The sequence below is a fragment of the Mesoplodon densirostris genome, chromosome 2 (assembly GCF_025265405.1).
Source record: "Mesoplodon densirostris isolate mMesDen1 chromosome 2, mMesDen1 primary haplotype, whole genome shotgun sequence".
NCBI lineage: Eukaryota > Metazoa > Chordata > Mammalia > Artiodactyla > Ziphiidae > Mesoplodon > Mesoplodon densirostris.
Genome location: NC_082662.1, coordinates 74,184,836 through 74,761,551, shown reverse-complemented (window position 1 = coordinate 74,761,551; position 576,716 = coordinate 74,184,836). Strand labels below are relative to the sequence as shown.

General features: G+C 35.5%; 1 pseudogene; it reads right to left on the bottom strand.

Annotated features, from left to right (window-relative positions):
- Nucleotides 1–276,429: 276,429 nt before the first annotated feature.
- Nucleotides 276,430–276,786, bottom strand: LOC132480556 (elongin-B-like; annotated as a pseudogene).
- Between the last annotated feature and the right edge of the window lie 299,930 nt (nucleotides 276,787–576,716).

Here is a 576,716-nt window from a genome sequence, read left to right as displayed (position 1 = left end):
AGATGAAGAAAGAGAGGACAGAGGCCTTGGATGCCCAGAATTAGAGACTTAACTTGGATCAGCTGTGCCTGTCATACTTAATGAAAATTGTTTATAAACACAAATTTGGCATATTTTAGAGTTGAATGTAAGACAGACTGTTCAAGTTTTATTCTAGTTGTGTGGCTAATGTTCAAGGATATTCTTAATCATTGCTTTAAAAATGGGGCATCTATGTCACGAGGCACTTAGATACTTGTATAGTTAAAGTTTCTCTGGGATGCTTCACATGCCATATTTTAGAAGCTGTTTAATAATCTCCTAAGGTATGGTTACTCAATTTATCTTTCTGTGTGACATATGCAGACCAAAATCCTTAGGTGATAGTACTTCTCTATTTAATCCACTGTAAAAGGACTAAGTGGCAAAATACAATTATTATTTTGTGATTTTAGAGCTAAATTCAACCTTCTCACTTTAGAGGAAAGTGAGACAGAGATAAGTTAAAATCTTACCCAAAGATCCAAACTTGGTAAGCAATAGATGAAGTTTCCTGAACCCTAGTCTGGAGTTATATCTATCTGTCATTACTCCTTCAGAGTGAGGTCATTCTGTAAGTGAGAATCCAAAATGTAAGATTAGAGGAAATTAAATATATAAATAGATATGTCATAAACAAACCCAGCCTGGATATACTGCTTCTGAAAAGCAAGGAACCTTAATATTTTAGAAATCCTTGTTACTTTTCATACACATTTGATGACAGTGGTACATTTATGTTGAGGGAGATTTAGTAGATGAGGTAGAATACAAGAATTTTACCTAGATTTTTGTTTTCAGACATGTGATTTAGAATTTAGTTTACACTCTTTCTGACAAGTAAATTTAGATCTGTTTCAAAATACAAAATTGCATTTTTAATTTATTTTCTTGGTTTAGTGTGTAGTAATTAATGACTTACAAATAATGACAGAATATCTTAATTTTGAATAGTTACAAGCAAGCATACATTGACTCAGATATTAGCTTTATTTTGCACATATTTTTTTCTCAGTCACCATACTTATTTCTCTAATTCCATTGATGGTAAATGGTAAGAAGTAACAGAATATTTTTATAATTAATTTTATTTAATTTTCATTGACCAGAAGAAAATGAGTAGACTTCTCTCTGATCTTAAGGTAAGCCTTATTGTGCATGTAAACTACATAATCATTACTAATTTGCATTTTTTATAGTATATACAAATTGTAAAGTTAGCTCTAATGTCTTCAATACACTGAATTTATATAGTACCATCCAACTGTGTCCCTCTTTGATACTTTACATAATGCAACTATTTTAATACCTTAAAAGTCTTGTTTCATGAAGACACTATTGGTCTTCACCCTTCCTATAGAACAGAGTCTAAATTTATAAAAAATCTTTTAAGAATGTTCATACTTTTACCACAGATATTATAGTTATTTGTTATTCTCCAGCATAAACATTCTAGTTCGGTCATTCATTTGTTCAACAAATATTTATGAAACACCATACTTATGTATAACATAACTCTAATAGTAGCTAAGTTATGTAAAATAGCTTAAAATCAATTAAACAGATATGTAAATATTAGTTGTCATTAACACAGTATAATATTAAGTATAGCACTTACTATAATGCAAGTTATTTAATAGACACTGTAGGAGAAATGTGAACACAATATAATCACTTACTGAAATAATATTAATATTCAATGAGAGCCTTAACCACATTAGAACCATATATAAATATAGTAAAACATATTGTAATTAATAGCTTAATTTTTTGTGTGTTTCTCTAGTGATACTGCCTTTTCCCCACCTACCTCTCACTCCCTACGTTGGCTGCAGAGTTCTCAGTCTATATGATACTAATAGTAAGCAAAACAAACAAAAAACAAAAGAGAAACTGAAGTAGCTGTACTAATTTCAGACAATGCAGACTTCAGAACAAGGATTATTATAGCACTGCATAAAGAAAAAGGGTCAATTCTCTAAGAAGATATAACAATCCTAAATGTATATGCACCTAACAACAGAGCATCAAAATACATGTGTCAAAAAACGTTTAGAAACTCAAGAAGAAATATACAAATTCACTATTATAATTAAAGACTTCAATGTCAGTAATTTGTCAGTAATTGATAAGTAGACAGAAAATCAGTAAATGTGAAAACAAAATCAATAAAGATATAGATGACCAGAACAGCAATATCATTCAACTTGATCCAATTGATATTATAGAATACTCTATCCAAAAACAGCAAAATACACATTCCTCTGATGTTTACATAGAACACTTACCAACATAGAGTACATTCTGGGCCATAAAACATACCTTAATAGTTTAAGAGAATAGAAATCTTGCAAAATATGTTTTCACAAAATAGAATCAAACTATAAATCAATAACAGGAAAGTTCCTAAGTTTGAAAGTTCCTAAATATTTGTAAGTTAAACAACATATTTTATAATGAATGTGTCAAAGAAAACCTTAAGAGAATATTTTATTTTATTTTATTTATTTATTTATTTTTCTTTTTGCGGTATGCGGGCCTCTCACTGTTGTGGCCTCTCCCGTTGCGGAGCACAGGCTCCGGATGCGCAGGCCCAGCGGCCATGGCTCACGGGCCCAGCCGCTCCACGGCATATGGGATCCTCCCAGACCGGGGCACGAACCCGTATCCCCTGCACCGGCAGGTGGACTCCCAACCACCGCGCCACCAGGGAGGCCCAAGAGAATATTTAAAAAAATATTTTGAACTAAATAAAAATGAGAATGCAACTTATTAAAATTTGCAAGATACAGTTAAAGTAGTGCTGAGAGGGAAAATTAAAATTTTAAATTCATACATTAGAAAAGATTTAAGATCTAAAATCAATAACTGAACCTTCTTTCTTAGTACAAAAAAGAAATAAGTAACTTTTAAACCTAAATCAAGAAGAGGATGAAAAACAATAAAAATTAGAGCAGAAATATATGAAATAAAAAACAGAAAAACAATAGAGGAAATCAGTGAAACCAAAACTGATTCTTTTAAAATATCAACAAAGTTGATAAGCCTCTAGCATGACCAACCAATAAAAACAAATGGGATAGAAATACAAATTACCTACATAAGAAATTTTAAAAAAGTCATCATTGCTAATCACAGGGGAATTAAAAGTATAATAAAGGAATCCTGTGAGCAGCTATATGTCCACAGATTTGCTTACTTAGACAAAATAGACAAATCCTTTGAAAAATACAACTATAAAACTCACACAAGAAAAATTAGATAATCCAATGAGCCCTATGTTTATTAAAGAAAGTCAATGAATAATTAATAACCTTCCAAAAGAGAAAGCTCTAGGCCCAGAAATTTTCACAGGTGAATTCTACCACACATTTAAGAAATAAATAATACCACTTCTTCACAATGTCTTCTAGAAAATAGAAGCTATAGATAACACTTCCTGACTTACTCTATGAGTGCAGAATTACTTTAATAATAAAAGCAGATGAAGAAATTACAAGAAAACTACAGAATAATATCTCTCATGAACATAAATATAACAATTTTCAACAAAATACTAGCAAAAGAAGCCAATAAAGAACTACACCCCACAGTGGAGAAAAGGGGGCCCTCCTACACTGTTAGTGGGAATGTAAATTGGTACAACCACTAAGGAGAATGGTATAGAAGTTCCTTAAAAAACTAAAAATAGAGCTATCATATGATCTAGCAATCCCACTCCTGGGTATACATGTGGAGAAAACCATAATTTGAAAAGATACTTGCATCCTATTGTTCATTGCAGCACTATTTACAATAGCAAGGACATGGAAGCAACCTAAATGTCCATCGACAGATGATGTATAAAGAACATGTTGTATATATATATATATATATATATATACATATATATATATATATATATATATATACATATACATACAATGGAATATTACTCAGCCATAAAAAAGAATGAAATAATGACATTTGCAGAAACATGGATGGACCTAGAGATGTCATACTGAGTGAAGTAAGTCAGACAGAGAAAAACAAATATCATGTGCTATGGATTATATATAGAATCTAAAATAATGATAAAAATGAACTTATTTACAAAACAGAAATAGAGTCACAGATGTTGAAAACAAACTTATGGTTACCAAGGGGGAAGGAGGGATAAATTGGGAGATTGGGATTGACATATAAACACTATTATATATAAAATAGGTAACTAATATGTACTTACTGTATAACACAAGGAACTCTACTCAATACTATATAATGACCTGTATGGGAAAATAATCTAAAAAAGAGTGGTTATATGTATATGTATAACTGATTTACTTTGCTATGCAGCAGAAACTAGCACAACATTTGAAAACAACTATACTCCAATAAATATTAAAAAAAACCAGAACTACACACCACATGCAAATGAGACTTATTCCAGGTAAGCAATGCTGGTCTAACATTCAAAAATCAGTCAATCAATAGAGAAAGTAATAAAAATTATATGTTTATCAATTATGGCATGAAAAGCTGTGAAAATCCAACATCCACTCAAGGCAAAAACTCTCAGCAAACCAATTATAGAGAAGTCTTCCCCCAGCTTAATTTTAATAATCTAGAAAAATTCTACATCACACATAATACTGAAAAACTGGACTTTTATGCCTAAGATCAAAAACATGTCATGGATGTTTTCTCTCACTATTCCTATTCAACATGGTACTAGAAGTCCTAGCTAGTGCAATAAAACAAGAATAGAAAGCAAAAGGCATGTAGATTTGAAAGGAAAGAATAAAACTGTCTTAATTTTCAGATAACATGATTGTATATGCAGAAAATCCTAAAGAATTTGCAAATAAATTCCTGGAACTAACAAGGAAGTACAATAAATTTGCAGGATATAAGGTCAATAACCCAAGGCAATTTCTTGTATACCAGCAATGAACAATTAGAATTGAATTAAAAGAAAAAGCAGTGCCACTTTGAGTAGCACCAAAAATATGAAATCCTTAAGCATAAATGTATCAAAATATGTATGAAATCTATATCCATACAAGTATAAAACACTAAAGAAATTTTAAAATGTATAAATAAATTGGCAGATATTTCATGTTTCATGGATTAAAAGACTCAATGTTGGGAACGTGTGAGTTATTCTCAACTTCTATACATTCAACAATATTCTAATCAAAATCTCAGCGAGTCATTTTGTAGATATTGAAAAACTGATACTAAAATTTATATGTTTATCAATAGACCTATAATATTCAGCACAATACTGAAGAACAAAGCTGAGAAATTATCACTATCTAATTTTAAGAATTGCTATTAAGCTATAATAATACAGTGTGATTTTGGTGAAAGAATAGCAACATAAGTCAAAGGAACAGAATAGAAAACCCAGATATAGACCCACACAAAGATAATTGAGTTTCAACAGAGGTGCAAAGGCAGTTCAATGGAGAAATAACAGTCTTTTCAATAAGTGGTGCTAGAACAATTGGTCATACATACGTTCATAACAGTATTATTTACAATGGCCATGAAATGGAAGCAACCTATGTGTGCATCAACAGATGAATGGATAAAGAAGATATACTATATAACACACACACACACACACACATACACACACACACACAATGGAATATTACTCAGCCATAAAAAAGAATGAAATTCTGCCATTTGCAACATCATGGATGACCTAGAGAGTATTATGCTTAGTGAAATAAGTCAGCCAGAGAAAGACAAATACTCTATCAGTTGTATGTGGAATCTAAAATATAAAATAAACAACTGTATATAACAAAACAGAACCAGACTCATGGACATAGAGAACAAAACTAGTGGTTACCAGTAGTAAGAGGGAAGAGTGAGATAGTGGTATAGGATTAAGAGACACAAACTACTATGTATAAAATAAATGAGCAATATTTTACAGCACAGGGAAATATAGCCATTATTTTGTAATGACTTTAAATGAGTATAATTTATAAAAATGTTGAATCACTATGTTCTACACTTGAAATTAATATAATACTGTAAATCAACTATACTTCAATTTTAAAAACTAGTATTAAGAATTCTGAATATCCATTGGAAAATAAAGTAAAAAGTAGCACTTTAAAAAAAAAAGAGAGAGAGATCATGTGAGCACACAATGAAATGAGACCTATTTTATCAGCACCTTGATCAAGTACATACTGATTCAAATAAATTGTTGAAAAAAATAAATTAATGGAAAAGTGAAAAAAAATAGACAAATGACCCATGCATAAGAATTCCAAATAATTTATGTAAATGTTCACCCTCAAGCAGATAGAGCATAATTTCCCATTTTTTAAATGTAGACTCTGCATAGTAACTTCTTTATGAAGTATGTAATGGGAAAAGTACTTTATAAGGGAAACCTGACAAACAAAACCTCAGTCAAATGTTCAAGGTTAACAGCAACAGTAATAAGTCACATTGATATGATAATGATCATGTGTACCTTTGTTATGATGTAATGAGAATGACACTTTACCTCTGCGGTCTTGTTCCGCAAAATCCATGACTTTAGTCTAATCATGAGAAAATCATCAGAGAAATATTGAGAGAGATTTTACAAAATACCTGACCAGTACTCCTCAAAACTGTCAAAGTCTTCAAAAACAAGAAAAGTCTGAGAAACTGTCACAGCCAAAAGTGCCTAAGGAGACATGACAAGTAAATATAATATGATATCCTGGATGAGTTTCTAGAACAGTAAAATGACATAAGGTAAAAATTATGGAAATCTGAATAAAATGTGGACTTTAATAGTAATGTATTAATATTGATTCACAAATTGTGATAAACTATACTAGTGTAAGTATTAATAATGTAAATTGAAAGCTATTCCAAAAGTAAAAAGTTTATTTTAAAAATCATTTGGTACTGTAGTAGATAGTTTTAGATTTCTTATTTAATCATGTACCCTTTCTGTGATAAGATTATACTTCTTGAACTACTGATGGTAGGCTTCATTATATGACTTACTTTAGCCAATGAAATATGTGTGGAAATAGTTAAGGACCCTACTGAGAAACAGCCATGAGAGGTCTCCCTTGATAATTATTTCTCTTGCATGAAAACAGCCATGTCCAGGCTCCTCTTTCAGCCTGGATCCCAGAATAAATATTTCATGGAATTGAACCATAAGTGACAATCTTATATATTCATCAGATAATGAGAATGAGAGCTAAACCTTAGTTGTAGTAAGCCACTAAGATTTTATCATATTAGAGTATAACCTAACAAAAATGACTAAGAAATGTGAACACATAAGCAGTGTTCTGCTGAGACAAAAACACCAATATACATGCCACTGGGTTTGGACTGGGTACTTGGTAGAAAGGATATTATTGTTGATTGGACAGATGGCAACCCATTATGCATGTGCACAGGTGAAACACTTTATATAGTTGTTGCCTCAGATAACTTAGAAGATGGATAATATACTGAATGAGGTTTGTAGGTCAATAAGCTGGAAAACAGAAAGCTACTCATGTGCTATTGGCTGCACTTGATAAGATACTTTAAGAAAGATGAACTCAAAAAAGAATTGGACATTTTACTAACAGGGATGAAAAAGAAATTCTTCTTTCACTTCCCCCATTAAAATATAACATTAGGAAATTTAATGAGAGAGACCAATTAAAATTCAGCCTCATGGCAAAGCCCAATTTGGGGGGAGCCAAAAGTTGCTGTTAAACTTAGAAGTGATTAATATGGCACCCAGTAAATCTCTCCAACCAGGGAAAATGTCTAGTGAAAAAGACTCAGAGTGAGATTTTCCCATGGAATCCTGCCAAGTGTAAAATATTGGCAGTTAAATCTAGAGAGAAACACATCTTACAAGGGGGAGACGTGGGGAAGTATGTGTCCATAGACATTGGTAACAAATAGATAAACATCATTTTATGTTTCTGTTTTTGTTTTTTTGTGGTATGTGGGCCTCTCACTGTTGTGGCCTATTCCATTGCGGAACACAGGCTCCGGATGCGCAGGCTTAGTGGCCATGGCTCACGGGCCCAGCCGCTCTGCGGCATGTGGGATCTTCCCAGACCAGGGCACGAACCCGTGTCCCCTGCATCGGCAGGCAGACTCTCAACCACTGCGCTACCAGGGAAGCCCCCATTTTATCTTTTTTGAGGGAGTTATACCAGCACCCTAATGTAAATAGACTTTATTTGAGACTTGAAATTCCCTTTAGGTACTAGAGTTGCCAGAGTTAGTAAATAAAAATACAGAATGCCTAGTTAAATTTGAATTTCAGATAGACAACAATTTTCTTTTTTAGTAAAACTATGACCCTTAGAGTATTTGGGACATACTTATACAAAATATTTATGGTTTATCAAAATTCATTTTTAACTGAAAGTCCTATATTTTATGTGGTGATCCCATTTGGGGATCCACATTTCTGTAGGCAAAAATAGACTGAAAAACCTTATGAGCACCCAAGGAGGGCATATTCTTTAATATCTTCTTCAGACATAGCCAAGGAGGAAAATGAGCAAAGAATGTCCTAGCAGAAGTCAAATCCAAGAGCCATCACCGAAGGACCGAGGAGGTACTCCCAGGAAGCAACACCTCTTCAAGAAATGTCCTATTTCCCTCCATTGCCATGTGATCTGCAGTAGGGGTCTTGTGAGGGGATTATGCCTTCACCTCTTTGAAGCAGCTTTGGCCTTGTGGTGACTTTGGCATGACTTGTGAGGGAAAGTAACTGACGTTGCTGAGCAGCAACTTAAAGTATCATCACGTGGTACTACAAATGCTCTTTTCCTCTGCTACCATATCAGCAGTGTTCCAGCAAGGAGCTTCTCTTTCAGCTTGGATTCCATAATGAAGAAAATACATGGAGTCGACCAACAGTTACTTGCAGCTAAGATGTAATATAAACCAAAAAAGTCAATATTTTTGAGGGATGGGTGGAGGGAGCAAGTCACTAGATTTTGATTTTATTGTTGTTAGTTAACCAATTAATGCAGGTTCTAACAGGTTCTGGGAGAGCACTCATTCATTCATTCTTTTCTTCATGCATTCCAGTCACAATGGAGCTGTGGTTTATTAGAGCTATCAGAGACATTTATGACATAATCCACATTAAATGGTTTACCCAAGGTCATAGAATAAAGCAAAACTTGGATTCAGCTGTTTATTTGGCAATTAATATGGGCTTGTTGTTGTTAAAGATACTGACAAGAATAAGTAAAATATTCCTTGACTTCAAAAAAACTAACCACTTTACTAGGAAGATAAGTTTTACATATGTAAAATACACACACACACAGGCAAGGGTGCCTTGGATACCTCTCCTTTCACACTTAAACACCATCAGTGAATTGTCTTTCTTTTCCAAGAGAAACTCTGACACCTGTTTAATAGTAACATATTTGTCATTTCTAATACAATATAATGGGACATAATTTTATAAATTCAGCTAGGGACTGATATCCTAAGGATTTTGCCAAGATCCATAAATGCATCCAATAAAAGCAAAACAAAAAATAAACTGTTGTTCTAATCAAATCATTTTGGTTGTAAAGCATAAACATCCATTGAACATACTCCAACAAATAGAGGCATGGGAAGTTTTCAAAAGGATTTGAAAGAAATGGAATGTAGACACATGGGAACTAACACATCTTGAAAGAATTACATGAGCCTCACATGTTTCTGATCCAGCAGGCCTCCTGTTTCTTAGCATCCATTCCACTTCTTTTGTCTGCTGGTGAATTTTTCCTGCCCACCCTTTCTGTATATTCATAATTTTGGAGGTGGGTTTTATTTGCTATAATGCTGGTTCTGGCCAAATATTTTGCATAACTTGATCAATCCAGAGCCCTTTGCCTTCTGACCTCAGTTTCTATGCCTCTTATTTCAAATAATTGAGAGGAAAACTGGTTGACTATTGATTGGATCCCTCTGGATAAGATGTTCACTCTGGTCTAATTACCTCTAAACACTGAAGTGGGGTCATCTGGTATGCTGGATATAACTTCTAAGAATTTGAAGAAAACAACTTATGTTAAAAGGAATTAGGTATGGTAGGCAATTTAAACTGACATGTTGTATCCAAAGACATGGTCTCTAAAAGCAACACACACACACACACACACACACACACACACACGAGGTTCTATGTATATATTTATATGAATCAGGAATTCAAAAATCTGTCCAAGAGGGTCAACTGGTGCAAATGTATTATATTTTGGCATTGTTCTGCTTCATATACATTATAATATTGATCTTGTATTAATTTAAATTTCATATAAGGTTGAGTTATTGAAATACAGGAGGTAGTTGATGCAATTAGAGGCATTTTACTTATTACGTTTGCTTTGATCTAAATTGTTGGTGATTTGAAAATCTTAATTTCTTAGTGAATTATAGAGATAGTTTTATTGCTTGAGTTTATTTTTTGTATAATTAGGATGTAGTAATTTAGTTTATATATTTTCTGTTTAATTGAGTTAACAATGTCTGCTGAAAATACAATCCTATTAGCTGATTTGAAGAAATGTCTACAATTAACTCTCTTATTAGGACTGATTTGATAAGAGTGACTTTTATCATAGGCCTCTTGTTTTCTGAATATCAATATGAAATACTACCAACGAATAAGAAAATACATTGAAAAAGAGTTTGCATTCATTGACAAAACCCCAAAGGTCTAGTGAATACATTTAAATTAATGTTGAGCTTAGAAAGATAAAATTTAAATCCATAACATTTAGGAAATATTTTGTGTGTGAATAATGTACACTAAAGAATAAGAGTTTTTATAATTATTTTAACCTAGATATTCATTTGATAATTTTTTTAAAGTATGCAATAAATGCTTTTACACTTTCCTTTTCAGTTGAACATATTCCATATTACCTACATGAATGCAATGAGAAAATGTAGGTAAAGTGTTAAAATTAGTGACTGGTAAAGAGTAAGAACTCAACAAATATTATCTTTTGTTATCTTGATCAGTGTAATTATCTTCATTTTCATCATCAGTCCTCTTTCTGGATATGCAGCAACAGAACAAGGTAATTCAAGATAATGTATGTTTGCATTACTTCAATGTTGATTATCAAAATATTAATTTTTTGAAAAATCTAATTTCTAAGAGACCCTATGAATGATTTCATAGATAAATGCAGTTTGAACCTGTATTTATATTGCACATAATATCCGCCCAATTTCAAAATTTTTCCTTAGGTATGACAAAGTAAATTCTCTTATGCTCTTTATTTTCCTTTATGTCTCCAAATAATTTTGGAAAAGCTAAAGATTTTAGAAGTTTAGTAGCAGATACAAGGATTAAAACTGCCAATCCCTTGCCAGTTAAAGATTTATTTCTACAGAACCATATAGGTTGATCACTTTCTGGTTCTGCATGATCAAAAAAGATTTTCTATTTTCTGTTTGTGACTGAATTTTACATAAACAGATACGCATTTCCTATGGATAGTGTAATGGCATTCAAAATATCTTGATTTTCCTCCAGTAATGTATTATTTTCCATCACACATGCACACATACACACACATGCACACACAATTCCAGTTGCATGTAACATACAAAACCTGAAAGAAGAACCATTTTAGAATACAGATCTAATTGAAATGAAATGACATATAAACAAAATGTCTACATCTCCTAAAGGAGAAAAAATTAGAAAAGCTTCACTTTTCAAAGTTATAAAATACTCAGAATTTTGATAATCACCAAAAGTGACCTTCCCAAATTTCTTTAAAAAATGTCAAAGATCTAAACCTTATGATTACAAAGTGGAAAAGTTTGTAATCCTTCTGTAACCAAATTGAACTAAAACAATAACCAGCTTATAATGGAAATTTCAGGCAGAGTCTATCATGGGTTATCTGCAATTAAATTTCAGTCAAAGAATTAGGCTTCCAGAAGACTAGAATGCCAGAAGATGATGTTCAAAGAAAATGAAAGGAGTTATCAGAGAAGGGAGTCAGATTGTATATTGGTTATCAATAGTAAACATGTAAATATACATACAGTGATAGAAGGCAAAATTTCACATATGAATCAATAATTTAAAAATTGAAATTAATACCATATATTTAGGAATATTATATTTAATTTTAATTTCCACAGAAATGGATTTAAGCCTATTCAAACAAACAAAATATCTTTCAGAGATAAGGGAGACATGTGGCATACAAAAGATTGAATTGCAGTCAAGCAAATCCACTCAGGAAGCAATATTAAAAACCACTGTATAGGGCCTCCTTGGTGGCGCAGTGGTTGAGAGTCCGCCTGCTGATGCAGGGGACCCGGGTTTGTGCCCCGGTCTGGGAAGATCCCACATGCCGCAGAGTGGCTGGACCCGTGAGTCATGGCTGCTGAGCCTGCACGTCCGGAGCCTGTGCTTTGCAACGGGAGAGGCCACAACAGTGAGAGGCCCGCGTACCACAAAAACAAAACAAAACAAAACAAAACAAAACACTGTATATTCTGTACCTTCCACATTTGTTTAAGTTCTCAGTTCTTTCATTATTTTAACATCTATGTTAGAAAGAATTCTTAATTACTATATAATTACCAGCAGATCAAAATGCTGGATATAAGACAAACAAGTTTATGAGAAACTTGATAATAATGATGTTTTTCTAAAGAAAAACTCTTTTTGAGCATTTGGTTTTTCATTTCTTTTTTATGAATCTCTAAGGTTTCCATTGAAATTTATATCATGTCAAAAATGAACAGCAAAATGATATAGCTATTTTTTTCACCTCATAACTTTCATGAGTAAAACATTCATCTTTCTTACTAAAGAAAGAGAAGAAAAGAGACACTACCTTCACAGTAATTCTCAGTTTTTTCTTCATGTTACTTTGCATCAGAGTACTCAATACTCTATATTGACTGTATATAGACTATAATAGAAAAGATAAGGATAAGGGCTTCAGATATTTTGTTAGGTTATAAGAATAATCATTTGCTCAAGTTTCATCACCCAACTGTTTGTAAACACAAAGTATTTTCAGGTATAGCTCTGATGAAAATTTTAGTTGCAAAGAGTCTGCCTTGGTTTGCTAAGTTTTCGATCTTGTTCCAAATGAATGAAAACCATACAAAGCACTTATAATATTCTCTTTCTTGACCATTGATCTGGACATAAAGTATACTAGAAAATATTCAGAGCTGGATGTTGATATACAGTGGTAGACTCCTGTAAATAAGCATATAAATAACACTATTTAACTGGAAAAGATACTCTATGAGCCAATTGGTTTGAGTCATTTAAATACATTACACTGTGCCTGCCTCTTGATAATTTTCCCAATTAGATTGGAGAATCATTTATCAGGGTGCCAATTAAGTGAATTCTATGCTTTCTGGGACTTAAAAAGTCTAAATTAAACAGATCAAAAAACTCCTATGTTTATGGGCACTTTAGTTGACTCTTGATCATGCAACATGGCAACAATTTAACCAGTGTTTCTTACTCCATGTACTAGGGATATAGCTAGCTAGGGGGCATATTTTATTCATTGTTTGTTCTGCTATTTAAGTTTCAAAGTAAAAAAATTAACAAAAAATATTGGCTTGAAATCTTAATTTTAACTTTGTTTAAAAACTGATTTCAGAGAACATTTTCCTTTTAGCTGATACTTGAATTTAGAGGTTAATTAATTTAATGATCCTTGGGTTGGTAGACATGTAATTATGATTGATTGGAAATGTGATTTTTTTTTGTGACACATTTTTCTCAGAAGATAGAGGAGACTGAGTTAAAAGTTAACTGACATTCAATAACAATGGAAAGTGACTTTTTAAATCCTTATAATAAAAGTGTTGCTGAAATCCTTTTAGCTAAAGACGTCTTTGCAACTGTTTTTTAGATTATGAAAATGAAAGAACTTTTCTAAAGTGGTTTTCTAACATCTAATAAAGAAGGGAGATGTTGCTTAAGTAACTATTGTAATCACTCTCTAAAGAGAAGGGTAAGAAATTCTACCTAGTTATGCTATGGGTGGCTCTATATAGTCAACCATTCAATGTAGGGCAGGGTACAGCAAAGATGTGGTAGAGTATACAGGTTTTCACAACTCATCCCTGATTTATTTTTGTAGAACTGACCTTACAACATTATAACTATATAATAATAAAAACACGAGCAATAAAAACTATTCTGAGACAGAATAGTTTTGCTGAAAAATCTCCAAGCCACTCTTCTGTGGCCAGTATCTTTTTACACAAATGTTTCACTGTTACATTAACATGAAATGTTCACATTGGTCAAAGAAATCCCTTAAATTGTTTTAAAAATGGACTTTGATGTTAAGTAGTCAATTAAGTGATTATTTCATACTCCAACTAGCTCTTTTTAATATCATGCAGATCAACACTGTGTCAATGTAGTGTTTTTTCTGATAATATTATACTGCCAAAATATATTCTGTTGGTGTAGGGGAGTTCTTATACATTTTTGCAATGTAATAAAGAAGTATTCCATACTGGGGAGAAATAAGAATTAAAATCTTCCCTGAATATGAAGTGACATATATGATGAGCAGATATGAGAGATGTCTTTAAAGGTCACTAATTGAAAATACGTTTTATAATTCAAGTTGTGAGAACTTAACATGCATCATAATAACTGATGAAATATCTGAAGAAATAACTATTGCACAAGAGCCAAAATAATCAAATAATAATTTTAAATCTTGAAGTCAAGGTGCCAATAAATCAATTCTAAGTTATATACAGGCAACTCAGTTTATCTGCAGAAGTCAGAGAGAACCTATTATGCTTAATCACTATCCTTGTAAACATTTCTTTCTATATTTATATACTCTTAAGAGTTGCACCAATAAGAAAACTCTTAAAATCAATATACTTAATAGCCATAAGGACAAAAGACTTAAGTTAGTTTTTAATCAATTTAATGCAGTTTAACATATACTTCAGGATCTACTATGTGCAAAATATTGTCCTGAGGACCTAAGTGGGTGTAACATGAACATGAAGTATTTCCTACTCATAGCAGTTTAAAACATCAGAACTGGGATGGGAAAAGTCCATATGGGGATATATTATAGAAGAAGGTGAGTACCAAAGAATAAAATGGTGTAAGAGTTTTTCCCAGAAGTAACAATCATCTTAGGTGGTTAGGAGAGATCAAGAATAATATCCAAAAGGAAGTAGGTCTCTGTTTATTCATCCATTTATTCATAGCCAAGAGTAGAGAAAATTTGGACCATAATGAGAAAAGAGCATATGGTTCAGACTTGTTGAAGCGTAATGTGAGCGGTAGAGAGAAGTGGGAAATAAGGCACCAAAGATAGATTGGAGTTGTTAAGTTGGAGGGCCTGGAGCACCAGGTTGAGAAGCACTAGCCAGAAAAAGTGACATTGCCTCTTCCATCATGGAATAGATTATGGTAAAAAGTTTTATGAGAGACTCATGTTGAAAGATGATATAGAGAACATGATGTGGTCTTTTTTATTTATTTATTTTTTATTGGAGTATAGTTGCTTTACAGTGTTGTTAGTTTCTGCAGTAATCAAAGTGAATCGATTATATATATACATATATCCACTCTTCTTTAGATTTCCTTCTCATTTAGGTCACCACAGAGCATTGAGTAGAGTTCACTGTGATGTGGTCTTTAAGGAAGTAATTTAATCACCAGTCATTCACTGAAGACCTATCATGTGCCAGGACTATTATAATTGTGAAATGTACACCATGCCTGCTGGCTACAGATATAAAAAGTAAAGTCTTAGCCCTCGAGTAGTTCAAAAACAAATTATATAGACACACAACTGAGGAGGCAGTTAAAGTGCAATGTAAACACTCTTAGAATATGATTGGAAACCAAGCGGTGTTTTGGTTATCTACTCTTGTGTAGGAGTAGACCCCCAAATAGTGCTGTTTTTGGATGAATTATCCTCCTCAATTTATATGTTGAAGTATTAACCCCAGAACCTCAGAATTTGACTATGTTTGGAATAAAGCCTTTAAAGGAGAAATTAAGGTAAAATAAGGTCATACTGGTGGCCCCTAATCCAATAAAACAAGAGTCTTTATAAGAAGAGAAACTTAGGATACAGACACATGGAAAGAAGACCATGTGAAGACAAAGAGAAGCCAGGGAGAGAGGTTTTAGAAGAAATCAACCCTGTCGGCAACTTGATCTCAGACTTCTAGTCTCCAGAATAGTGAGGAAATAAATGTATGTTGTATATAAGCCACCTAGTCTGTGGTATTCAGTTATGGTAGACCCAGAAAATAAGTACAAGTGGCTTAATACAGTAACACTCATTTAATTTGCTCTTGAATCTAGGCATTGACTAGATCAACTAGCAAGTTCTCACTTGTGGCTTCTCATAAAATTGTACCATATGGGGTCTCTCTCTCTCTCTCTCTCTCTCTCCCTCGTCTTGTGGTCTCTCCATATGGCACTCCACTCCAAGAGTATCCAGAATTCTTACATGGCAGCTGAAGATTCCAACTGCAATTGTCCTAAGGGAAACCAAAGTTACAAGGTCTTTTTTTTTTTTTTCTTTTTGCGGTATGTGGGCCTCTCACTGTTGTGGCCTCTCCCGTTGCGGAGCACAGGCTCCGGATGCGCAGGCCCAGCGGCCATGGCTCACGGGCCCAGCCGCTCCGCGGCATATGGGATCCTCCCAGACCGGGGCACGAACCCGTATCCCCTGCATCGGCAGGCGGACTGTTAACCACTTGCGCCACCAGGGAGGCCCTACAAGGTCTTTTATAACCTAGTCTCAAACATCACACAGATTCACTTCTCCTGAGATGTATTTGTAGAGATAATCACAAAGTTTCTCACAGGTTTAAAGGAAGGGATATATACTTCACCTGATGATGAAGATAGTGTCAAAGTATGTGCAAATGTTTTTAAAACCACTACTGTCTGCCCTCTGAGTAAAAATTACTTACATTCTTCCCACATGCTTAATACACTCACCTCTTCCCAGGATCCCACTAAAGTCTCATCTATTATGGCATCAGGCTCAAGCATGAGGTCCAGAGTCTCATTATTTAAATCAGGTCTGGATGTAGATGAGGTCTGTGATACAGTTCATTGGATATATAGCTCCTTGAAACCCATTCTGCTAAATCTGAAGCCCTACGAAGTAAAGAGATAATTATCTGTACCTCCCACTATAAATCCAAAATACCATAGCAGGGTGGCAAGTATAGGATAATTTCTACCATTCAAAAAGGGGAAAAGCAAGGGACACACAGCAGTTACTAGCCTACAGCAATTCTGTAACCAAGCTGGTCAGATGCTGACAGTTCCTTCTGTCTGGTACTGACTCTCCATGGCTCTTAGTTCTGCCTTCTGAGCTCTTGGTTCTGCAGCCTGAACTATCCTTCCTCTTCCATAATGTGTAGCCTGTGTTTTCAGTTGAGTTGTTTTCTCAGTCTTCTTGCTCGAATAAGTTTAGGAGTGCAAAAATCCCTTTTTATTTTGTAATGTTTCTGCTCTTACAGTCCAAGCTGACAGTGTTATTCCATGTATAACTCTTAAAAATATTGGGTTTTCATCATTATTCAAAACCCATATACATACAACACCAGAAGAATGACTCATCTGAAGCCTGGAGGATCTGTCTCCAAGAAGGCTCACTGTCAGCTGGAAAGCTCAGCCATGACTGAGAGTTGGGAGCTTCAGTGTCTGTCACCATGGGCCACTCTACATGGCCTGAGCTTCCTTGGCTCAGTATCAAGGGTGACCATGCTGAGAGAGAGAGAGTGCCATATGGATGCTCTATCACACTTTGTCACTTAGCCTTAGAAGTCATAAAACTTTGCTTCTGCCCTACACTATTAGTTGAGACAAAGAGACCACCCAGGTTCAGGGGAAAAGACATAGATTCAACTTCTTGGTGGAGGACAGGTCAGGTTCTAGAAGAACTTTGGGGTCCAAAAATATTGTTGTGGGCATTTTGGGAAAACACATTCTGCTAAGTGAACTTTAAGGAGGAGTCTCTGTCCCCAAATGAATGCACAAATCAAGAAATGCTTGAGGGCTTCCCTGGTGGCGCAGTGGTTGAGGGTCCGCCTGCCGATGCAGGCAACACGGGTTCGTGCCCCGGTCCAGGGAGATCCCACATGCGGCGGAGCGGCTGGGCCCGTGAGCCATGGCCACTGAGCCTGTGCGTCCGGAGCCTGTGCTCTGCAAAGGGAGAGGCCACAACAGTGAGAGGCCTGCGTACCACAAAAAGAAAAAAAAAAAAAGAAAGAAAGAAAGAAATGCTTGAGAGAAGGAGGTATTTTAGCCTTTTTATATTTAGCTATATAGTTGAGTATTAATAATAAATCAATGTTAAACATTTTAAGGAGCTTTTTAGGCTTCATCTCATTTAATGTTTACAATAATTTAAAGATGTAGATGTTATTATCATTATTTTTGATGGATGAAGTAACTGAGCCTTAGAAACACTATTTAATTTGTTATTTAATTACTGAAGCTCACACTACTATGGTAATTCTTAGAGTATGTTCAAATGTTGATAGAACAGATCCTATACAGATAAGGATATGAATGTGTTCTAGGAAACATGGATAACTCCAGGAATAAAGTTCTTGCATTGGCAAAAAAGGGATGTGATCCAGTGTATAACTGGAGAGTGTAACCATATTGAGAGCAAGTTTGTTAGTTGCAACAGGTGGAAAGATGAAATTTATGGGTATAGATGGAGATAATACAGTAGATTTTGTAGTGATAAGAACAATTGTTTATATTATGATTGCTTCCATTTTCTCAGTGAAATAAGAGGCAATACCATCAGCTGAGGCATGGTTTTTGAAGTTTGACCATTTAGCCATTATGAAATTGTCAAGTTTGAGAGTGGAGAATGGGACAGTAAGAGGATGGTTTGGCAGGGTTCAGGATCCACTTGAGGTTTCTGGTCAGAAATTTATCTGAGAGCAGTCAGCAGAGTTGGGGATTTTTCTCCAGCCACAGACCACTGGATTTATATGCAAAGTAGAAGGAGAGTTTAGATTTAATTAGGGTTGGAATTTTCCAGATAATTATGAAAGAAAGAAAAGAAGGGAAATACATTGGGGATATGTATAAATGAATAATTTTAACTATTAGGCTCACAATCAAACTAAAAGTAAAGCAGGAAATGAGACATGAGACATGTTGGATAAAAAAGGGGGGGTGGAGGTCCTAGTGTAGTGAAAGAATTTTTGGAATAAAGTAAAATAAACTTCATAGTCAATACACCTAACCAAAGAGATAAATGAGTGTCTGTAATGTCAGTTCCTGAACCTTATTCTTACCATTTCTTTATCTTTACTTCCAAATGAAAAGTGTGCAATTTTGAGAGGGAGCTCTTTCTCTCCCTCTGCATGCTAGAAGTATGGGGGAATTAACACCCTCATGAACAGACCTCAACCAAAGACTAATGGTGGGTAGTATTTAAATACTTCAATTTCCTCTCCCCAGTGGTGAGACAAATCTGAAACATGTTCTACACCATTTCCCAGATTTCCCCAGTTGGATTACTCTTCAGTTACTCGGGTGGCAATTTGCTTTATAATACATGTTAAATTGACTCTATCCCTTCCCCGTTTTTACTTCTTCACTCTCCTACTGGTGTTTCCTGAGATCGTCTCACAAATAAACTAATTATACTCAAAAACTCATCTCAAGGCCTGCTTCTGGGGGTACCTGACTAAGAAAACCCTAGTTCTCTAGAAAACCTTAACTAAACACCTCCTTTGAGATCCTATCATAGCACTTATCAAGATGTACTTTGTGACATCTTGCTTGTCCTTCTCCCCATTAGCCTGTGTTCCCTAAGTGAGAAAAATATGTTTTCATCTTTGTACTACCTTATCACTGTTTCTATTACATAATAGGGTCAAGTTACATATTTAGTAAATTTAATTGGATGTTCAATAAAAAATTGATGATTTTTATTTTTTATTTTTTAAATCATAAATACCTTATATTTATATGATGTTTATATATCATATATATTTTTTCTTATATATTTATATATTTATTTTATATTTATATCATATGTATATCATAAATACAAGGTGCTGAATAAATATTCATAGAATAAATATTTTTGTGACAAGAAATTTCATTTAAAAATGATTTATTGCTGGGACTAGATTAAACTGATTTTTAAATTGGAAAACGAAAGCACAGTAATAAAGCTCTTATATTTTTTTAAATTGTGATTTATTACCTAAGTAACTGCTATTTATATACTTGTTCGCCACTACTAATTACTTTACAAAGTTCAATTACTACAATGGCTAAAATATCACAATCATTGTGTAACTCTGCCACAAGTCATAGTAGCTGTGGTACGGATACATTTGTGAGGAAGCTCATTTACATTTGCAAATCTCAACAACTGTTCAAGTATCTGCTTTCTAGCAATTAGGCAGCTGCTACTTAAAATCAATAGAGGCAAACTCTGGTTATGTGTGTTTTGGAAACTAAGTGCTGTCTGTTGTGGCATTCTGGTACTTTGCAGTGTATTAATGAAGCCACTTTGCTTCATGCTGTTGTATCATGGCTACTTGGCATCCTTTCCTCCTCAGCTGGCTATTGCATTACTTCATCTATTTTCTTTGCATCCTTTGTGTTATTCACAGGCTTTGACTTTGAATAGTTTTGAATTTCTCTTTTCAAGCATTAGTTCACAGTCTTTAAAATGTATAGCTATGGAGACTGACCTGAAACACGTTGGACAATTTATTACCAAAACTATGTGTGAAATATTTAGGAGTTCTATTTGAATTTCCTAAACAGTTGGGGAATAAGTTTCATGTAGGGCACAAGGTATATATGGTGAAAACTGGTAGGCTAGTGGACATGAATGGACTAAAAAGATAACTGCTGTTATACTGGGCTTCCGTACAAGTAAAACAATCAGTTTTGAGTGATGAGTTGTAAATTATTGTGTGCTAATAACTAAAATATGTACGAAACACTCATATCAATTCTCCTGTATGTATTGCCTTTGAGATTTTATAGTTTATACTTAATGCCAATTTTTATCTTAATATGTTTTTTATATAAGAAAATTGGCTGAAAAACATAAATGCTGAAGTCAAACTAAATACTGCTGGGATACTGCTCTAAAAAATTTTAAAGGCACCACACTGTTTCATACCATGCACCTTTGCACATGTCAGTTTTTGTCTCAAATTCAAGACCTTCCCTCCCCCGAATTTCCTGCCTCTCACCCATCCTAGGAAATTCTGCATTTCTTTCAAGTCTCTACACAAATTTCACCTGAATCTCTCAGACAAAGTGACAGTCCATCCATCCTCCTTGATCCCACTGTATTTTGCCCATGGAAAGCAGAATTACACATGCCATGGAATTGCTTGTTTGAAGGGCTTTAGTAGGATGATAAATGTTCAACCTCACAACTTCTTAACTTTAAGTATATAACTGAAGAGATAATATTGTACTTTCTCATGAATTCTCACTCTTCTACATAATTAGACTAACAAAAATTTCCAAATGCATTGTTTGCAGATCTGTCTCACAAAGTCTCCTAATTCATTCTGCTTTAATTCAGGATGTAATGCTACTATGTTCCTCTATAGCCTTTGGGCTGTATTACTTAGGACAATCTTGTAACTCTTTTTTCTCTATCAGCCAAAGTCTCATTACTTTTCTCCTGTATCTTCACCCCTTTCCCTAAGGCTGCCATACAAGCTGTCTTACAAATAGAGCTGTAATGAGAGGCAGACAGCAATTTCTTTTCTGCTATAATCCCTGGAAGTAGTTACCACTGAAATAGTTTTGGTTGATGCTATTACAAAACCAGTCTTAATACTCATCCCAATAAAATGAGATACTATCTGCTGATAGAAAAACTTTTTAAAATATACAGAATGTATAGACCAGACCCATCTTAGATATTTGATTATATCAATGTCCGTAGTTTTCCTCCCTAAATCAAAGTCAATAAAACATTAAGAATTAAAAAAAAAGATGCTACATCTTTGCTTCTCATTGTGCAAGAAGTTATATTACATTGGCCATTGTAAAAGTAAAATTTACTCTACTGAGTCATAGAGTTGTCTTGGGTTTGGGGAGTTTAATGGTTTAGAGACATAATCTACTCAAAATATGCTAATTCTTCATATCATTTTTTTAAAGGTAGGGATGTATGCTTATCTTGGAACAATAACTATAGTCACTGGAAAATGACTCAGTTTAAAATTCTTCTACTAGTTCTCAAAAAAATAGATCTATGAAATATATAGAATTGAGTGACTAAAAATTATTGTTTACTGTGCTTTAGAGGTAAATAAATTTGAGTTGGTCTAAGAGATTTTCTGGGTTCAAAGAGTTAAAGCTTTCCACTAATAATGTCATTAAACCCAAACACTTAAATTTGGATAGTGTTTGGATAGTTATTTGTGATAGAAATAATTAAATTCAACTAGAAAATCATAGAAATGAGAAAGTATCATTTAGGTATTTGTTAACCAAGTTGTCTCTAATGCTTACATTTATCAATAGTTGCAATTTGGAAAGTATCTGATTTAAAATATGTCCATTTTTGTAATCAGCTGCTCCATGAAAGGGGTGAGACTGATTTGCTGAAGACTTTGAGTGTTGTCCATCAGAAATGCAAAGTGAAATTATTTAAAGTTATGATAAACCCTAGAAACAAAACAATGACTCTTATCAGCAGATAAGTTGAAGTTTTCAGGAACTGGGGATTTGGTTTTTGAGGGTCCACATAAAAGGAAAGCAGAATTATTACTCCAACTGGATGTATGTTTATCCAGCTTATTTGAAGTATAAAAAGTTAATAAACAGAAATCTCAATTAAACAGTCTGGAGACCAGAAGGGAGAATGCTTATGTCCTGTGATGACTGTAGGGTCCAGCAGGAAAAAGGACGACTTCTTTTCTTTCTTGGCAAAAACTCAGCCGATGGAAATCCATGGACTGTTTTTCTACTGTAGCCCTCCCCACTTCCTTTCCACCTTTACAAAAGAGTTCTCCATCCCTTGCTTCATGAACCTCACCATGGTTGCAACCCCCAAACTGCAGTTTTCTTCTGACACAAATAAACCCATCTTTGCTGGAGAAATATGTGGCAGTCTATTTGTTTTAGGTCAACAGCAGTCATAACCAGTCTTCTTAGAGATTTTTTTAAAATCTGAGTTTCCTTAAAAGTCTAAATATTTCTATAGCATGAAGCATTAACTTTTTTGTGCATGTGTGTGTGTGTGAATTAGATTGTATTGGAATGTAAGTGGGTGTTTGGCTTCACTATGTCCACTTCGATCCTGGCACCAGCCATACTAACCAACTTGCCACTCTCTCCAACCTCAGCAGCATCCGGTTTCTTTTAAGCTTATGAGCCTGGCTGACAAGGTAATTCTAGTTTGGGGGAGATTTACATAATTGAAACACCAAGTTGGAAATAAAAGTTATACATTTAGTTGGATTTAGTTGGCAAAAGGTTGATAGTAAAAGGGAAATGTATGAGGTAGTAAAGACCACAGTGATTATTTCAAGTACAATTTAAGTTCTCCTAATTTATTTTTTTTAATTTTTATAATTTATATTTATTTTATAGTTGATTTATAGTTGATTTACAATGATGTGTTAGTTTCAGGTGTACAGCAAAGGGATTCAGTTACACGTATACATCTATTTATTCTTTTTTAGATTTTTTTTCTCACATAGGTTATCACAGAATATTGAGTAGAGTTCCCTGTGCTATACAGTAGATCCTTGTTGATTATCTATCTTATATATAATAGTGTGTGTATATTCATCCCAAGCTCCTGATTTACAGATATCAAAAACAAACTTATGGTTACAAAGGGGGAAATGTGGGGAGGGAGCAATAGATCAAGTTCACTTAATTTAAGCCTTGAGGTAACTATTAAGGATTGTGAGAGTAGATTCATTCATTCAACATTTGCTAAATGTTAGGCATCATGCTAGTTGTTGACAATAGAAAGATGGATAAACTGTGATTACAACTGTAGAGGCTGAAAGCGAGGGATTGGTAGAGGAAGGGATGGAGGGGAGAAAATACTCAAATATTTTGTTGCACTTTTGTATTTACATATGTATGACAAGGTAAGAGAAAGACACTTTTTAAAAGATGTGGTATTGCAAGATTCACATGTACACTGGGAACTTATGTAGTTTAGAGATGGGAGTTTCTCTGTAGAAGGAAAAACACTGGTGAAGTCATGGAAACTTTGCCTAATCTGGCATATCTAAGAGTAATTACAGATGATTACTATGGTTGAAGCCAAAGAGGTTACAGGAATAGGTAATATTAGACAGCTAAATATGTGCACCTGTCACAAAGAAGTTAATGACAATGCTGTACCTCCAAGTATGAGTATTTAGGCTTTCCCTGATACATGAGGTTCTTTCAGAAATTAAGATACCTCCTCTCTGTATCCTCATCTTGTAAATGTGTTGGACCACTGAAAATGACTGGTGAATAAACATGTCAAGTAGTCTGTTTAAAAAATAAGTTAAGTATTGGGGCAGGAGACCATCTTCCTGAGCGAACTACAGGTGGCATGTTGTTGATAGAAGGGCAGACATGGCAAAAGTCAGCCAGTGTGAAGGTAAACCCCAAAATCAGACATTGACTTGGCTTTCACTATTGGCAAGCCTCCCAACCAATGGCCCTACACGGCCCCTAGACTGGCACCGTAAGTGTCCCTGATTTCTCTCAATGCTGACCACCTCCCACTACTCTCAGCCACTGTTCATTCCCTCTGCTCCAGGTTACCAATGTTCTAGAAGACCACAACTCCTCATTATTCCACACTGTCTTCAGTCTTGGTGGTATTCTTCCCCTATCTCTTCAGGAATGTAGGCTAGATTTCACTATAAACTCTGATTCTTTAAGGTTTCCCAATATGATCTTCAATCCCTAATTATTGATTATTTTCTTCCACTCTGTTCTTCCAGTCTTCCTACCATACCAATGCAAATGCATTTGCATAACTAAGAGTAAATTGCTTAGCGGGCTAAAAAAAGAAAATAATAATAACTAATATGGAAGATACTATATACAAATCCTAGTTCATGGAACATCTTTTATCCTGAAGCTATTGATGAGCCATTGAAGTATTTAAAGAAAAAAAAAAAACAGAATAACAGTGATTTGCTTCTTAGAAAGTTTCCTCTGCCTAAAGTGTAGAGTGGATGGAGGTAGAGCCAGATTAGAGTAGAGGAACTGTGGGGAAACAATTGCTCAGACCAAAGAGAGAGAAGATAAGGTAGAAACTGAAAGCAGTTTAAAAAAGGATGGTGAGGAGTTTTATTCTACAGAGATGTTAAGGAGACTTGGAAGCTATATTTTTTGGGAAACAAAAAGGAACACATAATAATAACAAACAAACAAAAATTAAGATGGTCTTCAGGCATAAGGAGCTGAGTGGTAGTGTCATTGTTAGAAATGGAATACAGAAAACATCATTTGTCAGAGCACAAATTATTGAATTCAGTTGTGGACAAATTGAGCTTGTCCAGGTTAAGATATCTTGATAGATAGATAGATAGATAGATCTAGACCCAGATCAATATCTATATGTATCTATAGTTCAACAGAGGACCTGGACTAGAAATTCATATTTGGTTATCACCTACATGCGTATGACAGCTGGTGCTCTGGGTGAGAATGAGAAGAGGAAAGAAAAGCTTATAGATTGGCATAGCAACAGTGATAGAACTTTTCCTCTCTTCTCTCTTACCTCCTCTATAGCATTATGAATGTCATTAATTAAATCAACTTTTCCTACATTCCTAAGTCTACCCTACTGGGATTTAGGAAGGAAAGCTTTTCTTGATACAGTGCTATCTGTGAGGGATTTTTACATCAATAACTAACCAGAACACTAGGCACATGGCTCTGAAGAAAAAACGTGATCAAATGAAATGTAAGGTTTTACCTAAATTGAAACTTTCATAGGTCTATCAATGTGGTCAAATATAAATTGACTGTTGATATTAGGGGTTTTATCAAAGCAGAGATTTCTTCCTGCTTTGCCTATAATTTCATTGCCATTTGCAGTAACAAAATGTTCAGGATCAACATTGATGAAACATGTGTAGTATATATTTGAAGAAGATTATCAAGTATAGAATTAAACATAATTGAGAAATTGGATAGGTATACCATGCTTTAAATGAAAGGACTGCATATTTAAAGATATATTTTTATTCCAAATTATTAGATTTATTTAAAATACTTTTATTCAAGATGGAAAATAAAATAATTTTTAAAATTTTGAAATTATAATTTTAAATTTTATGGCAGTAGAGCTATTTTTCAAAATAAAATTGAAGGAAAAGCAAGACCTATCAGACATTATATATGTTACAAAATTATAAAATGTAAATGAGCATTACATAATTAGATACACATAAGTAACACAGATTATATATATGAGGATTAGATATTTTTCTCCCATACAAAATACTACGTGTCATAGAAACATCAAAAACCAGTGAGCAAAGGAAGAATTACTTAATACAACTGTTTTGTTAATCAGTTTGTTACTTAGAAAATAATGATATGAAATGGAAAAATTCAAACATGAATTTACGGAGAAATAAAAATAATTTATTAAACTTGTGCTAACAACATTTTTATAAACTTAAATATATTAGAATAGATTTGAGGTACATAAAATTAGAACGTTATTCAAAACAGAATACAAAGTTAAATAATACAATTAAAAAGTTCACACTAAGAGAATATTAATGTTATTAACATGAAGATTTCACAGATCAAGTTAAGAAGTCTTGTAATCTCACTAGATAAGCAACCAATGGATATGACCTAATGTTTAACGAAAGAGGACATACAAATGGTTAATAAACATATAGGAAATTGTCACCCTTATCAATGTTCAAAAGACAAATAAATTAAAATAAAAATTTTAATTGTAGGCAAATTAAACATGTAAAACTGTAGTACAAAATGATAAATTTGTGCCCAAGTACAATGCAATAAAAATTATCTTAGGAACAATTTGGGACAATTGTGAAAATTCAAAATATTTATACAGTTTGATCTGATAATTCCACTTCTGGAAATCTTTTATAAAAATTAATCATAAATTTTGAAATAAAGCAAAACAAAAAAATAAAATTGGCAGAAATATGGATGATAAAATTGTTCTTAATAATGAGAAGTAAAACAACCCATAATGGCTAATTTTATGTGTCAACTTGACTAGGCTGTGGGGTACCCAGATATATGGTTAAACATTATTTTTGGGTTAAACAATATTTCTACTGTGAAAGTATTTCTAGATGAGATTAGCATTTGAAACAGTAGGCTGAATAAAGCAGATTGCCCTCCCCAATGTGAGTGGCATCATCCAATCTACTGAGGGCCTGAATGGAACAAAACTGCAGAAAAAGAGAAACTATTTCTTTCTCTGCCTGACTACTGAACTGGGACATCAGTCTTCACCTGCCCTTAGACTAGAACTTGAACCATAGGCTTCTCCTGGGTCTCCAGCTTGATAACTACAGATCATGCACCATCTAGCCTTCATAAGCATTTAAGCCAATTCCTTAAAATAAATCCATCCACCTATCTATCATCTCCCTTACACAGCCTTGCATTCTGTATGCTACCGATTCATCCATATCACTTCCTCCATTCATCTTGTACCTTCAAAACCCATTCTTGGTCTCTTACCAGTACATATTTGCAAGTTATTATAGCTCTTTTGGGGAAACAATCCCTTTCCTCCTAGAAGAGGTACAGTAGTTTACTGAACTTTATACTAGCTGTTAGTTAGAAGTGATGGGGGAAGGTGGAAGGAAATCTTAAAGAAGGTGATTATCATCTTGGGAAGCATTCATCTCAGTAGAGTCCTCTGCAAGTTCTCCAGGAAAAAGAAAGCTATTATCCTCTAGAAAGGGACATGAGCCAGATCTGCAGCCTTGGAGGGTTCTGGGAATCTGATTATTCAAGATTCTCAAGGGTATCCATGCAGGTAGCTGGGGACCATTCCTTTTATATCTAGACTCTTTCTTTAGCATGGGAGACATATCAAGACTGGGAATCAAGCCTTCTCTGTAATTCAGCTACTCTGATAATTAGGTCCTTGATATGTTTTTTCCTGATTTGCCCTCCAGTTGCAGGAAATAAGGGTCTCTTTAAATATTATCAAAAATATCCTTAAGCCTCACTCTGTGCTAAAGGTATCTGTTGGCTGATTTGAGTCTGTCATTTTTATTTAGCACATTAATATAATTTAAAAATGACTAAATAATTTCAGTCTTCATAATTACCTTGCTGCTACATATCTCAAATATCAAAGATATTGTATAAATCAGTAATCCTCTCCCACAGATATTTCATCTCAATTCACCACCTGTGAGATGCTTACTAATAGTTGTGTTACAGAATGCAAAGGATTATCACCATCCCCCCAATACTAGCAATGCAGTCATTTTTTGCTATCTGACCGGCCAGTGACCCAACCCTGGAGTACCCTCTGAGGATCTGTTTCCTAGAATAATTTCTAACTCCTTTAGTGGGGTTCCCCTTAGAATCAAATCCTGAGAGGATCCTGTGCACTCTTTATTTTTGGGGGGAAGTACAAAAATTTAAAAAAGCAAATGAATATGAAGATGATACAGAAAAGGAAAAGCAGCATGTCAAGTTATTATTAAACATAATCTCCGGGGAAGCTCTGGGAAAAGGTAAAACACATACCTCAAAATTATTCTGGCCAAAGGTTAAGGATCTAGATTATTGATATTCTTGAACCCATTGGTTAAGGGATGTTCCTTAATTCACAGACATTTCTGGTCACTTATGCACTGGCAAATATGGCACTGGAAATATTGGTCAGCCTTCCAACAAAGATGGCAGTGTTGATGACGGGAAGTTACGTTGGCACTCACAGAAGAGAGGAGGGATCCAAAGCTTCCGGGCAGAGAATTGACAATGATAAAAATTGTCAGATGTATTTTGTTGCTTCTTCTTTAAATACTACTGAATTAAACATACTCTTAAATTTCTGGGTAAAATAAGTATTTTTTTTGTAAATAAAGAAGCTAGACAATTCTGCCAAATTACTTCAAATATAGGTAATAGACCAATCAGTATAAACCTTAGTCATAGCAAATGGAAAGACAATAGTGTCAAAACACCCACATAACAGAGTTGTTGCAAGAATTTGTCTATTCAAAAATTAAAGTATTTAATATGAAACTATTTTAAAGAAATTATTTCAGATTAGTGATTTCTTTTCATGGATTAATGCTTAACCAGTAATAACTAAACCGGTAAAAATCTTTAAATGTAATGCTGGGAAAACTTTTGATTGGAAATTCAATAATTGGTTCACATCACTGAGAATAATACCACTAGTGGTATTTAAACCAGTACAAAACTTTTTTTTAAAATATTAACAAAGTATTTATCAAGCATGTACTATGTATCAGGCACAGCTCCAGGCATTGAGGATACAGCAGTGAATGAAACAGACAAAAATCCTTGTCTTTCTGAAGTTTACACAACCTTCATTTGTAGATGTAGCTTCATGGTAATTACACTTAAGGGTTCAAGTATCTGATTATTTCATTATAACTTCTAGTGCTGTTATGTCTGAGCATTTATATAGAGACATAATAATTTTATTATACTTTGTCTTTATTCCTCCTTTATCCTGAACTTAAGGCCTTGTATTTATTAAAAAAAATATGTTTGTAGGTATTATCTTTGAGTTTAATTTTGGGATCGTAGAGGAAACATTCCACAGTATTTATTATAAAAAGAGGCATTAAATGATTTAGTTGATAACAACTTCATTAAAGTACACACATTGTAAATGTCAGGAAAATGATAAAGTCCTTGAGATCTATCATATGAATGCTGACCTGAGAGCTTTTGAAGATTCTAGAGTAAGTGTCCTTGTATCTTTTAAAAAAGGTAATGTCCACTACAAATAAATATGCTTTGCTTTATCACTAAACAAACAAACAAACAAAAAAACAAAGGAAACAAAACAAAAAAAAGTATAATATCTATGAAGTTTCTCAACTAGAAAATATCTCTTTTCTCAGTTACACTTCTGAAATATCAACTCTCCATAGCTCTCTGGTGGGGAAAGTATCCAACCTTGCATTACAAGTTCTCCTGCTCTCCTTCTTCAGTAGCAGATTTAGTCTGACAACTCCCAAGTCTCTCTCTATGGGTCAGTTTTCTTACATACGTCAAGATCTGCTCAACCATTTCACAACTGGAGGTCTCCACTTGCATATTACATGGTCATTTCAAATCCCTAACTAAACACATTCTGATTTCCATTCTCAAATTTACACTCTATATTCTCTCTGTGAGTGGCATGAGGATATCTACTCAGTTGAATACTGAGACACTGAAGAGTTATCCTAGATATCTTCTTCTCACTCACACTCACCCATCTATCTCCTAATCTCTGAAATTCTCCTCAGTATATTCCTAGTGACACTACACAGTTTCAGAGAGGCATCATTTCTAGCCTAGGTGACTAAAAAAGCTTCATAAAGTTTATCTTTCTCTTAGTATCACCTGGTCTTGTCTATTTCTAGTCCATTTTCCTCTCCACAGGATCCAGATTAATCATTCTTGAAAGAAAATCTGGTTATGTCACGTTCACATTAAAATATCTTCAAGGGTATTACATTATCCTCTGGACAAAATTCAAAATCTGAAATAAGATTAGACTAGATTCTTCAGTCTCTGTTTTCTCCAATTCTAATTCTCTACTCATAACTCCTGCCCATTATTCAGGCTTCTTTCAAGGTGTCACTTCTATTATGGAATCATTTCTGGTCACTCATCCTGTCCTAGGATGTGTAACTTCCTATGTGCTCTCAAAGACTCCAATCCTACTGCTTTCACAGTGCTCATCACAAAACATAGTAATTAATATTTTGTTTGCCTTTCTAGCTTCCTATTTTGTACCTCTGTATCCTAATCCTAAACACAGTAGTGGGTATAGTAGTTGCCCAAATATGTTACTGAATTCATAAATAAAAATTATTACTAAATAGTAATGTATATTCAATGGTAATATTTTATATTTTTGAAAGAGTAACTTTTTGTAGTTAAAAGACTTCATTTCATTGAGAAGTTTCAGGTTCACAGAAAAATTGAGAAGAAAGTACAGAGAGTTCCCATAAAACCTCCTACTTGTATCCTCCTATTATTAATATCTTGAATTATATGGTACATTTGTTACAGTTAATGACCCAATACTGATAAAATTATTATTAAGCAAAGTCCACAGGTTACATTATGATTTATGCAGATTTACATTTTTTCCTTGTTTCTGGTACTTTAGAATAAATCAGAAAAATTGCATTTTGTACATTATAAATATAAAATGAAAATTCTGAGGATTTGTGCCAAAATATGGGCAAACACTGGTGAAGTTTATCTAATATACTTATTTCATTAAACAAATATTTATTAAGTACTACAAATATATGAAGTGCTGTGCTAGGTTCTGAGGATTCAAAGCTGAATAAGATATGCCCCTTCCATTACTGAGCTCCCATTCATTTGTGGAAGAGAGGAGAAATGAGTGACCTAATTACCTGATGGCAGGTTAGTAGGTGCTGTGGTGGGATATTCACAGAGTGCCACTTCAATAAAAGATAAAATTTCAAAACATTAGACTCTCTGTGGAGAAGATGACTGGGGAAGGTTTACCAGAGGATATGATAGCTTGAACTGAATGTTGAAATTTGAATAGGATTTAGTATTTAGTAGATGAACAAGGAAAATGAAATCATTCCAACTGGAATAACCGCATGTGTGAAGGCATGAAGTCTAAAAGAAAAGAACATGTTTTGGTGGCTAAAGAAAAGGGGAACAGATGTTACAAAGCAACAGAGAGAGGAATAAGTCACTTAATGAAAGATGTTCATTTCTAAGCTAAGATGTATGACTTTTATCTTCAGAAATAGTAATTTAGAGTACTATGCTTGGAAATGAGATTATAATTTTAGTTTTATTTAAAAGATTACTCTGTATTGGTAGAATAAAAATAAATTTTAAAATATGAATTCATAGAAATGTACATATATGATAAAAATTTTAACATAATCACTTGCAGGATAAATATAAGATAAATAATTCTCAAGTCACTGAGTAATTTAGTTAAAGCAGTGAACTTGGGGTAGAAGAATAGTGTGAAATATTAAAAGTATAAAATATAAAGTATAATAACAGAAGTAAGCCCAACTGGGACTTCCCTGGTGGCACAGTGGTTAAGAATCTGGCTGCCAATGCAGGGGACATGGGTTTGAGCCCTGGTCCGGGAACATCCAACATGCTGTGGAGCAACTAAACCCATGAGCCACAACTACTGAGCCTGCATGCCACAACTACTGAAGCCCATATGCCTAGAGCCTGTGCTCTGCAACAAGAGAAGACACCACAATGAGAAGCCCATGCACCACAACAAAGAGTAACCCCCATTCGCCACAACTAGAGAAAGCCCACACAGAGCAATGAAGACCCAATACAGCCAAAAATAAATTAATTAAATAAATAAATAAATGAAAATAAAGTTACTTTAAAAAACAAAAGAAGTAAGCCCAACTGAAGATAAATGTGCTAAACCTCACTACTTAAAAGCTCTTAGACCACAAAACAATGAAAGTATATGAAGACCAAAAACTAAATAACACAAACAGAATAAAAATAATGTGATATGAGAACAATTAAAAAGCAATAGTGGAAATATCAATATTATACAAATGATCATGGTCATTATCAACATGATTATAATCATCACAGCAATTTTTATTTACCATGTTGCCAGATACTATATAAGGATTAAATGTACAGTATAACATGAACATTTTATCACCAAAAATATTTGAGTCAAATAATATATTACTGTTTTATGACCTAACATATGATCTATCCTAGAGAATTTTTCATATGCACTTGAGAATATTTATTCTGCTGCTGAAGGATGGAATGTTTTGAAAATGCCTGTTAAGTCCCTTTGGTTTAACGTGTAGTTTAAGACCAATGTTTTCTTATTGATTTTCTATCTAGATGATTTTTCCATTGTTGAAAGTGAGGTATTGAAGTTCCTTACTATCCTTATATTGCTATTTATTTTTCCTTTAGTTCTACCAGTATTTGCTGAATATATTTAGGTTCTCCTTAGTTGTGTGCATAAATATTTACAAATGTTTTATTCTCTTGTTTGATGGTACCCTTAATCATTATATAATGACATTTCTTGACTCTTTTACAGTCTTTGCCTTAAAGTTTTCTTTTTTTCTGATATAAGTCTAGCTATCTATGTTTTCTTTCGATTTCTGTTCTCATGGAATGTTTTTCATCCCTGCATTTTCATTTTGTGTGTATCCCTAAGGCTGAAATGAGTCTCTTATGATTAGAGTATAGTTCAATCTTGATTTTTATCCATTTGACCACTCCATGTCTTTTGATTCAAGAATGTAGTCCATTTAAATTTAAAGTATTATTGATATGTATGGAATTACTGTTACCATTTTGTTAATTGTTTTTCTGGTTGTTTTGTAATTCCTTTGTTCTCCTCTTCTTCCCTTTGTCTCTTCTGTGGGATTTGATAATTTTCAATAGTGGTATGCTTAGACATCTTTCTCTTTATTCTTTGTGTATCTGTTATAGGTTTTTGCTTTGGGGTTTTCTTGAGGTTTATATAAAATATAACAGTCCATTTTAAGTTGATAACAACTAAAGTGTGAAAACATACTGAAATTATATGTTTTTACAGTTCCAGCCCATGTTTTATGTCAAAATTTACATTCTTTATCTTTACATCTTTTTTTTTACAGTTTTTAATCTTTTTAAACTCTGTATACATTAAAAAAACTATTATAATGTGGATATTGTTATTACTTTTATATTTTAACCATCATGCTAGACTTCTAAGTGATTTACCCACCATCTTTACACTACAATGCTGAATTTAGAGTATTCTGAATTTAGCTACATATTTACCTTTACCAGTGATATTTATACTTTCCTATAGTTTCTTGTTACTAATTAGCATCCTTTCATTTCAGCTTGAAGAAGTCCCTTTAATATTTCTTATATGTGCATGGGTTTTCTCTGGGCTTTCTATCCTGTTCCATTGATACATATTTCTGTTTTTGTGCCAGTACCATATTGTCTTGATTACTGTAGCTTTTTAGTTTAGTCTAAAGTCAGGGAACCTGATTCCTCCAGCTCCATGTTTCATTCTCAAGATTGCTTTGGCTATTCGGAGTCTTTTGTGTTTCCATACAAATTATGAATTTTTTTGTTCTAGTTCTGTGAAAAATGCCAGTGGTAGTTTGATAGGGATTGCATTGAATCTGTAGATTGCTTTGGGTAGTAGAGTCATTTTCACAATGTTGATTCTTCCAATTCAAGAACATGGTATATCTCTCCATCTATTTGTATCATCTTTAATTTCTCTCATCAGTGTCTTATAATTTTCTGCATACAGGTCTTTTGTCTCCTTAGGTAGGTTTATTCCTAGATATTTTATTCTTTTTCCTGCAGTGGTAAATAGGAGTGATTTCTTAATTTCACTTTCAGATTTTTCATCATTAGTATATAGGAATGTCAGAGATTTCTGTGCATTAATTTTGTATCCTGCTACTTTACCAATTTGATTGATTACCTCTAGTAGTTTTCTGGTAGCATCTTTAGGATTCTCTATGTATAGTATCATGTCATCTGCAAACAGTGACAGCTTTACTTCTTCTTTTCCAATTTGGATTCCTTTTAATTCTGTTTCTTCTCTGATTGCTGTGGCTAAAACTTCCCAAACTATGTTGGATAATAGTGGTGAGAGTGGGCAACCTTGTATTGTTCCTGATCTTAGTGGAAATGGTATCAGTTTTCACCATTGAGGATGATGCTGGCTGTGGGTTTGTCATATACGGTCTTTATTATGATGAGGAAAGTTCAATCTATGCCTACTTTCTGGAGGGTTTTTATCATAAATGGGTGTTGAATTTTGTCGAAAGTTTTCTCTGCATCTATTGAGATGATCATATGGTTTTACTCCTTCAATTTGTTAATATGGTGTATCACATTGATTGATTTGCATATATTGAAGAATCCTTGCATTCCTGGAATAAACCCCACTTGACCATGGTGTATGATCCTTTTAATGTGCTGTTGGATTCTGTTTGCTAGTATTTTGTTGAGGATTTTTGCATCTATGTTCATCAGTGATATTGGCCTGTAGTTTTCTTTCTTTGTGACATCTTTGTCTGGTTTTGGTATCAGGATGATGGTGGCCTCATAGAATGTGTTTGGCAGTGTTCCTTCCTCTGCTATATTTTGGAAGAGTTTGAGAAGGATAGGTGTTAGCTGTTTTCTAAACGTTTGATAGAATTCACCTGTGAAGCCATCTGGTCCTGAGCTTTTGTTTGTTGGAAGATTTTTTATCACAGTTTCAATTTCAGTGCTTGTGATTGGTCTCTTCATATTTTCTATTTCTTCCTGGTTGAGTCTCAGCAGGTTGTGCATTTCTAAGAATTTGTCCATTTCTTCCAGGTTGTCCATTTTATTGGCATAGAGTTGCTTGTAGTAATCTCTCATGATCCTTTGTATTTCTGTAGTGTCAGTTGTTACTTCTCCTTTTTCATTTCTAATTCTATTGATTTGAGAGTTCTCCCTTTTTTTCCTGATGAGTCTGGCTAATGGTTTATCAGTTTTGTTTACCTTCTCAAAGAACCAGCTTTTAGTTTTATTGATCTTTGCTCTCATTTCATTTCTGTTTCATTTATTTGTGATTGATCTTTATGATTTATTTCCTTCACTAACTTGGGTTTTTGTTGTTGTTCTTCTTCTTTCTCTAATTGTTTTATGTGCAAGGTTAGGTTGTTTATTTGAGATATTTCCTATTTCTTAAGGAAGGATTTTATTGCTATAAACTTCCCTCTTAGAACTGCTTTTGCTGCATCCCACAGGTTTTGGGTCATCGTGTCTCCATTGTCATATGTTTCTAGATGTTTTTTTAATTTCCTCTTTGATATTTTCAGTGATCTCTCGGTTATTAAGTAGTGTATTATTTAGCCTCCATGTGTCTGTATTTTTTACAGATCTTTTCCTGTAATTGACACCTAGTCTCATAGCCTTGTGGTGGGAAAAAGATACTTGATACAATTTCAGTTTTGTTAAATTTACCATGGCTTTTTTTGTGACCCAAGATATGATCTATCCTGGAGAATGTTCCATGAGCGCTTCAGAAGAATGTGTATTCTGTTGTTTTGGGATGGAATGTCCTATAAATATCAATTAAGTCCATCTTGTTTAACATATCACTTAAAGCTTATGTTTCCTTATTTATTTTCATTTTGGATGATCTGTCCATTGGTGAAAGTGGGGTGTTAAAGTCCCCTACTATGATTGTGCTACTGTCAATTTCCCTTTTTATGGCTGTTAGTATTTGCCTTATGTATTGAGGTGCTCCTATATTGGGTGCATAAATATTTACAATTGTTATATCTTCTTCTTAGATTGATCCCTTGATCATTACATAGTGTCCTTCTTTGTCTCTTGTAAAAGTCTTTATTTTAAACTCTATTTTGTCTGATATGAGAATTGCTACTCCAGCTTTCTTTTGATTTCCATTTGCATGGAATATCTTTTTCCATCCCCTCACTTTCAGTCTGTATGTGTCCCTAGGTCTGAAGTGGGTCTCTCGTAGACAGCATACATATGGGTCTGGTTTCTGTATCCATTCAGCCAGTCTGTGTCTTTTGGTGGGAGCATTTAATCCATTTACATTTATGGTAATTATTGATATATATGTTCCTATTCCCATTTTCTTAATTGTTTTGGGTTTGTTATTGTAGCTTTTTTCCTTCTCTTGTGTTTCCTGCCTAGAGAACTTCCTTTAGCATTTGTTGTAAAGCTGGTTTGGTGGTGCTGAACTCTCTCAGCTTTTGCTTGTCTGTAAAGATTTTAATTTCTCCATCAAATCTGAATGAGATCCTTTCTGGGTAGAGTAATCTTGATTGTATGTGTTTCTCCTTCATCAGTTTAAATATGTCCTGCCACACCCTTCTGTCTTGCACAGTTTCTGCTGAAAGTTCAGCTGTTAACCTTATGGGGATTCCCTTGTGTGTTATTTGTTGTTTTTCCCTTGATGCTTTTAATATGTTTTCTTTGTATTTAATTTTTTTTTTTTTTTTGTGGTACGCGGGCCTCTCACTGCTGTGGTCTTTCCTGTTGCAGAGCACAGGCTCCAGACATGCAGGCTCAGCAGCCATGGCTCACGGGCCCAGCCGCTCCATGGCATGTGGGATCTTCCCAGACTAGGGCACGATCCCGTGCCCCCTGCATCGGCAGGCGGACTCTCAACCACTCTGCCACCAGGGAAGCCCTGTATTTAATTTTTGAGAGTTTGATTAATATGTGTCTTGGCATGTTTCTCCTTGGATTTATTCTCTATTGGACTCTCTGTGCTTCCTGGACTTGATTAACTATTCCCTTTCTCATATTAGAGAAGTTTTCTACTATATTCTCTTCAAATATTTCTCAGTCCCTTTCTTTTTCTCTTCTTCTTCTGGGGCCCCTATAATTCGAATGTTGGTGCATTTAATATTGTCCCAGAAGTCTCTGAGACTGTCCTCAGTTCTTTTCATTCTTTTCTTCTTTATTTTGCTCTGAAGTAGTTATTTCCACTATTTTATCTTCCAGGTCACTTATCCGTTCTTCTGCCTCAGTTATTCTGCTGTTGATCCCTTCTAGAGAATTTTTAATTTCATGTATTGTGTTGTTCATCATTTTCTGTTTGCTCTTTAGTTCTTCTATGTCCTTGTTAAACGTGTCTTTTATTTTGTCTATTCTATTTCCAAGATTTTGGATCATCTTTACTATCATTATTCTGAATTCTTTTTCAGGTAGACTGCCAATTTCCTCTTCATTTATTAGGTCTGGTGGGTTTTTACCTTGCTCCTTCATCTGCTCTATGTTTTTCTGTCTTCTTATTTTGCTTAACTTACTGTGTTTGGCGTCTCCTCTTTGCAGGCTGCAGGTTCGTAGTTCCCATTGTTTTTGGTGTCTGTCCCCAGTGGCTAAGTTTGGTTCAGTGTGTTGTGTAGGCTTCCTGGTGGAGGGGACTAGTGCCTGTGTTCTGGTGGGTGAAGCTGGATCTTGTCTTTCTGGCAGGCAGGTCCACATCTGGTGGTGTGTTTTTGGGTGTGTGTGGCCTTATTATGATTTTAGGCAGCCTCTCTGCTAACGAATGGGGCTGTGTTCCTGTCTTTCTAGTTGTTTGGCATAAGGTGTCCAGCACTGTAGCTTCCTGGTCATTGAGTGAAGCTGTGTCTTGGCGTTGAGATGGGGATATCTGGGAGATTTTTACTATTTGATATTACATGGAACTGGGAGGTCTCTTGTGGACCAGTGTCCTGAAGTTGGGTTTCCCACCTCAGTGGCACAGCACTGACTCCTGGCTGAAGCACAAAAAGCCTTACTTCCACATGGCTCAGAATAAAAGTGAAAACCATAGAAATAAATAAAGAAAGAAAGAGGATAAAATAACGTAAAGCAAAATAAAATAAAATAAAATAAAATAAAGTTATTAAAATAAAAAGTAATTATTAAGAAAAAAATTAAAAAACAAACAAACAAAAAAACGGATGGACAAACCCCTAGGACAAATGGTGAAAGCAAAACTATACAGACAAAGTCACACACAGAAGCATACACATACACACTCACAGAAAGATAAAAAGGGGAAAAAGTAAAATATCTTTGCTCCCAAAGTCCACCTCCTCAATTTGGGATGATTCATTGTCTATTCATGTATTCCACAGATGCAGGGTACATCAAGTTGAGTGTGGAGATTTCATCTGCTGCTTCTGAGGCTCCTGGGAGAGATTCCCCTTCTCTTCTTTGTTTGCACAGCTCCCACCATTCAGATTTGTATTTGAACCTGCCTTTGCGTTTAGGTTGCCTGAGGCCGTCTGTTCTTTGCTCAGACAAGATGGGGTTAAAAGACCAGTTGATTCGGGGGCTCTTGCTCAGTCAGGCTGTGGGGAGGGAGGGGTACTGAGTTCAGGGCGAGCTTGTGATGGCAGAGGCCAATGTGACGTTGCACCAGCCTGAAGCACAACATGCATTCTCCTGGGGAAGTTGTCCCTGGATAAAGGGGCCCTGGCAGTGGCGGGCTGCAGAGGATCCCAGGAGGGGAGGTGTGGAGAGTGACCTGTGCTTGCACACACGCTTCTTGGTGGTGGCAGCAGCAGCCTCAATGTTTCATGTCCACCTCTGGGGTCCGCACCAATAGCCACGGCTTGCACCCATTACTGGAGCTCCTTTAAATGGCACTCTTAATCCCCTCTCTTTGCTCACCAGGAAACAAAGAGTCAAGAAAAAGTCACTTGCCTCTTCAGCAGTTCCAGACATTTTCCCGGACTCCCTCCCTGCTAGACGTGGCACACTATCCCCCGACAGGCTGTGTTCACACCACCAGTCCTCTCCCTGCACTCCGACTGAAGCCCGAGCCTCAGCTCCCAGCCCTGCCTGCACCAGTGGGTGAGCAGACAAGCCTCTCGGGCTGGTGAGTGCTGGTCGGCACCAATCCTCTGTGCAGGAATCTCTCCACTTTGCCTTCCGCACCCCTGTGGCTGCACACTCCTCCGTGACTCTGAAGCTTCTCCCCTCCACCACCTGCAGCCTCCCCCTGCAAAGGGGCTTCTAGTGTGTGGAAACCTTTCTTAGTTCACAGCTCTCTCCCACTGGTGCAGGTCCCATCCTTATTCTTTTGTCTCTGTTTACTCTTTTTTCTTTTGCCCTACCCAGGTACGTGGGGAGTTTCTTGCCTTTTGGGAGGTCTGAGGTCTTCTGTCACCATTCAGTGGGTGTTCTATAGGAGCAGTTCCACCTGTAGATGTATTTCTGATGTATTTGTGGGGAGGAATGTGATCTCCACATCTTACTCTTCTGCCATCTTGAAGCTCAAGCTCTACAAAAGCAATTCTTAAGGAACCACATAGGAACCAAAAATAGTAACTTGCTAATTCTCGAGTCATAGAGGATATCAACTACTCAAATCAGAATATACCAAAAAGTAAAGAACATAGGCAAATATGTACTCGGGAAATGTACAGCTGCAAAATAGGTAAAATAATAAATGAATCAAATATTCTACTAACAGAGATTTGTTAGGCAAAATTCTACATGACCCCATATACACATGCCTTTGCCCAGTTATTCAGTCAAATACCAATTTAGACACTACTATGAAGGATTTTTCAAATGTATTTGAGGTCCCAAACCAGTTGACCTTAAGGTAGGAAAATATCCTGATGTGCCTGGCCTAATCACATAATCTTTTTAAATATGATCTACAGGGAGATATGAGAGGTTAGAGATCCAAAGCATGAGAAGGATTTAACATGCTTCCATCTGAGGATGGAAGACCACATGGCAAGGAAGGTGGGTGGTCTGTAGAAGCTGAAGCAGATGACAGCAAAAAGGACACAGGGACTTCAGTTCTATGACAGCAAAAACTGAGTTCTGAAGATAATAAGAATAAACTTGTGAGTAGAATTTTTTTCAGAGCCTCCAGGAGATTTGCCTGACCAATCCTGTGATTTTGACCTTACAATACCTCAAGCAGAGATCCCAGTACTGTCATGTCGAACTTCTGACTTTCAGTGAAGTAATAAATGGTATTATCTTAAGTCGCAATGTTTGTTGTCATTTGTTTTGCAGTAATAAACATTAATACAAAAATTGTAGAAGTACAATGAAATAACCCCTAAGAATCAGTAGAAAAGAAGTTATAAAAATGACAAAATAACTTAATAAATAAGGATAGTTAGAAATGAGAACATATATAAAGCTAGTTATTTGAACACTATAATTAAATAAATAAACATCTGAAAGATAATCATGTAAAAGTGTATGAGAATAGTAATTCACAATATTAGGCATGTGAAAAAAGATAAAATTTCAGATACATAAAAATTATTTTTCAGATTAATTATGTACATGAAATCATGATCATGAAATTTAAGCACTCAATGAAATAACAAAATTATTGTTATAAAATTAAATTGTTACATTGACCAAAGATATTCCTCAAATAATTTCCTGACCCAGATGGTTTCATAGATGAATTTGTACAAACTTTTAAAAAGACACAATTTATTTGCTTTTCAATCTTTTCCAAGGTACAGAGAAATAAGATAAATTTCCCAATTCATTTTATGAAGTTAATATGATGCTGCTACCAACTCCTAACAAACATTAAGTAAATAGAATAAAACAAAAATGACACAACAACATACAAAGACATTCACTTTATGGATATAGATAAATGATACATACAGTAGTAGTGAATCAAATATAACAGAATATTACATTTATAAAGTACCATTATAAAGAAAAGTTCTCTGTGAGAACTCAAGGGATTTTCATTACTAGAAAATAAATTACCATAACCAATCATTACATGGGAGAAGGGGAGAACCTTGATGATTTTTTATGATGGAAGCTAAAAGACTTCACCAATTGAATTCAATTTCTGATAGAAAAGAAATATTTCCTTATTAAATAGTATCATGATATATTTTTTCTTCAACGAGTGCAGGGGAAACTTTCAAGCCAAGCCTGGTTGGAGTTGCAATGTGAATTTTTAGAATATTTTCCCATTTTAAAAACAGTAAGAATGATAAATGAAGTAGTGGAGTGAATGGAGTTAAAAGGTCTATGGTTTATTCAGTAGCAGGAGAGTGGTAAAATAACTTGTTTTAGCCTGTAATAAGTATAGGATGAGTTCTATCATCTCTAGGGTAGTCAGTAGAAATAGTTACAGAATATCTAACTAAAGAGTTCATTTAAGAAAAAGAAAATATTTTGCTAAATCAAAAGTCAGAAAGAAAACAGTAAAAAAGAAACATTGTAAGATGGCAGACATAAATACAGCTATATCAGTTAATATATTAAATGTAAATAGGTTAAATTCATCAGGTAAAAGACTAAGATGATCAAGGTAAAAAACACCTATATTACTCAGCTATGAAACGAAACAAAATTGAATTATCTGTAGTGAGGTGGATGGACCCAGAGTCTGTCATACAGAGTGAAGTAAGTCAGAAAGAGAAAATCAAATACTGTATGCTAATGCATATATACAGAATTTTTTTAAAAAGAAAAACAATTGGTACTGATGAACCTAGTTGAAGGGCAGGAATAAAGAGGTAGACATAGAGAATGGACTTGATTACATGGGGTGGAGGGTGAAGCTGCAGTGAAGTGAGAGTAGCACCAACATATATACACTACCAAATGTAAAATAGTTGGCTGGTGGGAAGCAGCAGCATAGCACAGGGAGATCAGCTTGGTGCTTTGCAATGACCTAGAGGGGTGGGATAGGGAGGATAGGAGGGAGGCTCAAGAGATAGGGGATATGGGGACATGTATATGCATGTGGCTGATTTGCTTTGTTGTACAACAGAAACTAGCACAGTATTGTGAAGCAATTATACTCCAATAAATATCTATTAAAAATAACTATATATTACTTATGAGACATACTTTATGTATAAGAACACAAAATAGTTGAAAGAGAAATTTTGGAAAATGATAGCATGAAACATTGACAAAGAAAAAGTTGGTATTGCTATACTAATATAAGGCAAAATAGACCTCAGGGTAAGAGAACTACTAGAGATAAAAGGGCCATATTAAAATATTTAAAAAGTCAATTCAATAGGAAGATATTACAATCTCAAATATCATAAATTCATATTACAGAACAAAAAGGAAAAAAGAGAAAATCCACAATCATTCAACACACTTCCTTCTATAACAGAAGAAATGTGCACACAAAAAAATTAGAAGATATAAACAATTACATTTTTAAACACAATCTAATTGATATGTACAGAACATTTCACTGAGAACAATAGAATATATATTTTTAAGTACACATGTATAAAATTTACCCGTATGCTAGCTGAAAAGAAAGCCTCAACATAATCCAAAAACTTGAAATTATCCAGTTATGTTTTTTGATGAGAGTGGAATTTATCTAGAAATCAATAATCAAAATAGAATCAGAAAAATCCAACTGCCTGATATGAAATAATACATTTCTAAATAATTCAAGGTACAAATAGGAAATAAAAGCAGAAAATATTTTGAAGCAACTAACAATAAATATATGAAACAACAAAACATGTGTGGTGTAGTACTTTTCATTTACAGCCAAGGTGGTATAGCAAGACCAAATCTACATTCTTCTTCAACAACAAAGGAAAGAGGAGAAAATATGAAACAACATTCCATACATTGGAAAATAGTGAAGAAATGCGAGCCATATGACAAGGATAACAAACAAGGTGACCTGTACACTTACAGGAACTAACTACTAGAAGCATATTCTAGCCTGCAATGCCAGAGAGAGAACCCAGATTTAAGGGCTTGTAGAACTGAGGGGCCAAAAAAGGAGTTGGGGAGGCTATAGCAGTAAGAATTTGTAGAGAAGTTATATTCTCATACTACATTTTAACTATTTGTTATGGTCTGTGATGAAATAAGAACAAAAATGTAGATTAAAATTTAGAAATGTATTCATGCAGTTTACATTAGATAAATGAGGAAGTAAGAAGAAAGTTCATTTGTTACATCAAAAACTTTAAATATTGATTTACATGGTGGTGGTTAAAAATGTGCAAAAACTATATTTGAGATAATTTTTTTACACATAATTTTTGTTTAGTTACAATTGAAGAAAATATTATGAATACAATAGTTCTTATCTATATTAATCACCCATATACACATTTTAAGTAAACAATTTACAGAAATTTTATAGTTATTTTCTATGTAATATTTCTTGTGTTTATATTTATTGAAATGCAACTTTACATTCATTAAATCTAAAGATAAATAATTTGGGTTTGCATTTTGGATGTCTTTGCCCTTTCATTTTATTTTTGTAGTTATTTCATTATTTTTAACAAAAATATTGGTACCTGAGGTACTAGGGAGAAAAGAAAACAACCAAAAATCTGGTTTTGTACTGCAGATATTTTGAAATGTATTCTCCTGGAGAGGGAATATATTTCTCTTGTTCAAACTTTTCTTAGTGTTGCTTTATATCTAAAAATATATACTGTATATATACTGTTCACTACTGTATATATACTCAATACATATTTCTGGTTGAGGCATTATGGTAAACTTCTTAAATTAATTAAAGAATTTCAAATACCAAAGATGATCTCAGTGTAACATCATTTAAACAAAAATTGATTAATAAAAATTTTACCTAGAGTATTCTTTAAAAAAAAAATTATCTCCCACTTGACTGAAAAAATTAATTGACTGCTTTTGAATTGTGAACAGAGCCACTATTATGAAGAGAATTTTTTGGATTTAATTTTTCAGGTGTTTAACTCAATTATTCTCCTCCCTTGTTAGTGGACATAAATGACATATACTAAGAATAAACACATAAAACTCTTTAAGAATACTGATAACATTTGAGTACCTGGTTCACATGCCCCAGACTAGACAGTGAGGCTGCACTTCATCTTCCCTTTCCTTAGCTAGGCTGGTTCACCCAATAATACTCTTTATCACAGCTGATCTGAGATGCATCTCTGACACATACAGAGTCTTGGGAAAAACAATAGACATCTTTTCCCTTTAGTTGTTCAGACACATAAAGCAGATTTTTGCCTGTTCACATTTTCACATTTTCCTGTATTCAAAGTGTTTGGTGCTTCTAACTTCACTGAATAATGTTAGGGTCAGAGAGGTCCAAGTGTTGAAAGGAAATTTATAACATATGTCTGGAGTTCATTAGTAAAATCAAGTTATATTCCATCTATATCTCCACAAAGAATTACCAAAAAAAAAAAAAAAGAAGAAAAAGAAAAGAGGAAAATCACCAGGATGAAATGAGGATTTATCTGGCTTCTCCAAGTTTCTTAGTAATGTTTTATGTCTGAATTTCAAAGAATATTCTCGGAATTCTTCTGCCTATGTGGATGTTTATAAATGTTTATAGATTGAAGGGATGCATGATTAATATCTGTTCTGAACACTTTCATGATAGTAAATTTATCTGTTCTTCAAGTAAACTATAGGTTCCTCATTGGTCTCACTGAGAGTCTGACAAAAATGCATTTGTTTTGATTTTAGGTTATATGGGTTCATTGGTTGCTGTTGAAATATAGATAATTCTTCATTCATTCTCTCAGTTACTACCATTGTGTTTGTGCTGTGTTGAAATAATCATGCCTTTTCCCCAGGAGAGCTCACAGTATAGTGATATTAATCTGCAAACAAACCATTGCAAAATACCGTGATGATTTCCCTAAAAAGAGGTAGTGTAACGTCGTGGTGTTAAAGTCCAGTTCTGGAGCCAGACTACCTAAGGTTGATTCCTGACTCTGCCACTTGCTTGTTGTGTGACATTGGGCTAGGAAGAAGAAGAAGAGGAGCAGGAGGAGGAGGAGAAGAAGAAGTTACTGCAACAAAGTAGTTGTGAGTTTATATAAAATAATGTAGGTAAAAGTCTTAGATACTGCCTGGCACACAGTGACTATTCAATAAATGTCAAATTTTATGCCAAGTTGGGATAAAGAGAGGAATCATTACCTCTGTTTAACTGATGTGTGTTGAGGGTGGGAGTTTGTTGGAAAAGGCTTCATGGAATTAGAGATTCTCATTTCTTTTTTTCATTCAGGGACTATAAACTGAGAACATATGTGCCACATGTTCTTTTACACACTGGGTATAGCAGCAGATAGATTAATAAAGTCATTACACTCTGAGCATATATTTCAGTCCAGGAGATAGACCATAAAAAGTGAAAAACAAAACAAAACAAAACAAAACATATAATTTCACTAAGTAGTAAGTGCTATGAAGAAAATAAAGCAGGCTAAAGGAATAGACAGTGATTCAGTTGTCTACTATATTAGACAGAATCACAAGCAAGACCTCTCAGAGGAGATGACATTGAGCATAAACTTAAATGATTTGATTAAGGCTTGTCTAGTTCAGTGAGAGATTACTACAAAAAGAGACCTGTAATTTGCCAGGTTTGAGGAATAGCAAGAAGGTGAATTTGAAGGGATAGTGAAGAGACAGATTATAATATGCTGAGTGCTAGTAAAATAAAGACTGTGGATTTTCATTCAAAGTGTTAAGAGAAGTTCTGGAGAGGAAGGAAGTTAAATAGTTGGGTGATATCATTAAAAGATCCCTCTTGTTACTGTGTGGAAAAAGATGGCAAAAGAGCAAGAACAGAATCAGAGAAACCTCTGAGGTGATATTGTAATAGTCCAGGCCAGAGGAGATGATGGTTTGCACTCAAGTATAAAAATGGGAAGAATTTTGCTCAGAACATGGTTCCTCAAGGTGAGAAATAAAAAAACCTTCCAGAATAGAAACAAGTACAAATGCATGGACCCTAGAAATAACATAGTTATTTTAGAAAAATTGTACATTAAAATCTTGCACAGTTTAAATAATTTTCTTCTACTTGTTTTACAATAGAGTGCCTAAAATAAAATGATGTTTGTTGGTGGTTTTTTTTTTTTTTTTTTTTTTTTTTTTTGCGGTATGTGGTCCTCTCACTGTTGTGGCCTCTCCCGTTGTGAAGCATAGGCTCCAGACGCGCAGGCTCAGCGGCTATGGCTCACGGTCCTAGTCGCTCCGTGGCATGTGGGATCTTCCCAGACCGGGGCATGAACCCATGTCCCCTGCATCAGCAGGCGGACTTTCAACCACTGCACCACCAGAGAAGCCCTGTTGGTGATTTTAATGTATGGAGACATGGTTAGAATTTTCCTTACAGCTCTCTAAGTCCAAACTTAATACCATATCTGTAGTCTCTTAATAGAAACATGACCCAGTTGTGAGATCTTTGAGGATTTTCTAATAATGTGCAACTACAAGGAACAAAATTGGATAAAATCTTCACTTGCTTTGTGGAGGATAGTTTATTCCTGGGAAAGTTCTCCTCTTCACCTTGAATAATATATGTGTAAAAATAAGTCATCCTTCTAAAAATGTTGTCCAGTAATTTCTTTCTAAGAATGAGGATATAGATAATAAAGGTAGCCAGGAATAAAGTTTTTGTTATTTAAAAAATATATGCCTGATTATAGCACACACACAAAAATAAGATTATTTAATGTAGGCAAAATTAGCAATAAATGGGTATGCATTTTACACTATTCTTCATGCAAATAAATTGAACACCTCCCCCAACATAAAATGTAGAAATATTTTCCCAGTGTGAAGAAAATATTAACTGTGCTTTTAAAATATATAACAATATGTGAACTTTTGATTGTTAGCAAGACTTAATATGGCAAGATCTCTTTCTACATTTATAAACATATTACCTGCTCTCATTCAATAATTTATATTTTATGTTAAATTTTTCCAAGTAAGAAAAACTCACTTCCTTTCACTGAATATATATATATATATATATATATATATATATATATATATATATATATATATATGTAATATATATATATATTTCATTTGAAATACTTCATTAATAAAACATTCCTTCTTAAGGGAATTATTTTTGTGATGCTCTTTTTTTAAAATAACAGTTAGAAACTATGTTTTTTCAAACATAATATTATACACCAATTGACCTCAATACTAAAAAAAGACTTTACATATAAGTGTTCTGCATGAAAAGAGGCAGTAAAGATAGTCTTAAAAGGTGATGCTATAATTTTCCATTGAAAAGCTACTTTAGTATAGTATACTTCAGTATCAGGTAATTATAATTGAAATAAGAATTTCAGCAATCAGAAACTCCTTTATAATCTGCACATAGATTATGCAATAATAAAATAAATAATATTATCGTTTAGTCTCACCTGTCAGTGTAATTCACTAAGAGTCTTCTGATAATAAATTAATGTTGACTTTCACATTTAATGAGTTCATTACAATTGTCATTAAAGTAATACTGAAATTCATAGTGAAATATAAATTAATTTAAGTAAGAGATATATATTGTACAATTAACCACTTATTGCTCCAGAAAGCACACTCATACAGAGTCTGTTGTCATTTCTTCTGCTACAATAAGTAGTTCACATCTCTACTTAAATAAAAAAGTACATATCATTTCAAAGTTCAATCTATTTCTGCTACAAACTTCTTGTGTTCCACCCCTACACTCTTATTTTTTCAAATATCCATATCTCCTTTCTCCACAAATGCCTTTTACTCTCTTATTTATAGAGCATTTAAGTCTATATAGTCATGTGGTTTTCACTACTAACTGTGCCTTTTATCATGCCTTTCACCATACATAGGATACTGATATACTTAACAGAATTTATTTGCTTTATGCTTATGTCTGTGCTATATTTTACATCTTACACTGTAAACCCCTAGAGAGAAGGGAACATGAAACATGGAAGGTTTTTAAAAGCTTAGAAAATAATTTTTTAAGATGATAAATTATTTAATATTTGTAATCTCAAGAAAACTATTGACTATATTTTCATTAGAAGGATAAAATTATGGCATCATTTATTATACATCTCAACTTTACTATTTTATTCTTGATTTATCATGTCTGTTCAACCCTAGATAAAAGATTAACTTCTTCTCTTTTAATAGACTATTATCCCATTTGTGACAGACAATGTTATAGCCTATATCAGTTGATATAGTTTAAATTATGTTGCATCAACAAATAACTCTGAAATCTTGGTTCTTGTTCATGTTAATGCAGTTGGGTCAGAGGTCTTTGGCTCAAATAACCAGATTAACTAATGTCCTAAAGTTATTTGATTATTCCATCTCAACAACAGTCTTAGAGATTTGTCATGGCAGAAGAAGAAAATTGGATAATTGAGCACAATTAAATGCTTTATTTTAAGAAAGAATTCCATTCACATTTTATTTGCCAGTATTAATCACATGGCCATACCTAACTTCAAGGAGGCAGGAAGGCACAATTCTCTGTGTACTGAGCAATGGAATAATTGGTCAACAATAGTAACATCAATTTGTCATTTAGTGTATTTTGATGAAATTATTTGCCAATAGTTGGAATACAATAATTATTTTTATTGTTTAAAATTTTATTTTACAGAGACCCAGCTGCGAAGGCCCTGACAATGGTCAAGGCTTGGTATGTGAGACATTCCTTCCCGTGGTATTCTGCTTCAGCCATGTAGCTGACAAGATCTTGGTTCTCTGGCTGGTGTCAGGCCTGAGCCTCTGAGGTGGGAGAGGCAAGATCAGGACATTGGACCACCAGAGACCTCACAGGCCCACATAATATCAAATGATGAAAACTCTCCCAGAGATCTCCATTTCAATGCTAAGACCCAGCTCCACCCAACAACCAGCAAGCTACAGTGCTGGACACCATATGCCAAACAACTAGCAAGACAGGTATACAAACCCACCAATCAGCAGTGAGACTGCCTAAAATCTTAATAAGTTCACAGACACCCCAAAACACACCACAAGACATTGTCTTGCTCATCAGAGACACAGGATCCAGCCTCATCCACCAGAACACAGGTATCAATCCCTTCTACCAGGAAGCCTACACAATCCACTGAACCAGCATTATCCACTCAGAGCAGACAGCAAAAACAACAGGAACTACAAACCTGAAGCCTGCAAAATGGACACCCCAAACATAGTAAGTTAAGTAAAATGAGAAGACAGAGAAATGCACAGCAGATGGAGGTCAAAAGTAAAATCCACCAGACCAAACAAATGAAGAGGAAATAGGCAGTCTACCTGAAAAAGAATTCAGAGTCATGATAGTAAAGATATCCAAAATCTTGAAAATATAATGGAGAAAATACAAGAAACATTTAACAAGGACCTCGAAGAACTAAAGAGCAAACAAACAATGATGAACAACACAATAAATAAAATTAAAAATTCTCTAGAAGAAATCAATAGCAGAATAAATGAGGCAGAAGAACGGATAAGTGACCTGGAAGATAAAATAGTAGAAATAACAACTACAGAGCAGAATAAAGAAAAAAATGAAAAGAATTGAAGACAATCTCAGAGACCTCTAGGACAACATTAAACGTGCCAACATTTGAATTATAGGGGTCCCAGAAGATGAAGAGGAAAAAAGGGGGGCTAAAAAAAATATTTGAACAGATTATAGTTGAAAACTGCCCTAATATGGGTAAAGAAAGACTCAATCAAGTTCAGGAAATGCAGAGTCCCATAGAGGATAAATCCAAGGAGAAACATGCCAAGACACATATTAATCAAACTATCAAAAATTAATTACAAAGAAAAAAATATTAAAAGCAGCAAAGGAAAAGCAACAATTAACATACAAAGGAATCCCCATAAGGCTAACAGCTGATCTTTCAGCAGAAACTCTGCAAGTCAGAAGGGAATGGCAAGATATATTTAAAGTGATGAAAGGGAAAAAAAACTACAACCAAGATTACTCCACCTAGCAAGGATCTCATTCAGATTTGATGGAGACATTAAAACCTTAACAGACAAGCAAAAGCTAAGAGAATTCAACGCTAGCAAACCAGCTCTAAAACAAATGCTAAAGGAACATCTCTAGGCAGGAAACAAAAAGAAGAAAAAGACCTACAATAACAAACCCAAGACAATTTAGAAAATGGTAATAGGAACATATATATTGATAATAACCTTAAATGTAAATGGAATAAATTCCCCAACCAAAAGACACAGGGAGGTTGAATGGATACAAAAACAGACCCAAATATATGCTGTCTACAAGAGACCCACTTCAGACCTAGGAAAACACACAGACTGAAAGTGAGGAGATGGAAAAAGTTTTTCCATGCAAATGGAAATGAAAAGAAAGCCAGAATAGCAATACTTATATCAGATAAAGTGGACCTTAAAATAAAGAATGTTACAAAAGACAAGAAAGGATACTACATAATGATCAAGGGATCAATCCAAGAAGATATAATAATTATAAATATATATGCACCCAGTGTAGGAGCACCTCAATACATAAGGCAAATGCTAGCAGCCATAAAAGGGGAAATCAACAGTAACACAATCATAAATGGGGACTTTAACACCCCACTTTCACCAATGGTCAGATCATCCAAAATGGAAACAAAAAAGGAAGCACAAGCTTTAAATGATACATTAAACAAGATGGACTTAATTGATATTTATAGGACATTCCATCCAAAACCAGTAGATTACCCTTTCTTCTCAAGTGCTCATTGAACATTCTCCAGGACAGATCATATCTTGGGTCACAAATGAAACCATGGAAAATTTAAGAAAATTGAAGTCGTTTGAAGTATCCTTTCTGACCACAACGCTATGAGGCTAGATATCAATTACAGGAAAAAATCTGTAAAAATACAAACACATGGAAGCTAAACAATACACTACTAAATAATCAAGAGAGCAGTGAAGAAATCAAAGAGGAAATAAAAAAATACCTAGAAACAAATGATAATGAAAACACAATGACCCAAAACCTATGGGATACAGCAAAAGCAGTACAAAAGTACAAAGACGGAACTTTATAGCAATACAATCCTACCTCAGGAAACAAGAAACATCTCAAATAAACAACCTAACCTTACACCTAAAGCAATTACAGAAAGAAGAACAAACCCCCCAAAGTTAGCAGAAGGAACAAAATCATAAAGATCAGATCACAAACAAATGAAAAAACAATGAAGGAAACAATAACAAAGATCAACAAAACTAAAAGATGTTTCTTTGAGAAGATAAACAAAATTGATAAACCATTAACCAGACTCATCAAGAAAAAAAGGGAGCAGACACAAATCAATAGAATTAGACATGAAAAATGAGAAGTAACAACTGACACTGCAGAAATACAAAGGATCATGAGAGATTACTACAAGCAAGTATATGCGAATAAAATGTAAAACCTGCAAGAAATGGACAAATTCTTAGAAAAGCACAACTTTCCTAGACAGAACCAGGAAGAAATAGAAAATATAAACAAACCAATCACAAGCTCTGAAATTGTAACTGTGATTAAAAATCTTCCAACAAACAGTAGCCCAGGAACAGATGGCTTCAGAGGTGAATTCTACCAAACATTTAGAGAAGAGCTAACACCTATCCTTCTCAAACTCTTCCAAACTATAGCAGAGGAAGGAACACTCCCAAACACATTCTATGGGGCCACCATCACCCTGATATCAAAACCAGAAAACAATGCCACACAAAAAGAAAACTACAAGCTAATATCACTGATGAACATAGATGCAAAAATCCTGAACAAAATACTAGCAGACAGAATCCAACAGCACATTAAAAGGATCATATTCCATGATCAAGTGGAGTTTATCCCAGGAATGCAAGGATTCTTCAATATATGCAAATCAATCAATGTGATAAACCATATCAACAAATTGAAGGAGTAAAACCATATAATCATCTCAATAGATGCAGAAAAAGCTTTTGACAAAATTCAGCACCCACATATGACAAAAACCCTCTAGAAATAGTCATAGAGGGAACTTACCTCAACATAATAAAGGCCATAATTATGACAAACGTGCAGCCACCATCATTTTCAATGGTGATAAAATGAAACCATTTCCACTAAGATCAGGAACAATACAAGGTTTCCCACTCTCACCATTATTATTCAACATAGTTTTGGAAATTTTAGCCACAGCAATCAGAGAAGAAACAGAAATAAAAGGAATCCTAATCAGAAAGAAAAGTAAAACTGTCACTATTTGCATATGACATGATACTGTAAATAGAGAATCCTAAAGATGCTACCAGAAAACTACTAAAGCTAATCAATGAATTTGGTAAAGTAGCAAGATACAAAATTAATGCACAGAAATCTCTTTCATTCCTATACACTAATGATGAAAAATCTGAAAGAGAAATTAAGGAAACACTCTCATTTACCATTGCAACAAAAAGAATAAAATACCTAGGAATAAACCTACCTAAGGAGACAAAAGACCTGTATGCAGAAAACTATAGGACACTGATGAAAGAAATTAAAGATGATACACACAGATGGAGAGATATACCATGTTCTTGGATTGGGAGAATCAACATTGTGAAAATGACTATACTACCAAAGGCAATCTACAGATCCAATGCAATCCTTATCGAATTACCAATGGCATTTTTTACAGAAGTAGAACAAAAAATCTGAAAATTTGTAAGGAGACACAAAAAAACCCAAATAGCCAAAGCAATCTTGAGGGAAAAAAATGGAGCTGGAGGGATCAAACTACCTGACTTCAGATTATACTATAAAGCTACAGTAATCAGGACAATATGGTACTGCAGAAAAACAGAAATATATGTCAATGGAACAAGATAGAAACCCGGAGGTAAACCCATGCACCTATGGTCAACTAATCTTTGACAAAGGAAGCAAGGATATATAATTGAGAAAAGACAGTCTCTTCAGTATGTGGTGCTGAGAAAACTAGACAGCTACATGCAAAAGATTGAGATTAGAACACCCCCAAACACCATACACAAAAATAAACTCAAAATGGATTAAAGACCTAAATGTAAGACTGGACACTATAAAACTCTTAGAGGAAAACATAGGAAGAACACTATTTGACATAAATCACAGCAAGATCTTTTTTGACCCACCTCCTAAAGTAATGGAAATAAAAAGAAAAAAAAAATGGGACCTAATGAAACTTAAAAGCTTTTGCACAGCAAAGGAAACTATAAACAAGATGAAAAGACAACCTTTGGGAGAAAATATTTCCCAACGAATCAATGGACAAAGGATTAATCTCCAAAATATACAAGCAGCTCATGCAGCTCAATATCAAAAAAACAAACAAGCCAATCCAAAAATAGGCAGAAGACCTAAATAGACATTTCTTCAAAGAAGGTATACAGATTGACAACAAACACATGAAAGTTTGCTCAACATCACTAATCATTAGAGGAATGCAAGTCAAAGCTACAATGAGTTATCACCTCACACCTGTCAGAATGGCCACCATTAAAAAATCTACAAACAATAAACGCTGGAGAGGGTGTGGAGAAGAGGGAACCCTCTTGCACTGTTGGTGGGAATGTAATTTTTATAACCACTATGGACAACAGTATGGAGGTTCCTCAAAAAACTAAAAATAGAACTACCATACAACACAGCAATCCCACTACTGGGCATACAACCTGAGAAAACCATAATTGAAAAAGATTCATATACCACAATGTTCATTGCAGCTTTATTTACAATAGCCAGGACATGGAAGCAACTTAAGTGTCCATCAACAGATGAGTGGATAAAGAAGATGTGGCACATATATACAGTTGAATATTACTCAGCTATGAAAAGAAATGAAACTGAGTTATTTGTAGTGAGGTGGATGGACCTAGAGACTGTCATACAGAGTGAAGTAAGTCAGAAAGAGAAAAACAAATACCATATGCTAATACATATATATGAAACCTAAAAAAAAAAATGCTTCTGAAGAACCTAGGGGAAGGACAGGAATAAAGATGCAAACATAAAGAATGGACTTGAGGGCATGGAGAGGGGAAAGGGTAAACTGGGACGAAGTGAGGGAGTGGCATGGACATATATACACTACTAAATGTAAACTAGATAGCTAGTGGGAAGCAGCCGCATAGCACAGATAAATCAGCTCGATGCTTTGTGTCCACGTAGAGGGGTGGCATAGGGAGGGTGGGAGGGAGAGGCACAAGGGAGGAGATATACGGATGCATGTATATGTATAGCTGATTCACCTTGTTATAGAGCAGAAGCTAGCACACCATTGTAAAGCAATTATACTCCAATAAAGATGTTAAAAATTTTTATTTTGCAACAAAATGTATGTTCTATTTATAAAGATAGGAATCACTTTCTGTATTCCTCCATATTCTATAATCTTTGTCCTTTTGAAGATTAATGTTTTTAGCATTTAAGTTCCATCAATTACAGAGAAAAAGCTTTAAAATTAGTTACTTTTTGTAAACAGTAATATACTATTCATTCATACATTACAGTTGAGAACATTTACGTTTTGAAAGACTAATTAATTTGATCAAGGGCTTACAGCTTAGACTTTGAACCCAAGCCTGTTAAATGTTTAATTGTTAAATAATATATGTTCTCTGGTTTAAATTTTAGTCCATCTTCTAAAATTTAGGTAAAGTTTTATCTCTTCTGTAAGGCTTCCTGAACTTTTAGTCCTTAATGATCATTCTTTTCCCTCGGCTTTTCAAATGTTTGTCTATGTACACATTGTAATTTTATCAATGCTAGCAGTTTTGCACTAACATTTATTAAATTGAATTCAACCCAGTTGTGAGAGGAATATGTTAATTAAATTAATTATAAATTAAGTTCATATCTCTGGTTTCAACCTTAACTCTCACTGCTAATTTATTGTAGAATGGCTGTCATCCTTTTTTTTCAGTAAATATACAATTCTCTTCATGATTCGCTGCAGCAAAATCATTATCCAATGACTTTTATATATGACTTCCCTGTGTGTATGGGCACAAACATTAGGATATGGATATTAATATCAGTATAACTCTGTACCCTAACAGCATCTGAGTCCCAACTGAAATATCAGCATGTGCACTGGGATAATGGAATCATAGCACTGAGTAGAGCTGCTAGTTCCTCTTTTCCAGTGACTCCTACCTCAACTCCACTTTGGCCCATAGTCACCCAGGCACTTATCATGAGGATTGTCCACTTCTGAATGTGTAAATTTAGATATCTCACTCTCCGAGCACAACCTCCTACCCGTCTAGATCTCTTGCAGTTCTCTCCCCATGCTTGCCCATGTAACTTACTATGATTTCCAGATATTGACCCCTATCCTTTCCTCCCACCTATCACTATTTTCCTGTTTTCACTTCCTTCCCACCTGACTTGTATTCTATGGTCCACTATTTCAACCTTCATTAATTACTTATATTTCATATTAACTCAACAGGTTCACAGCTGAAGAAGATGCACTCTTCTTCCTATGTTCCAGTAAATGGCATTACCATTCATTCTGTTTTCCTGATCAGAAACCTATGGGTCATCCCTGAATGTTCCCTCTCCCTCACTTCACACAGCTAGTCATTGACCCAGTTGATTTTATCTCCTACATATCTTTCAAATCCATCTTTACCTTCCTGCTATTATTACCTTAGCTAAGCCCTACATCATATCCTACACAGATTGCTGCAACAGCTTTCTGACTGGTTTCCTTATTTTCAGTCTTGTCTCCCTCCAGGCAATTCTCCAGACTGAAGTAAGATTGACCTTTCAAAAATAAAAATCTGATCATGTTAAATTCTTACTCAAAACCCTAATGACTTCCCACTGCCCTTCGATAAATTTGAAATTCTTCAGCATGGTTTGCCAGCCCTTTCAAGATTTTGCAGAGTTTACTTCATAAGCTAGTGTCCTTCTAATCCACACAACCTACTTAATTCCAAGGCTTGAGTCTTATTGAATTTTCAGTGTCTCTAAATTGCTGTGATTTAAAAAAAAAAAACCATTTTTAAGGTCATACCATGTATAGTTGTTTCCTAAAATGAGAATATTTCCTTTCTCCTTTGAATTTTCCTCCACTCTGTCCTTTCCAATCCCATGCCCCTAATTAGTTCTCCTCCTTAAAATCTTAGCACAGGTTTGTTTCCTCTTCTTTAGATCCTTAAGTCTGATTTAGATGCCCCTCTCATATGTTTTAATGAACACTAAATCTCCCCAAGGACTTTGCATGGAATTATATGTGCTGGTTTTTCTAATCACCCCTTCCACCATTCACTCTGGGAGTGGTCCCAGCCTACTCTCCATGCATCTATTCCAATAAATTTTCCATTAAAGTATCTTCATCTATTTTTGTATTTTGAGATAAAATTCCTGTGCTACCTCCAAATCCATTTTCCAAAATAATGTTTAAAAGGTGCTTTAAATATTTTAGATCCCACAGGAAATATATTATATGAAATTTAAAAGTATATATAAAGCTTATCTTTGAAGAATATTTCCTCTGTAGAGAATACTTGAATGACAGAATCACAAAAAAAGGTACAGTTCTCTCTTTCTCCAATTAAAGATATCCAGTTATGTTGTAAAATTGCAAGTGCTGTTAAGGTACAAAATATTCATTTTGCTAAGAAGGGGTTAATGGGATATTTTTATACCAAGTTATAAAGTCACTTAGAAGGATGACATTTTAAGGTTCTGTTTTACTGTCAGTGACATCCGTTTCAATTTTTCTTAGCTTACAAATTGAAACAAAAAGGAAAAAAAAATTTTTTCCTAGTTACTCACATTGCAAAGTTTGGAATATGAAAAGTCAAGCTATGTTCTCTCTGGTTCAATATCACCTCAAGTAATAAAGTTTCTGTAATTAGCACTTTACTGACAGTTCGGGTGATGATGCATAAGGCAGAATGGAAGTCAGATCACTCTTCCATAGTGTAATATTGTAGCATAGCTAAAGGAAGTGTAAATTTTGAAAAAAAAGCCAGCAGATATTTCTTGAAGACGCCCAGGGAGCTAACATGCTAAATAAGAAGGTGACATTTTTTACGCAGTTAACTTTTCTGAGTACATCTAAACCACAACTGCAACTCATGGCTATCAGAGTTTTACTCTTAGGAAATGGAGCTTGAATCTTTTGGGTTCTTATAACTATGCAAATCTTCACACTATACGTTTGATGATTTGTAATTTGTATATGCTTTATAGTTGTTTCCAAATTAACCTGGATCAATTTAACTAACATGAAAATATTTCTGAAAGTCTGCACCACCTCTATGAAACTGGGCAATTGCCAAGCAAATTTGTGTCTTTTCCCATCCCTTTATGGAGATAAAGAGAATAATTCTATGTTTACAAAATCAATGTAGCAGAATATATGCTTAAATATAAACTAAGAAGGTCTGTGAAAAATATTTGGAAATTGACTATTTTTACTTATACTTTCCTGACCTAATTTTAATCTACATACATTATCATAAGAACTCTGTAGAATTAACTCCAAAACAGATGACACAGTCCCTCAAACTTCTCCCAATGTATCCTTACTCTAGGTTAATTATCTTTTATCTGTCTATCCATGGCACTTTATAATAACACTATAATAACACTGACCTGACTGATATCCTGGGGGTCCTAAAATTTCATGTGACTTTCAAACTCTCCTCTCTTCATTAGATGACATATGCAAAACTGGCTTTCACGCTCCAAAGAAGACCTTTGTGAAATTCAGAGCCATGATGGACTTGAAATATCTCATGGAGACATTGCTGGCCAATCAAAGCCTTCGCTGGCTCTTTTTGGGACTCATTTATGTTAAAGTGCAAACCTTCATTGTTGCATAGTATTCCAGGGAGCATATATAACATTCATACACTATTTATTTAAATTTCCCATAAAATGTAGAATAATACACATACTAGAAAAAATAAATTATTCAAAATTAAGTAGAGTCTTGCAGAGAAGTGTGGAAATATTATGCTCAGAAACTTAGGACAGTGTGCAACATACCAGAGTCACAAGAAAGCCACTTTAAGTTGGTTTGGCAAGCTTTAGCAATTGGTTGTTCTGAAGTCTTTCCAATACAAGTGTTTCTTCCTTTTAGCCAAAGAAATAGTCAGGCTTAGAAAACTGTGAAAAGTATTTGAAAATTGGCTATTTTTACTCATTCTTTGCTGACCTATTTTTAATTTATATACATTATCATCAGAAATCTGTTTTATAATTCACTCCAAAATATTTATTCCGAGAACTCAGCTCACTTCTCTCTCTCGGTCTAGTTATTTTCAATGTCTATTTAAGCAAGCCTGCTAAATCACTTATCAATGTTATGTCCTGTCCAACACATATATCATAGTAGGAAAACACATACATTTGAAGCTTCAATTTCTGTAAAATAAATGTGTTCTGCTTTATCAATTTTTGAAAGTTCAAATTGCATATAAAACCTTTTGACTTAGAAGGAGCTTAGATTTTTTTTCCTGATCTCTAGTAAATTTTTCATGTAGATATCTCAGAAGGAATTACAAATAGAAGGTTAATTTTGATAAAATTTTCCAAGACTTAGGTTTGGAGATCTTTTAAAATTATTTATTTATACAGGTTTAACATGCTTTAATATAAGCCAATTTTTTGAAGAACTTTAAAGTAATTCAAGGAAGTTATTTATAGCCATATACAACATTCTGAAGAGTACTGAAGCCAGATTTGGAGAAAGAGAGTTTTCCTATCTGTTATCTCCTAAGTTACAAAAACATTCTTATAATAATATTATTTTCTAAGTTAATTAAAAAATTGCTTTATAGTGGTGTTGCATATTATCTGAGTTTCTTACATTTTAGGTATTTTTTGCAGTCCTCAATTACATTATGGAGGCTGGATTATGCACAGATCTTTCTAATGGTTATATATAAAGCGCTTGAAGCCTCTATTATTTTATAATAGGCAATACCTAGATGAATAATGAATTGGACTCATCTTTCTTATTTGACTCTAAAGGTCAAAGCATACCACCTGAATATTTTTATCCTCTATGAATATTTCCATTTAAGAGTTTATTTAAGAGAATTTTAGAATCTTCTCATTATGTCCTAACAGCATGATATCATACTCTACTTTTTTGACTTCTGCATTTGATATGGAATAAAATTGCATCATATGGCCAAAGCACATTCACTTAGTCTTCAATTTAGAAACTTTCCAGAATCAGACTGAGTCAATTTATGCTTTAAAAGCCCCCCACAAAAAGAATACTACATAAATTACTGTGTGTTTAATGGTTTCTGATTTTAATCTAATAACTTAAATATCAAAGCTACATTTTAATTTAGGCATTTGGGCATCACTAACAGGTGTTCTCATCAGATTTAGGAACCCTACAGCAAGGTTTATCAGTGTCAAATGCTAAAATCCTAAATTTAGTGCCAAAATCCCTTTCAAATAGCATTTACATTTTGCTATCTTAACCTACTTTGAATCCCCTGAGCATTTTGTCTATTTCTATTAGTAGATTTTGCTGATTTTTTTTAACTTTTCAAAGGCTCTTTAAATTATCCTAAAGTCATATATTTACCATGAGAAAGCAGGTGTCTTTTAAGAGTGTATTATGCTTAAGTTGCTCATATAATTAATTTTCTCAGGTTGGAAGAAGGTTTTTAAACTCTAATTTGAAAACTTTAATCTGGCATTCTGAAAACCCTGTATTAACATTCAGATATAATAAAAATGGAAACATAACAGCACAATAACCGTAATTTGTTCTAGTATAGCACAAGACTAGGGCATTTTTGCATAATCAACCAGAGAATTTTTAGAGTCAAGCACAGTGCAACAATGCCTGTGTTTGCGGGGACCCATTGTTCCAGTATTGCTGTAAGGATGCTACCATGCTCCTCCCTTCAGTTTCATTTCCTGCCGTCACCAGCTCTTCATATTTTGGCCTGTGCTCTGGACAGACAGAGGTATTTGACATTCAATGGACAAACTCAAATGGATGTTTTTATTTATTTATGTTAAATAAACAGCTTAAAAAATAAATACATTTAAAATTAAGATTGTTCCAGAAACTGGAATGTATCTTTTTCCATACCCATAATATTTGTGGCTTTCGTACTTTTATGTAATTAGAATGCAATAACATACATTGAATGATAAAATTATACTGTACAAAATTTAATATTTGGTGATTCAGAAGGCACTTTAAGCTATTACAGTTTCTTGAAGTCAACATTAGGTACTTTATATTTTTTTGTTGTACTGGCAAACACGGATATATTGATTAATAGACATTTCCTGCAGACACAATGTTTTATGAACTGATTTTACTACATCTTTTCTTAACATAAAGATGATCAGAATACAAAGAGACTTCTGTTTATACACATATATACTAGATATTTCTAGCTAAATGGATTTCAGGCATCTTACTTAAATGTTTCTAAAAACAAACTGAGTACTTTGTCCTTAACTCTCCTATTCTTTCATTTTGACCCCAGTTTATATATTCAAATACCTAGTCTCCAAACCTCAAATTATCAGGGTAAGCCTTATCTGTTTTTCTTTTCTGATTCTCTGAATCTGAATGGTTAGGTGTCTGCTACCTTCTAAAAGACACTTTAATCTATCTTTTTTATTTTATTGCCCACTATCTCTCATCAAAGTTTACTTTGACTAGTAATAATAAGAGCTGAAAGGATTGCATGTCTATTATTTTCTAGACTTTAGGTTAAACCCTGAACATTCATTATTTATTTAAATCTTTAAAGCAACCTTTATTTTTATTCTCAATTAAAAGAAGTCTACTAAGGGTTAGTTAGATACGTTTGATGATTTTCCTGTTTTCAGAGAACTAGATATTGACAGAGCCAGAACTGGAAGCTGCTGAAAGTCTCTGCACCCGATACACCTGTGACAATGGCCTTTTCTCTAAATCTAGAAACTGTCACCTACTTACAGTGCTGTCTTACTGCAAAGGCTCTTCCTCACACTTCCTTCTGTCAAAATTCTATTCGTTTCTCAACCCTCAGTAGAAATGTCACTCTCAATATTTTATCCTCCCAGACTGTCACAGGTATGTCAGGTACACGAGGTGGAGGGTGGGAATTGAGGTGAGAAAGGAAAGTTTGTGTTAAAGGGTTTGGAGGCCATGCGAAAGGTCAGCATTTTATCCCAAATAAGGGAACAGTTTGGTTGTCGTGGCGGCAGAGTATAGCCTTTAAGAGCAGCTTCCACTTCTGACTCTCCACATCTAGCTCTCTGAAATCAGGCAAGTTACCAAACCTGTCTAACCCTTGGTAAACCCATCTCTAGAATGCAAGTGACAAACCAAAACACTATATTTGCAACATATGTGATAATGGTTTAATACCCACATTGAGTAATGAGCTTCTGCAAGTTAGTTAATTTGAAGACCAAATAAATAAAATAATAAGTAAAAAATATTAAATATAAATGGCATGCAAATATACAATAAACATGTAAATTACTTATTTAAATAACTTGTGATAATATTGCTATTTAAATGGGATAAATTTATAAAGATCAGTAGTAATTTGGTTTTCATAAGGATTGTAGAAGTACATGTCAGGTACCCTGTCATGTGTCATTATTAAAAATTGCAACCCCTCCACAATTTCAGCTGCACGTGTCTCTCTCTGACCTAAGTCTTTCTAATTTACTTTGTCTAGTTCCAAACACCTAATGCATTGTTAATGACAGTTAAATTGGAATATTACTGAAGGATATATAGAGTCTATTAAATCTTTTTGGAAATGAATATAACTTTTGATACAGTAATTCCTTTCTTCTGTGTATTCTATACACACACACACATATACACACACACAACCACATTTTACACTTTTGAATTAGGATCCTGGCTACTGCTCCCACATCATGTAATTTCCTATTACTATTTCTCTTTCTTCCTTACTGTGCATCTTTCATACTGTCCATCTGGCTGTCACTTAAACACTCAAAATGCTTTCATTTCTCTGGGTCTTTATATTTTCAATTACTTTGCCTGGAACTGTCTTCCCCCAGTTATTTGTAAAACTCACTCCATTTTATTCAGGTAATTTATTCAATTATCACCTTCTCAAAGAAGTCTTCACTGAAAATCCTATAAAAACTTACGCTCCTGTTACACTTAATCCTCCTCCTTAAGTTTATTAACAACTGATATTATTATTGTCCAGTTATCTGTTCTCTGTTTCCTTTATTTGAATGTAAGTTTTATAAGGTAAGAACAGTGCTTTGGTCAGAGCTGGATTTTTAGCACCTATAACAATGTATGATGTGTAGTAGGTGCTCAATGAATATTTGTTAATCAAATGAGCAAATCCCTGGGCTCTTTTGCTTCCACTCACTGGGATCAAAAGAGAGCACAAGATACCCATCTTCCCTACTAACCCATGCTTACAGACCTGACACCATCATGTGCCTTGAATCCACCAGAATTAATTTCTTTTGTCTTTTATCCTGACCTAGTTTCCAAGGTATCTCTCACTTCCCAAACTCTAATCCTTATAATGCTCATATACCCCACATTCATTCCCTTTTTCATACTTTTCCATCTTCCGATAGTCTTCCATTGTATTCTCTGGAATTCACAGTTGATCCTTATAAAAATTCCTTGCATCTTCAACCTCTTTTCTATTGTTTAATTTGCTCTCTTTATCTAATGAAAACTTGGCTCTCTGTCAAAGGCTCTGGTTTCCCTGCAAGGCTGTCTGATGAAGACTGTTTTTACTCCATCTTTAGAATACCTTTCTATTACTGGACCTGGGTTGAGATAGGTGACTTTTATTGTTTTTCAATGCCATTTTTAAACCACTCCCTCTTTCCTCCTCCCTAAAATGTTCTATTTCTGAATATCATGTAAACTAGTTGTAACATCCAGTATCCCTTTTTGTTACATTCCCAGACTTATCCTGTTGGTTTCTTGACTTTTAGCTCTTGGCCCCCTTTCTCACTGACACAAGTTCTGTTTTTGTTCTTAGCAATTTCAATATTTCAGGTAAATAATCCTTATGACACCCTAAATTCTCTGACCCTTTCATTCCGTCTTCCAATGATCTTGTCCTCCACTTGCCTTGCCTTAGGTACCCTGTCATGTGTCATTATCAAAAATTACAACTCCACCATAATTTCAGTTCCATTTTCCATAATTTCTGACAGCCATCTTTCTAATTTACTTTCTCTAGTTCCGAACACCAAAAATTCTTTGATTCCACTGGGAAATCTAATCAATTGCTTCAATCAACTTTTTACTGTCCCTCATCCCTTTGATGCTGCCATTCCTCTCCTTACCCAACCTAAATTTCATGAGTGCTCTATAAAATCACCTCCTGATGTGCACCATTAAATGCCTGTCATGTTTTTTATTGTTTCTTCCTGTTTGGGACCGTAATTTGGTTAAATCCAGGTCACCATTCACTATGCATACTATTCTGCAGCTAAACATAAGCAGATAAAATACACAACCATCCTTACTCATAACCACAAACCTGATGAGATCTCTTCATGCTAGTCAGGGAGTCATACTATTCCATTAATTCCTCCACTCTTCTATTTCAGTTTCATATCTTCTACTCCTTCTTTATAATTACAACATCTCCTCCCCTGTCCTTACTCTCAACTGATGGCTGTACACCCAATTTCATGAAGGAAATTGAAATAATAAAAAAGAAAACATCATAGATTCCCACCGTTACATCTGTCCACTTACCACGTATGAACACACACTCTTTGTTATCTGTCCATCCTGTTGTCAGAGGTGAACTATCTCTACTACTAGCTAAAGCCAATTCTACACGCATTCTAGATTCCAGCAACCCCTATTTACCCAAAAACTTTCTCCAGCAATTCCCCTTTCTCTTCTCCCAGTTTCTCTGCATCTCTACTGGATCATTTTCATCAGCATACAAACAAGCATCTGACTACTTTTTTCTCTTCTATCTTTACTACACTTGTCTGGGCTCCATTACCTTTTTCCTGGATTACTGCAATGGCTTACTGATGGGTCTTCCTACATCTACCTGCTCCTTGTCCCCCATACAAACTGTTCCCATCATAGTGGTCAGAGAGAACTTTTTAAAACATAGTTCAAGTCATAATGAATGCCCCCTCTTCTAATATCCTCACTGAATCCCCATGTCACTCAGAGTAAACCCTCAAGTTCTCACTTGTCATACAAGGTCTTACATCATTTATCCTCCCCCCCACTACCACTCTCTGACTTTCTTGCCCACTTCTCTCCTTAAGGACCACTCTGCTCCAGCCACGGATGTCTACTGCTCTTCCTTCGATGTTTCTCCCACATTTCCTCACAAGGCTTTTGTACTTGTTATTCCCATACCGGAGGTGATCTTCCACTAAGTTAACTTCACCACTTTATTCAAGTCTTTGTCCATGTCACTTTTTAAACTAGTCCTGCCTAAACCATTTTATTTAGAATTGTAACCACACTCTCACTCCCTATACTCTGTGCCCCTTATCCTGCTCTGCTTCTCCTTTTTCCATAGGACTTCACACTTTATAACATATCATACAATTTACATTTAATTATTTATATTTTTAAAATACCTCTCTCTATCATTAAATTTTAAGTTCCAGAAGGACAAGAATCTTTCGCTCTTTGGTTCACTGAAAAATCACAACAATAACCTGTAAAATATTAGACATGCCATCAATTAATAGTTGTCTACTGAATAAATATATTTGTGCAAAATATATATGGATAAAAACACTCTGTGCATCCTTGTTTTAACAGGAAAAAATTGGACAATATAAATAATGGAATGGTTAAAGGAGGTTTTATTCATTATGTAGAAATTATGCTATTAAAAAATCTGACATGGAAAAATTCCCAGACTATGAATAAACTTTAAAAAAATAAAATAAAACATAGAATAGGATTACATTGACAAATTAAAAGTATATATGTACATTTCTCTCTCAATATATAAATTGATTTAGAAAGAAACACCACAGTGATTTGCAACAGTGAATACAGTTAGGCAGGGGACGAGGTTTGATGGGGTAAAGAGAAAAGGGCAAATGTGAAATTTTTAATTAATTGATTTTTTTGAATTTTATTTTATTTTACTTTTTTATACAGCAGGTTCTTATTAGTTATCTATTTTATACATATTACGGTATATATGTCAATCCCAATCTCCCAATTCATTCCACAGCCACTGTCACCCACTACTGACTTTACCCCCTTGGTGTCCATATGTTTGTTTTCTACATCTGTGTCTCTGTTTCTGCCTGACAAATAACCAGTTCCTCTGTACCATTTTTTTTAGATTCTACATATATGTGTTAATATACGATATTTGTTTTTCTCTTTCTGACTTACTTCACTCTGTATGACAGTCTCTAGGTCCATCCACATCTCTACAAATGACCCAGTTTTGTTCCTTTTTATGGCTGAGTAATATTCCATTGTATACATATATACCACATCTTCTTTATCTACTCATCTGTTGGTGGGCATTTAGGTTGTTTCAATGACCTGGCTATCATAAATAATGCTGCAATGAACATTGGGGTGAATGTGTCTTTTTGAATTATGGTTTCCTCTGCGTATATGCCCAGTAGTGAGATTGCTGGGTCATATGGTAATTCTATTTTTAGTTTTTTAAGGAAGCTCCATACTGTTCTCCATAGTGGCTGTATCGATTTACATTCCCATCAACAATGCAAGAGGGTTCCCTTTTCTCCACACCCTCTCCAGCATTTATTTGCAGATCTTCTGATGATGACCATTCTGAACAATGTGAGTTGATACCTGATTATAGTTTTGATTTACATTTCTCTAATAATTAATGATGGTGATCAGCTTTTCATGTGCCTCATAGCCATCTATATGTCTTCTTTGGAGAAATGTTTATTTAGATCTTCTGCCTATATTTGAATTGGGTTCTTCATTTTTTTTTTTTTTAATATTGAGCTACATGAGCTGTTTATATATTTTGGAATTAATCCGTTGTCCGTTGATTTACTTGCAAATATTTTCTCCCATTCTGAGGGTTGTCTTTTCATCTTGTTTATAGTTTCCTTTGCTGTGCAAAAGCTCTTAAGTTTCATTAGGTCCCATTTGTTTATTTTTGTTTTTATTTCCATTAGTCTAGGAGGTAGGTCAAAAAAGATTTTGCTGTGATTTATGTCCAAGAGCCTTCTTCCTATGTTTTCCTCAAAGAGTTTCATAGTGTCTGGTTTTACTTTTAGGTCTTTAATCCATTTTGAGTTTATTTTTCTGTATGGTGTTAGGGAATGCTCTAATTTCAATCTTTTACATGTAGCTGTCCAGTTTTCCCAGCACCACTTATTGAAGTGGCTGTCTTTTCTCCATTGTATATCCTTGTCTCCTTTGTCATAGATTAGTTGACCGTAGGTGCATGGGTTTATCTCTGTGCTTCCTATCCTGTTTCATTGATCTAAATTTATGTTTTTCTGCCAGTACCATATTGTCTTGATTACTGTAGCTTTGTAGTATAGTCTGAAATCAGGGAACCTGATTCCTCCAGCTCCATTTTTCCCCTCAAGACTCCTTTGGCTATTTGACGTCTTTTGTGTCTCCATAGAAATTTTAAGATTTTTTGTTCTAGCTCTGTAAAAAATGCCACTGGTGATTTGATAGGTATTGCACTGAATCTGTAGATTGCTTTGGGTAGTATAGTCATTATCACAATATTGATTCTTCCAATCCAAGAACATGGTATATCTCTCCATCTGTTTGTATCATCTTTAATTTCTTTAATCAGTGTCTTATAGACTTCTGCATACAGGTCTTTTGTCTCCTTACGTAGGTTTATTCCTAAGTATTTAAATATTTTTGTTGCAATGGTAAATGGGAGTGTTTCCTTAATTTCTCTTTCAGATTTTTCATCATTAGTGTATAGGAATGCAAGAGAGTTCTGTGCATTAATTATGTATCCTGCAACTTTACTAAATTCATTGATTAGCTCTAGTAATCTGGTGGCATCTTTAGGATTCTCTATGTATAGCATCATGTCATCTGCAAACACTGACACTTTTACTTCTTCTTTTCCAGTTTGGATTCTTTTATTTCTTTTTCTTTTCTTATTGCCATGGCTAGCACTTCCAAACGTATGTTGAATAATAGTGGTGAGAGTGAACATCCTTGTCTTGCTCCTGATCTTAGAGGAAATGCCTTCATTTTTCACCATTGAGAAAGATGTTTGCTGCAGGTTTGTCATATACGACCTTTATTATGTTGAGGGAGGTTTCCTCTGCACCCAGTTTCTGCAGAGTTTTAATGATAAATGGGTGTTGAATTATGTCAAAAGCTTTTTCTGCATCTATGGAGATGATCATATGGCTTTTCTTCTTCAATTTGTTAATATGGTATATCACATTGATTGATTTGCATATATTGAAGAATCCTTGCATCCCTGTGATAAATCCCACTTCATCATGGTGTATGATCCTTTCAATGTGTTGTTGGATTCTGTTTGCTAGTATTTTGTTGAGGATTTTTGCATCTATATTTATCAGTGATATTGTTGTGTAATTTTCTTTTTTGTAGTATCTGTGTCTGGTTTGGGTATCAGGGTGATGGTGTCCTTGTAGAATGAGTTTGGGAGTGTTCCTTCCTCTGCAATTTTTTGGAAGAGTTTGAGAAGGATGAGTGTTAGCTCTTCTCTAAATGTTTGATGGAATTCACTGTTAAACCATCTGGTCTTGGACTTTTGTTTCTTGGAAGATTTTTAATCACAGTTTCAATTTCATTACTTGTGATTGGTCTGTTCATATTTTCTATTTGTTTCTGGTTCAGTCTTGGAAGGTTATACTTTTCTAAGAATTTGTCCATTTCTTCCAGGTTGTCCATTTTATTGGCATATAGTTGCTTGTAGCAGTCTCTTATGATGCTTTATATTTCTGTGGTATCCATTGTAACTTCTCCATTTTCATTTCTAATTTTATTGATTTGAGTCCTCTCCCTCTTTTTCTTGATGTGCCTGGCTAAAGGTTTATCAATTTTGTTTATCTTCTCAAGGAACCACCTTTTAGTTTTACTGATCTTTGCCATTGTTTTCCTTCTTTCTCTTTCATTTATTTCTGCTCTGATCTTTATGATTTCTTTCCTTCTACTAACTTTGGGTTTTGTTTGTCTTTCTTTCTCTAGTTCCTTTAGGTGTAAAGTTAGATTGTTTATTAGATTTTTCTTGTTTCTTGAGGTAGGATTGTATTGCTATAAACTTCCCTCTTAAAACTGTTTTTGCTGTGTCCCATAGGTTTTGGATAATCCTGTTTTCATTGTCTATTGTTTTTTGGTATTTTTTTGATTTCTTCTTTGATTTCTTCAGTGATCTCTTGGTTATTTAGTAACATAATTTTTAGCCTCCATGTATTTGTATGTTTTACATTTTTTCCCTGTAATTGATGTCTAATCTCATAGCATTGTGGTCAGAAAAGATGCTTGATATGAATTCAATTTTCTTAAATTTACTGAAGCTTGATTTCTGACACAAGATGTGTTCTGTTCTAGAGAATGTTCATTGTGCACTCAAGAAGAAAATGTAATCTGCTCTTTTCAGATGGGATGTCCTAAAAATATCAACTAAATCTATCTGGTCTATTGTGTCATTTAAAGCTTGTATATCCTTATTAATTTTCTGTCTGGATGATCTATTCATTGGTGTAAGTTAGGTGTTAATATTCCACACTATTATTGTGTTACTGTCAATTTCCTCTTTTATAGTTGTTAGCATTTGCCTTATGTACTGAGGTGCTGTTATGTTTGGTGCATATATATTTATAATTGTTATATCTTCTTGGATTGATCCCTTTATCATTATGTAGTGTTCTACCTTGTCTCTTGTAACATTCTTTATTTTAAAACCTATTTTATTTGATATGAATATTGCTACTGCAGTTTTCTTTTGATTTCCATTTGCATGGAATATATTTTTCCATCTCCTCACTTTCAGTCTGTATGTGTCCCTAGGTCTGAAGTGGGTCTCTTGTATACAGCATATATATGGGTCTTGTTTTTGTATCCATTCAGCAAGCCTGTGTCTTTTGGTTGGAGCATTTAATCCATTCACATTTAAGGTAATTATCAATATGTATGTTCTTATTACCATTTTCTTAATTGTTTTGTGTTTGCTTTTGTAGGTCTTTTTTTTCTCTTGTGTATCCCACTTAGAGAAGTTTCTTTAGCATTTGATGTAGAGCTGCTTTGGTGGTGCTCAATTCTCTTAGCTTTTGCTAATCTGTAAAGATTTTGATTTCTCTGTGGAATCTGAATGAGATCCTCACTGGGTAGAGTAATCTTGTTCGTAGGTTCTTCCCTTTCATCACTTTAAGTATATCATGCCATTCCCTTCTGGCTTGTAGAGTTTCTTCTGAGAAGTCAACTGTTAACCTTATGGGAGGTCCCTTGTGTGTTATTTGTCATTTTTCCTTGTTGCTTTTAATAATTTTTCTTTGCCTTTCATTTTTGTCAATTTGATTTCTATGTGTCTCGGCATGTTTATCCTACCTGGGACCCTCTTCACTTCCTGGACTTGGGTGGCTATTTCCTTCCCATATTAGGGAAGTTTGTGACTGCAATCTCTTCAAATATTTTCTTGGGTCCTTTCTCTCTTTCTTCTTCTTCTGGGAGCCTTATAATGCGAATGTTGCTGCTTTTAATGTTGTCGCAGAAGTCTCTTAGGCTGGCTTCATTTCTTTTCATTCTTTTAACTTTATTCTATTTTGCGGCAGTGAATTCCACCATTCTGTCTTTCAGGTTACTTATCAGTTCTCCTGTCAGTTATGCTGCCTTGATTCCTTCTAGTGTATTTTTTGAGTCACTTATTTTATTGTTCATCTGTTTGTTTGTTCTTTAATTCTCCTAGGTCTTTGTTAAACATTTCTTGCCTCCTCTCGATCTTTGCCTCTTCTTTTTCTGACATCCTAGATCATCTTCACTATCATTATTCTGAATTTTTTTTCTGGAAGGTTGTCTATCTCCACTTCATTTTAATTGTTTTTCTGTGGTTTTACCTTGTTCCATCACCTGGTATATAGCCCTCTGCCTTTTCATCTTGTCTATCTTTCTGTGAATGTGATTTTCATTCCACAGTTTGCAGGATTGTAGTTCTTGCTTCTGCTGTCTGCCCTCTCGTGGAAGAGAGTATCTAAGAGGCTTGTGAAAGCTTCCTGATTGGAGGGACTGGATGGTGGGTACAGCTGGGTGTTGTTCTGGTAGGCACAGCTCAGTCAAACCTTAATCCACTTTTCTGTTGATGGGTAAGGCTGAGTTCCCTCACTGTGGGTTGTTTAACCTGAGGCTACCCAGCACTGGAGGCTACAGTCTCTGTAGTGAGGCTAATGGCAGACTCTAGGATGGCTCACACCAAGGAGTACCTCCCAGAACTTCTGCTACTTGTGTCCTTGTCCCTGTGGTGAGCCACCGCCACCCCCCACTTCTGCAGGAGACCCTCCAACACTAGCAGGTAGGTCTTGTTCAGTCTCCTGTAGGGTCACTGCTCCTTCCCTTCTAGGTCCTGATGCTTACATTACTTTGTGTGTGCCCCTCAAGAGTGGAGTCTCTGTTTCCCCCATTCCTGTCAAAGTCTTGCAATCAAATCCTGCTAGCTTTCAAAGTCTGATTCTCTGGGAATTTCTCCTCCTGTTGCCATTAAATTCTTAAACTGACACTATTCATCTATAGGGTTTATAAATTTTGAAAATGAGAAAATTATGGCAAAAGCAAAATAATATAAGAAAAGCAAGATAAAATAAAGAGTGAAATTAATACCCCGAATATGTATATGAAATTCTCCAGACATTATACATGTGGGTCATAAATTTTACTCTGGTATTTTCTGCCAAACATGATCAGTTAAATCATGCTGTCAAATCATTAAAACATAAACTAGTTATTCAGGAGATACACACCATTCCTGAGATCAGTACCTGAAGAAAATATTCTAGACTGAGTCTCTCCTTAGTGATGTGTGAGCAGCAACTTTATCACTATTTTATAGTAACATTAATACATTTTATAAAGCTTTTCCTTCTTAAATGTTTTATGGAGACTGCTATAGCTCAGCTTGTCAATATCAAACTTGTAGGTTGTGAGGGCTTGTAAGGGGAGGCTGGCAATAAGCCACCAAGCAATGTGATCAAGAAACTTGGCTGCTATCATATTAATTCCAAGGGCCATTTTTAGGCGGGAGGAAGGGGGAAACTGGGAAACGTTGGTCAAAGGGTACAAAGTTTCAGTTATGCAAGCTGAAAAAATGTTGGAAATTTACTGAACAACATGGATACTACAGTTAATGATAGGTATTATATTCTTAAAGAGGGTAGATCTTAAATATTTCAACGATAAACATACACACAAAAGAGCCATATTTATAGTGCCTTAATCTATGGTTTGTTATTTTGTTTTCTGAAAAAGTAGATTCCTTGGTCAAATATTTGAGAAAAAATCTATATCAAACTAAGTGTTTCTTTACATATAGGGACTTCTTAGAGCCTTTAGTACGCAAATTTGCATTATAAATCTTTAAGAGTGAGATAGAAGCAAAGTTAAGTCTGGGACTCTGTTTTGGCAAGAGCACGTCCTCAGGCTTTTGTTCTATGCAGCACACTTTGGGTGAGTGATACGAATGGCCCCTCTTGTTAAGGGAGTCTCTACAAATAGGGATTTTATTCTTTGTCTGTTTGCTGTCCTTCAATAGGACTATTGAGTGATAAGCCTTTTCTTAATCCTGTAGCTTGATTTGTAGCTCTATTTTTATATTTATGTTTTTGCTGAATCTGACTTTTCTTGGATAATTCCTCTCCCATTTTGGATATTTATCAAGAACAGTTTTTGTTAATCAGTACCCAATATTGCCAGTGCCTAGCACAGTGTTTATTGAATATTTATTGAAAGGAAAACCTAAAAAATATGTTCACAGGGCTTCCCTGGTGGCGCAGTGGTTGAGAGTCTGCCTGCCGATGCAGGGGACACGGGTTCGTGCCCCGATCCCGGAGGATCCCACATGCTGCGGAGCGGCTGGGCCCGCGAGCCATGGCCGCGGAGCCTGTGTGTCCGGAGCCTGTGCTCCGCAACGGGAGAGGCCACAGCAGTGAGAGGCCCGCGTACAGCAAAAAAAAAAAAAAAAAAAAAAAAATATGTTCACAGGAAGAACAAACTTTCATGAAACTTTATTTATAATTCTAAGGTATTTTCCATATTCCGCAGCTTTCTATGTGTCGAAAGTCAAATGACATTTTTTTTTTTTTTTTGCTGGAATTATACCTACCCAATATGTCAATGATCATGCTGGTCAGAAACTCTGATTAGTCACTATAAATTTCTTTAATAATGGTTAAAAATAAATTAATAAATACAGTTTGTTTAATAGAGCAAATCTTCTAAAATATGATATCTGACAAAGAAAATTAAAATATTTCTTTGTGGAAAAAAAAGTTGAAAAACTAGTTTAACTCTTACTTTACAGAAGAGGAAACTAAGATTAATGGGGTAAAGCAGATTTGTCCACTCTTGCACGAAACTTTCAGGCTAGAGTAGATATTAAAATTTACATCTTGTGACTTCCATGCAGCAGGGCCTTTTTTTCCTTTCTTTTCTAGACCTTTCCCTTTGCAGATTTCATAGTAACGTTTCTCATTCTCCTTGTCTTATCCTTTTTATTTCATTTACATAACATGTGATATTCTTTTGCATATATAAAGGACTCTGCCGTTTCAGAGCTGTGAGGCCCTGTGAGCTGGCAATTGGGAAAGCTGCATTTCCACTCATTTACTGATGGGAAACACGGCTTCTGACAGAGCTGATTCACAGTGATGGGGCAGACTGGCTGAAAACTGGTAGGAGGATTTTGCAACAGCTCTGGGGCCAAATCAAGGCCACAGGCCATATGTCTGCTTCCTATGTCATAAACAGACAACCAAGTGTACACATTCCCAGGTGTAATGTCACTGGGATTTTATTTGCAAACATATAAACTAATGACATTCAATTATGTTCAGAGGTAATGTTGTCAAAGCCACCAAGGAAACAATTTATTTGTCTTACACAGTATGTGATTCAGAGTGCATCAGCAAGTTTTCATTGCTTAGTTTTTTAATATGCTCCTGAAGAGGTGCTTCTGTATCCTGTTGTATAGGCATGATTCATACACTTATATAACATGCAGAGATCTGATGACATGGAGGGTTATTCCAGAATCAGTTTTATGTATATTAAAATCAGCCCATTTCATTGTAGGCATTGGCCAATTAAAGGAAGAAAAGCAAGGTTTCTCAAACCAGTGGAGTGACACTATCTGCTAACACCAATTTGTGGAAAATTGATGAAAGGCTTAAAATTTTAGCTCCATGAAACTCTATTCTTGCTAAATGGTATCACATTTTCCCGTATAGAGAAAGAACTATCTGATTGACACAAAATGTGGGTATAGAACAAGCAATAATATTTAATATAGAACATTTATAAATATTAAAGTTATTTAATAATAACTTTACAAGAGACCACATAATGCTCTTATAATGTTCTTGGAAGAAATGCTATAGAAACTAAATGGGCTAATTTCTAGGTTTCCTTATTGACACTATTACTAGTGGTAAAAAGAAACACCCAGAAAATTGAATTGGGGAGGTGAACCACAACTTCACACAACACAGTACAGCAACAAAAATAACAACAACAACAATGTTCCTTTACATTGTCATTTTTATTTACTGTGTGCATAAACATGATTTATGTTCTTTAATTTATGTATATTAAATGCAATACAGACTGGGTGTGTGGAGGCAGCTACAGAGGGAACATATCATTATTAACATTTGTATCATTCTCATTTCATAGATCTCAGAACTGAGATTCAGAGAAGTTAAATAATTTATCCCAATAGCACTAGAATCAAAAGTAGATAGGGGGTGAGTTTTCTGACTTCTAGTGCAAAGTGTTTTCTCACAAATGTTACTATCTACTCTGTCAAGAGACAAAAGGTCTATTTTGTGAGAAGACACTTAAATAGCAAGGAATATTCAGCTATGCAGATGTTTGTAGGAAGTATTTTCTAGATGAGATCAGTAATTCAGCCTGGGGCCATTGGGGAGTGGCTGTAGGCTACAGTTAAAAATAAAATTTTGTCAAAGTGTGATAAGAAGCCATTAAGAAGTTCTGATTTACTTTTTAAAAGAAAGATCATCCTACTTTCCTCACATGTGCAGAGGGTATCCTGAGTGGAAGCAGGGAGGGCAGCCAGGGGCTGTCAGCATTACCGAGAGAAGGATTTGCATTGTGATGACAGTGATGAGGGTGCTGCTAAATGATCAATTTGGGATGTATTTTGAAGGCAGAACTGGTTTGGGTGAAGTTGGAGATTTTTTTTTGTGAGGAAGACAGTGAAGTGAGAGATCCAGGCTACCTTCTAAATTTTTGGCTTGAGGATTTGAACAGATGAGATGAAGAAGACTATGAACGTGTTAAATGCAGGACACGGAGGACACGTGGACATGAAGGACACAAAGCTGCCCATGGCTACTGAAGGGATGTATATGCTGACAAAGTTAGGTACAAGGACTTGGCTTTATTCAGGGCTGTGTGTTTAATGCCACTGACTGTCCTAGACTGACCATGATGAGACATGGCCAGATCTGAAAAGCGGGAGACCTGAAACTTAGCTGCAGCTTCTGGAGCAAAGCCCTAGTCTCTCTGGAACTTATTTTCATTGTTTATAAATGAGAGGTTAATCCAGATTGATAATGTTAAACTTATACATTCTGGACTCCTTTTAGGAATCTAATGTTTTCTAGTCACTCTCCGGAAAAACAACAGCACATCATATTCAAAATTTCCACACAGAGGCCTAAGGATTCCTTGGCCACTAAACATTATCAAACGTTCCTCTAGTTTGAGATGTGTGATTCTATACAATATCAAAATAAGCTCTAAATTATACAAAACAATATATGACTATTGAAGTGTGGCAGAGAACTCTGCAGTAAAATTTGCCCAGATATGTGGACTGGTGAAGGCTCTCTTCCTTGTAGATGCAACATTAGGAACATTCAGCCTCCTTGTTCACAGCTTAGTGGGAGAAGAATCAAGAACAAAACTGGAGATAACACCATGGTTTCTGAGCGTATATTGATTAGCCAGATCTAATTATCTAGCACCTGGCCCTCAACAACAAATGGAATAGAAAATCGAGGAAAGCATGTTTGGCAGATGTTATATTCCTTTTCTTATATGCTTTCTCCTTATGCAGATGTTTTTGTAACTCATGTAGAAACTTTTGGTTAAATATGTATAGATTTATCTAAATAACGGAATACTATGAAGCTGTCAAAACTTTTGTAAAGATCTTACAAGAGATAAAATTATGTGAAAAATCAATGTACAGAATAGTGTGGATAGTATGCTATTTCTCATGTAAGAAAGAGCAAAAATAAGACTTTATGTCTTTATCTGTTTGCATTTGCATAAAAAGTCCTTGAAGGGTAAACTCAGGAAACTAGTAGAAATAATTACCTGGTCATGGTGATGGAGATCATGGATAGGAAAGATAGGAGACAGAGTGAGAATGAGACTTACTCTATATTTTTTGTATTATTTTGATTTTTGAACTACATGAATATAGTGTCAACTCAAACTATTAAAAATTGATAAGTGAGGAATAAAAAAAAATGTTTTCAAGCCATGTCTGATCCCCTTTATTTTCAGTGATGAAGGGTATCACGACACCAGTGGCTATTTGAAGAGCTCCCATTGTTAAAGAATGACAGGATCCGATGGAATAAGATGTCTGTGCATTATCAACCAGTTCAAGCATGGCTTCATTACAGTGTTACATGCATAATGTCATGTGTTATTGCTTACTTAATAAACCTCACTTCATCACACAGATTAACCAAAATAAAGTAGCTAAATATTGCCTGAGATTTCCTGTATATAGGTAAGGTTTCCATCTGTCAGGATGAGAAGTAAAACAAAGTAATAGATTCTGCTCATCTTATTGCCTTCCTGATATATAAACCCACAGGAGTTTGGGGGTCATAGTTTGATATGTCTTTTAAGTTACAAAATTACTGACCTGCATGAAAAAATTTTCCAAGGGAAAATAATTTCTCTTGATAATTTAATTTTGTATACTATTCCAACTTGATATGCATGAAACTAATTATTGTAGTAATATTTTTATTATTCATGCTTTTAGGTTTCAAAGTAAGAACAATATGAAATCATAGGAAAGAGTATAAGATGTTGAACTATACAGATGTGGATTCATTTTCTACCACTATGAGTTGTGATTCTATGGGCTTTTTGCTTAATCTTCCAGAAATTTCACTTCTCTACCTGGAAAGTGGGAATACATTAACTACTTTATTTGGTTGTTGTGAGAATTGAGGTTAAGTATTTAAAATACTTAGCACAGTAACTGACATAAAAAAGATGTTCTGTAAGTGGTTGCTATTATTACTATTACACATTGACCAGCTAATCATAATTTAGACAAATTTATTTAGAGTAAATCTACAAAAGAATTCAGAAATGAGTCAGATATTATTTGTTTCACCAAAGATATGGTGAGACTTTTAAGGAAGATAATTTCTTTTTACTCCATATTATAATCTGTGAAGTTAGAAGGAGTTTCAAGATAAGGAAGGATAAGCTGAAGCAGCACAACGTACATATGGAAACAGCATGGGCCGAAGAGTCGAGAAAAACCCTGACATCTGGAAAACATGGATTCTTGTTCAGATTAATTGAGGTATTATTTAGAAATACACATCACATTGTAAGCACATGCTAAATAAAAGTTCCCCTCAGCATTTCACAGTAAAAGGAGAGAATAAATAACTTCTGTTTAATGGTTTGAGCACTAAGTCAAACCATGATTCTAAACAACAACAACAACAACAAAAATCTGTCATTGGGAAATGGTCCATATTTGGAGGAAGTTAGTAGGCAGTAAAAATATGAATAATATGCCATTATAGTTTAATTTTACCATATTATTAAACTTTAATATTTTGTTTTCTAAAATCTTTCCTCAAGGTTTTGAGTTCTATATTATTTTAAACATGTTTCGGCTTTATTTTTAAGCCCAGTATCTCTCAAGAGAAACTTAATTTGTATGTTTCTGATTCTTTTATACTTAACTCACCCAAAAGTTATTTTGTAAGAATTCTTTGATGTCCAGAAAGCCTTATTGTTTTCTTATAATATATTCAAGATCTTTTCCTTTGGAAAATGGAAATCATGTCTTGCTTAAAGTAAATAAATGAAAATACCCAATTATAGAGGGAAATGTTATGAAATCTCTCTCTCTGTCTCTCTCTCTTTTTCTTCCTCTTTATAAGATTTCTCTGTTAGCACCCTGGTTTCCAGCAATGATCATTTCTGGAAAGCAGATTGGAAAAGGAATTGGAGAATTTAACTTTCTTCAAGTCAGTACAACTTAATAAACATTTTTTTACCTCTATGTATGAAGAAATATGCAAATTTCTATAGAATATAACAATAAAAATGACACAGAAAAATAAATTCAGTGCATATCCTCAAGGAGTTTATATTCTAGTCATAGAGACAGATATACATTAAAGAAATTATAATATATTGCTGAAAGAGGCAAAAGCAAAGTTGTGTGTAAGTAGTAAAAGAAGGATTGTGAATTGAATCTAAGGAACTGAGAAAGGATTTTCACATAATAAGTACAATTCAAGCCAGCCTTACTAGAATTTCAGGGATTATTAGAATTTCAATGAATAAAGAAGTTGGGGGACGTGTTACTCTCTCAACAAAACCACTTGGGTATAACATACAAGGTGAAGCCAGAATGTGCAGATCTTTGAATGCCAAGATTAGAGTTTGGATTTTATTCTCTAGGTAACAGGGGAATCATTTGAATGTCCTTGGGGAGATTAAGTAATACAAGCACCTTGGGCTTTAGAAAGATAAAGCTGATGGAAATGTGAAGGAGGAAGAAGACATGAGGGAGTCAGAAGTTTCAGAGACCAAGTCTGTGACTACTTCCGAAGTTCAGGCAAGGGTCAATGCGTAAATGAATTATGGTAGCAAAAATGAAATGGTGAGGAACAAAGAAGGAGAAATTGATTATGCTTCCTGGATTTTCAGTTAAGGTGTACATTAGTTAGAATATGGATCAAGCTGGCTATAACAAAGGGACCTAAAAGCAGAACAATTCAAACAAGAGATAATTTGTTTTCTTCTATGAACAGAGGTAGCAGCATGGTCCAGCGCTGCTCTACCATGTAACTTTACTCTAGAAGTTCATGCCCAACGTTGTTGAAATAGTGAACATGGGCTCTCAATCACTCCCCGTAACACTCTTTGTAAAGAGAATGAGGAAGTTGAAAGCAAGCAGCTTCCTTTTAGAGAAGTGATCCTGAAATTGTATGCATGGCATCCGTACATAGTTATCATGTAACTCCAAGAGAATTTCTATTCAGAGGCTAAAATCTGGCAGCTCAGAGTCCAGAAGATTGTTTCTTTACATCTTGTACTTTTATCAGTAGTAGTGTTTGAAATTATTTTTGGTGTTATAAAGAATTAGGCTATTGATCCCATAGATGGCGAGGTGAATGGAGGCAAAGAGGATGGGAGGAAAAGATAGATAAAGGTCCAGGTAAGGCAATTTTTTCCCTTGTTTTTTAGACTGGCCTTGTCATGAAGGCTCTGAAGCTGAACAATTCCCCTGCCAGAGGTTTCCAGTGCTGAGAGGCAGGGATCCACATGGATCCTAATATACATCAGACTCAGTCATCACACTTACTTACCAAAGCTTATTTTTAAAATTGTGTAAATATTAATTTAATGCTTGTCACCTGCATGATATCATAAGCTCCATGAGGACAGGGATTTTATCTGTTTTGTTCAACACTGAATTTTTCCAGTGTCTAGCAAAATACCTGATATATTTGGAGAGCCATAGATACATACATAGTTTAAAGTTATGTCGAGAAATTTCAAACCTAAAGAAAAGCTGAAAAAGTAGTAGAAAAATGTACATGTTCATTCACTAATGGTTAATATTTGCCATTTGTTTATTTTTCTTTTTCTCTCTTCCTCCTGGATCCACTGAAAGTAAGTTGCAGATGTTATGACACTACTTTTAAATAATTAAGAAAGGGAAGAAAGAAAGAAGGAAGGAAAGAAGGAAGGCAGACATACCTGCTGGTTATCCTTTCAATTCTTTACATTTACATTTACCAAGTCTTTGGGCTTTACCTTTACTCCCAAGATAACTTAGCCAAAATCATATGAAAAATTTTTGTTTGCTTCATAGAAATTTTTATAAGACAAACAAATCATTTACATGAATGCTATTTCTGAACATTCTACAAAAATGAATTCAATTTCAAGACCATTTAAGGAGTTATTGTAAACCAAATTAATCTTAAAATTAAATTTTAGAAATGTTTAAATGGATACATCTTACCCAAAGAATAGATGTTAGATAAACAAGAAGAGAAAAATTGGAAGAGCCACAACTTGGATGGAGTAAAATTGTAATGATATAGCTGTTCTTCACTTTTAGCTTTAAGGACAATCTTTACTAGGTACTTTTACTTCACTTTGAGAAGGGTGATTTAAAAATTGAGGTACTGATAAATAGAGATAAGAAAAAAATCAACTTCAGAAAGTTCAGCAGATCCAGAGGATTTCTCTCTTCTAGAGGAGTAAGTTATCAGCATTTTGATAACATTCAAAAATGATCCTAGAAGAAGAGAAAAAAAAATCAATAAGCTCAAGACAATACTATAATTAATTAGACTTTAAGAAGTTGGAAGTGGGATTTAAAAAAAAAGGAGCAAGAGATTTGTAAAGGACAAAATTCATATTAAGAAATGAATCTATAGTTAGCTTCTCCAAAAATATAAAGAACACTGTCATTAATAAAGGACCTACTGGATTTCCCTGGTGGAGCAGTGGTTGAGAGTCCACCTGCCAATGTAGGGGACATGGGTTTGAGTCCTGGTCTGGGAAGATCCCACATGCCACGGAGCAACTGAGTCCATGTACCACAACAACTGAACCTGTGCTCTAGGGCCCATGAGCCACAACTACTGAGCCTGTGTGCTGTAACTACTGAAGCCTGTGCCCCTAGAGCCCGTGCTCCACAACAAGAGGAGCCACCACAATGAGAAGCCTGCACACTGCAACGAAGAGTAACCCCCTCTCGCTGCAACTAGAGAAAGTCCACATGCAGCAACGAAGATGCAACACAGCCAAAAATAGATAAAATAAAATAAATAATTTTAAAAAGGACCTACTAATGTCCCAGGGACCCAGATCTAGTAAATATCAGTGTAGAGATAAAAGCTTAATTTTATCTGACTACAAAACAAATACTTTATACTCTACCCTAATAATACAACCTCTCATTTACCAAAGCAAATACTTAAAGGAAAGAAGGGGAAATCCTGTGTTGGGAAGGCTCATATATTCTTCCCTCAATTTAAATGAAAACATGATATTGTATATGAGTATTCAATATCAGAATGTTGGCAAATAGATTTGTCTAGAGAATGCTACAGTGTATATTTGCCTTATTTCCATTCAGGGCTCAAAAGTTTCATACACAAGCATACATATATGAATTGCATATACATATTTTAGCTTTTCAGTTATTCTATTTTACACTTATGGTAACCTTGCAAAGGAAGTAGTGGAACTCCTAGCTTTCCCATTTGAAGGCAAGGTAACTGAAGAACAGCAAGAGTAAATTATTTGTCCAGTGTCATACAAAATGTTAGTACTTCTGAGAAGATCATCCACATCTCTTGGCCACCCTTTGTGTTATGCAGTTTATTACCTAAGGATTCCAAATTTTCAAGATCTATTATTAATGGAGAGATTAAACTCAATTGAAATTACAAATGATTAATCAGATCTATTGTTATTAGGGAATTGATCTAATTTTCAAGGTTATAGATCATATTAACTTTTTCTAAATAAGATGCCTTAAGCTGGATTACCACTGTCAGACCTGCCTTTTATAGCAGTGGGCAGACCACGACTTCTCCTTTATACTGAAGTGTGAAAAAGATATCAGGAGAGAGTGGAGGTGTCCCTACAGTCACTCAGGGTGATTGCAAAGATCTTAAGTGTTATCAAGGCTGATCTTTCTCAGTACTTTTGGAGTCTCTTAAAAATCTAATGAAATACATGATCTCTGCTCTCAGAAAATAAAATGAAACCAACAAAGCAAAACTGAAAAAGACCAGGAAACAAAAAAGTTGGGACAGGAATATGTGGGACAGTTCATCCACTGTAGGTTAAGATACTCTGGTCTGGTAATATGGGATTGAATCAATGTACTAGCTTTGGAACATAGTAAGAACTGAAAGACTAATAGATGACAGAGTGTTACAGATGAATTTACAATGAGTCACTAAGGAAAAGAAGACCAATGGCAAGGATGTAGAAGAACTTGGGTCAGAAATAGGATATTCTTTCAGTAGCATGAGTTAGATAATGATCTGTATTGCTCTCTTGACACCCTATTTCTTGTGGACATTATATGTGGGTTATTTCATTCACTTGAATATCTAAAATAAACATTCAAGGGAAAAGCAATAAAAATAAACAACACAACATATCTGTAAATGAAGAAATCTTAAAAGTACTTTAGATTTCCCTAGAATGAAAAAGAAAAATGCCTACAGAGATCTCTAAACTGTAAAGGAAAAAAGATATGTTTATCAAGGTTAATGGAGTTATAACTAGAAATAAATAGAAGTCATACATGTGTATGCATTTTTGTGGGAGAAAGCATGTGTTCACACACACAACTGTGTGTATATGTGTATGTGAATGTGTAACATATCATTTATCTATCTTTCTAGCTCTTAATATAATTTCTTTGTCAATCTCATTGCTGAGAGATTCATGCACAGTCTCTTAAGGGAAGTACTGGAAAATATAGCACTTTTTGTAGAATGATAAAATAGACCAAAATCTGTGAGCAAATTAGTGTGTACTTTTTTCAAGTAAACTCCAATGCAGTAAAATATCGAGACTTAAAAAAAAAACAAAAACGAGTTGCTAGAAAGGTCATGGTATTCTGGAAACATGTGTACCTCATAGAATATATTTCTATTTAATTAATTACTATACATATGCCTAAAACATTAATTAAATTGGAGCTATAAAATAAAAGGCTTTAGAATTTTACCATAGTATCTCAGTAACACGAAGAAAGTTCTAACCCATCATGAGATGAAGAACAGGCTGCCTAGCAACCATTTTAACTAGCTCTCCCGAGGTTTTCAAGAGAAAAATGGGTGTTTGTGGGGGAAGTATTTGTTTCTGTTTTTATATGAGAGTTTTGGGATAATTCCTAACTAGTTTCTCGGTCATTTTTTCTTCTTGTTTTCAACACCTGAAATAATTTTAAAAAGGAAGGAAAAAGGGAGGGAAGGAAGAAAGGGAGGGAGGGAAGGAGGAAGGAAAGAAGATACATAAGGATTAATGTGGGCTGTTTTAAGGATTCACTCAAGAATTCAAATACAGTAATGCAAATCAAAGTCACGTGCTCTGTTTATTACATGTGGACATAAATACCTTTTTGTGGAATGCTCACAAATCAAATTCAAAGTAATGACATTGGCTTGACAAACTACAAGTTCATTGAAATCTGTGACAAGAAAGAATACATGTTGGTGGCATTTCTTGACCCAGGATTCAAGGGCAACTTTGAAATTCTAAGTCTACTTTATGAAGCCATAGATCACCAGGAAGATGTTCTCATAATGAAATGTGTCAGGTTAAGTCATTCTCCTCCTACGGACTTCCTGGTTAAGGAAAAGCACCCTCATAAAGCATTCACAGCATATTTTTATAAGATGTCTTATCATGTAGGTCCTGGCCGTGGGAGGGGAGAGAAAGTGTTTGATGGTAATTCCAGAAACAGTAGCTTTAAGTGTTTTCTTTGAGAGAGAGAGAGAGACCTAGTTTTTACCAAATATCTATCATATAGCCTTTATGAGTTTGGGATGGAAGAACAAAGGATGGATTTCAGGTTAAATTCCAGAGTTAATGATGCATATAGTTAACTATGCATATAGTTAATGAGGATATAGGAAACAAAATGATGAGTTAAGAAGGTTAGAATCTCAAGCAAAGCAGAAGAGGTGGTGGCTCTGGAGTATGATGGGTAAGTTATATAAACAAGATGCTTAGGAACATAAATTACCTATATTCTTACTTTATGCTATTGTTTTTATAGCTTTTGACTTCACTTTAAGACTCTATTGCCAGTTGGGTTTAGTAAGCATACTTATGGACACCTATAATACAAAGGTGTTTCAACAATAAAATTGGTTCTCTAAAGTCATTGTAATACAGAAACAATGTTCCTTCTAGAATTTATTCTTATCCCAGGATTTAATTGCAGTTCTATTATTGACCCAATATGAAACGTTGAATTTATTTGCTGTTTAATACTTTCCTGAAACGTGGAAGAGAAAGTGGTTGTGTTACCTTAAATTACCCAAGAAATTGTCATAATTTGCCCCTTTACAATGAAACCTGGATTTCCTTAGTTAGACTTTGACCTCATGATGAGTTTAAATGCCAAGACTATATTTTAACTATGCTGAGGCATAAGACATTGAAGGAGAACAGAATATGCCACCCCAAAATATGCCATTTTGGCATATTGATTATTTTAGTTAAAGTAACTCAAGAAATAGCTGGTGCAAGAAGAGCACTCTGAACCTCCTTCATCCCCCTGAAAGCAGGAAACAAATCTCCCATGTGAAGTTACCCTCCTTATCACCAGAGAACGGGAATTCAGTATGGAGAAGGATGTATAGACAAATCTTGTTACTTCTTCACTAATTTGCTATATCAAGTCTAAACCCCTTTGTTTTGTCAGTTCACAAGTGTATTGTTTCCTTGTCTGAAAGGATAAAAGCTGCCTGCTCTGGTCACTTTAGGGAGTCTCATATATTTTTTGGATTCCACACCTATGAAATTAAATTTGTTTTTTTCCTGTTAGTCTCTTTTATGTCAGTTTAATTATTAGAACAGTAAAATAACTTAGAGAGGGAGAAGGGAAAGGTTTTCCATCCTACAACATAACACGAAATTTTATTTGTTTAGATTATAATTAAGACATTTTGACACATTCTTTATGTATTTCAGCATCTCATCATTTACTAGAACATTACCAAAATGAAACCTTTTGTGAAGTAGGAAGACTTTTTCCATTTTCATAATTTTTTTTTTTTTTTTTTTTTTGCGTTACACGGGCCTCTCACTGTTGTGGCCTCTCCCGTTGTGGAGCACAGGCTCTGGACGCTCAGGCTCAGTGGCCATGGCTCACAGGCCTAGCCGCTACGCAGCATGTGGGATCTTCCCGGACCGGGGCACGAACCTGTGTCCCCTGCATAGGCAGGCGGACTCCCAACCACTGCGTCACCAGGGAAGCCCCCATTTTCATAATTTTTATATTCTAGTTCTTCATGTTTCCTAAAGGTAAATAATGCATGAGAAAACCTGCAGTACCTTGACTAGCCTTCTTCTTTAAATATTAAATATTATTTTTGAAAATATTTGAACTATGAATAGTTGTGTACAATAATTTTCCTGTTGGAAATAAAGCCTGATGTTTATCCATTTCCCTTTGATGTCCTAGCATACTAATGCTATGTAGAGTGGTTGACTACTGAATTCCTCCTAAAAGTTATGAAACTTACAATTTCATAAAAAACAAGGATACAGATACTTGTGATTTACATGTTTAGTAGAAGGTTATTTTATTTTGTTTTTATTTTTATTTTTTTGCAGTGGTTTTGGTTTCTTATTGATGTAGTTTTTGCAAATAAGGATATGTTAGATTTTATTTTCTTATAAATGTCATGACAACCCTAAATTAAGTCCACTAATGTATAAGTGAAATTGTTCCATGGGTAATACCAGAGAGCATTTTATTTAAATTGTTGTAAACCTTCCAAAATACAGTTCAAATTGCTCCCCGCCAAGGTGGGTGTCTAATTTGAGTCTACTGCTTTATTCTTCCAGGTTTCTTAAAAAGATTGAGAAAAATCTTCAATCTGTACATAGGGCAAAGAATATCTTTTTCATTGTCTACAAGGCCCAGAGGAAGCAAAGGCAAAAATTTAATTATGTCTTAGGCCTCAGTAGGGCTTGCCAGCTGTCTCCATCACATTCTTAAATTTTTGTTTTAACTTCAAATACACTGCAAAGCAGATATTTCTATTATCCTTGTTTTATAGATGAAGAAATGGACAGTCACTGGATATAAGTAGCTTGCATAGGATCACACAGCAGCTAGAAGCCACAACTGTAAACTCAACCCAAGTCTATTTCTAATTTGATAGTATATTGCCTTTTTGTTATCTAATTTATCCTCATCCCTTATGTCCAGTTAATCACCAACTCCTACAAATTCTAGGTTTTAAATGCTGTTATTTCTTGGCCACAGAGAAAACACATAAAACTGTGTTTATCCTGTCCTTTCTTCTGTTACCTCCTCCTTCTCTGTTACTCTTTATAGAAAGACACCTCCAAAGAGTTGTTCTTTTCATTTCCTCACCTCCCATTCCATCTTTAGTTTGGGGAGATCAGATTTTTAATAATGGGTTTATTGTAGTGTAATTGACAAATAGTAAACTGCACATCAAGTGTACAGTTTGATAAGTTTTGACGTTTATGTATATACCTATCAGACCATCACTACCGTTATGAAAATAAACGTATCCATCACCCACAAAGGTTATCTCCTAGCTCTTTGTTATCCTTTTCTCACTCCTTATTATACATAGTACATTTCTACTCTTTGCATTTTGGGTAACTTTTGGGGAGGATGCCAGATATTTGTGATTTTTACCTTGTTAAGTGCTAGATATTTTTGTATTTACATAAACGGTTTTGAGCTTCCTTCTGTAATTCAGTTAAGTTACACGGGTCTTGCTTTTAAGCTAAGTTACGTGAAAACAGAACAGCATTTAATTTAGGGCTAATTTTATTCCACTAGTTAGGCCAAAACTTTCTGAGCCATCTATTTGACGCCCCATAAATAAGGGTTTCCATTCTGACTAGTGAGAACAACATTGTTACTATTCCTCTATGAATGGAACAATTTTCCCTCTTATCCTTTTAGGTAGTTCTTTCCCAAATTCAAGTACTTGCCCCACATACACTGAGCAGTTTGCAATGGAATGCTCATGGGGACCTCGCTAAAGACCTCTGGAGTTTTCTCTTTGTGCAGCCCTCTCTGCTTCAGTACAGTGCCGTATAAATGCCAGGTAACTGGTCTCCCTGGGATCCCAGCTCCTTCTCCTCAAATCAGGGAGAGTTTTGTGCTCTGCCTGAGTCTTCCCTCTGTGCTATAATAAGAAATATATATTTGGTCTTTGTCCTTGGTGTCTGGCACAGAGCTCCTAAAGTCCTTGGGATTTCCTGGGTAGTAGGAGAATCTTTTTTATTCATAACAAGCTCCTTTCAACCATACCTGAATTTATGTTAATAAAGTGACTCTGGTTGGACATCCTTCCGGATAGGGGCTGGTGAGCAGAGGAACCAACCATGTATTAGAGGGTTGGAACTTTCAGCACTTTCTCCCATCTCCATGAAGGGGAGAAGGGCTGGAGATTGAATTCAGTCACCAATGGTGAATGTTTTAATCAATTATGGCTGTGTAATTGAATCTCCATAAAAACTCCTAAGTGATGAGGTTCACGATCTTCCAGGTCAGTGAACACATCAAGGAGTTGTGAGGGTGGAACACCTGTACAGGGCATGGAAGCTCCACACCCTTCTTTCCATATTTTGTCCTATGCAATTCTGCCTTTTGGCTGTTCCTGAATTGTATTCTTTATATGTCATAATCGTAAGAGAAGCACTTTCCTGAGTTCTGTGAATTGTCCTAGTAAATTATTGAACCTGAGGTGGTTGTAGGATCCCCCAAATTTGTAGTCAGTGGGGCAGAAATGTGGGTAGCCTGGTCACCATTCACAGCTTAGGTATAAAGTGGGGACATTTTTTTATGGGACTGAGTCCTTAAACTTATGGAGTCTGATGACAACTCTGGGTAGTTGAGGTCAGAATTGAATTGCAGAATATCCAGTGGGTGTGGGAGAATCAAATAATTGGTTGCTGATATTGAAAAATTTCCTAGGTCCTCCTTGCACTGTGACCTAAAATCTCTCTCCAGAAAGTGAGTTGGAGCAATAATAAAGTTCATCTTGTTATTTGATGGCCAGTGTCCTGAAAACTTCTTTTTTAAATATTCGTTGCCTGCTTTTTTAGTTGTTTCATGTTGGAGAGCAAGCTTAGTCCCTCTTCTTCCATCTTGGTAAGATACGTAAGTCCTTCATTCTCTGTTTAACCTGCACTTAAAGAGATTTCACCCACAGTCCTCATTGATTCTCCTACTGTCTAGCTCACTTCTGATCCTCAAATCACAATTCTCAATCTTCAACTCACTTTCTCCCTCTTCATAACTTCACACATTTTTCCCTCCTTCTGGAAACAGTTTCTTAGTTAGCTTCCAGAACACCATACTTTTTTTCTTAATTATTTCTTATTACTGACAAGGTTAGTCTCTTAGGGCTGCCATAAGAAAGTACCACAAGTTGGATGACTTACAAGAGAAATTTATTTTCTCACAGTTCTGGAAGCTAGAAGTCCAAAAGTCAAGATATTGTCAGAGCTTTGCCCCCTCTGAAATCCAGAAGGGAGAGCCCTTCCTCACTTCTAGTGATTTGTGGACAGTCCTTGGTTTTCCTTGGCCAAGTGTCCCCTGGCTGCAGCACTTCGATTTCTGTCTCCATCCTCACACTGCATTCTCCACGTGTGCATCTGTCTTCACATGACATTCTTTTCTCTGTGTGTCTCTGTCTCCTCATTCTATAAGGGCACCAGTCATATTTAATGCCCACTCTAAGGACCTCATCTGATCTTGATTACATCTGCAAAGACCCTACTTCCAAGTAAGATCATATTCACAGGTAGTGGGGTCTAGGCCACCAATATATCTTTTGGGGGAGTCAGAATTTAACCCATAACACTGACCATTCTGTTAGATCTTTCTCCCAGCTTCTAAAAGTTGGAGTGTTCTCGCTTGCTCAGTCTTCAACTCCCTTCTTTTTCATACTCATTTGTTAATTATCCCATCTAGTCCCAAGTCTTTAAACACCATATTAGCATTAAAGACTTCAAACATTATATCTCTGGTGCCAATTTGAATTTGAGACTCATATATCCATTTGAATAATCAATATTCTAACTAAAGCCATCAAAAACAAATACTTTGTTTTCATTCTTTCTCCCCATGACTATCAAACATTTTCTTCTCCTGGTCTTTTTTATTTTACTAAATGACACTATTATTTCCCTGTTGCTCACATTAACAAATTGGAATCATCCTTAACTTTTTGTTTGTACCAAATATATCTGATATTCAATTGCTTAGCACTCCCTTCCTCTCTGTCATCAGACTAGTCACGGTTGGTTTCGTTGTTTTTTATTTGACCTCAACAACTACAATAGTTCCTAACTGATCCTCTTGTTTCCACTCTTATCCATGGTAATCCTTCTTCCACAAAGTAAAATAGTGATAATTTTAATGTTCAGGACCTTCACTGGATTCCCATAACGCTTAGAACAAAGTCTGTATTTTTAACTCTCAGCAGGTCTGGTGTGATTAGCATGTTTATCCTCTTCAGTCTCACTTACTTTGAATCTTCCCTTTGCTCACTCCACTACACTCCACTAGCTCTCTAGCTTCTCTCTCTCTTTTTTTTAAATATAAATTTATTTATTTATTTATTTTTGGCTGCATTGAATCTTCATTGCTGTCCTTGGGCTTTCTCTAGCTGTGGCGAGCAGGGTCTATTCTTCATTGTGGTGCGTGGTCTTCTCATTGTGGTGGCTTCTCTTGTTGTGGAGCACAGGCTCTAGGCACTCAGGCTTCAGTAGTTGTGGCATGTGGGCTCAGTAGTTGAGGGATGTGGGCTTAGCTGCTCCACGGCATGTGGGATCTTCCCAGACCAGGGCTGGAACCCATGTCTCCTGCATTGGGAGGTGGATTCTTAACCACTGCACCACCAGGGAAGCCCTCTAGCTTCTCCTTGAATAAGTCAAGCAGATTCCTACCTCATTACCTTTAAACTTGTCCCTTTCTGCCTGACACAGTTTTCTCAACTTTCCCACAAATTTTTCTCACAAATATTCAATAGCACACAGTCTCACTTCATCCAAATCTCTATTACAAAACTACCTCTGTGGTGAGGAATTTCCTGATCACTGTGACTAAAATGGCACTCCCAGGATTTCTCCAACTATTTTTCCTGCTTTATTGTTCTTCAAAATTCTAATCCTTATTGACATTTGATTTGATATATATTTACTTATTTTATTTTCCCCCTTCTCCACTAGATTGCAATATGTAAATAAATGAATAAAACTGCAAAATCAAAACAAAAACAAAAGCTTGCTTAATATATAGGAGATGTTCAAAATATCTTTGAAAACAGAATTACTTTTATTTATTGGTATATGCCTTGTACCTAATCAGAGTGCCTGGCCTAAAATAGGTTTTGATAAATATTTGCTCAATGAGTATAGAATTTCTTAATATGAATTGAATGAACAGAAACTATTAATAAGGAAATGTAATATAGATTTAAAAGGCCTCTATTGTTTATAAATGAATTCTAACCAAGTAGGTACTAGCAGCTCCTTGGGGAAGTAAAAGCTCTTGTTTAAAATATTTCTGCCCTTTCTGGGTAGCTTTATGTTTTTTTGATCATAAGGGCAGGCAAAAAGATGATAAAATATACCAGTGATAAGGAAAAAGAGGCCATTACTCTTCAGCAATTGTTCATTGTTATCAAATACTGGATTTGGTTAGTGATACAGGACTTAGAGCTCTAAATTTGGACTCTAAAGAAACTATTAGTTTTGAAATAACTGAAGGAATTTGTTACTCTTGAGTCCTTAATGTTGTATCTATTTCTCAACTTCTAAAATTTGGAGTCTCTTCTCTTTCATCAATAAACAACTTTTGAGTGTTTGAAGTTGATTATGATCACATATTTTACATGTTAATGAAGTGATCAAATATCATTTTAATATTTCTAAAATTGAATATGCAGACCAAACTACTGGCAGGGCAATGTGATAAGTTAGTGCTTCATCTTTAAAAAGTTATACCTTTGCATTCCAAATACAACCTTATTTCCTTCTCAAAGTTCTACAAATTAAGTGAAACACTCATGCAAAAATAAATAAAATAAAACAAAATTAGATAAGTACTCTAATCAAGCATATTCCTGTCTGACATTTTTTCACATTCTCGTATTTATTGAGGCCTAGAGAAAATGTGACTGCTTAAAGAATTTGTGTGATAACCTGTTTTCATTCCTATGCTCCAAGAAATTATGAATAATCATTTTAAATATTATTTTACCTTAATTTTAATATTTCAAATCAATGTTATCAGTTTTTCACATATGAATATTTTGTCATGACATATGTATATTTCAAGGCTTGAAAAACTTAAATAACAGATCAAGGTCTTTTTAATTCAATCTCTTCAACTGTAACTTTCATGGATTCAGATGAGATACTGTTTTAGACTTTATATTAGGTAATAAGCTAGATAATAAAGAATAGCAACACATTTTCCATTTTGGGGGAATGGAGAAAGTCACAAAAGGACAATTTCCCAAGTAATTGAAATAAATATTGTTTTATTGCTAAACTGTTTTTATTTTTATCATTGGAAAGAAGACATTTCCTAATTGTGTTATCCATAGGCTGCCTTCCTGGACCAGAGTTTAAGGTACTTTGAATTTCTAAAATACATGTCAATCATAGCACAATGGTGTGATATAACTATGCCTTTAAAGCTTGTTACAGGAAATCCGTGATATTGAGCAGTATGATTCCCTATCAACTACGATTTTATTGTTTATACGTGCTTTATATGTTCTTTTTGAAAGTTACTTTCTGCCTATTAATATACCTTCTTCTAACATTGCCTCCCCACCTCTTCCTAGGCATTGGATACATATAACCATTAAAAGTAAATATGACTGACACTGAAATATATTTAATACTGATTTTTATATTATTGCTAATAATAATGAACATCAATTGAGCTCATCTTATGTACCAAATACTATTTCACGTGCATTGGGTAGAAACTCATTCACCCTCAAAATATGGTAGAAAGAGTAATAACCTACTAAGCAGATGAGCTACCTCATATGAAAGAACCTCCCGGCTAGAGAGCTAGTGTAGTTAGGCACAGAAAAAAGTCCAGAAGGGCTGGAACGACAGGTGTCTAAGAAGAAATGGTTTAAAGTAGGAACTAAAAAGTAGGCAGGGGCCAGATCTTTTAAATACCCTGGTCAAATCTCACATTCTAGACACGTACCCATTGAACATTGCATTGTTTTTAAAAAACATTGCTCTTACTTTGTATTATGTTCAGCTATTTCTGTAATTCTTCTTTAATATTTTGGCATTTCCTCCAAGATTGAACAACACCTTTATTTCTTTCTTTAAAAACCACTCTTTATGGTGGTTTCAGTTTCAGTCTTTTATATGATAAATGCATAATAAGTGTGGCTGAATTTATGTCCACATTACTAAGGTTTAGTTTTCTGGAAGTATAATCTTTAGTATAAAAGGACTTCCTTGTTTCTTTCCCTGTTGCATTTGAATGTGATTATCTTACCTCTTTTCTGCATACATATTTACTTCTTCCTCCACTTCATGTACCAGCCTCCCAACTTCCCACATACATATTCAATTATATTTTTCACCAGAAATACCTGCAATTTCCTTCGATTTAATAATAAAATCTACTTATGAAAATTGCTCAGTCCAAGAATGCACTAACATTGGATGCTTCCTCAAAGTGACTTGTTGGTTTTCTTCTTTAGATATTAACATATATTTTTACTTTAAAAAAGAGAGCACACAGCAGTTTCCTTTGATTTGGTTTCATATTTGCAAAATTAAATGTAAAGCAAATGTAGCTTTGTAAAAATCACCTCTCTCTTAAAATAAAATAATGTAAGGAGACAAAATAACAATTAGAAGCACACCATCTTAGCAAGATGATGAATTCTTTGTACAGTAGAAACGTGTAATCATCAAAGAGTTTTATCTCTGTCTGAATGCTGAATTACATAAACATGTGTAAATGCCAACACAACTGCCTGAACATTGAGGAAAACACAAAGGCTCCATCATTCATTCTTATACTGGGCTTAGTTTTTACCCTGAGGTGCTGTAGGCACTTATATAGCACCATATATTTTAAGACATTCAACACCTTGTATGAGTGTTCCTGCGCCAGAGTAGATTATTCAAAATAATAGCCTGGAGTGGTGCCAGTATACTTCAGAGGGTTGCCTCATCCACTGTTTGTTTTAAAAAGAGAGGCAGGTCCCTGAGAATAGATATTGCCAATCACATTTCAATGCTGAACCAAATCCTCTAAGGAAACCAGAAGGTTGAGAGAAAGGTAAGCATTTTCCTACTAGAACTGCATTAAGCACTCTAACCTAGAAAATGGAAAAACAGCAATAAATAATCCAGAGACTAAGAAAAGAGCATACTGATAATCCAATAAATTGGCAGTAAGAAAAATATTTCTTCAAACCTAACTTTTGATTGAAAGAAGAAAGCAGTGAGATAGAGAAAAAGAAGAGAGATGAAAATTTCCTCCAAAAAGTACAACAAAAAATCTCTACAAGAAATGTCCTCCTTCAGATTGTTTTAGTTTTGTTTTAACTAAAAGCCATTGTTTAATATTCATAGTGTGTGTGTGTGTGTGTGTGTGAGAGAGAGAGAGAGGGAGAGAGAGAGAGAGAGATCCAGTTTGAAGAACATAGTAGATGATACTTTTGTGAGGGTATGGGAATCTGATAATAATGATTCAATTGAACCTAAGTATCTTAAATGTTTGGCCCTTCACATCTAAATATAGGTATCAGTTTTACTAGAAGAACATAGTAGATGATGTTTTTTTGAGGGTATGGGAATCTGATAATAATGGTTCAGTTGAACCTAAGTATCTTAGAAGTTTGGCCCTTCACATCTAAAAATATGTATCAGTTTTACTAGAGTATAACTTTTATATGCCTGTAAATCAGTATTATTCCTCCTTTCATTTTGGAAATTATACAAAAATAGTAGTGAAAAATATGTAAAATTTATTTTTAAAGAACCTAAGAAGCATATAATCTACTAACTTCAAAATATATGTAGAGTTCCCAAAAGCAGCTACAGAACTAAATGCATGTGGAATATGTGAAATGAAGAAGCATAGGGAATGGCAAAACGCTCAGTGGTAGCAGGTTTCAGAAGGTTCTGGTAAAACTCTGGTTCCAGAAGTTAAAGGGCTCACCCTAAAGTTTTAGCCATGTACTTTGTTAGAAATAAAGAGTGAGGAAACTAGCATGAGCAAAAGCCTTCCTGGACTTGGTTTGGATGAAAGAAAGAGAGGAATCAAGAATCATATTTGTAAGTGGGAGCCATATGTATAGGTAGCTCTGTCTCTGGACAGCAGAGAAAAAGAGATCCTCTGGGTTACAAACCCTGGAAGGATACCTGCCTCTTTTCCTTTCACAACGATGAAGTCCAAATAACCAGTTCAAGAAAATTGAAATCATTCAATAAGAATTAATAAAAGACAAATGACACTTGCAAAAATTACATAAAGATACTGTAAGAAAAATGATAGAAAAAAGCAACAATATACTAACAATGGAGAGTCATCAGATATAGTATAAGACTACAGAAAACCAGTTTTTAGTATGAAAGACATCAGGTTATGTTTCCATAACCACTTTTTGAGAAATTGTTAGAGTTCAAATTTCAACCAACCTAGAAATTCTATATCTGGAGGTATTCCAACATTGGGAGGTTTGTTTCTGTTTTTTGCATCTCTTCAGGGCCAGTCTCATTTATAGGTCTAAATGTGTGATTCTCAAATATTACATGTGGAACTCTAACTTCCAGACATTTTAAGCTGCACAAGCCTGGGACCACCATCTTCACAAGTAGAACCTTTTATTTTGATTTTGTTGGAGACCAAAAGGCAGACAAAGAACACTAGATGTACTGTGTGACTTAGAAATTGCTACAGAAATTTACCAACCCCAAAAGTGGTAGGGACATTTGGAAGGGGCAGGCCTGCTTGTTCCCATTAACCACTGAAATCAAAGCTGGACTACACAGGAAGTGACGGGCCCTGCAGCCTCAGGGGCTTGGGAATGATTAAAGAGAAAAAAAAATGATGGAAAGGATTTGGGAGAAAGTTTATTTTACACATATGGATATTTAATTTTTCAGCATCTTTTTTGCACTATCTCTGCACCTTTGTTGAAAATCAATAGACTTTACATGTTTCAGTGTATTTCCGGCCTCACTCTTCTCTTCTATTTACCTGTAAGTATATCCTTTTAAGGACCACACTGTCTTAGGAACTGGAGCTTTATAGTAAACTCCTAAATTAGGTAGTATGAATCCTTCAACTTTGTTCTCATTCAAAATCATTTTGGCTGTTCTAGTTCTTTTGCTTTTCTGCATAAATTTAAAAACCAGCTTGTCCATTTCTAAAGACTACCTGCTGGGATTTTTGACGAAATTCTGTTGAATTTCTATTGTAGATTAGTTTTGGGAAAGTTGACATGTGAATATGTGTGTAATTTTAATTTTTTGAGGTTTCTTAAGGGTTGTTTTTTCATCCATAATATGATCTACCTCGGTGAATGTCCAATTCATACATGAAAGTAATGTATACTCTGTGGTAACTTCTATAATGGCCAGCTAGTTAGGTCAACTGGTGGATAATTCTTCACTGGTCTTTTAATTTTTTGCTAATTTTTTGTCTTCCTATTCTACCAATTCCTGAGAGCAAAAGGTTGAAGTCTCAAACTGTAAGTGTGGATCTGTTTCTGTCTACTTTCAGTCCTATCAGTTAGTTTTTGCTTCATGTTGTATATCTGGGTGTATCTATCCTAATCAAGAGATCTTTATAAGTAGAGAGTCTTCTCCTTTTGATAGCAGAAGAGAAATTTAGAGAGTCGAGGCATAGGAAGGATTCTGTGTGCTGTTGCTGCCTTTGAAGATAGAGGGAACCATCTCAGATGGTTTAAAGTGTCTTCTAGGAGCTGAGAATGACCTCTGACCAATAGAAATAAGGACCTCAGTCCTACAATGCCAAGCACTGAATTCTACTAGCAGCCTAAATGAGCTTGGAAGATGATTCTTTCTGAGAACCTGCAGAAAAGGGTACAGTCTGCTCAACTGATCCCTTGACTTCAGCCTGTGAAGACCTTAAGCAAAGAAGCCAGCTGAGTCTGCCTGAACTTCTGACCTACAGAACTATGAGATATTAAATGAATTTTGCTTTAAGCTGCTAAAGTTGTCATAATTTATTACATAGCAATAAGAAACTAATAGATATAACAGAATTTAGTGAGTTAGACAACAGAAAAGCAGTAGAATAAATAAATAAATAAACAAACAAACTGGTTCTTGAAAAGTTTACAGCATAGATATGCATAAACTAAGCAAGGAAAAAGAAGAGAAAGAACAAATACAAATTATTTTGCTTGGTGAAAATAATAACAGTTATGGAAGAAATAAAAATAAACAGAACATATATGTTACTTTGCAGAAAAGAGAAGGGATAGCATATTTATGAAGAAACTAGGGAAGAATACAGAAGAAACTATTAACTAACAGCTAATAATCCAAGATGGAGAAGGGGTGGGAGCTGAAAACAGTCAATGACAGTTGTGGGAGGAAGTATACATTTTTACGTATCTGTGTATTTTGTTCTTGAACTATGATAGTTTATCTCTTTTTCAAACATTATTGTTTTTTAAATTAATGCACAATTAATCCTAAAACATGACTAGATTACTTTTCTGACCTACACTACTGTTGGGGAGATGTAATTACCTATATTTCAATTGGTCTTATTTTAAAACAGATATAATTCTTTGTACATTATTTTCCTTACATTAAAGTAAATATATGACAGACAGATAATTGTCAAAGTTTATATACCTTCAAACACCTAGAGAATGTTTTTTTGACAATACATTTTTAAAAAAATTAAACAAGGTGTCCTTTGGAAGAGCTAAGATAGAAACCTTTAGAAGTCTCTTTTCACTCCTTTGTGGAAAGTGTGGGAAATGAATAATGGACATAGGTAAATAAAAATAGAGTTTTTGAATTACCTAAGATGGCATTCAGCAATACCAAGAGGACATCGTGAGGAACATGCAGAAAAATCAAAAGTCTTTTTAATCGGTATGGGAAACAGGACAAGAAAAAAGAATGACTCTTATTTAGACATGCTGATAATGGTATTCCTCCTAGATTTGTTTCCTTGGTAAGAAAGAAGAGCTTCTTGTTAGGTGGGGCAAAAAATTATTCTAATAAGATTAATATGGCAGGTTGATAAATATTGGAAAGTGATGTGATTGTCATTGCTTTTGTAACTTTTTCTCCTAAAATATATCATTGGGAGAAGATAGAGGAGGATGTAAATGTCCTTATAATGAATATATGCAGAGAACATATGGTAATATTGTAGCTCCCAAATGGCATCAATTTCTAGATAGCACTGTAATTTGGAATATTATTGATAATCTAATTTTGGATCTGTTTCAAACCCATCATTGTATTTATCTCCAAAAGAACTAAGGGAAGGCATTTTCAAGAAACAGAAAAGAAAAAAAAAAAGAAAATTAAACTTCAATCTCTTAGTTATTGAATGCACTTAAGAAAAATAAACAAATGATATGAGTTACATGGTGTGTAATGATACACGGCATGAGGAAGAAATGTTGGATGAGCTAACACACTGATACATGTTACTTTTTAAATTTCTTTCTCTTAAAATGAGAAATCTCTTTGGAAAATGATTAGATCAAGGGAAATCATAAGTGGTTTGTGAGTTCTTGCAAAGTACACACACATACCATACACACACACACACACACACACACACACACACACTAAGTTTTTTTGATTATAGCCAAAGATGGACACAGGTAATAAAAAGCTGTCATATCTACTTACAATAAGGCTAGAAAATAAAGAATAAACTTTATTATAAGGACATGAAATTGCAAATGAAAGTATAATTGGCTTGTGGCATTTTAAGACTGCATTACTGAGCTACAACATTATTGTTGTAACTTTATTACATACATTTAAAATTGAGCTTATTGTGAAGCAGTTTGGATTCTCTTTCTGTCTGCTTCATCATTCAGCCTGCATATTCACCCCAATTCCTCCTTGATGGACAACTCTCTCTCCCAGGCAATGTGGGTCAGAATTTACTCTCAATTGCCCACAAACAGTGTCACATGGCCTCTACATGATTTTCAGTCATAACTGTTGCAATTTATCATATGTGGAGCATCACATTTTTGAAACTTTTTTAACTGTGTAGACATCAATTCTCAGCTAAAAACATAATGAAGATGATATCTCCTTGTCATGATTTTTCAGAAACATGAACATGCTCAAGACCACAATTGTTCAAAACTTTCTAGCTTTGTTTTGAAATGGCCAGGATCAGTCATGAAAAACAAATTTTACCAAACTATTTTTAATATGTATATATTTTACTGTAAAAATCTGTCATGATCATAGGACAGCTTAATCATTTTTATTTTAGGTCCATCCTGATAAAAGATGACCAAAGCAAAACAGGAATGTTCTGCTTGAGGATGAAATGTTTTCTATTCTAAGTGTAAGAATTATCCTTGAACAAAAATCAAACTTGAAGCAAATGCAATACTTAGGAATTAATAATTCATGATTCTGCCATCTAACTTTAGGGAGATCTAGGTTTTGTATTCAGACTGCGTGGACTCGAATTTTGATCCATATTTACTCAGCTGTGTGAACTTCAGAGATTTCTAAACTGTAAAATGAAGCTTTAAAAAAACACTTCAGGGACTTCACTGGTGGTGCAGTGGTTGGAAGTCCACCTGCCAATGCAGGGGACATGGGTTCGATCCCTGTTCCGAGAAGATCCCACATGCCAGGGAGCAACTAAGCCCGGGTGCCACAACTACTGAGCCTGTGCTCTAGAGTCCATGCTCCGCAACGAAGAGTAGCCTCCACTCGCCTCAACTAGAGAAAACCAGAGCGCAGCAATGAAGACCCAATGAAGCCAAAAATAAATAAATTTATTTTTTAAATAAATAATCACTTCATAGGATTGTTCTGAAGATTAAAGGATGTAATACGTGAAAAGCGTTTTGCACAGCACCTGGAAAATTGATTAGCACTCACTTAATGTTAGTATTATTTTATAAACATGAGTAATTTAGAGAAGACCTGAACCACTGTGTCACCTTCAAGAACAATCTACCTTCCGTTTTTGTGTGAAATGGGAAAAGCAGAGAATGTAGGTAAAGAGAAAAATATTTAATTCAAAGGAAATAAGATGCACAAGAGCCCAGAGAGAGACCTGTCATAGTTCTGTATAATCTCAATACATACTTATCCCTTGAAAACGTTCTCAAATTAAGCCTACACAATTAAAAACAAACAAACAAACAAAACATAATCTCTACTCTATGTAACTTCTACTCTTTGCAGTCACACTTCTTTAAATAATGGAAGCTGGATGCCATATTGATTTCCTCAGTACCTCCTCAGTGTTCAAACAATGACAATGTTTATAATGGTCTCTCTATATGCCAGCAAATTCCTTGGAGGTATTTCAATCCTTATTCTCCTTGAGCCTACTTGTTACCAATCCATCCTTAATTTACTTGAGGACTACCTCTTGGAACAGCATCTGATATCATAGACTATTCTCTCTTACTTGATTTCCATGGACTTTCCTGTTTTTTCTCCTACCCCTCTCTCCTTCCCAATCTCCTTTGCTATCTCCTTAAATGGAGATGTTCTTTATAACAAAGTTATATCTCTTTCTGACTGATATCCAAGGGAAATTTCATTCACTTCCATGTCTCCAAGATCTGCATTTTCCAACTGAACCTATCTCTTGAGCTCCTGACCAGTCTACTTGAAAGCCTTCTGAAATAGCTATTTAAATGTCTCAAAGTCAGTGATTTCAAACTGAATTCTTCCACCATCCCTTGTTTTTTAAAGCTGCTCCTCTTCTAACTGTATCCAGCTCATTGAGTGATCACCACTATGAGGTTTCTCAGGCAAAAGGCTGTGGAAGCCTCCATGACTCCTTCCTGTCCCTTACAACCAGCATCCAATCATTACTAACCCTATCTCCTGTATCTCCTATTGCTTATGTCCACTTAGTTCCAGTTCTAGAACTGTCACTGTAGTCTAACCACAAACATTCTCCTTGGATTACTGCAAAACCACTTGACTACTCTCCTCAGCTCCATCCAGGTTTTTCCCATTCATTTTCCACTCTTATTCAAATGTTAATCCTTTAAAAATGAAAATCTCATGAATGTTTTCCCAATGACAAGACTTTTATGCCTCTCTGTAGTTCCTAGGATGAAGACCAAAATCATTTTGTAATTTGATCTTTGCTTACAGGTTCAGAGTCATTTTTTGACACTCTTCCTCTGGCAAAATACTCTTATGCCAATCTTAACATTTGTTTTTCTCTTTCTCAATTGCCCTTTTTCTTATTTCAAGGGTTTTTGTTGTTGTTGTTGTTGTTTTTGTTGTTGTTGTTGTTTTTGTAGGTTGTTTTCTCTGTCTAAAACACTCAAACTCATTCAGACTCTAACCATTGGGCACTATTGTTGTCCTAATTAGGTTTAATGTCACTTCTTAATAGTAAGACAGGGATTTTCCTCCCACTAAGGTATGTCACATCCCTCTACCCCAACCATCTACTGGATGTTCCCATTACACTTTGGAGCAGAGACTGCTATTTTTTCTACCAATATTCATCATTAGTGGATATAAATATATTAGTAGAACTCTCATATTTTAGCTACAGACATGGCAATCCAGCTAAAGTCTGCATTCCCAGCCTCCTATTCAACTCAAAGATTTGAATCGTGTAATGAAGGTCATGTAATGAAGCTCTGTCTATGAGTTGTGAGCAGAATTGATGTATTCCACTTCCCAACTGTGACCCTAAAATGGAAAGTGGACACATACTTGTGCCCCTTTCCATTCTTCCTTCTGATAAGAATGAGAACTAAAGCAGTCACCATGGACCCTGCCATGGAAGCCACATATCGCTCCACCAGCCCTGGACTACTTACCTTGAAATATTTATATGTGGTTTGTATCACTGTATTTTCAAGTCTCTCATAACAGATCAGCCTGCACTTATACATACTATATTTCTTTATTGTAACCTACATTACTCTGTATTGATCTTTCTTTTTTAATGTCTGTTTAATCTGTCATACTCCATGTTTTAATCACTATTTTGTTCTTAGAACTTAACAGAGAATCTGAATAAAAAGGAATGAGTGAATAAAGGAATGAGTGAATGAATGAAAGAATGAAAGCAAGTCTACAAGATAAAGTTGGGGAGAAGTCCCCTGGTTCTTTATCCACTTCTCTTTGCATCCCATAGTACATTATTCCCTAAAAATAAGTGCCCCAGCTATAGCTTGAACTCATAGTGTCACTAATCCCACAACCAATACTGATATTTAAGCACCTGTGCTGAGTGAAACTCCCAAATATTCCTTATAGAGATTGGATGATATGAGCAGTGGAGCCCCTTAAATCAAGGTTCAGAATGTACCATTTCTTGCTGACATGCTACATTTCCTTTTTGTTTTGAGTGAGATTATACAGCACATTGAAATGATACCTTCAGTATTGAATGATTTGGCATTCAAGAGAATTAAAAAATGGCTTTCCTTTATGGTTAAAAGTAAATTACAAAAACAAGGGATACTGGCAGGCAATTATTCTATAAGCTATAGGAATGAAAGGGATTTCACTATGTGAGTAGTTTAGATTCATATAATGTGAAGAGCTGTTGGCAGTGGGAAATCACTAAGCAATCTAAAGGAGAGCACTGAGGCTATGAATGTAATCTCTCCTTCCTCTCTCTCTGTTTCTCTCTCTCTCATTCTGTTCCTGTCTCTCCGTCTCTCTCTCACATATACACACACACACACACACATGCACACAGTCACTCAGACCCCACAAACACACTAAATGCAGTCGCTCCAAGGTAAAGATGAAAAGACTTACCTCAAATTATATTATATATATTTTTTAAAAAATAGCTGAGAATATACATATCTGAATATTTGTCATATAAGAGAATAAATATTATAGAGCTAAAATAAAGTCAGCTGCTCTCTTGACATTATATAATAGAATTTAAAATATGAATTGTATGAGGAGAATTTAAAATCTAGAATTATAAACATAATGACTTTGAAAATATCCTGTTATAGATTGAATTATATCCCCTCAAAATTCATCTGTTAAAGTGTTAACCTTCACTGTCTCAGAATGTAACCTGATTTGGAAAGAGGGTCTTTGCAGATGATCAAGTGAAGAAAAGGTCATTAGGATTGGCTCTAATCTAATATGACCCATGTCCTTATAAAAAGGGGGAATTTGAATACAGACATTCATGAGGGTGGAACACCCTGTGAAGATGAAGGGTGATGCATCTACGAGCCAAGGATAGCTAAAGATTACCAGCAAACCAGGAGAAGATAGGAGAGAGGCATGGAGCAAATGCTTCCTCACAGCCGTGGGAAAAAACTGACCTTGCTGGAACCTTGATCTCAGACTCCTACACTCCAGATCTGGCAGATGATGAATTTCTGTTGTGTAAGCCACTCAGTTTGTGGTACTTTGTCACAATACCCCTGATAAGCTAATACATACTCTGATGATTTTATGATCGTTCAAAATGTCCTCTTTACTCATTTAATTTTTTAATGTCTGAAATATTCAGTCAGTTCAGCAGAGCCTTCGAATGCTGTGCTCAGCATTACTATCAAGGAGAGAACATCAGGAAGAGCTAAATTTTTAATCTGTTTGCTGGTGAAGGCAGGGTCTTACTCTGCAAGATTCAAGGAAGCCAGGAATTATTTTTCAAGATTATTGTGTATCATTGTGCAGGTTGAGCACTGACCAGTCCTAGAGATCACAATTTATATTGTAGACACTGTAGAGACTTTTTACTAGATATTATTACACACTTAATAAAATAATTTTATGACAGATGGTGCCAGCAGCTCATATCTTAATAAAATCAATACATTATAATTTTCTGACACACGGAAGTAAAATGCCTTGAGATACGGATACCTTTTTCTAATTTACACAAAGGTTATGAGCAAGCAGTTGTTCTGGTATATCCAATCAAAACTATTACTTTCAAGTCCTGTTAATGACATCTAAAGTTGTTATTTCATTTCTTTAAAGAAGAGGTTATAAATCATTAGCTTAAGAGTCATATTTGGCTTGCAGATATTCATTTTACTTTGCATACTCCATGTTTTAAACATTTGAGCCAAAGTATAAAAACAAGGTAATTTACAGGAAAACCTACTGTTTGGCTTCTTTTGGAAAACAGTTGGAAAAGTTTTCTACCTGGATATGCATTTCAGCCTAGAAAGAATAAGCTGGTGGTGAGTGGCAGTCAAATTGTGTACTCACACCAGATTCACCACAGTCCTAGAGGGTTGAGTATCAGGTGACATGTCATCAAGTTGTACCCTTGTTTATCTTATGATAAAACAACAAAAGTATTTCTCTAGGCACATGTCTTAAGTGAAAAAATAAAATAGACTGACATTTTAAGAAAAGTGAGAGAGCAGCACATATGCCCCATCATTTCACTTTAGTTTGTGGCTCACCCAATCCTAAGTGTTTTAGTTGGAGACCCCAGGTTTAGGCACCACATTCTGTTAAAGTTCAAAAGCTCCTGGGAGGAACCAGTTAGCCTTGTCAGTCATTAGCACCTTCCTGGAAACGTGCTTATCGATGCACTGCAGCCCCTCAGGCAGGTGGCGAGAGCAGGTTTTATAAAGGAGAGAAGGGAAGAGCAAGTATCTAAAACAAGGTGAATGTCTGGAGAGAGCCATCTTGGTTGGACTCCAGATCACAAGGCCTGTTCTTACTGACATTCTTGCAATAACTTTGTCTTAAAATTGGAATTCTCTTTCTTAGTATATCAAAAATAAATAATTTAATATATTTACTGGTCTGAAACCTCACAGCCTTCTACCCTCACTTAGCACTCTTAAGTAAACATTAGAATTGATCCAGTAATATAACAATTTTTACATCTGTAATTTCACTTTTGTCCATAATATTACGGCCTCTATAAATTAATTCTATTTCAGTAGGAACTGATATATTTAGTAGAATACCATATGTGTATTGGAACAGACATGTTTAAGGAAGGTATAAACATATTTATTATTAAAAATGTAAGCATCCGAGCTATCAGTATATTGACCCAAATATAAAACAGGAGGAAAACTAGACCCAAAATCAATGGTCTGATATAGAACACACTAACTGTGTAGGTTTGGCCAAGTTGTTTAATTTCTTCAAGTCTCAGTTTATCCCTTTGTTAAATCCCAGTCTTAATGTGAACATCAATAAAAGAAGAGTGGATGGGGAAATGTTTTATAAATGATGAAGTAGGGTTGTGTAAGTACAAAGAGTCATTAACAAATAAATTTACTGCATGTAGAAATTTTCCATGTGGATAGTATTCACATGCACGTGTGTGTGTGTGTGTGTGTGTGTGAGAGAGAGAGAGAGAGAGAGAGAGAGATCAACATTCTGAGGTAGATTTTAATCTCTTGTGTTTATGGTTATAAAAATTTAAGCTGAGAGCAAAGACATTTGTACAAAGGTATATGGTTAATAAGGGAAGTCTCAGGCTTCATAACTAATGCTAAACAAATTATGAACCCACAGAAACAAAACAAAACCAAAGTTTCAATGATTCTTGTTTTCACAATAATACTTATAAGGGCTAAATAATCAAGGGTATCAGAAAATATCTGCCTCCCCAAATACACTACTTAGGTATATGGATTATTTTGAGATGAAAGCAACTGAGAATTAACAGACGCAGAAGGGAGACTTCTTGGAGCTTCTCTTACCTGACTAAAAGCAGAAACCTTTGAGAAATGAGGACTGCCTTAAATCTCTCCAGGGGAGTTTTTGGGTGTGAAGAAGATGGAAAGTCAGTACCTATGATGAGTCTTCACAGACAAATCTTACAAAAATAACATTTATCTTCCATTATTTGCCCCATATATTTATCTTCCCACAATTTACCACCCCTAGAAGTCCCAACCCCCTTTACTTTGTCTAGCCATTGCTCCATAATTTATCACTGACTGTTAATATGGTATATAAGTTTTTGAGTCTAAATGTTTCTTTGTCACTTCACTTCTTTTCTGTGTTGCCCCTGTGTATGTAAAATTTTAAACATCTGTTATATGTGTATGTCTTTTTCTCTTGTTATTCTGTCTTTTGCTAGTTTAGTTCACAGTCCTCAGTTAAGGAAAATAAGAAAGTAGAGGAAAGTTTTTCCTTTCATACAATTATATTACATATCATTTAAGAAAATTATGTTTTCAGAAATATCATTATTGTTTCTTTTTTCTATGAACAACATTTTCATTGCCTTGGTTCTGACTCTGAATTTAACATTTATACATACTTTTGAGAACACTGGGTCAAAAATAAATTACAAACATATAGAAATATATTTAACCTCAATATAAGTCAAGGAAATGTAAATTAAGCCAAATGAAATATTTTTCAGCTACCAGAGTGAGAAAAATAGAAGAACATTAAAGTCCCACAAGGATGTAGGAAAACAAGATTAAGCACATTTTTATTGAGGATTAAATGGAAATCATTTTAAATATCCATCAATGTTAATTACAACTTTAAAAAAGTCTCCTAATTTTTGACTCAGCAATTCCACTTTGGAGACTCAGTCCTACAGAAATAATAACACAATTAAACTCATGTGTATACATATGTAAGGAATTGGGTATGAGGATGTAAATTGTAATGTTGTTTGTTAAGATGAAATCAACAAAACTGAAACACCCTGAGCATCCACCAACTGGGAAAATAGTTGAAATATTATAATCTATTGATCTATGTAACATTTCACAGGTATGTAAAATGTATTGGCTTGTAGAATGTCTGCAACATTAACTGAAAAGGCAAAATAAAAATAATGTTTGTCATAATCCCATTTTTATAACATGCTAAAAAACAAGAAAAACCTTCCACCCTTGTCTCAGCTTATATATGAATATATAAACATAGATAAACAAGAGTAAGAAATTAATCATCAAGTATTTATAAACTAAGACAAGGCATTGGAGAGAAGATAGAGATTTTTTCCATAAAAGTTTATTTTTTTAACATAATAAAACACAAAAATGTATATTTTGTGTTTTATAATAAAGCTTAATAACATTTTGGAAAAAAAAAAAAACAGCTCAAAGAGTCCTCTTTGGTGAATTGAGATTTTTGTGGTAAACTACAGCCAAGTAAATAAGCCATTTAGATCCCTTTTCAGAAATTATATAAAGGCAGAAATTAGAGGTGTTTCCACAAATGTGATCTTGTGTAAGGGAGGCAACAGAGCTATAGTATTAACACAATCTAAAATAGTGTCCTTCTCATTACCTCTGATAGTTTTATGTGTCAGTTTTGCTAAGTCATAGTACCCAGTTATTTAATTAAACACTAATCTAGATGTTGTAAAGGTATTTTGTAATATGGTTAACATCTACAATGAATTCACTTTATGCACAATAATGTAGGTGGACCCCATCAAATCAGCTGAAGACCTTAAGAGCAAACCCTGAAGTTTTCTGTAAAAGAAATTCTGTTTCAAGATTGCAGCATTAGCTCCTGCCTGAGTTTCAAGCCTGCTATCCTGCCTTCCAAATTTTGGATTTGCCAGTCTCCACAATCATGTGAACCAATTCCTTAATATACACACAATATATTATACACTGTGTACTATACACTTATATACTATAGTTGCTGTTTCTCTGGAGAACGCTGACTAATACATTAAAATATAACCTGCCTTTTATAAAATCATTAGGCTAAGCAGATTATTAAGCACTTGTTTAAATTACCTTTTAGTGATGTCTAAATCAGTATACGTGGACTAAAATTAGTATTGCATTCTTTTGCTTTAATGGAAAGACTTGTGTTGGTTACAGACACTGGAAGCTGATGCTCTTTATAGCCATGATGTCATCAATACTCCCTCAAACCATCGCCTGCATATTCAAAAAGATGACATACATTTGTTAGTAGAAACTTTCTGGGTCTCCACACAATGTCAACTTATGTTTTCATAAGGACGATACTTTCTTATGGACATTTTCAAAGGGTTCATAAGTAAACAGCATTGTAAAACTGAAGATAAACAAACAAAAACACCTCAATGGGTCCATCTTAAAAGAATTAAAAAGCCATTCAAGGACAAGTCACAGAGTAAATGGTTAAATGCAGGACCAATCCTCTGATACTTCTATGTAATTACATTAATCTTAGCTTTTAACAAATTAGTAAATAACATAATTGTGAGTCAGCTTTTCATCAAGTACAGAAACTCCTCTAAGCAAAGATTGGACTAGACAGATAAGATTTTAAATTCTTGCAATTTCAGTGAAGATTACAATTTTTTTCATTTACTCAGAAAGGCATTAAGCACATATACCATTATAAATAATGAATCAGAAAAATTGTTTGACATAGGGTTATCTCCTTTTCATTTATCTCCCTAGACCCATTTCCTCATGCTAGTGTCCTCCAGCCTTATTTCCATTGGTAATAATCTATAATTTCTGCTATTTTCTCTTTTCAATACCACTAAGAGTCAGATTTTCCTTAGGACATATTACCTATTTATAGCCATTTAGAACATTTTACACCAGTCGTCACTTTGGAGCTGTATCTGGTGGTATAACTAGCATTTTCAGGGTTTCTGTAGACTTTTATTACATGGTGTGACATTCGGTTGATGGACTGTCTCAGTCTTATTCTCTGTCAATTGTACACTGATCCGTGACAGCATAATGGATCTGTGACAGTGTTTGGAAGGGTGAGAACGACTACAATAACATTTTGGGGAGGATGGATATCAGAGTTCCTTTTAATACTCTTCTTAATTTTCCTCTCATATTAAAATTTTAAAAAGCTGCCAACATAGGATATGCCAATTTTCTTCAACAGAAAAAAAAATGATACCTGTTTTAGACAATTGGTATTAAGTATGATGGCAAAATAGCTGTCGATCATGCTGAACAGGGATATTAGGCATTCCCTATAGCAAGGAGACTTCCAAGGACCCACTCAGAAGGGAATCATGTTGTACTCCTGTCTGGGTCAAAGGTTATTACATCTCGGAAGATTTTCTCTGTTGAGGGAGAAGGAGAAGAAGGGTTTACTGCTCTCAACAGCAAGGAATTACTCAGGAATTGCCTGAGGAGATAGCTGAACCTTCCCCTCAGGGGGTACGTGGAGGTTGTACCAGGGAGCATGCTTCGGTGACTAGCTAGAGAGACTTTCAACACTCGATGATTTCAAGTTTATTTACTGTTTCAAAGGTTCTACCAGTGTCCTGTCTTGGGGAGCAGGGAAAAGAAAGCAAAAACGTTTGCAGCTCTTTTCTCCTTTCTGAAATGCCATAAATGATACCCTTATGCCTGTGCTTTTGGTTTTTGGTGAGAGAGGAGCCAGGAAACTTCAGGAAAGTGGCAGAGAGAGGACCAGTAAGTTAGGGAATTAGTAGTAAACTGAAAGGCACTGAAGGGGAAGAGACGTGGTCCACCTTTGGCTCTGTTGCAGCAGGAACAGGAGTCAAGGTTAACAGAGTGCAGTCAGGCTGGGTAACAGGCTGCAGTATATGACATGATAATGGATGCAAGACATGGAGCTAGGGAGAGGTGATAGACTCAACAATGAAGAACCAGTCAGGGGTGCATGCACTCTATTCTTTGTCCAAATGGAGAAGTTCAATCAAAGGTTTGGAAGCTGTGTGAATCAGTCTTACTTATTTAAACTTTACTAGAAGCCATGTAATGCTTTTATTTTTTGAAAGAATGAGTATTCTGAAAAGTTTATGCATGGGAAATGTGTAATTTACATCTGTCTTTCATGGCTGTGGGTCAATGCCAAACATGAACATGAACACACACACACACATACTTGCCCAAGTTTCTCTCGGTCTTAAAAGAAATGAAAACAGTACGTCTTTTTGTTAAAAAAGATAAGAAAGGCCTGAATGTGCCAATGGTTTGGGCTAAAGAACATTAAGTGTCAGGAAGAAAAGTCCTTGTCAACACAGGCAAGGGAAGGCGTCAGTTTCACCACCAACTGTCTAAAATGGAGAGTCCAACTGCAGCCCTCTGCAGAAGAATATTGCAGTCATGATCATGGCATTCTACTGTTCACTGGGACTTATTTCCACCGAGTCAAATGTGTTACTTGACGCTCATCCACATAGGTGTGATTCTCTATGACTCCAAACCCAGTGGAAATGACCAGCGTGACTCTGATTCAGGTAGAACATTTGGACTAAAGATAATAGAACACCCAAAACAAAATAGTGTAAGCAATTAAGAATTGGCTCATGTGATCAAAAAGTTCAGAGGAAATGCTGGCTTCTGAGAGAGGTTACTCTAACAGCGTGACAAGATCCTTCCTTGCTCTACTGCCCAGGATTTCTCTTTAAGATGGTGGCCAGTGGTTAGATGGGTCTCAGGCTTTCTCTTTAACATCTGATAAAGTTTCAGATAGAGTTGGCCATGGGAAGGGATAAACACTAAAAAGTGTTTCTGTCCAAAAGAGAAAAGAGAACTGGATAGTGAGTGGCAATAAATAACAAATGTCAACTGCTGATCCTGTGTCCTTGTGCTTCCTCTCTACCATTTTACCTTTTGAGTTTCATCCTCCTCCATAATTGGCCATTCATTTAGTCTACCAGTTTGCAAACAATTATTGGATTATTTCAAGTAATTATTAATTATTGCAATTAATTCTTTATGACTTTTCTTATATACTAGGGCTACAATAATGCATTCCCACTCTTCACGAACTCTCGCTGTAATGAGAAGGAGAAATATAAACTTTAATTAAAATATTCAATATTATGTATAAGTTCTAATTATGGGGATAAGTGCAAGACATGTGTGGCAACATGTCTGTGCAGAAGGATATCACAGAAGGTTTTACAGGAGCTGGATTTGGAATTTGAGCCCAGTAGGAGCTCTTCAAGCTGGGCACCAAGTATGGGCAGAAGAAATAGCATGTCCAAAGGAAGGAATGGGAATGATAAAAGTGCTTTGTGTTTTTGAGGAACAGTAGGAGAGATGATAAATATAGGAGTCATAGAATTTGAACCCAGAAAAATGGACAGAGGTCTGTAATTTTCAGCCATGCCAGTTGGCAGCCCTGGGTCTCTAGGCACACAAGTCATCATAGTTCTGTGCAGTCAGAGGGGACTCTTTGATGGTGATCCAGAATGAGGCCAACTTGATCTGGGATTTGTTCAACAAATTTTTGTCAAATGTTTGCTATGTACAAAGCACTGGACTACTACAAATGCATGCCATCTGACCTCAAACAGAGGCTTCCCACTGATTGGAAGTGCACTGAATCATCTCTCAAAAACATGTCTTCTCTAAACCCTCACCCCTTTTCTTTGCTCTTCTCTCTTAAGTTGATCTTGACTTTTTAAATGATTGAATATAGTCACACTACATGTCATAAACTTGAAGACTCTTAGTCTTCAAGATATGTCTACCTTTACATTCTTTGTTAAAACCTAAAGTCCATTTTCTGCTGGGATTTTTCTTCTGTTCCCTGGTTCCAGTTTGAAAAGGCCCCCACAAAGAATGCTTAGCCCTTCTGAAGGACAACGCTCAGTCAATCTATTCAGTGGTTATTTCAGTGTTAAATATGCTCAGGATTCGCCTGAAGGAGTTCGATATGGCCAGGCCCTCTGACTGCTCTTGCTTCCCTGGTGCTTTGCCCCATCATTTATCACTTCCCTCTCTTATTATCTCCCTCTCCACTGACTCCTGCCCATTGGCATTCAAAAATACTCAGATAATCCATCGTCCCCCAAAAAACACTAAAAAATATGCATTGATTCTAGTCTCCCTTCAGCATCTTTCTTCACATGAAAGAAGTTTATTCTTGTCTTTTTTCTATCGTAATTATCCACTATTTCCTTAGATTATTGAAATGAAGTTTTTATACAAGATTGGCCACATGATTCATGGAGCCCAGCACAAGAGCATATTGTGCCCTTTGTTACAAAGCAGGAGAAAGATTTCTTCTTTTCTAATTCGAGGTATCTCCCTTAACCTGTCATAGAGTTTTTTATTTGCCATTTACTGACTCACTCCCTTGGCCACAGGGATACTCAAGGTGGGAGTGCAAACTTTCACAGGCACCTGTGGCTCCACTCTGAGACTCAGTACACAAGGTATGTCCCCAACATCAGGGGACCCCATGGGGACAGAAGGTAAAGGGGCAGTACTATATCCAGGCAAAAATCCTGGTAAAAGGTGTCATCAACTCTCCTGGTTACTGCAGTAGCTTTCTACTCATCTCAGCCCTGTGTCCCCAGAGTATTCTCAACAAAACGATCAGAGCCATATTTTCAAATGTGTGACAAGTCATGAAATTTCTTTGCACAGAATCTTCCAATGATCGACTTAACTCACACTTGGAGTAAAGGCCAAATTTCTTAGAAAGACCTCTAAGACCCTGTGTGATTTGGCCCTGTGCTATCGTTCTGTACTCATCTTCTGCCATTTCCCTTGCCTCTCACACCCCACTGGCCTCTGCTATTCCTCAGCCATTCAAACATGTTCTTGCTGCATGGACTTTGCACTTTCTGTTTATGCAAAAAGGGAACTTTATATGTGAAAAGTTCAAAGTTAAATCAACCATCATGAAAGGTTCATTCTAGGTATCAAACCACAAACTGAGGAATCTAGCTCTCAGTGCTTCAATAATCAGCAATCCTCAGCAACAGCCCTGTTCTCACCTCCCACAAGAAACCCTCAGCTTATCAACTTAAGAACACCAACCGATAAAGTATCTCTTTCCAATGGTTCCAGCAAAAATTTTTTAATAGTTCAAAGTGAAACACTTGGGGATACATACACATCTTTAAAAAAAAAAAGTGACTAAAATATTTGGCACTGTGATTATCCAGGCCTGAGTTATGTGGCTATGTGCTCACACCTGGAGGCTATGGGAAATGGAACAGAGTAAGAAATGAGTACTTCCTGAAAGGAAAAGATCTTATTTCCCAACACAAAATACATGTCAAATGTGGCTATTTAATGGAATATTGTTATCAAGATCATTTTTTGAATAATGTTATATTTAATGACATAAATGGCTCATGACATAATGCTACATTCAAAAGTAGTATTTTATAAATGAGTTATGAGTGAGTGAGTAAGTGAGAGAAAATGAAAGTTCTGGAATAGGATAAATGAGATGTTAAGGGAATAGTCCTTGAGTGATGGAATTATGCAAGATTTTCACTTATTATTTCTTTATGTTACTGATATTATCTACTATGATCATGTATTTCATAAATATGTAACTACTCTTAGATAGATAAATAGAAAAGGATAAGTATAAAATTCAGTGAGGTTACTGTTTATGAGCTTAGTTTTTGTAGTCTTGACTTTCTGAGTGCTGACTCTGGATCCACTCATTACTATGTGTATAAACTTGTGCAAGTCACTTTACTTCTCACACCTCAGTTTCTTTATCTGTAAGGTAGGAATGATAGTGCCTACTTCCTAGGGTTGTGACAAGGAATACAGTCACATATACAGTCTTTAAAGTACAGCACTCACCCCACAGTAAGGACTAAAAACTGTTATCATCACAATGTGTTTGATCAGGGTACAAGTGGACCAAAAAGCAGAGATATGCTTCAACATTCTGTGTAAGATTATCCTTTCTTATAAGAAGATCATTTTGTAACTTTTTAATGTGACTTTTGGGTTGGTTTCTATAACCAGTGGCTATCTGATGTTGAAAGAGCCAGGGTAATATGAAGCCCTCAGCCATGGGAGAAAAAACAAACAAACAAACAAACAAAAAAAAAACATGGCTGAATCTGACTTTCCTGCCAGGAATTATTCCCAGGGTCCTTGAACAAGGACCCTGGGACTACATCCTATCAGCCATTAGTCAAAGAGATAAAGTAGATTTTTTAAAGCTAGGGCTGGGGCCTCCTTCACGTAACTCTACAGAACTCTTCATTTCAGAAGCACTCTTATTTTCCTTTGCTTCACAGTGAAATCTTTGTGGCCCTTGTGTAAACTGCCTCAACCACTAAGTAGGTGCCTAATTTTTTAATGAAAATAATTTTTAACTTGTGCCTATCAGAAGAGAAAACAAGAGAGAAAAATGTCACTGACTGCTGCCTATCAAATAATTGGAGTTCTCATGAATAAGCCCCAGATGACACAGCAGCCTTAAATAAAAGATAAAATGGAAACAAGACTCTTTGAATAATGCTGCCTGAAAGCAATTTCCTTCTTTAACTGGGACACTGCTGATCTGAAAGCCACAAATTTTAGAGAATCATGCAGGGCTTGAGACTTTGATTGTATAGTTAATAAAGTATATATAAAAAAAAACTTCATCTCATACAGCTGATGACATGCAAAACAAATTCAAGATGTTCAGTGACAGAGTTGCAAGAATTATAAATAAAAAATGAAATAGGAGTTAAGGCTGTTCTTCTAACCTTTCACAAACTTACACCTACAGAGTCAGATATTTTTTTTTTTCAAATCACAACACTGAAGTTTTAGGATAGAAACATTTCAAATATTAATTCTCAAGATGTCTGTGTCATCCTTATATTGCCAGAAATTTATTTGACAACAAAAAATTAAATGCCTAAGGACTTTTCATGAATCAAAAAAATATATATATATATACATATGTTCTCTAACTGGCAGTGTGTTTTAGGAAGACCTCTCCTTCCCTTGCTCTCCATATTTTTTCTCAAGTCATTGTCTTTGTGTGAAGGAAGTCAGTATATTTGACTTTTAGCTCAAGCCATTTAGCTCAAAGCTCCCTAATAGCTTGTTTTTTTCCCCAAAATCATGAAGTTTGAACTTGAGAGGAAATAAATATATTTCACGTTTTTAAATGTAGTTGTTCTAAGCACATTCTTCTGCCAATATTGATGATATTAAAAGGTTAATGAAAAAATATATAAAGAATGAGCCAGCCACTAAGACTCCAGGCAGAAGGAGGATTGTTTGGCCAGATGATATAATTCCACAAAGATAAAAGGGGTTAAGACTCTGAAACAGGAGGGGAGGGGGCAGGGCACAACCTTTGAAAGAATGACATAGCCCAGGGACATGACATAAACTGATTAGAACCAAATGGGTCCAATCACTAGATTGGGTCTTCCACTAGACCTTGAGTTTCAGTATATGCACACTGTAACACATCAGCAAGCTAAATGACATACCCACAGGCTCCATGACAGTTCCAAGGCCAACCATAAGGATCAAAAAGTGGGCAGTGGCCCAATTCCTGGAAATCCCCACCCCTTCCCAAAGTAGCTTGAATACTCCTCCCACTCATTAGCCTATGAAGTTATCCACTCCTATAAAAACTGACAACCCCATACCCTGGAGCTTTTCTCACCTTCTGAGATGGCCCACACTCTCTGTGGAGTGTGTTTCTGTCTAAATAAATCCACTTCTTACCTATCACTTTGTCTCTCAATGAGTTCTTTCTGCTATGAGACATCAAGAACCTGAGCTTCATTAAGTCCTGAAACTAGGTGTGTGATCTCAGTTAGAAGACCTTGGGTTTTGGCCAGGTTCGAGTCCCAGCTGTGTGGGTTCAAGTCCGAATAAGGGTTTTGGCCGGGTTCAAGTTCCAGCTGCCTGGATTCACCCAATCTGGGTGCACCCAATCTGAGGTGCACAGTTTCAACTCCATTTAGTCAAGTACAGCAACAAGATATGGAAATCCTGAAAATTAGGTTTGATGGATGTAAGCAGGAGAGGAACATATCATCATTTTTAAGAAATGGAAGAGGAAATTTCAGAGATGAGGTACAGAGGTGACCACTGCGATGAATCTTGCCTTTGTAGGAAGATCTATGGTCCTTCCTGCCAGACTGTGTCTGTAATTGCAATAATCATTTTACAAAGAAATCTTGAAAATACTCTCTTAATGTATATATATTTGCTTCTTTTTGCTAAATTCTGGGAATATCCTAAGAAATGGTAAGCATCACTGAACTTTTTTATTCCTATTTGATGAAATTATTTTTTTAGTGCTAAGTTCTTATCAATGTGAATATTAGTTAATGCTTTTAGCAATCACAGAGTTTTTATGTTCTGCTTATTAAATCTTCCTAATGAAGAGAATTTTGCAACAGTCTTGACCTTTTTTCTCCCTGGATTATTTTCAACCAGGGTAGGTCAATTGACTTGAATCTGTTTCTCCTTCAGTGCTTGATCAAATCTATAATGGGGGCAGGGGTTGTGTATGGGGAAGGGGAAATTAGAGGCTTGTGCTGTGAAAAATGGTAGATGAGTTTAAAGGTAGAGTCTTCCATAACCCTTTTAGTCTTATCAAGTTATTGTTCCTTTTTTTTTTCCACTTAGGAATTATTTATGGGTGGAAATGGAGATTTTATTCTACTAATGTAATCAGTCCATTCAAGGACAGGAATGCAATGTTTTTGGCCTTTGGGTAGTGATCATCTTTGACTGATATTACCACCTAATCAGCACTCTGGAAGTAAATAAAGAAATCTAAAATCTGTTTGCTTTATTTTTCTTATGAAGAGAAATATGGCAAAAGTCCTACCAGCTGATATGAATTAATTGTTACCATGGGGGAAGTTGGTGGCTGGTATATTTTTGTTTTGTTAGAGAAATATGTAGATTTAATCATAATTAGGTCTTCAGGTACATATCTGGTGATTATATATATATAAATATATACTATATATTTTATGTATTTATTTACATATAAATATATATGTATTTTATATTTTAATGTATATAAAATTAAATCAATCTTTTCATTTAATAATTCTAGTTGATGTCGAAAACTTGGTCTCTACCCCGGTGCCGAATCGAATCTCAGAGACAGAGTTTTGGGTGAAGTAGAAAAGAATAGCTTTATTGCTCTGCCAGGCACAAGTGAACACAGTGGTCTTGTGCCTCTCAAAACTGTTCCAACCTGGGAGGATTTGATGAGGAGATTTTTTTTTCTTTTTTCTTTTTTTTTTTTGCAGTATGCAGGCCTCACTGTTATGGCCTCTCCCATTGTGGAGCACAGGCTCCGGACGTGCAGGCTTAGTGGCCATTGCTCACGGGCTTAGCCGCTCCGCAAAATGTGGAATCTTCCTGGACCGGGACATGAACCATGTCCCCTGCATCGGCAGGTGGACTCTCAACCACTGCGCCACCAGGGAAGCCCTGGCGAGGAGTTTTATAGCAATAGTTCAGGGGCAGGGTTGCTGATAAGATTATGATGTGTGCAGGGTCTGCATTCCTTTAATCTGGCCTCAGGTAATCTCTTGATGATTATCATCTCTTGATGGTAATCTCTTCTCTGGTTCCTTTAATGTGGTCTCAGGAGGTATTTTCTGGAATGAAGAATGCTGATGTCTTCCATTTGTTGGGTTTTAATTCTGTAAAGAGCTCAAATATATTGTTATGTATATCCCTTGAGTTGGAACCAGGACCCTGCACCAAGGCTGCACTATTGTTTCTTGACTGCTCCTTCCTTGTCTCTTCATCCTCTCCCTTCCTTGATTAGCAACTGTTTGAAAGACTTCCATGCCCAGGAACCCCACAGGATCCTGCTTGGTTTCATAGTTTAGTTTTCTAAATTTTTATGAAGAATTGATTTTGTATGACATGTGGGAATCTATCTTTTCTGTCAATTTCATACGTGAGAACCCTTTGAATTAGTATATAATTTGTAAGTATGAGGTAATTTTCTCTATAATTATAAGAATGACTCAATATGAAAGACTCAGTAGTGGATTGTCAAGCAGAGTACCATGCACTGATTATCAACCCCAGGGGAGGATTCTAAACACTTCTGCCCATAGCATCTTGGTATTGGAGTCACCAAGGAATAGACAACTCAGTCAAGCACTAGATGAAATTACACATTACTCACATAGAAAAGAGACAGAGCAAGATCAACTCCATTATTAGGCATTGGTCCCCCAAGGCCAACAGGTTTTTTCCCAGAGCCCACACAGGGCAAATAACCTACGTGCACCCCTCTTGTTCAACAGTGGAAGGACACTGTCCCCCCCCACACACAGAGGACAGATATAGCAGAGCCGCAGTTGACCAGATGTCATATAATGCACATGCTTAACAGAAAAAAAGAACACACCACGAGCATGAAACAGGAAGAGATATTCACACACAAGGTGATAATCCCAGGAAAGGAAATGTGGGCTCTTTATCCCTGGTAAGGAAGGGTTTCAGGCCCAAGGTCCATTCTTATGCAGCTGAGCAGGGGCCAGAAGACTGAACATGAGACTGCCTTTCCCAGTAAGAATGAACACAGATCTTGGTCCATTAGGTACATAGTTGCAAAGATAGTGGTCTTCATGGTTGGGAAGTTTTAGTTATAATTGTGAGGAAATTGAGCCATTCATAAGAGATGTGTTTATACAACCTCTTAATGGTTAGGGTCATGTTTTAATTGTGTTATATACTCTGAGTAATAAGATCACTTTTTAATCAAAATATCAGGACACTTTTCTTAACCTGGGCTACATTTATTCTTTTCTATCCATGAACACAAAGATGGCTTTGAAAGTTTCTGGCTTGAAGGAAAGATTAGTTAAATGTTACACAGATTGGAGGCCCAAATCCATGCCACTCAGAATCATAGGGCCAGGAATAGGATGGATGTTGATATATTGGGAAAAATTAAGCAGCAGATTATTTACAACTTTCTGAGGAATATTTTATCCAAAGTTTCCAAATAAACTCAAGGTTTAGGCCACCAAGCAGTCATGAGGAAAGCATTCTGCAGGAAACTCTGCAGGTAGATGATAGCCAGTAGGGAGGTACAAAAAAGAAACTAGGATCTCATAAGAGATTGGAATTTAGGAGTAGAATATTTATTCCTGGAATATATTTTTAGGCTACATAATTAAGGTTTATTCTCAAGATAACTAATCAAAAGCTGAATCACCAAGAAATTAGGGCATTTGAGACCTGAGTAGAACCAGACATAAAGTTGAGCATGTGTAGTCATTGATTTAGAGTCTCTTAAATCATCTATTCTTTGGGCCAGGATTGATTCTAGAGCTCGAGATAAAGAAATGCAGAGAACATATCTAAATGCAAGGGCGAATAAACAGGGCATGCCAAAACTGTCAAGCAAAACCTGTGTGTGTATTTTAATCCTTATGAAAATCACCATCCTTACCAAATCTTAATTGGCTTAGTTGAGTTATATGGCTAGGTCCCACATTTTTTTTAATCCTAAAAGCTCAACAGGTACTGAGTTTGAGAAAAGAGGAAATCAGAGTTAGGAATCCTCCCATGACATCCTTAATCCTAAATGATCTGTCCTTGATTTAGAAAGATAGTTATCCATTACCTAACTAACTGACTGAGGAATTCTACAAGCAAATAATGGTCTCCATTTGGAGTTTGAATCAGCAGAATTCCCTTTCTTCTCTGAAGCTGGAGCCAAAGTTCTAACAAAGATCTTACTACAGGTCACAGCTTGAGTTCTCTAGTAAGGACACAGAGCTGGACTCTGAGATGACTCAACTCCTACAGAAGGCAGGATAAGCCAGCAGGATCTGGCAGAAGGAGTAGTTGAGTTGATGGCCTGATGAAAATCTCTACCAATAACTAACCCTATGGAGAAATTCTGGAGCTAAAACAGCCTGTTAATGTTGTTCTGCATTGGGTGAACTGAAATGATCTGGTATTTATATAAACCCCTCATCAGTCATTTGATGTAGGCTGCATTTGTAAGGATATGACCATGGACGAGGAAGTTATCTGCAGCTAAAGGCATTGCTCAAGGTGCTGCCAACTGAAGCTTGCCTTCAACAGCAGCCTTAGAAGCTGGGGTAGCAAGTCTTCCTTGAAGGGGGATTTGAGCAACAAATACAGCCTTAAAGGAGGATCTGGACAGGGCATCACCATGGCCACCACAACTCCCCTTTCTCTTGTAATAAGACTGTGTTGTGCAGGAAAAAAATGTGCATATAAGGGTTGCATACAAGAATTCAATAAGTAAAATTTATCATCATTTCCATGGATACTCAGATTTAATATCAATTCCTATGTACATTTTCTTCTTTATAAAAGAAGATTTTCCAGGCATTTTTACTCCCAAAGATTAGTAGCAAATTGCCTCGATCATAGAATATATCAATTAGTGTTTCTGGACTTGTTTTTTCAAATCTGGGAGCAGTCAGTTGAGAAAACTTCTAATCAAGAGAACCTCAGGGCAGTTTTTAGTGTGGATGCACAGTACTTTAGTAAATTTCAGGGTTCAAAATCCACTTAAGGTTTTAACAGTTTCAAGGAAAGCAATCTTATGACCCAGAATCTAAGATAAAGTTGTTTCTAATATTCTGTAATTATAACCTGTCTGGTATAAGTTCTATTCTTAAAAATCCATTCACTTTATTTTTTTTTAATTTACAAAATATTATATCTTCTTTATTTATTTTAAAACAATGCTTTGAAACTTAAGATCAAAGCTGGTTTAGTAATATTTCCCAAATAGAACACCATCAAGTACAAATATTACAAAGGATCTCTGAGTGTTCTTGTTAAGTGGTCTATATCATGTTGTACACCTTAAATGTGGGCATTCTTTATATATAAGAAAAAACATTCACTTTAAATAGACTTTAGTGAACATTTTTATGCTAAAGTGATAGTTGCCCTTGAAGATCCCAGTTGGAAAACAGCTCTGCAGACACACTCTTTAGATGAAAAAACACTCTCCCTGACCAGTGACACCAAATATTTGTCTAAGTGTAAAGATGCAGGTAAAGAATATCTCTTTTCAGGCCCTCCTGCCCCTACCCCGGGCTGAGCTCCATCACAGAGTTCTCCTGTACCCTTCTGGACCAGAGGTGAATTTGTGCTGCCTAAGCCTAGGATCAACATCTGGGAGAACAGACCAAGTTGATCTCATCCAGGACAACCAACTCTCCTCTTTATTAAGTCCTTATTTAGCTGAACTATAAATATTATTAAACATTTGCTTATGAACTTCCAGAGCACCATGCTGTTCAACAGATGAGGCTGGTGTGTTTTAATTTTATGCACTCTGAACGTGCTTGGTTTAGTTTCCTTTCTGCACTCCACATTTTCTTAAGTTCCAGTTATTGGAAAGAATTTTTTCCTACAATCCAAGGCACACATTGTCTTCATTTTTTTTTTTCTGTTGGTTGGGGGGTTGGTTTGGGGGCATGTGTGAGAACAGAAGGATTATGGGGGTGGAATTGGTTATGACACATTTTCATTTGCAGCTGCTCTGACTCCTTTGCTTTAATCCAGCTCAGATCTCAGCAGAAACCTAACACCATTACATTGATGCTAGAATTGCACCAGTGACTCAAATCACCAAATAAGGTAAGTCATTTGTTATCTGAGCCATAAATATTTACATCCACTAGTGACACATATATAAAGAGTGTGGAGTGACTGTGTAATTTCAGCTGCCCTCCCCAGGCCGGTCAATAGTTTCTGTTATCTCTTGAAAGCCCTAATGACTAATGTGTGCTAGTTGGATAATAATGTACTCTCCAGCTTGTTACACTCCTCTACTTGTTCATTATGACCACATTAGTCACCTAAGAAGTTTTTATATTAGGAAGATTTTATTTTCCTTTTAAATTTAGGGCCTGTTACACAAAATTGTTGGGACTAGCAAGCATCTATCACCTTCCTGGCCTCCTTCATTCCTTTACACATTCTCTTCCCATTGTTACCAAAAACGCAAGAGATCATCACCATTTCTTTTTCTTCTTCACTTTACCAACATAATAGCGACAGAACAATTCCATTATTTTCACTTTTTCCTGCCTATAGATGACTTTGGAGGTTAAGTCTTAAGAATGCATCTAAGCAATGCTTAAGCATAAGCTGATGCTTTCGGAATCTAACAGGTGACCACACCACAGAGCAGTTATGATATAAAAGCATTTTCAAGCAAGCACATTGAAAAATCTTTCAAGCATTAACTGGACCGAAACGGAGCATGCTGTGGGCAAAGTGAATCCTGTTTTATTCTTGTATCAAGAGCTGTACCAGTAAGAAAAATGGAAAATCAGTAAAATCATGCTGTTGTTCTTTCATCCACTAGGTCATTATGCAGAGCTTGTATTTTAATATAATCACTAGATAAAGAACTCCAAAGATGAGATAGAGGGATAAAAGTATATTTATTGAATTTAAAAGATGAGAGCTAACGATATCTAAAAGTTTAGATAATTCAATTTTAAAAGACTTGGCTATTTTGTTAAAAGGATGTGTTAATTGGTACTGACTAACTGCATATATACCTACATTATAGGTATAACATTTGAGAAAATGGTTGAAGGTTTCCCTAAAATGCTGTAGTGGTTTGATGGCTAAATTCATTGGCTTAGTGATGGTTGAAATTTTTCCTTTAGGAAGAATTTGGATATAACAAAAACTTGAACAGATCCTCAGAAATATCTGAGTTGATAACTTGCAGAGATTTGAATCATACCTGAAAAGAAGATTCAACTCACAGATTCTTCTAAAAGTTTCCTAACACTCCAGGCTAAATTAAGTGCTACTCTTTTCCTGCTTCCATACTATCCTGTGTATATTCCTATTGAACCCCCCCACAGGAATTTCAGTTCCTCGAATGCAGGACCTTGCTGATTCATTTAAAAATCTCAAAAATTCAGCGATGTTTTGTAGATAATTTGAGCATAGAAAATATTAGTTGAATGAATGAATGAGAAAGGGCTGAGAAAGACAAAATGGAAAGGATCTTAAGAGAGGGGGTGTTAGGTCTTCTAAAATCTTGATTAGAATAGTCAGGTATCAGGAACTGTGTGTGTGTGTGTGTGTGTGTGTGTAGGTAGGAGTGACTGATGAGGATAACACTGTTTTTCATGAGGCAATGACTTATAAAAGATTAAGCTAAAATGAACTGCAGAGACTGAGCTGACTTAGGGAGTGTTATATTTGTAGCCTTAAAAATTATTTGGGATTCAGTTACCTGAATTAACAGCCATGTGCACAAGAGAATTTTCAGTTACACATTGCCTGCTATCTAGGCCCGGGGACATCACTTTCCTCTAGTATACAATTGCTTTTTCACCTCCTCCTCTGCCTTCCACCTTCTAAATGTTCAGTGCTCTCTTAATGGTTCCTAACTGAAGTTCTTCCCTTCCCACCAGGGCTTTATATCCTCCAGGCTCCCAAATTCTCTCTCCTTCCCTGCCCAGAAAAGCTCCTATTTCCTGAATTACTTATTTTCAGCTTGATATTCATATGATTAGTCAAATAATTGTCACTATGACTTACAGATTTGATCTCCTCAGGATATTTGCTCTTAAAAAGAGGAGTTTGCTAATCCAAATTAATTTCTAATTGTTCAAATATTTATATGAGAAAAGATGAAGATATTTTAATTCAAAGGCCTTTTGGTGGCTCTTTCTACTCATCCCTCTCCTGGCTGTGCACCCACTCCCACTCTTACTCATCAAACAGTACAGTATACAAATCAACCTTGTTCAGTTTCACATAGTCACACTATGCATTTTACTATGTTCTTTGACAAGTGTCTTTTCACCTTAAAATTCCCAGTGAAAGGAGAATTACAACTAAACAAATGCAACAAGGTTTAAAGGAGCCATCATTCATAATATGAGTCACAATATGTAAGAGTGTACAGTATACAAGATGATGCTCCTTTGAGGCAGACCATCTAGACCAAGATATATGACCTTTGGACACTCATTTAGGCTTTTATCCACCATTTCCTTATTGGTAAAGTGCTAATAAATGCTGTTACTGTGGAGCTAGGAACTAATGTATGTGAAAGTGCTGAGTAAAATAAACATCTTAAAAATAAAAAACATTTTTAATATCAACTACTGGAGAATTTAAATAAAATACATACAATATGATTACTCTTGAGCCAACATATTCTCCTTTGAAGAATGAATCCTCTAAAAGAAAGTATAATGAGTATTTTATTATTAAAAAAAATGTTGATTCTTAAAATGCAGTTCAGATTCAATGCAACCACTGCTAAAATACCAATGGTATTTTTCACAGAACTAGAACAAATAACCTTAAAATTTGTATGAAAACACAAAAAACCTCGAATACCTAAATCAATCTTAAGAAAAAAGAATAGACATGGAAGTATCATGCTCCCTGACTTCAGACTATACTACAAAGCTAAAGTATTCAAAACAGTGTGATACTGGCACAAAAACAGACACATAGATCAATGGACTAGAATAGGGAGATCAGAAATAAACACACACACTTATGGTCAATTAACCCATGACAAAGGAGGCAAGAATATACAACAGAGAAAAGACAGTCTTTTTAATAGGTGGTGCTGGGAAAACTAGAGAGTTTTATGTGAAATAATGAAATTAGAACGTTTTCTCACACCATCTACAAAAATAAACTCAAAATGAGTTAAAGATCTAAATGTAAGACTGAAAACCATAAAATTCCTAGAAGAAAACAGGCAGAACACCCTTTGAAATAAATCATAGTTTTTGGGTCTCTTTCAAGGCAAAATAAATAAAAGCAAAAATAAACAAATGGGATCTATTAAACTTAAAAACGTTTGTAAAAGAAAGGAAGCCATCGTCAAAACAAAAAGACAGCCTACTGAATGGGAGAAAATATTTGTAAATGATATGACCAAGAAGTGGTTAGTATCCAAAATATGTAAATAGCTCATACAACTCAATATCAAAAAAACAAAAACAAACAAACAAACAAAACAAAGAATCCAATTAAAACATGGGAAAACAACTGGAACAGATAATTTTCCAAAGAAGATATACAGATGGCCAACAGTCACATTAAAAATGCTCAACATCACTAATCATCAGAGAAATGCAACTTAAAACCACAATGAGATATCACTTCATACATATCATAATAGCTATCATCAAAAAGTCTACAAATAACAAATGTTGGTGAGAATGTGGAGAAATGGGCACCCTAGTACACTATAGGTGGGATTGTAAATTGGTGCAGCCATTATGAAAAACAGTATGGATGTTCCTCAAAAAACTAAAAATAAAACTACCATATGATCCAGCAATTCTACTGCTGGATATATAGCTAAAGAAAATGAAAACACTAATTCATAAAGATACATGTGCCCCAATGTCCATAGCAACATTATTTTTTTTTTTTTTTTTTTTTGGCGGTACGCAGGCCTCTCACTGTTGTGGCCTCTCCCGTTGCGGAGCACAGGCTCCGGACCCGCAGGCTCAGCGGCCATGGCTCACGGGCCCAGCCGCTCCGCGGCATGTGGGATCTTCCCGGACGGGGGCACGAACCCGTGTCCCCTGCATCGGCAGGCAGACTCTCAACCACTGCGCCACCAGGGAAGCCCGCAACATTATTTATAATAGCAAATACATGGAAGCAACCTAAGTGTCCATCACAGACAAATGGATAAAGAATACACACACACACATACACACATTTATACACAATGGAATACTACTCAGCCATAAAAAAGAATGAAATTTTACCATTTGCAACAACATGGATGGACCTGGAGGGTATTATGCTAAGTCAGACAGAGAAAGATAAACACTGTATGTTATCATTAATATGTAGAATCTAAAAAACAAACTAGTCAATATAACAATAAAGAAAGAGACTCACAGATATAAAGAACAAACTAGTGGTTACCTAATGTGAGGAGAGGGGCAAGATAGGGGTAGGGGATTAACAGGTACAAACCTATGTATAAAATAAATAAGCTACAAGAATATAATGCACCACAAAAGAAATATAGCCAATATTTTATAATAACTATAAATGAAGTATAATTTATAAAATTTTGTTTCACTATGTTGTAAACCTGAAACTAATATAATATTGTAAATCAAGTACACCTCAAAAAAATTTCAATAAAATTTTACTGAAGTTTCAAGATAAATTAGCAAATCATTTTTTCCCATCTTTATTCTGTTTCTTAGGCTTTTTATTTTTAAGTTTGGGAATGAATACTATGAGATTGTAAGAGTTATATACAGAAAAACCCAATAAATTAGTTGGAGCACAGAGCTTGTGAGTAGTAAAAGAAGCCCTCAGAATCAGCCTTAATGATAGTTTTTCCAAACAATAGACCTTAGGAATGTCACTGAATCTCACTGAGCCTGGGTTTCTTTTTCTTTTATTTTTTTTTTAAGATAATTCAACAATTTATTCACAAATACAATTAAGTACACTCTATGTTGGCATTGGTGAGGTAAATATAAATTCAATGTTGCCCTTGCCCCTGAGAGTTCACCTGTCCTGTCTACCTCACAAGAATTTTGTGAGGATCAAATTAGAAGTATAAGAATATGACTTGGCAAGTGCAAAGTTATCTATAAATAGATAAAATTAAGTCTTTTTCATTCAGAGAGCTACCTTCAAGGACAGTAAAAAGGGATGTCTAAACTTTAGCAAGCATAAAACCAAAGCCATAGGTTTTTAAATCTCCTAATGGAGCTTACCAGGAAGGTCTATGAAGGTTTCATCTACTTTTTTTTGTAATTTTAATTTACTTTATTATTTTGTGTAACACATTCTTATTAATTATCTATTTTATACATATTAGTGTATAAATGTCAAGCCCAATCTCCCAATTCTTACCACAACCAACACCTCCCTGCTTTCCACCCTTGGTGTCCATACATTTGTTCTCTACATCTGTGTCTCTATTTCTGCCTTGCAAACCAGTTCATCTGTACCATTTTTCTAGATTCCACATATATGCATTAATATATGACATTTGTTTTTCTCTTTCTGACTTACTTCACTCTGTATGACAGTCTCTAGGTCCATCCACGTCTCCACAAATGACCCAATTTTGTTCCTTTTTATGGCTGAGCAATATTCCATTGTATATATGTACCACATCTCCTTTATCCATTCATCTGTTAATGGGCACTTAGGTTGTGTCCATGTCCTGGCTATTGTAAATACTGCAGCAGTGAATATTGGGGGGCATATGTCTTTTTGAATTAGGGTTTTCTCTGGGTATATGCCAAGTAGTGGGATTGTTGGGTCATATGGTAATTCTATTTTTAGGATTTTTAAGGAACCACCATAATGTTCTCCACAGTGGCTGTATAAATTTACATTCCCACCAACAGTGAAAGAGGGTTCCCTTTTCTCTACCCCATCTCCAGCATTGGTTGTTTGTAGATTTTCTGATGATGCCCATTCTGACTGGTCTGAGGTGATACCTCATTGTAGTTTTGATTTGCATTTCTCTAAGAATTAGTGATATTGAGCAGCTTTTCATGTGACTCGCATCCATCTGTATGTCTTCTTTGGATAAATCTTTATTTAGGTCTTCTTCCCATTTTTGATTGGGTGGGTGGTTTATTTTTTTACTATTGAGCTGCATGAGCTTTTTATATATTTTGGAGATTAATCCTTTGTCCATTTGTTTGCAAATAATTTCTTCCATTATGAGGATTGTCTTTTTGTCATGTTTATAGTTTCCTTTGCTGTGCAAAAACTTTTAAGTTTCATTGGGTCCCATTTGTTTACTTTTCTTTTTATTTCCATTACTCTAGGAGGTGGGTCAAAAAAACATCTTTCTGTGATTTATGTCAGAGTCTTCTTCTTATGTTTTCCTCTAAGAGTTTTATAGTGTCCAGTCTTACATTTAGGTCTTTAACCCATTTTGAGTTTATTTTTCTGTATGGTGTTAAGGAGTGTTCTATTTTCATTCTTTTACATGTAGTTGTCCAGTTTTCCCAGCACCATGTACTGAAGAGACTGTCTTTCTCCATTGTATATCCCTGCCTCCTTTGTCAAAGATTAGTTGACCATAGGTGCATGGGTTTATCTCTGGGCTTTCTATCCCATTCTATTGATCTATATATATGTTTTGGTGCCAGTACCATATTGCCTTGATTACTGTATCTTTGTAATATAATCTGAAGTCAGGGAGTCTGATTTCTCCAGCTCTGTTTGTTTCCTTCAAGATTGCTTTGTCTATTCAGGGTCTTTTGAGTCTCCATACATATTTTGAGATTTATTGTTCTAGTTCTGTAAAACAATGCCATTGGCAATTTGATAGGACAGAATTGAATCTGTAGATTGCTTTGTGTAATAAAGTCATTTTCACAATATTGATTCTTCCAATCCAAGAACATGGTATATCTCTCTATATGTTTGTGTCATCTTTCAGTCTTTTCATCAGTGTCTTATAGCTTTCTGAGTACAGGTCTTTTACCTCCTTAGGAAGGTTTATTCCTAGATATTTTATTCTTTTTGTTGCAAAGGTGAATAGGATTGTTTCTTTAATTTCTCTTTCCGATATTTCATTGTTAGTGCATTGGAATGCAAGAGATTTCTGTGCATTGATTTTGTATCCTGCAACTTTACCAAATTAATTGATTAGCTCTAGTAGTTTTCTGGTGACATCTTTAGGGTTCTCTGTATAGTATCATGTCATCTGCAAACAGTGACAGTTTTACTTCTTCTTTTCCAATTTGTATTCCTTTTATTTCTTCTTCTTCTCTGATTGCCATGGCTAAGACTTCCAAAGCTATGTTCTATAAGAGTGGCGAGAGTGGACATCCTTGTTTTGTTCCTGATCTTAGAGGAAAAGCCTTCAGTTTTTCACCATTGAGAATGATGTTTACTGTGGGTTTGTTGTATATGGTCTTTATTATGTTGAGGTAGGTTCCCTCTATGCCCACTACCTGGAGAGTTTTTATCATAAATGGGTGTTGATTGTTGTCAAAAGCATTTTATGCATCTATTGAGATGATCATATGGTTTCTATTCTTCAGTTTGTAATATGGTGTATCACATTGATTGATTTGCATATATTGAAGAATCCTTGCATCCCTGGGATAAATCCTACTTGATCACGGTGTATGATCCTTTCAACATGTTGTTGGATTCTGTTTGCTAGTATTTTGTTGAGGATTTTTGCATATAGATTCATCAGTGATATTGGTCTGTAAATTTATTTTTTTGTAGTATCTACATCTGGTTTTGTTATCAGGGTGATGGTGGCCTCATAGAATGTGTTTGGGAGTATTCCTCCCTCTGCAATTTTTTTGAAGAGTTTCAGTAGAATGGGTGTTAGCTCATCTCCAAAGGTTTGATAGAATTCACTCGTGAAGCCACCTGGTCCTGGACTTTTGTTTGTTGGAAGACTTTTAATCACAGTTTCAATTTCATTACTTGTGATTGGTCTGTTCATATTTTCTATTTGTTCCTGCTTCAGTCTTGGAATGTTATACATTTCTAAGAATTTGTCCATTTCTTCCAGGTTGTCCATTTTATTGGCATAGAGTTGCTTGTAGTAGTCTCTTAGGATGCTTTGTATCTCTGTGGTGTGCATTGTAACTTCTCCTTTTTCATTTCTAATTTTATTGATTTGTGTCCTCTTCCTCTTTTTCTTGATGTGTCTGATCAAAGGTTTATCAATTTTGTTTATCTTCTCAAAGAACCAGGTTTCAGTTTTATTGATCTTTGCTATTGTTTTCCTTGTTTCTATTTCTTCTCTGATCTTTATGATTTCTTTCCTTTTGTTAACTTTGGGATTTGTTTGTTCTTCTTTCTCTAGTTCCTTTAGTTGTAAGGTTACATTTTTTATTTGATATTTTTCTTGTTTCTTGAGGTAGGCTTGTATAGCTATAAACTTCCCTCTTAGGACTGCTTTTGCTGCAGCCCATATGTTGTGGATCATTGTATTTTTCATTGTCATTTGTCTCTAAGTATTTTTTGATTTCCTTTTTGATTTCTTCAGTGATCTCTTGGTTATTTAATAATGTATTGTTTAGCCTCCCTGTGTTTATGTTTTTTTATGTTTTTTTCCCTGTAATTGATTTCTAATCTCATAGTGTTGTGGTCGGAAAAGTCGCTTGATATGATTTCAATTTTCTTAAATTTTCCGAGGGTTATTTTGTGACCCAAGATGTGATCTATCCTGGAGAATATTCCATGTGTACTTGAGAAGAAAGTGTAATCTGCTGGTTTTAGATGGAATATCATATAAATATCAATTAATTCTATCTGGTTTATAGTGTCATTTAATGCTTGTGTTCCATGTTAATTTTCTGTCTGGATGATCTGTCCATTGGTGTAAATGAGGTGTTAAAGTCCCCCACTATTATTGTGTTACAGTCAATTTACTCTTTTATAGCTGTTAGTATTTGCCTTATATATTGAGGTGCTCCTATGTTGGGTATGTATATATTTATAATTGTTATATCTTTTTGGATTGATCCCCTGATCATTATGTAGTGTCCTTCCTTGTCTTTTGTAACATTCTTTTTTTTAAAGTCCATATGATATGAGTATTGCTATTCCAGCTTTCTTTTGATTTCCATTTGCATGAAATATCTTTTTCCATCCCCTAACTTTCAGTCTGAATGTGTTCCTAGGTCTGATGTGGGTCTTCTTTAGACAGCAGATATATGGGTCTTTTTTTTGTATCTATTCAACAAGCCTGTTTCTTTTGGTTAGAGCATTTAACCCATTCACATTTAAGGTGATTATTGATATGTATGTTCTTATTACAATTTTCTTAATTGTTTTGTATTTGTTTTTGTAGGTCCTTTTCTTCTCTTGGGTTTCCCCTTAGGGAAGTTCCTTTAACATTTGTTGTAGAGATGGTTTGGTGGTGCTGAATTCTCTTAGCTTTTGCTTGTCTATAAAGCTTTGATTTCTCCATCTAATCTCAATGAGATCCTTGCTGGGTAGAGTAATATTGTTTGTAAAGTTCTTCCCTTTCATCACTTTAAATATATCATGCCACTCCCTTCTGGCTTGTAGAGTTTCTGCTGAGAAATCAGTTGTTAATCTTATGGGAATTCCTTTGTGTGTTATTTGTCATTTTTCCCTTGTTGCTTTAAATAATTTTGCTTTGTCTTTAATTTTTGTCAATTTGATTACTATGTGTCTCAGCATGTTTCTCCTTGGGTTTATCCTGCCTGAGATTCTCTGTGCTTCCTGGATTTAGGTGGCTATATCCTTTCCCATGATAAGGAAGTTTTCAGCTATAATGTCTTCAAATATTTCTTGGGTCCTTTCTCTCTCTCTCTTCTCCTTCTGGGACCCCTACAATGCAAATGTTGGTGCATTTAATGTTATCCCAGAGGTCTCTTAGGCTGTCTTCATTTCTTTTCATTCTTTTATCTTTATTCTGTTCTGCGGCAGTGAATTCCACCATTCTGTCTTCCAGGTCACTTATCCGTTCTGTCTCAGTTATTCTGCTATTGATTCCTTCTAGTTTATTTTTCATTTCAGTTATTTTATTGTTCATCTATGTTTGTTTGTTCTTTAATTCTTCTAGGTGTTTGTTCTTTAATTCTTCTAGGTGTTTGTTAAACATTTCTTGCATCTTCTCGATCTTTGCCTCCACTCTTTTCCGAGGTCCTGGATCATCTTCACTATCATTATTCTGAATTTTTTTTTCTGGAAGGTTGCCTATCTCCACTTCATTTACTTCTTTTTCTGGGGTTTTATCTTGCTCCTTCATCTGGTACATAGTCATCTGCCTTTCATTTTGTCTAACTTTCTGTGTATGTGGTTTTTGTTCCACGGGCTGCATGGTTGTAGTTCTTGTTTCTGCTATCTTCCCTCTGGGGGATGAAGCTATCTAAGAGGTTTGTGCAAGCTTCCTGATGGAAGGGACTTGTGGTGGCTACAGCTGGGTATTTTTCTGGTGGGTAGAGCTCAGTAAAACCTTAATCCACTTGTCTGCTGATGGGTGGGGCTGAGTTCCCTCCCTGTTGGTTGTTTGGCCTGAGGCAACCCAGCACTAGAGACTACAGGCTCTTTGGTGGGGCTAATGGCGGACTCTGGGAGGGCTCATGCCAAGGATTACTTCCCAGTATTTCTGATGCCAGTGTCCTTGTCCCCGCAGTGAGCCACAGCCACGCCCTGCCTCTGCAGGAGACCCTCCAACACTAACAGATAGGTCTGGTTCAGTCTCCTGTGGTGTCACTGCTCCTTCCCCCTAGGTCCTGATGTGCACACTACTTTGTGTGTGCCCTTCAAGAGTGGAGTCTTTGCTTCCCATAGCCCTGTCAAGTTCCTGCAATCAAATCCTGCTAACCTTCAAAGTCTGATTCTCTGGGAATTCCTTCTCCCATAGCCAGACCCCCAGGTTGGGAAGCCTGACATGGGGCTCAGCATCTTCACTCCAGTTTGTGGTTTTCTGTGGTATAATTGTTCTCCAGTTTGTGCGTCACCCACCCAGCAGTTATGGGGTTTGATTTTAGTGTGATTGTGCCCCTCGTACTATCTCATTGCAGCTTCACCTTTGTCTTTAGATGTAGGGTATCTTTTTTGGTGAGTTCCAATGTCTCCCTGTAGATGATTGTTCAGCAGTTAGTTTCAATTACAGTACTCTCACAAGAGGAAGTGAGCACACTTCCTTCTATTCTGCCATCTTGAACCAATCTCTCATCTTACTTTTTAATCATCAAAAGACTTAAATGACAAAAAAATGGGCAGATGTACACCTGACCTTCTGCTTCCTTTTCCTTTATCTGATCCTATGAGAGGTAATTATCAGTAACAGTAGCTGGAGAGTATATTTGAATAATAATGCTACCCTGTTTATTTAATTTGAATTTGCTCTAAACAGTCATCATAACTTCAGTGGTCACCTACAGCTTAAATAAATTTAATTTTAGTGAACTTCTCTCAAACTTTTAAGTCATGAGCTCGACAGGCACAATAACAAATTTCTCTTTCTAAAACTTGATTTAAGTGATTATTCATTAGTAAAGCAGGTTATAATTTATGATAATATAATTTTAGAGTCTCAAATTTAAAATAAAGGACTTACAGTGGAATATTAATACTCAGAGGAAGATTACATTTGGGCAGGTGCATGAGCCAGACCCAGCTGAATGCCTGTTGGTCTCAGTCACATGTTTAATGATGAAACTTGGTTCTGTGTGGGATTGGTTGGCAAGAGTTACATGTTGCCCCATTTGGAAGGAAGCTGATATATATATATATATTTTTTTTCAGCTAATATTTTTATTTTCACTATTGCCTTTGAAAAGCCTCAACAGTTCTAGATTCATATGTGCAGAGGAGTGTTTCTACTTAGTTGTTTCATTATAGTGACTCATGATTATTTCAGATAAGATTTCTACCTGCTTTAGTACAATGGAAACATGTTCTGTGTGATGTGAAAAAAATGTTTAAAAAAGAACTGCCAATCAGAGTGTCATGAAGAAAACATATTGCAGACCCTGAAACACCTAATTGGGTTGCAGCTAGAAGGGCTCTCAGAAATATTAGTGACATAAGAACTGTCTTTGGGAATATCTTCATTATATATATACATTTCCTTATTTTTTCTGAAGTGCTTCATTATTCATATATTATGAACTGTTCATAGGACTTGGCTTAGATTCTCTCCTTCAGGCACTTTGGTCTCCAGTGACCTGTTAAAATGGTCTTAGCACATTCACAAGGCTTTTCATTGCACTCCAGCCTGTTTGTAAAAATGATCCATCAATATCATGTTCAGATGACAGTCTATGTACAACCTGCCTTTGCTTAACCAGCCTGTCTAATGCTGAGAGCATAGCATTCTATCCAGGAATGACATCTTGAATAAGTTTGGGTTGGGGAATATTGCATTCTTCTTCAAGACTATATTTTTTCTTCTTTTCAGACATTTCCTTGCTTTTACAAGGCTATAAAAATAGGAACACATTTTTCTTTCCTTTGAAATGATGTTGGCCCCAGTTTTTCTCTTCTCTGGGGTGCAAGATAATTAAATCGGCATGCAAAGAAGGAAATGTTTACAAAGCCATGGTTTTGATGTCAGATGCTGTATTCAAAACCAATATCTATGACAGCCTATCCAGCCTCTGCTTGTTGACGTCAGCTGAATTTTCAGGACTGACATTTATGGGTGCTATCATTTATAGGACTTTATGGTTGTCTTCCAAAATAATATGCAAAGAAGTTTTCCAAAAGGTAGTCTCACAATTGTTACCCACACTGACTGATTCCTATACATGCAGGAGAAGACATGACTAATTAGACTGAATTAAAAATAGCCCAGAAAGCTGTCAGTGACAGATATACATTACATGCACTAGTTCTAGTCCAGATGCTGGAGATACAGCATACTCTTCTCCCGTTAGCAGCCCTTAATTGAGCTTCAAGTTGGTTTTGTGTATTTTTGAAAAGTTTTAATGGTTCCAAAAAAAAAGAGAGAAGAACTCACTTTTTATTCTTTTTAACATTACTATTCCATTAGTAATCTTTTCCTCTCCCAGGGTGGGCTGGCTGACACACAGCATGTGCCTCTATACAATGCTGTTGAAAGGGGTCCCCGCCACTTCCTTTCTGCCTTCAGCACTCTTCCACTGCATGCCTTAAGTCAACTTATGTTCTTAATAGCAAGAGTGCAAACAGACTCAAAAAGGTATGAGTTCATATGTTGGGCAATTGAGATGAGGAGGAGGAAATCCATAAAGAAAATAAAATACTGTTAGCCACACATCTTCCTCATCCACAGTGATCCCAACGTTTTTATTCTAGAAGGTAGAAAGATGAAAACAGCTTACTTACTTATTTGTTGTTCTTAGAAAGAAGTGATACCACACTTAAATTCCATCTTTGTGGATTACCTGAGTGCATAACTCACTGTAATTATTAATTTTTGTGAACATATATGCCAAGCTTTGCATTATATACATTAACAATGGCATTGTATTGTTAATTCTTTCAACCACCCTATGAGGATTGTACTATTATTATCATCATTTTACAATCATTAAAACTGAGGCTTAAAGAGATTACATATATTTTCCTAAAATAAGAGACCTAAAACATTGAAGAAGGAAGACTCTAAGACAGTTATATTTGCCCCCAAAAGCCCATGATCTTGTGTTTTATTATTTTGCATTTTCAGAATCACAAAGCAAGAAGGAACTATTTTAACATTGTTAAAATAGTTACAAATGATGAAATAAGATCTTATGAGGTGATTCTAGTTCCTTATTACTTAGTGGCAGAACTAGAGCTCCAATGAGTAAGTCTCCAAGCTCTCAGTCCACATTTTGGGCAATAAGCCCTTTAGTGATAACAACAGATCTTTGAAGAAATTAAAAGTTATTTAATTATTACAATTATTTTTATTAATTATTTTAATAGTGTTAAACTACACTATTCAGATTCAGTTGATATTTTACATCTGCCTACCATTTTATGCTTAAAAACTTATAGGTATCCATCATTTCCCACATATTAAAGATACAAAATTCTGAAATTCAAGACTGTAAAAATCTCGGTCCCACTTCAGCTTGAAGCTTGTGTCCTGCTACACCTCTATACAAACACTCCTCTCCGGTCATATTGCTTTACTCATGAATATTCCATGTTTGTTTTTCATTGTAATATTCAACTCTATTCAAAATGCCCTCCTATTTCCTTTTCCCAATTTTATGAAGTATTATAATCATCACGCTTCAAAGGAGGAAACTAAGGTTCATAGAAGGAGAGTACATTGCTTGACTTCTTTCAATTGTAATTTCCTTTAAAGAAGGCAGCGTGGTGCTGTGGTGAGATAAAGAATTTGAGCATAAGAGAGACCTAACATTCGGTTCCCATTATGAAAAGCCTTCGTGATGCAAATTTAATTTCCTCCACCTCTCTAAACCACAGTTTCCTCATTTGAAATTTGGGGTAATAATATCCAACTCATTGAATTGTAAGGCTCAAAAGTGACAGCGTTAGAAAAGCACTCAATACACATAGGCTGTCAAAAATGTGTAGTTTCCTTCTCTATACTCTATGCAAATACTCAAGAATTGTTTGCTGTCAGCCACAACATTTTTTTTGTTGGAGTATAATTGCTCTACAATATTGTGTTGGTTTCTGTTGTACAATGAAGTGAATCAGCTATATGTATACCCATAACCCTTCCCTCTTGGACCTCCCTCCCACCTCCCCCATCCCACCCATCTAGGTCGTCTCAGAGCACCAAGTTGAGCTTCCTGTGCTTTATAGCATGTTCCCATTAGCTATCTAGTTTACCATTTTTGATTCAATGATTCACTAAGATAAAAAGCAGCCTGAGTAAATTGTTCTTTGCCCCACTGCTTACAAATGCTGAGTTTCCAGTTGGAGATATGTGTTCAGAATGGAATCAACCAGGTTAGAAGAAAGATCTCTTTTCACAATTGCTCCCAGACTTATGGAGAAGACAGATACACATTTCCCTATGTCTTCATGAAGGAATATGAATCTAGAATGCAGGATGTTCAGGAGAGAAGAGAGAGGAAGATAAGGGATCTGCCTGATGAAAGGATAAATCTCTACCTGGCTTATGACCATAGGAAATCTGGGTTGTATTATTGGGGTTCAGGTCCAAATGCTTTTTTAAAGCATCAGGCACAGCTCCCTCAAACATACTATTTCATCAGATGATAATAAGAATTTGATTTGGATTATATGAAATTGTCTATACTCAACTTCAATTTTTAACAACTATATAAGCTAAAAATTCAAAACTTCAGTGGATGATATTTGACAGAAATGTAGGAGAAAAAAATATCTAAATCACTAAACATTGAACTTCCATATTTTAAAGCTTTGACTTTAAGATATATTTCCTTATACCTGCTTTTCAGCCAACAATAACAATAATGGCAATGAACTCTTATAGGAAATGCCATTACCTCTTTCACAGAAGAAGAACCTGATATCGAAGAGCTGCCCTTTCTTTCATGGTCTCAGTGAACGGACTGAATTGTGACAAACACTAGAAAACATATTTTCTTTCTTTTCTGAATCAAAGCATCATTCTGGTTACATGATGATAATATTTTAACCACAACTTTTGCTCCCCATTCTTGGTAACTACTGACAAAAAACAAAGTTATAACTGACATTTTTTTTCTTTCTACATGAAATCACTTAAAATCCTTGTATAATTTTTTTTAAGTAACTTACTCTGTGTAGGACACATAAGAATAGTCAGAAATAATTTTCTAAAGAATTCTCTCACCAGTAATATGTAGAAGTTGCTGGGTCCCTATGCTACCTTTAGGACTTTTTAAAAAAATGAAATTAGTAAGGTGGAAAATCACTCCCTATTTAGCCTCAGTTAGCCAGGTCATCAGCTATATAGTTTTTCTAGAGACAAGGTTTCTTTTTTCTTAGCTTTGTGGTATACATTGAATTTTGAAGGTGACTGGAAAATTTATTAAGTGAGATCTAACCTGACTCTTCTCAAATAAAATGTGGCTTGTGCATCTTTTAGTATAGGCTAAGTTTTGCTATGCTAACAAACAACTCCAAAAAACTTAGTGTTCTGGCAACAATTAGATTTTCCACTCAGGTACATCAATCAATAAGGTCAGCAGGAGTGGTCTCCTCACCATAGCAAGACCTTAGTTCACAGATTCTCCATCTCAACATATTCCTCCACAATCTCTGTGATAATAAGAAGGAAGCATGACACATCATACATTGGTTCTTTGTGTGTGTGTGTGTGTGTGTGTGTGTGTGTTACGCAGGCCTCTCACTGTTGTGGCCTCTCCCGTTGCAGAGCACAGGCTCCGGACGCACAGGCTCAGCGGCCATGGCTCACGGGCCTAGCCACTCCACGGCATGTGGGGTCTTCCCGGACCGGGGCACGAACGCGTGTCCCCTGCATCGGCAGGTGGACTCTCAACCACTGCGCCACCAGGAAAGCCCCATACATTGGCTCTTGAAGCTTCCACCTGGGGGAGACACACATCACTTCCACTCCTATTCCATTAGCCAAAGCAAGTCCAGAGCTATGTCTAATTTCAAAGAAGGTGGAGAAGTATAAACCTACATGTGTCTGAAGAAGGAGGTCTGGATTATGTATAAATGTCCCAATGCCTCCCAAAGTGGGTATTCCAGTTTCACTTGACTGATGGTTCAGTGTCACTTTTGAAGTCCCTCTAATAGGGAGAGGTCAAGACACCTACTTCAGAATAAACTAAACTGTAATACTTTTTGCCAGCCCACAACCACAAGTGGTTGGCCTTCAAGTTTTGGCCAGATTCCATGCTTATTTTGCCATGCCTACCATGGGAGCTGGTTTCACCTCTTTGCTCAAACTCCCTATGAGTGAAAGCTACAAAATTTTATGTGTTAGGAAAGATTTTAAATCAAAATTTTCAAAAGTTACTTGGGTAAATGTCAGTCACTTAGGACTCATAAATTTCCTCTTCTATCCACTGTGCTTCATTTTGACTGGTTTGCAAGTAATGGGATAAACATAAAGACTAGAGGTGTTTCCAAATTTGTGGACTGCAATTTTATTCTCTTTTTGACATACACGCTCTTCCGTCTCATGGAAGAAATAAAGGTACAATCCAGTAATAATTATTTAAGCTTTGTAACAGTTACAAGGAGAATTCTCTGAATTCAGATATACCAAATAATTGGCTTTTTAATGTAAAAAATACCCTAATGTTAAAGCACAGGAAACTTGGCTTATGATATGATTCAATGTAGATTAAAGAGAAGTATATTAGTCAAATTGGATGGTACAATGCACACAGACAAAGATAACTGATTATAAATAAAAAGATTTGAGGGTGTAATTGTACCAAAAGAAATATCAGTGTAAAGGGTAGCATTTAATATTTGTACATCTTTACTACTTTTACTTAATTTATTCTTTTTAAAAAGGGAACTAAATATTTATAATCTATATCTCAGGAAAATGGTGCTTATTTTTGTTCAGATTTCATATATTAGATTGCATTGTCTTCAGGTTCTAAGGCACTCTCTTGTCAGAAACCAGAAAATAAGGATTTTTAATGGCTAAATATGAACCCCTAAGGTAATGAACTGAGAGTTAATGACAAAATAGTCAACATCCACATGTGAACTTCTATTTCTGTTGTTCCCAACACAGTAATATTGAGTGTCTTGTCATAGTTTTGCCCTTACTCTAACACACGTGATTATGTGACAATGACATATTCTTATGTTTAAGGTAGCTGACCCATTTTGGGATACAATCCAAGATAGCTTTGTGATATTCTAAATTACGTTCTATTGTTTTGTACAGTTTTTAGCAAGACATTGATATTGAAGGACTTGGAACACTCCAATACTCTCAGAGTCATCTTTACACCACGAAGGGAAAGAAATTTGCCAAAGGGAAATCCATATACAAAAGGCAATGCTTGCAAATTAATATTACTCCAAGACTACGGCTTCAAATCTCAACATAGAATTCCTGTGAGGTAGACATTCATATGTGTGGACCTGTGTTTTCCCAGATGAGGATCGTTCTAGAACAGGATTCAAAGCAGACACCACTGTTATCTCTTCTCCTTTTCTCACTAAAACTACACAGTAATAATGAAAGGAAGAATAAATGAAAGGTGTGTATCTCTGATGTGAGTAGGTCTTTGGAAGTTGTGTGTATTTGATAGATCAGAAAGGGCAACCTTAGGGCTTGCTTCACCTCACTGTTCTGACATCCCAAGAGAAGACATGAACTACAATATATACTTATTGTTTTTTCTCTGGTTAACTTTTCAGATGGAATAGGATTAACCAGTTATGAGGATGGTACAGGTGAATTGTGGATATATGCTATGTTTTTTTTCTGCATTTCTTAAAACTGTTACACAATAAACATTTATTTATTTACAAGGATTAGAAGCAAAGGTTATTAATTCGAGTGTATGGCCAACAGTGCCTTTTACATTGCACACATCTAAAAACTTTGTCTTGATTTATATAAATTAAAAGGTAATGTTTATAGAATAGCTTGTTTGCTAACTCTGGCTTTCCAGATGCAAAAGTATACCAAATCTTTGCAGAAATTAACCACCGCACTCTGGTTGCTGATTGACAATCATAAGCTGATCTTTTAATTATTGCTAAAGCCATATGAGTTGAAGTTGCATGGCAATACCCTTTAAAATATTTTGTCCATGCTTCTGACAGCAGTGTTAATTTGAGCATACTATGTGAGTATCTTCTTTTTCTCAATATGTATATTGATTGATCCCAGTGGAGTTATCTTTTGACAGGTCCAGTGTTTGGGTATGTTTCAGGACCAAGTGGTATAATAGAAACACTTAAGGATGGTCAGATATCCAAATCACATCTTCTAATTTAGAAGACCCATTATAGAGGACCTTGATAAATTTACAATAACTACTTATTATTGAGTACTATTTATGTGTAAGGAACTGAAATTCATTCTTTAAATATATAGTATTTCTGATGCTCAAAACAGTCCTATAATTACATAAATTTATCAATATTTTAGAGTGAGGATCCTGAAGCTGGGAAATTAATTAATTTGATGCTGCAAGGTGGCACTGAGATTAGAATCCAAACCAGAAAAGTTATACAATAACCTCAAGCCCAACTTTCTCATTATAAAAGGGAGATAACTATGTATCCCAATGGATATCATGACGATTATATATTAAATACTGTGCCTGAACAAGCTCAATGGTTAAAATCTTCAAGAGGACTTATCGTCATACTGCCAGGCAACACCACACACAAACTGGTGACACTGAGCAAACCATAACCTCAGTTTCTCCAGTTTTCTCATCAGTAAAATGGGCACAGTAATAGTACTTTTCCCATACATTTTTTTTTCTGAAATTAGATATGTCAACTGCTTAGAATAAGACTTAGAGCATAGGAAGAGCTTAATTAAATATTTGTTAATAGGTATTTATAAATTAAAGAATGTCTACTACCACTTGATCTAATAGTAAGCAAGCTAATAAAGGATGAAAACAAACTTGCTTAGGATTCCACAGAGTTCAAATTCTTATTAAAGAGTTTAGATATTACCCCTTATTTTTATTTCTTCATTTTGGTTTGAGATTGGATGTCTGATTTTTATGTATCGAATTTTCCAAAACATGCTAGCTTTCTTGTTGTAATTTCCTATATATCAATCCTATATATCATTGGATAATGTTCTGAAGAGTACAGTAAAGCATCTTAAGAGACAGCGCAAGCTCTAATTGCTCACAGGGGATCTCATTTTGTCATGCTCTTTAAAAATAATATCTCTGCTTAATTCTTTGCTGCCATTCATTCTATCAGTTCAAGTTGCAAGTGACACTAGGTGATTAAAATTTTTTAATTCTGACATTTTTATATTCTAATTTCAAAAATTGAAGACATATTTGATAAAATTTTTGTGTTAGCCTTACTTATTTGAGCCAGCTGGTCCAACATGGGTTTTTTATGAAGACATTAAAATACTAGGCTTAATAAATTCCTTAACTACTTTTTTTCATATCATTAAGTTACACTTGGAAGTGCATGGTGATTAGCCACTTCACAGAGAAAGTGAAGTGAAAGTTATTCAAATATCTTCAATGCCTTGGAGGAAGTATGTTATTTAGAGAAATAACAAAACTGAATTACTTATAATTTTACTCATTGAATATTATACCTCTCCCCACCCTCTCCCCACAATACTACTGTAAGTACAAAGAATCTGGGTATTTGATAGAATTTTTTTTCTTATTCTTGTGTATTTTTAGAAATGCTAATAGTCTTTAAATGTAATTTGAAGTGTTCTGAGAATATGCACTTAAATTAATTTCAAAATATAGCATATTGCATATATCTATTCTTTGGCATGTTTAGAAATGAGAGGTATCATATACACACGAACATGTAGTATCAATTTTCAAAAATTAGAACAAAAATTTTAAGCTTTAGAGTTTACATTGTACAATATATCTTGAATGTTTTAGAAAAATATTTAAAGACTAAAATGTGGTCAATATTATGAACATAATTTATCCCTGTAACTGTTATTTACTACAGAGTTTCAGAGGTGACAAATGAATAACATACTCTTGTTAATCAACTATAATGTCCTTCCTCTTAGGGATTCTAATTTAGAGCAGTGATTCTCAAAGTGTGGTCCCCAGACCAGCAATATCAGCATCATCAGAGAGCTTTGGGCTTTTCCCCAGACGCACTAAATCAGAAATTCTGATGATGGGGGCAAGTATTCTGTTTACCAAGTCCTCTGAGTGATTCAGATGCAGCTAAATTTGAGAACCACTGAATGAGAGATTCACTATGGAGTAAAAGAAACATGTACTTATGCCCTTGATCCTTTGGGTTACTGACTGTAGGAAACAATGTCAGGTATTGGGAAGGCCATTTAAAGTAAGGTGTGGGTCTTAAGCAGCGATAAATTTGGAACAAGAAATCCTTTTCTACTGGGGCAAAAGACTGTTCCAAGACTTGAAGAGCCTCATGAGAAATGTTGCACCAGATTAAAAATTTTATGAACATATAACCACCAAACAATCCCTTCACCTTGGCTTGGCTTCAGTTTTAGGGCACCCCAGGAGGGTGGGAGTAATTCCAGGGCCTTAATGGTTATAGATTCCCCCAAGTTACAGAGGAGGTTCATTTGGGTTTTTGCTATTCCTTTTGCACAATGCAAGGAGTAAGGGGATATCTAAGGTTTTTTTAAAAAATTAGAATGGAGGACAACTAAAGGGTCTATAAAATAAATCAAATTTCAGGTGTAGGAAAAACAAAAGCACAATAATTGCATATAGTATTGCCAGGTAAAATACAAGATGCCATGTTAAATTGTAATTTCAGATAAACTACAAATGATTTTTTTACTACAAGTGTGACCCATGTAATATTTGGGAGCATACTTTTTAAAAAAAGTTTTATTGGAGTATAGTTGCTTTACAATGTTGTGTTAGTTTCTGCTGTACAGCAAAGTGAATCAGCTATACGTGTATATAGATCCCCTCTTTTTAGGATTTCCTTCCCATTTAGGTCACCATAGAGCATTGAGTAGAGTTCCCTGTGCTATACAGTAGGTTCTCATTAGTTATTTATTTTATACATAGTAGTGTATATGTGTCAATCCCAATCTCCCAATTCATCCCATCCCTCCTTCACCCCCGTATCCATACATCCATTCTCTACATACTTATACTAACAATAATATTTATTATTTATTTGAAATTTATATTTAACACAGTATTCTGTATTTTTATTTGTTAAATTTGGCAATATTAACTGAAAATCTACTATTCCTAGTTCATCCATCCAACAATCTTTTGGTAGTGTTATACTTACTACATTTAGTCAAACTCAATATTTAGTGCTCTGCTGATAGGTTAATTTGCATGTATTTTTTAACTTGTCAAATGTATCAATAATATTCAGGTTTTTAAATCTTCAGTTGAAGGAGAGAGACAAAGAATATATTTAAACATTAATTGTATATTTTTGTGTGAATTATATTCACCTAGAAAACTATGTTGTATCTTATTTGATTTAAATGATATGGAAACTAAACATGATTCCATTTATCTTTCTAGTTTTATAGAAAGATATATTTCTGAAAGTAGCAAATTCAATTATTTTTGAAATCTAAGATTGCTTTAAATAAATTCTAGGAGTTTCATATTTCCAGCATAATTGGTGAATAGTTTTTAAGAATAAGGAGAATCCTATATTTGAATGTTATAAGAACTCCTGCCATTGGTACAATATTACAGCAGACAAAGCCCTTCTATAGATACAATGTCTTTGATTCTCACTATTTTGATTTGTAAGATTTGCTATAAAAGAATATGTTACATAAATCATTTTTACCAAAAAAGAAAATGAGGTGGAGAAGTTCTAAGAGATTTGTCTAAGAGCATATTGTAGGATAACTATTATTAATATATGTCTGGTAAAAAATAATGTCATATACTTATCTATCCTGGGATTAACACCTCTACATGCCTACATCATAGATTCCTCTTAGACATGCTGTGTAAAAAAAGAAGCAGATTTTATCTTACCCCTTTTACAAATAAATAAATGTAGATTCAGAAAAATAACTTGCCCAAGATTACAAGATCATTGCATAATAAATGATGGAGCAATGACTTAAGTACTGTGCTCTGTCACCCAGGCCATAAGTAGAACCCTCCTGAAGCACAAATAATTATTTATTTATTTATCAGTTTTGGTAAGTGTAGAATTTGTTTTATTTTCAGAAACTATAAACAAAGATTTTCTTAAAAGTCTCTGTTTCTGTGTAATGAAATATCACAATTCATTCAAAAGTTAGGAAGAAATATAATATAGTATAAGGCCTTAATTAATAATAAATTCTCTCTGTGACAGCATTGAATCAGATGACAAAAGGCTAAAATTACCCCTCAAATAAAAACCATTAGATTCAGGTCAGAAGAATTAAAACTATACCAAAAATCCATTTACATTCTTGCTTCTGCTTAGGGTGTAGAAAATTAGAGATGATACTGTTGTCACCCTCACAATAAGGAAAAATGCTGAACAATCTATAAAATCATAATTTTTTGTAAACCTATCAAAGAACTAAAGATGCAGGATAAACAAGTAGCCTGAAATCTAAGAAAAAAATAGGTTCCTCCAAGGAGACAGGACATGAAGATTGGCTTGCTTGCACTAGGTAAGTAGCATGCAAGGAAATGGGGCCAACTTAAAATATTTGATGAATTGCTAACATCAGAGTGTGAGCTAACATGAAAGTATAGAACTTCTTGGAATGGCAGACACAGGAGAGTTGGCAACAAGTTACAGACCCTTCTCCCTAGACCTAACCGTATAATCACAAAAAGCGTTGGGGGATGGATGGGTAACAGAGCTAGCTTCCTTAGGTGGTAAAGGCCTTGGAACAGGAAACAGTATCTGTGCAGGAAAAGCATGAAGCCATGACTGGATCATTCTCTCCTTTTCCTCCAATGATGCAAAAGTTTTACAACATTGGGAGAAGGACAACAAACCCTCTTTGGGTCTGCACAGATGAAAAAGAATTGAGACTGGGAAAAGGGAACAGGAAACAACCCTCTACACTGGTGAAAGGGCAGGAAACAATCCTGAGCCCAGACCATTAAAGATTTCCACATCAGTGGAAGAGAAGCCATAGAAAACTTTCTTCCCCCCAAGACTTATTAAAGACACAAGGTGAAGTTTGGCTGCAATGGAGAAGAGGAATGGTATCACTGAGAAAGTTTATCCTAGAGAGGTATAGATACAACAGTTGACTAGGACAGAGTCTGAACCAGAACAGTAGAGAAATGCCCCCCCTGAAAATCCCCACTAGGCTAGCAAGCATGAAGAAACAAGTAAATGTAGTCTACTGCTAGAAGCAATGCAGAACCTAGAGCTCTTTCTGAGATGCATGCTGTAAGAGAAAGATTAATGTTGATCATGGAACACAAACAGTGAATAAAATGTTCTGACCACCCAATCCAATTACAAGGAACACAAAAGGGATTTGTAGCCTATAGTTTGCTGAAGAAAATCATAGAAGCAACAACAAAAACAACAATAGAATCCAGCTTATCTCCTAACTAGATTGCCTCAGTCTGTCCACAATAAAGTCATAGCAGAAGAAGAGGTATGCCCATTTTCAGACTATTATATATCTAAGTCTCTACTGTCTTACATATTATGTCTAGCTTTTAATACAAAATTACATGACACTTGAAAAAGAAAAAAAATACACCATCAGAAGACAATGCATCAACCTGACAAGACTCAGATATGACTCAGATGCTGGAATTATCAAACAGGGAATTTAAATATATATAAAAATAACCTTGAAAATGTAATGCAGGCAAAGGACAGTCATCTCTCTGCTTGCAAGATATGTAGAAAAATGGACACCAGTGAAGAATTGTCTCCCAACATACCAATCCCTCGTTTTTACACTTTCTTGGCTTCTAGTGGAAATTTCTTTTGACTATGCCATTCCATTGGCCACTCTGGTTAACCTGCCTGACAGAAGCTAGGACCAACTCCATTCAACTGTGTTATAGAGTATTTAATTAGGTTATTATCTGTAGGTCTCTGAGAAGTAGGGTGAGGCCAACTAATGATATTAAACTTAAGTATGATCCCAGGCTCCTGGAACCAACCAGCTGATCTTAGAAAGCCAGGTGGCTTTATCCTTAAGTTTCTGTATTAACTTTCCCCTTGGCCTGAGGCATTAATTCAGGTACAGCAGGGTGTATAAATTATTGCACTAACTCCATATTGGTCCATAAGGACAAAATCTAGAGCAATTCTATATCCCTACCAAATCTGGACAATAAATTGAGACTGAACTAAGTGGCTTTCTGGATCAGGGTGAAGTCCTTGATTATTTCCTTCAGCTAAAGACAGGGATAATTTCCTTTCCACCTTTTCTAATTAGATGACAACATCATAGAGTTAAATATTTAATTTTCATAAATTATGAGTTATACATCCCTCCAGAAAGCTCTCCTAAATAACAAATGATAGTCTCATTTTGGAGAGATCTTTGCAATCATCTGCTGTATGTGAAATCTACTGATTTTGTTTCCTCAAATGTTTCAAGCTCTCTTATGACTATCCCTGAAGTACAAGTTATTATGTTTTTGGAAGGAAGGCAAATTAATGCCTGGCTTCCATACAGGAAGTAGAGTCCCAAGGATGTACATGGTGCTGCTATAATAAAGTGTTGTTTATAATTGTTGGACACTTCAAGTGGGAACTTCTTCAGCAGAAAAGCAGACGTTAACATTTCCTCTAAGTTAGTCTCCTGACTGACTGGCTGGTAAACCTTAGGATTCCCAGGTCAACTTAAATTTGGAGGTGGTCTTTATTTGTTAGGGGGTGTGCTATATGGGGGCAATAAGTTCATCCTCTTATGTTTGTCTACATTACCAGCCAGTTGGCATTTATACATCTTGCAGAACGACTAAGTGATGGCAAAAGCTATGAAGGTGCAAAATATAGGAGTCTTGATAGCTGATTTGTTTTGGAAATGTAAGAACTGTGCCAATTTCTATAGTTTCCAATATTCAGTAAGGTTAAGGGGGGGTTAAATTGTGGCAGAACCCTCTGGCAGGGTTGGCAAACCCAGCAGACCATTACAGTCGTCCCTCAGTATCCACAGGAGATTGATTCCAGGACAACCTTGGATGCCAAAATCCACAGACTGGAGTTCTTTACAGTCGGCCCTCCACATTCACTGATGTGGAACCCATGGCTAAGAAAGTCTGACTGTACATTTACGCTGCTTGCCACAGCTTAGGAAAGCCTCATCGGGAAGTTTTCCTTCATGAGTTGACCTTCAGGAGTGATTCTGTAAAACAAAAATAATATTTCTCCCTCCCTTATAACTCCTGGGGATCTGAAGTTTTCTCTCCACAACTGCCAAGGTTTTGTTTTCCCTTGTCCACCTCAAAATCCCTGTTTCCTATTCCAGAAATCATAAATTTATCTTTTTTGCATTCACTCTCTATTTTCATCCAGACTTCTTTTTCCAGAAGAACCGAGTGCAAGCAGGACAGGATATTTTTATAAAACTGACAAAGTTCCATTATGTCCTTCACTTTTGGTATGTGTGGGTTGCTATGGGGAACTTGGAGAGAAGTGTCATCAACAATATTATCATTATCCTTGTCATATAAGGTCATGTCAATCCAACAAGAGAATCTAGGTAGCTGAACCCAAATTAAGGTTGAATCACCTAGACTCTCTTTTGGCCAGGTTGCCACTCAGAAAGTTTACCAAACAGGCTTGTGTAACACTGATTTCAGGGAAAAGAAAGATAACTCATGCCCAGGAGTGGTTAGGGCAAAATATCAAATTTTCAAATTAGGTCTATGTAATTCTCATAATTTTCATCCTGATAATTACCCAGAAAGTGACCTAGGAAGATTATCCTTTTCTGGAGACAGCCACATACAGTGACTAAACTACCTTACTAAGGGAGAGGTAAAGAAAGCTGGGTCAAAAATATTTTTAAGTCACTCTTTGAGGAGGGCCTTTCAATGCTCAGACTTACCAGATAACAGTGGATGATACAGACAGTTCAGGTCCATCAGATTTGTTGAGTGGATCATCATATGGCAATTGATTCAGAAAGCTGAAATCATGACACAGATTAGTGTCAAGGGCCACAATAGTGTGATTGATTGGACTGGAAAAGCAACACAGAGACCTGAAAAAATGATGAAGGCAGTGAAGCATCACTGATAGTCCACAAAAAGGGTGAAAGGTCCAATTTAGGCAATTTGTCAGGAATGAGTAGAGGCCATGCCCCATGTGATGTGACCTCCCTCACCATGAGAAAACAGGTCAACTTTGCCAGACATCACAATATCCGACATGCATTGGTAACTTCCTCATCAGAGACATGCAATCCTTTATCTTTTTACTAGTCTATAATGATGAATATGTTTCCATGTCTGGTAGAATGATGGATCCAGGCATCAATGGTGGAAATTCAGGGTTTGCAGACTTGATCAGCAATTTGATTCTACTCAGTCTCATCAGAGAATGAGATCTTTCCAGGACATGACTCACCCATACAGTCTGATGTGTAGCCGTGATTTATTTCTGTTGTTCACAGTTCTAAAATGGCGTTTATCAGTTTGTAGTTTTCTAGACCATTAGCAACAAATGAGTGTAAATATAGCAAAGTGCATGGAAGGAAATAGTGACCAGAGCTCAGAGACTGGCATTGAAATCTGTCCACTGAGTGGAGCAACCACATCCATCATCGATTTTGCATAGCTGATGTTGAAGTTGAGTGGCGACAGCAACCCAAAGGATGACATCTGGTTTTGGGACAGCCGAGCCATCAGTGAACCCTGCTCAGGCTTTTAGGGAGCCTCTGTGGTTCGAGAGCCCCTTGGAGCCAGTGGCTTCCTTCACATAGAGGAGTGGAGGATAAAGTTTCTCACGGAGGAATAGTTGTCACTTTTTCTTGTAACGCCAAGATTCCTCTGATGCCAACTGTGTTCTTGTTAGTTACTGAGTCGGAGTAACTGATATACACTCAAATGGAAATACAGGCAGAGGTGCCATCACAGGGCCTCCTTGGGTCAGGAGTTCAGATTTGACAAGAGCCCAGTAGCCAGCTAACAGCTTGGGTCAGGAGTTCAGTTTTGACAAGAGCCCAGTAGCTTTTCAGAAAAGATGGTAGCTGTGTCACAGAGGCGCTAAGTCCTTAAAAGGGCTCTCCTGAGTGGAGGTTGCCTTCCTTTGACAGAGGCTCTAATTGGCAAAATCTTTAGACACAGAGATTTGTAACTCAAAGTGGTCGTTAGAGGAGGGGAGACCCAAATGCACAGAGTGGCCACAGCTTCCTGGACCACTTCCAACACAGCCTGTGGGTTTGGGCTCCTCTTAAACCAGGCTGACTTGTGTCTTAACCAACATAAAGAACCAAGTAGAGTGCCCAGGGGAGACATATACTGTCTCTAATTCCCAAGCAGTCCAATAAGAAATTGGACCTCATTTTGGTGGGGTGAGGTGAGGGACTGCAGTGACATTATTTCCTTGATGGCTGAGGGATTGACAATATGAATCTGCCTATATAGTGTCAAGAAACTTTACTTGGGACTCATAAAATGCCTTCTCCTTGTTCCAGTGAGAAACACTCAATCTTCCAAAGCTGCTTACCATACAAACATCTTCGAAACATAGCCCAGAAGAAAGGGCAGTCAGCACCTCTGCTTGAAGGAAAGGCAGAAATGTGAGAACTCATGGAGAATTGCCTCTCAGTATACTGTATACTATAAAGGATGAGGTTTACTTCATGTAAATCATACTTATTTTTTTTTAAAAAAGCTTTCATTCAAGAAACCAGGAGGATGGGAGTATGAGGTGATATGAAAATTCTTTCTTCTTTTCTGTCCTCAAGAGATTTACTTCCTATGTGAGGTGTTTGTTTTGTTTTGTTTTGAATGTATAATTGGATTGGAAACAAAACAAAAAACAAACAGCAAAACCATGCATGTGCTTAAGTGAAAGGACCTAATAGTATACTAAACACTGGAATGCCATTAGCACTAAATTTATTTAATTGAGTTCAGTCAGCTCTATGTTTCTTGAGAAATCTACTGAGATGAGTGAATACTTATCCACTGCTTATTCTCAGAAAAGATAAAATGTATAATGATGTATTTGATAACAATTCATGGGGTTTTATATAATGAGGAAAAAATAAGTTGAAGTCCATGAGAAGAATGGTAGTTCCTCTAATTTATTACTCTGAAACAATATCTTAGTAATATAAAAATAAGTTATTCTAGATCACTCTATAGACAGAGGGTTTCTGGGTCTTTGGCCCATATTTATGGTTCTCAGCTCTAGCTGCATATGAGAATTACCTGGAGGGCTTTACAAATAATGATGCCAGACTTCATGCCTACACATTCTGATTTAATTGGTCCAGGGTGGAGCTCATGCCTTGGTATCTTTTAACATTCCCCTAAGTTATCCCAGGGTTATAGCCAGAATTGAGCACCACTGGCCTGTGCAATAGAACATTATTGCTATGTAGTTTTCTTTAGCTCCTTGGTCTGTGAGAAAATTTCTAACAGAGACCCCTTCGTGTTATTTAACTATACAAAAAAATAAAAGTACACAAAGCAATTTAACAATTTTATGGTTTTTGACTTTAACATTGAAAAATTAAAGGTAAGACTCAAAATATGTCATTAATTTATTTCAGCAGTTATTAATTTTGGGAGTAGAGGTGGCAAATCAGAACCATATGGGGTCATTTTTTCAAATTAAAATAGCCATGTCCCCATCAGAAGTTTCTAATGTTTGGAAAAGGATATGAATGGTAGAAGGAGAAATGTCTAATTTTTAAGAGTTCTCTGTATGATTCTGACTCCCCCCCATGGCTACCACCCCTCTATCTTTTGTGGAAAATGACTGGTTTATCTCTTTTGCTTATGACTTGCCAAATAAGTTAGATATATGTTCCAAGGATCAGTGGTCAGCCCCATTTCTCTACCCTCTTGTTATGTGATCAGATTAATCATTTGGGAAGCTTCAAAATACAAATCTGAGAAGAAGAACACTATTAGTTGAGAAAAACACCACAATAAAAGCAATTTCAGCACAGAAATAGCCAAAAGCTTTTCTATTCTAAAAAAATAAACATTCTAGGAACAATTACAAACTTGTGCTTATCGTTGGACATGTAAGATTCATACAATGAAAAGAAATGATCATTTTAGTAAATTCAACTTATTCTGGAACCCAACTTTCTCAGTAAAGTTTCTAACTAACCCAGATAAAGTCACAAAAAATGTTCCATTTCTTTGAAACTTAAAAAAAAAAAAATGAGTTTCAAAACTTCTTTCCATGGATACACTATCCTTGCACCTGGCTCAGATAGATAAGTAGGAGGTTAGCTCTGTAGAGTCTTTTAACCCTTTGCTACTCAAAGTGTGGTCCATGGACCAGCAGCATCCTCTCACCTTGGGACTTGTTAGAAGTGCAGAATCTCAGGCTCCACCACAGGTCGCCGGAGTCAGACTCTGCATTTTAACAATATCCACCAGTGAGTCATATACACATTAAAATTTAAGAAGCACTGCTCCAGCCCATTGTTTTTAAGATGGTCATCTAAACTATCCAGAAACATGTAATAATGCCTAAAAATATCTGTAAAACAAATGGCACACAAATTAATCCATTTTAACAGAATTCTTTAAAAAGACAAAAATAAGAGCTTTAAAAAATCTTGTTTTTTCTTTAAACCATTAAACAAGATTCTTACACTATAACATGGTGGGATTTTCATCTTTTTCTTTGAATACAGTCAATGATGATAGAGCTGAAGTGAGCTTGTTGGTTGTGTTAGTAGTAGTGGTATTATGTGTTTTGTTGCTATTCTTTTTATCTCAGTTTTCCATTTCTATTTCAGAAAGTGAACACAGCAGGCTGTAATTTGCTAAGAAGCAGAAGTGCAAACTGCCCTTGGGAAAAAAAAAAAAGGACAAAACACAACCATAGCTTCCACCTGTTCTTATATTTCCAATCAACACTAGATAATGCTATTTGTCCAGGCATTGAACATCACAGGGGAATGGGAGGACAGAGAACACACCAAACTTAAGTTGTGTCATCTTAAATAAATAAATGGCCTTTTATCCTCCAGAATGGTAATTCAATTCAAGCTAATTTCTAAAAGCAGCACAAATTTAAACAATGAGTAATAATAACAAAACAATAACAACAATAGCAAAAATATTTAAAAGACTTATTCTTTCCTACTGGCAATCTGAACATTTCATTATACAAGATTTCCCACTTTTATTAGCATCTTGTTTCCCCTTCAGTTTGTACTGTGACCTCCAGGTGAGAATGCTTTCATATAAATTTTCTCACCAAGTGAAGTAATGAATATCATTGTGAGGGTACTCTAGACTTGGTGTTATGATCTCCACAGTAAGTAGTTTGAACTGGAGAGCATTATATCATGTGCATAATATTTTCACAAGCAGGCAGCAAGAAGGACCTTTTTTTTTCTTTTCATAATGTATAAAACACTGAATTTAAAATTTTCCAGTTTTTATAATTTGGGTCAGTATGGATAATTATGTCACTAATAAACATGATGCCTGAGAGTAATACATAGAATATGCATTTAGTAAAACCATTGGAAAGCTGTGCTCATTTGTGCACCATGTCTGATGTAAAGGGCCAAGCCCTAATAAAGACCATGCTTTATAAAGAATGCATTGTGGGTTGGCCTGAGAAACATAGAAACATGTCTCTGCTCTCAAAGTAACACCTTGTGCCAAAATTCATAATGTGAGATGTTTGGCTCAATGCCACTGTAGTAGGTTGCACTTATGGACTTTGTATTTCTTTGATGGCTTTAGGACAACCTCCTAATCTCCATTAAAAAGTGATTGAAAATTGCAAGCAATGAAAAGAGAAATTAGAATAACACATTTAATCAAATCACTAGTTTACTTTGTTTGCTTGCTTTTTCCCCTATGATCACCTCCCCCTTTTTTTTTATTTCATAGAGGCTCCTTTGTATTATAGGTTTAGAAGAGAAAAAACAGCCTGATTTTCATTATGCTTTAATTTAATGATTCTATTTTCCTGAGTCTGTTCTAGTCTGATTGTGATTTCATGCCTATATCAACGGTAGGAGAAATAGAAGTTTATGAAATGCTACTCTCTTGGGAAATAGTAGGGAACTGGGATGATTGTTATCATTGGGAAAGGAAATTTAAATAGAATTGGAATCTAGAAAGTTATTGGTCTGGAGTTAATGGTATAACAAAATTAGACCATTCAAATAAAGATTGGTTCAAATTATAAGGTTTAGGCTGCAGTAAGAATAAAAACTTAAGAGAGACAATAAAAGAAAGTATTTCCAAGAGTGCATAACACAACCTGTAACACCTATTGTTTATTGATCAAATGAATGAATGAATAAATAAGAATTACAGTGTTCCATCATTTTGCATTGGATTAAAAAGAACCAGTTAGTTGTCCTAGAAAAATATGTGTTAATTTATAACATATTTCAATTGTGCTGGCTAATGAAAATAAACTACAATCTGATGGAAATATCTTTGTTTTATTCTATGCTACTTTTTGGTAACTTTTGATGTAGGTGACCACACACTTCTTCCAATATTGTCCTCTTTTAGAATCTGTGATTCCATGGTCTCCTACTTTTTACTTTACTGACCATTCTCAATTCTTTTGGCAAACACCTACTCTTCTATGCTGTTATTAAATGGTGGAGGCCCTCTGAAAATATTCCAGATTTATATCTTCAGTCCATAGCTGTCTTCTGAACTTGAGTCTTATAGAGCCAAAAGCTGAACTGTCTCATTAACTTGGAATCTCATTGGCTAGTGATATTAAAATTCACATAACTGGAAGGACAATAAAAATTCCATCTCTCAATAATTTCCATCTCACATAATTGGAGCCATCATACACCCAACCCAGTTCTTCCAGCTAAAAATCCTAGGATGTTTGCTTAATTTCTCTTTTTTCTATACCTGCCTCCCCAATATATAATTCATCAAAATTTTCTATCACTTATAGCTTCATAATATATCTTAAACCAAGTCTGTTTTTTCATCACTACCTTCAGTTCTAAGCCTTCATCTGCTTGCTGCTGGGTTACTGCAAAAACCACTCTAGGGCCATATGTCTACTCTTTTCCATTTCTAATCCATTCTATCCACAGCAACCAGAGTGGTTATAATTATCACTAACTTGCTTAAAGCAGTGGAACTCAGCAAAAATAAACTCAGTTCCTGGACCTGTAAGGCCTTGCATACACAACCTCTTGACTACTTCTCCAGTCCTGTCTCATGTCACTTTTCCCCTTGTTCCCCAGGCCATAGCCACACTGGCTTTCTTTCCTGTCATGTGTGCCAAAATATTTCTTTCTATAGGGTATCTCATTTGTTTTTCTCTTTGTGATGTTCCTTTCTCTACTCTTACTCTGGGCATGATTAGCTTCTTCCTACACTTCAGGCCCCAAATTACCTCCTTGCCTTCACTGACTCACTGTCTATAGCACAACCATGGTTTTTTAATCATCATGGTTCCTCTCTGTCACATTTCCTGCTGATTTCACAATATCTATTACAATCCATAGGCAACTCCTCTCTCCTTCCTTTTCTCCCCCCCTTCCTTTTTCTTTTCCCCACTTAAATGTAAGCTTCATGAGGATAAGAAGCTTGTCTCTCTTGTCTGCTGTCTTACACCCTGCACATTACAAATGTTCAATAAATAATTGTTTCATAAAGAAATGAGGCTATAAAATAGTAATTCTCAGTATTACTTTATTTAAATTTCACAATCAAATAACAATAAAATTATTTCTCATCATCTCAAAAGGTAGCAAAACTGACAGCTTTCTTTTTCCTATTGTACCATGTCTAAAAATTACATTGTATATACTTCTAAGGAACATAATATGTAAACTTCTCCTCTGTGGGATAAATGGTTGTGCTGATGGTTGGGAATGATTACTTTAATTGTATAGTTCATATTGTTTAAATACAAAAGTACTTAAGTAAAAATATTTACTGCTGATATGCCCTTAATTGTTGGATTCAGGTTGACCATACCTCAAAGATCACTTGTACAGTAACAAATTATGGTATTGCAATTATTATTATTTGTGATTTGTTGAAATCAAGGAGGGAGGTTAGCTCTGTAGAGAGCTATTCAGAAAAACATAGGACTTGCTACAAAAAGCTATAGATGTTTCAGAGCTTGCATTTCTACCCCTCCCATATCTCCATATTTTTCTTCATTTCCTTTTCTTTTCTTCACATCCTTGTAAGAGTATGATATTTTGAGCACTCTCAGTGCTCTCTTCAGCAGATGTTAGCATGCATATGCTAATTCAACACACTTCCTTCCTACTCATTCCTAAATTCTCAACATCTTCAGTGTTTTCTAAACAAAAACTCAAACTACCCAGATAAACAATACTGATATATATATATCATATATATATGACATATATATATATATGATATATATATATTTTTATATATATGCTATATATATAGCATATATATGATATAATCATATATGTGTGTGTATATATATATATATATATATATATATATATATAGCAGAACAACTGTTGGGAGCTGCATTATTTTTCCTGAAAAGTTTTGAATTTCCTGTAAAATTGCAGAAGGTCTGAGCTTCAGTTTTATCAGAGTTTTCATCCTCAGCATGGGTGTCAGGAAAGAATTTATATCTGATAAGAAAACAAAATGATATGTGTTTTTACATAATTATTTGAAGCTATTTCTTCATGTGGGGAATAGTTTATGTGATAAAGAATACATCCAAGCAATGAATAAAACAATATGTGCCCTGAAAAAACATCCTTAAAACACTTCTCAAAATTACCCATTTTTTTTTTTCAGAAGGCATTATTATCATTTCCCTTTCTGGAAACTGAATTTACATATTTGTTTATTTATTTATTTATTTATTTGACATTGATTGAGTACCCACCCATTTTGTGCAATAAATGATATACTTTGTGAAGTACAAAGACCTAGGATCTCTCCTGAAGAAGCTTACAGTTTAGGTGGATAGATCATGCATATGCTTGACTGTAATTCAAAGTAAAACAATGAAGGTCAACTGTTAAGTGAATAAAGGAGAATAGATGTGATAAATATTATGGATGTAAAATGGATTTAGAAATGAATCAGACACATACATGAAGGAAATGGAGATTTTGAACTTGGATACATATGTGATGAGCTCCTATAAATGCTATTTGACAAGTGAAAAGAGATACAAATATAAGGGTAAAGATAATAAAATCATTCAAAGCACGTTATGTATGTAAATATATCCAGTTGACAGATGATAATGTTGGACTCAAACTGGGATGGTAATTGAGGGAATAGAAGGCTAGAAAAAGAATTCTGTGAGTTCCCCTGAGCTCACTTTAGTTTCAGGAAGTGTTTTCTAATGATTTAACTTTTACAGAGCTTTTTGATGTTCAAAGAGTTTGTCCCAACTACTCATGTGCTTGTAAGTGTCACTTCATTTTTTATCTTTTGCACTGCCCTAGCCAATAAGAAACACTTTCTATATTATAGTTACTATACAAAACTCATGAGGTAAGTGTAATTATTACCATTATTTTATAATTGAGGAAATCAAGTTACAGAATAAGTACCTTGATCATTGTTATGCAGCTAGTAAAAGGCAGATCTAGAATTCCTAATCAAGGTCCTCAGCTTACTGTTACATCTCACCATAGATCTTGAGCCTCCCCTAACCAAGACTTTCAGGAGTCATTCACAACCTGAAATTAGTCTCATGGCTTTAAACTTATTATTAGGTGTATAGAGTGTGGCTCATTTGGTTTTCACATATCTACTGAGCTTTAGTTTTCACTATTAACCCTATATTTATTTTACTGAGTGAGTTTCAATTTACTTTGCTGGTTTAGGGGCCCTTCCCCATTCTCTTGGTTGGAATCTCACTTATCCTGGTGTACATTTTGCTGGCTCCTGCCACAACAGATTGGATCTTGGTCTACATAATTCCATCCAAAGCCTGGGATTTCCTTCAACCCAATTTAATTGTGCTAGAAGTACAGCTGTATAACTCATTTCACTTTGCCTAGAGATTCACTACCCTGGTCACCAGATAATCCTATTAAAATAGATAACCAACAAGGACTTACTGTATAGCACAGGGCCCTCTGCTCAATATTCTATAAAAACCTAAATAGGAAAAGAATTTGAAAAAGAACAGATACATGTATGTGTATAACTGAATCACTTTGTTCTACAACTGAAACTAACACAACATTGTTAATCAACTATGCTCCAATATAAAATAAAAATTTTTTAAAAAGACAGCTAACTAAAAAAGAGCTGAGTTGCCACCTCCTCCCTGGAGTCCAGATCTTAACTCTGAATAGCTTTATTAGTGCTTATTCATCAGTTCCCCAGGCCTACTGATGAGTACACTTCATCTTGCATTATACTGGGCTTGACATAATAAAGCTGATACAGTCAGGAGGATGTTTAATGGTCTTATCCAAGAAATGCCATGATGGGAATGTTTCTGCCCAATGAGGGTAATATTTTTCAGCTCAGATACCAAATAATAAGTACATTTTTCTCTCAAAGAAGCGCTCTCATTAGTCTCCCACTGCTACAGCACAGGACAGAATGCAAAGATAGATGAGTGACAGCCATGGAATAGTGTGAAAAGATAATGTAGCTTAGTAGAAGAGCAGTGGACTTTGAAACTTGTTTTATGACCTTATGAAAGAGTATTTTACAGTCAGTTTACTTGAATGTAAAAGGAAAATAACAACTATTTTGTAGGTTTTTTGGTGAGACCTAACTGAGATAATTCTTATGAAATACCAATTATTGTTCCTAGAGCTTTATGGAGTCTAAATAAATGGCAGCCTTCATCATCATCATCATCACTTTCATTATTAAGCAGAGGTTCAGTTCATGAAAAGAGATGCTATTTCTTAGTAATAAGAACTAGCATCTGACAATTTCAAGACCCTTTGGAAAGGAAACAACTTTCAATGTGAGATGATAATCATTAAATTTAAAGTTCACTTGAACAATTCTAAATGCAGAGATGCAGAAAAAAAAGAAAAGAAAAAGGAAAAAAGTGACAAGCTGGAATAGAAAATATTTTTTCATTACAGAAAAAAATAACATGTGACACAGTGAAGAATTCCTGTATAACTTGAATAATGAAATGCTGAGAGAAATCTAACCTGCAATAGTAAACACACACATTAAAACCCCACGAGATGTTTAGTGAGGAGAATTGAAACTTAATACTTAATACCAGAGCCTTAGTATACTATATTTTAGTTGATATTATTATGCTTTATATGCATTTAACATTAGCTATATGCACTTTTCATTTTCTGGTGTGGATTGTTTTCTTTATTATTTGCAATAATTGTCTTCATGAAGTGTATAGGTTGTTGTATAGACAGTGTGGACTGTATTTGTTCATTCTAGTCAAGATTTTCATGCTCTGAATGAACAATCTAGATGGCTGTACCCTTGTAGAGTGGGAATGCTATTGTTAATTGTTAATCAGGTGAGTCTTTGGAAGACACTTACATGGTGTCCATAACATTGAGTCATCAGTTGCTGTTTTAAAAAAGAGTGATGAGAACTCTTTTAACTTATGAAAAGTATATCAGTAAATATAGGTTAGGTTAACCTGCAGTAACAAGCAAACCCCAAACTGTATTGGCATATGACTGCAAGAGTAGGTTCATTTCTTGCCCACATTACATGTTACTTGAAAAGCAGCAATAGCTCTGCTCCATGTCATCTTCACTCTAAGATCCTAGCTAATATTACCTATCACCATAATAGATAAGGAAAAGGGATTTTAGTTAACCATGCATTGATTTTTACATCTTTTCAGACTCTAACATATCACTGGCCAAAGTAAGTCATGTGACCTAGCCTGACATCGATGGAAATGGGATGTATAATACCCCTAAAGGGAGGGAAAATGCTGATTTTTTTAACCTTAATACAATCTATCACAGGAAGTCATGTTAGCTTTTGTTCCACTGAGGTGTATATTTTAAAATTATTTTTCCAAGTTATAGTCAGTCTCCTACTTTCTCATATTCCTATAAATGTGTAACATTTTAATTTTTTTTTCTTTTAGGTATATAGATGACAACCACAACCTAAAGTAAACATTATTTTTCATATTAAATGATGTTATTTGTGTCACTATTACTTGACTTTTTAGGAAGCCGAGAAGCACAGAAGTTTAAGAACAATGTCTGATTAATACTAGGTTTTCTGTACATCACAAGTCATGTGTGGACCATCTATGGGTCAGATTTTTATTATTTTTAAAAATTTGATAATTTTACCATATATCTTTAGAAGGGTAGCTGTCATAACTACCTGTCATAATTAGAAGACAAGAAAGTAATTTCAAGAAAGTAAAAAAGAGATGGTGCTTCTGAGTCTTATTAAAAATAAAGTCACTAAATAAAAAGCACACACACAAGCAATTTAACAATGGAATTCAATGTTAAAATTAAGCAACAAAAGATGCTTACTTTTAGGAACTTAAATATTTTCCAGTATAACCGGACACTTTGATTAAGTCAGACCTAACTCCCTGACATGTCTCCTGGGTCTTATGTGGAAACTTCTCATTTTATGAGACATGTTCCTAGAGGTAATACCAGGAGAGAAAGAGGTAAAATATGGGAAATTATGTCACTAAGGAATAATAATAAATTGGAATGCCCTCTCAATCTTCTAAGTCTGCAGTTCATTTTGTATTTAGAGTGAGTTTCAGGGAGGGGTGGTTTGTACAGAATAGGGAAATTATAATGGAGTAAGGAATTTGTGGATCCATATGGTAAACTCCTCTTATTTCCCTACTTATTGGTGTCAAATAACTGAATCTTGCTCATCCATATAAACGAGTCTAAAATCAATGGGGACTGATTATAGGTCAAATGAATTACTCAGGACACACACACACACACACACACACATACACACACAGCTCTTTTAAGAAAGATAGCATAGAGCAGTGCTCTTCAAACCATCCTTACGGGCCAAATCTTGTCTTCCATTTGTTTTAGTATGGTACCAAACTAAGAATGATTTTTATATTTTTAATGGTTAAACAAGTTACAAAAGAAACATTTTTCATGGAATTTTGTGAAATTCAAATTTTGGTGTCCACAAATAGAGTTTTATTACCACCACCACACTTCCTTCTCTCTGAATTGTCTATGGTTGCATTGACAAATACTGTATAGCCCACAAAGTTTAAAATATTTAATTTGTGGCCCTTTACAGAAAAAAGGTTGCTGATTTCTGTCTTAGATTATTCTGACATTAAAATTGCTAAAAACCATGCTCCGATAATCAAGGTATAACCCCTATAGTACAGAAACATTTTTAGTAAACAAATGTTGTTTTCACTGTGTGTGTGCCCATGTATGTGTGTGTGATTGTATGTGTGTGCTTGTGTCTGTATTTTAGGCAGTGTATATAATATGGACCAAGAAATATTTTATGTGTTTGACTCATCCCATGTAAAGGCCCATTAGATAGCATAGAAGAATCTGAAAACTTCACAGGTTTTCTTTTTCTGCTTGCATTGCTTTAATTTTTGGCCTGAAAGTGGTTTCATGATTGAGGTTGATTCTGAGACCTTAAGGTTATTTCACTGTAAGTGTGGTTTCCCAACTTCACTTTTAAGATTCTATTTCATTTATAGAATAAAATCACATTTTAGTGTTTCCTTCTAGTTTCACAACAGACCCCATGATTTTAATATTCTACTATTTTTAGAACTAATTTGGGAAGAGATTACTCATCTTAAACGTTTGGAAACAAGTGCGTTCTTTAAGATTTCACTTTAAAAAATGCAATGTTATATAATCATTTGCAGATAGTTTTCCTTCCATTTTATTTACACAAAACATGAAATAGTGTTAACTAGTACTCTTATTTTTTAAAAAATCAAGTAATTGACTAATTGTGCCCTCTACCACTAAATGAGAAATGTTACTTAAGTTAATGATTAGGTTAGAAATTTTGGAACATGAACAATTTAAATGTTTGTTTTCTTATGTTTAAGACAGATTCCTTATACCGTTTGTTTTGGAAAATTCCCCATTATTTTCAGAAATTCACCAACTTTAGTTATCATTACCTTCATACTGACAGTTAATACACAGTGTTTGTATTGTCTTTTTCTTAATAGTTTCCCATTTTTTCCACCACCATCTTTCTTCCATGAACATCAAGTGTCATAGTTTTGTGAAGAAGTTTCATATGTTCCTTCTTGAATCTGGTATAATAAAATGACAAGTTCCATGAATCCAAATAAAATTAGCATAGTATAATAGGGAGAAGATAAAGTAAGCTAATCAAATACATAAGTATTTAACAGTTCTGCCTGCATTCCATCATGCTATTATAGGGTTTCAGGGGAGGATGCCATAACATAATTATAGACATATATCCTTCTTGTGTATATGTATTGGAGATATATACTTCATTCTAGTCCCTTCGCCCTTGGTTATCTGTAGCTTCCCAATCCAACAGTGAGAAACCTGTCCCCATCATCCAGTATTTACTTATTAGTTCAATTCCTGTATACAGGTGGAAGATGGCAACTTTATCAAGCAGAGTCCTGCTTTTAAGCTTTCTGCTATTGATGTTTAATTTAATTCCATGATTTCCACTCTTTTAAATTTCTGGAGGCGTGTTTTATACTCAGATTATGGTTTATTTTGGTGAATGTTTCATTGAGAAGAATATTGTTGTCTGGAATGTTCTATACATGTCAATTAGAACAAGTTGATTGATTTTGCTGTTCATATAAACTCCATACTTACTGGCTTCCTGTCTGTTTGATCTATCAACTACTGAAAGAGGAGTGTTGGAATATCCAACTATAATAGTGCATTTGTCCATTTCCCTTTTCAGTTAGTTCTACCAGTTTTTGCTTCAAGTATTTTGATACTCTGTACACACACATTTAGGATTATGTCTTCTTAGAGAATTGGCCCCTTAATCATTAATGCTCCTCTTTATCCCTATAATTTCCCTTGTTCTGAAGTTTGCTTTGTCTGAAATTAATATAGCTACCTCAGCTTTCTTTTGATTAGAATTAGAAATGTATATATTTCCTACTTCCTATTTTCTTTACTTTTAACCTCTCTAAATCTATATATTTAAACCAGGTTTCTTGTTAACCATATAATTGGGTCATGCTTTTTATGCATGCTAACAGTCTCTGTCTCTTAATTGGTATATTTACATCATTCATGTTTAAAATGATTATTCATATAGATGAACTAATATTTTCCATTTTTGCAACTGTTTTATATTTGTTACATTTGTTCTTTCTTTCCCCCTCTATCTCTTTGCTTTCTTTGGCTTTAATTTCACATTTTGTAAAATTCTGTGTTATCTCCTTTTTTGGGATATCAATTATACTTATTTTTAAATTTGAGTGGTTGTCCTAAAGTTTGCAATATAATGTTTAATTTATATTAACCCACAAATAGTATACCAATTCATGTGTAGTGCAGGTAACATATCGATATAACAGAGTATTCCTAATTTTCCCTTCCCATCCTCTATGACATTGTGTCATTTGTTTCACTTAGCCATATGCTGTAATCACTCAATATGTTGTTACTAATATAAACAGTTATCTTTTAGATAAGTTGAAAGTAATAAAAATAAAATATTTTTCTTTACCTTTATGTATTCCTTCTCTGAAGCTCTTTCTTCTTTAAGTAGATCAGTATTCATGAAGAATTTCTTTTAACATTTCTTGCATTGCGAATCTGTTGCATTGAATTCCCTCAGTTTTGATTTGTTAAAGACATTTTTTATCTTTCTTTCATTGTTAAAGAAAATATTTTTCTAAATATAGAATTCTAGGTTGTTGTTTTTTCCTTTCAGCACTGTAAGTATTTAACTCCACTGTCAGCTTGCTTACATTGTTTCTTATAAGACGTCCATTGTAATTCTTATCCTTGTTTCTCCTGGAGAGTATTCTTTTTTCCCTTGTTTCCTTCTCTAGATTTTCTCTGTTTTTGGTTTTCTGTTTCTGTTTTGGTTTTCTGAATATGACATACTAAGGTGTAGATTATTTTGCATTGATTCCACTTGTTGTTCTTTGAGCTTCCTGGAACTATGGCTTGGTGCATGCCATTCATTTAGAATTTTTTAGCCATTATTACTTAAAGCACTTTTTCTGTTCTTTTTTTCTCTCCTCCTTGTATACTAATTACACATGTTACATCTTTTGAAATTGTCCCAAAGATCTTAAATGCTTTCTTCTGTTTTGTGTTTTGATAATTTTTTAAATTATTATTCTTTTTTCTCTTTATTTTTCATTTTGGGAAGTTTCTATTGATGTAAGTTGAAGCAAATTGATTCTTTCCCAGGACATTTCTAATCTTATAAGACTATCAAAAGCAGTCTTCATCTGTGTTACAGTGCTTTTGATAACCAACATTTTAAAAATTCTTTATTAGATTTTTCTGTCTCTCTGCTTACATTACTTATGTTTTCTTTCACTATGTCAACTTTTTGTTATTAGAATCCTTAATTTATTAATCATAGTTATTTTAAATACCCTGTTTATTAATTTCAAAATCTATGCAATTCCTAGGCTGCTTCTATGGTTCCTTTTTATTTTCTGCTTTTTCACCTTGCCTTTTGAAATCCCTTGTAATTTTGTTGTTGTTGAAAGCCAGCCATCTATTAAATAATAGGATATGAGATAAATAGGTACTTAGTGTGAGGATTAATATTAGTCTAGTTGGGAGCAAACATGAAAGTTTGCTGTAGCTGTAGGTTCCAGAGGCTTCAGATTCCTCTAGTGTTCTTATTTTTATCTCACTCTTGTTTTTGGTCTTCCTGAATACTACTTCTTAGAGAGAATCTACATCTTGAAGCTTTATCAGCTATAATCCATTGTATTACACTGGAACACTTTTGGTGTGAGGGACAGGTGTGTGGGGGTCTGATTATATGTAATTCTTTTAAAGGTTCTGTGTTTCTGGGCTGTGACTTTCATAAGTATTTCTTCAATTGGAAGGATTTTTCCTTCTTAGGTGAAATAGAAAGGCTAAAATGGGATATAGTGTGTGGAAAGACCTACCCTCAGTTGGGATAAGGCTCTGGTAAAGTCTTATTTCCTTGAGAGTAGACTTTTGCTAAGGAATAATCTCTAGCCATATTGTACAATGATTAGTCCTCTTCTCTTGCCAGAGGCAAGAGAATGTCTTTCTTGAATTTTCTCTGTGAGAATCTTGGGGGGTTTCTGGTGGTAAAATTGATAATAGTGTATCCCACTCAACACTGTAGCCTCCAATAGTTTCTCATTCTCAAGCTAGTCCACACTCAGACTCCAGTAAATTGTCAAAATTATCATTTAAGTGTTCATAATATTTTATGGTTCTAGTGACTCTGTTCCAGTTGGCCATGTATGGCTGCTATGCTCTTGATTTAAATCTCTCCAGATTTGGGTGTTTGTTTGCCTTGTAATCTCAGTTCTCTGATGCGTCCAAGAAAAGTTGATTTTCAGTTTGTCCACCCTTTCTTGTTATAGTGGTTGTACAGAAAAGAGTGTAACTTCCATGGTTTTTACACATCAAGAGTAAAAAAAAAAAAAAGTATCCTTACTCCATTTCAACCAGGTGGGGAGGGCATAGATACATCTTTCTTTCATATATCTCAAGCTCAAATATCACATATTTAAAATTGTCTTTCTATATAAAATATAAACCTTCTAAGATTACTCTGTAGAATATCACTTCATTTAACAATTAAAAACTTTTTAATTTGTAAGTTTAGTATAATTGATAGGAGCAGTCTGATCTTGATCCCCAAGATGATGTTTGAAATGACAGACTCAGAAAAGGCATTACCAGATATGGAATTTACATGATTAAGAAATAAACATTTATTTTATAAAGCTACTAACTTGTTTTTAAAAAGACAACTCCTGTATGCTTAAATGTATGTGGTCTATCATTCTCAGAAGCATCAACCCACTTCTAACTGAGGGAATAGACTGAAATCCAATTCAAATAGATGATTTATAACATATGTTTTTGACTTAAATAGCTGTCAATAATATAATTAGTTTTCACCAAAAGAAGAGAACCAGGCATTTAATGGTTTTTGTTTGAGGAATAATAGGAGAAAAAGAGACTAGATCTTAGCAAAATTTGGTCAATCTCTAGTCTACATGAGGGTAGATGTCAGATGTACAGAAGAGAAAAGGTGAGAAAGGACTTGTATGAATATGGTTAACCATTACCAATATCCTATGGAATCCATGTTGATTTGCTCTCTATAGTCTTATATGGTAAATGAAATATTTTTTAATATATGAACTTGTTTGTAGGTAGGATGAAAAATCAGAGATTAGCTGTATACCCCAGATAACAACTCCTAATTCCATAATTATGGAGAAAATCAAAGATGAATATTTCCTTCATGAAAAATGGAGATGGAAAGAACATGTTGGTTTAAATCTTTTGTATAAACCAACAGGAGTTCAACAGTTTTATAAAGCAATTTAAAATAAAATATTTCTCATCTTGGATTTACATTATATAGGCAGTGTAACTATATAGTTGGCAGTTCTCTTATTACAAATGTAACTTTACCATGGTTCATTGAAACACTTTCCTACTTCTAAACCTGAACCTCATCTTAAAAATAAATTAACATCTTGGTTTACAATACTGTATTTTAGATCTTGGACTTTAGAAGCACTGTAATATATTTCATTACTCCTCAAACACTATAGACAGCTAAATTTATGTTTATTATCTTTCATTTAATCATTAATATAAGCTGCAGCAGCCAAGGACCTCATTTGGATTATCAACAATTACCTTAAACACCATAGATGGGATAACAGAAATATAAAGTTTTCCCTTTGTGATCCTTTTAAAATCAAAGTACCAGTGTTGACAGTCTGAGACTTGCCACTTCAAAAGACAATATAGACAATTAGAGTAAAATTACCCAAGTGCTCTGTTTTTCCACCACCTCTTTTGGAACAAATTTTGATGACAAATCTAGCACAGCAGTTAGGAACATGGATTTCAGGGTCAGCTAGAACTTGAGATGAACCCCTGATCCTGCTATCCTCTTTTACCCTCAGTTTCTTTTTCCCTAATATAGAGATAGTAATAGTACTTACCTTACAAAAATATACTGAAAAAGATAATGTTATCGATGTGTTAGTATTGAGACTTGAACAGAGTAAGCATTCAAAAAATGTTACATTATTTGAAGAATATTCTTTTAGCCTGGAACTCTAAAATCTGTGATTTTCTTTTACTCTGAGGTCATAGAAAAACAAAATTGGTTGATTAAATTATTCAGGAAAATGTTACCTTGTAAGTTGATTAAATTTTATTCTCTGACATTTTATCACCCTATTGGTATATGTACATGTGTGTAAGTATGTGGGTTTACATTTTGGGAGGGAGTAAAGGCTATTAGTGTGAATTACATTTATGACTATGTTATCTTACCAACTGGTGAGGTTTTTATTCTTCAAGGAAAAAAAAATGCATTGGGGCCCTCCAAGGTGGCACAGTGTTTAAGAATCTGCCTGCCAATGCAGGGGACACGGATTCGATCCCTGGTCTGGAAAGATCCCACAAGCCGTGGAGCACCTAAGCCTGTGCACCACAACTACTGAGTCTGTGCTCTAGAGCCCGTGAGCCACAACTACTGAGCCCGTGCACCACAACTACTGAAGCCCACGTGCCTAGAGCCCATGCTCCGAAACAAAGAGAAGCCACCACAATGAGAAGCTTGCGCACAGCAACTAAGAGTAGCCCCCACTTGCCACAACTAGAGAAAGCCTGCGCACAGCAACGAAGACCCAACACAGCCAAAAATAAAATAAATACATTTATTTTAAAAAAAAAGAAAAAAAGAAAACTTCCTTAATTTGGCATTCAAGATCCTGTATTCTGAGCTTCATTGCCCATGATAAAAGAGTTAGAGGGAAAAGTTTTTACAGTTCCCATTGCTGCAGTTGGTCCCAAGGCAACAATAGATGTTCATCATCTCTCCTCTACTAAATATTCTGGATCCCCCTCACCCTGCCTTATACTTTTACGGATCTAGCTTGCTTTTCCCATAAGTTTTAAAATAATTAACTTCCTACCAAGTGAGTTGTTGGTCTCATTAAGGGATGGTGCCCTGTTAGGTACTCACTGTTGGTCTCTGCTACTTATCTGGTTTAGTGGAAGGGAATGCAAGCAACTGAGTTTATGCATAAGATCCATTCCTGTCACTGTGGATACTCTGTTCATGAGCCCTTTGTGCAAGCACCTTCATGGTTAAGGACAAAAGCTGGCTGACAGGGCCTCCCTGGTGGCGCAGTGGTTAAGAGTCCACCTGCCGATGCAGGGGATACGGGTTCGTGCCCCGGTCTGGGAGGATCCCATATGCCGCGGAGCGGCTGGGCCCGTGAGCCATGGCCGCTGGGCCTGTGCATCCGGAGCCTGTGCTCCGCAATGGGAGAGGCCACAACAGTGAGAGGCCCGCATACCGCAAAAAAAAAAAAAAAAAAAAAAAAAAAAAAAGCTGGCTGACATATACTGGTTGAATCCTTTTATCCAGTGGTTGTCCAACATCTCTTCTGCAGTGAGCACTTTCTAGCGGGCATTGATGTAAGACTCAAAGATCTATACACTTAGTGCCCACTCCTATAGGTTCCCATCTCTAAATCTTCTATCGCCTTCTTCCGTACTCTGCCAATGTGATTCTGGCACGTTGAACTTACTTATTGTAGGCCATCTTTGTCTCTAAGCTTTAAGGAGTCATTACAGGTCCTTGTGAGAATACTGAATTCTGAATCACAGGAGGTTGCCCTATTTTTAATAAATCTCTCTTGTCTTGCCTTATATTCTGCACTGCTCTCAATGGAACACTGTAGGAATAGTCTCTGTCAATAGTCCCTGTCATTACATAATATAAGCATTCTTCAGGTTTTTGGTGAATAATCCATACCAGGGACAGACTTTCCCCATTTATGCCAAGACAAGACTTGATCCCAGTTATTGAATCTAGAATTACTGGGGTAGGGCAGTAGGGAAAGTATAGAACTTGAGGAGGGCAAACATCCTCTGTCAGGCATTGACCTCAAATGAGACCTTTGAACAGTGTCCAGGCAAGGGGAGCAATGTTTTCCTCTGGCAATGATGAGGGGAGATATAGGGGTTGAAAATTCTCAAACACATTTACCCATTCAATGGCTCATCCAGAGTCTTGATGTCTCATTCTTCCCTATAATAGCCCTTACTTTGGCGTAGAAGATTTTCTGGGGCTGTGAATTGATATTTATTTGTAGATACACCTCTCTTGTGATCAAATGGTGGCCCTAATTGTCAGTACATTCTGCACTTCAGGTGCAGAAGAGAATCCCAAACACTGCTATGAAGGCTTTCTGCTTTTACAGTCCTGAGTTGATAGTTGGCTGACTTAAGACTGTCATTCTCTTTCTTCAAGGTTTTTATTTCAGTCATAAAAAGTCAATATGCTCTGCAATTCTTATATTTATCCTCATATCTTTAATGTTCTAGAACATTGGCTCTTAAACTTTACACCACTTTAAAATCACTTGCAGAGCTTTTTGAAACACAGATTTGGGGACACCACTGATCCCTGAGTTTCTGACTCAGTAAGTCTGGGAATTGGCACAAGAATTGGCATTTTTACCAAGTTTCCACATGATGTTAATGCTGGTGGTCCAGAGACCACATTCTGGGAACCAGTGTGCTAGAGAGCTATTGAAAGCCAGAACTTCCTCTTCCATTTCATACCTCAATCCACCATAGATGAGAATCTATGTAATTGTGTTGCCACATCATGCCTGAATTATGACAATTCAGTTTTAGTTTGGATTCACCCAAAAGCAGACTCTGCACAAAGATTTGGGCACAAGTAGTTTATTTGGGAGATGTATAGGTCTGAGTCCAGTTAGGATACAGGACTCACAAAGAAATTTAAATATGGAAGTCTTCATATAAAGAAGTATTAACTATAAAATGAGATTGGAGTAACAGAGATTAACTAAACCTAGGAATAAAGAGAAACCTATAGAATATAGAAATAGCAGCTATAAGGAACAACCACTATCCCAACTGCTGAGATGGAGTGCCAAAGGAAGGTCCTCTAGTAGAGGGCCTCCAGTTCTCCACCACATGTGCACACACATACACACACACCTCCATCCTCAGGGCTAAGATCTAGACCTGGTTGAAGAGGATGTACCTCTGGCTCAGTGAGTTTAACTGAGTCAGTGAAGATGCTTAAGGGGTTCTAAGGGGAGCCACCCACAGGAAGATGCTATGCAAATGCCACTTCACTTCAAAGCTGCTCTAGGTAGTCCCATGAAAACTCATTTATGGGAGGTACTGTGCTGGAGGCATTTTGCTGCCAAACAACCTGAGAGGTGTGCCAGGAGAAGCTGTTCATGGAGTGCTGACTGCCAGGTGCACTTCATATGCTGTTGCAGCTAACCTAAAGGAGGACACTGAAATCAGGAGAAACTCCCTTCCTCTCCAGGGTGTTTCTCCAGCATCCTCTACTGAAACAGCTTAATATTGTGCCAACTGGCAGAAGAGAAATTCTATAGGGCTTATCTCTATTATCCCAGAGCAGGAAACAAAGTGTAGATTTAAAGCAAATAAATTGATAACTGGCATAGGAAGCAACATGTAGGAGTGAAGAAGTTAGACAGTAAAAAGAGAAGGTTCATAAAATTTTATTCATGAGCAGATTACTCTTTTAGGAAGCTAGAGTCCCTACCCACTGGGGATCATCTGATAGAATTTCTGGAACACAAATCAGAGTAACACCATAGAAGGAGAAGTTGGGGGTTCCCACTCACAAAGTCCCCTTCTTCATTAGTTGGGGTAACTCCTAGGGTTGTTCCTTGGCTTGCACTTCTGGTCGACTCACGCAAGCCAAGGTCAGACCTGACCTGAGGCAGAGAGAATCAGGAAGTGGTAGGTTTATGTGGAAACATTGTGAGATCACTACTTGGCTAGGCCATTGGATGTAGGCGGGCACAGCTTGAACAGCATTCACTGTACTATCATAAAGTCCTAATAAACTAGGATCTAGTTCACTCACAGCTAGAATAAAGTGGAAAAACAAAAGAAATATATCCCCAGAATTCATGTTAAATAAAATTGTCTAGACATTTCAAAAGGTTTGCATAAATTCTACCACTTCTGTCCAAGTTCTAAGACATTCTGATAATGATAGTTAACACTTACTGAATACTTACCATGTTCCAGGCATTGTCCCAACTGATTTTTTTAACTTTTTATTTTATATTGGAGTATAGTTGATTAACAATGTTGTGTTAGTTTCAGGTGTACAGCGTCGTTCCAGCTGATTTGCTTACTTCATCTCTTGTTCATGGTAAAAAGAAAAAGTTAGATACTATTTTTATTATTAAGTTACAGCTAAGGAAACCTTGGTTTAGAATGTTTGACTTAATTGCCCAAGTCTCCAAATACAGAAATTACTGAAGTCTTCTTACCTTTGGTTCTTAGATTCCTAATCCTACACTCCTAATCCCTGGGCCATGCTGCATTTGTGTTGCTTTGTACATTGTACTTGCTCAGATAATGTTAATCAATAATGATGGCCTTCAAAACAAGAACTCTGGAATTCAGTTATCTAAGACATATCAAGCGACATTCTCAAGTACTATTAAAACCTTCCAGATTTGTCTCCTTGCTTCCCATCTCTTCAAATTCAAACCATTCTGTACACTGTCAACTTCTCAATATTTCTGAAATACTTGCTTCTTTATATCATCTCTCTGATACAAATCAATGTATTCTGACTAAATCCTGTTAATCTATTCTAATTCAAAATATTCCTTTCATCGACCTAATCCTTATAGCACTCTTTTTATTTCTAGCTAGTTACTTACTTCTTTATATTATTTTTTATATTAATATTTTAATGTTAATGCTATATTTTATGCTATGTCTCTTTTCATACACAAGATAATGAACTCAATGAAGTAAGGAGTTAGATATTATGAATCACTCATATTTGTTCCAGTGCCTACTGTTGTTGAGTCCATTTTAATTCAGTAAGGACTGTTTGAATAGGCATTGTTAAAAGTAGGAATAGCAACAACAATCCATGAGGTTTTTGTTCGTAAAGAGAATTAACGAGAAAAATCCCATTATCCTAATTCAGAGTGTTCCCTTTAATCAAGGTTCTACTGTATTATTTTCCTTCTCTTTTCTGAGTAATTAAAGCCCTCCCAAGCAGATTAAGTACACAGAGATACGCCTTTCCTTAATTTTATTCTCCCTTTCAAATTCAACCAGCATTAAGAAGAGATGCTCTTATCTCCCAGTCAGAATTCTTCCTCCTCCAAACAACTCTTGTAGCCTTTAGTTTATAACAGCTCAGTGAATACCACAAAACATAGGTTACCTTGTATTAGTCATGTATGTACTTATTCATGTTTCTCACTAGGCTGTGAGATCCTGGAGTTCAGGGACCCTGTGATTTTAATTTTGAATCTACAAGCATACCTACCAGAGGGAACTGCACATAGGGACACTCAATAACTATATGATGAGTTCAGTTTGATTTACTGATATCTGGAAGTATATCTAACAAATAAGGGTAACTGTATATGGGAAGCAAATCTGTGGATATTTTCACATACCCTACTATTCTTAACTCTTCATCAGTATAAGATGTAACTGTAAAACTTGTATTTTACAAATGAGGAAACAGTCTTACAGAGGGTGAAAGTGGGAATAATAAAGCTCCAAATACACATTGTGGCTTCCATCATATGTTTTATATAAGCATTCCATTTTTTTACTAATTGCACCAAATGCTCAAAACTACCCTGTAACTGAGTATTCTATTCCTATAAGGTGAATAAAATGAGGTTCAAGGAGGTTAAGGAATTTATCTAAGGTGAGACAATGCAGCTAGAACCGAAATGCAAGTGTTTCTGACTTCTAGGACCACACTCATCCCATGGTTACACACTGCTGTGTCTAAGACACAACGAAATAAAAGCAAGATTCCTGACCTTAGGAAATTTACAGTTGTATTTATGAACTGATTCTGAAGGCCAGTAGAGTTAGGAAGAGTCAGGTTAGGTGATTTTTTTTCCTGTAAAACACTCCCTCATCCCAAAGGTCATAATGATTTTTGAGTAAAGGTCTCAGGTCGTAGCATGCATAGTGATTACCCAAAGAGCTAATTAAAAAGGCAGATTACTAAGCTGCATCCTCCTGATTTCTACCACCCTGGTTGATAGTGATGCAGGTCGCCATCAGGATCTTGGTGAAAGGTTCTTTCAAAGAGACTTGAAATGACCATCACTGATCTCTGAATCGAATGCATAGCCAGAAAAATGAGTAGATACATTGCTTCCACCTCTCCAGACTCAGATAAGAAGCAGAAGGAACAGAGCTCTCAGAAAAAAAAAAAAAAAGAACAAATAAACAAAAGTAATAAAGACTGAGAATTCACACATCTCCTTTGTATGAAGTCAGGCTCTTCTTTACCAAGTAAGTGGAGGTTTGACTTTGCAGCTCTTAGCAGGAAAGTAAGCACCATGAGGGCTTCTGAGAGCACCGCACTGCAGAAGAAATCGTGAGCACAGAGATAACAGCCTTAATTAAAGGAAAAGAAGAAAAGCAGGGAGAGAAGCAGAGAGGTAAAGAAGGAGGGATACAGGCAAGCCTGAAGGAAGGAGAAAGAAGGGCAAAAATGAGACATTAAGAGTGTAAGGTATTGCAGTAACAGAAAAACAAGAATAGATTTGGAGAAAAGGGGAACAATATCGTGCTCCACTATTATAATCTGGACAGCCAGAGAGGGCAGTTCTACTGCATGCTTTACTAAACTGACTTCTGCATTTCTCCCCAGGCTGGACTGCACAGAGGAAATTCATTAGCTCCATTTAAACGAACACCCCAGAGCCCAGCTTCAGTTTACAGCAGATCACAACACCTTGCACACTGGATACACTACTTTGACTCTAGAGAATGAATTTTTAAAAAATTTAAGTCAACCTTCATGGAACAGTTTTTATTCTTATGATTTTTTTCATTATAAGTGAAGAACTACTCTATAGACAAAGACTGGGAAAAGTCATTATACTAAATAATTCATAGAGAATTTTGTTTGTAATAAGATCAACAAGGCACTAATGCTCTAGGCCATTGGCCTGGGCTTAGAAATTATTTTATAATTGTAAAATTTTTTCCAATATTGTTTCTAGTTAAAATATAATTTAACTCTGTAAATAAATGTCCATCCATTTACAACTCACTAATGAATACCAGTAACCCATACTCGAAACTTTAGAATCATTTTTAACTGCTCATATGTGATCCCCACATCCAATAAATGTTTAAGTCTTTTCTCTACTGAGTCTTCTCTTATTCCTCTTGGGTCTTCCAACAGTATCCTCTTAGCGTATCAATCCCTGGCTGTCTCATAAATGTTGATGATCCTTTGTCTGAGACCTTCTCTTACTGTAAACTGCAGAGGTTAAGTTCTCCATTCTCATGACTTTAATTACCATTTTTATGTTGATAACTTCCACAATTATATTTCTAGTCCACAACATTCTCTTTAGATTTATTTGCATATTATCAACTGTCTTTTGGTTATTGTATATGCATGTAACACAAACTAATGTCCAAAGCTGAACTTTTTACACAATCCTCAAGGAACACTTTCATCTCCTCCTATAATCCTTAACTCAGAGAATAATATCACATTCATCTAATTGGCCAGACCAGATGCTCTTTCCTCCATTATCCCTCATTTAAATTACCACCATCAGAGACACTTTATTAAAATGGCAAAGTGATGCCTTGCTAAACCTAGGACTCAAATGCAGCCAGAGAGGAGATAGCAACTGTAATCATTGACTTGTTGAAGTGACCTCCTTCTAATCCCATCAGCATCAAAGATGAGAGTGTGTAGGCAAGGGAAGAATTCCTGTATGGAAGACATGAAGAATCTATTCCCTGAGCTTTTGTGAGAAAGCAGGGGAATTTTCAGAAAAGTCTGTAGAGATACTTTGGGAAGAGCAATACCTAACAAGTAAATATGTAGAGGTTCACACCATCATTTATAAGTTATTCCAATGAAATGGTACATTATTCTGGAGTCAAAAGCTTGATAAATGGATGATGCTATTACAATTAACACACACATTTTATTCTGGAAACAAAGAAATGTAAGCTGTGGAAATGGAAAAATTCCATAAATGGATGTAAATATGACATATACATTTTCAACTTGCAGTTAATTTGATTTTAAGGGGAACTCTATTATTTTGGAGAAGTTTGAATACAAACTAAATAATTATAATAGTTGAATTTTTGTCACAGTGATATATGGAGATGGAATAATAGAAGCGATTACAATAAATTAGGATGTTTGTCAGTGTAGATTTGCTTTCAGAAATGGGTGAAGATACTGCCTAGCTAGTTACCCAGTAATATTTTGAGAATAAAGAAAGGACTGAATCTAAGCAATGGAGAGCTGCTGGAAAGCCAACAGGAATGAGGAGAAATGGTGGCAGGCACTTGGCTTCCATGAAAAAGTCAAATATTTAGAAACCACTTACAGCCCTGGGAAATGAGACACTCAGGATCCAGTCAGTAAGTTGGCTTCCTAATTAGCTGACTGACTTACAGAGCATTTTTCACCATCATACATCCTTTCCCACATCACCAGAATCCTAGACAAGGGCCTAAAATACCCAGATGACTACAGAAGGGAGAAGAGGTACTTTTACCAGGGATTCAGAGAAGATGCTATCCATTGTTGCCCCTGCATCAGGAAGGGTTTTAACACTTAAAAAAAAACCATCAACCATTATTTTTGACACTGTAGTCCCTATTAGGTTGAAAGTATTTAAGATTAAGCTACACTGGTTCTACCCGGGAGTAGGAAGCTTGTACAGCGTGAACTGCAAGGACTCTGTGATGACCAGCACACCTTATTTCAGTAGACATGCTTCAAATGGAATAGAATTTCTTTAAGGCAGACAAAATTTGCAAGCTATGTGAAGATTATGTTAGTGGTCATGTGTGTGTGTGTGTGTGTGTGTTTTCTTCTAGCTTAAGTGCATGAGTCATTTGCCTGAATCCAATCCAAGCAGTCCAAACCACCATTGATGTTAGAGTCAGGGACTTCTAGTATGAATGACTTATTTGCAGCCTGTTTATTACGTGTCAGAAAGGGAATGTTCATTGATTCTCCCCAAGGGATCAGAGGAATTCACCCTCCCTGATAGTTTTTGCAACAAGAATTCACCTTACAGTCAAAATTTATGAAATAACAAAGAAATTTGATTACATACGTAACTTCTTTCCTTTTCTTTTTTGTTATAATTTCTAGTTCCATAAAGGATTTCCACAGTCATTACTTTCAGATCCTTGCCACCTTCTTTATTTTAAAGACTTCTCTCTACCTAACAGACTTACAAAGTCTAATAGATATGGGAAAATGTTCTGTCCAAAACTTTTTTTTTCTTTTTTTCCATTACATAGTCATCAGCTATCAAACACTGTGAAATACCCAATATGCTTTTTACCTTTACATCTTTAGATTTTTCAGACTAGAAAATCATTTCTACAATTTTAGCCCTGGAGACCAGAGAGCTGGCAGTGTTGCAGATGACAACACTTCTTGGCTGTGACATCCACCTTTGACTGCCTATATTTTTCCCTTTCCTGAGCTTAATGGGAACCTTAAAGCCATAGTCAAAACACAATAAATGCTGGCCTTAGCCCTCCCTCCTGCCCCGCTGATACTTTTCCTGAGTATAATATATTTGTTTCTATTTCTTCTTTTATCCCGTTTCCTTTTTTTTTTTTTTTGTGATTACCTTGAGAATTATTTCTCCCAGTTCCAGGAGAGCATCTGCTGCTGTAAAAGTCCACTGAATTTTATCCCTGTGACAAGGAATCTTATGCTGTCATAAAGATACCTTCAGCATCCCTCAGCGTCCTTAGGCACAGTGGAAAGGAATGCACCGGGGAGCACATAGTTGCAAACAGCTTGAATATTGCCAAATATTAGAGAACCTAGGTGTGGCTAGTGGTCAGCCCAGGCTCTGGCATCCAGCCATGGAATGCTGGGAGACCTGGAGGGAATTTCAAGCTGTTAAAGATTCCAGCCAACGTACTTCTTGCAGTAAAATTAAAATATTGGTGTCTAGTTGACATCAATGTTACATTTCAGGGTTTATTTTCTTTCATAGAGCTTTTTGAAAGTCCACCAATCACACAGTGATTTAGCAATTGTTAAGCTATATTATTTCTACAGGTCACCAGGGAAATGTGTGCTTACATCAATTAACACGGAAGCAATGTAAATGATCTGTATAATGTTTCCAAACCACCACCTCACTTTGTCAAAGTGAATTTGATGTAACATCGTATCATTTATTAAAATGCCAATAATGGTTTTCTGAATCCTGCATTAAAGTCTTCACCATCGCTACTTCTTATTGGCCTCAATCTGGGAGCCAGCACCCTCAACAACAACCTCAAGTCCCCAAATAAAATGTTCCAGATGGTAGAAGATGCTATGCACCTCCAGATTAAGACCCGTGCTCAGAATCAAGTTGCTACCTGATCAGCCTGGACTCAGTGCCCCAGCTCTGTCTGACAACAGGGTCTGTCTGACTCCCCAACTTCAGTCTAATTCTATGTGCCCTGTTTTTACAATTGAGCTTCATTCTTTTTTGAGTTCTGTTAATTGACCTACTAATCATGTCTTCTTTTTAGTCAGTGTTGTGGATGTTTTTTTTTTAGCATCTGAAATCTCATATGCTTATGGAAACTACCATTGTGTAAGTCTTGATGAAAGATGGGTCCCTGATGGGCAGCCAAGGGGGCAAAAAAGATATTTTCTGTTTTAAAAATAGAGCAAGCAGATAACTGGAGTTTACATGTGATTTAAGTTTACCCCATGTGACTCCTCCTGCCAGGACATTTGAAATAAATGTCCAAAGAAGCAGGAATTATTCAGAATTTATTTGGGCAGCAGTAGTGCAACATCCTTTGTAGAGTGATTGTGGCAGCAACAACCCAGCTTCCTTGTTCCCATCCATTTTCTGAGCATGGTGCTCCAGGCTTAGTTGATTTCAGTTGATTGCAACCAAGAAACAAGAAAGAAACCAACAAACCAAAACAAACAAAACAAGGACTTTGCTTTTGCAACCCTGACCCTGAAATCTAGCCAACAAGCCCAGATTTATTGCTGTCAGCCACATAGATAACTAAACTTGAGTGCCTTCCAGGCTAGGAATCTCCCCGTCTGCCCAAACCAGCAACTGTTTCATTATGGACTCCCATCGCCAATTTATTTTACTCACGTTGAATGCAACTTGTGTTTGAGTTCATCTATGCACTCTGTGCTTGCTACCCTAGATTCATTTTTCCCTGGAAGCACCTGCAACTGCATCAACTCTTGAAGTTAATGCATCAACTGCATCAACTCTTCCAGGACTGGTCCTGTTAAAGTGAGTGAGACTCGGTCAGAACCAGCCTTCTCTCAGTCTGATCCCATCTTGGGAAACAGGACACATTATCTTCAGAGAATTGATAGTGTGTAAGTGTTGTGATAATTGTGGGACGATAGGTCTTTAAGAGACCTAAAAGAATCTGAGCTACTTTGAGTCCAGAGTGGAGTTGCTTCAAAATTCTTGAGGAATCACTGATCTTTATTATGGGTTTTCTCAGAGGGGAGGTATAAAAATTTATAAACATTTACAGAACTCTTCCCATAGAAAAACTTCTTAATGTTGAAATTTTTTTAAAATCACTGTATCTGCTCCTATTCATTCTTTCCCTCTGTCCATCAGTCACACCTACTTCCCCTTAGATCTACTCATCCAGCCACCAACTCCTTTGTAAGTGTGAGGCAAAAGCCCCTCCAGGAATCTCTCAACCCACTTGATCCACACCTCCTTTCCCATACGTATTAGCCCCTGAGCAGTGCAGTCCTTTTCTCACTTGGACATATTCGTTTATTGGTTTGGTTTTGCTCGGAGTAGTCCCTTAGAAACTCCAGTTCAGCCTTAGAACAAATGTTTATTGATTGTCTATTATATGCAGGCATATATCCATTACACATTGAACTTACATAGAAATTGTAAGAAGGGATTTTTTTTTAATGTACTCTTGTTTTGGTAGATTTGACTTTTTAAAAAACGTGTTTATTTGAGTGAAATTTTGCATGATTTTCATTCTATCCTATTTTTCATGGTCATTGAATTAGGGATTTTTTTTTTTTTTTTTTTTTTTTTTTTTTGTGGTACGCGGGCCTCTCACTGTTGTGGCCTCTCCCGTTGTGGAGCACAGGCTCCGGATGTGCAGGCTCAGCAGCCATGGCTCACGGACTCAGCCGCTCCACAGCATGTGGGATCTTCCCAGACTGGGGCAGTGTCCCCTGCATCGGCAGGCGGACTTTCAACCACTGCGCCACCAGGAAAGCCCGAATTAGGGATTTTGTAATAGAATCATCCCTTCTTATCTGAGAGGTATTGGTTCCAGGACTACCCCCTCTCCCACTTCCAGCATATAGCAAAATCCATAGATGTCTTTTAGTTGGACCTTCTTATCCAGGGGTTCCACATCTGCAAATTCAGACAATTACTGATAGTACACAATAGGAGGTTGATGGAGTCCAAGCATGGATGTGGAACCTCAAGACGTGGAGCTTATGCAGACTGTACAAGCATGCCTGGGTGATGATGTGCATTTGGTTTTTATTTTGGTGAGCAAAATGACCTTGGTCCTTGTCTTCTTTGAAGAAGGGATTCCACAAAGAGACCAAGACTGTAAAGAAGGCGCAGAGTTTATCAGAAGCATAGTACTTGTGGAAGAACACACAAAGAAGCCATTTATTTATGGAAGAAGCAAAAGTTACACACTTGGAGAAGAAAAGTGTGAGCATCTTCACAAGTGAGGGGTGTGCAATAGGGGCAGCTTAGGTTGTTAATATGGAGTTAATCTCTCAGGGTTTAGGTAAGGGTGACTCCCCTTTCCCCTCCCCTATGAGCATGCCATCTGAAATCCCTTGTTTGGACTTCCACCAGGCATCATTTTGAATCTTTCCTGTGAGCACCTAAGCAAAACCCACGGTGGGTAGGGGCCAAAGCTGCAATGCTAATGATATCGCAATGCAGCCAAGGTTACTAGAAGATGACTTGAGACTCCCTCTGTGCATGTGTTGGGCTGGGAAATCTTCTTGACCACAAAACTGAGGAGGCTGCAGTGGGCTGCTTTGTCTTTCACCCAATCATCAGCAATCAGTACATTTTTATTTGCACATGTTCCATGGTTTTCAGAGTTAGAGTTCCTTGCTCAGATGTTACAAAGTGTCTGTTTTAGATTCCATTCCTCCATGAGTCATGGCCTCATTAAGTGCAAAACAAGGAGGTGGCTTTGCCTTCTGCTTAATGCGTATACATAAGGAGGCTGTCCTTGGGCCTCACCCTGTCTTTCTTGCCTCAGCTTCAAACCACAGCAACAAAGTGAATATTGTAGTAAAGCGAGTTACACAAATTTTTTGGCTTACCAGTGTATATAAAAGTTATGTTTATATTATACTGTATTCTATTAAGTATGCATAGGATTATGTCTAAAAAAATGCATATCTTGGGCTTCCCTGGTGGCGCAGTGGTTGAGAGTCCACCTGCTGATGCAGGGGACATGGGTTCATGCCCCGGTCCGGGAAGATTCCACATGCCGCAGAGTGGCTGGGCCCGTGAGCCATGGCCGCTGAGCCTGTGCATCCAGAGCCTGTGCTCTGCAGCTGGAGAGGCCACAACAGTGAGAGGCCCGCGTACCACAAAAAAAAATAAAAATAAATAAATAAATAAATAAATTTAAAAATGCATATCTTAATTAAAAAAATACTTTATTGCCAAAAAAACACTATCACTTGAGCCTTTAACAAGTGCTGATCTTTTTGCAATAGGAACATCAAAGATCACTGATCACAGATTACCATAACAAATACAATAAAAAAAAAGAAAAAAACTTTGGAATTGAGAGCATTACCAAAATGTAACACAAAGACGTGAAGTGACAAAATGCTGTTGGAAATAGACTTGCTCAATTCAGGGCTGCCAGAAACCTTCAATGTGTCAAAAACACCGTATCTGTAAAGTACAATAAAGCAAAACACAATAAAACAAAGTATGCCTGCATAGGATTTTGACAACATCTAGAAGTAAGAAAAGTTTCCTGCATTTGGGGTTGGTTTAATTCTCCCCTTCTGTACTTTAATCAGAAATTTGTATAGTTTACACCATCAAATATAATATAATAAGTTATATATGAGGATTGAGAAGCAGAACCATGTAGCGAGCTCATTGCTGATGAGATCATTTTAAATAATTGAGGGACTGAGGAATTTCTGGTCCTGGGAAATATCTAAAAGCTGTTGAAAGAAGAGAGGGATAAACAGGGACTTGGACACAGCACTTCAGTGGCTCTGAGAAAGAACAATGACAGCAAGTTCTTTTGCCAACAAAATAGCTACATAGTTTCACAGCTTATCAATCTGTGTGTGTAAAACACATAAGAGGATCTATCATCTCACTGTTACTTTCAGCCTTAGTTCCTGTTGTACAGGCACCCTTGGGACCCATCTGTTGGCAAAGCTCAGTTAAGGAAAACTATGGTGGCGTCAACCCACTAACGTAGGGGGAAAAATTCTGTGGGGCCTCGTGAGAACTTAGCAGCAGAAGAAGGAATTGCGATCGCCTAGTGTGTAGGAAAAGCCCAGAAAGAAGCACCTCTTTTTCCATCCCTACCTAAAGTACTTAGGGGCAGCTAAAGCTTCCCTGTGGTTGCCAAGATTGTCTGTTCTGTCTAAATCCTCAGGATTGGCCTATGCAAAAATAAAAAGGAAAACACATGGGTATTTTGCTCTTGGAATACAAAATTGTGCAAGAGTCTAAACAGAAAGGGAAAAAGAAGGTAGGTTTCAGGGACTTGGTGATTGCTGGGGGAAAGATGAATTGGGAAGAGGCTGAAAGAGAATCTAGAGAGAATGATTACAGACTTGCTTCTCAGTCTGTAATGAATAAAGGTCAAAATGGCAACACTATCTGTAAAGTAAACATCCCAGGGAATATTATTGAAAAATTATGTACCAGAAACTGCTTAGGAAAGGAAAACAGATTCCAGAGGCTATATTTAGAACAAAGGGATGCTAAGGTGGTGAGCTAAGAAGTTAAAAAACTTGGTAACTAGTGAGTCAAGGACCACCAAGCATCCATTGGCATGGAGTGAACAGCGTGTCTTAGTAATTATGCCCTTCTGAAAAAGCCCTAAAAATGGGAAACATTCTAGCAAATAGGCTTTGAATGACCAAGTGTGCTTCCTGAAGAAACTGTTAATCTCACTATACAAAAATCTTCCCAAAGAATATCAAGCTTATAGAGCCCCAAGACTATTCCTGATACTGGAGATGGAGTGATACAGCTGAGAGAATGTATCTGCTCTCATTAGCACGAGTCTTAAACTATGTACATCTTAGTATATATTTTTTTAATGCACTCCTTGTTACAGGAAAGTTCTTTTATGTACTTATTTATGGAATTTTTAATTTATTTGAAAAACAAATTTCCCAAATGGCAAGACATTTGTATCAAGATTGTAAACCAAACTTAGTATTGCCTGACTTTGGCAATGTTGTGTAACTTCTCTGGGGCTCAATTGTCTTATTTATAAAATTTGGAAATACAGTATCTGCCTCATAGGATTCAATGAGAAAATCCATATAAAGTTTTAACTGTGTCTGATACAGTATGAACTCAATAAAATGTTAGTTATTGCTGTAAAAATTTATCAAGATTCTTATCATCCCAATTATTTGACAGAAAGACTAAATGCAACCAGGTAAACATGTGTTTCTTCTCTTATTTCATCACAAGACCTGAAGAGTATGGAGATCAGGAAGTGATGATGATGGGCAAATATACTTTGACATATTTGCCTTTTGTAGAGAGTGTGATATAAAGATAATAGTCAGTGATTTATGATCACCATTACCAAATAATGATACTCAATTAGTTCAAGTCATAGAATCTGAGGCAAAAGGAAAAATAAAATGAAGGAAGGAAGGGGAGGCAGAGATGGAGGGAGGAAGGAAGATAAGATAAAGGAGGAAGGAAGAAAGGAAGGAAGGAAAGAGGACAGGAAGAGGTCATGTTTTTATATTTCAGGTTACTGGAGGAATTCAGGAAAATGCAACTGATTATTCCTATGTTAGAACCTGTAGAGAAGATTGGGATTATCTTACATAATAGGATCGCTATTTGCTGTCATCAGAATGTGTCTGCCCAAATCCTAACTGCCAAAGGTAATAGTATTAGTTGGTGGGGCCTTTGGAAGGTATTATAATCAGGTCATGAGGGTGGAACCCTCATGCATGGGGTTCTCTTATAAGAGATTCCACCAAGCAACCTAGGTCCCTCTGCCACCTGAGTGTAAAACAGAAAGTGTGGGACCTGGAAGAGGTCCCTCACTGGATCCTGCTGGCACCCTGATGTCACACTTCCAGCCTCCAGAACTGTAAGAAATCAATTTCTGTTGTTTATAAACTATTCAGCCTGCAGGATTTTGTTATAGCAGTCTGAACAGGCTAAAATACCATTTCTTTGAGAAACGAGATATACGGAGCTGATAATGCCATTGGTTGTTCCTTCAAAATTTGCTTTGTTGACAATTGGAACAGGCTCTTCTGTTTTCTGAGTTTGTTCCCAGACTCCATGGGCTGGCAGCTGGGGAGGAAGAAGTGAATGGAGCTAAGAGCACTTCAGAGTAGTTATTTTAGGAGACAGCTGCAGGGCCATAGAGTTTTATGGGGTCCTCACCTCATAAAAGTCAAGAAAAAATAAAAGGAAAGATAAATGTGAAATTCATGTTTTAAGGAGACAAAAACCTGAAGTCAAAAAAAGTCAAATTTGGGTGGCAATAGAATAACAGACTAAGGGGAAAAATTGCAGCCTGAGATCTAGATCACTCTGCAAATAGCTGGTTTGTCTTGTTGAGGTAGAGAGAATGAATAGACTGTGAGTGAATCCAGAGAATCATCCATCCAGCCATTATCACTTAAAATGCATTTTATGCTCTTAACACTGGCTTCAGTTAAAGTGAGAATTTGTAGCAATTATTTCTTCAGGGGAAAAAATCAAAACAAAAGCAAAGCAAAACACAGAAATATGTCTGATCCCATGAACTGCAACAACAACGAGAGCAACATTTTTTTTCAAGTCTTCAGATGTTAAGACTTGTATTAAAGCATCTATCCAGAAACCATGTATAATTTCCTAACGTTGCCCAGAAGTGTTTGCCAGACGGATCTCAGAAACCAATGTGAGAAGGAGGGCTGAGCCAGCTCCAGTAGGGTTTAGACAGACATACTGAGCCAACTCCAGTAGAGTTTAGACAGATATACTCTAGAATACAGAGTTCAGTAGACGTTAGATGAGCACCTAGTATATGCTGGGCACTGCACAAGGAGAAAAGAAAGATGATCTCACAATGAATCTACAAATGTGGCTAATGGCCCTAAGATAACCTAAAGTGGCTAATGAAATCTGAGGGTCATTGTCTCAATTTCCACAACCCTATGGAATCAAAAGTAGTTGTCAAGATGTGAAATTTGTTTCTTTGCCACAGCTTCATTTTGGCAGATGTAGGCATTCTCATTATTCCCCCTAGAAACTCAAGGCTGCTCCACTGTGAATTTTAGATAATCTCAGTAAAGAGAACCTATATTTTATCACATATAAATGTTCCCGATTGTAAGATGCAATAGTATTTAATGTTAAACTAAATCAGAGACAGAGAGAGAGAAGAGTGGTAAAGGTATATACTATGGGATTCTAATAGCTGATTTCTACAAAAACCATCTTAAATCCTCACTGCAGGGACAAATAAAAATTAAACTCAAAATTCAGGAAAAGATAGTTAAGGAAACTTGCATGTTTCAATATTGACACTGGATGCAGGAAGGGGGAAAAGTATCTCCCATGAAAATTTGAACTACACTCTACCACGTTTGCACATTTGCAGTCTGAATTCACAGCATTAGTACGGTCCAAAAATCCTCAGTAGAGGATTTAATTTGAAATGGTCTCGGCTTAATAATGCCCTCGGGTGACTGGCAAGAGCAAATATAAAAGCTTCTGGGAAGAAGGAGAAATGAGAGTGAGTTCAATGCAGTCCAGTAGAAGTGGTAAGATGCCTCAAATGTGAGGAGCATCCTAATTTCAGACAGATGCAAATGTGAATAAGGTGCATCATAATCTGAGGAAATCAGGCGGCTTGTGTGAGATGCTGCTTGGTCAAGCACAGTGGTTTTCATACATGCTCAGTTCCACAAAGACCATGTGGATGATTTTGACTTTGTTGGATCTGATGTGGGGGAATTTATTTGTTCCTAGGTGCTGTTGTGATTTTGGTCATCCTGGAACTTTGACCTAATACATCCTCATTTGCTTTGATTTCATCATACTCTTTGCTTCTTATCTTTGGTTTTATCATACTTTCCTGGGTTCCCCCCTACTTTTTTTGTTGTTGTTGTTCATTCATTCATTTAAGAATACTTATTCAGTGCTTCCCTGGTGGCGCAGTGGTTGAGAGTCTGCCTGCCGATGCAGGGGACACGGGTTCGTGCCCCGGTCCGGGAAGATCCCACATGCCACAGAGCGGCTGGGCCCGTGAGCTATGGCCGCTGAGCCTACGCGTCTGGAGCCTGTGCTCCTCAACGGGAGAGGCCACAACAGTGAGAGGTCCGCGTACCGCAAAAAAAAAAGAATACTTATTCAGATAACTCAGAACTTCATGAGATAAATTCTTGACTTCTTGGAGTTGAAACAACTACCTAGGGATTTTCAGACTTAAGTAAATGTCAAGTTTACCTAAGAATCCTATTAAGAATAAAGGTATTCATTCCTCTTTTGGAGACTCTGATTCAGAAAGTCAAAGATTGGGGCTTCCTTGGTGGCGCAGTAGTTGAGAGTCTGCCTGCCGATGCAGGGGACACGGGTTCGTGCCCCGGTCCGGGAAGATCCCACATGCCACAGAGCGGCTGGGCCCGTGAGCCATGGCCACTGAGCCTGCGCGTCCGGAGCCTGTGCTCCACAATGGGAGAGGCCACAACCGTGAGAGGCCCGCATACAGGAAAAAAAAAAAAAAAAGAAAGATAGAAAGTCAAAGATTGGTCGTCACTGATTCCTACTAAACTTTCAGAACTCTGGGCTAGCCCACTGCTGTTTGTGTTCCCATCTCACCTTCAAAATCCCAGAGCTGACTCTGCTTTATTTCTGCAAATCACTACTATTCATAGTCCTGGGTCTAAAGAAATCATTATAACTAAAATTTGTCCATGACAATTCATTAAGGCAGTTTTGACTCAAGCCAACAGAATCAAATAATTTTATTATTAGTTGGATTTGATCAACATCATGGGCTCAGCCATGTAATTCTAGTGCACTGTTTGCTTCAACAGCACCTGAATTGCCTGGAAAATTTCCGCAATTTCCACTATGGAGGACACAACCCCATAACAGGGCTGTGCTTTCTGGGATTCCTATTATGTGATGAGTTCTCTATAGATGTTTGTTGAAGTGAATGAATTGGTGTCCTCAGAAAATTCTTAAGTCCCTTTTGAATAACCAGGAAACAAATTCTATTAGAAAATGAGGTATTCTGATAATAGAATTCTAATTCCATGTGGTGAATTGTACTGTTATTCCCTAGGGACACACGAATAACTGTTAATGTGTACAGAAAAATCAGAAGGTTTGATTATATAATCATGTCAGACATCAGACACTTTTCTGTTTTGCTTGTTACAAGCAAATTTGCAAAGCATGACATGTTAAAAAGCCTGATCATTTTCCAGCTTGATTATTGAAGTAGAAAGGGAAAGAAAATGAACAAAGTTTCAGAGTTCTAGTCCTGGCTCTGTCAGAAATGATCCTTATAACTTGGGCTTCCATAAATACACTGTAAAATGATGAGCTTCACTTACATGTAGTCTAAACTCTCAGGCTTACTGGAAAATTCCTATAAATCAACATGTGATAAACATAAAATGCAAAGTAGAGTTTTCATTAATAATAATGTCATTAGAATGAAGGAACCAGCTCTCGTAATCTGGTTACTTTCAAGAACAGAGATTTACACTATAATTGGGAACATATTACAGTGCATTCACTTAGCCCTTCTGTAGGCTTTCAGTTTAGGAAGGGAACGGTGCAACTTTTGATTTGACATCACTCCATACCTTTCAATTAGGATTGCCATGTAGCAGGCTATTTAAAAAAGACACACAATCCACATTCTCGGTGCCATCTTCTCCAGTCTTTATTTTCACTGTGAACTGTTCAACACACCATGCAGGTGGCTGCCTTCTGAAAAATGAATCAGGGAACGTTGATTGTCAGGCTGTGTCACTCTGCTCTGAGGACAAAGCAGCCTTTCTGAACCCACCATTTATTTTCTTCTGCATGATATTATACAGACAGGAATGGTGTGAGTAGGTCCTCAAGGTGCCTAACCTTGTGATGGCAGATCAGTTGTTCCCTAAGAGCACTCTTAATGACCTTATGTTCTATGGCAGGAAGGAGATGGCATAAGTCAGCATTTCGCCACCACGTTCAAAGTTTCAAATTCTACTTCCCCCAAAATCTAAATCATTTTCCTTTCTGCCACTACGGGACTTAAAAATAAATTTTGAAAACGGTTATGTGCTTTACTATTTGGTTTAACTTCTTAAATCTTACTATTACGTGTCTTATTGTTATTATTATTATTTTAAATAACAGTTCCTCTCTCCTAATCAATAAGGAAACCCCAAATCTGGATGTTATACAAACTATACCCACAGGGGCACTGTTGACTGGGAGAAGGAAAAAGCATGTTTCACTGCAGTGTTTATTCAAGGATTTTCCCAATATTTTTTTCCTAAAAAGGGGCATCCCATCTTGTGCTGGGGAAATTGGAAGCCTGGAACCACAATCCGATAGGGATTGAAATGGCCATCCATAAACGTGCACAGTCTGCCTGATTCTGCCCCATCGAGCAACTGTAATAGGAGTTCTACAGACACAGCAGGAGCTGAATCAAACCTATGGAGGTAGAGAAAGCTGCTGTCAATGCTGTATATGCATTAAAGACAGTAGACGGTGGGGCGTGCATCCTGGAACTGTACAGTTTCCCAATGAGCTCAGTCCTCGACTGTAAAACCATTTGTGTTTATTTACCAATACCTTGCTATTTTATTTGTTAAGTTTGTCACTAAACCCTGTTTTGCATACACTTGTACTTGCTCATGCATGCCTTATGAGTATAGAAATTAGCATCTCATTAACTTGATAATTAGGCCAATGATAAATAGCTGTTTCGGTGCCATGTAGGGCAAGATTTCTACCCAAGTTACTTATCTACCATACACAGTAACAGTGCAATTATTTGTCACACAATCAATTATAGACAGACAATAAGAAATAAACTTTTCTTTTACACATTTGCTTTCACTCTAATTTAGATCCAAATTCATTCTCTGTTTTTGGAAAAACAATAATGCAGTGTTGTCTAACAATTCTTGATAATGTACATATTCAGCTTGGCTTTCATATTTCACACGCAACTCAAATATCTCACATTGTGCCTTTTGTTACAAATGACTACTTCCAAGATGTCCTTTTTTTTCCTTTAACTCTCTTGTTTCCATTTCATGATGTTGAGAACATGGCATACTTTGACATTCAGAATTTCTCAACTTGTTCTGTTTTGCTCTAGTTTCTATTTCCCCCTCTGAGATTAACTTATACGTTGACCTTCTCTTGCTTATAATAAATAGGTTTTGTGCTGAGAGAAATCATCTAAGAGATGTTAGGAGTACAATGAAAGCTATGAAAATGTTTTCTCAATTATTTAATTATAGTTCAATCCACATTTATTTCCAAAAATAAGAAAAAAGAAAAGAAAAAGGAAAGCAATGCATTTCCCTTTAATCCACATGGATTTTAAACTGGAGATGTAATTTTTTTAAAAAAAAAACAAGAAACCTGTCTTTCCAACTAATAAAAAGGGAACTCGGTGCTGTGCTCACAGCAAAGTCGTGGAAGATAATTTGAAACTGCAGTTAGCTTCCTGGAGAGAAAAATAACAACCACCAAACTAATGGGTAATCAATGGCCAATTGCTTCAGAAAGGAAGCACCCCACAGAATTCCCTGGGAATTAATGTGCTACACAAGAGGCATTAGGAAATGTCTTAAGACTATCCAAGTGAGCCCACCTTTCTTAACAAATAAGTAAGGTATAGGGGTGCTATTTTTGCTAATCAAGACCTGGAGATGAAATGCTGTCTTCATTTAAATTTCCCTGTGCTGTTCTCTGAACAACTATATTAAAAACAATCTTCCCGGGCTTCCGTGGTGGCGCAGTGGTTGAGAGTCCGCCTGCCGATGCAGGGGACACGGGTTCGTGCCCCGATCCCGGAGGATCCCACATGCTGCGGAGCGGCTGGGCCCGCGAGCCATGGCCGCGGAGCCTGTGTGTCTGGAGCCTGTGCTCCGCAACGGGAGAGGCCACAGCAGTGAGAGGCCCGCGTACAGCAAAAAAAAAAAAAAAAAAAAAAAAAAAAAAAAAAAATCTTCCCCCATGATTTCTGGTGCTGGAGTGGAGAATAGTTTATGTGAAAGTAAATCTGGAAAGATTACCTTTCAAAACTGCCAGATGCTTTGCATTTTCTGGTAGAAATCTGGATTCCAGGTCTGTAATGATATTTCCTGCTGTGCTCAACACTCAATCAGAACGTATGCTTCTTGGAGGGCAATATAAGGATTCCAAGGCTAACTTGGCCGTTTGGCTTTTATATTTTTCCAGTCCAGCTGGGGGGTATACATTTAAATTCTGGGCCCCCCAAGCTAAACTTCAGAAGGGGTCTTTGTTAATTTTAGATCTTCTGCAGTTGAAACCCCCTCCTTCCTAAACTTTCCCATGCAATGCAGTTTATGATTATATTTATACCAATGAATAAAACATACCCTTTTTAAAAGGAAAATTAAATTATTGCATTAATGATGCAAGTATGCATGGGTTCTCATTGCCCCTGGCTCTCCCAGTTTAGATTCCAGTTCCTTCCTCTACCCAGTTTGAATTACATTAATGTCCCCTTCCCTCTCTTCCTTCATCCATCTTGTACATTCCATAATATGGTGTGGTGGTTATCAGCACATACTCTGGAGTCTATGAGACCAAGGTTGAAATCTTAGCCCTTTCATTTTAAAGCTGTTGCACCTTGGGATGATTAAGCTAATTATCCTGATCTGTGTTTTACTCATCTATAAAAAGGGGCTAGTACAGCATCCACTTCTTAGGGTTATTCTGAGGATTAAGTGAAATCATGTCTATAGAGTATTTAGCACAGTGCTGCACATAGCATACATATCAGGTAATGTTAGCTGCTTTCCTTAACTGAAGGACAGCCTCATGGAGAGGGAACATGGAGTGGGGGGCATGGATTCCTGCTACTTTGATTCAAATCCCAACCCCAGTGTGAGCTTACCCAGCGATCAACATTCAACATCTCTGTGTTTGTTTTCTCATCTCGAAAATGGGAAATAATAGTAGTACCTCCCTCATGAAGCTATTGTGAAGATTAAATGAAATTTATGATGGGTAAAGAGTGAGTTCCCTATATTTTTTAATTAAATTAACCTATAAAACACTTGGTCTAATCCTCTCCCCTCTCCCACCATTTCAAGTTGATCCAAACTTCTCCCCTCACCTCACTGTAATCCACACCATTTCTCACAGTGCTTCTCTTGGAACTGTGGGGAAACACCCAAACCAGCTTTTCCTGTGTGGTGCAGCATAAGATGGTGTCACCTGAGTCAGTGGTGCCTGGTGAGGCAAACTGGTCATTTAAGACAAGTAGACTAACCTAGGGGTCATGCAGTCATGCAGTTCAGGCTGATAGGAGCTGCTCAGCTTTGAGAGTCCTTATTTTCTGACTCCACTTATTCATCCAGACAACTTCCTTGTTCTCTAGCCTCTAACCCTCTAAAGTGCTGCATAGTGAAGGTATGGATGGGTCCCTTCCTTCTGGGATGCTTCTTTATGGTACTTCTAGCCATGACACACTGGGCCTCAGCAGACCTCTAATAAGGCAAGTCTGGAGCATAGGGTGTGCTCTGCCATTTCCCTGATTATAAGTTTCACTCAGTTAAGCCTGGTCTATATTTGTATTATGGTGCTGGTATCTCTGTCATCTTTGTAGGTTGGCCGTATCATGATTTCCTTAAAGTACATGTATTATTTTCCTAGCTAGCTGGAAAGTTCCTCAGGAATATCTGACATTATGTATGACCTCAAAGCCTGGCACTATACTTAGCCGATCACACACTCAGTACACTTTTGTATTTGGATGATTTTGATAAAAATAGTTAAGGTTGAATTTAGTTGCAAGTATCAGAAAAAAATCCCAAATCTTTATGATTTAGCCAAGATTTTATATTTACTTCTTACCTTCAAAATGATGGATTCTAGGGTTGATGTGTCCACTGCAGAGGGATCTAGGTTTATTCTCTCTCTCTGCTCTGACTTCAGATACTGACTTTAGATCTTGAGGTCTTCACATGGTCCAAGAATCCGTCAGAGCTCCAGCCATCATGTACCCATTGCAGACAACAGAAAGACAAAAGGAGTGAACAACTCAGTTGAAGAAAACTTGCTGGTATTTGAGCACCAAGCACATGCTAACATTCCATCAGCTAATTGACCACGTGTAGCTACAAGGAAGACTAGAAAACGTGGTCTTTGTTCTCAGTGATGATGAGCCCTGTTAAAAGTCACAATCTGATGAATAAAGAAGGATGGGAGAATAGACATTGGGAATGCCCATCCTGCTCTGCACTAACAGTCAAGGCTCTTTAGTTCCTTGTTCTAGGTCCTTCCCACTTCCCTTGATTTTTATTTTTTGTTTGCACACAGAAATATTAGATTTTTGTCATTAAATATAAGTAAAGTAGCTTACTACTATGAATGGTAAGTGGCAAAGCCATGTAATCATGGACAATTTACCTTAGGTTTATTGATTTCCAGTATTAGCAACATAACTCCTAGCTCACTTGCCTGTGTTTGCTACACAGAGTTGTTGTAAAAAATAAAACAAATTAATAATACCTAATATTTGTCAAATGTGTGCTATATACTAGAGACCAGAGGTACCTCTTTTAATCTTCACAAAAATTCTATGAAGCAGATTTTATTACTCACATGCAAGTATTTAGAAAAAAATCAAAGATGAAGAGCCTAAAAGTGTGACCCAGTCATACCATTGGTAAGAAGCAAAACTGGGTTTGGAGTTGAAGGCCTTCTGATGCCTACATCCACTTTATAACACCTATGCAATGCTCTATAAAAATCAACTGTTGGAATACATTGTAAACCATATAGGTACAGTTCTGTATCCTACACACTTTAATTGTATGTGTTTCATGTTCTTGATGATTATTTTAACTATTCTCTTTAAAACAGAGCATCATATGGAAACTTGACATAGTAAGAGATGACTTAGGAAAGAAGGCATAATAAACGAACTCAACATTTCTCACAATTTGGTAGCTCTTATCATTTAGAACATTCTTTATATAAGCTTATGTCTCATAGATCTCATAGTGAATTAGAGGCATTATTTCCCTCTCTCTTGGTTTTTGGGCTGTATGCTAGCAAGGTTAGGAGGAGCCAGAGCAGAACTATGACCTTTAAGTGTTCTCAGAAGAACAAGAGATCACCATGAGGTATGATAACTAAATTACCATAGTTGTTCACCCAGTACCACCTCAACTGCAAACTCTTTGCAAAACTTTTCCCCGTATCACTCTTTGTTTGGTGTGGCCATATTAAAAACAAAAACAAAAGTAGTGTTCCAGAAGGGGGAAAAGGACTCTAATTGCAAAATAAAGGGATACAGAATATTCCTTTCTATATTAACATCTCTCCCATGGCAATGAAAAATAAAATTAAAAACAATCTCTAGGCTCAACTCAGTCCCCATTCTTTGAGAACTGCTTGTCACATGTCAACACCATACCCTAGATCTGAGAACAGTGTTTGTCATTTATGACCCCACAACCCCGACTTTAGGTGACTGGACTGATGGGGGAGGTGTTCCTAACTAAGACCATTCAGATTACTTCTTCCTCAGGAATTTATAATCAGGGCTGAGAGGGAGCCAGTCATTTTAGGTTCAGAAATGACAAATTTTCTCCCCCTTATGCGAAGAGATGAAGAAAGTTGAACTGTAGAGAGTCAAAAGCGAAGCACATGTGATAAGAGGACCAAAGATATAAGATGGAGAGGCTGAGTGCTCTTCACTCCCGAAGGCATTTCGCTCCTGCCTGCCTCATTTCTTTCCCCTTTACTTGTATTGGCTCAATTTGATTTCTGTTATTAAATGTAACCCAAAGAACCTTAACTAATTCAGGAGGGAAACAGAATATTAAGAGAGGCAAAGTGGGAGAAAATCTTCTAAAACCATTTGCTAACTGCACAGTAATGAGGCAGAAAAACCAGGACCCCTAGAGAGACAAAGCAGCCTTGTTGGTCATACTCCTCCCACCTGTCCCAGCTCAGAGTGGAGAACAGTTTTCTCACTTGTCGGGCCACTCATGACAGTATCTAATCACAGAAATCTCTTCCAGAAGGGTGCTCCAAGATCTTTGCCCTGCAAAATATTTGAAACTGAACTGTACAAGCTTATAAACAGACTCCCACTATCCACACTGTAATGGAAACAACAGGACTCCCTGTGCGTATTTTTGGGCAGGGAAATCTCCTAGAAGCTATGAAGCTTGAAACCAAAGATGCTTGGAATATAATGCATGAAGATGATCTTCTTTTTCTTGGCACTCTTCCACAAGTCTTCAGTCACTCCATGAACTAAATTTCTTTCCATATGTTTTTCATTCATTTACATTTAAGATAAAAATTATTGGCTCTGAGAACCATTTGTTGAGTGGCAGTTCAACGATTCTTTTCATTGTGTTCTCAGCTCAGTGATGATGCATATCATCCACATGATGTTCCAAGAAAGTGGGATCATTACTGGTGCCATCTGAAGTCATCGCTTGGTAATAATAGACTTGCATGGTTTCTTTTACTCACCAGCAAAGAAGTTTGGAATAGGATCAATATCTGTTTTGTAGCTCTATTTTAAATTCATAACTTTTGAATTCATTTACTGAAAAACTAACATTCTAACTGGGACAAAGATCCCTTGTTTAATTTTTGGGAATCATATGTATATCTTATCTTGGTTGCTCCTTCTAAGAACACATTAAGTCACAGTTCAAATCTCTAAAGCTAATTTTGGGACCTCTTGCTTTAGTTTACATTCTAGAAACAATGAAAAACTTTTATTATGGTCACATTTACACTACAATGAGCTGTTTGACTTGCAATTACTTCAGTTATTCTCCTGACATTGCCAATATGTATCATATTAACATTAAAAATATAAACATAAAGAAAACTAAACAAAGCAGCCACTAACATAAAATATTTGAAACATTCACTCTAATACCTGCCTGCCCACATCCTGTCTTTGATGAAATGTAATTTCTATCTTGCCTTCTCTGAAGCTGTATCTGTCTACCTGATGCCAAAATATCAAGTAATTTTGACAAGACAGTCCAAAATCAATGAAAAACATTCATTTACCAAGTTCTATAGTAACATATAGCTTTATGTTTTTTTCTTGATTGGGATTCTATATAGGGGAGTTTTCCTAGATGTAAAGATAAAATAGTTATGGTCTTGGAGAAACTATTTTCATCATTTATATATATATATATATATATTCCTGAGACTTCAGTGAAACTGTCCCACTTGGGTTTTTAGAATAAAAAAAGGCATATTTTTCCTCATTTGCCTGTGAAAATATGTCTTTTTGAGAGGATGGAAAAAAACTATATTATTTGAAGTGCAACTTGATAAGAGTTTCATTTTTATAAACCCCAGGAAAAGAAATTTATTCCATTTTTACAAATAGTAAAGATTTTTTATATACTTAGAACCATCTCTATTCACTAGAAATTGGTGTCACGTACTGAGTATTTCCTATGTAGATGTAGAATTATTCATAAAAGATTGCAGAATACAAGTTTTCCTATAACAGTTATTAGAGTTAACATTGAGGTTCTAATAAGTGTTGAGTGTTGTACAAATATTATCTCATTTAATCTTTCATAACTTTAAATACCCAATTATTACCCCAGTTTACAAATGAGAAAATGATATTGTAAATAGTTTAAATTATTTGCTTGTAGTCATATAGCTAATAAAATGAAGAACTGAGATTCAAACCCAAGTTTCATCAAATCTCAAAAGCTCAATGTCATCATTGTAGGAAAGTACATCCATTATAAGTTTTGAAAATCACCATTAAGGAGAAGAGATGCCAGGAGCTAGGTTTTGCCCCACATTTACTTATAAAGTGGACTTGAGAAAGGCGCCTACTTCTTCTGCATTTATATACATTTTTTTTCCCTTTCTGTAACACAAGGATAATAATACCTTTTGCCTGAGAGGGTCAAAGGAGATAGGTTGTGTGAAAGTACTTTGAATCTGCTAAGTGCTCTTCATAGATAAGATAGAACTATTAAGCTCATCTGAATCTAAAATCCTAGAACTTGACAGTGTGTGTTTGCTGTTTGAGGTCACACATGAGAACCCACGCTTTCTGGGGAGCAGGGCTGCACATTCTTTCTGAGTGAGGAGTGATGGGTACTGATTGCTCCAGCTTTTCATGTCATCTGTAGAAATAGAAAATATTGTGTTTTATCTGAGGAAACAAGACACTGTTTCTGAGTACTCGCATTCTCATCAATTTCTCTTGAAGAACATATAATTACACAATGGATGGATCTGAATCCTGAGATTACAGAGTAAGAGATGGAATTGTGGGATGCTGGAAGATGTAAGGAACACAGTGGAAGAGGCATATTTGCATCCACTTCCTTACCAAAAATTATGGTTTCATTTTCTGAAAGAGAAATGATAATGATAACTTATAGGAGAAATAGACTCTTCCCTGAAACATCTTGAAGAATATTTTCAGAATAAAAAAGTGGTTTCAGAACTGATCACAGATCCTATTTTTTGGCAACTTTAGTGTTTAGAAAAGTTCATGGTGGGGGAGATAAATTAGGAGTTTGAGATTAACATATACACATTACTATATATAAAATAGGTAAACAACAAGGATCTACTGTATAGTACAGGGAAATATACTCAATATCTTGCAATAACCTATAATGGAAAAGTCTCTGAAAAAGAATAGATAGATAGATAGATAGATAGATAGATAGATAGAGATAGATAGATAGATAATTTGCTATACACTTGAAACTAACACAACATTGTAAGTTAACTATACTTCAATTAAAAAAAAGAAAATTTCTTCAGATGAGCTACTTTTGGTATTGACATTATCTCTCTCTCTCTCCTGATGTATATGTATATGTATATGTATATGTATATGTATATGTATATGTATATGTATACATATGAGAGAAAAGGCAGTATTTGGTTAGCTGTCTCTTAATGAACACATTATGTACAAGGCAAGGGTCTTCATTTGCCTCCTAATGATGTTATGAGTGATATTACCAGATGAAAAGCAGAGGTTTGGATAGGTTGGTGACCTCCACTCCTTAACTCTGTTAATAACCATAACTGAGAACCTACTATGTGTCTGACATTTTACATACATTATCTTCAGCCCTCACAATAACACTGAAAGACAACTAACATTGTTCTTATATTGCCATTGCAGACACTAATTTTCAGAAGACTTGAAAGAAATAAAAGTCATACAACTAGTAAGTCACCATCTAAGAATCCATGCCATGCTAGACCAGCCTCAAAGCCCAAATCCATGCATCATGGTACAGATTACAAATGGTCAATAAATTCACTGGCTGTAGGCAGAATTCACTTCCTCAAGGCATCACCTCACCTTCCCTGTCATATAGTGTTCTCTAGGACACAACCATTTTCTTCTCTAAGACTAGCAAATGAGCATCTCTCTTTAGTATGCTAAAACAGTCGTAGAGAATATAACGTAATCAGTGGAATGAGAAACCATCACCTTTGACATATAAGGTAACCTTATCAAAGAGTGACATCTCATCATCTTTGTTATATTCTTTTGGATAGAAACAAGACACAATTTTCACTGCACTCAAGGAGAGGAGATTATACAAGGGTATGACTCATTGGGGGTCACTTTACAGTATGTCTGCCAGAGCTAATATACTAAATAATTCTACCCAGATTAGAATTATCATACTATCTAAACCCTATGATTCTGTGTTGTATTGTATTATGTCAATTTACAAGTACTTGAGAGCTAAAAAAGCATAAAATTTTCTATATAAAATTACGTAGCAAACATACTCTATCTTAATGTTTTCATTGTCACTGTTTCCCCACATATCTAGATCTTGATAATCATTTTGTGCATGAAAATAAGTGCTCACAGCACCACTAATTATTACAGTATTTTATTCTTTCAATGATTCTTTCAACATTTATACTTCAGTTGACTGACACAATTTACCATATAAAATTCAGAAGGAGATTTTCTTTCAAGTTATATTTAAAATGTTTGCCTGTATTTGAAAGTATTTGGTTATTAACAATAAATTCAAATGATATACCTTGTTCCTTTTAACATAGTTACAGTGATTATTTATGAAAGGAAACTATGTAATCACATAGGCATAGATAATACAGGATTCAGGGACGTCAGCTATAATGTTGAAGTAAGCAATAGGCTATTCAGCTTCCAAAATGCTGACTTTGAAGTTGAACCCAATACCAAAGTGGAAGCTATTGCTGTTGTTTCTGCTGATTTTCCCTCATGGTAGCTTTAGAAATGCTATTGTAGCTGTAGTTCTGACCCATTTTTCACTCCTATTTTTATATACTTGTATTTTCTATCATTTTCTCTTGATTAATTTCACCAAAGTTTTGTCTGTTGGTTTTGCTGAAGAATTCCCTTTGGATTTTGTTATTAACCTTCTCTATTCCTTGGATTATTTTTCTATAAAAATGAAGATGATAATGGTTCTCTTTAAAATTTATTTTCTATTTCCATTAATTTCTGTTCTTTTTTTTTTTTTTTCTACTATGCTTGGGTTCTTTTTCCCTTAAGTTAGATCTTCAGCTTTTGATTTTCAGCCTTTTTCTTTTTTAATATAGCATTTCAAACTATAAATTTTCCTCTAGCTACTTTTTTAGCTTATTGTACACATTTTGACACATTGTAACTTCATTATCTTTCAGACCTAAATGTTTAAAAATTTTAGTAGTATTTATTTTCTGACTTAAGAGTTATCTATAAGTCTGATTTACTATTTAACAGATGCCTTGCTTTAATTTATCTTTTTATTGATTTCCATTATAATTGCACTTAGGTCAGAGAAAATGATCTGACACTTCGTTATCTGAAATTCATTCAGACTTCCTTTATGGACTGGATGGGGTCAATTTTGCAAGTGGCCTGAACATTTTAAGATGAAATATTCTTTAACTGCCTTTATTTGATAAACCACAAACATATTAGTGAATTTACATTAAAAAAATTTATTTCTCACTCAGGTGAAAGTCCAGGAAAAAATGTTGGTGGTCACTTCAAGCAGTGATTCAGGATTCAGTGTGCTTCCACCTTGTAGCTCTAAGCATATTTGAAATGTTGACTCCTAAGGTCATCTTGGAGATTATATCCATTCTAAGTAGCCATGAGGGGAAAATGTCATGGAGACCATCTTAGTCATATGGCCACAAATGGCTGCAAGAGGAGTTGAGAAATGTACCAAGAAGAAGAGGCAATGGATTTTGTTGGCTAGCTACAATACTACCACAGTTCTGATGTTTTTTAACTCTACAAATTAAACATCTTCACTCTATTTTGTTGTTCTTTTAAGTAGAGTTATAAATCATGTTTGTTTGGATTTCTACATGTTAATTAGTATCTTTGCTCATTTTCTTAATTGTGGCTTTTTTGTATTAGCCAGAATAAGCAGGTTAAGCTGAAGCAGCAAATTAACCCTGAAATCTTAGCGGGTTAACTGTCAAACATGTATTTCTCACTCACGCCAAATGTCAAATGAAGGTGAGTGGAGCCATTTCTCCTTAAAATAAGTCAGAGATTCAAGCCAATGAAGACCTCATCATATTGTGGTGCTGCTCTGGATTACATGTCCCTCCCTTTTATGGCTCATTAGTCAGAACTTACAGTGCGGTCTCCAGCTGAGGGCAGTCACCACACAGAGGAAAGAGGCTGGTGAACACACAGGGCTGTCTCTGTCACACATCTCTTCTGGTTTCATTTCCTTCTTTGTTTAGAAATTTCCTCTTATGAGCTTCTGTGGGTTGTAAACACTTTTATTTTTCTCTGAATATATACTTATTTATCTTCATAATTTAAAGATAGTTTTGTTAGAGTTGCAGTTTAGATTAATGATTATTTTCTCTTATGAACACTTTGAAAATAGTATTCCATTATCTTCTGGCTTCCATTGAGCTTATGGAAGTTAGAAGACATTTTACTCTTTTTTTTTTCTGTAACTTTGTAGTTTATAAATTTTTACAACAATGTGTTTGTGTGTCATGTTAATTTTGCTTGGAACTCAACAGTCCTTTCTGAAATTTCAAGTTTTTTTCTTCAGTTCAGTGAACGGTACTCTATTATTTCTTTGTTCATTATTTTTCATCTGTTCCCTTTGTCCCCTAGTAATTATATTATTCATACATTAGGTATCCCAGATCTCTCTTCCATATCTCATATGATTTTGCTCATATTTTCCATTTCTTTGTAAATTTGTTCTGCATTGGTGTTATTTCTTCAATTTGATCTTCTAAGATAGCCATTATACAATATAACTATTTCCTACCATGTTATCTTTCTTTAAAACTATCATATCCCTTCCCTCTTTCTTTTCACTAAGGGCAACTCACCATACTTCTCGGAGTACAAAAGGTATCAGAGAGATCTTTTTCATCTTCCTAGTACAAAATCGATTTGTAAGTAACCCTGCTGCGCCTGCTTTTTTTTTTCCTTTTGTCCCTATTGCAATAGTAAAATATTCTATTTGTTCTATAAATCTTTATACCTCTCATATTGTTAATCCTTGTCTCTATTTTTCCACTTATTTTACCATACAAACATGTTATGGTATCAGGAAATACAACATGGCAATTCTGGAGTCAAAAAATGGGAATTCAAACCTTAACTTTGCCAATTTCTAGTCTTCTACCCTGAACAATTTAATTAGATTTGTTATAAATCTCTTTTCTCATCTAATAAGTGGGCAAATACTAGTACTTAGATCTTCACATTGTTGAGTAAATAATTTATTAATTTGAAGCAATTGTCATAGTGTCTGACCCATAAAAGTCAATAAATAGACTTTTATATCTTTGTCTTAAAAAAATTAAGACAACCTCACTTGAAGCTATAGGATGCCCTGACTCCTATCCAGTTGTCTGCTCCCTTTCACATCAAAACTATCTTCACAATGTGTCTATACTCTCCCTCTGACTCATCTCATCCATTACTTGAATTGAAATACCATCAACATGCTGGTAACTCCTGAAATTGTATCTCTACCCACTTATCTCCTTTGCATCCTAGACTCACATCTGTTCATTCAGTATCTCCATTTCAATGTCTGATTTGTATCTCAGCCTTAACATGTCAGGACTGAATTATTTTTTATTGGAGTATAATTGCTTTACAATGGTGTATTAGTTTCTGCTTTATAACAAAGTGAATCAGTTACACATATACATATATACTCATATATCATCCCTTGTGCCTCTCACTCCTTCCCACCCTCCCTAACTCACTGCTCTACGTGGTCACAAAGCACCGAACTGATTTTCCTGTGCTATGTGGCTGCTTCCCACTAGCTACTGGTTTTGCATTTGGTAGTGCATATACATCCATGCCATTCTCTCACTTTGTCCCAGCTTACTGTGCCCCCTCCCCATGTTCTCAAGTCCATTCTCTAGTAGGTCTGCGTCCTTATTCCCGTCTTTCCCCTAGGTTCTTCATAACCATATATATATTTTTTTACATTCCATATACATGTGTTAGGATACAGTATTTGTTTTTCTCTTTCTCACTTACTTCACTCTGTATGACAGACTCTAGATCCATCCACCTCACTACAAATAACTCAATTTCATTTTTCTTTATGGCTGAGTAATATTCCATTGTATATATGTGCCACATCTTCTTTATCCATTCATCTGTCAATGGACACTTAGGTTGCTTCCATTTCCTGGCTATTGTAAATAGAGCTGCAATGAACACTGTGGTACATGACTCTTTTTGAATTATGGTATTCTCAGGATATATGCCCAGTAGTGGGATTGCTGGGTCATATAGTAGTTCTATTTTTAGTTTTTTAAGGAACCTCCATACTCTTCTCCATAGTGGCTGTATCAATTTACATTCCCACCAACAGTGCAAGAGGGTTCCCTTTTCTCCATAACCTCTTCAGCATTTATTGTTTGTAGATTTTTTAATGATGGCCATTCTGACTGGTGTGAGGTGATATCTCAATGTAGTTTTGATTTGCATTTCTCTAATGATTATTGATGTTGAACATTCTTTCATGTGTTTGTTGGCAATCTGTGTATCTTCTTTGGAGAAATGTCTATTTAGGTCTTCTGCCCATTTTTTGATTGGGTTGTTTGTTTTTTTGACATTGAGCTCCATGAGCTGCTTGCAAATTTTGGACATTAATCCTATGTCAGTTGTTTCATTTGCAAATATTTTCCCCCATTCAGAAGGTTGCCTTTTCGTCTTGTTTATGGTTTCCTTTGCTGTGCAAAAGCTTTTAAGTTTCATTAGCTCTCACTTGTTTATTTGTGTTTTTATTTCCCTTTCTCTAGGAGGTGGGTCAAAAAGGATCTTGCTGTGATTTATGTCATAGAGTGTCCTGCCTATGTTTTCCTGTAAGAATTTGATAGTGTCTGGCCTTACATTTAGGTCTTTAATCCACTTCATGTTATTTTTGTGTATGGTGTTAGGGAGTGTTCTAATTTCATTATTTTACATGTAGCTGTCCAGTTTTCCCAGCACCACTTATTGAAATGGCTGTCTTTTCTCCATTGTATATTCTTGCCTCCTTTATAAAAGATAAGGTGACCATATGTGTGTGGGTTTTTCTATAGGTTTTCTATCCTGTTCCATTGACATAAATTTCTGTTTTTGTGCCAGTACCATACTGTCTTGATTACTGTAGCTTTGTAGTATAGTCTGAAGTCAGGGAGCCTGATGCCTCCAGCTCTGTTTTCCTTTCTCAAGATTGCCTTTGTTATTTGGGGTCTTTTGTGTTTCCATACAAATTGTGAATTTTTTATTCTAGTTCTGTGAAAAATGCCACTGCTAGTTTGTAGGGATTGCATTGAATCTGTAGATTGCTTTGGTAGTATAGATATTTTCACAATGTTGATTCTTCCAATTCAAGAACATGGTATATCTCTCCATCTATTTGTATCATCTTTAATTTCTTTCATCAGTGTCATAATTTTCTGCATACAGGTCTTTTGTCTCCTGAGGTAGGTTTATTCCTAGGTATTTTATTCTTTTTGTTGTGGTAAATGGGAGTGTTTTCTTAATTTTTCTTTCAGATTTTTCATCATTAGTGTATAGGAATGCAAGTGATTTCTGTGCATTAATTATGCATCCTGCTACTTTCCCAAATTCATTGATTAGCTCTAGTAGTTTTCTGGTAGCATCTTTAGGATTCTCTATGTATAGTATAATGTCATCTGCAAACAGTGACAGATTTACTTCTTCTTTTCCAATTTGTATTCATTTATTTCTTTTTCTTCTCTGATTGCTGTGGCTAAAACTTCCAAAACTATGTTGAATAACAGTGGTGAGAGTAGGCAACCTTGTCTTGTTCCTGATCTTAGTGGAAATAGTTTCAGATTTTCACCATTGAGGACGATATTGGCTGTGGGTTTGTCATATATGGCCTTTATTATGTTGAGGAAAGTTCCCTCTATGCCTATTTTCTGGAAGGTTTATGTCATATATGGGTGTTGAATTTTGTCAAAAGCTTTCTCTGCAACTTTTGAGATAATCATATGTTTTTTCCCCTTCAATTTGTTAATATGGTGTATCACATTGATTGATTTGCCTATAATGAAGAATCCTTATATTCCTGGGATAAACCCCACTTCATCATGGTGTATGATCCTTTTAATGTGCTGTTGGATTCTGTTTGTTAATATTTTGTTGAGGATTTTTGCATCTATGTTCATCAGTGATATTGGCCTGTAGGTTTCTTTCTTTCTGTCATCTTTGTCTTGTTTTGGTATCAGGGTTTAGGTGAACTCGTAGAATGAGTTTGGGAGTGTTCCTCCCTCTGCTATATTTTGGAAGAGTTTGAGAAAGATAGGTGTTAGCTGTTCCCTAATGTTTGATAGAATTCACTTGTGAAGCCATCTTGTCCTGGCTTTTGTTTGTTGGAACGTATTTAATCACAGTTTCAATTTCAGTGCTTTTGATTGTTCTGTTCATATTTTCTATTTCTTCCTGATTCAGTCTTGGCAGGTTGTGCATTTCTAAGAATTTGGTCCTTTCTTCCAGGTTGTCCATTTTATTGGCATACAGTTTCTTGTAGTAATCTCTCATGATCCTTTGTATTTCTGCAGTGTCAATTTGTACTTCTCCTTTTTCATTTCTAATTCTATTGATTTGAGTGTTCTCCCTTTTTTTTCTTGATGAGTCTGGCTAATGGTTTATCAATTTTGTTTATCTTCTCAAAGAACCAGCTTTTAGTTTTGTTGTTCTTTGCTATCATTTCCTTCATTTCCTTTTCATTTATTTCTGATGTGATCTTTATGATTTCTTTCTTTCTGCTAACGTTGGAATTTTTGTTGTTGTTGTTCTTCTTCTTCTTCTTCTTTCTCTAAGTGCTTTAGTTGTAAGCTTAGCTTGTTTATTTGAGATGTTTCTTGTTTCTTAAGGTAGGATTGTATTGCTATGAACTTCCTTCTTAGAACTGCTTTTGCTGCATCCCATAGGTTTGGGTTGTCGTGTTTTTGCTGTCATTTTTTTCTACATATTTTTTAACTTCCTCTTTGATTTCTCCAGTGATTTCTTGGCTAGTAAGTAGTGTACTGTTTAGGCTCCATGTGTTTGTATTTTTTACTGATTTTTTCCTGTTATTGATATCTAGTCTCATAGTGTTGTGGTCAGAAAAGATACTTGATATGATTTCAATTTTCTTAAATTTACCAAGGCTTGATTTGTGACCCAAGATATGATCTATGCTGGAGAGTGTTCCATGAGCACTTGAGAAGAAAGTGTATTCTGTTGTTTCTGGATGGAATGTCCTATAAATATCAATTAAGTTTATCTTTTTTAATGTATAATTTAAAGCTTGTGTTTCCTTATTTATTTTCATTTTGGATGATCTGTCCATTGGTGAAAATGGGGTGTTAAAGTCCCCTAGTATGATTGTGTTACTGTCGTAGTCCCCTTTTATTTTATGGCTGATAGTAGTTGCCTTATGTATTGAAGTGCTCTTATATTGGGTGCATAAATATTTACAATTGTTATACCTTCTTCTTGGGTTGACCTCTTGATCATTATGTAGTGTTCTTCTTTGTCTGTTGTAATAGCTTTTGTTTTAAAGTCTATTATGTCTGATATGAGAATTGCTACTCCAGCTTTCTTTTGATTTCCATTTACATGGAATATCTTTTTCCATCCCCTCATTTTCAGTCTGTATGTGTCCCTAGGTCAGAAGTGTGTCTCTCGTAGACAGCATTTATATGGGTCTTGTTTTTGTATCCATTCAGTCAGTCTATGTCTTTTGGTTGGAGCATTTAATCCATTTACATTTAAGGTAATTATCAATATGTATGTTCCTATTACCATAGTCTTAATTGTTTTGGGTTTGTTATTGTAGGTCTTTTCCTTCTCTTGCATTTCCTGCCTAGAGAAGTTCCTTTAGCATTTGTTGTAAAGCTGGTTTGGTGGTGCTGAATTCTCTTAGTTTTTGCTTGTTTATAAAGGTTTTAATTTCTCCATCAAATCTGAATGAGATACTTTCTGGGTAATGTTGGTTGTAGGTTTTTCCCTTTCAGTACTTTAAATATGTCCTGCCACTCCATTCTGGCTTGCAGAGTTTCTGCTGAAAGATCAGCTGTTAACCTTATGGGGATTCCCTTGTATGTTATTTGTTGTTTTTCCCTTGCTGCTTTTAATATTTTTTCTTTGTATTTAATTTTTGATAGTTTTATTAAAATGTGTCTTGGTGTGTTTCTCCTTGCATTTATTCTGTATGGGACTCTCTGTGTTTCCTGGACTTGAATACCTATTTCCTTTCCCATATTAGGGAAGTTTTCAGCTATAATCTCTTCAAATATTTTTTCAGTCCCTTTCTTTTTCTCTTCTTTTGCTGGTACCCCTATAATTCGAATGTTGGTGCATTTAATGTTGTCTCAGAGGTCTCTGAGACTCTCCTCAATTCTTTTGATTCTTTTTTCTTTATTCTGCTCTGCAGTAATTATTTCCACTATTTTATCTTCCAGGTCACTCATCCATTCTTCTTCCTCAGTTATTCTATTATTGATCCCTTCTAGAGAATTTTTAATTTCATTTATTGTGTTGTTCATCATTGTTTGTTTGCTCTTTAGTTCTTCTAGGTCCTTGTTAAACATTTTTTGTATTTTCTCCATTCTATTTCCAAGATTTTGGATCATCTTTTGTATCATTATTCTGAATTATTTTTCAGGTGGACTGCCTATTTCCTCTTCATTTCTTAGGTCTGGTGGGTTTTTTCCTTGCTCCTTCATCTACTGTGTTTCTCTGTCTCCTCATTTTGCTTAAGTTACTGTGTTTGGTGTCTCCTTTTTGCAGGCTACCAGTTTGTAGTTCCCATTGTTTTTGGTGTCTGCCCCCAGTGACTAAGGTTGATTCAGTGGGTTGTGCAGGTTTCCTGGTGGAGGGGACTAGTGCCTGTGTTCTGGTGGATGTGGCTGGCTCTTGTCTTTCTAGTGGGCAGGTCCACATCTGCTGGTGTGTTTTGGAGTTTCTGTGATCTTATTATGATTTTTAGGCAGCCTCTCTGCTAGTGGGTGGGTTTGTGTTCCTGTCTTGCTAGTTGTTTGGCATAGGATGTCCAGCACTGTAGCTTTCTGGTCGTTGAGTGGAGCTGCATCTTGGCATTGAGATGGAGATCTGTGAGATTTTCATCATTTGATATTATGTGGAGCTGAGAGGTCTCTGTTGGGCCAATGTCCTGAACTTGTCTCTCCCACCTCAGGAGCACAGCCCTGAAGTCCGACTGGAGCACCAAGAGCCTGTCATCCACACGGCTAGAATAAAAGGAGAAAGAAAGAAAGAAAAAGGTAAAATAATATAAAATGAAGTAAATTTATTAACATAAAAAATAATTATTAATAAAAGATTAAATGTAATAAAATAAAAAAAAAACAAAGAAAGAAAGAAGAGAGCAACCAAACCAAAAAACAAATCTACCAATGATAACAAGCACTAAATCTATACTAAAAGAAAGAAAAAAAAAAAGAAAAGAAACTGACAGAACCCTAGGACAAATGCTAAAAGCAAAGCTATATAGACAAAATCACACACAGAAGCATACACATACACACTCACAAAAAGAGATAAAGGAAAAATATGTATATAGCATTGCTCCCGAAATACACCTCCTCAATTTGGGATGATCCATTGTCTATTCAAATATTCCATAGATGCAGGGTACATCAAGTTGATTGTGGAGATTTAATCCGCTGCTCCTGAGGCTGCTGGAGAAATTTCCTTTCTCTTCTTTGTTCGCACAGCTCCTGGGTTTCAGCTTTGGATTTGTCCCCGCCTCTGCATGTAGGTCACCTGAGGGCGTCTGTTCTTCACTCAGACAGGACGGGGTTAAAGGAGAAGCTGATTTGGGGGCTCTGGCTCACTCAGGGTTGAGGGTGGGAGGGGTACAGAGTACAAGGTGAGCCTACGGTGGCAGAGGCCTGTGTGACATTGCAACACCCTGAGGCATGCCGTGTGTTCTTCCGCGGAAGTTGTCTCTGCATCACGGGACTCTGGCAGTGGCGGGCTGCACAGGCTCCCGGGAGGAGAGGTGTGGAGAGTGACCTGTGGCTCTTGGTGGCTGAAGCAGCAGCCTTAGCATCCCATGCTCCTCTCTGGGGTCCATGCTCATAGCCACAGTACATGCCTGTCTTTGGAGCTCCTTTAAGCGGCGCTCTTAATCCCCTCTCTTTTTGCACCAGGAAACAAAGAGGCAAGAAAAAGTCTCGTGACTCTTTGGCAGCTCCAGACTTTTCACTGGACTCTCTCTCAGCTAGCTGTGGTGAACTAGCCCCCTTCAGTCTGTGTTCACACAGCCATCCCCTAGTCCTCTCCCTGGGATCCGACTGTAGCCTGAGCCTCAGCTCCCAGCCTCCACCCACCCCAGCAGGTAAGCAGACAAGCCTCTCGGACTGATCCTCTATGCGGGAATCTCTCCACTTTGCCCTCTGCACCCCTGTTGCTGCACTCTCCTCCGCGGCTCCGAAGCTCCCCCCACCCCGCCACTGCCACCTGCAGTCTCTGCCCGTGAAGTGGCTTCCAAGTGTGTGGAAACCTTTCTTAGTTCACAGCTCCCTCCCACTTGTACATGTCCCATCCCTATTCTTTTGTCTCTGTTTTTTTTTCTTTTTTCTTTTACCCTACCCAGGTACGTGGGGAGTATTTTGCCTTATGGGAGGTCTGATGTCTTCTGCCACCATTCAGTCGGTGTTCTGTAGGAGTTGTTCCACATATAAATGTATTTCTGGTGTATTTGTGGGAAGTAAGGTGATCTCCATGTCTTACTCTTCTGCCATCTTGAAGCTCCTTCCCAGGACTGAATTCTTGATCTTGCCCCTTCCCCGTCAAATATTTTCTTTTTCCAGTCTTTCTGATCTCATTAAATGTTACCACCACATAGCCAATTTCTTAAACCAAACTCTTAAGAATCACCTTTGATTTCTGTATTTCCCTCAGCAACCACATCAGCATATATAATTGGTTTTACCTCCAAAACATATCTTAAATTTGTCCTCCTATTACTATCTCCATGGTCACAGCTTTTTTGCATCCAACATCATCATACACACATTGCATTATGTCACAGTTTCCTAATTACCCTGCCTATTTCTGTTCATGTACCAATAGTCCCTTCACCTATACTCCAGATAGCTGCTGGAATCACCTTTTCATAATCAAAATATTATCATGTTGTCATCCAACATAAGATTCCTACCTTTTTTGTAGCCTAAAAGTTGAACTCATACAAAACTTATAGATCCTTGACTATCTCTCTGCCTTTATCTTGATCACTCTCCTTACATTCACTGTGTTCTAACCTCACTGGCCCACTGAGAGTTTATAGGGCATTTGAGATCCTTCCTGTGTCAGGTCTTTCAGGCATAGTTTCCTGTGACTGAAATAATACTCATTTGCCAATATCCTCTTACTCTTCAGGACTGTACTAACCCTTCCATAAAAAGGATTTACCTACAACTCTATATAAAGTAGTCCATGCTCCCACCTCCCTTTTGTTTCTTATTTTAGCACCCTTCTAATTGTCTTCTTGGCACTTCATACAACTTATCATTCTCATATTGTGGTCTCTTGTTTGCTTCCTGTCTCTCTAACTTAAATAGAAGTTCCTAAAGGACAGGGCCATCTGTCCTGTATTCTGTTAAATATCCTGTGCCTAATACACAATAGACTCTAAATGATTTATGTATTGAACACATGAGTAAATAAATAAAGACTAAATTGTTTCTGAACTATATTATTTTGTTAACTTCTCTTTTAAATTTTAAAATAAAATAATGTCTTATTTCCTTCCAGAAATACATTTTTAAGCCTTAATCATATCTCTCCAAAAGATTTCATTATAGTTGTACTCAATTTTCTTTTCTTTTTTCCTTTTTTTTCTCCTTCCTCTTTATTTTATTTTTTGGTTATTCCACTGGTTCTCTTGCACAGAACCACCAAGTTGTTTCATTGACTTGGTTTCCCTCTTGTGATCTAGTTGCATTAACTTAAACTGATTGTGATGGTTCGTTGGCTAGTCATGCTTGGATTGGCCCATGGTTGATGCCTCTCAAGCAGTGATGGACTGGAAGTCAGTGAAGATAAATAAGTGAATTTGTTTTTCAGTGAGTCAAATGAACTGTAAATCAAATGAATTGTAAATCAGAGAACTCTCTTTTAAGTCATGTAGAGAAAGCTCCCTGTTTTTCAGGTGCAAGTGAATACAGGCTGTCCTCAGCCCAAAACTACAGAAAGTGATTTTGCTGCCTCTACTATCTGGAACAATAATATTAGTTGTTTTCTAAAACTAAGCACCATGCATTGACCAGAGCAGTCCCCTACCCATGTTGAGAGGATACTCCTAGGTTTGCATTCTCTGTCACCCTCATTGGCCTCCCCCTAGACTTTAAAGTAAGGCAGGGTATATTTCCAAATTGCCTAGTTCTTAATCTTCTCTATTATCTTGTTTAATCACACTGTTTAAACAATTATACACCCTTCAGTTACCTTCTAAATTAAGCCTGGATATCCAGCTATTCCAGGGCTCCTTCCATGATATAACAACAACAATCTCAGCAGGAAATTAGGAGAAAAAGGTTCAAGAACAGATTTTTAAGTCCCCATTTCCCATCTGTGTTTTATTTTGAAAGCCTGGATTGAATCAATAAAAGAGTAAAGGTCCCTATATGATGAGAAGCCCAAGCAAAGATCAAGAAAACAGCATAAAATTTGACTCAGGTGTGGAAAAAATCTAGGTGTGGGCTGGGGGTGAGGGTAGTTGAGAAGGGTTAGCATGAAGAATTAGCTAGAAAATTTAATCACTTTTCAGATGTTTTTGACAGTGAAAAAAAATAGTTCAAAATTATGTAAATTAATTTCAAGCAAGGTTTAAAATTTTTAAATTTGTTGCAATGCCCCTTATAATGTACTATAATGTATAATGTATTATAATGCATAATGTATATGAGATTAATATTCTATAACTATGTTGTGATCAAACATTTTGGTATTGGCTATATTGACGGGCTGGTTGTATGCCTCAGATGGTCACCTTAAGCAGATAATATCAGTAAAAATATGTTGGAGAATTTATAGAGAACTCACCAACTGTGATTTATACTGGACCTCAGAGAACTAGTCTGATGTTTATCTTGATGTTTGTTCAGTGGCAGTAGCTATCAATAGCTGGACCATAACACAGTTTATACATTTTAAAAATGTGGTTAAAGGAGCTAGCACAGTTTAACTTATATTTCCCTGCCATTTTTTTGCTATGATTACTTCCTGCTTGATCTACTGTAATTTTAATACTTAGTACAAAACATGGGACATAGAAAGCACTCAATGAGTAGTTGTTGAATGATTGAGCTATGTTCTAGAATGGAGAATTTAGTGTTTGGGTTGATCCTTTTTGTAATCCTATTTATTCATGATAAAATGTAGCAGTCAGAAACAAAACTATAATAATGTTCAAAAACAGCTTTCTAAAAAGTTTTATAAAAATATATAAAATATATAGTAAAAGAATTACTGGGAGGAGCAACAGAAATATAGATAATAAGTCAAAAATAAAAATTCCAAGGGTTAGAAAGGCACCTGAAAGATACAACTCAGGAGAAAGAAAGTGTATTTTTAAAAGGAAAGTGTGAGCGATAGAAGTGTTAGGATATTTTCCCCTTCTGTACAAAATGCCTTCCTATGAAGTTCTCATTAAACAAAACTAATCAAAGGAATGTGTCCTGGTAATATAACTTGTTATGAGTTGCCACAGTCTGAGAGACCATTGTTCTCATTTTTCTCTTACTGCTAAACTAACCCAGAAATAATTTAAAAGAAGACTAGAAACTAGGAGACCTGTCTAGACAGGGGCTTTTAATTTTTCTGAAGCTTGATTACTATTAGAACAAGTTCCTTTTTGAATATGCTTCTTAAGAAAAAAAAGTTGTCTCTGGGAGCACTGGCATGTCCATCCTTTTTGTATCCTGATAAGTGCTTTTACTGACTCTTGAACTTTATAACACAACTCACCAATAAATTTTGATGATGGGGTACAGACTACATGGGTGGCAAAGGATGACACATTCATCTCCAGTTTGTTTCTTTTTAGAGAAGATGATTTTTGTTGGCTGAATTTCTGCTGAGTAGAGTAATTTCTGGCCTAAAATGCAATGCTTTAGAAGTTTTTCAAGCATTTGGAAAGGGCTCAAAAGCTGGTATGTTATCTTAAATGTTATTTTGATGGCATAATGGTATTTAGATTGATGTGAAAATGCCTCCTCCTATACCCTTTGTGGGAAGACACTACGGGAATGTGTATTTGGAATCATCTCATGATCTCTTGCATGCTTATAGTGATAAGGTGCTTTAAGGTGATGAACTCAGTTGAATTTTAATTAATCTGAGAAGGTAGAAACCCCCCTGCCTGGAAATGGACACGATCAAATATGTTTTAGACATGGAGGCTAAGTCAGAGAATTCCAAAACAGAAGAGTTAATAAACTGAGACTTCCAGATATTGGCATATATGTGGTTGGAAACATTCAACTCTTGCTAAGGCAAAGAAACAAATATACTGTTTCTTATGGTGTCACCAGGTAAAAGATGGCTGGATTTAGTAAGAAAATCTAAATGACAATCATAATAACTAAGGTGTGTTGAATACTTACTAACATGCCCAGCCAGCGCCGTGGTCGCCACTTCACAAACAATAGGTCATTTAATTGCCTCCAAAAACTAATGAGGCAGAAACTATATTATCCCTACTTTAAAGTTGAGGAAGCTGAAGCTCAGAGAGTTTTAACAGCTTATCCAAGGTGACATAGATATAGAAATAATGGAGCTGGGATTTGATCCCATGACTCTCTGACTCTAACATGCTTACTCTCTATTCTCTCAATAATATGGATGTGTTACTTTGTATAAGATCCAAACATCTGCCTATTCTTCTAAACTGAATTGTCTTCTGATGTCTACAAAGAACAGCACTTTTGAATCTAGAACAAAAAGTTGCCTTTTAATTTTGGCTTAACTGTGGGTTGTAAAATTTTAATTACCTTTTGTTTAGAAAGTGCTATAGAACCTGAACTTGTAATCAGTGCTGGAAGTAGGCACACCAAGGGGTTGTTGATTTCCCTAGTGAATTTGAGTATCATTTATGGAAATGTAATTACAGTGGAATCCTGTTGTAACGATCAATTTGAGCAAGCCCCGTTTGATCATTACATCCAAATGATCACCACATACAGACCATAAAACAGTGAGCCTCTCAAACCAGACAGGCTCAACTATAAAATATCCATCTTACAAAAACAGTATTATTATCACTATGTACTTCAGAACCAGTGCAGTTCAGTAGAATTATTGGCTCTAATTAGCCCTTCTAAAACCTATACCATTCTTTAGCTAAATCGCTCGTATGGCTCATATGAAAGTTTCGAAATTCAACTAAGTCAACAAGTATTTATTATGTACCTGTTGTGTACTCTGAATGGGGCCAGGCACTGAGGAGAATATAAAATACATAGGAAGGCAGTTACCTTCTTTTTGAAGCTCTCTATCCACTTTAGGAAACAAGTTGCGTAAACTGCTTGAACAACCCTGCCTAAAATGAGAGGTCTCAAATCCTCATATTATAATATTGGTCAGTTTCAGAGGTGAAAACTTTGGCTCCAGTAAAAAAATAGGTTAGGAGCATATCCTTTTGTCACAAAACTGACTGCAAAAGAAAACGGGATAGGAAATGAAAATAAATAGTTCCTTCCTGCAGAGGCAGCACCTGAAGTCAGAGACAGTAAAAGGGGTTCATCTCACATTCCAATTTCAATGAATTGGTTCTTAAGTCAGGGAGAGCAATGAGATTTTCTCTCTCATATTAATATCAAAAAATTGTTAATGGCTGACTGCATTGCCGAGCTGAGAAGGATTTTTAGACCAAATTGAGACTCAGGGGAAAGAGTGATATTGCTGGTGAGTTAACTCCTGGAAGGGGGTGGAAGCCATAGATGAAATACTGAGGCAGTGTTCTCTCTTGGACTTCTTTAATTTCAAGATCTCTGAATTGAGACGCCTACTTTCTAACTACCCTCTTAGAATCATAGCACAGAAAATACTTTGTGGATGATGCACACAGTAGGCTGTGATCTTTCCTGCCCATTCTACTTCCCTTTTCCTTTTCACTCTCTTATACTCTCACACTCTGCTTTAAATATTAACAGAACCCAAATTGCTACTTTGTCCAAATCAATAATCCCCATCTGACCATTCTTGTTTCGTACTCAAACCAGATACTGTAATCAAACACTTTAACATTGCTCTAACACCCTCCATTCTAAACCCCTGACATTCAACATTTTTCTTGAAGTATGTTGTTCAAGCCAGTAAACAACTGGAGCCAAGCAGAAAACCTCACCTTTCTGCTCAGGCAGATACGTTCTCCTTTGACTTCAAGGAAGTCACAATTTATGCAAGCAATGGTATCTGTCTATTTCAACTGTTATCTCACCCAGTAACTACATGTTTCTAAACACCAACTATTCCTTAGGGCAGAAGGCAGTTGCTTTGCATTTTGATTGTCTCCAATATCCTCTTTATGTATTTATTGTTTTCTCTCCAGAGAATCCACTCCAGAATGTTCCCTGCTGATTCTCCAATATAGTATATTCCTGTACTTTAGCCCAAATTCACATACATCATATTTTATCACATAAGATACATTCTGTGAAGCTTTTTTCTGACCTCTCAATCCTTTGTATAATATAACCATTATGCTTTGAAATGTGCTAATATGGCATCAGTACAAAATATTATAGTATCTTTTCGAGTCTATCTTTCTCATATAGCTCTGGGCCATGTCTTTTCATTTCTGGGACCTTATCACCTGGCAAAGTTCCAGACACATAGTAATTTTCCCAAGATACTTTTCTCAAGCTCTTTGGGAATTTTAAGAAAGGAGCCATAGCCAAACAGATTCTTGGGTGTCATCGTTTCTGTGGGGTTTTTTTAACACATACTTTTGAGAAAAGAAATATGGTGCAGAAAAAATAAGTCATGAATTAAAGTAATATATCCTATTAAGAGTGCTTACCTTGAAAAGCCAAGCACTGACATATGACTTGCATATCACTTCTCTCCATTTCTACAATGATCAGGGATAGTAGATTCCCACCTCCCCCCCTCCACCTCCCTGCCCAGAACTCTCTGAAAAGGATAAAGTCATACATGAGGACTAATTTTCAACTGAACCACAATGGAACAATAGTAATGACTACATTTATCCCAGCAATTTTCAGGGTTATAATGTTTCCTCACCATAGTCTTAGTGTTTTCAGCATTTGGAGGCCTTTCTATTCAGACCCACAGCTCTGTAGAGTAAAACTCATAAACGTAGCATATAGTAGAGAATTGTTCTGAAGGCAGGGAGGTAGTAAGGCAGGATTTAAAATGAAGAAAAATCTTGTTAACATTCACAGGGAGGGAGACAGCCATTTTTTAAAATAAATAGTCAGTGAAAAAGAGATTGGTAAATTTCAGACAGACAAGAGAACAGAGGAGACTAAGATTACAGCAGTGAAAATAAACGTGTATCATCTTGGCAGCCCTGTAGGTTGGAAGGGACAGCTCAGATAGCCTGAACCAAAACTAGCATTTAAAAAAGTGCATTTTGTAATTGCACTTCTTCTCTTAGAAGCCTTAAGACAGAAAAAAAAAAAAGAAAAAAAATAGAAGAGAGAGAGAGAGAGGGAGGGAGAGAGATAGACAAGGAGATAGGGATCAGTTGAAACGAAGACTTCCTCCAATGCTAATAGTAACTACAGTAAAAACAACAGATTCCATTTTTGCCTATGACTTTTCCCATATATGCTTTTTGGAAACAGAGAAAGGTTTTTTTTTTCCCCATTTTTACAAATCCTGGCATACAAATTAATCTTTGGGGTTCCTTCATTTTTGCCGATTTTCTAATAGTGATTAGACTTGAGGGTTAAGGCTGCAAACTTCTTGAATGGTGACTTTGATCCTGAACAATTAAAAGGAGCACCACGATGTGGGCACATATAGGAAAGGAACTGCTTTGAGCTCAGTTTCAAGGGAACAAGAGAAAGATCCTTGTCAGTCTCCCCATCATCTAGCCCATCGCTGTGGTAGGACAGCCAGATTGAGACACGAGCCCAGTCAAGAATAAGGGCTGGGCAATTGATTGACATATCCTCCCTGTTGTACTTGTTAACAACCTAAGAACAGCAGTTGGAGGTTGTCTTATCTATTGTGCACCTGGAAAACATTTGATTCTAACATGATTTCCCAGTTCAGTGATTAGTGAGTGAATTTTCAGAATTAAAGAGACCTAGAAATAGAAGCCACAAGTTGGGTCAGGTTGGTAGAAGTTGAAATGATCAAGTGGCAGGAAAGGTTTGCTTTAGGAGAATAGGCAGGAAAATATGATGGACGTGTTGGGGGGATTTCTTGAGCACATGTTTTGCCTTCCACTGCATATTTCCTGCCTACCATATACAGCAAAAAGCAGGTTGAATGAGACACCTCAAATGGGAATCATGGATTTGCCATGACTTCTGACCTTGGCCAATTTTTGAACTTCTGAATAATAAAAATGTGTCCACTAGTACTTTTCTAACAGAGTTGTGAGGGCTGAATAAGACGGTGTATGCAGTATACCCAGTACAGAGCCTGGCATACATGGGGCCATCCACCCATGCTGTTTCCTTCCTTCTCTTCATTTTCCCCCATTTTTATAAAGTTATGTAGAATTAATCTTGGATATACTTGTGAGTTTGGTTCACGTTCCCAGAGCTTTTAAGTCAGGGATCAAGAAATCCTGGGGGTCCAGTACCTTTTCCCTTGCCACCATTTGCATTGCAGAACTTGATCCTTTCAGTCTAACTCCCAGTGCAGTATGTTTACAAGGTAGGTTGTTTATTTCCTTCTCTGGGTTTTCATTAGAGCCAGAAGATAAGAGCCCTAAATTTGTGGAAGCACCTGTGAGACTAAGGCCAGGCACGTGACTTCTACAGGCAGTGGCTCCTCCTTGAGTGAACCAACTTAGCTTTAAGCAGAGTTATTACGTGTGTCATTTGGTGTCATTACTATGCCCAAGATGAATATGAGACATCAACCTCAGTTTGTGAAATGCAGACACTGATGGATGACAAAGATTAATTCAATTACAATTAGGGCAAAACAAACATATTTTTGAAATGGAACTCATAGTGGGAAGGGAGAGGGGAAACTTCTATCCTGTTGTACTGATAGGTTTCCTTTTCTAAATGAGCATGGCAGCAGACAGGTTATACAGAAATGCCTCTGGCAGTAGAGATGACAGTGACATTAGCAGCATTTGGGAAAGAAAACAAATTGGCATCATCAAAGTACAGTATGCACCTTGTAAATTTATTTCTTATTATTTCTTTTACAACTTGCATAGCATACATATGTATCTGTAATAGCTGCTGAGTGCAGTAACACTACTGTATGGCATATTCAAAACCACATATAGGTATATAGTTCAGTGCACTAATTATGGCATTAAGAATTGCCTTTTTAAGTAAAGAGTTTGCCATGGTGAAAATCAATAAAGAGAAGAAGTAGTATAAATTTTAGAGTGACTCTGACCTGGGCTCATATCCTGCCTCTACCTCACAGTAAGTGTGTCTTTTCCAAGTTTCAATTTCCTCATTGGAAATGAGAGTATTAATATCTACCATGAAAGGTAGTTACCCTTAAAGAACTCTAGTGAAGACTGGAAGTCTTGTTTGCTCCTAGTTACTTGCTACTCTCTTTATAGACTGAGATGGGATCCTGATCATCCTTCCCTAAGCCCACCAGGGAATTCAGTACCCTTAATTAGAGAAGTTTTCCAGAACTACTCTGAATTATAAATACCTCTTGATCTTGCCATCTCTCCCAACTAGACTAGGAATTTTTTTGAGAGAATGACCCAATCTATATTTTCTATAAATATAAATCAGTGCATAAATACCTTAAGTAAACTGTCAAAAATGAGGGACCTCTTGCTCCCTATCAAACATTACCAATTCCCTGACATTCTGTTATAAGAGATAACCTGACATATTATCTTCCAAATCAATTCTCCAGTGAACCGTCAGGGAGAATCATCACCAGTATAACTTTAGCTGACCTTCATGCTTAATTCACCCTCAGATAGATGGTCTTAATATGAAGTAGGTTATCATGTTTATTTTGAATATAGAAACAAGATCAGAATTCCGAACTGGAGAGTTCCAGCATTTTCATAAATAACCGCTTTTTTCCCAAAATTATGTTAGTCATATTTACATATAAATATTAGTATACCTTTATGCATAAAATATCTATATAATGGCAAGTGTGACGTATTGAGATTAGAAAAAGACAAATAATTTTTCATTTTAAAATTTTTCTCCAAAGGCCTATAGAAAACTAGATCCATAAACATAAAATGTGGGAAAAGAATCCCAAAGGAGTTATACACTCTGAGGCAGGGAATAAACAAGTGACCAGATGGCTGTTAGAAAAATTTGACGTGGGCCTGAAGGCAAAGGTTATTGAAAAATTTCAAGCTTATATATGTGTGTATGTATATATACATATATTAAATATATGTGTATGTATATACAATATATAGATTATATGCATAGATTTTAATGTTAATCTATATTATGTTTATAATATATATGATATAATGTGTGTCTGCATACACAGACACACACATACACACATATACACATATGGTAGGGTTTTAAAATTTGTAACCAGGCAGTTATCATCCCAGGAGATCATATTCCATTCATGACACAAATCTCTTCCCTAGTAATAACAGTACAGTATATAAAAGTAGACAGTGGGAACAAAGGTGCTTTTTTTCAATGAAATTACATTTTTTCCTAGCTTAGATTAATTTCAAAGGTCTGATGAAGATGTATTCTTCGGAAAACAAAAGAAGAGAAACCGAAAAAAAGATCATAAAATTTCAGGATGAAAAATGCTTCTCAAAATAGCTTTTCTCACGAAACTCTGCACCACTTAGTGGTGTTTTGTCCCACACAACTAGTAGTTTTCCACTCTCGGCCTCCCCTACATCTTAGAGAATTCAGAGGCTAAGAGGACTGTGTGCAAATGTTGTTCTTGTCCCTGCTGACTGCCCTTTTGGTGGCCCCCTGTATCAGTACTCACTGTGCCGAGAATGAATGGCACCAATTACATTGTGCATCCCATTTTTTTCCTCGTAGACTTGTGTTGTTCAGATGCACTGAACCCATACAGTGTTATGAAGTAAAATCTACTCTCCTGACCTGTAAAAATAAATGTTACTCTCTGAGATACTGGGGAAGGGTTGTGCCCGGGAGAATGTGCTGCCCTCCCTCCCTGCAGTGCATATATCACTGTGATGCTCACAAAGTAACGATGCTTTCTCTTTCCAAAGAAGAATATGCGAAGCAGTCATTTTACTCACATCAAGGTCAGAGAACAAAGCACTCCAAAACCAAATGAGAAAATTGGGGTGTGAAGATAATGATTTTAGAATATATCTAGAAATATGTTAACCAGTCAAGACAGCATTTATTTTAAAGTGTGGCATTATAATTGGTATGGGAATTTTTTCTGAATATTTTTTGTCACTTTCTGAGAGATCTATTATGATATGTAGTGCTGAAGGGAACATGTTGACATGTCTGAGAGCTAAAACAAACCTGAAGAATGAAGGTGAATATAGCCAGCTGTGAAGAAAGCATTAAAAAGCGCTGGGTGGCACTCAAAGTTGTACGTCTAGAATTTAGAGGTTTGTAAGGAGAAGGCAATAATGTGGCACTGGTAGCCAACTTTCCTGAGAAGGAATTAAGAAAGACACACCATTCGCTACTACAGACTAAGGGATCTACACATGTGTGCTCCTCCAGTGCAGTGCCAATAGGGATACACATGAGAAAGATGCAGCTGCACCTCCCTTTGCATAGTGCATTCTTGAAAAGCTCTGTGCAAATCAAATCCCATCATAAAACCAGAAATGATTCATCTTTTTTGACTGATCTTCAATAGGAATGGCTCTTCACATTTAACCTTTAAGATCCTCTGTCTGAGCCACAGGGGCTTCAACTTCCTTTCTGATGCTCGTGATTCCTAAATATTAGTTCTTAATGAAGTTTTCACAAGGCTGTGGTGAAATCAGAAAATCAAAGAAAAAGAAGTCAATTTTTGGAAGAAAAAATTATTCAAATTACATGGCTTTGTTTTATTCTGAGATTATGTTTTTCCTTCCTGTTTGATATTTAAAACACAAGACTTTTTTAATGAAATAGTGCTGATAATAGATGTTCATTTTAGTGTGTTGCTTACAATTTTACTAGTTTGTGAAATCTAAAACTACTGGGGCCACAGTATACAACCACCCAAACCATCCCAATTTGTCATCAAAAGTTGATGCATTTTTTAAACACTTAAATAAATGTAAAACTTCCTTTATAAAGACAATATGTCATGCCTCATCTTGTAAGCTATAGAGGTGTCTTCTAGCAATCCTGGTTTTCAGCAGGGGATACTACATATTCCTTTTCCTTTTAGCAAACTCATCAGACTGGTGAGATGAACAATAATAAGATCTGTACACTTGAAACATAGTAATTCCACCATCTAGAAGTTCACATTTTACACGTTTTATTAGTCAATGCTCTTAGCAACAAGAAACAAAATTAAGTATTCCCTACCATTTAATATCGTTTATGAAAATTAAGTAAATAATGCATGTAGGGCCTCCCTGGTGGCGCAAGTGGTTGAGAGTCCGCCTGCCGATGCAGGGGATACGGGTTCGTGCCCCGGTCTGGGAGGATCCCATATGCCGCAGAGCGGCTGGGCCCGTGAGCCATGGCCGCTGAGCCTGCGCGTCCGGAGCCTGCGCGTCCGGAGCCTGTGCTCCGCAACGGGGGAGGCCACAGCAGTGAGAGGCCCGCATACCACAAAAAAAAAAAAAAAAAAAAAAAATAATGCATGTAAAACACATAGTCAAGATGAAAAATGCTTTGTGATACCACTTCCCTGAAGAGTTATTTGGTGGTGAAAAATGTTGGTTATCTTAGCACAGTCATACAGATTGCAAGCAAAACTATAGTAGACTTCTAAAAAAACAATGTATGGGGTAGTTTTGTACTCTGATTTGCTGTGCTGAGTCTGAGCTGGCAGAGCTCTGACACAGGCGGTTGAGTGCTTTTGTTCTCAATCATTCCCATTTCCCCAGCTCCCCACCAAAGGAGAGATCCTATTCAAAACCCTATACCATAATACACATTTTAGTTGGAATGACAGATATTAATCAATCACTGAAATATATCATTGTAAACGTTCACAAGTGCCATGGCAGGAAAAGTGCATGGTAAAATAGGAATGTGTTACAAAGGCCCCTGGTGTGAGCCAGCAATTTCTATGAGGAAGTGACATTTGAACTCAGATAAATAGGACAATTATAAGTTAATGAAGTATTCCCTGTGAGGGAAATGGTCGGGATCGGGAGCCAGGAGGGAGTAGGGTGAATTAAAGTGAGTTAGAATATGGAGGACAATGTCATGGCAAAGAAAAAGACATTGTCTCCAGCAATAAGGTAGGACAAACTGATCTGAACAGACCCCCTCACCCAAAAAAGATATAAATGCTTGACATTTAATAAAAGGTGATTTTAACTATATTACCAATTTCAAAAGGAAGCAAAAGAAATTTCCATAAGTCAGGATGAAAGAGAAAAAGGAAAGCTAGGGTGGTTAAGTCTTACACTGCAGGGATCCATCAGGGTTTCAGACTAGATGTTGACCATCTGGGTGGGAGCTAATGTTCTAAAGCTCATGTAGAGACAAGACACATGTCCGTGGGCTGCATGAGGTGTGAGATAGGACCACACTCTCTGCAGAAGGCCCAGGGGCTCAATGTTTTCTCATCCTCAAAGATTCGATATATACCCACTCACTGATCTATAGAAATATCTATCAAACTTTCCACTTGAGTCAGGCTCCATGCAGAAAAATAAAAACTGCAGACCTGCTCCAGGTCAAGATGTGAGATAGCTGTGAACACTACCCAAGCAATGTGGAAATATTAAGCAGAGAAAGGAAAACAAGAAGTTCTTCAGTGGACAATAGACAACCCTGAGGCTTCCAACAGAAGAATAGTCCATCATGTTGTGTAAGAAAATATTAACAATCTAGGGTGTATGAATACCTCAAATTTTTTTTAAAAATTTAAAATTACAATGAAGATGAATTCCCAGTTAAAAATGAAAAGTCATATCATAAAATAAACCACCATGGGGGAAAGTCAGAAGAAGCAGTTTTTCCATGAAGTGAAAGTAACTTAAGTTTCAAAGCTCCTTAGTTGCATAAACCTCTTCAAAGTTTGTGGAAGAAGTCTCGGTAATATGTTCTCATGGCTATATTTGTCTTCATAAAATTTTAAAGTAAGATTTCTTGGGAACTCCCTGGTGGTCCAGTGGTTGGGATTCCACACTTCCACTGCAGGGGGCACAGGTTCGATCCCTGGTTGGGGAACTAAGATCCTGCAAGCAGCGTGGCCAAAAAAATAAAATAAAAATAAAGTATTATTTCTTAAGGGCAATCAGTTTATACTATTGTCTATTTTCCCTTCAATTTCCCTGTCATCATGGCTTCTCTTGTGTTGAATGGTGGTAGAGTGACCTTTAATACTTTTCATATTCACCTAAGAGAAGCTTACATTTACTGGGATATCATCATGTGGTTCCCAGTCACTTTCTTGTCTAGGTGAGTTATTACTAACTGACTCAATGTAAGAATGGCTTCCAGACATACTCCTATGGCCCACTGGACCAACTCACTTCTTGTTGTGACTTTAAGGTGCTGGAACAGAGCTTGTATTGCAGAGTTTGTCTTTCTGTGCAATAATTTGAAGGATATAAAATAGGCATGTTTAACATGATTAAAGATATTTTTAAGAAAATTAAATTTTAAAGATAAAATATACTATATGAAAAGCTATAAGATATGTTGTGAAAAAAGCAAGCAGACATTCTGAAAATAAAATATACTCATGGACATTAAAGAGCAAATGGTCAGGTATACAGACATCTTTGAATATAAAATTAATTAACAAAAAAGTAAATATTAGAATATAACTCAGAAACTAACACAGAGAAATGAAGAGGTAAAAAGTTTGAACAGAATATCAAGATATGTATATCATTGAATGAAAGGTCAAAATATGTATTTAATAAAGTTCCAGAAGAGGATAATAAAGAAAATGAAGAGATAGGTTATTCAAAGAAGGAATAGTTAAGGATTTTTTAGAATTGAAAATGAGTCTTCAAATTGAAGATGCACACTGAATCAATGAAAAGTCAGATATGGGGCCTCCCTGGTGGCGCAGTGGTTGAGAGTCCGCCTGCCAATGCAGGGGATACGGGTTCGTGCCCCGGTCTGGGAGGATCCCATATGCCGCGGAGCGGCTGGGTCCGTGAGCCATGGCCGCTGGGCCTGTGCATCCGGAGCCTGTGCTCCGCAACGGGAGAGGCCACAACAGTGAGAGGCCCACATAACGCAAAAAGGAAAAAAAAAAAAAAAAGAAAGAAAAGTCAGATATATCATGCTAAAATAGCAGAAGCTCATGAACACATAGACTATATTATAAATTACTAGAGAGATGGGCTTACCTGGTGGTGCAGTTGTTGAGAATCTGCCTGCTAATGCAGGGGACATGGGTTCGAGCCCTGGTCTGGGAGGATCCCACATGCCGCAGAGCAACTAGGCCCGTGAGCCACAAGTACTGAGCCTGCGTGTCTGGAGCCTGTGCTCCCCAACAAGAGAGGCAACGATAGTGAGAGGCCCGCATACTGCAATGAAGAGTAGCCCCCACTTGCCACAACTAGAGAAAGCCCGTGCACAGAAATGAAGACCCAACACAGCAAAAGTAAATTAATTAATTAATTAAAAAATTAAAAAAATTACTATAGAGAAAAATGGTTTATCTCCAAAATAATAAGAATTAGACTGATGGCAGACTTCTCATCAGCAATAATACATGCCACATGACAGACAGAGTAAACGAACCAAGAGCATAGAATTCTATAAAGAAATCTTTAAATTGAGAGCAAATTAAGATTTTGGTAAGAAAAAAATACTAATTTTCTTTTACTCTTCACAGACCCTTAATGAAAAACTACTCTAGAAGAAATATGTTGGATACAAGAAATAATGATGAGCATTAAAAAGCATATACATATTAGTGAATCTAAATAAACACTCTATAAATACATAATCATAATTAACATTTTGGGAAAGGTATAACAGAAGGTGGAAATAAATTGCTAATATATGAAGAAGAGCTCTTTTACTATTTATAAGGATAGAGATATTCATTTAGTTTTCATTAACGTAGGTAAAAATGCTAATTTTAAAAGTAAAAATTAAATAATGAATTTAAAACCTCAAAGCAAATAGAAGAAAAATTGAGGTGAGTGATTAAGAGAATTTTATTTTCCTAGTAGAAGACAGGAAAGGAGGGGGAAAAAAGGAAAAAAAAAAAAGAAAATACAAATTAAAATGACAGCAATACTTCTAAATATATCAAGAACTACAACAATAGAAATGATTGTATATACCTATCTAAAAAATAGGGATTCTATAATTGGATGAACAAAATGCCATTATCAAACTAAATGCAATTTATAAGAGACACATAAAATGTAGAATACAGAAATGTTGACTAGCCTCTTAGATAGCCTCATCCAGCAGAGGGTAGGCAGCAGAAGCAAGAAGAACTACAATCCTGCAGCCTGTGGAACAAAAACCACATTCGCAGAAAGATAGACAAGATGAAAAGGCAGAGGGCTATGTACTAGATGAAGGAACAAGATAAAACCCCAAAAACAACTAAATGAAGTGGAGATAAGCAACCTTCCAGAAAAACAATTCAGAATAATGATAGTGAAGATGATCCAGGACCTCGGAAAAAAAAATGGAGGCAAAGATCAAGAAAATGCAAGAAATGTTTAACAAACACCTAGAAGAATTAAAGAACAAACAAACAGATGAACAATGCAATAACTGAAAGGAAAACTACACTAGAAAGAATCAATAGCAGAATAACTGAGGCAGAAGAACGAAAAATGACCTGGAAGACAGAATAATGGAATTCACTGTTGCAGAGCAGAGTAAAGAAAAAATAATGAAAAGAAATGAAGACAGCTTAAGAGACCTCTGGGACAATATTAAATGCAGCAACATTCATATTATATGGGTCCCAGAGGGGAAGAGAGAGAGAAAGGACCTGAGAAAATATTTGAAGAGATTATAGTCAAAAACTTCTCTAACATGGGAAAGGAAATAGCCACCCAAGTCCAGGAAGCGCAGAGAGTCCCATACAGGATAAACCCAAAGAGAAACACACCAAGACACATAGTAATCAAATTGGCAAAAATTAAAGACAAAGAAAAATTATTGAAAGCAGCAAGGGAAAAATGACAAATAACATGCAAGGGAATTCCCATAAGGTTAATGATGATTTCTCAGAAGAAACTCTACAAACCAGAATGAAGTGGCATGACATATTTAAAGTGATGAAATGGAAGAAGCTACAACCAAGATTACTCTACCCAGCAAGGATCTCATTCAAATTTGATGGAGAAATCAAAAGCTTTACAAACAAGCAAAAGCTAAGAGAATTCAGCACCACGAAACCAGCTCTACAACAAATGCTAAAGGAACTTCTCTAAGTGGGAAACACAAAAGAAGAAAAGGACCTACAAAAACAAACACAAAACAATTAAGAAAATGGCAATAGGAACATACATCTTGGATAATTACCTTAAACGTGAATGGATTAAATGCTTCAACCAAAAGACACAGGCTTGCTGAATGGAAACAGAAACAAGACCCATATATATGCTGTCTACAAGAGACCCACTTCAGACCTAGGGACACATACAAACTGAAAGTGAGGGTATGGAAAAAGACATTCCATGAAAACGGAAATCAAAAGAAAGCTGGAGTAGCAATACTCATACTAGATAAAATATATTTTTAAATAAAGAATGTGCAAGAGACAAGGAAGGACACTACATAATCACCAAGGGATCAATCCAAGAAGAAGATATAACAATTACAAATATATATGCACTAAACATAGGAGCACCTCAACACATAAGGCAACTGCTAACAGCTATAAAACAGGTAATTGACAGTAACACAATAATAGTGGGGGAATTTGACACCTCACTTACACCAATAGACAGATCATCCAGGCAGAAAATTAATAAGGGAACACAAGCTTTAAATGACACAACAAACTAGATAGATTTAATTGATATTTATAGGACATTCCATCCAAAAACAGTAGATTACACTTCCTTCTCAAGTGTGCATGGAACATTCTCCAGGATAGATCATATCCTGGGTCAGAAATCAAGCCTCAGTAAATTTAAGAAAATTGAAATCATCTCAAGTCTCTTTTCTGACCACAACACTATGAGATTAGAAACCAATAACAGGGGAAAAAAAATTTAAAAAAACCCACAAACACATGGAGGCTAAACAATACATTACTAAATAAACAAGAGATCACTGAAGAAAGCAAAGAGGAAATAAAAAAAATACCTAGAGACAAATGACAATGAAAACATGACAATTCAAAACGTATGGGATGCAGCAAAAGTAGTTCTAAGATGGAAGTTTATAGCTATGCAAGCCTACCTCAAGAAACAAGAAAAATCTCAAATTAACAATCTAACCTTACACCTAAAGGAACTAGAGAAAGAAGAACAAACAAAACCCAAAGTAAGCAGAAGGAGAGAAATCATAAAGATCAGAGCAGAAATAAATGAAATAGAAACAAAGAAAACAATAGCAAAAGTCAGTAAAATTAAAAGCTGTTTCTTTGAGAAGGTAAACAAAATTGATAAACCATTAGCCAGACTCATCAAGAAAAAGAGGCAGAGGAGTCAAATCAATAAAATTAAAAATGAAAAAGGAGAAGTTACAACAGACACCACAGAAATACAAAGCATCCTAAGAGCCTACTGCAAACACCTCTGTGCCAATAAAATGGACAACTTGGAATAAATGGACAAATTCTTAGAAAGGTATCACCTTCTAAGTTTGAACCAGGAAGAAATAGAAAATATGAACAGACCAATCACAAGTAATGAAATTGAAACTGTGATTAAAAATCATCCAACAAACAAAATTGCAGGACCAGATGGCTTCACAGGTGAATTCTATCAAACAATTAGAGAAGAGTTAACACCCATCCTTCTCAAATTCTTCCAAAAAATTGCAGAGGAAGGAACACTCCCAAACTCATTCTATGAGGCCACCATCATCTTGATACCAAAACCAGACAAAGATACTACAAACAAAGAAAATTACAGACCAATAGCACTGATGAATATAGATGCAAAAATCTTCAACAAAATACTAGCAAACAGAATCCAAGAGCACATTAAAAGGATCATCATGATCAAGTGGGATTTATCCCAGGGATGCACGGATTCTTCTATATATGCAAATCAATCAATGTGATATACCATATTAACAAATTGAAGAAGAAAAACCATATGATCATTGCAATAGATGCAGAAAAAAAACTTTTGACATAATTCAACACCAATTTATGATAAAAACTCTCCAGAAAGTAAGCATGGAGGGAACCTACCACAACATAATAAATACCATATATGACAAACCCACAGCAGACTTCATTCTCAATGGTGAAAAACTGAAAGCTCTTCCTCTAAGATCAGGAACAAGACAAGGATGCCCACTCTCACCACTATTATTCAACATAGTGTTGTAAGTTGTAGCCATGTCAATCAGAGAGGAAAAAGAAATAAAAGGAATATAAATTGGAAAAGAAGAAGTAAAACTGTCACTGTTTGCAGATGACATGATACTATACACAGAGAATCCTACAGACATCACCAGAAAACTACTAGAGCTAATAAATGAATTTGGTAAAGTTGCAGGATACAAAATTAATGTGCAGAAATCTCTTGCATTCATATACACTAATGTTGAAAAATCTGAAATACAAATTAAGGAAACACTCCCATTTACCATTGCAACAAAAATCATAAAATACCTAGGAATAAACCTACCTAGGGAGACAAAAGTCCTGTATGCAGAAAACTATAAGACACTGATGAAAGAAATTAAAGATGATACAAACAGATGGAGAGATATACCATGTTCTTGGATTGGAAGAATCAATATTGTGAAAATGACTATACTACCCAAAGCAACCAATCTACAGATTCCATGCAATCCCTATCAAGCTACCAGTGGCATTTTTTACAGAACTAGAAGAAAAAAAATTTAAAATTTTATGGAGACAGAAAAGACCCTGAATAGCCAAAGAGGTTTTGAGGGGAAAAAACGGAGCTGAAGAAATCAGACTCTCTGACTTCAGACTATACTACAAAGCTACAGTAATCAAGACAGTATGGTACTGGCACAAAAACAGAAATATAGATCAATGGAACAGGATAGAAATCCCAGAGATAAACCGACACACTTATGGTCAACTAATCAAGGGAAGCAATGATACACAAGGGAGAAAACACAGTCTCTTCAATAAGTAATGCTGAGAAACTGGACAGCTACATGTAAAAGAATGAAGTTAGAACATTCCCTAACACCATACAAAAAGATAAAATCAAAATGGATTAGTGACCTAAATGTAAGACTGGACACTGTAAATCTCTTAGAGGAAAACATAGGAAGAACACTCTTTGATGTAAATCCAGCAAGATCTTTTTTGATCCACCTTTTAGAGTAATGGAAATAAAAACAAAAATAAACAAATGGGACCTAATGAAACTTAAAAGTTTTTTCACAGCAAAGGAAACTACAAACAAGACAAAAAGACAACCTTCAGAATGGGAGAAAATATTTGCAAATGAATCAATGGACAATTAATCTCCAATATATATAAACAGCTCATGCAGCTGAATATTAAAAAACAAACAACTCAATCCAAAAATGGGCAGAAGACCTAAATAGACATTTCTTCAAAGAAGACATACAGCTGGCCAAGAAGCACATGAAAAGCTGCTTAACATCACTAATCATTAGAGAAATCCAAATCAAAACTACAATGAGATATCACCTCACACCAGTTAGAATGGGCATCATCAGAAAATCTATAAACAACCAATGCTGTAGAGGGTGTGGAGAAAAAGGAACCCTCTTGCACTGTTGGTGGGAATGTAAATTGATACAGTTACTATGGAGAACAGTATGACAGTTCCTTTAAAAACTAAAAAATAGAGTTACCATATGACCCAGCAATCTCACTACTGGGCATATACCCAGAGAAAACCATAATTCAAAAAGACACATGCACCCCAATGTTCATTGCAGCACTATTTACAATAGCCAGATCATGGAAGCAACCTAAATGCTCATCAACAGACAAATGGATAAAGAAGATGTGGTACATATATACAATGGAACATTACTCAGCCATAAAAACAAACAAAATTGGGTCATTTGTAGAGACGTGGATGGATCTAGAGACTGTCATACAGAGTGAAGTAAGTCAGAAAGAGAAAAACAAATATCGTATATTAACACATATATGTGGAACCTAGAAAAATGGTGCAGAGGAACCAGTTTGCAGGGCAGAAATTGAGATACAGATATAAAGAACAGAAGTATGGACACCAAGGGGGTAAAGTGTCATGGGGGAGAGGGGAGTGGTGTGAGACAAATTGGGAGATTGGGATTGACATATATACACTAATATGTACAAAATGGGTAACTAATAAGAACCTGCTGTATAAAAAAATAAATAAAATAAAATTCAAAAATTCAAAAAAAAAAAAGAAATGTTGACAGTAAAGGGATGAATAAAACATGAGTCAAATAATAATTGAAAGGAAGGTTACATAGTAACATATATTAAACTAATAAATAGTAAATTAACAGTATGCTGGGAAAATGACAGAATGATATAGTAGTTATGACATTGCCTCTCAATATATAAATTAAAAATTTATCAGAATTACAAGGAAATTTTTAAGTATACATTATCATAATTGGACATTTTAACACATCTCTTTCCTGAGATATCAATTTGGTCAAATATTATTAAGAATAGAAATTTGAACAGAAAAAATAATCAACATGCTTGATAGATAGGCATATACCCCCATACCTGTAATTTAGATAATGTTTATTTTTTTCAAAGTACCATTTACAAACATGAACAATTTTTATAAATGTTTCTTTGAAAAAATGTGTATATATGAACATATAAAATGTATTTCATTGAACTTATACTTTTGAAAATAATTGACAAACAATTCAAGGGAAAAATTAGCAAAAGATATTACCAGGCAGTTTTAAGGTGACAATGTCTCTGGTCAATAAGCATGTGAAAAGCTGTTCGTTCATTAGAAAGGTGCAAATTTAAATAAGGTGAAATTCCCTGTCCATCAGGTTGGCAAAAATTATATTACTATCCAATTTGCTGGTGATCAGAAAAAAGAACTGGGAAATTTATATAATATCAAGAGGGAATACTGGAGCAAACTCTTTGAAAGAAATTGTTAATATCTATAAGAGTTGAAAATATTCCATGGTTTAGTGACTCTGACTTATAAACTCTAGAAAAGTGTATTATATATATATGTGTGTGTGTGTGTGTGTGTATGTGTGTGTGTGTGTGTGAAAATATATAGATATATATCTAGAATATATATACATATATTCACATTGCAAATCAGAACATACACATGCATACCCATGCACATAACTGAAATAATTTCACAATATAATACATACACTTTTACATGCTTATTTGATAGAATTGTATTCTCTTCTACTCTATTCTATTCTATTCTATTCTATTGTATTCTATTTTATTCTATTCCATTCCATTCCATTCTATCTCATCCATTTTACTCTCCACTTTACTTCAATCCAATCCATCCCATTCTGGTCACAAGCCATTCAGTTGATTTTAAAATACCAATTGATCATGTCCCTTAATTAGAAAATAATCCTGTTAGAAAAATTCCCACACATGCTTAGAATCACTGAAAGGTATCTGCAATAATGAAATGTGTGATCAGTCTAAATGTTATTAGGTCAAAGAATGGATAGATAAATAATTATACAATCATACAGAGGAATTCTCTGGAGCAGCTGGACTCCTAATTTACCTGAGACAGTCCCTATTTCCTCCTATTATCTCTTTATTCCACCTGGTTGGTTCTCCTTTCCACTTTCAAATGTGTCAAAGTTTGGAATGATAAAGTCAGGGCCAGCTTTATGGGCATGTTACCAGAACAGTCACCAAAGGTGCCACTTTCAGATGGGCTGCATTCTTGGAGCTTAATGCTGTGCAATGACTGTCTTGAAATTCTTAATTATATTATCCTTGAATTAGTATTTTCGAAATGAAGTTGAGGTAACAATGGGATATGTGTGGAGTAGAGAGGTTTAGAGACTTGGATCCTATATGGTCCTACCTCATGCCCCCTCCTCACCTTCCTGGGCATAACTTGGCTCCCTGTTTCTCTACCTGCTGGTGTCATAGGTCCCACCTGGCCCCCTACTCTCTGCTACTGTTCATTTTTTAAAATTTTTTATACAATTTTTAAAGGTGATACTCCATTTTCAGTTATTGCCTAATATTGGCTATATTCTCCATGTTGTACAATACATCCTTGATCCTATCATATACCCAATAGTTTGCACCTCCCACTCCCTCACCCCTATATTGTCCACCATCCTCACTAGTAACTCTATATCTGGGAGTTTGCTTCTTTTTGTTGTTGTTGTAGTCATTAGTTTGTGGTATTTTTTAGATTCCACTTACAAGTGTGTAAGTGATATCATACAGTATTTGTTTTTGTCTGACTTGTTTCACTTAGCATAATGCCCTCCAAGTCCATCCATGTTGCTGCAAATGGCAAAATTTTGTTATTTGTGTTCTTTTTTGAAGATAGCCATTCTGACATGTGTGAGGTGATAGCTCACTGTGGTTTTGATTTGCATTTCCCTGATGATTAGCTATGCTGAGCATTTTTTTTATGTGCTTGTTGGCCATCTGAAGATGCTCAGCCTGCCACTGTCCATTAACTGCTGCCACACTCTATCTGAGGTCCAGGGATGGTTGGGGGTCAGCTGAGTGCTCCGTGATGTTCTGGGCTGGGATATGGCACAGCACAACTCCTGAGTTTCTTGTCCAACCCTGATCCATGTAGGAGCACAAAGGCTGAAATCCTGTAGGAGTTGCCTGTCAGCTGTGGGTTGCGGCATCAGGCCTATGAGAAGGAGAGATGCCTGAGAAGGGAAATAACTCCATTCCTGAAGAAAAACAGGATTAAAGGGCCTCCCTGGTGGCGCAGTGGTTAAGAGTCCGCCTGCCGATGCAGGGGATACGGGTTCGTGCCCCGGTCTGGGAGGATCCCATATGCCACGGAGCGGCTGGGCCCGTGAGCCATGGCCGCTGGGCCTGCGCATCCGGAGCCTGTGCTCCGCAACGGGAGAGGCCACAACAGTGAGAGGCCCGCATACCGCAAAAAGAAGAAAAAAAAAAAAAAAGAAAAACAGGATTAAATAGCAAATATAATACACCATGGCAGATAAGAAAAAAAAATGTAGAAGAAAGACCAATTTTACATTTTAGTATCCTTTATGGCCCCTCCCTTCTTTTTTCCCCACTTTTTGAATAAGGTCCCAACAGATTTTGTAACTAGGCCTGGGTAAATTATATGATCACCCTAATAATATTTTATTCTTTCACAGATCAGTGAGAAGCCATTAAACTGTTTTCATCAAGGAATGGCATGATCAGATTTACATCCTAGAAGGTTGACCCTTTAACTTCTCTTCCTGCTGTGAGTTCTAGTGTCTGTCAACCCCACCTGAATGCTGTATGCTAATACAATCACGCTTAAGCATTTGTTTTCAATTATTATGTACATATTGTAATCGCATTATAAACTTGAATCACTAGGAGTCAAAAGGGGAAAGAAAAAGAGCAATCTTCTGCCACTTGTCCTGTCTTCTTCCTAATCTGTGTCCACCCCCCTCAGGTGTTTCTCTCCACCTCTGATTGTCATCCATTTGAGCCCTTCTTGTGTGGGTGAAGGATCCTCTTGCAGCACTGCACGTGGCACACTTAGTGTACATTCAGGTGATTACTTTTGTTGATTAGTTTTGTCAACTCCTCTCATCCTTTCAGCAAATTTAGTTGGATCACCTTGAGGGTACTTCAGTTTTAATTTAAATACATTTTTTAACTTGCTTGTACCCTTTGACAGCAGCTATCATTCAATTTGCTCCATAAGATATTCTGCATGTTTATTCTCCTTTTTTTTTCCCCTAAGATATATTGAGTTCAAAAAGAAAATCATAAAATAGGACTGAAAGGTGGCTTCCCGTGGTTATTACATGCCTTCCCTCTTCAGAAGGACTGCAAGGAAATCACCTCTGAGGAAGGAAGTCTTGTACTATTTCCAGAGATTTCTGGAGAAAGGCAAATTCACAGGCTCCCTCCATACTCCTTTCAGGGTTAAGAGACCTGTCAGGGAATTTTTCTTATATCTAAACTAAATCTAGCTTAATGTTCCATTTAGGGCAGGCAAAGTACACAGTGTTCATTTAATAGTCGAACTAAGGCTTTCTTTTTGCTCTGACATGCCCCAAGGTGTTTTAGGACGGTGGTTGGATATGTCAGAGAGAAAATAGGTTTTATGTTATTTGGTCTGAATTTCCATTAGGTTCCTATTTGTCTGGACAAACAGGCAGGAGTGCCCATCTTTAAATAATGAGCTCGGAGTTACCTGGGGAATTACTTACCAATGAGTGTTACCTTCAGGATGAGAAAAAATAGCTAATGAAATCATTCCTGCAGGTTATAAAACCTCAGTGTGTAGTATATGCAGCTTCAGCCTGGATAAATCATTCCTCTCTAATCTATTTGGAATTTTTGAAAGAGTTAACAAAATAGTGAAGTGTAGAGAAGTAGTAGGTATTAAATATTTAGACATTCAAAAGGCTTTTGATCAGGCACCTACCCAGAGCCATTTAGGATCCATTTCAGCCTTATGTAGGGTCCAAGAGGTGAGAAGTAAAATGTTTTCTTATAAAAACTTGGAGTTAAAAAAAATGGATAACAATGAAAATGAAAAGTAGGAATAAATGATGCTATTAGCCTGAAGGGAGGTTAACAAGAAGGTGACCCAGGGAATGGTACTGGAACCGAATTTCTTATATATGTTAACAAAAATCAATCTGGAAAGTCTTCTGAATAATGAGGTTGCAAAATATGTGTGTAACAGTGAATTATTAGCTTAATCAGGAATAGGGAACAATTTGAGGAACTCCAGAAGAACCCAACAAAAAATAGGTAGTAAAATATCTTTTGTCAGATAAAATTGAGCCAAAACAAGAGAATGGCACTTCATGTTATAAAGAATAACTTAAGCTACTGATGCACTCTGGTGTATTTTGAATTAACTATAACCATCATTATGAATAACAGTCATTATGAATATCTCAGTAAACATATCTGCTCACAGCAGAAAGACTAGGAAAAGTCTACAGAAGTGCAAGTGAAATGATTAGATGCATGCGAGGAATGATGGAAAAGGCCAGGATTATTTCATTTGGCAAGGAGAGAAAGAGGAAATTTGCTAGAAGAGGGTAAAAAGTGAAATGTTAAAAGAAAAAGTCTAGTTGAGTACTCTTCCTCACTCTTTCTTGTAATACTAAGCATTCAAGTGAATTTAGATAACACAAAGTCTAAATGAGAAGGAGGGAAAATGCTTATGTAATTCATAGTTAACATTAACAGCTCCCTGCATGAAATGTCATTGAGCCAGATGCTAACTACTGAGCAAGGTATCACCTGGGTTACACATTCACAGGGGTGAGCTGGGATTAAACTTTCTCCATGAGATCCTATTAGAGACGGTGTGTGAATGTGTATTCTAAGTGGCTTTTCAGTCGCTCTCATATTTGAATTAATTTATGTCTGTCTCTCTCATTAGGCTATGTATTCCTAGAAAGCAGGGATTTTTGTCTTTCACACCCTTGTGTCCTTCCCCCTTTCCTCTTTGGTGTCTAGAAATATGCTTTCCTTCTGCGGGGCACTCAGTAGGTACTTACGTGTGGCTTGGGGGAGTGGGAGGGTTGAACAACAGAAGCTATGATTTTCTTCCTAGAGTCTACCTTGCCCACACCACTCCTACCAAATGTCTATTTAACTCCAACTACACCCGTCTAGCAGCAAGGAAAGTTGAAGAGAAGACCTCAGATAAAGGAAAGGAAGCAGGGAAGAAGGGTTGGGAGGTTTTAATCATTATTAACAAACTATCGTGTACCAGGAACTCTGTTATGCATTTTGTCGTGTCTTTTTATCAATACCTTAAAAAGCAGTTATTTTAGACACTAGTCACCATTGTTTGGCAGAAGAAATGTTTCTAAATTCCTTCCCTGCTCTGCCCCTGGCCCACTCCCGAGAATACAAAAGGGCTCAAGGAGCTGAGCTTTACTGTATTTCTTGGAAGCTCTCTACCTGAGAAAAACATAATATAGAACCAATAGGATGTATAACACAGAATATGTATATATACAAAGTAGAATATATATATATACATATGTGTGTGTGTACGTGTATATATATATATAGAGAGAGACAGAGAATGAGAGTGAGACAGAGAGAGAGGGAGAGAGGGAAAGATTTTAAGGAATTGGCACATGTGGAGGTGGCTGGAGAGGAGACCCAGGAAAGAGTTGCAGTTTGAAACCAAAGACCATCTGCTGGCAGAATTCCCTCTTCCTCCAGGGAAGTCAGTCTTTTTTTTTTTTCAGTAAGGCTTTTTGGATGGGCCCACCCACGTTTTGGAGAGTAGTCTGCTTTACTCAAAGACTACTGATTTAAATGTTGGTCTCATCTGAAAAAAGAATACCTTCACAGAAACACCTAGGATAATGTTTGACCAAATATCTGTTTAAATTGACATGCAAAATTGCCCATCACAGTATGGCTATCATACCCAGTCATTGGTGTGGAGCAGCTGACAGGAGGTGTGGCCTGAGCATGAAGGCAGTAGGGGATAGAGGCAGTGCAGCAGCAGCTGGGCCCCCCGTCAGTTATGGTCTCTGCAGCAGATCTGAGCAGCTTCACACACACTAAAGCAGTGATCAAGGCAGCACCAGAAGAGCTGTCTAGTATGTAACTATAAGCAAGTGCCACAGATTTGAACATAAGCAACAGACAGGCAAATGAGACCAAGAGAGCACATCTGAGACAAGAGCCAAACAAGTAGCCATGAATGAGGCAAAACACTGGAGCCGAAAGGAGAGTAGAAAATCAAGGAATGGCAGGATGAGCAAAAACCATTGTAAAACAGGCATCATGAAAGGTATTTCAAATGTAGATCATCTACTCTCTAAAATGTAATTAAGCATAAATTAATATCATTATGAAAAGAAGGCACTGAAGCTCAGAGAGACTATGTAACTTGGACAAATTCATCTGGCTATCAGTAAAGAAGCCAGATTTAGAATTTCTCTTCCTGACCTTAAATCTCATCTCTTTCTACTCTATGATACTAACTTTCTTATCTGTCTCAGGACCATGAGAACTAACTATTGAGTGAAGAACCAGGAAAGGGGCAGCAGAAGCAAAGCATCTTTCGTGTGAAGCAAACCATCTGCCTCAGCTGAAAAGCATCTTAATATATTTCCTACTGAAGCAACTTCCAGTCCCCAGGGAAAGTCCAGGCTCAGGTCTACATGTGAAAGAAAGAAAGTAGTAGATTCAGTCAGGGGAAACAGTGGGTATGAGGGCAGAGGCATGAGCTGATCCCAACACATCTTTGTGAAATGGGAATGAACTATCAGAAACAGAAGGCAGTTTTCCTTTGAAAGTCTGTCACATTCACAGTGAGGGTGATAAAAGACTCTGCTTCCTTGCCTTTTAGGTGACTTCAATATGGCCAGACTTTGAAATCTAATACTGTACTGAATTTTGTATTGAATGTGGTGGTGCAATATTGAACTATAAAAGAAGGGGCTGGAACAGTACTTTTCAAATACTTGCTGCTCAGAATCTCTCTGCCCTTTTCCCACTTACAGGTATGATCTTATCTATTGATATTTTCTGTCTGAAAGGGCCCTCTGTCTATTCTATCAGGTTGCCCTATTTTTCATTGCGTAATAGGCTGCATTTTGAAAATGAACAGCCCAAACAACTTCGATATGTTGCTATTACAGTGATGTTCTTTTGAAGAAATTCTTCACTTGGCATTTGCACTTTAATCAGACTTCAGGCTGCTGCGACAGCAGCGCCCTTCCATTGCCAGACCCTACCACGACCCAGGCACTGGCTCCTTTGTACATCTCAATGATTTCTGTCATCCTTCACACCTTGAGTGTCCCTCCTCTATCCTGAGCTGGTAGGGCGCAGCTGGAGGCTTTCTTCTGACTTCTTTCCAACCATGCCCTTTGCTACCACTCTGCAGCAATCAGCAGACGCACTGGGTGGCTGCCTTTATTCTTCTCCTTGTTCTGATCTGCCCACCTTTCCTCTCGATGTCCACTTGAAGTGCTCCTGTATCACATGTGCAGGTCCTCATGGGCACTAAATCTAAAGTGAACATGACAGAAGGAGCTATTGGGCGGCCAAGAATCTGTGAAAAGCTATTTGTGTTCCCAGAGCAGGTGCTGAAGAGTCAGCCCGCTTGTGTAAACACCTAGCACTGAGATGGTGGTATTTTAGCTGCATTTTGGAGAATTGCTAAATGAGACTAGTCTGGGGACAGAATGTAATTGTACAGCTATGAGGAGCATCAACAAGCTACAGTCCAAGTTATAAAAGAAACAAAGGGAATGATATTGTGCGTTGAGTGTCTCCTTGGCTGTGATGGTTGATGACACAGACCGAGGCTCCCAGCACCCTGAATAATTAAGGACGATGTTGGCAAAATGAGCACTCAGTTAGTGCGTATTTAATGGAAGTGAATTTAAAAGCAAGGGAAACTGTAGTTCTTAAGCTACTTGTGCAGGACGTGTTGTAGAGTTTTGGATGGTCGGGTGAAAATTAAGAACCCTCCCTGCAGAGACATGCACACACAAAAGCTTACATTATTTTAAGTGGTCCTGTTACCCACCTAAGTTGCTGCCATGATCCTCATTTGAGATTTTCACATACTCGAGATTCTAAAGTAAAAAAAAAAAAAAAAAAAAAAAAATCAGAAGAAGAAAAATTGAATATCAACAACCAGGGTTACATCCTCTGTGGCAAAAGGTTGATCATCTGACATTTAGATACAACCCCGACATTTACTGTTTATGTGCAAACATTTCTTAACCTCCCTAAAGTTCATCTGCAAAATAAGGATGAAGCATGATTTTTCTTCTCTATGCTGTTGTGACATTTAACGTATAATTTATGTGAAATAGTTTATGCAACCTTTCTACAGAGCATAGTATCAATGTTATTATTATTGAGGAAATCTAAGCTGGTTAGTTTATTTTTTTGTTTGCTTGTTTCTTCCTCCTCATCTTCCTTTTCTTCTTCTCCTTTTTCTTCTGCTTCTTGCTTGATATTTGGTAAAGAAAAAAAAATGCTATTAGTATTTTAGTGGTTGTTCTGTATCCATGAAGTGTCACCAGCAGCAAAAATACTCAGATGTCCCATTAACATCTAGGGGGTTGTAGCAGTATGTGTTCCTTAGGTAACATTGTTTGAACAAAAAGCTTGGTGTCAGAGCTTTCAAGACTGAGATTTGAATACTGCTTCCATTTATTTTAGGAAGGTGACACAAACTCTTGTACAACTGTACTTTCTAAAGTTTACCTATTTGGAAAATGGGGGTAATAACCTAACAGGATTATATGCAAATTCAAGAGACACTGTACTTAATATGTTGAAAATTGTAAAGCACTCTGCAAGAATTAGCGACCATTAGAAAATAAAGATGAGGGACTGCCAGTCCCACTGTGCCTTTGCTGCCTGGATACCATGAGGATGAAATGAGCATTTATTTTGTCTGTTCACCCCTTTAATGGAGTCTGAATTGCTCTTCAGATTCCACATTGACCACCATGTGTGGGAATGAGAACTCTTACATTCTCGTCTGTCAGGCACAGTGGCTGGTCTGGGTTGGGTTAATCAGAGACTGCCTAAAATTTTCCAAGTTAGAATTTATGGAGCAGGAGCTTTTCCTCTCAAGAAGCCAAGCTAGAAAATTGTTAGTCTGGAGCTTTCAGTGGCCATAGTTCAGCCTCAGGTGGAAAGCTGTTTTGAGAGAATGAAGCCAACATACAGCAAGAAGCATGGAGAATAGGACACAGAGAATCCGGAAGTGATTTAAACCCTAAAGTCCCAGAAGTTGCCCCAACCCCTGCTTTCTCAAGGCTTGGTTGTTCTAATGTTTCTTTAATTCTGTAATATGTTTCCTTTATCTCATTTTCTAAAGGTACTTTGAGGTGGGTTTCTATCACTGGTACACAGTAAAATGCTGACTGACACAGATCCTGCAGGTGCCTTTAGAGAAGGGAGGGGGGACAACTGTCAAAATGATGTCTCCACACACCTAAAAAAAAAAAAAAAAAATCCCTCCATCCCCACACTGGCCCTAGCCCAACCAAATTCAAGTTTTGTTGCCCATGAAAGCAATATGATTGGTATCATTTGCCTAAGAAGCCAAGAAAATGTTTCTTCACAATTTACAGAATAACCTGTTCCTAAGTCCAGAGCTTGTGTGGGAAAACCCTGGGCTCCTTGCACATTCACTGTGCCTCTTGAAGCCAGAATATCTTTAAGAAGGCCAGTGGAGGGAAATGACATGAATAGAGCAATTTGGGTTGACTGGAGAGCAGACAAGCGCAAGGAAGAGACAACAGCAGGAAAGAAAAGATTTCTGAGCGAGAGTAGCCTGCTACTGTAGGCTGCTCTTTTAGCTCGTGGAACCCAATAATAATTTTCCCCAAGTTTCATACTTCCTGCCAATTGCGTCCTATAATTACATGTGTAGGGAGGTCTGAATTACTTTGCTTGTCAAAGAGGAGTGTTGTTTATAAGCTGAGAGCTAACATACTACTTTGTCCTCAAGTCAAGAGAAGATGGATCTACCTGAATAAAAATAAGGGAATATCTAAAAACTCCCAGTTAATGTCAAGATAATCTGGAATTTTTAATTTCTCCAAAATCTGATCATAATGTTTTGTTTTAGGCCTCACAAGAATTAATCCTGTCACACTTTAAAATTTGAACTGTGACAAAGCAATATTTCAGTTAAAAAACATCAGTTTTGAAAACTAAAACAGTAATGTAAACCTACTGCAGAATGTGTCACCCTTAAAACACAACAGATACAGAGACTAAGAATAAATATAAAAATGGGCTTGATCATTTTCCCTAAAGCTTGGGAACTTTCTCAACATGCCACAGAGTATACTACTATTTTATTTCTCAGGGCTATTTAGTAAAAAACTTCTGTAAGAATTCCTAAAAGTGATGGTCTTTCATCTCCTCCATCAGTACCCGCTCCTGATGCCTACCCTCTTCTGTTGATACTTTTTTTGTTAACCATTGTATTTGTGTTTTCTATATTTGGTATTCCAGAACTTTCTCCATGCTTTATAAGGAAGTTGCCTAGTCTAAGGGTTTTTGTTTGTTTGTTTCTGTCTCTAGGTATTTAAAAAATCATTTTGTTATGTTAGTCCCTTCTTAGTTTCAAGGAGGTCTGAAATTAAATACATTTGTAGAAATGGTTGTCAACTCCTTACTGTTGAACTCATTTTTTCTAGGTACTATTGAATATATGTCTGGAATTAATCTTTAAGGTAATTAATTTTATCATTTGCACATTTATCATATCCTCACATACTCATTTTAAAAAACCTTATATTTTAATACTTAATTTTTAACTTTATTTTATAGAAAGTTACTTTTTCCTTTAATTAATTCAAAGGAAACATTTTCTAATTTTCTACTAATATTTATATATACACTTTCCTGGTAACCCTATTCTACTAAACATAGATTTATAAATGTCAGAACAAATAACTCCTTATATGTGTCGTTTAATAGATTTTTATTTTCTACTTCAATTTTCCCTAGATCCACTCAATTTTCTTTAAACAATTAGATATTAAACCTTATCCTTCAAACTATATTGGTCTAAATGTGATTCATGTTGTCAATTGAGTTTTTAAAAATTTATCAGCCTGTATTCACACATAATTCAAGACGTGTGTAGTTTCTTAGTCTTCTGCCCTTTTGCCCTGCATAATGTATAGTAAATCCATAAGTACACGTAGCATATGTCAGAGTGAATTACTGAACTAAAAATTGAGTATATGATCTGAAGAAAATACTACATTTTCACAGAGGGCAAACCATGAATCTCTTTGGGGCAATTCAATTTGACTCCTAGACTCTTATTTCAAGTATTTTTTCAAAGCATGCTGTTCTATATTTTTTACTTATAAACATATATTATTTTGCAGTTAATAAAAGTAAAAGTATTATATAAATGTTAAAGAAGGCCTTCATTTTTCTGCAGAAACTTTAAAATGTACTGGTGTGCAAATGTATGACAGCTAGTAGAGTGTTTATATTGGCTAGTATTTGATTTGCTTTGATGTTTTCCAAATCTTTCACCCACAATATACTTTTTTTATATCAATAATACACAAGCACATACCTAAATTAAAATAAAATGGTAGCATGTAAGAAAAAAGTGAATATTCCCTTTTATTCATTATGGCCCCATCTCACACATGTACACACATGTACACACACACCATTATACTGTGTTTAGTAGTTTGATTTTTTTGTTGTTTTTTGTTTAGATTCCACCTATAAGTGATACCATACACTACTTGTCTATCTCTCTTATTTCAGTTAACGTAATATCCTCCAGGTTCATTCATGTTGTCACAAAAGGCAGAATCTCCTTTTTTTAATGGCTGAATAATATTCCATTGTGTATGTGTCTCTGCGTGTGTCTCTGTGTGTGTGTGTATTACACTTGCTCTATCCATTCATCCATTGATGGGCACTTAAGATTTTTCTATATCTTGGCTATTGTGAATAATGCAGCAGTGAACATGGGAGAGCAAGTATTACTTTGAGATACTGATTTAGTTTCCTTCAGATATACACCCAGAAGTGGGACTGCTCTATCATATGGTAGTTGGATTTTAAAATTTTTGAGAGACCTCCATACTGTTTTCCATCATAGCTATACCAATTTACATTCCACTAACAGTCCACAAAAGTTTACTTTTCTCTACATCCTTACCAACACTATCTCTTGTCATTTTGATAGTAGCCATCCTAACAGGTGTGAGGTGATATCTCATTGTGGTTTTAATTTGAATTTCCTTGATTATTAATGATGGTGAGAACCTTTTTGTGAATCTGTTGGCCATTTGTATATCTTCTATGGTAAAATGTCCAGTCAGTTCCCTTTACATTTTTTAATCTGGTTACTTGGGTTTTTGCTATTGAGTTGTTAGCTTCTTATATATTTTAGTTATTAATCACTCATCAGATATATGGTTTGTAAATATTTTCTTCATTCCATAGATTGCCTTTTCATTGTGTTGATTGTTTCTTTTGCTGTGCAGAAGCTTTTTAGTTTGATGTAGTCTCACTTGCTTTTGTTGTTGTTGTTGCTTATGCTTTTGGTGTCATATCCAAAAAATCATGGCCAAGATCAATGTCAAGGAGTTGTTTCCATATGTTTTCTTCTAGAAGTTTTATAGTTTTGGGTTCTACATAAGTCTTTAATCTTTTTCAAGTTAAATTTTGTGAGTGGTGTAAGATAAGCATACAATTTTATTATTTTACATGTGAATACCCCAACACCATTTTCCAAGCTATCTACGGAGGAGACTATCCTTTCCTCAGAGTGTTTTCTTGGCTACCTTGTCAAATATTAGTTGACCATATATATGTGAGTTTATTTCTAGGATCCCTGTTCTGTTCCATTAATCAATATATGTCTTTTTTTATCCTTTTTATTTCTGTGGCATATCTGTTGTAATATCTCCTCTTCTATTTCTTACATATTTGGGGTTTCTCTGTTTTGTTACCTTAATTAGTTTACCTAAAGTTTTTTCAATTCTGTTTATCTTTTCTAGCTCTTAGTTTTGTTGATCTTTTCTATTGTTTTTCTAGTCTATTTCATTTATTTCTAGTCTGATCTTGCTATTTCCTTTCTTTGGCTACCTTTGGACTTTGTTCTTTTTTTAGTTACTTGAGGTATAAAGTTAAGATATTTGCGATCTTTTTTTTTCTTAATGTAGGCATTTATCACTATAAATTTCCCTCCTAGACCTGCTTTTGCTACCTCCAAAAAGTTTCAGTATGTTGCATTTCCATTTTCATTTATCTCAAGATATTTTTTGATGTCCCATTTTTTTCTTATTTGATGCACTGACTGTTCAAGAATGTGTTTTTAATTTCCACATATTTGTGAATTTTCTAGATTTCTTCTATTATTGATTTCTAGTTTCACACAATTGTGGTCATAAAAAATATATAACATGAATTCAAACTTCTTAAACTTGTTAAAACAAGTTTTAACAAGTTCTTTTTGTGTGACATAACATATGATCTATCCTGAAGAATGTTGCAGTGCACTGGAAAAGAATGTATAGTCTGCTGCTGTTGGATGGAATGTTCTAAATATGTCTATTAAGTCCAATGGTCTAAAGTTTTGTTGAAGTCTAATATTTCCTTGTTGATTTTCTGTCTGATGATCTATTGATTGTTGAAAGTAGAGTACAGAAGTCCCCAACTATAATTACATTGCTGTCTATTTCTGCCTTCACATCCATTAATATTTGCTTAATATAGTTAGGTGCTCTTATGTTGGATGTGTGTGTGTGTATATATATATATATATACACACATTTATTTATTCATTTATAATAGTTATATCCTCTTGGTAGATTGACATCTTTGTTGTTTGTCTCCTGTTACAGTTTTTGACTTAAAGTTTATTGTGTTTGATGCACAAATATAGCTACTCCTTATCTCTTTTGGTTTCTATTTTCTGGGAATATATTTTTTTCCATTCTTTCACTTTCAGTCTATGTGTGCCCTTAAAGCTGAAGTAAGTCTCTTGTAGGCAGCATATAAATGGGTGTTGCTTTTATCCATTCATCCACTCTATGCCTTTTGATTGGAGGATTTAATTCATTTAAATTAATTTAAATTAATTATTGATAGGTAAGGACTTGCTATTGCTATCTTGTAAATTGTTTTCTGGCTTTCTTTTTTTGTAATTGTTTGTACATTTCTTCCTCTTTTGCTGTGTTCCTTTGTGATTTAATGATTTTTCATAGTGGTGGAGGGTTATCTGCCTGAGACACAGAGGAACATGGAACAGACACAGAGCCAAGGTCTGGAACACAGGCACATATGGAGAAACTGTGGCTCTGGGTCTGAAGCATGAACAGGACTGAGGGGAGCTGACAGCCCTCATCCCAGCAGCTTTATCTGAGGTTGGGGGTCTCAGCAGCATCTCCCTTCCCAGAGTTCTGTGTTAGTGATGAGTGTTGGTTTCCTCAATGAAAAAAGTTGCTGCTGTCCTCTATAGAACCAGCCACTGGGGTCTACACTGACAAACATTACAAGGTCCTCTGCTGTGAAAGCTGTGGAAATTCTGTGGTGGTCATGGGGATTATTGATATCTTCAGTGGAAAGGGTTGCCAGGGTCCTCTACAGAGCAAGCCACTGGGAAAAATGATGGTACCCACCATGTTGCTGATTCAAACAGTCCCCACTCTTCTTTGTTCTTAGCTGTTTCCAGATATTTCCACTGAGCTGATCTCCCTAGCAATCATTTCTGTGCAGTTATTCTCCTTTTTTTGCTCCACTGTTCTACTATGTTTTTTTTGTTGTTGTTGTTTTTGTTTTGTTTGTTTTTTGCAGTATGCGGGCCTCTCACTGCTGTGGCCTCTCCTGTTGTGGAGCACAGGATCCAGCTACGCAGGCTCAGTGGCCATGGCTCACGGGCCCAGCCGCTCCACGGCATGTGGGATCACCCCAGACCGGGGCACAAACCCGTGTCCCCTGCATCGGCAGGCGGACTCTCAACCACCGCGCCACCAGGGAAACCCTACTATGGGTTTTTAATTAGACTCTGGGGCCTTCTCTGGGTTCTTTTCAGTCATACATAGCTGCTTAATTATTGTCTTCATTGGGGGAGGAAGGCTAGTATCTCCTACTCACCATCTTGCCAACATCACCACTAAAATTTGTTGTTTTAAACCATCAAGTTTATGGCAGCAAATAGAAAATAAATGCAAACTGTTTAGTAAATATGAGTGATGGAGACTCATCAGTCCAGGGAGACTCCTGGATTATGTAGGTGGGCCCAATCTAAACACATAAATCCTTAAAAGCAGAAAACCTTTTCTGGCTATGGTCAGGGATGAAGATATGACTACAGAAGAATGATTAGTGAAATGCAATAGTGTTGATTTTAAAGGTGGAGGAAGTGGGCTATAAGCCAAGGATTATGTATTCCCTGTAGAAGCTGGAAAATGTAAGGAAATGGATTCTCCCCTGGAGTCCCTAGAAAAGAACACAATCCTGCTGACATCTTGATTTTAGCTTGCTGCAATATCCACATATTTCACAATAATCAAAAGAGATTACAGGCATATTGCACCAATGTAAGAGTGAGGAGTCTAAGCATGCCCAGACCAACACACCTCCTATGTCAAAGACTTAGGTTGGCCTAAGTCTGACAAACTTAAGGGGATTTTATCCCCACCCTTCTCCCCACCTCAAACAATCAAATATCCAAGTTTTTTAAAAAGTCTGATGGACACTTTTCTTATGGTATCTTATTTTTATTTATTTTATTTTTTTCTAGCCATGCCACACAGCTTGCAGGATCTTAGTTCTCCAACCAGGGATCGAACCTGGTCCCCCAACTGAGAGCACCAAGTCCTAACCACTGGACTGCCAGGGAATTCCCTTCTTATGGTATCTTAGAAAAATCATTATATGATCTAAAAAGTGGTGCAATATCATTTGTTCATTCAACAAATGTTCATTGACCTTTACTAGCTGTCAAGTACTATAGTAATCACTGTAGATACAACTATGAATATAACAGTGACTGCTCTCAAGAAACTCTTAGGACAGAGTAAGTGATTGGTAAATAAATAGAAAGTTTCATTATGGAATGAAGGGGGTATCATAATAAGGATAATCTCATGGAGCAATGAGATAAAACAGAAGGGACTCCTAGTCTAGGTTTTGATGAGAAATTATTTCCTAAAAAATTGTAGGAACATTAAGAAATAGTAAGAATGATACTTCCAAGCTGAGAAATGAATGATGAGTAAAATTATATTTAGAGAAGAATAAGCCCTAATATTTTAAATTTTTTCTTGTCAAAGCAGAGAATAAAAAGAAGACAGCAAAAAGAAAAAAAAAGTAATAAGGGGCCAGTTTTTGCAGAATTTTGTAAGCCATACTTAGGAATATGGAGACCACATATGTATTTTAAAAGGAGCAGTAACATAATTATATATGCATTTTTAAAATATTTCACAGAGAATTGGTTAATGCAGGATGTAACAAGAAATCAAAATGCCAGTTAAGAATTCAGCAAGGTAGCAGGACACATACAGAAATCTGTTGCATGTCTTTACACTAACAACAAAATATGAGAAAGAGAAAGTGAAACAACAATCCCTTTTTAAATTACATCAAAGAAACCTCAAACAGTTAACAATAAACCTGACCAAGGAGGTGAAAGACTTATATGCTGAGAACTATAAAACATTGATAAAGGAAATTGAAGATGATTTAAAGAAATGGAAAGATATTCCATACTCTTGGATTACAAGAATTAATATTGTTAAAATGGCCATACTACCCAAAGCAATCTACAGATTTAATAAAATTCCTATCAAATTACCCATGAAAATTTTCACAGAACCGGAACAGATAATCCTAAAATTTATATGGAACCATAAAAGACACAGAATTGCTAAAGTAATCCTGAGGAAAAAGAACAAAGCTGGAGGTATAACCCTCCCAGACTTCAGACAATACAGAAGTCACAGTATTCAAAACAGTACGGTGTTGGCAAAAAAACAGACATATGGATAAATGGAACAGAATAGTGAGCCCAGAAGTAAACCCACATACCTATAGTCAATTAATCTTCAACAAAGGAGGCAAGAATATACAGTGGAGAAAAGAATTTCTTCAATATGTGGCATTAGGAAAACTGGACATCCATATGTAAATGAATGAAGTTAGAATACTCCCTCACACCATACACAAAAATAAGCTCAAAATGGCTTAAAGGCTTAAATATAAGACATGACACCATAAAACTCCTAGAAGACAACATAGGCAAAGCATCTCTGACATAAGTTGTAACAATGTTTTCTTAGGTCAGTCTTCCAATGCAATAAAAATAAAAGCAAAAATAAACAAATGGGACCTAATTAAACTTATAAGAATTTGCACAGCAAAGGAAACAGTAAAGAAAATTAAAAGATGACCTATGGACTGAAATAAAATATTTACAAATGATGCAACTGACAAGGTCTTAATTCCCAAAATATACGAATAGCTCATACAACTCAACAACAAAAAAACAAACAACTCAATCAGAAAAAATGGGCAGAAGACCTAAATAGACATTTCTCCAAAGAAGACATACAGTTGGCCAACAGGCACATGAAAAGATGCTCAACATTGCTAATTATTAGAGAAATGCAAATCAAAACTACAATGAGGTATTACCTCACACCAGTCAGAATGGAAAGCATTAAAAATCTACAAATGATAAATTCTTGAGAGGATGTGGAGAAAAAAGAACCCTCCTACACTATTGGTGGGAATGTAAATTGGTGCAGCCACTATGGAAAACAGCATGGAGGTTTCTCAAAAAACTAAAAATAGAGCTACCATATGTTCCAGCAATGCTACTCCTGGACATATATCCTGAGAAAACTCTAATTTGAAAAGATACATGCACCCCAATGTTCATAGCAGCACTATTTACAATAGCCAAGATATGGAAGCAACCTAAATGTCCATGGACAGGCAAATGGATAAAGAAGATATATATAGGAATACTACTCAGCCATAAAAAAGAATTAAATAATGCCTCTTGCAGCAATATGGATGGACCTAGATATTATCATGCTAAGTGAAGTAAGTCAGATAGAGAAAGATAAATACCAACTGATGTCACTTATATGTGGAATCTGATATGTGAAATGTGATACAAACGAACTTATTTACAAAACAGAAACAGACTCATAGATGTAGAAAACAGACTTATGATTACCAATGGGGAATGGCAGTAGGGGAGGGATAAATTAGGAGTTTGGTGTTAGCAGCTACAAACTACTATATACAAAACAGATAAAAAACGAGGTCTTACTGTATAGCACAGGGAACTATATTCAATATCTTGTAATAAACCATAATGAAAAAGAATATAAAAAAGAATATATATATATAACTGAATATAAAAAAGAATATATATATATATATAACTGAATCATTTTGCTGTATACCAAAAACTAACACATTTTAAATCAACTATAATTCAATAAATTATTTTTAAAATAAAGAATACAAGTTAAGATATATTACAATAGTATTTGGAAGAGATAATGACATGACCTTAGAAAATTACAGAGATAAAAAGAGATGAGGGGCTTCCCTGGTGGCGCAGTGGTTGGGAGTCTGCCTGTCGATGCAGGGTACGTGGGTTTGTGCCCCGGTCCAGGAAGATCCCACATGCCACAGAGCGGCTGGGCCCGTGAGCCATGGCCGCTGAGCCTGTGTGCCCGGAGCCTGTGCTCCACAGCGGGAGGGGCCACAGTGGTGAGAGACCCATGTACCACACACAAAAAAAAAAGAGATGAATAATTTTGAAAGATAATCAAAAGTTATAATGAATAGCACTTGGTGATTATTTTGGTTACCTATGGGCAAACTATCCCAAAATTTAGTGGTTTAAAACAATAGTAAAAATTATTTTTATTACTCATACATTTATGGGTCAAGAATTCATCCATTTTTAAGAAGAGTCTGTGCATTTTTGCTTCAGATGGTGTCAACAAGGATGGCTTAACCAAGGTCAGAAAGTTCATGATACTCTTATTCAGTGTCTGAGGTCATGGTGCTGGCTGTCAGCTGGGAACCTGGTTCTCCTGCCTGTGACCTCTCTACCTCTCTGTACATGGTCTCTGATCACTCAATAATCCAGCTCAAGATTCTTTACATTGTGATGTGCTTCAAAGAGACTAAAAATGGAAGATGTGAGCCCTTTTAAGGTCTAAGCTGAGAAGGCTCATAGTGCCACTTCTACCACATTCTCTTCATCAGACAGGTTGCAGAGCTGACTAAAATTCAGGGAAGGGGAAGTAGACTTCAACCCCTTGATAGACAAATAGCAAAGTCACATTTTAAAAGGGCATGTGAGTGGGAAATTGAGGGAAATCAAGACATCAAAGGCATTACTTAAATGAAGAGATGAAGTTATCATTAGTGGTATGGAGAAAGTAACAGGAGGGAGACCAATTTGAGGGGAACACAACACGCTAGATTTTGAATATATAGGTATACAGATGTATATAGATATCTAAGAGATACCAAGATAAGATTATAAATCAAATAATTGTATTACTATTTTTTGATGTTCTAAGTACTTTGCAAGTGGTTAACTAACTATCATGACAACACTATGGAAAGAAGGTATTGTTATTACTTTTATTATCCTCATTTTGCACATGGAGGTCAAGTTACGTGCCCAAGTTCACACAGCTATTAAGGGACAGAAGCAGATTAAAGCCCAAGTAGTCTGGCTCCACATTTCTTAGCTGAACTACTTTTCTCTGCTAATTTTCAGTTAGATAGATAAACTTGTTTTTCTAGAGCTCAAGAAAAATATTAGATGATTTGGATACTTATAATATTTCAATGTTTAAATCAAAAATGAGTGAAATTAAAATTTTAAAAAATTAACCTGGGGAAATATATATAGGGCTGAAGGATATAACCCTTTTCTTATTATCTTATATGTTTTCAGACACAATAGCAGGAATGATATGAACCTCTGATCTTACGGCAGAAACATTCCTACAACACACACTTTCTGGTGAGCTATTTAATTGTCCCTGGGAATAAATAGACAGTAATTAAGTGAACATGCTATTGTGACTCAATTTTGTGAAGTTTTAAGTTATTGCAGATGCAAAGTCCAGAGATTCCAGTTATAAGATTTTTTTTGGCTAACTTTTGTCCTTTAGTGTGCCATTTACACAATAGTGTGTGTTCAAAGAGCTTACTGTCTTTTAAACTCCTGTGATATTGTGATATAATAAAAAACATATATTTGGCTTTGTCCCTGGTTCCTGCACAGAGTTCCTAAAATCCTTGGAATTTCTTAGAGGGCTGAGAGAAGCGTCTTTTGTTATTCATAATAAGCCCCCTTTCAATCATACCTGAGTTTATGCTAATAAGGTAAACCATGGGTGATGGAGGCCGGTTGCCAGCGAGCCAACCAACCTTTAGCTCCAGCCCCAGACCTCCAGGGAGGAAAAAGGAGCAGAAGATTAAGCTCAATTATAATGGCCAATAATGTAATCAACCATGCCTATATAATGGAACTTCCATAAAACTCTAAACAGTGGTGTTCTTAGAGTTTCTGATTGCTCAACACATAGAGGTGCTGGGAGCATGACAGATCCAGAGAGAGCATGGAAGCTTCACACCCCCTCCTCCACACGTTGCCCTATGCATCTCTTCCATCTGGCTGTTTCTGAGTTGTATATTTTCATAATAAACTGGTAACCTGGTAATAAACTGTTTTCCTGAGATGTCTAGCCTTTCTAGCAAAATATCAAACCTGATGAGGGGGTCGGGGGAACCCCCAATTGATAGCTCATTAGTCAGAAGTACAGGTGACAACCTGAGACTTGCGATTAGCATTTGTAGTGTGGGTCAGGGACTGTTTTGTGGGACTGAGCCCTTAACCTGTAAGGTCTGCACTAACTCCGGGCAGTTAGTGTCAGAACTGAGTTAAATTGTGGCACACCCAGTGTGTGTCCACTGAGATTTGGAAAACTGCTTGGTGTGGAAGAATCCATACTCCTGGTGGCAGAAGTGAAGAGAATGCAGAGAAAAAGAGGGTATTTTAACTCCACACAACATGACAGAACATTCTGGGAACAATGACTGCTATCAGATGTCCCTGAGTATTGCTAAGGCATTTTCAAAGTGCAGAAATCTTTGCTTTTAGTTTAAATTTGGCTCATTCCTGGAAACCTGACTTTGATTCCAATCCAAAACTCCCTTGATACTTGTATAGTACTTTCCCATAAAGAGGATGGGGGTGAACTTTATCAAAAATAATTTTACTGGCTTAGACCAGGGGAAAATACCCAATGAACCTATCAGTTTGTTCTTTTTGAAAATGATTTCAGCTTATTATATCAACTCTATAAAACTGAATTCCTAAATCTCAATGATATCTCTATAGCAATTATTTTTTTTAATCAATGAGTTTACAAAACACTTCAATAACAATTCCTTTTATAAGTCACTTCTCAAAATCTGAGCAAGCATTTTTAGACAGCTCAGGTTCTGTGAATCATTCTGAAAAACTTGAATTAGAACATGATGATGGTGGCACCAGAGTGTGAGCCAGACAGTTGAATCTGTCCTAAGGTCAAAAACTAAATCTTTAACCCCAGGCAGCTGTCACTCAGGTTCATTATTTTGTCAGAGAAGAAGTAGGGCTCAATGTAGCATCATATCTCTTATCACAATTTGTGGGTGGAGGAGAGAGCGTTGAAAATGAATAAAAAAGCAAAAAACAAATTTATATTATAGTACCCACCCTTTTGCCTGTGAATTGGCAGAATTGTATTTATATGCAGAAATAAGCATTCCTTAACATATTGCTAGCCTAGATCTGACAGTCAGGAAATAGTTTAGTGTTAACATCCGCTGGAATAGAGCCCAAAACTTCCTGCTTACTCACAGTTGCTGTTCATGCCTGCAATATCCAGCTGAGAGATCCTTGTGTTCAACCTTCACAGTGAGTGTGGCCCAGACTAGGGCCACATGGCAAGCATTCCTAGGCTTGGTAACCTGCTGACTAAGAGTTTTCCTATGGAAAGAGAATTTCCCACTAGTTCCTGCTGCCTCCCTTTTAGCATTACTCTAATTTCTAACCCTAAACTGGGGTATAAGAGCAATCCAGAGAGGATCTAAACAAACTAAGCTCATTCTCATTCCAGGCTTTTGAACATGCTACTTTTTTTTACCTAGGATACACTTTCTTCTTCTATATTCAGAAAATTGCTATTATCTCTTTAAGTCTCAACTTAAGCATCACTTTATCTACAGAGATTTCAGTAGTAACCTGCTCATTTAGGCAGGAGCCACTTTCATGTGTTTCTGTTATATTTTATATTTTTCCTGATTTTTTTTAGCTAGAAAAATTTACTTATACATACTCACAGAAGGGTAAGGAAGATTATAACAAATTGATCTGCAGCTAAGAATTAATTAATATTTAACTTTAATTCTTCTGTGTGGAGTCCAGAAGAATTAAATCTCTATCCCTAGTCCTATTTGCCTCTGGCCTTGACCTAAGATAACTACTGTCATGAGTTTAATTTCAACACTTCAAATCCACTCCTAATTTTTGCACACACATACATACAAAAATTTCACTGAAAATAATATACCATTGCATTGTATATGTTGTACATTTAGAGAAATATACCATTTGTGTTGCAAACATGTTTTTGTAATATATCCATGTCAATAGTTATGGATGTAATTCATTCTTTTAAATTACTGTGGCTTATTACATAATTCTTCTCTTGTATTTCACACGTGTATGCTGAATTTATTGACTGTTTATTTCTCAGAAAACTTCATGAAATTATGAACTTTGATCACTGTTGTTTCTCTCATTGCATAGCATAGTGCTTGCTATTCTACTGGCAAATAGTAGAATACTGATTGAAGTTTGCTCTTACATTTACCTTGAAATGAGTTTTGTGTATATATTTGAAAATCTGATTATTCAATGGCCTCCTCTTGCTTCTACTAAAGTTTGTAGAGTAATTCAGAGAAGATATTGATGAGGTTTTGTCGATTTAGATCTTTGGTCTTAACTTAGTGGGATTTTTGAGAGCCTTATTAGTATCATATACTGCTGGGCGACTAGTAACTTATGGCAAGCTGTCTGAAAATGCATGCTGAATGCAGGAGAGCTCCTGCCCAGCAGGCAGGCCTGACTGGCATGACACGCTACTTCTGCTTTCTCTCCAAACTTCAATTTTATCAATAAGACAGTGGGAGGTGATAATACTTCACCTCCAGGATTAAAATGAAATAACTCATGTAGAGCCATTATGTAGTGTCTGGTACACCCTGTGAATACAATGAACATTGGCAGTTATACAGATTACAAACTGTTAAGAGTCTCTACACTCTAGAATGCTGAGTAATGCTATATATAAACATCTTCTGTGGGATAATCTCATTATGCTTTTTTGGAGAGACTTTAGAAACTCACTTTTACAATCACAAACAATACTCACTCTGCCTTTCCTATAAAGAAGAAGATACAAGGAGGAGAGGCATTAGATTTAGTCAGACCAGAGTCCAAGTACTGCTAACTGGTTAGTTGGGTACTTGGGCTAAGCTATTTCACCTCCCTAAACCTCAGTTTTTCATCTGCCAATCGCAGGTTCTATCAGGGAGTGTCAGACTTCCTTCGCAGTCTAACATCATGACCTTCCCTGTCCCCAGCCTATGAAGGAGGAACCCTGATAAGAAAGTAAAGACAAAATAAAAATCACAAAGTGCACACTGTGATAAGGCTGAGGTAAGTTCTTATGAGATAATTAAAGTCATTTTAATAGATCTAAACAACATCTTCTTTCTTTCCACCTGTATAGTTGTTGCGTCTTGTGTGGTAAAGTCAGCAGGGAGGATTTGGGATCCCTCTTCACCCATGTATCAAAAATAGGAACTAGATAGAAGTGAAATAAAGAATGCATGGAGCAGAATCTTCAAGAACCTTATTTGGTTCAGCCCCCATAAAGGCAGTATGCTGAGCACAGATATGGGGCAGATAGACAAGCTATAGGTAAAATGTGTGTCTCTGCTTATAGTAAACTTTGCCTATAGAGCCTTTGGGAACCAAGTAATAGTAGACAATTGGTGGCTGGATCAAGACTTGGGGTCCAGGTATTCACCATTAAATTTTCCAGAGACCTCATATTGGTACCAACATCACAGAGATGTTATGGGATCTAAATGGAATGACATATAGAAAAGATTTTGCTTATTCTCTTCTTCCTACAAGTTTTCACTCTTAAGGATCTTGATAGGAGCAAATTCTAAGTAAAATGTTAAAATCAGCAGTGTTGTATTTGGCATTCTCCTTTCTACTTCTCCGTCACCTGATATGTCCTCTTCTCACTGTCCATTTTTGCAGATTCTTTGTCTAGCTAATCACAGGAGTTGGGTTTCTCCTTTGTTTCACCTTTGTAAATATGAAACTTTACCCAGCCTATGAGTAATCATGGATCTCATCGCCCTCAAGCCAATAATATTTAGCAATGTTCTTACCATCCAACCAACTAATCATCATGCCTTATCCAAAAACTCACCCTATGCAATTATGATTGAGTATAGACTCTTTAAGAAAGAATTTACTTCATCATTTTACTCACTCAGAACTAGCTATTATGAAAAACAAACATCTGTTAAAAAGATGTTTTCTCACAGCTATTTCATTTTAAGGGAGGACTACTGAAGGTTAAACAGGATTCCAAGCAATTAATTTCTATGTGGAATTTCAAGTATGGGAGCAATAAAGGTGTCTAGGTTGTAGAAATTGCTCAAGATATAATTGCTGACTGACTGAATGAATGGAAACATGAATGCATGAATTAGAGGTATTTTGTAAAGGGATGCCTTAATAAAATTTCTTAAACAATTGGACAACGAACCCCTGGAGTTGATTGCTATTTCAGAAACCAAAAACCCTCACCTACCTTCTACCTATCCTTGTTTCCAGGAATGCTCATGGGAGATCTGGTAGTGCAACACATCCCAGGGTGGTAAAGGAGAATGAGTCACTGACCTTGAGTGATACCTGGAATGCAACCTGCAGACTGGAGTACACCTACTTTTTAAAATGTTTATTCTTACAAAGATCCTGAGCATTTATGGCTTTAAGGCAGGAATTCTCTCAGGCTTAAGACTTAAATTAAAACCATACAGAATCAGCTTCAATAAGGGGCTCTGTTTCTCAAATTTTTTGACTACCACTTAGAAATATAACACAGTACTGGGAGGTTACTCTTTTTGATCAGTCTCAACATTTTTCCAGCTATTCTCAACTCCCCTTCAAAAGACTCTCCCACTAGAATTACATGGATATTGTGCACCTAAGGTGAAAACAATGTTTGGAACAACAAAATATTGATTTCCCATTGTGTAACTTCCATTTATTTTAAACCAAAATTCAAGAAGGGGAAAAAGTTGGTAAGAGAGGACACTGATCTAACCCTTTCCAGTGATCTTTAAAAACTTCACACATTTCCAGTGTTGAATTCTGTTGACAGATACTTCTTTTTTTTTTTTTTTTTTTTTTGCGGTATGCGGGCCTCTCACTGTTGTGGCCTCTCCCGTTGCGGAGCACAGGCTCCGGACGCGCAGGCCCAGTGGCCATGGCTCACGGGCCCAGCCGCTCCGTGGCATGTGGGATCTTCCCAGACCGGGGCACGAACCCGTGTCCCCTGGATCGGCAGGCGGACTCTCAACCACTGCGCCACCAGGGAAACCTGACAGATACTTCTTTCAGTCACATTTTGGCTTTATACATCTCTTCAAATCTGGTTTAAAAAAAAAAGTCTAAAATCTTTCTTAAAGCTTGGCTCCTCTAGCCCAGAGTGATTCTAAAATTGATATAGAGAATATTAAACCTTAGCTGTTTGCCCAATGCAGTGTAATTCATCATAGTTGGTTTAATTCTTAGGACTTACTCCAAAATAGCCTCTAAAAGTATTGGCTCCTCCATAAATGCATGAAAAATGCAGCTCTCTACCACCTCCAGAAACATGTACTTTGTTTTTGCAATCCTGTTATTATTCCAGCCTAAGAGTAATTTCAAATCCTCTTGAGCAATGTTCTACCATTTGTATATTCTATTATCTTTCTAAACATTTCCTAAACTGCTTTTCTCTTCATCCCCAAAGATCAGAAGCATTTTACCAAGATATTTTTCTCAGTTAACATTATTTTATAAAACTACAGTAAATACATTTAACCATTGGTTATTTTGTTGTCTTCATCTCTGTCTCATTTACTTGAACAACTGTTGAAGTCTTTGGCATTTGATTCCTTTAGATCAGGAGGTTTATGGGGTATTTTTCTCAGGTTTTATCATTTTTATCACCTAACAGTTAAGTTAATCACTCTCCTCATTATCAGCATCTAGATAATTTTTTATCCATCCATTTGTTAATTCTCTCATTTAAAGTCTCACTTAATAATGCAAAAAACAACAAAAGCAAACATAAAAAAAAACTTACTTTGTGCTACCGGACTATTCTAAGCACTATATATATATATATATATATATATATCATTGCATCTATGTTTCACAATAAGTTTATAAGGTTGGTTCCACTATCTTCCTTTTACTGATAGAACTGAGGCTCAGAGAAATTACTTTAACTTACCCAAATTTACACAGATAAATAGTACAAGCAGAATTGCAACAACTAAGCTTTGCTTTCAAAGCCTGAGTTTTAGTCACCATACTATTCTATATTTATCAGTGAATCACTATTTTGAGACATGGTGCTAGCTGGAAGGAGAGAAAAGTGAATTTAAAAAAAAAACAAAACTTCCTTCACAAAGCTTTCAGTAGACAGCAATAGAAGAAAAAATAATCTATATACACCAAAAACTGTAATACCTGGTATAAATATGACACAAATTTGGGAAAGATAAAACCCCTTCAAATGGAGGTTGAAAAGTTCCTGATGATTGAGGATGGTAGGTCAAATGAAACTTTTCATAAAAAGGGAGAAAGAAAACATAGGGTAAATTAATTGGTTCACATAACTGCACTGTCCAAGAGTAGATCAGATGTCCAATAAGTTTGATTGTGTGTTTAAATGGTATGACTAGACCTCACTTTTTTCCTCCTTCTACTTCTTAGACTTATGTCTTCACTATTGGTCCCATTCCCCTCCATGGTTCCAAAGCTTTGAGGCAACATACTTCCTGGTTTATGCCCAGTAAGGGAAAATCTGCTTCCTCAATAATTCACTCAAAATGTATGGAATTTATATTGGTCATGATAAGCCTGACTTGAGTCATCTGTCTATCTCCTAAATCAGTCATTGTTGCCCAAGGGAGAAGGTATGCTATTTGGCTTAATTTAATTAAGGATTACCTCTGGGTTCTGGATGGGGTCAGCTGGAGGCACAAAGCACACAGCATGGAAAATCAGGATATTATCACAAAAGGGAAGAAAGTAATATCCATCACTAAGGATTAGCGACTTAAGATATCATGATTCATGTATGTTTTGTACTAAACAGAAAAAATTATATTTAATAATTTAAAATTGTGAAGTGGTACTCTCAAAACTCATTTATTGATATGTTTTCCACTGAATTGACATGAATTGATTCTTTATAAATTAACAATCTACCATCATGAAAACGTGCCTCATTTTCTTCTGAGCTTTTCTTGTCTTGTTATTCCCCTCAAGGGAACTATGGCCCCTAGCTAAAGAGCACAGCTTAAACTTATTCTCAGGATGCCTTTCCTGGACTTAAACTCATTCTCAGGATGCCTTTCCTGACTACGCTGTCCTATCATGCTCCTTTTGCCAAATTCTGATACTATTCTCTGCAGTTCACTCACATTTAGTATCACTGCTTGTAGTTATTTGTCTTTGTGTATATAGGTTGTCTCTTCAATCTGATGAAAATCTTCCTGAAGTCTGTACCTGGCAATCCAGGCTAGTTGTGTATTAAAAATAAAGGACATTTATAATTGAAGTTACAAACACTGTTCATTGTTGGTAATGCTTCTAAACTTGGTCAGGTGGCAGAAGACCTAGAAAGGCCTTGAAGTAATTACATTGTAAAATGAGAAAAATATATATCTGATTTTATGCAACTAGAAATATTATTGTATGATACATTAGTTATCATCCTAGAATTTATTCAGATGATAATGAAAAGCAACAAAGATATAAAAAATCTTTTGAGAGGGAAAATATAAAAATTTATTAGTGTATACATATTGATGCTTTTCTGTTATATTTTGCCTTACTTTGTTTTTTGGTGAAGTGTGGGAAATATAAGCCTTTTAAAATATTAGTGATATAAGTCCTTGATTCAGCTCACAAGGCCTTGGAGTTCTATGGGGTCACAGTGTGGAACCCTCTGTCACAGTGGCAAAATGTTGTTCATTCTTACATCAACCTGTGAGATAGGTAATGACTACATGTGTTATTGATTACAATGGAGTTCAGACTGCCTCAGTTACACTATTAAAAGCATGGTCTCAAAATCTCAAATCAGGGAGACCTTCAAGATGGCAGACGACTAAGATGTGGCGATCACCTTCCTCCCCACAAATACATCAGACATACATCTACATTTGGAACAACTCTTACAGAACACCTACTGAACGATGGCAGAAGACCTCAGACTTCCCAAAAGGCAAGAAACTCCCCATGTACCTGGCTAGGGCAAAAAAAAAGAGAAAAAAACAGCGACAAAAGAATAGAGATGGGACCTGCACCTCTGGGAGGGAGCTGTGAAGGAGGAAAATTTCAACACACTAGGAAGTCCCGTCACTGGTGGGATGGGGGATGGGCAGGGTGGAAGCTTTGGAGCTATGGAAGAGAGAGCAGCAACAGGGATGCGGATGGCAAAGCAGAGATATTCCTGCACAGAGGATCGGTTCCGACCAGCACTCACCAGCCTGAGAGGTTTGTCTGTTTGCCCGCTGGGGCAGGCAGGTGTGGGCTGGGAGCTGAGGCTCGGGCTTCAGAGGTCAGATCCCAGGAAGAGGACTGGGGTTGCCTGCGTGAACACAGCCTGAAGGGGACTAGTGGGCCACAGCTAGCCAGGAGGGAGTCTGGGAAAAATTCTGGAGCTGCCTAAGAGGCAAGAGACAATTGTTTCGGGGTGTACAAGGAGAGGGGATTCAGAGCACTGCTAAACAAGCTCTAGAGACTGGCGTGAGCCACCCACTATCAGTGCGGACATCAGAGACTGGCATGAAATACTAAGGCTGCTGCTGCAGCCACCAAGAAGCCTGTGTACAAGCACAGGTCACTATCCACACCTCCCCTCCCGGGAGCCTGTGCAGCCCACCACTGCCAGGGTTCCATGATCTAGGAAAACTTCACCAGGAGAACACACAGTATGCCTCAGGCTGTTGTAACGTCACACCAGCCTCTGCAGGCTCGCCCCGCTTTCTGTACCCTTCCCTCCCCCCCTGCCTGAATGAGACAGAGTCCTCTAATCAGCTGCTACTTTAACCCTGAACTTTCTGAGCTAAGAACAGACACCCTCACGTGACCTACATGCAGAGGCAGGGCCAGATCCAAAGCTGAACCTCAGGAGCTGTGCGAACAAAGAAGAGAAAGGGAAATTTCTCCCAGCAGACTCAGGAGCAGCAGATTAAATGTCCACAATCAACTTAATGTACTCAGCATCTCTGGAATATCTGAATAGACAACAAATCATCCCAAAATTGAGGTGGTTGACTTTGAGAGGAACTATAGACCTGGGGTTTGCTTTCTGCATCTAATTTGTTTCTGGTCTTATGTTTGTCTTACTTTAGTATTTAGAGTTTATTATCATTGGTAGATTTGTTTATTGATTTGGTTGCTCTCTTCCCTTTTTTTATATTTAGATATATATATATATATTTTTTTCCTTTTTCTCTTTTTGTGAATGTGTAGGTGTATGCTTCTTTGTGTGATTTTCTCTGTATAGCTTTACTTTTACCATTTGTCCTAGGGTCCTGTCAGCCTATTTCTTTTTTGGTTTGGTTGCTCTCTTCTTTCTTTCTTATCTTTTTTTAATTACTTTTTAATTTTTTATTTTTAATAATTATTTTTAATTTTAATAACTTTATTTTATTTTATTTAGTTAGTTTTCATTCTTTCTTTCTTTCTCTCTTACTTTCTCTCTTTCTTTCTTCCTTTCTCCTTTTTGTTCTGAGCCGTGTGGCTGACAGGTCTTCATGCTCTGGCCAGGTGTCAGGCCTGTGCCTCTGGGGTAGGAGAGCCTAGTGCAGGACTTTTGTCCACCAGAGACCTCCAAATTCCATGTAATATGAAACAGCAAAAGCTCTCCCAGAGATCTCCATCTCAATGCTAAGACCCAGCTCCACTCAACGACCAGAAAGCTACAGTGCTGGACACCCTATGCCAAACAACTAGCAAGACAGGAACATAACCCCACCCATTAACAGAGATGCTGCCTAAAATCGTAATAAGGTCACAGACACCCCAAAACACACTACTGGATACAGTCCTGCCCACCAGAGAGATAAGATACAGCCTCATCCACCAGAACACAGGGACAAGTCCCCTCCACCAAGAAGCCTACACAACCCACTGAACAACCCTTACCCACTGGGGGCAGACACTGAAAACAATGGGAACTACAAACCAGCAGCCTGTGAAAAGGAGACCCCAAACACAGTAAGTTAAACAAAATGAGAAGACAGAGAAACACAAAGCAGATGAAGGAGCAAGGTAAAATGCCACCAGACCTAACAAATGAAGAGGAAGTAGGCAGTCTACTTGTAAAAGAATTCAGACTAATAATAGTAAAGATGATTCAAAATCTTGGAAATAGAATGGAGAAAACACAACAAACATTCAACAAGGACCTAGAAGAACTAAAGAGCAAACAAAGAATGATGAATAACACAATAAATGAAATTAAAAATCTCTAGACCGAATCAATAGAAGAATAACTGAGGCAGAAGAATGGATAAGTGACATGAAAGATAAAAGAGTGGAAATAACTACCACAGAGCAGAATAAAGAAAAAAAGAATGAAACAAATTGAGGACAGTCTCAGAAACCTCTGGGACATTAAACACACCAACATTTGAATTATGGGGGTCCCAGAAGAAGAAGGGAAAAAAAAAGGGAATGAGAAAATATTTGAAGAGCTTATAGTTGAAAACTTCCCTAATATGAGAAAGGAAATAGTTAATCAAGTCTAGGAAGCACAGAGAGTCCCATACAGGAAAAGTCCAAGGAGAAACCCAGCAAGACACATATTAATCAAATTATCAAAAATTAAATACAAAGGAAAAATTTTAAAAGCAGCAAGGGGAAAAAAAAATACAAGGGAATCCCCATAATGTTAACAGCTGATCTTTCAGCAGAAACTCTGCAAGCCAGAAGGGAGTGGCAGGACATACTTAAAGTGATGAAAGGGAAAAACCTATAACCAAGATTGATCTACCCAGGAAGGATCTCATTCAAATCCAATGGAGAAATTACAAGCTTTACAGACAAGCAAAAGCTAAGAGAATTCAGCACCACCAAACCAGCTTTACAAGAAATGCTAAAGGAACTCCTCTAGGCAGGAAACACAAGAGAAGGAAAGGACATACAATAACAAACTCAAAACAATTAAGAAAATGGTAATAAGAACATACATATCAATAATTACCTTAAATGTAAATGGATTAAATGCTCCAACCAAAAGACATAAACCGGCTGAATGGATCCCAAAACATGACTGGTAAATATGCTATCTAGAAGAGACCCACTTCAGACCTAGGGACACATATGACCTGAGAGTGAGGGAAGAGAAAAAGATATTCCATGCAAATGGAAATCAAAACAAAGCTGGAGTAACAATTCTCATATCAGACAAAATAGACTTTAAAATAAAGACTATTACAAGAGCCAAAGAAGGACACTACATCATGATCAAGTTATCAATCCAAGAAGAAGATATAATAATTGTAAATACTTATGCACCCAACATAGGAGCACCTCAATACATAAGGCAAAAACTAACAGCCATAAAAGGAGAAATCAACAGTAACACAATCACAGTAGGGGACTATAAGACCCCACTTCTACCAATGGACAGATCATCCAAAATGAAAATAAATAAGGAAACACAAGCTTTAAATGATACATTAAACAAGATGGACTTAATTGATATTTATAGGACATTCCATCCAAAAACAACAGAATAAACTTTCCTCTCAAGTGCTCATGGAATATTCTCCAGGATAGATCATATCTTGGAGCAAGCATTGGTAATCAAGCATTGGTAAATTTAAGAAAATTGAAAATGTACCAAGTATCTTTTCTGACCACAGTGCTGTGAGACCAGATATCAAATACAGGAAAAAATCTTAAAAAAAATACAAAAACATGGAGACTAATCAATACACTACTAAATAACCAAAACATCACTGAAGAAATCAAAGGGGACATCAAAAAATACCTAGGAACAGATGACAACAAAAACACAATTATCCAAAAGCTATGGGATGCAGCAAAAGCAAAAGCTTTCAACAAAATTCAACACCGATTTATGACAAAAACCCTCCTAAAAGTAAGCATAACAGGAAGTTACCTCAACATAATGAAGGCCATATATGTCAAACTCACAGCCAACACTGTTCTCAATGGTGAAAAACTGAAACCATTCCTCTAAGATCAGGAACAAGATAAGGTTGTCCACTCTCACCACTATTATTCAACATAGATTTGGAAGTTTTAGCCATGGCAATCAGAGAAAAAAAAGAAATAAAAGGAATCCAAATCGGAAAAGAAGAACTAAAGCAGTCACTGTTTTCAGATGACATGACACTATACATAGAGAATCCTAAAGATGCTACCAGGAAACTACTAGAGCTAATCAATTAAATTGGTAAAGGAACAGGATACAAATTTAATGCACAGAAATGTTTTGCATTCTTATACACTAATGATGAAAAATCTGAAAGAAAAATTAAGGAAACACTCCCATTTACCACTGCAATAAAAAGAATAAAATACCTAGGAATAAACCTACCTAAGGAGACTAAAGACCTGTATGCAGCAAACTATAAGTCACTGATGAAAGAAATTAAAGACAATAAAAACAGATGGAGAGATATACCATGTTCTTGGATTGGAAGAATCAACATTGTGAAAATGATTATATTAACCAAAGAAATCTACAGATTCAATGCAATCCCTATAAAACTACCAATGGCATTTTTCACAGAACTAGAGCAAAAAAATTCACAATTTGTATGGAAACACAAAAGACCCCAAATAGCCACAGCAATCTTGAGAAAGAAAAATGGAGCTGGAGGAATCAGTTTCCTGGACTTCGGACTATACTACAAAGCTACAATAATCAACAGCATATGGTACTGGCACAAAAACAGAAATATAGATCAATGGAACAGGATAGAAAGCCCAGATATAAACCCACGCTCATATAGTCACCTTATCTTTGATAAAGGAGGCAAGAATATACAATAGAGAAAAGACAGCCTCTTCAATAAGTAGTGCTGGGAAAACTGGACAGCTACATGTAAAAGAATGAAATTAGAACACTCCCTAACACCATACACAAAAGTAAACTCAAAATGGATTAAAGACCTAAATTTAAGACCAGACACTATAAAAGTCTTTGAGGAAAACATAGGCAGAACAGTCTATGACATAAATAACATCAAGATCCTTTTTTTTTTTTTTTTTTTTTGCGGTATGCGGGCCTCTCACTGTTGTGGCCTCCCCCGTTGCGGAGCACAGGCTCCGGACGCGCAGGCTCCGGACGCGCAGGCTCAGCGGCCATGGCTCACGGGCCCAGCCGCTCCGCGGCATATGGGATCCTCCCAGACCGGGGCACGAACCCGTATCCCCTGCATCGGCAGGCAGACTCTCAACCACTTGCGCCACCAGGGAGGCCCTCAAGATCCTTTTTGACCCACCTCCTAGAGTAGTGGAAATAAAAACAAAAGTAAACAAATGAGACCTAATGGAACTTAAAAGATTTGCACAGCAAAAGAAATCATAAGCAAGACGAAAAGACAACCTTCAGAATGGGAGAAAATATTTGCAAATGAAGCAACTGACAAAGGATTAATCTCCAAAATTTACAAGCAGCTCATGCAGCTCAATATCAAAAAGACAAACAACCCAATCAACAAATGGGCAGAAGACCTAAATAGACATTTCTTCAAAGAAGATATACAGATTCCCAACAAGCATATGAAAGGATGCTCAACATCACTAATCATTAGAGAAATGCAAATCAAAACTACATTGAGATATCACCTCACACCAGTCAGAATGACTATCATCAAAAAATCTACAAACAATAAATGCTGGAGAGAGTGTGGAGAAAAGGGAACCCTCTTTCACTGTTGGTGGGAATGTAAATTGATACATCCTCTATGGAGAACTGTATGGAGATTCCTTAAAAAACTAAAAATAGAACTACCATACAACCCAGCAATCCCACTACTGGGCATATACCCTGAGAAAACCATAATTCAAAAAGAGTCATGTACCACAATATTCATTGCAGCACTATTTACAATAGCCAGGACATGGAAGCAGCCTAAGTGTCCATTGACAGATGAATGGATAAAGATGTGGCATATATGTACAATGGACTATTACTCAGCCATAAAAAGAATCAAAATTGAATTATCTGTGGTGAGGTGGATGGGCCTAGAGTCTTTCATACAGAGTGAAGTAAGTCAGAAAGAGACAAACAAATACCATATGCTAACACATATATATGGAATCTAAAAAAAAAAAAATCGTTCTGACGAACCTAGGGGCAGGACAGGAATAAAGACACAGATGTAGAGAATGGAACTGAGGACACGGGCAGGGCAAAGGGGAAGCTGGGATGAAGTGATAGAGTGCATTGACATATATACACTACCAAATGTAAAATAGATGGGTAGTGGGAAGCAGCTGCATAGCACAGGGAGATCACCTAGGTGCTTTGTGACCACCTAGAGGGGTGGGATAGAGAGAATGGGAGGGAGACACAAGAGGGAGGAGATATGAGGATATATGTATACATATAGCTGTTTCACTTTGTTATAAAGCAGAAACTAACACACCATTGTAAAGCAATTATACTCCAATAAATATGTTAAAAAAATTTCAAATCAATTCCAAAGCCAATGCTTTGAAAACCCAGTACATTTAATCTTGTACTCCTATTTTTCTAGAACACTAAAGAAGCATATACATAGGTTAAAAATGTTGCAAACATTTTCAATGCTGTTGATATCTACCTAGACACTTTCATCTTCAGTAAACAATAAAAGGGGATAAGAGAAGGCACAAACATTTATTTAGCCCTAGTTATGTGCCAGGTACTTTGTATGACTTAATTTATACATTCATTTATTCATTCCTTACCAAATACTTGTTTTGAGAGCTGGCACATAACAATACAAACTGACAAAAAAAAAAAAGCGTACTGTTGTAATCAGCAATAATAGACCTACTCCCTACATTCATGAAGGATATATATTCTAGTGGGGTGGTCAGATACTCACCAAATTCATAATTGCAAACAGTGTTGGGGAGGAATAAAATGTGATTTTATCCTCAACAATCATAAGGTAGCATGATGTCCCCTGTTCATAAGTGAGGAGGTTAAGGAACTTTTCCAAATCTATAAGGTTAGCAGAGGTCAGCAGGGCTGCCAAGAATAGCTGGGCAATGTCATCCTGCATCTCTCCCGGTGTGGGGGGCTGGGAGGGGCCTTGAGTCAGAGATGGGATTCGGTCCTTAATTTGTCCATATTACCCCAGTTACTGTAGGTGTTCAGTATAACCATATCTGAAATGTGTCAATTTGTTCATTAAAAGCATTGTATATGAAAGGTGAGGTGTGTGGGACAGCATCTAAGCAACACCCTGAGATATAATTACCTATTCAATTAATAAGAAGATGTCTGGGTATCCAGTATCTATTTTTTAAAAAAGTGAAAAAGATGTTTCCTGACCTTACAGAGTTTCTATAGACCAGGAAAATAAATGGACATGTGATTGACCATTATGATACAACAAATTTAGATGGCATTTTATTGTTAGTAAAGGATTTTTATTTGCCTCTTCTAGCAGTCATATTAGCTATGGGATGGACATTTAGCAAGGTAACCAGAATCCTTGGATTAAAAAGTTTGAATTTTCTACTTTGGGTAAGGGTCAACCACTGGCAATTTGGGGACATAGGAGTGCTGTGTGCTACACAAAATTTAGGATCGTTACTCTAGGAGTGTAAAGACACTTGAAGGAAATTCCTTGTCTCGGGAAATACAATTAAAAGGCCTTTACAACAGATCAATTTAAGGTAATAAGTTCTTAGATTACAGGGATGAAAATTTTAAAAAAGGGTAATAAATTCTTAGATTACAGTGATGAAAATAAAAAAAAACGGGGGATAAATTCAGAATAACATGTACTATTTAGAAGGAAAATCAAAGTCTCTTCTTGTTTTCCTGCAGTTACAGCTTTGTGTGGCAAGTACACTTAGTAAATCTTCCTTACATTTTCACTGAAATACAAATCTTACATAGCTCCTTTCTCAGCTCGTTTTAATTAGTATCAGAATAGGAGAATGGGTATCTCAGGCTGTTAGTAATTTGATATAGAACTTTTCACCTCCAGGTCAATGGTAAGTGAAACACATTTACATATTTTTAAGTGGATTTATTGCTCTTGAAGGGAGCCCAGTTGTAATCCTTCACACCAGAACAGTTATTGCCAGAAAGCCCCCAGGCATTGAAACATTGATCAGGAAGTAACAGGGAGAAAGGGTTCAGTTTCAAGTGCTCTTCAGTGTGTGGCTTGCCTTACAAGATCTTCTTAAATTATTTTAATTAATCCTAATTATAATTCTATTTTTAAAGACTGATATCTATCTGATAACAAATTGGATATGGACCAATAAGCTGGACTTATTTTAATTTAGAATATGAGCTATCCAGTTACTCAAAGATAATTATCCATATCAGAAAAAGCAAGGAATTTACTATAGAGCTCATTTTGAGGTAGGGAATAAAAGAATGAGTAATAGAAACTGTATTACAAATTTTAGTAATAGGAATATGGCTTTTACAATTAGAAAGCAGTAGTGCTGGGTACATTGGTCTTAGTATCAAGGGAATTAGAAGTTACTTTTTCTGGATGTGTGCCCACTTAACACCCTAGAAATGTCCATAATGGATTCAGCCTTGTCTGATTTCCCCAGCCTCCAAGGCAACACATCCATGGCAACAACTACACATCATTATAGCTTCTCAAATATGAAAAAAAATAACAATTTCTTAACTCCCTTTAACCTAAGCTCTTAGTAGAAAATGTAAAAAAAAAAAAAAAAAAGTTCTATCATCATTGTATATATGCTCTGTCGGGCATATTATTAGGATAAGAGCAAATAATAATAAATAATGCACAATACCTTTGTTTTAGCTTGAAGTACACTGAATGAAAGACTTTAGAAAGAGCTCACATGAAGGTTATTTATTGAGGACATACTCACGAGGATCATGAGCTGAGAAACAGTAGAGTGAAACAAGGAAGAAGAAAGAGCAAAAATGAATGGTTAGATCACCACCATGGGCAAATGGTGTTCCATCCTGCCAGATTTTCTAAGGGGACCAATAAAATATGTCTCAGAATTGTTCCCTTGGAACAGGAGGTGGTTTTATTCATTCACTCTTTTTCTCCAGTTGTTAAGTGTGACTTCATGGGCAGGAATTTCCCTACATCACCCAGTTGCGTGTGTGTGACTGGCACAAGGGAACAATCATGCTGCCGCATCAGGCAAGTCTCATGGGGTCTAAATAAAACACTGTAGGTTCCCCTGTGTGAGTCTGGTCAGAACCTACGTGCAACTGAATGGTGCAGCAGACACTGGAGGAAAAGATGAGGCTGAGAGAATGTGAAGTGTTCAGGGTGGGATGTCTAACTGCCTAGCATACTCTGCCCTTATGGTACTCAATACCCAGTGCCTCCTCAAGGAGGTGCACCTTCTTTGAGGGAATGAACTTGAAAAGAAGATAATCTTAAGAAATCTTTTAAGATGCATCCTTTTAGAATTACTATACAGAGTGGACAGATTAGGTAGAGATAAATATATAGGCTTTGGAATGAGATAAATTGTAGTTTGAACACTGTCTCAAATTTGTATTCATTGTATGGCATTTGTCAACTTATTTAGAATTTCCTCATTAGTCTGGTGGGGAGGGGAGGTAAAATAGTCACAATCACATCCAACAATGCTGAATATTAAATGAGATTATATATGTGTACCACCTAGTTCATTGTCTTGAAAAGGTACCATATCAAAAAAAAAATTATTAGCTCTTGAACAAGGTAAAAATTGACAATCTCCCTGTTATCTTACTTCCACCTATTTTCATGCATCAAATGATGTCATGAAGCATAACACATTTTAATATGACCTGAGGATTCCTAAGGTAGGAATAAGTTTTCATAGTACTAAAAACTGAAAAATAAGCGTGCTATATGTTGTCTGAAATCTTCTATCAGAGTTTAAAATAGAAATTGGTTTAAGCTTCTTTTTCAATTCATAAAGTTTCTTGCAACTCTAACTTATAAGAGGCCAGGGCTTCCCTGGTGGTGCAGTGGTTGAGAGTCCGCCTGCCGATGCAGGGGACACAGGTTCGTGCCCCGGTCCTGGAAGATCCCACATGCCACGGAGCGGCTAGGCCCGTGAGCCATGGCTGCTGAGCCTGGGTGTCCGGAGCCTGTGCTCCGCAAAGGGAGAGGCCACAACAGTGAGAGGCCCGCGTACCACAAAAAAAAAAAAAAAAAAAAAAAAGAGGCCAGCAGATGATTTGGTGTACCAGTTGTTAAATTATTTTTTAAAAAATTTAAGACAAAAACTGATGTTTGGCTGAGATGTTTCTTGAAACTTCAGTGACCCTGAATGCACAGTCTTTACAAGCGAATAATTCCCTGAAGCTCAATAGGAGCCCTTGAGATCTTAACCTACACAACAGAACAGCAGGATCAGGCAAGTCGCTGTACTGAGACACCACTTGGGGCCAGATTTTAATAGCTGACAACTCATAATGGATTGACGAAAGCAAAACATCATTAACTTGAATCTACAAAGTCGACATTTCCATATGCAAATAGGAACTAGCACATATGTGCCTGTGTACAAGTCTCATTGCTTGTTTAGTTGTCTGTATGTCCTTTAGGTGGCCTGCTTTTGTCTTTAAGATCCCAGTGGACAAGAACCACGTCTGGTGACCCACTCTGCAGAACAACAGCAGGTGCTCAGATTGGGCCTCACTAAGTGTTTTTTACGGTAATGATTATGGTGTTGTTGATTTTCTCTCTCACAAGAGAATTTAAGATCTGCAGTGGAATGTCTGCACCCAAAGTGAAAGGATAGTCATGAATAATAGGTTTGAGAGATTCTTACAAAAGATGTGTCCATTGCAAGCTAGGTAATTCTTATTTATGATTCTTGAGAATGATGGGGTTGTGGCATTTTACTTTTTAGTCTAAATTTGCTTGGTTCAGTGTTACAAAAATTATAGTGACTCTGGCTCGTGAGGAAATGACTTAACCTCTCTGAGCATTGAGTTCTTCTTCAGTAATTGTAACCTATCTTACAGACTTGTTGTGTGGCTCAGATAAGATCAAACAAGACGACATAAAGTGCTATAAAATCTTAAGCTACTGTTATCAACAAAAATGTATCCTTTGGGCTGGGCTTACATGACTTAAGGAAATAGCCAATTATGCCATAGCCTTTATGAAAAATGTGATCTTGGACATGTTGTTCTGCAAGCCTGTATGAACACAATCAGGAGGCTCAGCAGCTTCTTAAGATTCTTTACTCTCACCTTTTTCCCATTTTCCCCAGAGAGCTGGCCTTTCTTGGTTTGTCTTTCCTTTTCTGTTGTGTATACAAATGCTGTGTGTTAAGATCAAGGAGGTGGACACTTGTTTTGCTTCTCCGAGTTCTATCACTCACTCTCATAAAGATTTTGCTTTGGGCATTGCAGCTGGCATTCCTCTCCTTTCTTTGCCTGCTACCAAAGAGCTCCACAGGAAAGAATAATGAAGGCTTAAACTCTTCAATTCTGCTTCCTCTCTACCTCACATCCTCCTGTTACCAAAGGGGAAACACGTTTTTCAAATTCAATATTTTGCTGATGAAAATTTTGTTCAATTTCACAGCTTGACTTCAGAATTCTCCCAAGTGATGGTAAATTCCATTCCCTTGCCAACAAGGAAATAATCTACAAGCATGTTTGGAAGGAAAACTTAGAAATTGCCCTCAAGCTTTAGTATCAGATAAATATAAGAAAAAAATGTGTTATGCCAGCCTCTCCATCATTCAAAATACTAACTTGTTTAATGATTGTAAATTTGGGGAAAATATTTAACCTAGGTCAATGGTATTTATTAAGTTACAAAAATGTGAACTTTGAAGCACAGATATTTATAGCAGAGGTAACATTTAGACACTGAATAGACAAAGAAGTGAAGCTTGCAGGTGGCTGGGATTGAATGCATTTTTGTTGAGTCAATTTTGGTTGAAAAGAGGGCTCAATTAGATTTTCTTCCTGTCGTGTGTTATATTATTTTGCTTAAAATAATGTTTTTAATAACTTATCTTTCCTTGTTAAAATGTGTTTCTCTTATTCCTATTATTTACTTGAGAGTTACTTAAACCACTATAATTCCAACTTCCTTTTTCTTTCCTTAGTTCACCACAGCCCAGATAAAGCCCATGCTATAGGTCACTTTCATTAAAGGTGTTATAAAAATAAATGGCTTGTAACAGGTAGGGAAAACGTGAACCAAGAGGAGTGGTCCAGAATCTTATTTCCCAGCAGTGCCACAGGAAGCCTTCATGTTCTTTGGGGTTTTATTTCTGTGTTCAGTTCATGCCAAGTAAAACCCCCTACCTGGGTGTCAAGGGCTAGTATTGAAAGCTACAAAAGGCAAGAGAGACCTTTTTCCCTGAAAGGGGTTTTGGAAGTGAGTTAGTTTATTTAATCCCCAGGCAAACCTGAAGTCAGGCTAATCAGAATGAGAGAAACAGCTTCCTACATGTGAGCTAGGACTGTGAGAAATTGTTTTTCAGGGTGGTTTATAGCCAAAACCCTTCAAGGGTGTGGAAGAGCTTTCCAACCAGGGGCACAAATATTCAAGGAGAGGTTGTTTGTTTTATGGTTATTTTTATCCCACAATAAACAGCTTAAATTTGCAGACTATACTTTTTGACTATAAAGTGGGTCATTTCTCAAGATGCCGGTGCTTTCCCACAACAGATGGAATAAATAGGAGAGAATGTTGAGAATACACCACAGAAATTCTGATTTATTCAATCATTAACAAAAAGAAGAGCAATTTCAATGGTAATAGAATGAAAACCCAACTGTTTCTGCTTTCCTTCTGAAAACGTATTTTCTACGGAGAATGCTGCACTTAGGCGAACACCTATTCAAACCTCAATGATGTATAATCCTAACTTCAAGCAGCATGGTTTTGTGGGTTCAGTAATTTGTAATACCTATGTAACTAGGGATAAAATATTAACTTTCAATAATATAAGCAGTATCTGTAGTACAAATACTGAAAAAGCACGTTATCTTTCAAGAAAGATGTGTATATAGATATAGATATAGATACACACACACATATATATGTATATATGTTGACACTCTGTACTTGGCTTTCAGTGCTTCTCAAGGCAGTTGCTTTGCAGCATATTAGAGGAAACAGTCCATGCATAACCTTTGGGGACTAGGCACTAAGTAGATAACCAATCAGTTTAGTGTCTCTTTCTCAGAAGATAATTAGGAAAGAGGGAAACAAAAGCCATTTAAAGTGCAACAATCCTTAAAATAATCTTAGTGAGAGGTTACTTCCAGGTTGGAAGCCACACTAAGTGCTTCCTGGGAAAATTCTTTGAAAACAATAAAAGTAAATAAAACATGGTAATAGGTTTATAAGAAAGACAGAAAACCAAAAATAAAAAGTCCGTGATACACATACATGCATGCACACTCACAGGATATGTAAGAAGGTAGAACATTTCCATGTATTTTAATTGTATATCACAATAAGTCTGTGGGATATAAGGATTTCAATACATGCTTGCTTACAACTTTCTAAGAAATTGAAGTTCTTCTGTGATTAGTCCTTGATCTGTGTGGATCTAACAGCATTTATTTAATGTAGAGCCAGAAACCCAAGGCTGGAGACTGGCTCTGTTATTATTCTGTGGTGCAACCTTGGCTAAATCATTCATTTTACCACTTGGGGTCTCCTTTTTGAAATTTGGTAAATGGACTTCTAAATGATCTGTAAGTGTCCTTCTCATTCTAAAATCTTACCATCTTAAGATTTTGTTTATTTGTCTTCAATTATTACCTTCCTTACTTTAAGCCTATTATTAATTTAAAAATCAACAGAGAATTATGTTTATGTCATACAACCACCTATATTTTCTAAAGAGATATATGTTTGTGAGGGCAACCCTTCATTTTTGTCTTTTATTATCTTTAGTTTCTATCAGATGAAAAGTTCTCCAGTAGCAAGATGGTAGTTACAATCTATTCAGCTTAGAATAAAACTTCATTAATTCATTTTAGAGGAGACCCATTTAATAGGTTCACTTAACCCTTACTTATCCCTCTCTTTCCCCTTTTATGTCAACTCTCACTCAATTCTTAAAATCTTATAGAGAATGGACCTTCCAGGGAGACTTCACAGGAGTTTTGAGAAAGCTATGTATATAAACACAGTCTGGTTAAACATTTTAAATCTACATATTCTGAAAGTTGATGTAGCTTCTCCTGCCCTAACAATGTGAGCAGAATGCAACAATATTGTTGCTTAAACCAGAAAGATCTTTTAAAACGTGCTGCCTGTTTCCTTTTTCAATCCACCCAATAGATGCTGTTGTTTTTTAACCTCTTTCACTCTCTGTGCACACAGTTTCATGACTATCTCCTGGGGCAGGTACGTGTTTCATGGGGGTTTGTTTACAATGATGGGTTTGATTGTAAAAGCCCTGTATTATGAATAAACCAATGACTGAAATGGAGTGGAACCTTGATTTATTTGGGTAGGACTGTTTTCCAACTCCGTAAATCATATTTTGGTGTTCATTTACCTCTGCATTCTTTTTGAGCCAACGGCACTGAGGCTGACGAATGGGAATCAAATGAGGTGTGCTAAGTGCTTCTGCTGAAGGGTTTCATCTCCCCACATGCTGGGGTGTGATTTATCTCTGTAATACATTATGCAACCTATTTTCCTTTACTTATTTTATTTAGTGTTGTCACAAATAATATCAATTGGTCATTGACTGTGAACCCTAAACAGTAGTAAATTAATGACATAAGCTACACATACAGAACTCATCTGTCACCAATTTGATTAGAGCCACTTTGGTTGCACCAAGCCATTTACTATAGATGAACCTCATTTATTAAACAAGCAGGTCCATGAGTTCTGTGTAAATTGTTATGCATAGTATTTGCAGTGGTTTTGATGAAACACTAAGGCTGAGTTTTCTATTTCAATCACTAAGAGTGTTTTATGCTTGTGAAATAGGTATTTTCAGACATCCTGTGACTTCAGCCTAAATAGCTCTACCTGAAGTAGCTGCCTATTTATGGAAGTGTGTGGCCTTTCTTTTTGTTTTGGGGGAGACAATAGGAGCAGTGGTGGGGCACAGGGCTTTTTTAGGGGAAGGGCTTCTGGGAAAAGGTGTCCCAAGAGGAGTGATTAAAGTTTTATCACAACACAGAGAAGACTATCACAGTTTCTGCCGCAGCATTCCAATATTCTTCTGCTGAGCTAGCATAAGAATTTCAGACCACAGGAATGCAGAATTCCAAATGGTCAATTTACCTTGGAATTTGGAAAGGTAAGTTTCACACAAGAATGTCTTTATAAAAAACAATCTGAATAATTTAAATAGACAATGTCAATGTTCCTTTGTAGTGGCTTAAAAAATGTAGGGAGGCCAAACATATCCCAGAAAAAGCACTGAGAGGTAGGGAAAAGCTGTAAATCAAAAACAGGGGAAACATAAGTGAGTTCAGTATGAAACAAGGTGACAGCCTCTGGGCACCAAGGAAGCTGCCACAAAAACAGGAGAAGGGATGAGGGGTATAACTGAGGGGATCGTATATCCAGAGCTGACTTGGAATAGGAGTTGATTGTACAACTTCAGTGAAGGGCAGACGAACAAAGTAGATAAAGAAAAAAGTCATGGTGGATGAGGTAAGAACATTCCTAAGAAGTATCTGTATGAGACTAAAGCAGAATAAAAATTGAAAACATTTGGAAGAGGTTGTCTTTTTCCAGAACATAAATGAAGGTGGGTGATGGTGATGTAATGCAGAGTCATCCTACATGTCTTTGCTAAGGACATATGCCCTCCTCATGAATCCACATGATGAGATCTACTGCAGTCAAGATCTGATTAAAGAGCTGCGAGACAATCATGGCAATGCTAAGTGTTAAAGTTAAAAGCATATTCAGTATCCTTGTTTTACTGAAGAATTTGATGCATGCCAGCACCTCAAACCCTTAGATGTTTTCAAAGAAATTTAGAACCCTACAATACTAGAACTTACAAACTGGAAATGAGGTAATTTAGATATTTCAGTCCCACAGATTTTGTGAATGGCGTTTCCCAGGAGTGATTGTTTATATATTTTTTTCATATATAGTTATTAATTGAAATATAATTCACTGGTAAAAATTCATTAATTTAAATAAAAACTAGAAAGTCCATTGAAATAATCTCCTTTTTATAGGGAACGTAATCAGGGAAGGAAGGGGAAGGGAGAGAGAGGGAAGGAAGAAAGGCAGCGGATTTATGTATAAATATTATTATTACTGAGTTGTTTTTATAGTACATTGTACAACATATGAATACAATGCAACATTTAGTTTGAGGAAAAAGGAAATGGAAAATATTAGATAAAATATGTCTAGGGCAGTACGCCCCAAAGTGAGTGTCTGACAAAATGATTTCTGTGTCAAAAATGTTTGAGAAACCACTGCAATGATATATATTTCATCAATAGTCACAGTGGATATAGTAGAGGTTCTGAGGAGTGCTGCAATATAAAAAAGCTGTCTGAGTTTGTTTCAACTCACATTTCAAAAATACATTTGACTAAGATAACTTTGTTTCCTTTAATACCTGTTAACAGCCTATGGAACTAGTGTTCCATATTTTGGGAAATGCTGCTCTCAGTACTTCTGCAGAACTCACCTATGAAGTCTAACTCTTTTAGAGATTATGCACAGGAAAATGTGTCCAAGGGTAGACTTACCTACAATAAAAGCAAAGTTTTATAAAGGGAATTCTTAACTCTGAAATATTCACAAATGACAGATGAGAGAATGAAAATCTCATTTGGGGAGTTCCCAACTCCAAATATGCTCTATTTTTCCCATAACTGAACTTGAAGTTACAAACTCAGCCTTTAGAATGCAGTAGCATCAAAACAAAACAAAACAAAAAAAAAAAAACCTTGCAGATAGTATGCTCACACTTAACAACATTCTATTTCCCGTTTTTGAAGCTGTGGACATGACTGAAACCCACTTATGAAAACAGTAATTCCTGTTCAACAACTTTCTTTGTTATCTGAATTCCACATCCTTTATTCCAATCACACTGCTTAAATCTCTCACTCTAAAATTAGCAATTACTCCCTTCTGATTATTTCTCAGACTCAACTCCCTCGGTGTCTCAGAGGCATTTGATAGTGTTGTTCATTATCTTCTTGAATGCATTCTGCTCCAGGTCCTCTGTGCCACATCATTCTTATTCTCCTCCCACCTCTCAGATTACTCTATTTATCACTGTTTCCTGATCCAGTGATTTCACTGCTCCTCTCATGTCACAAAGCCCAAGTTCTAATCAGACATTTATTTTCCTTCATGTTCATTCCTTTAGAGTCCACACCTAGTCTCTATTTACTAATGACCCTATTGCTCTATGCAGCAACATTATTTTTTTCATGTTTAAAATATACATGTTTCTAGTGCTTTGTATGCATTTGCCTTCCACTTGTCATGACATTTTACATATTAAGCATCAACCATTTGTTAATTTCTTAGAATATCCCACTACCCTGGCAGGCACTATAGATGCAATGTTGCTTGAACTTCAAGAAACTCATGATTTAACGTGAGTTAAACATAAAATTTAAATAAGTTGTATACTACAAGTTCAAGATGTTTAAGTTGTTATGGAAGGAGAAAAGGAGTCCAGAGAAGCATGGGACAATATTAGAAAAGGCTTAAAAGGAGAGGCAACATTTGAGATGGCTCTTGAAAGATAAGTTGAAGGTCATATGAGACATAATAGAAAGAGAAATGCTATTCCAAGCAATAAATATTCATAACTTATTTAAAGAAATGGCAAGAACTTTGATGTGCCTGTGAGGTGGGGCCAGGGTTTATGTAACTTGTTTGGGTTTGGGAGGGTTGTTAGGAGATGAGACTGGAAGGATATTGAGCATGGTTTACTATGGATCTTGAATGACTTGATAAGGAGTTTGGACTTGACACTGAAGGTGGGATAGATGATCAGAATTTGAGCATCCAAGGCATAATTAGGTCTACATCCAAGAATGGTCATGCTGGTAAGAAAGAGGATGGAAAATAAAGGATGGGATGAAGGACATGAATATTGTCTCCCACCAAAGCTTTCCTTATTCTAATCTCTTTACTTAATACCAGTCCTCCTGTGTGACGTTATGACATTTTACTACACACACACACATACACACACACAATTCAGCAGTAACTACTTCTTTCTTATGACATCAAAATTAACTCTTCTGCCTGACTTTCAGTGTCTACTATAGACTGAATGTTTGTGCCCCCCAAAATTCATGTTGAAACCTAATCCCCAAAGTGATGATATTTGGAGGTGGGGCCTTTGGGAGGTGATTAGGTCATAAGGGTGGAGCCCTCATGAATGGAATTAGTGTCCCTATTAAAGAGACCCAGAGAGCTCCCTCACGTCTCCCACCATTTGAGGACACAGCAAGAAGATGGCAATCTTTGAGCCAGGAAGTGTCCTCACCAGATGCTGAATCTGCTGGCACCTTCATCTTGGACTTCCAGATTCCAGAATTGTGGAAAAATAAATTTCTGTTTATAAGGCACCTCATCTGTGATATTGTTGAAGCAGCCTAAATGGGCTAAAACAGTATCCTTCATGTTTCCTCAAGGACATGTTATCCTGCAATGCAAGTATAGTCCTCTTCCAAAAGCCCAACATTTTTTTTTTCATCAACACCACCCTCACCTTTGTCATAGTCATTCTAGCTGAACTCTGTTCTTCTTTGCTGCTCCTCTCCCACTGAGAGATCTTCTTCATGGATTCAGACCAAGCCTATTCAATTACAAATTCAAACCCTCTCTTCTCCCACGAAGCCTTTCCTGGAGACTTTCTTGCATCTTGCCCTTGCTCTCACTGGTATTTTTCTTTTTTCAAGTGCTTTGGTATATCCTGGATCTCACAATTCTTGCATTATCTTCATTACTTTTACAGTTAAGTCTAATTTCAGGTAACATTTTTGTTTCTTGAGGATCAGGACTATGTACCTACTATACTCCTGAGTTTTTCAGTTTTTAATGAACAAATTACAAATGATAAACATCCTAAAGTAAATCTACAAGACTCCTGTTAGAATGTTGTTGTAATGTTGGTTTCAATGCAAAAATCTGCAATAAGTAAAACAATGTCTAAATTTATTGAGCATATATTATATGCAAAACACTAGCATATGTTATATGCTTGGTGTATTTATGTGTAATATTCATAATACCACTAGGTGTGTACTATCATTGTTATTATTATTAATATAATAATCATAACCACCATATCCATATAAACTGAGAGATACTTTAAAGAATTGTTCAAGGTCACTGATTCATCCATCCAAGCAATACATTTTTATTGAGTTTTTATAATGTCCCAGACATGATTCTTAGCACCTAGGAAGTAACAATGGACAAAACAAAGTTCTGTCCTAGAAGCAGGGCATTTTTCTTGGGGAAATAGACCATTAAAACTTTAAACATTTTAATAAAACAATTTAACAAAGGATCTTATAACAATGTTTGGTGGAGTGATACACGCTATAAAAATAAATCAGGGCAAGAGCATGCAATGCAATTTTAGGAAATCATGAAGCCAGCATAGAAAGGTAGGTTGTCAGACTCTAGATTCTCTGTAATAAATCCCTTATTATCATTAGCCTCAGGTTCAACTTCATTACTGGTATTTGAGCCCTGCAGTAATCTCTCCTCACACGTATATTCTAATGAAACTCAGGTCTCATCAACCTCAAATCTATGTTCTAATCAGACAAATACACTTATCTTCAAAAATGTACTCACCATGGCTATTGTGTTTGACTCATGCTATTCTCTTAGTGTATGCACACACTTACACACACATACATACGTGCACCCACACAGAGTCTTTTTTTACTTGAACTCAGTTTCAACTTATTCTGTAAAACCTTTTTTGTCTAGTAAAAGAAGAGTTGCATCTTCAATTTTGTTGGCAATTTCCATTATATGTACTGTTATTCTAGGCAATTTATAAATAATGAAAAGAGAACAATATGTAATTTTTCAAACACTGAAGAAATATAACTTTGGATCTAGCTTTTTGTAGCATCTGCATTAACAGTGATTTTAAAAATTAGGGTATAAAATCTGAAAAAAAATTCTTTGAAGTATTGAACATTCCGATTAAGATAAAACATTGAGGACAAATACAGATTTGATCTGCATGGTGTTAATTTAACAGCATTAAATTCAAGATAACCCTTAGACCCTTGTGTATTATTATTTAAATTTTATATCCACCAATTCCCCAAAATGAAGAAATAAATTAAAATCGTTCTTTATGTCATTTCAACCATTAAATGTTTTAATACATTTAAAAATGATGACTCAGTCATAATGAAGAAAATGGTTTTTTCTAAAGAAAATGAAGTGAGTGTATTCATAGCTAAATGGGAAAAAAACATGTTTGAGAAAAAGCAAAATGCTGAGAATTCATTTAACATTTGCAGCATCTCAATCTAATCCTCCAGTGACCTTGCCAATAATATTTACTCTGAACAGCCACACAGGGAAAGAATGGGCTTCTCAATATAAAATAGTATTCATTCTGCTTTTTTATATTTCTAACAATAATAAAGGGTCAGAAACAGGGCTTAGCTGAAATGTTGATTGATATTCCTACTTTCCAACACTTTTCCAACTTTAAAATATCACTTGAAATACAATTTGTATATTTTTGTAAACAGCAGAGCTATTGTATACTGTACTCAGTAGCAACTAGTATGTGTTGTTAAAGCTGGCATTGTTTTTTTTTTTTCTTTGGACACCCAAATATCTTTTATTGGGGGGTCAGTTGGTGGGGGGCTCTCACTGCAGATCTTGTTCATTAGCGCTGCTTCCTAAGTCCTGTGGCTTCATCACATCCAGCAGCTCGGTTGGGCTGGAGAAGGGCTCGATGCTAAGGGCCTCAGAGGCTTCATCTGCCCTGAAGACTAGCCCCACAGTGGCTGGGGCCTGAGGTCGTGCTGTCTGGCTGGTGAAGCCACACTCTCCCAATGTCTTCCCGTGGTCCAGAAGCTGGTCGTCCTTGTACAGCTACTGCTTGTCTGGTGGCCACTTGAGGATGCCCTCAATGATGCGCTTCAGCTCAAACAAGGTGTTCAAGTCCTTGGTGTCCGTGAAGATGGTGGTCTTGTGGCATCAGATCAAGAGGATCACGTACATCACGGCGGCTGCCTCTCCCCCAAGTCCGGCAGATTTAACCAGAAAAAGAAACACAAATTACAGTTAGTAGTTAAAGACTTTAAGTTGCTGCTATTACAGATATATTACTATTTTGTTAGGGCTGCCCTAACAAAGTACTGCAAACTGAAATTTATTGACCAACAGTTCTGGTGACTAGATGTTTGAAATCAATGTGTTGGTAGAGTTGGTTCTTCTGAGGTCTGTGAGGGAAGACTCTGTTCCAGGCCTCTTGCCTTACCATGTACATCACCATCTTGTGTCCACATGGTGTTTTCCCTGGGTATATGTTTATCTCCAAATTTCCCTTTATCTTTGATAAGAATCTGCCTTAATGGGCCTCATCTTAATTTGATTTCCTCTTTAGAGGCTCTCTCTCCAAATAAGATCACATTTGGACATATTGGGATTCAGGATTTCAAAATATAAATTTTGAGGGGACACAATTCACCACATAACAGGCACTTTCCTCATTTTTATTTGAAACATTATTTACTATTTTATTTGTTTATTGCCTAAAATATATAGATTAGAAAATAGGTATTTGGAATAGTATGTACATGGTTTTTCACAATTACATAGATTTATCCAAGTTGGAAAGGAATAACTTAAATTGCCTCTGTTTTCAAATGGCATGATTTTATATAGAGAAAATCCTAAAGACTCCACCAAAAAAAAAAAAAAAAACCTGTTAGAAATAATAAATGAATTCGATAATGTTGCAGAATACAAAATCAATATACAAAAATCAACTGCATTTTGATACACTAACAATAAACTCTCCAAAAAAATTAAGAAAACAATCACATTTACAATAACATCAAAAATTTATAGAAAGAAAGTGTTGAACAATGGTTGCCAGGGCCTGGGAAGTGAGAGAAATGGAGAGATGTTGGTCAAAGGGTACAAACTTTCAGTTATAAGATAAATAGGTTCTGCCTCAACACAATAAAGGCCATATATGACAAACCCACTGCAAACATCATTCTCAATGGTGAAAAACTGAAAACATTTCCTCTAAGATCAGGAACAAGACAAGGGTATCCACTCTCACCACTATTATTCAACATAGTTTTGGAAGTCCTAGCCATGGCAATCAGGGAAGAAAAAGAAATAAGAGGAATACAAATCTGAAAAGAAAAAGTAAAACTGTCATTGTTTGCAGATGACATGATACTATCCATAGAGACTCCTAAAAATGCCACCAGAAAACTACTAGAGCTAATCAATGAATTTGGTAAAGTTACAGGATACAAAATTAAGGCACAGAAATCTCTTGCATTCTTATACACTAATGATGAAAAATCTGAAAGAGAAGTTAAGAAAACACTCCCATTTACCACTGAACAAAAATGAATAAAATACCTAGGAATAAACCTGCCTAAGGAGACTAAAGACCTGTATGAAGAAAACTATAAGACACTGATGAAAGAAATTAAAGATGATATAAACAGATGGAGAGATATACCATGTTCTTGGATTGCAAGAATCAGTATTGTGAAAATGACTATACTACCCAAAGCAATCTACACATTCAGTGCAATCCCTATCAAATTACCAATGGCATTTTTTACAGAACCAGAACAAAAAATCTTAAAATTTGTATGGAGACACAAAAGACCCTGAATAGCCAAAGTAGTCTTCAGGGGAAAAAAAAAAGGAGCTGGAGGCATCAGACTCCCTGACTTCAGACTATACTACAAAGCTACAGTAATGAAGACAATATGGTACTGGCACAAAAACATAAATATAGATCAATGGAACAGGATAAAAAGCCCAGAGATAAACCCATTCACCTATGGTCAACTAATCTATGACAAAGGAGGCAAGGATATACAATGGAGAAAAGACAGTCTCTTGAATAAGTGGTGCTGGGAAAACTGGACAGCTACATGTAAAAGAATGAAATTAGAACACTCCCTAACACCATACACAAAAATAAACTCAAAATGGATTAGAGCCCTAAATGTAAGACCAAACACTATAAAACTCTTAGAGGAAAACATAGGAAGAACACTCTTTGACATAAATCACAGCAAGATCTTTTTAGACCCACCTCCTAGAGTAGTGGAAATAAAAACAAAAATAAACAAATGGGACCTAATCAAACTTAAAAGCTTGGGCCTCCCTGGTGGCGCAAGTGGTTGAGAGTCCGCCTGCCGATGCAGGAGATACGGGTTCGTGCCCCGGTCTGGGAGGATCCCATATGCCGCGGAGCGGCTGGGCCCGTGAGCCATGGCCGCTGAGCCTGCGCGTCCGGAGCCTGCGCGTCCGGAGCCTGTGCTCCGCAACGGGGGAGGCCACAACAGTGAGAGGCCCGCATACCGCAAAAAAAAAAAAAAAAAAAAAAAAAACTTAAAAGCTTTTGCAAAGGAAAGGAAACTACAAACAAGATGAAAAGACAGCCCTCAGAATGGGAGAAAATATTTGCAAACGAATCAACAGACAAAGGATTAATCTCTAAAATATATAAACAGCTCATGCAGCTCAATAGTAAGAAAACAAGCAACCCAATCAAAAGATGGGCAGAAGACCTAAATAGACATTTCTCCAAAGAAGACATACAGATTGGCAACAAACACATGAAAGGATGCTCAACATCACTAATTATTAGAGAAATGCAAATCAAAACTACAGTGAGGTATCACCTCACACCAGTTATAATCGGCATCATCAGAAAATCTACAAACAACAAATGCTGAAGAGGGTGTGGAGAAAAGGGAACCCTCTTGCACTGTTGGTGGGAATGTAAATTGATACAGCCACTAGGGAGAACAGTATGGAGGTTCCTTAAAAAAATAAAAATAGAATTACCATATGACCCAGCAATCCCACTACTGGACAAATACCCAGAGAAAACCATAATTAAAAAAGACACATGCACCCCAATGTTCATTGCAGCACTACTTACAATAGCCAGGTCATGGAAGCAACCTAAGTGCCCATCAACAGATGAATGGATAAAGAAGATGTGGTACATATATACAATGGAATATTACTCAGCCATAAAAAAGAATGAAATTGGGTCAATTTTAGAGATGTGGATGGATCTAGAGACTGTCATACAGAGTGAAGTAAGTCAGAAAGAGAAAAACAAATATTGTATATTAACGCATATATGTGGAACTTAGAAAAATGGTTCAGATGAACCCATTTGCAGGGCAGAAATAGAGACACAGATTTAGAAAACAAACGTATGGACACCAAGGGGGTGGAGTGGCGGGTGGCGGGTGATGGTGTGATGAATTGGGAGATAGGGATTGACATATATACACTAATATGTATAAAATGGATAACTAATAAAAAACTACTGTATCAAAAATAAATAAAATTCAAAAACAAAACAAAGATAAATAGGTTCTGGAGATCTAATGTACAGCATGATAACTAGGGTTAACAATTGTATATTGTATACTTGAAAGTTGCTAAGATAGTAAACCCTATGTGTTCTCACTACTCACACACACAAAAAGGTAACTATGTGAAGCAATTTATGTAACTAATCAGATTGTGGTAATCATTTCAGTGATATACACATATACTAAATTATTACATTGTACAACTTTAAAAAAATTACATCGTACAACATAAATATATGCAATTTTCTTTGTCAATCATACCTCAATAAAACTGAAAAATAAGAAATAAATACAAAGAAAAAATGTAAAAACTCTGAAAAAAGTTATAGATTTAAAATAATAAATGAAATACTTAAAGTTAGATTCTGTAGTTTCTTTTAATTTTGAAACATTTAAAGTTCAAATGAACTGGAATCTGAAAAGTGACTAAGCACTGCTATTCAGGTTCATAGGCTAAGTGGACACCTGTCTATGATGTGAGATGCATTTGAGCTACTAGGAATTGCTCATACCTCCAATATATGTACATTGCCAGTGTCTGACTATTATCTGATGTTCCAACAAAAGATTGTCTCACACTGAAATGCACATATTTCAGAAAGTAGAGGCAGATGAAGCCAATCATCAATCACAAAAATTGTTTTGAAAATAACTTAAGATTTCTTCCAACCAATGGTTGTTCACCATCCAAAAACACAAAGTGCTGTTGCTCTTCTCACCAGGCATCACTATCATACGTCTAGGGTTCTCTACACTGTCAGCTTTAAGTCCAAAATACTAATATTTTGCCTGAACTGCTAAAATGGAGTCTTAACTGAATATTTACCTTAATTCCCTTTTTCAGCAAATATATATGGGGCTTCTACCATGTACCAAGCACTGTCATAGATGCCTGAGTACATTTTTGAGGGGAAAGCCTCCCTGTCTTTGTGGAGTTTATGTAGAAGAATTTGGAAATGTGTCTTTTCTTGTCTCCCTGAAATTTGTTACCCACACAACATCCAGAGTGATCATTTTAAAGAGAACTCTGAGCTTGTCACTACTTACTTAAAACATTTTCATACTTTCAAATTGCTCTTGATTAAACCTCAATACCTTAATGTAGCCTTCACGGCCCTGTGTAATCTGATTCCTATTGATTTTGCCATCTCATTACACGCTGTTCTCCACCTCACCCACTCTGTCCCAGGCACATTGGCCCTCTAGCTAATGGTGACAATAACCAAATCTCTCCCATCTCAGAGCATTCACACATTTGTTTCTTCTTTCAGGAGCTATCTTGCCCCTCACGTGTCCACTTAGAGTGCTTCCTTTATGTCTCAGCAGACACACCACTTCTTCATGGGTATTTCCCTAACCCACCAAATTTAAGTCCAGTATCACTATAATACCTACTTAAAACTTCTCACTTATAACAATTGTAAATAATTATATGTATAATGTCTATCTCTCTAATCAGATTGAATTCAATTAGGACAAAGATCATGTAGGTTTACAATTGTCTTCCTAATCTTAGCACAGTACTGTATAGATGAGAAGTACTCAATAAATATTTATTGAGTGTAAGAGAAATGAGGTAGAAGAGAAAAGAGAAAGACTATCTTGACTGTTGGAAAGGCCTACATTACACTGGAATGAGCTTAAATTAGAATGGACACTAATTTAAGGGTAGAGGTTTAGCTCTGGGCAGAAAACTTCAGAGAAAACAACTAATTTAGCCAACATTTTCCAAGTACATTCAGTGGTGTACCATCCCCATAAAACGCTTCTCAAAAACATGATAGCATGGTTAAAGAACTTTGCCCAATATTTTCTGCCTCTACAGATTCACACTGCCTATCATGAGCTCCTATTAAGAGCTCCAAGAACTCTCCTAGTAAAGAAATCTGTTTAACAAATCCCTCTCTTCCTTTAGAATAACTAGTAACATGCAGGGACACTTGCTGAAAAATACTGTTCTGAGATATAGCACACCTCCTCCACTCCCTTATTGTTTCCCTTACAAGTAAAGGCATTTAGATGGAAAATCTCATTCTGCATTTTTCCTTGTCTCAAAAGAGAGTCTTGGATTTAGAAGTTTGGTTTTTAGCAATTGACTGAAAACTAATGTATAACATCAGTAGCTTTATCCCCCTCTTTACAGTATAGGATTTATGTAATTTTTGGATAATTGATGTATCAATACATATGGATTTATAATATGATACAAGTAGCCACATACTTTCCACCTAGAATTCTTTTAGCCTAATAGTATTATAGATCGGAAATTGTCAAATATTTTTGCATGCAAATTCCCAGTATTTGTGTATTTATAATATTATAATATACCACTATATAATTTAAATGTACCACTATTCTTACATATAATTTATTTTATAAAACATACCCCAAAATAAAAGATTTAAATGCTGACATAAAATAAATATAATGAAAGTTCTTAATATTGTTTCTACTATTTCATGAATCATTTTGCATATTCCCTGGATTGCATGTATCCACCTTATCTTAGATGTAACTTTTATAAACTATGACTGGTTTGGAGCTCACCAGGGGATGATGAGTCTTCGGATTGTTGTTCAAGAATAAGTGACAAAAGAAAAAAAAAAAAAGAATAAGTCACAATGCGTTTGAGGAGTTACATGCTTCATTTACCCTGTAAATGACTCAGCTGCTATTTACTGGATGTGGCTTGTTTAGGAGGGTAGAAGGAACTAAATTTGGAGGCTTTGGAGAAGATATTGGGATGTAGACAAAGGATATATCTTTATAAAATTTGTGTCAGGATTGAGATGTTGCATAATTTACATCACACGTACTAGACTGAGCCGTCTTTACCTTGGTCTGGGATCCCAAGTGGGCACAGTTACAAAGGCACATGTTTCTCCTAGATGACCAAACTACAAAGGCCACGTGATTACTTGGGCATGGATCTATCAGGGACTCAACGTGCAGAAAGTGGGGGTTATGAAAAATTGATTCTAGGCTTTTGCCTATTGACTTTTACTCAAGGAAAATCCCAAAGATTGATTTTAAAGTTAGTCAATATGGAGAACCCTAACAACACTAACAACACATAATATGACAATACTTGTCATATTATATAATCAAATAAGTTTGATCCTCTATCCTGGTAGAGACTACATTTAAAAAAGCCCTAGAGGGGATTTATCACATATTTATACAATGTTATGAGTTTGGAAACTCCTTGAGGTCCACAGTGATTCATCTTTAGAGAAAAGCATTATAGTCACCTAAATGAGAGTAGTATTGCTGAATGATTAGGAATACTGGCCTTGAAGGGAGATGGGTCTGGTACCATTTTCCACTTTAAACAACTTAAAGGCAATATCACCAGGGACAAGATATTTGATCTCTCTGACTACCATAAAATGTAAATAACTATAGTCCCACAAATCCTACCTTGAATTAAAACACTTAACAGAATGGTGCTATAATTAGCACTTATTAAAAGGTAGTAATAGTTCTTCTTCTTCTTCTTCTTCTTCTTCTTCTTCTTCTTCTTCTTCTTCTTCTTCTTCTTCTTCTTCTTCTTCTTCTTCTTCTTCTTCTTCTTCTTCTTCTTCTTCTTCTTCTTCTTCTTCTTCTTCTTCTTCTTCTTCTTCTTCTTCTTCTTCTTCTTCTTCTTCTTCTTCTTCTTCTTCTTCTTCTTCTTCTTCTTCTTCTTCTTCTTCTTCTTCTTCTTCTTCTTCTTCTTCTTCTTCTTCTTCTTCTTCTTCTTCTTCTTCTTCTTCTTCTTCTTCTTCTTCTTCTTCCTCTTTACTTTCATGAAAGAAGTGAGAATGAATCTGTGATCCAAAGTGTTTTCCAGGTATGTCACTGAATCCTAAATTTGCTCTTTCCATTTCATGTAGATGCACTTGACTACATTAAACCTAGTGACCATATGTCAGTTGACAACTTTGATTAAGGAATCTTCAGTGTGAACTTGACTTAATCTTTAGTTCAAGTGGAAAATCTGGTAGTAAGGCTTTCTCTCCTCTGAGGTTCTGTCAAACACTGTGATCCATAGAGACAGAATGGGAAATTAAGCCAAAGAAACACACCATAAGCAAAAATTCTGTGGAATTGAACCCAAAATCAATCATGAAAGGACTGCAGAAAAATTACTAATCAACACTGCAAAGGCAAATGATTCCTGCATCCTGTACTGGACGAAGCTGAGAGTGAAATAACCTCCATAAATTATCTCTTAAGGACAATGACTTACAAATAACACACCCATCAACCTTGATTTTTCAATGATATTCTAGAACAACTTTTGAGTTCTAACACATTTGGAATGATTGTCAAAGTTCTCCACTAAAGACTGGGTTAAAAATTAATCAGCAATAAGTTTTATGGACTTTATATGTTGCATTAGTCTAATTAGCTACTAACTCTGCAGGGGTAAGGGTTGGAATTAGAGTTGTCAGATGAAATAAATTGAAAATAGAAATGATCAGTTCTTCCTTTTCCTCAAAGAAAACATAGATCTTTAAAAAGTAATTTTTTTTTCTTTTACAAAAAGGGACATGGGTCCATAATCTAATAGGTTAAAGTAGACTCATTGATTGCTCTCTAAGGATCTGGAACAGTCCACGAAGCAGGCACAGAATGGAACAGGAATAGCTTCGGCAGAGAACTGATATTCCCATTCATGCTCTGTGGAATTACAAATGACTGGGCTTTCCAATGTGATGCATTTCCTCCTACACATCTGCAAAGAATTGTGCAATATGTTTAGGGAAACACTGTGATTTATTTTCAAGGTCTAGGAGATTTCAGCTTTCTTAACTCTTTACTATCCTGGAATAATCAAGACTAAGCAGGTTTCGTGAAGAAATTATTTTCATAAATTATTTTCTTAACATAAAAGTAATGTTAATGGAGAACATATGTAAAGTTTTAAACTTCTGCAAACCAACACAACTTCCCATGCATGTAGCAAAGATTGACCACTATCAGACACCTTTGTTTTTTGGACCAGTTAAAAAGTAGAGCACACTCACCTTGCACCACTAGAATCTGGTCATTTTTATTAGGGTAAGCATTGGATTCATTATCCTAACACCCTCAAGGCAAAATTCTAATGACCACTGGATCATAAGAAGATGGATGTCATAGGAGAGCCATTTAACTTGATTCCAAACATAAAGTTATTTATAAAAAAAAGGTACAATTGAATTGTTTTTTGCACAAATGCTATAAAATATTTTTATTAAAGTAAAAACAGTGATAGGAAAAATAGAAAAGGAGAGAAAATATCCAAAAACAGCCAAACATATTTAACAGAGATGAAACCCATTCTATTTCCCTTGGGTGAAAATGTGTGGTTTAACATATGAGAAGGGTATTTCACTTGGTGTATGTTACCCATCATAGCAGCACCAGCAGGGACAGCTACAGAAAACGGTCCATTAGTTTTTCCATAATAAACTCTTTTTTCACTGGCACACTCTTGGGATTCTTTGACATTATTTCAGTGTAGCTATTGGTGGATGGCTTCAATAATTGGAACTCTCACAACCTGAAATTAACATTTTCATGACACTCTAGTATATGTTAAATATTGCAAAACTTGGTTTTAAGGGCATCCTCTCCAATATATGTGATTCCAAAAGGCAAAGTTGTAAATGCAAAATGCTCTTTATATTTCTGCATTTTAGATTTGCACTTGTTTCTCAAATTAGCATGTCAAGACACCCATTCAATATAACTTTATCATGCTCAAGGAAGGACAAATGAATGAGAGTTAACAGCTCCCAGTTGGAGTCTCCAGTGTGTCTAACTTATACCTAAGGCAATAGCCTCCACACAAGGGAGTTCTCTGAAAATATGTGCCCTATAATGTACAGGCACAAATAAGAATTAGATGGAAGTCTTCACTGAGGTAAAAAAAAAAAAAAAAATCAACACTTAGTTGTGCCAAGTGCCAGGAAGAAGATATGGTCCTTATGCTAAAAAGAAATCAAAATCTAATATAGAAGCTAGAATTTAGGCAGCATAGTGAAGTAAGTTCAATCAGAAAAATATACAACCATTTAAGGCAGAACACAGGAGAAATGTGATTTGTGCATGCCAAAGCCCTCCTTGGAAAATTTTCTTACAGCTACAAAGGATATTAGACTTCATCTGACTTTATGTCCTTTCTAAATGTTATGGATAAGACTAAAACCTAAAGAGATAACATGATTCATGCAGGGACCCACAGCTCATTTACCTCACAGCTCCAAATTCCAAATCTAATATTTCACTGACTACAGCAAACACCTCTTTGGGAAATACATGATAGTGTGTCCCTAATTCATAAGGCCAATTTGCACATTATTACTTTCTTCTCAAAGACTACAATAAACTGGGGAGGGTGTGGCCTGAGGGATGACAATTAATTTCTTACTTACTTTATCCTTCAATTGTGCTATTTAATAAAGGAATCATCACTGAGAGACCAGGAACTTAGAAACAAAGTTGAACTAAATGTCTAAGAGAATAGGCAAAAAAGAAAAATAGTCAGTGTATTAGGTCCATGGAATAAGAGATGATGATTTCAGCATTAAAAAAAAAAAGTATCTTAATAACTCTTACAGAATGGGTAAGATTTCTTGAGGAAAAAGAAAAAAATAATAATCATGAAAATCCAGTCAGCTTAAATGATGTCATTCAAGAAATATTTATTGAACATTTATTATGTTCCATGCACAATATTGGACACTAGATGTTGCACAAGAGATGTCAAAGTTCCTGTTTTTAGAATGGTATTAGTTTAGTTTAATTGAATAACCACATGAATAATTCAACACAAGTCAAGTACTCTGTGATAGGAACATGGTACCATGAGGGGTTATGACAAAGGATTCTGACATAGTCTGGGAGGTCAAAGAAGTTTTACTGTACAAATTCATACTTAAGTGAGATAAAGGATAAATGAGAATTAACTAGGTTAAATTGATGAGGCAAAGGAAGTCATGTCTAGACAGGTAAGGGGAGAGAACTGTGAGATTGGTCTGTGATCCAGAGACCATATTAGTACATGTGAAAGACTGAGGTCTTTGTAGTAGATTAATTACACTAACAGCCCCAATCTATCGCACCTTCCTAAATTCATGCCCTTCTACTGCCTCCCACAATGACTCCAAGCTTGCCCTGTGGCTTGCTTTGGCCAACAGAACAGTAGCAAACTGGGCCCAAGCAGAGTCTTGAAATAGCACTTGCACCTTGCTCTTTGCTGTCCCTCCACCATGAGAACATGTTTGCGCTAGCTTGCTGAATGAGGAAATGTGGTGCAGAGCTGAGTTGCCCAGTTGTCTCTGCTGAGGGCAACTCAGACACCCAACCATCAGCCAGACACCTGGGAGAACCCAGCCAAGATAAGCAAAACAGCCTGGCTGATTTGTAACTAGTGAATGAATCCTGCTAAGTCCTGCTTGTATCAGTAGAGCTCCTCGGATGCACCCAAAAGGACTACCCAATCGATCCACAGATTTGTGAGCTAAATAAATATTTAATGTTTTAAGCCACTAGTATTTGTGATTGCTAGGTGGCATAAATATAGCTATAGATAACTGATATAGTGTTAAATGTGGAAAATGGATAGGCAGTGGTATATAGTGTGCTTGAGAGTGGAATGATTCTCAGGCTATCGCAATAAGACATAATAGCAGTTTGGACTAAGTGATAGTGAGGATGAAAACAAGGCTACAGAATCAGGGCAATTTGGATTAATTCTCTAGAAAATGGTGAATGATTAAAGGCTTTTAAGCAGGCAGATAGTGACAGAAACAGAGTTCTACTAATTTAGGAAAATTAAATTGGCCGTGTTTTCATGAACAGATTACAGCAGGAGAGTAGCAGCAAAGAATACAAGATCAAAATATTGAACAACAACAACAACAAAAAAGGTTAAATGCAAGGGGGGTATCTCTTCACAACCTGATATTTAATGAAGAGCCTCAGACAATGAAACCATTCTGAGGCCCATATTCAAGAATAGATTCTCAATGTTTCTAGATGTTAGTAGCTTAATTAAAGGTCTTTTTGACAGCTCAAACTCAGTTAGTTGGTGACTTGAAAGTAAAATGGAATCTATGGATTTAAACATGATAAATTAGTTCCAAGACTGTTTTGCATTAAGTGGTCTAGTGGATAAGAATTTAATATAAAGATATAAACAGTTTAAAGGGCATGAGATTCATTTTAATGTCCATTTCCACATTGTTGGCAAAGGCTCTCTATAGATTAAAAACCTAATATGGACAACAGGTTAATCCTTTCTGACTTTTCAAAATTTTCTCAACCTCATCATCATTACCATAATAGGAATCTTATTCTATAATACATAGAGATACATTATAGTCTCTCAGTGAACGTTTAGTCACTCCATAATATTCATGGTGTAATATGGAATAGAAAATTCTGAGAAGAGTAAGCCATAGATTTTAATCTTATCTCTGTTTGAAGCCAACTCCTCCCCTTTGCATAAATCCTATTTCTTCTTGCTTATTTAAGGACATCATTCCAGGAATTCCTTGAACAGCATCACTCCAGCAATTCTTCCCTCTTCCTCCTACATAGATATTTTTCTCTCTTTCTGCTGTATAGTTGAAATCAGTGTATATATGTACAGTTAAAGAAATTCTCTTGTTTCATCTTCCCTGTCACTTTTTATCCATCGCTTTGTTGTATTTATTGAAAAACTCTGAGGGAGTTATCTATTCTTGTCATTTCTAATTCTCTCCTTCCATATTTCTTCAAACCCAAACAAGTTGGGTGTTTTCCTCCATCACTCCATCAAAATGTTCTCATCATGTGTACCACTGATGTCCACATTGGTAAATCCAGTGACCACTATCAGCAGCATACCCACTTCCTTGATACATTTTCCTCACTGTATTTCATACCACCCACTCCCTTGATTTTTGTTCTTCTTCACTGGTTTCTTTTCTCAACCTTGTTTATTGGATTCTTTTCTACTCCCCAAACTCTTAATGTTGGAGCACCCCGCAGCTTTGTCCATGGACTTCTCTTCACTGTCTCTGTTCACATCTTTGATGATCCCACCCAATCACATGGATTTTAATATAACCCATATGGCAACTGCTCACAAATTTATAGCTCTAGCCCAGGCATCTATCCCAAATAGCACATTTATATCTCTGTCTACTTAACTGTCCACTTGAATATATAATGGACATCTCAAAATTAGATTTTGCCCTAAAATAAACACTAGACTACACCGCCTGCAACCTTTTACATATCAATTGGTGGAAACTTCATCCATCTAATTGCTCAGAGGAAAATATATATATATATATATATATATATATATATATATATATATATATATATATATATATATATATATATATATCCTTGACTCTTTTCTTTTTTCATACTTTGCATCCATCTTATCAGTAAATTCTGATATATAGCCAGAATCTCATCACTTCTCTTCATCCACACTTATACCATCCTGGTGTGGGCTACCACGATCTATTACTTGAATTACTGTGATGTCCTCTTAATTGGTTTCCACTTTCTTCTTCTGACAGTCTATTCTTAACATGGCAACCAGAGTAATGCTTTTAACGTTAATACAAATCTTATCATTCCTGTATTCAAAACTGTGCAATATCTTCATAGTCATGCAGAATAAGAGCCAAAATTCTTTGAATATTAAATATCCCCTACCTCTGTACTTGAATGCAGTTATCCCACTAAATTTATCTCCTAATATTCTCCTCCCCACCCCCAGTACAGCTATGACATCTCCTTACTTTTTCTTAAACATGATGAAAACATTCTCACCTTAAAGGATTTTCTCTAACTGGGTTCTCTGCTTATAACACTCTCCCTCCAGATGTATACATCTCTAATTCTCTACCTTTAAACTTCTGCTCAAATGTCACCTTCTCAATGATGCTACCCTAACCTCAGTATTTAATATGGAAGTCTAACTCCCTTCACCAAACCCTGGTACTCTTGATTTCCTTTGCCTTATTCTATTTTTCCCCATAACACTTATTACCTAAGAACACATTAAATAATTTACTTATTTATTGTATTAATTGTTTATTTTCTGTCTCCTTCCTCTTTAACATAATAACTGTGAGCTCAGAAATCCTTGTTCCATTCAATAAAATATTCCCAAGAATAAATAGAGGCTAACACACACACCCACACACACACACTAAATAATTATGTATTGAATGAACAAAATGATATTCTCCACCCTGCAACTAAACCTTATGTTTGTATTATGAATTGTTTCTGTGATTACAATTAATGCCTTTTCTGTTGGCTTATATATTAGAATAAGTTTTTAATGTGAATAAAGGCATCCTTGTCTCACTATTCTCCCTTTTATAACTTAATCATCTACCATTACTGTTACTTTGAATGCAATGTGGAGGCCCTGCCCTCACCAAATATAAAATACAGGAATAACTGACAGTACCAAGTGACTTGTTGGATGTGGGGAGTGTGCAATGACAAATAGGAGTCAAAACCCTATGAGACAGAAAGGCCAGAAATCTAGCTGAGTGATTTATTCAGAATTACACAGTAAATTAGCAACAGAAATGAAATAATATGGGATTTCTACTTTCTGGTGAAGGTTATATCCACTAGAACTTACCCCTTACAGTCTAGCTCAAAGTTCTATACATTAATGGCTTGCTTCCATCAGGATGAGACAACTGATGCTACAAGTTCTAGATGATATGTTCTTCTCATCCCTGGTCCATGTTGGATAGTCCCCATAGTTTGAGCCTCACCATCCCCTTTCTCTCTCTCATTATATTCAAACTGAGGAAGCATAGTGTTTGAGTGCATGTATTTTCTGGCATAGCATTATGGAAATTATCTTGGTGTTTGAGTATGTGCATGTATATGTACATGTAATGGAGAAAATTCAAAAAAATCAGAGATGGTGAGGGATTGTCTATGGTAAAAAATGAAAAATTTCATGCTGACACTGGCAAAAAGCACACTTCAACTCTGCTGTTCTACCATTCTTCTTATATCTATCACATATGAGTGCAAATCCTTATATGTTATTTACATTCTCCCTACATTTTGTTCCAGAGTTTTTCTGTGCTTAGATAGTGAAATCTCACAGAGCCTAACCAGCTAGATTGCAGAATATTCCATCTTTCCATGATCTGACTCCTGTTTCACATCTAGACATAGTATTGATTGTTGTTGATACAAAATTGATGAGAAGAGAAACAGAATAAAGGCAAATAAGTGATTGAATAAACAAGTATGATTAAGAACTGGGAAATTCTCTTAATTAAACAATACCAAATAAATTGTAGCTGATGCAGTATATCCAAATGGTGGAAAGAAGTTTCCCTTTCTTACAGTAGCTTATTTTCAATATTTTAGTACAGGTTTCCCCCACTATCCAAAAGTAGAGCATTCTTATGAAATCTTTTGTAAGCCAAAATGGCCATAAAGCAGAGAAGCAATTACATTTTTTTCATAAAAGTGGAAATCCTCTTAGGATTTCTTTCTGTTTGTGAAAATAGGTAGGTCTTTAGTAAAGTTGAAGTGGTGTAAAGCAAACTTTTGAAAAGCAGGGGATACCTGTATTGAACATTTTGATGACTTTTAAACTCTGATCCACTCTCATGTTCAATGAAGTTAACTGCCCAGGTATACTTATTTTATGTAGAATATTGGATTCTGTTGAGGTTTAGCTCACTATTTACTTCAAAGGATGATTTTTGTAGGAACAGTATTTGAAACTCCTTTACTTCAACGATTCTAAATTTCCTACCACATATATCCAAAGGATGTGGTTCCTTATGTTCACAACTTCTCAAGGACAATGTTATTTCTTTTCTTTAACCACTTTCCAGTAAATTATCTATGATTTTGTAGAGTAATATCACTCTTGATCCAAATAAATACAAAACATTCTGATAGTGATAATGGTCATTATATTAGATTCTCAAATTCACTTTGATAGTATTGCCCTAACAAGCCACATAGTAGCTCTGATGAGTTCTATAGCATAGGAATATTGAAATTGAAAATTTTTGATGAAGTCTGCACCAGCAGATTAGTAAGAGGCTACTTCTCTCCTCCTGAATTGTGTTTTGATGCTAGAAAACCTGAGTGGGTGGACTTGAGAGAACTTAAATAGAAAGTGAGTTTATTCTTTACTTTTTCATTGACTAAGCCTGTGATTAAAGTGAGGCCTCAGTATTATTTCTCTTTTTTTTTTCCATTTGTCTATCTTTAAAATGGTTATAGTGGTATTTTTCAATAACTGTTTGTGGTCAGAGACCAAGTAAATAAATAATAATAACGCTTTTAAAATACAATGCCATAAAAGTAGAGTAATTAAAAATTTCATTTTTCTTCCCAGATTGGAAGCTTATTTAAGTACTGTTCTATATGGGAAGAATTCTGCTAAAGACAATCCATTTACCTGAATGCTCTCTCCAACATTAACACCATTCCAGGTGTGGTTTTGTTTATTCTTTTTGGTCTAGCAAGCCAAAGATGTGTTCTTAATTTTTTTTAAGTGTAGGTTTCTAGGCACAGATAACATATCTGGCATTTTGACAAATTGCTTAGCTCTAAAATGCATACTTTTATTTTTATTTTTTGATATATGCCCTTTACTCCATGTCAGTATTTCAAATATTCACTCAAGGAAACATCCCAGTCATAGGTTGAATGATTTTGAGTGTTTATGACCACTATGAGTTCAACTCAAAGACCATAGCATTGGAATTGTATTCTCAATATGTATTTACTAGAGTTACATCATCTGTACTTTCTTTCCCAGAATAAAAATAAACTAATGCTCACCTGTATATATATATTCAGGGAGTAAGGCTTGGATATGGCCATAATTAAACCCTACATAAATCAACCAATCATATTCAATTGAGAGATATTTATGTCCACAGATCCTTAAGTGGGTAGAAGATCACAGAACGTTTGGAATGTATTTCTGATCCAATTGAAGATTGCAATCCATCAAAGTGTAGAGGATGAAGAGGATGAAAACAACAGCCTATACTGTGTGCCAGATATAGTTCTAAGCTTTATAAAATGTACATATTTAATCTCCACAATCACTCTTGAGGGTATCCCCATTTTATGGTGAAGGAAACTGAGGTGCACAGATATTAAATAAGTTACCCAGGTTCACACAGCCAATAAGTGACAGATCCGGGATTTGAACCTAGGCAGACTGATTTCCAAGCTGTGTTCGTAACATTAAGCTACACTGTAGCAAAGATCAGTAGCAGAAGAGCGATCAGAAGACTACCATACGTTTAAACCAAAGAAAAGATTTCAGTGAAGGAGAAATAAAGATAAAAAGCATGGATATCTGATGACAGGTTCCATGAGTGGGTTAGGGAATGTGTTTGTAGGCACAGTGGAGGACGTCAATCAATATAAAGGGCAAAATTGAGGAAGTAAGAGTGATTTTGGAGCAAGCCTTACTACATGCAATGAGACAGAATCTAGATGAAATTTAAGGAGAGAACTAGAAGAGGCCCTGACTCCCACTCAAAAATATTTCTAGGTAAAGTGAAGGAAAATGTAGGGGTTCTGCATTAAATACATTTCCTATGAAAAACGGAGAAGTGAAATAATCTGCTGTGAGTGAAAGGATAAAGATATTGGGAAGCATGCTATTTGGATGCTACACAGAAAGAAGAAGAAAATGGTAATCAACTGCAAATATGAAGCAGAATAACCTACCTCTATAATAAGATCATTTTTTAAATATGTCCAGAATACATTGTTTTTAGACTTTGTGTTCCCTATTATTATTAACATTTAGCTATTTAATTAATATTTAGATATTCCATTAATATTGTCCTTCAATGTTTAGAAATTTTTTGGGAATCTGGCATGCAAAATAACTGGGATTGTTTGAGTTTCAGTGCCCACTACCCTATGTAGGCCACATGTCAGGACTATGGCACCCAGTGCCAGATGTCTCTCCATCAACAACAACAACAAAATCCACAGAGAGCTAGCAGGACATTGAGGGCACTGTCCAGGCCATTTGAGAAATAATTTAGGAAAATAAAACTCTTCTTCTAGAGAATCAAAGAAATGGAAGTACTGCTAAAGGTCTTCTGGTCCAAGTGCTTGATATGAGAGCTTTCAGAATCTCCAGCAGATGTGACAGAGAAGTTTTGACCGTCTTTACTAAGACTAATTCTTCCAATGGAATTCTTTTCCTTCTCTCTCCAGGAAGAAAGGCTCTGTAGTTGAGACAGCTAGTTAGGGAAATATAATTCCTTCTTTCTTTCTCTAAAACCATGATTTTGAAACTCAGCTATACAACAAGTATCTCTCTGTTCTTCAGAATACAAAGAATCTTTTGCCAAGTTTTCAAGACCCTAAAGTTTTGCCCCACATTATATATCCTATTTTTATTTTTCTCCATTGTACAGTCAGGCTAATATTACTCCATTCTACATAAAAATAGGCAGATTGTTATTCTGTCCTAGTAGCTATTTTGGGTTTCTATTGCTGTATAAGAAATCCTTCCAAAACGTACTGGCTTTAAAACAACACTTTTATTTTTTATTCACAAGATTCTGTGGATAGGAATTCAGGAAGGATTCAGTTGGAATGTTTTTGGCTTCACCTGGTTTCATTAGAGGTCACTCATTTAATAGTTATCTTTCAATATTATAAAGAATACAGTGTTTATAATGGCTTTATTGCATTATTTTAATAAAGGTATAATTCTATTTAACTAGTTCCCTATTGATGGATATTTAGCTTGTCTCTAATTTTTTTACCATGCCAACATTGCCATAATTAATGCTCTTTGTGGCCTTAAATGGGTGGGTCTCTTTGGACAAAGCTCTACAAGAATTGCTGAATAAATTCATATAAATTTTAGTACAAAATAAATAAACCAACAAATAAAAGGTAATTCACTCAGGACCACCTTAGGAGAATGACCATTTTTCCATCTCTTCTCCATTTCCATTCTGATAGTGAACTGTATCACTGTTATTTTCATTTGCATTTCCTTGAGTATTAGTGAGGTTGAACACTTTTTTTATGTTTAATGATCATTTGTAGTTTTTTCTTCTTAATTTTCTCTTCATACCATTTTCCCATTTTTATTGGGATTTTTTATTTTACATCTGTAAGCAGTGGATACAGCATAGATATTATGCCTGACGACTCTAGTGATTTTCCCCAAAGAAATTCTCTTTTAACTTTATTTGTAATGTATATTTCACATAAAGAAAATGTTTTAAAATGTTTGAGATAAAATTTGTTTTTTTCTTTTCTTTTACTACTTCTAGTTTTTGTTTCGTGTGCCTCAATATTATCAAAATATTTACTTATATTGTGTTTTAGTGGTTTTGCTGCTTTATGCTTTATATAAATATTGCATCTATCTGGATTTGTGTGTGTGTGTGTATGCTGTCTGAACTCTACTCTGTAATGCAATTACTTTGTCTCTTCCTCCACAAATGTAAACTAAATAAATAAACTAAATATAACCTGCTTTAATTTTTCTAGCTATATGTATGTTTTGTTTTGTTTTATTTCAATATCTGTGACACAAGTTTTTGTATTATTGTCAACATTTCTGGCTATTCTTGCAAATGCATTCTTCTAAATGACATTTAGAAAAATATGTTTACAGTTGTGTCAAACAGTATCATGTAACTTTTTATTGAGTTAAGTTTAAAAATTAAGTTGGGAAAAATAAAAAAATATATAACATTGAATCCCCTCACCAAGATGCATATTATAATTGTTTTATTTTATATTTATATAAATATTCTGTTATAGTCCTAAGTTTCATGGAGTTATTTTATATAGTTATTTTCTTTTTACACTGCAATAAAATTTTTCCTATTATATTTTCCTATTATCTTTTCTTTCTTGCTTGCTATTAGTAGTATATAAGAAAGGTATCAATTTTTTACAATACCAAAATTTTTCTACAATATCAAATGTTTACATTAACCAAATATTGGATCATTTAAATGTCTTAAGTAATTGTTTCTTTCAGCTTGTCATTTGATTAACAAATTTTCTAGGTAAATATTTATATTATGTTCAAATAATGATCTTTCAGAATCTGCCTTTAAATTAAGGATATATGCACTTGTTATTGCTTCATTGTTTATTACATTGGTTAGATCCTCTTAAATAATGTTAAATAACTTTTAAGTAATTTGAAACTTATAAAAATGTATTTCTTAAAAACACTTAAAGCTGCACACCTGCACTAACACAACATTGTAAATCAACTATACTCCAATAAAAAATTTATAAAAACAGTTAAATTCCCTTGATGTTATTGAGTTTATGATGTGGTACCAGGCACTGTAATAATTACTATTATGTGGAATAAATTTAAGACAAGCTGGTCACTTCTTATGTAAAGCTTGTACTTCCAATGTCTAATGTACCTGGCAGTAGTTCAGGAAATTATAAGACTGAGGGAGGGCTTCCCTGGTGGCGCAGTGGTTGGGAGTCCGCCTGCCAATGCAGGGGACACGGGTTCGGGCCCTGGTCTGGGAGGATCCCACATGCCGCGGAGCGACTGGTCCCATGAGCCACGGCCGCTGAGCCTGCACGTCTGGAGGCTGCGCTCCGCAACGGGAGAGGCCACGACAGTGAGAGGCCCGCACGCTGCGATGAGGAGAGGCTCCCGCTTGCCGCAACTAGAGAGAGCCCTCGCACGGAAACGAAGACCCAACACAGCCATAAATAAATAAATAAATAAATAAATAAATAAATAAAGACTGAGGGAAAGATCATTGACTTTGATTATTGAAAAATAAATGGTTCCATTTGAGATTGGGGTTTACAATTTTTTTGTTTTGATTTTGATTATTTTGTGTTTGTCTTTCTTGGATGAAAAGAAATGTTTTAAAGAAAAATAGAGGAAAGATAGAATAGTAGGCAAGGCAAAAGCTGAGACTGATAAAGAAGCCACAGATAGAACATGAATGGATGTCTGATAACCAAATAATAAGTAAAAGTGGAGAAAAATACATGTGTAACTTGAAGGAATGGGCCACGTCTCTCTTATTTTACTATATAATTCTAGCAGTTGGTAGTATGACCAACACATAGAAGTGCTTAATAAATTTGTTGAATGAATGAATGAGGAATCAGTGCAAATCTGTGGACTACTTGCCCATCTTCAACCTAAATGGCAGGTTTGTCCACCTCCAGATAATTTCCACAGGTGCATTAAGGTCTAGCTTTAACATCCTCACTCCCAATCCCAGTGAATACATCAGTCAGCAGCCTCATCTCCATAACCGAGAGCTCTAACCCACTTTTTAGGGCCGCCTCTGGTAGGAGGAGAGAGATCTTGGACAAGTTAAGAAAGATAATTATTCAGGTAAACTGAATAACTTCTTGGTGTTCCAGGCTGTCCTTATCTTACTGAGTCCTTTCAAAGAAAATGGAAAAGTGAGGAAGTATGCTATTTGATGATGAGGGAGATTTCAGATTATCTACTGTTGGTTCAAAGTTGCTTTCATAATAATATGATACTGTAAATAAATAGAAATGAAATGAATCCATCATCCAGTACCTTTTCTCTGAAACAAGACTGCAGAACTTTTCACATGAGAAATCTGAGTAAAGAAAGTTACTATCTATATTACACCACAGGAGAAAGTTTTTAGTCAAGACCTAAAGAAATTTGAGCATCTTAGCTCTGCATTGAAAAGCACATCTCTAAGCCTCGGTAGCCTTGGTAATGCCTAAATACAGACTTTTTGACCAGGAAGGTTTGCAGCCAGAAATGCACTGATGATTCAACCAAACTTTAGGGTACTCGTTTCAAATGTCACAGTATTATACTTCCACATAAGAAGAGATGTAACATCAAAAAATATTAATCGGGCTTCCCTGGTGGCGCAGTGGTTGCGAGTCCGCCTGCCGATGCAGGGGACGCGGGTTTGTGCCCCGGTCCGGGAGGATCCCACATGCCGCGGAGCGGCTGGGCCCGAGAGCCATGGCCACTGAGCCTGCGCGTCCGGAGCCTGTGCTCCGTAACGGGAGAGACCAGAACAGTGAGAGGCCCGTGTACGGCAAAAAAAAAAAAAAAAAAAAAAAAATTAATTACTACAAAAAGTTCTGAAAAACTAAAACAAAATCCTGTGGCAACAAAAACTGTATAAGGAGATTTCACATGTTCTGATTTACTCATAGTTGTGGGCTTCCTTAATGTTTTTCATATGGTGCATTAGTTCAAATATCACAGATTACTGAAATGCATATTACTGATTAAGTAAACTTCTGTATAAATCTTTTTTGGGGGGTCTAACTTTTGTGCTGAATTTTGTCATATATTGGAGATGGGAAAACTAGGTTCTACACTTGGCCCTGTTTAGCTCAGTGTCTATTGAATGTGTTATCCATGTAGCCTAATTTCTCTCGGACTTAAATATGAAATGAACCAGTTTATCTCTAAAGCTGATCTTAACAGACATTTCTCAGCTAGGTAAGGCCAAGTGGGAGTGGGCTTTAATGTGGTTGAATTGTGAAGACTGAACTTAGCAGAAGGTAATTGAACTCATCGTGCTAAATCCAATAAATGTAAGCAATTTAACCAGAAAATTCAAATTAAAGGGAAGAATGCAGTAGGGCATAGACTGAGGTAGAAATTTGGTTAGGAAAAAACATAAGACATTCTTCTTGGGCCAGGAAATCTTGTGGTTTAATGTCACTGTACTTAACACGTCAATCCTGGACACTCTGAGTGACTTCATTTGGGCATGTGCTTGAGGATTGAGTGGGAGAGAATTGCAGATAAAAATGCTATATCAATCTTTAAAAATTTGATATCACCCTCTACCAGAACTATCATGCCTGGCTGTCAAACCCACAATTCTCAGCAACATCTGGAAAGATTCCATATCACAGGTTATATTAGCTGGGTTTGGCTGGGCCAAATAAGCTTACCACCTGCTCTATGCTGGACTGTATGTAGTGAGGTAATTGCAACAGGCTAGGAAGAGACCCTGTGTAATGGATACCCACTGTTTTTATCTATATGACCAGGTGACAACAAAACAACCCTAAAATTGACTCCCCAGCTGAGCCTGTTTCCTTGGCCATATCCATTGTTTGAATAATTGATACAATCCGTTTGAAACTCTGCTACAGGATAATTCCTGGGAAGTTCTGAATCCGCTACGCTAGGGTGATCTGGTTGTGTTCTGTCAATGTGGTCACCATCCTCACTTCAAATTCTGTGGCAAAACTGTTGAATGTGAAAAACTCAAGTACGGGGGAAAGACTATTGGCATGTGATTTAGATTGGGCTGTTTATTATGCCTGCAGGTTTCTGGGAGAGCAGAAGATTAAATTCTCACTTAGAATCTCCACAAAAGATATCCCAGTCACCCTGGGGAAAGGTCTGTACTTCACTTTCACACTTACACACTTGGGAGATAGTAAAGGGGAGATGGAGGAAACAAAGCCAGAAATGAAAGGGCAAGGGTTCAATATATGTAAATGTTTCTACATAAGTTGATAAAAAACACATGACTCTGAATGACTTCCAAAATTCTTGAATCCTATAAGACACTCAAAAAAAAATGAATGATCTGAACACCATCTGTTTGTCCTTTTGGTGCATGTGGTAATGGTCACTTATCTGACTACCTGTGGATATGGAAATGCATTTGAAATAATGAAGGACCCTCTGCTCTATTATAATGACAACTACCAGTGACATTTGTAACCTTAGCAGCAGGTTAGAAACTATTTATGTCCACTCCCATTAAGAATTTTACCTTTTTTGACACATCCATTTGATTCTGTTTGAAAGAGAAAATCATTAGTCTGACCTAAAACCACAAATGAAGACCAACTTCTCTCACATAATTTGCATATGCTTAACTATTCATGAGCTCCCTGCTGAGCATCAAAGGTGGTTATCAATCTACCTACACCCCAAACTTCTATAGAACACTCATTTTCTGTTAAAGCATGCTCAATTCCCTATGAAATAAAACGAGATGAGAAGCATACTAGGCAGTACTTACTTTTCCTTGGGGAACGTTTTGGCATTTTTTGCAATGAATACAGTTTATCCATTCATTCAACAGATATTTATTAAGTAGCTACAATCTGCCGAATACCTAGTCTAATTTTGGAACATGTTTAGATGTTCGATAGAGTAGTGTATTAAAATCAGTCTTATTTACCATTATCTATTCTTTCACCAGCATTCACAATCACTCCCTCCTCTTACTATAATTCAATCTGTCATTTGTTGATAGATGGGATAGATGACAAAATTTGGCAAGATACAAAACATGGAATATCTCTTATTTGAAGCATGTGTACTAGTAGAATGTTGGGTCTATAGCTTACACTAACAGTGCTTGAATATGTACTTATCTTTTCAATTTTTATATTTATTTCAACTTTTCATGGTTTGAGTTTTCATCTGATCAAAACAAAAGCAGCAGTTAATACTGCTGTATTTAGTATCATTTCAGTGCCTACAGCGGTGAGGAAGTAATCTTGAGGAAATTACTGCTGTTGCAAGTAAATAAGTTATTCATTGTTTTGTTGAAGGAGTTACACTTTCAACTCGCAGTGCCTTATGCTTTGTTTATTTTATATTTTTTGATACAAATGACTTGCCATCTTAATGGGAGTACATCAGAAACAGTGTTAGAAACTTTGTCCAAGCTACCAACGCTCAGCATTTTTTCTGAAATTAGATGGGTCAAATAGCAAGAAGATTGTTTAGAAAGTACAGAATAGCATCAGAGAGATTTTGGAAAAGATAATGTTACTTCTGACCACTAATAACTTCTGAAATCTTTAGTTCACAGCAAGAAAAATACCTTAGAAACAAAACAAAAATATGTTTACTGATGCCTCTTTCAATTAGTCTTTGTTTTTTAGTATAAAATATAGAGTGTATTTGGTTTTTATTTCAAAAATGCCTAAAACCTATTGAATTCCAGCTGATACTGCTGAAGGCAATTTTTAAGATTTTCCATTGTATGATGAAAATTGTATTTACCTTACTTTGCATCTTATTTCTGTGCTGTATAATTATCAAATAAACTACTTAGGAGTTATGTGGAGAAAGAGAAGGGGGAAAAATCTTAAACTGCCTTCCTGGGGTTTTGTTTGTTTTTCTTTCTCTCTTTCTTCTTAAAGAGTTTATAAAATGGGCAAGTCTAGGGAAACTTTCTAATCTGTGGATGGTGGTTCCAAGCTGTGCCTATACAGTTTTATGACTGCTTAGTTCCAAAATGTATAAACACATTACACTTCTACATAGCAAAATGCCCAGGAGAAGGCAATGTAAAAGAAATGAAGCAGAAGAAAATATATAGCACCATTTTCTTTTTTTGCATTTAATTTAAAATTGATATAAAGTGATTTCAGCTTTGAGGAGCTAGTGAATGCTTTCCACTTTCTGATTTGTCACTTTATCTCAGCTGCCCTTGGCCAACAAACCAACCCTATGCAACTTCTGAGGAAGTCCTCTCAAGCAGGTATTGAAAGAATATACAGTCTCTCCTCTGAGAGTCAGCAGCTGAAGTTCTTATTATTTATTTTGAAGCTAAATGATTTTTTATTTGAAGCGTGTGTGTGTGCACGTGTGTGTGCACACACGTGTGTGTGTGTGAGTGATTCTTCATAGCTTATCTTTGCTATGCAAACCAACTTTTCAACAGGACCTGTAAAGTTCAGCCCTCTGCCAACAAGATGCTTGCTGCATCAGCTTCGGAACAAAATGTCTGGAGGTCAAATTGTCTTAACATATCCTACACTTTAGTATGTTGTATGCATAAGCAGTTGTATGCAACTGAAAGAAAAGTCTATATTTGAGAGTTTTGGTGGGGGCTAAAAAGCACAATTTTAGGTTGGAATTTCACTATTCTGTGTTGATTAATATAAAATACATGAGGAAAAACTCAGGAATGCTTTTGACACATAGTACTGTTCAACTAACGTAAGTTAGATTTGAATCTGAGTGTTATAAGGCCTCAATGTATTCCATGCTTTTGAGAAAAATAGCAAAGTATACTCCTCCTTGTGTAGAGGAAAGGCGTGTACATCTTGTCCAAACCAGAGAGGTTAGCCTAACAAAAATTTTACTTTGGCACCAACTCTCCTGAGAATGTGGCCATAAGAAGAACAGCAAACAATCCAGACTTTGTTCGTGAATATGACAGGGGCCCAGAGACATGTGGTGATTGCCCTTCTTCCTCTTGCACAGCACAAACAAAATTCTAGAAAGGGTAGTTGTCTGTCCCATTTTCTACCATTTACTCTTTAAGTCAATCTGCTCACAGAGTGGCTTTTTCTTTCACTCCCCATGGAAATTGTTCATTCCAAAATCAACCTGGAGGTCAGTGACCAGTGAAAAGATCAGCTTTCATGATTCATTTTTTTGAGATCAATTTGATACATCACCTTCTCTTTGAAACAGACCTTAAACTCTGTAGCTGATTCAGTTCCTTTCTCCTTTTTGTTCTCATAATAAATTGTTTATAACTCTGTTATTATGGTCACCCTGATATGTTGTAATATATCTGTGTACAAAGTGGCTGCTCTAACCAGACTTTAAGCTCCTTAAAAGAAGAAATATTACTTATTCATTTTTGTAACACTAACATATAGAAGATATACTGACCATATTGTAAAGGCACAATAAATACTTATTGAATGAGTGAATAATGGAAAGATCTCTGACTAGTCTGAGAATAGCCTTGTTGTGTTCTAATATAATATAGTATGCTCTATTATTTACATCAGGAAAAGGAATCAAAAGACAATGATTTTTAGACATGGCTTTCTCTTACTAGCATACAGTCTTCCTGGAATACCATTTTTTGCTATTTTAAACCTCTGCTCAATTACGCATGTAACTAACATTAAACATCTGTGAACAGGAGTCTTTAATGACTCCTTTTAGTCTATAAAATCAAGTCAAAACTTCTTGCGATTGGCTAGCATTTTTAACATGCTTTATTTTCCCAGTACATTCAACAAAAACTCATTTATTATATAGAAGATAGTGGTCTCTGACATCTTTGAAGTATCATTAGTTTACTGAATGATTCAAAGGTGTGAAAGGAAGGAAGAAAGCAAGGAAGTGAGGGAGGGAGGCAGGAAGGAAGGAAGGAAGGAAACATTTCTAAATGTATTTCTCTTTCTTTATCAGAATAGGGGAAGTATTTCAAAATATAAATTCAGATTGATTTGATATTTAATGGCATTTATGTTTAAATTGTTTGATTGTCAAGAACACCAAAATATAAATTAAAAGCAGAATGTCAAACTGGAAAATAATTATAACAATAATTCAGGTAAAAGGTTATTTCTTTAAGGGAAAAAAACTCTCTTCAAATTAAATTTTTCAATATGCAAACACCATACACACACACACACACACACACAGAAATTTGAATGGCTAGAAACCAATTTAATTGATAACATGATATTGCTTTATCTATAACATGATATTTTTCACATAAAAACATGGATAAATTTGGTTTTAATCTTTAATTTTTTTCTTTTGTTTTAGTTTTTACTTATAATAATCAGGGTGGTCTTGCATAAGTTGAAAGAGGCCTTCTCACAAACTGATAGGGAGTTTAGTTAGTACAAATTTTCAAATCTGAAAAACATTCTTCAAACTATTTTACTCAGAAACTCAAATTCTCTACATTATGCCACTGAAATTAATCAAATAACAAACAAACACAGAGTAAATTCTCAGGTCACATTTTTGAAAAAACAATGCAATAAAATAAACAATTTTCAAAACTATAAACCTTATATACACACTCACACAAGTATGATGCATATGCACACACCCAACAACCATGTTGAGAATTTTGAAAAAAGATTCCCAAGCAAATATTTCCTTAAATTACTACTGGTTTAAACAGGACATCAAAATGACAAAGTTAGAGAGAATGCTTAGACAGTAATGACAAGTAACACTACATATTAAACTTATTTGTACATTTCTGATTCAGGAGGAAGCTTCTACTTTAAGATGGCAGACTGACCATGTATATTATTTTCTTCCCTCCAAAGCTTCCTTTGAAATGATAATAAACAAATAACACAGTTTAAATCAAAATGACCAGAGAAATTGGGGGTGGGGTGCGAAGGGGATAATCAATAAGGCTCAAGAGAGTTTATCAAATTTCTGGAATGTGGAAAGCAAGTGCAGGAGGAGTAAACAAGGAACAGGCCAGAGAAAACTTCCATCAAGAGTGTGAAGATGAGCAGCCATTTTCTGCTCATAACCAAGGATAGACTTAGACATTGGACATAACAGATACAAAGGAAGGTGAGGAAGAGCCATGGGGTTCCATTGAACTACAAGTTATGGCTGCTACCAGGACACGTTGGACTTCTTTGTATCCAGAGACTCACAGCAGAGAAAAGGAGTCACTGCTAAGACAGGAATAACTGATGTCATTTCCACAGTGGATGCAGGAAGGATATCTCCTGTGCCCCCTTGCATCACTGTAACTGAGATGGGCATGTGCAGCCCCACCACAGTCTGAGGGGTATGATTGTCAAATTCTATGAACTGAATGTTTGTGCTCCCCCAAAATTCATACATGAAACCTAATTCCCAATATGATGGTCTTTAAAGGTGGGTCCTTTGGGAGCTAATTACACCCCTCATGAATGAGATTAATGACCTTTTAAGAAGAGACCAGAGAACTAGCTTTCTTTCCACCATGTGAAAATACAAGGAGAAGTCAGCTGTCTGCAACCTGGAAGAAGGCTCTCATCATACAGAACCTGACTGTGCTAAAAGCCTGATCTCTGACTTCCAGGCTCTAGAGCTGTGAGAAATAAGTATTATTGTCTAAGCCACTCAGTCAATGGCAATTTGTTATAGTAGTACAAACAAAAACAGCAGTCTATGGCTCAGACCCCACAGGACTGAAGGTTTGGGTCACACCATGAAGTAAGCCACTAGGACCTCCAGAGGTGATAGATGAAAATGAGGATTCCACAATTTGGAATGGATAGTGAAAGAAGAAGAAGATGAGTGGCAGTGGTAGTCTTGAGACCAACTGCACAACAGAGACCAAGTTAATCTCACTAACTTCATCATTTTTTTTTTTTTTTTTTTTTTTTTTTGCTCCTCAGAAGGAAAAGTCCACAGGATCCATGAACGACCTGCTTCCTACCCAGCAGATCTGTGAGACACATAGGAAGGAACATGGTGACAAGGAAAAGGCATGGCTCCCATCTCCTACTGAAGGAAGCATAACTGATTTATTTCCTCAGCTGCTGCACTTGTGGATCCACCATTGTGTTTGTATTAGTGCCACACTATCCACAGGCTGCTTTCCACCTAGTGAGTGAGCACAGCGGGGGTTTCAATCCAAACCCAATCTATAAGATGCAAGACTTCTTTAAGGTGTATCTTTTGTTTAAGAACATTCCAGTGGCATGGCCAAAGCTTTCTCAAAACTGCACAGCCATCTGAGACTGCTTCCCCTGCCCTCTTTCCTTCTCCTCCATTGCAGGCTTCAGATCTGTCTTACTGTCTGAAGACCCCCCTACTTTGTGCACCTCCCTTCACTTTTTCCTTCAGAAGTGTTCCCCTAGAAAATCTCTTATATGTCTATTTCTGCCCTGGCATCTGCTTCTCAGAGGACTCAAGCCAAAATTGTTCCAAATTCAATGAAAAAAAACGTTACAGAATGATAAGAAGATATTAACATTAAAATATTTTTAGGAAAAAAATAAGTTGATTTTTTAAAATTGTAGTTTAATGCTGAAAAATATGACAGAAAAGATGGTAAACATAGAGGATTGATCCAAAAGGACCAATATCAGACAAGGAAGAATCTAGAAAGTGAACAGAGCAGAGAAAAAAAAATGGAAAAGAATTTCTGAGCATTGATAAGAAACCCACAATTAAATTGAAAAATGTCCTGCTACCTTAATGAAAAGTGACCCATGTATAGTCAGGTACATTGAAGTTTTAAAACAATAAATATAAATACAAGATTCTAAAGATTTCACATGACAGAACATGTCTACAGTGTGAACATGAATCAAATGGTAATGGAATTCTCAACAACAGTAGTAGATCCTTAAAAAACAAGAAGGAATGAATTCAGAATTCTGACAGATAATAATATTCAGCCTGAAATTCTAAGCGTAGCCAACTTATTAATCAGGTGTGAAGATACTAACAGATAGCATTTATTGTGGCAGGAAGTATATGAATGGTTCATTTAATCTTTAACAATTCTATAAATAGATACTATTAACATACCCACTTTGCAGATGAAGAAACTGAAGCAAAGCAAGGTTCATGTACTTACTCAAAGACACAGACCTAGTAAGTAGCAGAGTCATAATTCAAATGAAAATAATTGAAACTGACATCAGTACTTCGAACTATATTGCATCTCAGTACAAACAAACTGTGTGGATTATAGGCTACACTATATATATATTTTAGGTGTGCACAGTCAGAAAATGTATGGTCTAGGCACATTTAAGAGGAGTTTTTCAAGATATCCAGAAAAAAATGTAGGTAAACATAAGACAAAACAGAACTGTGGTAGACAGAACAATCTCCACCACATCACTTCAAACATGTCCATGTCTTAATTCCAGGAAACTCTAAATATGTTACCTTATATGGACTGGCAAAAGGAATTCTATAGGCATAATTAAGTTAAGGATTTCACAAAGGGGAGACTATCCAGGTGAGTCCAATGTAATTACAAGCTTGCATCAGGCAGTCAGGAGAGAGGAAGAGTTTGGGAGATGTTAAATGCTGCTGAATTTGGAGATGGAAGAGGAGGCCATGATCCAAGGACTGTAAGTGATCACTAAAAGCTGGAAAAGACAAGGAAACAGATTCTTCCTTAGAGCCTCCAGAAGAAATTAAGTCCTGCTGCTGATCCATTTTAGAATTCTAACCTCCAGAAATATAAGATAATAAATTGCATTACTTTAAGCCTCTAAATGTTTTGGTAATTTGTTACAGTGGCAGTAGGAATCTAATAATAATAAGACCAAGACTGACAGAAATATGAGGTCTGAGGAAGAAGAAGACTCATCTCAGAAAGTAGTTAAACCTTGAAGCCCAAGATGATAGCTTTGCAGAAAGCGTAGAAGAAACCATTTTGGATAGGAAGAATTAGACACAGGGATTTGTATGGAGGATGTGGAGAAAAAAAAAAGAAAAAAGATGTTGTGGTCTTATTGGAAAAAATATCTGAGAATTAATGTAAGAAAGAAATAGCATGAATAAATAAAAATGATTAGAAAGTCCTGGAAAAAAATATCAAGTAAAGGAAATGCAGTCATATACACAGCTTGCCTTGACAGAGAACAATACCCACATCATCAAAATCTAAATACCCTTCATTGATTTAACTAAAAATAGTAATATAATTACACTGGAAAGGTGAGGGAATGAGAGGTAAGGTTTTATTCAAATGATAAATCAACATCTGCCATTAGATAGATAATAGACAATATCTAAAATTAGTAAATCAATAAAGAACAGTACACATATTCAGAGACATAGGAGTAATCACAAAAACAAAGAGCTAAAAGAATGCTCTTGGACCTGGGAAGTGGAGTGGGAATGGAGGAGAGGATATAAAATTTTTGTTACTATATTGGTATTATTTTATATTGCATTGGTATTATTTTATTTTTAACTACATAGAAAATTAATATAATACAACTCTTTAAATTATAAAAAAGAAAAATAAGTAAAAATATAAAATTAAAAGATATATAAGTGATATATAACTGTGATTGTAAGCACAGAAGCAAAGAAACCACAAAAATGAGATCAACAATGTGATTCTTTAAAATGTTTGCATTTTTTGAAAAGACCAAAAAATAAAGTTAGAAAGAAATGGCAACAGAGAAAATATATTTGCAACAAATGTGACAAAGAATATTTATCCTTTATGTATAAAGAATACTCTGCAGATCAATAAGACAAGTTCAAATACTCCTATGAAAACAATGGCAAAGAACATGAACAAGTCACAGAAGAATTAGGAAGGATTTATAAACATAAAAATAGGTTTAATGTCTGTAATAGTCAAATATATGTTTATTAAAGCAAAAAGTAGGTATTTTTTTCACTTATAATACTTATAATGATAAAATTGATTGAGAGCAGGAATTTAGTGATTTGAGAATTCTTATGAATGACATGAGAAGAATTTTAAAAAGCTGTATTCAGAAAATACAGCTTTTCTGAAGGCAATTTAGCAATATATATACAATCTTGAAAGAGTTCTACCCTTTGAACTAGTAATTCCACTTCTAGAAATCTGTTCTGAGAGAATAATAGTCAGTAGAGTCAGAGAGTTATGTACTGAAACACAGAGTTGTTTATAACGATGAAAATTGTAAATAATTGAAGTGTTCAACATTAGGAGACTATTTTAAGAAATTATGACCAAATGTATTGATACATAAAAAAGAATGAAAATATTCCAGCTATTAATTCTGTTGTGTATGATGTTAGTATTTTAACTGCGTGCTTTTCCTTATTTTTCTACAATGGATTTTCTTGTACATATGCATGAATATGTATAAATATGTATCAATCAATGAGAAACCGGCAAATGAACAGAAGTATAATATAAAGAGGATTTGTTTTATTTCCCGGGACTTATGATTTTTGTGTTGGAATTCTTAGAGGACGGTAATTTCTCTACCAAAGTAACTGGTGACCTAAAGAAAAGAAATAGCCTCTTAGCCAAGCACAAACTTCAGAAGAGTATACTTCTTCAGTACTTGATTTTTTCCTGTGATTCCATCACCTACCAGCTTCTGCCTTCACTCACTTCCCTATCTAATCTGTTCCCTACTGTCACTAACTTCAAATTTCTTACTAATGACTTCAATTTACTCTTCATCCTTCTACCATATTCACCAAGGCACTCTCCAAACATGGATGTATAAAACTATTTACTCTACCTCTTTCCTTCCCTTGGGACACTGAAAATATTCAGAGAAATGTATGAAAAATGATTAAGTACTTTTCAAATTTACATTTAACCCATCTTCTCAAGTGAAAAGATATGACTCTTCCTTCCCTTGACTTGCTCTCTTTCTCTTTCTCTCCCATATCCGCACCCGTCCTGTCCCAAATCTTCTCTCTTTCCTTTCCAGCTGCAAGGAGAATGTCGTGCCCCGTTCACATCCTATAAGGTCCCAGCTGTGAAGGCTGCAGAACTAAGGTGAGAGGCAAGGGTTCAGGAATGGCAAGGCTGGGCATAGGACCTGTTAACAGGGCTGCAAACTGCTCCTCGGGGAGAAATCTGGTGGTTTAGTTACCAGTGTGCAAACAGACAGGGGCTGCTAATATTTCACCAAGAGGCAGTGTACCAGCATGAACTAACTCAGGAAGAAGATTCTCTAGGTTTAAATCAAGATTCTGCCACTTATTAGCCCTGTGACTCTGTCATAATTACTTAACCCCTAGGACCTCCGTTTCCTCCTGTGTAAAACGGGGCTTGTATGACTCATATCGTTATTAACACAGGAAATCTGTATGAGAATCAAAAGTACAATTCAAATAATTTATTATAACACCCTACACAGTAAATACTCAATAAAATTAGTAGCTATCATTAATTATGTTCTTATCATTACCTGTCTGATCTGGTGGAGCTTCTATAACCAGATTCATATGGTCACAAAGAAGGTATTTACATAGTCCTTATGTTTTCCCTCTGATTTGAAGCCAGAATTCAATGAAACAGCCAGGGTACAGCAGAGATAAATATAGCTCTTGGAGTCTTAATGTACTACTAGCTTGACGGAGATAAATCTAGGTGAGCCTGCTAATTTAGGAGAGATTGTGAGAGTTTGTAATGAGGCAACTAGCACAGAGTGGACCATCACAGAAAGCTTTCCTGAGGAACAAACATTTAAGGTTTGAGTGGGAACTAGCAGATGAAAATGGAGAAAGGAAGAAGAAATGGCAGTTGCAAAGGCACTGTGTGGAAAGGAGTCCAGCACAAACAGAGAAATCAAAGCCTGTGGAGTTAGTGTATGGTGAGCATAGGAATAAGAAGCTCAGGATGAGGCTGAAGAGAATGACAAAAACCAAATCATTCAGACCCTGTAAAGGGATTCATAGCAAGACCTGGAGAGTATGAAAGGGAAGGGAAAACACAATTCTTCTAAGATGACTTCTGCATCCCCTTTTACTTCAAATTCCTATTGATTCTCATAAACAGCCATCCCTTGTGGCCAAGCCAACCCTGGCCAGTATTGGAAATGAAGCTCTCACACACACACACACACACACACACACACACACACACGCCACATATGCGAAAAAAGTACAGATCTTCAGAGGAGATTTGAAACAGGCAAATTAGAATAAATGAACAGCTTCCTTGTCATCCCTTGTTGACAGTTATCCCCCCATGGTACTCAGTGGCACAGAAATTAAGACATATAAGCTCTTGCTTACAATACCTGAGGAGTTGAGGAGTGTGACTGAAGCCCAGAGGAGCTGCCAGTTTAATGGGACATAAAGATGTAAAAGAGGTCAGGAAATGTGGAGTTGCAGAGATGCATCTTATGGCTCCAGGAAATCTACATGAGTAAATTAAGTAAATTTACTTCACCAGTTGCTTCAGACAAAAGCAAGATAAAACATAGCCACAGTTATCATATGACCCTTTCACAGGAAGCATGCATACCCTGAGGATCCTGAGAAATGGGCTATTGATTGAGAGACTTACCTGTTGGATTAGAAACTTATGAGAAGACTCAGTAGAACCTGAAAGGTTTAGGGACACTACACACGTGAAACACTTTGAATCACTTCCCATCATCCTACACCAAACCTAGCTTGATAACCAGGCTTAATATGAAGGTACATACATAGTAGTGTCTAAATCTGATTTAGGTTTAAGATTGTGACAAAAGCAAAGTGACTAATAGCGGTGGTACTAAAAGGAACAAGGATGACTCAAATAATTGCTGTTGCATTGGTCATATTAATTTACTTAATAAATATTTATTGAGCATTCCCTATGTGTCAGACTCTATTCTAAAGCACTGGGTAAAAGAGCAGTGAATAAAACAAAAATCTTTATTGACATTTCTTCTAGTTGGAAATGGTAATGCTGCTTCATGGTGAGGCTTTGATGTTCGATTATGGCTGTTATAATAAACAGCCAAGTAAGTTTCTGTTTAATAATTTGTGTGGTCAGAGGGACCTCAAGGCTGTGTCATCTGCATGCCATCACACACATATGGTGAGATGAACTCTGCTCTGACAAATGCATTAGACTGGCCTGATCAATCAGCAGACAGTTCAGTCTACACTGTTTATCTCACCCTCCAGAATAAACCTCACTGTGTGACTGTATTCATGGAAAGAAATTTCTTCACATTTTTAGAGTATATGAAAATAGTAAGCTGTGAGAATCAAATGATAACTGAGTTTTGGTTTACACTTGCTTTAAAATAGGTGTAATGAAGCCTCCAAATTTCTCTGTTTTTCCAACTATTGAGTATGTAATTGGCATAGATAGGCTTGGTAACTCCAAGAATTACCATATGACCCTAGAAATTATTTCCTATTATATTTGGACAAAGCAAGTGAAAACTATTGGAACTTTCCTACCTACTATTTTGTTTTTTTAAAGAAGGATTGTTGTAATAACTTGCAATGAGTTTCTGTGTTCATTAAGACTTTGTTAGAGATAAGTGGGTTTTTGTTAAATTACACAGTTTGACAAGTTGAAAAGATAAGGTGAGACATAGATAATGACTGTTAATTAATAAGTAGTTAATAAATCATTGAATAGCTTGCTATTTATACTACTTAATCAACAAACTTTCATTGACAACTTACTGTGTTTCAGGCTCTTGCCCTCATAGAATTTATAACCTAGACTAGGATTAAAAAATAATTACAAAAATATAAATAAATTTATAAATTATATTAAATATTGTGAATCAAAGTTTAGGGTAATTAAAAAAATATATAAAAGGGATAAGAAGTGCCACTTATTGGGATGTAGAAGTCTAGAAAATTGCTAGAATTGAGAAGGTCATGAATTCAGTTTTAGACATATTAAGAAGAAGATGCATATGAGACTTCCAACAAAAGAGATGTTACATTGAAATTTGAAGGTATAATTTACAAGCTGTGTGTTTTGCTTTTTTTTTCCCAAAGAGAAAATTGATATATCACAGTAACTAGAAAACAATTAATATAATAAAAGGATCTTTAAAATAACAGGGAAACAATGTTAAATGTGTGCTAATTTGGCCTGGAATTCGTGGGATAGAAACAAGAAAAGCCATGACTCTGCTCCATGCATTACAAGTTGGCAAAATGTCTTTCAAAGGGACTGTTTCTTCAAAGTTGTTCTGGTTCTACAGATCAACATAGTGTGTTTGGCAAACAAAATTTATGTACACTTTTTCAGGCAAAAAACACAAAGATAAATATTGAAGGATATTTATATGACACTGCTTGATCACCACCATTCTGCTCTCCTACAAACAAAGTATTACCCCCAAGGCCATAGATTTCTCTTAGAAATTGCCCACATGTCTTCGCACAAAAAGATCAACTTTTGAAAGTGGGGGTGGAGTGGGAGTACACCTAGCACGTCGTCCCGGGGAAATCAACAATAAGCACTCTGATCGAGTCAGAGTTAAGTGGCCCAAACTAAGGGTGGAGGCTGAGAAATGAAAAGCAAAACATATTAGCAAAACGACAGAAATCAGAGCGTTTTCTGAATTTCCACCAATTTGGTCGAAAGCCAACTTCTAAACTACGAGCTCTTCAGTAAGCAGGTTTTGTACCAGCTCTGTAATAGAAAGCTTAAAAGGTCAATTACTAATCTGAATTTCTCTGGGGAATAGGGCAAATGCTTCCTAGACCGTGAAAAATTTTAAGGTAACTGCTCACACTTTCAACTGTGATGAGGTCGTGAAAACCGACATCAAAACCTCAGCACTGGGGCTTCCCTGGTGGCGCAGTGGTTGAGAGTCCGCCTGCCGATGCAGGGGACACGGGTTCGTGCCCCGATCCCGGAAGATCCCACATGCCGCGGAGCGGCTGGGCCCGCGAGCCATGGCCGCGGAGCCTGTGTGTCCGGAGCCTGTGCTCCGCAACGGGAGAGGCCACAGCAGTGAGAGGCCCGCGTACAGCAAAAAAAAAAAACCTCAGCACTGAGGTTGTGGAAGAAGTTTGACAGCCCTGGAGTTCAAAGACTGATGTGTTTTCTTCCACTGCCTATATATATTAAAACTAAGTAAAAATCTTGAAAGTGAAACATCCTGAGATTAGAATCATTCAACATATAAACTTTTTTGAGAAAGACAAGGGAAAAAAAAGAAAAAAGGAGGAAAAAGATTCAACCATTACTTTTTTCTGTTGATGTTGAAGGCAAGTATATTACTTTTTGGTATAACTTAGTTGCAAACTATTAAATTTGCTTAAAATATGAAGGAAAGAAAAAGAAAAAGGAAGGAAAGAAAAAGAAAAAGAAAGGAAAGAATGGAGGGATGGAAGGAAGGAAGGGAGAGGAGAGGGAAAAAAAATCTTAAAATAAAATCATTAAAGTCCTAAAACTGCAAGGAGCCTGAGAAGTGTTCTAAGCCAATCTGGTCACAAGTTTGGTAATCTCTTCTTTGCCTCTAACTACTGTTTTCCCATCTTCTTGATCAATCACAGTGAAAGGAAACCTGGTCCATTCTCTTCTTAGACACACCGAATTTATTCTTCAGTTTTTCCTTATGTTGGATTTTAATCTGCATTCTAATAACTTTTACTCATGGGTTCTTGTTCTATCCTCTATATTTACCAAGCTATGCCCACTTCCTTTTTTCTCATGAAAGACCTACAGTACATGGAGCCCTACAGTCTCAGACACCCAGCACTCTGATCCATGAGGATGCCCAGTCTTAGCAGGAGCACAGCAAGCAGAAACAGACCATCCTTCAGAGGAAATGCAGCTTCGGGAGCAGGCTATGACATCACTGTGATTAAAGAAAATGTTGTAGCTGGACCCCTGTGTTGCTGAGCATTTGTTAAACATTAAACAGTGAAGCCCATCTCCACAGGAACACTAGAAAAACTGCAAATGGGGTCAGACTTGCCCAAGGGAGCCTGAGGCAGAAGTATTCTGACATGAACAGAACGGACTGATGTCTCTGATGTAGTTAGTAAGGCAGTTCTTACATTGCAGTTTGGTTCAGTAACACTGGAATGATTTGATTCTACTGAAGCAAAAGCAGAAAGTCTGTTCACAAAGGCATTGTTTTGTCCCATGCAGGGAGACCACAGGGAACTAAAGAATTCATGAAGGAGAATAGAAGATGGTGAATACAGTGGAGCACCCTGCTCTGGGAAGACTAACAGGAAGTTCCACAGTGGCTCCAATGCAGGGACCCTCAAGATGATAGATGAGCCCTGCGTAGGGAGAGGGATCACAGTAAACTGAGTGAACTCAAAGCTCAGTCAGGAAGGAAACCAAGACTGAAGAGAGTGTGCTCCTTATATAAAAGGGATCATATTTTTTTCTTCAAAATTTCAATTACAGATTTTCCACAGACACAATTGAAATTGTGACACAGGAAACAGGGCACAAAAAGCAAAGATTTGAAATGTGGTACTTAACAGATTTAGAATAAAATTTCTTAGTTTTTATAGTGAAGTTCTCCACATTCAAACCCACTGGATAAAGAAGAGGGAACAAAATACCTGAGAAATTAACCTTAGATAAAAAAGCAAAAACTACCAGAGAACAAGTCAAATAGGACTAAACACACTAGAGGCAAGTTACATCTAATGGAAATAAGTCAGTGAGTTGCAGGTCCTCTGACCATTACAACAATCCTGATGACTTGTCCATAACCTTAGTGAAAGGAATGGATAGGAATTGTTTGGATCCAAACATCAGATCTGAAATAGCCTCACTAATGTTGGGATAACATTAATAGTAGGAAAAGCTATAATATTTTCTATAACTGTATGATTACAAATGAAATGTTTGAATTAGGAGAGAGAAATTTGCAAGTGATTCCAAACAAGAAAAAAAAATCTTTGCGTTCATAATACTGTCTTAGAGAAAAAGGTAGTAGTTGGTTTTTATGTTACTAAATTAGGCAACATTATTCTTAGAAATTACATCTTTTGGGTGGTTTCTCAACTCACAGTGAACTCTCTTAATGACCCATTTACCTTCTGAAAAAAGCTCTTGATTATTTATATTTGTCCCCAAGTTAGAACAATCGTATTTTCCATAGAAGTTATGCAGAATGAATTCTAGCTCAGTCTGGGCCTGTGTTTTGAATAGGGTGATATAATCTCAGGCGTCTGCAATGTGGTCTGAAAAGCAGAAGAAAAGCCTGCAGTGGAAGAAGTCTGCAATGGAAATACAAAGAGGCAAATATGAGGTGCACACAATCCTTTCTAGTTTATGCTTCCAATTTTGCTTCATAATTCCAAATTTCTTTAGGACTGAGGGCTAACATACACCTTCCAGTATTTTTCATGAGGTACCTCTATATACATCTCTCTTTTGCTTTAACTAATTTAGTTATTTTTATTTGTTTGTTGTTGTTGATAACCAGAGTGCTACATACTATAGGATAGAACAGTGGTCCTGTTTTGAGCAAGATTTTCCACATACTTAAGTTCAGACATAAAATCATGTTTTTCACCGATGCTTCCTGCAGTCAATCTGAACAGCCTAGCATAAGCCCAGGTAGGGCAAGCCCCTCAGAGAAGGCTTCTGGCAGAACTGAACATGTTGATTCAATTCACTTTAGCAAACATCCCCATACATGAGGCACCTGCCATGTGTTTGAACACTGATCTGGGTTCTGGGAAACATACTCATACATGAGGCACCTGCCATGTGTTTGAACACTGATCTGGGTGCTGGGATTTCACTGGGGGACAAGATGCAGTCCTAACTCACAAGGAAACTGTAAAGTCTATGGAGAAGGCTAAAGAGGAAATTTCAGTGCAATGTTGTAAGTCCTAAAATAGGAGTAAACCTGGATGATATAAGAGCAGAGAGAAGGGACATCTATGCCAGTCTTTATGGACCCAGAAAGGGTTTCCAAGTGGCATGAGGCATAAGACAATATCCAAAAGATAAGCCAGAGTAAAAAGTTAGGGTAAGGGGAGCAGATTCCTTGGTCAAAAGTCAAGCTTGTTACAAGACTTATAGGCAAGAGTTAGCATGAGAACTCCCCTTCGCTATGACTGGTACCTAAAATTCAGAGTAGGAACTGGTGAGAAATAAAGTGAAAAAAGAGCAAGGTCCAGATCCAAAGTGAGTACCTTGGATTTGATGCTAAAGGAAATGGAAAATATTTGATGGATTCTATGCAGGGGAGTTACACGATCAAAAGTGTTTTAGGAAGATCATACTCTCCTAAACAGTTTGGAGGATGACAAGCCTGGCTTCAAAGAGACCTGGAGAAGTAAATTATTTCAGTAATCCATGCCAAACATAACACCCAAGATTAACAGAGTAAGTGTAAGTATTGAGAAAATGAAAAAAATATAGTGAGCTAATGACCAAAGCATTCAACTGGGAGAGCATATCCCAAAAATCTGAGCTAAAGAGGTTCAGGTCACTTCTTTCCACCATCCTAAAACAAAATGCATTGATGGCAAATATAACCACATCAGAATATTTCAAGAATTGCTTTTTGTTCCAGAAGAAAACTTGAAGTCTTGGTAATTTTTATAGTTATCCTAGCCTCAAAGGGCTCCAAGACTGGTTTGAAAACTTTACTTAACCATTTTACTGCCACATAAGTTACAAAGCCTGGGGCTGGCCATAAAGATGTTAATTTAATGAATATTCATAATCAATAAATATTCATTAAACAACATTTCTGTTCCAGGCATGCTGTTGCTCCTGGCAGGTCCCGCCTGCATGGCAGAGTGCACTTGTTAAATGAGTGTTGCTTATTGCAGAAACACGTTATGGGATTTCATGAAAGAAGCTGCATTCATCTACAATACATACGGATGTGTAGAGACAAGTTTGAACAAATTCTGTACAAAAGAAAAAAAAACTTTTCCTCTTTTGTACAATGCTTGTATTTCACACGTCAAATGTGTGGCCAAATATGGGAAATTCTATGGGGAAAACCAGGTAGACTACAAAGGGTTTTATTTCTATCTCTATATGCTAGGTAAGTACAAAGGCAGTGGTCCCTAACCAGCTCGATGACTGCCTGATAGGTGATAGTTTTTAAATGCAAATGGACAGTTATGAGCATAAACACTCAAAAATTTTTTTTCATTGGATGATGGCTTCTGAGAAAATAATCCATTCAATGTTAGATGAAGTTGCTATGATGCTGTATACATTTCAATTGGAAGATGTGTGTTCTGTTAAGATAAATTATTTTTTCTGAAAAATGGAAACCGCTACTCACAAGTGTTTCTTATTAAGAAACCAGAAGAATTCTGCATGACCACCACCCAAAGAATCTTAACATGTTCTTACACACTGATAATAATTTACAAAACCTACTGGATATTGACAGTAAACAGATAAATACTACTACACAGTGTTAACTGGTTCAGAATCTGTGTAAAGAATCAAATATTCAACACTTTTCTACATATTTAAGATGCTGCAAGACCCTTGTTTTCTGTTGCTTCCATAGATTGCCTTGGGGAAACAATTCTGCTCTGTTGTGTTCCAAAGTATGATAAGCTTCTAATTAGTATACAGTAAAATTATTCTTCTTTCAGATACCTCACATTTTTCCAAGCCTCAATAACCACAGGTATTACCCTAATTGGTGGGCAGTTAAGCAAATAGGAAAACTCCAGTTGTTCTGCCACCATGCAACTAATTCGATGAAAAAGAAGGTTCACCTGGCAAAGAGCATCTTAAGTATAGAGCTTCAGTCTCTTTGAAAGAGTAAGACAAGCTAAGAAGCTATGGAAGACTCAGAGCTTTATGGGAAATTCAATGAGTTTTATTTGTTGTTGTTCTCGCCTTTCTTGTTCATGTTGACTTTTATCATTTTGTAGTTTCTCTCATTAAAATCCCCTTCACATATTCTCAGCAACATTCATTCCAAGAAAAATCTTTGCCTGTAGAAGCAGTTTGTCCAATTCTCACAATTTGATCTTTCCTTTTTTATTTTTTTAATCATATCATGGAACTTTGACTAATACTCACACATTTTGGATAAAGTACTAAGGTTCATGATTCTATAAAGATGGCATATACTGCCATCTGTCTTGACAGTCTTTGAATAGAAAATGTGAGAGGTGAAAGGTTGGTGAGAAGGGCTTATTGCCTCAAGCACACAGATGGAATAAGATGTCTCAGCAAGAGCACATTCTCAAAGGAAAAATGATATCCTTGTTATTTTTCAATCTTTGCTTTCTGAGTGAACCTTCTCTTAGGAGCCCTTATATCACATGATTTTCCTTTTAAAAAGGATGATACAGAAACCAAAGGACTCTCATAACCAAAGTAACTGCCTGTCAAAACCAGGTCACTAATTAGCCAAATTTAATTTTTCATATACTCAACAACCTCTCTCACTATTGGACACTTTCTATTTCTCCAAAGGAGGCTCTAATGGTCATCCTATCACATAAGCAATTTTAATTGCATCTTGTGGCATGCCATTAGTTTTATCAGTGAGTTGCTTAAGCTTGCTTATGAATAATAATTGTAAAATACAATAAATTTTAAAATACAAATTATAAGAAAAGTGAAATCAAATACTTTTCTAGGAGACCAATTTTAACCCAAGTTGAGCTTTGTCTATAAATTTAATTTTCTTTAGTCTGAGAATGAAATGCTACAATGGAAAATTTTCATCTAAACTGGCTCTTTGTGACACCATGACTTACAAAATTGTAGTTTAGGTAAGTGTAATGAATTATCTGAAAACTATATATTGCTACTAATGTCTTTGTTACTATGATGGCTTTGTCTAATTACAAAGGTACTTTTATCCTAGATCTTGATGATTTAGCAAAATACAGAGAATTTATTTCTCTTCATTTGCAGAAAGATAACATTTCCAAGGGCATTTCAAGAAAAACATAAGTTCAACAATAAAGATGTGACTATCAGTCCTGTCTTGCAGTAGAACTTGCTAGTCACCATAAGTACTGCATTCCATGTAACAAGGCCATTTCTTTGAAACACTGCATGAATATTGTCTTCTGGAGCAATGCAACAGGGTGGAAAGGATGAAGGTATTGTGTTTTCATATTCAAATCCTGTGCAGCTTACCTCAAACTTTACCCAATTTGAAATGGTACTAGCGAATTAAATATGTTAATATTTTCATTAAAGTAGATATATTCCTTCAGTTGATTAAATATCCTAAGAAACTCTTTTGCAAACATGCTTCTTAAACTCATCTAAAGAAAAACTCCTCTCCACCATTACTGCTCTTCCCCAGTCTTTCTTCTCAAATAAAACAGACATTCTTGCCACCTTGACTTTATTCCAGATGTATCTCTTCCCACGGTTTGCTCTCCATTTATCTAAGCGAGAAGTTACAAACTCAAAAGTGTGAAATGGCAGCTTGTAAAACCCTAAGGTGTCAATAAGGCTGGGGAAAGGGCATCAGATTTTTTGAGCATTTGGGCTCTCAACTCAGAACAAAACCAAACAAAATAACAACAGCAACAAACCTTACCAACACCGTGTCCTTTAGCTTATTTTATCCCATGAGGAGCCAGCCAGTTACCCCTGTTCTAAATCCTACTGTTCAAAGCATGTTAACTCTTGAGGTGCTGCAGTAGATGAAGCCAAAGAGCTGAAACAAGACTCAAAAATAAAAAGATATGTTCAGCTCTCCTGATTCTGATATATGTGGCTTGGAGAACCAAGGACATGGAATAGAATGATGTCCGAGTTTGTACCCTGAGGGACACTGTCTCTTATTAACATCTTTCAACAGATCATATCTCCTAGCTGGGGTTGTTTGGAAACACCACCTTCAAAGCCAAATAACTTTTAATTGCTATCGTTACCAGGTTACTGATAAAACATATGACAGCTATCAGCCAATCATGTTTATCATATATTTAATGGGAAGGCTTATCAGCCACAGAGGAAACAATTAATTAGGTATTCTCCATTGTAAAATAATACACAAACATTCAGGTCACATTTATATGAAATAAGCAGCATGAGTCAGAGTACAGTAATATACTGGTTATGTGACTGGAGAAACTGAGACTAAGCAATTAAAAATGACTCATTCCAGTGCTTCCTTGGTGGCGCAGTGGTTGAGAGTCCGCCTGCCGATGCAGGGGACACTGGTTAGTGTCCCGGTCTGGGAAGATCCCACATGCCGCGGAACAGCTGGGCTCGTGAGCCATGGCCGCTGAGCCTGCGCGTCCGGAGCCTGCGCTCGACAACAGGACACAGAAATAATCCAGGACAGAACTCGAAGAGAATTTGGATTTTCCTGCCCCTTGTGCTGATTTTCAGAAAACTCTTCCATTACCATTGAGGGACAACAATAGCAACCAAAGGCCCTTTAGAAATGTAAGTGCTTTGCATACAGATTTAAATTCACAGAAATGGAATTTAAAAGCAGCTGTTAGTCAAGTAGAGATAGCGGACTGCTAACTAAACCAATAATCTAGTTCGTTTTCTAATCTCCATTCTCTATGTTCCTCTAACTAAAGGAATAGGGGCATCCATAAGCACTATCAAGCCTGGCAATTTTTTTTTTTTAGCCAGATATATTTTGGAAAAATGAAGTGTGTATGTCACTTTGCAAAACAGCATGACTCTGTTAGTCTTTGCTTGCTTTATCCTGAGCCAAAAAAAATGCAGATCTGATAGCATCTGTTTCCACTACCCATGCTATCCCAATCATCAAAAAGGCATGAGGTTGGGAAGGAAGTTCTGAAAGCTTTCACATGCCTGTTTCTTACCAAGAAAATCACTTCTTCCATGCATTCATTCTGCTTCCCTTCCTTGCATCTGACTCACTTGTTCAACTGGGAGATAACTTAGGAGGAAGTCAAGGGGAAAAGATCAAGGGTTAAGAGTTCTATTAAGTTCCATGATTACAAAAAAAAAAAAAAAAGTCAAGTGTTTTCAAATGGAAGCTAAACAGAATGATCTTTAAAAATAGAGAGGGTGTTCCCTGGTGTCCTAGTGGTTAGGATTCCGTGCTTTCACTGCCATGGCCGGGATTCAATCCCTGGTTAGGAACTGAGATCCCCACAACATGCGCATCGGGACCAAAAATAATATGTTTTAAATAAAAGTACTTGAAAAAGAGAGAGAGAAAGAAACAGAATCAATCATCCTCAGATCCTGTGAAAATTTTATTAGCACATATTAGACTAGGCAAAAGAAGTTTAACTTTACTGGAATGTTCAGGAGGCAGATCAAAATGTCTTAAAATACAGAATAATGGGGAAAAAATGGAAAAAAAAACATTTACTACCTCAATTTCCTTTTGGAAAAAGGAAATGGAAAACTTAGGATTTCTAAAAGCAAATGCCTACAGTGGCATTCTCTTCCTTGCTGTTACTTTCTATTTTATTTTTCTTTAACTAAGTGCAAGAATAACTCACCAATAAAGACTGGGAAAATGTGAATTAATTTAGAGAAAAGAAAAAAATTGTGTAACATTGTTAAACCAATGTGTTCAGCCTTATACCATAAATAACTCAATACATGTGGCAAGAAGATGGACAGAAGATCAATCATCTTGTTGTGTGTGACCCTGAAGGATCTCGACATTCTTAACCCATTAGCAACATAAAAAGATATAAAGAAATATTTTGAACATTGGATTATCATAGATAGTGCTTTGCAAAGCTCGTTAATAGGAAAATAATCACAGTGATATGAAGATGTTTTGTGACATATTTTATTTACATTTCAGAAAGAAATATACAGAAATGAATATGCATTGATATAATTTCAACTGTTTATTATTCTATTTATAAATATCAATAAATTCATATAAAGACCACATTAAACCTAAAAATGTATCTATATCAGTATGATTTTTACCTATTAATAAGCTTGGGAAACACTTTCCATGATAATTCAATGTTCAAAACGTTCCTCTATATAACTTAACATGGGCAGCGGGTTAAGGTTGGTGGATTTCTCAAGGTTATGCACACTGAGTACTTGTGTCTCACTCTCTTTATAAACTAGGATTAGAGTTATTCATACATATTCAGGTCTGATTCCCCAACTTTTACACATCTTTCACTTAAAACGTTCAGTGCCACATTTTTGATATTGGAGAATAGCCTGATCTAATATACATGATTTCACTTCATATTTATTATTCACAGCTCTTTCTCTTTTCATCTGAACTTTAGTAATAAAAGTCTAGTTATATGAGCCAATAACTATGTGGCATTAAGCCATCAGTCTAGCCTTATATGTTTTGACTCAATAACAGGCAATCAATGATTTCCCAGAACAATTAACAGAGGTTTTCACAAGGGATCAAAGGAAACTGTGCTATTATAGTCTTTGGAGAAGTTAACACACATTAACCTCCCAAATAATACACATTCCTATTACTAAGCTCTCACAAACTGTACATACATCTATCACTATCGTCTGTTTACATGGTCATAAATCCTAAGTATTTACCCACAGATTTTAAGTGCATTCATTATCAAACTAAAGAGTAACTATGTAGAAAGTTTTTGGGGGTAACCTATCTAAAGTATATATTCATGCATGGCATTGAGCACATTGTTTTGGGGTTTTTAGAATATTTGCTAAAATTTAATAAAATAAATATGTTTCATAAATGTGACAGTTTACCAAGTCACTGTTTACTTAATTGCTTATTGAGATAAAAGTAGGTTTAATCATAGAGTAGCGTACATAAATGGAACATTGAGTTTGGATATATGTATCCATATGTGCCAGCCCATAAGAACACATTTCAAAGATAGACTAATGCAATTGGGAAAAAGAGAGCCTTATTACACTATCTTGCCCAGGTGCTCAAAGAAACCAGACTCGTTCTGACTATTCATTTGCTCTTATGCATTGGGAACACAGATCACTTAAATGCATCGTAGTATAAATATGCAAGCTAAACTACTCTTCATTAAGAAGTTTCAAAGCTATTTTTTTTAAGTAGAATTTTTGTTGTCTATGTTAGCAAAGTAACATAGAGGCAATCATTTAAACAATTCATGCCAAAAGAACATATCATTTTGTAAAAGATGGCTGCTTAAAAGGAAATTTGTTTCATTTTTTACCTAAATTATTAGAATAATTATTTCAGTTCATTCCATAAATATAAAAGAGATGGAAAAGTTGCTTCAGGATGTGACCAAAGCAAAATTTCTGTATATCTGTGAGTCACTTAATGTTTCCTGAAAGATTAACATTTTGGAAATAAATAGATTTAGTTATAATTATTTAACTGATTTTTTAAAGTATTTGTTAGCTGTTTAGACAGATATTTACAAAGTAAAATTTTATTGTTTTTTCAAAGCATGAACTTTTAAAAAGAGAACAAAGAAACAGAGAAACAAACTTTGGGCAGAATTGTATTCTTTTTAAAAATAGCTCAAAAGAGAAAAGACATTGGGATTTCTTGTACTTGATTCTGATTCCAACTAGGTATCTTACTTACTTGGTATGACGTTAGCAAATCTTTTAACCTATCTGGGTCTATTTTAGTGAGCAAGATTATTATGAAGAATTGGAATAATATTTGTGACAGGCCTAGTACAATATCTCTCATCAAATAGAAACCCCAAAAGAAGTAATTATCTTTTTAATATTTTATTATTATTTATTTAATTTACATAAGTTTTAACTTAAGTTGAACTACCACTTGAGTTGTAGACTAAGGTTTTGAATATAAAATCCAAATAATTCGTGGTTTGTTAAGGTCACACATGGACATGAACAAAAAAAAATGTAAATACATGGAGTGCTATTTTTGTGCTTCACATCATTTTCAGATCCAGAGTTTTAATTGTCTACCTGTAGTTGCAGGGTGCTTATGTCCTGTGGGTATGACCTAGAGAATCTCAACTTTCTTATTTCCTGAATTCCCTATGTCTGCATCTGTAATCAAGTGACATAAAGAGTTTACAATTACAATTTAAAGAAGATAGCTTATGCAAGCCAATGTTCCACTGTTAGAGATTATGTGTTCCAGTTTTACTGCGTGTCCCACCAAAATGTCATCTCAAACTTGGTGTCCCTTGAGCCCTGGTGAAGTAATTAAAGGGGTCCCTGGGTCCTATTATGTTGACTTGGTTTACCTCACTTCTACTTCATGTCAGAAATTTTACTGTTTGAGTGGTGGCAGCAAATTTTTTGAAAAAATACAAGACCACCTAGAAATTATACTAAGCTTTAGCATGAACCATTATCATGATCACTATAGTTTTTAAGTTAATGATGTAGACAATTAAAGAAAACACTATTAGAATGAAAATGGTGTAGGTGGAATAGAATCAGGGATGTTTTAGCTGATCGGAGTACAATTTATAAGTACTTAATTTTGCCATTTCATTGTTGTGATTTTATAAAATTTTTCTCCTAAAACTATCAGAACTTTTAAAACAAATTAAGAAATTATTATTAAAATGTTAGACAAATAAAAATTTCCTTTATTGTTTTCAAAGAATTTTACCAGCCTTTCTAAGGAAGAATTCCATATAGTACAGAAGTAAAGAGCTTGTGCTTTGCGGTCAGAGTAACATGAGTAGAAGACCCAGGTCTGCCACTTGCTAGGTATCAAATCTTGGGGAAATCATTTAACCTTGGGAATCGCAGTTTCAGCATCCAGACTATAACATAACAATATTATCAGCTTCATTAAATCAGTTGAAGATTAAATTAGATAATGAATAAAGTACTCTCACAGTGTTGGCATATAGACAACACTATAAATATTAATTATCATTATTAATAGAATTTTCCACTACTAGCTATAAATATGTTTCATTTGACCAAGATAAATTTTATAGACAACACATTTTACTATACTTTTTTTTAGGTAAAGATATATCTTATCAATGGGACTTGGAGACAATTGTTGCAAAATGAGGATTAAACAGAAGATATGATGTGTATGTCTAAATTCTCTATTGAAGAATGAAAACACATATGTTCAACAGCACATTATGGCTCAGTGAGATGTCCCTGCCATGACAGGAAATGAACTTCTCAATGTAAAAACAAATAGATGTGATACAGCCATAACTGCCAGATCATAATTCTTTCTCTCTTAAATTGCTTAGTTGTCTGCTTCTCTCCCTAACACACAGTGAAATATACATTGCCAACATTCCCTTTATCACTTGAAAATTAAAGAAAAAAATAAGGTCCATGCAAAATCAAGTAGTTCTAAAGCAAAACAATAAAGGGGGGGGCTAACTAACACATACTCATTGTTTTTCTTTAAACTTTACTAAAATGACAGACTTTGAAATTACTTAAGGATGTGAGTGTCTTTCTGTGTGTCTAGTACAATGATGTAGTAGTCTCAAAGACAGCATGCAATGTGGCAGTTGCTATGGTAACAAGATGTTTTTCATTGAAGAGCAGTAAAAAATTTGTGGCATATAAATAACATATGTACAGTATATTGTCTTTGAGTGAATGACCTTTGCTCCCGGACCTTAAGAACATGTTTTCTTCTTTTCTGAAATTCTTGTCTATTTTTGATGTGCATATGTATCCAATAGACTGGTGATCAAACTGCCCTCTTTGAAGCTACACAGGATACAGATCTGTGGTGAGGAAAGAAAAGGTGGCTCAATATTGTATATGTGGTTAAAAGGAGTTGATGGGTTGGAAATTAAAGCACTTGAATTAGGTGCTGTGCTGAAAATATTTCATACTTTCCAAACCCACTTTGCAATGAAAACTTGTAGTAGACTTATATTTTCTTATAATTTGATAGAACTACTATATATAGCAATTAATTATTTATACCCCCAAAAATAGTATAGCTGTAGGCAGAGTTAGAAATCTCTATGTTCAGAGAATAAGTACTGTTGAAGAGAGAAGGATGCTGTATTTTAAAGCATCAAGACGGGTGGCCTAGATTTATCCCTGTCCTGCTCCTTGGGCAAGTCATTTGACTGTCTTATCTGTAAATTGGAGATAGGGCTAACCTAACTGTCGCAAAGAATAGGGAAAGGATCAAAGTAACAAGAGCAGATGAGACTGCTATGCAAAGGTAAAGCATTGTTCTTTTCAAGGATTATGAAAAGAAATACTTGGTAATTCAAATTTTGGAAATAGTTTGTCTCACTTGGCTTTAAAATGACAGACAAGGGCTAAAGGCAGTTCAACTATTTTTTTTAATTTTATGGTCAACTAGTCAATGTTATTCAGCTCATAACTATTGACCTTTCAGATTATAATATATGAATGTGCTAGTTTTATAAACGAGTTGACTTATGTATTCAATAGTATGGCAGATATTCTGAATGCTTCTAAGATAATTATAATTGGAGATTAAAATTATATGCATTTATGTATATATATATATATATATGTGTGTGTGTGTGTATAATCTATTCAGCTGTATGTATAATAGATATTATATATGAATTACATACAATGCATATGTATAAGTATGATGTGTCCATATGCATATATACATATATATAAAGAGTGAGAGATGGTACATATATTAGACATCTAGATATTTTACATGTAGGATACAGAGATATAATGGGTATGTATATATAGACACTATATATGTGTATACACACACATGCATACATACATGCATATATGTATTTAATTACTGATTGGACACACGAAGAAAGATTTAAAGAAACAAAGAACAGTGTAAGAGCAGAACATTTAGAAGGGCACTTGTTTGGCCATTGAGTTTCTGCCAAATTCTAGAAAACTTGCAATTCTGTATCAACACTTGCATGGAGGACAGGGAGGAAGAGGAAATAAACCTTAGGGTGAAAAGTCTAGTAGGAAATCCACTATTAGATGGATCCATGAAACACTAGACTTAGTGTATAAGTGAACAGGAAATAAAGTCAAACTTGAATGTATGAGTACACAATGAGACTATAGATGATGACACCGTAGATTTGAAAATGAGCCAAGGACATTCTAAAATTAAAAGAAAATCAAGGCTTCCGTGGTGGCGCAGTGGTTGAGAGTCCGCCTGCCGATGCAGGCGACATGGGTTTGTGCCCCTGTCTGTGAAGATCCCACATGCCGCGGAGCAGCTGGGCCCGTGAGCCGTTGCCTCTGAGCCTGCACGTCCGGAGTCAGTGCTCCTCAATGGGAGAGGTCACAACAGTGAGAGGCCCGCATACCACAAAAAAATAATAATATAAATAATAATGTTATGACTTTTATTCATCCCTTAATTGGAAGTCTTAGAAAGCACAATAAGATATTAAGAAAGAGATAAAATATAAATACTATAAAGGAAAAACAAAACATTCACAGTTAATATGATAGTCAACATAGAAATTCCAGAAGTATCTATATATCAATTATTAAAATTAATGAGTGTTTAGCAAGGCTGCTCAATACAAAATCAATGTATAAATATTGATATATTAAATTGTAGTCAACAGCAGAAATATAATAGGCAATATGTTTCAAATATAGAATATTCCATTTAAATAACATAAAACAGTTCAATTGCCTAGAAATACATTCAACAAAAAAGTGCAAGATTTTTATGTAAATAAGTATATATCATACTGAAATACATGTTTTAAATTTAATTCAATTGAATTATATCCAACGTTTATGATTGGAAGACCCAATACCATAAAAAATATAAACTTTCCCTAAGTTCAAAGCAATTTCAGCCAAAATACTAAAACAAAATTTTTATGGAACTTAATGAGGTGAATTTAAAATTTACATAGAAGACTAAATGACCAAGATTACTTTAGATAATTCCAAGAAAGAAGAACAGGTAGATAGAATGAAGATAGAAGAAACATAGATATTAAGATTTATTGTAAAGCTAAGATATTAAGATGGCATAGTGACAAACTGCTAAACAAATACTCAAATGGAACAGACTAGAGAACTTAGAACAGGCCTGTGCATATATGGAAACTTGATTTATAACAATGCAGACATTATAGATCACAGTGGAAAGAATATGGTTTTTTAATTTATTTTTTAATGAATTATCATGAGATAATTCATTACCCATAAAAAAAGAAATTGGACCCATAATTCATATATGAACAAAAATTAGTACTAGGTAGATTAGAGATTTAAATGTGAATAGCAAACTATAAAAATGTTAAAAGACAAGCTGAGGAAACATTTATTATACATATAGTGTACAGAGAATTAATATCTATAAGTCATTAAGAAAAAGAGAAACAACACTAGAAAATCAGGTAAAAGAATGAACAGGCATTTCACAGAAGGAAAATACAACAGATTCTCAATCATAGGAAAGTATGTTCCACCTGGTTAGTAATCAGGGAAATTGAAATGTAAATCATCCTGATATCTTTTCACAGGTATCATACTGGGAAAAAAATTGAAATTTATACAATATTGATATTGGCTAGAGTATGGGTTAACAGAAATTTGTATCTATCTGTGGGATGTATGTAATTGTACAACAATGTGGCATCACCTACTCAAGCTGGACATTTGCATATTCTCTTCATCAGCATATTTTCTGTTATGTACCCTATAGAAATATTTATTTCTCAAAATTCATGGGGATATTTTTCTATGTTTATAGTGGCATTGCTTAACATAACAAAAATCTTGAATTAGTCAAAATATCCTGCAAGAATAAAATAGATATATACATTTAGAATAGTCATAAAATGGAATATTGTATACCAGTAAAAAATTAGATTTCAGCTACATACATCAACAAAGATTAAAGAAAAAAATGAGCCAAACAAGTTGCAGAAAAATATACAGTGTGCTTCCATTTATATACATTTCAACCCAAACAAAACAAACTAAATCCTATATTATCTAGTGTTCAATACATCTGTAATAAAAAAAAAGAAAGAAAAAAAAAGAGGATGATTAAGATCATATTCAGAACATAGAATAAATTTGCAGGACAAAAAGGAATTATACTGAGGGATTCTAAATGGCTACTTACATTCCATTTCTTTTACTATAAAGTGGCTAAATGAACATTCATCTTATTATTCTCTTAACTGTAAAACACACATGTTTTACATGCTTTCATATATATATTTCATAATAAAGAATAACAAGATGTCATTCGTTAATCAGTTTACTCCTACATAGTCAGTGAATGCCTATAATCTGCCATTGTACAGATATTAAATTGAATAGATAAGTTCTGTCTCTTCAAAGAGCTAAATACTTAGTATGTGTTATAGATAAGCACACTAGAAATAACAATACAGTATTATCACATTGTTCCATGCTAGATTTGTGCACAGAGAAAAGAAAGGTAAATTGGTCTGGGGTTTGGGGCTTGGTGGGTTCAGAGAAGACATCTTATAGATGTGACAGCTCAGTTGAGAGTTGAAACATTCATGAGAAAGTGTTAGCCAAGAGAACAGTCCCAAAAGTGCATTCCAGGAAAAGCCAAAAGTATGTGAGGAGGCAGACATTCTAAAGAGAGCAGGCTTTTTAAAGAACTGAATGAAGCTGATAATTTGATGGCAATTACTATGATTACCTTAGCCCTTTGGAAGGAAAAAAAAAATTAGATTCTCAGGGGGGTTGGGGTGTGAAAAATTGAGACTTAGAAAACTTTCAGAATCTAGCCCTCCTCAGGAGTGGTGTACTCTTGTTGATCTAACACTTGAACAGAAAGCTACCAAAGGGAATAAAAAGTTCTATACAGGGGCTTCCCTGGTGGTGCAGTGGTTGAGAGTCTGCCTGCCGATGCAGGGAACTTGGGTTCGTGCCCCGGTCTGGGAGGATCCCACGTGCCGCGGAGTGGCTGGGCCCGTGAGCCATGGCCGCTGAGCCTGCACGTCCGGATCCTGTGCTCCACAACGGGAGAGGCCATAACAGTGAGAGGCCCGCCTACCGCAAAAAGAAAAAAAAAAACGTTCTATACATTTTTTTACCTTGATGTCATACCAAGGGAGTGTTTCTGGCCACTGGAAAGTTGATTAGGTAGGAAACATTTTTTTTTAAATTAAAACTGGTTAAACTCCTTGAAGAGATGAAAAGACATACAAAATTCTCTTCTACTTCTATCTTTTTGGAGAAGAAGAATTACCCAATAAAAGAGGAAGTTATATGAAAGAAAAACAGCAGTTTGAAGGTTCAGAGAAGACCAATAAGAATAGAAGTAGGTTCGTAAGGAAGGCAAGATAAAAATACTAGTCTTTTAGGCATCACATTTTAAGAAAGACCAACAAACCCTAAAACATCCAATTCAAAGGGTGGTGATTAGAATATTGACCATTCTAAAATGAGAGGGGGAAGCTTACAAAAACTGAAGTGGTAAGGTCTCTATTACTTAGTAGGAACTAGACAGCTAATAGGCGAAAGTGATAGAGTGGTGATGTCAGACCCAGTAAATATTACAATCTCTTTCAAACCAGAGATATTTTTGAGCATTGTTTTTCATGTTTCTTTCCATAGTTTTATGGTATCCATTCATAACAGAGTATATGCATAATAAAGAATTTTATATAATTTAATTATTGAAATAAATAAATTGTTATTTATAGAATTTTGTAGAAATAGGTAGAAATCAAGCAAGTGAACATAGTTTATCTCTTATCTCACATGACATTTACAATTTGAATAATAATATATAATGAGACATAAAAAAACCTTTTGAGAAATTCTAATAACAATTTGAAAATTAAATTGCTATAAAGGCTATAGAGTAATTTGAGTTTTGCTACTGGAACTAGAAAGATAATCCAGATCATTGCTGCCCTTCTTCCTTAGACCTAGCAGTAACTTTTCCAAACTGTAAAAATGTTGTACGAGGACATGCAAAGCCTGTTGCTCAGGATTCCAGGAAATTACAGAAAAAAAAAAAAAAAGTAAAAATATAAAGTCTCCGTGCAAATTATTTGTGATGATTACTGTAAACACCACATTCACATGCATCAGCTGACAGACCCTACAAATGATACTTGTGATGTAAAGGCCTTAACAACAGCAAATTGCATTTAAAAACCTCAATTCCTCTGAGTCTCTAGAAGATTTCAGATAGTTCAAAAATCAGTTTCTGAAAGAGTGTGCAAATTTAGCATATCACAGTGCAAAGATCATGACCTACAAACCCAGCTGCCCTGAAGCCAAATATGTTTTTGCTTTCCTCTACAGGAACCAAGAATCATTCAACTCATTCATGTCCTGAATGAATTCAAGCTATAAAATGAAAATTTATTAGTGATTTCCAAGCCCAGATGGTATATTTCCTACTTCCTTCTTTGTCTTCAGATTAAGCTGTGTTGATTTATGTTTTCTCTAAATTTTTATGTAAATTTGCTTTATTAAAAGGTCTTCTCCTAAAATTTGTTTTTGAAAACCATTGGACAAGATGATCTTTATGATCCTATACAGCTCTAAATTCAGTGAGAGCATATACCATGCCTGTCTTTCTCATCTCCTATTCCCAAGTCTCAGCAGTGTCTAGCAGTGCTTAAGAAATATTGCTGTATAGATGAATGAATAGATAAAATGTATATGAATACAATTCATAGTGTGATGGTTAAATCCAGCAAGGGATATAAGAAGCATTACCAAGAAGTATCTTTTAAATTTGTTCATTCATTTACCAAATGAGTATTCAGCAACAATTGTTTTCAGGTATCATTTTACACAGTTGGAATTCATCAGTGAACAAAAAAGAAAAGAACAGATGATAAAAAACAGATATAAATAAATACATAGCTTGATAGAAGGTGATGACTGCTCTAGAAATAAAAGGGTAAAGTGTGGGACTGGGTAAAAGGGTTCAGGAGGACCCAGGTTGTGGAGGTGGCAAGTTGTAATGATAGGTAGGGTGGTCTTGGATGACCTCATGCAGAAAGTAACTTATGACTAAAGAATAGAAGATGGTGATCAAATTAACGATGCAGAACACCTAGTGGAAATAAATTCTAGGAAGAAGAAATAACTAGTTCAAAGTCTCTAAGAAAGAAAAGCACACATTATACTCAAGGAACAGGAGAGAGACCCATGTTTGTAGATGGAAGTGAGGAAGTAGGGGATAGTGGAAGATGCGATTGTCCTAGTTGGCTCAGGCTGCCATAACAAAATAACATAGACTGAGTCGCTTATATGTATTTTCTCACAGTCTGGAGGCTGGAAGTCCAAGATCACAGTCCAGGAGAGGTGGTTACTGGTGAGAGTTCTCTTCCTAGCTTATAGATGGTTGTGTTCTCACATGGTCTTTCCTCAGTGTGTGCATGTATAGTAAAAGAAAGAGATCTCTCTTCCTCTTCTTATAAGGCCACCAGTCCTAAGACCTCACCCTTATAAACTCATTTTGCCCGACATATCTCCTAAAGCCTTACCTCTATCTCCAAATACAGTCACATTGAGGATTAGTGTTTCAATATATGAATTTGGAGGGGACGTAATTCAGTCCATAGTAGAGATCAACAAGGTAAAATTGGGAGCAGATCACATAGGGCCTGGTAGACCATTGTAAAGACTTGGACTGGTAATCTCTGAAATTCTCCATGCAAGGGAGTTTTATGATTCTATGTCCTATCAGCCAATAGAATTGTTTTCTTCCCATTATTTTTGGCTTTTTGTTCAGGACTGAAATGGCAAGAGAAAAAAGCTAAGAAGATACTCAACTTGAGTCTCGAATGTCTGCTCTGAATACTGGTTTTGAATATAATTGGAATACTTTGCTTGAACTTATTAATTGAATTCTATATCACAAATCTTGGAATTAAAGTCCCTTTAATTTAACATGCAAATCTATGCAGAAACATGCAAAGCAGGATTCACAAAGCAGCTGAAACATTTCTTCAGCCTTTACTATAGGGGTCAAAGAATGGAGATGGAAGGCAGGGAACATGAATTATTTAAGAAGAATTTTGGTATGACCTAGTATGCCAAATTCTATTTTGGATGTATACTGGTAAACTAACTACTTAAGCCAAAAGTGGGGTGAGACACTATTTAATGTAATTATAAAAATTCCTATTGCATGCTTATAAAGTATACTAATGGTCTAATAGATAATGTACAAAGATGTCTAATCGACACTAAGGATCAACTATTCAGCACATATGTGCCAGGACTTTTTGGCAGAGTATCCTTCCATTTAACCAGAAAGTAGCCTATCCAGTAAAATAATATAATTTGATCTTTGTTCAATGTCACTAAAAAAAAAAAAAAATGCAGTCATGGGACATAAAGTTATGCATTAGTATTACCATCAGAGCTGAGCTAATTGTAAAAATTTTATAAGCTTGTATTATTTTCAATCTTAATAATAATTATTATTATTGTTATTATTACCATCATTACCACTATTAACAGTGACTCACATTGTTTTATTCCAAAACCAAGTTTCTTTATGTGACTGAGTATAGAACATTCTACCCAATGCAAACCTATGAGAAGGAGAAAAGGAAGAAATTGCATTTATTTGTATATTAGTTCAAGCAGGACCTAAGAAATCAGTTGTCTAAATCTTCTCATTTTACAAATGAGGAAAGAGACTCAGAGAGGTTAAATAGTGAAATGTGAAATTAAGATGATTTGCTTTCACACAGATTTAATGGCTTTATCCCTAGCTACCCATTCAGCTTCAAATCTAGTCAAACAAATAAATGAATAATAATTTTGTTAAATGATTTCTGAATCATAGGACTGACTAAAATGTATTCTCTGATGTAAGCTCTACCAATCAAGTGGAGATTTCAACCCTAGATAAGAGAAATAACATTTTCTCAAGATGGTGAGACTACAAAATTTCTATCATTTTGTGTGTTAGGACTGCCAACTATTTTATTACTGTGTGTTTTTTATTTAACTCATCCAGGAAAAGCCGAACAGCTTTCCATCCTGTTCCAGACACATCCCCCAAATCAGTTTTTAAACCCTAAAGGGAGAAAAACATCCAAATAAAAAAATAGTATCTATGCATAGATTTCTCTAAATGAAGAATTTCACACAAGGTAGATCTGTGTTCTTTATCTACATCAAACCATATTACCAAAAGAATACCTCAAGAACAAAGAAAGAAGGGCATAAAATACCTTTGTTATGACCCCATGTACCCAAGGATCATTGCTCTATTGCAATCCATCTTGTGGTTATACTCATAAGATGATGACTTCTATAACACTGTCATGAATTATAACCCTGAAAGTAATATGAAGCAGAGAAACCAGCGAAGCTGACCCAACCAAGATAGATGTAAAATTAGCAGCGGACTAGAGATAACTTTATGCTAGTTGCTAAGGGCAATGTACAACTGATGGATAATGTAATAACACACATTAAGTCACAATTATACAAAATAAGTTCACAACATCATTAATATTCGTAGCAGCAGGAGTACCAAGATGACTGAGGTAAGCAAAGGTGTTGATGATGACTATACCTTAGGGAAAAGCCTAACCACTTAATGACCTGATAGGATTTTTAACAGGAGCGGGGGAAAAAGACACTGCAGTTTCTGCTTCATTTGTCCTTGCTTTTAACTTAAATCACCCCTGGAACCCTGTTTCTTTCCACAGCTGCCACATTTTGCATGTCCCTCTTATTGAAGGTAAGGAATGTATATCTATTTTTATAATCTTATGGACATAGCTTCTCATGTCAGCAAGTCTCCTAATTTCAACTGTGTTCCAAATGCTCTGCCCCACGTATGGACTGCTCCTTTGGCTTAGTTATGTTTTTCACTTTTATTTCTTTTTTATTTCATTTCCTTGTCAGAAATGTTGACAACTAACTTCTATTAACCAAATTCCTGCCTGCTATTCCAATATAGAATGGTGGGGAGGAGGAGAAAAAAAGAAAGGAGAGGTTTGAGGAGATTGTGCATATATGAAGGCTATCTCTAGACAAAATCATGAAGGCAAAAATAGTCTGGCAGGCTTCTCTGGTGGCGCAGTGGTTGAGAATCTGCCTGTTAATGCAGGGGACAGGGGTTCGAGCCCTGATCTGGGAGGATGCCACATGCCGCGGAGCAATTAGGCCCGTGAGCCACAAGTACTGAGCCTGCGCGTCTGGAGCCTGTGCTCCGCAACAAGAGAGACCGCGATAGTGAGAGGCCCGTGCACCGCGATGAAGAGTGGCCCACGCTTGCCATAACTAGAGAAAGCCCTCGCACAGAAACGAAGACCTAACACAGCAATAATTAATTAATTAATTAATAAAAACTCATACCCCCAACATCTTCTTTAAAAAAAAAAAAAAAAAAAAAAGTCTGGCAACCGCCATTCCTTTAAAGTCTTTGTTCCCAGGTTACCAGCGATGTATTTACCACAGCATGCCAAATCTAGACTTTTCCTTGTCCCTCTTCCTCATGAATGCCCTCACCATTATCCTTTTAGGAGCCAGTTGTCTTAATAATTTGATAACTGCTGCTAATCAACATACCCTTCTGATAGAAAATACCTTGACTAGAAGGAGTGAATGAACCAGAGCAAATGTAGACCTCATGTCAGATCCTGGAATATGGAGCAGAGACAGTTTGAAGACAGGATATCATAGTTTCCTTAAATAATACTCTCTAGTGGTCAGCAGCTCTGTGTCCTTCAGAGTGGACTCAACCTATATGAAATTATGGGTCCAAAGAATGTTAGAATTCTCAAGAACCTTAGTTAGAGATTATCTAGTCAACCACTCTTGCTTTGCATTTGAGAATTTAGTTAGCTTGTCCAAAGTCAGACCATAGCAATTATAACTACAGTGATCCTGGAGTGTTCTCAATGAGTAATAACCTTTGAGACCTGTCCATGAAAAACATGGACTCTGGACTCAGGTTGTCTGGTTTTCAGTCCTGTTTCCAGCACTTACTAAGGCTCCCTGACTTTGGGCAAGTTATTAACCTCCCCATACCTCTTTCCTCATCTGCAAAATTGTATTAATAAAATTATCTACTTCATTGGGCCAGTAGGATGACTATAAGGATTTAATAAAGTAATAAATGTAAAGCACATATAATAGTCTGGAACCTCATAAGGCCTCAATTAATTATACCATTATTAAATGAGTGGTAGAAAATCAACAGTGATGGTCAATACTTCCAAAGCGCTCTCTTCTTATCTCTTTTTATCTTTCCCCTAAAATTTCTCCACCCCCTCTTTCTCTCCAAATTCATTACTCTCTTCCAAGAACACTTCATCAAGGCCAAGATACAATTTTGTTCACTGTAGAAAATCCAATTCCTAAAGCAATGCCAGACACATAGTAGGTACTATAAATACTTACAGAATAAACGTATACTAGATATGAAACCTGTACTATCTCCAATAAGAGAGGTTTCTGTGGTTTTGAAAATTTTCAGAAAGGGCAATTGTGTATCTTTTATCAAACCTGTGTTTTAACTGTATATTCCTAAGATATTTTTGGAATTCTGCCTTTCCTTCTATCATCCTCAATGGCTGTGGCTAAGTCAGCTTTACACTTCCCAAAAAACTGGGACATAAACCTCTCTGTGGCTATGGTATACTGGAAGGCATGGTGATGCTCCTTGATCACAGCACAAAGCACTGTGCTTTGTCATCTGCAGAAACTAATACTTTTGATGAATTGAGTTAAAAATCATTGAAAGTTTAAAGATTAGGATTGGAATCTCAAGTTTACTACTAATCACCTGTGTGACCTTGGACAACTCATAGACTCTCTGGGGCTTAATTTAAATCTCTGTAAAAATGAAAAGATAGATTTAAGTGATTTATTTCTAAGGTCTCTTTCAGTTCTAAAGACCCTAGGCTCTATAAGTAGGAAATACTACTGCTTTGTAACTAACAAACTTAACACACTTGAATCCCACTTTAACAGTATTTACTCTGAAATCTACAGAACTACATGCTTTTTCCATAATAATTTTGGAGGGACCACATTGCTGTATCCTAAGAGACCATGGCTTCCAATTCATTTTCACATTAGTCTTCCATTTAAACTAATTGGAAGTCCTAAAAATGCACCCCACATTAACAAGGCTTGAGAAGTGAGGAGAAACATTGCAAAGAAGGTATTTCTGACATGATTTCATACTCAGGAACACTGTGGTTTTGTGGTTTATATCAATTTAACACATCTTATTGAATATTAAGAATGAGTTTGTTTATTGGGAATGCTATCCATGAAGTAAGGGCCTACTTAGCCAATTCCTTCATTCTTCTTTATTACTTCCCTGTTTCACTCTGTTCCAGTTAAATGCTTAGTGTGATTTAGAGGAAACTCGCTGTATAGTCTCTCTGAATCTCAGTTTCTTTATCTATAAATGATTAACCAATAATGATGTCTTTTTATTGATTTGTTGTCAAGAGAAAACATAACTGCAAATTTATTGTGTAAAAGCTATTCTATAAAATTGTAAGTATATTATGAATTTGAGTACTTCATTATTCTCTCAATTTTTCTTTTGTGTTAATCAATGCTCCTCCAACCAAAATCCAGTATTTTTAAAAAAGGGATCATGTTATTTAATGTAGCAAACCAAGCATTGAAAGAAGTGGCAGAAAACCTAGTATCAATCTGAATTGACAAGTAGTCACCCTAATGTGTAGCCCATAACCTTAAATTAGTCATTAGTTTTCTGAGACTTGTTTTTTTTTTTTTTTTCTTTTTCAACCTGTAAATCAGAGTATAGTTCTGTCCAGTGTAATGGTCACAATGATGACACAGGGAAAATATTTTTAGCTTTGAATTTATTTTCTAATGAAGTACTTCTTATTCTGTAGACCTCATTGCCTAGTTCGAGGTACATGTTAAGCACTAAATAAGAACTTGGAAATATAGACTATTAGAAGGGGAAAGGACCTTGGGGATTGACTATTCTCATTTCCACATTCTTTCAGGTAAAGATACCTCTTGATAGATCAATTTAAAGTTTCCAGAATCAAACTGAAACATAGATGTTAGTATATTGACTAACAGTGTACTTTGTTCTCCCAGGGATGTCCAGGATTCTGGATTCATTCGTGTTGATACAGGAGTGGATGGAGTGATTCACTTGTGTTCCCTAAGCCACAACAAAAATAAAATAATATTGCACTGACCTGCAACAATTTCTGTATATAAAATAAGAAATCTCTATTTAAAAAATGATGAAAGACATAATGGCACTAATACAACTCATGGGAGGAAAATAAATGAGCAACACAAAAATGTTGTCACATAATAGAAATCTCTATGATCTACAGTAGATCATAATGAAACAATCTATCAAATCAGTTTGGCCACTGATTCTCTGATCGCTAATATGAGTGTCACTGTAAATTAATTTCATTCATATTTTATAAATTTCAGTCTTAGTACTGTTCAAACCCTGAACCTGACTTTGTCTAAAATAACTGCCCCTCCAGTATGAATAATGTCTCTAATCAGTCTGTTAATGGAGGCTCCTCAGACTTTCAGTTTCAGCCAATTACTTATAGGGAAGTTGGTGCACTGCCTTGCCTAAGACAGCATAACAGGGCTGGGGCAGATAATTTAAATCTATATCTTTTTAAACCAGCTGCTTCATTAAGAGGTAACCCAGTAACTGACATTTTTAATTTAACATTCTTTTCTGGAGATCTCCCATCAAATGGGATGTGTGCCAGAGTAATACTCTCATAAGGAAGAAGTAAAGCAAGCTTGAAACAGTTTAGTGGGGAAATAAAAGAAATTGATCTAGGGTTATTTTTCACAATCTAAATGATTCACTTGGTAGTTGCCTAATACTAAATCTAAATTCACAAGCTTTGAAAGAGGAGTGATTAAAAGATTGTAAAAGGAGATGTGAGGGCTATGGAAATTCAAGTCAGACGCAAAATGGGGTGGGGAATGGCCAAAAACAGGACACTTTCTGAAAGTTAGAAAGATAATGAGAAATCAGAAAATATTTCTGTATATGAGATTATCATCTGTTTTTTAGATGACTCATATATTAAAAGTACTTTGGGTCCACATTACGCTATGAGTCCAGCATAGTGCTAGACTCCACAACTGATCCAGGTGGAGATAAACCTGAGGAAGAAGAAACAGTTAATACAAAATGGGATGCTTTAATGTGCTCAGATACACATAAGCAGAATAAGTACAATCATAGTTCAGAGAGAAAAAATAAAGCACAGTGTGGGTAGGATTTCAAATTGTTTTTGCTTACATGTTGGCTAAATTATTTTTCATCAAGTTTAACTGGTTGCATAGAATACAATTTTTGGTATACTGTAAGAATTAATATTTATTAAATAAAACAACAGTATAATTTTGTAAAAAGTATCTAAAAAAACCTAAGCATCATAGCAATCTGATACCAAACAAATCCATCTTAAAATTTATGTAAGCAATATTTCCCATAAATCAGAAATTTTATATTATTTTTTCACCTCTTGGATTCATATTTCTATTTCAATTACATATAAAATCATACCTTAATGTAACATATTTTATGCTTGTCTTTTCTGTCACAGAAATATAAATTGAATTTGAAATTTTAATTTCTTCTGACTAACTTTGACTTAATATTACACTATCTCTTTGACTTAATATTATACATTGATAAAAAACAATATTTTGATAGCTATTTATTAAGTATAAAAAGCAAACTTTATTACAAATAATTTCTTAATAAAGTGAGTGACAGTCATTTTTAATTAGTTCATGTGTTATAAAAGAATACAACTTTTTAGTAAAATGTTAATGGAATCATTAACAATTCTATTCCTATTTTTTATTTGCTTTAAAAATGTATTTGTTGAGAAATTTTTTTTCTGTATATAAGGAAATATGAATAGAAGTCTAGTAGTAGAAACACTATACAATTATTTGAACATTTTCTAAAGTACATATCAAAAATGACATTGTGGTCTATCATAATTTTTAATGATCTATCAACTGACAACTCAATTAGGTCTTTCTTCCCTTTTGTTGAATACCACAAATGATTCAATAAATGCATGTTATCCAGTCATTAGAATCTTTTACTTTCTCTGTTTCAGGAAAGGGTTTACTATTCCATATTCCTAGAATTGTCTTTATTTGATGAAAAAATCAACTTGGAAAGACCGTCTTTCAAACTTTAGTTCCTATCTAAGTCAGCTGATTTTGTAGAACAATCCATTTTTCACTAGAAGCAGAGGACAGGTGGGTTTTTCATTTTCAGTGAAAGATTGAAGAATTTACATTTTCACTATTCTACATTAAAATAAATTTGAATTAAGACATCTAAACACATTCCAAAATATTCCAATTCTAATTCTACATTTTTTCATTAATAGAAATATATATATATATATATATATATATATATATATATATATATATATATATATATATATGACAAAAACAAGACATAATGTTCCAATTCTCTACATATAATTTCACAAATATTTTCACAGCATAGATCATGGATATTCATGGTCACAAAGGGCAATAATAATAGGAGAGTGCCAAAATGGCAGATTAACTAAATATATCCAACTTTGGAATATATGACTTAATCATTAAAATGACTACACTACTAATACTCTACATTTACAGAATGCTCACAATCTTTAAAGTGTTTTTCCATCAGTATTAGTCCAGATCCAGTCAGGAAACAGAAACTACTCTTAATCTTTCCAGTAAGGGAATTCAGTACAGTGAATTGGGTATATAGCTAACAGGAGAACTGAGAAGTCATATAAGCGATGGTAAGGCAACTAAGATGTGCAAAGCTGGAAGTTGTTACCCCTAAGTCTAGAAGGACAACAGGAGGAGGTGGTAATACGAGAGCTCAGAAGAATGACCATATGGCAAGAATGCAAACCCAGTGGGAACTGTCCTGCCAGTGTTTGGACCATGGAACAAATGGCTGGCTTGTGCAGGTTGGAACTAAGAAGGACCCCCAGCTAGACATGCTACCTAAAGAAGTGGAAATGGAGGAGCAATACCCAGGAAAGCCTGGGTAACTCACATCATTGAATTTTCTAAAACTGCTTCCCATTGGCTGAAACTATGCAAATGTCAGAAAGCAAGAGAGCATGGAATTGGCCATTTCCTGCAATACAGAATAGCAAGTAAAGAGCAGAGAGTGGATGGAAAGCAAACAGAAAATTGGCGAGCACAGTATCCATCATTTGATTCTCACAACCATTTTAAGAGATAGACAAAACATAGCACAAGTGTTCTTTTGTCTTTCTTTCTTTCTTTCTTTCTTTCTTTTTCTTTCTTTCTTTCTTTCTTTCTTTCTTTTTCTTTCTTTCTTTCTTTCTTTCTTTCTTTCTTTCTTTCAAGATAAGGCCACTGGCTTTTAGAAAGTTCAAGCTGCTAAGAAGAGTCGAATCTGATCCATGTACCCAGGCCTTTTATTCTAGGAATCTTTCAGAATTTGATGCACCATTTTAATCTTTCAGATCTAGGTTTATGGGGGAAATAGGCCTTGTGAATATTTGGGTTTGAAATAAGGAAAGGTGACTGCATGAATAAGCCTAGTGGTTGTCAGTTTACAATATTGAGATTATTTGTGCTGCTTACAAACCAATAACCTAACTATAAAATTAGTAATTAAGTGTTAAAGAACCTCTGGCCAGACTATTGTTTGTCTTATGTAAAAAAAATTAAATAAATAAAAATAATAAAAATAATAGACAGAAACCTTTTAAGTAGAGTCAGGAGATCAGAAGGAGGAGCTCTCATGAGAAAATAGCAGAGCCCAATAGGAAGAAGAAAGACCCCTCTTTTTTTCTGGCATGAACTCAGCCAATAAAAAGACATGAAATTTTTGTTTACCATAGCCCTCTCAACTTCCTTTTCCCTTCTGTAAAACAGTTCTCTTTCCCTTGCCATGCAAGACTTTCATGTGGTTCGCCATGGCTGCAGACCTTGAATTGCAATTGTCTGCTATATGAATAAACCCATCTTTTCTGAAGAAATATCTGGCAGTCTATTTGTTTTAGGTCAATATTTTGGTGACCCATACAGGAACCAGAGAAGATCCTGGAAGGCTATAGGGCTAGTGAGCAAACAGGTGCAGTACCCATTGTCACTCACTGCTGCTCTTGCCAATCCTGGAGTTAGAAGGTATGTCTTTCTCCTGGATCCAAGCCCTCTTGGCCACTGAAACTCTCCAGTACCTATTTAAAAGTTTTGTCTTTCAGGTTAAGGCCTTATTTTGTAGGCAAGTACTCATTTGGCACTTTGGTCTGATTTTGAAATCAGAGTATCTCAGTTGAAGCTGACCAGCCTTCTGCCAATTTCTTCAAGAGCAAGGGCTCCTTCACTAAAACTGTGCCAGTTCAGGTGATGACCCTTTCCTTTGTATTAGGGACTATCCTCTGGAAACTGGTGAAAAAGCTTTTAGTCTGGCTCCTCCAGGACGAAGCTGTTTCCTTAGAATTGGCTGGTATTTTCTTGCAAGCTATTTGAGTTGAGCTGTTTGAGCTGTATAAGTTGTTTGAGCTCTTTGAAAATCATTCTTTTACTCTGGAGAAAAACCTCTGAGAAATGGGATTCCAGGTATCTAAATATTTTGAGGACTCCTCTCCTACAGAGACTCCAGCCAATATTATGTTTAAAAAACAGCATCTCTCCTTATGCACATTTCTAACTAAATGAATCTACCTGACCAAAGGCAATTTATAATAGTAATGGCCATTATGAGAAAATTTGAAATCCCCAAACTCAATTTTCTTAAAACCAAATTGGATTACAATAGCTCAAATTTGTCCAGAACTGAGTGATATGTCTATTTTGATTGATATTTTGAGGCTTTTAAACATTATCAGTTGCCTAAAATTGTGTCTTTGCAAATAAGACTTAAAGATTAACTGAAGCAAACAAGCAATTAAAGAAAGATAAGATAGCTTCCAAAGCCTCAGGGTCTTCTTCCTTGGCTTCTTTGTTTCAGGCTCTGCCTCTGGTGCCATTTTGGCTCTTTGTGGCCAAATTCTGCCTTTTTTTTTTTTTTGACACCATCTTTCTTCTTCCCTTCTATGCTGCTTATGTCTCCGCTATACCTTCAATTCCCCCATACTAATTTTCTCTTGCCCAACTTCCCCTTTTCTCTGAAATTCTGTACACTACATTTCTCTGAACTTGTCAGAATTTGTCCCTTTAAAATTAAGCCTTCTTATCGGATCCAGAGACTAAATCCTTAATTTCTAATATTCCCTAGACTAAACCTGAACTGCAAGCTATAGTCAAAGATTTTCCCAAAGTATGTAAAGATTCTCACAGATTTCCTGAGGAATTTAATATAGTCATTTAAACATATCAACCTAGCTTTTCTGAATTATATCAGCTAGTTCACTTGCTAGTCAGTGAAGACCAGGCCCAGCATTGGATGGAAACCACTAATTGGAAAAGTCCTGAAATGTTTCTAGAGTTATAATCAGGAGACCAGCCCACTAACGTATATGAACAAGCTTGAACAATCGCTAAGCAACTTCACTGAGCAAACCTTAGGGCTTTTTCAAAGTCTATTAATTGAAGCAAAATTCAGGCTTGCACAAAAAAAATCTGATGAACATTGTTCTTGACTATCACAATTGACCTTAGGTTATTCTGTCTAATTCTGGTCTTCCTTCAAATATTGATTCACCCAGGTAGCTTTTAAATCTATGTTTATTAATGAGCTAACCTGGAACATTTTCCCTCTATAAAAAGGACCAGGATGGAATGGGAAATTATGTCCACTCCAGATTCAATTAATCTGGCAAACCAGCTCTCTCACCCCTAGATGAGTCTCCTCAAAGGAAGACCACCAAAATTCTAAATTTTCAACTGCAGCAAATGAAGGCTCCTAAACAAAAGTCAAACCTCCTAGTTTCTGCTACTATTGCAAAGAGCCAGGACATTGGAAAAGATATTATTACAAATTGAAGTGCTTTAGGCACCTTTAGCTCTCTAACCAGGCTTTCCAACATCCTGCCAATTCTCAGAGATTGAGCTGAGGAGCTACAGGGCTCTTCCCAATCTATTCTTTTGTTTGGCTTGGAGAAACATTTTTCCAAATTGGGAATGAATCCCTTCCAATCCTAACTGACACCAGAGACACACTCCGATTGCTCAACCTCACTACTATAAAACTGCCTTGGGGGCTTCCCTGGTGGCGCAGTGGTTGAGAGTCTGCCTGCCGATGCAGGGGACACGGGTTCGTGCCCCAGTCCGGGAAGATCCCACATGCCACAGAGCGGCTGGGCCCATGAGCCATGGCCACTGAGCATGTGTGTCCAGAGCCTGTGCTCTGCAATGGGAGAGGCCACAACAGTGAGAGGCCCACATACTGCAAAAAAAAACAAAACAAAACAAAAAAAAACAAAAAAAAACTGCCATGGAGTAGTAAAACAGCTCAAATAGTGGGGATCTCTAATGAACCTAAAGAAGTTCCTGTCTCTAAACCCATTCCCTTTTGTTTAGACACTTTGAGAGATACATACCCTTCTCTCTTTAATTTCTCTGCTCCTTACCCGTTTATTAGACCAAGAGTTCTTAGAGAAGTATCATGCCAGAATTTCTCTTTCAAAAGGGGGAAATCATTCTAGAATTTGACAGTAGTCATCAAAGTAACCAACCAGGTGAATTAAATGACCTTTTGACATCTCTTATTTGTTCTGTCTCTGACAGTACTAGAGCTGATTCTGGAAATACTAATCATTTGTCCCTGTTGAATCAGTTACCACATTTCTTGTGAGCAAAATCTCTAACTGATATTGTTAAATTTCACAGTGTACCTCCTATGAAGATTCAAATAGATCCTTCAATCTTCCCAGAATTAGACAATACCCTATAAGTAAAGAAGCTCTTCAAGGAGTGTAAATCTCATAATAGAAGCTCAAGGCCTCATTATCCCTTGTATTGGTCCCTCTAACCCTCTAAATTTAACAGTGAGAAAATCTAACAGCCAAGGGTGGAGGTTTGTCCAGAACCACAGAGCAATAAACAACATTTTTATTCCTCAACACCCTGTTGTTCCTAATCCTAATACATTATTAACATCCATCCTCACTAGAAGCAAATTTTTCATTGTAATTTAATTATGCAGTGCATTTTTTTAATATTTCAGTTGATGACAGTAGCCACTGTCTTTGGCTTCACATGGGAACAAAAACAATTCACCTGGACAGTAATACCGTATGGTTTTACTAGGAGTCTTTCTTATTTCTTACAAATCCTGGAGGTAGATCTGGATAATATATATTTACTAAAGGTTCTACTTTGTTGCAATATATGAATGATATGCTTCTTTGCTTTCTTTCTCATACCTCCTATAGGAAGATGGCATTCACTTGCTGAACGTTTTAGTCTTAAAAGGATATAAGGTCACCAAAGAAAAATTGCAGTTTGCCTAAACCCAGGTTTGATATTTATGGCATCTGATATCAGGACAAGGACTATACCTAGATCCAGATAGGCTTCATGGTGTCCTCAGTTTCCCCAAATCCAAAACTAAACACCAACAGTGAGGTTTTCTCAGGCTAGTTTGTTGCCAAAATTTGATCCAAATTCCTCTCTTATGTCCAAAAATCTCCAACCCAGTTTTATGGTAAGAACTGGACAACATAACTTTCAAGGCATTAAAGGAGAGTTTGATGAACCCACCTGCCCTTTGACATCACAACTATTAGATTCCCATTTTTTGTATATGAAAAGGAATAAAATGCCCTTGGACCACAATTGACCCATATGGTATTATAGCCAGCAACTGGACCCTGTAGCATGGGAATGTCCCCCTTGCCTTAAACCCATTTTGGCCACTGTCCTTTTGGTTAAGACTGCTGAGAAAATCATTTTGGGATCCCCTTTAACTATTTGTCCATCTCATATGGTAGAAGCCCTCCTGAATTCTTATCACATTCAACTCTTCTCAACATTTTGCCACACCTCTTATGAAGTCTTTTTGTTAAATGCTCCTCACATAACTCTTTTATGTTGAAATAACCTTAACCCTGCTACTCTTCTCTCCTTGATCACTGACATAGTCCCTCACAACTGCTTAATGCTTATGGACCACCTCCTGACACCTCTTGACGGTCTGCAGGAAATTCCTTTGAATAATGCTGACTGCTGACTTCTCATGTTTCAGTAAAGGTTCTTATTTAAAAGGTAAAGATGGCAAATATTGTGCTGGGCATTCTCTTGCAATTCCTTTTGACATTGTTGAGCAGCATCTTTGTTTATGGCTGCTTGAGCCCAGCAGGTTGAATTATACACTCTTACATGGGCTTGTACTTTAGCCAAGGAAAAACTGCCAATAATTTTACTGATAGTAGATGTGCTTTGGGGGTAGTTCATGATTTATTGAGCAACTGTTAAGATTCTGGGGCATTGTAAACTTGACTTGAAGCTAAGGGAAATCACTATGCTGATATTTCCACAAGGAATGCTACCTTTAAAGGGACCAACAGCAGCCAAGCCTCTGTCATGATCCAAAGGAATATTTCCCCAAAATGATAACTTAGAAAAGCTGGATTGAGAATCCAAATAGTTGGCCTCAGAAAAGGAAAAACAAGATTGGAAATTAAAGAATTGTTCATTTGATAAGAAGAGAAAGCTTTGGTTTGGACCAAATAACAACCCAGTTCTAACAGAGACTCCAAAATTCCCACTCCTCACCACTGTGCATGCATTAAATCATTGGGGTACTGACAAAACAATAGCATTCATGAATCAACATTGGTGGGGAAACATTAACAAGACCACAAAAAGTGTCTCCTTCACCTGACCCACATGCCCAATGTACAATCCAGGGAAGCCTGTTCGTACTGCTCCCAGACCTTTTAAAGTGCCTAAAGGGCTATTCCAGGTTTGACAAATGGATTTCATACAACTTCCTCTATCTCATGGATATAAATATATTTTAGTCATGGTCTGGAATTTTTCACACTGGACTGAAGCCTTCTCTTCTGGACAGACTATTGTCTCTTCTGTGCCTAAGTCCTTTTGGAAATGATTATCTCTATTCAGGGGAACTCCTCTCAAACTTCATACTGATCAAAGAACACATTTTACTAACCAGGTATTTTAAGAAGTCTGTGCTGTTTGGTCAGCTTTACAACACTTCCACTGCATTACCATTCTCAATCTTCTGGTTTAAAAGAATGCACCGAGGACATTATTAAGACTTAGTTGACAAAATTTGTAGAGACTTTCCAAATAGCTTGGCCAAAAGCATTGCTGTTTGTCAAAATCTCAGAACCACCCCTTTTGGAATTCATAAACTTTTACCTTTTCAGATAGTCACAAGATGCCCAATACACTTGGCTCCTGCTTCTTTTGACCCACAACAGAGAAAAGGAGAGATACTCCAGTATATAAAGACTTAATTGTTTCTATTAAAGGTAAACATGTTTTGGTAGAACAATCTTTTCCCAGTGCACTCTCAGAGATGATGACTTTAAGCATCATACCTTGCAATGTGGAGATATTGTCTATTGGAAAAGAAACCTCCAGAAGAATTCTCTTCAAGATCTCTGGAGAGTCCACTATTAGGTACCACTAATCATCCTCTGTGCTGCAAAACTCCAAGAAATAGACTCCTGGATAAATGTGACACACCTAAAGGGAGCACTGAACCCTGAATAGACCTGCACATCTTCTGGTGACCTGAAAATAAAGCTTTCTCAAAACTGAAGCAGATGACATCTGATGAGATAGCTTTCCCAAGATATTCAGACCAGGCCTATTGAAAATTTATCACCAAACCTTTGATGATGACATAATGATTCAGATGATCTCCATTGTCTATGATATTGAGAACATATGGACTTTAGATTAAAAAAGGCCTGAGAATTTTCCTTTTTACCCCTTCTTGTTACTTGAATGTGACCTCAGTAGGTTTCCAATCTGTGCATACTTTCTCTGACATGAGACACTACACTCAGGAAAGATCCTTCTTTACACTGAGGAACAAAAAGCCACTGAATCTAGAAAATCTGACTTTTGATCAGTGATGCTTTTAGAGAAAGTCTTGATCAAAAGGGGGAAATGTAAAAGACTTAATGAACAAAAGACTCAGTTAAATAGTTAGGAGACCAAAAAGGGGAGCTCTCATGCCCTCTGAAGGTAGAAGATCCCCCAAAGAAGAAAGACTGCTCTTATTTCCTGGCAAGGACTCAACCAATGAAAAGCCTTGGACCCTCTTAACCACAGTCCTCTCAACTTCCTTTTCCCCTCTATAAAAGTATTCTCCTTCTCTTTCCCTGCAGGGACTTTCATGTGACTCACCCTGAATTGCAATTCTCTGCTTTTCCCAAATAAACCCATCTTTCCTGGAGAAATACCCGGAAGTTTGTTTGTCTTAGGTCAAGACTTTTCAGCAGAGAAAGAAAAAGCCAGATTCACTAGTGACAATGCTTAATACTTATACCCTTGTAACTAAGCTATAGCCACAAAACCATATTCTCATGGGTATTCTCTGAAATAATATAAAGATGGTTTACCATGGAGATAGATTAGGAATTGTTTCTTTTATAGCCTCTGCTGTATCTCTTCTCTCTGCAGGATAATATAGCAGTCTAGAAAAGAAAAAATAATATCAACTTTAAGTATTCTTAAACAGAACTTATGTGTCCCTGAAATTGAGTGCATGTTTGTGTGTATTATGGTTGTGTTTCCATTGTTAATCTGCAATAACTATTGCATTATTAGGAGGCACAGCAAAGATTTTACATTGGATGACTCTTTTGTCTTTATCAAACATTTTATTCTGACCTGAACTTGGAAATTATAAATCCTCCTCCAGAGAAGAAAAAGAAAGAAAGAAAGAAAGAAAGAAAGAAAGAAAGAAAGAAAGAAAGAAAAAAGAAAGAGAGAGAGAGAGAAAGAAAGAAAGAAAAGAAGGAAGGAAGGAAGGAAAGAAAGAAAGAAAAAGAAAGAAAGAAAGAAAGAAAGAAAAAGAAAAATGGCACACACTTGTTAGCCATTCCCTCCAAAACTGGCTCCCCATGCTACAGATCCCTGTGAATTTTATACTACAAAAAACGATTCTCAGCTCTGGACTCCCAGGAGTTGTTTAAGGCCGATATCCATATGATTTAACATCTTGCCAGGCAGAACCCTCTCAACTAGGGGAAGCAGGAAGGAATATCTCTGATATTCAGAGTATTTGTCTGAAACACATTCAATGCTATCTACCGTCAACACTCAAGAGGTGACACTCAGAGAATGATGAGGTTGTGGAGAGGGTAACACAAACATTGTCACAATTAATTATAATTATTTGCCCAAGGTTTTGAGGATAGAATCCATTGTTGGGAGAGTCTGACTCCCAAAGAAGGCAATTAATACAACATTTTTCCTATGGTATATTAAACAATGCAGTTTTTGAAGTCTAGGGAAAGTTTATGAGACTGAAACCTCTTATGAGCCTAAAACCTGTGAACAGAGAAGAGAATTCTGAGATATGCCTAGACAATTTCTTGCAAAGTCATCCAAGAATGATTGGTAATGTCATCGTCAAGGATAACAGCATCTACCCAAAGAACAGAAGGGTGCAAAATTATGAAACTTTTGTTTTCCTTTTTAATTAGCAGTATTACTCAGGGCTCTATATTTTTATTCATTTGCCATGAATGATGCTATGTTTTGTGGCTATTATAAGTCTGCAGCCAGATATTATTAAATGAGAAGAGTGACTATTCTCAGTTAAATTTATTTTGCATAGATCAAGCCAAATTTCTTTTGGTATTAGTTTTCTTGCTTCTAACAAATTACTATAAACTTTAATGGCTCAAAACAACATGAATTTATTGTTTCATAGTTTCTGTGGGTCAGGAGTCCAGGCATGGGTTAGCTGGGCCCTATGCTGAGGGTCCCACAGTCTGAATTCAAGTTATCAATCAGGCTGTGATCTCATCTGAGAATTGGTGTCCTCTTCCAAACTCTCAGGTTATTGATGGAATTCATTTTCCTGTGATTGTGTGGCTGAGGCCCTCCCTGCTTTCCCTGCTAGTTGTCTCCTGAGGACCACTCTCAGTTCCTAGAGGCTGCCCTTGGGATCTTGCTTCCTGAAGCCCTCCTTCACAACATGGTTGTTTGTTTTCTTTTGGGTCAGCAGGAGAGACTCTCTCTGACACTTCACTTTTTGTTAAAGGGCTCATCTGATTTGGTCAAGCCCACCCAAGATAATAGGCTTAATAACTCCAAATCAACTGATAAATAGCCTAATATTATGAGTGGTGTCTCATCATATTCACTGAGAGTGGTCCTGCTCACCCTGAAGGGGAGAAAATTATAGGAGGTATTACATCAGGGAGCATCTATCTTAGAGTCTATCTGAGAATTCTACCTAACACAATTTTCATGAATTCATTTTGCAAATTGTATACCTCCGTATTGGTAAGAATAATTGTAAATAACTCAGAAGAACAAATATTCTAAGTAAATTTTTTTGCCAGATAATGTATCATAGTTACCATAAATTATGAATTTATCTAGATAAAGCTTGAGATTATTAAAAACAATCATAACAACATCTGAATATATTGATGCAGAAATATAATTGACAAATATGTAATGCATATTCTGGCTTAAACCAAACTTATGCAAGGTTGAATGCAAGGTATTAGCCACATATTTCCATTTTTTCTATGATTTGAGAGAGCCTGTATTACTCATAATCACTTTTAAATATAAAATCTTAAACATAAGTATCAGCTGTATCACTATGAATATATAAGCAGTCACTACATGGTATTATTTAGTTTTAAGTATGCTTATCTAGGACAAATGGTAAATGTGTACATAGTTTTAACTTCAAAGAGTAAGGACAAAATAAGAAGTTTGACTCAGAGGGTCAAGTCCTTAGTCAAAGTGTGGTGCATACTGCCTTAACACAGGCTCTGATTTGGTTTGAATGCATAAGCCTTTGTTCTCTTATTTGCAAATGCTTGCAACTGACAAAAAGAGCTAAGATGATAATTTTTAGATCATACTAGGATCTAAAAGAAATGTTTTGCATTTCAGTGTCTTTTATGTTATTTTTCAAATTGCACTTATCAAAATGAGCAATATTTTTAACTAATAAGCCTTATGGAATAAAATGGAATAATGTCCTTCCCACGACTTGGAGATGTTGTCAGTCTAGCTCGTTGTGGTAGAGCAATGTATGAAATACAGGCTTTACTATTTCATAGGCATCTTCTTAGGAAAAGCAAGAAGGAAGAAGTGATTATTAACTAAGTCTGTTCTTCAAAAAAAGAAAATGTAGCCAGTCTGCTGTTTTCAAACAAGAAAGGGCAATCAATTAGCATTTTTTCAATAGGCTAGTAGTGGACTTGGGAATTCAGGTATGTGAAAATTGTCCTGAACTGCCATGTAATTGCTTTTGGTAGTGTGGAATGGTGGGTGTTTCTGTGTGTATCTATGCTTTATGGAATAATTAAAAACTCTACTCTGGTTTAATGTGCTATGCCTACTCATGGAGACTGATGAAATAAGTTTTATGTAAAAGTTTGTTACTGTGTTTGTCGCTAAAATGCTACATGGTTGCTCTAAATTAATGATATTTAAACATTTCCCTCAGTAATTTGACTTCAAAATTGGAAAGAAGATACATTTTTGGAGTGTACTTTTTTATTCCTTTAAACTAAATACTCCTTATAATACAAAACAGCACTCAGTGATCCATGCAGGCTTCCATTTATAATATTAATAGAAGACATGTTCCATGTTAATCCATCTCATTAATATTAAAGAAAGGACTCCAAGACTGGTGAGCACTTAATCATTTGCAATTAGCACCTAACTGTTAATTCTATAGAGGGCTCTTAGAGAGAGAAGCAGAAGTAGCTCCCTTTTGCTACATGTTAGTTAATTTAACTTAAGAGTATTTAATTCTGGGAAAACTCAGTAATTAGAACAATTCATGTAGCTAGACAAGTCTAATTGATCAGTTAAAAATAAAAGAGTCCCCAATTGAGAACAACCACAAGATATACATTTTGGAAATGTCTATGACAGAGCCATTTTGCTAATTTATTTTATTAGGTTCTATGTACTTCTAGGCCAATGGATTTGGCATCTGAGCAGAGGTGAATAAACTTCCAGCTCAGGCTACCTCAACACAGATCCCCAGATCCAATTAGCAAAATGGACAGGTTGTCTGGTTTGGCTCCAACTAGAGCAGCTTGCTTCCTCGATGTCAACTCAACCTGAAAAAAAGAATGCCTGTGAGGTTCCTACTTTAAAAATAAAAAGAGTGTCAAGACACAGAATAAGAGCTCCATGCCAATGACTCAGAGCAAAACCAAGTTTCCCACTGTGGTACGGCCTCTCTGCTTTCCTACTACATTTATCCTGCCATTTAATGGGCTCTCTCTCCTAGCTCTGAAATCTGCCTCTTTTATAGGGACAGATCCTATTATCAATCATTTGTTGAAAACTTCTTGGAAGAATCAAAGGCTTTGGGAGAACCTATTACAGAGCACCGAAGGGGACTTGACCACAGGGTAGCCATGCTTTAAGAAAAAAAATCTGTTTGCATCATCTTATTGACCCAATTCTTCTTAAAGCTACTTCCAGCATCTTTTTTTTTTTTTTAATAAAAGAAAAGCTGAAGTTGACAGGATCCTTTAAAAGGCAATGGGATTCTATGAAATGAGCAGAGACTGGCTTGTCCATCTCTTCTGTTAGTGTCATTTACTCTATTAGTAATGATGGAGCACCCCCAGGACATACCACACCAAATGTTATCTGTGGCAACCTTTAGCACTAATTCCACTGCCAAGTCTAGCAAATTAACTAGATTTACCTAAGCACAATTCCAACAGTTTCTAATTACTGTGACAATCAAGGCATTTTTAATCTATCTCTTTATGTAACATTTTCTAAAATTCTCATCCTTCTATCTCACATCTTCCCTATACAGTTTTCTTATTTTGCAATGTGTTATGTCAGTTGCTCTTCTTCCTTTCTATGCATTTTGTTGTCATTATGGCTGTCCTCTTCCTAGTCTTAAACTTGACTCTGCCTCTATTCAGTTTGATAACAAGGCCATCTGCTACCTTTGCCAAATGTTAGACTCTTATTTTACAGCATCTTTCCAGATGTGTGTGGGCACTACAGCTGCATAGCCATTACAGATGGCATGGAGAAATCTGTTTTCAGCCTTCTGCCTTACAATATACCCTAATCTTCACCAGCTGTTTTGAAGTGCCTTAGCCTTTAAGGATTTGGATGAAAGAACATGGTTAAAGCAACAAAAGTTATCACCATCAGATGCATACCTGACATAAGGCTCCCTCATGGCACAGGATAAACTAGAATCAGCACTCCAAATGAGCCCTGTTGAGAATTAAGTGCAGACACAGAAGAGTAGTGTGTAGATGGTATATAAAAACAGACTCCATACATGGTAAAAAGCAGGAACCAGTTTTTAAGGTTCCAGGCTTACCTGGAGACACCCTGAGAAAGCTCACTCATTCCAAGGGTGGATTTGGAGAGTCCTTGTGAGATTTCATGATTAAAAACAATATATACTGGGGGGTAAGAAGTACAGTCTAACAGATCATGACTTTGATTTTGTCTCTGCTACCCACTTGCCAGTTTGCTTGTGCAAGATGCTAAATTTATCTGAGGGCATGTCCTCATATATAAGATTAGGATAATAATAATGTTTACATCACAGGGTTCTATGAGGATTATCTAACACCCTGCACTTAACACTGTGCCTGGAACAAGTGTTCATAAGTGACAAATATAAAAATTACTATTATTTTGGGTAAATATTTAGATAGGTGGCTTCTGGCATTTCTTTCCTTGACATATAGCAAGTCCAGAAATCTTCCCTCAAATATCTTTTGAAAAATAAAGACAGGGAACAGTTGTGTTCAAAAGGTCCTACTGTTGGCTGCATGCAAAATAAAAGGAAAAAGAGATGTCAACTAAGTAAATAAGTAAGGAAAGACGCCATTAAGCTGGAGAGTAAGACTTGTCTTGGATTGGCCAGTATTGTGAACTCCAGGATGAAACCTCGGCATGTGAATAATTACATAGGTTTTAATGTTTGTATGCTTACTTTCCCTCAAAAATTCCATAGTCCATGATTAAGGTGTCTAGGTAGAAAAATGAATAAAATTAGGATGCCGTTTTTATCTCTAATGCTTTATTCTTTTTTTTTTTTTCTTTGCAGTACGCGGGCCTCCCACCACTGTGGCCTCTCCTGTTGCGGAGCACAGGCTCAGCGGCCATGGCTCACGGGCCCAGCCGCTCCGTGGCATGTGGGATCTTCCCGTACCGGGGCACAAACCCGTGTCCCCTGCATTGGCAGGCGGAATCTCAACCACTGCTCCACCAGGGAAGCCCTCTAACGCTTTATACTTAACAAAGTTAGGCAATGAGAAAAGGCCATAGAAGCTGGGGTTTAATTCCAATTTAACTGTTATTTGCTGTGAGATATGAAGCAAATTATGAAACTTCTCTAGACCTTAGTTTCTGCATCTGCAAAATGAGGGAAATAATGCATATTTTGCAATAGTTATTGAAAAGATAAATAATTCTTTTAAAATGTCTAGCTAGTTTTCTGGCACACAATACCACTTACTAAAGGATAACTATTATTACCACAAACGATATTTGTAATAACTCTATTAGATTTCTATTGCTGTGTAACAAATTACCACAAAACTTAGCAGCTTAAAAGAATGCCCATTAATTAGCTCACAATTCTGTAGTTCAGGAGTCCAGGCATGGAGTAGCTGGGTTTTCTGATCAGAGTCTTACAAAGCTAAAATAAAGGTGTCAGACGGGCTGTATTCTCATCTGGAGTGAATGTTATCTTCACAGCTCATGCGACTGAAGCAGAGTTCATTGCTACAGGACTAAGGTCTCTATTTTCTATCTGGCCGTCAGCCTGGAGCCACTTCTATCTCATTCCTAATTTTCCTTGACACCTGCTCCCCTTCATCTTCAAAGCCAGCAATGGAGAGTCTCTGGTGCACTGAATCCCACTCACACTTGAAATGAATCTCTTTTGCCAAGAAGAGCCCCATCCCATTTAAATGCTCACCTGATTAGATCAGGCCCAGGGAGCACAATTTCTTTCTTGGTCAACTGATCTGGACCTTAATTACATCTGAAAAGTCCTTTAACATCAGCACATAGATTAGCTTTTGAGTGACTATCTGGAAGAAGGTGTGTGTATATTAGGGGGCAAGAATCCTGAAGGATATCTTAAAATTTTACCTACCACAGTAATTTAGAGAGTAAAATATTATCCATGTTATTACTTTTGAGGAAACTAAGATTCTAAAGGTTTAGTGGACTTGCCCAAGGACATCCAGCTGAGAAATATTTCTTAGTAGAATGTCTCTAGGGGACATTTGGCAATGTTTGGAGACATTTTTGATAGTCACAACTGGGGAGAAGCTGAAAACCTTTTAGCTGGCCCAAGTTAAAATTCTATTAATATACAAGAAAAAGAACAGACACTGGGGACCTGTGGCAGTCTCTGCCAAAATTATGATCATTTATGCCAGGCAATTCACTGAGAATGCAGCTGGAATGTAATGGAAACAGTCCTCAGCCAGCATCTATATTTTACAAATATATGTCAATAAGAAGCTTTCAGTTTGATGCTGGATTTCTCAAAGTCAGCAATACTGACATGTTAGGCCAGATAATTTATCATTATGGTGCTTTCCTCTTCATGGTAGGATGTTTAGCATCATCCCTGGCATCTACCCACTAGATGTCAATACTGCCTCCACACCCTCCCCCCATCCACTGACAAATCATGACAAACAAACCCTCAGTTGAGAACCACTGCTCTAATGAGAAGGAGCAATTCTTCCTTCAACTCCTTTCCCTTTTCCTTTGGCTTGAAAGCAGACATGAATTCTGTAGCCAAAGTAGCCATCATGGACCACACTTTGGAAGCCAAACACTATGGATGCTGGAGCCAAGGCTGAGGGAACCTGGTCCCTGACACAATAACCGGGACTGCCTACATCTAAACTCTTGAAAATTATGGAAACAAACTTCTATTCTGTTTAAGCCACCATATTCCAATTTTCTTTGATACTATAGCTGTTTTTTTTTATCCTAACTCATACACACTTCTTGGGAAAGTCAATTTTGCAGAGCCAGTAAGTGTTTCACATATTGCTTTTACCTTAAAATCTTGTAGTTCTGTTTCCTTTTTGTTATCCAGCACATTATCTTTATGATATAGTCTGTCCCTAAAGAGGCAACTTACAATGAGAAGCTGTACTTGATTCTTCAGTAAATACATACTTTGTTTGACAGTGTTCTAACAACCCAAATGGAGGTTTCTGTTGTAAACATTTGTTTCACAAGCAAACACATCCAAATTGAAATGTTTCTTTTCATTGTTGCAGTGGAATATCCATTTGCTTTCAGGCCATTAGGGACTGCTGAGTGCTTTTGTAAATGTTTCCACAGTCTGCTGGCCACTCCAGGCCCATCTCTCTCCCACTGTTCAAGAATTTCCTAATGGTCAGGAACTCCTGAGATACACAGAGGAGTTCAGTCATTGTCTGATGGAAATAATGACCAATATGATCTTGCATTTGAGAAAGTGAAGACTGGATTTTTTTTTATCAGAACAACTTGTTGTCTCAGTGAATACATTATTCTCTTTGGGTATATTAAGCATATATAAGAAGCTGTATTAATGCCTTCAAACCATTCATCAATAGTTTACTGAATGTTTTTGTGTGATATTAAGAAATTACTTCTATATCACATGTTGGGGATATTTTTTCTGCTAAAATAATCAAATGCTTTTAAATAGCTTTTAAAGATAAAACATAAGAGATAAAATGAGTTTGGATATATTTATATCTATCCATACTACATGTTGCCTGGGAACAAGCCCTCAGAACTTACCTGAATGCCTTCCCCTCCCATAACCATCTATTGAAATGCTACCTTTACTTCAAGACTTGATCTCACTTCCTTCTCAACTAACTTCAAACCTCAAAGCTCCTGCCAGTTGAACAGCTCCCTAACAAAGAAAATAGCCTCTGCGTGTGTGTGCGTGTGCATATCTGTGCTTGCATTTCTTTAAAAATGTATATATATTGTGCTTTTCCCTATAATGGGTTAAACCTGTTCTACTGCCCTGGGAATATTTGATTGGAAAAAGATTGTCGCAGTAGTCAGAAGCAGACCATCTGTATGGTGAACAACAGTCACTGAAGGATCTTAGCTGAATCCTCTGCTCACTAGTGGATGATGGCAAACTAACCAAAAAGAGACTCTATTTGCAAAGAATAAGTGCAGTAAGGCAAAACCTTTCAAGCTTAGGTTTTTATACTCTGTTAAGCTGGTGAGCAGTCCCTTATTGATGGCATTGGGACCCCTCCAAGTGAACACATACATCACTGAGGCAATCCATCCCCGTCATATAGTTATCAAGGGAACATTTTTTTCTTTTTTCAAACTGTATACAGATTAATATGTGGATACACATTATAGCAATTATCTTAATCTGCCTTCCATCAAATTTAGATAAAACTTAAAAATTAAGGAAATTCAGAAATAATAGCTAGCATTTGTTTAGGATTTACTATATACCAGGTCTTACCTTCATTTTATCATTTAATCCTCACAGCTCAATGAAAGAAAGAATTATTATACTCATTTAGTTGCTAAAGAAACTTAGAAGTACAAAGGGTACTTGTGTGTCCCTGCATGTGACATGTGTGATTTTCCCAATATCAATGGCTAGTAAATGGCAGAGTGGAGTTTCAAACCCAGGTTGTCTTAGAAAAATAAACACCAATACAAATTTTAATATATGCTATGTAATAAAATAATGCTAAAAAAGAATAAGAGATTTATGAAATCCAGTGGATATAAAAGGGAGACAATAAAAGTAAGTAAACAAGTGAGCTGTAAACATAATCTTCCTGGTGCAATGGCTCTATGGCTTCTGGGACCTTGGCCTTGAGTTGTCTACTGGAGAACCTCGAAGGTCGAGCATGAAGGGCAAAGAACATGACCTCATTTTTTGGCAAATTCAGCACCCTCAGGAGTGCGGCTCTGCACTTTACAAAGCTAGCGTGACCAGCCTTGAATGGGCCCAGGTATCAGTGAACCTCTGTTCTTCCCTGGCTCACACAGTCAGAGTGGAGCTAACTTATTCAAGTAACTTACTCCCGTCTCAGTGAGCTCCATGGACCTGCATGGCATTTCTCAACAGGCATGCTTACGTCTGGACTTGGATCTTGGTTCTGCAACTTCTTAGATGTAGAGATGAGGTCAAGGTTTTTAAAATTCACACACCACAGGTTAGGCACAGTGCTATTGTTTAATTAAATAAAATAAGATTTAAGGCACTGGTCACATGCTGGAGCCCGTAATGATTAGGTTTGTGTCATCAGTGCTCAAGGTATCAATCAAGTCATATTTGAATTTGTACCACCATGGTCAACTCCTATAGCCAACTGAGCACATGGCTAATGTTTAATTAAAATCAATATACCACAGACTTTAAGAAATTCTCCATACTCCTTATTTATTGTCATTGAAGAAAAAATTAATACACTCATACCTAGGGAAGATGTTCAATTATTTTTATTGTGTTTCCTGAATGAACACATCATTTCTTAATGGGTCTGACATTCTAAACTGTTCAAAGAAGAAATATAAATTCAGACAGCAAACATGCAAGTGATTCTTCTACTGTGGCAGCACTAATGGAAAGCTGATACAGTTTAAAATACTGTTATTGTTTAGCTCAGCTTTGAGAATCTGAAAATAAGGAATGTTTCTGTTCTGACAGTCACTCAGGCAATCATTCCAGGTGCCTTTCATACCAGAAGGGGAGTTGTGGCCGGACAAGACAAAGACCTATGATATAAACCTAATATCTTGAAAAGAAAGGCGAAGTGGAAGTAGTGGAACACAGGCTGGGCCAATTGAAAGCTATTTCCTTTCCAAGCACCCCTTCTCATCTTCAGATAGGCATCATATCAGTCTTATACTGATTAGATGTAAACACCTACATTAACACGGTGGTTAAAAGTAGATGCTTTGGGACAGAAATCTGTGGATTTGGATCCCAGACTGTCACTTAATAGCTATAGCTATTTGGCCTTTGGAGAGTCACTTGTATTCTTTTTTTTTTTTTTTTTTTTGCAGTATGCGGGCCTCTCATTCTTGTGGCCTCTCCTGTTGCGGAGCACAGGCTCCGGACGTGCAGGCTCAGCAGCCATGGCTCATGGGCCCAGCCTCTCTGCGGCATGTGGGATACTCCCGGACTGGGGCATGAACCCATGTTCCCTGCATCAGCAGGCCCACTCTCAACCACTGTGCCACCAGGTTAGCCCCACCTGTATTCTTTATGCCTAATTTTTCTCACTTGTGAAATAGTGATACTAGTATGATCCACTTACAGAGTTGGTAGGAGGATGGAATAAGTTGTTAGAACAGTACCCGGTATGACATAAGCATATTAACACACATACCTAAGCTAAAAAATATTAGCTATTGCTTTCCTGAATTTGATGACATTGTACATATATTTGACATTATTTGCCAGCTTGGAATACCCACTACTTTTAGAATCCAGACTATTGTTTTTTTGAGGCATCAAAAGGAACACATGTAACTTCCAGTTTTGAGACTGAAAGGATACAGGAGTAGAAGGGGGTGTAAATAGACCTACAGACAAATACTTAAATGAGGCAGCTAAGTACTCTGTTTATATCCAGGTATCATCATGGATGATGGGCCACATTTTTTTTCCAAAAATAAAGTAATTAGGAATATATTTCTGCCTCTTTTGTATCAGCTCTAACAGCTCATAATTGGCAAAATATCTAGTGACTCATTCATGCCTATCAAAAAAGTTTGCATTTGATGGCAGTATTCTGTGTCTTCTAAAACCACTGGGCTTTGCTTAAAATGTTGTTTTCTATAAATGATATTAGGATGAACAAATGAAATACAAGAGTGGAAGAAGCAGAAAGTAATTCACATACAAATACTGAAATAACACAAAATTAAAGCAAACTGCTGCTTCTTTGAACTAGAGCTTGCCACTGGATCACTGTGAATTTTCATTCATAATGCAAACTTTTTTTTTTTTACTTCTATTACATTTTTATTAAGTGCTTTATGGAAGAACTTAAGTAAGGTAGAAATTCCTTACAGAAAACAAATGTAACCTGAGAGCATAGAAATACATACATGTTTATTCATACACACACATACACACACACACTAAAATAATACAGTAGAAAGTGCTCCTATATTCATTGTGCTATCGACATGTCTGAGTGATGAATCAGTCATAGAATTTTTCTCACTAAAAACAGATCAAGCTTTCTTACTTTGAGAAGGACCTATAACCAAGTTTAAAGGATCTGCCTTTTCTTCACCTACTTTATTTCATAGGTTGCGTGAACTTACTGTCCCCTTGAAATAATCCATTACTTAGTTCCTTGTCACTCCATGTTAACCAGTGTGTCTTCTGGTCTTATTTTCCAGTACTTGATAATGGAACAGATTGTCTCATGATATTTTGAACGTTTCCTTCTGTTTTTCCTGTATTTGGTAACATCTAAAATGGTGATAAAGTTTAACCAGAATGACTTGGTCAATATCCTTGTAAAACTCCTCATTCTCCTGATTTATGTCTTCCCTTTGTACTCTGCCAGGTACATCCTAAGAGCAGGGATGGAGTCTTATTCATATTTGTATGTTCAGTGCCAAGAGGCCTTGTATAATTTAGATCCTCAAGATATTTTTCCTAGGTTATTGAATTGAAATGACCAGTTTCCTTAGTTTTTACACATGCATTTATTCTACCTCAGATATATTTGTGCTCTGAGCTAGTGGCCAGTTAAGCAGTTTTTATCTACTTTTAGCTTGCATGAAGTGTGTTGGGGATAAGCAGTGAATCATTTTGCAAACTGTCATGGAAATGTATAGAAAGACAACGGTTCCCTCTAAAGCTTTTGAAAATCAGATTTCTTCCTGAAAGTAAGAAGATTTTTTGGTTCAATAGTTCCCTTGATCATATTCATAACCAAAATTAAATTTCACGAGACTATTTAGTGATGTGGGACATGTTCATGCTATATGTGCAAGAAGAGTAAAACTAGCCTGGCGTCCTGCCTTCTCCCGAGACAGATGCAACCAGCACATTTCCTAAGTTATCTGTGTAAGTCCAAATCTAAACTCTTTAGCTGAGTCTTTTGTAGTTTAAATATTCTTAACAGGTACATGACTTAACAGTGTCATGTTTCTTATCCCAAGAAGGCTGCCTGGTCACACTTTGAAAGGCGAAGTATATATAAACAAAAGTATCTAATACTGCTCTAAGAATGTGAGGTAGTCTCTCCAGTGTTAGAGAGGTGACTTTGCACAATATAGGAAACTGGCATTATTATCCTCATACCTTAACAGCTACAATACTAATAACATTTATATGGCACCCACTGTATATGAGGCACTAAGTGTATTACACAGATTAATTCCTTTAGTCCTCATAACATCCTGTGAGGAAAGTACTGACATTATCCCATTTTGCTTTTTGTATTTTCACAGAAAAACACAGTCTGCAGTTGAGGAAAACAAAATCAGAAACTGGAAAGTGCCCAGGAATCCAAGAATGGGATTAACTTATTGAGGGCCTTCTCCTTAAAGTATGAGAAAGTAAAATTGAGTAAACACTCTTTACAATTTTCTTCCTTTCATTTTAATTACCTTTTAGTTACCCTAAGACATTAGAAAGTCAAATATACAGGCACAGACTTGAGTTGAGATACTGCAAAAAGTAAATGGATGAAAAATAAAGGAAGTTGTACCCTGCTTTACATACCTCTAGCCCCTACATTTTCAGGGTGGAAGCAACATTCACAGGGAGACTGTGTCCTGAATCTCCAATGGAGACCAGAAGAAAAGTTAGAGGAAAATCTATTCCTAAATTGAGAGTAGAAGGGAGCAGAATATAGTTCTGAAGAGCTAGTTGGACTAACCCAGCAAAAATAAATATCCTTCCTCATGCTACATATTATAAATTTGAGATGACGATTTTTGTCAGAGAGTGGGTATAAATGCTGGCACTAGGGTTACATGTTGTCAAGTGATAAAAGCAATTAAGAAACAGTTTGGGGCTTCCCTGGTGGCACAGTGGTTGAGGGTCCACCTGCTGATGCAGAGGACACAGGTTCGTGCCCTGGTCCGGGAAGATCCCACATGCCGTGGAGTGGCTGGGCCCGTGAGCCATGGCTGCTGAGCCTGCGCATCCGGAGCCTGTGCTCCGCAACAAGAGAGGCCACAACAGTGAGAGGCCCGCGTACTGCAAAATAAATAAATAAATAAATAAAGGAATTATAGATATATAATCATGGATGGCCAAGCATGGCACTTAAAAAGGCATATGCCTTCTCTTAGAGACCAAGGACATTAGTGCCAAAAAGCTGCTCCAAGTCTTACCAGCTTTTGACTGTGGGCAAAACTCTTCTTGCTTCCTTTTCTTTAGCTATAGGATGGGGGCAATATTAGTTTCTCATATACAGATTGCAAAATGGATTAAATGGAATAACATATAAAGCACTTAGACAAGGACACAGCATACAATAAAGATTAGCTAGTTTTTTTTGTTTGTTTTTTTTCAAATTCTCACAATCACACTAAAGAGGGTAACAAGGAAGAGAAGTTTCAATCATTTGTCTAAAGTCAAAAAGGCAAGAAAATGTTGGAAACAAGATTCGAATACAGATATGACTGGCACCAAATTCAGTGTTCTGTCTAATATTTCTATTACTATTATTGGTGAAATACTCAAAGACCCATGGCATGATTGAATGAGTGATTCTTTGGCCATCTGATTAATCTATTGAAATAGAGCCCAAATCCTTTTCCCCCTCCTTCCTTTCTTTGCAGTGTTTTGTGCTTTCTAACTCTCTAGTCCAGGGTGATGGGAATATAAACACAGAAGATAATAACATTCATGTTTTAACAGATTAAGATGTTTAATTTTTTTTAAATCCCCCAAAGACAGTGCTAAACATGACAATTTTATTTCTCTTTCACATAAAAGACATAGCATTCCAGAGGTAAGACATACAGAGTTGGTGGGACAATGCTACCATGTTTGACAGGTGGCTTCCAAAGTTGATCCTGGCATCATCATTTCCCAGCCAGCAGGAGGAAGGGGAAAAAAAAGAAATCACATGGCAAGTATATTTAAAGAGAGAATTAAGAAATTGCACATATTACTTCTGCACCCAGAAAGCCAGAACATTGATCAGTAAGGTCAGACCTAGGTGAAAGAAAGAATGGGAAATATAGTTTGCAGGTTCTATTGGTAGATAACGAAGGGGAGAACAGATGTAGAGGGGATAGGTTCAGGTTCACCCATAGGAGTAGATTGAGCACAGGTACATGATTATTGATGTCTCAGAGTTTCTTTTATAAAGTATATTTGAATCTAATGACTGATAGTAGAAAGTTTGATAGCCATTGTGCAAAGAACCCATCACAGATTTTGTTATTGATCAGCGCCATATTGATGAAACCAGAACCTTCTTTCTGTTATAGTAATTGATGCTTTTTCTTCCTACTTCAGTACTAGTTATGCGAACAGTGCCCCCCAGAACTGGGCAATGAAGTGACACTGGTAGAATTATTTGGATTAAATTGCTCTTTAATGCTCACAAGTCACACTGAGTGATATTACAGGAAATAGTCTTATGAAATATGCCAATGCGTTTATGTTTTTTGGGGGGAGGTTATTGAGATGTAATTAATTCAATCATTCAGCCTTCTATGAAGATCCTCAGGAGAAATTTCTCCTAGGCCTCATTGGTGTTAACTTTTTGATAATTTTTTCTCCTATAGAAAAAATGTGAGTCATTTAACTATTTTGTTTTGGTTCCTAGGAAACTCAGTGTAATCCAGAGTCAACTTTCATAAATTTATAGGGCTGGTATGTAAATTTTTAATTTTTTTTTTAATTTTTTTTTTTTGTGTGGTACGCGGGCCTCTCACTGTTGTGGCCTCTCCCGTTGTGGAGCACAGGCTCTGGACGTGCAGCTCAGTGGCCATGGCTCACGGGCCCAGCTACTCTGTGGCATGTGGGCTCCTCCCGGACTAGGGCATGAACTCGTGTCCCCTGCATCGGCAGGTGGACTCCCAACCACTGCGCCACCAGGGAAGCCCAAATTTTTAATTTTTTATACGTTTTTATAATTCACTTTTAGGAATGATGTATGTATACAAACAAGAAGAGCAAAGGCGGGAAATTTCATCATTGAATGGCACTCTGAAATTATATTACATTTACTATATGATTTCTTATATAATTAAACATATCTGAAGATCGCAATTTTTACTTTAACTTAAAGCATCTTCAACTTTTAAAATGACAGGAAATTCATTAATACATTTGGTCACTCCTTATAAGAAAACATGAATGTAAAACTGTGAGTTGGTAAACTGAGAATTTATTTTTAGTTTGGAACAAGTGCTATCAATTTAATGTATGGTTAACTAGAAAAAGGTAATGCTTACATATGATGGTATATCTTCAGTAGATTTGCAAATGAAAAAGGATTTTTGCTTATGACAGAAAACTAAAATGCCCATAGTGACTCTAACTTTTTTTTCATTTTGAGGGTAAAAAGATGGATGACTTTGGGAGAAAAACTTGTAGCTAACAATACAAGTTTTAACACCTTTCCTGTGATTACCTATACCTCTGGCACAAAAATGCTTTCTGACCCTATGGGTCTTTGTCATGGTTTAAGCCAGTTGAGACTTTTCAGAATGGTGGATAATCAATTTATCCTGATTAAGTGCAGTTCCCATCTTAAATTATGCAAAATGTAAGGACCTATGGGTTAAAACTGAGGTAGAACTGAGACTCTTAGGCATTCTAGCAGTTAAGCCATGGAAGGTTGTGTAGACTGTGCTATGGGAATGTGATTCTTAGTTGAATTTCTTTGAATAATTTTCTTTGCTTAGAAGCTAATGGTGATGCATGCTGCTCAAGTCCAAAGAAGAAAAATAGTTTAATGATTTAGATTATGAACATCAATATGAGAAAACCTGAAATGTAAAGTCCCTTCAGTCGATAACAGGACAGTTTTGTAAGCCACTTAAGGCTGTGATAAAATCCTACTTGACTGGCCCACGAGCAGATGTGACAAGTTGAATTTATTTCCTCTCTTACCAGGAAGCTTTGCAGGAAACTCTTAACATATGGTGCTTTTCGCTTCCATCTAGAGCTATAAATGTTATTGGAAAAGGATGTTCCCAAGAGCAGCGAGTTTCTGACGTCTGCCAAATGGAGTCCAAATGATCCTTCTGTGGTTCTGAATTCCCTGAGTTCTTAGGAATTGGCAACCAAGGGTCTCTGATCTAAACACAGCTCAGTAATTTAATTATTTTATTATAGATTTGTGGAAGCTCTTTCAGACCAGTGACTTAGCATCTGTATTGTATCTAGCTATACAGGAAGCACAAGTTAGAAGGGTGTAAATATTTTGTTTCTTAACTGCTTTCGTTTGAAAACTTGGAAATCATTTCACACAGAAACCAGGCACCACAAACTGAATACAAAAGAAAGTGAAATTGAGATAAGTCAAGTTTGCAGAAACTTTTCTCATGTTTAGAGCTTTTCATATCATATGTAGATGCACAGTCTACCGTTACATAGTGATGCAGTAGTAAATGCTCACAGTGATTAGCAATCGTAAAAGAAATGAAAGATTGCCAACTAAAAATGGTTGACTATCTTATGTATCATCTTATGTAAGGCTCCACAAAGTGCTGAACACACACCAGAGGGCACATCTTTATTTAATGCCTTTTTGGAGCATTTAATTTGAATAAATTAGAAGGAGAACATTTAAAAACAAAATTAAATAAGTTAATAACTAAACTACTAAGCAATACAAAACCTGCTAAACTTTCATTTTAAAGTTCTTATTTTTGCTAATTTCTTAATATTTAAGAATCAATAAACATCCTAAAATTATTACTAATATTCACTTAGAATATCCTTATTTAAATAATGATTTTAATTTCATCTTTTCTTCAATGTGATATAATCATCAAGCTCATTTTATCACTATGTTGTTAAATAAGTTTCTAAATTAACACATTTCCCCAAAGTTCTGAGAAAATATTATTATTTTCTACTGACATTCACCCTTTTCAGGATACTAACTTTAATTATTGTGAGCATTCAAGTTATTTTGGAAAAACAGGTCCCCTATAGCAATGCCAAAGAAAGAGAACACAATTCTAGATGTCATTTAAATTTCATCTTATATATGCCATTAAGCAGATAGTTACCTAAATTAATACTGAGACTTTTTGTATATGCAATTTGCTTTATTATTAATATAAACACACAACCATACCATAATTTACTTACTTTCTCAAATGTTTATTTTTCAAAATTGTTTTGTTTTGTTTTAAATGAAAAGGACATTTATAGCACACCTACCATAGTAGATATCATGACTTCACTAATTTAACCTTTTTTCTTCCAGTTTTTGGTATTTTAGTTGGTCCTAAAACTAATTATTGGTTTTCAAAATATCCAGGAGAAAAATCACATTAAAAAAGATTCAATTGTTTGGTATTCATCATGCTATGATTAAATAATCAAAAACAATTTGATAGTTGACTGAAATTATGATGTTGCAAAAACCTAAATCTTAACTCATAAAATTCTCTTGTTTAAAGGGAAAAATAATCTACAAAACTGAGTGTGGTTGAAACCAGCTTTCAAAAAACAAAGAGCTGTTTTCTAGACTCATAAACATTTTAGAACTAGAAGGAGGTTTAGATGTCATTTAACAGAAACCCCCAGTTTTTTATATAATGCAAACTAACCCAGAAATTATAAAACAACATAGATTTTTGAGAGCTGCAAGGACCATTAAGGAATTATGGAATAAATTTAAGTCATGGCACATCTGGTTGTTTCATACAGACAAGTGTCCTGAATGGACCAAATTGTTAGTGTCCAGAGCGCCTTACATCTTAACTCCTAAGAAGTTGTTTCATTCACATTTTCACATACGTTGAGTAAGGACAATTGGAATAAAAAAGGAATTGAGCTTTTATGTTGGAAGGGCAAGGTTAACAAGTCCAATGCTCTCTATCAGTAAGTGAGGCTTAGAGACGTAACACCAATTCCCAATTAGTTTTGATGTACTTTTTAATTGTGTGTTCCAATTCAATGGGGTAATTTGCCCACTCCAGATTTTGTCACCCAGGCAAACACACAGAGTTCAATGGAATATAAAAGTCAATTCAAGGAGGAAATTGGAACTTCACTGAGAAACAAATTTACCACTCACTATTTCCATGTGTGTGAATAAATAATAATGACATTTATTTAAACATATAAGGTTTCCAAGACTGCTGATGAATAAAGGATATTTGATTTTCCATAAAACATATCATAATATAGTATCTGACTAATTAGTACTTTGGCTTGCTAGGTTACGTACCAGTCACTTTTCACATATTATTTGCCTCTTCCCAGTCTTATGCTTCACATTACTATTTTTCTTGCTTTCAGGTTTCCTCTGGTTTTCCATCACATTTCATTTTTGCTAAACTCTTTATGACATTTCCTCTTAGTATAATAAAAGTTCTAGATACTAAAAGGGGTCAATAGTGAGAGTACAATGCTAAGAACTTGAAGATGTACCTCTGAGGGTTTAACAGTTATTTGATTTGTTCTTGATCTGCAATATTGACATATACACAAACTAAAAAGCAGACAACATTAAAAAATGAGGTTCAGTGAAAAAAAACTTTCACTATCCAACAGAGAGAAAGAAATATTAATTAGGTAGGAGAATGTTTAAGAGCAGGTAAAGGAAAGAGCTAACATGAATATTCCGGTTACTAAGGATAATTTATCAGATCTCACGATGACCCTGAAAAGTCAACTCATTCACCACAATTTTCTACTTCTTACTCTCTGAATTTTTCTATTTACCCAGATTATGATGACATTTGGAAAGTTGTCTGTCTTAAGTCACTTTATTTTGAAATTGTTACCCTTTCATGTCACATATCATAGCTCTGACATCTGGCAATCACTACCCAAGCTAAGACGGCAACCTTCTCCAGCTTTATAGCACTGACATATAAACCCAATTTAGTATAGCTCAAATGCAGTAACCTTTTAAAGCAGTCTTAAAACCCTCAAGATTTGAACCTCAGAATACAAGGAAAATACGTTTCTTACCATTAGCTTATGGTGTCCATGACTATCTCTGAATCTACTCTTCATTTTGTAGACAGGCAGCCCCACTAGATTGGCCAGAAGAAACCTTCTATCCCAGTACAAGAGAGATGGGCATTTGCACCCTCCTCTACAATCTGCCACTGCCTTGACAAGTGGAGATGCACAGACCTACTTCACTGTTACCATTCACTGTTCCCCTGCCCTAAAATGAGAAAAAATTAAAAAAAAAAAAACTAAGAGTGGTGTCTATACTGTGTCTTTTATTTTAACATGAGGCAAGTCCATAACGTTACACATAAATACCTTCTTTTAACTTTTATTTTCTCTGCTTTCAAGTAATCAAAATAAAGTTTATGCACTCAAATAATCATGCCTGAAAATTGATACTGCTTCTTCTTATCAAATACAGATTGACAATTATATTTATAAAATGTGAGAATATAATTAAATACATATACATTTTTGAACTAGGAATAAGTCAGCTATATCAGTTAACACATGCCCACAGGTTCTAAGCATTAAAGAAATACTGAAGCTTTGTAAACCAAAGGCAGTGACAAAACTCTAACTCTGACTCAGGGCACCAAACTTGAAGGAACCCTGGCCTTGGAATCAGATAGTTCTCTCTTCTGCCATTTTACTCTCTTTGTGACCTCAGGTAAAGTACTAAACTGCTCTGGTCTACAGTTTCATTATCTTTAACAGGAAAATAACTCTGGTTTTCTATGAGGATTAAAGAAATTCTTGTTTATAAAAGTGCCCTTGGGCTTCCCTGATGGCGCAGTGGTTGAGAGTCCGCCTGCCAATGCAGGGGACACGGGTTCGTGCCCCAGTCCGGGAAGACCCCACATGGGCCTGTGAGCCATGGCCACTGAGCCTGTGCGTCCGGAGCCTGTGCTCTACAACGGGAGAGTCCACAACAGGGAGAGGCCCGCGTACCGCAAAAAAAACAAAAACAAAAACAAAAAAACAGTGGCCTTGTTTATGAAAGTATAAACTCATCTACAAATTTGAAAGATTGTTGCAGACAATAACTGTCAATGTATCAGGCCTATCAGATATGTAGTCCTTGTGATGGAATTTGCAAAGGCACTTAGCTTTACTTTTTATTTTTTTTTTGAAGTATTGTTGATTTACAATATTGTGTTAATTTCAGGTGTACAGAAAAGTGATTCAGTTATACACATATATATGTATATGTCTATACTCTTTTTTTCATTCTTTTCCATTATAGGTTATTACAAGCTATTGAATATAGTTGCTTGTGCTATACAGTAAATCCTTGTTGTTTACAAAGTTGGCTTTAAAACAAACAAGCAAACAAACACAAAAAACAACTACAACCATAACAAACTTTGGTTAAGATCAATCCCACCCCAAATCTTCAGAGTATTATCATATGCCTTTTGTTCCTCTTCTAATAGGATCTGAACTGAAGCTAAAATAAACTCTGACCACAAACTCCTATTATTAGAAGTCTCTCATCCCCTCACTTCTAATGAAGTCTGTTCCTCAGTCTCATTATTACCCCTCCCCTCCCCATCCCTTGATAGTTCACTATTGTCTCAGTTCATCAGTCCCTTTCCTGGCCTCATTTGCTTGCCTAACCAGCCTTGATACTAGGGTCAGCCACTTTATTAGATTTCCACACTCTCTTGCCCCAAAGCTGCCATTCCAATCCCCAGGAATGGGTAAATACCATCATTTGCCTTCTCAGATCCCAGTCCCAGGCTACGAAGCATTGCCTAAGAAAGTCACAAATCCAGGTTGACTTGTTCCACTACAGTCCCAAGCTATCCAAAGTGAGTTGGGCCCTCACTGCTGCTTGACAGTACTTGTTATCATCAATGATTTACAGTCCTCTGTATTCCCAGTAGTGTCAATTCCAAGATTTCTTATGTGATTTCTCCTAGTTCTCCTGGTTTCTAGAGAAAGTCAAGGTTAAAGCTTGATTCCTCCTCTTTCCTTCTCTCCAACAAAAAGCTCAACTTTTCATTCTGATCTCATAGGCAACTGTTCTCCTCTCCCATGTTAACTCTTTCCCTAAGTCTTTATCACATCATTTTGTCTACATATCCCCATAACAAGTTTTTTCCTTGTCTAGGAACTCTCTGGATTTGCTATTTTGTTTCTTTTCTTGAATTTTTTTCTTGAATGGAGAGGGTAGTTTACACTTTATTGTTTCCTCTTTTTTGCCACCTACTCACGCCTTGTGATCTGCCTTCTGTTCCAGTGATGACTTTTCCACCCTCCCTCTTTTCTCTGTAAAGTAATTTACATTACTGGCACTGCACTGCCTTGAAATTCTCCACTATGTTCCCTCCAAAACCATCCTCTTCCAGGTCACATTTCATTTCCATGCTTCCCCGATATCTTCTCAGATGCCCAGGATTCAGACATCAGTGCCAGGCTTGCCTCCCCATTCTTCTCTGCACATTATGGCCAATACATGACATGTTCTACTGCTACCATGTCTGTGATATTTCTCACATTTATACTCTATCCAAAATTACTTTTCCCAGAACTACTGAAACAGATTAATACAACTTTCTCTTAACCCCTTTTCTTTCCTTTTCCCTGACAACACATTTGCATCCTGAGATTTTCAAGTTCTTCTTCAATCTGTCTCAAAATTTAGTCTTAGCTCTTCCTACCTTTACCCTATTAAAAGGAATTCCTTGCTCTTCTCCTTATAAAACCTGAGATGCCCAGCCAGTTACCTCTACCCAGGGGTGGGAAGTAGGGGAGTGGGGGAGGGGACCAGGATAAATTATGTTATGTGGCTTTTGACCCTCCAAAACAAATAATGCTGATACATAGGACATCTAGCTAAAAAGAATACAAAGTGCTTGGGTACATGGATGTTTTCAGGTTCCCATAATTCATCATCTGTATAAGTATGGTCTATGCATTTTTGTTTGTTTTTTTATATACCGCATTACCTGTATGTATAATTTACTTTGATTTTTAAAAGTATGTATAATATACTTTTATGCATTTAGAATATACTTCAATAGAAATTTCTAAAAAAAACAGCAACACAGACTTAACTGAGCAAGGAAGAGGAAAAGATGGAAACATATAGTCTGAGTAACAGGTTTCATAGGATTTTTAAAAAAAACTAAGCAAAACTTGTTATTGGGATTCACTAATTTATTATTTTAAGGCTCTGTCTCCCTGAGTCCTTTCAAACATCTCGTGCCCAAAGAAGCAATAGAATCTCCACAATATCGAGATTACCCATATTCTAGGAGATACTTTGCATCTGGCCATTACTTTTGACTGTACTTTAGACAGGACAGTTAGTAGAGACGTTTGCAGCAAAAAGCATATCTGAATTTATAACATCATATGTTTCCAAAAATCTAGAAATGACTTTTGCCATTGGATGGCAAGACTCATGTTGCTGGTGCCTTCATTTTCTTCACTTAGGGATGGGATATTAATACTATTCTTGAATTAAAAAAAAAAAGTCTCAGGGTTATCTAAATAGCATACTTCAGTACTTAAGTGCAGGTTTGAAGGTCAAATCAAACAGACCTGAGTATTGATTCCAGCTTAGCTACTTACTCGGTATGTGACCTGGGAATATAGCCTGAACTCCGTGAGTTTCAGTTTCTTCATTTGTAAAATGGACACAACAACTACCTTGCAGAAATGTACTGAGGATAAGAAAGGACATTTGTAATTTGAATAACACGACACTGGAAACAATGCACACATTTAATGAATAGCTGTTTTCATCTCTTATGTAGAGTAAGGACAAACTAGAAAAACTTTACAGATTCCTCCAGTTCTTTCTAAACTTTCCGTGTTGCCATTACAGAGGTTCCCTTTTCCATAACAGCAGGCCTTCCTTACAGGTCCTGAGGAAATAGTAAAATGTGAGACAGTCAATCTGATTGATGGAATCCTAATGATGTCATAGTATCAGTCGACATTTGGGGAGCTAAAGTTTGGGCATTAGCTTATCTCAAAGAATACACTACTCCCCAGTTTAGCATCCTCAAATCAGCATGTGAAATTGGTTTGTGCTTCAATTTCAAAGTTGTTTCCAGAGGACTTTTTTCCTAATTTCTCCTTTGTTTTCACTTCACTTTATGATATCCATTCTACTCCTTATTGATAGATTAGATAATAGGTATTACATACATTAGAATGAAAACAATCTTGGGAAACTGAAGTTTAGGTTGTCCGTATTAACCCACTTAATTTACAAGGAAATGCACATGAAAGAGAATACAGAATGTCGATTGCAATGGATGCTGTGATGTGTTACCCAAATCCTTCAGGAATGAGGCACTCGTTATCCCAGATATCAGGAATGTCAGCTGCTGACCTGTCATGGCTGAGTCATTTGCTGGTCTCACAAAAGTTTACAGTTCCCTCCCCAGAGGCAGCCTGCTAATAGATTCAAGGTTCCGTGGTCTGGTCGCCTCTCCTGAATTTAAGGTAAGTTTAAAGGGCCATCCCAGCTTCAGAGATTCCCATGGAATTGCCTAAGCCTCTCTTGTAATATCTGCCCAATCTTGCCTCCTTTGTCTTAATAGGTATTGCTCTCTATGAATGAAGCATCTACATGCAACTCTCTATTTCAGAGTCTGTTTCCTGGGAAACCTGTTCTAGCACATCCATTATTATCAAATATTGAAAATAATTGGGAAGACATTTTCAACAAATAGGTTTACAATCAAACACTCTGCCCAAGCTTGCAGTCCAAAGCCATTCTCCCAAATGTTTTGAAGTCACTCTCATCCATATGACCAGACTTATATTACCTCAGTCAACTGCTGCAGGTACAGGAAGAGAAGGAATGCAGAATCCAGGACATCTGTGAAACAAGGATCCTATCTGGGTTTTATACAGCACCTAATAAAACCTAGAAGACCTGTGAATAATTGGGGAATGTGACCCTCTCCATTTGTAAAATGGTTGACTGTTCAGTTTGCCTGTGGATGAAGTGTGGATCATACTGAGAATGCTATATAACCTCACAAACTCCATGATGAGATGTGATCACAGGAAAGTGACACGTTCCTGGGAATCCCATAGAGGCCAAAGGAAAGTGGCTGCAGCCAATTAAGTATCATGAGTAACTGGGATATTTGATAAATGAGTTAGTGTTTATTCTCCCTTCTGGCCATTCTGAACCTAACCACACCTGGTGAGGTGACTACCTTTCTATTGTCAGATACCTACTCAGCCACGGCCCAGGGTACAAACAGTTGGTGCTTATGCCAGAAAGAGAAAAGTATCAGCTAAATAATGATTCAACCAGTTAACATAACTCCTCTTACCTATACATAAGTACACAGGTGAGAACTTAGCTCAACAAGAACTACTTGAGAGTAAAAGTCTAATAATACAATGTAAAGAAGCATGAGACATAAAGTAAATGCCTAGCTGTTATCAAAATATTTGGACTCAGGTACCCTTTATATTAACACACCATTGAGAAATCTAAAGAGCTTTTTTATGTGGGTTATACATATTAATATTTACCATATGAGGGATTAAAACTGAGAAACTTTAGGGCTTCCCTGGTGGCGCAGTGGTTGAGAGTCCGCCTGCCGATGCAGGGGACACGGGTTCATGCCCTGGTTCGGGAAGATCCCACATGCCGTGGAGTGGCTGGGACCGTGAGCCGTGGCCGCTGAGCCTGCGCGCCCGGAGCCTGTGCTTCGCAACGGGAGAGGCCACAACAGTGAGAGGCCCGTGCACCGCAAAAAAAAAAAAAAAAAAAAAACTGAGAAACTTTAAAAAATATTTACTTATTTTTAATTACAATAATAAACCCAGCACATAATATACATAATATTTTTATTTGAAAATGTTTTTCAAAACAAAAAATTTGGTGAGAAGAGTGGCATATCTAGTTTTTTGTTTTGTTTTGGTTTGGTTTTGTTTTTTTTTTTTTTTTTTTTTTGCAGTATGCGGGCCTCTCACTGTTGTGGCCTCTCCTGTTGCGGAGCACAGGCTCCAGACGCGCAGGCTCAGCGGCCATGGCTTACGGGCCCAGCCGCTCCACGGCATGTGGGATCTTCCCAGACCGGGGCACGAACCCACGTCCCCTGCATTGGCAGGCGGACTCTCAGCCACTGCGCCACCAGGGAAGCCCGCATATCTAGTTTTGTATTTAATCTTTTGCAATATGTTGTTTAGAAGCATGTGAAGACAATCTGACCTCATGTAGACACATAGATGGAAAAAATGGAAGGGCTATTTTAATAGATAACTGTGGATATTCTTTGATATTATACCATAACTTGATATGATAGTTTCTTAAGGTTACTTGCAATGTGGAATCTGCAAACATATCATAAACCCTTCATACTTGACTATATTAAAACTACTTGACTAACTTGCATTTTGGATGGATCTTTTACCCAGGCATGATTTTATAATATCATACATTGGAAGTTTGTAAAATATTGACTTATAGAGTAACACAAATATTCCAAATGTTGACACACTTATATGTCAATAAGTGTGTCAACACAATAAAAAAAATCACACTTATGAATACTCCCACCCATCTCATGAGAAAAATATTTAAGTATTGGAAAGCTACCCAAATTAAACATTTTCCCAAATTCTAATTCTTAAAATTAGAATTTTAAATTTCTTTTTGACTTGAAAGCTCAGATCTTATCATTGACAACAAATGTCGCATTTTTTCCTTGAAGTGACAAGTTTAGCTGGTTCATTTTCAATGAAATATCTGCCAAATACTTGAGCGTGAATAACCAAGCTTGTCTGCCAATCGTTCTTTTAAGTAGAAATGATGTTCCATGGAAAATGCAGCTAGTTCAGCTCACAATTAAAACAATCATGCAAGTGCTTTTCTCTGAGACAAGAATCATGCTTCAGTGTGTAGCAGAATTTCCTTTTACACCCTTCCCATTTTTTCACACTAAATATTAAAAGGAGACAGAATAAAGGGCAACTTTTCATGAAATTAATAATTCTTACTGCTACATCAACAACATTTTTGAGGGAAATTGACATTGCTTTTTTATTGAGTACCTGTCAGTGGAAAATATGATGACTCGTTATAGTTCCATGTTACTGCCTTAATTCCTGGTAGGGTACCAACAGTTTTATCCACCATTGCTTTTACATCATCAGTACAAAAGTTATTGCAGTGGAAACAACAAATAACATCTCAGTATTTATATAAAAATAGTTTTGACCTTGCAGAGTCCTGAAAATGTATCATTTACACCCAGGGGATCCTTGGATCACATTTTGAGGACCACTGCTTTAGATCAGACTTAGTCCAAGGGCAAAAACCCCCAGCATTTTGGGTGAACATTTGACATTTGTTAGCGTTTCATATCTTACCAGGGCAAAAAGGAGAGTAGAAATTAAAATCCCAAATGTCCTACTCTGTTTTCTTTCCATCCAATCACAAATACAAATATAAGGTTGAAAGTGGAAATGAGTTTAATGGATGTAAACATTTTTTTTCCCTTGTGGTAGCAGCCTTATAAAATATACCCATTCAGCCCTTTTCATTTATCCCTTCTGAAGATGAAAGTGACCTACCTACATGGTTGGCTCAGTCTTGTCAGCTCTAATGCCAAGTAAATGCCCACTGCCTTGCAGTCTTAGATATCTTGAAGAAAAACTGTTGCAACAAATTCTTTCACAGAGTGCTTCTGTGTAAAATATCTTTTTTTCTCCTCCCAAAAATGTTTCTTTCTATCTAAGGCGAATCTAAGGCTGCAGTGTAAATGTCCTCCTTTTACCTTCTCGTTAGGTCCATGTAAAGCAGCTAGTCAGTATGCTCATTACAATAGCCAGACGTATATTTAAACTGATATTAAGTCACCCTTCAGCTTTCCTGCTCCTGCAGCCTAAACAATCCTAGTTATAAACTTTTCTTCTCAGGTTTTATTTTCCTACCCTTTTATCATTTTTGTACTCTTTGCTGGACTCTCTCCAGTTTTGCTGAATTCTTCTTAAAAGTATTGAGAACAAACCTGGACAACATCCTTTAATCAGGTCTCCACCAGCGCCAATACATAGGAAATATCACTTCCCCGACCTGGCTTGTCATACTCCTGCTAATATATCACCGAGTTAGCCTTTTAAATAACAGTGCTGTTTTGCAGACTTGTATTCACTCTTAGGTTTGCAATCACTCCAGACTTCTGTTGTAGCTGTTCTTAGGCAGACAGCCCCTATCTTTAATCTCTGCATTTTGTTTCTGGCTTCTGATTTTCACATCTTGCCCTTGCCCTATTTTACCTCCCTGAGTTTTTCCTGCCAATTTCTCTAATTTATCAAGCTCACACTGAACTATTTCTGGCTTCCAAGATGTAAGCAATACCAACCACTTAATGTCATTCACACATGCTCTCGATTCCATCATTCTAGACATTCATTTAAAAACTTTGGCTTGATTTTGGCCACATTAGTTTCAGTTATACAGAGAGAAGTGCAGTAGCTAAAATGGGCTTTCCAATGTCACCTCCTTCCTACTTTTTCACTACTCAGAAAGTACAGAGGTGCCCATACCACCAAAAATAGAAATAAGCAAATCTCAGTCTTGTTATACTTTAGAAATCTTACCACTGGAAGGAATATCAAGGTAAGGCTACGCTGCTGTATAAAAGAGACCAAAAGGGCTTCCCTGGTGGCGGTGCAGTGGTTGAGAGTCCGCCTGCCGATGCAGGGGACACGGGTTCGTGCCCCGGTCTGGGAGGATCCCACATGCCCGAAGCAGCTGGGCCCATGAGCCATGGCCCCTGGGCCTGCGCGTCCGGAGCCTGTGCTCCGCAACGGGAGAGGCCGCGACAGTGAGAGGCCCATGTACCGCAAAAAAGTAAAAATAATAATAATAATAATAAAGAGACCAAAAATACAATTGCTTATAGAAATTTATCTTCTCTCTCATCATATACCTTGGGTAACAGGCAGGTTAGAAGTAAGAGTCTAGACCCTTTTCCATTCAGAGATGCAGGTTTCTTCCATGTTGTTGCTCTATTATTCCCTAGAATATTGTCCTCATCTGCATGGTTCAAGCAAAGTCATGCTCAGCTTGTCAGAAGAGGAGAATAGCATGAATGTGAGCACACCCATGTCTCAAGGCCCAGATCTAGAAATGGTGTGTGGCACTTCTACCCATCTGCAGGTAGAACTCTTCTACCCAAAGTTCCATCTGCAGGGACCTAGTTACCTGCAGGGGAGGCTGAAAAGCATATTATCATTATTAGAAGAAGATGAAAGAATGGATTTTGCTGGACAATTGTAGCCTCTGCCCCCAACCGTCTGGATTAATTTAAATGGTATTGTCTATTACGCCCAGCATGAATCCTGTTGGCTGTCATGAAAAATAACACTTCTCTCCAGAAGTGATTACCAGCCTTGTTCATGAAGCTGATCATAGCCTTCATTTAAAACCACTCTCCTCGGGCTTCCCTGGTGGCGCAGTGGTTGAGAGTCCGCCTGCCGATGCAGGGGACACGGGTTCGTGCCCCGATCCCGAAAGATCCCACATGCCGCGGAGCGGCTGGGCCCGCGAGCCATGGCCGCGGAGCCTGTGTGTCCGGAGCCTGTGCTCCGCAATGGGAGAGGCCACAGCAGTGAGAGGCCCGCGTACAGCAAAAAAAATAAATAAATAAAAATAAATAAAACCACTCTCCTCTAAAGGCTAAATCTCTATACATACTCCTCCCATGGTATCTTAACCAACCCTTCCCTCTCTTAGCCAGCTGAGTGTACCATAGCTTGTGTTTGCTGGAAAGTCCCTAGAGGTAAGTTAGGGCTCAGATTTGGACTCAGTGTGGTGTGTCTGCTACTGAAGAGAAAGCCTCAAGAATTTGGGCTGTATTTATGCTCCATTGTTCTGGGCCTGAAGGGTACAATTTAATTTTTGCTCTTTCAGTTTCATCACCTATAAGAATCACTTCACTTTTTTCTAATGACTTTGAGATGACTAAATGTAAATGAAAGGTTAAAAGTCATGGCAATGTGTTTGTATTACTTAAAAATTCCAATCGGGTAAAGATATAAGGACAGTTTAGACCAGTTATTCCAACCCCATTCTGTTTGCAATGCTCAGAGCCCTGCCTGGAATTGACAAGAGGAATGATGAGGTTTTGGATGGGATGCCAATAAAATGATGGCTGGTTTTGATTACAAAAATGAGTACATTATTAATAGTCACCAGAAACAGAGGACCACATATTCACATGAGAAACATCAGCCCCACAAGGGACAGGCTGCTGACCACCTGGAGGAGCACTGTGGACCACACTCTGAACAACTGCTCTAGAATTACTACAAATGGATTTTAAAAAATCTCTTAGAAATGCATCTGGCCTATTGTTTGAGCCCTTCCCCACCTCCCCCCAAAAAAGACTGTGCATGATTACTTTTTGCATGCTAATTCAGCCGTTATATTTTTTCCCCTCTGCTTTGACGTTTTTTCTTAAAAGTGTTACTCACAATGCCCTAGGTTATAGCAACCCAGTTGCACTGGAAAATGGCAGTTTGGGCATACTCTGTTTCTTTCTATCTTCTTCCCCTCTGACTAGCTCACCTAATTACACAGTAAGTCAGTGATTCTATGACACAGGGAGAAAAGTCTTCCTGAACTAGTCAATTGATGCTTTTATTTCACTCAGGGAAAACTTATCAAAGGAGACAAGGAGCCCTAAATGCAGCAGATATTTGATGCTAGTGGTAAGCTTATATTGTTGCCATAGCAACCTTGTCATTAAGGATGTTTCAGCATTTCCTATTAACCTCCATTTTCAGAGGTTTATAACTTCTTGGTAAAAATTCCCTCCAGGCTAAAATTTGGTATACATGATCTCAGACGTGCCAGGTGTCAGTGAATATATAGTATCCATTTTCCCAAAGAAAGCTTGGTGAATTTCTAAATGAATTATCTCATTTTTCATAGGCTACAAATTCATTAAATTTAGTGTTAACTTGATTATTTTTAAAAGATTCTTATGGCAGCACAACTAAGCACTTGTAAGATTGAATGTTTGCTCTTGCTTTCTTTCCTTTTACCTCACTGTTTGGCATGGTCACAATGATCTGTCTCAAATGCCACTAAGAGAGACTCGCACTGGCTCAAGATCAGTTCTAAATTCGCCTAAATAGAGGCAATTAGAAGTGGACACTACGGGAATCTGGAGTTCATATTTTACATTTATCAGAATATAGGGAATAAAAAAGAAATCTAGTTGGTTGTGCAGTGTAGGAGTCGGGGTGATGGAAAAGACAGGAACTAAAATCTGAACCCACCGTCTCCTGCATAATGGGGCTACATTTTCCTGTGATCCCAAGGAAGAACCCAGATGATTCCTAAGAATTAGAAACCAATTCCTCCTACCCCAGTTTTAGAATTGGGTAACACCCTAGTCCAGGATTTGTTTGGTTTTGTTCATCAGATTTTGTTTTGTTTGGTTTGGTAATTTATTAATAAATTTTCCAATTTTAAAATTTTGTCTTAACCTTTTGTTTTGAAGAATTTTAAACCCATAGAAAAATTGTAAGAATAGTAGAAAGAACATTCACCTACCTCTTACATTAACAAACTGTTAACATTTAAATAAACCATTTGAGTATTGTTAACATAATTATACTTTAGGTCAAAATATTTCAGCATGTATCTCATAAGAATAAGGACAGCCTTCTACGTAACCACAAAACAGTGATCAAACTCAGGATGTTTAGCATTAATACAATTATCTAAAATCATTCTTATTCCATGTCCTCAGTTGTCCCACTTACATTCTTTTTAGCTTTGTTTTCCACCTAGGATCCAATCAAGGATCATGCATTGTGCTGAATTGTCATATCTCTATATTTTCCTTGAATATTGAGTATATCTCTGATCAATTTTGTCTTTGGTGACGCTGGCATTTTTTAAGAGTTCAGGTCTATTGTATTAAAATGCAGAATGTTCCTCAATTGTTTCCTCATGGTTACATTTGGGCTAATCATTTTTTTCTGGAATACTAGATGGGTGATATTTGTTTCTTTTCAGTATCAAATCAAAAGGAATATGATGCCAATGTGTCCCATTATTCATGACCAATTCACTTCTTACATTAAGTTTTATAATTATTTAGTCCATGTTGTGCTTTTAATATAAGGTATTAAACCTTCCCTTAGTAATGGTCATTTATTCACTATGTTTACAGCTGTATTTGTGTATTTTTCCCCATGCCATACAATATTCTTGACATCCAGGTATATCAATCATTACATGATTTTTATTTTATGTCAATGGGACAGATTCCCAGGAGTGAAATTACTGTGTCAAAAGGGTATGTGCACTTTAATTTTAATAGAGTTTGCTTGACTGTTTTAAGGCTACGTGTCAAAATGTCCACTACTAGTATATGAGAGACTTATTTTACATACCCACCAGTAATAATATTGATATTCTCAGTTATTTTAATATTTTCTTCTCTGGTAGGTGTAAAATGATGATACCTCATTACTACTTTATTGTTTTTTTGAACTAATGTGTTTGGGCAGCTTTGTATGTTTATTGGCCATTTTGACTTGCTCATCTATGACTTACCTCTTTACATCATGGCCTTATTTTTCTAAAACAATTTTTATTGCTATGCAGTGAATTTGTAAGAGATCTTTGCATATTTGAGACACTTTCTTCTTTTTTCTGTCATAAACTTTTCTTAATTTCAGTTTTTGCCAATTGAGTTTATGTATGGTATCACTTGTCATTCAAAGATTTTAGGAATATTTTTATATCATCAAATATTTCTTTTTTTTTCTTTCATTTTATAGCTTCTATATTTCCAGTTTTAGAAAGCAGATCATGCCCATCCCTGGATATTATATGTAATCTACTAGATTATTTTGTAGAAAAGTTTTTGTTTTATATTTTTAAGACTTCAATGTAGCTATAATTTAATTTTATGAGGTACAACAGAGGGTTTATTTTATTATCTTCCAGATGAGTGGTCATTTAACAAAATTTTTTTTTTTTTTTTTTTTTTTTTGGTACGCGGGCCTCTCACTGTTGTGGCCTCTCCCGTTGCAGAGCACAGGCTCTGGATTCGCAGGCTCAGCGGCCATGGCTCACGGGCCCAGCCGCTCTGCGGCATGTGGGATCTTCCCGAACCGGGGCACGAACCCGTGTCCCCTGCATCGGCAAGCGGACTCTCAACCACTGCGCCACCAGGGAAGCCCTAACAAAATTTTTAATAGCACAATTTACTAAATAATCTTTTTTTCTCCCATCTGAATACAAATGCCATGTTAATCATGTTAAATTTCCATAGGTACTGAAATCTATTTCTCCATTTTCTTTTTCTTTCCACTGACTCTTCATATGCCTATATCATGTGGATTTGAATACATCTTCTCCCACTTTAAGGTATCTATTCTGATTTATTGGTGCTTAGCTGGCACTTGTTCTCAATTATTTCCTTAGCTTGGGGTACATGGGTAATATTTTTTAAATTATTGCATATACACAAAAATATTTTTTACCCTAACAGGTGAATAATAACGTGTCTGTTCATAGGACTATTGGATTGGATTCCTGGCCTTAGAAATCTGTAAAAAGCTGTAGATAATGTTCTTTCTTATAACTTGCAATATTGCAGATAAGAAGTCTGAGGACAATCTGATTTGTTTTCCTTTATCAGAAACTTATCCTTTCTCTCCAGAAATATGTAACCTGTTCTCATTATTTTTAGAATTAAAAAAAAAAATAGCTGTGCTTGTCTATCCATGAGTCTTTTCTAATCATTCCTTCCTGAAGCACAGTGAACCCCTTCAATCTAGAAATTCAGTTCTTTTTCCATCTTAAGGAATATCTTTAAGGACTTTTAAATTATTGCCCATCACCCATTTGTTCCTTTTTAACTTATCTTTTTTTTGGAATTTGGATTAATCTTATGCTAAGTTTCCTGGATCTATCCTCCAAGTTTCATATCCCACCTACCTCATTGCCTTTCTTTTTTTTTTTTTTTTAATTTGCCTTCTTTTTGTTCAGACTTTTAAAATTAAAATTTATTCTATTTGTTTTTCCAAGTTGCCAACTCACATCCCAGCCATGGCCATACTCTTCTTGAATAAATCATTCAGATTTGAAATTATGATTTTATGTCCAGCAACCTCATCCATGTGTGTGTGTGTGTGTGTGTATGTACACTTTCATGTTACATTTGCATCTTCTAAGATGTTCTTACTGTTCTTCTTTGTCAGTTCACGCCTATGTCCCCGAAAACAGTTCTGAACCAATGGGTTTAACTGAATCAATGTGGCTTAACCGTTCTGACTGATATTATCTCAGACTGCTGAGCACAACAGTTCTGAACCAATGGGTTTAACTGAATCAATGTGGCTTAACGGTTCTGACTGATATTATCTCAGACTGCTGAGCACCAAGACATAGTATGATTGATTTTCTTTCTAGACTGATTGGTAATTGGTCTGATTTTTATAGGATCCTAATTAGCAGCACACCCCAAAGTGAGAGAAAAGAAGTAGTCTTTATATAAGCCAGCCATATAGCACCAGATAGGCCTCAGGTGCAAGAACATACAGTCCACCCGTTCAACTGTTTCTTGGCTTCTTGAAAGTAGGTACCGTGTACATTAAAGTGAGACCAAACTTGAACTACTCTTGAGAGAGCTACACTCCTCTGTGAGCCAAATCATTCTAACTATGCAGTGCTATATAACTTTTTTGTTGGCTTCTCTGATTTGGATCTCCAGGTTCTTACCAACCCTGAATGAATAAAACCCCATATAAATTCTCTCTATTGGAATTACAGTGGATTCTAAGAAAAACAAATAGATTAAAATTAATAGAGGGGGTGAAGCAAGGTAGCCCTATATAGGCTGCAAAGTGCTGAATCCCTCCTATCTGATATTTTTACAACTGTTTGTTTTAATTCTACTAATGTTTACCTTAAATTTTACAAGGACATGCTTAAATTTATATTTAATTTATCACTGGAGTCAGTTTTAAAATTTTTCACTTTCTTTGGAAAATGTGAAGTTATTGAGATGTTTTTAACTCTCCAACACACCTTCTCAAAAACACACTTGTTTCTCATTTGAAATCACAAACTCTATGACTTTTAGGTTTGTTTCAAACTTCAAAGAAAAACCATTACCAACTTTTAATCAAATTCAAAATACTATTAAATTTTATCTCAATATAGTTAACATATTTTATTGCTCAACCTGTCAGTTATTTTCAGCCACAATGTTTTCATTATAATTTGATTCATATTTTCTCAGTTTGGAATAGATATTCTGGCCTTTTAATAGTTTACCCTGAAAAGAACACAAACTGGATGGCATAGGATTAAAACCTTGCACATCAAGGTATTGCTTTTTCCTGTCTACATAAATGAATGACAAATTGACTGGATATATAATTCTTGGATCAAAACATTTTTCTTCAGAACACTGGAGTCATTGATCCATTTTCTTCTGTCCTGTAGGGTTGCAGAAATGTGGAGGCATGTCTGATTTTTCTTTTCTTATACAGAAGAAAAGGGCTTTTTTGCCCCCTTCATGCTTGCAGAATTCTCCTAAATCTTTGAAGTTTTAAATTTCACTAGGCCATTTCTAAGTGTGATTTTATTTTTAAATTTGGCTGGAATATGGCATGTACTCTTGGTTTTTAGAGCAAACAATCTCTTTAGAATTGAGAATAATGTCTTCCCTTTTATTTGCGCATGTTGCTTCTATCTATTCTGTTCCTTCTTTCTAAAATGTTTTGTTTTGTACAGCTTGGACTTTCTGAGTCTGCCCTTTATGCACTTACACATTTCCTTCTGTTTTGTTCTTATCCATTCATTTCCAGTGTGTCCTGTAAATGTTTCCTAAATTCTTCTCACAGCTTTTATTTTCTAGGATGTACAATCTGCCAGAAAACAGTCTTGTCTATCCTCACAATACAGCTGTTTCTGATGGCTTTTCTTGCCCTCTGGTTTTGAATTTTTTTGTTGCAAAATTTCCAGATTAATAAAATAATTGACGTTCAGATATATCTAAGAGTATACGATGAAGCATTGCATTCTGAAGCCTGAAAACATCTACGTTTCCATTGTGTTGTTTGAAATCTTGAATTGATGGACGAAGCGCCTTGTTGGTCCATGAAGAAATTTGGGGGTTGGGGGTTAGGCAAGTAACCTAAGGGTCTGAAGATTTGGTAGAAAGGAGTCAGCCTGCTAGCAGAGAACTGCTTTTTTCTGAATGTTACGTAACTTAGAAAACATTTCTTTTTTTGTTTAGGCCACTGCTCTTTTCGACTCCCTTTAAAGATCTCTATATGGATTATAGAGCCAACCTGCACAAGTTTAAATGACAACCTTGTTTCTTAACTCATTTTGTGGACTTTAGGCAAACTACTAAGGGTCTATGTGCCTTAGTTTACTCATCCATAAAATGGGGATACTAATAGTACCTATTTCATGATTTGTTAGGATTAAATAAATTACTAAGTCAAGGTTCTGGCAGACAGTGATCACTGTATAAGTATGTCTATCATTATCTTTAGCTTTAACATAGAATTTATCTCTGTCTCACACATTGTGGATAACTACAGAAAAGCTGCCAGGATGGCTGTTTCTTTGTTGTGCATGTTTGCAAAAGACTCTTCTTATCATTGTGCCCACTGACTTCTTGGAGTAGACTACACTGACCAAAAGTCGGGGTCATGTCTCTATTAAGGTCTAAAAGCTTCAAAAGACAGTTTAGCTGGTGTGCTTCTGGACAGGCCCTTACCTGATATCACTAGTTCACCTCCATTTTTTATGGCAATATAACAAAGGATCTCTAGGGTCTTCTACTTATTATCCAGACTGTACAGTTTTCCTATAGAGTGGGATCTATGTGTTAATATCTCCCTTTGAAATGAAAGGAAAACTCTTTTTCTACTTATATCACACCTGACACCAAATATGTGGATTTTCCATAGCAAGCGATTCTCGGCTGGGTGTTCTACAATTTCATTCAATTCTGATCCTAACTATCCCAAGTTAGTACAGACTCCAGAGATAAGGGTTTAGTTCCACAGGACTTTTCCCACACTTCAGATGCCAATTACAAGTTACGGGTTCCTTAGTTACCTACACTTCTGTCCAACTTGGTTACAAATCAGGAGTTCTCATGATCCCCTCACTAAGATATTATTTTATTATAAGTGCTTTTTATTTATCTTGCATTTTTGTGTCATACTGAGGTATCCTAATCATGACTCAAACTTACTACCTCTGATTACTGCCACATCAATTCCTTTAGGTTTTTCCCCAAATTTCTGGTAAAAATTTGACTGTACTTAAGATCAACATTAATTAATCCTTAGTCTTATAACCTTAACCATGTATCTCTGGAAACTGGCAATAGCTTTTAACTATTAAACTAGATTAACTACCAAGTAGCATTGTTATTTAATACCTATAGGCTTTCTAAAAATAAGTCTTAAGAAACTGGATGTTGAGGAAAATTGAGATGAAAGGTAATTCAGTTAGCAACTCAAGAGTGAGGTAAGAGATTGAAAGCTTTTCTTAAGTTAATCAAATCATCTATTACTGGATAAATTTAATTCTCTGGCTAATATATCTATCCTAGAAAAATTTTCTTTCCTAATTGTGTAACTCTGACTTCAGGCTTTTGGGGATTAATGCCTTTCTGTTTTCTGGCCTTATTCTAATAATCATTGTGTTCTGAGCTGGCCCATCTCTGTTTATTTGTACCTTTGATCTAATAGTTGGACAGTGATGGTAAAAATAATTCTTATCTCAGACATGGATTAATAAATTTAATCTGGGAGGCAACTGAATGCTGAACTATAAGTCAAAACCTCAGACTACAACACCCACAAATGTATTAAAGGATTGACCTATATGACTCATTATCAAACTGGCACACATGGGTTTGATTCTTTTTGTTTTTTTTTTTTTGGAGTTAAGGTTCGTTTTTTATTTATTTATTTATTTATTTATTTATTTTTAATTGGGGTATAGTTGCTTTACAATGTTGTTAGTTTCTGTTGTACAATGAAGTTAATCAGCTATATGTATACCTATATCCCCTCCTTCTTGGACCTCCCTCCCACACACCCTATCCCATCTGTCTAGGTCACTACGTAGCACCAAGCTGAGCTCCCTGTGCTATACTGCAGGTTCCCACTAGCTATCTGTTTTACACATGGCAGTGCACATACATCAAACCCAATCTTGTAACTTATTCCACCCCCCACCATGTCCATATGTCCATTCCCTGTGTCTGTGTCTCTCTATTCCTGCCCTGTATATAGGTTCAATTGTACCATTTTTCTAGATTCCACATATATGCATTAATATACGATATTTGTTTTTCTCTTCTGGCTTACTTCACTCTGAATGACAGAGTCTAGGTCCATCCATGTCTCTACAAATGACCCAATTTCATTCCTTTTTATGGATGAGTAATATTCCATTATATATATATACCACATCTTCTTTATCCATTCTTCTGTCGATTGACATTTAGGTTGTTTCCATGTCCTCGCTATTGTAAATAGTGCTGCAGTGAACACTGGGGTGCATGTGTCTTTTTGAATTATGGTTTTCTCAGGGCACATGCCCAGTAGTGGGATTGCTGGGTCATATGGTAATTTATTTTTAGTTTTTTTTTTTTTTTTTTTTTTTTTTTTTTTTTTGCAGTATGAGGGCCTCTCACTGTTGTGGCCTCTCCCGTTGTGGAGCACAGGCTCCGGACACGCAGGCTCAGCGGCCATGGCCCACGGGCCCAGCCACTCCGCGGCATGTGGGATCCTCCCGGACCGGGGCACGAACTCATGTCCCCTGCATCTGCAGGTGGACTCTCAACCACTGTGCCACCAGGGAAGCCCTATTTTTAGTTTTTTAAGTAATCTCCATACTGTTCTCCGTAGTGGCTATATCAATTTATATTCCCACCAACAGCATAAGAGGGTTCCCTTTCCTCCACATCCTCTTCAGCATTTATCGTTTGTAGATATTTTGATGATGGCCATTCTGACCAGTGTGAGGTGGTACCTCATTGTAGTTTTGATGGACATTTCTGTAATAATTAGTGATGTTGAGCATCTTTTCATGTGCCTCTTGGCCATCTCTATGTCTTCTTTGGAGAGATATCTATTTAGGTCTCTGCCTATTTTTTGACTGGGTTGTTTGTTTTTTTGGTATTGAGCTTCATGAGCTGTTTGTATATTTTGGAGATTAATCCCTTGTCAGTTGCTTCATTTGAAAATATTTTCTCCCATCCTGAGGGTTGTCTTTTCATCTAATTTATGGTTTCCTTTGCTGTACAAAATCTTTTAAGTTTAATTAGGTCCCATTTGTTAATTTTTTTTAATTATTTTCACTACTCTAGGAGGTGGGTCAGAAAAGAACTTTCTGTGATTAATATCAAAGAGTTCTCTCCCTATGTTTCCCTCTAAGAGTTTAATAGTGTCCAGTTTTACATTTAGGTCTTTAATCCATTTTGAGTTTATTTTTGTGTATGGTGTTAGGGAGTGTTCTAATTTCATTCTTTTACATGTAGCTAGCTGTCCAGTTTTCCCAGCACCAATTATTGAAGAGACTGTCTTTTCTACATTTTATATTCTTGCCTCCTTTGTCATAGATTAGGGGACCATTGGTGTGTGGGTTTATCCCTGGGCTTTCTATCCTGTACCATTGATCTATATTTCTGTTTTTGTGCCAGCACTGTACTGTCTTGATAACTATAGCTTTGTAGTATAGTCTGGAGTTGGGGAGCCTGATACCTCCAGCTCTGTTTTTCTTTCTCAAGATTGCTTTGGCTATTCTGGGTCTTTTGTGTTTCCATACACATTGTAAAATTTTTTGTTCTAATTCTGTGAAAAATGCCATTGGTAATTTGATAGGGATTGCATTAAATCTGTAGATTGTTTTGGGGAGTGTAGTCATTTTCATAATATTGATTCTTCCAATCCAAGAACATGGTATATCTCTCCATCTGTTTGTGTCATGTTTGATCTCTTTCATCAGTATTTTATAGTTTTCTGCAAACAGGTCTTTTGCCTCCTTAGGCTGGTTTACTCCTAGATATTTTATTCTTTTAGTGGAATGGTAAATGGGATTGTTTTCTTAATTTCTCTGTCTGATCTTTCATCCTTAGTGTATAGGAATGCAAGAGATTTCTGTGCATTAATTTTGTATCCTGCAACTTTGCCAAATTCATTGATTACCTTTAGTAGTTTTCTGGTGGCATCCTTAGGATTTTCTATGCATAGTATCATGTCGTCTGCAAACACTGACACTTTTACTTCTTCTTTTCCAATTTGTATTCCTTTTATTTCTTTTTCTTCTCTGATTGCCATGGCTAGGACTTCCAAAACTATGTTGAATAAGAATAGTGAGAGTGGGCATCCTTGTCTTGTTCCTAACCTTAGAGGAAATGTTTTTTGTTTTTCACCATTGAGGATGACATTTGCTCTGGCTTGTTGTATACGACATTTATTATGCTGAGGTAGGTTCCCTCTATGTCCACTTTCTGGAGAGTTTTTATCATAAATGGGTGTTGAATTTTGTCAAAAGCTTTTCCTGAATGAGATGGTCATATGGTTTTTATTCTTTAATTTGCTAATATGATGTATCACATTGATCAATTTGCATATACTGAAGAATCCTTGAATCCCTTGGATAAATCCCACTTGATTATGGTTATATGATCCTTTTAATGCATTGTTGGACTATGTTTGCTAGTATTTTGTTGAGGATTTTTATGTCTATGTTCATCAGTGATATTGGTCTATAATTTTCTTTTTTGTTGTGATATCTTTGTCTGGTTTTGATATCAGGGTGATGGTGACCTCAAAGAATGAGTTTGGGAGTGTCCCTTCCTCTGCAATTTTTTGGAAGAATTTGAGAAGGAAATGTCTCAGCTCTTCTATAAATGTTTGATAGAATTCACCTGTGAATCCATCAGGTCCTGGAATTTTGTTTGTTAGAAGATATTTAATTGCAGTTTCAATTTCATCACTTGTGATTGGTTTATTTGTATTTTTTATTTCTTTCTGGTTCACTCTTGAAAAGTTGTACCTTTCTAAATATTTGTCCATTTCTTCCATGTTGTCCATTTTATTGGCTTATAGTTGCTTGTAGCAGTCTCTATGATCCTTTGTATTTCTGCAGTGTCAGTGGTAATTTCTCCTTTTTCATTTCTAATTTTATTGATTTGAATCCTCTCCCTTTTTTTTTCTTGATGAGTCTGGCTAAAGGTTTATCAATTTTGTTTATCTTCTCAAAGAACCAGCTTTTAGTTTCATTGATTTTTCCTGTTGTTTTCTTCATTTCTATTTCATTTATTTCTGTTCTGATTTTTATGATTTCCTTCCTTCTACTAACTTTGGGTTTTGTTTGTTCTTCTTTCTCTAGTTGCTTTAGGTGTAAGGTTAGGTTTTTTATTTGAGATTTTTCTTGTTTCTTGAGGTAGGATTGAATTGCTATAAACTTCCCTCTTAGAACTGCTTTTGCTCTATCCCATAGGTTTTGGGTCATCATGATTTTGTTGTCATTTTTTTTCTATGCATTTTTTGATTTCCTCTTTGATTTCTTCAGTGATCTCCTGGTTATCTAGTAAAGTATTGTTTAGCCTCCATGTGTTTGTGTTTTTTACAATTTTTTTTTCCTGTAACTGATTTCTAATCTCATAGCATTGTGGTCAGAAAGGATCCTTGATATGATTTCAGTTTTCTTAACTTTACTGAGGTTTGATTTGTGGCCCAATATGTGATCTTTCCTGGAGAATGTTGCATGTGCATTTGAGAAGAAAGTGCAATCTGCTGGTTTTGGATGGGATGTCCTACAAATATCTATTAAGTCTATTTGGTCTATTGTGTCATTTAAAGCTTGAGTTTCCTTATTTATTTTCTGTCTGGGTGATCTGTCCATTGGTGAAAGTGGGGTGTTAAAGTCCTCCACTTTTATTGTGTCACTGTGAATTCTCCTTTCATGACTGTTAGCATTTGCCTTATGTATTGAGGTGCTCCTATGTTGGGTGCAGAAATATTTATAATTGTTATGTCTTCTTGGATTGATACCTTGATCATTATATAGTATCCTTCCTTGTCTCATGTTAACAGTCTTTATTTTAAAGTCTATCTTGTCTGATATGAGTGTTGCTACTTCTGACATCTTTTGATTTCCATTTGCATGGAATATGTTTTTCCATCTCCTTACTTTCAGTCTGTATATTTCTCTGGGTCTGAAGTGGGTCTCTTATAAACAGCATATATATGGGTCTTGTTTTTGTATCCATTCATCCAGTCTGTGTCTTTTGGTTGGAGCATATAATCTATTTATATTTAAGGTAATTATTGATATGTATGTTCCTATTACCATTCTGCATAAGATGAGAGAAGTATAGAAATTGGACTAATGAATATGAGGATTCTATTTTTAGGCAACATATCACAAAATCACTCTGTTAGAACTGTGCATGTTTTCCACTGCCTAACTCATCTGTGTGCTTTGTTTACAGGCTACAGTCTGAACTTAACAAAGTTTATTCTTAATCAAAAACAAAAAATTATGATGTTAGAAATGTGTCATTTATTGAGTTCTACTCTGACTGTGAAATATATGATTTTTTATCATGCTATGGTACCTAGATCTTAATTTCCTCCTTTGGGTATAAGTATGCAGTATCTAATATTTAATAGGTATTCAAAAAAAAGAGTTTTTTGTTATATGACTAGATTAAATACTAGGTGTGTTCTATAGTAAGACATTAAAATTCAGGAGAAAGAGAATTGATATTTGTCTAATAATAATATTTTCCAAAAACTATACTGGATACATTAAGTAGTGCTTTATTTAATTCTTACAACTAGCCTAAAGAGAAAAGCCATTCTGCAAATTTAACAGATGAGATGAAGAATCAGGGACTTCCCTGGTGGTCCAGTAGGTAAGACTCCACACTCCCAATGCAGGGGGCCTAGGTTCAATCCATGGTTGGGGGACTAGATCCTGCATGCATGCCGCCACTAAGAGTCCACATGCCACAACTAAGAAGCCTGCATGCTGCAGTTGAAGACCCCGCATGCCACAGCTAAGACTTGGTGCAGCCAAAATAAATAAATAAATATTAAAAAAAAAAAAGTGGTCAGCAAGAAAATGGTTGTGTCAGGACTGAACTCTAGGCCAGAAGCCAAAGTCTGCATACTTTTCCAATGAATTGAAAGGAAATATAACCAAGCTTACCAGTTGTGATGGTTAATTTTATATGCCACCTTGACTGGCCATAGAGTGTCCAGACTAAAAATTATTTCTGGATGTGTCTGTGAGGGTTACTCTGGACTAAATTAGTATCTTAATCAGTGAACCCAGTAAAGCAGTCTGCTCAGTATGGGAGAGTATCATGTAATCCATTGAGGTCCTAAAAAGAAATTAAAAGATGGAAGAAGAAAAAATTCATCCCTTCCTGCATGATTGCTTGATTTGGAACATTGATCTTCTCCTGTCCTTTACGCTCCTCGTTCTCAGGCCTTTGCACTTGGACTGATTTATGCCACCAGCCTTCTTGGGTCTCCAGCTTGTGGATGGCAGATCATGGGATTTCTCAGCTTCCATAATGGCATAAGCCAATTCCTGATAATAAATCTATCTATCTATCTATCTGTCTATCTATCTATCTATCCTATTGATTTTGTTTCTTCAGGGAAACCTGACTAATAACCACCCTTAAAAATTTTACTAACAAAGAAATAATTTTTTAATAGTGAAAGTGATTTCTGCACATGTACATGTGTTGGTTTCCAAAATATCCTAGCTGCAGTTGTTGGTTTTATGCTTTGCCATATAAGGCAGTAGCTATGAAATTCCTGGGCTCTAAGTGCCACCTCAAAATTTTCCATCCACCACATCATTAGCCCTCATTAAGAACAACATATAGATCATAGCTGGAAACCATACAGGGATACTAGGGATCTTGATGTTTAGAAATTCTAAAAAAGAATTTTAAAACTTGACCTGCGTTAATAACCATTATCTACTGATTAATAGATAATTAAGTTAATAATTTAGTAATAATGTTTTTAGCTTCTCTTGACTGTGGAAGACAATGTGATGTTCCTAAATGAGCCCTACAAAGTTCTGATTTTCTGGATTTAAGTCTCAGTTCTACCTAATTTAATTGCCAACTAATCTCAAGTAAGTTGTTTAATCTCTCAGAGTCTCCACTTCCTCATTGGTAAAATGAAGAAAACATTTGCCTGAATGAGTTATACTTATATACAGCATTATTGTGGATGGAATCTTAATTTCTTTACTCCTTGCTACATTTGAATCTATTCCTGTGTTGTTTCTGTGTCTTGTCCTCCCTTCTACAAAGAGTAATTTGTTTACTTCTAGAAGATAACACTTCCCTGGTTGCACAGTGGTTAAGAATCCACCTGCCAATGCAGGGGAAATAGGTTTGAGCCCTGGTCTGGGAAGATCCCACATGCCGCAGAGCAATTAAGCCCATGTGCCACAACTACTGAGCCTGTGCACCACAACTACTGAGCCCACGCACTGCAACTACTGAAGCTCACGTGCCTAGAGCCCATGCTCTGCAACAAGAGAAGCCACCACAGTGAGAAGTTTGCGCACTACAACAAAGAGTAGCCCCTGATTGCTGCAACTAGAGAAAACCTGTACACAACAATGAAGACCCAACACATCCAAAAATAAATAAATAAATAAATAAATAAATTTATTACAAAAAATAAAAGATAGCAGCTTCCTCCCTGGAAGTTGTAGAATCAACTTAAGGTTTTCTTATTCAGCAGAAGAGAATGGGGAAGAGATTTTTAAAAATGGTATAGCTTATGTTTTTCTTCATTTTTTAACTACCAGATATGAAAATAATCCTTTAATTTGCTTTATTATTTAGTGATTTATTTTAAATATCATTATGCTGTGAACTTGGTGTCTCTATATTCAGCCCATGGCAAGAATGTATTATTCGAACTATGAGAAATAACTCATTGTGATTGTGTCCCTTGTATAACCCAAATAACTGATATATATACGCAGTACTGTTTCAGAATATTTTAATATTTTCCAGGTACTCTTTTTCCCACCTAAATTATTTTAAATATTTATTTATAAAATTCCAAGACTGTTTTTTTATTATACTTTTAAATCAGTTCTTCCTACCACCCACCTCAGACTGCATCCCCAAATTTCTCATGAAAGGTATATTGGAAAAATGATTCCATATGTAGAAACCTTAAATAATTAACTTTCTTTAAGGAGTATTTTTTATCTGTCCCAAACATATGTAAGCCTAATTGATTTGGTAAGGTTTGGGCTAACAGGAATGAGGAGTCCTTCTTGCTCTCTTTCTCCTCAAATCATCTAAACCTATTGATAGTGCTTCTTAAATATGAATGTAAACCCACTCCACTGGAACAATTTAAATTCTGCAAACTATTACCACTTATTTTACTAAAACAGTAGACTCTTAATTGGTCTTGACTTCAGTCATCAGTGTAATCTTTTTAAAACACAAATATGATGATTTTACTACCCAGTTCCAGTGGCTCCCCTATAAACTCAGGATTAAATACACCTTAGCATGAGGTCTAAACCTCTCTATAGACCTTGAATTTCTTTCCATTTCCTTTATAACCTCTTCTTCTTTTCTTCCTTTCAAAACTTATGCCCTGACCAGAAATACTAAATACTGTCAGTTCTTATACCATAATGTGATCTTTACTCCTCTGGAAAATATCTCACGTCTATGTCTCCCCTTGCATTGAGTGATGCCTACTTCTTGAGGATGATTTCATTTAGATTTTACCTCCTTTGGGTAAATTTCTTGAGTGGCCTAGGCTGATTGGTTTCCCATTCTTGTGCACCATATGCATAACCACTCCGTAGTGCTTGTTTATCCTTCCGTCTACCCACAGAACTATAAGCCCTCTGTCACATTCCTTATTGTATCTCCAGTCCTGAAAATGATTCTCAGTAGATATCCACCATTTGCCCTCTCAGTCTTCTCAAAGCTCTTAAAACCTTGCCATATATTCTGGAGATTGATCCATATGGACTGTATCAATGGGCTTTCTTACCATGGGTTTCAGTTGGCTTCTGCTAGAGATACTGTGGCGTGAGATCAGAAAAGAGTGAAGATGAGGTTTGGAGGTTCTTCCTACCTAGTCACCTTGGCTGCATTGCATCCCTCCACTAAAGGCCATAGCTCATCTCAGCTCTCTTTCCAGGATCTGGCAACCATTCCTTCCCATTTCTCCTTCAGATCTAGAGATGGTAAAGAATAAGTATTTATTTAATGAATTGAAATAAAATCACTTCACTTAAAATTTTCCCCCCTCTTGTGGATATGTTTCCTAGAGTAAAGAAAGAAAATGAGTTTTCTTACGTCTGACTGCCCATTAATTGTCCACTATATAGAGCAATATCGTATACTTAGATGGTATACAAATGAACATTTCATTTTTTAATAATCACTTATTTCAATATATAGTAGAAAAACTTAACTAGCATATCAAACCCATGGTTTGTAGATATTATAGAATGATATACATTTTTCTTATAGAACACAATTGAGTAAATACTTTATAAATTAAAAAAAATCCTAATTAAATAACATTTACTTTGCTCCCAAAACTAATTCTGGGAGCAATGATAGCAACAATAAAGTTTTGTTACTCTCTGGAATTTGGAAAATACTGGCATAAAGAATTGTGAGGCTGCTTCTTATTCATGCAGAAAAGGGTGTGATTGATAATGTCTGCCACAGACACTGGAAGGAGAAAACATTCACGCTCCAGGTGAATGTCATGTCTAGAGTCTCACCCTTCTTTTACCTTGGTCATCTGGGAAGAGAATTTCTAGTTTTAATAACTTGCTTCAGCTGTTCTACTGGATCTGGATATCCTAAAATAATGTTGCCAGCTACAAGGATGGAAGAAGGTACATTTCTACTTTTGACAGAAATCCATCTATTCCTATTCCTCTAGAAGTTGAGCTGAAACTCATTCAACTGCCCCAAAAGGAACAAGTACTCTCCTGAATTATTAGACCCCAGCAGAATAACAAGGATCTTGAAAGAATCATCAATGTTATTATTGTAATTGTGTGAGCAGAAAAAGTGATGCTTCCATCTTTGGAGTCAATGACAATTGAAGATATTGTATGTTCATAATTTTGACTCTGGTTAAAAATCTATAGATTGCTAGAATAAATATTACAGGATTATCGAATGGGAGAAACTTGTGGGCAACTAAATTTTAAAACTGAATAATTAAAAGCTATGGCTATTCTCCTGAGTGGTGACTAGGTTTATAACTACAGGCACACCATACTAGGAGTGAAACATTCAGTAGGTCCAGTTCTACAGAGACAAGTATTTTATTTACTTGTTTATGTATAATTTATACACCACCTGCCTCCAAAACATATGTTACAACAACAACAAAAAAAGTAACAATAATGTACTCTTGATTGTTTTTGTAAACACAGTTCAAAGCCCTATTAATTAATTATACTTAGTATTTCCATCCCATTTAGTTTGGCTATGATCACCCAAAGAGTACCACAGCATAATGGATCCTAGAATACTTCCAGACACATAAAATGATAGAATAAAATGCTTAAAGTTAAAAAGCAACAACAATAACAAAACAACTTTGGGAACCGATTGGTCCAAATAGCATAGCTACATTAATTCAATTCACTCAGTAATTCAAAATAACCTGTTTGTACATAGTAACAAACATTCGCAGACAAATACCTTAAGAACTCAAAGGGTTAAAATAGAGTTGTAGGTGGGAGAGGAAGGATGAATATGGATCCAAAATATCAGAAGTATCCCCCATTAAGTGACTGTCTGGTTTCTTACTGTGGTCTAACCTGTTTAAGAGAATAGAATCAGCCACAGCTATTCCCATTTTAAAAGACAGGAGCTTAGTTACTTAATGTTCATTACACTATATAGAAATCCATTTCTCTCTTTGCTGTCTCTTTAGGAAATCTTTGTTTAATAATGCTCAGTAAATTAGGCCTCCATAGGCTTGGCTTTATCCCACCCTGCCAGTTTCTTTTCCTTTTTGTACCTCTGTAAAATATCTGCTTAGAGTCTCTGATTTGAAATGTTAATTAAGGTGGGCCTGGCCTCAGGTTACAGTGTATATCCCCTTTTACATGCAAAGGAGATATGCTAACTAGGTTACTAAGAATCTGGGGGCCAAGAGGGAGGCTTCCAGAAGACAACAAAAGTCTATGAAGAATGGGGCACTTCCCAGCAACTCTCAGGAGGCAATCGGTAAGACAGTGTTGGCTGAAATGAGTTATCTAGCACACAGAAGGGTCTGCTGTTGGTTTGGCCTTTTTTTTTTTTTTTCCTTTCGTAATCTCTTAATGTTGAGTTTATATCCAGTTGTTATAGATATAATATGATTTAATTCATGTTCAAAAAAGCCAGATATGTGAGTAATCCTATCTACTGATTTTAAAACAGATAAATAACATTGAATCTACTTGAATTCAAGACAATGATCTCAAGATTTTAAGGTTTCTGAGTGGGATATTCGTTTCAAATCTTCTGGGCCACCCTGAAAACCTAAACATGATGCCTATGTTTATCTGAAAAGAGAACATCTGTATGTCTGTGTGTGCTGTGAGAGTAAGTGTGTGGGCATGAATGAGTATGTGAGAAAATAGTATGTATGGGAGTGTGAATGCATTTTGTATATAGTTCTTCTAGCAAGCAAGAATTAGAAAGGCAGAATCTACATTTAAAAGCAAGGACACCGTAGATGTTAACTTTAAATCATCTAAGATGTAGCACAAAGAAATAAATTAATATTGTTGTGTAAAAAGTACCCTAAATTAGTCTCCAGAGACATGAATAACAAAACAAATGCAAAAGTTACACCTTTAATTATTGTGGTGAAACCTTTGAGATTTTGAAACATTTATTTGTATAAATCACTTTCATAGTTATTAGGGAAAGTTTTTCAAACTCTTTTGATTATAATGTTGCAGATGAGAAATGTTAGTTTCATTATTCTCATACTTGAGATATTTAAAGTTCTTCTGTCTATTAGCATGGGCACATTTCATCTGCTGAGCTGTAGCGGACAGTCATTCCAGCACATACAAAAAAAGGGAGTATTTAGAAAGAAACATTTTCTTGTGGAGGTCAATCTTAACTCTCTTTTTCTTTTCTTCCCAAAACAACAGTCTCTCTTCCTTGCTTTATAGCAGGAGTTCATTGTGTGTGAACTATACACACCCTTCAATAGCCACAAATGCCCTGCAATCGTTCAGTTTTTGAATATAGCGATCAATCATGTATTTTAAGCTCTCTCCTTAATTCTTGAAGTTTGACTAGTTCTCCCCTTCATGTTAAAGTCATTAAGGGTAAAACACTTGAGTGAGTTGAACAATTGGTATTTTAGGGCATATGTTTGAACAAAAAGACAATGTAAAGCACCCAGTGACAGAGAAGAGCTTGTGTTTTTCACTCCTCTTCCCACCCCTTAAGAATAAACTGGTCTAGATAAATAAGTAAATAAGGTATGTGGTGGGAGTGGGGGGAGGGTTTTTCTAAAAGAAGGTGAAGGAGAGCTAGGATGCTTATGACATTGGCAGCTGACACATTATACTGATACCCTCAAAATGCTGTTTTAAAAAATCCATTTAAAAAAATCCATTTAGTTTAAATATGAAATTTCAGTCCGCAAGCAAGAAAAATAGCCCCTTTTTGGAATTTATCAAATGTGTCTTTTTAAAGAAAGACAAATTAGTGCAATTTGGAGAAGGGTAAGTGATATTTTTTGACACCCAAAGAAATGAAAACTAGTTTCTGATTGAGATTTAGAATTACTTTCTTTGAAAGTCTATTAAAAAATTCCCTTCTTACTGCATTATTTAATTAATATAATGTTTTATGCAGCTAGCACGATTCTTTGCTTTATTTCCTGGCTACTGCTGATGATGCCATGTAATACTTTCAACCAAGTTAGGGGAAATGAAATTCCGCCCAGCCTAATTAGCTTGTGACTGTTGGAGCTTTATTTTACTATTCTTCAAAACCAAAATATAGTAAATTTAAACAAATAGGTAAAAAATTCAGAAATTACCCTCCATTTCTTTCACTTAAAAATTTTATTTCAATGCGACTTTGTAAAATACCTTTAGCCAAATTCAATAATTCTTTATTATTTATTTATTGAAGTATAGATGATTTACAGTGTTGTTTTAGTTTCTTGTGTATAACAAAGTGATTCAGTTATACATATATGTATATATATTCTTTTTCATATCCTTTTTCATTAGAGGTTATTACAAAATATTAAATATAGTTCCCTGTGCTATACAAGTAGGACCTTATTGTTTATCTATTTTATATATAGGAGTTTGTACCTGCTAATTTCAAGCTCCTAATTTATTCCTCCCCCCGCTGCCTCTTTGGTGACCATAAGTCTGATTTCTATTTTTGTGAGTCTGTTTCTGCTTTGTAAATAAGTCCATTTGAATCATATTTTAGATTCTACTTATAAGTGACACAATAATTCTTTATTTGATACATCATAAAATAAAGTCAGTCATGACAATTGTCACTTTCTTTTTGGAAGTTATAGAAAAATCTCATTCCAAAATAGGCCACACTTCCAGAATGTATAAGTTTACTTTCCCCTCCATGGCTGACTCGTTAGGCTATTACTTTCCCAGTCGCTGATAATAATGATACTGCCAGACTATTCCACTTCACAAAAAATATTTAAATAAAGTTCCTTCAAGCACAAATGAGATGCAGCATATTTACATTTTTATTTGATGAAGCCTACTCCTGTTATCTTTGTTCTTAATTTGGTCTCAAAAGAATTAGCAGTAAGAGGAAAAATAGTCTGTAAATATGTATGAAATCAAATACAGAGGGTAAGCTAAAAGGTATTGACTGCCAACAGAGCTTAGCTGCAGGAGGCAAAATTTTCTCCATAGTTTTCTTCTTGGCTGGAAACACATTGCCTTCTATCTAGATTATTTAATCCTCAAAATGCACATCAAAGCTTCTCATCAGGTGGTACATGTCTTTATAGACAGTTGAATGTCAAAGACCTAGCTTAAAGATTTTTGAAAAATGTAAAAACATAATGGATCCCAGATAATAACACAGCAGTGGAGCTTCTGTCCTATTCCTTCCAGCAAAGTACCAGCATCACAGGCTTTGGCTAATCTCTGTGGCAAGGGGAAGAGCACATTCTGCTGCCTGAGTATGTGTGTCATCTCTCCAACCGCTAGAAACAAAATGCTTAAACTGGGTTCCAGACCAAATAGCTAATTGTTAACAAGCTGTTAACAATCCCAATCTCACTCTACACCTGTAGCTGAGGAGAACTCTGAACCATAAATTCTGTCCTGCTTTCCCAATTAGGCAATAGAAAAACTTATGCAAAAATATGTGAGGAATTTTCTGTCCTTCTATGCGAAGCTAGATGCAGGCTTCAGCACTAGCTCTCCCCTTATAGGTCTCATTTTTCAATCTTTGGCAAGGACAAATTGCTTGTAATGATTACATCAACTTCTTTAAATGATTATATCATTGTGAGTTTAGTTTAAAAGACCTTTAACACATTTATTTTGCACTTCAAAAGTTAGCTTTTGTCTTAGAGAGACAGTGAAGCATATGGAAAGAGACAAAAGCCCCTGTATTAGATGGAATACGTCATACACAAGGGACTGGGGGAGGGAGGTTTAGAAGGTCACATGCTAGGTGTAATAGAAACTGCCTGAAATAGTTCCATATTGGTCTCAGAGTTGTATTCTTTTATACTTAAGATGTTTAGGTGAATAAGAGCTAAGCCCTTGTCTTTTTATTGAACGATATTACAAGAGGCTAACTCACAGTCAACATTTTCACCCATATTGTCATCATCATCCAATATCTCCACCTCTTAAAGGAAAATGTCTGGATGTTTGCTCCCATTTCAGGATTTTCTCCGGTTTGTAGTTTGCCCACAGAACAATTTCTTACAGATTTTTAAAACAGAGAAAAGAAAATTAGAATCTCTGAGGAACACCAGCTAACAAGCACCTCCCTTTAATTATGCTACCCCAAACCTCTTATCATAATCTGTCCGGCAACTAGACATTTCCACCTACCTCTGGGGAGAGATCATGATAGAGCATTAATTCAAGACTCCTAGTGATCTGGGACACCATAACACCACACGGTAGTTGTATTAAGTGTATTATTTAAGTCTGTAAATATTTGAGGATGCATTTTGGCATAAAGACACTACATAGACAGAATCATGTGACAGAAATGGGCCATGAGGTTACAGGTGCAATTTTAAGCAATGGCTCTGCATTTTGTCCAACCACCACATTTTTTCTCCCCCATTTTCCTCACTTGGCTGCCTAATTTCATTCTAACCCTTACCAGGAAAGGGAAACAGGCCCATTTTGAGGGTCCTTGATGTTTTGGACGCTGTGATAATTTACAGTAAAAAAGTGTTTCCACAATGCTATGGTCTTTCTCTCTCCACACATTATTATACAAAAGACAGAAAGAAGAATGCTTAGGAAGTCCTGTGTATGACAGACACCAACATTCTCACACTGGTGGCTATTTGCATCTCCACCCAGCTTGAAAATGTTGTCTGTTGTGTCAACACAGCTTCCTTACTTGTAAAAAATGCTTCTCTCTGTTGGAGGGCTCAGAAAGATATTCTTCACACAAAATCCCCTTACAGAACCTCCAGTCCCTTTGGGGCATATTCTGCTGGTTTATGGTAGTGATGAACTGTCATCAGTTCCTCCTTGGTTTGTGAGATTGGGACCCATAGAAATGGTTGTGACCGCTACTTTTCTCTTTGGGGATTTGCCCTTTTTTCATTTGGTTGGAGATTGAGACTGAGCTTTGTTACAGAGAATTATCCTGTGGCAGTGGGTTGGGGAGATAAGTCTTTGTTGAGACATAAAACACATACAGACAAAAGTGTGAAAAATTGAAATGACAAGGTTGCAGGGGTGTTGTTTCTGAAGTTTGGTCAAATGTTCAGACACAGGAAGTAAGGTTCTCTAGCTTGTTGCTGTGTACTCGAGTGAATCTCTATTCCATGTTCCCAGAATGGAGGTACTATGACTGTATCATTGGTCCACATCCGCACATTCACACCATGTCCAGTCCTTACGTTATCTTAATGTCTACAAATAACCACTGTCTGCTTTGATTTTGGTTCGATAGAGAAATAAGATGGATGCCATCTTATAAGAAGCTGGGAAGAGGAATCAAGTGAAAGCCAAGCTTCTTGTTATTTATTGTTGTAATAGTTACATGTATGTATTTTATATGGTTAACATACATCAGTTCTCTATAGAAGAACAGAGATAATATTTGTATCTGACTTTTTGTTTAGTTTCATTTAATTCAGATAATACACCTACATTTTTAAGTCTCAGGTTTAATATTTCTGAAGTCCACATGAAATGAATTTATTTGCTATTCAGAATGTGTTAAATACTAAAATATGACAACAACAACAAAAACAACCTATGAAAGATGCACTCAACATCTCCATCTTCGAGAGCAGTATTTAGTATCTGCTTTACCTACTGAAGTATCTTAGAGGTTTTTAGAAAAGAACCTGTTAAGTAATATAATTGACCTTTTAGAAATCTTTTAGAAATTTGTGGTTTTATTATTCCTTCCCTACCTGTGAATAACTTTGTTTTTCTTTGTAAACATCCTTTGAATCCTGTTTATTGTGATTTCAAGATTCTGGTAATTCTAAGAGCCAATAATAATAAGTGCTATGGATGTAACATTTTTTATTTGGTATATTTTATGAAAGCAGGGTTTTTTAAAAACAAGGTTAACGTATAGCAGCTCTTCTCCTGGAAATTTGGAATTTTATTTTAACACAAAAATTCAAATGAAAAACTGATGAGTGTTAAATGAAATATAAAATAGGAAACCATAAACTGACACAGCACACTGGAACTGTTTTGTTTTGTTTTTTTGCAACAAGGCAAATAATCAAATTACATCAAAATAGTAATAAACACATGAAATTTCTAGTAAAAATGTAAAACTAGCAAATAAAAATAACTATTAGGATAAAGGCCATTGTTAGGCATTTTGTTACACTAACATTTTCCAATAAATTTTAGTATTTTCTATAACCTTTCTATTCTTATATTTGTTCAAATTTCAATATTTTTTAGTTGATAGAAATTATACTTAAAACAATTTTTTCCCCCTGAAACTGATGGTCTGAAATCTGAGATCTAGCTTCTTATTCTGACTTTGTTTTTAAGGCTAACTATTAACCTCTCCAGAGTTAGTTTTTCTCTTCTTCAACCTTAGAAGTTTAAAATTAGATTTTCTAAGCTCCTTTTCATTCCCGTAGTCTATGACTATTCTCTAACTTTTTTTGTTAGCTTCAATCTTTTTTTGTAAGGGTGTTGTCACCTTAAATCCTAGTGTAAGAGATCCTGCAATCTATTAGCAGCACTTTGTCTCTTATTTACGTGCATATTAAAATGGCATTACAGTGTTACCAAATCATCTCAAATTCGTGTAAAAAGGAAATACTCTATACTGATTACAATCAGAGTCTGAAAAAAATTAGATGTTTATTTCTTTTGTGTGTGTTTTAAAGATTGCCATTAATGTTATATCATGATATCTACTTCAAAATATGCTAAATAATCGACAAAGTAACTTTTTGTGATATTTAAGTCTAATATTTTAATTAAAAGTTATGGTAAATCCTCATTCACAGCTCAAATTTTTCTAGTAAAACTTTTTTTGTTGTATACTTAAAATCATTTTTTATTATCTAGTTATATATTACATATTTTACTTTGTAGTTATATATGGCTGGTTGAACATGAAAATAAGTGAAATAACTAAATCAATACAAACTGGAGAAATGAAAACTATTCACTCTTGATTGAACAATATTTATTATTGAAGAACTACTATTAGGGTTCCTGCTAGAAACTAGTAATAAAAACAGTTCACAATAAATCAAACGTTTTACAGGCACTATTTTATTTAATTCACAAAGCTACCTCTTGAGGTATTACTGAAATTCCATTATGCAGATAAGTTAGCTAAAACACCAAGAGGTCAAATTACCTATCCAGGGTCACGCAGCTAAGGGCAGTGCCCAGAATACATTTGTGGCCAGTGCTCTGAATCACATTCCTCTGTTACAACCTCATATAGTTTTAAAGGGTCTGTATTTACTAAAGCAGATAGGACATTCCCAACTACCTTAAAAAAAAATGTTTCAAATTCTCTAATAGAGGCGTAGATACATTTGGGGAAGTTTAAGGATGGAGACATCTTTGTGGATTTGAGTTCGGTTTTTCTTTTGTTTGTTTGTTTGTTTGTTTGTTTTTAGCATAGGAGTCCGAGGCATTTTTAAGGCAAAATAAATACTCACTTTCTTGAGAAAATCCCACTGTGGGTTGACAGATATCTCCACAACATAACTTGCTCTATTTCCAAGTGTGCTGACAAGACCAGGCAATGTGGATAATTGCAGACTAGAGTAGACTCCAGTGAACTTGCCTGCTGCTTGATTATGCCAGCAACAGGAATTCTAGATGCTTCTGTCTTACTACCTGGCAGCATTTACTAGTTCCTGGCTAAGATGGTAAACTTAAGTTTTGCCCAGAATTTATGTCATGAGGGATAATCTGGGGATGTCCCACAGCGGGGTTAGCTGACAAGATTAAAATGTTCCTCCTTTCTCCATTTCCTTCAGTTGCTTTTTCATGAATCTGTTGAAAGACCACACAGTTTTGTTTCATAAGCCAAAATGTCTTTTAAACTGTGTTTTTCCTTTATGTTTCTGGTTGGCACAATTCTTTTGGAACTTCCTTGTTCTTTTTGGACAATTACCCAAAATTAAATTTGAAACCATAATTACTCATGGGAACCTTCTTTTCTGTTATTTTGAGGCATCACATGATTCTTCTGTTTTGTTGCTTTATGATATTCAAATTGAGTAAAGAAAATAAACCTCAAATTGGACATATTTTCATTTGGTTATATTCTACTTTTAGTACTATATATAAATGGATTTCTAGACTATTAATGTTTCCTTTTCTTAGCCATGGAAAGTAAATTTTCTTTTTTTCTTTCATTCAGTTATTTTGTAAAGTCATATAGAAGCTTAGATCCTGGTCATAATTTCTGCAGAGGGCAAGTTCTAGCCTTGTGTGTTAGAATAAAGTTGGTGGGATTGTGAGAACAGACAGACTGTACAGAGAGACAATACCCTAACTTCAGGCTTTTCACTGGAGACTTACATTGAGCTGTAGCTGAGAAACCTAATTTGCCCTGAGCACGGGGCAGTTGAGTACAATCCTACAGTGTTCAGATTTAATTACTAGGAGGACAATATCACTTCCTTTTTTCTCACACTTCAAGAATGATGAAACAAAACATGTTCAAATAAAAATGTGTGATATAAATATTAGGTCTCATGCAAAATAGTCACATTTGAAATACGATCAAATCTCTTTTATAGTAGTATATGTTTCTTGCTTCAAATAGTATCTTGCTTCAAACACAGAATTAAATGGATATAACCCCTTTACATTTAAAAATGAAAATGGGTTGTCTCCTCTCTGACACATTTATTTTAAATTAGAATAAATTGACCTACCTATGCAAATTCATTCTGGCTTTCTACCACTATATTCGAGTTTACCAAAATATATAAATAAACCAATATTGAGGATAGCATAGGTGAATTTGTAGGAAAGATGCTCTTATTATTGTGAAGAGAAAGTCTGGTAAGAAACAATATAGCTTAAGTCTCTTGGACCAGAGGAAATAGTTACAAAAAAAAAAAAAAAAAAGAAAAAGAAAAGAAGAAAAAGAAGTTGCTAACTAATCAGCTTGGATTCTTAAAAATAAAACAAAACAAAACAAAACCACCACAACAACAAAAAAAGAAATTGTAACTAGAAAGCATATAGAACCTCTGTGAAACTTCAAAAGTTACAGCTGGCTGGAGAATGTGCAGTCCCCTGAGACTGAGGATAAAAATCTATAAATGCACCCTCTAAAGTCTTTTCTCCTGACCTCATGCCATGGTTAAGATAGAAGATTTTTTTATGACTTTGAAACAGAGTTAAGGTGAAAGAATCTGATGAAAACAAATGAGAAGTGGGGACTCTTTCCAGTGCTCAAGGGAAGAATCCAAGAGGCCAACTGCTGCCACCCCAGTGTTCTCCCTTCTGCATCTGGAGTTTGTTTCGTGATTATTGTACTTGCACCTTTAATTCCTCCAATTATGCATGCAAATCGGCGAATTCTCACCGCGGAGGTAAAGGGTAAAATGCTAGAGCAGGCGCTCCATGGAGCTTCTCATGTTCAGTTTACAGAGGTTTCTCCTTCAAAGAGACCCTCTCCTCTGCCCTTGTCCAAAATAAGTGACAGAAAAAAAAGTAGCGGAGGTTTGTGGGGTGGGGGTGGGGGAGAAATTACTGCTGATTTTCAATAGAGGTTATAGACTATTTGGTAACGTTTGCTGTGAGGCTGTCTGTGTGCTCCGTGCCACATGCACGGATACCCTTCACTTCATTCAGAATGCTGTGTTTCATAGTGAAGTGCTAGCAAAAGAAAAAACTGTTTTTAATCGCCTTCTGAACTGTATATGTCGCCTTTATTTTTCCTTCTTAGCTGTTTTCATTCCGTTCTTCTGACATAGTGCAATCATAACAGTAATCATTTTTTTTTTTAGGTTCACTAAGAGGACGCTTTGCTGATCTAAATGATTGAGAGAATGAATAAATTCTTTCAGATCCTAAACGTCTCACTTAAAAAAAGCAAACCAATTGTCCCAAACTTCAGCTTCTAAAAATTTGCCTCTATTAATTATGTGATATTCTTAAGCCCCTCTTCTGACTTGCCCGGTCACTGATGTGTGTTCCTACGGGAATTCTTCCTGCCTGCATTCACTTGTTTTCCTCCCACATCTCTTGACTAAATAAATTTTTATGTTAGCAACATGTTATTAGCCCCAAAACAAATGTTACGTTTTTTAAAATCTAATTCTGAAACTATACACTGAACTATCATGACACGGGTTCGTCATAGAAAGCAAGCAGATGTCTAACGTGGAGATGAAGAAATAGGCAATCCTTATCGGAAGCGAGAAAGTAAGGCTGTGTTTAACAAGGAGGATGCCTCTTCCACATGCAGACAAGCCAGTGAGAAAATACAGGGAAGAGTCCAGGGCGTTTGCGCATAGGTACGTGTTGTTACTCACTCTGGCTGAAACTCAGCTGAAGTGATACCCTACTACTCCTACTATTGCAGCAGATCTTTATACCTGCCAATGATACATTTTGTTTTCAAAATTTTGAAGCTTAATCAGTAAATAACCCACATGTTGTCTGAGGATTTGATTTTTATTATGTGACTCATGCCAAGGAAACTTCTCTAAAATTTCCATTTAGACCAAGTGTAACAAGAAGAAAAAAGGGCACAAGGAAAGCAAGATGACTGAACAGGTGAAGCAAAGAAAGACTGACCTTAAAAAAACACAAAAGAGAAAAGAAAGGAAAGGATAGGAAAAGAAAAAAAATGAAAAGAAAAGAAAGAAAAGAAAAATCTGGATTTAAACCAGTCTCCTTTCAAATGAGATTGGTGATCGTAGCACTTGAGTGAGCATCAAGCCCCATGAGAGAAACAGACTGCCTGCCTTTAATTGTTAACCCTACATTACAGGAGTCTTTGTCATAAAATTAAAAGCTGTTTGACTCAAAGCGCAATCTTTGCACTTGAGATTGCACAGGTTGTGATGAGCCTGGAGACTTAATTACTTTCTTGCATCAATTGAAGGAGATCCTCTAGGTCAGGCTTATGGCATAGTGATAGGAAGTAAAAGAAACCTTAAACAAAATTAGCCTCCAGTGTGCTGGTTTCCCAGACACCCAAGAAAGCTTGATCTCTGTTCCTGCCTTTCATAATTTCTCACTGTTTAGGAGCAATATCTTTACCATGTATGCCAATACTGAGTTAAGCGGGAGGGAAGGAAAAAATCAGTAATGCCAAAGACAGTCTTACAATTACTGTGTTAGGATAATTTTCTGCCATCTCCCCAAAACAACAATAACAGCAACAACAACAAAAACCTTGATCTAAATCGGTGGCCATACTTTCTGAAGTTAAAATGTTGCTTAATTAAATTTGTTTTACACTGTGAAGGGCTGAATTTACAATTGGTGGTCTGCAGTTTCGAATAGAAATCTTGCCTCTTGTATTTAGTTTTTGTGTTCCTTGGAGTGGGTGTGAGCTGTGGCTTAGTTATAAGAGTGATTTGTTTAGCTAAGGCTCATTTTATACTGTTTGTGGGGTTTTATTTCACTAAATATAGAATAAATTTGCAACCTAAGAAATGCTTTTTATGTAAGAATAATTACAAAGTACTAAGTGCAAAATCTTAAGACAAGGAATACTGCTGGAAAAGAATTCTGGAGAGACAACGAATGGATGTTGATTTCACTAAGGGAAAACAGCCCAGAGTCGGTGTCCCTCATGCTGTTCTGTCTCCATCACTCTCCTTTTCTCTTTGGCCGCATGCAGCCTGATCAGCTTTTGTAGCAGTTCTATATGTTCTGAAGGCAGAGGCGGCATGTCAAGGTCTTGTCATCTCTGGTCAGCAGAGTAGTTTGTCAGGAGAGTTTTCAACTATAAAAGCATCAGTAACTCATCAGAATATTTGTTGTTTCTTTTTGACAAAAGAGGCAAGTGTGTGTCAAGAAAAATCTGGGGTTTTCCTTGCCTTCCCTAAAGAACTTGGAGCCCGCTTTGAATAGTGGAGACTCCAGAAACCTTGTGTGCAAAATAGATGTATTGATTCCTGTAGAATCTTGTTATTTGTGACATGCAACAGTGTAAGTCAACATGACTTTGCCTATTTGTTGCCAAGTGTGAAACAGAATGTGCAGCTTTCATTAGTAAGGAGCATATTATGTGCTGAGGCTTAACAGGTCTCATTGGAAACCCATGGAAGCACAATCCACACATAATAATTCAGCAAGAGATGTAGTATGCTTAACGGGTAGCTCTAAATGGTTAAATATTGATGTATTGGTTGGATGTTTAAAATTTTTTTCCAAAGCTGAAAATGCATACTCAAGCTTATAAACAAACAAATCAGTTGCTTAAGGGTTTTAAGAAATTTAAATGCAAATAGCACTTTGTAATGATGCCCCAGAGACTGACATTACAGTCAATTTCTTGAAAATGCATCATTGTAAACTTAGTTTTTGCTACTGGTTTCCTTAGTAACTGGAACAACATATTGTTCAGGACATAAAATAATATCCTGTTTCAGCCACCGAGAATCTTGAACTAAAATGTAATTGATTTTGCATGAGGTACAGGATTATCATGTCCACCCCATTTTGGTGAGGTATTACAGCACAGAATGAACGGACTCGGAGCTCTTTTTCAAACCAGCCATTTTGTTTCTAATCATCTCATTGTGAGAATGCTAAAATTGCTAACATTGTGGAATGTTATCTATACCTTTAAGAGGAACAGATTATTAAATAGAATTCTATAGTTGATATATATTTTCCAAACATACTGGGATAATGTTTATTTCTCTTATCTTGTATGCAGAAAGCAGCCTAAGATGGAAGTATCTACATTACTGTTAAATAATAGTGATGCTTAATTTGTAGGACACATATATAACTCAATACATACCCATGTAGATATTATAAAGTATGCATATAGAGGAAACCCTGGGATCCAGTACAGTTTTACAGTCTGAAATAAGCACAAGGAGTCAGAAAATTTATTTTAATTTCATTTCTGCAGCTGGTCTACTATACTGCCTTAGGCACATTATTAGGTCTCTAGTCTCTCAATATCCCTATCTATAAAATGGGAATAATAACACCTGCATCACAGGGGTGTTATGTGAATAATTACTTGATATGTGCAAAGAGCTTTGAAGGTATAATATTTTAAATCTTATGATTGTTTTAAACCACATATATAGCAGTGTGTTATAGGCATGAAGTTAGAGATTAGTTTAATGAGCTTAGAAAACTGGAGGCCCCTGATTTAGGAGAGAAGTATCTAGAGATTTAGCAAAGCTCTGTCTATTTTACTGTTTCTGTGAATAACATTTCCTAGAATGATATGACAATAGCAGAACTGTTGAGTGATTGATTTTTCATGATATCCGTATTAGAAAGCCTGAATTCCTGAGGAAGTGATATTATGCTCTGGGCGCATCTGCTCTAGTGAAATTTGTTTGTAGATTATTTTACCCAATCCACCAGGAAATTGACCTCCTTCCTAGCTGCTCTGTGGGAGATATGGGGTCCTGATGAAGAGTTTCCAGATAGAACTCATGTCTATCATAATACCTTGTTAACTTCTTTGCCAGCAAGGGGTCAGTCTCCCATCACATCAGCCACTAACTGTTTTCCTATAAATTAGCAGCTTGTGCTAGGTTTCTAGTCTATACCAAAGGAAACACACTGGATATGAGGGTTGTTTTATTAATTCACTCACTCATTCATCAAATACTCAAAGTCTACTATGGACTAGCTAAGATTTTAGGCAGGTAGGGTTTACAAAGAAGTATTAAATCATGGTACCCTCCTCTCAGCTCTTTCACAGTATAGCAGAGGCAGTTACCATGTGTACATACAACTTTGGTATGATGTGGTAAGAGTAACTATCATAAACATTGTACAAACATTGTTCTGAGAGTGGTTAAGATGATCAAAAATGTATTCTAGGAGCAATGGCATTTAAGCTGGACCTCATGGAATGGGAAGGATTTCAAAAGATAGTGAGAAGAAAGAGGAAAAAGAAAGGTTGTATAAGATACAACATATTACTATATTTCGAGAGGAAAAAGGAACAAAATTCTGATAGATCTCTAGCAATCTAGCTTGGTGATAATATCAGGTATATGTCATCACAGTAGCCAGAGATAAGGGTAGAAACATAACTTTCTGCAGTATCCTTTCTCATGAATACTAAAATTGTTTAGTATTCCATGGTTTGTAATAATAAATCAATTTATTGATTGATTTTACTTCATGCCCCTCCCCTTTTCCATGCATGTCCACTCCAAAAGGGCACCCTTTACTATATACTACATTATTCCTAGTTCATTAAATATTTGAATGAAAGGAGGCAAAATCCAGGTTGTGAAGGGTCTTGATGCCAGAGTAAGGGGCTTGGATTGGTTCAGGGAGAAGCACTTTGTTCCTGGCTGTTGCTCCTTCTGAAAGGAAAGAACAGAAACAACGTGCAGGGAGAAGTGCAGCTTAAACGCAGGAAAACCTGTCAGGAAGTTTTCATATTTTTCAAAAGGTGGGCAACAAACTATAATGGAAAAGAGTTATTATAATTCAGACATGATGTTAAGGGAGAAGCAATGACAGTGTACTCCATAACAGCAGTGCCCTTAGAAGAAATTGGGTATTCATGGGCAGGAATTGATTTGGTCAAATATGTGGAGAACTTAAGTTATGAGTACATTGAGTACGAGATATTATTAGGGCCCTCAAATAGAGGTGTCTGGCAGATGTCTGAAAATTGAAGACTAAGTTAAGAGAGAATTAAAAAATGGAGATATACGTTTTGATGTCATTTGTATAACGCTAAGACTCAAAAACCATCGGTTCACTAAGAGAGAGAACATGGAGAGAGAAAAGGTCAAAAGACCCAAAATGAAACTGACATTTAAGAGATAACGTAGGAAACAGAACCAAGTAAGAGAAAAATTGAAGTGTTATCTATCAGAGAGATTCCAGAACAAAACTAGGCATAGAATTAGGAAGGCATAGACTTGCAAAATGGACAAGTTGATACCAAAAGAACAGGTAGGAAGAGACTTAGGAAAAGTCATTGAATTTGATGTAGGTTCATTGTTGATATTTAAGGATTTCTTTTGAGCCATTGGTACTGATGTCTGACGTTTAAGTGATTAAGGAATAAAAGAATACGTATTTAAGTGAATGCAATAATTGTAAACCACTCCTTTCAAGGGTTAGCAGTGACACGTAGAAAAATAGGAAAACCATCTGAGAAAGCTGTTTGTTGACAGAGACTAGTGCAAGTATATCTTGTTAGAATTGCTGCCTGAGATGTTCCACAACTGAATCTATTTCCAGTACAGAAATATATGGCTGCTCTGTCTGGATGCATAGAATCCTGTAATAATAACCTCAAGTTCATGATTTCTATGTTTTGATAGATAAAACCTCTTTCATAAACTTTCTAATGTCTTTGTTCAGAATAAAATAATGTTCAAAAGGAACTACCATTCTGATTCTATAGTCAGTGTTCATGTTCTCACAAAATGGTAAAATTTAACAAAATAGATTAATTAATCTAGATACCAAGACATCTGACAAATTAAATCTACCATTAAACTTTCTGAAAAAAATAAGGTATATAATTTTCTAACCTCTTTTTTATAATGAAAAATCACATTCCAATCACAATATATTTCAGTATATTTCAATGTACTCTGTTTTTATACTATTGGGTGGGACTTCTCCATGGGTCTTCCATGTGTCTATACATCTTGCAAGTGAGGCAGTGGATGCTTGCATATCACCCTTAGAAAACATAGTGTCTCTCTTCAAAGCAAAGGACAGGTTTTCTTTCAGCCTTGGAAGATATAGTGTCTCCCATTGGAGCAAAGGGCAATCATGTTTCTTGATTGATCTATAATATTGGCTCTCCTTCATGTTGCCCTCGGGGGAATGGGGTTTAAGGCAACCAGTGCAAAAATAGTGATACTCTGACTATGGTTATTGCTATAATTAAGAAACTGCACTTTGTCTCTGTTCCAGGAGTCTCATATCTTCTACTCAAGCCCATGAAACAGGGCAGACTAATTAGCTCCCGAGTAGGGTAAATCCCAGACCCTTCCCGGTTTTTGCTTATACATTACCGATGCTAATAACATTAACATGAAGTTTAAAAAATTGATAGCATGTATTGTGTACCTAACATGCCAGCTACTATGTTGGAACTCTACATATTCTCATTCATTCAATAAACATTTAGTTAGTGTCTATAATAAGCCAAGAATTACACTAGGCTTGATGTTAGGAAGTAGTAAACAAAACAAATACCAGTCTTTCCCTCACAAAGTCCATGGTCCATTTAATCCACACAACAGCCCCACAAGGTAGGAATATTACTCTGAGAAAATTGGAGGTTAGCAAAATTTAATGATTTACCCAAGTCCATGGCAGTCTTTGGTTGAAACTATGTCCAGACTGACTAGGTCAGTGTTTTTTTACCTTACCACCTAATACATTATTAAATTTTTTATTTTCTTATGTATATTTTTAAAATGTATATTATTTTAAACTTACACATTGTAGAACCTACTTACATATATCTGGCACTTGGATAATATCTAATAAAACTTTTTAAATTGAATCTTCAGCAGTGAAGTAAACTTTTTTAGTCAAAATATACACTTGCTTGACATAGGCCTGTCAATATATTCTCCTATACCACCCTTTCCCAAAGCAGAAAGGATTTGGCCATTTATAATAAATTAGAAGTTAAAACTAGACTTTTTTAAAAAGCCCTTTTCTCTTTCTTTCCTCCAATCAGCACTGGAAACTCTGGATTTTGTTTGTTTGTTTGTTTGTTTTTTAATTGGTGTTGTTATGAAGTTATAGTCACACTTAAAAATAAAGAATGTTTTTAAGCAGCTTGATGCACAGACCCACATTAAGGTTAACAGTTCACTTGTACGAAACATGTTTTCTGCTATTAATTTTTTGACACAGGGATGCAAAAAGAGAGGCAGTATTGCTTAGTAGTAAAGATCACAGGTTCTGTGGTCATCAGCTAGGCATCATATGCCCCTGCCCCCTCCACTTACTCAACCTGTGATCTGGGCAAATTACTTTTCTATTCCTCAGTTTTCTTTTCTGGAAATTTGAATAATAGCAGCACTCGTGGATAAGGCTGTTATGTGGCTTAACTGATTTAATGAACTCAATGCAGTTAGCACAGTGCCTGTCACATAGGGCACAGTAAATGTTAGCAAGATTTGTGACATCATACTGGGGACTCACTGAATAAATGTCTCTGTTAACTCCGTACTTTTTAAAGTTATAATTGTTCAAAGTAACTTGGCTCTGAACTCTGAGCTCCAGAGCAATGGCCCTTGACTTTTCTGACTATTTTCAAGCATAGGGTAGGCATGTCAGTTCAATAATGATGATGCCTGACTTATCAAAGTAAATGTCACCAACCTCCACTGTGAGCATTTAAGCACGGTGAGTGGTCTGAAAGAGAATAAGGCATCAGAAATTTTATCTCCTATTCCCAGATCCATTACTGACTTGCTAGGAGAGTGTAAATAAATCACAAATAAATAAATAAACAAATCACGTAACCTTTCTGTATTCCAGTTTCAACAAAATGAGAGTGATAAGCTTGTGCTTTTTAAAGGCACTGAAATCTTTGGCTGAAAGGTGCTGCAAGAGTGACAAGTGTTATTAACTTTCCAGTATTTCAGTCTCACTTATGCATACTCTGAATGTTTGCTTTTCATCTTGGGAATTAAATACTTCTTTAACACTGATATGTGATAACTGCAGGAATTAGTGAAATTCGCCAGCTCCTCAGATAAAATCAAAGGACAAATAAATCAGGCTGTTAATTATGTGAAAGAATAGATTAGGGGAACGAAGAACAGCTTCAATAGAAATCTGATTGTTGTCCCAAGTTCAGGGTTACAACTTTGGAAGGTGAAAGAGGGAGGGTGGAGGTTATAGAGATAAAAAGGAGAACCATTCCTGTGTGTTTCTCAGTCATGCTTTCCTTGTTCTCTGCCTAGACTTCTTCGAGACTTTGCATCCTTTGCCCGCACAGTATGTAACCACTTCAATCAGATTCAAGCTGCTGTGTTTTGTATTTTTTAAGTAATTGCTGTTGCTTGATATGTCTCAAAAACCTATTTTATTTCAAAAGCCATATTCTTTGCCTATTAATTTCCTTCTTTATTTATTATTTGTAAACTAATTTTTGAAAGGGCATTCATCCTTTTATATATGTACATACATATACATTTATATATATTTTTGTTGGTTGTAAGGGTGTTAGAGAGTTAAATAAATCCTTATTATTTTGTTATTAATCACCCATTATTATTCTTATTTTCTTAATTATTTTTAAATGACGAACATTTGTAAATTTTTGATAAATTATTGAACTACGTGAAGCACTGCCATTTTTGCTCCTGTTCATAAAGCAGGCACAAAAGAGTTATGGTTTGTTGGCCAAATGAGATTTGCTACACTCCTCATAAATCTTTTATTTAATGTGTTTTTGTAGGAAATCAATATTACATTGGTGTAAAATACATATAAAATATAGTTCACAATGCATTTTATAAAATAGGCTTTACTAGGAGTACTTTTAGTATGTTTTAATGTGACATTTTTATTTGAATGTAGGGTTATATTTTCAACTATATTCGAATGTGTCTTCTCCTTGGGATGTGCAAACTCCAACAAATTTGTTTGTTTTATATGCATATATATGTGTGTATATATGGATATAAACAAAAATATATATCCTTTTTTCCAACGTTTGCTGCACCTGAATTTTTGTTACATAGTAATTCCCTAAGGAAACATTATAAACACATCAATAGGCCACAGCATGAAAATATATATTCAGGTGTTGTACATGTATTAATATTCTTTGAAAGAAATCTTATAGTACTCATGAATTTATTTTTTTTATATAAGCCATATAAATATAATGATTAACAATCTGCTGTATTCACTATTCATGTGATGAGATATAGTATTTTCCTAATTACATAGACCAGTGTGGGAGGATATGACTGCAAAAAAATATTAAGCCATTTGTATTTATTCAATGTTGCTTTATAACATTAACTAGAAAACTCAGGCCTGCTATACTGAATGCTGAGGAATTTGATTACGAGAGTAGTAGACTCTGCCAATCTTGGCTTGAGACAGCAGACTCAACTAATTGTCTATCAGCAGAGATTTAGCTGTATCATCTGTCTACAATCTTGCTATTGATGGGAACATTTAAAATCTGATGAAAATTACAGTTTAATAATCAGGACTTGGAAAACCCACCTGGCAGATACTTACATTCTTTTTTTTTTTCCCCACTCGTTTTTAAGGGAGAGGAAAAGAAAGTCAAGTTTCCCAAACTTAAAATATAGACTTTCCTTAAAAAGAATATTTTGAAATCAGATTTTATAAATATTTTATCAAAGACAGGCTTAAATTTTGTTTCTATTGTTGTTCTTTTGCTTTGTTTTGTCTTAACAGTTTCCATGAACACCAATGATCCTACATTTTGTATCCTACTGTTAGTGTTGAAGACAGTTGTTCAGTGGTTAGGGTTGTGTTTCTGAAGCTATCTATTTTTTTTCAATTAAAGGATAGTTGATTTACAATGTTGTGCTCATTTCAAGTGTACAGCAAAGTGATTCAGTTATACATACATATATTTTATTTCAGATTATTTTTCCTTGTAGGTTATTACAAAATATTGAGTATAGTTCCCTGTGCTATACAGTAGGTCCTTGTTTGTTATCTATTTTATATACAATAGTGTGGATGTGTTAATCCCAAACAAATTCCAAAAGCTATCTTTTGATTGCTGCTCCACTTCTCTCTCTGTCTAGATTCTACTGCATAATGCTTATTGGATACAGTGCTTTAAAACATTAGCCAAATGTAAATATGTCTAATATAGTACATAAATTTAAGCATGATCATTCAGATGTGTTTTAAAAATGATGATTTGTGCAGCAGAAACTCTACTAAAGACAAACCTAATATGTGTCCAAAAATAGTATATGTCATTATCTGTTCAGGAAGAAAATAAATATTTCATATTTGAAGGAAAGGATTAAGACCTTCCAAAATAGTATATAATAAATAAGGGTTGTGGATGAGCTGAGTGCAAAATCAATCACCTCCTGGTTGCCAGGTTTGATTAAGTGGATATTTAATAATTTGGGACATTTACATTCACTCACCACTCAAATGAGCTTTGCAGAGAGTTTCCTAAGATTAGTATGGCACTTCTGTAAGTTGACAGTTCAATGCACACAAGGAGTCACTTAAATGGTCCTCCATTTTTCCCTGAAGCGAAATTTGCCGTGAGCATATGTAACAGTCTGTACTCCTGCATGAATACCAATTGGTGTCGTTAGGTGCCTGGAGTCTTGAGTTGCATTTTCGAGACATGATTTTCAGCTGGAGCAGACTCGTATGTACCAATGTCAGATCTTCACTGTGGGTTTCATAGTTTGATATTGTCTAAGTGATTGGTTTTGTTCTGGGTGCTTCCCTGGTATTCTCATCTATTCGGAGAAAGACTAAAGCTTTTCTTTTCTTTGTTTGTTTCATCTGGGACTGAACTTTTGAGAATCTCTTAGAGTTGGAAATGAAGAATCAGAAGAAACAGCAATACAAAAAGAAGGGTGGAACAAAAAAGCATAAAGTAGATTCTAAGACTTCATTCAGATGTTCAAAGTACTAATCAGAATGAATTATTCCCAGTAACTGAGAACCATAAAATGAACTCCTGAGAATACCAAGGTTTCTGTTTCCATACCATTTGTCTTTGGGCAATATGTTTGTATATTCTATATCCTTTAAAGAACAATGATGACATAGGTTTACAATGAGGTCTGTATTTGGGTTCCTGACTTAATATTTGTAACTATGAAACCTTAGATAATCACTTTCTTTATTTTTACCCTATTTTTTGTATTTCTCTGTGCTAATATATCCACAAATGATATCTAAATGGTAAAATTTCCCATAAATATAAATTGTCAGAATTAGTATGTTATTGCCTGGTTCCTAGGAAGCCCCAGTAGAGGGTTTTTTTTTTTTTTTTTTTACTTTCTAATACATTTTAATTGTTTCTATAATTTCCTACATTTATTTACAGGAAATACCAACCATAAAAAGTACAAAAAGTTAATCTTTGATTAGACAACTTTTTGGTAATGTAAGAAATATAGTTGAGAGATATTAGAGTTTGTGAAATTAAGTAAATTCTTTAGCTAATGAAAATATATTAGCCTAATTATATCTTAAAACAGATAAGAGAAGAAACCATCCTAAGTCTTTCATAGAGAATAGCCACTTTAGCTTGTCTGTACCTTCAATGGACATTTTAAAAAATATGTTTAAGATCTAGAAGACACTGTTCCCTCAAATTACCACTTTTTTTTTAAAGGTGAAATTTCAGTTTCCAGTTATCCGTAGAGTTATCAGTATATAATGGAAAACTCAAGTTGTCAGCTCATAGGCAATTGTTAAATTTACTGCTAATCATCCACCTGATTCAGATCAGAAAGATGCTATGATTGTTAATATCTTATTTTAAGATTTTATTGTGTATCTCAGGAGATTGATGAGAGAAAATGATGTGACTGATATTAGCCTTGTTGTAACATATATGTTATATATATTTAATATATAACATATATAACATATAACAACATATATAACATATGTGTGTATATGTGTATATATACACGTGTGTGTGTATATATATATATTTTCCTCTTCCAAATGTGATAGGGTCTGAAATGAATTCTGAATTCTTCAAATTTTATGTCCAGTCATTTCTTTCCATACTATCATTGTACTGAGTAAGTATGTATTTTTAAAATGCTATCAAGTCCTATTTATATTTGGTTTGCATGCTCTTATTATAAATTGTATATTGATCAGACATCTAAAATTCTTCAGAATTGAAGGTGATAATTAAGAGGTCTTTATGCTGGATTTATAATTTTCCATTAGAAAATATGGCCTAGTAATGGGATTCTTCAAGAATTATTTGACTTTTTAAGTATAAGGTAACTTAGGCTATTTTGAGGAAATCTACTATTCACTATTATTTCTTTCATCAAGAAAAGTGAATAATCTGGACAAAGAGTTAAAGTACATGGCCATTGAATTTTAAACTGGGTTAAATCTTACTATTGGTTATAAAAGAGAAAAGCTTTTGAAAGGTAGTAAGCTTGCTATATCTTAAAACATGTCCATGAGAAAATTCTAGTTGACAAATAAAATATGCATTATGAAACTTGTTTGTAATAGATACAAGTTAATTATTATGACATGAGTTGGAGATCGGCAGGAGCTGGTATAATTGATGTCAGATGAATGTGGAAACTGTAGCATGAGCTCAGTCCCAGATGAAGTGACAATTGGAGAAATATAAAAGCTGTTGTGATGCATGTACATGTCCCCTGATGAAAGCCGATTGATTCCAAAAGTTGACATTAAGTCAGTGGGGGAAAAAATCTATAAAGATCCTTTTACAAAACTTTGAATGGAAGCAGGCTATTTTCTATCCTTAAGGTATGAAGAATGCCATTTGTTTGGGTGGATATTTTGCTACTATTCATTAAAGGGTCCATTGAGCCTTACATTCTCCACCTCTTAACTCTTGTAATTGTTTCATATCCCATGATACAAAGTGTAATTTTTTCTTTTCTTTTTTTTTTTATTATCTTCTCTTCGTAGGAAAGTAGAAACATATGCATTTTAGATTCTTTTATTTCATTACACACCAAATTAACATTTCTTCCACTAGCCTGGTTTTGATATTTCATTAATTCTAGGAATAGCAATGGGTAACAGAATGGGGCGCCAAAATGCAGAAGGCAAAGCCAAATCTGTCTCCTGCTTTTGTTCTCAACATTGGATCCATTAACTGTGAAAGGAAACATCTCCATTGAATTGAAACAGGAGATTTTTAGCTCTCTATTTATCCAGTCCCATTTACAAAGTCTTTATTGATTCACTGTCACAGATTTGTTCCTATGCTTATAGTTCCAATAGACAAATGCACAGAGGTTATATATATCACAAACTCTCCAACAATTATTTTTATACTTGGAATTAAGGGATCTGAGTGGATCGAAGAATTGATGCTCTGCCTTTCTGATCTTTTGATTTAAAATGTACACCACACTAACTTTTGTGTTATTTCATGTAAGCATGTTAGCTTCTTCAACCTGACTAGTTTGACAATGCTTCATGAAGAATGTCAAAGGCAGGGATGAGAATTGAAGAAAATTTATATCCATTACACCATCTTTCTCACAAAAAAGGAAAATCAACAACCAAAAAGACATTCATCATGATCTCAGTTCATTCAAAATCTCTCCAGTGTTTATTCTCAATGCCTTTTTGTCTCTCAGTTTTTAATACTCAAATAACTTCTGAGCTCGTCTTTTATTTACACACTATTCCACCTTTGAAGAGAATTTAGTGTCACTCTCAGAACACTAAAGAGTTTGCTATTGAGTCTGGAAACTCGGCTTACTAAATCTTATTGACTGTTCACTCTTTTTCACGATTCTCTTTTTGGCTCAGGTCTCAAACCCTATTACAACTTCCAGAGATGGTCCAGTATTATTTTGGGTTACTTTTGTCTTAATAGTATTTTGTTTTAATAGATAATAATAAACAGCATTTCATTGCTAGCATCTGGCAAAATTTTGTTAAATATATATATTACTGCAGTGGTTTGTTATAAAAGGAATTAGTCTTGAGTTTCTGCAAATTATTTCATCACGACCCTAGTCTTTTCTAAACAATAAAACATATATATTTACTCACATGTCTATATATAATTGAATCATCTCATAGTCTTGCTCAAGTCCCTGCACTGCCAGAAACATTCCATGATATTCTTTTATCCTTAACTCATGACCATGTACTTTATGACCTTCCTTGCTTCACATCTTCACCTCCTTCTTAGAAAAAAAGAAACCCTTTGTTGAAAGCTGCTGCCGTTCTAAGAGTCAGCTCCCTCCACCTGGGACCTCCCCATTAAAAAAGTCTTTACATTGCCTACAGGCTGCCAATTAGTCATCTGCCATAACTGTGGCTGCTTTTTTAGAGAAACTTTTTTCGTGTTATCTATTGTGTTAACTTACATGTTAAAGTTATAGGGTTTTGACCCACAAATTTCTAAAACTTTGCTACAGAAAAAGAAATATATCATAATATTATGAAATAAATCTACTTAAAAGGAATATGATATATTTCAACATATAGTAACATCTCATTTATCCAATTTACTTGATAAAATAAAGTGTCTTCTATAAATAAATTTTCCAGATAACAAAGGCACTCTCTATTTATATACCTATTTTTAGTACATAAATTTGATTACAATGCTATTAAATAAATGACATATTTTCTTATACTAGCAAAGTATGGCCAACATGATTTAACATTTCCTTAATGACTTGAAGGTCTTTATAAAAATCAATTGTTCTCTTCTGTATTATCCTTGAAACTTCTGCCTTGTGTGCCCTTATATTAAATGCCTGCAGACTGTTGAGGTTTTACTGTTTACTGTTTGTTTTGGTTTTGTGTGATTCTTCTTTGTTAGCTATCTGTTCTTCTTTGCTAATGTTATGCCAATTCACAAAAGGCCAGAAATGTCTGTACAAATTAGCACCAAAGATCCATGCTGGCAATTACAATTTGAGAAAACTTTGAGAACACTATTGTCTTTATTTCATCACCTTTTTCTATTTATTTTATTCAGATTCTTCTGTCTTTGTTCCATTCAGAAGGATTACAATAAGGGGGAAGGAACAGAGAAAGTTGTGATTATACATGAACCATGTTAAACAAGGCAGAAAAACAGCTTCTCTGTCTGGGGGCAAAGAATGGATAGCTAAAGATGTGGTGCCGTACTTGTTTGACACCACTACAGAGTACAAATGTATTTTCTTAGAAACTTAGAAAACTACCCCTATTGCAAGGTGTCTCCCCATAGAATATAAAGCACTTGAGGACAGAAGCTCTGTCTTTTCACCAACTATTAGATATTTGTGAGCTGATTTACTGACTGGCTGACTGGCTGACAAGATGGCAGAAGTATAGGAGTAAAGTATTAATAAGGAGAAAGGCAGATTGGCAAACATCCCTTTGGCAAAAATGAGACCTTAGCTCCTCATTTTCTACATAAGCTACTAAAAGAGTCCTGAAAATGGTTGACAACAAACATGCTCTCTATTTCAGTTAAGAAGTAAGAATATCAAGGCCACTTCCTCCATTTGAGGGGGAAAAAATCCCTAAAATATGGATAAAATATCAATCAAAACTGTTTTTTCTGTGTATGCTATGGTAACATGAACAATATTGCTCTATTGTTTTTTTATTTTTAAACACAACTAGATTTGGTAGTTTGGCAGTATTTTTTTCCCCTTCTTTTACTTTCTTTTTTTTTTTTTTCCTTTAACAAAGACAGCACCTTCAAACTCTTTTCATAACAAGGCCGGAAATCCTGCCAGGTTAAAAAAAAAATGTTATTGAAAACCTTTCTCCCCTTATAGGCCCATTTTGACAGGAAATCTTTGAGAGGCAACAGCAATGAAGTACCCAGAGATTTCATCTGTCTTCTTTTGCTTCAGGAAATGCTGAGCACAAGGCTCTCTATTAGGCAAATAGAAGGAGTACCAAATCCCCTTAACAATCATCTTCAGCCTGTTCCTGGGTTGACAGCTCTCTGTGTCCTAGACTGTCAGACAGGCCCAGGATCATATTACTGGGACCACTGTAAAAGTTTCTGACAGCATCACAAAAAACATTATATTGTCTCTGTTGGTTATCTGGCACCATAAATCTTGCATGGGTTAATCAGAATAAAATTTACTATACCAGGAAGGCATTAATTTGCAGTACTTTTGCTTTTTTTTTTCAATGGTTTTGACATAAAATTTCTGTCTGTGTGTTTACCTCTGTCATCTTATGTGACTGGTTAAATTTTAGCAGTCATTAGCTGCTATATTATAATATCCAATAGGATGACAGTGTTTTGTTTTGACAGACGTCAAATCTAAATTTTAAATAATACTTTCAGAAATCAAAATGCAAGCTTGTAGCAACACTACAGAAGTCTAAGCAGATGTACTTTAAAAAATAATTAAGATTAGGTAAAATGGGTAAAGTTCATACTGGAAGTTTAAAAAAAAATCTTTTATTTCATAGTTTTAGTCAGACATATTTCTTTTAGTTTACATTTGTTTATGAATTTTCTGTTAGTTCATAACTATATTTAATTAACACATTGCCTAGAAACTTTGCACAAATAACAAAAATAAGCTTGAATTTAGAAGTGTAAATCAATTTGTGAATAATTTTAACAATTTTTTAAATAAATTTCTATGTATGTTTATCATACACTGTGTGTGAATTAACCATATTGTATATCTACACATCAATTAAATAATAGCCTATCTCCAAGAAAACAGAGGCAAGGGAAAGGAGATATAATTTCTAAAGTATTCCCTAGAGTAAATTAGATGACAATTCTGTGATTTTTAGTGCATTTGTGATGAGAAAACAAGTTGTAAAAAGGATGATTGTTGTTGTTTAACAGTAGGCTTCATGTAATTCACATCATCTAGGCTTATATTTTGGCAATTAACATTCAAAAACAATAATCAGAACAATAGATGCAAATGGATTAATAATAATAGTATTCTGAAGGCAAGCAATGAAAAGGGTTTCCTAATCGGTCCCTCAGCCCCTAGTCCTATGCTCCACAAGCCCAGCCATCAAACATCTGTCCCTGCATGATATTCTTAAAAAGCAAGATGTACTAAGTCACTCCTTTATCTAAAACACTTCAAAAATTTCTGATCCATAAAATGAACACACACACTTCTCACAATGGCTTATAAGACTCTTTTTTATCTGGCTCGTGTCTTTCTCTGTGCTCATCATCTCAACATAATTATCTCCATTATTGTGGTTTATTCACTAAAGTTTACCAAATCCCTCCTGAGTACAGTGACTCAAATATATTGTTATTAACTAAATGGTTAATATAAGTAGATTGCAGGTATAATGAATATTTTGGTTGTCCTTTTAGTATTCATGCTTCCATTTCTCCTTTCTCAAAGACTTTTTTTTTTAAATTAATTTATTTATTTTTGGCTGCATTGGGTCTTCGTTGCTGTGTGCATCTTTCTCTAGTTGCGGGGAGCGGAGGATGCGGTGCATGGGCTTCTCATTGCAGTGGCTTCTCTTGTTGCGGAGCTCAGGCTCTAGCCTCGTGAGCTTCAGTAGTCGTGGCACGTGGGCTCAGTAGCTGTGGTGCAAGGGTTTAGTTGCTACACAGCATGTGGGATCTTCCCGGACCAGGGCTCGAACCCAGGTCGCCTGCATTGGCAGGCGGATTCTTAACCACTGCGCCACCAGGGAAGCCCTCAAAGATTTTCAAATTTGTTCAGGTACCCTCTATTCCCCCACACAGACTTTGGGATGCACTGGAAGTTTTTCCCTGGTTACAGAGGCAGGTTTCACTCATCTATGCAAATTAGAGCACCCCTCTCAGATTAAGAGTGGGACTGTGATGTGACAAGAGATTTTTTGGAGAGGTTTGTTGGGGGGAATTTTGTTTTGGACCGCTTAAAGTGCTCCCAAGAGTGACTGACTTTCTGCTCTTCCTAGTGCTTCTGACTCTGATTACTATCTTTATTTGCAAAATGGTTCAAGAGTCAGATAGAGTGGAACATTCTACAATGCAGAATGATGAACATTAGATGTTGCTTTTAGAGTTAAGCCCATGCTTAAAAATCATGAATTTTTATATGATTTCTGAATATTTGAAAATAACTAAAGAATTTTTGAAATCATATATTAGAAAATCTGAAATATAAACTATAATTAATATTAATAACTGCTCATTCACCTACAAAACTGCATAATTAAAAAGTGCCAGCAGGGCTTCCCAGGTGGCTCAGTGGTTGAGAGTCTGCCTGCTGATGCAGGGGACACGGGTTCGTACCCTGGTCCGGGAAGATCCCACATGCCGCAGAACGGCTGGGCCCGTGAGCCATGGCCGCTGAGCCTGTGCGTCCAGAGCCTGTGCTCCACAACGGGAGAGGCCACAACAGTGAGAGGCCCATGTACCGAAAAAAAAAAAAAAGTGCCAGCAGTTAACTTCCAGTTCAGCAAGGTGAATGTGGCATGAGTATCGTTTCTTTTCATTCACCCATGTCTCTGCTGTAATGCTAGTAGAGGAATGATAAAAGACACCATCCAACTACAACAAAAAGAATGCAAAGGCTGACAGCCCTGAGGTGAATTTTCAATATATTTCAGGAAGGTGAGAGGCTAATGGAAGCTACGACTGATAAAGCAAAGAGAGGATGCTGAAGCCTGGAGTATGCTCAGAGAAACAGTGCTGGGGTGCAGACCTGGTGCCCCCAGAACCCAGAACCCCAGCCAGGCTTCAGGCACAAGAGAGTTACTGTGAAAGAGACAAGGTAGTAGCCAGAGTTGGGGCTGAGATGGGGGTTAATTAAAGATCTGTTTATAGAACAAATGAATCCTTTACTTCTTTCCCCCCAGGTCTGTCTGTCTCTCTTTCTCTCACACACAGAGAGACACATAATTTGTTTGAAGAAAATGAATCACTGATGATAGCTGATCAGCCTGAGAGTCAAACACTCCAAGTACCACAGTGCCATGGTCACTGTCCACCCACAGCCCTGGTAGTGCAACATGCCAGTGGACAAGCTGCCCACTGTGCACAGTATTTCCAAACACGCTTACAGTTGCTTCTTTCTTAAATATGCATTTATTTTACCAGAACTAACAGTCATTTGAAGAAAACCTGTAGTGTAAAGAGAGAGACCAAAATAAAAATGGGAAAATGTACCCCAGAGGAAAAAAAATTTTCTTCTGTTAAAATTCTCTCTCAGATAGGAAATGTAAAAAAATAACGTCTCACATACTCTGAGAAAGTTAAGGTACTACATCCATAAAAGAAAAATAAATTACTATGAAAAAAGATACACAAGGCAAAAAGAACCCTTCAAAACTAAAACTGTGACTAACTCCCAAAAGAAATCCACAAAATTGCAAAAATACAAAGTAAGAAAGTCAATTAAAATTTAAAATGAGGGGCTTTCCTCGTGGTACAGAGGTTGAGAGTCCAACTGCCAATGCAGGGGACACGGGTTCATGCCCCAGTCCGGGAAGATCCCACATGCCGTGGAGTGGCTAGGCCTGTGAGCCATGGCCGCTGAGCCTGCGCATCTGGAGCGTGTGCTCCACAGCGGGAGAGGCCACGACAGTGAAAGGCCCACATACCGCCAAAAAAAAAAAAAAAATTAAAAGGAGAAGACAAGAGAATGGGAAATACAGAGATATGAATGTTCTATCCAATACTAGGCCTAGTATCCAAGTATTAGGAGTTCTAGAATTTGAAAAAGAAATAAATAAATAAAAGGAAATCAATTATCATACAAACAGTAAATGAAACTATCTCAAAACAGAAGAAATGCAAGGCCCAGAGAATGTTGATCATGGGAAAAATTATAAATACAAACAAATAATAACTTTAAACAAATTAAAAATAAACTAAATATATCATCGTAAAAATTCAGGATACCAAAAATAAAGAGAAACCTCTGAAAATTTCCAGAAAGAAAAGAAGGAAAGAAGAAAGAAAAAGGAAGGAAATAAAATATTTCTTTAATTTAAAAAAGGACAAAAATCAGACTGGTATCAGACATCATCAAGTAATATCTGATGCTAAAATATAATGGAGAAATGCCTTTAAAATTATGAGGAAAATTAATTTTAAACCTAGAAATTCAATATTGAATGAAATTATCAAATCACATATAAGGACAAAAGAAAGACTTTTAAGCACCTTTGTGTCCCATGAACAATTTCTTAGAAAGTTAATGCTAGATGTTCTACAGCATAGTAATGAATTAAGTGAAGAATGAAGTCATGAGTCCAATAAGAGGCAGATCTAAATCAACAGCTTTTATGAGGTGGTATCTCAGCGTGGTGAACAGCTAACAGTCCTAGATTAATTAGTACAAGGAGGGCTTCAAGGGAAAAGTTGCCATGGAGAAACAAATTGGAAGGGAGGAGAGGAGGGATTAGTAAACTTATAGTGTGCACACTTAAGGACATGATGAACAGAGGAAAAAAAAAAAGAAAGAAAAAGTAAAATATATTTGTTGGTAGCAGTGGGTAAAATGATCAGAAACTTCAGAAATACCAAAATATTAAACAAGAAACACAGTGCACATCACCTATCAATGCAAAGAACAATATTTACCACTATGCCCCAACACCTAGAGCAGTGTTTAGCACAAAGGAAACATGCTGCCTAAGAACTTGGGGAAGGAAGAAAGAGAGGGAGAGAGTGAGGGGGAAAGGAGAGAGGAATGGAGGAAGGGAAGGGTCATGATAATGAAAACGCTGTACATTGATTTTCAACTCAAATTCAATTTATGGGCAAAATACAATAACCGTAAAGTTACTAAATTAAACGTAAAATTTACCAACCTAAACAATGTAAAAGTACATAAATAGAGAGATACTAAGAATTTAAGAACAGTGAGATCCTTATAGTATATTGTCAGACATCAAGAGATTCTCCCTTTAGTTGACAAAATAAGTAAAGATGATATAAGTATATAACTTTAAAATATAGTGAAAACTCAAAATACTGATCTGAATACTCTAAATTTTTATTTGTCATAGTAGGAATGTGATAGATAATGTTTACATTTTAAAGATCTGGAACAGTACAATTAGCAAATCATATAAAAGTAAGAAAACAACCAGAAGTCTAAAAAACAAAAATGATTAAAAGAGGTTACCTACGGAGTAGACCTGGGGGTAAAGAGAGGTGGGGCAAAGAACTATTGTTTCTCGTTAAATCTTCTCAATTATTATATGTTTTACCCATATGCAGATATTTGTTTTTTTAAAGTTAGGTGAAAGCTCTATTTTAGTTTTCTACACGGATTTCAGTAATGCAAAATTCTAGTTAAATACCTCTTTTTCTATCTTGTCTTTTTAAATTAACAATTACTATGCTACACTTCAAATTAAAAGTAGCTAAGCATTAGGAAATTACTATATGGGTTAGGACTTTTTTTTTTTTTTTTTTTGCGGTACACGGGCCTCTCACTGTTGTGGCCTCTCCCGTTGCGGAGCACAGGCTCCGAATGCACAGGCTCAGCGGCCATGGCTCACGGGCCCAGCTGCTCCGCGGCATGTGGGATCTTCCCAGACCGGGGCACGAACCCGTGTCCCCTGCATTGGCAGGCGGACTCTCAACCACTGCACCACTAGGGAAGCCCTGGGTTAGGACTTTTGGTTGTAAGCAAAAGAGATTGAGGTTGGATGAATAAACATAGAAGGAATTTATTGGAAGAACACCGGACTGACAAACTAATATTGAAAGAAAAATGTGATATACCTGGCCTAAGAAATGTCAGAAGTTACAATATCTCAGAGGGTGTGAGGAACTCACTGAGTCTGTTTGAACACTTCTATTAGAAAAACTTAGCTCACCCCCCTGCTATCCCTGTATCATTTTACTCTTGATTCACGGTCTTGGAAGATGAAAGTGTGAATGGACTACATTGAATCATATGTGTATCCAGTGTGGAGGGTGAGATGGGGTGAGGGAGATAAAATAATGGTTGCACCAGGGCTGTGTGTTCCGGGGAAGTAAAAGTAAAGTAACATAACAGAAGTAAAGTAAAATTGGTTTTATTACTAAAAGATGGTGACAAGATTCTGCATAGGCAAAAACAATTGTTCATCTCATTAACCTTAAATTTTAATTGTCCTACTTCAAGGGCTTTGTCCATGGTGAAACATACAGAATGTTTTCTGAGCTAAGAAACCAACTGACCAACCAAAAACTACTGTGTACATAACACAAAAATAGAAAGGCATCCTGCCAGTTCTACCTCTAAAACACATCTCCCATCTTTTCACTTCCCTGTCTGTATCTCTGGAGTCCACCATCATTTTTCATCTCATCTTATAAAACAACCCACTAATTTTTCCTCCCTGCTTATACACTTGGCCTAACCCCTTATGCTATATTGTCTACAAAGTTACTGGAATTATAATTTTAAAACAAAGATCACATCTCTCTCCTTAATTACCTTATATTTTCCCTTAGAGAAATAGCCAGACTCTTTAGCCCCACACTGTTCTTCCCTCCCCCTCTGTACCTTTCTCACTTCTGGGCTCTTGTATTTGCAGCTCCATCTGCCCAGAATGCAGTTCTTCCAAGGCTTCCTGTGAGTGGCTCATTCTCACCCTTCTGCATAAAGTATTCCCCATTCACAGGTACTCTCTGCTACATGACCCCATGTACTTCATTCATAGTACCTGTCTGGATTTGATGTTTTCTTTCTTACTAACTTGCATACTGTCTCCCTAGGCCCCATCAGAGCTACAAACTGGAAGAGGTCCCAAGCCTTCTCATGCTTGTTGACCACTGAATCTCCAGTGCTTATAATTGAGCCTGCCATTTACTAGGTACACAAAAAACAAAACAAAACAAAACCAAAGAAACTTATTGAACAACAAATGAATGTGTAAACTCAGTCAAAAAGTGAAGGAGTTTATCTTCAAACTGCAAACCTGTGCTTATTAATAAATAACAAAAAGCAGTCAACCATGTGTTAATGAATTGACCTGTAATGTTTTGGATGCCACACTGTTGATATTATCCAGTTTCTATACATACCAAGTCTTGAATTTTGGGAACTACATTTCCCAAAAACCCTTGCCAGCAGTATTCCATGTTAGTTCCTCTAAAGGGGACCACTCACAAGACATCTGGAAGTAAGAACACAGTCAGAAGCCATACTATTGTTTCTCTAGCTGTGGTTGACAGATGTGTGAATTTTCACACATGTAATTTTGCAACAGCTTCTGTGTGTTTAGATTTGAATCTGCCTCATTTCAGGAAGCAACTGTGATCATCACTGGCAATTTCATGAAGCTCCTGCAGTTTTCCAACACTCTGAATGCTTAGTTACAAATTGAGAATTATCAGCATTTTCAACTGACTTGTACTCTTCAGTCATTCTAGTACTTTTTGTTTTAAATTTCTATTTTAAAACAGTTTCGAACTTCCAGAAAGTTGTAAAAATAGTATAGCAAACGCCTATACACTCTTTACCTAGAGGTCTCTTTCAAGCTTCATGTATATATATATATATATATATATATATATATATATATATATATATATATATATATATATATATATATATATATATGCTTTGCATCTGGTTATCTTTCCAGTCTCTTTCAATCTGGAGCAGGGCCTCAGTCTTTCATTTCCATGACCTTGATGTTTTTGAAGACTATTGGGCAACAATTGTGTATAGAATGTTCCTCAATTAGATTTGTCTGATGTTTCTTCATGATTAGACCCAGGTTATGCAATTTTGGCAGGAATAGCACAGAAGTGATGCAGTGTTCTTCTCATTACATTCTATCTGGTAGCATTCACTGTTGATTTGTCCCATTACTGGTGGTTTAAATTTTGATCACTAGACTAAGATTGTGAATACCACAATTCTCCACTGTATTTTTTTTTACCTTGTTAAATAAGTGTTTTCTGTAGAAATATTTGACAGTAGATTACTACCCCTTTTCCTGTTGCACTTTCACCCAATAGTTTTAGAATTCATTGATATTCCTTGTCTAAATAAGCACTATGATGATTGCAAAATGGTGATTTTTCTAATTCAACCATTCCTTCTATATTTATTAGTGGACATTACTGTAAGGAACAGCTTTTTATTCTCCTCGTTTATTTAGCCATATGGATTCAAGGATTTCTATTTTATTCAGTGGATTAAAATCCATTACAGTCGTCCCTTGGTATCCACAGTGGATTGGTTTCAGGACCCTCTGCAGAAACCAGAATCCATGGATGCTCAAGTCCCTTATATAAAATGGCATAGTATTTGCATATAACCTAGGTATATCCTCTGTACACTTTTAATCATCTCTAGATTACTTATACTACCTAATATGTAATGCTTAAAAATAGTTTTTTGTTTTTTTGGCCATACTGAGCAGCTTGTAGGATCTCATTTCCCCAACCAGGGATTGAAGCTGGGCCTTTGGCAGTGAAAGCTTGGAGTCTTAAACACTGGACTGCCAGGGAATTCCCAGAAATAGTTTTATATACAACATAAATGCTTTGTAGATAGCTGACAGTGCATGTCAAATTCACGTTTTGATTTTTGGAATTTTCTGGAATTTTTTTTCAAATATTTTCTATCCACAGTTGGTTGAATCCATGGATTCAGAACCTGTGCACATGGAGGGCTAACTGTACTATTATTATTTTATTTTGTGCTTATACTTCTTAGATTTTGCTGGTGGGAGGCCCTTCAATTTAGTTTTTTGTCAATTTGACTTGCCTTTAAAACTCATTTTTCTTTGATTATTTCATTACTTTTTATATACTTCATTATTTCCAGGGACATATTGTAGTTTTCCAGATCCAGCCCTAGAATCTGCCATTTCTCCAGGAGCCCAAGTTTATTTTTGTGAAGAGTTGTAATTAGGAACCAAGATCTGAGTGTCGGAAGTGCTCATGGCTTCTGGGGTGTTGCTGCATCCAGAACTATGAATTAGACTGAGCTTTGAAGTCTATATATGTGTATGTATATACACATCATGCCACACACACACTCACACACTCACACACACTTTATATTTTTTATATATCTGTCATCATCTATCCATTATTTATTTACCTATCATCTATCTACCATCTATTTATATATCTATCCCTCCCTCTGTCTTAAAAACCATGAGTTTACCCCAATATCTCCAATTTCAATCTAACACCACAGGTTTTACTTCAGCTTTCTTCATTTCAATATTTGTACCTTCCTCCCCCTTCAGCGAGAAACCTGTTCCCATTATTCTCAATACATTTACTTAGTTGCTCTGTTCCCACACTGTAGCTAATTACTGGGACTGCCAGACTATACTTACTGCCTTGCTGCAAAACATCAACGTTGTGTAGGCTGTCATTACTGACTGCTCCTTGGACATTCCTGCCATCCTGCTCCAACATGTGAACCTTGTGCAAATTGTCCTTACTGGCAGCCATCAGACTACTCTAACTTCCTGTAACATGATACCATCCTCCAACAGGTAAACATCACTGCCTTTGTCTAATACCTTTTAGAGGAAGAAGAAAAGAGGCAGACAGTCTCTAGTGCATGCTTATAACTCTAATATTCTGTGGAATATTATATTCTGCGGAACACATCAAGAGTGGGTTTTGGTTCCTTAACCAAAAGCTAACCGTTATACTTTGCTATATAAATGTCTGTGCAAAAACTTTCTAGTGCATTGTGATTTTATTTACAAAATAAGTAAAACTGTTTGTTCATGAACATCAAAATTAGAAAAAAAAATACCACAATAAAAGGAAAAAATCATGACTAAAATTATAATATGAAAATGGAAAATTTATGAAATGTTAAATTTATAATATTTGAATAATTCTCATTATAAGTATTGCTATTACTAACCTAGCAGATATTCAAAACACTTTGGTATGCATTTTTCACTTAAAGTACTCAGTTAAAGCTAAGAATTTTGTCCTGCTAAGCTGATTCAAGGTCATTTGCTATATAAGAAAATGTCAGACTGTTTTAACTGTTAAAGATATATCAAAAATATCAAGTGCTAGCAAATATCAGATGGCAAATTTTCGCTTATTATTTTACTGAATAACTTTTTTTTTATCATTGAATGAACGCTGAATTTTATTTTTGTTTCCAGGGAATGGTGTCTAGAATAAAAGTTTCTGCAAAAAGCAGAGTGTGACTACATTAAAGAACATGTTCATTATCTGCATGTCACAACAGAATTTAACTAGCTTGAGGCGCAAGCTATACTATGTGTGAAAGAAAACCTTTTCCCAATCCTTCACTTATAAGCTTCTATCTGTTCATCTTGTGCCACATGTCAGGTGAAAAATGAAACCTGAGTAAAAACAAACTTATGCTTTGAAATATTTCTGCTTAGTGAAGATTTTTCATCTGAAATACTTGCTCTCAAGGAAAATGGCCCCCAGCAATGCCTCTATATCTCTTTCCCATGGTTTTAAAATCCTTGGGATTTTAAAGTGATAAAATTAGAAAAAAATCTTGGTAGCCTATTGACACAGTGATTTGAAAAATACATGTCTTGTTCTTTATAAAATAAAACACGGAAATGAATAAAAGCTTCAAAAAAGTCCTTTTAGCTTTCTCAGTCTTACTATGTATAAGACAAATTAAGTACTACAAAAATGTTTGACTTAACGTGTACTACCTCTCTTATTTTTATACTTGAATTTATTGTTAGTTTACCTGTTGCTAAATACCATCATGAACATAAAGTCAAAAAAAAAGAAATCTCAGTGCCAAATTTCAGTTAGTATAATTCCAAGTGTTTAGGAGGTACAGAATGAAAATAAATAATGAAAATAAATAAGCTGAGGAAATCTGAGTTCTTCAATTCAATAAATATCAATACCTATGTACCTTGAAAGGTATTAAAGTAACTATGAAATGAATCTGGAAATAGTATAATCTGGAACCTCAAATGTTTTCAGTCAATAATTGGAGATTATTGGAAGTCAGTGTAACACAGACTAGCAACTTTTATAAGTGTCACAAAATTTCCTCTCAGTGGCAGGAGAAGTTGTATTTCCTCTCATTGCATCTCTATCTTTGAACTTGGAATGGCACCTTAATATAGAATATATATGGCCACTGGGAAATTTCAAGGCACAAAAAACACTTAGAACATTTGAGATTTAGGGATGATATTCTAAAATACTGTGGAAGAGTCGTAGAGCAATTCTTCCCAAACCATGCTCAAAGGGGAATGCAGCTGATGCTGGGAGGGAGAAAAAAAGAAAAGTATTTCATGGTCAGTGAATTTCAGAAATGCTGGGTTTATTAAATTTTTTTTAATGAAGTTTTTTTTTGTTTGTTTTCTTCTGTAGAACTTCTCTCTGTATCAGACATTTCCAAGAGAGGACTGTAATATGCTGGGTCAGATTTTGGGGAATTCTATGCTAATGAAAATAGGCAGAAATAGCAGGCAAAACAACCTAAAATAAAAATTAATTTAACTGCTTTGATTTCTTGTGTTGTTTTTAAACATCTAACTCAAATGTCGCTTGTAGCTGAGCCAGTATCCGTGTTTTCTGTTGCCACATTTAAACACTGGAAACAAATGCATCAAAATGCTTGGTATCTTTTTATCCCTTACAGATGTCCTTGCTCCCTGGTAAAGAAACCATTGGAATGTTGCCATTTTAATTAGGCTTAGCTACCAAAAAGCCTTAATCTGTCATTGAGATGTATATTTGCCTGTTTTATTAGAGCTTGGAGGAGGTGGAAAGGAGGTTTTAAGTTTATAGAAATTATGTAATCATACAAACTTATTCCAAGATACGTTTTATAACTTAGAGTGAATTTGAAATATAATTGATGATTTTGAGGCTGTTGCCAAAATAAAGAACAGTTTTTTATGCTATTTTTAATAACCAGAATTTTATCTATCATTATTAAAGTGATTATTTCTTGGAACAGTGTCAGGTCGTATAATTTTTCATGTTAAAAAGAATCTCCAAGTCATATACCAGATACTTTTATTAGCATAAATATCACCAGCCATTAATTAAAGAGAAATCAGATTGAGAAAACAGCTTTTATAAGAGTGCTATTAGCTTGCTATAAGATAATATATCTCTGATTTTTAAGTAAATGATGGTAAGAACATTTGATATTATTTAAATATACCTTTTCCTTGCATGATTTCTTAAGAATAAATTTTGAATATATTGTCAGAATTATACTGTGTTTACAATTTTTTTTGGTGCTGCATTTTGTTTAATATAATAAATATTTATTTAAAGGTAAAAGAACATGGTAAGTGAAATATGTCATATGGACACATTAAACATATGAAGCAAATAAGCCTAATGCCTATTTTGAAGGATGAATATCTATATCAATACTTTTAAAAAAGGTATTGTGTTTATGATTTAATCAATGTGCTAATGCCTTGGTTAAGTGAGAGCATGCAGTGGTATAAAGAACAAGTACCACCGAGCTAGACTGCCTGGAGTGAAACCCTGGCTCCACCACCTATAGGATGTGTGTCCTTGGAGAACCTCCTATCTTCTCTGTGCCTCAGATTCCTCATCTGAAAGATTAGAATAATAGCATCTTCCTCACAGCATTGTTTTGAGGTTTAAATGAGTTAATACTTAAGGTAATATTTAAGTGCTCCAGGCATGAAGGGCCTAGAACAGTGCCTCGTACATGGTTATCATTAACTACAGTTGCTTTGCCTCCACAAACCTAAAATATATTTCAACAGTAGTTAGTCTCACCTTAAAAATTTAATTCAGTCTCTTTCCTTTAACTGCTATAGCTGCCTTTGGCTATTATTCATGAAAGCTCCTATAAGAATTAGTAAGATATTGCAGACAGCAGTCACTTTAAGATTTTAAATTGTAACTTCACATGAGTGCTGGATCTAAAAGTATCAAAAATATTACCAAAGTTTAATGAAATAAAAATACTATGTCCTATTTCTAAACGAGCTAATAAGGTAATAGCTAGTTTTTCTTCTAAAGGTATTAAAGGAAACTGTTATTAGGTCACTGTTTTATATATATATATTTTTTGTTTGTTTGTTTGTTTGTTTTTTTAATGGCATAACACAAATACCAAGACATCTTACAATTTTTTTGAAGTTTTGAATTTTATTTTATTTATTATTTTATACAGCAGGTCCTTATTAGTCATCCATTTTTTACACATCAGTGTATACATGTCAATCCCAATCTCCCAGTTCATCCCACCACCCCCACCCCCCACCACCACTTTCCCCCTTGGTGTCCATATGTTTGTTCTCTACATCTGTGTCTCAATTTCTGCTCTGCAAACTGGTTCATCTGTACCATTTTTCTATGTCCCACATATACATGTTAATATACGATATTTGTTTTTCTCTTTCTGACGTACTTCACTCTGTATGACAGTCTCTAGATCCATCATGTCTCTACAAATGACCCAATTTCATTCCTTTTCATGGCTGAGTAATATTACAGTGTATATATGTACCACATCTTCTTTATCCATTCATCTGTCAATGGGCATTTAGGTTACTTCCATTGTAAATAGTGTTTCAATGAACACTGGGGTGCATGTGTCTTTTTGAATTATGGTTTTCTCTGGGTATATGCCCAGTAGTGGGATTGCTGGGTCATATGGTAATTCTATATTTACTTTTTTTAAGGAACCTCCATACTCTTCTCCATAGTGGCTGTATCAATTTACATTCCCACCAGCAGTGCAAGAGGGTTCCCTTTTCTCCATACCCTCTCCAGCATTTGATGTTTGTAGATTTTCTGATGATGCCCATCTTAACTGGTATGAGGTGATACCTCATTGTAGTTTTGATTTGCATTTCTCTAATAATTAGTGATGTTGAGCAGCTTTTCATGTGCTTCTTGGCCATCTGTATGTTTTCTTTGGAGAAATGTCTATTTAGGTCTTCTGCCCATTTTTGGATTGTGTTTTTTTTTTTTTAATATACAGCTGCATGAGCTGTTTACATATTTTGGAGATTAATCCTTTGTCCTTTGATTCATTTGCAAATATTTTCTCCCATTCTGAAGGTTGTCATTTCTACTTCGTCTTGTTTGTAGTCTCCTTTGCTGTGCAAAAGCTTTTAAGTTTCATTAGGCCCCATTTGTTTATTTTTGGTTTTATTTCCATTACTCTAGGAGGTGGTTCAAAAAAGGTCTTGCTGTGATTTATGTCAAAGAGTGTTCTTCCTATGTTTTCCTCTAAGAGTTTTATAGTGTCTAGACTTACATTTAGGTCATTAATCTATTTTGAGTTTATTTTTGTGTATGGTGTTAAGGGGTGTTCTAGTTTCATTCTTTAACATGTAGCTGTCCAGTTTTCCCAGCACCACTTACTGAAGAGACTGTCTTTTCTCCATTGTATATCCTTGCCTCCTTTGTCATAGATTAGTTGACCATAGGTGTGTGGGTTTATCTCTGGGCTTTCTATCCTGTTCCACTGATCTATATTTCTGTTTTTGTGCCAGTACCATGTTGTCTTGATTACTGTAGCTTTGTAGTATAGCATGAAGTCAGGGAGTCTGATTCCTCTAGCTCCATTTATTTCTCTCAAAACTGCTTTGGGTATTTGGGGTGTTTTGTGTCTCCACACAAATTTTAAAATTTTTTGTTCTAGTTCTGGGAAAAAATGCCATTGGTAATTTGATGGGGATTGCACTGAATCTGTAGATTGCTTTGGGTAGTATAGTCATATTCACAATATTGATTCTTCCAATCCAAGAACATGGTATATCTCTACATCTGTTGGTATCATCTTTAATTTCTTTCATCAGTTTCTTATAGTTTTCTGCATACAGGTCTTTTGTCTCCCTGGGTAGGTTTAGTCCTAGGTATATTATTATTTATTATTGAAATGGTAAATGGGAGTGTTTCCTTAATTTCTCTTTCAGATTTCTCATCATTAGAGTATAGGAATTCCATAGATTTCTGTGCATTAATTTTGTATCCTGCAACATTACCAAATTCATTGATTAGCTCTAGTAGCTTTCTGGTGGCATCTTTAGGATTCTCTATGTATAGTATCACGTCATCGGCAAACAGTGACAGTTTTACTTCTCCTTTTCCAATTTAGATTCCTTTTACTTCTTTATCTTCTCTGATTGCCATGGCTAAGACTTCTAAAACTATGTTGAATAATAGTGGCAAGAGTGAACATCCTTGTCTTGTTCCTGATCTTAGAGGAAATGATTTCAGTTTTTCACCATTGAGAATGATGTTTGCTGTGGGTTTGTCATATATGGTCTTCATTATGTTGAGGTAGGCTCCCCTATGCCCACTTTCTGTAGAGTTTTTATCATAAGTGGGTGTTGAATTTTGTCAAACGCTTTTTCTGCATCTATTGAGATAATCATATGGTTTTCCTTCTTCAATTTGTTAGTATGGTGTATCATCACATTGATTGATTTGCCTATATTGAAGAATCCTTGCATCCCTGAGATAAATATCACTTGATCATAGTGTATGATCCATATAATGTGTTGTTAGATTCTGTTTGCTAGCATTTTGTTGAGGTTTTTTGCATCTATATTCATGAGTCATATTGCTCTGTTGTTTTCTATTTTTGAAGTATCTTTGTCTGGTTTTGGTATCAGGGTGATGGTATCCTCATAGAATGAGTTTGTGAGTGTACCTTCCTCTGCAATTTTTTTGAAGAGTTTGAGAAAGATGGGTCTCATCTCTTCTCTAAATGTTTGATAGAATTCACCTGTGAAGCCATCTGGTTCTACACTTTTGTTTGTTGGAAGATTTTTAATCACAGTTTCAATGTCATTACTTGTGATTTGTCAGTTCATATTCTCTATTTCTTCTTGGTTCAGTCTTGGAAGGTTATACCTTTCTAAGAATTTGTCCATTTCTTCCATGTTGTCCATTTTACTTGCATAGAGTTACTTGTAGTAGTCCCGGGATGCTTTGTATTTCTGTGCTGTCTGTTGTAACTTCTCCTATTTCATTTCTAATTTTATTTATTTATTTATTTATTTTTTTGCGGTACGCGGGCTTCTCATTGCTGTGGCCTCTCCCGTTGTGGAGCACAGGCTCCGGATGCGCAGGCTCAGCGGCCATGACACACGGACCCAGCCGTTCCACGGCATGTGGGATCTTCCCAGACCGGGGCACGAACCCATGTCCCCTGCATCAGCAGGCGGACTCTCAACCACTGCGCCACCAGGGAAGCCCCTCTAATTTTATTGATTTGAGTCCTTGGCCTCTTTTTCTTCATGAGTCCGGCTAATGGTTTATCAATTTTGTTTATCTTCTCAAAGAACCAGATTTTAGTTTTATTGTTCTTTGTTATTGTTTCTTGTTTTCTATTTCATTTATTTCTGCTCTGATCTTTATGATTTCTTTCCTTCTATTAACTTTGGGTTTTGTTTGTTCTTCTTTCTCTAGTTCCTTTAGGAGTAAGCTTAGATTTTTTAATTGAGATGTTTGTTGTTTCTTGAGGTAGGATTGTATTGCTATAAAATTCCCTCTTAGAACTGCTTTTCCTGCATCTCATAGGTTTTGTATGTCGTGTTGTCATTGTCATTTTTTTCTATGTATTTTTGATTTTCTTTTTGATTTCTTCAGTGATCTCCTGGATATTTAGTAACATAATTTTTAACCTCCATGTGTTTGTGATTTTTACGTTTTTCTTCCCTGTAATTGATTTCTAATCTCATAACATTGTGGTCAGAAAAGATGCTTGATGTGATTTCAATTTTCTTAAATTTACTGAGGCTTGATTTGTGACACAAGATATGGTCTATCCTGGAGAATGTTCCATGCGCACTTGAGAAGAAAGAGTAATCTGCTTTTTTTTGGATGGAATGTCCTATAAATATCAATTAAATCTAACTAGTCTATAGTGTCATTTAAAGCTTGTGTTTCCTTTTTAATTTTCTGTTTGGATGATCTGTCCATTGGTGTAAGTGAGGTGTTAAGGTTCCACACTATTATTGTGTTACTGTCGATTTCCTCTTTTATAGTTGTTAGCAGTTGCCTTTTGTATTGAGGTGTTCCTATGTTGGGTGCATATATATTTATAATTGTTATATCTTCTTCTTGGATTGATCCCTTGATCATTATGTAGTGTTCTTCCTTGTCTCTTGTATCATTCTTTATTTTAAAGTCTATTTTATCTGATATGCATATTGTTACTCCAGCTTCCTTTTGAGTTCCATTTGCATGGAATATCTTTTTCCATCCCCTCCCTTTCAGCCTGTATGTGTCCTTAGGTCTGAAGTGGGTCTCCTGTAGACAGCATATATATGGGTCTTGTTGTTGTATCCATTCAGTGAGCCTATGTCTTTTGGTTGGAGCATTTAATCCATTCACATTTAAGGTAATTACAGATATGTATGTTCCTATTACCATTTTCTCAATTGTAATGGGTTTGTTTTTGTAGGTCCGTTCCTTTTCTTGTACTTCCCACTTAGAGGAGTTCCTATAGCATTTGTTGTAGAGCTGGTTTGGTGGTGCTGTATTCTCTTAGCTTTTGATTGTCTGTAAAGCTTTCAATTTCTCCATCGAATCTGACTGCAATCCTTGCTGGGTAGAGTAATCTTGATTGTAATTTCTTCCCTTTCATCACTTTAAATATGTCATGCCACCCCTTCTGACTTGTAGAGTTTCTGCTGAGAATTCAGCTGTTAACCTTATGGGAATTCCCTTGTATGTTATTTGTTGGTTTTCCTTTGCTGCTTTCAATAATTTTTCTGTGTCTTTAATATTTGCCAATTTGACTACTATGTGTCTCGGTGTGTTTCTCCTTGGATTTATCCTGTATGAGACTCTCTGTGCTTCCTGGACTTGGGTGGCTATTTCTTTTCCTATGTTATGGAAGTTTTCGACTATAATCTCTTCAAATATTTTCTCAGGTCCTTTCTATCTCTCTTACCCTTCTGGGACCCCTATAATGTGAATGTTGCTGCATTTAATGTTGTCCCAGAGGTCTCTTAGGTTGTCTCCATTTCTTTCCATTCTTTTTTCTTTATTCTGCTCTGCAGCAGTGAATTCCACCATCTGTCTTCCAGGTCACTTATCCATTCTTCTGCCTCAGGTATTCTGCTATTGGTTCCTTCTAGTGTATTTTTCATTTCAGTTATTGTATTGTTCATCTCTCTTTGTTTGCTCTTTAATTCTTCTAGGTCTTTGTTAAACACTTCTTGCATCTTCTCAATCTTAGCATCCATTCATTTTCTGAGGTCCTGGATCATCTTCACTATCATTATTCTGAATTCTTTTTCTGGAAGGTTGCCTATCTCCACTTCATTTAGTTGTTTTTTCTGTGGTTTTATCTTGTTCCTTCATCTGGTACATAGCTCTCTCCCTTTTCATCTTGTCTATGTTTCTGTGAATGTGATTTTTGTTGCACAGTCTGCAGGATTGTAGTTCTTCTTGCTTCTGCTATCTACCCTCTGGTGGATGAGGCTATCTAAGAGGCCTGTCGGTCACTGTTGTATTGAACAAACAAAACCATTCTAACTTATACTGTTATAAACAAATACCTAAATCTAAAAATACAAATCTATATACTACCCCCTTGCCCCTTTCTAAAACAACTTCAGAACACTTAGCATAGTGTCTTTCCCATATTATTATGTTTGGGGATATGTATGTGTGTGTCTACTCAAAATTGTAAAACAAATCATTTTAAATTGAAATTTCAGTTTGACATTAAAATAAAACACTGAAAGAAGAAGTATTTAAAACATCACCTTTGCCTATCATTGAAATATGCAGGATTGAGGCAGGAGATAAACGGGCCCCAGGATGGGCAGCTGGAATTCATCCCCTGTGGACATATTATCCAAGATGAAGTAGAAAAGAAGCTAAGCCCTGCCCAGATAAGAGATCACATATTTCTCATTCTTGAGGTCAAGGAGACCTTCCTGACTACACATGTGGAGAAAGGTTCCTTGAAGGTCAAAAAAGGGAGGGAACGTCACCCTCTAGTAGGTGATGTCAACCTACCCATAAGCCTCTTCGCTAGAATCCATCTTGGCTAAGAGATGCATGTGCACACCAGGGAGGACCCTGCGATAAACCAAATACCCACTCAGAGCTAAGCAAAGAAAGATGATTGTCCAAAGGAAACCCAGAAGAAATGCCCCATATAAGTGATTCAAATTAACAGGAGGGTGCAACTCTGAGTCCACCCGTGTGCCTAGTCACACGTAATATTTTCTCCTAATAAATGCTTTACTTGTTTCACTATTTTCTGTCTTTGTGGGAATTTATTTCCACAAGCCAAAGGGCCAGGGCCTTGTAACTGGCCACTGGTCTAGTGGCTAGGATTCAGTGCTCTCACTGCTGCAGCCTGACTTCAATCTCTGGCTGGGAACCGACATCCTGCTTCAAACTGATTCAGGCTGAAGCCACCCTGAGATCAGTATCCCTATGATTTCTAGTATAAGACCAAGTTTTCCTGGTGCTTTCCTTATTCCCAGAGGCTACCTATGTTCCATCAACCTAACCAAGCCTGACCTCATTCTATGCCACAGAACTTGTCTTGAATTTCACTTTACTTGTAAACTTCTCTTCCATAGTACTTGGAATGGGTAACTACTGGTGTATCTTCCCAGCCCGCATGCTAATGGCTGGTCTTTTCTACAAGTGCTGTTCTCCATCAAGGGTGAGTCACCATCAATTAGGCACTTACTTGATGACATCACCCCTGACCATAGCTTATTAGCACAGAGATGTTCTTCTGTTCCTTGTTGGAACAGTGATAGTTTTTATTCCTAAGGAGTTGGAACTGAAATGGAGGCTTTGATAATGGATGCACCATACATATAAAGTCAGAATTTTGGGGTGTCACAGTTTCATCATGTGGTATGAAGAGCTGAGCGGAGTCTGTAAGGAAAAGATGGAAGCCAACACTGGAAAGAGTAAAGATGAAAAACACAGAGTGCAGGAATAGGCTTCTAATTCCCAGTTTCAGCCAGTTTCTGAGGTTTGTCTATTCATGATTTGGGGATCTGGGATACATCCCTTTCTTGCCAACAATATTCCCATTTTGTTAGTGTTGGAAGAGCCAAGGAGGAATTTTGAGAAAACCATACTCTTTGTAGTCCTAAAACATTTTCTGTGACTATAACCACTTCTGGCCTGGCACTACCCAAATAAAATCTGAGTTTTACCATAATGGCCAACAGACATGGATACAGGATCAAAATAACAATCCTTAATACCAAAGTATTTAAGATTTACAAAATGAACATCCATACATGGATAATCATCAAGATAAGTATCAATAGTTAAAAAACAATTTGTTTAATCAAAATCTCGAGCAGCAGTTTATTAAAGTTATAGATAAAAACTCTGCAAAATCCTTGCACTATCAAAAATACTGCTCACTTTTCAGGTCATTCAAACCCTTTAATTTCATGTTTGAGCACAGTGAGGATTGCCAGATTTAGGAAATAAAAATACAGGACTCAAAGTTTAATTTCAGATTACAAATACTAATTTTTAGTGTAAATATGTCCCATACAATATTGGAGACATATATATATATTAAAAAACGTTTTTTATTCTTTATCTAAAATTCAAATTTAACTAGGTATCCTGTATTTAATCTGGCAATCCTAAGTACAGTAAGTAATGCAAGTAATGTGCAATCATGTGCATCTTCCAATATACATTTTAAGTGGGTAGACTAGTGCTAGGCAGTTAAATCAGCCAAGATGCAAAATGGCAACTTCTATCAAAATGTTCTTCCAGTGAATTGCACTGATGTGCAATACATAGATGTGTTACTGTTCTCTTTTGAGGCGCAATTCTTTTTGTAGGGAGAGTAGGGGAAATGGGAAGACATTATACATGTTAAATTTAGTAAAATTTACTTTTTTATTTCTGGTATTAATAGCAATACAAAAGCCATTATTTAAAAAGTAGACTCATTTTTTTGAGAAATGCAGTAGCATGGTAAAAAAAGAAGAGCAGAGATAAGAAGAAAAAAGAAAAAGAAAAAAGAAATACAAGATAGGGTGATTTTTTTCCTAGCTGTCTGTTTGCTTGATAAATCCACATTGGATTAACTCCAAAGCAAATTTAATCATTTGGGCAGAAATTGGCAATAGCGGCTGAAAAAAATAGTATTTAACCAGAAAGTAGTCACAACAATTGATACTGTTTCTGATTAGAAAAAAAAACTTGGTTATACTGAGATTTATACCATATTCCAAAAGACTTGATCTTGTTTTTTTACCTCTAAAAATTCCTCTCTTCCGCTGCTCCTCCCCACCTTCCACAAAAGAAAATAGCGTACAAGCATAAAGTGTGAAAAATAATGTATTCAGAAGGCTTGGCTCAAAAACAACAGCCAGGAAAGGAAAAAAGTCTATTCTACTGGCTTGGATTTTGGTCTCCTTTTGAAACAGGTAGTGTGGAGTCGTGATGGGTGGAAATGTCGTTTATAAAACTCCTCTTAATAAGAACCACTGCTATAGCAATTCATCGAGTGTCATTAGGTATGCTAAGTTGTGTTTCAGAGAATGCCATTTATCTGTCTGAATGCATGTAATAACGAACTATGATACTGAGGAATATTAATTAATTCAAGATAAATAAGATCACCACACTTTGAACTCAAGAATGATGTATATACAACAATAACATCATTCAAATTTGAACATAACATACATCGTCACAAACATTCTGCTAATAAGGCATTACATTCTCAGAAATATGTATGGACTTTTTCTAAATTGAGCCTGAAGCTCCACAAAGGAAAATTCCAGCATCATGATTTGCTCTCACTCAGTATGTATGGAAATTCTCCTTGTGGTAGCTCTTGGAAAGATCATCTTTTTTATGATTAGAACAGGGAATACAGGTATCTTGCTGACTAAATTGCTCTTTCTGATGTCTGATGTACCCACCCATTATGTTAGACTCTCCAGTACTAATATGTAGGTCCCTTTAAACCAGTAGGTTACACATCAAACTTCAGGTTTGAAGCTCTGGAAGATTCTCTAGGATCACAGGTTAAAATCTCACCAGGTCCAACGCAACCTTTCATTCTTCCAGAAGGGATAAATCAACCAGCACGTACTTCACTGTGTTAAGGTGTTTCAGATGAGAACTTATAAACTTAGACTCCTTTGCTTTGTAATGACATTAAAGATCTCATGGGGTGTTTGTTCTAAGGTTTGGAGACCGTCCTAAAACCTTGAGTAATTTTTGCTCATACTTGAAGTCTGCACTATGAGAGGCTTGAACATTCTTACATGTTATTAAGGTTTTGTGTACCCTATTAAGTCATAAAAATTAAATTCTCTTTTAGCAAGTACTTGCAGAATTAACATTATCTGGAACTAGGGATTATCATGTACGTGGTGTGATTTGAATATCACTGTAGTCCTGTTCTCATCTATTGTGTGTCGCATGCGTTTTATTCATCCTTTAGCAAAATATCATGACAATTTGGCCAATGTCTGTGTTTTTAATAAGCCACAGTCTGTTGGTGTGAAACGCAGTTCTAGAGTCACTGCATATAACACATTTAAAGCCTCTGGTAACTTCTTTGTGTCCAAGTCCCCAAAGACTTTTTGAAGACTTTAATAAAGTCGCTATCATGGCCCTGTGTCTGATTGAGTCTGCCTGGATTACCCCCTGCACTGCACTATATTATAAACATTTATCTTTTGATTTCAATTCTTCTTTTCATGACTTTTTTTTTTTTACTTTATTGCTTTTAAACTACCATTTCCCCATTGTTTATGATTAGTTGATCTGTCTTTCTGGCAAACAAATAAACAAGGAGGAAGGTGAAGGAGCAGTCAGTGAATGTGTGAATATGGAAAAAGGAAACAAATTCCCATAATCAGCATTCAGATGTTGCCTTTGATGATTTGAGTTTAGAGTTCTTTTTAGAAATCTCTGAGTGCTATCCATAAGACTTTGTGTCACACGTTTTTTGCTTCATTTTTTTTCCTGTTTGATTGAAAGCCACTTAGAGGGTTCATTTTCATCCCATTGTGAAGCCTGACCCTCTGAGATCATTCCATCAGAAAAATGTCCACACACCCGCTCACAAATCTCCATAGGGTGTCCTGGTAAAAACATACAAAGAATTGTGGGAAGGTATAGAAAAGAAACTCATATTTACAATCTACATGAAATTACCTGGCAACATTTATTTTATAGGTAAAAAAACAAACATCCCCTATCTAAAGTATCTGAATAATTCCTCCTGGAAAGTCTTTGACAAACCCCAAATGGAGATGCTTCTTCCATTCTATTCATTTCCTCTCATACATTTGCAGCCCCATGGAAACACCTCCTCTTTCCCTTCACATATCATCATAATTAATTCCATAAGCTTCTTCCAGCTTGAGAATTTAATTTTTATTTTAATAGAAGTTAATAGCTTTGTAATAGAGCAAATGCAGGGTGTAGTTCCTATGAATGGAGATGCCACATTTTTATGTACCAAAATGAATCTCCCATTTCTGTGTTTAGGATGACCTATGTTCTGTCTCAGAAATTTTAATATCATCTCATTCATCACTCAGCTTGCTTAGTCTCCTTTGTCTATCTTGTTCATTTTTTTCCCCAAATCACTTGCTGATAGAGCTTAATTATTACTATAGTGTTGCCCTGCTTTAGGTTTATATTTTCTTTGAAAAATAGTCTGATTGAGATGGTTAAATGATATATTGTTGTGATTTCATTTAAATGTTGGAGTCTAAGTAAATATAGTGCCTTGTAGCATTTTAGAGCTCTATCATATGGATAAACATCAAACAAACACACACACACATGCACACACACACACACATATGCACACACTTCATGAGACAAAAATTTTTTGTGTCTTACTTACTGCTTTATCTCTTGGGCCTAAATCAATGTCAAGCACATAGCACACAGCCAACAAATATTTGTTGAATAAATGAAATTACATATTAACCAATTCAGAGGCATTTCTACATATGTATTAACATATTTGAATTTTTTATAATCAAAAAAGTGTTTGTCATCAGTTTGATGAGTTAAACCAATACATGGTAAAATTCCAGTTACCTAATTCTCAATGACTAGGGCATTTTGTGCCTTTCAATTCAATCAATCTCTTGAAGTTCACAGTAGCTTCAAGGTAAACTCTCTCTCCAATTAAAGAATACCATTTATATGTTCATTTAACAAATAGATGTTAAGAGCTGCATGATAGAAAACCTTGCAATGCACAAAAAATTTATGTACATGTTTTTTTAATTAATAATTCTATAATAATTGAGTAGTGGAGAGATCAGATTTGAAGGACTTTGAATGATATAAAGTCTTAAGGCTTTTTTTTAAAAGAAAACGAAAGCAGATAATTTCAGTGTCCTGTCCATAAACTCCTGTAATCTACTGTTTCTGTGTCTCTGGGATTCATTTCCAACTGTGAGAACTCGCTATTCTTTGCCTGACAGCTTTCTTGGGCCATTGGTGCCTCCTGTGTGTGTGTGTGTGTGTGTGTGTATATGGGGTAGGAAAGGTGCAGGACAGAAGTGCCAGGGGATTAATGAGCCAAGAACAATTCTGGAAGCCCAAGCCATACTCACCAATGACTGAAGGGCATTGGAGGAAAATTGAGGCAGTAGATGACTATCTCTGCTGGCTCAAAATTTATGTGGGATAAGTCTGAGACACATACCCCACACTGCACCATAGTTGCCCAGTGGGATTAAGCTTGCCAGGGATAACACCTTTGATTGGCTTCTCTCTCTCCTCTGTATTACTTTTTCACTCCTCTCTAGTGTTTCCTGGTATCACTCAAACAAATAAACTACTTGAACTTGAATCCTAGTCTCAGAATCTGCTTCTGAAGGATAAATGAAGACAGCTGATACTGAAAGTAGTCCTAGGAAGCTAGTTCTTTTTTTTTTTTTTTTTTTTTTTATAGGGAGGCAGTTCTTAGAATGTGATTCTGGAATTGGATCTTTCATTGGCTGTGTGAGATAAGGACATCATTGCCATTAATAAGTGGAGTGATGTTTATGCCTGGCATGTTATAGCACAGAAATATTAGACTCCCACCTGTGGTGGGATGAGATACAGATAGAAGGGAATGCTCTGTTTTGTGCATTTTAGAGACACAGTGGAAATGACAATTATAAAAACTCTGGAGGGGTTGGTTTTCGCTACCTGCCATAAGAGTTTGGAAGGAAAAAAATGATAAGCTCAGATAAGCCAGCTATCAGCCTAAAGCATGGTATGAAATCCAAAAATGTATGGCTGCATTTAAAGACACCCAAATTCTTGTTGTTGCAGGAGAGACTCTTCTGAAAATCATGACTGTGATTTGATTAGCAGAGTAGTAGAATTAAAAAAAAAAAAAAGAAAACCCAACGAAGCAACCAACCAGATAAAAAAACAAAGCCCCAGAAAGCTTCCTGTGCTTGGTTAGGGTGCTGGAAAGGACACTAAAGCCTCAATGGAGACATCTGGGTCAACACAGATGAAAATGTGTTGACATGCATACCTTACTTGCTAACAGAGAGCAGCTTCCCCTCGCTTGAAGGTCACACAGAGGCTGCATTTGAGACCATTGCCTCATAGGATCATGTTTGACTTCCTCAAGATCTGTGCCCTGCTGCCTTCACTGCATTTAGACCAGTAACTAAAGACAAGTTTCAGCATGGCCCAATTGGGAAATACTATCTGTGTTATGGGAAGAAGTGTGTTATTCAATAAAAGAGCTAAAGGATCTGGCCAATATGTTGCATATGGCACTGTAATATGCTTGAAAATGGACCCTGAGGTTCTGGAATAGGAATGGGGAATGAAGGATAAGTCTGGATGAGAGATATTTATTGATATAAGGACACTGTCCTGTGACACAGGATTTAATGTATTGGCCAGGACACCTGGGATTGGGGGGTGGGGTTGGTGCTAACATGAACCTTAGATAAGAATGATGGCCTACAGTAACAGAGGTGAATATACCTGGCTGCCTTGACCAGTATTGAGGAAGGATTTTAAAGGCTCTGAGAGATGCAGTGTGAAATAATGGATTTATTTTATTAGACCTGAGAACACACCTGCTACATATATTCCCTGGAAAGGCTCAGACTACACTCCCTTCACTAAGGCAATAAGAAATATGTAAGTGAGGGGGCATCCTCTTGGCTGAGAATCTCAGTAGTAGCAGTCTTATAAAGGCCAGAGTGGACTGTAAGAGGTGCTGCTATGGGTTCTCTAAAGTCAGTGGGGATAGTGGGATTCCAGAACAGCAAAAACCAGGTAAATCATTTAACCATCAGAGGTATGGGAGGTGTAAGTTAAAGGGAAAAATAGCTGCAAAAACATCCTACCGGCTTTTAAACATGGAACAGGGTCCACTGCATAATTGGTAGGACCCAGTGTAATGTGAAAATTCTGGCTCCCTGTTCAAAATTATTAAAGTTTTTAGGTGGCAACAGGAGAGTATTTAAACCAATATGGAACACTTCTGAGCATGGGCCCCTCTTCCATTGCACATCCATGGAGCCAGCCCTGATACGGGGATCTATGGTAATGATAATAGGCCACAGTGTTCCTAGGGCTAAGACAGATGGGAAGTCAACAAAGATACTGTTTGACTTACATAAACAAAAATATAGCAAGAATAGTCAAGATAAGGCTGGTGTTAACTGCCGCAATGAAAAAACCATAATCCCTCACTAAACTTCCAGACTTGAGTCAATTCTCAGACCAAGAACACTCAGCTCCAGGTCCTGTGGAGCCAAGACTCTGCAAAGCCACAGGCTAAGTGGAGACTGACTGATAACTCAGGTTGGAGTCCTGGCACTTTGAATTTGGAGCCTTGGAAGTGGGTGAGGGTGATTAAAATACTAGGACAAATTGTGTGGAAGGAGAAGAGACTATAATTAGTGATGGTGCAAGGAGTCTGCTGTCTGTGGATGGTAGTTTCTGACGCATCTCAAGATTAATTTATGTCCCATTATGAATACACTTGGAAAGCCACTTTTTTTTTTTTTTTTTTTGCGGTGCACGGTCCTCTTACTGTCGTGGCCTCTCCCGTTGCAGAGCACGGGCTCTGGACGCACAGGCTCAGCGGCCATGTCTCACGTGCCCAGCTGCTCTGCGGCATGTGGGATCTTCCCGGACCGGGGCACGAACCCGTGTCCCCTGCATCGGCAGGCGGACTCTCAAACACTGCGCCACCAGGGAAGCCCTGGAAAGCCACTTTTGAATCATCACCATTTTGTAAACTACAATTGAGGCCTCATATTGCTTAAATAATAAGTGAAGAATGGATGGCACATCCTTCTTATTTCTTGTATGGAGAGAAATGTTGGAGAGAAATGAGGTCCACCCTCTCTCTCCCCCATCTAAATGAGCCCCAGGACAAATGACTGAGAGTCCCTTCTTGGTCTGGCTCCTGCTTCCCTTTCCAGTCTTTCTTTGTACGTACCCTTTATCTACTACTCATATGCAGTACAGCAGCAATACTGAATGTCTTCCATCCTTGTGTTACTCCTTCTCTCTTCTCCTGATCTTCCAGACATGCCGTTTCCTCCTTTTGGAATACTCCTTCTCTCTGTCCACTCCACTCCCCGTTTCCACCTACTGCTTAGCCAATATTCACTGCTTACTCTCAAATTGAAAGCTTATATCCACAGGCTAGCTTAGATTAATTTAGGTCTTATCCATCACTTTATCCCAGGCTCACATTCTTGACTTATATTTATTTTCGATAAAAGATAATAAATGTATTTTGTATTTTGATTTTTTTCTTCCATTTGAATAGATTTAATTCCAAATTTCATTTTAAACATCTTTTATTTTTCATCCTTTATAGAAGCTATTTTGAGAAATTATTTTGGGAAATAAAAGGAATCTTAGTACCACTTTTGGTTTACTAAAGATCTTTATCTTCCAACTATTATAATTCTTTGTCCATTCTTTCTGCCTAAATTAAAAATAGACCTTAAATGTAGAAAAGGCAAAACATCATAGGAAAGCTTAACTTCTTATTTCTTTAAAATATTTTATTGACTAGTAATATTTATAATTCTTATGGAACTGCTATTTATTAACCACTTCTAACTCCATAAGCCCATCTCATTTGTTCCAAAGGAAGAAAAAGGGGCTGAGGAAAAATCTGTAAGATGAATTTTCTTTCCAGTATATTTATTGAAAATATTACAAACCACTGAGGTTGGGAACTAAAATCTCTAGCTCTGTGTTTCGACTTAATATCAGAATCTACCCTTTAGCCTATTAACTCAGTGTAATTAGTCAAGACAGCAGGAGTTTAGGATGAAGAAAGTTTGTATGTATGTGTTTGTGTGTGTGTGTGTGTGATTTTCAAATGTGTGTGCACAAGTGTTTTCTATGTGCACCTTTCTTGTGATAGTGGATTTGGGACATACATGCATTTTTGGTAATATAGAGAGGTATAAAAGATTTCTACTGAGGGGATGTCTTTGCATTTTTTTCTGCATTACTAGTACTCTCCAGCAGTAATTTCTAAATTGTGCCTTCTTCTGAATGTGATGGCTAGGAATGCCCCTTTTTGGAGATCATTATACAAGCCTCTGTATGATGCTTACTCATCTGGACAATGGAGAAAAACTGGATAACAAATGTGACCAAAAAAAAAAAAAAATCACTCAAAGTAAAAATTTAAATTAAAGTGGCCAGCCATTCCCAGGGTTCACCACAGACAAGGAATCATATGTGAAGGCTGTTCACCCTTATGCTCTGGTTACTGGCTTAAGTGAATTTGGGCAATTCACTTAACCTCTCCATGCCCCCATTTCCTTCTTCTGGCATCCTATGACACTGGTAGTGAATTTCCTTGCAGTAATGTGACAATTACCCGATTAGTGACTATTAAACTCTGTGAAGATAGAATGCAAGGAAATGCTTAATAAAATGATAAATAAGGGAAAAATGGACAGTAAAAGGCCTGTAGCCACAACTGGAAAAAATATTAAAGGTTACTTTGAGAGGAACAATGAGATATGTCTCCTAACACTGTCTAATTGGTGACTGCCTGATCTTATAACTCAGAGCTTGGCCTAAGCTTTTATGGTGCATGACAACTGGGTCTTCTACACCTGCTTCATGGAGAGACTGCCACCCTAGCCAAGTTCCCAATCACAGCAGCATCTGAACTTTCCCCCTGAGACTCACTTTCATTTCATAGACACCTCTTGTTAAAAAACTAGACTTTTTTTTGCAAAGACAGAACACTAAGTCATTTCTTTCCCCTCCAGAGCAAACTTCCCCTCTTTTCTCTCTAGAATGGTTTTATTTCTGTAGTTCCCTGTAGTTCAAAGGCAGAAATAGAAAATAATGGGATTTGGTTGAAGGGTTATAATCCTAAGAATTCCAAAACTTTTCATCCAAGGGCCATTTCTAAAGAGAGCTTTTATCCATTTGTAATTTCAGCTGAGAGCTATTCAGCCTGACTCAGGAGGCACCACATAAAGGCTTTAATATTCACTGGTCTGCCACTGTCCCTTTGCAAGGGCAGAGACAGAGCCTCTGTGTGGTGCTTCTCAGCCCATTTGTGAGAGCATTCATTTGACAGAGGAAGAGCCTAGAGCTAAACTGGGAGGAATTGAAGGCTGTTTCCTTGACCAAATCTACTGTCAGAGCAGGGACTTCCCCATCTCTACCCACTGAAGGAGGCCTTAACATTTATTACTAGTCAGGCTCAGATAAGAAGGTATATTATTGAAGTAGGCTTATTTTCATTTAGGAAGGCAGCATGACAATAAGGAAGAGGAGATGGTGCTTTGTGACCCAAATGTCAGAAGGGATGTGATGACACAATACATACACACATACGCATACATACATACATACATACATACACACACACACACTCATGCTTCACCACCTCATCTTTTCCAGTTTCAAGGAAACAATGAGATGGACCTCTTTTCTATGGAAGAACCTGAATGTGTCTACAGAGTTTGGACATGTGCTCTTGTCTATAGTCCATACCTCTGCCTTCCTGGCTATAACCTGGAGTCTGCCAGCCGTTATTCAGAATGAATAGGGAAGCTCTGAGCAATTTTTTCCCATTACAGCAGGAAAATAATATAGAACAGTACCTTTTAGAAATACCCCCGTAGCATCTAATGATTGCCTTAGGAGGGGATAAGAATAATTTATTTCCATGCAGTCCCAAGCCCTTAGGATGAACAATGAGGCCTCCCCAAGTACTTAGAGAACAGGGAAATAAGGTTGCCCTGTGAGAATTAAATGACTTGAAAACAACACTTAGCAAAATGTTTTCTAGTTCCATGGGAACATACTAGAATATCACTTAATTAGTGAAATGGTCACATCTGCAGTCAGCATACATCATGTAAAAGGAGCAGCCACATAGCAAGTTGCCTTCAGAGGATCCAGCTGCCTGCAAAATCCAGGGGACAGAAAGAGAGACCAGGAGGTCGTGAGCTTGCTGATCACCAAGCCTCATCAGGTCTGGATGAACCATCCTCAAGACCTTTGGCCACATTCTGTTCTAATTGTGCAGTTACTAAGCAGCCCATTGATTTAATACTTCATCTTACCCGATACTTACATATGGAAAAAACTCCTGAGTAGGAGATATAAACACCTTAGTCACCAGAGAGAAATATTCCCTATTTACAAATTAATTACTTGGCTATCTACTTCACCTATTAGTTTCAAATTAGTTCTGATAAGTTTGTCTTAAGAGTCTAATTATTTATGTGTTTACTTATAAAATTCTGCTTTCATACCTGTAAGCCCAAGAACCATGGTGAATTCACTAAGGTAATGCCACCCAGGGAGGAATCTTGGAGGTCAGCCACTGCATCCTGGTGATTGTTCCTACATGAATGTTTTCTCCCATTTAAATTTCAATAATTCCTAGTTTATACAGGTATGGTAAAGCATCTCTAGAAATTGAAATAATTATCATGTTTCCCTAACATATGAAGCTGATATTGTTGTTTATAAAATTGAGTATTTTCCTCTGGAATGCACATTTTTTTCATTTAGGAATCTTGTTCCCAGAAATGTGCAGACTGATAACACCTGGTAATTCTCATAGTTAAAGGGCATGAGGAAAAACCAACTCCACTTTAACCAAGTTTGATTGATTAGGACATAAAGCAGGAATTGATTTGTTCTAAATTCTTTCCTAATCAAAACACACTCCCTTCAAGTATCCATTCAATATTATTTTCCAAATTCCCACTATGTGCCAGCCATTTGCTGGTTTTTGGAGATACACTGGTGAACAAGGCAAACGCTCACAGAATTTGTGGTTCAGTAGAAGAGGTAAACATTAGGACAAACATTCCCAAGACAATCCATTGATAGGGACTGCAAGGGTGTTAAGTTCCAGGAAGAACACAAACAACATATTGCATAGAATGTAGTGGGGCTTATCAAGAATAGATTCTCTGACAAAGTAGCATTTAGGCTTGGCCTTAAAGTGTAAGTAGGAACCCATCAGGGGATAACATTGAGGAAGAGCAACCAAACATAGAAAAAAAAATGAACAGAAATCTTGAGGTCAAAAAGAAATTAGTATGTTCCACGAACTTGAAGGAGCCCAGAGTAGCTGAAAATGAGAACTGTGAGGTGAGAATGGAGGTTTAATGCAATCTGCCTGCATAGCATCCCAGTTTCCATTGTGGATTTTATTTATTCTTCTAGCAACTACCCATTGAGGGCCTACTTTGAACCAAGAACTAACTGTTCCAGGTATTCGCCATGTATCAGGGAACAATCTCCTTGGGAGGGAGGCAAACAATAAATAAGCACATTTCTAGTATGTCAAAGGTGGTTAATATTGTGAAGAAAAATAAAACAGACAAGGGAAATGGAAGCATGAGGGTTGAAGTTTGGGGACTATTTACATAGGGTTTTGAGGGATGGCCTAACTGATAAGTTGGTGTTTGAGCAGATGAGTGCCATGATTTAATTCCCATTTAAACAGCTCACTCTGGTTTTTGTGTTGAGCAAGATGATGAGGTGTGGGGTGGGGGAGGGAAGGGATATGGCAAGAAAACCACTTAGGAAGCTATTATCTTCAACTTGAAAGTAATGAGGAATAATTAAAGAGTTTTAAGTCAGAGAGTTATACTTCGTTAAAATATCATGATACATATTCTAATTATAAACCTCAGTTTAAAAATTAATTAAAAATACAGGGGCTTCCCTGGTGGTGCAGTGTTTGAGAGTCCGCCTGCCGATGCAGAGAACACGGGTTCATGCCCTGGTCCGGGAAGATCCCACATGCCACAGAGAGACTGGGCCTGTGAGCCATGGCCGCTGAGCCTGCGCGTCTGGAGCCTGTGCTCCACAACAGGAGAGGCCACAACAGTGAGAGGCCCGCATATCGCACCAAAAAAAAAAAAAAAAAAAAAAAAAAAAGAAAGAAAGAAAATACAAATACTTTAGTAAATTTAAGTACTGTCCTATCTTAAACTAATATATTAATTAATTACTGCTAAATTTCACTTTGATTTTTCTATTTACCTTTTTTCTTTTTTCTTTTTTTTTTTTTTTTTTTCCATTTCCTCTAACTTGCAGTCATTTGGCCTGGATGCATCTTCCAACTCTTTTCTGGTGTTGGCATAAACTGGACTAATTCTAGCTCTAATAGCCCTACTAAGAAAACATTTGGTCTGTGTTTTTCCAGTCTCATTAAATCCCTTGGATCCCTAAGGCTTCCTTGTGTAACAGATAACTGCTGCACTGGAGTGCAAGAAAAATCCGACTCATCAATACTGTCAAGAATTCTAATATCACTCATTCTGGGATTTCTTGCTCCCTCTGCTGGATTGTACAAAATTCCCAGAGTCATGGTGCTGCCAGAGATTGGAGAAATTTCCCTTCCATTCTGTCTGCATGTTGTGTGGCTCCTTCCTGAGCTCCCATGGGCAGTTTGAATGGAGATGACACCACTGATGGCGTTTAGTTGCTCAACGCCAAACTCAATCATGAGAACACAGCTCATCAACCAAAGCTTTGACCCTTTAGTGTTGGCTGCTGCTGCCCTCGCATCTGATATCCTGCTAATTCACTGCTGCTGTGTGTAAGAGAATTTTTAGTCATGGACTCTCTCAGAAACTAGCAAATTGTAGTCTTCATTTCCAGAGAACCCACAGTCCAGTCTTCCAGGTGTCAGATTCAGATTCTCAGAAACTAAACATCTGGAAAGTCATGTGAGTACCTCTGGAATTAGATACCACTCGACTAACCAGACCACAGCATCTGGCCTGGTTTCAAAGACAAGTATAATAATGACTCTGTATATGTGTAGAACTCCTTTCATTTCAGTTTTCTACTAAACTAGCTAATAAGCTTTGCAAAGGATATGGACAGCATACACATTGACACTCCCATACCCTCCAGTGACATCTAAACTGCTCACAGTGGCTTGACTGAAATCTGGTGGTCAGTGCAGCCCACACTAAGTGAAGATTCAGCTAGGTTCAAGGATTCAGGACTTGAGCTAACTGCCTCTCTTACCACAAGGCAGGCAAAGAAGACATGTCAAGACCTAAATATCTCTCTAGTACCATAAGAAGGAAATTCTTGTTCTGTATTTACTTCTGTGTTCTCTTTTTTTTAAAGAGTAGTCAAATTTACAAAATAATCCTGGCCCCATCTCCCACCCCCAGACAGCATCACCCCTTCCTTCTCCATCTGCTAACAAAGAAGGAAGAGCATTCTAAAACAGAAGGGAAAAATAAAACCCACACACAAATTAATATCTCCATAATTTACCATGTATCATTAGTATAAGTGTAAAATGATTTCTGGTTCGTGACATCTCTTTCCTTCCTTCTTCCCTTCCAGCTAATATGAAAGAACAGAGGCTATTTTACCCACCATACATTCCTGAAGATTTTAAGTTGCCTGGCATACTAGGTCTGTGAGGTACCCTCCTCAATTCTCATTTCCAGTTGAGACAAAGCTTTTCTTGCAACTCTTTATATTCTTTCCACCACCAACTCTTCTGATTAACATCTAATCTCATACATTTATTTATTTATTTATTTATTTGTTTGTTTGTTTGTTTGTTTTGCAGTATGCGGGCCTCTCACTGCTGTGGCCCCTTCTGCTGCGGAACACAGGTTCCAGACTTATAGGCCCAGTGGCCATGGCCCACGGGCCCAACCATTCCATGGCATGTGGGATCCTCCCAGACCGGGACACAAACCCATGTCCCCTGCATCAGTAGGCGGACTCCCAACCACTGCACCACCAGGGAAGCCCTCGTAAATTTACTTTTATACTTAATTTTGTTGATTGACAACCATTTTAGATCTGGGTCACCATAAAATACTGATGAAAGTTTATGCCTTTTAATTTTTAGGACATAAATTGTTAAACATTTCAACTGATGTATTTTTAGAAAAGAATGTGCAAAGACCTTTTCTCAGAAACCAACAAACTCCCTTAAGTCCACTCAGGAAAAGGAACTATAGGCTACACTAAGTGGAGGATGATAAAGAAAATATCATTTGAGAGGGAGTGGGGAGGGCTTCATTCATGAGATGATTACATTTCAAATATCTCCACTAATACTAGTTATAACTGTAGCTTCAACTTCTAGTCAGCCTCTGTCTTGGTTGGGCTTCTTAGTTTTTGTAAGCAAACATCAAGCTTACCTCAGTTTGACTGACTCTTATAGGTATGGCTCTGCTTCCCATTAGCTTAAAAATATCTACACTCCAAGTATTGGTTCTATTTGATGCTCTATATTTATACTTGATTGTGAAAACTATTTGTGATGGATTAGCTGAACAATATGAAATCTTTCTTTACTCTGTTCTAATTTTATCCTTGGATCATTTGGGACTGCTATTGAACTGCTACTATGAATCTGTGCCTTAGTATCATGGCAGTTTGAAGAACTGGTATTGAAGGATGTTTATGAGTAAATATCTTCACCCTACATTAATTGTAAGGATATTGTTGAGGGCAGTTTTTCCCTTATCACACACTCTTCTTTTATGAGGCTCTATCAGGGACATTTTTATTGTCAGGTTTCAATAAGAAAAAAAGATTGCATCTCCGTTGTTCTTTTTTTTTTTTTTTAAACAAACTCTAACTGAATTTTTATGACAGGCTGAACACTGACAGGTATAAGCATACACTGATGAACACAAAGAGATGTGGTCCCTAAACTCAAGGAACTTAGAGTTTAATAAGTGAGACAGGTGTGAAATATACTAACCTATAAAAAATGTGGAAATGAAGCTGTAATGTGTTCTGTGAAGAACACAATTGTGCCATTTTCAGAGCACAGAATAAGGACTTGACCCATTTGTGAGGTCAGAGAAGAAATGAAAGGGGAGATGGGAAGTCATTGAAGATTTTCAGCGTGTTGGGAAAGTTTGATATGACTAAATTTATGTTCTGAAAAGAACACACATCTGCAGTGTGTTTCCCTTTCGGAACAGGCTCCTAGGAAGCACAGACCAAATTTCCAGCCCATTTTTCCCCAACTATGTAACACATGATGACATTGATTTCAGTCACTAACTTTATCCCTGACTCAATATTACTCTTCCTTCTCTTGATTTCCCTTTATCTTATTTTTCTTGCTTAGCAAATTTTATTTTATTTTTCTGTACATATTTATAATTCATATAACTTTTTTGATGGGGGAGATAGAGGTAAGATACTAATAATAAACAAATGAAAGAGAATATGTCCTAGTTCTGAAAACGTTGACAACCGATTTGAAGAATTAGAGAAGGAGTATGGAAAAAAAATGGCTCTGAAAAATACAAAAGACAGATAAGAGAATAGGACTTGATAGATTATTTCACAGATAAGAAAATGTAAATTTTTTTTTTTTTTGCGGTACGTGGGCCTCTCACTGTTGTGGCCTCTCCCATTGCGGAGCACAGGCTCCGGACGCGCAGGCTCAGCAGCCATGGCTCACGGGTCCAACCGCTCCATGGCATGTGGGATCTTCCCAGACCAGGGCACGAACTTGTGTCCCCTGCATCGGCAGGCAGACTCTCAACCACTGCGCTACCAGGGAAGCCCAAGAATGTAATTTTTAAGCAAAGTTGATTTGAACCAGTCAGCAGCTTTGGGATCTCAAGCAAACCCTGTGTCTTTTTCAATATAGATACACTTTTATCTCTTATATCTTTCTCTTTTGTTTCTGTTAATCTTGGGTCTCTTGTTCTTCTACTTTCTAAATTGCTTGCTGTTAGGCAATAAACTTAGCAAAGAAAGAGAACCTTGCTTTTATTTATTTATTTTCCTTTAACCCTGCCCCCTACTCACACCCCTGTTAGCATTCAAAAGCGTTCATTCTTTCTCATAGTTTACATTTGTCATTGGTAGGGTTGGTCTCTGGGTTTCCAAGCATTGGCATGTAAAATTGACAATTGCAATTAGTATTTCTTCTCTATTTTCCCTCTACTCCCCTCCCTTTCAATAGTTAAGAGAAAAAATAGTATCTTTTGGCTGTGAAAGAGCCAATGTTCCTATATAAAATGCTGATGAACCCTGCCACCAGCTTACACAAAAGATGAGTAGAAAAGAGAGGATACATATTACATGGTTTTTAAAAATTTTTCTGATCATATTTTTATTTCATCCCAATGTTTTGGGGATAAAACAGTAACATATAAACATATATGCAAATTTTCCTTTCATTAGTTAACCTGTTATAGCTCTCAGGTCTAATGAGGTCATCTTTGAAAAAACAAATGAAAGGAACACTGCAGAGGCTGAGGGTGAGGTAAAATGATGCTGGGTCTCAGGAGCTGGAGGTTAACCTGCAGGTCAGTGAGAAACACTGAGCACCAGGGGAAAGTGGATGGAGAGAATTTAGGGTCTTTATGGAAGGTTTTCTTTTTTCCCCTGTGAAAGCAACTTTAATCTTGTAAAAGATCTACTTTTGTCTCGTTAACCTGGCTTTGAAGAAGAACGACCCTGAGAGGGAAACAATAGCAGCAGCGAAGTATAAAGGGTAAAAACTCTATGAGCCTTTTCACCATCTTCAGAGTCTCGTTTGGAGCAATAGCAAAGTATATCCACTAAGAAAAAGGCATCAAGATCAGTAAAACATGTTCCTGCTCTCTCCTCTTTTCAAGATTGAGCTCTGTGTTCACTTACTCTTTATGAGGGAACTTTCTGTCGCCCTGCTTCAGCTGGAAGGCATTTTTCTTTTTCTTCATTCTTGGAATATTTCCTTCTTTTTCCTTCCTTTTCTTGCTTCCTTTCCCTCATTTTCTCTTTTTATTTTAAAGCTGCTTTAAGAGCCTACCACCTGGCAGCAGCATGGAAAGCCGGCAGGTGAGCTACTTGAGGGCCACAGGGTGGAGACTGCACCTAGTCTGCAGGGCTCTGTAGGGACACTTTGGAAAAGCTTTCGCCTGAGCAGACCTGGAGCAGAAGCAGGCAGGTGTTCCTGCTGCACTCGTTACAGCTTCATTAATAGTTAGAAATCCTTTGTTGAGGTTTAAAAATCTGATATTTAGTTACGTGAACACATACTCTGGACTAAAATTTATCATGATTATTTGATTTAATTTGGGAGATAGATGTATAATATTTGGACTTTTTATATTACAGTTATAATTTTTATTGACCTATAGACATATACGTGGATTGTGTGTGTAGAGATCTATCTGTCATCTGTCTATCTATCTATCTATCTATCTATCTCTCTATCTATTTATATCAGGCATCTAGAGCAAGAAGAATATCAGAGCCAATGCCCCTGAAGGACTCACCTGGCCTCCTTTCTAGCACTGCTCCTCCTCCAGGTGTAGCCACTGTCCCAAGTTAGAACACTAGGAATTTGCCTGTTTTATGTTCTTATATCAATACCTGGCTCCTGGTGCTCAGCATCAGGTTTGTGAGATTCGTACATACTGTTGTGGCAGCTGTAGATTGTCCATTCTCATAGTGTGTCACAGTGACTCTCAAAATGTGTCCCCAGAGCATCAGTATCAGCATCATAGAAACTAATTAGAAATGCAAATTTCTTCGCAAATTCTTGAACGCCCACTTTGACCTGTTGAATGATAAATTTTGGGGGTGAGGCACTGCTTTCTGTGATTTAACAAACCCTCCAGATGATTCTGACTCCCACTAATTTTCAGAAACACTGCTATATAGTATTCCATTCTCTGAATATATTGTGATATATTTATCATTCTACTGCTGATGGACATTTGGGCTGTTTCTGGTGTCAAGTTATTATGAAGATGTATGAATTTTCCAGTACATGCCTTTTGGTGATCATGAAAATGCACTTATTGTATGTGTATACCTAGGAGTATAATTTCTGGGTTATAGGATATGCCTTTGTTCAGTTTTAGTACATATTATCATACAGTTAATCTAAATGGTTACATTAATTTAAATTCCCCAGCTGTATACAAGAGTTGCAGTTTTTTAATATAGTCACCAAAAACATATTTGGTATTCATTTTATTTTTAGCCACCATTCTGATGGCAGATAGGGTATCTCATTGATTTTTTTTTTTTTGCGGTATGTGGGCCTCTCACTGTTGTGGCCTCTCCCGTTGTGGAGCACAGGCTCCGGACGTGCAGGTTCAGCGGCCATGGCTCACGGGCCCAGCTGCTCTGCGGCATGTGGGATCTCCCCAGACCGGGGCACGAACCCGTGTCCCCTGCATCGGCAGGCGGACTCTCAACCACTGCGCCACCAGGGAAGCCCTCATTGATGTTTTAATATGCATTTCTCTAATGACTAGTGATACTGAGCACTTTGTCATATACTCATTAGCCATTTGTACATCTTCCTTATTGAAGTATACACTCAAATATTTTCCCATTTTCCTATTAAGCTGTCTATTTTTTATCTCATTTTTAGATACAAGTCTTTGTCAGATAGATGCACTGCAAATATATTTTTCTACTTTGTGGGATGCAAGGCAAATATGGTTTTGATAACAAATATTCCCAAAGTATAAGTATAGACGAAAAGGCTACCTTATAACTTAAATATTTTTTCAACATACTTTCTATTTCCTGATTATCCACTAACTTTCTATTTTAAGGAAACATTATTGCATGGAGTAGCAGAGCTTTGTTGCATTACGGACACAGCTGACTAGATGCTGATAAAACCAGACAATAGGTTATAAGGAATATTTGGGGCAGGTCAGTCTCTCCCAGAAAACTCTAAATACTCTAAGGCTTAGGCATGTGCATCCACATTTTTTCTGTATCTTATAATCACTGTCCCATTTTCTTTTAAATATGGTTCCTAGGTGACTGGCAAGTAGCCCAGTCATAGACCATGGATGATAAAGGAGGCATAACAAATCTGTGGGGAGAGGAAAAGTTTATTCAATAAACAGAGCTGGGGCAACTGGTTGGTTATTTGGATAAAAATCCATTCAGATTTTGGTCTCAAGCCATTTATGAAAATATGTTCCAAGTGGAACAAAAAATTAAATGTAAAAATTCCAACCATGAAGAACTAGAAGATAATATTTGTGAATATTTTTCTATTATTTCTTAATGTGAAAGTACATAGCAAAGGGAAAGATACATAGAGATAACTATATGACAATTTGAAACTTTTGAACTTCTAATTCCAAACTGCATTAACAGGAAAAGCAAACTGAACAAATTATTTTCAAGAACTATGACACAGAGTTCCTACTCTTAATCTTAAATTCTTAATATATAAGGATCCTGAACAGTTAGGAAAAACATTATGGACCCAGTAGAAAATGTACAAAAAATAAGAAAAGTTTATTTAAGACATGAAATTCAACTAGCTTTTAAGTTAACAGTTGTTTAAAAAATAAACACTTTTTTAAAAAGGAAAGGAAGAAAAAGTCCAAACACACATAGTCAAAGAAATAAAAATTAACCTTTTTAAAAATTGCATTTCCCATATTGCAGAGAGTTTATGCTCAAGTGTAGTTTGAATTAAGAAAGAAAAACTCTCATGGAGAAGCAAACATAATTTCTATTGTAACAAGGAGAGGAGAGAAAAGAGAAGAGAGAAAAGAGGTGATTCTGCAATTGCTAGGGAGTAGTGAAGAAAGAAAGGAATCTTTAGACAGGCTGCTGGCAGCCCTGAGAGGGTGGCTGTTTAGGCTATCAAAATAAAACAACAATAATTTTAAAAAAATAAGAGGAAATAAAATAGCAAATAATTTGAAGAGGATCAGAGATGATGGGTGTCATTAATTAGAATTGAAGTAAAGAATATAGAGCAGTTCACATTTTTACAGGGAGAAAAAAAATTTATTTGTTGTGTTCAAAATGATCCAGGCACTGTGGTTAGTGCTAGATCGACAAAGAGGAATGCAGCTCACCCCTGCCTTCAAGGAACTTAGACAGGTTACATGATAATTTGAATAAAATATTGTTGAAGCTGTTACAGTGTTGACAACTTGAATAGGATTTTATTAAATTTGCCTGGGGAGGTCTTCTCTGGTGGCACAGTGGTTAAGGATTTGCCTGCCAATGCGGGGGACACAGGTTTGAGCCCCGGGCCAGGAAGATCCTACATGCCGCGTAGCAACTAAGCCCGTGTGCCACAACTACTGAGCCTGTGCTCTAGAGCCCACAAGACACAACTACTGAAGCCCTCACACCTAAAGCCCGGGCTCCACAACATCAGAAGCCACTGCAATGAAAAGCCTGCACACCACAATGAAGAGTAGCCCCGCTCACCACAACTAGAGAAAGCCCACGTGCAGCAGTGAAAACCCAGTGCAGCCAAAAATAAATACATTTATTTAAAAGAAAAATTTGCCTGTGGCACTTCAACCCAGCACCCCTGAAAACACAAGCTGCCTCTGCTGTGTGTGTGTGTGTCTGTGTGTTTTAGTTCAACCTAAAAACTGATATTTATAATGCCGACCCTGATTCATAAGAAGTGGCAAAACTGAGTTAGTATATTCTGTTAAAGATGACGGGGAAGTACAGGGAATATTTTTTAGCATGATTTGCAGCACAACTAATTTTAAAAACAATTCTGGCTCTTACAGAGTTAATCTCCAACTATCTCTGAGTCAATGGAGAGCTCTGCAGAGCTGATCGCTGCATATGTTACTTCAACACATAGGATTGATTGAAGCATTAAAGTGAGCTGCTATTCCACTTCCTTTGGGAGTACAGACCAAAATATTGGAAAAATGGGTGGCTGAGGGGATAGACACCCGTTTAATTTTTACAACACACAAATATATCACATGCCAATCACTTTAGGGAAAATCATACAGAAGGGAGATTCTAACACCTGATATTAAAGATACCACAAAAATCTGTTGTTTCAGTGAATGATTATTATGATTTAGATTGTTTTTTGCTTGATTCATCTAAGTAATTACCTCAAACCTCTGCTGTATTTTTTTAATATCATGCTATGCTTTACTATTGTTACTACCTGGAGAATTAAGTAAAACATTGTAAAGTACCTTTGCTTTTTGCAAACTAAAATCTTTGTTTTTGGAAAACACTGTATTTGGTAATATTATCAAAAACATTACTTTTTTCTAGAATTAGAAACAGCATGAACAGAAGAAATCTGAAAGTGTACTGGTTCAAAAAAAAGTTTTCTGCTTCATGTAATTGATTCTCTGGGAAATTTTATGACAAATATTTATCCATTGTTTTTGTAGTAATCATTGCATCATGAAATTAAAACAGACTCAATACTGAGCATTTTTAAAACAATTATCCAACAGTGAAATTACTATATATTTCCTTCTAAAAACAAGTTGCATCATATGTACATTGATGTGAAAAATGACTGACCTTTTTTATTCAGTTCAGCAGCAACATTCATTAGACTCGCTTTTTAATTTCTTCAACTGGAGCACGTAAAATGCAAGGCAGGGCTGGGGGTTTAGGATGTGAACACGTGTACGTGATTCCTTTTGATCAAGAGCAGAGCTGACCCTTCTACCCACCCAGCTTTCCCTTTGTGCTTGTGTGTTCTGAACAGCCTTTCGGAACAGAGTCCCAAATTGCAATGATGTCCCAAATCACAGGATTAATGTGTCTACAAACAGACCTCTTATGCCTCCAAAATGAAGTATTCCTTGCTAATTTCTCTTCAAGACACCAGCTTAATTGCATTTTAAACAAATGGGCTGCTTTGCTGGCCAACTTTTAAATGAGATAACAGCAATGTTCACTCTCCAGCAGTGATGAGTGCCTTGCAGTAGATTCAAAACTCTGTTCAATAACAGGTTTAATCTCACACCAGCAGATTTACTGCAGAATAAACTGCCACTGGGCTCATAATTAGTAAAACAACAAAAAAAAATCCAACCTACTAAATATTATTTTCCAAAGCAGCAGGCAATGTTTTAGTGGAACATTTCAGTCCTGTTCTTTATGAGTTTTATTGATTTTATATATGATATTGGGAATTCATGTTATGATTTAAGATAATGTTCTTTATCGATCATGTAAGCAGTTGTTTAGCTAACCAGTAACAAAATGATACCCCCATTCACAGGATATGTGACATACACAGCCAGGGAGACTACAGTGCTTCTCTCTTTAATGTTTATCTCTTCTTTATTTTTTTTTTCCCTAAAAGCATGTTCACTGCTGGAAAACAACAGCCAAAAAGCATTTGTGCTTTAGAAACAATCTTCTCATAATTTTCTTTGTTGCAGCTATTAGTGGGCAATTGTGATTCAGTGAAAACCCCGTTCAACAAACAGATGTTACAAAGTATATTCTCTGCTTGCTGCATCAAAACAAATATCAATGAGGTAATTGGAACTATTAAGAAAAAAAGATAGTGCTAAGTACATATTTATAGTCTTATGTATGAGGCTATACTCTTCTAAAATTTCTCATTTATATTGCACAATAGTAAGATATTGTTATAGTGATACGCCAAAGGACACATTTTTCATAATTGTCTTAAATATCTGTGCAAAAACCTGTATTACACAATTCTAAAAAGCTCATCTGCCATAAGAATGAACAAAAGCTTTTGTGTAAAAGTAGAGGGAAGCAACTACATGTATTTAAAAAAATCTATTCCCTTACATACACCATACACAGATTTTTAACAATCTTACTGTTTTTTGTGTGTGTAAATATAAACTATATGTGTGATAGTCAAAAAAAATCATATATCTTCAAAATATTTGATCAGTGTGTTTCTCCTGACATTTTTCAAACAGAAATAAGTTGTCTTTAGTACAAGCACTAGCTCACCTCCCATCACTCAAACATGTAGTAATGGCATGTGAGGCTAGTTTTATTTCTGGCATTAACCTTTTGATAATGAGTGTTACATCAAATGGAATTTGAGGAATCTAAGGGTACTGCTGTGAAGTTTATTTTTTTAAGACCCCCCAAAGCAAATTGAACCTCAGTGAGTCAGACATCATATTCACAGACAATAACAGTTTTAAGAAATAACTAAAAAATACCAATTTACAAATAAAGCTTTTAACTCTATAGACTTACCAAGTGGTGATTTAAACAAGAATTACTCATTCTTGTCTTCATTTAAATTGCCCCTAATTTGTACTGATCCTGAAGATTCAAAGTTAAAAAAAAGAAAGGAAAGAAAAGAAAGTATTTCCAGTTCTATCTCTGACTAATTAAGCGTGGTATTTCTAAGCCATAGACCCAAAGAATTTTAGTAGTGAACGGCCTCAGGAATGACCCAATTCCCATAACTCACAAAGGAGGAAACTAATGTTCAGAAGAGTGATGTGATAAGCCCAAGGGCACATTTTTCATTCGTCTCATCTATTATATAGGAGCAATGTTTATTCTTTTATCACATACCTAATAAATATCGTAGTCTACACTCCGATGCATCAGATTCCAAAGTCGTTGCTCCTAACCACACACGGTGGATGACCTCACCAAAATATGTCCGCCTCACAGATATTATACAACATCACATTCTTGTTCTGATCATTTCAATTTTGGCCTGTGGGCAATGGAAGGAGAATTTTTTATTAATGTGTTTCTTCAATTTTATTGAGGTATTATATACATGTAATAAAATGCACCCATTTCTAAGTATACAGTTTGATGAATTTTGACAAATACCTGTACAACCACCATCTCCACCAAGATACAGAACATTGCTTTCATTTCAGAAATTTCCTTCTGGTCCTTTTGCAATAAATCCACTCCCATCACCCACCATAGGAAATCACTAATCTAATTTCTATCATTATAGATAGAACTGTTCTAGAACTTTATATAAATCAAAGCAGAATTGTATTTATTAATCTGATTTGGCAAGTACTTACACGGAGCTTTTATGTACCAGACAATAAATGCTATACAAATATTGTAATATTTAATTCTCATAACCATAATAAGGTAGGTATTGTTATCTCCATTTTATAGATACTAAAACAGAAGAGTCCAGAGAGGTTAAGTAATAGTCCAAGGTCACACAACTAGTAGATGGTGGACCTGTAATTTTAGCTCCACCAGTCTTGTTCTAGAGCATGTGCCTTAACCACTACATAATGCAGCATGAGAAAGATGATAATAATAGATAATAGCTAAATGCTTTTCGCTGCTGGACACTCTTCCAAGCACTTACAGATATCAACTCATTAGAATAATCCTTTTGTGTAGGTAATATTGTTCTCTTCATAGGTGAGGAAGTGGAGGCAGACGGAGGCACAGGAAGGTTATAAACCAAGAACTTGACATATATTACGTCTGAGTCTCCAAAGCCTAGAAGAGTAGCCTGATGTATGATAGGTGCTCAATAACACACATACACACACACACATACTATACATATTATATATCATATGTAATATATGACATTAACTATGTAATATATATCATACATAGTATATATTTTACATACATAGTCACATATACTTTTTTTTTTGTTTTTTTTTTTTTTTTTTTGCAGTACGCAGGCCTCTCACTGTTGTGGCCTCTCTTGTTGCGGAGCACAGGCTCCAGACGCGCAGGCTCAGCGGCCATGGCTCACGGGCCCAGCTGCTCTGCGGCATGTGGGATCTTCCCAGACCGGGGCACAAACCCGTGTCCCCTGCATCGGCAGGTGGACTCTCAACCACTGCACCACCAGGGAAGACCCACATATACAATTTTTGAATCTGTAATATATATCATTATTATATTAATGAATTAACTTGATAAATGAATCTTTTTTGTGTTGATTTTATTAGTATCCCCATTCTACAAATGAGAAAATAAAATAGGCGTTCAGAAAGAGAATGTTAATAACATTCCAAATTTATAAACCTAGTGAATGGATTGTTTGGTTTTGAAGGCAAGTATATTATTTTCCAAATAGCACACGTTTTTCACTCTATTTTCCCACCATTTTTCAGCTACTCTGGTAGGTACATTTACAGCATAACTCGTCGTATATACTCATCACAAAGACCCTATGGAGAAGGTTTCTCACCAGTTTGAATGTTAGATAACTCATGTGCAGGGATTATGAGCACATTCCCCTGGTCACCTAGCTGGAAAGCTTATACTCTATGCTCAAATTCAGGTGAGGAATTGAGTCTGATGTTGACAAATTTGAAAATCTTCATTGTGTAGGGTACACAATGAAAGTGCTTGAGATTGCTGAAATAGAGGATGAAAAGGACTAACACAAAGCTAGTCAAAGTAATTTATAACCAAGTGAGTATTTCCAAGTGCCAGAAATTTTATATACTGCATTTACTGAATCTTAGTCACCATCAATTGTAAGACACATTCTGATTTCTGATTTGTTGAAATGTGAAAGCAATAATGATTTGGAATTGATGATATATACAGTGTTATCTCTAACTCTTAAAATGACCCCATATGATTATTATCTCTTTTTCAGAGGAGGAAAACAAGGCTCAAAGAGAAAAAGTGATACATCTATGGGCCCAGATTTGGATTTGGGTGGCTCTGAAGCCTATCCTTTCATGAGGCCTGTCTCATCTATCATAGTTTTCTGCACTGACAGATTATTTTGCATATTTGAGCATCACTTCTGCAAATTGGGGAGATTCAAGATTTATAGAGAGCATTCACTCTACGGGAAGTTTACCACTTTGCTAATCCAAATTATTGTCTGTTCGAACTTCTGAACTGCCTTTAAATTAGTATTGCATCACACAATCTGCAATTAATTTGTTTTCAAAAGATCTCATGTTTTTTGCTCCTGTGGTTTGCTCAGACATAACCTTCCTTTAGTTACAAATGGCTAAATCCACTTCTTTCCAGAAGATCACCCTGTCTTTCATGATCAGCTAACTGCTAACGCACTATGCCAGTAAGGGAAGTATTGTATTTTGGCAACATGTTCCCTTCAATGTATCTTATTTTTACAGTGAAGTGTTATAAGATTTTAGTAAAAAAAATTAGTCAAATATTTTTTGAAAATAAATATGTTCACATGTTCTGATGCCTTTTTGTAATTTCAATTTTAAAGCAGTGTGAATTTATAGCTTCCCAAATATAACCCATCAGAAGAATGAAGACTGCTACACCCCTTGCAATTCCCATTTTGATCTTTCATCTCTGAATTCATGTCTCCTTGTTACTTTTACATATAGCAGGAAATGTTCATCTGATTCTTCCTCAGCTGGACGGGACTTTTTTCTGAAGTCAGAGCAAGGACTTTTTCTGAAGTCACAGCCATGACTTTACATCTATAATGTAAAAGACTAGATCTTCTAATGGCAACTTTTTTAATATCAAATTAAAAGTTTCTTGTGAAGAGACCTATGTGATTTTGTGGAAATAAACTCCTGACAAATAACTGACCATCTATCTAAGAGATATGATTTACTTAACATCCATAGAAAAAATGTTTCCTAAACTTGCAATCTATGCAAATAATGAAATCTTTATTTTTCTTCTCAGAAAACTTTCAGTTATACATAAACTTTGAAATGTGTGGTGATACCACCTTCTATGCTTAATTTTTTTCCCATTTTATTTCCTCTCTCTCTCTCTTGCTCTCTCTCTCCCTTTCCCCAGCTGCAGTTTATGAACCCAAATGAAAGAAGAAATATTCTAGAAATACAACAAACTTAGACTGGACATTTCAGGTAGGTTTTCTTAATTCTTTAGGAATGTAAAGCTCCCTTACGTGTAAGCAACCCTTAAAAGTTGTCCGTGCACTTGAATCTTCCTTGTTTTCATTCAGTCCCCATAATTACCTCAAGACACAGTCAGGACAAGCAACACTAGATATCAGGGCTGGCTTCGTGGGTGTGGACTTGTGCAATCGAATAGGGTCCTGTGCTGGGAAAGGCCCAGCACTCTGTTTAAAATTCTACTTAATAGTATTTTATCAGAGCCCAGTATTTTCACTTTGCACGAGGCCCTCAAAATTTATGTAGCTGGTACTGTGAGTTATCCCCATATAATAGATAGGATGCTTTCTTTCTCTGTTCTACATAAGAGGAATACCTACCAAAGAGGAACCAAGAAAAGGGCAGATAGAGAAGTTAATTAGAGTAAACAGTTGTTATGTTTTGCTTTCATTCTTTAGCTTAAAATGTAAATTGACAAAATATGAGACACATTCATATTCAATTACTATCTACCACCAAACATAAGCCATTATTTTTCCTCATTGAAAAATCCATACCCTAAAAAGGATGAATTGTCATATATTTGAATTCTCACAAAGTCTGTAATATTATGGGGTGGTCTTTCAATTATTTTATTTTGAACATTAGCTTGAGATAACTTCAAATTTCTAGTTTGTGATATATATATATATATATATATATATATATATATATATATATATATTATATATATATATATATATAATATATATATATCTATCTCACATGATAGATTCCATTAAAAAAAGGCAAATAAATAAATTTAGTCATTTTTGGACAAATTACAAATTATCTCACAACTGTAAGTGTTGTATTTCACTGTAAAAAAAGCCTTAAAACCATTTTTAAAAGATAAATGGTAAAATTTTACCTCATAGAGATCATAAAATTATGCCTTCAGGATAATTTAAAAAAAAAAAAAAGGTAGAATGGTATGGGAATGGACGCTTGTAACTGCAAATAAAATTTCTAGTGACAGCATCGTATATGAATTCAAAATGAATTCAAACAACTTTAACAGAAGCTGTGCTCTGGAAGATTGAGGAAGATGGCTCAAAGGGGGACTCCGGTATGGGGAAGTCACCGATGTTAGAGATCATGAGAAAGGTTTGATAAAATTATTCCATAAAATTCATGTGTGGACATAATTTATAAATTTACATTTTATTGTAAAATATTTAAATTTAAACATGTATAATTAAATTAATAAATATTGTAAGTACTGTTGTCATCTATTTAATCTACCTGCCTCAAGGTTTATATATTCAAATTGTTCCCTTCATCTCCCCAAAATCTTTCAGTTGGGAGAATGAGGCATTGCTGAGTATTCAGGTTTACCTTGTCTTTAAATATTTGCGGTAATCATAAACCTTTCAAAATCACATATTAAAGTAAGATGATTTTCCTGCTATTTTATGTTATTTGCTCTTTATACAATGTGGATGGTTGATTAGTATGGTTAATTGAAAGTTGAATATATTCAGGCATTCTCAGTTGAAAGGTTCTTTATAGCTACAGAGTGCCAAATTGAATTATTTTCATCTCTCTAGTCCAGTCCTGGGATGTGAAGCTCTCCGGGACAGCTTTGCTGAGATTGATTACATGCACACATCTGTATTCCCCCCAAAGTCCTTCATTCCTACCTAAATGAAAAGGAAGTTTGATCACCTGCCCGCCTCCCTCTCACACGCTAGACACAGAGCAGGAGGCAGGTGTTCTGGAGAGGATGAGGTTACAACCAGAAGCAAGCACCCTGAGAATTTAAATCGATTTTAAATGAAAACAACCAAACAATCAAGACTGAAATAAACCCTATTTACTCTGCATAGATATTTCCTCTCTGCTCCTGTTTTAATTAAAAACAGGAGCATTTCCCCTGAATGCTTCTATTCTTTTCTCTCCCATCTTTCTCTTCCTCTCCATTCCTACTGCCACAGTCTTATCACAAAATATTTTTACTCCCTGTCTACATTTCTCTCCTGCAGTTAGTTCTCACTTTCATATTTTTTACCCCTCATTTCAACCCATCTTCAAGATTGCTGCCCAGGTGCTCTTTCAAATGCCCAATTAATATCCTCTCAGCTCTTGCTCACACATTTTCTATGGCTCCTGACTGCTATGAATAAAATAAAATTTTGTTATTCACTAAACTGTGATCCCAATTCACTTTTCCAAATTTGCTTCTTACTATATTAGCAACCTAAACTCAACCAAGAGATACCTGAAGTGGTTCTTTAATATAATCGTTAATCACATTACCTTGTTGTAATTTATGTATCCTAGTGGGATACTTTAAGTCTTGTCTAGAACAAGGTAGAATAAAAAGGTAAAATACCTTAACTTTGAAATAACATATTTTCAGCTCTCTGGTTTTGTTCATGCTCTTCCCTCTGGAATACTCTCTCATCCTGGTATTTGCTATTGAAATCCATCCACATTTAATGGAGGCCCAGCCTATATGTCATTTCTTGTAGGATGAATTTCTTAATCAATGAAGTCAGACTCTTTTCCTCCCTCCTACCCTTGAACACTGTAGACCCCTCATATGATGGCTCACATAGCCTGGTATTACAGATAACGTTGAATTTTACCTACTGAAACATATGCTGATTACACATAAGATTTATAGCCTTTAGTCTTAAAGTCTACCACTGTAGCTTGCACAAAGGAGACGCTCAATAACACACATTGACAGAATGACTGAAGAAATTAATAAAGTTGAATTTTATGCCTCTAAGTTTCCATTTAAATTATGGACTTATACTGAGGGCTTTTTTTCTTTTTCTAGTAAGTCTCCTGTTTAAAAAAAAAAAAGTAATTTCATGAAGTGGACCACTTTATGACATTTGTGTCATGGAAAGAATTCTACTTAGCAAGACATTCATTCTCTTGATACAACCTAGTTGTGAGATGGTGGGCAAGTCACTTAAAGCTTGGGAACTTCCTTTCATAATTAGGTACAATAATAATAGCTAACATTTAAATAGTCTTTACTGTGTGCCAGGAACTGTTCTAATACTTTATGTATATTACTTCATTTAACCTTCACCAACACTAAAGGGGCAGATACTATTATTATTACACTGTTACAAAACATGGAAGAGGTAAGTTTTCAAGTTCACATAGCTGTTAGGTAGTAAGAAATGGGATTTGAACCTATTCCTTTTGGCTCCAAAGTCTGTGTGCATTCTATATTATCTGATGGTACTGGATGAAATAAACATTATGCTTGTTTCAATCACAAAACCTATGAATATTTGATAAATGTGTTGCTCTATTTCAGTCCTTAAGTATGATGGAGCAGGTAAGGCAATATTCCTAAACTTCAGTAAAATCTTTTGTTATTCTGAATAGCTATGGTTAAAAATAAGATATGGATTCAAGATCATCTTCCCAACCATATAATCTGTGCGGTTGCACAGACCCTGCATTTAGACGGGCCCCATGCTTGGTTTAATAAGTTTTGAAATTCTTAATAATTTTTGAACAAGCACTCCAGATTTTCATTTTTTACTGGGGTCCATAAATTATGTAGCTGGTTCTGATTTAATGTTTTGGGGACAAATATAAATATTTTCCCAGTACATTAAACTAAACATTAAAGTCTTATCCCTCCACTCTCACTTCCCTTTCCTTCAAACACGCCTTGAAAGATATGGAATCAAGATCTTAAAACAGCTAAAAATCTCTTTTATAAGAAAGCAATAGAATTTCCTGAATAAGAGGTTAATATTAATATGTCCATCTGGTAGACAGATGAAATTTTTTTCTCACTTTCCTCACCCTGGTTTAGTTAAGAATTGCCCCCTGTTACCCATGAATCAAGGTATATGAATAAGTATTCTTCCTTCTTCTAACCCTGTGTAATTTTTGGAGCTGCTTTTTTTTTTTTTTTTTTTTGTGGTACGCGTCTTACTGTTGTGGCCTCTCCCGTTGCAGAGCACAGACTCCAGATGCCCAGGCTCAGCGACCATGGCTCACGGGCCCAGCTGCTCCACGGCATGTGGGATCTTCCCGGACCGGGGCACGAACCCGTGTCCCCTGCACTGGCAGGCGGACTCTCAACCACTGCGCCACCAGGGAAGCCCTTGGAGCTGCTTTTCACTCTTTTTTTTTGTTTTGTTTTTTGAATTCTTCTGTACCCTCTCCTGGCTAGCCTTGGTTACCCTAGCCCTCTGCAATCTCTGGGCTATCTTTGGGACTCACATTCATTCTTTCATTTCATAATGAACTCTGTTGAGTCTCTACTATAGTAGAGAAAGAGAAACACTGAGATGATGTGACCCTGACTGTGTATTTTGTCTCCCCATGATGATAAAATGTATAAAATGCATTTGAAAGACGGCCCAAGAATGAATACTATTCTGTAATATGAGCATGGTCTAAATACAAGAAACACAGATTAGGTCACTTTTTATAAAACACATCTTTCTTCTAAGAACATCATTTAAGGTAAGATCCTTGCTATGTGCTGGAGAGGTGAAGTTGAGCCTAGACAGTTTCTGTCCTCCTGCATCTCCCCATACAAGGGAGGAGCTAGTCATACACTTAGTGATCACACACTCACATGAACTTGACAGTATCAATGTAAGTAAACTACGTTATGGATCCACTGGGAAATAAAATAGGACACAGATACGTGCGAGCAGAAGAGATAATATTTGGGCTTCCTCTGAGGGTGGAGAAGGGCAGTCTTTGCAACAAATTCAAAAGATAAAGCCATGAAATTGCAGCATCTGTTTGTAAAAGTGAGTGATTTGCTGTAATTGGACCTGGGGTTCATGGGACTGGGAGTGTAGGTAAGGACAGATGCACCATGCAAGATGTGGATGATATTATGTTAAAAGGGATGAATCAATAAAAGGTTTTAAGGGACAAAGAGACTTAAAAGAAATATGTGTTTAACATAGATAATACCTGCGGTAGACAGAATAATGACTCCCCCTCTTCCCTAAAAAGATATCCACATCTTAATACAAGGAATCTGTGTATGTATTAAGTTAGGCAAAGGGGAATTAAGTGTGCAGTTGGAATTACAGTCACTAATCATCTGACCTTGGATTATCCAGGTGGGCCAAATAAAATGACAAGTGTCCTTGTAAGTAGGACAGGAAGGCAGAAGAGAAAGAAACAGAGAAATTGAACCATGAAAAGGATTCCACCAGATGTTTCTGGCTTTGAAGATGGGAGAATCTAGCCACGAAACAAAGAATGTAGGCAGCCTCCAGAAGCTGGAGAAAAACAAGGAAATGGGTTTTCCCTTAGAGCTTCCAGAAAGAATGTAGCCCTGCTGATAATTTGATTTTCTTTAGCCCAGTGAGAACAGTGTCAGACTTCTGACCCCCCAAATTGTAAGATAATAAGTTTGTGTTGTTTTAAGATAAAGAATTATTTAAGTTGTATAAGATAGTACATTTGTGCTATGCTGTTTCAGCAGCAATAGGAAACTAGTACAATATGTTAAATTCATAATAATATAATGAAATCCTGAAAAGTCAATTTAAAAATATGATTTAATAATCAGTAAATATATTCTACTATCTATCTACCCTCTCCTAATTTTCATAAGTCTTGGTACACATTTCTCTGTGCTCCCTACTTGTGCCTGCTGCTTCCTACAGATTCCAGATTACTTAGATTTGTAACCACAGTCTTCTGCTTCCAGCTATATTCAGGACAGAAGCATAAATACCAATGCACATTATAGTCTAACTATAAGCTAATAAAAAAAAGAGGCAGTTACTGAGTTTTTTGGCATATCACCATCTTTCTCTTGGGCAGAAGACATTTCTTTTGCTTACATTTTTCTGTGCCTAGATTGGTATTTTTACTTGTAATCAAATGCAAAATAATTTGGATATGGCAAAAAAAAATATTTAAAAGTTCAAAAAGACATATGAGTTACTTGACACATTGCCAAATCCATAATTGCAGATTTTGTTTATGCCATTCCTTTTGACATAGAGTAAGGCAGATGTATAAAAACTCATTTACTTTAAGGTGGCAATTCTGTTTAGAATAATTAACTAGGGAGATTAATATTTACTTCTCTATCACTGTTGACATGTTAACTATATTGTATAAAATCCATTAAGTACTAAAGATTACTTCATAAACTGCAATATGTTGATTTACTTCTAAAACGCAGCTCATATGGTCACAAAGTGGCAGAAAATCTTTGTGTGTTTTAAAGGGCAAATGATTTTATTTGAGCATCAGGAACATGATTAGTGGCATTCCAGTTTGGAGTCATTTATCCTTGTAGTGGAATGACCCAAACCCTTCCACTCAAGAAAGCAGACTACCTACAAAGAAGTTGATGGTACTGTCCTCTAAGGGTGCCTCAGCCTGAAAAGTTAGTAACTGTTTGCCCAAGAGAGTGAATAAGAAGATAAATGTGTTCCTAGGTGCTGACAACACTAATTCCTTTTTGTGAATCAGGTGGGTGTAGTCTTAAGAACTATGTGGCCTAGGAGCTGCCTGCTGGATAAGAAAAAGCATCATGGCAAAACAGAGGTTATTGTTTCTGCCAGACATTCTCCAATAGTTATGCGATCAGCATCAAATAAGCCAGAGAGTTGCATAATGCATCAACTTAATTAAAGCTGAATTTTGTCACTAATTTCTTCTGACTGTTGTGAGACCACTTCCTTGCACATGTCCCTTAGGATTATGACTGGATCTTTCTCTAGCCTTCATGGAAGTTTGGCATCAATTTGAAGGAATGCTTTCACAGACCATATCCCTCTCTGAGTTGCGATGTTGTGAAAATTTGAAGCCTTTATACAGGATTTAATCAAAAGTTTTGTTCCAAGGGTTTTCCGATGTGAACCAAAACAAAAGTAGTTTTTTGTTTGTCTTTCCTGTAGGTACATCTTTGAAGAGGTGGCAATTTCTCCATTCTGCCTAGAATAGTACGGAGAATCCTTAATTCTCTTAATAAGAGTCATAGCACTCACCTGGCTTTTCAAAGCTTAAGAATTTATCCTTAAAACTCTGTTAAGTACAAAAAGACTTTAGTCCTTTTGTCCTACAGGAAAACCTTGAACTAATTGTTATTTGGCTCTTAGCAACAGTCCCTCAAAGGCAAGCTCAAGGGAAATCTCTGAGGTGCCTGTCACCGGTCCTCTTCTATGGAAAATCAAATGTTCTCCTTTGATCAAATTAGACACCACTACCCAGTCACCTTCCCTGAATTTCACTTCATTGTTACACCGTTCACTTTTATCAAATACAGCTACAAGTATTGGCTATATACATTTAATTTCTGCTCTTTCTCCATAACAATGTGGGAGATATTGATCACCACATTGCACAGTGCCCTCTATAAATTGTTCTATGCAAGAAATCTCTCGTAGGATTAAATACCAAGGAAGTTTCTTGAGAAACTTACTTCCTTCTTTACAATAAAGAGGGTGACGTATTTTCTGTATTTCCTTCTGCTTCATTTCCTTCTGCATGTCTTGTCCTACTGCTATCACTCATCATTTGAGCTGCCAGGATGCTGAGAATCAGGAAAGATGCTCATTCACACAATTCAACATATTGGATTGAGGTTGGAGATGTGGATTTATCCTTTAATTTTTTGTCTTTGTCTTTATGTTTAGTAAAAGTAAAAGAGTACATACCTTAATACAATTAACTATTGTTTTGTTATTCTGGAAGTTGAGGAAGGAGATGCACTTAAGGCTAAACTAGAAGGAGAAGTTAAACATCTTTGGAATTGATATGTTAAGAGATAGATAAAGAAGGCTATAAGAGCAACATCAGAGCATTCTGTTAAAACAAATCCTGCTATTTTCTGGTATGGTGGCAGGAGTGAAAATAATAAAACTTAGCTAAATGCAATCATTAATGTATCCAACAATATTATTAAGACTGCACTATGTGTATGACAGAGTTCTTGTTCTTAGGGAGTTTTCATGAATATGAGTAGTCAGTTTAACTATATTATAGCATTTTAGAGGAAATACAGCTTGCCATAGGACCAAATAAGCAAGCACTTTGGATTTGAATTTAGGGTAGACTTGAAGAGGGAGCACTTTCAAAAAAGACCAAAAGGAAGACAACAAAAAGAAGGTATCCAGAGGAAAAGGGGAGGGAAGAGGGCTCCAGGGAAAAGAAAATTTGGCAAAAACTCTGAATTATGAGCAGACACAGAGAGTTCAGGGAACTAAAACCTGTTAACCAATGTGGTAGCCAGTACTTCTCTCTCAGAGGCATCGAGGTTAATCTAATCTTCAAGAGCCATGACTACACCTCTACTGTTGACATTAATTACCTTATTAGTGGTGATTGCATTATTCAGGGAGTAAAAATGTACTCATATTTAATCTACAGTGATTACAAGACATTGTTTAGACTATGTTCCCAATTATGTCTGTTTACATGTATGTATATATCTATAAGTATAACCTGAAAACAGTGACTTTTGCCAGTGTACACTTTACTTCATATCCTTTATATGATATATGTGGATATCTACAGAAATGAATAGCTCGTGTTCTTATGAGACGATGGCATCTCTTAAAGGTATTGTGGCAATCATCTAGGGAACTCGGGAACTCAGGTAATTTTTAAATGGTTTTGCTTGTATAACTTTAATAAAAATATGTTTTGGACTTAAATTATCTGGATACTGGCATATATATATATATATATATATATATATATATATACATACATACATATATATGTGTATATATATATGTATATATGTGTATATATATATATATATATATATATATTTATAGTGGGATTATTACAACAGGATAAAATCTGTGAAGATTTAGTGAGGTAGAAACCCAATGATTATATTGGGTGGAATTTTCAGTTACCAAGTCAAATTTAAAGAGGAGCCATTTTTACATTTTCTAAATACATTTTATTAAAGGCAAATTTTTACTGTTGCTTCTGTCAAAACAAAGTTTCTGATTTTTTTCACCCAAATTTTTACCATTCTTGGACATTTCATTTTTTCTTAAAAGAGGACAGTCCTGGGCTTCCCTGGTGGTGCAGTGGTTAAGAGTCCGCCTGCTGATGCAGGGGACATGGGTTCGTGCCCCAGTCTGGGAAGATCCCACATGCCACGAAGCGGCTGGGCCCGTGAGCCATGGCCGCTGAGCCTGCACGTCCGGAGCCTGTGCTCCGCAACGGGAGAGGCCACTACAGTGAGAGGCCCGCATACAGCAAAAAAAAAAAAAAAAAAAAAAAAAAAAAAGAGGACAGTCCCCTTTCTATAGCAGAACCCATTTGTGAGGAGTGTTGGTGGTATATTAAGAGGACCTTTCACTTCCTGTGCTCTGCTTTTTTCCAACTCCCACAAGTGGGAGAAAGTTGATTGGATTAGCCTAAGAAGAAATGAATGTCAGACCATAGATCTTTCATCTTTTCAAAAATTGCATAATAACAAATATCACAGACAAATATTTTGCAACTTAATATATATATAATTTATAATCACATTTTATATTCTATCATATTTCAGACTCTTAAAAGTATATTATTTATTTGGAGTTTGGGACTTAGGGGAGAATTATAGAAGAGTGTGGGCATTATGGGATGTATCACCTGGTAATAAGATGCTGTTTTTTTGCTGCATATATTCAACTTTCCCGGGACTTTGATGCTATATAGTGAAGCTGGCATTTTAAATATTTTCTTATGCACTTTGGTCAAACATTTGCACACAACAATTTATAGTGATGTCTTTATTGTTGAGAGATGAATCTGTGTAATTCTTTAATCTAACACTATACTGTGGTTTGGCAGACTTAATTTTTTTAATAACTATGTAGATTCTCTACCTTGCTTTGAAACGTATAAATACATGATGTAGTAAGCACAAAATAAAGTTGGCAATTATTCTGTACATTTGGAGTATGTAGATAGGCAAACTATGAAATTTAAGGACAATTTCAGTCACTTATGGGCCTAAATTATCTGTATGGGTTTCTCCCATCAGTAAAATGTACCATAATACTGTCAGTTTTCCACATTATTTCAGGCTCTATAAATCTGGATAAAGGGGAAATTTTAAATAGAAAGTGGTGAAGATAATATTTTATAGGTCACAGGGGACATAGTATGAATGGTTTAAAAATTATTACCTTCTAGATATTTCTTAAATTGATAGCAATTGGATATCATGACTTGGTAATGTCCTAGTATTTGTATTAGAAGGTGGGAAAACTGGGTTCTCATATCTGTATTTTACCAGTCACATAGCAAGTGGAATGGCTTAATGATAAACTTATCTGCCTGAAGACACATAATGCCATATTTTGTGGTCCATCGGAGCTATAACACAAGGGTCAGCAAAGTATGCCCTTTGTTACAAATCCAGCCTGCCACCTGATTTTGTAAATAAAGTTTTGTCAGAACACAGCCCTGCCTATTTATTTATGTGTATCGTCTCTGGCTGCTTTCATGTTACAAAGGCAGAGTTGAGTAGATGCAACAGAGACCGTGTGGCCCACAAAACAAAAATTATTTGCTATCTGGCCTTTTGTAAAAAAAATTCACTGATCCCTGCTATACCAGCTGTACTATTATCATGTTGAACACATCCTCCTATGAATGGGTAGCAGTCTCTGATAATTAATCATATGTTTTGTTTAAGCTCACCCTCTGAATTTGCTCAAATCCAACACAGGAAGATGTTTCTATGTAAGGAAGCAGAGATATAGCTGGTTATATTAGACCCGTTAAATAAATAGAAAGCAGATTTCTCATAGGCAATCAGTTTGCCATTTTTGTGAGCATGAAATTCATTTTATAATTTTAGGGAGGAAAATGTGGTCTTAAGCATGGGAAAATATTTTAAAATATCTTATATTCTGTAATGTGATCTAACTTCTCACTGTTTGTTTCAACTCAATAATAAAGTATAACTCCCAAATGTGAGGAATTTTCCTGGGCTGTGAAATTGATAAGATCCAGACTCTTCACATGGAAAATGTTCTCACGACTTCTCCCTTCTAATTCTCACCTCACTTTCTTTCTGAAAATTTGAAAGAAAAGAATATTCCCTTAAATAAGGGGCCTCATATTTACATTTTTTTTGTAAACCAAATGCAGTTCATACGTTTATTTTACAAAGAGTTACATAAATTGAACTGTCACATATAACAAATAAAATGGAACATATCAAAATGATTCACAGACCCTTCTGGTTCAAAAACAAAGCTACTTTCTCAAAGTGGGAATACTATAGTAATAATTTGACATGTAAAATTACTTTAAAAGGAAAGAAAATGATTTGTTGCTGTCCACTACTACATTCTCTCCTTGGTTCCAAATAATCTATTGATTTATTTCTTCATTCAGTAGAAAGTGACTGCATGCCACATTATTTCTTCTTCTTCTTTCCCATTCCCAGGGACAATTGCTTATCACTCTACAACTGTGTAATAACTCTTTGAGCGTCCCTATCCTTTCCTTGGCTACTATTAAGAATCCAAGTGATTCATGAACAATTGTTATGTGCCTCAACCTCAGCCTTGGCCTCTCATCATTCCTTATATTAAACTAAATGTAAATTAGTTTTGCTAAAAGATCAACATCGGCCTTATTTACCTAAGTCAAATTAAAAAAAAAAAAAAAGTTGGGAACATTAGTGAAGATGGCACAAGGAATTCATGCTATAATGCATCCTCCTCATTCCTGAGTAGAAATGAAACAGAAAACAAGGCTAAATCCACATATCTCCTTAGTTTTAGGCCTAGAATAATATGATGGTACTGGGAATTCGGCATGTGCTGAATACTGAGAATCAATGGAGCACCATGTCGACTGGGACCAGAACTTGAGGCTTGGAGCTATGAACTAGAATGTGGCCCAGCACTACGCTGTATGGACTCTAGGGGACTTGGGAAGCTTGAGGACAAGCAGGAAGCCACCTGCTGGCCCAGTGACTGCATGTGTGATATTTTCAATTTTAGATGCTGTTAAGAAGTGTGTAGCATTTCAAAAATGTAAGTTATTCACTAAAACACCAGAAATATAATGTTCCAAACAATTGAAGGAAAGAAAGGGGGAGTATTAAAGGTAACCTTACCAACTCCAAGAGAACACAGGAAAGAATAAGAGGAGGAGAAAGAAGAGGAGGGTGAGGAGGAAATAAAAAGGATATAGACTGAAAGCACAAAATAGTAATTACAGAAAATCCCTGTGTTCAACTAAAAATAAGGTAAACTATTAAATGTATCTATTAAAAGACCAAAATTATCTGATTGGTTAAAAAAAACAGGATCAAGCTCTATGCTATGTACTTGATTTCCACTAAAAGAACCCTCTTCCCCTGAAAGAGTGAAAATTAAGAAATGAAAATAAAAATACCTGGTAAACACTGAGAAAAAGAAAGCTACCCTAATAATGTAATTCACAGGTAAAATATTATTCAAAGCAATAAAATGGACAAGCAAAAATAATAAAAGGAATGGAATACCAGAAATATACAAAAGTTATAGTATATTCTAATTATATTTTCTGATTTCTACTAAGAAAAAAGATAAAAAGAATAGTGAATTCACAATCTTGTTTGTGATTTTAACATACAATATTAGAAACAGTAGCTCAAGTAACTATGAGAAGTTTGAAAAACAAATTAGGAACCTTGACCTAATACACACACACACACACACACACACACACACACACACATATATACATAACATATACACATATATAATGGAATCTTATTCAACTATGAAGAAAGGAAATCCTGCAATTTGTGATAATATGAATGAACCTGGAGAGCATTAGGCTAAGTGAAATAAGTCAGACAGAGTAAGACAAATAGTGTATGATCTCATTTATATTTGGAATCTAAAAAAATCCAAAATCATAGAAATAGACAGTAAATTGGGACTGCCAGGGGTGAGGGTATGGGAGAAATGGGTGAAGGTGTTCAAAGGGTACAATCTTGTAGTTAAAAGATGAGTAAAGGGGCTTCCATGGTGGCGCAGTGGTTGAGAGTCCGCCTGCCGATGCAGGGGACATGGGTTCGTGCCCCGATCCCGGAAGATCCCACATGCCGCGGAGCGGCTGGGCCCGCGAGCCATGGCCGCGGAGCCTGTGTGTCCGGAGCCTGTGCTCCGCAACGGGAGAGGCCACAGCAGTGAGAGGCCCGCGTACAGCAAAAAAAAAAAAAAAAAAAAAAAAAAAAAAGATGAGTAAATTCTGGGAATCTAATGTACAGCATGATGACTGTAGTTAATATTGTATTGTACACTTGAAAGTTGCTAAAAGAGTAGAACTTTCTCACCACAAAAAAAAATGTTAAAGAAAAAAATGGAGGTGTTAACTAACCTTATTGTGGTAATCATTTGGAGATATATATATATATATATATATATATATATATATATATATAATCATCACATTGCACATCTTAAACCCACAGAATGTTATACATCAATCATATCTCAATAAAGCTAGAGAAAAAAAAGAAGAAAGAAAGAATAAGGAGAAATGCTAGTCCTAGTAAAATATATAAACCAGTAAAGTATATAAATTTATAGTAAGATTGATTACATCTTTCAGAGGAACCAGAACAAATACCTAAGATGTAGTTCTATATATCATCTACGTCTAAATCCATGTCTGTCTACAACTATATCTACATCTATAGAAATATTAGCTGCATACATAGATTTATACCTTTTAAGAGTTTTTGTTTGTTTTTGTTTTGCTGTTTTTGCCACACCACGTGGTTTGTGGGATCTTAGTTCCCCCACCAGGGATCAAACCCGTGCCCCCTGCAGTGGAAGTGCAGAGTCCTAACCATCGGACCACCAGGGAATTCCCTTTTATACATTTTATAGCAAGATTTCTCAACCTTGACACAATTGAGATTTGGAGCCATACAGTTGTTAATAAAGGACTGTACTGTACTGTGCATTGTAGGAGTTTTAGTGGCATCCATGGTCTTTACCTTCTAGATATCACTGGCATCCTCTTTACTCCAAGAGGAGACAACAATTTCTCTAGACATTGCCAAGTATCCCCTGGGAGGAAAACTAACTCCCAATGAGAATGACTATATCATCTGTGTTATCTATAGTTATGGATGTGTAATCTATATTCTTGTCTTTTACTATCCCTATGAAAAGAGCTCAGAGCTAAGAAACCAAAATCTATATACAATATTTGATGAATGACTTATCCCACCTGTTACTAGGATTTCTCTATAAATGGAGACAGAAATTTCTAACTTATCTTCCGTGTGGTCTGTTTAGGTGCTAAAAAGAGATAGTAGGTATGAAAATCTTTTAAAAAAATCCATACGTGCTAACAAGACAAAAATAAAACAACAGCAGAAATAATAGTAAAATAATAATTTAATCCTGTAGTTATTGTACTAACACAGGAATTAATGTTTTATATACATTGAAATGGTTTATTTAAAAAAGGACCAAAGCCAAGAGGCTTGATATGAAATCAAAACTTGGCCACTTGGTGATAGATATAACTGTGAGCAAATCATTTATTTCATAGTTTCAGAGTTTCAGTTCTTAATTGTAACACTGGGATAATAACTCAAACTTAGCAGAATTTTGGGGAGATAAAAATCTATTACCATGTGTGGATAAGAATATGGGCCTATAGTTGGTACAAGAAGAGATATTTTTGGAATTCAAGTCAACACCTCTTTCTTGTAATATCCCGTGGCATTTCCTTTTGAAACCTGACTTCTTCTTCAGTCATTTTGGTTACATTTCTTGGGGTTTCTCTATTCAATTTTCCCCAGCCCCTACCAATCTAACAGACTACTTATTTTCCCCTATGTGGCCCTAAGTTTCTATTTTCTGGTGATACCTTCAACAGTCCTGTCATCCAAAAGGTTATATATCTCCTATTTGCAAATTTCAGAGTGGACACCCAATGACACCACACATAGAAGTAACATCAGCTCTAGTAATAAAATAATATTCAACCAAATTATGTTTCTGTAGATAGCTAGCCAGTACCATGTATTAAAATATTAAGGGCTCAAACCCATATGTGTCCTTCTTTGAAGAATAATATTCCTGCCGTGGCTACTAACAGTTAAACCTATTACTATGTTTATACTATAAATCTTTTATTTTAAAAGTCAGCGCCTAGGCTGTGAAAATTCTCTTTGTGGTTAAACTTGGCAGAAAGGTTGACACTCTAGAGTGATATTTTCCTCTCCTCAAGTTTAGATGGAAAGCCATTAGTTTATTTTTAAGATCTTAGCAGGAAGACAAGGGGAGGGAGTGTCAACAGAGATGTTTCAGATGATTTTTATTGCTAGAAAATTGAATAACCAGTTGGCTTTATTTTATGCAACATGGTAACATGAAAACTAAATTTTGACTTATGTGTATTCCCTGCCATATATGATACCACTGACCAGACTAGTCGATTGTAATTTTCTCTTTTAACATTTAAAGGGGACTCTGGCTCATGCACAGTTACTCATTTTCTTCAGAAATTTCATAAGGATTTTTAGTATGGAAAGTTATTGAGCATACAAGGTTCTGTGGATTGAAAAGCTCCCTAAGCATGCATTGACATGGAGGACCAGGGTTGTTCCAGTTTGTTATGTCAATGATTTGCAAATAATGGGTCTCTGGGAGATTTTTAAATTGCAGCTTTCACTCCAGGCCACGGTGCTTTTTAGGATGAGCTGAGTTGCTATGAGGCTTGGCACTCTTCAGTGCACCTTAAGCAGGGGCTCTAATACTTCCATTGAGATCATAACAGCTGGCCGTTACAATCAATCTCAATGACATATTTTTCTTTCATTTTTTTCTTTTAATAAAAAACAAAAAATAAATACTCAAAAGACAATATTAAAGTTGTAACTGAAGCCAACTACTGTGAAAAGCTTTCACTGAATGCTTTGAACACCATGAATCAAGTCTTTACAGAATGAAGTTTAAGCCACACGTTGATTACAGTATGGACACTACCCTGCCTCGTTCTAACAGGGGTGAAATTGAAGCAGTTAAAATGGCAGCAAAAAGGCATGACTTGTACATGGAATCAGGAAATGTGGGGCAATCAAAGTATGCACTATGGATCAAAGTACATGAAGATTTTATATTAATATTAATGTTTCCTCAACTATAAAACATTTGGTAGGTTCTAAGTTCTCAAAACTACACTTGTGTTTTTTACACAAACTGAGTTTTAACTGGTCAAACTGTCTAACTCATGATACATGAAGTTATCTATTTTTCTGGAGTTGAGGGAATCAAGATAATTTTTCAGATCGCTTGCTTACTTATGACATCCTGAAGGAGATTCTGGTGGGAGGGTGATATGCAGGAACACCCCATGGATGTAACACTGACTCATCCATGTAAAATAAGACTGTAGAAAATACATTTTTTCCAAAGAGAGTCTTCAACTAGGTGTAATTTCACTTTATGGACTATTAAATAACTGATGAGTATCTATAAATATTATTTTGAACATGAATATCTGTATAATACACATGATTTTCAAGGGTTCCTACTGTGTTGTCTTGTTTTTACTTGAAAATTATGAGCTCCTTCACTGCAAAGATACCATCTTCTATGTTATTTATCATTCACTCAGCATTGATCATAAAGCCTGGCACAGTGGATAACAAATATTTGCTGAATTGGGGGCTGTTATTGAATGACTATTGTGCTTATACCAAAACATATGTCAACATTTCCAAACAGCTCTGGTCAAAATTGAAAAGAGAATCTTAGAATTATTTAGAAAGTTAGAAAGAGTCAGTGTGGATCAGACACTAACCACTATTCACAAACTGATGTAAAATCACAAATAATATACTCTTGAGAAACTATAAGCAATGGAGGTTGAGAAGAGAAAACAGATGCTTATGAGAGCATGAGCTGTTAAAAAGGGATTTTTAACTTACTATCTGGTTAAACCAAGAAAGAACTTTCTCTTCCAGAAGATAACAAGAAATGTTACAAAATGGAAAAGAAATATTCATGGAAGGAATAAAGATGTTCAGTAACTGGAATATATTGGTGGTAAGCTTATTTAAATCTTAGAGGAGAAAAAAGAATTTGCATGAAATAACTAACAAGAAAGACGAGTTGTGATTTTATTTGCCTTCTTTTTTTTTTTTTTTTGCCAGAACATTTCTTTGGCTTTTTGAAACCTTTGACAGAAAGGGTTTGGATATATTTTCCATAACAAACTGGCAGTGGACAGAGATGTCAATAATGTGGTGAAGGGTACAAGTCAAGTTGAATAATGTAAATAGGAAATTCTAGCTAGGGCAAAGTTTGAGGTAACAGTGACCAAGACATAGAAGGAGGAAAGGACTCCATACATGATTTGATGAGAGGTGGAGTCACCAATACATAGTAGGAAGGGGCAGACAGGCAGACTTGGAAATGTGAAAAAAAAAGAAAAAAAAAGACAACTTGGGATATGTTCTATAGAAATTCAGACTTTGGAAAAGGGGGTGAGGAGATGGAATAATTTATTCCATGCATTTTATTCAATACACTTGACATATAAAAAATCATAATAGAATTACTTTCTTCAATCAATGTTTCAAAATATCCCAGCAGCAAAAAAATATGTATCAACCCCATTTTTCAAAGCCATATGGCCATGAGCTTAGTTTGAGGTTGAAGTTCCACTTCCATGTGTTGAGCAGAGTGAAAGAGGAATGCTTTTATTAAAACTTCAGTCTATCTCCAACTTCTGGAAGGCTAAGCAGATATAACGGTCTTGAATTTTCTTTTCTTTTTCTCCCCTTGTTATTTTTTAAAAAGTTGTATATCTTTATGTCTACATCCTGAAATAATTCCCTAAGAGTTAGAAACAGGTGAAAAGCCTTTGTAGGATGATCCATGCTCTCAGCTGCTTTAGATTAACTATGAATAACATGCCTTTCAATGGAATTAGACCTAACAAGGTACACGTGGAGATGATGGGGCCACCTTGTAACCACATTGTCTAATGTCTGCTAGTTGGCATTTCAAACAATTGATTTGACCTTTGATTTTGATGGCTGACTGACACAAAGGATTTCCTGGCCCAGCCCCAACTTTCCTGAACATGGTGCTGTGACCAATATTTTCAAACTAATGACTAAATTAAATAAAAGGGAAGCCTCCCTAAGAAATGATGGGTGGGGTGCTTGATGTTAACAATCACTTTACTATTAGAATTAAACTGTAGAGTGAGAAACACTTTTCCTCTTACTATTGATTTTCAGAATTATTTTTGTATCTCAATTATTTTGGAGTTAAGGGCTAAATTTCACAAAAATAAAATTTGATCTGCTGCAGTACTATAGACATAGAAAAAATGAAACAGGAACACCAACACGTTCTTGAGGAGACATATTTTCCAAAAGCAAATAAAACTAATTGCACTTGTCTGTCTAAGGTGAAAGCGTTTTGAAGGAATGCGGTTTGGTCTCTTTAAGCTCTTTATAAATAAATAAAGGTGTCTAATTATTCCAGATTGTCCTCTTTAAATCAACAAGACTAAGAAGTGTACAATATGTAGCTCAATGTGGGTGTCAAAGTTAACATCGGTAGATGATTACCCCATTTTTAGCATTTCCTTCCCAGAAGAATTTTAAGGAGAGTGCTTATTTTTCAAGAGTACTTAAATACGACTTAATCCAGAGAAGCCTGTGACTATATGTTGGCAAGCTAATGTTTTGACAAGAAATAAATCAATGCATGTGGACATGGGTGATGCATGAATCTCCCCAATAAAGCATTTCATCAAAATATGTCTTTCAAACCTATATGTCTGTCATAATTCCTAGGCCAAATGTTTAATGAACAGTTTATCTAAACACTACTGTCAAGAGAGACTGTTATTGGCTGTCAGCTTCCCACACGTAAGTGATTAATAAAGTGACAAACTCAAGATCAAAGCTTTCACGGTCTAGGACAGATTTAGTAGTGAGTATATAAGACACGGGTTTTTGAACATAGATTGTGCCCCCAGATCTGATCAGGCGAACATCCACTATTTAATATACAATATTTAATATACCCCCTCTGTTCTGTCAGCACACTGCCTAAAATATTTGAGAATAACATTTGGAAATTAGAAGATGGTATCTCAACATGTTGCCTGGACTAAAATAGAAAATAATTCACATGTGCATTAAAAAGGAATTCAGAGCTAGTTGTTGATCCTGAATCAGAATTAATGGTAATGTATTATTTTTAACTTACAAACACAAAATACATATAATTTATTATATTTATTGCATCCAATACATTTTAAGTAAATAAAAACATTTTATTCATTGAAATTTCATGAAAAGTAGAATCTCAGAGATTGTCAAGGAAATGTTAATGTTCCCTTAAGAATAAATGACAATAATTTTTCCAGTGGACAACTTTCAAATTTTGAATATTATTATTTAACTTTATTCAGTAGTCAATAACTTTAAACTATTTGAAAATGTGACTGAATTCAAAGCCTTTTCTAAGTGTGTCAGTATTGCTTGTTATGACATTAGTAAACAAGTTAACAACATAAATTCATTTATTTATGAAAGATATGATACTACTATGATAAAAATTATATCAACTTTATCAGCTAATATATGGAGCATACCAATTACACAAAATATACGTTTTCCTTCATATTTCAAAGAGATCGTTTTTTTAATGTTTAAATCTACAAAATTGTACTTAAAACATTAAGAGTGTTAAAATGTTGTCTTGTGAATTGAAAAACTATTTTGTTTCTGGCTGCATATATGTAAATTATGTAGAATGACATCTCAAGAAAACATAGGCGTTTATCTGTTTAATATACTATTTTCTATTTATAGATACATTGAGTTTGGACTGAAATGGCTTAACTGTCTCAATCTAGTTTGCATGTAAATAAATTAATGACACTAAACTATATTATCTTTTGTAATTACAAAAGAGACATTGTGACAAAGGTCACTGATTTCACAATGCATAATAAATAAATGTAATAGAAAATAAAATATTTAATTAACCTAATAACATCATTTAAATTATTTTTGTTCCAATTCAAATGAATTCAAATTAATGGCATCCTTTATTTATTTATTTATTATTATTATTATTATTTTTGCAGTACGCCTCTCACTGTTGTGGCCTCTCCCGTCGCGGAGCACAGGCTCCAGACACGCAGGCTCAGCGGCCATGGCTCACGGGCCCAGCCGCTTCATGGCATGTGGGATCTTCCAGGACCGGGGCACGAACCCACGTCCCCTGCATCGGCAGGCAGACTCTCAACCACTGCACCACCAGGGAAGCCCAATGGCATCCTTTTTTAATTTATTCATTCTGCAGCAAGTTTGTTTTATGTGGCATGTACTGATTTGAAAAAGGTAATGTTACATCAACTTCAAACCAAAAAAGCTAATGAATTCTAATGGATGAGGCAGCAAAAAAGCCTAGGTTTCAAAATGCTTTTGTTGTGAAAATCTCTCTTGTGCCTCTCATCAGGCATCAGGAACTTGTGAGTTCTGGTTATCACTAATTTGGGGAAAGACAGTCCAGCCAATGGACCAGCCGTGACAATAAGTGCTGGCCCCATGTGCCAAAGGTCCAAAAGAAATCCGGCATTAGGCCTAATAAGAATCAGGTAATGTACCTAATAAAAGTCAGGCAACAGGCCTAATGAATCTTAGGCAGTGCAACTCATGAAAACCAGGCAGTGGGCCTAATGGGAGAGAGGCAACAGGCCTAATGGAAATCAGGCAACAGGAATAATGAGAAATGCTATAGACTTCATTTTGGTTTGTCTCTCCATGGAAGTTTGTACTCTGGTCTCTTAAGCAGACCCACTCAGAAACATACTTGAGGAATATTCATCTAAGTGCAAAGCCATAGGAAAAGGAAGTGCAATAGTATATAGGGTAGAGCCAATGCACAATTTACCTGACTTATTGAATTTTTTAAGCACTATGAATTTGAAAACCATCAAGGTTAGCATACACCATCACAGTGGTAGTTTTTAATTAATATGTCACAACTCTAATTTGAGATTTATCCTGAGTTCCTGTCTGTTACCATGCCCTAGTCAGCCTTTTTACAGCTGTTTATTTATTTACAAGAATCTACATGGCATGTATAGACATGGGCCTAAAAAAACACAACAGGTTCCAAGCTTTCTAGTATTTGATATTTAGATGGAAATGGAATTGTTTACATAATTTCCATGGTTCCTTAAATTTAAACAAATATGCAAAATATCAGGAGAGATTTCAGCCTTTCATTAATTCTTTCAGAAACTCTTCAAATGCTTCTGTGTAAGGTACTGAGTGACAATGGTGAAGAAATCTATATGAGCCTTTCTCTGCTGAGATTTTTAGTTCAGTGGGAGAGGAGGACAATAAATAAGGAGTTATAAACTACAAATTGTGGGAAGTGCTATAAATGAAATAAACAGAGTATTATGATAGGTTGTACTGGCACAGGAAGACCAAGGTTTAGTTGTGTGGAGGAAGGCCTCTCTAGGATGAGATGTGCTACAGACTGTGAAAGCAGGGACGAACATTTCCTGACCCAGACACACTGAAATCAGGACAGTGGCTGGCAAGATTGAGGGACTAAAATATCAGTTTGGGTCATCAATTGTCAATGAAATGGGCAATGTTAAACATAGTTTAGGGAATATATAGATATATAGATATATATGTACAGTTTAGAGATAAACATGCTTCAATTCAATTCCTGGTTCTTGTGTTTATTAATTTATAATCAAAGGAAACATATTTATCCTCTTTTAACGTTATTATTATTCTTGTACCTAGTACATAGTGTTATGACCTGTATGACCTATAATGGGTAAGGACTGAAACAAAATATATTTTTGTATTCTTTCACTTATACATTTCAGTTTGACATATATATTTAGTTAAAGTTATTTTTTTAATTGAAGTATAGTTGATTTACAATGTCATGTTAGTTTCAAGTGTACAGCACAGTGATTCACTTATAATTATATGTATTAGATAAATATTTTTTTTAATTTTAAGACAAAAAACAAAAAAGCTGAAGCCAACTTTTTCATAAGCAATTGAAATGTTAATTTTAATCTTTGCCAATGTAAATGTATCATTAGCAAGACAATATTATAGTAAATATGAATAATGAAAATTAAGTATAGGTCTGCAATGTGGTATGATGAAACAATCACTTTATTCTAAAATTATTTCTAAATTCTAAAATTATTTCTAAATTCTAAATTCTAGAATTCTAAAATTATGTCAGTGTTCCAGCAACAGAATCATCAAAGATTATGGCTGTATGCAAATGTGACCTAGAACCATATAATAATGCAATATGTATTGCACACAAAGTATGTAAAATTCTATGTTATTTCAATTATATTAATCTAATTAATCTAATTTTGCTTACATTGGGTCTAGAATTAATATTAGAGAAAAATAACAGCAAGTGTTTGGGACATGATACATTCTTTTCGACCTCAAGTTGAATTAGAACAAACCCCACAATAACACAGAATAATATGTCTGATGTGGTTTTCCTTCAAGAGATATGGAGTTTTTAGATTTTACCAAGTCCCTTGGAAGGTGTAGGGTTCTTCCAATGCCTGGAGTCAACTTTGAGCAACTTTGCAATTTACTGTAGGGGATCTTCAACAAAATACTGAAAATAGGAATGCTTTTGGGACATGTAGGTTTCTCTAAGACGTCAATACGTGATTCCCGATGGGGAGAAGGAAAAGGCACATAATATATATCTGTAATACTGCAATATGTTAAGAGGTATTAATAATAAAAAAAATTAAGTAAAAAAAAGAATCCTTTATCAATTTCATTGAGAGAATTAGGACTATGTCTAAAGAACAACAAAAGTACATGAGAGATTAACAAACTCTCTATTTAGCCCTTTTATTTACACATTTATTCTGAAGTTGTTTTTTTTTTTGCTTGATGTAAGATGTTGTGACTTGCATAAAGTCATCCATGACAAAAAGTAAATGACTTTGTGTTTATAGTTCTAATACTGCCCTCTATCTACTTTCAGTTAATCAATCATTTACCATCCATCCTTCCATTTATTCAATAAATACTTATTCAGTGTCTATTATGTGTCAGGTATAATTATATGTGTGGTGATACGGTCATGAACAAAAAAATAAAAAGTGCCTGTTCTCCTTCCTCTGTTTTTTTTTCCATATCTAATTTATAATTGATCCTGTATACTTCTTGTTGCATTATGCTGGGAGACATACTGTCTTTCAACAGTGTTCATACTGATCAGTGGCTTCAAATGTTTTCAGCTTAATCCATTCATTATAAAATTCCCCACTGGACTCTCTTCACGGTTTTAACAGTCATTGATGATTGTTGCCTAGAATCCATTAATTTATTTGTTGTTATAAAATGGTAATGTTTTGATTCTTTCATTACTTCTGCATTTTATAGAATTATTTTGTAAAGAACAACTTTTCCTATGAATTAGTCTGTTTTCATGAAAAGAAGTTTGTTTAGGAAAGATAGGTGAGATGTTTGGTTCATACCCTATAATTGTGTTTGCAGAATAATGAGTTGATTTCCTGAGACAGGGAACCCAAGGTAGAGTATTTTTTTCCTTTCAGTATCATTTTAAACTTAGGAGTTTAAACATATTTGATATGTTTAAATACATTACAGTCTTTGCTCTTTTTGATGGTTAAATTGTTCTGTTTTTAAAGTTAACTTCTAGGACTCTTTAAAAAGACACTAGAGCTCCCTTTCTTTTTTGGTAAAATAGGAGTTTTCAGACTCATGGAATTCTCCCAAGTCTGGGGTGACCTGTTTCTCCAGGAATCCCTGGTTCCTTTGTTAAAAGTGGTATTAAGAGAACACATTACAGGTGCTGGGAGTATTCATTGTTACTTGACTAGCCTTTCAGGGGACAAAACTAGGATCAATTTTGCTGGTTATTTTTTCTAAGAAACCAACCATAAATTCATACCGTTATTTTTGATTCAGATTTAAGATCAAATGGATTTAAAATTTTTTAAAGTGTTGATCTTTATTCCTATTGATCTTTTATTCTCGCTGGTGGAGACAGACAATTCAGAAGCCCCTAACGAGTGTTACATTTTATTTAATCAATGGTTAACCTTCATATCAGAGGTAGAAATAGAATATAATTCTTGAAGGTGCTTATGGTTTTTTCCTGGAGACACATTGGTCTTCTCAACTCTTCTTATATAAAATACTATTTCAGAAATAACATCTTCCTTTACTTACTATTTCATGACAAGAGACAGTCAATTAAACATAATTATACCACCTTTAATCTTTTAAATCCTACAAAAATAAGTATTTCATTTGGATGTCATTATCATCTTGAATTCATAATGGCCAAGCAAACCTCTCATAAAGATGACAGAATTTCTGCTAATTATCTAAAAATAATTAATGAATAGTCCTATAACAATTTATCTTAAATTCCCTTCTGAATAATTACCATTGTGATTCACTAAGAGAAAGAGGCAAAAGAGAAGACATACTTTATCATATCTCATTGTCCTTTTCTTCTTGAGATATTTAGTCATAATATAAATTATTTTAATGTGGATATATAATTTAATGAAAGGAAAATTGCAATGATGACAAATGTGTAAGATTTTAACTGCAAGTAATAATAATCAAAAAAATCTTTTATTAAAGCATGTAAAAAGCCATCTTAAATAATAATGGGAACTATGGAAAATTGTGGCCTTACTTCACTATTAGGAAAGCTCAAACTCTAAACCATCTATAATTTGAGTGAGGGTGCTATCAAGCAAGGTGGTGTTGCATATTGTGGACATTACAAAAAAATAAATTCCAAAGGCATTCTTTCTTTTAAAAACCTGAATATGTTGCTATATATTAGCTGTCCATAGTCAAAACCATAGATAAATATTTTCAGTTGTAAAATGTGTCAAATGTTGTACCTGAATGAGTATTCTATATTAAATAAATTTATTTGTAGGAGTTAAGCAATTGATATATTGGCATAATATTGACCAACTAGATGAAAATCATAGTTTTTCACACACCTAAATTTTGCCTATGTTACAGAGACAACTATATTTCCTGGAAGGAGGAAAACATAATTAAAATTCAGAATGGTACTTTTTTGTTAACGTTGCAGGAGATTGTTAATACCTAAAAGGTTGCACAGTAAAAACCCATGGAATCAAATATAAGAACAAAAATATGCTGGAAAATAGTGAAAAGAGGACCAATTATCAACGTGTGGTGCAAACATTCACTAGTTCCAATATTGAACTGGATGGAGCAATAACTAATATTCTGGATTATGTAGAACAATAAGGTCTACCACTTAAATAAGATTTGATTTAATCTTTTTTTTTTTGTAGGACAAGGTTCGAGTTTATTTTTTATTGTTTTTATTAGTTTCTGCTTTATAACAAAGTGAATCAGTCATACATATACATCTGTTCCCACTTCCCTTCCCTCATGCATCTCCCTCCCTCCCACCCTCCCCATCCCACCCCTCCAGGCGGTCACAAAGCACCGAGCTGATCTCACTGTGCTCTGGGGCTGCTTCCTACTATCTATCTACCTTACGTTTGGTAGTATATATATGTCCATGCCTCTCTTTCGCTTTGTCACAGCTTACCATTCCCCCTCCCCATATCCTCAAGTCCATTCTCAAATAGGTCTGTGTCTTTATTCCTGTTTTACCCACTAGGTTCTTCATGACATTTTTTTTAAAATTCCATATATATGTGTTAGCATACGGTATTTGTCTTTCTCTTTCTGACTTACTTCACTCTGTATGACAGAATCTAGGTCTATCCACCTCATTACAAATAGCTCAGTTTCGTTTCTTTTTATGGCTGAGTAATATTCCATTGTATATATGTGCCACATCTTCTTTATCCATTCATCCGATGATGGACACTTAGGTTGTTTCCAGCTCTGGGCTATTGTGAATAGAGCTGCAATGAACATTTTGGTACATATCTCTTTTTGAATTATGGTTTTCTCAGGGTATATGCCTAGTAGTGGGATTGCTGGGTCATATGGTAGTTCTATTTGTAGTTTTTTAAGGAACCTCCATACTGTTCTCCATAGTGGCTGTACCAATTCACATTCCCACCAGCAGTGCAAGAGTGTTCCCTTTTCTCCACACCCTCTCCAGCATTTATTGTTTCTAGATTTCTTGATGGTGGCCATTCTGACTGGTGTGAGATGATATCTCATTGTAGTTTTGATTTGCATTTCTCTAATGATTAATGATGTTGAGCATTCTTTCATGTGTTTGTTGGCAGTCTGTATATCTTCTGTGGAGAAATGCCTATTTAAGTCTTCTGCCCATTTTTGGATTGGGTTGTTTGTTTTTTTGCTATTGAGCTGCATGAGCTGTTTATAAATTTTGGAGATTAATCCTTTGTCAGTTGCTTCATTTGCAAATAGTTTCTCCCATTCTGAGGGTTGTCTTTTGGTCTTGTTTATGGTTTCCTTTGCTGTGCAAAAGCTTTGAAGTTTCATTAGGTCCCATTTGTTTATCTTTGTTTTTATTTCCATTTCTCTGGGAGTTGGGTTAAAAAGGATCTTGCTGTGATTTATGTCATAGAGTGTTCTGCCTATGTTTTCCTCTAAGAGTTTGATAGTTTCTGGCCTTACATTTAGGTCTTTAATCCATTTTGAGCTTATTTTTGTGTATGGTGTTAGGGAATGATCTAATCTCATACTTTTACATGTCCCTGTCCAGTTTTCCCAGCACCACTTATTGAACAGGCTGTCCTTTCTCCACTGTACATTCCTGCCTCTTTTATCAAAGATAAGTTGACCATATGCGCGTGGGTTTATCTCTGGGCTTTCTATCCTGTTCCATTGATCTATCTTTCTGTTTTTGTGCCAGTACCACACTGTCTTGATTACTGTAGCTTTGTAGTATAGTCTGAAGTCAGGGAGCCTGATTCCTCCAGCTCCATTTTTCGTTCTCAAGATTGCTTTGGCTATTCGGGGTCTTTTGTTTTTCCAAACAAATTTTGAAATTTTTTGTTCTAGTTCTGTGAAAAATGCCAGTGGTAGTTTGCTAGGGATTGCATTGAATATGTAGATTGCTTTGGGTAGTAGAGTCATTTTCACAATATTGATTCTTCCAATCCAGGAGCATGGTATATCTCTCCATCTATTTGTATCACCTTTAATTTCTTTCATCAGTGTCTTATAATTTTCTGCATACAGTTCTTTTGTCGCCTTAGGTAGGTTTATTCCTAGATATTTTATTATTTTCACTGAGATAAGTGTCACTGATCAGAGATACTGACTCTCCACTCTAAATTCCCACTGATGAAAACCTCTGACCCAAACAAGGTTAACTATCTTTACCCTTTATCCATTAACCATTTTCTTTATTCATCTGTTTGAAGATTAACAAGCATAGTATAGTGAAAATATATTTTAGTAATAATAACCTTATTAATAGTGTTATGTATTTTAATCATAATAATAATTGTTAATATTATTAATTACGATTCCTGTGTGTTTTAATTTTTTTTAACTCTTGAGGGTACACTATCTCAGGCAATGTTCTAACCACTTTCATTCTATTGTCATTGTTACAGTTACACTAAAAATAGGAAGAATATTATCTTCATTGTACAGGTGAGGGGACTGAGGAAAATAAAACTAATGAGTGATTAAGTTGGAATTTGACTTTAGGTCTGACTGAACCACTCTAGGAGGAGAGAGACAAAGAGAGCCAGAGGAAAGTGCAAACATGAGAGGAAGAAGGGCAAAAGGGTGATAATGAAAACATAATATATTCTATAGAAACATGCTGAATTTAGATAGATCTCATTTTCTTCATATACAAATAAAAAAATAACCAAAAAGTCTTCCATAAATATTTCTGCTGGAGACAGTAATCAAATGTTACCCAGAATATGTAAAGAAATTTTCATGTTTCTTTGTGTTTTAAATAACAATTTTTAGAAAATAGCGTTTGTATTCTTCACTTTTCAAATTCAATGAAAGAAATGTCTTTATAGGCTTAAAGAAAGAAAAAAAACTTTAAAATTATACTGAATTAGGCTGACAACAGCAACAAGAAAAAAAATCCAGTGAAAGGATCCTGAAATCCAATAAAAATTCAACTGCATATTTGAGGTGTGTGGAAGTGATCTTACCAAAATTGTGATTTCACACCTCCCAATATATAGGAAGGAGAAGAAAAATATGAACATAATAGAAAAAATGTAATAGATAAGAAAAGAAAGAATTGACTAAATAACTCCAGTCTGTGAAAACTAATGTTCCTGAAGAAGAAATCAGAATAAACTAAGGGAAGCAATACTGAAACAATTTGAAACAATTAAATTATTAAAGAAAACTTTCATGAGATAAAACTTTTCTGAATGGAGACCTACTAGAGAATGGACTTAAGGACATGGGGAGTGGGAAGGGTAACCTGGGTCAAAGTGAGAGAGTGGCATGGACATATATACACTACCAAATGTAAAACCAATAGCTAGTGGGAAGCAGCCACATAGCACAGGGAGATCAGCTCGGTGCTTTGTGACCACCTGGAGGAGTGGGATAGGGAGGGTGGGAGGGAGGGAGATGCAAGAGGGAAGAGATATGGGGATATATGTATATGTATAGCTGATTCACTTTGTTATGTAGCAGAAACTGACACACCATTGTAAAGCAATTATAATCCAATAAGATGTTAAAAAAATCTTTTCTGAAATTTCAAATTAATTAGTGTCAGTTGTAAAAATAAGTAAATCAAACTCTTATTTAGATATTATCAGATAACTATTTAGACTTTAAAGTACAAAGAAAAGTATTCTAAATATATCCAAGCAAAAGGAAAAGACAAATGTTATATATACAGAAGCAAAAATCTTAATTTTAGAGTTATCTTGGGAGATTAAAAATATTAAAATAAATCAATTATTTTCTACAGAAAATCAAGGGATAAACTCAAATATACAATCAAGATGTTGTTCCTATAGTAATGAAACAGGAAGATAATCTCAAATAACTGAGAATCCATAAAACACATTGCTTCTATCCCCTTACTGAAAAGAAGTTTTTTGAAGATATATATCAGCTAATGGGAAGAAGAATAAAAATAAAAACTCAAGATCAGGTAATTTTTTTTTCTATAAAAGTAAAGGAAAGTGTGGCAGCATTGCTTTCAGTTAAAGAAATAGAGTTAAGTATAAAATATTGTTGTAAATATGGTAACAAAATGTAAGCAAATAAAAATTCTTGGGATTAATTATTATGAATAAAAATCTTACTCTATGACTCCAGAGTACATTTACAAAGTATGAAAAGTTGACATGAAAGGAGAAAGAGAAATTAAAAGTATAAAATATTTTTAGTTCTTACTTTTGGTTATCTGCTACCAAATAACTATAAAATATCAAAATGAAACCTGTAATGTATATAAAAAGAAAGTATAGAAAGTGATGATAAAGTATGGAGCAAACAAATAAATAAAACTAGAGAATATTATGACAATAGGTATAACAGATCTCAGAATGCCTATATCAATTGAAATACTTATACAATGCATATTACCATACAAAATAGACAAAACTAGAAGACATGAAGACCCTAAATTATTAAAAATGATTAGGTAAGGCATATTATAGAATACATTAATTTTTCATATATTTTCTTAAAAGATTTTTTTTAAAGCTACAATATGAGACCTACTCCCAAAACTCAGTTACAATATTTAACAAAAGTGTAGTGTACATGGGTGAAGATATTTCAGATATAAAACATAAAACAGTAAATCAGCAGTGCTAATTTTAATATAAAATTGAATAGGGAATGGTTTAAGAATGAAGGATAAATATAGTTCTGTTGATGAAAAATAAATAATAATAAAATAAAAATATATCAGCAGAATTAGTTTCATCCTTCAATTTTAAACCATTCTACTTTATACAAAGTAAACAGTCCTTTGAAAAAAGCTGACTCAAAAAGCATACAGTTTTTTCTTTATTAAACACATTCTTTAAAATTTATGAAATCAATTATATAATGCTCTCTAACTTTAAATTTTTGAATTATATTATTTACATTTCTAACAATTTTGAGGTCATGATATTCAGTGCAAGATAGTAAAACACACGATTTTATTAAATTTTACTTCCGATAAAGTAGCATATGTGACCACCCCTCTACTCACAGCCCATATAACTTGAAGGCAAAAATTTAATCAAAGAAGAAGGAGGAGGAAGAGGAGAGGGATGTGAAGAAGGGAAAGGAAAGGGGAAGAAAAATACTATCCAGATAACTGGAAACGTAGCAAAATGGGGGATTACAGTTGTAAAGAGTTTTACCATTAAAAAAAGAAAAAAGAATAAGTTTAGCATGAGAACAGTCCTTAGCACATTTAGTGCTATAAGTGTGAACCATTCTTATTGTAATTATTAATGTTAATGAAATGAAAGATGCAATTTTTAACATTATGTTAGTAAATAGCTCTTAAAAGTATAGAAACATATCTGATATGTTAATGAAGAAGCAATACATAATATTGACAATTTAAAAGTTGCACAGAAAAAAATGAATTATATGTTCAAATGATATTTGTAATTCCTCTATAATTGGTTTTCAGTCTGAAACCTACGTAACCTTGGGGTACATTAAGACTTTCTGTGGTATATAAACTGGAGAATTTTAAGGAAATTAACTGACAATGTTCTTTCCATGTTTGAAAACCAAGAAGCTTGGAGCTGGCTTTTGAAATATTTTATTTCATCCCTGGCTGAGCAAAAACAGTAAAGGAAGAGATTTTTATTTCTGTAAAACAAAAGATCGTCATTTTAAATGTCTGCTTTAATTTTAGTTGGCTACTCCAGATCTTTAATGTTAAAACATATGGAGCAATGGAGGAAAATTAGTAAATATAAGTTGTTAGATATAAACCTGGCCAGAGTCAGGCCAAGAAAGGGGAAGAAAAGAAATGTTATTCTTAGTAATGTAATTTGTTCTTGGTACTCTTTCTAGGTTGAAATCATAAGGGTTAAGTAGAGTATAGGAGTGATACTTGCACAACATATTAGAAAAATATTACTGTATTTCCTTCTATCTCTTCTTCTGTACTCACATGTCATAACTAATTGCCTTCCATCATTTGACTTGTTCCCTTTGTCTATTAAAAGTGATTTGGGGATACTTTTTAGACCCTGCTGATGATTGTGTATGTTGGGCATAGTGTTTAGGGTTCTGGGACAATATAAATTATGGGAAAAATATGGGAGGTAGAATTTTGGTAAATTTTTATGGGTACACAGCATTCAAAATTCCAAGGAAGTATTTTATATTAAGTGTTAAACGTAACTTGGAAGAAGAGGCTTTTGTAACTATATCAGTAACAGAATTTTCAAAGCCCCTTACTCTTATTCCAATTCACAAGGGCTACAAGGAAGAGAAGGGAGAAAGAAAAAATAACAAAACTAGTATAAGTCCTTTGCCTTAAGAGTTTTCTCATTCTGTTATATCAGTGATATGCTTCAAATATTCTATAACCAGAAACCTAAACTACCTAGACTTTATATATTTTACAGTCTTCAACTTTGAGTTTCTTTCTAATTATTTGGAGGCTAAAATTGACCCCCAAATTGCCAAAGGTATTATGATGCAATTAGCATAAGAGATAAAGAAAAAGGCAAGCTGTTATTCAAACATTTACCTATTCAATAAACTATCCTGATATAAATGAGAGCTAATGGGATTTTTTAAAATGCAAGTTTGTATGAGTTTTTATTTGTGAATATCATACATACATGATTATAATAGTGTACTTTAACATTGCTTTCTTCTTTATTTTACAACCATACTCTTCCAGAACTAGAGAAAGCAAGAAGAGTAGGAGATGGAATCAGACAAGCCAGAGCTGTGGCTTTTGCTTTCAGTGAAATGAGGAGCTATTTGGGGGTCTTGAGAAGTGACAGAACTGACTCATATTTTAAAAGCATTAGTGTGGCTCCTGAGTTGAGATGAGATTGTAGGTAGAAAAGGTAAAGACAGGAAAACCACCTAGGGGGCTCTTACACTATTCCAGGCTGGAGATATTGGTGGCTCATTTGGGATGATAGGAGTGTATGTAGTGAGACCTAGTCATGTGCTAGATTTATTTTGAAGGTAGAGCCATTAGACTTCTCAGTAAATTGGTTGTAGGATGTCAGTAAAAATAGAAGTAAAGGAAGACAAGGATTTTTTTTTTCCTGAACAAGTGAAAGAGTTTCCAGTAATTAAGATGGGGAAAACTAGAGGTAAAGTTGGTGTCAATAGAGCAGATGTTCAGTTTTGGATGTGATGGATTTGGAATGTCTGTTGGCTATCCAGGTAAAGCTGTAAGTAGGCAGTTGGATATATGAGTCTGTAGTTTGGAGGACAGTTCTGTAGATATTAACAGTAGATATACATCTGGGAGTCACTGGCAAACTGATGGTATCTCAAGTCATGAAACTATGAGATTTACAAGGGAAAGTGTGTAGGCAAAGGATAGAAAGAACAAAACTCGATCCTAAGGTGTTCCAATATTAAGAGAATGGGGAGAAGAGGAGGGACCAAAAAAAAAGAAATTGAAGAGTGATACTGATACAGGAAAGAATTCAGGTGAGTGTGATGTCCTGAAGTAAAAAAAAAAAAAAAGGGAACAAATATCAACTTTGTCAAATGCTGTAATAGATCAAGATAAAGTGTGAGAATTGTTCACGGGATCAGCAGTGTGGATTCTATTTGTGACTTTGATAAGCACATCTTTGATAGAGTCCTGAAATTTGAACCCTAATTGATGTAAATTTATGATAGGAGGAAAGGAACTGGAGACTAACCTGGGAGTTTTGCAACTAAGGGAAAGAAAGAAATGGAGCCTTAACTGGTCAGAAAATGGAGTAAATTTTTTTTTTTTTTTGAGAGAGGAGAAATTACAACATGTGTATATGGTAATGGTAATGGTCCACTTAAGAGAAAAAAAGGAGACATTGATGATGTATTATCTTATCATCTATTTTCACAATAATCCCATAATATAGTTCTAATTGTTATTTTCATTATTTAGATGAAGAAGCTGAGAACAGAAAGTTTAAGTGGCATGCCCACTTTTCTATTTCTCATTTATGTTGTTCTTTCAAACCTTAAATTATATTTCCTTTTTTTAAGCTTATTTTGAAATATTTGGTTTACTTCCATTTGTTGCCTTGTATGTTATCATTAACTGAAAGACTGTTATTCAGTCTATTTTAAAATTTATTCTAATATTTTTGAGCCTTATTGTAAACATTGTCATTGTTGCTGTCATCATCTATGTTTAAATAAGAAGGGGTTTTCTGGACTAATAAGAATAAATTTCTGGGTAGTTGGAAGGCATCGGCCAGGGAATAGGCCAAGAAAATTTTTCAACCTTTATGGCACCCTCTTTTCTTACTATGAAGGTTTCAAAAAATAACCTCGAATAGTTAAAATAGTCATACTCATGGAAACAGAATAGAATGGTGGTTGCCGGGTCTAGGGGAAAGGGGGAATGGGGAGTTGCTATTCAACAGGTATGAAATTTCAGTTACACAAGATGAATAAGTTTTAGAGATATGCTCTACAATATCATGGTTATAGTTAATAGTACCATATTGTACACCTAAAAGTTTAAGAGGGTAAACTCATGTTAGATGGTCTTAGAGCAATAAAAATAAATATATAACCACTGTGTAAACTCATTTGTGAGACTTGGGTCAAGAAGGATCTCCAGTTCCAATGCTGTGGTTCATAGATCTATAGGTCTTGCACTACAAAACAGTGCTTTCCCCCTTGTACCTTGAATTTTTTTCTTAAGATACTTTCTGAGATAATTCTCCTCAGGACCACTAACTGTTCCCCTTCCCTCAGTTATCTAAAACTTCTTTCTCCCTTATTCCCAAGTCTACTTTCCTAGTTTATTTGGATTCTACTCTTAGTAGTATTCCCTAAAGGGTGTGGCTCTGTCTTTTAGAATCAGAGAATTTACTAGAATTTTCTGAGATTACCATGGACTTTCCATAGGGAAAAAGAAGATTAATATTTACCTACTTTCTGTCACACTATGTACAAAAATCAATTTCACGTATATAGACCCCAATATAAAAAGTCAAATGATAAAGATGTCAGGAAGAAACAAAGGAGAGCATCTTTGTGACCTAGAATATACAAATATTTTGTTTTTTTAAGAGTACACATAATTATTTACTCTAGAATGAAGAACTTCTGCAAATCAACCAAAAATGGAAGATAACCTCATAAAAAACAGTTAAGAGACTTAAAACAGAAATTTTTTGAAAAAGAATATCCATATGGCCAGTAAACATGAAAATCTGCTCACCTTCATTAGTCATCAGAAAAATATAAATTAAAACCATAATTTATACACCCAATAGAATGGCTAATATGAAAGACACCCATTCTAAGTGTTGACTAGACTGTCAAACAACTGAACTCATATACACTGCTAGTAGAAGTGTAAGTTATGATAACTACATTGGAAAACTCTCCAGAAGTATCAAAGAAAGCTGCATATATGCATAACTAGTGGTTCTACTCCTAAGTATATATCTAACAGAAATCCATTAGTTTACAAAAGAGTTTTGCACAAGAATTTTCATAACCACACTATTCCTAACAGTATACAAAACTGGAAATCATCAAAATGTCCATCAGTATTAAAATTAATAAATATATTATGGGTACATAAATACAATAGAATATGGCAATACATCATTTTGAATTCATGCAATAATATGGAGGAATCTCCTAAACAAAATCTTGGGCAAAAGTATGTAGACCCAAAAGAATACATGCTGTATGATCTAATTTATGTAAATTAAAAACAATAGAAGCAATTTATGGTGTAAGAAGTCAGAATAGCAGATGCACTTGTGAAGGGAGCAATATTGACTGGGCAGGGTAACTTTCTTCTATTTCTTGAATTTGGCACTCCTTACTATGTGTGCTAACTTTGTAAAATTCCAGTGATTTGTACACTGCTAATCTGTAAGTTATATTTCAACAAAAATTTACTTACAAATACAAATAATAAATAGACAACTGGTTATGGCCATAGGATGGCTAAATGTTAAAATCTGTTTAATCTTGTTAAAGAATGTATTATTTTATCTGTGGTGGGGGACTCTATGTTGCTGCTCTTGTAATGGAGTAACTGGAAGTGATGTGATTACTTTTTAAAAATTTTGAACATACCCTTTTGGATGCATGTAGAATCCACTCTTGGGAAATGTTTATTTGTTGAGGTCACATCTGCATTACTCTGGGCCAAAATCCATTGCACTTTTGGTATTATTTAATAAGAATATTGCTTTTCTGTTGAGAAGTTTGGACATGGCTAATTAAATGGAATTAGACTCAGTGTTACCCCTGTCTCTGCTGTCAAAATCCATTTTCTGCCCTATGAAAAGACTCATGAAACAGCAGCTAGTCTTCACTAACTTATTTCATTCAATTAAAATTAAATTACACAATTGAACTTTTTTTCTTGTCTTTTCTATATTACATTTTGTTAATTGCTTAATTGAAACTGAAGCCTGACATTTATTTCTTTCTCTTTAGGAAAAAAAAAAGAAAGAAAGAAAGAAAAAGAGAAAAAGAAATATAAGACACACTCACTGTTACATACTTAGTTATTCAACAGGAAGATCTAGAAAAACACTTCTGTTAGCAAAGAATAAAATAAACCACAACTTTCCCATGAAAATATTTATAAAAAAGATACAAGCATGATAGTTTTTAAGTTCATTGCCATTCCAGTTTCTAGGAAGGCATTTAAAATGTACCATATTCAACAAATATATCTAATTATTTTTGCATATATATATACACACACATATATATATGTATATATATGTATATATATGTGTATATATATATATACTCCAACTTGAGTTTTCTTAGTATCTTCATCATTTTCCAGTAGCCATTTTACACATGGAAATAGATAATGACTCTATCTATTGGTATTTATATATAGTACTGTTGCTTGAAAAACCTAGTCTCCTCAAATATGACAGCTAGCATTTGTACAGTGATTATTATTTGGCATTGTCAAATTGTTTTGTGTACATTAACTTATTTAATATTCATATTTATAGATGAGGAAACTGAGGCACAATGTATTTAAAAGATTTACCAGAGACTATATGGCTAGTAAATGGCAGAGCTGGGATTTTCATCCAGAATTTTATTTTAATTCTATTAATTTTTCTGTAAGAGTCACACTCTTAACCAATGTATTACAGTGACTCCAAATGGATTCACACAAGCCAAGAGGTAACTCTCCTCTTGAAAACACAGAATTTATTTATTTATTATTTTATTAATTCACAGCTATTTACTGAGGTTCTATATGTTTCTGATGTTCTAGGTAAACATTGGTAAAACAGGGAAAGTCTTTCCCTCATAGAAATTAAAGAAAATAATCATGATAGATGTTAACTGAAATTATTGTGGTAATCATTTCACAATATATGTAAGTCAAGTTGTTATGCTCTACCCTTTAAACTTACATAGTGCTGAATGTTAATTATATTGCAATAAAACAGATAATAAAGAGGTGAAAATAAATGAATAAATATACAACTAAAGAAAAAGACAATTAATACACATGTAATCAAAGGAAACCTTTTGTATCCTAATTAGAAAGAAAGAAGTAAAAAAAAAGTCACTATTTGCAAATGACATACTATATATAGAAAACCTAAAGACTCCAACAAAAAAACTATTAGAACTAATAAATAAATTCAGTAAAGATACAGGACACAAAATTAATATACCAAAATTTGTTGTACAACTATATACCAATAACACACTATAAGAAAGAAACAATTAAGAAAAATTAAATTAAGAAAACAATCCCATTTACAATTGCATCACAAAGAATAGAACACCGAGGAATAAATTTAACCAAAGAGGTGAAAGACCTGTACTCTGAAAACTATAAAACATTGATGAAAGAAATTGAAGATGACAGAAATAATTGTAAAGATACACCATGATCCTGGATTGGAAGTATTAATATTGTTAAAGTGTTTATACTACCCAAAGCAATCTACCAATTCAATGCAATCCCTATCAAAATACCCATGGCATTTTTCACAGAACAGGAACAAATAATCTTAAAATTTGTACTGAACCAAAAAAGACCCTGGATAGCCAAAGCAATCTTGAAAAGGAAGAACAAAGCTGGAAGTATCACATTTCCTGATTTCAAACTATACTACAAGCTATAATAATTAATGTACTGGCACAAAACCAGATGCATAGGTCAATGGAACAGAAAAGGGAGCCCAGAAATAAATGCATGCTTGTATGGTCAATCTATGACAAAGTAGGCAAGAATTTATAATGGAGAAAGACAGTCTCTTCAATAAATGATGTTGGGAAAACTGGGCACGCAAAAGAAACTAGACCACCTTTTTACACCATATACAAAAATAAAATCAAGATGGATTAAAGACTTAAATGTAAGACCTGAAACTATAAAACTCCTACATGGCCAGTACCCCTTTTGACATAAATTGTAGCAATATATTTTTGTGTCTGTCTCTTCAGGTAAGGAAAACAAAAGCAAAAATAAACAAGTGGGACTACATCAAGCAAAAATATTTTACACAGTAAAGAAGACCATCAGCAGAACAAAAAGGCAACCTACTGAATGGGAGAAGATATTTGCAAATGATATGTCCTGTAAGAGGTTAATATCCAAAATATATAAAGAACTCATACAACTCAAATCTCCAAAAATAAACAATCTGATTAAAAAAGGGTAGAAGATCAGAATAGAGATTTTTCCAAAGAAGACATGCAAATGGCCAACACGTACATGAAAAGAAACTCAACATCACTAATCATCAGGGAAAGGCAAATCAAAATTACAGTTAGATATTACCTCACACCCGTTAGAAGGGCTACTACCAAAAAGACAAGAAATAACAAGTGTTGGTGAGATTGTGGAGAAAAGGGAACCCTACTACACTGTTTGTAAATTGGTGCAGGCACCAATTTATGGTGCAGGCACCAATTTATGGCAAACAGTATGGAGTTTCTCAAAAATTAAATATAGAACTACCATATGATCCAGAAATTTCAATTCTGGGTATTTACCTGAAGAAAACACTAATTTGAAAAAATATATGCACCTCAATATTCATTGCAGCATTATTTACAATAGCTATGAAATAGATACAACCCAAGATTCTATCAATAGATGAATGATAAAGAACATGTGATATACATATACAATGCAATATTACTCAGGCTTAAAAAAGAATAAAATATTGCCATTTGTAACAACATGAATGGACATAGAGGGTATTATGCTAAGTGAAATAAGTCAGACAGAGAAAGACAAATACTGTATGATTTCACTTATATGTGGAATATATATATATATATATATATATATATATATTCTCTTCCATTGACATATATATATACAAGCAAGCAAACATAAAACAGAAGGAGACACAAAGATACAAAGAACAGACTGATGCCAGAGGGCTGGGGCTGGGGGGCTGGGTGAAATAGGGGAAGGGGAATAAGAGATACAAACTACCAGTTATAAAATAAATAAGTCATGGGGATGTAATATGCAGCATAGGAAACATAGTCAATAATATTTTGATGACCTTGTATGGGAACAGAAAAAAAAAAGGCAGCTCTCACTTTGCTCAGTTCCAGAATACACAAATTTTAGTAACTACATTTATGTAAATAAAGCCAGCCCCTCAACAGCATGATTCAAATTTCAGGTACCATAATATACCAACTAAGACTAATTGCATAAAGTACAAAGCAGGCTGCTGGCTCTTTAGTCCACAAATTGCTACACAAGCAACAGATGCACATCATGATCAGTGACAATTCATGTTACTTCTTTCAAAGTCAGTGATTGATCACTGCTTATCTGTTTATTCAGTTCAAGTATATACAGTAAAGCCTTTAGATGTGTTGTTTCTTGTCTCCCTGTGATAAACCCACATGACATAGTACAAACAAATATGGTAGTTTGGAAGAAGGAATTGGGCAAAAAGATGAACATGCAGTGAAGAACCAAAAAGTGATAATGCCCACAGTAAAATTAAAATTGAATGTAAACCAGGTTATAGAAGATATAGCTGATCATGTTGAAAGCACTGCCATTTCAAAAACTCAAGATACGCTGCCAGGGGAACTTAGAGAAGGTGAATTTATTTACATAAATGAGAAAAATGATTTTGATATAAAGGAAGAAGATGTTCCAGAGTAAGTGACTTGAGCAAAAAACTTCATATTAAAGAACTCTTAAAGATGTTTCATGACATTGAAATCACATAGGGGGACTTCCCTGGTGGTCCAGTGGTTAAGACTTCTTGGTGGGGGGTGTGAGTTTGGGGAGCAGGGGGTGTGAAAGCTAAGATCCCACATGCCTAACAGCCAAAAAATAAAGCATAAAACAGAAGCAATATCGTAACAAATTCAATAAAGACTTTTAAAATGATCCTCATCAAAAAAATGTTTAAAAAACAAAAAGGAAGCACATAGGATAAAATGTTGGGAAAGAATCCAAACTTAGAAAAGAACATGACAATTGGTCAAGACATTAAAAAGTTGCTTGCTCTATAAGTTACATGAAGGCAAGCACTGTACAACAACTTTTAATAACAGTTTTACAAAGAAGTAAAACATTTTAATTGTTGACCTTTATTAATAATTAAATGACAGCATACTAAGTAAATATTAATTTTACTATATTTTCACTTCCCAATCCACTGATGACAGAGAGTAAGAGTTTCTAATGTTTGATAAAATTTTTAAAGGTCATGGAAAATTGTAATTTTCCCTATTATTAAAATAGCTCTGTGTGATTTCAGGTTGCATGCTCATTTTTAGAATACCACACTATTGTGCAAAGCAAAAATTACCTGTACAAACGAAAGAGCTTACAATCCCTAATTGTCAACCAATATCTTTTTCCCTACTATTACTCCACTGGGGAAACAACAGTGAAAATATTGGGTTGGCCAAAATGTTCGCTCGGGTTTTCCCTAACATCTTAGGAAGAACCCAAATGAACTTTTTGGCCAGCCCAATAATATTTCCATAGCTCTTTTCTTAGACTATCAATTTCATATCTTTTCATTTCCTGCTATAATAGATGAAAATTTTGCTTCTGTTCACTCTTGCCCTCCTTCCTTCTCCCAATATAGTTATGCAACCATTTTTAGTACAGATAAAATTAATTTTCTTTGCATCTATGAATAATATAGCCCCATGTTTATTTCTTTTTTCTAAATTATACATAATATTTTTTTCTTTGTACATTGACAAATACAGTATTAAAGCCTTATCCATTCTTTGGTCACATCTTAACTGCCAACCCTGAAATTCTGACATTTGCATTTTTCCTGTTACATCACCAAAGTTAATTAAATTTATTCAGTTACATATTCATATGTATAGTATTATAGCACAGATCTGCTGGTGATGAAAATGTTCAGCTTTTATATGTCTAAAAATGCCTTTATCTTCATTTTTTGAAAAATACTTTTGCTAAATAAAGAATTCTAAGTTGACATTTAACAAAAAGAAAATTTAATTCAACACTTTAAAGTTGTTGCTCCACTGGCATTTAGCTTGCATTGTTTCTGACAAGAAATCTGCTGTTATCCTTATCTTTAAATCTCTGTAACTTTTTTTTCTATCTTCTTTTAAGATTTTCTTTTTATCACAGATTTTAAGAAATGTGTTTATGATGTGTCTTAATGTGGGTCTTTTTTCCCTACATATTTTTGTGCTTGAACTTTGTTGAGCTTCTCAGATCTGTGAGTTTATAATTTTCCTCCAATTTGGAAATATTTAGCCATTAATTCTTTAAATATGTTTTGCCTCCACTCCCTCTGGGGACTCTAATACATATAGTTGACCACTTGTAGTTATCCCACATTTCACTGATGCTCTATTATTTTTTTTAATTCTTTCTCTGTGTTTCATTTTGGATAATTTCTTTTACTATGTCTTCAAGTCACATCTTTTCTCAGCAATCTGCCTTTAATCCCATACAGTGTGTTTTTCATCTCAGACATTAGTGTTTTTACCTCTAAAAGTTTGACTTGTTTACTGTTGTTGTTAATATTTTTATAACTTTATTTAACTTCTTGAACTTATAGAATACAGTTATAATATCTGTTTAGTATTTTCTGCTAGTTCTCACATCAGTGTCTCCTTTGGTTGGTTTTGTTTGATTATTCTTTTTATTATGAATAATGCTTTTCTGCTTCTCTGCATTTCTTATAATATTTGATTGGTTACCAGCCATTGTGAATTTTACATTGTTTCTATTCCTATAAATATTCTTGAGCTTTGTTTGGAATATAGTTGATTTACCTGGAATCAGTGCGATCCTTTCAGGTCTTGTTTTCAGGTGGGACAAGACCTGGGTTTAATCTAGGGTTAATACCTAGCTTCCATACTAAGAAGACAAGACCTTTCTTAATATTCTTATCAATACCCCCTGAATTATGAAGTTTTCCATGCTGATTGTTGGAAACAGACAATATTCTTTGTCCTGTGTGAACTCTGGGTACAAAGGTCTCTTAATCCTTTTGAGTGGTTCTTTTCCATCCTAGAGTAGTTTTCTCACACAAGTGCGTTAATCAGTTCTCAACTGAACCCTCCAGAAGAACTCTCTGCAGGTCAGCAGAGTTCTTTCTCCATGTATCTCTCTTGTGTCTGGCACCCTGTCCTGTGACTTCACTGCTTTGTCTTTTCTTGACTCCCAGCTCTATCTCCTTAATTCAGGAAGACTACAGGGCTTCCCCTTCCTTGCACCAGAGTCTGAAAATTTTCTCCAGGCAGCAAGTGGGAGCAATCATAAGTCTCACCTTGTTTTTTCAAAATTTCTCAGGAATCATTTTCCCTTATTCCTGACACTGATGACTTGAGTCCTGTTGTTTCATATATTATGGGTTTTATTCAGTTTTTTTAGACATGGAGATAAATTTCATTTAGTTACTCCTGGTTATTACTTAAATTAGTATTTGTATAATATAAGCAGTGAAATGCAATAGAAAATTAATTAATAAAGAGAGAACAACAACAACAACAACAACAAAAACCCTTGGTATTGAAACTTTTAAATGCCCAGAGACATAAACATGTTTCAAGGCATAATTATGCAAATAAATGGCAAAATTTAAGATAAAAGTGTCAACTCTTCAACCTCGTTTAGTATGAAGGAACATAGTTTGAACAAAAAATATTTTAATTCATAAGGACATCCCAGAAACCATTATCAAGAGTACAGTGTAAACTTTACTAGTTTGGCTCATTAAATTGAAAATTGACTTGGAAAAGGTCATGGGGAATTAGAGCTTAGATAATCCATAATCAAAGCATTTAGCAATGGATTATGTCTCGTGAGCTCCCTAGAAAAAGAAATCTTAGTTGAAATTGCTGAACCCAAGATGGTATTCATTTGTCTAGCTGGATCATAATCTAGTAACCAACTACCTTGTTTAGTACATAAATACAAATGGTATTCAAACTCTTCTTTATCTAAATGTATAGATTACAAATGATATAAATTGATTTTCAAGAACATACATGTTATACAAGTCACACCTTTGGACAAGGATATGTAGATACCTGAAGTTTCATTTTACAAAAGCTAACTAGAGAGGGCACTCTAAATACAACTCATTGGTTGACTTTAGTAGAACTTGGATATTAATATTATTGGACTCTAGGGCATATTCTGGATAACTCAGTTAAATCACATGTAAATCTTAGCTACCAATTTCTCTTTTTTTTGAATTGTATTTTAATGTTTTCTTTCTTTGTCACCTTTAAAAATTTGTTTGATTTTTTTAAGAACACCCTTTAAAATAGTTTACTTAGTCTCAAAACCCTTGGACTCTATTTCCTAGAAAGATAGTATTTCTGACAATCTTAACCACAGTTTCTGTGGCTTCTGGGAAATGTGGCTAAAAACCCTTGTCCTTGTCTTTTTTACTTTCCTAATACTATATCATCTTAAAACATTATGTAGGTATAAGGGTTTCCTATTTTTCATGTTGATCTTTCAGAATAAAATACTATTTCTAAATGTGTAAATTTGAATATAAATCAAAGTTTGAGGGCATGAATTCTCAAAATACCAGTCTGTTGTATCATGCACAAGTACACCAGACACTTACCTATTTTAATAAGCATGTAAAGATTAGGAGGCCTAGCAGTGGTCTAACTCTGAGAGGAAAGCAAGATACTGGTGTGACATGCTTCAAGGTCAATAACTAGGGAGCAGCATGGAAGTCCAAAAGATAGACAAAAAACAGACCTGAAAGAGATCATTTAGAAAGAAATAATTATTGAATGAATCTAACTAGGAAAAAATAATTGTAGATGGGGCAACATGGGAATCAAAGATCAGAGGAGAATTTGATTTTAATTCATCACTATACCCTACATTATCAACAAAGTGACATAACCTTGTTTTTGTGTAAGGCAATGCTTTTTGTAAGTGTGGTAAATGTATTGGGGTTATGCATTTTTAAAGGGTCCTTATCTCTTAGAGCAATATTCTAAAATATTTATAATTAAAATATATGATATGGGAATTTGCTTCAAAATAAACCAGAGGATGGTGAGGAGGGAGGGATTTGTGTAAAACAAGACTATTTATGAATTGATAATTATGGAAACTAGATGATAAGTTCATATTATTATGCTATTTTTTAACTTCTTTGAAATTAAAGAAAAACAAAACAAAATGAAACTTGTTTCATCATATAAGTATTTTGGTTATGTAATACTTAGTTCATCATTTATATAAGAAAGAAAATGAGATACCTGCCTCACAGCATTGTTTTGAGGACGAATTGAGTTAATTGATGTAATGTGCTTAAAATATTGCCTATCACATGGAAGGTGCTGTGTAAATACTACCTTTAAAGAAAATATTCTCCATTCCATGTCCAAACTTTTTATTTTAATTTATACTAATTTTTATATTTTTAAGTTTTAATTTTACTTTATTTTTTATACAGCAGATTCTTATTAGTTATCCATTTTATACATATTAGTGTATCTATGTCAATCCCAATCTCCCAATTCATCACAGCACCACCCCTGCCACTTTCTCCCCTTGCTATCCATACGTTTGTTCTCTACATCTATGTCTCAATTCCTGCCCTACAAACTGGTTCATCTGTACCATTTTTCTAGGTTCCACATATATGTGTTAATATACAATATTTGTTTTTCTCTTTCTGACTTACTTCACTCTGTATGACAGTCTCTAGGTCCATCCACGTCTCCACAAATGACCCAATTTTGTTCCTTTTTATGGCTGAGCAATATTCCATTGTATATATGTACCACATCTCCTTTATCCATTCATCTGTTAATGGGCACTTAGGTTGTGTCCATGTCCTGGCTATTGTAAATACTGCAGCAGTGAATATTGGGGGGCATGTGTCTTTTTGAATTAGGGTTTTCTCTGGGTATATGCCAAGTAGTGGGATTGTTGGGTCATATGGTAATTCTATTTTTAGGATTTTTAAGGAACCACCATAATGTTCTCCACAGTGGCTGTATAAATTTACATTCCCACCAACAGTGAAAGAGGGTTCCCTTTTCTCTACCCCATCTCCAGCATTTGTTGTTTGTAGATTTTCTGATGATGCCCATTCTAACTGGTGTGAGGTGATACCTCATTGTAGTTTTGATTTACATTACTCTAATAATTAGTGATGTTGAACAGCTTTTCATGTACTTCCTGACCATCTGTACATCTTCTTTGGAGAAATGACTATTTAGGTATTCTGCCCATTTTTTGATTGTTTTTTTTTTTTTTAATATTGAGCTGAATGAGCTGTTTATATATTTTGGAGGTTAATCCTTTGTCCGTTGAATGACTTTGCAAATATTTTCTCCTGTTCTAAGGGTTGTCTTTTTGTCTTGTTTGTAGTTTCCTTTGTTTTGCAAAACATTTTAAGTTTCATTAGGTCCCACTTGTTTATCTTTATTTCAATTACTCTAGGAGGTGAATCAAAATAGATCTTGCTGTGATTTATGTCAAAGAGTGTTCTTCCTATGTTTTCCTCTAAGAGTTTTATAGTGTCCATTCTTACATTTAAGTCTCTAATCCATTTTGAGTTTATTGTTGTGTATGGTGTTAGGGAGTGTACTAATTTCATTCTTTTATGTGTAGCTGTCCAGTTTTCCTAGCACCACTTATGGAAGAGACTGTCATTTCTCCATTGTATATATTTGCCTCCTTTGTCATAGATTAGTTGACCATAGGTGCATGGGTTTATCTCTGTGTTTTCTGTCTTGTTCCATTCATCTATACTCCTGTTTTTGTGCCAGTACCATACAGTCTTGATTACTGGAGCTTTGTAGTGTAGTCTGAAGCCAGCGAGTCTGATTCCTACAGCTCTGGATTTTTTCCCTCAAGACTGCTTTGGCTCTTCGGGGTCTTTTGTGTCTCCATACAAATTTTAAGATATTTTGTTGTAGTTCTGTGAAAAATGCCATTGGTAATTTGATAGGGATTGCATTGAACCTGTAGATTGCTTTGGGTAGTATAGTCATTTTCACAATATTGATTCTTCCAAACCAAGAACATGGTATATCTCTCTATCTGTTTTTATCATCTTTAATTTCTTTCATCAGTGTATTATAGTTTTCTGCATACAGGTTTTTGTCTCCCTAGGTAGGTTTATGCCTAGGTATTTTATTAATTTTGTTGCAGTGGTAAATGGGAGTGTTTCCTTAATTTCTCTTTCAGATTTTTCATCATTGGTGTATAGGAATGTAAGGGATTTCTGTGCATTGATTTTGTATACTGCAACTTTACCAAATTCATTGATTAGCTCTAGTAGTTTTCTGGTAGCATCTTTAGGATTCTCTATGTATAGAATCATGTCATATGCAAGCAGTGACACTTTTGCTTCTTTTCCAATCTGATTCCTTTTATATCTTCTTCTCTGATTGCCATGGCTAGGACCTCCAAATCTATGTTGAGTACTAGTGGTGAGAGTGGACATCCTTGTCTTGTTCCTGATCTTAGAGGAAATGTTTTCCCTTTTTCACCATTGAAAATGATGTTTGCTGTTTGTTTGTTGTATATGGCCATTATTATGTTGAGGTAGTTCCCTCTGTGCCTACTTTCTGGAGGGTTTTTATCATAAATGGGTGTTGAATTTTCTCAAAATCTTTTTCTGCATCTATTGAGATGATCATATACTTTTTACTCTTCAATTTGTTAATATGGTGTATCACATTGATTGATTTGCATATATTGAAGAATCCTTGCATCCCTGGGATAAATCCCACTTGATCATGTTGTATGATCCTTTTAATGTGCTGTTGGATTCTGTTTGGTAGTACTTTGTTGAGAGGTGTTGCATCTATATTCATCAATGATATTGATCTGTAATGTTCTTTTCTTGAGGCATCTTTGTCTGGTTTTGGTATCAGGGTAATGGTGGCCTCACAGATTCAGTTTGGGAGTGTTCCTTCCTCTTCAAATTTTGGAAGAGTTTGAGAAGGATGAGTGTTAGTTCTTCTCTAATTGTTTGATAGAATTCACCTATGGTCCTAGACTTTTGTTTTTTGAAAGATTTTTAATCACAATTTCAATTTCATTACTTGTGATTGGTCTGTTTGTATTTTTTATTTCTTCCTGGTTCAGTCTTGGGAGGTTATACCTCTCTAAGAATTTGTCTGTTTCCTCCAGGTTGTCCAATTTATTGGCACAGAGTTGCTTGTAGTAGTCTCTTAGGATGCTTTGTATTTCTGTGGTATCTGTTGTAACATCTCCTTTTTCATTTGTAAATTTATTGATTTGAGTCCTCTCCCTCTTTTTCTTGATGAGTCTGGCTAATGGTTTATCAATTTTGTTTATCTTCTCAAAGAACCAACTTTTAGTTTTATTGATCTTTGCTCTTGTTTTCTTTGTTTCTATTTCATTTATTTCTGCTCTGATCTTTATGATATCTTTCCTTCTGCTAACTTTGGGTTTTGTTTGTCCTTCTTTCTCTAGTTCCTTTAGGTGTAAAGTTAGATTGTTTATTTGAGATTTTTCTTGTTTCTTGAGGTAGGCTTGTATTTTTATAAACATCCCTCTTAGAACTGCTTTTGCTGCATCCCATAGGATGTGGATCATCTTGTTTTCATTGTCATTTGTCTCTAGGTATTTTTTTTTTATTTCTTCAGTGTTCTCTTGGTTATTTAGTAACGTATTGTTTCGCCTCCTTATATTTGTGTTTTTTACACTTTTCCCTGTAATTGATTTCTAATCTCATAATATTTTCATCACAAAAGATGCTTGATATCATTTTAATTTTCTTAAACTTACTGAGGCTTGATTTGTGACCCAAGATGTGATCTATCCTGGAGAATGTTCTGTACACACTTTGGAAGAAAGTGTAATCTGCTGTTTTTGGATGGAATGTCTTATAAATATCAATTAATTCTATCTGATCTATTGTGTCATTTAAAGCTTGTGTTTCCTTTTTAATTTTCTGTTTGGATGATCTGTCCATTGGTGTAAGTGAGGTGTTAAAGTCCCCCACCATTTTTGTGTTACTGTCAATTTCCTATTTTATAGCTGTTAGCAGTTGCCTTATGCATTGAGGTGCTCCTATGTTGGCTGCGTATATATTTATAATTGTTTCACCTTCTTCTTGGATTAATCCCTTGATCGTATGTAGTGTCCTTCCTTGTCTCTTGTAACTTTTTTATTTTAAAGTCTACTTTATCTGATATGAGTATTGCTACTCCAGCTTTCTTTTGATTTCCATTTGCATGGAATATCTTTTTCCATCCCCTCACTTTCAGTCTGTATGTGTCCCTTGGTCTGAAGTGGGTCTCTTGTAGATAGCATATATATGGGTCTTGTTTTTGTATCCATTTTGTGAACCTGTGTCTTTTGATTGGATAATTAATCCATTCACGTTTAAGGTAATTATCAACATGTATTTTCCTATTACTTTTTTCTTAATTGTAATGGGTTTGATTTTGTATGTCCTTTTCTTCTCTTGTGTTTCCCACTTAGAGAAGTTCCTTTAGCATTTGTTGTAGAGCTGGTTTGGTGGTGCTTAATTCTCTTAGATTTTGCTTGTCTGTAAAGCTTTTGATTTCTCCATTGAATTGGAATGAGATCTTTGCCAGGCAGAGTAATCTTGGAGTAATGTTGTAGGTTATTCCCTTTCATCGCTTAAATATGTCATGCCACTCCCTTGTGGCTTGTAGAGTTTCTGCTGAGAAATCAGCTGTTAACCTTATGGGAATTCCCTTGTATGTTATTGGTCGTTATTCCCTTGTTGCTTTTAATAATTTTTATTTTTCTTTAATTTTTTCAATTTGATTACTATGTGTCTTGGTGTGTTTCTCCTTGGGTTTATCCTGCCTAGGACTCTCTGCACTTCCTGGACTTGGGTGGCTATTTCCTTTACCATGTTAAGGAAATTTTCAACTATAATCTCTTCAAATATTTTCTCAAGTCCTTTCTCTCTCTCTTCTCCTTTAAGGACCCCTATAATGCTAATGTTGTTGTGTTTAATGTTGTCTCAGAGGTCTCTTAAGCTGTCTTAATTTCTTTTAATTTTTTTTTCTTTATTCTTTTCCATGGCAGTGAATTCCACCATTCTGTCTTCCAGGTCACTTATCTGTTCTTCTGCCTCAGTTATTCTGCTATTGATTCCTTCTAGTGTATTGTATTGTTCATCTCTGTTTGTTTGTCCTTTAATTATTCCAGGTGTTTGTTCTTTAGTTCCTCTGGGTCTTTGTTAAACATTTCTTGCATCTTCACGATCTTTGCCTCCATTCTTTTTCTGAGGTCCTGGATCATCTTCACTAACATTATTCTGAATTATTTTTCTGGAAGTTTCCCTATCTCCACTTCATTTAGTTGTTTTTCTGAGGTTTTATCTTGTTCCTTCATCTGGGACATAGTCCTCTGCCTTTTCATCTTGTCTATCTTTCTGTGGATGTGGTTTTTGTTCCACAGGCTGCAGGATTGTAGTTCTTCTTGCTTCTGCTTTTTGCCCTCTGTTGGATGAGGCTATCTAAGAGGCTTGTGGAAGTTTCTTGATGGGATGGACTGGTGGTGAGTAGAGTTGGCTGTTGCTCCGGTGGGCAGAGCTCAGTAAAACTTTAATCTGCTTGTCTGCACATGGGTGGGGCTGGGTCCTTTCCCTGTTGGTTGTTTGGCCTGAGGTGACCCAACACTGGAGCCTGCCTGGGCTCTTTTTTTGTGCTAACGGTGGACTCTGGGAGGGCTCACGCCAAGGTTACAACCCAGAACTTCTGCTGCCAGTGTTCTTATCCTCACAGTGAGCCACATCCACTCTCCACCTCTGCAGGAGACCCTCCAACACCAGCCAGTAGGGCTGGTTCAGTCTCTTATGGAGACACTGCTCCTTCCCCTGGGTCCCGATGCACACACTACTTTGTGTGTGCCCTCCAAGGGTGGAGTATCCTTTTCCCCCAGTCTCGTTGAAGTCCTGCAATCAAATCCTGCTAGCCTTCAAAATCTGATTCTCTAGGAATTCTTCCTCCCATTTCCAGACCCCCAGGTTGGGAAGACTGACATGGGGCTCAGAACCTTCCCTCCAGTGGGTGGACTTCTGTGGTATAAATGTTCTCCAGTTTGTGGATCACCCACCCAACTATTATGTGATTTGATTTTATTGTAATTGTGCCCCTCCTACCATCTCATTGTGGCTTCTTTGTCTTTGGATGTGGAGTATCTTTTTTGGTGAGTTCCAGTGTCTTCCTGTCAATGATTGTTCAGCAGTTAGTTGTGACTCTAGTGCTCTCGCAAGAGGGAATGAGAGCACATCATTCTATTCTGCCACCTTGAAGCAATCTCTCCATGTCCAATCTTTTAATTTTGAGATAATTGTAGATGCATATGTAGTTTTAAGAAATAAACAGAGAAATCTCCTGTAATATTTACCCAATTTCTTGCAATGGCAACAGCTTGCACAACTATAGTATAATATCACAACCAGGATATTAATGTTGATATTATCAAGATACAGAATATTTTCATCACTGCAAGGATCCTTCCTGTTGCCCTTTCCAAACTATACCAATTTTATGACCCTCTTTAAACCCTGACTAACACCAATCTGTTCTCCATTACTTTAGGTGGTCTTTTTAAGAATGTTTATTAATGAAATCATACTGTATGTAACATTTTGAGATTGACTTTTTTTTTTTTACTCAGCATAATTCTCTGCAAATACCTACAGATTGTTGTTAGTATTAATAGTTCATTAATCCTTATTACTGAGTAGGGTCCCATGGTATGGATATTCTACAGCCTATTTAACAATTCACTGTTCCCTAAAGAATATCTGGGTTATTTCCAGTGTTTGGTGATTATGAATTAAGCTTCCTTAAACATTTTTTTTTCTTTTTTTTTGTGGTACGTAGGCCTCTCACTATTGTGGTTTCTCCCATTGCAGAGCACAGGCTCCAGATGCACAGGCTCAGTAGCCATGGCTCACGGTCCCAGCCGCTCTGCAGCATGTGGGATCTTCCCATACCGGGACACAAAACCATGTCCCCTGCATCGGCAGGTGGTCTCTCAACCACTGCACCACCAGGGAAGCCCTCCTTAAACAGTTTTGTACAGATTTTTGTGTGAACACAAGTTTTCATTTCTTTGGGGTAAATGCCCAAAAGTACAACTGTTCTGTCATATTATAGTTTCATATTTAATTTTCTTATATGCTGCCAAAATGGTTTCCAGAGTGGCTTTAGTGTTTGAAATTCCCATCAGCAATGAATGAGTGATCCAGTTTTTCCACATTCTTTCCAGCAAGAATTGAATATTGTTCTGACTGTTTTTTTTTTAATTTAGCCATTGTGATAAGTGTGTAATTTCTCATTGTGGCTTTAATTTTGTAGGAGATCTTTTCATATGCTTTTATCCATCTGTATATTCTCTGCAGTGGAATGTCTTTACACGTCTTTTGCCCATTATAATTGGTTTGTTTTTTAATGTGTTTTAAAAAGTATTTTATCATCATTGTTCATTTGACATTAAACAAATATGTACTGTATAATACTAAGTGATGGACCCCGTTCTAAGGTACATTTGTGAATAAAGCATTGATCTCAGCACTTATGAAATGTATGTTCTAGCAGGGGGAGAATGACATATATTTAACATGTTCAACAGTTGCAAGTACTACAGAAAAAAATTAGAGCAGGGAAAGGGGTATAGGGGAACATGGGTGCAGGTTGAAATTTCAAACACTTTATTCATGCCTAATCACATATGGGTATGCAGGCACATTTGTCTTTTGAACAATAGTAAGGAAATGTAAACATTAAAAACAAAGTTACTAATGTACTGTAATGCTACCCCAACTTGAAAATTGGGTTGCTGGATTTGTAGCATGTTGGAGAATTATGGGGATTGTAATAACTAAGGTTTATTGAATGTTAAGCACCAATGACTGCATTTTACATACACCACCTCATTGAATCTCCACATGAAGGTGCAATTTTATATCTCTAAATGTGTTTTTAAGTTAATTTACCCATGACCCTACAGTACTTGTTTTTTGAATGAAAAAGATATGGATACCCAAAATTTTAATAGTGGCTTAATTCTATGTGGTAGTGTTAAGAATATTTCATTTTTCAATGTTTAAAACTTTTAAATATTACTTGTTTTATCATGTTTCATGTTATTTATAGAGTTAAATGTTTTCCTAAAATACTGAAGTATCTTTCTACAACTTCTCCTTCCATTTCATTTATGACCTCTTCCTCAGTCCATTCTCTGAAAAATATTGAACTTTCATAATCCTTTCCCAACATTCCTCTATACTAGATGATCTATGACTTCATTTACCATCAGTCAAAAACTGGTTGTGCGAAGAAACATTTCCAGAGACTCAGCATTTGTACATTGTCTTATAAACTTGGTCAATTCTCTACATGCCTGACCACAAATATACAAGCTCATGAGTCTCAGGACCTTGTCTTGAGCTCCAAGTCCATATTCAACTGCCTCATGGGTTCTGTGGGTTCAAAAGCAAATTCTTTTCCCTAAGGAATGGACATTAAAACATTTTAGGATTTGGGGAAAAATATAACAGGATTCATTTTAACCAACTTGATAAAAATATTGATTTTCTTGACTGTGACTCATTTAAATCTGATTTTGAGAATCATTTGTTTAGCTATTTGGGGAAAATAATCATATATGAGGCCTAACTATTTAAGTTAGATCAAAAGCTATTGCATTTTACACTAAATCTGTTTGCCCACTGTTTGACCAATTTTAATACAGATTTTGTTTCACCAGCAACCTTCTTTTGTCATAACTTTGGTTAATCAAAAATTCCTTTTAGGGGCTTCCCTGGTGGCGCAGTGGTTGATAGTCCACCTGCCGGTGCAGGGGACGTGGGTTTGTGCCCTGGTCTGGGAGGATTCCACATGCTGCAGAGCGGCTGGGCCCATTAGCCTTGGCCACTGAGCCTGTGCATCCTGAGCCTGTGCTCCGCAGCGGGAGGGGTCACAACAGTGAGAGGCCTGCGTACCACAAAAAAAAAAAAAATCCTTTTACTTATTCGCTTATGCTGTGTTCTCTTCCTTTCTACATTATTTAAGATATCATTACCCATTTCCCAGCTTGAGAAAGTAGGACTTCACAAATTATATTTATACCAAGACTAAATATTCCATGATTTGGTTTGTAATCAAACCATTATTTTAATGCCTGGATTTTTTTTTTTTTTTTAGTGGCTCGTGTTTCTACATCTTGCTTTTATCTCCTTTAATCTAGAAATACTTAGTTTCCTATACAAAGACAAGTTGTTCCATAACTCTTCTTATTTTTGTCATCAATTGTCAAATTGAGTCATCTCTCCATAAAAGCCTTAGTATGAATTTCCCTACAAAGGTCGATATTAGGCTATGAAAGTTTGGAAATTTTCTAAGGTTAGTCATCTGGTACATGGCAGAACATGCTTTTCAACCAGAGTCTGATTCCCAACCACAGGCTCTCTCTACTTTGTTATACTACCACAGGATAATTAAGAGATGAGGTTTGTCCACCTGCCTCTATGGGCCAATATATATGGGTTTCAAATACTAATTTCATACTAAGATAACATTGGGAACATAGTGAGATGGATAAAACTCTATTTCACAGAGCTCATGTCAAGGATAGCACTGTATGTTTTGGAAGAAATACAATAAACCATTTTCAGTGCTTTCAAAAATGGGTGAGCAAATGTGGGACTATGGTTAAATTATGCAGTACAAGGTAAAAGATTCCACCGTTAGTCCTCCTACATCACTTATCCCATACACAGAATTCAGCCACTTTTGTAAATTAGTAGTGAGCAAATATTATGAAGTATCAGTTTGGAAGGGTAAAGGGTGATTTGCTTACTGCGACTGACATCTGTCTGAGTGCGGCCTGTACTCAGCTCTGCACTTTGTAGATTATGAGAAATTCCCATCTGAAGAAATGAATCCACATCTACACCTCTGCTAAAGCATTTTTCCCGACAATGTATAAATCTGTCTTAAATAGCTAAAGTTTCAGAGAAATGGAAATCATGATATAAGCCTACAGTTAATATTTTAGCAAATACAGAAGGAAACTTAAAGACAGTTTCTTGATCACAAGAGGAAAAGTCAAGCAGACCAAAAGTTGAAATTTTTTGGCCAAATTGAAATTTTAAAATAAAATTGAAAACAAACAGATTACCAGTAATATGGTATATGGTGTCTGTTTAATGTTCTGTAACAGATGGTTCTTGTAAGCTTGATTAAGAGTGCTACAGACTTAAAGATTGCATTTATGAGTTGGATGGTGGCATTAAGAATGCATTGACTTCTTCCAGGATGCTAAGAACATAAATATTGGAGTGTAATCCACTTTCAAAGATCTATGAAAATAGTTAAACCATGATTAGACATTGAGGGAAATCTTCCAGACTAGACTTTCTTCTCTATCACAAGTTTCCACAGCAAATCAGGAAAATGAAGAAGACTAGCCTGAGGAGTAATAAAAACAAAAATATTGCAACGTTAATTGTGGACAAAGCCAAGATTTATTTTTGGTATTAGAAATATGTCACCCTAAACATACAAGGACACATTTAAATTCACTGACAGATAGTCAAATGTAGAAATATTAAAGAAATCTCAGTAGCACATTTGTAAGATTAGGAGGAAATTCTGAGCATATGTATAACTATATATAATATCACTGGAGCAGGCTTGAATATTCAGTCAAAAAGTAAAACACCATTTTTGAAATTTTAGCTCAAAGTCTTTTATAAGTAAAATATTGAACTTAGTAATCCACTCCTAGAAACCTGAAATGAAAACTACCACAGCAATCATAACACTGTCCTATGTTCTCATTTTCTATTTTAATAATAATATTTTCAGTCACAAGAGTCAGGTTGATACCCTCAAGTGAAACCAAGAATTGAAATAATTGCATAGATAATTTAGACTAAACATATTTTCCTTTACCTGAGACTTCCACATCATTGAGAATTCTTTTGATTGGAATCATGTGAATGCTATCCACCTTCTCAAAACATAAGCATTATTTGCACATTTAATGGCTAACAACAGCATCTGGAAAAGCCTCCTCTGTGTAGTTATTTATTCACTTCCATATTTTAAAAGGGATTTGAGGAAGAAAAAATTCTGGATTTCATGCTACATTTCCAAAGTATATTGTGACATGAAACTAGAAGCTAACAGTTTTGCTACAGACGTTAGCCCAGTGACATTTAACCAGGTATAAGTGAAAACATACTTATGGTGAAATCATCATAATTAATGATGATAGAAATTCTGGTAAATATGATCATTCTATTTACCAGGGTGTGGTTTCACAATTTAACACAAGATAGTAAGCATAAGCACAATAATTTGATTACTCATTTTACTAGTTGGAATTCTCCTTAGATCAATTTCTAACAGGATTTGGATTACTTTGACTCCATTGCTTTATAAGTCTTCACTCTCAATAACTATTCCAATGTTGGTAATGAAAGTATTTAGGTATTCACACTTGCACCATTCCTTGAAATCTTGTCCATTAGTTTGCTTGAACCTCATAAAATATTAACTTGTGTTGTGTGCAGCAAGGAGACCAATAAAACACCAATGTGTGGTGACTAAACCATTAAAAAATGTCCTAGCACCCCTTCTATAATATTCTGTGACATATAGGAATTTCAGATTTGTCTGTTTTTAACAAGTATGAAATATTCTTTGTTCTTAATATACCTTCTTCACTCTCTTTGAGAGAGAAATTGCCCATACATGCAAGAAAAAGAAAAAAACACTGGATTCTGGTTTACTAATTTATTTTAAAAAATAAATTTGGAGAAAATTCTGCTTATTTCACTTCCTTACCTTATCTTTTAGTAATCAACAGGTGATTGCCATTAGCAGCCAAAGAACTAAAACAGTGTTCCATTAATCTTCAATGCCTAAGAAATAAAAGGTTCTCCATTAAAGTGTATAAACAGAAAATCAATGCATGTTAAACCAACTTTTTAAGGTACAGCTTCTCTTAGATACCAAATTTGGATAAGTAAAAAAAGAATTATCCTTGAACAAGATGAAAAACTACAAATGTAGAATTGAAGGATTTCTATTTAAAACTCAAATTAGTCTGTTAATTATGGCCATATTACCAAACTAAACTGAAACCAGTGAAGTAAAGGGAGGAATCTATTTATAACCAAACCAAACCAAAACAAAACAAACAAACAATAAAACTAGAATTAGCAAGCAAAAATCATAGTGGTTTTCTACTTCTACCACCATCTTTTGCTCCAGAAATTGATGGGTCCCCTCTTCTGAGTGAGCCAAAACAAAAAACAAAAAATAAGAAAGAATACACCCAAATATACGAATCTGAAGTTGAGTGGTAAGCAAGTTTCCAGGAAAACCTAGTCAATGCCTCATGGTCATTTCAAGCTTTCTATGAAAGTGTTCAAATGCAGATTCCACTTGATGAATAGAATTCAATAGCAGTTTGAAAACAGGTATATATCTAATTGGGCACTTTGTGGTGATTGAATGGACCTAAACTGCCAATGTCTCTGAAAGGAGAATGGTAAATAAAGAGAACATAACCATTGTCGTTGACTATACATGCTGTCATTGGATTATCTTGTACCCAGTTTCAGACCTTGAAACATTGAAGGTATGAAGAATCCTTGAGAGAGAGAGGAAAGAAGGTGATAGCTTTAACTTTTAAAATGCAAAGCATGACTTTTTCAAATTGCTTACTAGCTCCCACTACTCGTTACTGCCCACCTCCCTCCCTCTTATTCTAGTTAGAATGTCAGCCATGTTCCTCTTGCCCAGCTGTTTTAGGTAGGTAAATGTTTTAGTGCCTGTTGAATCTCTCTAACCTGCAGAAGAATAAAACAGAAAAACAACATAAAAATAAGCAACCACACCTTTAAAAATCATTTTTTGTGACGAAGTTTCTTTATAAATTTGTATTCAATATATGAATTGCTTTAGATTTAAGCATTGAGTCATTTCATATTTTAACCCAGTCACCAACTCACTATTAAATCTTAATATTAAAGGAGCACCTCAATTTCACCACCTGTTTACATACGTTGACACTGGACATGGAGTGAGTTATGGGAGTAGATGTTTATAAAGAGCTCTGAGACCCTTTAGTAAAAAAAAAAAAACAATATAGATATATGAAGTATATTGTAGATATTGGAAAAAAAACAATGCAAATGTCCCATTTCTGTAATAATTGACAGGTTGATAGGCTAACCCATAATTTTAGCTTCATTCAAATTTGCAAAAATGAGATCCAATCTAAATACTCTTAAATAGAATATGTAGAGCTTCAGTGGTAATGATTTTCTTAGATTTCCCCTTTTTATATGATATTTGAGAGATCACATAGCATACTCAGTGGCATTGATTCTGGGAGAACTCAATTTCTACACATCATTCAACTCTTCATCAAGGTTACAAGAAAGGTGGAAAAATAGATCAAAAGAGACTAAAGGAAGTCGATAGCTTGGCATAAAATGCCACACAGCTATCCACTTAGGGCATAAGTCAATATAGTTGTGCATTGTTCATTCCCCTTGTTAAACAAGAAAGGAGAGAGAAACCTCAAGTTAGATTTCAGAACATTTATATCTTTTATAACTTCTCTTTGTAAATCTTTATGGACAAATGTGTTTTTTATTAAAATATGAAAATTCTAATTTCAAATGCACAAATTATTCTTTTAAACAAAATGATCCTTATACCCAAACATTTGTTAATGCTACCTCTTAAAGGCTAAGACTGTTGTTATGATCTTGCTCACCTATAGACTATTCTCCGAGTCAAGAGTTCAGAGTAAGACATGCATACCTGTCTTGACTTAAGTTGTCTATAGAGAATTGGATCAACGGTATACCAAGGTCTCCACTGCAGACCAAGTATTGCTTTGGCAAATTTTCACAGCTTTGGGTCCTAGCTAATAACTTTCTGTAAAAACCCAGAGTAGAATAGGAACATAAATACTCATATTCTTTTATTTAAGTGCTATTTATTATATTATTAATTCTATTCTGACATCAAACTGTATGAAAGCTTTTACTTTTTTTTTTTGGTCCTATTTAAATTAACAGATTGGTTAATTACCACTGTAGAAATAATAATCACACTATTTTTTTCATTTCTGCATTTTTTTGAAATTAAGTTTCAAATAAATGTTCCTCATTTGATAAAGATAATTAAATCTGGAATAAGTTTAATGAATCTGTGTGCTTGTCATATTGATTAAATAGGGATTTTTGGTATGTATTTGCTTTCTATTGCTGCTGTGACAAATCACCATGAACATATGACTTGACACAACACAAATGCATTATCTTATAGTTCTTTAGGTCAGACTTCTGATGTAGTTCTTACTGACCTAAGATACAGGTATCAGCAGAGCTGTATTACTTTCTGGAGACTCTAGGACAAAATCTGTTTCCTTGCTTTTGCCAGCTTCTAGAGGTCTGCATTACTTGGTTTGTGGCCCCCTTTTAGATCTTCAAAGCTAGCAACATAAGGTCAAGTTCTTCTCATGCTGCCATATTTCTTTTTCTCTGAAGTCAAGGAAGGTTCTTGCTTTTAAGAATTTGTGTGATTAGATTGGGCCCACTTGGATAATCCAGGATAATCTCCCCATCTCAAACTTCTCAACTTTAGTCATATATGCAAATCCCTTTTGCCATGTAAAGTAACATATTCACAGGTTCTTGGAATTAATTCATGGATCATTATTCTTTCTACTATATAATAATGGTCAAATTTTGTATGGGCATTATATTGATCTTTTAAGTAATCAGCAGTGTCATGATCATGCAGCCTACCTTTGTTCTTAACCATGTATTTGAAAACTTCTTTGACCACAATTACGTTAAGAACTTCCCAACATTTCCAAAGTAATTCCAGACCTCTTAAATTAAAAAATGAACCTCTATTATTTAAATACTTCAGCTTTGAGCTTTTTTCAATTTCAGTAAGAATGAAAAAATGGATAAATACTATTATTTTGGAAAACAAACATATTATGAGGATGTATTTAAGATTATAAGAAGAGAAGGACTGGGTTTTAGCCTGCAAATGTCATGCACTGTGTCATCTTCAGAATGTCTCTTAAGCTCTTCAGGCAGTAGTTCCTCACACACGAAATGAGTAAATTAGATTATGTGATCTCTTAAAAACTCTTGAATTATAAAATTCTATAATTTCATCACTTCATGAATACTATTAAAACACTAGAGTTGGAGATAACACTTCATATGGAATGGTGGAGTGAGGTCTCCATAAATCTACTTCTCACTAAAAGCAACAGAAAATTGGTAAAAACTGGCAAAAGCAACTTTTTCAAACTCTGGAAGTTAGCCAAAGACTTGAAAAATATGAGGAGTGTTTATTCAAGAAAAACCGCTGACTTTTGGTAAGAGCAACAGCGTTTGTGGCATTATAACTTTACCTCTTCCCATCGCGCTCTCCTCAGCCTTGCAAAACTTGAAAATCAGCAGCTTTGAAACTATAGTAACTGTGAAAACCAAAAGCTATGTAAGTATTGGAAGGGGAAAACCAGGTTTGGACCTCAAAAGATCTATCCTTAGAACATTGTCACTATTTGATCTATTTGACAGCTCCCTGGAAAAACCCCATTTATATCATGTTGTCTTTATTTTACCTGGTTAGTAATTTCCCTAAATAAAGAAAATACCTATCCCCAAAATGTTTGTGGAAATTTTTCAGCAAAAATTGTTTAACATGGGAGCTGCCTAAGGCTGCAGTATCAGTTTAGATTAAATAAGAACTTGGCTAAAAATTTAAAAGGAAGATCTGGGGAACAAGATGTCCACAGGGGTTTTGAAAACCTCTGACATATTTATGGAGTTCTAAAAGTTCATACACATATGCAGGGCTGGGTGCATGTCCAGGAGAAGACTGAGAAGGTCTCAATCTCTCACCACTAACAGATTTTGAGGTCTTGCCCAAGTAAGAAGTAAAGAATATGTGAGGTTATAAAATTCCTGAGTGTTGATTGTAAGTCCCAACAAATAGAGCTTCTCAATAAAGAGTAATGGTTCAAGGAAATTAAGGAAATCTCTGACTGATCATTAATTGATCACTAAGTTAACTAAGGAGAAATTTTAGTGACTACATGCTACAGGAAATGCAAACTTTACAGAATTAGCTCAATAAAATTATTAACTAACTAAACATGAGCCACAGTATTAGCAACAAAAACAACAACAAAATAACCACAGCAACAATCAAACCCTGGGGGCAAGGTTTGATTTCCAGAGTTGCCACATTACAATATCTCAAAGGTCTAAAATGTCCAGCTTTTGGCTAAAAAGATATGAAATTCATAAACAGGAAAGTATGGCCCATACATTGGGAAAAAAGCAGTATACAGAAACTGTCCCAGAAGGCGTCTAGATGTTGATCTTCATAAACAAAGACTTTAAATCACTCCTTTTAAATATGAAGAAATAAATAAGCCACGTCTAAAGAATTAAAATGAATTATAACCACAATGTCTCACTAATGTTATATATCAATAGATAGAAATTAATCCTAAGGTTGAAAAGTACAATAAATAAAATGAAAAAGTCATTAGAGGAATTCAACAGAAGATTTGGGCTGGCAGAAGAAAGAATCAATTAACTTGAAGTCAGGTCAATTGAAATTATCTAGTTTGAGGGACAGCAAGAAAAAAGAAGGATAAAAATTAGAGTCTCAAATCTTTTTGGCATACCAGCAATTGTACTAACCTATGCATAACAGGAGTATGAGAAGAAAAGGGTTAAAAAAAAAGGAGAAGAAAAAAAAATTGAGGAAATACTGACTGAAAATTTCCCAAATTTGATCATAAAAAGAAAAATAATTATTCTACATAGCCAAGAAGCTCAACAAACCACAAATACATTAAACACTAGGACAACAACACCATGGCACATTATAGTCAAGCTGTCATAACCAAAGATGGAGCATCTTGAAAATAGCAAGAAAAAATAACACACCAGGTACAGAAGATCTTTAATAAGATCTTTCACTGACTTTTCATCAGAAAACATGGAGACTAGAGACAGTAGGGTGGCATTCAAAATGTTGAAATAAAAAGACTGTCAACCATGAATTCTGTATCCAGAAAAACTATACTTCACAATGATAGACATAAACAGAGACTGTGTCACTAGCAAACCTGTCTTATGAGAAACACTAAGGGGAGGCCTTTAGGATAAATTGTAAGGGCACTAGATGGTAACTCAAATCTGCACAAAGCGAAAAAGAACCCAGTAGTGTTAACCATATTGGTAAATATGAGTTACAGTATAAATTTATATTTTGTTTATAACTCCTTTCTTCTCTTATTTAAAACTCAAGTGGAGCAAATCAATATTTATAAAATTTTGTTGATGGGCTTAAAATGTTTTATACAGTTTAAGGGAATGATGAAGGGGTGAAGGATGTGAAGAACGGGATGAGATCAGAGCTTTATTGGAGTAGAGTTTCTGTATGCTGTTGAAATTGTCAGTATTAATTTAATGTAGCTTGTTTTAAATTAGGTTGCTAACTTAATCTTCTGGCAACCACTAAGAAAACAACTAAAAATATTGTAAATGTAACAAAAAGAATATTACATGGTACACTAGAAAATATCTATTAAACAAAAACTAAGGCCGTGATGAGGGATAGATAGAGAATGTAAACTGTGGAAAACAATTAGCAAAATGACAGATGTGAAGCCTTATTTATCAGTAATTGTATTAAATGTAAAGTCATTAGACATTCCAATTAAAACACAGAGATTGGCAGAAAGGACAAGAATTCATGATCCAACTTGTACATATATAACAACCATACTTTAGATACAAATAACAATAAAATGATTGCAAATTAAAATAGATTCACAGACATAGAAAACAAACTTATGGTTACCAAAGAGGAGAAGGAGAGAGAAAGGGAGAAATTAAGAGTATGGGTTTAACAGATAGAGACTACCATACATAAAATAGATAAACAACAAGGATTTACCATATAACATAAGGAATTATATTCAATATCTTGTAATAACCTATGATGGAATATAATCTGAAAAAAATAACTGAATCATTTTTCTGTACACTTGAAAATAACACAATATTGTAAATTAACTTTTCTTCAAAAAAATCATCAAAAAAAAGAAGAAGAAAAGATTAGAAAAAGATATAGTCAAAATAAAAATTGACAGAATTGAATAGAAATAGAAAATTCAACAATAACAGAGACTCAATTGATCCACTTTTAATAATGGATAATACAAAAAGACTTAAAATCAGTAAGAATATTATAAAATATCTAGACCAACAGAGAGTTATAGAAGACTCCACCCAACAAAAACAGAACATGCATTCTTCTTAAATGCACATAGAGCGTTCTCTAGGACTGATTATATGCTAGGCCATGAAACAAGCCTCAATAACTTTAAAAGTATTGGAAATATGCAAAGCATATTCTCTGAACACATGGAATTTAACTAAAAATCGATAATAGAAGAAAATTTTGGAAGTTCACATGTATATGGAAATTAAACAATATGCTCTAAAATAACCAAAGAAGAAATCACAAGAGAAATTTGAAAATACTTTGACATGAACAAAAACAAAAATACAACATATCAAAACATATAAGGTGCTACAAAACCAGTGCTTAAAAGGAAAAGTAGAACAGTAAATGCCTATAATTAAAAGAAAAAAGATATTAATCAACAAACTAAAAAACCATCTTAAAAATTAGGGTGGGAGGGAAGCAAACTAAATATAAAGAAATCAAAATAAAGGAGATATTGGAGCAAGAATGTACAATATACAGAATAGAAAAACAATAGATAAAATCAATAAGTCCAAAAAGTTGTTCTTTGTAGCATCAATAAGCTGATCAACTTTTAACTAGACTAAGAAAAAGAAAGATTCAAATTAATAAAATCAATATTAAAAGAGGGGACCTCACTGCTTTTCTTTAAAATTTTTTTTTGAAAGAAATACTTTGAACAGCCATATGCCAACAAATAAAATAACTTAGATGAAATGGAAAAATTCCCAAAAACATACAAAAAACCAAAATTGACTCAAGAAGAAAGCAAAAATCTGAATAGACTTAAACCAAGTAAGGAGATTGAACAAGAAATTTGAACATTTCCCACAGGAAGAGCCAAGGCCCAGAGCACATCACTGATGAGTTCTATCAAACATTTAAAGAATAATGAATATCATACTTTCAAATACACTTCCAAAGAAGAAGAAGAGGAGGAGAAGGTGGGGAGAGGAGGACTGAGTACTTCTCAACTCATTATTAGTTTGATACCAAAATCAGGCAAATACATCACAAGAAATGAACACTAGACAGATAAAATATTTCTTATGAATAGCAACAAAATTCCTCACAGAATACTAGCAAACAAAATCTAGCCACATGTAAAAAACATTATCCACCAAGTCCAAAAGGGAATTATCCCAGGAATGCAATAATTCAAGGTTGTTTCAACTTCCAAAAAAAAAATCAATCAATACATTGAACCATATGTGGTGGGTGCAATGGTGACCCCTCCAAAAAATATGTCCATATCTCAGAACATGTGAATGTAATATTATTTGGCAAAAAAGATCTTTATATCAAGCCAAAAAGTTTATGGTATGTTGTTATAACAATCTTATGAAAATAATACACCATATTAATATAATAAAGAATAAACCCCATATGGTGGTTTCAATAGACACAGAAAAAGTGTTTGAGAGTATGCCACATCGTTTTATAGAAAAAACACTCTGTAATCAAGGAAGAGAAGGGAACTCCTTCAACCTGACAAAAAGCATCGTAAAAACATCAACATATACACACCACCAAATGTACAATAGTTAGCTAGTGAGAAGCAGCTGCATAGCACAGGGAGTTCAGCTCAGTGCTTTGCAATGACCTAGAGGGGTGGGATATGGAAGGTGAGAGAGAGACTCAAGAGGAAGCAGATATGGGGATATATGTACGCCTATGGCTGATTCACTTTGTTGTACAACAGAAAGTAACACAGTATTGTGAAGCAATTATACTCCAATAAAGATCTATATTTAAAAAAGCAAACAAACATATAGCTAACATCGTACCTAATAGTGAAAGACTGAATGCTTTCTTCCTTAGTTCATGAACAAGATAAAGACATCTGCTCTCATCACTTCTATTTAATATATACTACAGGTTTTAATCATAGGAATTAGATAAGAAAAATAAAGAAGTAAAGCCAACTTTATTTTCAGGTGACACAATTTGTATATAGAAAATCCTAAAAAATGTGCTAAAAAAACTATTAGAACTAATAAACAAGCTCAGCAAAATTACAAGGTACAAAATCATTGTACAAAAATCAATTTTATATCTACACACTAACAATGAACAATTTAAAAATAAAACTAAGTCAATTCTATTTATAATAGTATCAAAAAATAAAATATTTATCAATCCATTCAATAAAAGAAGTTTAAGACTTGTACACTAAAAACTACAAAAAAGTTTAAAAAATTAAAGATATAAATAAATGAAAGATCATGCCACATTTATGGATAAAAGATTTAATATCATTAAGATGAAATTATTTCCCAAATCAATCTACAGATTCAACATAATTCCTATCAAAATTCCAGCTGCCTTTTTAAAAAAAGAAATTGATAAGTTGATCTTAAAATTCACATGGAAATTGAAAGAACCCAGCCAAACATTCTTGAAAAAGAACCAAGTTCCTGGACTCACACATTCTAATTTTAAAACTTACTACAAAGCTGCAGTAATTAAAACAATGTGGTACTGACCTAAAGATAAACAGATCAATGGAATAGAATTTAGAGTCCAGAAATAAACTTTTCCATTTATGATGAATTGAGTTTTAACAATTACTGCAAGACATTTTAATGTAAAAAGAATAGTCTTTTTAACAAATGGTGTTCGAACTATTGAATATCCACAGGCAAAAAAAGAAATTGGACTCCTACCTTACATCATATATAACAATGAACTAAAAATGGATCATAGACATATATGTAAGGGATAAAAATATTTTAGAAAACCTTATAGAAAAACGTAGAAGTAAATATTTATGACCTTGGGTTAACTAATGGTTTCTTAGATATGACCCTAAAAGCCCAAATGAGAAAACAAGAACAGAAAAATTGGACTTCGGCAGAATTAAATAATTCTGTGTTTCAAAGGTCACAAAAAGAAGTTAAAAAATAACCCACAGAATGAGAGAAATACTTGTAAAACAATGACAAACCATTTCACACCCACTAGGAAGACTACAAAAAACAAAAAAATACCAAAAAAAAAAAAAGACAATAACAAATGTTGGCAAGGATATGAAGAAATTGGAACTCTAATACATGGCTAGTGGGGTTGTAAAGTTGTGCAGTCACTTTGGAAAGTAGTTTAACAATTCCTCAAACTGTTAAAGATAAAGCTACCATGTGACCTGAGAATTCCATTCTAAGTATATATTCAAATGAAATGAAAGCATGTATCTATCCAAAAGCTAGTAAATGAATGTTCATAGTGACAATTCACAATAGCAAAAGGTAGAAACAAATTTTCAACAACAGTGAATGGATAAACAAATTGTGGAATATCCATACAATGGACTATTCATTGGCAATATAAAGGAATGAAAGACTGAATGACATGGATGAACCTTGAAGATATTATACAAAGTGTAAGTGAAAGAAGACAGTCACATATTATATGATTCTATTTATAGAAAATATCTAGAATGAACAAATTCATAGAGACAGAAAGTAGGTTAATAGTTGCCTGGAGCTGGGCAATTGGGGAGATGGGGTATGACTGCTAATAAGTATGAAGTTTCTTTTGTGGGTGATAACATGTTCTAAAATTAGATTGTCATAATGATTGCACAACTCTAGGAATATGTTTTTTAAAAAGCCATTGAATTGTACACTTTAAATGGGTTAGTTTAATGGTATGTTTTTTTTTAAAGATTTATTGTTTATTTAGTTAATTTATTTTTGGCAGCATAGGGTCTTAGTTATGGCATGCTGGATCTTCCTTGAGGCATGCAGGATCTTTAGTTGCAGTGCAGGAGCTTCTCTCCAGTTGTGGTGTGTGGGTTTTCTCTCTCTAGTTGTGGTGTGCAGGCTCCAGGGCACGTGGGCTCTGTAGTTTGTGGCACGCAGTCCCTCTAGTCAAAGTGCGTGAGCTCAGTAGTTGTGGTGCACAGGCTTAGTTGCCCTGCAGCATGTGGGATCTTAGTTCCCTGACCAGGAATCGAACCTGCATCCCCTGCCTTGTAAGCCTGAATCTCTACCACTGGACCACTAGGGACAAACATTGATTAGGATCCTTAAGGGAAATATAAATAAAATGTTAATGGGGAAAATGTGCAACCAGATATTTTTATTGAGGGAATCATGCTTCCCTGGATCTTGTAATATTCTTGTAAGACTGATAAATATTAATATTCAAAGAAGGAAGGCAAAAATATTTCATAAGGGTGGGGGGAGTAGAATGGCAAGATTTTGGATTGCTTACAGAAGGTGAGTAGTCTGATTCAGCAGATATGTTGAATATGAGGAAGGTACTCATTACAGAATGAAGTATGGAAAAATGGTTTAAAAACCACAGGGTGGAAAGACTAGACGCCTAGAGAAAGGAATATATTCCTTAGTTCAGGAAGTTACAAGAATAACCTAGATGCAAAGCAAGAGCTGCAGGCATCCATTTTCTTTTAATCTCTAAATCCCTTAGATTAAGAAGACAGGAAAAGGCAAGAGTACCAAGAAATTGTGGGTCTTTAATATCATAAATCACTGCCATCTGTTGATCTTCTGAGAGAGGAGGACTTATCCACTAGTGATCTGAAGAAAAGACTGGAGGAAAGAACATGAAAGAAAAGTAATTGCCCAGTTTTGGGAGACAAGGATCACCCTTCCTAAAGCAAAACAAAAGTCATTTATGTAGCAGACACATTTGTGATGCAAAGGATGGTTGTCCTATGTTGTAAACAGAATCTGAGGTCCAAGTTCATCATATAGCACTTATGTGTCCACAGCCAAGTCATTTAACCTTGTAAGCAACCATTATTACACATGCAAAATTTTATAATATCAACTACTCTATGTTTTTAGAGGCTTAACAGCTTAACACAATGCCACACTCCTACTATAATTAATAATAATCATACATATTTCCAACTGCCCTTGGCAAGATCATCATGTCCAGTCACCCTACACAAAAGATGTCACAATACAGGCTGCAGGAGAACAATCATGAGAAGGCTATTATCAGAAATGATTATCCAGCTTCTTCTAATGGCCAGTATCTCCCAAAGTCTCTTTAAGTAGGAAATGTAAATGTAACCCTATTAAAATACTGAGTGAGATATGTACCTTCACTTTCACCACTTTTGGTAAAATGGTACTGAGGTCCTAGTTTATGCAATAATAAATGAGAAAAAAAGAAAGAGTGTGCTAATTGGATTAAAAAAATACACCCTTTTTTAGTTGCTATGATTTTTTACCAAGGAAATCTAAGAGAATCAATAGATAAATAAGTAAATCTAGCAAATAAACTAGGCATAAATAGGAAAAACAAATTAATATCTTCCATATACTGTCAATAAATATATATGAACTATGAGAGAAAAAAATAATATTCACAACAGCAATGAAACATATCTAGGAATAATTCTAAAAATATATTTTCCTTGATAAAATTAAAGATTATAAAGAGAAATTAAAGAAAATCTAAATATATGAAGAGATATGTCAAGTCTATGGATGGAAAGGTAAAATTTTCTAGAGATATCAATTTTTTTCAAGTTAGTCCATAAGTGTAATGCAACACCAATCAAAATCTCTATAGCAATTTCATGAAATTTTATAAGCCAATCCAGAAATTCATATACCAAAGAGCAAAAAAAGAATAACAAGGAAGAGTTTTAATAATAATAGGGTGAAGGGACTTCTTCACTAGTAGCTAAAACATTTTAAGGCCTTAAAACTCAAGACATTATGCTATTTAATCTGAGATAGATGAACAGACCAGTAGAACTTTAAAAAGAGCCTAGATTTTTCACTTATATAATCTAGATATATGATGGAGATGGCAGAGGAGAAAACACCAGTTATTCAATAAATAGTTCTGTATCAATGATTATCTGCACCACATACTATACAGGAAAAATGGATTTTATTTGTAAAAGTGAATAGCAAAATTTTAAATTTCTAGAATAACCTAGGAGAATATCTTTTTCAACTGGTAATATACACGGATTTTGAAACAAGACTCAGAAACCACAGTCGTGAAGGAAAATATTGATATACATGGTTATATTAAAAAAATAATAGTAACAATAAGTAAAGTGATGTTAATGCACCATGAACATATATATAGCCTGGGAGAAGATATTTGCACATCATATGGTTAACAGAGGAATAATATTCAGAATATATAAAGCATTTCTGTAAGTCAAAAGCAAAAGACAATACAATCAAATAAGAGGCAAAGGATTTAAAGAACATATTACAGATAAGGTTGTCTTCCCTTGAAATTAGAAAAATGTGAACTTAAAAGTACAGTGTTATACTCAACAACTTGGAAAAAAACAAAGATCATATGGGGAGAATGTGAAAAAACGTAGATTTATATCCCAGAAAATAGGTAAATAGTCATATTAGTAAGAAATTTGATAATATGCAGGAAAACCAGAGTATACACTTCAGTCTAGTAACTCCACTCCTAAAAATGTTCATTGCAACATTTCTACAAGGAAATACAAACAAGACAATTCATTGCAACTTTGTATGCAAAGGTCGAAACTGGGAACAACTACCCTTCAATAGGAAAATGAATAGGTAAACTGTGGTGAATGCTTGTGATTGAATATCACAAAGCCATTAAACTGAAAAAATTAGAAATGTGCATATCCACATGGATAAATTTCACAAATAACAAAGTTGAATGAAAACTCAAATTAATCTATAAAATAATGTATTTAGTATGATTCACTTCACCTAAATCTGAGAACCTATAAATTGATAATATACATTATGGCTATACAAATACACAGTAAATGTAGCAACACACATGGGGATGGTATATACAAAACTTAAGATGATGGGTGTGTCAAAGTAAGGAAGAAGGGCAAAATGGGATTACAAAGAGATACATGTATCAATAGAATTTCCAAATACATCTGGAATGTTTTATCTCTTAAAAAGAAGTTCTGGAGAAAATATGACAAATATTAAAATTTTACAAATCTTAGTATTGGGATACCAGCATTTATTAAAATATTCTTTAAACTTTTTGGTGTTTTGAAGTTTTCTATAATAAAAATAAAAAAGAACTCAGGTGAACTTTGAGCCTTTGAGGTGAGGAGAAAAGCAGTATTAAGGATATACAAGTAATTCTAAAATACCAAGAAAGGAGGTTGCAATTTTTAAGACCAAATACTGCTCCCTTTCAAAAAATAAAGCTTAAAATACTAAATTTAGGAATCTTTATACTTTCTTGCTTTGATCTCTAGTTCTAATCCAAATTTCTCAGTTTTATTATATTTTTCTCTCAGAATGTGATCCAAACTCTAGCACCTTTACTGAATTCTAGACGTCCGTACATTTGTTTTTAAATGGACAAAATCTGGTTTTATAAATATCAAATGTACCAGGCCTCCAACAACTGGAATGTGGTAATAACAAGCCCTTTTACAGCTTATAGGGATTAATGTGTTGTTTTAAAGAGTTCAAGTGTAGATTAAAAATATATAATATATTTGAGGTTGATAAGAAAGGATTCACCTTTGAAATACATTAGCCCAGACAATTGGGAAGATATTTCAGCCTCTGACTAAATGAAGATATACTGAACAAATTGGCTCAGTAGAAAAGCATCACTGTAAGTGATAAGAAAAATGGGCTCTGGCACATGGAACTGGATGAAGAGAATGTATATTTATGCACTTGCCATGAGTCATTTGTGTGAGACAGCTCTATGAATGCCATTTGAGATCAGCTTTAACTCTGAAGTTTTAAAATTATATATATATATATCGTCTATGAATTAGAAAGGGAAACTATCAATTTTGATTATCTAAGAATAGTGCATACTATGTTGCTTAAAGTGTCTTATTACTTGGAGAATCAATGAATGGAGTGAATGAAAAACAGAATCCAAATTTAATAAGAAGTAAATTGAGTTCAAAGAATACAATGAGTTGTAGGAAATAGTTGTGCTGTGTTGTCTCTAAAGATGGTTTAAATTCAACAGAAAAAGGACAGGCAATACCAACGGTGCCAAACCAGAAAGCTAACAAGACAAGAGGCATGTGCCAGGTACAATTAGCTCCCTGTCAGAGTTCATAGAATACACAGTGTTTTAATCCCAAAGTCTTTCCGAGCTCTGCTCTCAAAAAGGACATTGGGGCAATTGAGATTCATAGGCAACAGACACCCTCAAGTATAGAAACACAGGTATATTGACCTTAACTGCTTGGTTTGATATAAAAGACTGGATAAAACTGTCAATGAAAGATGATTTGCCCCATATCTCCAGAAAACAACTCTTTAACTGTGCAGTAAAAGTGCTGGAGTGCGAGAATGACAGTGAGAAAATCAGAAATCTTTTCTACGTCTTCTCTTAGATTTATGCTTTTTCACCTATTGTGAAATAAATATAAAGCAATACAGTCACTCTGAGTGGCATTATGGAGCTTAGTTTATAAGTGCATAGAAGGCTTTGAATAAATTCTCAACGCAAAGGTAACATTACTTATTCATTTAGTGAATACTTTTACAGCCTTTACAATGTGCCAGGTTCTGGTGTAAAAGTTCTAGAAAAGTGGCTTGCCTAATTCTTATTACAACCCTATTAGGTGGGTATTATAATTTTCACCTTAAAGAGGGGAAACTGAGTTGAAATGTGTAACTTGCTCAAAGTCACACAGCTGAACAGGCAGTTTATCCAAATCCATGATCTTAACCACTACTATATATCTTCTAAATAAGAAACCTGATGCTTACAGTTGAACTCTGAGAGGAAGTACTATAAGGAAGGGTTTTGGAAGGAAATAAAATGGGAAATGGGGAGAGATGTACTGGAGAGAAGAAAAACAAAAGATGAATATCATGGAGAAAAATGAAATGATTCTCCCTCCCTTCTGGAACTTTTGCAAGAGTTTTATTTGTAGTCCAGAATAATAAGTCTGGGAAGCAAGATACCCAACTGTCATCCCTAAAATGTTTGAATATAAGACTGAAAAATGAATGTAAGGACTTCAAAGAAGGAGAAAAATAGGCAAACCTTATTTACCATCTTCTGTCATGGTAATAATATCAAACAGTCATAATAATGGAAATTTAGCGATGTGGGTAGAGGGCTTTATTAGACTCCATTCTTAACCACTGAATTAATGTTGTTAAAACATTCTATTTAATAACTCATTAAATAGTAGTTCTGATTTAAAATGCTAGAAAGCCTGGTATTTGGAGTTAAAAACACTATTTCAGAAATCACACGCTCTAAACAAACCAAACTATTCATAATATTCAGGATCTTTCAGAGCAGTTATAGGAAATACTAACTTCACGTAAACCTGTATTAATCACACGCTCAATGAATCACTCTCTACTAGATGCTTCGAGGTTACTGAAGGAGTTAATAAATGTAGTTTTTGTTCCAAAAAAAAAAAAGCTTACGGCATAGTATGTCAGAATTTTTGCATAAATAACGTAGGGAACAATTCAAGAGTGAGTATAATGTAGTTTGGTATATATCGTACCCATAAAGCCTGCAGGTATTGGACACAACTAGAATGAATGAAACTGTTTCTTAAAGGAAATAACACGGTCATTGGAGGAAATACTGAATTTAAGTTTAAAAGGATGAGAAACAAGATAGAAAGAGTAAATTTGAGTGATGATGATATAAAGTGTGGGCTCTAGAAGTTGACTTATTTGGTTCTAACACTATATACATGAACTTGAGCAAGTAATTTAACTTGTTTCTTGTCTTTCAAATAAAGATAATAATAGCAACTCTTTCAAAAGATTTACATAAGATTTTAAAGAGGCCAACTTAATATTGAGAATCAAGAACAGTGATAGCAAGAAGGGTATTAATAAATGTTAGCTGTTAATATTACTATTAAAACTTACAGAAGAATAAATATGAAAGAAAATTACGAGATGGGTTTATAAGTTATTACCATTTTGATTCATGATCATTAATTTCACGAACTTCAGTAAATTCATGATCATACAATGGAAACTACATGTAGCTAGAAGAAATACAGTGAGTTTAGCAAAGATTAACCTAAAAAAAAATCAAATGAGCAATCCAAGGCCCATTCATGCACTTTCCTTTCTCTCCACTCCAGTTCTTTTTATGCACATGAGCTGAGAATCTCAGTTCAGGGGAAGGAAGAAAGGGGGAGGAGAAATAGTAAGTCTAAAGAGATAGTAAACTTGAACAGTGCTGAAACAGAATATCCAAACAACTGTCAAATGTATAAGAAGACCGTTTTATTAACCAGATGCCACCAGGCCCAAGAAAACACAGAAGAGCGTCCTCAGCACGACACGTTGCTTTGCTTTGACAGGTCTGATTTATGAAGCAGATGATTTGTTATTTATTGATCAGAGAGACTGATTCTACTCACAGAGTTAAGAAGAAGCTTGATAAAAGGCAAGCATGCATCTCATTTGGTTACAAGCAAAAATACTGTCTATTGGCTTGCTGTGTCAACTGACTTTGATGCTACAACATCCAGATGTTCAACATGTGCAAACTTCAGAAACAAAACAAAACAAAACAAAATGGGCCTCTCCTGCCACAAAAGAAAGAAAAACATTCAAAACATGTCCCATAGAAAAAAGAACTCATCAAGACCAAAGAATATAGACTGAAATGCATTTTTCATAGAAAATAAGAAAGATTCACTGAATTGTTTTTCATTATTTCATTTATTTAATGATTATTTCTTGAGGGCTCTCTATGTTTAAGGCATTGTGGGAAGCACTGTCTTGACACTTAAAATGTCCTATATACAAATTCAGAGTTACAGGAAATTACTAGCTCACATAAATTTTTACCAAAATGCTCAAAGCAAGCCTGATACCTTTTCATCTTCTACAATATCAAAGCTTCTATTAAGTTAATTATTTTTTTTTACTCTTGGTATCATAACACAGTTGCCATTTGTTCTTTCTTATTCAGGAAATTCCTTCAGCTTTGTTTTTCTCTCCAATCAGTCCAGCGGAAAGCTACGTATAACTGGGTTTTGAGATAAGACACATGATTACTTAGTCTGGAAGCATGGGACATTTTATATTCTAGTTTAGTGTATTTTAATTACGATGCTGAAGTTTGCACAACATGAGTTGTGCCGCATGGTGATTTTATGTTTCCAAAAGCTATTAATGATCAAAAACACTAACCTCTACTTTGTCACTTGAGGGTTTATGGATTTTTTCCCCCTTTCCTAAGCATGCTCTAAAAACATGAAAGAGAAATATCTTATCTGAAGTTAGGTGTTAAATCTTTTTCATTTTTTTTTTCCAAAAGTTTTCTAGGAATAACCTCATGCAAGATGGAGTGGTAAATATGTTTGAGGGTAATTTAGTCTCTCCATTCATTTCGGTTAGTATTAGAAAAACAGATTTTCTCTTCTGTCTCACAGTTGTCTCAGCAATAGATGGCATGAAGTTATCGCCCAGGTCTTTCAGTTTAACAAAACTAGTTAAACAAGCACCACATCATGGATAATACAGTCATTATCATTATAAGAGCACTAAATTGTAAAGTTGATAGCAAGAATCTTAGGCAATTATAATGAGCTGCCACATTTGCAGTACTGTCACACAGAGGCTTGCCCTCGAAAACAAAATTTCTCAGAAACCAGAAATTCACCAGTTTGTTTGTCTTGCTCATAAAGTACAGCAGAATATGGTGCAAAGTACATGGGCTATGGAATTAGGCAAACTTGGATTTCATTTTCAGTTCTGCCTCCTAAAGTAGCATCCATTAACCTCTTTGAATCTTTTCTTTCTATTGGTTAATTTGGGATTGTGGTTCCTTGACCTAGGGTTTGTTGGATTGATGTTGGGTTTAGATGATGTGTTTTAACAAGATAATCTTACAACATGGTTAGAACCATGCTGGCCTCTGATAAATATTTAAAAGGAAAACTCTTAATTTCTTTTTCATTACTGACCTTATAAGTCTAAGATTATTAAGTGGATAATTGAGAGTGTCAAAGAAAAGTCAAAACAATCAGAATTTTTGTGTTGCCATATTAAACAGCATTTGTTTTTCTGAAGAAGAATATTGCCCTTCATTAGTCCACAATTTGATTGGATATAAAATCACCCAAAATTCAGAATTTGGTTATTGCATCTCTGGAGGGTAAGCTAACTTACATCTAATTTATTTGAAAGTTAAATAAATGCCAAAAAAAGCTCTATACAATATCATTTGTTATTTTTGTACTTTGAAGTTAATTTGCTAGTAAATATAGAACACAAAATATCACTTTATTAAAGATTTTTCTTTAGTTGACCATACCCACTTATTCATTTATTCATTCAAAGCATTTATTGAGTACCTATTTTGTGTCAGACAAAGCAAAACAGCAACACTATCTTTTGAACATTGTGAAATATTGCTTAAATTGGATGGCATACCTGACCTCTTAATTTGAGTACATTCATTTAATATTGTAACTTGAGCATCAAGAGGGAATTAACACAGACTGTGGGCAGGCACTCTGCTGTTTGCTTTTCCTGTGATATCTCATCTAATCTTTAAAATAACCTCATAAGGTCAGTGTTACTTTCCACATTTTACAGATGAGGAGTTGAAGTTAACGAAGTTAAGTTTTAAAAGTTTTTTTTTTTTTTTTTTTTTGGCTGTACGTGGGCCTCTCACTGTTGTGGCCTCTCCCATTGCGGAGCACAGGCTCCAGATGCGCAGGCTTAGCGGCCACGGCTCACGGGCCCAGCCGCTCCACGGCATGTGGGATCTTCCCGGACCAGGGCACGAACCCGCGTCCCCTGCATCGGCAGGCGGAGTCTCAACCACTGCGCCACCAGGGAAGCCCTAAAAGTTTAAGATGATACAATTAGTGGCAAAGCTGAGTTTGAGCTCAGGTTAAGGCACTAAAGCTATATCTTTTTTCACCAGGCCTAGGAACAGCAGGATTTCTACTACTGTAAGAGAGAAGGCAGAAAGTGTTTGTAATACTTTTAGACAATAAGTGTCTAGAGTTTCAGAAAATTTAAATGTGAAATAAATTGGAGAATGATAAAAATGTCTTTATTCAGAAATTCTAATTCAGTAAAAATATATTATTCTGTGCTTCATACTTCCAATTATTCTTTTCTTATAATTTATTATAGAAATAATCCCTGAACATATGGAGTTTAGTAGAGTACATCAGTTTAATTATCAAATGTTCACTGACTACTGTCTGGACATTCAATAATACAACATTCAAATTTTGGTTATGTAAAAATGAGCAAAAAGATCTTTATTGTATAGAGTCTGAAATTTTTCTGATATGTGCATTATTTGATCTGGGTGATCAACACATGGGAGTGAGTCACTGGCTTGAAAATGTGTGTCATTGTTGTCACTTGCTTCTAGTGGCAAACATATTTTCAGGAGAATATTTTCAAATTTGGAGTTGTTGAAGTTATTTGGAGTCATTCATTGCAAATATCAAAGGTGGCTGTATGTAGCATAGCATAGCACTAATATAGGTCCTATGGAGGATGCAAAAACAGTGTGAGGTGTAGGCCCCACCTTCAATAAATTTACCATCCAGATAAAATATAATTTTGAGGAAATACAGAAAAAAATTTATTTACACAGATAGATCTTTCACTTTTCAACCTACTTTTCGCTTACCTTCTCATGTCACTTATCTTGTTCCTCTAATGTAATCATGTTACATGGCTATGTCTTTGACTACACTTTTCTCTCTTTGAAGGTAAAAGTCATAGAAGAATAAAAGATACAAAGTCACTCATCTTTGCATCCCCAATCTTCAACACAGTGTCTAGAATCTTATGAATTAATGAAGAACTTTATGGTTCTTAAATGGAATAACATCTGTGTGCACCTTCCTCTACCCATCAACTTATAATTTTATTAAAAATAGAGGCCATGCTTAAAGTTCATTGTATTTCATTCTAAATTCCAAGTTCTGAAATAATTTACTATAGATATTAAGTGTTTAATAAGTATAATCTATCAATCATAGATATTGAGAAGTCTCATTAATATTAGTAGACTATGAAGAACACACAATTCTCATTTTTGCTTCCATGTGTGACCTTGAATTAATCATCTGATATTAGTCTTTACATTCTAGTTTACTTTCCCCTGAGGAGTTAAGAAGTTCAAAGCTGAGAATTATCTAAGTTATTAATTTTTAAACTTTTTATAATTAAATAATGCCTTTAACCACAACCTGGACATTACTCGTCTGATCCTAGCATCTGATAGACCCAGAGTTCATGCCTTGGGAGAAAAAATCAAAAAAAACAATTTAGTTTTAACTCAAATCTTGAACAATAGAAAACAGATGAGTATAAAAAGTCAAAAAGCCCAGAAAGTTCCATTTGTCATGCTATAGTATTCTACTCCCAAAGAAAATGTCATGAAGTGAAGCATCACATTTATATTCCTGAGAATAATATTATCGTACAAAAACTGATCCATTTTTTAAAGTATTTTTGAATTTGATCAAAGGTAAAATTTGAAAATAGCTTTTTACTAAGGAAAAGGACAGATTCTGCCTCCAGACTAAATATTCATTTTTTTAAAGAAAAAATTAGCAAATACTGAAGGACTAAATAACATTTTTTATGGTATAAATTAACAACACTAGTAACTATTATATAGAAGACTGGTGGAAAGTCTTTCAAATTCTCAGGCTATTATTAAATATTACATTAAGTGAGAATCAAACTAATCTAAAACATGCATTAGATGTCAAATTAAACCAAAACAATGTCACTTCAAATTCAAAACATGGCCAGAAACGCTATGGCTTAGAAAGCGCAATAAACCGTCACAGGGGGAATTCTATACATAAAGCAGATCACCAAATCTAAAGAAATAATACAAACTACAGAGGCAGCTCTCTGACAGGTTTCTCCCATTTTAATGAAACAAGTTTCAGTGGAAAACTTAAAAGATTAAAAACTCACAACAAAATAATTCCCATACATTTTTCTTAGGGCTGTCTCTACAGCCCCAGATGAAGTAGAGATTTGGCAGTTTTCCAATAATGGGATCAGTGGAGACAGTCAGCCTAAATGGAACACAAAAGAACCTACATTTTCTTTATTAGTTGTCTAGCTCAAACCATATATTGGCTAAATATTCAGTTCGTGTTGTAATAGGTAGACATATACAAATCCAACTATATTTGGCTCCAGAGTAATAATTTCCAGAAACAATACATCCAGCTTTAACAACTCTCTGGCCATAAATTCCACCTCATTGTATTGGAGTTATGCTACTTTTCATGGTTTAAGAAAATCTATGGAATAGTTTCAGAAGGATAGGTGTTAACTCTTTTTTAAATGTTTGGTATAATTCACCTGTGAATCCATCCGGTCCTGGACTTTTGTTTGTTGGGAGTTTTTAAATTACTGATTCAATTTTCAGTACTGGGAATTGGTCTGTTCATATTTTCCATTTCTTCTTGGTTCTGTCTTGGGAGATTTCTAAAAATTTGTCCATTTCTTCTAGGTTGTCCATTTTGTTGGTATATAGCTGCTCATAGTAGCCTCTCATGACATTTGAATTGTTGTGGTGTCAGTTGTAACTTCTTTTCCATTTCTGATTTTATTGATTTGGACCTTCTCCCTTTTTTTCTTGATGAGTCTGGTTAAAGGTTTATCAATTTTGTTTACCTTTTCAAAACATCAGCTTTTAGTTTCATTGATCTTTTCTAATTTTTTTAGTCTCCATTTCATTTATTTCTGCTCTGATCTTTATGATTTCTTTCATTCTACTAACTTTGGGTTTTGTTTTTTCTTCTTTCTCTAGTTGCTTTAAGCATAAGGTTAGGTTGTTTACTTGAGATTTTTCTTGTTTCCTGAGGTAAGCTTGTATCACTATAAAATTCCTTATTAGAACTGCTTTTGCTGTGTCCCATAGGTTTTGGAGTATTTTGTTTTCATTTTCATTTGTCTCTAGGTAATTTTTGATTTCCTCCTTGATTTCTTCAGTAATCCACTGGTTGTTTAGTAGCATGCTTTTTCTTGTATTTGGTTTTTTTTAATACATTTATTTTTTTATTTTTATTTTTGGCTGCATTGGGTCTTCATTGCTGTGTGTGGACTTTCTCTAGTTGTGGCAAGCGGGGGCTACTCTTCATTGCAGTATGAGGGCTTCTCATTGCAGTGGCTTCTCCTGTTGCAGAGCACAGGCTCTAGGCATGTGGGCTTCAGTAGTTGTGGCATGCAGGCTCAGTAGTTGTGACACATGGGCTTAGTTGCTCCACGGCATGTGGGATCTTCCTGGACCAGGGATCAAACCCATGACCCCTGCATTGGCAGAAGGATTCTTAACCACTGTGCCACCATGGAAGTCCCTCTTGTAGTTGATTTCTAACTTCATAGTGTTATGGTCATAAAAATGCTTGATATGATTTCAGTTCTCTTAAATTTACTGAGACTTGCTTTGTAGCCTAGCATGTGATCTATCCTGGAGAATGTTCCATGTACATTTGAAAAGAATATGTATTCTGCTGCTTTCAAATGGAATGCTCTATAGATATCAAGTAAGGCCATCTGATCTAATCTGTCATTTAAAGCCTATGTTTCCTTATTTATTTTCTGTTTGGATGATCTGTCCATTGATGTAAGTGGAGTGTTAAAACTCCCCTTATTATTGTGTTACTGTTGATTTCTCCTTTTATGTCTGTTAACATTTGCCTTATATATTGAGGTGCTCCTATGTTGAGTGCATATATATTTACAATTGTTATATCTTCTTCTTAGATTGACCCTTTGATCATTATTTAGTGTCCTTCCTTGTCTCTTGTAACAGTCTTTATTTTAAAGTCTATTTTGTCTGATATAAGTATTGTTACTCTGGCTTTCTTTTGATTTCCATTTGCATGGAATAACTTTTTCCATCTCCTCACTTTCAGTCTGCATGTGTCTCTAGATCTGAAATGACTCTCTTGTAGGCCACAAATATATGGGTCCTGTTTTTTGTCTCCATTCAGTCTATGTCTTTTGGTCAGAGCATTTAGTCCATTTACATTTAAGGTAAATATTGATATGCATGTTCCTATTGCCATTTTGTTAATCGTTTTGGATTTATTTTTGTAGGTCATTTTTCCCCTTCATTTTTGCTCTTTTCTCTTGTGATTTGATGACTATGTTTAGTGCAATGGTTGGATTCCTTTTTCTTTTTGTGTATATAGCTATTATAGATTTTTTGTTTGTGCTTACCATGAGGTTTTATACAGCAGTCTCTCTCTCTCTCTCTCTCTCTCTCTCTCTCTCTCTCTCTCTCTATATATATATATATATATATATATATATATATATATACACACACACACACACACACACATATATGCTTGTTTTAAATTGCTGATTTATTTATTTCAAATGCATTTTACATACCCTGTATTTGTACCCTTAACCCCTCATGATTGCTGTTTTTGATATTATATTTTACATCTAATTGTTTTTTGTATCTCTTAACTGCTTATTGTGGATACAGATGATTTTATTACTTTTGTCTTTTAATCTCCCTACTAGTTGTGACCCTTTGTTTTTTACCTAGAAAAGTTCCTTTAGCGTTTGCTGTAAAGCTGGTTTGGTGGTGCTGAATTCTCTTAGATTTTACTTGTCTATAAAGCTTTTGATTTCTCCATCAAATCTGAATGAGAGCCTTGCTGGGTAGAGTATTCTTGGCTGTAGGTTTTTCTCTTTCATCACTTTAAGTGTATCATGTCACTCCCTTCTGGCCTGCAGAGTTTCTTCTCAAAAATCAGCTGATAGTCTTATGGGAGTTCCCTTGAATGTTATTTGTAGCTTCTCCCTTGTTGCTTTTAATATTCTCTCTCTATCTTTAATTGTTGTCATTCTGATTACAATGTGCTGTGCTGTATTCCTCTGTGGGTTAATCTTGTATGGGACTTTCTGTGCTTCCCAGACTTGAGTGACTGCTTTTTCCCAGGTTAGGGAAGTTTTCAGCTATTATCACTTCAGATATTTTTTCAGGCCATTTTTTTCTCTTCTTCTTCTGTGATGCCTATAATGCAAATATTAGGACTCTTGATGTTGTCCCATAGGTCTCTTAAACAGTCCTCATTTCTTTTCATTCTTTTTTTCTGTTTAGTGGCAGTGATTTCTACTACTCTGTCTTCCAGCTCACTGATCCATTCTTCTGCTTCATTTATTCTCCTATTGATTACTTCTAGTATATTTTTAGTTTGTTATTGTAATTTTTTAATTATGTTTGGTTGTTCTTTATATTTTCTAATTCTTTTTTAGAAACTTCTAATTTCTCACTCTGTGCATCCATTCTTTTCCTGAGTTTTTTTTATCATTTCTACGATCATTACTCTGATGTCTTTCTTGGGTAGATTGCCCATCTCCACATCACTTAGTTCTTTTTCTGGGGTTTTATCTTGTTTCTTCATCTGAAACATACTCCTCTGTCACCTCATTTTGCCTAAATTGCTATTTGTATTTGTATGTATGTGGTAGGTTAGTTATGTTTCTTGAACTTGGAGAAATAGGGAGATGTCCTATAAATCCCAGCAGTGTATTCCCCTCTCATCACCCAAGGACCAGGAGCCAGCTGTTCCCAGGTATACCCATTGATGGGTGGAGCTGGGTCTTGGCCCTCTGGTGAGCAGGGCTGTGTCAAAGGGCATGTCTAGAGGTGACAATGGGCTCACGAAGTCTTTAGGGAACCTGTCTGCTCATGAATGGGGCTGTGTCTCCATCCAGTTTGTAGTTTGGCCTGAGACATCCCAGCCCTGGAGTCTACAAGCTTTTGGGTAGGGCTAGGTGTTGGTGCCAAGATGTCAGCCTCCAGGAGAGATCACACAGAAGAATACTACCCAGTATGTCCATCACCAGGGTCTATGTCCCCAGGGTGAGCCACAGCCACCCCCTCTTCCACAGGAGACTCTCCAAGACAAGCAGGTAGGTCTGCCTCAGGTTCCTATCAAACTATGCTTTTGTCCTTGGTGCATGTGAGATTTTGTGTGCAACCCCTAAGGGTGAAGTTTCTATTTCCCTCAATCCTGTGGGGCATCTGCTATCAAACCCCATTTACCTTCAAATCCAAATGCTCTAAGGGCTCCTCTTCCCACTGATGGACACCCAGGCTGGGTGCCATGACATAGGGCTCAGAACTCTCACTTCTTTGGGAGAACCTCTGTAATACAATTATTATCCAGTTTGTGGGTCACCCATCTGGGGTGTTCTGGGATTTGATTATATCACAAGTCCATCCCTTCTACCCACCTCTTTGTGTTTCTTTCTTTATATCTTTAGTCAGAAGATTTTTTCTGTAGGTTCCAATCTTTTTTCATAAACAGTTGTTCTGCAGTTAGTTGTGATTTTGGTGTGCTCCTGAGAGGATGTGAGCTTAGGGTCCTTATGCTCTGTCATCTTGGTTGTTATCCCAATTATGAATGTTCTTGATGAAGTTTTGTTTGCAGCTCTGTTTTTTTTTAAACTGGAATATCACTGCTCAGCGTGTTCCTTGCTTTGCACAATCGTGAGCACTTGAGCCCACTGCCAAAAAATGTAGCTGATCAACAAAGAAACTGCCAAATGCCACTACTTAAAATCTCTGGAGCCTGAGAACAGCATTAAAGAGCTTCCTGTGTCACTGAAAAACATTCATCCCCCATCATCCAGGCTGATATCCCAGAACAAACATCCTCCCAATATGTTTCAGTCACATTAGCCATTTAAAGGATATTTTGTACAGATTCCTCTGACTTCATTGCTTCCTCCATTTTCTTCCCTTGGCTGAAGTCTATTCTTACACCTTAAAAAGAAATAAAAACATCACTTCTATTGACAAGATAAGGTCACAATGGGCAGCTCCACAGAACACAAATAAAGTGCAGAGAAAAGAACATTTCTGAATTCATTCTATGAGGACACCATCACCCTGATACCAAAAGCAGACAAAAATATCACAAGAAAAGAAAATTACAGGCCAATATCACTGATGAACATTGATGCAAAAATCCTCAACAAAATGCTAGTAAACGAATTCCAACAATACATTAAAAGGATCATACACCATGATCATGTGGGATTAATTCCAGGGATGAAAGGATTTTTCAATATCTGCTAATCAATCAATGTGATACACCACATTAACAAGTTGAAGAATAAAAACCATATGGTCAACTCAATAGATATACAAAAAGCTTTTGATAAAATTCAACACTCATTTATGATAAAAACTCTCCAGAACATGATCATAGAAGGAACATACCTCAACATAATACAGGCCATATATGACAAACCCACAGCTAACATCATACTCAACAGTGAAAAGCTGAAAGCATTTCCGCTAAGATCAGAAACAAGACAAACAGTCCCACTCTTGCCACTTTTATTCAACATAGTTTTGGAATTCCTAGCCAAAGCAATCTGAGAACAAAAAGAAATTAAAGGAATCCAAATTGGAAAAGAAATAAAACAGTCACTGTTTGCAGATGACATGGTACTATACATAGAAAATCTTAAGGACACACACCAGAAAACTACTATAGCTCATCAGTGAATTTGGTAATGTTGCTGGATAAAAAAATAATATACAGAAATTTGTTACATTTCTACACACTAACAACAAAATATCAGAAAGAGATATTAAGAAAACAATACCATTTACCATCACATCAAAAAGAATAAAATACCTAGGAATAAACTTACCTAAGGAGGCAAAAGACCTGTACTCCAAAAGCTATAAGACGTTGATGAAAGAAATTGAAGATGACACAAACAGATGGAAAGGTATACTTTGTTCTTGGATTGGAAGAATCAGTATTGTTAAAATAAGCCTTCTGCCCAAAGCAATCTACAGATTCAATGTAATCCCAATTAAATTACCAATGGCATTTTTCAGAGAACTAGAACAAACTTTTTTTTTAATTTGTATGGAAATACACACACACACACACAAAAAGAATAGCCAAAGCTATCTTGAGAAAGAAGAAAGGAGCTGGAGGAATTAGGCTCCCTGACTTCAGACTATACTACAAAGCTAGAATAATCAAAACAGTGTGGTACTGGTGCAAAAATCGAAATATAGATCAATGGAACAGGAGAGAAAGCCCAGAAATAAACCCACCCACTTATGGTCAACCAATCCACAACAGAGGCAAGAATATAAAATGGAGAAAAGGCAGTCTCTTCAGTAACTGTGCTAGGAAAAATGGATAGCTACATGTAAAATAATGAGATTAGAACATTCTCTAGCACAATATACAAAAATAAAGTCAAAATGGATTAAAGACCTAAACATAAGAGCAGATATTATAAAACTCCTAGAGGAAAACATAGTTATAACACTCTTTGACATAAATTGCAGCAATATATTTTTGGATTCATCTCCTGGAGTAGTGGAAATAAAAACAAAAATAAACAAATGGGACTTAATTAAACTTAAGAGATTTGCACAGCAAAGGAAACCATAAACAAAACAGACAGACAACTATTGAATGGAAGAAAATATTTGCAAATGATACAACTGTCAAGAGGTTAATTTCCAAAAATACAAACAGCTCATATGGCTTAGTATCAAAAAAACAAGCAACCCAATTAAAAAATGGGCAGAAGACCTAAGTAGACATTTCTCCAAAGAAGACATACACATGGCTAATAGGCACATGAAAAGGTGCTTAATATTGTTAATGTAATTGAAAAATGCAAATCAAAACTATAGTAAGGTATCACATCATACCAGTCAGAATAGCCATCATTAACAAGTCTACAAATAATAAATGCTGGAGAGGGTGTGGAGAAAAGGGAATCCTCCTACACTGTTGGTGGGAATATAAATTGGTGCAGCCACTTTGGAGAACAGTATGGACGTTTCTTAAAAAGCTAATAGAGTTACTAAATGTCCTGCAATCCCACTCCTGAGATATATCTAGAGAAAACTCTAATTCAAAAAGATATATGCACCCCAATGTTTATAACAGCACTATTTACAATAGCCAAGACATGGAAGCAACCTAAATGTCCATTGACAGATGAATGGATAAAGAAGATGTGGTGTATACATATAGGGGAATATTCTCAGCTATAAAAAAGAATGAAATATTGCCATTTGTAGCAACATGGATGGGCTTGAGATTATCATACTAAATAAAGTCAGACAGAGAAAGACAAATATCATATCACTTATATGTGGAATCTAAAAAAAATGATACAAATGAACTAATTTACAAAAAAGAAATAGACTCACAGACATAGAAAACAAATTTATGGTTACCAAAGGGGATAGCAGGGGGTGGGGAACATAAATTAGGAGTTTGGGATTAACATATACACACTACTACATATAAAATCAACAATAAGGACCTACTGTATAGCACAGGGAACTATATTCAATGTCATGCAATAACGTGTAATGGAAAAGAATCTTAAAAAAATATATTATATATATATATATATATATATTTATAAAACTGAATCACTTTGCTGTACACCCAAAACTAACATAACATTGTAAATTAACTATATTTCAATTAAAAATTGTTAAAAAAAATAAATAAAATGTACAAAAAAGGAAAATTTATGAAGGATATTAAAACAGTTTTGTTATGCTGAAAATTATACTCTATTATACCTAATTCATTGATTAGTTCATTATAAAACAGTTATAATAAAACAGCTCCAGGTATCTAGAGAGAGAGAGATTTTGCTATGTGAAATTATCAATAGTAAAATAAAAATTAGTGTTTTCTCTATCACCTGTTTGATCATAAGAGAAAAAGTATTTCAAATCTAAAAACATTAAACATAATTTCCATCTTTTTATTTAAAATAAGTTATTTTTTGTTTGTTTAAAAAGCAAATTATTTTTGCTGCTAAAATAATGATTTAAATATTTCAGGAACTTGACTTTTAAAAACATAACCTACACTAAGTTATTACTGTTTTTAAGACACAGACCTAGTTGAAAATGGACTTGAGGATATGAGGAGGGGGAAGGGTAAGCTGTGACAAAGCGAGAGAGAGGCATGGACATATATACACTACCAAATGTAAGGTAGATATATAGTGGGAAGCAGCCGCATAGCACAGGGAGATCAGATCAGTGTTTTGTGACAGCCTGAAGGGGTGGGATAGGGAGGGTGGGAGCCAGGGAGATGCAAGAGGGAAGGGATATGCGAGCAGATTTATATGTATAACTGATTCACTTTGTTATAAAGCAGAAACTAACACACCATTGTGAAGCAATTATACTCCAATAAAGTTGTAAAAAAAAAAGTTTATGCTTGACATGAAAAAGAAATTATTACTGTTTTTAAAACTTTCCAAGGATCACATAATTTTATATTTTTATTAAGAAATATTAAATTTCACAATGTCTAAGAAAGTCAGTTATTTTGCCTATAAGGCAAGAGAGGGATGCAGAAAAATATATAAAGGTCGTTTTCCTGAATTTATATTAATTTCTCAATCTCAAGTTATGTATCACATGTATACAACTGATCATGGACAGTGCCGAGTGACTTAATGTCTTGCTAGCAATGAACTGAACCACAATTTGTTAATTCTATCCTTGAAAAATATATTTTTTCCAGAATATTTTTTTTTCATTTCTTGTATGATTTTTAATCTAAGAGTGTCCATTATAGATATAGCTTTGTTAGTCAGTTGGGTAGATGTGAGCCCTATTAAGGAGCAAAAGACCCTAAACAGACTGTTTTACTCTGACTGACTAATTAGGCGGCAGGTAACTAATTTAATTGAATTAGGAAGGATTAGGGAATATATTTAGTAAAATTGAATGCCCAAAAGAAGAGATGGCTAAATATATAAATGATAGGCTTAGGCTAGGTCTTAGGCTTATCTGCTCCCTAAAATGAAATTAACTTGGTCTTAAATCATTTATATCATCCTCATCATGTATGATTGACTAAGACTGTTTTGAGCAAGCCATGGAAAATATTAGAGGCTCTAACTTATACTCATTTTGAGAGGATAGCAAATATTGATGCCACCATGCTGTGTTCCCATGAAAAATGCCAAACACATGTGTACAGCATCCCGAAGGGTGTTGCTGAATATTCTCCCTCAAATATTCAGGAAAATAAAGCAAATTCTACAATACAAGATGAGGCAGGCTGAAGTGTTCTATGTTATCCCCAGCATGCCAATTGTGTCCCATACATTAAAGCATATTAGAGTATGAGTAAGTGAGAGTATTGCAGGGATAAACATGTGTTTGTCACAATTTGTTAATTATTTAAAGAATTATTTAGAAACAGTGGTATTTGAGTTCATTAGTAACTATTTGTTGCTCATGGTGTAACTGATGTCATTCAATATGTATGTAGCAACTCCTTGTCTGAAAATTCAGGAAAAGAAAAATACTCTAGAAAGATAGTACTGATATTACTAAAATACAGTAGAGTTTGAAGGAGTGGTGATCTGGTTATTGAGGCCACTTAGGGAAGACAATTCCTTTGCTGAAAGGATTGAGGGAGTTGGAGATTGGTGCTATTATGGAAGTGAGGAAGAGGGTTTTAAGAATGAAGTGATGGAGGGTCAAAATAGAAGAAGTATTTCAAGCTATAGAAAGGAAGGAAAAGCCAACATGTTAAATCATGCAAGAAGTTTTCAGTGGAATGCAAATCGATAGAAATTTATTGACTTTATTAACTAGATAGTCTGAAAAAAATACCTATTTTAATCAATGTTACTACTCCCTTGACATTCGTCTTTAATTTCAACAGTTCCTAGAATCAATAAACTTTTTTCTTCCCCATCCTTCCATTCAAAATTAAGCTCTTGTCTTTGGCACTCATTTTGTTTTTATCTTGCAATATTTCTCAAAGTCTGCCTTGACTGACACAACGGTATATTTTGTTCATGACTGTCTCCTCCACTAAATAGAAACTCAGAGCAAAAAACATGACTTTGCCTATCTCAGCCATAGGTAGAACTAAAAATTTGCCTAGTTTGTCTTCAGTTTCTTTACATTCTTCTCCAAATTTACATGCATACAGTTTATCCAACTGAACGATAGTTGCAATGAATGGAAAAATAGAGGAAATTATGTCAAGTGTGTGATGGTGCAGGAAGCTTTCTCAGCTCAATTACATAAATAGCTTACTATGCCTCTGTTTTGGTTGCTGAAAGGCAATATAGACAGACCAGAAATAACAAGGCAGAAATTATTTTCATGGATTCAGGATACTCAGTTTGTGCTTGGAAGTTATGTTCGTAGTGGTTTATCTGCTCAGAAATTGCAGAGAGCTGAAAATACAGGGACTTAAAATGTAGGCATAAGAAAACAGAAGAGAACATGTTTTCAGCTTAAGAGAGACCATTTTATCAAGTGGCATGAGCTGCTTTATGAGGAGTGAGTTCCCCATTATTTAGTTTTCAACAGGAAAATGGATGAACATTTGTCAGGATTATAGAGAGAATTTTTGAACTGAGAAAATGGATATCCTCTAAAGTGCTTTATTATACTAATATACTATTAGGATGTACTATTTTGAAATTGACCATAGCATTTGCATTTAGAAAATTTCATGGCAAAATTTGAGAAGTAACTAGGTATAAAGAGTTGAGAAATGATTTTTTAAACTAATTTGCCATTTATTTACTCATTTTGTGCCAGATGTTATTTTACTCCTGGGACAAACATGGTATACAAAATAGACAAAGTCCCTGTCTTCAAGGGCCTCACAGTTGATACAAAAAATATATTTTGAACTTTATTGACAGTTCTTATAAGAAGTAAAGTTTTGAAAAAATGTGTGTAATATATGTAATAAAAGTATATATATATATAAAAGACCTGTGCCAGACACACTGCCTAAATATTCACTGGTTCACTGGTCAGTTGGAAAACACCACAAAATTAGTAAGACACAAAAATGCAAAGAAAAAACCTAGCTAAAGAAATTATGAAATGATTGTTGCATTTTAGAAGAGACACAGAAACAGCATGAATCAATAAAATTATCCATCATCATTACTATATTTTTTATTCTCTCAACAACTATATGAGCTGTGTAGTCATTGTGATTAACTGACTTTTCTAAGGTCATATCCCTAACCAATTGTGAAGACAGAAATGTAACTCATTTTTTTCCTTTGAGACATAATCAACTCCACTGACTTTGAATGATTATATGCATGCCTCTGTCTTTGAATGACTACATGCATGCCTATGTCTATATACATTTTTATCTACAGATTATAAAAACAGAGAGGGTAAAAAAAATCCAAAGTTACCCATCCTTATATTTAATTCTCTTTTTTAAAACAATAATAATATAATCATATATGATTTTGGTTCAGGAACTCATAGTAGGAGGGTAACTTTTAGTAATAGAATCAGATGCCTGGAAAGAACTTTGAGATCTTCAAGTGCAGTGTTTCTCAGAACACTTAGGGCTGCATTCATAATCTCAGAGAGTCTATAAAGTCAAAACTATTTTTCTATGTCCCTATTATGATTTTATTAACTGTTATGAGTTTGTTTTTGTAGGTCCTTTTCTTCTCGTGTGTTTCCCACTCAGAGAAGTTCCTTTAGCATTTGTTGTAGAGCTGTTATGGTGGTGCTGAATTCCCTTAGCTTTTGCTTGTCTGTAAAGCTTTTGATTTCTCTGTCAAATCTGAATGGGGTCCTTGTTGGGAAGAGTAATCTTGGTAGTAGTTTCTTCCCTTTCTTCCCTTTAAATATAGCATGCCACTCCCTTCTGGCTTGTAAGGTTCCTGCTGAGAAATCAGCTTTATCCTTGTGGGAGTTCCTTTATATGGTATTTGTCATTTTTCCTTTGTTGCTTTCAATACTTTTTCTTTGTCTATATTTTTTGTCAATTTCTTTTCTATGTGCCTTGTCATGTTCCTCTTGGGTTTATCCTGCGTGGGACTCTCTGTGCATCCTGGACTTAAGTGGCTATTTCCTTTCCCATATTACAGAAGTTTTTGACTATAATCTCTTCAAATATTTTTTCGGGTCCTTTCCCTCTCTCTTCTCCTTCTGGGACCCCTATAATGCAAATGTTTTTGCATTTAATGTTGCCCCAGAGGTCTCTTAGGCTGTCTTCATTTCTTTTTTTTTTTTTTTTTTTTATTCTGTTCCATGGCAGTGAATTCCACCATTCGGTCTTCCAGGTCACTTATCCGTTCTTCTGCCTCAATTACTGCTATTGATTCTTTCTAGTGTATTTTTCGTTTCGGTTATTGTATTGTTCATCTCTATTTGTTTGTTCTTTAATTCTTCTAAGTATGTATTCTTTAATTCTTCTAGGTTTTTGTTAAACATATCTTGCATCTTCTACATCTTTGCCTCCACTCTTTTTCTGAGGCTCTGGATTGTCTTGACTATCATTATTCTGAATTCTTTTTCTGGAAGGTTGCCTATCTCCACTTTATTTAGTTGTTTTTCTGGGTTTTTGTCTTGTTCCTTTATATGGTACGTAGCCCTCTGCCTTTTCATCTTGTTTATCTTTCTGTGAATGTGTGTTTTGGTCCACAGGCTGAAGGATTGTAGTTCTTCTTGCTTCTGCTGTCTGCCCTCTGGTGAATGAGGCTATCTAAGAGGCTTCTGCAAGTTTCCTGATGGGAGGGACTGTTGGTGGTAGATCTTGGTCTCAAAACTATTTTAATAATAATACCAGGACCTGGCTTCCCTGGTGGTGCAGTGGTTGAGAGTCCACCTGCCGGTTCAGGGGACACGGGTTCGTGCCCTGGTCCGGGAAGATCCCATTCCGCGGCTGGCCCCGTGAGCCATGGCCGCTGAGCCTTCGTGTCTGGAGCCTGTGCTCTGCAGCGGGAGAGGCTACAACAGCTCAGGCCCACGTACCTCAAAAAAAAAAAAAATAAATAAAATAAATAAATAAATAAATAATAATAATACCAGGACCTTATTTGCTTTTCTCACTCTCATTCCCTTACAAGTGTGCAGTGGAGTTTTCCAGAGATTACGTACATGTGACAGTGCAATAGATTGAATACAGAAACAGTTATGAGAATCCAACTGTCTTCTATTAAGTAAGATATTAAAGAGATTACCAAAACTGTAAAGCAATGTCATTCTCACTAATTTTTAAAACTATAGATACTATTTCAAAATTACTATTTATATTTATAATTGTTATGTTCAAATAAGTGAATAAATAATTTAGTTAAAATATTCTTCATTTTATTTTGTAATGTAGTAAGTATCCATTGCTATAACCCACATACACAAAAATTCTTTGGATCTTTAGTAATATTTAAGACTTATTCATGGTCCATATTTATGAAATATGGTTCTGAGATGAAAAAATTTGAGAGTTGTTATTCTAGTAAAATTCCTTGCCTATTTGGTAGATTCTGAGTATAATACATACACCAAGCTGTATTTTTCTTCTAATGAGTGGACCTCATCTTTTCTCAAAACAAACCTACCTTTTTCTAGTCATAGTAATCAGTATTTTCATACACTGGGTCAAAATCTCTTTCTTATAGTTTTAAACCACTGATTCAGGCATTATCATTTGGGGGAGGGAAGAATTTACTGAATAAATTAACTCATAACAATCAGATGAAACTTTTTTTGGACAAGTGTATTACTTTGTTGGCTACTGTTAACTGCTGGGCCACTTTCCTTGGTTCCATTCATTTATGAAATTAGAGTTTTTATATCATGCAGATTTCTGCATTTTATTGTCTAAAATTACTTCTTTAAAGAGACTCATTTTAGCATGAAGCTACTATATTTAAATTTACAGTAGATATGATTTCAATGTTTTTTAAAATTTTATTTCAATGTCACAAAAAAACGAAACAAAAATTTTATCTAGAAATAAATTTAAAGTAATTTGATATTCTTGATGAAGGGATTCAACTGTTACTGGCCAAAAGCCAAGTAGTTGTCAAATGGATATTGGCAGTACATAAAAAATGAAATCTCTTGCTATTTCTGTTCTTGTCTCTGAACATAAATATTATACTTTTTTTTAGTGAAATGCATAGATTATAAGAACAAAACATTATTTTGCCGGGAGGAAATGATGTGTCATTCAACCATTAAAACAATTCTTTATTAACATATATAACCATTTTCCAATTTAAATTTCTATCATCAATTATTCATGGATTAATTAGCTAACTAATTAATCTTCTTCTGTGCCAACTTAAAAACAACTGTTTTCAAAAAAGGCAAGAGTTTTCTTAAACTATACTCTTTCCTTTTATTTTTCTGACATTAGATGTCTGCAGATGTTATTGTTAGCTTAAAAATATATGGCTTTCAGGGTTAAGGATTTTAAAAAGGACTTATGACATTACTTTCCTATTTTAGAGTGAGTTCCTTGGCAATTCAAAGTGGAAACCCACAGGGTAACCACAGGAGGTAACATCTTCCTGGATCAATATTTGTGCATCAGATGTTATAAGAATGTTTTGTAAGGTTCATAAATAAGGAGCTTTTTTTCCCCCTCAGACTCAGAAAATGAAATTAAAAGGAATTTGGCTTTCAAGGGACTTGCCTTTTCTGGAGCAAATAACTAACCAAAGGAAGACTTTGAATTCATCAATTAAAGACAAATGTTAGTAAAAAAGAATGCCAGAAATATTCCTTATTTGAGGTGCATTTTCTTCCCAGTCAATTGGGGATTTATAAAACTGTCATATCTAACAAAATCAAATCCACAGACTTTTACTAAGTGTCAAGTTTGATTTAATTCTATTCAACAAACATTTACTAAATACCTACTATTTATGCACTAAGAGTATGCTATGATCTGGATTTGAAACCATGAATAAAATACAAGCCTGGCCCTCTAAGATCTTATGGTCTGGTGTAGGAGCAAGACAACAACAAAAATGTCTTTGTAATTTAATAATCTGTGAATTTACCCGAGGCAATGATGGTTGGACTGAGGGTTGTAGTATAAGAAAGTGTCCTTGAGGTGAAGCAACAATGGAAGGGTATTCTAGAGAGAAGAAGTAACCTAAGAAAAATAAATTTTTGTTGACTGACATGATGCTGTCAGAGGACTAGGAGATGCTAAGCCTGGAAACAATGGAAGATGAGACTTAGAAGGGAGTAAAAGGCCAATTTTAGATAGCCTCATATGGCATGCTGAGCAACCAAGTTCAATAAGAGTTGTGAGCCACAGAAGAGTTCTGAGCAGGAAGCAGTATGATTAGGCTAAGCCTCACTAATATATAAGAAGATTGCTCCTCCCACACTCACCCAGTCCCTAGATCAGCTGTCAGGTATGCCATACCAAATACTTGAGGGAAGGGTGAGAGTGCCACCATGAGGAAGGGTTGACAGTGGAACTGGGCCTTATTCCTTGGCTTACCACATACTCTAAAGTAATTCTTTGTTAAGTGGATTCCCAAATTCTACTATGTTAAATAGTAGAATTATAATGCCTTCTAATGAGATGGAAACTTGAAGCTCTACTGTACTAAAAAAAGATTTCCTGGTTACCTCATGGCATATTACTTAAAAAAAGCTGTAGGGCTTCCCTGGTAGCACAGTGGTTGAGAGCCCACCTGCCGATGCAGGGGACACGGGTTCATGCCCCAGTCCAGGAAGATCCCACATGCTGCAGAGCGGCTGGGCCCATGAGCCATGGCTGCTGAGCCTGTGAGTCCGGAGCCTGTGCTCCACAATGGGAGAGGCCACAACAGTGAGAGGCCCGCATACCGCAAAAAAAAAAAAAAAAAAAAAAAAAAGTGTCAAGGTCATGAAAGACAAAGAAAGACTGAGGAAATGTCATAGAGTAGAGGAGACAAAAGAGACATAGTCACTAAATGTAATGTGGGATCTTGGATTAAATCTTGGAACAGAATAAGGACATTAGTGGAAGAACTAGTAAGATCCGAATAAAGAATATAGCTTAGTTAATAACATCATACCAGTGTTAAACTCTTAGTTTTGATAAATGCACCATGGTTATGAGATGTTAACATTAGAGAAAACTGAATGAAGACTATAAGAGAAATTTCTGTATGATCTTGAAATTCTTTTTAAGTCTAAAATTAATTCAAAATAACCTTTTTAAAAAAATCTTGTCAAACTGCATATTTAAAATTGGTGATTTTAATTATATGTATTATACCTAATAAAGGTAATTTTAAAAAAAGAAATTGTTAATTTTGTTAGGTATGATGAATATTGTAGTGATCTTAAAAATTATTTACCTATTAGACATACATCCTTAAGTATTTATAGATAAATGACATGATATGTGGGGTCTACTTTAAAATACTTGACTCCAAATAAGAGCAGTTATAGACAAAAACAAAAATTGTTGGAGTTAGGTGGTTGACACACAAGTGTTTTTAATACTATTTCTTCTTTTCTGAAAGTTTATTTTCCACAATATAAAAATTTTAAATAGAGCTGTTGAATGTTTTTAATTTTCAAAAAGGCAAGTGTTCCAAATTAATGATTTTTATTCTAATGATAAGTGGTTATCAAGAACATTTATCCTAGCAAATATTTTTGAAAAACAAAATACACCTCTTCCATTCAAGGTAAAGATGATATTTTAATGAGTCAGAACCTGTTTTTTCAAAAGCAACTTGTGTTATAGAGAGAGTATTGAGAAAGTTTAGAAGTGTTTTCATCATTATATGATTTTGTAAATGAAAATGGTGTTTGTCTTTCATTAAAATTCTCATATCTTCATGCTATAAAAAGTTGGAAACAGAATTTTTAAACAGTTTTTAGAAAACCTTCCAAATGTAAGGTGTTATTGGGTATTACTTAATCCTTTGCAAAAAAGAAAAAAGAAAACAAACCAAAAAAAATATGCTGTTTCCCATCAGAGATGATAGACATTAACAATAAAATTTTAAAAATAAATTTTAGAATAATTTTTTCAGAGGAAATGAAAATGTTTTAATAAAGGTTTTTTTCCCATCAATCTATAGATCTTTAGAAGTATTTTTTCCAGCTGTGACAGCTATTTAAAGGAAGTATTAAAACAAATTGGATTTCTAAGTAGACCTTTAAATAATTTTTTCAGAAGATTTAAATTAAGATTTTAAAAATAATTAAATATATCAACTACATTGCTAAAAACTAAAAAAATATTTTAGAGAGATTAAAAATATTTTGACATCAATAATAAACAAAACAATTATTGAATTCTTTTCTAAATTCTCATTTTGTGTTTGGTTTTTAAGATATATGATATATTAGACCAGTACTATTTTCACATAAATTTTAAATGTGGATTTCTGTTTCTGCAAATATGGTGGACTAAACAAACTGAAAATACTTTTTCTACAGGATGCCTAGAAGAGGTAAATGTCATATAATAAACAACCTTTTAAATATATAACTATATTCCCCAGAAAATAAGGAAAACACTTGAAGTAAAAAAAGAGAAGAGCATGGTGGAGAACAAGTAAGGAGTTGCTGTGCTAGATCTTAGTAAGCTCAGAGCTTGTGATTTGACACCTGAGTAGGAACGGAAACTGAGGCCACCATCTATAAAAGTCAGACTCTTTGAAAAGTAAGCTAAGACAAAGACTTCCAAAGAAGACAGTAAGGAACCTTGTGTGTTTCAGCATAGAAATTGTGTAAAGGAAGAAAAAAAAATGTTATCCTTGAGAATTTCTAACCACGGGCCTACTAATACAGAGGTCTGTTATCTTTGTACTGATTTTTTTCCTATGTGATAATCCTGGAATGCCCCAAGACAAGAAATAAAAAGTTGTCTCAGTACAAATTTTTGCCCCAAGCATGAAAAGTTGTCTCAGGACATTTATATTCTTGGAACTTTGGCAGAAGCAAAAGCCATGCTTTGGAGAGACATGCCCTCCACATAAGTTTTACAGAATTCTGCAAAAAAAGTTTCACTGGAGATGTGCCCAAAAATGAAAGTCATACAACACATTAAAAATATTCAGTCATGACAAAAAGTCAGCAGACAAGATAAGCAGAAGGTTTAGACCACCCAAGAACTTCAGATAATGCAACAATCCATAAGAAATCATAAAAAAACAAAATTATAGTCATAAAAGTTCATTAAAAAAGAAATAGAAACAAATGAAATATATGACACAATGAAAAAATAAAGATGTATCAAAGAATAAAAGAGAACTTCTAGAAACTGAAAATTAGTATTAGAATATAATTTAAATGTAAAAATGTATCATATGAGGGGAATGCTGAAACGTTTTTAGTGTAGTGTTGCATAAATGAAATGTTTAGAGTTACCTGGCTTACAGGATTAAGGCAAATAACATAAATGTGTGAAGTAGGCTGGTGGCAAGTCAAAATGAATAAGTGGATATGCATGACTTGTGTGAAAAGGCAGTGTTTACACAGTTCTGCCAATTTTTGGCTTGGAGGTATGTGGACACAGTGCTAATACCATATAGTGTCATTTCTCAAGAGAAATTATAAATTCCAAAATTTAATGTGAAATCTAACAATTTTAAAATATTGGTAATGATTTCAAGTTTTTAAAAACATTTATGTAGGCTTAAAGAAACATAACAGTGACTACTATGTAGCACTTCTTGTTTCAAGCATTGATCAAAGAGAAGGGACCTATTAACAGATTGAGAAAGAATGGTCAGAAGTCCAAGAATAATAGATGCTAAGAGAGTAGAGTTTTTCAGGTAGGGTTGAGTGGTAAACAATCTTCAGTATGATAGGAAAAGAAAGAATAAGGACTGGATTTATTCCACTCAATTTTGAAATGTGTGCTTTAGTAATTTTTAGAGAAAAGTTTCAGTGGAGTACTGATAACTAAAACAGTATGTCAGTAAATTGATAAATCATTAATCAGGACAATGGAGTTGGTATCATCTACTTTTGGCTCAGTAAAGAGGTACTGACTCAAGATCAGAAGACATTATTTGTTAATCTTGTATATATGTTTTTTTAAGAAGGAAGACACTGGAACATGTTACTGTGTGAGGGCAAAGATCTAGTGGGGAGAGAGAGAAAGGAAGTGATTTAAGATGTAGATCAGATCCAAAGCATTGGCTATGAGCAGGGGTAGGGTCCTTTGTCTTCTAAGACTAGAGAAAAAGATGGGTGCTTTTCTAGTAGGAGGTAGGAGTAATATTTGAGGTAAACCCATTTGGACACTGATTTTCTCTGTGTTCTTGATGAACTAGGAGACCAAATCAACAGTTGATGAGGAGGTTAGGGCTTGGCCTTAAAGAGTGATGAAATAGAAATATTCGCTGCAAATATTTGAGTGAGAGCTCTAAAAACCAAAGAAGAATTGAAGAAAATGAGTACGGATGTAGATAAATCTGTTGTGAATCTGAGGTAATTAAAGTGAACAAAGTATTGCAAGGTTTAAAAGAATCAAAGAGTAAAGAGTAGTATAAAGTAAAATAATGATAAAAATTACTCATGGTACAACTCACCAATCATTTATATATATATATATATATATATATATATATATATATATATATATATATATATATATAATGTCTCCTTACACAGCTTTAGTCTCTTATCTCAAAAGGTAACAAGTAAATAATTTCCTGAGTCTCATTTCATTAAATTATATTTTTGCCTGCATAATTAATACACATATACTATTGAAAATGACACAAAACAGGATCATAATATACACACTTTCAACACCTCCAAGACTTTCCATAGAAATATATCAATATCTCCTACATTCTATTTAATGTTTACATGGAAAACCATTAGATGAATACATCATAATCATATGCCCAGTTATTTGCCAATGGTCATTTAAATCGTTCCCATTGTTTTTGATATCCAAAAATGTTTGAAAAGTCCTTTATATCAATCCTAATTTACTTATGTAAATATGTTTGAAGGATACATTTTTTCCAGTGGAATTTATAGTTAAACAATATTTCTATTTTAAATTTTGATTGATAATCCCAATTTATCCTCCACAGATATTACACAAATTTACCCTCACATCTACAGTGTTTGAGAATTAATTTATATGATTCCTCATCAAGACTGGGCAATATAAAAACTAAGTTTGTTTTGCCACTAGGAGAGAAGAAAATGGTAACTTCTTTTAATTTGTTTCATTTATAGTGAATGAAGAAAGTGATGATGAATAAGACATGGTCCTTAATCTGCCTGGGATTTCAGTCTATTGAAAGAGGCAGATAATTAAATAAGAAATTGCATTAAAGCAAATCCAAGAATAGAGGAAGTCCAGAATGTTATGAAAATACAAATACATCTGACTAAAACATGGTGGAACAGGAAAGACTCACTGTAAGAACTGATGACTAAGCTGAGACCCAAATGATTAATATAATCTAGGAAGATGAGATTTGAACAGATTTTTTTCCAATCAGAAGATGAAGGTTTGCAAGGTCCAACTGGCAAGAGAAAGTGTTTTTATATGTCAGACCTAGATATTGCTAAAATAGTGGATATTAGGTGCCTTCACTGCCTGTGTTAAAAAACATTTATTTATTATGTTTCCAACAACTTTTTATTGTCAACCATGCATCAAACATTGTGCTGGGAATTAGGAATATTCTGCAAGACTGGCATGATACCTCTCTTCACAGAAGTCAGATCTTAATAGGAAGAAAATTAAGTAGGCAATAATAACCATGCATATTAATTTAATACTTTCTTTTTCTCCTCAAGCTACAAAGACCATTTCCCATACCCTTAGATCCTGAAATTGTTCTTGTCAGATCTTTTGACCATCATTTTCTAAATCTTTGATATTCATTCACCTTTCTCATTCTGTCATGCTCACTAACATATTTTTAGATGCATGGAAACAGTCACTCGATTGATTGCTTCATTCATTGCCAGTTGCTCTGTTTGATCTTGGCCTCTTCTACTTCTTTATTCATCTTGGACTGCATTGATTATCATATAAATTACTCTCTCACTCACAGTACTTATCTTTAGGCCTAATTACCTAGAAAAAAGTGAATCCCAATTAATCCTGAACTCTGCTATCTCACGTTGGAGGTTGAATTCTGCAAGAAGAGTTCCCACAACCATGAAGATTTTTGTTAGAACAACTTCATGTTCTTCAGCCTTAGCTGGACTCATGGCACAGCTCACCAAGCATAAAGTGGTGACAGTGTATGTCAAAATGTATTAATGTGCTTTCTCTCTTAGAGTTCCTTTGCCATAAATTTCTCCCTAAGGAACCAAAGCCACCCATGAGTGCTGTGATACATGTTTTGCAAAGAGAAAAAAAAATAGAATCAATATTTAGCCTTTTACCTTAAAATTAGGATTTTGAAGCTCATTTCATAAAAAAAAATACAGTTGTGGAAGTGAAGACATGATTTATAAAAGGCAGGATTTCTAGTAAGGAGACAACCACTAAAACCATTCTGTAAGTGAAAAAGCATAATTCTGTAAGTGAAAAAGCATAATTCAGTAAGAGCTTGTCATATTATTAAAAATGATTAGCAGATTAGGAAGAAAGCAGATGAAGAGATGGGCTACACAGTCACAAGAGAGCACAGTGTGAGAATAGCTTTACCTAGTGCCCAGGAGATAGGGTAGGATCCCGTGGTTCTCTGGCGAAGGCACTCATCAACAGCTAACTGCATATCATGTTTCTAGGATTTCACAGGCATCTGTGTTTCAAGACTTTCTCAGCTCATCCAAATACTTCCATTTCCCCTCATTCACTTCAAAAGCTCCTGAAAACTGTAAGCTTCAAGAATCAATAAGAGGGACTTTGTGTGGCCAGATAGGGCAGTGGGTATAGAAGGAAAAGCTCCCAGCACAATTCCTTGCTTGCATTAAAAGGAAACAGCTTAAGATTTCCTCCCAGATCTTGGAGAATAGGGAAATCCAGACCCTCATTACTCAGTCACAGGATCGGGCACATCGTAAGGACTCAACAAATATCTATTGAATCTATGCATGTGTAAATGAACATATGGAAATATGATGAGGGTCTAGGCCTGGAAAGTGATATTGCAGGAACAGACATATTGTCAGGAGATGAATAGGATGAGGAGAGATAGAGGACTTACAGCTGAGGAGCATGACGTCAAAGGAAGTAGCTTTTATATGAGGGTAGAGGAGAAGCTGCTCTGGAAAACAATAGGTTCCAGGTGCTATACTTAATGTGGGTACTGGTAGAGAAGGAGCATACATACACACATCTCTATGCGCATTAATGGATGCATTTACTGGACCAAATATAATGGGTGGAGAAAGGGTAATGAAGAAAGGAGAGGGTATGAAATAGGTATTCATTCATTTAATAAACATATACTGGACACCTAATATACTCCAGACATCAAATTAGGCTCTGAGAAATGGCAACAAACAAAACAGATGTGGTTTCTCTGCTTTTGTGACAACCATCTATTGAAGAGAACTGACATTAAACAAATTCAATTTATATTAAAGCATGAAATAAGTAGTGAAAACTTCTATGAAATAGGAGAACACAGTGTCATTTGAAAAAACAAGATTGTAAAGTGGTTGAGAAAGGCTTCTCTAGGAAAAGGAACAATGAGCTCAGGAGGAAAGAAGGGAAAGGAGTTATCCAGGCAAGGAGAGTTCAGTAAGCTTCTTATTAAAAAGATTATATGTTGGCAAGTAGAAAACAAGCTGAAGGAATTTTTACCAAAGTAAATATATATTTATATAGACATATCTGCACATACCTACTTACAAAAATACATACACCTGTATATATATATGTGTGTGTATACATATATATACACACATAAACCTATATTATGTGTGCCTACGTATCCTTATATATACACATGGATATGGATTTATTAAAAACATTTATCCTTCTGCAATTGTGGTAGCTCACTGAACAGTCTACAAGAAGCTATTGTTTTTGCATCTTGCAACAGTCTACAAGAAGCTGTTGTTTTTTCAGTTTGCATCAACAAACTGCAACCCACAAAAATGAGCTAGGACCTATGCCTTTAGACTGGAATTCCTGTTCTTCTCATTTCGTCCAGACCCCACCTTTGATGATTTTGCAGTCCTGCAGAAGAACTTGGTCTACTTTCTCACAGAGCAAAGCACACACCTGGCCCAGGATCCAGAGAAACTGAAGGATGATCAGGAGAGAGCTGGAGGATCCACTGCACGGCTGCTACCCCACTTCAACAAGGTAAGCCAGGAAACCTGTAAGAATGTGTTTTGAGATGTAACACAGTTTCTTACCCTGCAACCAGTCTTACAAATGTAAAATGAATATAGATGCTGCTTCCCATTCTGCTTTCCAAATCCCATGCATACCCACAGGTACCCAGGGAAGGGAATTCTGAGAAGTGTAGTTCCAGCTTAGTCAAATTGACACAGTACAAATCCACTAGAGTACTGATCCTTATTATTTAAAATAAATCCTTTCTGTAGGTCTCTAAGTGTAGAAGAGACAATTGCATGACTTTTATTGCTAGGAGTTGAAGCTAGAAAGTTGAGAAACTTGGCCACATGTCTTGGTATTGTGATGAGAGCAGGCTCAAGTGTAAGACAGAGAGAGAGAATATTAAAATTTTAGGAATTCTAGTCTTAGAATAGAGGATATCTCTCTCATCCAGTTCTCTTATTGAGATGGGGTAGTCAGTCCATATAGTCTTGAGCAGGCTGTTCTCTAAAGGAAATGGGGGAAGAAGGGAAATAAAGACAATCATAATCATACCAATTTAATAGAGAGTTCATCTGGAGAGTACAACAAAGAAATAAAAGAGCTTTATACAGCCAGATAATGTTTTCCATAATACAGCGAAAATATCCATCCCTTCATGAAGCTTCTCCAAACTAACCCCACTTGGCTTCTTTTAGTTTCAGTCACCCTAAACTTCTTCCTTTCCATTTCACTGAATACTGAACACTTACAAAATGTCTCTTTACAGCTGTGGGCTTCCATCTGGCAGATGTTTCTGTCACTCAGATTTATAATTTTATAGGTCTACCTTGTGTCTTCATGGGGCCATAAAGCTCCTCAAAACAAGCACTGGGCTTCTTGATCCTTTTACAATATTCTTTTGGATCTTGCTATCCACATGTGGGTCACTTAGGAAATGCTGTTGACTGACTTAGTAATGGATTAAAGGATTGTCCTGCATGAAGATACTGTTGACTCAATCTGAACAATCTGAAAAGTTCTTGCTTAAATGAAACAAGGCAATAAAAGGCCATTTATATAAAAGTTATTTAAGGAGTTGTTATACTGGAGTATTTTATAATTTCAATGTGAGAAATCCTTTAAATTCCAAAAGATTTTTTTAATTGTTTTGGTTTATTACATCAACACATCCTTATTATCATATTATATTCTTAAAAGTTTGTTTCCCTTCCTCATAAAAAGTTTCTGTGAACTTTGCAAGGAAGAAACTGCCTCATTCTCTCTGCCTGCAGTACTACTGGTAAATGTTAGTTCTGGATTATCACTAGGTTTTTAAACCTGCTGCAACTTTCTCTGTAAATTCTTTCCTGCTTCTTCCCCATCAGAAGTCACTTTCCCTTTCTGATCTCATAGGAATATATATAGATAGATAGATAGATAGATAGATAGATAGATAGATAGATAGATAGATATAGATAGATAGATAGATATAGATATAGATATAGATATAGATATATATACTGAACTTATTGTCCTATATTCTGCATGTGTGCTGGTATATTTCTCACATGGTAAACAGGCCACCATGGCTGGGCACTTGTGTCTTGAATTAAGTGATATTATAAAGCACCCACAATCTTAAGCCATGTATGCTTTATCTCCTTATACAGAGCCATGAACTATTTTTTTTTTAAGGAATGAAAAGAATGAGGATAATAAAGGAAACTGGATCCTGGGAAAACAAATGTTCTCCACCAGACCAAACTAGTAATAAATTATGTAGCCCTAAATACCTGAGAATGCCTGGAGTAGATGAGAGACATATGTGCTGTTACTGGCCTCAGTCACATCTCGTTCCATTGTTTAATACTTATATTATTTTGAATATGCCAATTCATCTCTCTGAGCTTCATTCTCTTTCTCTTTAGAATAGATATATTGCTACCAAAGTCCTAATGATGTTATAATGAATATATAACTTATCATATAAAATACCTAGAATATCACAAAGCACTTACAGACTCAAAATTTATAAGTGTTACTTCTGTCTATGATGCTCCTTTATCTTTTCTGTTCCCAGACAAAACGTAGTCATTTCTAAGGGCCCAACTCAAATCCCTTTTTCTCCTGGAAGTCATCCTGTTATACACACGATTTCTCATTTCTTTATATTTCTAATGTACTCATAGTATTTCCCAATGTGTTTCAACTTTTTGAAGAGAATCCCTTTTTAATGTCAAAAGGGTTATTTTTCCCATATAATAATACTTGATTTAAGAATCTATTAATTTAGGCAATGCATATTGACAAAAAACTCTGCCATTAATTAAGATCACCATCAACTATAACATCATCAGACACAGATGAAGAGCTCTTTGAGACATACACAATTGTGTATTTAGTCTATGGGCATGCCTAGGGCACATGAAGATTTATTGACTGGGTGGAAAACTGTGAACCATCACCACCTTGCTCTATCTCCCCACAGCTATACTCCTTGCTATCTGCATCTCGCTCTTCTCCCACCTAAAACCATTCATGGTTATATTACTGACCCCATAGTTTGTTAGTAACTGGACTATATTTTTCCACCAGTTTTTACCTGCATGTTGTATATACATATATGCTCCATTTGTTCTAACAATAGTTAATGAACATTAAATATGGATTTTATGATCACAGTGGATTTATAGTTTATTTTTTTCATCTATTCACTATTAGCCACATACTATAGTGGTATTCAATAAATGTTGAATGAATGAATGAATGCAGGGGTCTCCAATATACTTCATCCTATACAGGAAATACAAAATTTAATTAGTTATGATTGTTGGCATTGAGAAAGTTATATTTCAGTTTGCGTGAGGTGAGGTGGGAGTTTGGGGAGATATATTAATTTGGATCTTTCAAAAGGCAAGTTCCAAGATGGGATTAATTATCCTAGGATTTTATTTGGGGAAATGTCCATGGAAGAAAATGAGGAAGAGCCACAAAGGAGCTGGGATTACTGTCAGACTGGGATGTAGGTTAAACTCCAAATGAAAGAACAAGAGAAGGAAGGTTGAGAAGAAGCATCCTAGATTGCCTTACAGGATAAGGAAGGTTCAGCAAGGCTAGAAAGAGGCTCTTCAAGGCAAAGTCAGAGGACAAAGGTGCCCCATTTCTCCCAGGAGTGAGCCTGCTTTAGCATCCCTGTGACGTGCTGTCACTGACCATGAGCACCTTGAAAGAAGCATGGCCTTAGAGCAAATGGGGCAGTAGATTTCTAAGTGCAGCCTCTGGGGCCTGTCTGCAAGGTGTAGTCTCATGTATGTCACAGGTGGTTCATAGAGGTACACACACTTAGTAAAATAAATATAATTCAAGTTACCATACATGTAATTTACAAATATTCTTTGTACCTGTGACTGACTAGCATATGTGCACAATACCTGCCACTGTGTGTAGTCCTATAAACATAATACATCTTTTGTGCAGGGCCCTTCTTCCAAACACATATTTTTACTCAACATAGTTTAACTCAACCAGAATGCTACATTATTCTGCTGATGCTTTCAGAAACCAAATTTTCTCTTGAGCCTTAGTTCCTCCATGTATAAAACTAAAGATAAGTCTGGGGCTTCGCTGGTGGTGCAGTGGTTGAGAGTCCGCCTGCCGATGCAGGGGACACGGGTTCGTGTCCCAGTCTGGGAAGATCCCACATGCCACGGAGCGGCTGGGCCCGTGAGCCATGGCCGCTGAGCCTGCGCGTTCGGAGCCTGTGCTCCTCAACGGGAGAGGCCACTACAGTGAGAGGCCCGCGTACAGAAAAAAAAAAAAAAAAAAAAAAAAGTCTGGATGATCTTTAAATTTCCCTCTCACTTGAAGTTTGTTGAGTGCCTACTATATATCAGGTTTTGTACCACGAAATTTCAAATACATTATCTTCGATTCTTAAAAAAAATCACTCAAGTATATATTGCCCATATTAGCATTTTTGTTTGGACAGATGAGAATTCAGACGAGCTTGCCCGAGATCACATAGCTAGTGGTGGATCTGAGATTCAAAGCAAATCTAAATGAGTTATTTCATGTTTCCTGAGTCAAATGATAAAAAAAAAAAAGACTCAAGCTCCAGATTCCTCCCATTAATTAAGAATAGTCATAAATACATCAACAGTGGTTCTCAAATTTTAAATCATATAAGAACATCCAGGAGCTTGTTAAAAATGCATATTAATAGACCTATTCCATGCTCATAGTGAATGTTCGATGGACCTTCAAATCTGCATTTGAAGAATTATTCTGAGAGATTCTGATGCAAGTGGTCAGATGAACCATGCCCTAGAAAATATGAGCATGGTACACATTACTGCTAATTAAAGAAAAAACAAGACACGGTCATTGCTTCAGGATGACAAAGAGCATAGTTGATAAGGACTGTGAAGATATCAGAAGGCTACGCTACCCACTTATACCCTGCTCACCATACATGTAATTTCAACCTTTCTCCCCTGAAATTGCTTCCAAATAGCTACCCTAGGGAAATAAAAACAGATTCATGGAAAAAATGTTTACATAAAAATTGTATTGTGATTGTAATGTGATATATTACACTCTTTTTATATCATAACAATCCTACATAGTATTCTAATACAATTTGACACTATACTTCATATGCAGTAAAAGTACAGGAAGAAAATACATCAACTTATTAAGGATGGTTACTCATGAGTGATGGCATTATGGGTTTTTTTATTTCCTTCTTTGTAACTTTCTATGATTTCCAGATTCTCAGTAATACACACATATTCCCTTTGATTTCAAATATTTTTTTAATTGCTAAACTTAAATTTGACAATTTCTCTATTTAAAATGTACAATCCTAAAACATCAGAGCAGCATACTTGATGGAAAGTTTCACTGTCACACATATATTCAGACAGAGAAATTATTCCAATCTATGGAGATAAACAGTGACATTGATTTCTACAATGTTTTTGAAAATAAATTCGTTTTTCTTCTACAATATGCTCTGGTCTAATGAATATTTAACTATGTGTAATGAATACAACTAATTACAGTAGTTTTCCTATAAGGTTATGAAAATACTAACTAGAGTGTCTTGGGAGAATTCTCAATACCCATTTCTACATCAAATACCTTTTTCTATCATTGTTTTCCAAAGAGCCCGGCCTGTTTCTGAGATCTGGTAAAGAATTTTCTCAGTGGAGAAAAAGTGGCAGATTTCATTATTTTGATGTTTCCTTTTTAATTTGCATCTTTAAAGAAGTGTTACTTCATTCCAATTCATGAGTTTATTCGCTTGCATTAAGTTTGATGTATCTCGAATTTCATGACAGTGCATTTAAACTATTCAGTCACATCTACCTCTTTTGGGAAATTTTGACATCTTTCTGTAGTGTGCTTGTAAATTTTTTGTGGTATTCCCTTTCACTTTCAGTAGTAAAACATCAAGCCTTTGAATGTGGTAGCTTTGGCAGTTGTCAAAGTAAAAAGCCATGTATGTTTCCAAATGTAACTGATGTTCTTCCAGTGAAATGAAAGCTTCTACTTAATGAAGAGTAAATTAATCACATTATTTTTCTGTATTTCAGAGAAGTAAATTACTACAATTAAATTACTTGTAGAGATTAGGCTTAAACAGCAACAGGTATACTATTCAGAAATACATTAAGAAAACTATTTGAAAATTTAAATACTAGAAATATAATTGAGAAGCATAATCCCAGGAGAAAATACATGAGCATTAAATGAAATTAGCATACTTCTAAATAATGGAATTTCTGGCAACTATTTCTCCAGCCTGAATATTTTTAATATGAATAGTAATGTCCTGAAAAGCAGGAGTTATTTTTTTCTTATTTCTAATCTTATATATTCTCCAATATCTTCCTTCATTATCTAATATTTATTAAGTGTCCACACTGTTAGGTCTCTATCAGTCATACATATAGTGCAAACATGTTAGAGTACATGAGTGTTAGTCAAACAATCCAGATATTGTAAAAATATAAACTGGTAATATTGTATAGCATTTTAGTAGCTGTATAACCTTTATCTTCCCCTCTGTTTTTGTTTTGTTTTGTTTTCAGGTAAGAAAAAGAGAGCTTTCCCTTTTTGAATAAGATAGCCTTGAGCTCATATACTATATTTCTTTTATATATACTTACATATGGAAAAGATACTTGAGTGCCAATTTCCTTATATAGAGAGGAAGACAATAATATATACCTATTTACTGACTGTTGAGAGGATTAAATAAAAAAATAATGTAAAGTACTCATGCAAGATGCATATGCACAAGGATATTTAGTGTAGCATTTATTTTTTGAATCAGCAAAGGTTATACACATCCCAAATATCCATCAGTAGTAAATTTTAAAAATAATACAAAGAAGTATTATGTAGCCATGAAAAAATAAATTCTTTACGTATTAATATGAAGTGTTCTCCAAAGTAAAATATATATGAAAATAATGTGTTAGGAGAGTGTGTATAATATGCTAAAGGAACTACTTTATACAAGAATTTTGCTTAGTCTATTTCTCCCATGTAATATTTACCTTTTATTAAAATTGATTCATGTCTCTGATACTTTTATAAAGATTTTTAAAAATTGGAAATGATTATCACAAGCCCACACCATATTAGAATATTAATTTATCTCAAATACTGTTTATGCTATTTCATAATCATTTCCATTTAATATCTGTAAATATTTGTCTGGGGACATAAAATTAGCATTATCATATAATTGTAAATTTGAGAATATACAAATATAATTCTATATAAATATTTAGGGACTTCCACAAATTGTTTACTTGACATAGTGGAGCCATTCTTATTTACCATGTAAACTCAAGCTGAAGAACCTTTGAAAGCATATGTAAAGAAGAATGGCTATATCAGCAGAACTAAGGCAAGTTCCACTGATTAATTCACACTAGGTAAGAATATACCCTTAAACTATTTAATTGATTATTAGAGAATTAATCTAACCTAGATAAATTTCTAATTTTCCATATCTAACTTATGCTATATACAGAGTCAATTACAGGAGATTACTTTATGAAAAGAAAAGTATGTAAACAGGGTAAGGAAGACTGTGGAGTTTAGGAATTGCTCCTATTTTGGGGAGTTTCTCAAAAGTAGATTAATACTTAACATAAAATTTTTAACTACAACTTGCAAACTTTCAGACATATATTCACTTCCTCATTCTTTAAAAATACAAACATTTCATATTTTAAACAATACTAAAACTTCCTTGTCACATTAAAAACAAAAGGAAAATATGTTCTCTAAAGTTTTACCTTATCTCTTTTTTTCCCCACATGTCAGCCTTTCAGGAAGATCAGTAAATTAAATTTCCTTTGGAAAAATTCTTAGAGTAAATCTGAATATTTTAAAAATCAAGTAGCACTTTTACTAAATTAAATTATTTTTACCATTTTTTCCCCACAGAAATGCTTCACTTTAAGAATGTGCTAGACATAAAATGCCAACAGTATAAAAGAGATCATTCACAGTATGACTTATTCAAGACACAAGAGGGTTTAGTATCATACAAGTATGCTCATCATAAGATGACTTTAAATTTTGAATTGCTACAGTATGTTTAAAATAAAATTTACTTTACAAAGTCTTGGTTTACATACTTGGCTGTATTAAATGCATGTCTAGAACATTTATTTTAAAGGAGGGAAATTTGTTACCCACAAATTAGTCAATTCTATATTAATTTAATATATAAGTATATACACTTTCATTTTAAACACATATGGAAATTTGTGGTAAACTGTGTTTTAATTAGTTATAAAGACAAGTACTGTCCAATATGCAACCTAAAAGATCATGCAAATCAAATTAAATCATTTAATGGCTTAAAGAGCAATTTAATACAGTTTGTCTTAC